Source organism: Phodopus roborovskii, unplaced genomic scaffold (assembly GCF_943737965.1).
Source record: "Phodopus roborovskii unplaced genomic scaffold, PHOROB, whole genome shotgun sequence".
NCBI classification, from domain to species: Eukaryota; Metazoa; Chordata; class Mammalia; order Rodentia; family Cricetidae; genus Phodopus; species Phodopus roborovskii.
The window spans coordinates 13255989-13832704 of NW_026126408.1; the positions used below are offsets into that span (position 1 = coordinate 13255989).

At 42.1% G+C, this 576716-nt stretch overlaps 4 protein-coding genes, 1 non-coding gene and 1 pseudogene across 5 annotated transcripts; 5 read left to right on the forward strand and 1 right to left on the reverse strand.

The window, feature by feature from the left end:
• Positions 1-8842: 8842 nt before the first annotated feature.
• Positions 8843-90929, reverse strand: Rbks (ribokinase). The gene is made up of 8 exons (XM_051181823.1): positions 90797-90929; positions 68171-68303; positions 61005-61068; positions 59814-59876; positions 54699-54863; positions 42748-42839; positions 38563-38751; positions 8843-9082 (listed from the first exon to the last, which is right to left on the reverse strand). The coding sequence occupies exons 1-8, from the start codon at positions 90886-90888 to the stop codon at positions 8909-8911; spliced, it is 972 nt and encodes a 323-aa protein (XP_051037780.1). The 5' UTR covers positions 90889-90929; the 3' UTR covers positions 8843-8908.
• Positions 46204-46631, forward strand: LOC127220104 (60S ribosomal protein L31-like). Its single transcript, XM_051181824.1, has one exon. The coding sequence runs from the start codon at positions 46227-46229 to the stop codon at positions 46596-46598; it is 372 nt and encodes a 123-aa protein (XP_051037781.1). The 5' UTR covers positions 46204-46226; the 3' UTR covers positions 46599-46631.
• A 291-nt stretch (positions 90930-91220) lies between the features above and the next one.
• On the forward strand, positions 91221-475511 carry Babam2 (BRISC and BRCA1 A complex member 2). Its single transcript, XM_051181825.1, has 12 exons — positions 91221-91365; positions 95074-95225; positions 126093-126169; positions 179708-179802; positions 220464-220658; positions 234094-234168; positions 307784-307893; positions 397682-397781; positions 400774-400844; positions 404021-404103; positions 448028-448181; positions 475227-475511. The coding sequence occupies exons 2-12, from the start codon at positions 95098-95100 to the stop codon at positions 475288-475290; spliced, it is 1152 nt and encodes a 383-aa protein (XP_051037782.1). The 5' UTR covers positions 91221-91365; positions 95074-95097; the 3' UTR covers positions 475291-475511.
• On the forward strand, positions 228477-228578 carry LOC127220178 (U6 spliceosomal RNA). The gene has a single exon (XR_007834355.1). It is a non-coding gene; the product is annotated as a U6 spliceosomal RNA (small nuclear RNA).
• Positions 475512-525537: 50026 nt separating the features above from the next.
• Positions 525538-543543, forward strand: Fosl2 (FOS like 2, AP-1 transcription factor subunit). The gene is made up of 4 exons (XM_051181826.1): positions 525538-526280; positions 536554-536805; positions 539945-540052; positions 542428-543543. The coding sequence occupies exons 1-4, from the start codon at positions 526179-526181 to the stop codon at positions 542935-542937; spliced, it is 972 nt and encodes a 323-aa protein (XP_051037783.1). The 5' UTR covers positions 525538-526178; the 3' UTR covers positions 542938-543543.
• Positions 543544-570035: 26492 nt separating this feature from the next.
• Positions 570036-571680, forward strand: LOC127220152 (partner of Y14 and mago-like; annotated as a pseudogene).
• The last annotated feature ends 5036 nt before the right edge of the window (positions 571681-576716 follow it).

Consider the following 576716-nt stretch of genomic DNA (forward strand, 5'->3'; position numbering starts at 1 on the left):
TTATTTTGTTTGTTTATTTTTCTAAGTTTTCAAACAAAGCCCGACTGAGTCGCCCAGGCTGACTGTGAACTTTGTGAACTTGGGAACTTCCTTCCCCAGGCTCCTGAATGGTTAAGGCTATTGGTTTGCACCACCAGACCTGGCATCATTGTCTTTCTTAATTTATTAACAAATACTTTTGGCTTTATTTTGTGTTTTGAGACAGGATCTCATTCTGTAATCTGTGTTGTTCTTCAACTTAACACAAATCCTCCTGTCTTAGCCTTCAGAGTGCTGGGATTATAGGAGTGAGCTACCATTTCTGGTCATAATGGCCTTAAATACTTCAGATTTGTTTGGGAACGGCACGAGAAATTCTGTCTTCTGTGGGGTGACAAAGAAAACACCCATGCACGACAGTAACAGTGCAGGTGTTCACAGGTTCAGGGAGGCAACCATAAGTTCTGTGGTTTAGATGACTTCATTTAAATGAAATATGGAGGTGTCCAGGGTTTGTAAATTATGGTGTAAAACTTCAGATCTTGTAATTTTGTCCCTTCCTGATTGTACTGCTGTCACTCATTTGGGAAGAATGGCATTCTTGAGGCAGCCATCTTCGGGTTGCCTATAGACCAGCTGGAACTACCTACTTTTGTATAATCTTCCACCTGACTTCTGCTCCTCTGGGAGTGGCATCAGAGGCTCTTGCTCTGACTTGGCTTGATCACTTCTGCTGTTTGGTGAGGTCATTACCAGGTCCCAAAGCCGCTGAAATTGCTTTACGGGAAATAAAGACTATCATAGCATGGGCCCTTCGTAGGGCTGAGTAGTAGCCATAACTACTGTGACTCCATAAAATTTGCACAGTGTGCTGTGTGTTCTTGGTGGCCTAGGGTTTCCTCAGCTCATAGCAGTGTACTTTTTGCTCTTAGAACCATTCTAGTTAGACTGGTGAGCCAAGCTGGGACAGGTTTCTCCTTCAACCACAAGAGAAGCCGACTCCGAGAGAAGCTGACTCTTCTGCATTATGATCCAATTGGTAAGATGGAGTGACGTCACAACACGGCAAAAGCTTCAGGGCCTCTGACTCTTCCCCAATGAATGTCTTTGGTGATTTGGTGGCCCCTTTCACCATGTTTCTTATGGCACTAGCTAGCTGCCATGCCAGGTTTGGGGCACCAGCACACAAGACTCAGCCTCTGCTCTTGGCATTTGCAGTTGGTTTGGGAGGGAGAGGGAAGTGTGAGGAAAGTGCTGGGACGCTGGATGTCGGGGCAGGGCTGTTGGGAGATGTACTTGACCTAGGATAGTCAGGCAGTCTCTAGGAAGGTTATTAGTTCCATAAAGGTAGGAAACCAGCCATTCAAAGAATAGAGGCAGTGGCTCTCTGTGAAGGGGAGGTGTGATCTGACAGGGGCCAATTACAAGCTTCAGATATGAACTAAAATGAGTAGCGTATGTGTTAGTACATTGGAGCAGAAAATTTGATTTTTTTATTGTGCTATCTACCAAAAATGCCATAATAAATGGTAACTTAAAATTTGTCTAAGAGACAAGTTTAGGCTGATGAGGTGGCTCAGCTGATTGAGGCCAATAGGCCTGGTGACCTGAGTTCCATCACTGTGGCCCAGAGAGTAGAAGGAGAGAATAATGAACTGCAGGTTGTTCTGTGACCTACACATACTTGCCATGGCCTACATGTCCCCCCACCCTCTAGATTGTCCACTCACAAACCCAGCCGCTGTTGGTGGAAACCCACTCTATTTCTGAAAAGATGTGCTTGCTGGCTTACACAAAATAAACTGACAAGGGTTTTCTTTTCGTGTTTTGGGCTTTCGTTTAATTTTTCTACCCTCTTTAATTGCCTTTTAATAAGATAAATGTTGTATTAGTATGAAGAGGTTAAAAGCTGTGAATGGATTTTTCTTTGGGCTGCCAGCTCACAATAACATGGAGACTTATTAATTATGGCCTTATAGATTTGTTCCTAACTAGTTCTTATAACTTAAATTAACCCATATTTTAAAATCCACATTCCATCTCATGGCTCAATGCCTCATCTCTCCATACTGCCCATCTCTTCCTCTGCACTGGCTGGCAACTCTGCCTTTCTTCTTTCAAAGATCTTTCTCTGCCCGCAGCTCCTGCCTATCTCTCCTTCCTAGCTATTGGCCATTCAGCTTTTGTTACACCAATCACAGCAATACATCTTCACAATAGTGTACAAATATCCCGCAACAAAAAACCCTCAAGCCCAATTGTCAGCTTAAAATCGCTCAAGTTCCACTTTGTAGTAGAAAGAAAATTCCCTGCTGTTTTTATTGTAGTAATGTTTCTGGCCATTTATTATTATAATAAAAAGGGAATTCTAGTGTTAGACCTGAAGAATAGAACTCTTAAGTTTCAGTAAGATCCCTTATATGGTGGAAAAATCACTGGAGTGGATTGGGGTTTTCTCCCTTCGATTTCTCTGTATTAGTGTGTATTAAAAGTGATGGTGACAGTGCCTTCCTGTTGCTGTCTCAGCTCCTTTACAGTTGACTTTTAGGAGTCCACAGAGTGTTAACATGTTTACTAAATGTGTATTGGAATTTCATCCTTGGTGTGGGGGAGGTATTGGGAGGTTAGGGTTTGCCAGGTAGCTTTGTTTATTTACCTCAGATTAAGGTCATGTGTCAGCTTCTGTCACAACTAGTTTTTCTTTTCTGTTCTTTTTGGTTTTTCAAGACAGGGTTTTCTGAGTAACAGCTCTTGCTGGCTTTGTAGATCAGGCTGGCCTTGAACTCAGAGAGATCAGCGTGTCTCTGCCTTCCCAGTGCTGGGATTAAAGATGTGCAACCACAGCTAGGTTTTCTAATAGGAAATGTTTGAACCTTGGTAGCAGAATGTCTTTTCTGGAGTAGCCGATGCCTGATGTCCTGCTGTTCTATGGATGCCCTGCAGATTTACCATGAAGATGAAGATGTTTGCCTTGGGGCCAGCCTTGCTCAGAGAATCTGGCCATTTCCATCATTTTATGGCTTGAGTAAAGTTGGTCGGAGGATAATGTTCTGTTAGACCCTTGTGAAGCAAATCAGCAATAAAACACAGGATTTTCAGTTAGTTGATCATTTCACAGACTGCTCTGAGGCAACAATCAGCTGCATCTGCCTCTTTTATATATATATATATATGTATATATATAAATATATGTATATACATATACATATATATATTTGTATATATGTACATGTATATATAAATATACACCCACACACATACATATTCATTTTATTTGAGTGTTTTGACTGAATGTATGTATGTATGCCGTGTGTGTGTGTGTGTGTGTGTGTGTGTGTGTGTGTGTGTGTGTGTGTGTGTGCTGCCCATGGAAGTCAGAAAGGGCGTCACGTTCCCTGGGACTGGAGTTCTGGATGGTTGTGGACTACCATGTGGGTGCTGGGAAGTGAACCTTGACAAGTACTCTTAATCCCTGAGCCACCCCTCTAGCCCCACCTCCGATTTTAGACTCCTTTCCTCATATAAAACTAGATGCCAAGGAGGAAGAATTAAAGGCTGAGGCATAAGAGTATTATGAGTGAAAACTTGTCAGTTTTAATTCTGTGGATCACTAAACAAGGCAATACAGACCTTAATTGGAACAGAATAGATTTAGGTTAGCTTTAAGGAAAGAACTTGACAGATTCATTCTTCTATGAATTAAACAGCAAATATTTTGACTGAAAATTACATTATGTTTAGTGTGTGGATAGCAATGTGCCATTCTCACTCAATTCACACGCGTGCACACTGTTTATCTGGCAGCAGCTCTGAGGGAACGGGGCTGTCTTTCACATGGAAGGAAACGGGGGAGAGGCTTTTGATACTTGCCTAGGTGCTCGGGGTGGGTGAATATTGCAGCCAGACTCCTCCCTTCCTCAGCTGCGTTCTCCTCCAAGACTTTGTGCACACACGCTTTAATATTTTACTACATCCCTGGTTCAGGGTTAGAACCCAGCTCTTCTGGCTGTTTCTAGTACATGGGGCCAATTTTATCTTCCTAATACTTTTTAAAAAAATACATTTTAACTGAAATGAAATTGTATCACTTCCCTTCTCCCTCTCACCCCTCTCAGCCACCTTCCGTCAAACCCCCATGTCCCCTCCAAGCTGATAGCCTCTGTTTCTTTATTACTGTTTCATGTGTATGTATGCACGAATACATGCATGTATGCGTGAATGAATTGTGTATACATGTATGAATTATGCATGTGGGTATATGTATGGATTATGTATGTGTATGATTGCATGTATGCATGCTTGAATGAATTATGTGTGGGCAGATGGATTGTGTATGGATGAATGTATGTATGTGGAGCATAATCAATAAGGAGCTCTTCCTTGGGAGATACTAATTCTCATAGCAGTCATTAGCTAGCTGTGTGCAGCTCTTTGTATAGGGGTGAGACCCCATGAACTTCCCCCTTCCTGCTAACATGTTCATTGATACTGCTTGCGTTCTACTCTTGCTTATGCAGCTGTTTCACCTCAGACTTCTTGGTGCTCTGACTCTCACAGTCTTTGTGCCTCCTCTTCCATGATGTTCCCTGAGCCAAAGATGCAGGGACTCTGATATAGATTGTGTTAGGGCTGGGCTCCTCATGATCTGTTGATATTGGTGTTGTGTCCTGTTGTGGTTTCCTGTGATGGTCTCCATTTGCTTAAGAAGCATCTTTGATGAGGGGTGGCAGCTGCATTTACCAGGAAAAGTGGCAAGAATGCCTTCCTAATACTTGCTTAAAATCAGGACCTTGCCTGGGCATGTGCATGGTCAGACAACTGCAAACCAAGCAGGTAAGAGCCCTACGTACGGCAGAAGAGTTGGGGCCTCTCCAGTTGTCAGCCTGGCGTTCAGAGCGCCACTGTCGTCCCTGCGTCTGCCTCTTAGCTATTATTATTTACTATATTTTTAGGGTTAGCACACACTGGGCGGGTGCTGTCCCGTGCTGTGGCCCGAGCCCCTGTTCCAGTCAGCCTCACTGCATCCAAGGAAGCTCTGACTTTCCCTCAAGTGTGACTTTTCCCCTCAATTTTTTTTTTTTTTTTTTTTTTTTTAATTTTGAAACAGGGTCTCATTGTGTGTCCTTGGCAGACCTGGGGTTCACAGAGATCCACCTGCCTCTGCTTCTCAAGTACTGGGATTACCTTGCCCAGCATGTTTCTGTTTTTTTGGGGCGGTGGCGTAGGGTAGAAAACATTGTGTTGCCATGTAGCCCAAGGTGCCCTCGAACTTGAAATTCTCCTGTTTTTGCCTTCTTAGTGCTGGGATTATAAACATTCACCACATTTGGTCTGATCTCTAGGTTTTAAGGGTTTTCCTGGATTTTCACGTGCTCATCATATGATACATTGGTCTATTAAGTCAGGGTCTCTATATAAACTGCAATGCTTGTCATAGTCTTTTTTTTTTTAAGATTTATTTATTGTGTTTACAATGCTCTGTTTACATGTCTGCTTCAACACCAGAAGAGGGCACCAGACCCAATTACAGATGGCTGTGAGCCACCATGTGGTTGCTGGGAATTGAACTCAGGACCTTTGGAAGAGTAACCAGTGCTCTTAACCTCTGAGCCATCTCTCCAGCCCGCTTGTCATAGTCTTAATTGAAGGGATAAATACAGAGGAAGGGTTTTTTTGTTTGTTTGTTTTTTATTTTTATTTTTATTTTGTTTTTATTTTTGAAGACAGGGTTTCTCTGTATTGCTTTGGAGGCTGCCCTGGAACTAGCTCTTGTGACCAGGCTGGCCTCAAACTCACGGAGATCTGCCTGCCTCTGCCTCCCAAGTGCTAGGACTAAAGGTGTGTGCCACCAACTCCTGGCCAGAGAAAGGAATTTTAATGTATAAAGCCTGTTATATTTGTTGCTGTTTTTTGAGACAGGGTCTCTGTGTATCATTGGCTGGCTTGGAATTTGGTCTGTAGACTAGTCTGGCCTCAAACCCACAGAGATCCGTTTGCCTCTGCCTCCCGAGTTCTGGGATTAGAGGTTCATGCATCATGACCACCTTAGAGCTTTGTTCTAATAATCAGTGGTTTCTGGATTTAGCGTAAAGATATTTTCTCACGTTTTAAATGATCAAAAATAAGTGAACAATGGCCCTTATATAACAATGCCCCTAGTTTGTTTAGTGCTACATTTTCAGCTGGTTAATTGTTCTTAAATTCAGCTGCCTAGAGAACTTTAAAACATAGTTGAATTCCTGCTACTAAACTGGAGTTAAGATAGATATGAGAAATGTAATTTTTTTCATCTGTAAGGGTGATGTGGCTGCTTGTATGTCTGTGGAACACAAGTGTACCTAGTGCTTGCAGCTAGAAGAGGATGTCAGATTCCCTGGGACCGGAGTTCTGGAAAATTGTGGGTGCTGGAAATCGAACCTGGGTCCTTTGGAAAGGTGGTGTTCATAACCACTGAGCCTCTCCAGCCTACAGCATTATATTTTAAATAAACTCTCTTGCTAATTTTTAATCATGGTTTGGAAATTTAATAAGGAATGTATCCATTTTTATTGTAGAAGAAGAGAACAAAGTTTAAATGTTTGTGTGGTCAGGGACAGAGGAATTGTAAGGTCGCACAGTCCTTTGGCCTTCTAGGTTTCCTTTGGGTGTCTAGTTTTAATGGCAGAGAAGAATCAGGTCACGTAATTAGGCACATGTGAGTGTGTACATGCGCAATATGGTGGGGTTGGCTGGAGCCTGAGTGGGTTATAGGACACAGGCTCTATGAAAGCCTCCTTTCCCAGCATCTAGCTCCAGTCTCTCACTAAGGCAGGTGCCATTATTTTTGGAACTGTACTCAGTAACTTTGTAGTATTGGGGTTTTGCTAGCATTGACCATCTGAACCATCCCTATTTGGGTGTGAAGCCTTCTCTAGATTGGCTGCCGGTCCTTTGTGGACTGCTTAGCTCTCAGTGGTATTCTGGAGCCCTGTGCCCAGTTGGTTCTTGTTTACCCTCTATGAGAGTGGGGCCAGTCAGGGTTGGTCATGTTTTGCCCCAGGATCTCACGTTGATTGAGATAATGACTTTGTAGTCTGTCGAGGACAGTGCTGATTGGCCGGGAACCCTCCCTTGGCTTACTGATTTCTCTCCGTCTTCTCTGGCTTGAGATTGAGAAGCTGGGTTTTCATATCAGCTCATCCTCATGTCAGAGGAATAGTAACACAAGGGGAAAGGAGCCCTCGTAGCACAAAGTGTGTGTTGGTACAATGATGACGCTTCTAGCTTTCTGCTACAACCCCTTTCTCTTGCCACACAGTGAACAAGAAAGTTCTCTTCGTGGAACAGAAAAAAATACGCTCCCTGTAAGCAGTGGATTGAAAATGAATGTGTGAATGAGAGGATGCAGTGTGAGGCACTGGCTCAGAAAACTGCAGCGTGTCCTGAGGAAGAGGAAGTGCACAGCATGGCCACGCGTGAGGGGAAGGAAGTGCCATGAAAGAAAGTTCTTCATAGAGACCAGATAGTCACCCGTCTGGATTTCTTCTTAATAGGCATTAATAAAAAAATGTCAAAATATCCTGTGCTCTTGTCTCTTAATGCTATTTTCCCCTATTATTTAAAACTTAAAGATCAACTACCTTATCAAGAAATCTCACATGATAGAAGCCATTTTCCATAGTGAGACTTGAGCAGGGGTTCCTAGGCGGCTCCTTGTCCCTCCAGGTAGTGCTGGAGCAATTACCCTGTGACCACAGCAAGCAGCTAGGAGTAAGAAAGGAACAAAACTTCTGTTTTGGTTTGTGCTTGGGTCATTAGAAACAGTATCATTGTCCACATTCTCTCACAGATAGTTGAGGCTGGCCTGGAACCTGCTGTGCAGTCCAGAAGGGCCACAGGCTCTTAGGACAGCATTGAACCCGGTTGTACCTTTCTTTTACAAGAAGCTATATCCATATGGCTGCTTTGGGGTCATGGTGATATCGCATAGCCAATTCCGATAGACCTTGTGTTCATATATGACTGCTGCCTTGCTCATCATCCCCTTTCTCACTCAGGCTGTTTCCCACCATGTCCATTTTTTTTTTTTTTTTTTTCTTTGATCTCTGGCTTGAAGTGAGAGATGAGCTTTGTAAAGAATTGTGAGTCCATATCCTACTACATTGAAAATATCTGAGGAATGTAGTATCTCCTTGGCCACAAGCATTGGGAACCAGTGCTGTCCCAGAACAGCACGTATGTGCATATGTGTCCCAAGACCCAAGCAACTCTTGCAAAATATAAACGGGACAACTTGCTGTGAATCGGCTCCCTACTACTGTATGGATCCCAAGAATCAAACTCAGGTCATCAGGCCAGGTGGCAAGCACCTCTACCTCTGAGCCCCCCTCCCTGTTCTCCCTGTCTTCTCCCCACTCTCCTCTCAAATTTGCTGTGTAGCTGAGGATATCTTGAACTACTTACCCTCCTGTCTCCACCTCCTAGGTGCTGAGATTACAGGCACGTGCCACCACATCCAGTGTAGGCAGTGATGAAGCCCAGGGTGTCATGCATACTGGGCAAGCACTCTACCCATTGAGCCACATCCCCAGCCCCCAAAGCAAGTTTGACAACATAGGCTAAAGGTATTAGTTATCTCTCCAGAAGGTGGTTGGGAGAGCCCACTGCGTCCCCTTTGTCTTTGGAACATTCTTTGCTCAATCTCTAAACACTCCTGTCCAGTGTTCATTCAAGCTAGAATTTGCTGGTACTGTTTGTACCGATTCTGATGGTGGAATCAAATTCTAGTTGATGTGATTGTGAGAAAGCAAAGCATTACTGAGTCGAAGGCTTGATGACTAAATAAGTGAACATAATTACAAAGAAAGGGCATTTTTCTAGTAACTGAGCTGAGCAGCCACACCCACATGCATTTTATTTGCAGCTTATATTTATTTGGGGTTGGCAGCAGTCAGAATAGAGCAAGAGGAAGGTCTTTTCTGTATGGATAGGAGGCCTGTGTTCCTGGAGCCTGGACGCTGACTGAAGCGATGAAATTTGATCTCTTTAGCATTTCTTCCAAGGACAAATTTGGGTAGTAAGCCAGGTAGAAGGCCAGAGCACCCACGAAACTGTCACCAGCACCCTGCAATGAAAGAAAACAGTGAGGAAGACAAATGTGCCGTCAAGCTGTGGCTCGGTGGTAGAGTACCTTTCTGGTGTGTGGGAGGCCCTGGGCTCAAGAGCTCAAGCCTCGGTACCCAAACCAAACCAACACTTTTAATTTTAGAATTTCAGAGTTCCAGAGAAGGAGCAAAGACATTCCAGCCCCAGCTCTGTTAACATCCAGATGCTGCAATGTTTACCATAACTGATGAGATAATGGTACATTAGTAACTGAATTTCATACTTTATTTGGATGTTATTAGATTCTGCCGTGTCCTTTCTTCCCCAGCATCCCAGGCAGGATGTCATTTTACAGTTAGTTGTCATGCTTCCTTCTATGTCTGTGGACTATGACAGTATCCTAAGTGTTTTTGATGACAGTTAAGAGGTCAGCTACTTTGTGGAATGTGCCTCAGTTGGGGTAGATAGGATGTTACTGTGTAACTCAGGCTACCTTTAGCTTCTCCAATGTGGGAGACTGCCTGGCTGTGGGATTTGCCCCTAAATTGTCACATCAAAGCAAGGATGTGTGTTGTGATAGTCTCCCTGACCATGTGGCTTCTGCCAGGTATCTGTAACATCATTTCCCTCTTTTTATATTATATTCTGCTAGATGGTCACTAAAGATCCAATCCTCCACCCCTCACCCTGAAAGTCTCTTTAAGTAGCCAAGAATGACCTTGAACTCCTGATCCTCCAGCTTCACCTCCTATGTGCTGGGATTGCAGGTTCATGTGGCACAAGGGACTGAACCTATGGCTTCCACCAACTGAGCTGCAGCCGTAGCCAGACACTCTTGTTCTTAAGTGGGTAGAGTTCCATTCTCAACTTACACTTTAGATCCCTGAGCATATACTATTGACATAAATTGAGTTCTGCATTTAAGACTTGCCCCTCTCCCCATTTATTTAATCATTGTATCAGTGTGAACTCACTCTTTGGGTTATTACCTAATAGTATTTATTCTGTTGTCCACTCTTCCCAGCACTGGGTTCTTTGCAGCTGCCTCCTGTGTCTCTTAAAACTATCTCCACTTTTTGTTTTTGCTTGCTTGCCTTCTGGGACAAGATGCCCCAGGCTTGTTTTGTGTATCTCCCCTCTAACCCTAAAATAAGCCATTAAAAATGCATGCAACATGCTGAGAGCCAAATACAAGGAGAAGCACCTTTCTTTGCATTTTCCAGGGTCTGTGTTGGAGAAGGTCACAGAGGAACCAAATAAATACCCTAACAAAGTCTGTCACCAGTGCCTCTATGGTGATATCTAGTTATGTATTCGTGTAATTAATATGTTTAAAACCCTTTTTAAGTGTATGCCGGAATCTCACTTTGGAAATTCTAGTACCAACCGTTTCCAGGGGCATTTTCCAGTGCCCCCCATGTTGCCCCCTCCCCTCACACCCCATTACTGATTCCTTAGACCTAGTTTTCACAATTCTTATATTTTTGGTTGTGAGTCTACCCTTTAATGGCTGAGCCATCCCCCCATCCCTAGTTTTCACAATTCTTTTTTTTAATTTAAATTTGAAACAAGCTTGTTTTACATGTCAATCCCAGTTCCCTCTCTCTCCACTGTCCCCCCCTCCCCCATCACATCCCCTTTCTGCTTCCTAGAGAGAGTGAGGCCTTCCATGGGGAGTCCTCAATGTCTGCCATATCATTTGGAGCAGGGCCTAGGCCCTCCCTCATGTGTCTAGGCTGAGAGAGTATCCCTGTATGATGAATGGGCTCCCAAAGTCCATTTGTATGTTTTCACAATTCTTGTTAGGTATTGTGGTGGCTATTATAACCACTGCACGGAGAGCCCTGATGTGTACTGTTTCTGTTGCAACTGAAACATCCATTGAGCCATGTGTCCAGCACAGTAATGGACAATAAGAAAAGACATGGTGGTGAAGGACTTTAACCTCAGGACTTAATCAGTAGGCAGAGGCAGCAACTACAGTCTTGAGGCCAGCCTGGTCTACATGACTTCAAGGCTAGCCAGGACTACATAGTAAGACCTGTCTAAAAGGGGGTGTGTATAGAACCCATGTGGCAGCTTATGAATGGCTTGGGGTGTGCTCTTTATGAGTAAGAGTCTCACTCTGCACCCCGCCGCTGGTCTGGACTCTTGCTAGGTAGCCCAGGCTGGCCTGGACTTGTGGCCCTCCTGTCTTGGCCTCTTGAGTCTTCGCTGGGTTTACTGGCTTGTATAACACCATGCCAAGCTTAATAGTGTGGATTTTAAGAAAGTGTCTGATAAACCTCCTGGGCTTTTTCTAGAATAAGCCAGATTTCTAGGGAGAAGTCAGTCCTCACAGAACAAGACATGGAGGGCCCAGTGTGTATGCGCGCACTGCGTGCTCAGGAGTAAGCAGTCAGTCATTTCACTTTGTCTACACAGCCTACATGGACAACATGAAACTTGCCAAGGAGCCACACTAATGTGAATGTGGATGTGAATTCCTTCTCCTCTCCCCTCCCCTCTCTCCTTACTTCCTATCTCCCCTCCCTCTCGCCCCCATTGTTTTGCTAAATTCATTTTTTTCCCCCAAAGGATGCAATGGAGGCAAAGACATTGCTCTCAGGCATCTTTTGGCTCCCAGCACAACCCATGGCACGAGAGGGCTGAGACCAGAGGAACAGTGAGCTGAAGACTATATTGTGAAAACATGAAAAGCTGGGCATACTGGCTCATACCTGTAATCCTAGCACTCCAGAGGCTGAGGCAGGATGATCACTGCAAATTCCAGGCCAGCCTGGTCTACAAAGACAGTTCTCTTCTAGCTAGGCCCACCCAATGAGATTTCATCTCAAAACCAAAACAACAAACAACAACAAAAGGGAAACCCTCCCCTTAGAATCTGCTATATTAAAAATGACTAGAAAACATGAAAATTCCAATATGCCACAATTAATGATTGAAGAGATGAAAATGTTTACTATCTCACCTTGATTATTACATTCTATGCATGTATTGAATAATATACTTTATAAAGATGTACAAATACACCTCAAAAAAAGGGGGGGGGAATAGAAAGAATGGAGCTGGGGAGATGGCCCAGTGGTTAAGAGCACTGGTTGATCTTCCAGAGGACCCAGGTTCAATTCCCAGCACCCACACAGCAGCTCACAACTGTTTGTAACTCCAGTTCCAGGGGATTAGACACCCTCACACATAAAAGAAAAATAGAAAGAAATATTGTCCCGGTTGCTACAAATATTCTATTGACACCACCTGCACTGTTTTCTTCATCATCACCAAAGCTGAAGAAACACCAGTAAAGTTGTGCGCTGGAAACATTCCTTAATTCCTTCCCCATGTCACACCCCGTGCCAACAGACTGCAAAGGCACACTACATTCTTCCTAGAGTTAAAATTGTGTTTTTCTACCAAAAACACCAGCTATCCCTCACTGCAGAATTCTTCCAAAATTTAAATAAGAAATAAAGCTTGTGACACAAGGGCACAAGAAAAGCCAAGGGGACTGACTCTGTTGCTTTACAAGGTCAGAATTACCATGATTCCAAAAACAGACTGTGACATCTCAAGAAAAACAAAAATCAAACAGCAATAGGCATATGGATTTGGGTATAAAAGTAGTAATTTTTAAGCAACTAGAATATAAATATATAAACATGCACCCTGATCAAGTAGAAATTGTCCAAGGAATGAATGCAAGACTAGCCCAACACTTACTTTTAAAATTGATATATATTTTCTTTTAAACTTTCAGGAACACAGTAGAACAGGCAGAGCAACACTTGCCCCCCATTCTGAGACCTGGCCTGGGTGGTATGTCGACATTTTCATTAGCATTGTTCTGGGTTGCATAAACAGTGTGGAAAGGTCATAAACAAAAAACAGGTATACAGATTGGAAAGAAGGAAAATTCTGTGAGGATGGCTTAATGATTTAAGTAGATAGTCTTAAGAAAAAAAATTCCTACAAGAAATAGGTTCAATAAGATTATTGGATGATAGCTTGTCAATAAAAATGAATGTATTTGTATATAATAACAATGAACAATGGGAAATCAAAATTATTAGGCTAGGAATATCTTCAGCTGGTCCATGAAACCCTGGGATTGATCCCTTGCACTGTCTAAACTGGATGTGGTGGCACATGCCTGTGATCCCAGCACCAAGGAGTGAGGGCAGGAGGGCCAGAAGTTCAAGGTCACCCCAAACTATGCAGTAAGTATGTGTCAGTAACTTATTTCTCAAATTGTTCATCTAGAAACAAACATATTTGGGCTAGAAAGGTAACAGCTAAGAGCATTTATTGTGAATACATGAAGATCCAAGTTCACGTTTCTTGAACATAGTTAAAGGGGTTACTGGACAGACTCAGGAGGACCACTGTGGCTTGCTGGCTCTGGTTTAGTAAGACACTGTCTCCAGATGGAGAGTGAGAACAAAACATTTATTATGTCCTTTTTGGCCTCTGCTCCCACATATGCACTGCAACATGTATGCAGGGTGCACGCGCCCACGAAAGAGCAACGAGACAAATGTGACAGCATGTATGACAGGTGAAATGAACAGGGTGGCAGACCTGCAATTCCCATGTTTTCCTTATGAAATAAAAATTAAAGACTAGAGAATTTTAAAAGTCAGCAGCTGGAGAGATGGTTCAGTGATTAAGAGCACTAGTTCCTCTTCAGAGGTTCTGAGTTCAAGTGTCAGCGCCCATGTGGTGGCTCACAACCATCTATAGTGGGACCTGATGCCCTCTTCTGGGATAAGGTTGTACATGCAGATACAGCACTTATATAGATACAATAAATAAATCTTTAAAACAAAAGTCAAATCAGTCACCTTTTGTGAATTTGCAGTTGTGACAATTTTTGCCTCTGACTCCTCTCTTTGTAAAACATTTATGGATAGTCACTATGAGTTGGTGTGAAATGAATCCAGAGAAACTCCCGCTTGCATGTATGGATACTCAAGTTCACTGTGGCAACCGGGCCAGGAACTTGAAAGTTGAGGGGACTGGGAGGAACACTTAGTGGCTGTGACAGTGACTGCAGCAAAGCTGATTGTCAAGATGTTAGCAAGCAGAGCTATCGGGACCATGGTAGGATGCCACCCCCACCTGGCTAAACAGTTTGGAGAGGTCAGAAATCATCTCCACTTTTCCCTAATGGGAAAGGTTGTCAAATACCATAAAAGAAGTACACATTTGGGCTGGGGACATGGCTGTTGGCAAACTGCTTGCCTTGGACCTATTGATTCCAAAGCTCACATGGAAGTTGAGCATGGCAGTAGACATTTGTGATTCTAGTTCTAGAGACATTGAGACAGGCAGACCCTGGACTTGCTGCCAGCCTGCCTAACCTTGGTGAGCATCAGGCTGAGAACAAAGCCTATCTCAGTAATCAAAGTGGGGCTATGGCAGTAACTTGGTAAGACAGATTGCTGTAGAAGCCCAAGGACTTGGGTTGAAATCCCACGAAACATGTAAAGTTGAACATGGGTGCATATGTTGGGGCACAGACAGGCAGATCCTGGAAGCTTGCTGGCTAGCCATGCTGTCTGGCTCAAACAGCAAGCTTCCAGTTGAGCGAGAGGTCCTGTTTAGAAAAAAAAAAAAAAAAAAAAAAAAAAAAAAAAAAAGATTGGGACAGTAGAGGGCATACTGTTCTCTTCTGGTCTCTGCATGTGCATGCATGAGAATATGTTCTTTTACACACATGTGTACATATGCCACACATACATATCCTCCACAGAAACACAGTCCCCAAGGATTGACCTCTTGCCTCTACATGCATGTACACACACACACACACACACACACACACACACACACACACACACACTCCTTCACCAATGAACCAACTTCCAGTTGCTCTGGCTTTGGCTTCAGAGAAGTGAGATGCAGGGATATTCCAAAGTGGGTACAGTTGGGCCACAGTGCCCCAACCCTTGAAAGCCATAAAGGGTAGAGAATGATTCACATGGAGTAGAAGGGCAGGGATGTCTGGGTGTGAACTGCTCTGGTTTACTCTGTGGCAGAAGGCTGAAAAGCTGGATTCTTATCATACAATACACACTCCCAACTTTATTCACCTTTACATTGACATTCCCCAATGAAAGAAAACAGACAAAGAAGGAACAGAATCTCAGAGACATTTGAGAGTCCCAGTAACCCTTCAGATCGGCTCACTAAATCCCAGGTAAAGTCTGGGCAGGAAGGAAGGACAGAAGGAAGGACATCAGAGTTGAAACAAATCTCTCTTTTCTTTAGTATCTGGGGAATTCTATCCTTCCCATAGGACCCCGAATACACTCACCATGCTGTGCATTTTATGCAGAGGCCTACAGTCCGGACAACTTGTAGACTCTGGGTGGGGTCCACATCTTTGCCCTGTGTGTCTTCCCCTGTCCTGCCCAGCACTTGTGTTGACCTGACATAATGATACTAGGTCCATCATGTTCTCTCCTTAAGATCTGGTCTGAGGTGGCTGGCTGTCCTGGGTGAACCCCATGTGACTTTCCTTTTTGTTAGTGAGGTCAGGTTGCCATGGCTCTGAGTTACTTGATAGTTCCATTGTTGAGTATATTTATAACACAAGGCTTTCAAGTGCCAATAAATTACTTGGCTGTTGATTCACATCTTTAGTCTAACTATTTTTATACATTGTAGGATTTTTTAAAAATGGAAAGGGTTTTAAAAGTGGAAACTGTAGTCTTTCACCATGGTTTTCCTGTAAGTACTTTCCAATCAATCATTCTTGGTATAATGGAGATCTCATTGATAGAACCTGATGATTTTAACATTCTGTTGAAAATTATTTTTATGTCAAAAGGGGTGATGGCATAATTCACCTTCCTTCCGACAGTTACCCATGTGGCTAGTACTGGTTGTCTTCCCTCCTGAGGACTGGGTGTTCACCTAGAGTGCATTCTGAAATTCCTGCTTTTCCAAGGGCCATCATGTCCCTATGGTTTAAGACATTCTGCTCCATAGTATACACGAAGACAGCTCATGTGCCAGGGTGTGACAGAGAGTGAAAATGTCCAGTAATACATACTGAGGCTTCTAGAGATGTGCTGTTTGGCTTCTGTCAAGTGGACAAGCTAGAGTCATCTGGGAAGAGGGAGTCTCAGTTGAGGAACTGCCTCTATTAGACTGCCCTGTGCACAAGTCTATGGGGGGAGTTTTTCGATTAATGATTGAAGTGGGAAGCTTGAGCCCATTGTGGGCGGTGTCACCCAAGGCAGGTGGTCCTGAGGTGTTTATGAATGCAGGTTGAGCAAGCTATGGAAAGAGCCGGTAAGCAGCATCCTCCATGGCTCCTGCTTCAGTTCCTGCCTCTCGGTCCCTGCTTTGCACTCCTGTCCAGACTTCCCTCACTGATGGGCTGTGACCTGTAAGCCAAATAAAACCTTTCCTCCCTATGTTACTTTTGGTCATGTGGTTATCAGAGTAGCACACTAGGCCAAGTGTTGTGGTGGAGATGGAGTTTGACCCCTGGTGACGTAGGGAGGACACTGGTACAGCCGTTCAGATGACCTCCAGGGCAGGACCTGAGGGCAGGGGATTTTTAAGGACTGTGCCAAGCTGGGTTGTGGGGAGGCCTCTACTGCCAGGTGCGAGACAGTGTTGCTAAGTGGAGGCTGGTCTCTCATTTCCCTCCTTCCTTTCAGATCATCTTGATCTCTGGCCAAAGCCCCACTTCCCATCCCCCACCCCCACGGGCTACACCTTTAATCCCAGTACTTAGGAGTCAGCAGGCAGGCAGATCTCTGTGAGTTCAAAGCAAACCTGGTCTATGACTATGGTTCTGTGCCTTCACTCAGCTGACCCAGTTCATAGCCAGTCTCTTAGGGCTGTCTGGTGAGAGAGGAAGCTGGGAAGTAAATGGAAGAACATCACCTAGCATAGCATCCTCACGTGTTGACCCATGTGTCTCCAATGTGTGTCTGCAGTTGCTGCTTTTTTTAAATTAAGTTCTGCTCTGTCGGGTTCTTTTCTGGTCCTGTTGGGTGTTATTGCTTGGATTGTTCACAAGGACCCCATGGAGGAAGGCACAGTTCAAACTGTGGTGTATGTTGTGCAACTTGCATTGCATCTGAGTGCCTGTAGAAAGGGCTGAGTCACACCAAGCTGTGGGCTCATGCTGGGAGGCATTTTCTGATTTTCCCAGTGCCTTGCAGGGCAGCAGCAATGCTGTCAGGTCCTCAGGTTAAAGCTGAGGAAACAGATTCTCCTTGGTTTAAGGTGTGTCTACAGCTTGCCAATATTAAAAGGAAAGACAGTGTACACAGTCAAGGTTTGCAGCAAGGTTGAGTGTGTGGGACTCCAGCGACACAGCATGTTGTACAGGGCTGTCCTGCGAGCCAGACTGCCGCCTCTGAGGCCTCAGCTGTGCTAGTTTGTAAATGACCACTTGCTGGCTTTTGACTTTCTTCTGAGGAGGGGTAGGACCACTCACTGAGATCCACCTGCCTCTGCCTCCTGAGTGCTGGTTAAGGCGTGGGCCACCACACCTGGCTCTCACCTGTGTATCTTTAGCTGCATCTCAACCACTTGCATGCAATTTTGTCCTGTCAGCGTTGCAGTTTGCAGTTGAGGCCTTAGGGGGAGGGGTAGACATTGTTTGGTCTCCTCTAGGGAAGGGCTTTAGCAACCAAGCAGGTGGAGAGGCTTTCCTGGGGAGACTGGCTGTGGGAAGGGCTCATGTTTTCTGTAGTGAAGTATTAAGGACAAGAGAGTGAAGCTGGAGAATGTTCAGCGATGTTCTGTGTGGGGTACTGTCTTGGCTACCTTTCCATGGCTGTCACCAACACTTGCCAGAAACGACTCAAGGCAAGAGAGGTCCTTTGTGATTCTGGAGGGGTGTGGAGCCCATCAAGGCAGGGAAGGCAAGGTGCAGTTCATGCCGGTAGCTTGTGGCAGATATCCCTCACATCATAATGGACCACGAAGCATAGAGCTGGCTTAGCAGTCTTCACAGGCCTGTGTCTAGTACCTCACTTCTGCCAGCCTGGCTCTGAGTCCTAAAATAGTGCCACCAGCTGGGGGACAAGCACTCAAGACATGAGTGTGTGGGGACATCAGATTCAAGTCATAACAGGTGGCACTTCTATGTGCTTTGGGTAAGAGCCGAGAGTCTGAACTAGAGGTGTCTCAGACAGGTGTGGGGAGGGAATGCAGGGAACAGAGTTGACAAGGGCAATCAGAGACTCTTATCAGTAAACAAACAAAGCTGGGCAGTAGTGGCACACACCTTTAATCCCAGCATTCGGGAGGCAGTGGCAGGTGGAGCTCTAAGAGTTGAGGGCCAGTCTGGTCTATAGATTGAGTGCCAGGAGAGGCTCCATAGCTACAGAGAGAAACCCTGTCCTGAAAAACCAAAACAAACAAACAAACAAACAAAACCCCAAACAACAACAAGAACAAGAGAGACTCATACCTGTTGAGGAAGGAGGAGCAGTCAGGAGGGGTTCAAAGGGATAGTAGAAAATGCAAGGAAGTTAGCGAATAAGAAAACATAGAGGAATCGAGAAAACTGAGTAACCCTGAAGGGTTCAAGCAGCTTTAACAAGATCCTACAAGTCGTCATGGGAGAGGGAGGCTGGAACAGAGACCATCACAAGAGCTGAGGGCACCTAGGAGCTGTGGGACTTGGAAATGGCTCATCCTCATGGTCCGGAAGTCACCACAGATGACAGATGCCCCAGGATGGAGGGGAAATGTTGACATAGATGTTGAAGTCTGAGAGGCCCAGAGACAGGGAGGGCAGGTTGAGGTGCCATCTTGGAATCACATGAGCCCCAGTGATGCAGGAAGCTGTACCAGAAGGAAGAGGAAGGACGGCTGGAAGCTGCAGCTTTCAGTTGCAGGGGTCGAAGGGGAGTTGGGAATGGGAAAGGGCCCAGGAGAAAGCTTCTGCAGAAGGCTTGGGAGAGGGTAAACACTGTGAAGCTGAGCAGGAAAGTGTCACTGAGAAGGAAGAGCCTGGGCCCTTTGTAAGTCTTAAGACCCCTATGCTGCCCTCATTACCCCTTCCTCCTCTCCCATCATCGATACAGGCTTCCTCTGGGTCCAAATTGCCTGGGCTCACTGCCTTTCTCATTCCCATTTCCTGGGTGTTTCAGCTGCTAATACAGTTTCAGCTGCTCTGAATATTTAAGCCCTGAAGCCTGAACCCAGAGCTCTAATTCCTCTGGATGTGAAACCGCATGGCCAGGCTCATGTCTCCTGCAGACAACCTGAGCTCACTACGGTCAAACTGACTGTCTAGCTACCTGAACATTGGCCTCCTGCCACTTTACACCTTCACACTGAAAACTGGTGGTCTTCTGGACCCTTCTACTGTAAATTTAACAGCTGTGACCTGCCCTCTTGTCTCTCTCCACCCCACTTCCCACTCATGTCTCCACCTCTCCGGAGACCCATGGAGGCTTCCTAACTGGTCTCCCTGCTTCCGGGCCTGACCCTGCCAGTCTACCCTCCATATGCTTGCAAATCTATGCCTAAATATTCTATATGCTTCTTGTCTTTCTGAAGATAACATGTTAGCTGCTTAAACAGCATCGCACATAAACTACCTTCCTTCCTCCCTCCTGTCTGTCCACCCATCCTTTCCTTTCCTTTCCTTTTTTTTTTTTTTTTTTAAATTTGAGACAGAGTTTCATTGGAACTCACTTTGTAGACCAGCCTGGCCTTGAACTCACAGAGATCTGCCTGCCTCTGACTCCTAAGTACTGGGATTAAAGGTGTAGCTACCACACCTGGCATAAAGGTCTAGTTTTACGTCTTACTGCTTCCTCTTTACCATTTGCATCTTTGTTCCTGGAGATACTATAGTTCAGAACCTTGCAGAGACTAACTTCTACCTTTTTGTCTAAGACTCAGCACAGACATCAGTGTAGCCTAGCTGCCTAGCACCAAGTTTAATGTGTTTTCCGACCCCACGTCCTGTATGCTTCCTTTCTGAGGTCATGAAGACAGTTTTGTCACCTTCTATCCTGAGGCCTAGTGCTGTGCCCGCTCTGCTCAAATGCACTTTCAGGAAACCGGGGTTGAGTGGTCAGACGAGAGCGGACACATCTGTTCCAAGAAGGCTCCATCTTGGGGGAGTGGGGTAGCAGCAATGAAACAGGCTTATAAAAGACGTAGTTTGTCCAGTTCCAGATGACAGAAAAATGGTGAGTTGGAAGGAATGATAGGTATTAAATGTGGTTGGGGGGGGGCACCCAAAACTCAAAAACCAAACCAAGTGCTGAAGGTAAAACTTGCTGGGCAGCACAACAGAGCCCAGATGATCTTGCAAGAGTGATGTCAGTCCTGAGGGTTCATCTATTAGGAATCTGGACCCACACAGCATGATTCAGAGGTCAAACTGCTGAGCCACCCGAACAGAGCCCCTGCGTTCCTCCTTGATGTCTTCACACATTCCATCTGACAAGAGGACACCACTTCCTTTTCTTTTCTCAATCTCTCCCTCCATAGAACCATTCAGAGCTCACAATGCAGGCTGGATCCTTCTGTCTGCTTGTGGTTTTAGAGGCTAGAGAGGAGCAAATGGCTGAAACACAATGATATGCCATTTCTTTTTCAAGGATCTGGCCAGGGGCTCAGGAGAGGGTCCCTACTACCCACATGGTGCTGGGGCTCAGCTGGGTCAGCCCTGCTGTCTACACTAGGTTTGGGATATAACTCTTTCCCAGGGATCATTTTGGCGGGCTGCCCCTATAAGGATTATGCTGGCCTGCCTGCCACCTGGCAGAATGCACTCAGGCAGTACCCTGGTCAACCCAGGGTTTCATGGTTGCATAGTCTGCATGAAGGTGCAAAGGACCCTTTAAAAGACAGATCCCCACCCACGTATGCTCTTTTCCTCTCTTTCTCTGTTCTCCTGGGGCAGACAGGATTTTTACATCTCCCTCTTCTCGTCTGTTCTCTCTCTGTCTCTGTGTGTCTACCTCTTTCCCCCTTTTTTCCTCTCCTCCCTTCCCTTTCTAATAAAATTTCTCACTAAGCTCTGTCTGTCCCTCTGTCTGTCTGACATGTCTGTCCCTCCACCTCGGTCACCCTCGCTTGCCATGGAATCCTCCAAGGTTCCCCTCAAGCTTTATCTTAACAGCCCCAATGGCTGAATGACTGCCCTTAGTCTAGACTGGCAGCCAGGCCTGCCCTGCCTGGCATCGATGTCTAAGCATGGACTTCTGCCTCCCCCATATCCAGTACCTGAGGCTTGAGTAGATGATTGGGCCTAGGAGTCCCAAACCTCAGGACACCATACAGAACTACATTTTAATCTTGCTTCAACCCCTTTTTATTAGCTCAGTCATCTTTTAGAAATGGTAAACAGATTGCCTTCTTGTTTGTATTGAAGACGCTCTGTCATTTGAATTAAAACTCACACAGCTGGGGCATTGCTTTCTCAAGTGGAAGTATGTGCAAATACATGGGGCCAGGCAGACCTGCAACCCAGGTTCACTAATGTACTAGTTGTGTGATCTCTGGCAGGTTGTTCAGCTTGTCTGTATCTATTTACCTGTACGATGGGACTATTGCGGATACTAATTCAGACAATAAGCTGGCATCCCAGAGCCCTGGGCTGTGCAGGCCAGGACTGAAAGAGCTCCAGCAGTGTCATCAGTGTCTCCTGAGGTCTTTCAACTTCCAGGTGAGGTACTTGATGAACCCTTCAGTGAGTGGATGAGATTAAAGTGATGGAGAGTGAAAAGCAGAAAGTCACTGTAGTTTGGGTGGAGTTGGGGGAGCCAGGCTGGTTTCAGGCTTCCAAGTAGGGACAAAGAGAAGGCTGAACAATACAATGAGAGTTCTGCTCTAGGAAGAGTCAAAGGTAGGAGCGGTGGGGCCGGAGGTCACCCTGGACCTCCACTGCACTGAAGCTGGGTAGATGCTACCACATCCAGGGAGAGGCGGTAGCAGAGCCCAAAAGGCAGCAGGTGGCTGTACAAGCTTGGAATGAGATTCCTCTAACAGTGCTGGAAACTCAGGTCAGGGCTCACCCTGGTGAGCAGATACCATTGGGCTGCTGGGTCTGCTTCTCTATGTGACCAACCTCACCATTCACTGGGATGGTGCACGAAAGCTTGGCTAAGGCTTTTCTTTCATACAGGGCATGTGTTTCCAGATGGGGCTGGAACTCAAGAAAGTGTGTAAATCATAGCTATTGCAATGGTTGGTGTCTCTCTAAAGAGCTACAGTATATACTGTACACATGAGTATATTTATGATTTTAACATTTCATGGGGAAAAAAGGGAGGACGAATAGAGAAAGTTTTCACAAGGTTCTTTGGGGCAGGGTGATAATGAAAATAAGCCTGAGAAATGCTACAGTAAGGCCTCTTGTCCTGACAGGCAAGTGGTCCAGTCAGGGTCTTTGGTATGTGAGTAAGAGGCAAATATTCCATGCAAGGCATGGGGACAACCACGTTCCTTCCATTGAGCCAGAAGTTCTGACATGGTTACCAGTGAACATTGCCAAGTCTCAAAGCCAGGGTAAGGAATTTGGGAAGCTGATGGGGACCAGGATGGCTGGTGATATTTCCCAGGCAGCACAGTGCAAAGGTTGCCGCCTGTGCAGATGTGACAGAGAGAGCTGTGTGGTGGACTGACCCTGAGATAGGCTGTTTACGCAAGAGCTCAGTGCATGGCTGCCATTGGAATCTGTCCCTTTCCTCTTATCGGCTCATGTTTACCTTAGGAGGATGAGATCACATCCTTCCCCAACCTTAGCCTTCCCGCCTTCCCAAACCACTTCAGTTTACGAGAGCATCATGACAGCTAGCCAGAATCCAGATTTCATCTCTCTGGGTAAATGTAGCTGATCTCCATTCTAAATAATCTGTAGGAAACATGACAAATGTCCATGTCTTTGCCACTTTAAGACAAGTGTTCATGATTAGGCTGAGATAGCCCACTTAAAAATACTCTATGATGAAAAGATTAAACTATAGTCCAGGTGGGGATGGGGCACACCTTTAATTCTAACACTTGGAAGGCAGAGGCAATTGGACTGCCTGATCTACAGAGCAAGTTCCAGGACAGGCTCCAAAGCTACAGAAAAACCCTGTCTTGAAAAACAAACAAACAAAAAAATTAAAAAAAAAGATTAAACTATTTCATGATCTAATGTAGTCCAAATGATGAGTACTTCAAATTAATCAAGCACTTGTTCCTTGGTTTATATAGTCTGCTAGTCATTCTCTCTCTCTCTCTCTCTCTCTCTCTCTCTCTCTCTCTCTCTCTCTCTCTGTGTGTGTGTGGTGGGGATTGAACCCAGGGCCTCCATCACTGAGCTACAACAGACTCCCACAGAAAAACAAACACAACAAATAAATAAACGGCCTCTCCCCAAATACCGCTCTGGGATCTAATTCATACACCTCTAGTTCACCTGTTCACAGAGTACATCTCACTGTTCTTGAGTAGTCATGGGGTTGAGCAGCCATCATTGCTAAGTTTAGAAGTTCTCATCCCCCTAAAAGAAGCCGAATCGTTTACTCTCCTTGGGCCTCTCTAGTTTGTATCTCTACAGACTTGCTAAGTATATATACATTTTTAGTAGAATAATTTCATATTTTAATTCTATAGTTAGCTGATAATTTGTTATTTCATAGCGAGACAAACTTTAGCCATATTCCTTTTGCTACACTGCAGATAAAAGTGAGTGTGCTCTTGGTCCAGTGGGAACTAGGAATGAAAACTAGTGCAGAAAAGGTTTGTTTCCTTCTTCCTCAGATTTTCACCAAAAGTCTGTGAGGTTTTCATATTAAGGTAGCAATGCACCAAGAGTTTGCTGTTTGAGAATTTCTGTGGTGAAACTGTCTGTGACCGCTAATCTGGGAAGTGAAAACCCACCTGCACTTTTCAACATTAACTGGCCTGGTTTGTCAGTCTTGGTTTCTGTAGATTTGGCTGGCTTGAGGGATTGTCTCTCTGACTTTTTTTGTGCTACTTAAGGGGTGTTGTCAAGGTAGATGTTAGCCTTCATTCTTAAAGGTCTGAAATGGTGGTTTCTGGTGTGGCACACACTGGCCTGAGCGCTATGGTATTCACACACTGCCCACCCTCACAAACTAGCACAAAGCGTCCCAGGGAAGCCATTGGATAGCATGTCTGAGCATGGGTATATAGTCCCTTAGGTTTGGGTGAACCACTAATCAGGAAATGGTTTTCCTTAACAACAGATCAACTTGGTGAGGCTAAAATGGCAGAACCTGAGACACATCCAACAGGTCGCTAGCTGGTCAGGAAAATGGTAAACACAGGCCCTTCTGCTCCTGTCAGACAATGCTTACAACCCTAGAATACTGCCTGAAAAGTGACAATACTTTCACTTTCTTACCTGTTTACAGTCTGTGTTTACAGAGGCAATTCTCTCATTACAATCCTATTAGGCAGCCAGGCTTTAATTTTCTTTCTTTCTAATTTATTTTTATTTGCATTGGTATTTTTCAGGCATGTATATCTGTGTGAGGGTATCAGAGTTGTAGTTACAGACAGTAGTTAGCTGCCATGTGGGTGCTGGGAATTGAACCCTGGTCCTATGGAAGAGCAGTCAATGCTCTTAACCACTGAGCCATCTCTCCAGCCTCAGGCTTTAATTTTCCAGACAGAAAAGAAACAAAGAGCTCAAGGCCACTGGCTGGTGACAGGATGTCTTTGGTTGGAGCTCAGCACCGGGAAAGTGGAAGAAATGTACATCTTCTAACCTAGGGGTTTTCAATCTTGGCCTCAGAATAGCCTGGAGGGCTTGTTAAAATGGGGTTGGCTGTGCTCCACCCTCAAACTTTCTGATCCATTAAACCTAAGGTGGGGCTTGGGGTGTGCATTTCTAATGAGTTCCCAGGTGATACTGATGCTGTGGGCTGAGAAACACTCCACCTAAGGAATTTACTTCTGGAAAGAGTGAATCATTTAAAAAACCAAGGCTAGTCATTTAGATCTGGGATCAAACTATGGAACTCCACTATTTGGTCAAAACAATGGGAGGAAATGGAGTAAAGGGCCCCAGACAGGTCTCCTTTTGTTTGTTTTGATTCTTTTGGGACAGTCTCCACATGTACCCTGGAACACAATACCTAGACCAGGCTGGCCTTGAATTTGCTGTGAACCTCTTGCCTTTACTTCCTGAATGCTGGGTGTGCTGCTGCACCTGGCTGGCTTGAGGAAAATCATTTCCCCACCGGGCACTGAAGAGTTGGGAGCTTCACACTGTGAGACATTCATTATTGTTCATTATTAGTTTTTTTCCCAGCTAGGGTGGTGACACATCGGATGGGTGTCAGGGAAGAGTTAAGAGCTGAGTGACACTGAGCAGGCAGGGGTCCTTTCTGTGCTGCTATCTGAAGGCTGCAGATTGGAAGTTGGAGGGAAAGTCTGACTTTTCTCTCCTTGGGTTTTGCTATTGTGATCAGAATGGAGCAGGTGAAAAGGTCAAATTTTAGATGCCAGAGAGAAAAGTGTAACATTTGCCCCAGAGAAGAAGCAGGGGGAAAATATCCCAGTAGGAGAAAACCACCAAACAACGTATGACATTGGTACTGAGAGAGTCACCCTTTGTGTCACAGCAGGGGGAAGGAGGCGGAGGAATGCCTAAATATTGGCTCTATTTTAATTTCAATTCTAGATTACATTAAACTCTCCTTGTACTCCTCTTTATTTTACAGCGAATGCTGACACAAATTGGCATGCCTCCTCTTTGACATCCGTATTCCTCGTGAATTATGTATTTTTATCTGGAATGAGGTTTATGGGGCGAAAGCTTTCTTTCATTTAGATGGATGAGAACAGGGAAGGATCAATGAGAGGCCAAGTGTAAAATCAGAGTGAGGTGAGGCTGAGGTGTGCTCAGGCCAGCACTTTATTGCCCAAAAAGGCTGTGGGTGACATTAAAGATACTCTGTCTCCCTATTTTCACCACATCGATTAAACTTCAACTAACATAAAGCAAAAGGCTTCCGTCTTCATGCCTGAACCTCTGGATTCTTCACTTGTTGGTACTCTGTCTTTATTTATAAGAGAACAGGTGATCATAACAATGGTCTCACTGGGGTTTTGTTTAAAGTTGAGTCATAGCCCAAAGAAGTCCCTGCTGGATACAGTGTGCTTGGGGTTGGGGGTTGGGGTCTCAGGTTTCCCTCATGTGCAGGGCTGTGGTGCCAGGCTGGTGACAAATGGCTTCTCATTTGCTGGCTCCATCTGGGCCTGTCTGTGGATCAGGGTTCTCTCTCTCCTCATCAGTCAGTGGTGGCCTCCTCATGATCAGTCACACCAGTTCTGAGGTGGACAGTTTTGATGGGGTACTCTGAAGCAACACTTGTATCCAAAGGATCACATACAGAATGCAGACATGCCGACTGTGCAAACAGACAGCCTTGACTGTACCCTTTTTGTGTACTCTATTCTACCTGCAGTCCAAGCTTACGCCCCATCCTTCAAGCCATGCTCAGCCATCCCTGAAAGTCCTTTCTATATTCTCAATCTCTACTCGATGCTGAGAGTGGAATAAGGGAAGGCTGTCTTGTTTGTTGCTTGATAATAAAATAGGAGCATTTCATGTTTTAGCTACAGTTGAGTATGTTATGAAAGCTGTCATGAATGTTAAGGCCTCAGTAAGTAGTTCTGTCACATTTACTGAAATTGGCTGGGCCCAGAGGGCATGTCTAGGTGTCACTCACCAGTACACTTTTCATTTGTCCAGGGCTGGCCAGATTGCAGAGACCGTGAGGTCCACTGTCAGCGTTGAGGTGGTTGGGCCATGGATTGGTGTAGCTCCCCAGGTTCTGGGGTGGAGCCAGCTTGGACTGAAAACTGGCCAACACCCCTATTTGCCCAAATTGTCTGTGGTAGATTAACTCATTCTATAATTAATAAAGGAGAAAAGGAATCTGCAAACTAAAAGTGGAATGAGAAAGGTCTTATTCTTCTGGCACTATTAATGAAGGCTTTGTGTATAAATAACTTTCCATATCTGCGAATAAATGGCACTTAAAACCAAGTGTCTGTTGGTGACTCATTGGGTTCTAAAGACTGGCCTTGCCTTTTGTGGTCAGCAATCTTTCTTCCTTGCAACTCCACCATTCTAGACAGAAAACAGTTAATCCAGTATGCTTGGGATCCTACCCAAGATTTACTCAAACATTCTTTGCCAAGTGCTCATCTCCACCAGCTGCTTTCCTCTCCTGGTGAGCGGTGCCTGAAGTAAGGTCATTGTTCTCTGGGAACTGCTAAATGGCTCAGAGCCTGCTGATTATCACACAGCAAAGGCATCTGATCGCATGAACCCCAACCATAGGTTGCACCTCTGCCACACACAGAACTCTGAGCAATTAGTCATTGCACAACGCTGCATCCATGCCTTTCTGTGCTTGAGCTGTTAGGCCACAAAATCAGCAGGCAGTTGCTGTTAGGAGAGAGTTTCTGAGTTATTTATGATGCCCCCCACTTCCTCACAGGGCCTGCCTCACTCCTGGCTCTTGAGCCAGGCCTACACTGTGAGGAAGAAGAGAAAACTGAGCAAAACTGTTTGGAGACTCACTGAGCTGAAAGCTGGTTGGGGTGGTTCACTGCGAAGTGCTTGGCCCTTGGCTGGAATACATGCTTCTGTCTACACACCCCAATCCCATCTCCCATCATGCACTGCCTGTGAGGTCCCTGGCAGGAAGGAGGAGGCTGTTTCAGTCAGGAGGAAGCTGAGTGGCAGGCAAACGGTGTGAACTAGCATTGTGCTTGTGTGTGAGGTGCTTATGTGGAGGCTATTCATTACTTACCATTTATATTATTTGTTATTGTACTTATTATTAAATGATGCTGTTATTTAAATGAAGGGTAGGTTTCTGCTCTCAGTACTTGTCTGCTGGACAGATCAATCACCAGAAAACAGGTGTGCATGTCTCTGAAGGACACAGAAGCCACTTGAGATCTAGATTTTTTTTGTATGTTACACTTCTCCTACTATTATCACTGATGGTTACTCTCTGTGGAAACCAGCTTCAGCCCTAGTGAACCAGGAGCCAAAAACATTTTGAAAACCACTAGGACAAATTGAATGATGTTTGTTTTTTCCACAAAGTGACCATCCTGCTGTCCTCTGCCATGTAACAGGTAGTCCCATGAGCCCTAAGGATTTGCCTCTTCTTGCCTTACTTGTACTAGGATTGCAAATGCATACTTGGCTTTTAAAACATGGGTTGGGGGATCATTTTATAAACTGAGAGATCCCCTTAGCTCCTGTTGTTTGATTTCTAAATGACAGCCATTCTGATGGGGTCTGATGGGATTTTGATACAGGTTGTCTTTTCTGGGTGGGGAGGGGCAAAATTTTATATAGCTCAGGCTGGCCTTGAACTCCTAATCAATCCTCTTGCTTCTGCCTCCCAAATGCTAGCATCACAGGTCTAGGACACCATCCTTAAGTATGTAGTTTTGATTAGCATTTCCCTGATTGACCTTAGTATTATTGGGGCCTTCAGGTTTAATGGTCTTGTTTGGATAGAGGTGGGTTTCAGGCAAAGTGGGGTGTTGAATCTAAGACTCCTTCAGGAAAGGACCAGGGAAAATTAGTCACACTTTTAGAGAATAGCAAGAAATCCTGTCTCCACTGAGACTTTGGAACCTGGATCCTGTCCTTTGTTCCATTTGGACTTTGACATTTACATTATCTGTGTGGTTCAAAACTTTGCAAGCAAGAGAATCAGTACTCAGCTAGGGACAGACCTGGGGTGACCAGTAGAGTTAAGAGGGAGAGGGTGGTGGGTGGGGAGGAGTTTGGGTGCAAATGATATAAGTATAGTACTCACAAAATTCTCAAATACTAAAATAAAAATCTCTTCAAAGCTAAAATAGCAAAATGTTTAATATTAATAAGGGTACATTGTATGGATAATTTTATTTTATTTATTTATTTTGAAGTGTCTCTCTACATAGTCTTAGCTGTCCTGGAATTTTCTATGTAGAACAGGCAGGACTTGAATTCACAGGTGCCTGCCTGCCTCTGCCTTTTAGGTGCTGGCATTAAAGGTGTGTGCTACCATGGTCGGCCTATACTATTTATTTTTAAATATCTTTTGGTGTTACTGAAGTTATTTCCTAACTTTAGGAAGGAGAAAGGGGAAGACATGCTAAAGTGGGAAATACATGTATTTGGTGCACATTATAGTCAGAACTGATTTAAATGATTAGATGCTAAAGTTAAAGAGCTGACTACATAGAAGAAAAGGAGGTTTCTATCAGAAACAGGACAGTCATGGGAGAGTCACCTAGCCTACAGAACTGAGAGTCTTTGCCCAACTGTGGTTTGTTTTGTCTGACATAAAAGATAGAAACTTTAAGGTTTTAGTTTAATGCACATAACTCTACTTTCTAAGGATCTTTTCTGTCCTTAAACTTGAGTGCTTTTCCTTAGTGGGTTAGCGTATACCAAACAAATTTAATATTCTTTTAAAAAAAGCTTCGAGGTCTGGTGGCATATGCCTTTAATCCCTGCACTTGGGAGGCAGAGGCAGGGGGATCTCTGAGAGTTCAAGGCCAGCCTGGTCTACAGAAGTGAGTTCCAGGATGGCCAGGGATACTCAGAGAAACCTGTCTTGAAGAACAACAATAACAACAAAACAACAACAAAAACCCCAAAAAAGGGTTTTGCTGTGTTGTTATTTTGGTGTTATGACCGATCCCAAGGTCTCATACTTGCTATTCTCTATCACTGGGCCAAGAGTCCCTCTCTTACATTTCTGAAGGAACAGCAGTAGGAAAAGGAAATGAAAGACAAGCTGTGAAGGATTACTTCCTCTTCTGGACATGGCGCACATGCCTGTGATCTAAGTACTTGAGAAGCCAATGCAGGAGGATTGCAAGTTTGAGGCCAGCCTGGATTACATAGGAAATCCTGCCATACAACAAACAAACAAACAAACAAACAAACAAACAAAAAAGTCTAGTGGTGTAACACTTTTAATCCCAGTCCTTGGTAGGAAGAGTCAGGCAGCTACCTGTGAATTTGAAGCCAGCCTGGTCTATATAGTAAGATCTAGGACAGTCAGAGCTCCATAGTGAGACCCTGTCTCAAAAAATCCAAACCAAACCAAAAAACCAAAACCAAAAATAATCATTCCCAAACCCAAATAAAAAGTGAAAAAAAAAAAAAAACTGGGTGTGTGTGATAGCATGTGACTATAATCCCATAATCCCAGTAACTCAGGTGATGATTAAGGTAGGTAGGACAATCTTGAGTACTACTGTAGTATACACACACACACACACACACACACACACACACTCACACACACACACACACACACACCCACACACACAGAGTCTTTCCCTCATACCATTAGCAGTATATTTACACAGAATACAACCTATAGTGTGCACTCATGTTTTTCTACAAAGAGCAGGCAGATGTCCACATCTGTGAGCCATACACCTGCCTTTTGATTCCCTTGCTTGCCTCTATCAGTAGCAGTAGCCAATGAAGATGGTGGCATAGCACGGCTTCAGCTTTTTGGGCTCTGTAGTTTGATACCAGTTTTTAAAAAAATCTCTTCATACTTTCAATCAGAAACCTCTCCACTCTGTGTGAGGCACTTAGAAGACCCGCAGCCAGGTCCTGGCCAGTCTGCCCCAGAATGTCAGTACAGTTGCTAAGGAAAAGAAGCCAGGATAGACCACAGGCTCACTGCCTTCTTTATACCGATGGCCAGGCTCCTGATGCGTGGAGATATCCACAAGTAGACCTGAAGAGTAGGGTGCTAGGAGGAAAAGATGCTAATCATAAATGGTTATGATCAATCTACCTCTGCCATCCCACCCTGCTGGTGGAATGAGCTCTTTCATAGGCCCACAGGACACTCCCAACCTAGGTTTAGACATTTCTCTCTGGACTCTTGCTGTGATTGAGGTGACTGCTCCTCCATCCCACACTGGTCTTCTCCACGGCCACACTTTTAGTCGTGGGCCATCTGTGAGAGAGAACTGGTTCTAGACCCCCTCCAGGAGCTGAGAGTTGGGGCACGGGCACCTGTATGTGTGAACAGTTTTGCTGTGGAGCAGTGCATCAGGAGCATGGAAAAAATAGCCTCACACTTGGCCCTGGTTCAGTTCTTCAACATGAAGATGACATTTCTGGTAAGCAATTACAATTAGATTTTTAGAGCCCTGGGTTTTCAACTGATCTCATGCAGGATTAAGAAAGATAATTTCAAATATTGAATTCCGCCTGGTTAGCTAATAAATGAGGTGATCTGCTGATGAGAAAATGATGTTGTACAGCTAATACAGCCCTTCAGGGCGTGACAGATGTCTTGTGTCCTGTCTGTCAGTTGCCTTAGCAATTACCCTGTCCTTTGTCCTTTCCTCATGACCAGTGAACCCCTTTTTGTTTTTTGGTCTTTTCTGTCAGCCTCTGTCAGCAGAGTTTTCAGAGTGTTTTATAAATGTCATTCTTAAGGCAAGGAGGAATATTTGAAAAACAAAAATTAGATTTACTTGTGTGTATTAATGTTTTGCCTGTGTGTGTGCCTGTCTGCCTGCATTCATGTGTATGTGTGTGCATGCATGTGTGTACATCACATGTGTGTATGTGTGTACCACATGTGTGTATGTGGTGCCCATGGAGGTCAGAAGGTGTTGAATCCTCTGGAACTGGAGCTACAGTCAGTTCTGAATTACCAGGAGGGTACTGGGAATCCAATCGAGGTCCTCTGGAAGAGGAGCCAGTGCTCTGAGTACTGAGCTATTTCTCTAACTCCAATGAGGGCTATTTTAAAGATTTAATTTAATTACATGTATGAAGTGTGTGTGTATGTAAACATGGTGTGTGTGTGCATGCAGAGGCCAGAGGAAGGTGTCCTATCCCTTGGGGATAAAGTTTCAGGTTGTGAGCCACCATATGTGAGGTGCCTTTCACTTTTTAGTTATGATCTTTGTTAAATGAGGACATTTAAAAAGGGGACACTGGGAAATTATTTCATTTTTCAAATAATTTATAAGGAGCACTGTACTTCTGATTTCACCTTTCTCTAGATATTTTCAATGTAGAATGTGAGGGATGAGATGAAGCCTGGAGAATAGTCCCAGAGACATCTGAGTGGAGCGACTCTTGTACTCCAGCCAGTTTCTCTCCAGAAGGAACTAGAACTCTGGGTGTTTCTGAAGGGCTGCTGTTATACACTGAGTTTGGGACTCTTCACAAAGGAACTCTGAGCTGGGTTCTGAGTGTGGGGAGTTTGCTAGGCAAGTCAGTAGGGGTGGTGAACTCACCTGAGCTACAAAGATAGTTGGGAAATGTTAGAAAGAGTTCAGGCTCCTACCACAGAAGTTTAATGAAAAGAAAACTTGATTATAATCCATAAGAGAACACATGTCACCTCCAGGAATGGGCACTTAGGGACAAGAATGAATGGGTGTAAATCCTGCCAGAGCCATTATTATTGGGAATGGCTCAATCCTACCACACCACTTCCCACACAGTCCAGGCCTTGCTGGTAGAGGAAGCAGCTATGTTAAAATGGTGGTGGTGCCTGGGTTCTGTATACCAGTGTGCAAATCAAGCTCCTGGTATTTGCTGTCTATAAACCCCCAAATGGCACAAGTAGCCAGACAGGCACAGAGGGATGTACCAGTGAGTTGTTTCTTTGCGGGCGCTCACATGAGCCAGGCGGTATTCAGGGTTTTCAGTGGGTCATTCCCCTCCATTGAGGATGCAGTGTAAGTACAAGAAAGCAAGTCTTTTCAAGATCTGGCAACTTCTCCAGATCTAGAGACAAGGGGGTGATTATAGAAGTCTGTATCATGACAAGAGACAATGGTGTCAGTGCTAGAATGTCAAGTCACAGAGGGGTGGACAGTCACCCACATCAAAAGGCGGAGGAGGAGTGAGACGATACATAAGTTATTTGCTCGGAACAGTCTAGCTAGCTAATGGCTAAAGCAGGATTAAAACTGAGCCATCATCTGCCCCAAGCCACTGGACTGGTAATAGCTTATATGCAACCTTCACTTTTTACTGAAAACGTGACTGGGCTCATCCTGCTGGTTTGCTGCTCATCATTTTTTCCTTGGGGGACATCTGACTTTTCTTTTTTCTTTTTGAAGTTATTTTAGGTCACTTTTGGGCATATTCACTTGCTTCCTTGTATTAGTCTGCCACGGGTGCCAAAACAAACTACAGATTAAACAACTATTTTCTCATAGTTCTCAATGCTGGGGGTCTGAGATGAAGGTGTCACCAAGATGGCATTTCGCTTGCCTGGCAGGTGGCTACTATCTTGCTGGTGCTCATGGGGCTCTTTCTTTGTGTGCATGCTGAGTGAGCTCTTCCATGGCATTGCTTCTTAGGACATTTAGTGAGGCCTGTGACCTCACTTAACCTACATTGCCTCCAACTTGGCTCTGTCTCCAAATATAACTACACTGGAGCCCAGGCTTCAAAGTGTGGACTTGTGGGGACACGACTAAGTCCTCATCACGGTGTCACATGTTTTTCCCCTCCCAAGAGTCTCATAGACCTGCCTGTTCTGGAACTTGCTATGTAGACTAGGCTGGACTCAAACTCATAGCAATCCTCCTGCCTCTGCCTCCCAAGTGGGGGATTAAAGGCATGCACTAGCATGCCTTGCTTTGGAAGCATTTTAAATGGGAGGGACATGGCTGGTGAAGCACCAGGATTGAAGGCACATTCTATCATGCTTAGCCTTTTATGGGGTACTTGGCTTCCAAACTCTAGTGCTTATGCATGGAGTTTGTACAACAAACAGCACTTTACTGACAAAAACATTGCCATAGCCTTGCCTGGTCTCCTTTACAAGTCTTCCTGGTTATACAGTTACCAAATCTAAGACCCATAACAAAAGCAAGGTAGGCTGACTCAGTGCCCCAGCATGAGGAAGAAGGCCCAACAGCTAAACTGGTAGTAGCAGATTCATCCAGAAGGGAACTTGAACATGAGCAGTTTCTTTGAAGATGTGTAATACATTTTAACTATAGAAACTATAGAAAATAACATTTTTGAAGAAAAGTACTCCAAAAAGATTAAGAAAAAAATCCTGTCAAAGTGTGCACAGAAATATCTAGACTGGACCCTAGAGGGGTCCAAGTAAGAAGGCACTACTGTTCTCCTGTGGTAAAAAGCGTCCTTCCAGGGGGTAGCTCTGTCTGGTTACATGAAGACTTAGAGTGCATGAGAGGTTGGTTGTGAAACCAAGACCAAACTGGTCATCAAGGGCTCCTCTGTGATGACCATACCCAGAATTCTTGGACCAATGATGGGACCTACCTTGTTTTCTAGATGTCTGGCTCACACAGCTCTTAGCTAAGCCCCAAAGAAATATTTATTTCAAATAATAAAGTGATACCCTAAACATGCAGGTTTATGGACACAAGCTCAAATAATTCAGAAGGATATAAAGGAGAAAATGGAAACAATCACACCAATCCTTTCCCTTCCTGAGTAGTGATCAGAACATCCTGGCGAGTCATAAAATCTATATTTACCTACCTAGAGCTGCAGTTACTTTCCAATAACCAGCATGACGTAGTTATTGCATAACCTCCTCAATTTTGGGTTAAGAAAAATTGAAGTAAATATACTTGCATAAGTATCTGTATGTGATCATACCTGTGGCATAGACTCCTGGAAGGGGATTTGCTAGGTATGAGAGAAAGTGTATTTTAATTGGTATTCTCAGGTCACCCTCTGAAAACACTGTAAGAATGTATGTTCCCATTAGAAGTATATGGTATGACAGAATGTGGTTTTGAGCTCCTGGAGTATGGACATTATTATCTACCTTTATTATTTTTTTGTTTTGTTTTGTTTTTTGAGACAAGAGTTCTCTGTGTAAGAGCCCTAACTGGAACTCGCTCTGTGGACCAGGCTGGCCTCCAACGCACAGAGATCAGCCTGCTTCTGCTTCCCAAGTGCTGGGATTAAAGGCATGTGCTACCACCACCTGGCTCTACCTTTAATTTTTGCCAACCTCACGGGCAGTAGTTCTCCCTGCTGTTTAATGGGCATATTTCTGGCATCCTGTGAGGGTGAGCAGTGTGGTTTCTGTGTTGTTCTGTAGCTCTTCTTTTGAGCCCTGCCTATTTACATTACTCTGGAGAGATATTTTATGTTGGGGAGCTGCAGAAGAGTCTGCACCAGGGACAGAATCACAAGCTGCAGCCTTTCCTCCTCCTACCCAGTTAGTTCCCGCCCCATGCCCCGCCCATGCCCCACCCCATCCCTATCCCACATTACTTATGTGTTCCCCTCATAAGCAGAGGAACTGAATGAACACCTAGCAGGATACAGGAGCTGCTGAAGGCACTGGACCCAGGGCCTCACCCATGCTGTGCAAATCTCTCAGCTGAGCTACATCCTAGCCGGGCATGGTCCTGCGACTTACAATGGTATCCACAGAGTAAGACTCCCAAGGTCAAAATCTGAAGGAAACAAAATCTCTTCTTGGATTCAAAAGTCAAAAACCACTGCTGACACAGAGTTTAGTAAGTCTTAATTATTCTGTAGTCACCTCAGTATCCAGTATCCTATAGTTCTTTCCCCACAGTATCTTATTCTCCCAGCTCTTACATGTTCAGCAGTGAAGGACACACATTCTGTTCTGTTTCTGGATAGAGATCTACAAAGACTTCGCAGAAATCCCACACATACAATGGCAGTGCATGCCTACTGGAAAGCATAAAGAGGGAGGATGGAGTGTGCACTTCCGGGGAAACACAGGCCACTGTCAGAGACAATTTCAGCAGTGGCCACGTGACAATCAGAGTCGTCAGACTTCCCAGTGGACTGCCATATGGCTAGGAGCAAGGAGTGCTGCCCAGCACCTGGACTGTGAGACACCTCTTACTGTGACCGACACTCACTGGTTCTAATGACATTTGGCCCTAGCTCTTGGACGTTGCACTGCTGTAGTGATGTGGCAGGAAGGGGAACAAGGTGTAGGGGCAGGATAGGAGAGTTACTGAGACGGGAGTAATGACCCTCCAGATGCTGGGTTTCCGACGGCACTGTCGGTCCTACAGTACTTAAGTGGTGGGTTAATGGGAACCTATCCTTGGGAACAACCTGGATAGTGGAAGCCAGATCCCAGGATGGGAGAATACACTCCAAAGAAGCCACCTGTAGGTATCTAGCATGTGACAGCAATCACACCCTACTATAGTGTTCCCCTGGTAACTTGCACTGAAACAATCTGTACTTCCTCCTGGGGCAATCTCTATAGCAAATTCTTATGGCCTGTCATCAGGGGATGTCCAAGCAGGTAATGTGACAGGAGCGTTATCAGCAATTCTCAGTCCTGCCAGACGAAGACAGGACAGACAGAAGAAACTGCAGTGATGAGTAGGGAAGATGCATCCTCTTTACCCTTGGTTTTTGTTTATTTTGACTTAGTTATCTATCCTAATTTATGGTGTATGATGTAAAGCTCTTGATTCTGGAGGACACAGATTTAGCCTAAGTCCTGCATTCTTGAAATGACAATGTTAAGGGCAAATTCTAGGGCTGAAGCATTTACACAAAGGAAGGCAATCAGCACATAAGGATCCCCTAGGGCTTACAGGGCCAAATAATAATATTGCATTTCATCATGCTAGCATGATTACCCTTAAGTATTGCTGTGTGTGTGAATGTGTGTGTGTGTGTGTGTCACAGAATGCACTTCCAATGACTCCTGAATAGAACACACATGAACACCATCACTCTGAGGCTGAGATGCAGAAACGGGAAAAAAGACATATCTGTCATGTCTTCCAAACTGGACAGAGGACATCTGCAGCTACTGCCACCCTCTCATGCCAGCACAATGGGAAAAACAGATGTAAAAATAGAAATGGTATATTCAACGACTAACAGAGGCAAAACTTAATATAGCAGCATGCAGCAGCGCTGACGTAGATGCTCTCAAGTGGACAGTGTGCCAGCCCATACCCACTTTCCTGCATCTGTGTCATGCTAATGTCTGTGAGTGGGGAAGGGGACAAGCGAGAACCCTGTGAGCTAACAGCAGCCAGTGGTGTTCTGCAAAAGGAAGCAAAGGGGTTGTTGGCTCAGGGGAAAATCTCACCCCAGGAATCCGTCACCCCACAGGGGACTTATTTCATCTTAAACAGGCTGAACGGCTGTGTGTGGTTCAGGCAAGATATTGGTGTCTGGGATTAAAAGCGTGTGCTAAAACTGCCTGGCTAGCTCTTCTGAATTCTAACACTAAACAATCTTTATTTCCCTACTTAGGTAATCATGAACTGTTTTCCCAACTTGTCACTTTCTCATTTCACATGGTAGTTATGATTTGTCTATATTATGCACTTTCCTGAACACAGCACCTTCCTGCAAAAGCACCTGTGTGGGGAACATTTACTAGAAGGTAAATGAGAATGACAACACTCTGCTTCACGTAATCTTTGCAAAGATTAAATGAGCTGTATGTAGGAGACACTGAAGCCTGCAATGATGTTAGCTGTTATTGTCTGTTGGCTAGAAGGATGCTCTCTGTACTTGCACACCATTGTTTATTGCTGCAGTGTTCATGATAGCCAGGAAACAGAACAGACAAATAGGCGAGGAAAATGCGAGGCATACACAATGGAGCATTACACAGCCACAAAGCAGGACGAAGCCATGGCAACTGCAGGAAAATGGGTAGAATTGGAGATCAGGACGTTGAGCAAAATAAACCAGACTCAAGACAAGAGCCATGTTTTTTCTTATATGCAGAACCTAGTTTTAAATTGTGTGTGTGTGAGTGTGTGTGTGTGTGTGTGTAACTAGAAAGAGGATAATGACAAGGAAGGAGGAAGAGATGTTCAAGGAGGTGGGAAGGAGACTCATAGAACACGTGCAATAAGAAAGCAACTGGGGGGAGAACTGAGTGAAGGAAGAGTCCAGCAGAAGGGCAGAGTGTGTGTGGAAGGAGAGTTCACAAGCAAAAGTACAGTGCGACCACACAACACATGTGTGAGATGCTGTAATGAACCCTATTTGTGCAGTAACCCAAAGGTTAAACAAAAGGAAACAAAGAATGTCCAAGTTAGCTTTGTTAACCAGTTCACCTTGTGAACCAGTGAGCCTTGTTCCTGCCACCAAGGGGCCCGAAAGACATGGCCGCGTTCACTGCTGCAGTTTTAGCTCCAGCCTTCTATAAGCTCCTAGCATCCATAAAATATTGCTGTATTTCCTGTTTGAATTCATTCAGCAATATATTCAAATTGAATGAATGTATATAGAACATACAGCAATACAGTCTGAATATATTGCTGAATGAATTCATACAGGAAACTGAGGCTTAGAGAGTGTTGGTGACATAAGGTATCCCAGCGACTTAGAGGGGACAAAGAGATAGTCCTCCTGCCTGGCTGTCTTCTGTCACACCACTCCTGGGTCATACTTCATCATTTCAATCTTCAGACAGGGCATCTTTGTTATTAGGTGATCTTCAAGTGCTAAAAATACTTTAGAGTAAAAAGGATTCTTTGTTTGAAGCCTACCGTGGTATCCACAGCCTTGACTGCTTCTGTGGGGATGTGCTTTGGGACAGGCTCCGTCTGTGACAGTGTTACACATCCTGAAGCCCCTAAGGTGATGACCACGGCCTGGCAGCCCCGTTCCAGGAGAACCAATGCAGCCTTCCCAGCCTCGGTCGGGTTATTCACTGTGAGGCCCGTTAAAATCTCAGTCTGTAATACACAAGAAAAAACCGTGGTGAGGGTAAAGCAATTGAATCTGCTGCAGATTCATCCCTTTAGAAAATGTGTCCCCTGTTTTTCCACAATGGTCAAAGCAACAGGAACCTTGGAGGACACTGGCGCCGAAACATAAATAAAAGAAACTAAAGTAAACCAGTCGGAAGTGGTGTGCACCTTTTATCCCAGGGTGTAGAGGCAGGCGAATCTCTGTGATTTTGAGAGCAGCCTGGCTTACAGAGTAGGTTCCAGGACAGTCAGAGCTACACAGTGAGATCCTGTCTCCCCGCCCAGCAAAAAGGAACAAAAATAATGACAACAAAAATTCTTGGAATAGCATGGTGTGGTTTCAGGCTTACTATCTCAGTATTTAGGAGGCAAAAATGTGAGGAGAAGGAGGCATAACGAGTTCAAGCCAGCCTGCATTACAAAGTAACAAATGACAACAAACAATATCCACACAAAAACAAAACCCCACACAAAACAAAGCATTCTTGGTTAGAGAGGTAGCTCAGGGGATAAGAGCATTTGCTGAGCTGGCAGAGGACTGAGGTTTATTTCCCAGTCCCCTCAAGGAGGCTTGCAATCACCTGTAACTGCAGTTCCAGAGGATCCAACCCCATCATCTGCCCTCCACAGCAGGTAGAATGCTCAAATGCATAAAATAAGTCTAAAAATATTTTTTAAATTCTTGGGACAACTGGGGAAAGCAGACACATTTTGTATATTAGATGACAATACAGAATGATCTTCCATGTGACGAAAGCATTAGGGCCCTCAGGAAATGCACACAGATATTCAGGGGGGTGTGTGGTGCATTACTTAACCTTACTTTTAACAAAACAAAAATACTTGTGTTTTTACTTTTGCTTTACACACTGGGGGTGGGAGAGTCCATATAGCAGTGGACAGCTCACAAGATGAGGGGAGACTCTGGATACAGGACTGGGAAGAACAAATGCATCTTTGAAAGAAAGCAGGGAATGTGGGGGAGTGGGGAGTGGTCGCTGCTGGCCACTCCATGGATGCTGCGCCTGTAACATGGGCACCTACATGACCTTCCTTAAATCAGTAAATGCAATAATACAAAAAATACAATAATTAAATACAATACAATAAATGAGGACAATCAGTATTTCTCCTGGAATAGAAAACATCTTGGGATGAAATAGGGTGCCCCTCTGGCATCTCTGGGGTGCTTCTCTGCTTGTGACACAGGTAGTTAAAAAACCACTGAGGAATTATGTGGTGCTTTCTAACTCAATGTATATAACTAAATTCTCTTTTCCATATTACAGCTTAACCACACACTAGATAAGAGTGCATATGCCCTGCTTGTAGTTTCTGTGAATATGCTCAAATTAAACCCATCTGTTATATGAAAAGGCAAAGTATGCAACTAGGCTGCTGAGACAGTTCAGTGGGAAAAGGCACTTACCATTAAGCCAAAGGACCCGAGTTCAAGTCCCATACACATGTCATGGCATATGAACATGTATGCTCATGCACAATCCAATGTATAAAACCTTTTAAAGGATATAACCAGATTATGTCTTTTCTGTGTTACAGTTTAATCAGATGTTATATCTTCCTAAGAACAGGATTACATCCTACTTTTATTGCTCTGAGCATGCCTAAATGAATCCTGTTGTTGTATAAAAACCATTCCTCAAGTGTCTGCTTATTCTGAGCATCTGTGATCCCAGTAGCAAAGGTTTCTTGAACTTGGCCATGCAACTTCTCTTCCTGTCTTCTGTGGTCTCTTTCAGTTTGGATTGGTTGTACTCTGAGACTGTCTTCAAATTTTAAGTGTTTTCTTAATTTTTATGTGTATGTGTCTGAGTGTGTATGTGCAGGAGCTTGAGGAGGCCAGATCACTGAATCTTGAGTTACAGATAGTTGTAAGCTAACATGTGGGTGCTAGGAGCAGAACCTGAGACCATTATCTTTTTTTTTTTAAATGACTTATTTTTATTTTATGTGCATTGGTGTTCTGCATCCATGTGTGTCTGTGTGAGGGTGTTGGATCTCCTGGAGACTGAGTTATAGGCAGTTGTGAGATGTCATGTGGGTGCTGGGAATTGAACCCAGATCCTCTGGAAGAACAGCTAGTGCTCTTAACCATTAGGCCATCTCTCCAGCCCCGAGGCCATTATCTTAAAGAATAAGTTTTGTGTTAATCTGTTTTCCTGGGAAATAGTACTGTCTGCTAATTTCACTGATCTATTTTCAGAGATACTCACTGATATCTTTTAAAAATCTTAGAAATCATTGCTGGAGAGATTGCTCAGTGGTTAAGAGCACTGGCTGCTTCCAGAGGTCATGAGTTCAATTCCCAACAACCACATGGTGGCTCACAGCCATCTACAGTGGGATCTGATCCCCTCTTCTGACATAAAGTACATCAGAACACTCATATACATAAAAGAAATACATAAATCTTTAAAAAATGTGTTTTAAAAAAAACTTTGAAATCTCTGTTAACAACCCCTCCTCACGTGTATGTGCATGTGTTCATGTGTGTATGTATGAAGAAGTCCAGGCTACAAAGGCAAGACATGTATAAGTTCTGACCAACAGTCCCATTATGTTTCAGGAAACACTAGTACCAACTCTTACACATATGAATGAAGAATCCCTCAGCCATTGAAAATTTCAACTCTTGCCACAGGCACAAAGCAAGTATAAGCCATGCTATGCCCTATCTGAATTCCCCACCCATGGAAACTGGGAATGACAATAATTACTATTGTTTTGGAGAATTTATTATATATCAATAAGTAAGTATGAAGACAGGGACAGGATACAATAAAACAGATGATGTGTCTTAATGGACTTTGTAATTTGATGGAGAAGATATATCAGCTGAATAAACAATTTGAACTGTGAAAATAGTCTGAAGAATAAATAGTGTTTATTCAGTGTCTACCTAGGGAATCTAAGCCAGTTTGGTGGTTTAGAGCAATGTAACCTCTTATTGTGAAATGCTCACTATCTCCCACAATTCCCTTTTCCTAGCCCAATGCCTAGCCATGCTGGTTGCTCAAAAATGTTGCACAACCTACTGTGGTTTGTTAGAATTAGTTTCCATGTAGCAGCCTTTCTTGTCCTATGAGCCCTGATAGATGGCATTTTCAAGAGAACAGGTTAAGAAAGCCTAGACCGTCATTTAGCCTCAGAACCAAGGGAAAGGTAACCACTATCATCAATCCCTTCCTCCCTGTGTGTGTTGCACTGCCAAAATGCATAAGAGTTTCTGCAACTCAATGATAAGAGAGTTCTAGTCTAAGGCTGTCTTTCCATAAAGATGGTGATTGATTGAGATCTCGTTCCTAGCGGTTTTTATAAAAGAGTAGATTACATCACTGCACTGACAGGTATGTTGTGCAGGTGTGTACATTCTGACCCTTCGATAAGACACTGCTTCCTTAGACAGCAGCCTCCACGGGAACCCGTGTCTCTCCACCGTGCTGTAGCATGGTCTGTGCACTATAAGGCAGCAGCCACTCCAGGAGTTATGTGTTAATTACAGTTGTCCGGTAAAACACAAACTCAGAGAAATTTGACTTTCAGAAAAACAACAAATAGTTTTGTATGTTTGTTCACCAATTATTTGAGATCTAAATGTAACTGGGCATCTTGTATTTTTGTTTGTTCAGCTTGGCAACTTTAGAATTAATGAGTACAGGAAAATGTGAAATAATTAAAATGAAGACAATCAATCAATAGTGCTGGACGAGCAGATTAAGGGCTATGGCTCAGAATTCTTTCCAGCCACTTGGGGCTTGGTTATTTCCTGACCTCCACACCCCAAAAACTGAAAAAAAAAAAAAAACCAAACCAAAACAAAACAAACAAACAAACAAAAAAAAAACCACCCTCTTTTTACTAAATTCGCATGTGCTCAAATTGATGCAGTTAGTGCTGCCTCTTTGTTTTGGTCAATTGCCTGAAAGTTCTCTATAGAAGAACCAAACTGATTATCTTTACCTCACTTTCATTGCAACAGAACACATTGGAGAGGGTATAGAACCGGGGGTCCAGGTCAGCAGTGGCAGGAGCTGGATTGAACAATGTTTTCACTGCAAAGGAACGGGAAAGGGAGCCAATAGTTATCACTTAAACATATAAATTTAATCTTTTTACACATCTTTAAGGTTAGATGTAAAGTAATGGGTTTTAATATAGCGTTTTCATGCCATTTACATACAGACATTAAGTGAGAGAAATCTGCCATCATTTTGCACTCACCATATTAAGCATCTATTAAACCACAGATGTAGAAAGGGTGGATCTCAGACTCTATGACAGCCTAGCATCGGTTCTTCTATTTCCTAGCTCCCCTGGTTTTCACTTTACCATTTCAGCTTCAGGGCAAGCATCATATTTACAACTAACATGATTGTATAGTTCAAGAGAGGACAACAAGAGCACCAAAGTAAAAGTCTGCCATGAAAGGACATGCATGAATGCACATAGAAGGTGGCCATTTCTGTAGGTTAATCTAAGTGCTTATCTGTGGGGCTGGTCCATAAATTCACTTTTTTTTTAAGGGAAGAAAAAAGTGATGATAGGAAAGGAACAGCAAAGAATTTGAAAGAATTTGTAATTTTCCCAGTACTGCATCATGTAGAAAACTGAGGTATATGTATGTATCCATGCATGCCTCCACAATATATTAAAATCACTCATGTCAACACACACGTGTGCATGCATGCCCGTGCATGAACACACGCACGCGCACGCACACACACACACACACACACACACACACACTTTCCATTCTTGGCTTCCAGGAGCTATCTGGGAACACAAGAAGATTGAGAAAGGGGGGAAATTTCATTCACTGACTGCTAGCTCAGACAAGACAACTGCAAGAGAAGGATGGATGGGGATAGCAGAGCAGGGGAAGGCAGGATGTCACAGCCATTATTCTCATGACAGAAGTGCTTTTCAGAAGAGAAAAGTGAAGCTTAGAGAGGAGGCCACATGCTGCATGTCCCATACACCCTCTTGGACATGGTTAGGCTTTTGGTTTTAGGGTTTGGTTCTCTTTAAAACAGCAACATATCTAGATCACAGCTCTATCCATCACAACACATTCCTCCAATGCATAGTATCTTACAACAGTTTTTGGTGTGGAATTCTGCAAATTCTCTTAAAGGCTTATTTTCTATTTGCTTAAATTCTATTTGCAAAAGCTCCCACTTTGTGACAGAGAAAGTAGATTGGCTGTTCTTCTTTTATCAAACCGGATCCATCAATTCATGTGATAAATAATGCCACCTGTCTAGTCCTCAGTAAAACCCTTTAGCCGCAGTTCCTAGAGAGACTGTTATGAATTTGTTCACACAACAGCAGAGCCTGCTCAGATGCAGGGTTTCTAGGCTTCACTTCCAGTCAACTGAATCAGAATCTCTGAGGGCATGATCAGGGAATCCACACATTCACAAGATCTCTAGGTGACTCCATATAGCTAGCTTGGGAGTGACACATTCCACTTTCCTGGGGAGATGCTAATCAGCTCATGGCTGGTGGAGATGGTCCACTGTTGCAACCTTGTAAGAGTGTCCAGTCTGCTTCTGTATTTCCTGTGTCTTATTTAACAGTTGGGTCCATCAGTGGTCTTGGCCAGCATAGGGTAACAGTATCGCCACATTGTTGATATTTTAGACTTTACAATGTCCTCCCACATAAATTCTGCCCCCCCTTTTTTTCCTGCTCAGATTTTTGTACAAGGCAATTAATTGTGTGGCTTAAATTAGAAAAATGCATGTAAAAGCCCCATGTAAACTATAAAGTGTTGTCCAAGTTTAAAGGATTATTATTGTTATTATACTGTCCTTTGCATACTGTGGACACCCCCGCCTGTCCACCCCTCTTCCTTCTGCTCAAGAGTGGAGCCCGCCACCACCCTCCCAGTGGTTTCTTATGTCTTTTAGGATTTAGAAATGCCCATCATACAAGAAGATCATCTATGCCCAGCATTCAAATATATTCAGGTTTTAGGTTTCCAAAAAACATTGGGGTAGTTTGAATAAGAATGGCCCCCATAGGTTATTATGTTTGAATATTTGCCCCCATTGATGGGACTATTTGGGAAGGATTAGGAGGTGTGTCACTGTTGGAGGAGGTGTGTCACTGAGGGTGAGCATTGATGTTTCAAAGCATTGCCATTCCCAGTTAACTCTCTCTGCCTAGTGCCTGTGTCTAAGATGTGAGCTCTGAGCTATTGCTTCAGAACCATGCCGGCCTGTCTGCTGCTATGCTTTCTGCCATGATGGCAACAGACTAACACCCTGAAACTGTAAGCCCCAAATAAACTTTCTTTTATAAATTGCTGTCTATTGTTGTGAAGAGACACCTGACCATGGCAGTTCTTATAAAGTAAAGCCTTTAATTGGGGTTTCTTACTCTTTCAGAGGGTTAGTCCATTGTTATCATGGTGGTGAGTATGGTACCATGCAGGCAGACATGGTGCTGGAGAAGTAGTTCTTCATCCAGATCTACAGACAACAGGAAGAGAGAGTCACTGGTCCTGGCTTGGGCTTTAGAAACCTCAAAGCCCTCCCTCAGTGATATACTCCAACAAGGCCGTGTCTCCTAATCCTTTCAAATAGCATCACTTCCTGATAACTAAGTCTTAAAATCTATGAATATATGGGGCCATTCTATTTTAAACCATCATAGTTGCTTCAGTCATGGTATCTTATCACAGCAATAGAAAAGCAATTAATACAAGAATTTTGTTCTCGATTTTCCTCAAGCATTAAATTGAATGCCATTGCTCAGCTCTGGTGATCCCCAAGTCTGCATCTCTAAGCATTTGAGCACAGGTGCTGCATCAAGCCACTAGTGACAAAGATGCAGAATGAAGCCTCCAAAGATCCAGGACCTAGCAATGCCTTGTGCATGCTCCTCTCACAGAAGGCGATGGGCACATGTGAAGTATGCTGATGCTCACGCTTATGGGAGAAAAACAAAGGGAATTCTACATATCTATCTGAGGAGTTGGCTTTAAAAAACTGGACTGGCTGGTCTAAGTAGATTCACTGGTCCTCTTTTTCCTTGGCCTACCTGACAAATACTCTAAAGCTGCTCAAATGAATTAAGTCATCTGCGCTTTGTCAGAGGAATATTTCTATACTTTATAACCAAAACGAAGGCAGTCTTGTGTCATTTCTTCCTTCTAAAATAAAGCAAAGCATAACTATATGTGTGTATGTTTGTACAGAAGAGAAAAGGTCTGAGCAGTTATTCACTAAACTCATAAATGAATAGTTGTAAATACCTGTGGGAATAAGTCTGGCTGTAGATTCAGTGTTGTACTTTAAGGAAAGACCTCATTCTTTGAACATGGATCATATCTTTCAATGAAGAAATGACTTTTGTTTTTGTAGTGAGGGACAGTGGAAAATAAGTTGGCATACAAATGATATGCCATGCTTTCCAGTTTGGGCCCCGGCAGGATGGCTCCCGCGAAGAAGGGTGGCGAGAAGAAGGGCTGTTCTGCCATCGTGGTGGTGACCCGGGAGTACACCATCAACATCCACAAGCGCATCCATGGCATGGGCTTCAAGAAGCGTGCTCCTCGGGCACTCAAAGAAATCCAGAAATTTGCCATGAAGGAGGTAGGGACCCCAGACATTTGTATTGATACCAGGCTCAATAAAGCCGTCTGGGCCAAAGGAATAAGGAATGTTCTGTACCGTATCCGTGTACGTTTGTCCAGAAAACGTAACAAGGATGAGGACTCCCCAAACAAGCTGTATACATTGCTAACCTACGTGCCTGTTACCACATTCAAAAATCTACAGACTGTCAACGTGGATGAGAACTAACCTGCTGAATGTCAAATAAAGTTGGAGAGCTGACTGCACTCAGGGTTTGGTTTCCCTTTTTGTCTGCCCCACTCACTCACTGGTGGAGGTGTTTGATACTGTTTATGATAGGACGTAAGTAAGGGTTATTGTTGGGAGTTGTTTAAGAACCGCTGCTGATTTCTGTGCTGCCCTGGCTGTCCAGGAACTCCCAGATCCATGCACCTTTACCTCCCAAGGGTGGGAATTAAAGGCATGCACTGAAAAAAACAAACAAACAAACAAACAAAAAAAAAACCCAAAACCAAAACCAAAACAAAACAAAAAAACAAAAAAACAAATGATATGCCATCAACAAGGTCTCAACAATCATAGAAGCTAAAAGATGGCATAATGTGGGTTTACCAAGCTATTCTCTGTCTTACTGTATTTGAAATTTTCTACAAGGAGAACAAATGTTGAAGAAAATTATATTGTATTTTAAGCATCAATGGCTGGAATGAGGAGCTCTATAAATTAATTACCATGAATATAGCATAAAATCAAGCAAATCTTATTTGCCTGTATTTCCCTAGGGGACAGAATTCTTTCCAACTGTCACAGATTATGTAAGCGCGGTTTCTGATGTGTGGTTTGAGTACCTAAGCTTAGGGTAGAAGTGAAAATGCTACAAGGGAATCACTCTTGGCTTCTTCTTCTATAAATAAACAGAAACCCTGAACTAGGATGAAGAAGCATGAGAAAATAGTAGACACAGGTAGTTAAAGAGAGGCACAAATTTGTAACACCCAAGATGGAAAAGATGATATCATCCTGGGACCAGGCAAAACCATACAACAACATGGAGCTGCAGAGAGAGTGACAGACAGAACGGTAATTGTCACTCATTACAGAGGGAGATACAGTGAAGTCCTGGTTATCTGAACCACACAGCAACGGCTGATACAGCAATGTTGGCGAGGAGGTAGTGGATCCCAGGATGCAGCTTGTAGCCTGGGAAATGGGGCAGAAGGTCTTAATGCTGCCGTGGAAGACAGAAGGGCCAGCTAAGAATGCCCTGTGAACTAGCTCAGAGGAGCAAGGGACTAAAGTCACCCCTAGGCAAAGGAAGTGTGAGAAGAATGGGATACCCCAACACTGGCTTTGCTGTCTCTACACTGGAGGCTCTTTTGTGGGGGGGACTTTTTGGCCCACATGTGGGGCAATGTTATTGCAAAAGCCTCCACATTCAGCCAAGAGGTTCAGTTTGCCAAATGGAAAAGGGCTAAAGTGGCATTAAAAGACACTTTGTATCATACCTAGGACTTCATCTTGGCGATCTTACAATTTCAATTATCTATAATTGTCCTTGTAATGTTCCATTTGCTTTGAAATGGATATAAAGACCAGACTTAACACGAACAGTTTCATCATGGGCAGGTCCAGCACCAGCTCTCCCCGCAGGCCTACCTAACTGCACTGTGACCCAGTGGGAACTGGTTTTGTTGTTTCTTTGTTTTGATATTGTTATTTCCTCTGCATTTAACAACTGTAGATCATCTGGTTATATAGTGTGTAGAATTCAAATTTGCTACTTGTTAGGGGGTGAAAAAGAGGTGTAATAATGTAGTCAGAAGACAAAGAAACACAACATTCCCTCATGGGCAGCAGCAGGTCAATAGTGCCTGCGGGGCTCTGTGATCAGTCCATGGTGCCATCAGTGATTGTGAGACTTCTCAGCCCATTTCTGCTCTTGAACAGCAGAGACATGGCGGAGCTGAAGGAAGAAGTTGGCTTCTTTTTTTCACTGATGTTCCCTATTTGCTAAGTGATTCATTCGGAAGTCAATACCATTCTTCACGATCCCTAAGCTAATGCCCTCTTTTCATTCTTACATTCTTGTCTCTCTGGGACTGAAGATGCACTAAATACACATACACACTCTATCACACACATACTCTCTCATCCACCCCACCCCCATCTCACAGTGCAGAATCTAAGCTGCATCTGGCTGGCACCTACCAAATAAGGCCAGCTGACTGGTCCAGAGAAAGCTGCCTGCCTGAAGGGGTTCTAGGCAGAGGTGAGTGGGTGTACATCCTTGTTGTAGCACATGCCTTTAATCCCAGCACTCGGGAGACAGAGGCAAGCAGATCTCTGTGATTTGCAAAGTAAACCTGGTATGCAGAGTGAATTCCAGGACAGATAAGAGTTACAAGGAGAAACCCTGTCTCAAAAAATAGAAAAGAAACAGAATAATAAAAAAGCCACAGATGGAGAGAATCTGGATACTGTGTGGTATTATATTGTCTTTGTATTGTTTGACTGCTGAGGAAACAACAATTGTTGAAGGAAATGTTGCTGGATTAATTAAATTTATATATTTTAAAAATGTTTTGACTCAAAAATTTAAGTTCAAGGACAAGTTACTGGGGAAAAAGATTTTTATTTTTGTTTCCACAGAAAATAAAAAGCTGTGATTCCTTCCAGACTAATGTGGTTTGATCAAGCCAGGCCTCCTGAAACAGAGTCGCTGGTGATCCAACATTCAAAACAGCTTGGACAAAGCAGCCTTGCAGACTACAACCAGGATTTCTGCGTCTTCTTAGGATTCCCCCATGACAGCACCCTTTACCAGCAGGAAGTAGTTTGGAAAGAACGACGCCCAAATTCCCAAATATTGTTTATAAATGTTTGTTTTCATTTAAATGGACTTGGTTATAAATGGTTAATGATCACAACCAATATCCTTTTAAAGGTAAAAAGGGAATTATGGTATAGATATGAATACTTTGTTTTGGAATGGATTTTCATTTATTGATACAAATTTAAGGTCAATTTTGTGATGTGTATATTCTCCTTTTGTTTAGGTATTGTGTTTATATAGCTCATTTAGAAATGTAATGTATAATGTAGTACAGATAATAGATAATTATCTATGATAGTCAAAGTTTAGAGTTAAGTTAGTTAGGTTTTTCAAGATACACAGAGATGTATTTGAGATAGATAAGCATTCTTCAAACCTTTCAAAGACCTATAGAATATGGCATTTAAAATGGTTTAGGGTTTTCGTGACAGTGAGACATAATTGCTCTTGGCAATACCACCTGCACCAGAAAGGAAGATGGACATTGAAGAAACTCGTTATGGAGTTTGCTTCCAATATGGCAAGACTAGCCATTTGGACAAGATACTGCTCTTGTCTGGACTGTTTGACTTTATGCTGTATAAACTGGACATGCAGGGCCCACAGAAAAGTGACTGCTGATTCAAGATGGACATTGCTACAGAGTTCCTGCTTCTTGGAAGAGTCTGCCAGACAGTCTGCAGGACACAGAGGAAAGTGACTGACAAACTGCCAACACAAGAAGACAGTTTAAAGTTTCCTGCTTTGCTGAAGAATCTGCCAGACACACTATGGCCTATGGGCTGCAGATGGAAGATTACAAAAGAACTTCGGGTGACCAGGCAGTGAGTTGTCTCTGTCATTTCTAGAGTTTATATACTATCCTTCTGTGGTCTTTGAAGGAGTTGGAGACAGATAGTTATGGTTATAGTTTTCCTTAGGATTAAAGATAAGTTACATTAGGACTTTAGACTCACAGAGATAGAATAGATGATGGAATATTTTCTTAAATTTTGATAAATGTTAATGGACTAAATAATGTTAACTGTGATTCTTATTTGATAACTGTTATGTGATATAGTCTTCTATGTTAAAGTTAAAACCCTTCTTTTTATTTAGACAGAAAACAGGAGATGATGGGAGAGGTCATTCTGTATGTGTTTTTCATACTGGTTAATGAATAAAGCACTGTTGGCCAATAGGAAAGGAATATAGGAGACAAGGAGGAAATAGGAAGTAGGAAGGAGGAGCCAAGATGGAGAGTCGGGAGAAAGCAGTATGCCAGCCGGCTCCCCGGTAAGAGAAATGCATAGATCAGCAGAAATGGGTTAATAATTAAGACAGAGCTAGCCGATAAGCAACTAGTACCTGGCCAACAGAATTATATCTAATAGAGTCTCTGTGTGTTAATTGGGGCTGGTGGCGGGATAAGACCAGGCCGCGGGCAGAAAAACCGTACTCCTTACACATCCTCACTGCTAAAATGCTTTAGAGTGCCTTTGCTTCTTGAGCAACAAAATCACTGAGTCTACATTCTGGATACTGTTACAATGTGTGGACTGTACTGTTCTGCTTTCTCAAGAGCTGAGATCCTCAACATCAGGACCATGTAGCAGTTTCTAAAGTGAGGTCTAGGGACAGCAACTCTTTATTGTGGAGCCTGAAATCTTGTTGTCTATTCTCATTAGAAGTGGGAGGTTGATTGGGCTATGTATTTAGCTCCCCTGAGTCTCAATCTGAGAGAACTATGTAGCTGAAGATAATGTTGAACTTTTGATCCTCCTGCCTCAGTTTCCCATGCATGCACTACCATGCCCTGCTTGTAGAGTTTCCTGGGATCAACTGTATTGAAAAGAACTTTGTGAATTATAAGTTGTAAACTATACATAAGCACAAAGTATTAGTACATCTAGTCTTATTAAGGAGTAGCTGCCTTTATCTTGGTTTGGCTCTCCACAGATTCAGTTATCCATGATCCATGTCAATGAGTCAAAAAATATTAAATGGGAAAATCTCAGACATTGCAGTTTCTCAGTTATAGATTTCACACCATTCCAAGCCATGTAGTCAAATCTCAGGCCAAGCTGATCCATCCCTCTGGGATGCCAATCATCCCATTGTTAGCCACATAGTCGGACTGTTCAGGTATAGAGGTGCTTGTGTTCAAGGAACCCTTTTTATTAACAGTAGTTCCAAAGCACAAGAGTCATGAGCTGAAATTCAAGTTTGTCAATATAGAGCCACACAGTGCTTTCTTGTGATAAAGTCCAAGTTCTTGACTAATGAGGCAGGAAAAATGTATGCAGAGGTTGCTAAGATCTTTGTGAAGAACAAATATACCCAAAAACTGGGAGGAAGGAAGATAAAGTAGTACAAGTTTTACATTGTACCATACTATGTGATGAGGGTGCAGTAAGATGCAAAAGGCATTAAAGTAGGTCAATGCTGTGGCAGGCATCCACCAGGCATTCTGGAATAATCTTCAGATTAGATGGGACTACCATGTAGGAAAGATCATGCAGAATTAATGTTCAGGCACACTGGACCATTGTAAAAATAGGAAGTAGAAAACTAAGCATGGTGATGAACCCTTGTAACCCTGCAATTGGAAGACAGAGGCAGGAAGATCAGAAATTCAAGGCTAACACAAGACCCTGTTTCAAAACAAAACATACAAACAAAAAGTTAAAGTAAGCTAGGTGGCTAGTTGCTTACCACCATCCACCCTCTTCTTGATGCCACAGGACCCTCAGCTTCTGAAAGGGAAGAGCTGAGTGGGAGGGGGCAGAGGAAACATTTCTGGCCCCCATCCAAATGACAGCCTGAGGTCAGGCAGCCTTTCCCTGTGGAAGGTTAGGGTCTCACCTGTGATGGCTGTACCTTCCTGTCCTCCACATGCTGGGCAGACAGCAGGGAACTAGAGGAGGCCATAGGAAACAGTGGTCTCTGAGAAGCAAGGATAGTAAGAAAGAGAACTAAGGTGAGAATTCACAGTTCAAAGACAGGAGGGCAGAGAGGCACATAGTATTCGCTTTACCTGCTTAGAATGAGCAGAAGGCATGGAACAGGTTTTGTTTTGTTTTGTTTTTGTTTTTGAGATGGGGTTTCATGTTAACCCAAGCTGGTCCTGAACTTGCTACACAGTTGAAGATGATTTGAACTTTAAAAAATATTTTCAAAAATCACATTTATTTATTTATTGTGTGCACGCATTGCACATGCATGCATTCCTACAACAGAGCAGACATGGGGGGTCAGAGGACAGCTGCCAGATATATATAGTTCTTTGCTTCTACTGTGTGGGTCCTGGAGATGGAACTCAGGCTTGGCCTAAGTGAGCCATCTCACCGACCTGCCTTGGAACTTCTGATCCTCCTGCCGCCAACCCCCAAGTTCTGGGTGACAGGTGTGCACTACCATACTCTTCATGTAGCACTGGGAGCCAGCTTAGATTTGTGCATGCTAGGAAGCACTCCACCAACTTGGCCACCTCCAGCTCCAGACACTGCTGGCCACAAGCATTGCACTCATCTGTGACACTCTGAGAAAATGGAACCAAATGAATTTTGGCTTTGAATTCTTTCCGACAGCTTTGAGTCCATTAAAAATACAGTAAATGTCAGTGAGAAGTTGCCACAGCATATTGTTTTGCCAAGAGAAAAATTTGTTAAATCAGTATAAACACTGTAAAATTCCCCACAAAATCATTTCACAGATTTAGTTTCCTCTAAGGAAGAAACTAGATTTATTTATTTATTGTGGGGGAGGGGTGTGTATGTATGCCATGGTACCCTGGTGGAGGTCAGATGACAGCTTGAAGGAGTTGGCTTTTCCTTCCATCATGTAGTTCCTGGGTATCAATCTCATGTTGCTAGGCTTATCAGCAAGTGTCTATACCCATTAAGTCATCTTGCCAGTCCATAGTGACTTATTTTCCACTTATTGTCATATAGAGCATGAAATGCTTTAGGAAAAAAATCATGTACGTAAGGCATACACACACACACACACACACACACACACACACACACACAGAGAGAGAGAGAGAGAGAGAGAGAGAGAGAGAGAGAGAGAGAGAGAGAGAGAGAGAGATGCACCATACACATATACTCTCTTCCCTATGGCCAAGTCACCCTGAAGGGACCTGATATCATCTGTAAATACTATACTATGGTTTTCATCTTCTTTATTTCACATCTTGCTGGGACGTTTTTATTAGGGAAAGTCATTGTAGCTCTCTATTTTATTCTTACTATAAATCACATAACTACTGCCACAGTATCAAACAGAGGCCAATATCGTAACAGCGGCTACTTTTTGTGTTGAGTAAATGGTGATACATCAAGGTATTATTCTATTCATTTTGAGACAGGGTCTGGCTCAGGCTGGCTTTCAACTCCCCATGTAGCCCAGGCTGACCTCAAGCACATGGTCTTCCTGCCCCTACCTCTTTAGTGCTGGGTTCTAGGTGTGCATCACTACAGTAAACTATTCCAATTCTAATGTAGAAAAAAAAAACTGGATAGGGAGAAGAAAATTGGGACTTATAAGCATGACACCATGGCATCATATCTTACTTCATTCTATTCATAGACCAAGTGTAGAGGATGCATTTCTATCTGTATTTTACAGACAGGTTCAGAAAAATTAGATAATTTTGCTAAGACCTCAAACCCAACAAGGGGTAGAAATGGGGTGCATTCTCTCCTAGGCAATGGAGGGAAACAAGAAACAAATCACCTGGATTAAAAAGATGTGCTCAGGCATCATTTATTGGGGGGTCAAGAGCAGAGGAAGAGAGAAACTCAGGCTTGCTAACCTCCAAGGTGGGCCTCATCATACAGCACTGACTAATTGGGTTCATTTGGACATTTTCAAAGTTGAAGTAGATCAAAAGAGCCAGGTAATAGACAACATAGCACCTCTTACATACAAATAATCTCTTGTATATTGAAAAGATGATAGAAATTTAGAAAAAGGAGAAATAATAAATCTTTATTTTTGTGTGTTTGTTTTGTTGAGTTGGGGGTCTCACTATGTAGCCCTGACTGTCCTGGAACTTTCTCTGTTGACCAGGCTGGCCTCAAACTCACAGAGATCTGCCTGCCTCTGCCTGACACCACTGCCTGGCTAAGAATGAATCTTTGAGTCCTATCCTGGAGATGAGCATCAGAATGCACTGGGCAGTGACAGGGGATCACTGGCAGTGGGAGACATCTTTTCACCTTGGCTGTTACCATGCTGCAATCTTCAGGCACTCCAGGTGCTCCTCGGGTCGTTTCTGCTAACCAGACTCCAGATTTTATATTCAGGGACATCGGATATGCTACTCATGTTGTTTTTACTCTATTTGTGAGTTTTTCTAACATTATCAAGAACTACAAGCCGGTGAATCTCACAGATGGAGGAATGAATATTTTACTACAAAGTAATGCTTTACTCAACTTGAAAGGTTAACTTTAATTAAGACAGTGATAAAAGCTCTTACAGAAGGAGTGACAAATCTGCAAAATTACCTCCATTGCTGTGGGCCATTGTCAGAGCTTCCAGAGAAGTTGCTGGGCTGATTTCGAGTTGGCAGATCATCACTTTGGCACTGCTAATGACACTGGCTGCCTTCTTCAAGTCTTCAGTACTCAAAAGCAGATTTGCTCCAGCCACTATGACGATGATATTCTGGCCTATAAAGAAATTCTACATATTTGTACCAAACCAGGCCAAACCAAGCCAAGCCAACTCAAGCAGAGATATGCCGCACCTTACAGCAGTCTTCTGAAAGCATTATACAGAATGTGTTAGAAGAATTAGTCTTAACATTTCCAGGACATTTGGGTTTAGCTATTGTGTTACAAATTTATTTTTTGGCAATATTTCCATGAGATTCATAATATTCTGATTATTTTTCTTTTTAAAGGAGATAGGATCTTGCTATGTTTTCCAGGCTGGCCTTGAGCATCTAGGCTCAAGAGCTCCTCCTGTCTCACCTTCCCCAGCACATGGGACTATGGGCACATACTACCATACCTGACTTACTATGAGAACTCAATTATTTTACATGTATTTATTTTGTGAGTGTGTGTGCATGTGTGTGGGTGTATACCATGGGCATGTGTGTGAATGCATGTATACCATGAGTATGCACATGCAGGTCATAGGATTCAGTTCTTTCTCCTACCACATGGGTTTCAGGAACGGAAATCATGTCTCCAGAGGTCTGCCTGCTGAGCTCTCTCTTCAGCCTGAAGCTTATTTTCCTTACTAATATTTTTATATACAAAGAATAATAGTTGAGAAATGACACACACCTATGTTTACAATTTCTTTTATGTGAAATGACTAATACATGCATATTGTAAAGATTGTGGATTCTATATGAGGATACTATATAGATGACTATAGGTAGGAATAACCCTGTGAATACTCAAAACAAATGCTCTATTGTATATAAGCAGTTCATGTATGTGCCATGTTCTTCCAAAAAATGACCCTGTTATTTTAGACACATTTTTTATATTTATAAAGACAGAAAATGTGAGATATGTAATCTCTACCTTTATTTGGCCTGTACTATACAGGCTTTGATATATTCTCAGCACCTGAAATCACTCTCTATAAGCACCCTTATAAGCACCCACACGGGAGGGGTGGTGATGTTCCTTATCTGCAGCTAAATGGTGTGTGTGTGTGTATGTGTGTGTGCATGTGCGTGCATGCATGAGTGTGCATATGTGTACATGAGTGTGAATAAGTATGTAAGTATGTACCCACACAGGAGGGGTGGTGATGCTCCTTATCTGCAGCTAAATGGTGTGTGTGTGTATGTGTGTGTGTGTGTGTGCATGCTTGTGCATATGTGTACATGAGTGTGAATGAGTATGTACCCATACAGGAGGGGGTGGTGATGCTCCATATCTACAGCTAACTGGTGTGTGTGTGTGTATGCGTGAGTGTGCATATGTGTACATGAGTGTGCATGAGTATGTGAGGAGGACAGAGGAAAACACAGATGTTGTTCTTCACTAGTAATATTTTAAAAACAATATTTTCTTTTGAGACAGAATCTTTCACTGGCCTGGAGTTTGTCAAGTAGTCTAAGGCAGTGAGCCAGTAAGCCCCGGGGATCTTCCTGTTTCTGCTACCTCAGGGTTGGGATTGCAAGTGTGTGCTCTCATGCCCAACTATTTTTTTTTTTTATTCTTTTTCTTCTTCAATATGGGTTCTGGTAGTTGAACTTAGGTCTCCCAAAGTACTGTGGTGATTGAACTATCTCTTGCATCTGGAAAGAGGTGTGGGATCCAGCATTGGAGTCACAATAGTACATGTGGCTTTGACACTTGAAATATTGCTAGTCTGAATTGAGATACACTTTGAGTAGAAAGTATACAGTGGTTTCAAATTTAGTGCAAAGAACAAGAAGTAACACATCTCACTATTTTAAATGTATGTTTATTTATTTATTTATTTATTTATTTGTGTGTGTGTTGGGGGTATGTGTGTGCTATAGCACATATGTGGGAGGTGCCTTTCTCCTTCTACCATGTGGGTCTAGGGAACCAATTCACATTGGCAGGCTTGGCAGCAGCCATCTCTCCAGCCCCACTAATTTTTTAAAAAACACACTAAAAAGTTTTAATTTGAAAATAAATTAAACCACATGTTGGAATGATAACATTTTGGACAAATTTGGTCAACATATACATTGTTTAAATTAAATTTACCTGTTTCCCTTTTTCTTTTAAAAACATGATTCCCAGACAATTTAAAAACTGCTGTGGCTTGCCCTTTATTTCCACTGGACAGCACAGCTTTAAAGGAATGGGTTGTAGCAGGCACTTTTTAGTGCTGCAGGCTGCTCGTGCAGATCTTGTATAGACATGACCTAAAATTACCTCTCCGCACAGAACAAATCCTAGCCTATCGTCTTACCACATGTGTGTTTGTTGGCTATGAGGAAAACTTAATAAAGTGGGGATGCTTCTGCACAAACTCAACCTCAGTCCTGGAAAAATGCAACAAGCCTAGTTGCTGAAAGAGTGCATCTCTCCTTGCTTTCCCAGCGATGACCTCATTCTCTCTGCTGGAGTCAACTGTAGCATAACGTAATACGCATTTCTAGACGGGCTTTCGAGGCTGAACGACAGGTCCAAGAACAATACTGTCCACAGACAAAGACACGTGGCTAGTTCAATTATACCTTAAATTTAACTTGCCAAAATAACACTCATCACTTTGTCTGCCACTCTTTCTCCTTAATTTAAAGAGGCTGATTATTCCCTTTCTCTTTATTTATTATTATTTGTAGACAGTCTCACTCTGTAGCTTAGGCTGGCCTTGAGCTCCTTGTTAGCCTCCTGTGTGAGCTTCTGAGTGCTGGGATAACACTGTGTTGCTATGTCCTGCACAGTCTATATCCTAGGATATTACCTTACTATAAACAGGCTTACCATTATAGGCATTATTATATAATGTTAAATTTTGCATTGAAAATGAAGACTTTGGTTCACAGGAAAGGAGGAAAAACTAAAGTCATTCCTAGAACACAACATGAGGTTTAAGATCAGAAATAACTGGCTTTTGACAAACCATTACTGACAACGTAGCTTACTGTGATAAATGCCCTTTCTATGGTCAGAATGAAAAAGTGCACTGTAAGGGGCTAGAGATGAGGCTCCAGTTGGTTGAGTGCTAGCTTAGTGTTTGGTCCTTAGCACTGCATGAACTGGGCATGGATGAACTGGGCGTGGTGGAACATGCTTGTGATCACAGAAACTGAAAGATGTAGGCAAGAGGATCAGAAGTTCAAGGCCATCCTGAAACTCATGACACCTAGTCTCAAAGCAAACAAACAAAAACCAATCAACCAAACAAACCCCCAAAGAAACAAACTGCCTGAAATTCCAGCTCTCAGAAGGCTGGACAGGATGTTACTGAGTTTAAAGCTAGCCTAGGCTACAAATAACTCCTCTTGCAAAAGCATATATGTAGTCAATATATTAAGTGGAAAATTATTAAGTAATATATGGAAATACTGAAGGAACAGTTCCTAAAAGGAAAAACAACATGTTTCAAATTGCATGCTTTTTTGGGGTAGCATGATAAAATTTCATGCCATCTGATTCTGTCTCATTTGGGATGTTGGTCATCTCTTTGTCCAAGATATCATGTAGACACTGCCTGTGTATTTACTACCTACCAGGAAGTCACTTAAATAGCTATCTTGATGATCTGATGGACTGTTTAGATACCGTAGTTTTTGTGTTCATTGTAATCTCTACACAGTAGCCTAATGCCACAGCAGAATGCCGTCATTTACCTCACTCGATCTCATGTGGGTGCCATGTTATCTCACATCATCATAAGAAAGCTAAGTGCACTACAATACGATCTTTTGAGATAGATTACATTGATACAACATTTATTATACTATAATGTTACAAATATTCTACTTTATTATTACTATTGTAAATCTCTTAAGTCTGTAATTTATAAATTAAACTTTATCATAGGGATATACATACAAGAATAAAAAGACATATAGAGAGATAAGGACTACTGGCAGTCTTAAAATATATTTATCTATGGCAGTAGTTCTCAAACTGTGGATCATAACCCCTTTGGATTTCATATTAGATATTTATATTATAATTAATAATAGTAGCAAAATTAGTTATGAAGTAGCAATAAAATAATTTTATGGTGGGGGTCACCACAAAATTGCAGCATTAGGAAGGTCGAGAACCACTGCTCTATGGATAAGAAAGAACCACTGCATGAATCAAAAACCTTGTAACAGACCCCAACACAGCCCACAATGCACTAGGTTCTATCCTACACACCCCGGAGCTGCCTAGTCTTTCCAAATATCAACCTTAATTTAAAATAAAAACTTGATGCAGATATTTTTATACTTATGACAGTTGGTAGATTATGAAATCTCAACTTTAAAGTCATTACTATTTTTTTTGTTTGTTTTTGTTTATTCGAGACTGGGTCTCACGCTCTGGCTGTCTTGGAACTCTCTATGTAGACCAGGCTGGGTACAAACTCACAGAGATCTGCCATCACGTCCAGCTATAGTTACTGTTCTTAAAGATAAATGTTTTAACTATGGTAAAGCCGTATGGTAGAATTGTGTATGCTGACTTTTGAGGTTTGATTGCTGCTTAAAGAGCAGACAAAATTGAGTACAATGATAAGTTAGAAGTAATTACTTGCTGCCATTTGCTCAACAAATAATCTATATATATGATTCATCAATCTTTGTTTTACACCCATTTACATTTATTTACTTAGTGGAAATGACAGGTAAGTACTTGACTGTTTTGAGACACACACATATCTGTTCTGAGCTCCTGAGGAGGATAAAGGGAACATGACAGGATATATATCATATGTGGAGGCATCTTCATATATGTTTCACATACATCAGATGGGGTCTTCTTCAAATGATCAAGTTGGGGAATAAAACTTAAGGGAGTGTTTTTATTTGGATTGGAAAAGCCGCTCCTCAGGTCGTGGAGCAGTGGGTGTGATGTGAGGACTGAAGGACTAGGGTGCAATTGTTGCTTCCAATCTAGTTCTGGGACAAGCTGTCTGTTCCAGGCAGTGACACTCGCATGTGAAGCACATACCTTCATCATTGACAATTATAGAAGCAGCTCCTGTTGCAGCATCTCTAGTTTGATATGTAAATTCTACAAGAAAACGAAAATTACAATCACATAATGCAGGCTGGCATGGATAATTTATTTGAGCAATTTCAATGTGACACTAATTCTTGGAAACACTTTTTAACCTTTAACCATCTGGAATGAGTTAAAAAATAAGTAATTAGTGCTAATTTATACCCATCACCTATACAATGAGGAAACCCAGCATCTTTACAGTTAGTGGATCTTTTGCATTAGCAATGACCCATCACACTACCCACACTTACTACTCCTTAAAATTATTCACAGTTGTATACATATGCATTTTTTTAGAACAACATATTCCTTTTCTTCACTGTAAAAAAACATGACAGACTCGAGATAAAAAAACAAAAGGTTAAACATCTAAAATGAACTTCTTTGATTTTCTTTATTTTCATAAGTTTTGTATTTCATCATGAACTGTGGTCTGGCATAGAAATAAATGCTCACCAGGCAGTCAGTCTCTGGTGGCAGCAGAGAGCCCTGAATTGGGGGCAGAGGACCTGTAGTCTAGTCCTGGCCATAGCCCCGATTATCTGGGTACTCTTGGAAAAACCCTAGAGCTTTCCTCCCTGGTCTTTCTTTTTCTTCTGTGGTTTTGTTTCAGCTTGTCAGCCCTGTGATGGCCTTCAACTGTATTATTCAATGACTTCTCTTTAAACATCCATTATGAATAAAGCACCTGTTTTTTTCCTTGTTATTTGCCTTATGACAATTGGATGAAGATCTGTAATCTCTTGGGCTTTCATTCCTGTCTGGAGGAAAGTGTCCCATAAATCTTTTCTGGCCACCAGGGCAGGACCTAATCATCATATTTGGCTTTCAGTTCTCCCCATAACAAGATTACAGAAGAAAGTTATACATAATATGCCAGGTATGGTGGTGGCACATGTCTGTGGTCTTTGTACTCAGGAGGCTGAGGCAGGAGGATTGCCTTGATATGAGGCCAGTTTAGGCTACATAGTGAATACCAGGTGAGCCAAGGTTATATACCAAGACCCTTTCTCAAAACAGTTAAATCAAACGAAAATAAAGTAAAATTCCTAAAGAAAGCTATAAACACTGGACTGGAGAGATGACTCAGCAGTTAAGAAACTTATAAACATTAATTTTAAAAAAATGAAAATTTACCTGTAGAAATATGGTTTTGTTTTAAGTTTTCTATGTAATCATTGCCAAAAGAATCTTTGCCAACCTGTACAGAAGAAATGATGAAGATTAGATCCTTTACATTTAGTAAAATGTTACAATGTAGATTTTAGAATATTTAGCATTTTAAAAGGGCATATCTGCATGGCACTTCATAAGCACCAAGTAATTAGCCTTAATGTAAGATACTAGATTTGATTTAAGCCCAAAGGATGTTCTGTTCTGTAACCTGTTTTACTTACATTTCACTCAGTGCATGAAACATGTATGTCTGTGTACCACCTGTGTGCCTGTTGCCCAAGGGGACCAGAAGAAGGCTGCAGATCTCTTGGGACAGGAGTTAGAAATGGTTGTCAGCTTCCCTGTTGGTGTTGGGAATTGAACTTGGGTTCCCTGAGAGAGTAGCCAGTGCTCTTACTCCTGGGCAGCTCGCTGGCCCAGTAATCAGTTTATTGAAGACAAATCAGCTCAAGAGTTGCATACATGGCACAGGTAATGCTATGCTTTGTTGTTGCTGTTTGGTTTTTTTGAGACAGGATTTCCTGGAGTTTTGGAGCCTGTCCTGGAATTTGCTCTGTAGATCAGCCTGGCTTCAAACTCACAAAGATCACTATTTCACAAAGTTCCGCCTGCCTCTGCCTCCCAAATGCTGAAATCAAAGGCGTGTGCCACAACTGCCCAGCTTGTTTTTTGAAATCTGTCTTTTATAATTCTTCACCTTCAAACCCTGTATGCATTCATCATTCATTTATATTTCTGGACTTTCTTTTTACAAAGGTGGATGGGAAAAGCCCACAGGGCCTCATCTTACACAAAAAACTATAGGCAACTAGGGAGAATGGGAGAAGCAGTCTTTCCCAGGGATGGTCAGCTCTGAAAACATACAAGAAACAGTATACAAATTAAGCAGACTGTATTTATGAATTTATATACACACATATACATGTATGTAACAACAATGAAAAAAGGTCACGAATTTCAGAGAGCAAGGCAGATTATGGGAAGGTTTAGAAGGAGGAAAGGCAATATAAGTATATTATAATATCAACAAATTAAAGAAATAGTTAAAATAAGCTTGAGATCTGCACACGACAGAGCATGCTGAGACCTCAGCAGGTGGAAGCAGGAGGAAGGACAAATTCAAGGACTTCCTGGGTTACCTACCAAGACCTACTTATCTTCCCTCCCTCCAGGGTTACAGAAGCAAACACTTCCTAATCCTGTTTCTTTGTTTCTGGCTCAAACCGAAGTTATTAGAAATTGCTAAGAAGTCACAGTAGACCCTTAGAAAGGGGTTTTGTTTGTCTCCTGCAACTGGGGGCTAAACGAACAAATGTACCCTGAAAATCACAGTGAATAATGCAATGGGCTCCTCACAAAGGAATCAGTTGATGGACCTAATAAAGACTATTACAAAAGAATATTGGGAGGCTTCTGTTTTCCACTCACACTTTGGCCATCAAATTGACAAGAAAAATTTAAATGTAAGCATCTTGGCCAGGAGGCAAATGGTGCATATGGGAGTCAGAGAACTTGGAGTCTTATTTCAGTGCTGCCATTATCAAGCTAATTAAAATTCTTTGCATTTTGCCTCAAATTGTTCCATCTGAGCCAGGCTGGAGGGGGGAACTGGTGTGAGTTCTCTGGTAGGCAGCAAACCAATGGTTCTCAATGTTGGCTGCACATTAACACACCCCAAAGAATGTTAAACATCCTGATGGTCTGGTCATACTCCTAGTTAAACCACCCTCTGCAGGTGGGGCTGCACCAGGAGGTGACTACAGGGTGTGGTCCAAGTGGAAGACCACTGGATTACAGGGCTGGGAGGGTACTTAGAGCCCCGTGTGTGCCAAAGAGATGGAAATGAGTGCTGAAGAAACGGTACAGTCCCGGGCTTGCTCTGTAGGCAGATTAGTGGAGATGGGGCAGCATGGCCTGCAGAATGTGTGTAGGTAACCAGGCTGGACAGTACAGCAGCAGGGATTTCTCTGGCTTGTGTTTGCTGAACCTTCTCAGTTTGTCACCCTTGGTTTTTCGTTTTTTTTTCTTTTTGTTTGTTTTTGTTTCTATTTTTCTAAAACTCATATTTGATCACAATAATTAGGTTTTATTTTATTTTTGGAGTTGTGATTGGGACCTTGTCACTGAATGCATTAGAACACAATGCACGTGCAATATGCTCATGTTTATTTCCGTGCCTTCACTTCTGAGAACTTAGGAGTCCATTCTTCTCTCCTCCACCTACTCAAACTGTACCTGTTTTTCAAGCACCAACTTACGTCTACCTTCCTTCTTTTGGCTCTCATTAATCCTCTCATTTCCAGAACTCCTACACAGCATTCCTGATCACTGCCATAATTCAATGCCATCTTACACAGTTTGCCACTCCATATTTGTCCATTGGGGCTCCCTAAAATTTGGAGATGCTAGCTTAACATATATTGGTCCTTTCCAAGGCCCTGAACGTGGCAGGGGTCTCATTAGTAATGCATCATCTCTGTTACTCTATAGTTCATTTTCTTGTACCTATCTTATTTATGAAGGGATGTGACCACTAGCACAGGAGTTTTCTGTTGTGGCTGTAGACAAGGCTTTGCAGGTCTCTTGTCTTGAAGGCACTCTTCTTGCAACTTCACATAATTTGAGGCGGTGTATCTGCAGCCTGTTGCAGATGAAAGCAGGCAGTCAAGGGCAGCTTTGACAAAGATTTAAGTCACAGGACCCAATAATCTTGCATAGAAAGGATCTTCTGGTTATGAAGGTGTTCTTGTACACTGCTGTTCAAACTCTTTTACATGGAGCCCCCCAATTACTGTTTATAACAATGTATAAAATACAAAAACTATGCACCAAAAGCAAAAAAAGGTATCATAAGATACACAGCTTCATTTATTACTGCTGTTAAATCCAGGTGCTGTAAAAATCTAGCATCAAGTTGTTATAAATCATTCTGTTTACTTCTGGTTTCTATACTGTCTAGACCAAGGACAAGTTGAGCATAGCACTGGCCTGAGGACAGGCTTTTGGGTTGCACTGTCCTAACCTACTATGCCCTTTGTCACTGCACTTCCTGTCTGGTCTTTCTGAAGGGAACCAGGTGCTCCCTGTGTTAGAAATGAGACAGTTTTACCTTTGTAGGAAGCAAAACCGTACAATTTCTTCAGCTCACCCTAGTGTGCTGGTTCCTGGGTTGGCCACTGGAGTCCGTATCTGCTTGTGGTTTCTTTACATCTGCACAGAAAGCAGCTCGGGCTCACACTGGGCCCCTGTACCATGAGTTTTTTTTTTTTTTTAAAAACATGGTTCTTGTCAGTGTTTGATGTTTTTTCTTTGTGGGTGTTTGTGTGTGTGAGGGTATACACATGTATGCGTGTTTGCACGTGTGTGTGTGTGTGTGTGTGTGTGTGTGTGTGCGTGCATGTGAAGGCCAGAGGTCAACTTCAGGTCATCCCTTTGGAACACTATCGATGTTGTTTGAGGCAGTGTCTCTTAATGGCCTGGAACTTTGCAATTTAGCTAGGCTAGCTGGCTAGTGAGCCCCTTGGCTCCTGCTGTCTTGGCCTTGGCCTCTCTAGTGCTGGGATGTACATCAGAATGCCTGTTGTTTTGTTTGTTTGTTTGTTTTGTTTTTCCTTGTTTTTAATAAACACAGGTTCTATGTATTGAGATGATCCCATGTCTGTCACACTGCACCATGTCTCAGTACTGCACAGGGTGTCCATATGCGGCTAGGGCAGCTTCACACTTGTACTGGTCCTTCTGCCTTAGCTTCCAGAGTGCTGGGATTGCAGGCATTCCACAGTGTTTGAAGCTTAGAAACAACTTCTTCCCCTTAACCATTTGGCTTCAATGGACTAGAAGTGGAGGAAATATTTACACAAATCAGGCAAAGTCTATGAGAGAGCTCCCGGCAGGCTCTTTGCCTTGGGATGAAGACTTTCATTTTCAAATTCACCATCTCCAGTTATCGCTGGACTCTTGCCTCAATACATGACTCAGCTGAACACCAAATACACGACTCTTTAGTGCTCAGAGACCTCACTATGTGATTGTTACTGTATGAATATGGATGTAACTCTTGCTTAGTGTTTTTGTCACAATTATCTTAACACATAATTCTCCTTCCTGGTCTTTCCTGTGCCACCAGTCTTTGAAGCACAGCCTAACATCTAGTGTGTTGTAACACAGTAGTACCTAAGTTAATGTCGCCTAGAGAACGACAGGGGTTTCTCTATCAGTTTTTCTTTTGTTCCATCTGTTCATTTTTGTCCTGGTTAATGTAATGATTTGGGTTTTGATTTGGAATTTGTCATCTTTAAAAAACTTCTATAAACAAGTGTGCTAATTTGCCTAACAAACATATACTGCCAGTTGTGTGTGCTACTGCACACCTGTAACCCCAGCCTTAGAGAGGGAAGGTAGGAATAGTTGTGGGATTTCTATACTATAGAGCAAGTTCAAGGCCAGCGTAGGCATAAAAAACCCTGTCTCACACAACCAAAAAGAAAACAACAACAACAACAATAACAACACAATACTGCACAGAGGAAAACTATAATGATAATGGATAACTTTCACTATAAAAGTATTAATCCCAGCACTTGGGAGGCATAGACTGGTAAATCTCTATGAGTTCAAGGCCAGCCTGGTCTACATAGTGAGTTCCAGGACAGTCAGGGCTACACAGAGAAATCCTGTCTTGAACCCTCCCCCCCCCCCAAAAAAAAAAAAGAATTCTAAGAGGCACACACCTATAATGCCAGCAGTCAGGAGACTGAGGCAGGATGGTTAGGGTTTGGAGGCTAATATGGGCTACAAAGAGAAACTCTTTATTAATCAATTAATGAAAAAGGTTTCATCCTAGGGCTGAAGTTCAGTTAGCATTTTTAAGACTATTCCTTCCTCAACACCAAAAAATAAAAAAATAAAATTAAGTAAGTAAATAAATAAAACAAGACTAAATACCATGCAGCTTTCTTAATAGAAGTATTTAAATAAATTCCCACCTCAGTGTCCCAAGGCACAAAACTAAAATTACCCTGGTGGGATTTGCTTGACACTGGTTTTCTTGTGTTCCACTGTGTACATGCCTAGACTAAATTATGTGGAGCAAACATGGGTTGACTAAAAGAGCATGGAAGATGTGCTCCGGTGTTGGCAGGAGCCACTGCACACAGACCAGAGTGAACCAGACAGCCCCTCTGCTTCAGCTGCCCTCCCACCTGGAGCACAGCTCCCTGCCTGCCCCTCTCACCTCTCCTCACATGCTGTCACAGTTCACTGCTCATGTTTAGTTCAACAACTCCAATATTTCTAATTTGTTTTTCTAGCTTTGCCTCAAATCCCGCAGACCTAAAATAAAACCAATCTCAAAATCCTAGCGTAGGATGAGATTCCAGGGCACATGGGATCTTGCCTTTCATGATAACACCAATAGTTTACACAAAGCTTCCAAGAGGGGAGGTGCTCTGTGTCTCTTACACTCCCAGGCCCAGGGAAACCCCTTGTCCCAGGACAGCCGCTTTGGATGCCTAGTTTCCCATATTAATTCTGTGTTCAACTTTTTCCAGCCAGGAAATCACAGGTTCTTCCCAGTTCCCAAGTCTCCCTTTGTGAGCATCACTGGGTCATTACCTACATCTCATCTAATCAAGGATGGCATAAGTCAGGTGTCAAGATTTTTGGGGGGAGGGGTCAGGCCTCTCTTGCGTGCCAGTATTTCTGTAATATAATTAGTTCTTGATTACCTGAATTGCTGTTTTATATCTCCAATCTTAACAACAGAAGGGTTCCTATTTGGAACTTTGTATTTCCTATGATGTTTCTGACCAAATAGCCACGAGAATGATATGTTGGTCATAAATCAGAAATCAAGCTACAGTCCATTAGAAGATGAAGGGATAATTGCCTAGCTTACACATCACTCAAAGGCTCCCATGGAGAGGAGAGCGCAATGTATAAGTGGAAATGACATTTCTGCAGACAGTTTTGTAAGATCAAGAGACAGCTTTTCTCAGGGTTTTGTGCTTTTCTTATTATCTGCTGTGCGCACTTAAACCCAACTTTCCCTGTCCTTAAACTCACATAATTTCAATTTCTTATAATAGCAATGTTACCACCTTCAATGACACAAAATATATAAAATTTGAAACTTCTGACAGCCAAATACAAGAATTTCCAAATTATTTCAACAGGATTACTGAATGTTACATAACCTTTCTTTATATCACTGAAAACAGGAAGTATGCCAAGGTATTTGTTATGTGTGGTCATTAAACCTACATCCCATCACATCATCCCACCCCCGTCTCGATATGGCAGTAGGAGATGGCTTAGTGATTAGTGGCTATGCTTCTAAGATCTGTGCTACTGCAGTGATGCTTGCTCGAAACAGAAAGGACTGTTTCTACAGGTGGACTGGGCATGCTCTGGTCATAAGCTCAGTGTATTCAGGGACTGCAGCATCATGTCATTTGAGCTGCTTCCCAGAGGATTCATCCAAACAAACTTTCAAAAGAATTAAAAATGGGCACTCAAACAAGTACATGTGTATGCAAGCATGGGCACAGGCTATTCTGAAATAGTCAGGGAGTGGAAGCAGTCCAGGCGTCTCACTGTACTCAGTGATGGAATGTGATACAATGGGTACCATTTGGCCATTATACAGGATGTAATGCTGACATTCTAGGAAATGGAGAAACCTCAAAAATAATGGAGGAAGCCAGAAGTAAAAGTCATATTATACAGTTCATATATGTAAAGTATTCAGAATAGATAGGTTCATAGAGACAGAATGTAGATTATAGAGGTCCCAGGGTTCCAGGTGGAGGAGGAAATGGGAAGAAATTGCTAGGACAAGAGATTTTCTTTTGGAATGATCATGTCCTGTAATAGGCTAGAGGTGGTAGTTGCAAAACATTGCAGCTTACTAAGTATTACTGAACTTAATATTTCTTTAGACAGGGCCTTACTGTGTAGCTCAGGCTGGCCCTGAACTTACAATTACTCTTCTGCTTCATGAGTGGCTGGTATCACAGGCCTGCACCACTTTTCCCAGTGAAGTGTTCATTATATAATGGTAAAGGATGAAGTTAACAATGAGCTTGAACCAGCCCCCACTTGGCCCCTCCCCTATGTTTCATACTTACCTTGCACACTATGGATGCCTTCGCTCCAAGCCGAGCAGCTTGAACACACTGGTTGGCACCTTTTCCTCCAAAGCCAATGAAAAACTTATGTCCGTGGATGGTTTCTCCAGTTTTTGGCAAGCGAGAAGTAAGACTATTATAATTTAAAGAGAAGAAAACAAAGCATGTTAGTAACTGCAATCAGCGTAGAGGCCTTAGAGCCCTGAAAAGGTGATCCACGGGTTCTGATGACTCTTAGGGAGGTTGAGTTGCCAGGAAGATGGCCTTTCCTTTCGGTTTGCATCACAACAGACAGAGCCTATCTCTTCCAGAGAATTCCTCTCTTCTATCCATAGCCAAATGACAGCTGGTGTCTGACTGCATTAGGATTATTCACGAGATAGTCCCCTGGCTCACACCACACCAGAGCTTTATTCCCAGTGGGGCTCAGCAGGCAGGGTGAAAGTAATGTGTATGGGCTTCTCTGGCTCTTTCAGCAGAAGGTATACCATGATTCTAGTCAAGTATAGGACCTAAGCAGGAGAGGGAAGCAGTAATTTCCTATATTAAAACAATCCTACTTGTTTACTTGAGGGTGGGATGAGAGAAGACTTTGATTCTCCAACCTCTGTACCATGTCATTTCATGTACTATGTCAAAAAGAGCACATACTTAAAACAATGGGGCCAGAAGTGCTAAGTTTAGGCTTTAACTTTTATTATGGAACATATCAATGATATAAGAGTAGACCTCCCTTACCCTATTCACTCATCACTCAGAATCAATTATTATCAACTCTTAGATGATCTTGCTCATGTTTCCACTGACATCTTAAGAAGCTAAACATAATCTTCACCATAATCCATAAGCAAGCATGGTCTTCACCATGAATAAGAAGCTAAACATAATCCTCCTCATAATGGTATGACCAATGGTGACAGTATTATCTGAGGCAAAAATTACATGACATCTGTTCCAGGTCAATATTTTCATGACTTTAAAGACAAGATTTGAGGACACAGCACTTCTGAAGGATGGAAAGAAATGACTGACTTCCAAATGGTAGGAGTTCCAAACAGGGACAAGCGAAATGAGACCTTGTTGCTTGGCCAAAAGGGGTCAAGGATGGCAGATGGGACCAAAGAAATGAGTTAACTTTATATAGGGAAGAAAAGTCGAGTAAACTCAATGGAAAATCAGCTGAGAATCTAGGCTGTTTTAGGTGATTATAGGTTTATGATATACCTGAAATATTTACCATATTATATTAGAATAAATAGAGTGACACAACAATGCCAATTCCTCCAGGCCACTAACAGCCTGTTTACAGTGGGATAACATGAATTAATGCCAAAATGCACAATTGTTTCAGTAAAGACCAAGATCAACCCGTGAGCCTCTTGATGTGCTTCTAAAACCATCAATAAATCAGTCGAGACTATTCCATTCCCCAGCACTGAACTGTCAAATATGGTTGAGATTCAAGAGACTCACCAATAATTTGAAAACATCCCACTCCTCCTCTTTTCAATGCTATTTTTATCTCGGATTCTACATACATTTATAGCACTGATGGAAAAAAATACATCTAAAAGGTTCACTTCTGAAAAAGGTACTCAATCAAGAGAAAAATGGTTTTAATGTAATGTTATTATCCTGTCATTTAATTTAACGATGACAGTGATGATGAGATTTTGATTTGCATCAGAAATCTTAAACATTTTAGGGTGCTGTTATGAGCGGCAGCGGTGAGTAATTCATGTGACGGAGTAATGATGTGAATTCTTGGCTTATTGACTCGGCCACAAGCACCTCTCGTAAAACCTTAAAAAGAAGAATATCTAACATGGCTAAAATAGGTCTAATGACTTCATTAGCAAGACTACAGCTTGGAGAAACTTAAGATTTCTATTCTAGTTATACTTAGATCTGGGTCATGGGTCACCGCTTTGACTCAAGTGTCTCTTTTACTCTCAGCTGTGGGAAATAATGAGATCTCTACTGCTAGGTTATTATGGGATGTTTATGTACAGAGGGGAGAGGGATGAGCCATGGCAGCAGCATGTATGTGCATGTATGTGGGAGCAGATGGTTAGTCATTTCTTTAAAAGATTAAGTTTTAATTTCCATATGCACCAATGTTTTGCCTGTATATGTCTGTGTACCCTGTACATGCAGTGCCTGTGGAGGCCGGAAGAGACATCAGATCTCCAGGGACTGGAGTTTCAAACAATTGTGTGCTGTCATGTGGGTGCTGGGAATTGAACCCTGGTCCTCTGGAAGAACAACCAGTGCTCTTAACCACAGAAACATCTCTCTAGCCTCCTTAGAGTCATTTCTCATATCAACACAAGGTGTAGATATTAGCATGTGTGGAATTAATTCACCAATCATTGAAACTTCATGTCTTTGGCATTTTCTTGTTTTCTTTGTTTTCCATCTTCCCTATGCCCTTAGCACTTTCTTTCTCCAGTTGTTAACGGTCCCTGTGTGGGGACAGAGTACAGGTCTGCTGTGTTCTTCACTGCACCCAAAGTGGCTGCCATTTAACAGAAGGGTAAGAGGTACTCACTTTGTCTCTTGTCTATGTCTCCTCTGTGCTGCATCCACTTTGCTTCTGAATTGGGGATGGAAATGGAAACTGGCGGCCATGGTTATACAACTGCCTAACAACAATCCCATGTGCTACCTTTTCTTGCCTACTATACTCCAAACTTTAGCAGGATTCTTTTCTTTCTTTTTCCCTACTCATCCCTCCTCCTCTTTAAGACAGTCTCACTTAGCCCAGGCTAGCTTTGAACTCATGCTGTGGCTGAGGCTGGCCTTGAACTCCTGGGCTTCCTGCCTCTATCTCCCAAGTGATAGTTACAGGTATATGCCTCCATGCCTCACTTAGGACCAGTCTTCCTTCCTCCTTCCCTTCCTTCCCCCTCCCTTCCTTTTATCTTACTTTTTAAAAAGATTTATTTTCACTTTTAAGTTTTATATATATTTGTAGGCTAATGCCCTCAAAGGCCAGAAGAGGCTATCAGATCCCCCAGAGCTGGAGTTACAGGTAGTTGAGAGCTGCCAGATTGAGTGTCAGGACAACCTCTGGCCTTCTGAAAGGGTAGCAAGTTTTCTCAGCCTCAGGCCATCTCTTCAGCCTCCACAATTCCTCTTTAAGCATGAATTTTAACTATAGAACACATAATTGCTTATTCATTCATGCACCAATTAAGTAAGCACCGATTTAGTGATTCTTGATGTACGGCAGTATCATTTTGCTGACAAGGGGATAAAGTCAAGCCTGATACAAGTGGTAGACAAGTGACATATTACGGATCAATAACCCTATGATCTGACAGAGCTTGGTGGGAGAGCACTTCCTTAGTATGTGTGAAGCCCTGGGTTCAATACCTAGAGCCTAAAAAACACTCACCATGCCTTTTAAAGACAAAAAGAATACTGCTTTCTCTTCAGACTGTATAAGACTTTCGCCTTTTAAAGAGAAAAAGATGTGTGCAGGTGTGCACTGCTAAAGACAAGTATGCATTCTGGGAAATGAATAGTTGTGTTGTTTGTCAAATATCAGCGTACACTAACCGAGATGGCTGTGTCATTAGATGATGGAGCATAGTATAAGACTACTATCACACACATGGTCCATGGTTGACAGCAACAGCTTCATGCACTATGTGACTGTCTAGACTGCATAGGAGAGAGCAAGACAATGACTTTGTAACAGGCACCCACAGAGAAGGGTGGGGAGCAAAAATTCTATGTTCCGCTTGTTTCTGGTTTCAGTACAGAGTTGAGTCCAAGGCCTCACATATGCTAGGCAAGTGTTCTTCAAGATTCATACTCAGTCCGAGGACATTATATACTCCAGGTAGCCCTTGAGTTTTCCTGCTTTCGCTGCTCAAGTAGCTGTGGGTATAGGCCTGTCCGTCGTGTTTTATGCTAGTACTTATGTACCTCAGTATTTCTGTATCATGGTGTACCACTTGTCACTACTTCAGATTCATTTGTCTTTTTTGGCTTATTTCCTTTTTTTTTTTTTTTTTTTTAATTCTTTTTTTTTTTTTTTTTTTTTTTATATTTATTTTTTTTTTTTTTTTTTTTTTGAGACAGAGTTTCTTTGTGTAGCTTTGGAGCCTGTCCTGAAACTTGCTCTGTAGACCAGGCTAACCTCAAACTCACAGAGATCTACTTGCCTCTGCCTCCAGAGTTTTGTGACTAAAGGCCTGCACCACCGCCTTATTTCCTAGCTTCCTAGTCTTTGTGGGTAGCAACTGGCTTCTTGTAGATACAGACAAATGGCACCTTGCAGGGGTCAGTTCTCTCTTTGCAGTATGTGGGTCCTGAGGATTGAATTCAGGGAGTCAGGGTTAGCACCTTTCCCAATGAGTTATCTCATACCCACCATTATCTTTGGGCTCTTCCTTCCCTGCTTTGATTCTCGTACCCCTGCCCTTGGTTTCTCTGTTGAGGGGGACCCTGCATGTATCCAGGCAGGGAAGCAAACTACAAAGGAGTGACAATTAAAACATGGTTCAGACTGACTTGGGGAGTCTGATGCCAAGCGGTTCATTGCCAGCATATTCATAGCACACGGTGGGTGAGGTCTGTGTCTATAGCACCTGGTGGGTGAGGTCTGTGTCTATAGCACACGGTGGGTGAGGCCTGCTCCCACAGATTGCAAAAAGGTCACCAGGTTGTCAACAATATGCCTTCTGGGACAGGAAACATAATTAATTCTTCCTATGAGGATATGTCCCTGTGTGATTAACACTCCTGGTTCCCTAGTGTTCTGTGGGTACAAGGACTTTTGTGCTCACCTTCCCCCTCCCCTATCATATTGCTGAATAGAGTATGTGTTGTTTTTGAGACAGGGTTACTCTGTGTAGCCCTGGCTGTCCTGGAACTCACTCTGTAGACTAGGTTGGCCTCGAACTCACAGAGATCCACCTGCCTCTGCTGCCCAGGTGCTGGAATTAAAGGGGTGTGCCACCACTGCCTGGCTGAGTGTGTTCTTAAACCTTTGTCTTGTTCTCTACTCCTATTTAATCCAGGATGAGATAGTTTACTGTGTAAAGAGAAAAGAGGAGAAACTTCAACATTTGTTACAAACGGAAGTATTCACGAACTATAAATCCTACTTTACTCTGAATTAGGCTTCCTAACTTTACCCTTCATTCATTCATCAGGAAGTTATGCTCAGATTTAAAATAGTATCTGTACAGTGTCCCTGGACACAGGATGTCTCCGGTGACTTTTCTTGTGATAAAAACAGCTGCTAGAAGTAACTTAGGGGTGATGGGAAGGGGCAGTCCACTATGGGAGGGGAGATTTGGTTGGCAGGACCAGGAAGCAGGGGAAAGGGGAACTGCAGCACACATAGCTGGCTTCTCCTTTTCTCTCTTTAGTCAGTTTAGGACTCCAGTCCATGGGATGGTGCAGCCTATATTCAGGGCGGGTCTACTTTCTTCAGTTAGTTAACCCTCCCTGGAGACACCCTCCAGAGGTGCACTAAACAAATGCCCTAGGGGTTTCTTAACAGAGTCAAGTTGATAATGGAGATAACTGCCTTAGAAGCATTATATGGCTCCCCTTAATCCCAACACAGGGTTTAGCAAAATGCCAAGGACAGACAAATTACAATGCTGGGAGTGGGGGAGAGGAGAGTAGGGGTGGGGTGGGGGGAGAGAAGACCAAGAGAAAGAGAAACAAGGTTGCTATCTTTTGAAAGTTAAAATACTAGAAACTTTAGATTGAAAGAGAAAACCCAACAGACAAAACCACGCATAAGACATATTTAAACTGAAGACAAATCCATAGCTTGCAAAATAATGCAGTTTTGAACTGGACAGAAAGAAACACACACGCACGCACGCACGCACGCACGCACGCAGGCACAGCCCTGCAGTGGTCCCTGCTAGAGAAGCCGCCTGGTTAGAGTATGGTGTTTGAGCAGGAGGCCTGACCCACTTACTCATTTCATTATCTTGACAGCTCTCCCCTCTTTGAACCAGCTTCTTCCCTTGCAAAACAGTTTAATAATACTTGTCAACTCCTGAAATGCCAGGGTTTTGTGCTCAGAGTGAATTCACTGACAGGTGTTACCAGAACAACTTATCAATTGCTTTGAACTTCTTGACAATGAGGTGGCTGTTTCAGGTTCTCAAGAGATTGCTTCAACCACAGGAAGGGTTGACCTGGTGATGGGGAGATGACAAGTCTTCCAACCAAGGAAGTCACAGTAATACCTGCTTTGGCAAAAATCAAGAAACACATTGCCTTTTGGCTTTTGCATTGACCCTTCCTTCTGGTTACAAGCTTTTAGCATATAATAAGGTTCTACGATAAAGAGACTGCATATTAGTTAATATCTAATTAAAATTCATACTAATTATTCCTACTGCCTGTATTTTTCAACCATTTCTGTTCTCCTCAGCATTTGTGTATGTCACATTTAAAAGGTTAAGTGTAATTTCAAAATCAAGTTGTCACTTGCAAAAACATGCTTGAACTTAGAGGGCATTATGTTAAGTGAAATAAGCCAGGAACAGAGTGATAAATACCACATGATCTCATTTATTTGTGGAACCTAAAAAAGTTGAACTCATAGGAGTAGAAAGGAAGTTACCAGAGGCCAGAGGGGGTGAGGCAGGAGAGGGAGCTTATTACAAAGCCACAAACTGGATAGGAATAACTGCCAGTATTCCATACATAATCTGGCAATGACAGTTGAAAAGTGATAAATCATATACTCTAAAATAGATGTTGAATGTTTTGCATCATAAAACAATAAATGTTTGAGATAACAGATATACTAATACCCCGATAACTACAAAATGAACACATATTGAAATATTACACTTTAATGCATAAATAGGTATGTTTGTGAATGATTTGACAATCAAATTAATAAAACGTATTTCTATCTTTGTAAAAATATCTCATCTACTAATTAAAATTGCATTCTACCAGGCATGGTGGCACACGACTTTAATCTCAACACTCAGAAGGCAGAGGCAGATCTCTGTGAGTTTGAGGCCAGCATGGTCTACATAGTGAGTTCCAGGACAGCCAGGGCTACACAGAGACATGTTCTTTTACCGCCACCTCCCAAAAATCACCAAAAGTGCATTCTTTCTAATCTAAACTTTAAGACATATATATGATTATTAAAGAAATAAAATATCAATTATGCTTTAAGTGGCTGACTGCTTTTGACAAGGATCTGTCTAACCCTTGTCTTTTCCAAACCAAGTTGTCATTTTGTCTTAAGATGTAGGTAGCTACCCTCATGTTCAGTAGACAGACTCCAGGCAGAGGGGGTTAGCCTTTTAGTGTCATGTTTTTATCTCAATTTATTTATTAGGTTATATGTGAAAAAGCTAGGTGCAGGAAGACAATAAAGATGATGTCTTAATTTGAAGTTTTAATTGCTGTGAAGAGACACTGACTCCGGTGACTCTTACCAAGAACATATTTAACTGCGGGAGCTCAGGGACATTTCAGAGGTTCAGTCCAAGACAGGGAGCATGGCAGTGCGCCAGCAGACATAGTGCTAGGGCTGAGAGTGCTGCCTCCTGCAGGGACAGGGTGTCAACTGACAGTTACAGGGGGGAAGACTGAGCGAAGGAGACCTCAAACCCCATCTCCATAGTGATGCACTTGGGCCCTCAAACGGAGTGGCACTATTAGGAAGCATGTCCAATAAGGCACACCTCTTAATAGTGACATGTCCTTTGGGGGCCGTTTTCTTTCAAACTAGCAAGTCGAGTACAGGTATGACAGTATTCTCCCAGGTTACCCCTTGACAAACCTTATTTCTTTCACAAAATCTCTGGTCACATGTTAACCCCTCATGTTACTTTACAATTGAATGGGCATGGTGGCACATTCACAAAATCTCTGATGACATTATCTCCTGTTGTCCAATTATAATTTAATTACGTATTATTCATCCTGCCAAGAAACACTAAATTTCTGGATCAGATGTCTTTTTTACATTTTTCTTTTTATGTTTTGTAGCCTTGGTTGACCAGGAACTTACAATATAGATTAAGGTGGTCTTGAACTTGCAGCAATCCTCCTGCCTCTGTTTCCTGACTGCTGGTTGGGATTACAGATGCATGCCACGATGATAGGCTTAGAGACATTTGGACATGGTAGCCCTCCCTTACTCATGGGGAATAATTTTTAATTATGTATATGTGTGTGTGGCTACATGAGTGCCAGTGCCCCACAGAGGCCAGAGAATTTTGGATTGCCCTAGAGCTAAGAGTTACAGGATATCATGAGTTACCTACAGTGGGTGCTGGGCACAAAACACAGGTCATCTGTAAGGGCAACATTTTCTCTTAACCACTGAGCCATCTTCAGAATTAAGTCCTAACACAGTCCTGCCCTACTGGATGTATGCAACCATGAATAATACCAGGTCCAACATATACATACTATGCTTTTCCTATAAGGGTTACTTATAGTAACATTTGACTTATAAATTAGGCACAATAAAAGCGTAACAATTAATGCTGAAATAGAATAATCACAACAAAATTTTGCAGTTAAAACTGCCATTACCACATTTTTTTTTGCATTTTGGTGCATAAAAGTTAGCTGAACACAAGCACTTTTATGCAGTGATAGTTTGTTAAATAAGAATGATACTAAATGATTAGCAGCCTAGTAATGTATATATATAAGGAATGATTCACACACACACACACACACACACACACACACACACACACACACACGAATAATTTCTTTGGTGTGTTATACAAATCTTCACCATGTACCTCAAGGTTTGACTTCTAACTTATTGTGTGGCTTAGATTGGCTTAGAACTTGTGACCTTCCCACCTTTATTTACTGAGTTTTGGGCTTTTGCTATATGCTACCATATCTGGCCTCTGATTCTTAAATATAAAAAATATAGAAGTCTATGTCAATAGTTAGTTTTTCAAGCACTTAAATATTTCATTTCATGTGGCAGCAAGATGGCTCAGTGGGTAAGAACACTCGATCTGCAAGCATGAAGGCCTGGATTTGAATACTCTGTACATAAGCGAAAAAATCAGTTTGCCTGTGCCTATGACCCTAGCATTGGGGTGTGGGGGCAGACAGGCAGATTCTGAGAGCTCGCTGGCCAGCCAGCCTTGCTGAAAAGGTGAACTTTCTGTTCAGTGAATGAGCCAGTCTCAAGGTAATACAATGGAAAGCAGCAGAGGAAGACATCTCATCTGGCTTCTTAATGCCCACACCCAGCTCATAGACCTGAACACACCTGTGCACCATACTTCCCCCATTCCCATACCCCAAGTTTCATTTCATTGTCTTTTACCTGGCATTGTTTCTGATAGGAATTTGGAACTAAGCGTTTGCTCCTTTATATGTAAGAGTTTCTGTTTGAAATGGGTTTGCACTGAATTTCATTAAATGTACTTTGATACTATTTCTCTTGTTTAGAGTTTTTCTTTCAATAAAAAATATCTTTGGTTTATAAATTTTGGGAAACAGCTATTATTTCTTCAAATATTTTGTGCATCCCTCTCTTTTTTCTTTTAGACTGTATTCACATTTATTTTAGAATGTCTCAGGTTCATACTTTCCTTTGAATTCTTGAGCATTCTGTGACTTTTAATGTCTGGGTTGATTTCAATATTCCTATCATTGTCTTTTGACTCCCCCCTTTGCTTCTCCTGGTTATGTATCACATTTATCTGAGCCTTCAAAAGTCTCATGATTTTGGATTAGATGCTGAGTTTTGCAGGCATGACATCTGACCTTGTTTTGCAGTTAAGTAAACTGGATTAGCATGATCCTTCAGGGGTTGCTGTCGGGATCTGTTAGCATGGGTTTAAAGCTGTCTTTATTGGAGGGTGGATTCCCCTTTAACTAGGTTGTTGAACAGTGCTTCTGGTTGGACAGAGCTCAACCATCACCCACTCCTGTATGACTCCAGTTATATAGGATTACTTTGTAGCTATCCAGGAGCTGCTGTCTTTGTGGAGTTTCTCTCTATGGACGTCCATTTAACATTTCCAGTAGAGTCTCCTTCCGTTCCTACAAATTCTAACTTCCTTTGTCGCCCCGAGCTATGAACTGTGTTTTCTTACCTCACTGATATTATTATAATATGTATTCCTTGAGTTTTCTCTCTATGCTGGGGTCAGGAACATGCTCCCAGGACTAACTGTGTTTGTTTCCTTCTTCTATGTTTTCATTATCTGAGGAAGTTGTTTTCTACTTACTGATGTTGAGAGGATAAGTTTGGTGGTAGTTATTACAAAAGGGTAAGGAGCATGTGGGGGTGAATAGAGAAAGCTGAGACGACAGATGCTCTGTATGTTCCCAGCAATGTAATGGCGTGAAGGCAGGGGGAAGGTCTGTAGTGCAGAAATCCAAGGAGAAAAGCAAACCAGTTATGAAAATTTCAAGATGGAACAGTAGTTATGAGATGGGGCCCTTTAATCTCAGTTTAGAAGCAGTGATTAGCCAGGCAGTGGTGATTCATGCCTTTAATCCCAGCACTCGGGAGGCAGAAGTAGGAGGATCTTCATGAGTTCAAGGCTAGCCTGGTCTACAGGGTGAGTTCCAGAATAGTGGAGACAAGGACATACTGATTTTACTTTTCCAAGGTGGTATGATTTGAATATATAGTGTGCTGGGAGAGGCATATAGCTAAAAATATTAACATATCTAAATATAAAGATACTCCCCAGTATCAACATTTTTGCATCACACACACACACACACACACACACACACACACACACACACACACACACACACACAGAGTGTGTACTATCTCCCTCAACCAATTAATTTCACCCAAGAACAGTTCTGGAGAAATAATAGAATCTTCAATATGAAGGTAGGGAATGAATGAATTTTGTAACTCGAGGCTGTAAGAGGAAGAGAACATAGGAGATAAATGTGCATTTGAAAGTAAGGATCCAACAACTCTAAATGGCAGGTTTCTATGAAGACCCTACACAGTAACAAGCTAGGATGCAGAGAAAACAGAAAAGAAATTGGGAAGGACAAGTGTAGGGCCCTGCATGGACCCCTGAGGCACCTTGAGCTAGCCTGAAGCTGTTGGCCAGAACTCTTTGCCCCAAGTCTTTTGTTGGTACTCTTCCCGTGACACACACCTCGTGACACACACCTCATGACAACACACCTTGTGATACACACCCCGTGACAACCATACCTCGTGACAACACAGGGAGGAGCTAAGTCTAAAAATTCCTGTAATTTTCCACTGTGCTATAAGTCGGTATTTAAGCCCGTTCTTGCCCCTCAATAAATGGCATTTGGCATTTTTGGCATTCCAACATTGCCATTGAACGAATGACCCGCTGTCTTGTCTTCATTTCAATCTCTAGGCCTTTGCCCAATTCATAAAAGAGATGGTAGTGTGGGCACTACAGACAAGTAATTCACAAAAAGCAAAATTAATCATGTTACTTTTAAATTCACAGAAGACAATAAAAGTGTGTATATATATATATATATAAAACAATCTGCATATTGCTTATATAACCATAAATTTATATAACCATAAAAAATCATGACACTTCTGGGTATATCCTCAAAGGATCAAGTTAGCTTAACCATAGAGATATCTGAATATACAAGCTTACAGCTGTGCTATTTACAATTGCTAAGTGATGGTGTCAGTCTGGGTAGCTGTCAATGGAAGAATGGGGAAATATAATGTGGTGTATGTGTACAATGAAGTTTTGCTCAACCCCAAGGAATGAAATGATGCCACTTTCAGGAAAACAAATGGGGCTGGAAATTGTCATGCTGAGTGAATAAGCCAAACTCTCAAAGACAAGTATCCTTTGTTTTCTTTCATAAATAGAATTGGGGTGCGGGACATGAAGGTAAGGGGCAGGCTCCTATGGGTGTAGATGGAGACAAAGCAAGGGAAGACAAGAATAGGTAAGTGATTGGGTAAATATAATCAAAGCATAGTATATGCCTGTATGGAAAGGTCATAATTAAACCTAGCAATGTATACAATTAACAGACACTAAAACATAATAAAAAAGGCAGTGACAGATAACTACAAAACCAATGTTTTATTTTCTATTTGGCCAATTAATTATTGTAAAATTTTAAATTCCAAAGTGACTTCTGTCACTATATTATAATTATCTGGGCTACATCTTCCTGCCATCTGCTGGTGTAGTTTAAAGCAATAAAAATGGATTTTAATTTCATCCTTAACAAAATATAATTAGAAGGATAAATCATGAGGGGAAAAATCATGTATTTTAGAATTAATCATTAAATTTTCATTTATCTACTATTTCTGGTTTTGGGTGATCATGCTTCTCATTATAAGTAATCAACAACTTATTATATTTGAAGTTAACAATATATTTGTAAGCAGATTGGGTAGACATTATAAATAATCAAGAATGGATTATATTTAAAATTAACATTACATATGTATTAGGTAGATTGGATAGGCGTTATCATCACCTCTGTTTTGGGGAGAAAATTAATAACTCAGAAAAGTACTTGTCATATGGGGTTGAACTAAATTTAACTCGGGTCTTCCAGTGCTAATGCTACAGTATTTATGCTGTTGTGCTCTGATAGCATTTAAGATCATTACAGTGGACACGCAGAATACAGACAAATGTTTAAGTAGCAATTACAATTAAAGTCTATTCCATCTAGCCACTCCTTTGCCTTTATACATTCATGTCCCAGAGGCAGCCTCCACTCCAGCCTTACAACAGTGCTTATGATTCCTAGAGTTTCATTTGTATATTAAATATTTTTACACAGTGGATTGCCTAGGCCTGGAAGTTCATTACCTAGCTTCCTTCCTTAGGTAAGTCATTCACATCCTTCAGTGTGGCCTCCCCCAGGCCTTCCAATGCAACAAGTCCAGGTGGGTTAGGTACCTTGCCTCTGATCTCTTGTCATCTATGAATTTTCTTTCATGTCATAGGCTATTCTCACTCACTCCTGTATCACTACCAGCTAAGACTGTACACACTGCCTCAAAAAACTTGAAGTAATAACTAGTGTCAGATAATATTTCTTAAATGTCTATCATATAAATACTGTACCAAATACTTTTTATTTATAAATTCAAATAGTCATTACAAAAATGCCATGAAAAATTGTTTTTGTCTCCTTTCACATTAAGGAGAATTAGAATCATAAACATCAAAAAAACATACCCATGTTTGCTTAAAATATGGTAAAAGTAGGATTTACTCACTTATTTAATATTCTTTGAGACAGGGTGTCATGCAGTCTAGGTAGGCTTCACACTCCCTATGTAGCCAAGGGTGACCATCCATTCCCAATTCTTCTGCCACTACCTCCTAAGTGCTGGGGTAACAGCATGTGCCTCCATGCACACTGTTTGTATAAAATATAGTCTATTAGCAGGGATCATTTAAATACATGGGAAATATGAACACAGTCAGCTTAAGCTTAATATTCTGTGATATTCTACAAAAGAATGACTTAGTTGTGCCATATAACCTTAATAAAGTTGACAAATGGCATTCTGCATAGTTTATGTAAAAATGTTTGAGATGAATCTGACATTAAATATTTAATGTAAGTGGGTTAGGTACCTTGCCTTTGTTTAATGTTTCTACAGAGCAGTTTGTGTAAAAATGTCCAAAATTAATGAATGCACCTCATAACTTGATGTGAACTGATTATATTTGCTAGTACAAAGAGAAAAATCATTGTTATTAAAAAATTCACAAAAGACTATACTCTGGGTATGTGCTGTTTATGGAACATATTTAATGCTTGAGGGTTAGAAAATATATACCAGGCAAATATCTCTGGAGAGCTTTGTTAACATCAGCCAAACAAGAAAGAAAATAGCAGAAAAAGAGAAGGTGGCAATTCTAGATTGAATATTATAATAAAACAGCATCAAACATATATTATAAAACAAAAATAAACATAGCCATAGTTAGAAAGACAAATCCATCATATATAATATATAAAATAGTTTTAACATAATTATTTTCTAATTTTTATTAATTAATCAATTAATTCATTTTTTTCCTAGGCTCATCTGTTTCCCCTCCCTCCTTCTCTCCCCGTTCCCCCGCCCCCCGCCATAAATTTTAAGTATATAAAGCACTAGGCACATGAAGTCAGCTTGGGCTGGTGAACTTGTATAAAACACTACAGCTTCATACCTTTCAAGTAAGAGTAAGTGAGAAGGGATCCCATTTCTTTATGAATTACCCAGTTTTAGGTATTCTATTATAGTATCACAAAATTAGTGAAGATGGGATGTGCAAACTTGTATTCCTTTACTCGGCCCATGTTCACCAAGTAGCTATCCTGAGCAAGTGGTGTGCCCTCAGAACAAACAGCATTCTTCTTTTATTATCCCTATTTTTGATAATATATACTGTCCATTTTATTTTGGCTTTAACATAAAACAAAAAGAAAAACTTACATTTGAAGATAGCAAAATGAACTTTATTTTTATTATTCACTTTTGAGACAGGGTCTTACTATGTAACTCTGGCTTGTTTGGAACTCACAGAGACTTTTCTGCCTCTGCTTCCCAAGTGCTAGGATTAAAGGCATGTGGCACCCTGACTAAATTTTATTTTTTCTTGTTTTTGAGATAGCATTTCTTGCAGCCTCGCTTATCCTCAAACTTGCAATAAACCTGAAACTGACCTTGAACTCCTGTCTCCACCTCTCATGTGTTGAAATTACCACCACTTAAAGGTATGTACAACCAAAGATGGCCCTAATAGACTTGAAAACTGAGATTCTATAAAAATCTTTGGTTGAAAATGCAGACAACTGAAAACCATACCTTTATTTCTCACTTAAAAATGAAGACTCTTAATCAGAATCCCTCCTCTAAATATTATGGTTCTGACCAATGGTAAAATCCACTATAAAATATATGTCCATATGTAAAAATATATACAAAATATAATTTGTCGCTGGGTATAGCAGCATAGTCCTAAGTAGCTGGAAGGCTGAAGAAAGGGGATCACTTGAACCCCTAAGTCTGAGGCCAGCCAGGGCAACATAGTAAGACCTTATCTCAAATAACACACACACACACACACACACACACACACACACACACACACACACACACACACGTAATTTATAGAGGGCACTTAAGAAACAACTGCCCAATTTACTTTGTGCAATATTATAGCATTGTATTTCAAGATTTTTTTTTCCAACCACAAAAGGAAAAAGCCAATACCTAACATGTGATGTATTTGGGAAACAAACCAAACTAAAACAAAATATCCCAAACAAAAAACTCCAGATCTAAAACAAAAGCAAACAAACCCATCAAGTTTTATTTAGACAACAAGCCAACCATATACAAAGGTAATTTGTAGTTGACTTTGTAGCAGAAGACATGCTTCAAGTCAAGTGAGCCACAGAATAACTGTGAAATAAGGAACAACCTTGAAAAGATTCAATGTTCATGTGAATATTTAAGATCTCAAAGATGTTCTTCAAATATGTCATGGACTCTTATATAATACAAAGAAAGTTTGTCCTCCAAGGCCACAAAAATGGGGATTAAAATTATATTCAAACTAGGCAGTGGTGGTGTACACCTTTAATCCCAACACTCAGGAGGCAGAGGCAGGTGGATCTCTGTGAATTTGAGGCCAGCCTGGTCTACAGAGTGAGTTCCAGGACAGCCAGTGCTACTCAGAGAAACCCTGTCTTGAAAAAACAAATTAAAAAACCCCCCAAAACAACAAATAAACACATGTGCATGCGTGCGCGCGCACGCGCACACACACACACACTCACTCATTCACTCATGATTATATTCAAGGAGGTAACTTTGATAAAGTTGTGATTAAGCATGGAAGAAATGACCGGAATCATCTCAGATTATTTTGGGATACTCCACCTTCAGCATGTATCTCCTTTGGTAAGCTTTATGCTTCTAGAGAACTTATAGGTACTTGTTCCAGAGCATGGACCATGCTTTACTAACTGGAATATTCCCAGTGTCTAGCATGTTTTCACTGTCTTAATATTACATATAAATCATCAAAATATTGGAGCAAAATTCATTGGCGTTCACCTTTGTCTTCCCCAGAACACAGAAGAGCTGGCAGGGGATGATGGATGGGTACCTTAGTAACAGCAATCCCTCCCTCCCTTTCTCCTCCTCTCTCTCCTTTTTAAGATAGGGTCTCATTTAGCCCTAGCAGGTCTTGAACTGATGCTCCTGCTTCAACTCTCCTGCTGGGTTTGCAGGTGTGTGCTGTCACGCTCAGCTTCTTGTCATTTGGAATTTACTTTTTAAAGCATCTCTTTTTACTGGAGGAATCAAAATTTGCAAATTTCCCATAGATGATTTCTCTTGGCATTACAGAATACAAGTGACAGAAACACATTTAAAATACTGATTTTAAAATATGATTGATAACTTGAAAGCAAACTTTTAAAACGAAAAGAGAAGAATGGGATTATATTCCTCAAATATAGGGGACAGTCAGATAATCTTGGACTAATGTTTCTTTGCTTTTTACTGAGAATGTGGCTTAAAAATTTTTTCCTGATCTAAATATGTTTTAGTCCAACCCAGGCTACAAAGCTGGCATCCAAAGGGAATTTCTGTTAGCTTCCCCTCACTTTCCTGGAAGCATTTTATTAGGCTTGATGTTATAGCACCAGGAAGGCAGGATGGGAGTAATGCTTTGTAGGTTTGCCTGCATAAATGTTTGTGCACCTAGTGTATGCCTGGTGCCTGTGGAGGTCAGAAGAGGGTGTTGGACCCCCTGGAGCTGGAATTACAGGTAGTTGTGAGCCACCCAGTGCGGGCACTGGGAACCAAACCTGGGTCCTCTGCAAGAACAAATGCTCTTATTGCTGAGCTATCTCTTTAGCCCATTTTTAAGTATTTTTTCTTTATTATTTTTATAGCAATTGAGGTTTACTGATCATTTATTCCAGTACCTACTTAAAATCTTTTGAGAATTCAGCAATCATTTTCTGACTTGCTAAAGTTATATGTTTGAGTGAACTTGAGCCTTTCCCTGAAGCCACCCCTTCCCATTAGCAGCATGAAAAAAGATAACACAGGCAGTAGCTGACATCATAGTCAACTGCTTTGGAACCATGTATTCAATTGGTCTCAGGGCAAAGTTTAGGGCTGCAGAGAGACTGAAAGGGAGGCAGTAAATGAAACATGTCCTTGAAATATTGAGGTGCTTCTGGAGTTCAGAGCTCAGGGACCTCATCATACCTCACAGCTTTAAATATTATTCATGCACAAAGACACATTTATAGATTTGTACCTCCAGGCTGGACTCTTCTGAACACCACACTCCTTTCTGATCTGCCCCTTTGACCCCTTCAATCTAATAGGTCAGATGTCACACATCAACCCTGAGCCTGATACAGTCTTCCACATCTCTCGGCAAAAGTCAATTTCTCCCTTGCAGCTGCAGAGCCACACTTTGTCCTGATACCCTCAGCAAGTCCTTTTAGTTGCATTCCCTTCCAAATAACCTTGAGGTTATTGAGAGCCACTCTGAATTGGTCTGTTTCTTAACTTGGCCTTGACTCTGTCCTTAGTCTGTAGTGACCCTATAACAATCATGTCAGGCTATGCCACTCTTCTGAAATCCAATGCTTTTTGTCCATCCAGAGTATGTTCTTTAGTGACCCTCCCCCCCCAACCCCCAATCTTTTCTCCTTCAGAAATACTGGACTCCTTGTTAACCATTCAGGGCCTTTGCATATGCCATTCCCTTTGCTTGGAGTGTTCTTATGTCAGTTAATTTATTCTTGCTTCTTTCCTACTTTAGGTAGTGATGCAAAACCACACTTTTCAGTGAGGCTTTCCTTGGCTAAGGATCTAAATTTAGTATTCCGTTCGCCCCTTAGTGATTTTCTTTGGAAGCACTTAACCTAGCACACTGTGTGATTTGCCCATTTTACTGACACTGTCTCTCTGTGGGCACTTTTGTGTGTGTATCTTTTCTATGTAGGGGAGAAATTGGTATGTTGTGTAAATGCAATAAAAATGAGAATGACTGAAAAAAATGGGTGATACATAAAAAAATAGGGACTTAAAGTACAATTAAAGAAGGTCTGTAAACTGAACATACAAAAAATTGCCATGTATTTTCATGGAACTTTGTCTTTATCTCTCCTAAGAACAGGCATGACTTCTCTTTTCTTTGTAACACAAAACCCTTTTTAAAGACAGGGTTTCACATAGCTCAGTTGGCCTTAAACTCTATGTGTAGCCAAAGATGACCTTGAACTTGTGAGTCTTTGCTCCCACTTCCCAAGGGCTGGATTACAGGCACGTGCCATCACGCTTGACACAACATGAGATCTTAGACATGAGTGTTCAAGAAGAAAGGATGATGATAAATACAGATGGTTATTAAACAATGTCAGTTGGATGAGCTAATGAGTTTTAAAAATTATTAATACATAGTTTACTACACATAGAGAACTAAAATTGAAAATGAAAAAATGCTCATTGATTGAATTAGCAGTGTCTGGCACACAGTAATATATAAAGTAAGTTGTACTTGGATGCCTTCCAAAGAGGCTTGGTTAGGGAAGCAGTTTTATTTCTAAAGTGATTCTATAGTACAGGCATGATGTCTAGGCTGAGCATGGCTAAATGCAGGAATGAAAGGAGAGTAATGAAGATACTATTTTTAGTTCTGAAGATCTTTAGTTGTTATTCCTTATCCATGTCCAAGATAGACAGTGAATACAGAGACTATAAATTTCCATACAGACTATACAAAAAGGCATAATGATAGGAGGAAAGATAACTCTGGGAGACCTGGGCTCTAGCCTTCATTATGCCTCTAACTGGTTGTGTGGTCAGGGGTGAGCTATTTAAGCTCTTGGTCACCACATCTGTAGATGTGAAGATGGACTGAAAAGACCCAAAGGTTCCCTAAGTGATAGTGTATGGTTATTTGAGGTCCATATTGCTGTGTGGGTAAAATGTTCTCAAAAGATAATCAAATTCTAATCTCTACAACTTACAAATACATTGTATACCAACAAGGGAGTGTTAAGGTAGTAAATAAGATAATAAGAAGCTATAAAGGAAGGAGATTATCTGGCTGGGGTCAATGTAATCACAAGAATTTTTTTAAGTTAGTAATTTATTTTATTTATTTATCACTATTTTTATGTGCATTAGTGTTTGACATATATGTTTGTGTGAGGTAGTCAGATCCACTGGAACTTGTGATACAGTCATGAGCTGCCATGTTGGTGCTGGGAACTGAACCCTTTAGAAGAGCAGCCAATGCTCTTAACAGCTGAGCCATCTCACCAGTCCCTCCTCAAGGGTTCTTACAGTGCACACAGATCAAGAGTCAGATTGACGTCATCTTTAGCTATGAAGATGAAGGGGCCCTGACCACACCAGTATAGAGAAGCTACAAAAGTGAAGAAACCAAATCATTCCTTATATCCCTCAGAAAGGAGGCCCATCCTACTGGTACCTTGAATTTAGTTCAGTGAGTGCTAAGCCTGGCTTATATCTCCAGAGCTGCAATAATTTGAAGTCAAGTAAATCAGTGGCAGATTGTTTAAATAGCAATAGGAAAGTGATACATCCAACAGAGCCAGACCCAATTTTATAGGGTTATGAACACAAATCTGGGATTTTGTAGGAATAAAAATAAATAAATAAATAAATAAATAAATAAATAAATAAATGGTGTTGGTGGCACATGCCTTTAATCCCAGCATTCAGGAGGCAGAGGCCGGCAGAGCTCTGTGAGTTCAAAGCAAATCTGGTCTACAGAGCTAGTTCCAGGACAGGTCCAAAGAAATACAGAGAAACCCTGTCTGGAAAAACAAACAAAAAAAGCCAGGCCATGAAAACTTTTTTTTTTTTTTTTACAATAATTTGTGGAAATTAGTAGTCTATGGAATAGTTTTATTAGTTATTTTAGTTATTCACATGAAAAATAGAAACTCATATCTTATAAAGAAAGTGGCAAGGAAAATTAGAGGCATTTTAAGTTTCCAGGCCCTGCCTTACTTACCTAAAACTGAGGGTCTAGGACCAATGGTCCTAAACTTTCTCTGTCTTAGAAACAGGATTTGGAAATCCTGACATCATAAGCTTAGCCTGTCACTGCCTATCCCTCATACCCTGGTCTGATTAGTAATCACCATAGAAGGTAGTAAGGTGTCTGTATTTGCTGGTCAAGCTACACACGAGGTGCAGGGCTGAGCACAGGACTTCACACATGTACACCTAAGTAGCAACCCCTTGACTTGCTATGCTTTTGATGTAACTATTTCTAAAGTTAAACATACTTTCTATTTTTATATAAAATCTTGAAGAACCATCCCTAGGATTATCAGTTATGATGGGCTCCAAGAGGATGACGCTCTACACACAGGGGTCTATAGAAGAGGTCTGTCTGCAGGTTTTGTGTATGACTTGGGAGATAGGAATGATTTTCACATTTCTAAAACATTGCTTAAAACATATGACCTACACCATGTAGGACTTACCAAACAAACATTTACTAACTGGTACTTTATAGGAATGTATGCCGACTTCTCCACAAAGATGCATAAGCTTCCTGACTAAGTATCTCAAACCACAACTATATTGTCTGTCACTAAAAAAGAAAAAAAAAAATCATGTCTATCTTGGCATAACTTATGACAAGGTAGGAGCTCAAATACTTCTGAAACAGCAACATTTAAAGTTTAGAGACAGACTTGGTGGTGTATGCCTCTAATCCCAGATACAGCTGGGTAGCAAGGTTAAGGCTTGCCGGAGTTAAGCAGTACAAGTCCATAGGAACTTAGTCTGTCTCAAAATAATAAAAGGTTAGGAGTGTGGTTCAGTGGTAAAGTGCTTTGCTGGGCATGCAAAGGACCTGGGTTCAATTCCATCATAACACATACAAAGGCATGTAAAATTTAACTATTTGAAGTTCTCTTTCTGTTGCTACACTTTTAAAAAAATGATTTTATTTTTAATACTGTGTGTATGTGTGGGTTTGGGCAGAGGAATGCAGTACCCTTAGAGGCTAGGCAGTGTGGGATCACTTATAGTTCAATGCTCCTAACTGTTGAGCCATCTTTCTAGTCTCTGCAACATACTGACTGGGGTTTCTGTCAATCACACTTGCCTCTACCAGTCTCCCTTTTTTGTCCCACTTTTTATGCTGAGTTTGATAATTTGGTAATACATATTCATCTATCCTGTCTATTGTGTGTATGTGTGCATCATACATGAGGAAGTCAGTCAGTTTTTGTCCTTACACCAAGTGGGCTCCAGAGACTGAACGCAGGTCATCAGACTTAGGACAAGTACCTTTCCCCCCAAAGCCAGTGGTTCTTAATCTTCCTAATGCTATGGCTCTTTAATACAGTCCTCATGTTATGGTGACCCCCCCGCCATAAAATTATTTTTGTTGGCTGGGCAGTGATGGAGCATGCCTTTAATCCCAACATTTGGGAGGCAAAGTAAGTTCCAGAACAGCCAGGACTACACAGAGAAACTCTGTCTTGAAAAATAAAATTATTCATAACTGTAATTTTGCTGCTGTCATGAATCGTAATGTAAATACTTGATGCGCAGATCCTCCAAAGGGTCAAAACCTATGGGTTGAGAACCACTCCTAAGCCATCTTGATGACCCTAATGACAATTTGTAAATGTTTTTTTTTTTTTTTTTTTTTTTTTGGCAAGATTAAGTTGGATAGATGAAAATCATGGAGCTATTTTTAAAGTAGATATAGGTAGTTGGGTGCAAGGATTTGGTTACTTTGATTACAGAAAGGCCTTATTTCAAGGTTCTCTGTTATCATTTGGAAATAAATTTAGGGTCAGATGAGGTCTTAATCGTAGTAGACTTAATCATTTAAACATGATATTAAATTGCACTGTATTAGAAATGTGGTTATTAACATAAACAGAACTGGAGTGGTATGGATCTTCTTGGAATATTTGAATTATTTTTCTGCAACACGTATACTTTTATGCATAAAAACCGTTTTTATAAAAACAAAGATGACACAAACCAGAAAGACCTCTCTTACAATCTAACTCAACTATTTTCAGTTAGCATATTTTTTTAGTAGTTACAATTGTCATGTCTTTTTTCTTTTGTTTTGTTTTTGAGTCACACTTGAGTTTACCACAAGGTTGACCCATGGCTCATTTCTACATAAAAGTAAACTGTAAATATGAAACACTGCAGGAATGCCAACAATCGACAGAGTGGAAAGGTGTGTGTCTTTTTGCTTCGACGCCTTATTTCACACGTGTTCAAGTCAAGTAATACCCCATTGGGGCTGGTTGACAACACTCTTCTTGGCCTTACAGCCCTGTAGGGTAGGTACATTCTCTGAGGTTAAAATGCCATTGGGCAGCCTGGCCAACAACCAGGTGCAGGTGTCTGGGGAGGGGTTGCGGGTGTCTTTCAGCATCAGAGCATGCATTCAGCGGCGCCCAGCCTTTTCCCTTGTCACTGACTTCCACAGACTTGACTTCTGCCTTTTCCACGTCACCAGTGGCGCTGTGGACCTGAAGCTCACAGCAAAGCTCCACGGTGGGTGCCCACAGATCCGAGGCCCGGGCTCTCCCTCCCGAGACCCTGCGCTGCGACCCCGCACTAACCTGACCAGGTCGGTCATGCAGGAACCCACCACTACCACCGCTGCCTCCACCTCCTCCTGCCAGGGCCTCCCGGGCTCCCCAGATGCCGCCATTACTACCTTGCTCGACCCGGACGTTGCCCTTTGCCCTTTGCCTGACCCCGTAACCAGAGACGCCGCTCCTTCTTCCCTAACGACGCGGCCGTCCCCCACGCCTGTTTGGGTCGCCCACCCGAATGCCCGTGAGATCTCCCCGGCCCCCGGCTTCTCCCCGTTCGTCTAGGACCCTGTGCCCGCCCCGCCGCACGGCACAGGGCTCAGCCACCACGGCGAGAGTCGGCGTCGCTCGCCCGACTCGAGGCGGGAGCCGCGGGGAAGCTTCAGGCACTACCCGGCCGCCTTCCTTAGCTTCCGGCTGGGCTCGGCGCGGGCACGCGCACGCCTGCCCGGCTCCGGAGGGGGCGGGACGTCCGGGGGAGCGCGCACGCATCCGGCCCGCGGTTCGCGCGCAGGTCGGTGCGTCGGTCGGGGGCGCGCTCGGGTAACCTGTACCCTGTCCAGTCGCCGGTTACTGATCGGACTAAGTTCCAGGTACCTGGACCCGGGCTGGTGCGGGGAGGTTGGATCTCAGTCGCACAGGTGGCACAGAGAGCCATGTTTGAGGATGGCCAGAGAGATAGCCTGTTCCTCAAGAGAAGGCCCGCGTTCCAAAGATGCCCTGCTCGCCCCCAGCACGCGGATCCCCTCAAGAACGAGCCTCCAAGACCTGAGGCTTCTCTCTCTCTCTGTCCCTCCCTTCCTCCCTCCTTCCCACCTTCTCCTCTCCTTCCCTTCCCCTCCCCCCTCTCCACGTATCTTGCTCACTCCTGGTCCCTGATGAAATCTGCTTCTTTTGCGCTTCATGGGGGGAATCATACAATTTGGGGGAAAGGGTTGGATCCCTTTAGGTTTTCCTCAGAGTGGGTGGCCATTCTTCGGATCTGAACACGCTCTTCCCATCCCTCCCCGCTGTTGCCCAGTGGAGAAATCGCACCCCCACAGTAACTTCCCTCGTGCGCCATATGACGTGAACGTGATGCAGCAAGAGGCCACCCTTTCCGTTCCATGACGTCAACGGGGCACATGTTTCCGTGTTTGTCATCCTCCTAATTGCAAGAGCCTGATCGGTGCTTTATACGTCTTTGTATTCCCCAGATAGCCAACCCACCAAAAGACCTTATGTGACCTTACCTTGCGGCAGCAGATTTCTATAAAAGTATATATTTGCATTTTCCTCCTGCAATACGTCAAAATCAGGAAATACAAATTGTAAAATAAGCATTCATGAAAGTCTGGCTACCAAAAATTCCTGCCTCTCAGGGATCCGTTATAAGGGTGCCATGTGCAAAAGAGGGTGTGTGTGTGTGTGTGTGTGTGTGTGTGTGGTGTTTCCAACCCATATCCCTGCATATCGTACCAAAGGACCATCAGCTTTTGTTTATTCACAACTGAAACATCTTTAAGCTACACCAAACCTTGCACTGTCAAAAAGCTGTATTATGACCGCTCTAGAAACAAAGACAGAAATCCATTCCCTCAGGTGTGATCCTAAAGTCTGGACACTTGCTGAAGTGGAATAGGTTGTCCTAATCACTATTGTGGTTTGGCATCTGGAGTAGGTTTGTTTCTTTTGGCATTTTTTAACTAGTGAATCATTCAGGCTAGCTAGCATCAACACTGGGTAGCCTAGCTAGTTTCTAGTGTGCAAATTTATGACCATGTCTTCATATTTAACAAGTGTATGCTTTAAAAAGTCCACTTTGATGCTTTCTTTAGTGGCCAAGGAAGTTAAAGCTTGAGAGGAAAATAGGAAGAGTGGACTTTGAGAGAGGTCTGGACTTGAATTCAAATCCGTCTGTTTGCTCTGTGTGTGACATTAAGTAACTTTGTATTTATAAAATGGAAACAATAGTAAGAAACTACTGTGGGGGGGGGAGTGGTTAGCTGTACAGAAAGGTGAGTAACAGAGAGCTCATGTGTGATGTTTAGAATGTGCTAGTTTTATTTTTCTTTCTTAGAGGAATTTGAGGTAAAATAGTAGGTACTGGGAGGAAAAAATCATGACAAAAATCAGTTATAGTCATGAGCGATTTTTCTGTTTGCTTCTACCAGATGACCGCGTCTGTGTCTTGCGTGTGATGTAAGTAAGCATCTCCTTCAGGAACTGTGACATTGGGGGTTAGAAATCAGGTGGAAGTACTGCAGAATTTAGAAAGAAAAGTCTTCAAGGTGATAGTGTGAGTAGTATATTATTAAAAAAGCAGTTACCCCTGTCATGTGGAAAATGGGAATTGGAAGCCTGCCTTATAAAGGTGGTAAATGGCAATACTGCATAGAGAAGTGCTTTATGAATGATGCAGTGCCATAAAATGTTTATTTTTATGATAGACAGTACAACAGAGGAAATGTTTACTCTTGCCTTGTGATGGATGGTGTATTAGAATGGTACAGGAAAGTCACCTACCAAGGAGTTAGAAAAGACTCATTTGGATACTAAAGTATATGGTATAAAGCTTAACCACTTCAGAAATATTTCTGGGTGGCATCATGGTTTTTTTTTTTTTTTTTGGAAATATCTCTATAGTCATTCCTTTGTAACTATCTAAAATGATAAAACAAGTGTTCAATTTAGTAGAGCTTGTAAGTCCTTATGTGCCATAGTGTATAGACACTAGAACCAGAGCAGCAGGTACTCATGATTGTGACTGAGTGGAAATTAATTAGTTTTCAATGTGGAACTAACCTTTGAGATTGAGAAAGACAATGATCATTTGAATTGACTTATTCACTTCTAAAATAGCAGCTTTCATTTAGAAGTCTATTAGGAATCCATGCACCCTCTCCTCCAGCTCTATGAGTATCCAAGTAGTGTTGATGTGATTTATTGCTTTATATCATTAATGGTAGAGATTCATAGTGACTGAAAAATCAAAGACCAAAAAGACCAATTAGTTTTTGTTGCTAATATCTGGACAGGTCTGTGTTTTTTATAATTTAAGTGTTAAGTACTTTTTTCTTTTCTTTTTTTTTTTTGCTTCTTTTATTCCTCAGGTTCTGCTGTATCTATTCCCTTGTTATTTGTGTGTTTGTGCATGGTATGTATGTGTGTGTATAGTATGCATATCCATTTGCCTTGGTGTGTGCATGTGGTGGATGGAGGTCAGTGTCAATTATCTTCTTCTGTCATTCTCTATCTTAGGGTTGAAACTCTCTGACTGACCTTGGAGTCCACCATTTTGGCTAGCCTGGCTGGTCAGTGAGCCCTGGTGGTCTACCGTGCTGTAACTCCCAGTGCTGGTGTTACAAGTGTGTATCTCTGGGCCTGACTTTCTATGTGGTTGCTGGAGGTTTGAACTCTTGCATCTCCAAGCATGCTCAGCAAACACCTTGTTTATTGAACGCTTTCCTCAGGTGCCTCCCACCCTATCAGGTTTTGAGGGAATATTATATTCTCTGTATCCCTAAGTAATTTTCAGCCTTGCTCCCCTTATTTATTTAAAATAATTTTTAAAATTTATTTTTATAAATCTATTATTTGATGCCATATTTTGAGCATGAGTCTTAGGTATGGACCTAGCCAGTAGTATCCTTGGTCCTGGCCAGTAGTTAACAAAGCTTGCTTCAAATTTGGCTAAAAAAAAAAAATCTAATATTTGAACTTACCATTTAATTTATTTATTATTAAAATGTTCCTGAATAATAAATGTATGTTAAATGCATTTGTTATGTGTAAGAATTTCAGGTTGTAGTCTTTGTTGGGGAGAGTTCATGTAAACAGGTAGTCCTAATCCACCATGGAAGGACTTATTAAGAAAGGGATGACAGCTGTAAATGCTCTAGCAAGTAACAGTTGGTTGTGTTTGCTTTAGAATTTTGTATGTTGTCACCATTCAGGCTCTTTGTCCTCATGGGGACACAGGTGCAGGGATACCTAACTCTGTGATGTGTGTTTTGTGAGTTCTGGGGACAGGACTGTTAGGGAAGGCTTCTCTCTGTCAACACATGAAGCTGTGCAGCTTAAGGGGACTGAGCTAGTGAAGGGTCATCTTTGGAAAGGAGGAGGGTTTCTTTCATTCCTAAAAAGCGTGGAACAGCCCAGCCCATGCTTTGAATATCTGAGCAGCAGGGATCTGATTTCTTCCGGAAGACTAATGGTGGAGCAAGTTCTGAGCACTGTGCTAGCTTCCAGCAAGCTTGTTACAGCTTTATCTCTATGTTGCACCTGGTAAACTGATCACCTTTCTTTCTTTCTACTTCCAGTGGTGACTTATAAATCAAGTTACAATGTCTCCAGAAATTGCCTTGAACCGCATTTCTCCAATGCTGTCCCCATTCATATCTAGTGTGGTCCGAAATGGAAAGGTGGGGCTGGATGCTACAAACTGTTTGAGAATAACGGACTTGAAGTCTGGGTATGTACCAGAACTAACACAACTTTTTCTTTACAATAAACCTTTCTTCCTGGATTTGTGAAAATTGATCATCACAGGTAGCTTTCAAGTCATGATCTCATTACCGGCTGATCCAGTTGAGTTAGAAAAAAATGTTTAAGTGTGTGTGTGTGTGTGTGTGTGTGTGTGTGTGTGTGTGTGCGCACGCGTGGGCTGATGGTTGAACTCATTATCTCACACATGCTAGAGAAGAACTTGACCACAGCATTACATGCTGCCCCCAGTTCATTTGGTTTTGTACAGTTTCTGACATTTTATGCTTCTTGTGTTGTAAGTGTATGTGTGTGTGTCCACATGTGGGCATTATGTGCCATTTATTTCTATGGGAATGCTCCTGTATTTTTTTCTGGCTTATCTCTTTGGGTGTTAGCACATGTGTTTCTCCTTCATTGGCTTGCTTTTGTGTTTACTGCAATCTGACATACACTGTTGGGTTTAGAGATGCTGTGTCTGACATCATTTGATAATCTCCTTTAATATAAAAATGAGAATAGCTAGCAAGAATGAGTCATTCTTCACTATGGGTTTGAAATGTCCACTGTAATACCTGGATATGTTGTATTAAAAAATACAAAACTCCAAACAAAACAAAATTAAAAAAAAAAATAAAGAAAAAAGTAAGTGTAAAGACCTGCCACATTTCATTTGGAAATCAAATTAGATCTGCAGAAAAGATGGAAAATACTCTAAGAAATTTCACTAGTAATCTTGGTTGTCAACTTGACAGACCTAGGAAGAGGGACCCTCAGTTGAGGAATTGCCTCCATAGGATTGAGCCTGTGGGCATGTCTGTAGGGCATTTACATGACTGTTAAATGATGGAGGAAGAAGGCTCAGTTTGTTGTGGGCAGTGCCATCTTTGGGCATGTCAGCCTGGGCTATTTAAGAAGTGTAGCTGAGCAGTCTCCTGGGGAAGCACGCCAGTAGTCAACATTCCTCCAAGGTGTGTGTCTCAGGTCTTATCTCCAGTCCCTGTCTGAGGTCCCCCTGTCTCAGATCCTGCCCTAGCTTCTCTCAGTGATGGACTAGGGTCTGTAAGGTGCAACAAACCCTTCCCTTAACTTGTTTTTGGTCAGTATTTTATCAGGGCATTACAGAAGCAAAGTAGGACAGAAATTCTCATTTTTTTTTTTTTTTTTTTTTTAACATTCTCGGTCATTTTATAGTTCTTATTTGAGTTTGGCTGTTTTCCCCTTTCATGGCATATAAATTGTATTTAATTGTTAAGTGTCCTCAGTTTCCCTAACCTATCTTTAGTCTTTCTTTGCCATGAATTACCTTGGCAATCTTAAAGAATATTGGTTACATACTTTGTGATATGTCCCTCTGTATGATGCTTTCTTGCATTTAAATCAGAACTTTATCCCCTTCCCCAAGAGCACTAGAGCAGTCCACCTCAGTGCTTGTCAATGTGATGCTCTTGTCTTTTTATGTGATCCTCCTGCCTTAGCTTCCTGAGTAGCTGGGATAACAGACACCACACCATTCAGCCATGCAGCCAGGAGGTGACACCACAACACAGCAGTGCTGCTAACCTGTGCTTGACACTTTAGGCATATTCTATGCATTTTCAATATACAATCGTCCCAATTTCTGATGCGTTTGATAGGTTATTTCCTCTTTGTAAGCCAGAGAGTAAATATCTGTTGTCATTTGTTCCCATCTTTTGTGTTTGGGAGGTTTGTCAAGTGGCTCTGTGATATTTTAACCTATCCCAATTATTATTTTTTCTCACTAGAAATGTCACCCCCCCCATGGAAGAGCAAGTAAACAAAGTTTTATTGAGAAGTACAGTAAGCATTAGAGAGTGGTCCAGGAGATGGGTGGTCTAAGATGTTGCATGCTTGGTTCTCTCTTAGTTATCCTTGTTAGGCTCTTTTACCTTCACATTTTTTTTTTACATTGTATCTATTTATATATCTACTTATATTTCATCTGTCTATCTATGTGAACATGCATGTACAATGCATGTGTGGAAGTCAGAGGACAACCCAAATCCTGAGGATTGATCTCAGGTCATCAGGCTTGGATGACAAGTGCTATTTAACCAACTGAACCATTTCATTGAGTAGCATTTCTGTTTTCTTTTAGCCCCACAGTGCTTAGGGTGTGAGTTGTAATTGGGATACATATTTCTGATTTCTGTTTATTCCTCCTTGTAAGGCATAGTACACAGAAAGTATGTCCGAGGAGATGTTTTGGAGGTTATTGTTAGGTCTTGTTAGGAATTGTATTAGCTACTTTTGAAAAGATGCTATTGAAGTACCCATTTCCCACATTTGACCGATAGGCTAAATAGATAGGCAAGGATCAAATCAAAGCAAGATATTCTCTGTCTCTTTCTGTCTCTCTATCTCTCTCTCTCTGGCAATTCATCCTTACTTCCCTTATGGACCCTGGGTTTTTCCTGTATCTTTTAGGACTATGTGCTCTTCTAAGCTTCATCACTAGGCCATCAGTCTCTTAAGGCCAGAGATCTTACTGAACTTACTTGTGTGCTTCTGTGAGCTTCCTGTGGTGCCTCCCACACATAGTATGGTGAATAGGGGCTGAATGAGTGGGTGGATGGGGTAGGTGTCTCACGGGTTACTTAGTTTGGGAGTCACAGTATCTTTGTTCTGGTTACACATAATTCTAAAAATTGACATTCCCTGACAAACAACCTGACACTTTTGAAGTTATAGCAAAAATATATTACAGCATTAGATTTATTTCTTGAAAAAATTTACATCTATTTATGTTTTTTAGGTTTATTTATTTATTTATTTCATTTTATGTGTATGAGCATTTTGCCTGAATGTATGTATATGAGCACATGTGCTTGTCTGGTGCCTGCAGAGGTTGGAAGAGGGTATTGGATCCATGGGAGTGGAACCGTGATATGGTGCTGGGAACCAATGCTGGGTTCTCTGCAAGAGCAACAAACATTCTTAACCACTGAGCCATCTCACTAGCTCCAGATTTATTCTTTTAGGTAGAATATATACGGAGATCTAAAGGGGCCACTGTTGATTACAGGGACTCGCCCCGTGAGCGTTCTAAAGGGTTATTAATTCTCTACTGTGTGGTAACTTGTTCACAGGCTTGTGCTATTTGCAGGATGCTATACTTTGTCATTTTCAGTGAGTTTTGTAATCTTGGAGATGTCTAAGTGTCTGCTCAGCACTCTGTAATGATGGCTGGCAAGTGTAACGGGAAGGCAGAGCAGCTCGCTACAACCTGTGACAGCTGAGCCTTAATATCCCTTTTTGGCATATTGCAGTGACTCAACCTCATTGGCACATGACTGTGTTTGGGGCATCTGCTGTGACATCCCATCCACCCACAACTACCTGTTGAGTTTTTTGGTGCATGTTCTGAATTTTGTTACTTAGTTAAAAATAGATATCCTCAGTGTAAGTACTTGATTACTAAAGAGGGTAATTTTAAAAGATGAGTGGTGTGCATTCTTATGATTGAGCTCAGTTGGGCTGTGTCTGTCTCTAGCTTTCTTTCTTTGTCTGTCTGGAGGGAAGCTGCTACTCTGGAAGGCAACACACTAAAGATGGCAGTTTTAATACTTTAATATGTAGATGCTCACTTGGCTTATATTGCTTTTTTTTTTTATTGATGTCATTCTTTCTCCCTGAGCATGTCTCCATTATCTATCTATCTATCTGTCTATCTACTTACCTACCTATCTATCTCATGTAATATCTATTATCTATATGATACTATATATATATGTGTGTGTGTATATATATATTTTTGACATAGGCTCTCTACATAGCCCATTTTGGAACTTACTATGGCCTTAAAATCACAGAGCTCTGTCTGCCTCTGCCTCTCTAGGGCTCTAAACAGTATCTTTTTTGCATGTGTAAAAAGTGTTTACAAGCGATATACGCTATATATCCATGTGAAATTTGCTTGTTTTGCTATTTTCATTAATTTTTTTGTGAGACATGGTCTCACTATATTTTCTATGCTGGCCTTGAACTCACAATTCTGTTCAGCTAGGTTTATAGTCAGTGTACTACCACACCTGGTTTTTCTAGTTTTAAGCTGGTAATATTTGTGTTTATATCCATAGTTCTTTCATTTGAACTTGTGTATCATAGTCCATTGTGTGAATATGTCCCCCATTTAAAATTAGTAACTTTTGTTTATTCTTTGACAATTTCTATATGTATATAACAAATCTTTATCATGCATACCCATAATACCCCTATCCTATTCCTCCTCAAACACTCCTCAGCATGTCTCTTCCACTTTAAAATGTCTTCAGGTTTTAATTCATTATTAAATTTTTATGTCAAAGAGTACCACAGTAAACATTCTGTTGTGTCCATGCAAGAAGATGCATATGAGAACCTTGTCTCAGGTAGTTTCTCAACCTGGGTATGTTGATCTATTAGTGTTGTAAAATCAAGAGAGTGAGTCATAGCAACATTCAAGAAGGGAAAAAGAACAGAATGGAAAACTCTAATAAGTCATGTATAGTAAGGAGAAAGTATTATGTAAAATAAGTCTAAGTGTACTGGGTGGGTCATAATGAAAAGTAAGTGCAATGATGCAAACAGTCTGCTAGCTGCACCTTGATGGTCTATTCCTAGGAATACAATTACTCACTCAGACTGTTTGCAGCTTATTTTGTATTTGGCTGTAGACACATAGTATCTGTTTCTTTTTACCAGAAAGGTAGGAGAGTCACGGTGGTCTCACTATTACCTGCTGTGCTTGTTTTTTTTTTCTTTTTTCTTTTTCTGTTTCTGTGATCAGATACCTTGACAGAATCAGCTAAGCAAGGAAGGATTTATTTTGGTTTACTGTTCCAGAAGGATGGAGTAGTCATGGTGGGAAGATGTGGCCACAGACTGGGAAGGTATGGGAGTAGGAGAAGGAGAAGCTGGCTGGTCACATTTTATCAGCTCTCAAGAAATGGAGAACAACAGGTAGGAGCAGGCTATAAAATGTCAGGCTGCGTTCAGCAACATACTTTGTTCAGCATGGGTTCAGCACCTAAAAGTGCCATGTCTTTCCAAATAGTGCTATCAGCAGGGAGAAAGCTTCCAACACATGAGCCTAAAGGGAACATTTCCCAGTCAAACCATGGCAGCAATGTCAAACCTAGGTAGTCAAGCCAATCAGTGTGAAATGGCATTTTATTTAGCTTATATCTCTGATCAGTAATTTGTGGTCTGGCATAGAAGTCTAAATTACAAGTGATTTTCCTTTTGAATTTTGGAGGCTTTTCTCTAATTTTGGAGATACCCAAATACACATATTGTCATAATGTCATGCAGGCAGTGTTCTGTCTTATTTCTGTAAGGTTATTAATTTTGGTGAAACTCTTCCGTACTATGCTTATTGTTCACTCTCTTTCATGTGAATGAAAGTTGTTGGCTATTGTGTTGACTGTTGGGAGTCCCTATTTATTAAAGAATATGACTCTAAAATGCATGTTTGAGGCAGCTCTTGAGCATGGACACGTTTACTATTGAGTTTCACTGTAGGGTTACCAGGCAGCAGTTGGGTCTTTGTATGGGGTGATTACTAGATTAATTATTTGAAGGTCTTTCTCTAGGCTATAAAATAAACCCATGTGGATGCATGTTGTATTTATCATCAAAATTCCAATTTGTAGATCAAGCAATCTCCACACTTTAGGGCTTTTGATAGCCTTCATCCAGTAGTATATTATATGCACTAACACTCACATACACACTCCAGAAAGTGCATTTGAAGTTGCTTTTTGTTTTCACTGTGAGACCCTGGCTGTCCTGGAACTTATTCTGTAGACCAGGCTGGCCTTGAACTCACAGAGATCTGCCTTGCCTCTGAGTGTTGGGATTAAAGGCCTGCACTACCAATGCCCAGCTAAAGCTGTTGGTCTAATAACAGTATATAAAATTGCCAATTCCTCTGCATTCCTAATTTTGATATTCATAAAGTTTTAAAGATTACTTGTTAATTTAATAGACATGGTACTTAGTCATTTGCTTTGTCTTAATTGTTTATGTGTATGTGAGAGAGGAGTGAGCAAGTGGGGTATTTGTCTTTTTATTAGTAATTTATAAGACCCTTTGTGTGTTACCAAATGTAACATTCTACATGTTATGCCTATGTTCTTACCAACTTTTCAGTGTCTTTCAGTTAAGTCTTGGTTTATGTAATATGGAGAAGCTGTTCGTTTTATCCCGTTTTTGAAGCCTTGATAAATGTATCTTCTATTGGAGGATAGTAGGCAGTGCATAGCTTCCTCCTTCCTGTTTTGTCTTCAGAGGCCACTGCTCTTGTGGCTCTCTTTTATTCCTTCTAAGGACATTCTTTGTGTCTCTAAATCTTGTTTGTTCTTTCTCTGTAAAGCACTGGCCATGTTGGATTGCTCTAACGGCCTTGGAAAATCATGCCTTCCTTTATCTGTTGTCCTTTGAATGTAGCCTGGCCTTGTCTGTGGTCAAGACGCTGTTTCCTTATTTTTTTTTTTTTAAAATATTTTTAAGAAAAATCTTTATGTGTTTGTGTGTGGGTCTGAGTGAGTGTTTGTATGTGTGTCATGTGTGTGCAGGCAGAGGCTAGAAGAGGGTGTCAGCTGGCCTAGAACTGGGTGGTTGTGAGCAATCTGGTGTGTTAGAAACAAACACTAGGTTTTGTGCAAGAGCAGCGTGCATTCTTTACTGCTGAGCCACCTCTCCAGCCCATTTCTTTACTCTTTTAGTGTGGGGTTCTTTGTGACATGGATTTTACTAATAGAATATGAGAAAGTGATGCCTAACCTCTGAGTCTTGGCCTTAAGAGCTTGGCAGTTCTGTTTCTATCCTCTTGGGATACCATGATTGACATGTTCATGGATCTCCTTGAGAGAGAATGGCACATTAATTCCAGCTGCACTTAGCCCTATAGCTAACATCCTAGGCCTGTTTAGACAGCACGCAGACCAGAGGAGGGGGTTTTATCCAGGAATGGTAGGTATGAGTGGTGTTGAGCTCTGCTAATGTGGGCATGGGGGGTGGTAGAAGTTCACCTAAACTTGGTGCTTAGCTATGTTCTACAAACAGCTGGACACTCAAGTGTGGTGCTGATGTTTTGTTGATTTTACCAAGTGCTCTTTAGGAAGATGATCTCGAGATATTTCTAGCTAGAAGAAACATAGGCTCTATACTTCTCATGCTCTTTGCCCCCCCCCCCCCGATCTTTATCCCAGTAACTGTCTATCTAGCTGTACTCTGATTATACAAGTAATTTTAATTAGGCCATTTATGGAGCTTTTAATACTTAAAGGTGCTGCCATAGCTAGGAATGATGTACTTTAGTAATCCCAGCTCTAAGAGAGGCAGGAAGATCTCAAGTTCAAGGCCCAGCTAGGCTACAGAGCTAGGCATGTGCTGCTCAGTAGGATCACATCTCAGAGTTGGAAGTAAGAAGAGCCTTTGAGACAGCTCAGTGGTCAGACAGAGTTGAAACAAAAATCCAAACAAAACAAGTGCCTTTCTGACCACAGGTGGTTTTGTAATTTATATTTTGTAGTTAGGATTTTAAGTGGTAGTATTGGCCTTGATCCAGTAGACCCTGATATCACTCACTTGGGAACTTTTGGGACCAGAATCTGGAGTGGTCAAACTTTGATAAATGTGGGTTGGATTTTATGTAATGTGAAACTCCGGCTTTTCATGTTCTGCAATGACTTCATTTCAGGGTGACTTAAAATATTTTGTATGGAGGTTGGGGTGGAGAAAGGGTGATGGGAATTAATGAGTTTAATGTGGAAAGAAATAGTGCAGAAGATTCTAGTTAAGGTCTGACTCAACTAACTTCAAATTGTTCAAGGGAACAATGACAAAACGTCCCACTGTTGCTTTCATACTTTTTATTCTGTAAAATTTAAAAACTGTTTATTTTTATTTTATGTACTTGGCTGCATGCATGTAAAGTGCACCATGGTGCCCATGGAGCTCAAAAGGTGTCATTTCCCCTGGAACTGGAGTTAATGGATCTATGTCAGCCCCAGTGTGGGAGTTGGGAACCAAATGTGGGTCCTCTGAAAACAGAACAAATGCTCTTAATCACTGGGCCATTTCTCTGGCCCTTTATTCTGCACAAAAAAGAAAAAAAATTTAGTTATGTGTTGGCCTTGTGTCTGTGTGGAGTTATTGACACATGAGTGCAATTGTCCTTTCTTTGTCTTAGTGAGGGTTTCTATTGCTGTGAAGAGATACTATGACTATAGCAACTCTTATAAAGGGAAACATTTATTTGTGGTGGTTTGCTTACAGTTGAGAGGTTTAGTCTAGTATTGTCACGGCAGGAAGCAGGGCAGCATGCAAGCAGACTTAGTGCTACAGAAGGAGCTGAGAGTTCTTACTCCTTGACTCACAGGCAACAGGAAGTGTTCTGAGACATTGGGTGGAGACACCGGGTGTGGCTTGAGCATATATGGGACCTTAAAGCCTGCCTCCACAGTGACACACTTCCTCCAACAAGGCCACACTCACTTCAGCAAAACCACACATCCTAATAGTGCACCACTTTATGAGCTTATAGGGGCCAATTACATTCAAGCTACTACACCCTTAGAGGCCTGAAGAGGGCGTTGGATCCCCTGGAGCTGGAGTAACAGTGGTTGAGTGATGGGAACCATACTATAAGAGCTATATGTGCTATTAACCACTGAACCTTTTCTTTAACCCCCATTCTCTACAATTTTAAAATAGTATTTTGTGAGTAGTTTTTATTTTGCTTGACTCTGCATTTAGAAGATAAGTGACAGCCTTTTGGTTGGTTTATGTTAATAAGGGTATAACTGTGTTTTAAGGTTCCAAATTAGTTATTCTATGCTATCACTTTACATGCTAACAGGGACCATATACTTGTGTAGAAAGGTGAAATGCCACCCCATTTACATTTATTTATTTTGTGTGTATAAGTATGACAGCCAAAGAATAACTTGTAGCATCCTCCATCAACCATGTGGATGGTGGGTTGTCAGGCTGGTGGCACGTGTTTTTACACACTGACCCATCTTGCTGGCCCTAGATTAGCTCCCTGTTTTAGCTTCCATGTTGCTCAATAGTCTTGATTTTTGTGCCATGTTGCTTAAGAAATGATTTTATAACCTTCCTTTACAGTGCCCCATTTCCTGAGTAATTTGGTTATCTTTCTCATGGCACGCCATGAAAGTCAAGTTTATCCCACTGACCTTGCTGCTCTTGACTTTTTATCTTCTCAGAAGGTTTTTTTTTTTTTTTTTTAATCTCAACTTTTGCTTTTGCCAATTTCTGGACAGCAAGTCTTGAATCAAGTTGATGTTTTGGAGGACATTTTCATCTTTTAAATCCTCAATGATTTTTTTTTCCATCTGTGGACTTTTAGATATTTTTTATTTAAAATATTATTTTTGGTAGTTGATTAAATAATTGATGTACAGGTACAGATTTTATTTTTGCACATACTTTTTTAATGTGATAAAGTATATTTATCACTTTATAATGTGTAGTTCTTACCATTAAGTACACCCAAATGTGTGGCATATGGAGAGGTTGTATATGTGACCAATCCTTTTTGTGCAAACTCAGCCATTCCAGTGAAACAGTAACTTGCTAGTCTTTCCTTCACCCAACCACTGGCAACTGCCATTTTGCTTTGTCTCTATGAGTTCAACTATTTTAGATAGTAAGTGGCTAACTTTTTCACTTTGTATAGTCAAGATTAATCCATATTGTAGCATGTATCAGAATTTTCTTTCCTTTTAATGCTGAGTAATATTCCATTGTATATTGTGTCTGTGTATGTTTGTGCATGCACACATATGTATATCACATTGTGTACCTCTTTCAATGATGTCTGTTGCATGTGTTGTTTGGCTGTTGTGAATAATGTTGCTTTTGGTGAAGTGTCCAACTATCAGAGCTTGTTTTCTAGGACTTGCTTGATGGTATGTCAATTCATCATATAATTTCCTACAATATGGACTGTAGAAAGGTAACATGTAGCACTCTTTTACAGTATTGATAATGACATTTGATGCACAAAATTTTTACCTTGTTGAAATTCAAGGTGTTTAATATACATTCTTTATTAAATTAACCTTTGAAAGGTTGAAATCACTTCTTTAGCCTCCTTCACATTTAGTACTGTCTTTCTATTTTTTTTTTTTCCTTTAAAGGCTAGAAAAGGGGCTAGGGAAATGGCTCACTTGGTAACATGCTTGCCACACAAGCATGAGAATGTGAGTATAGATTCCTTAGCACCCATATCAAAACCAGGCATGGGAGCACACATCTATAACCCCAGAGCTAGCAGGGAGGTGTTGGGGGGGGGGTGGAAAGAGGCAAATATTGGAGCTTACTGGTGAGTCAGTCTAACCAAATTGATGAGCCTCAGGTTCTGCAAGAGACCTGTCTCCAAAACCAAGGTGGAGAGCCATGGAGGAAGACACAAGGCATTGACTTCTGGCTTTCATGTGTGCACATGTGCACATAAACCTGCACATGTACAGCCACTCATGCACAAATGTGAATTCTCTCTCTCTCTCTCTCTCTCTCTCTCTCTCTCTCTGTCTTTCTCTCTCTCTCTCACACACACCTACTTGAATTCATACACCCCCACACATGACCAAAAAAATGTTATGTTGAAATTGAGCCAGATTTTCATGTTACTGGCATCCCCTTCCAAGAGAGATTAAAACATTCACTGATGCACCTGCTTCCTCCAGAGTAGAAGCCTTTTAATCTAGAGTTAGTGATAAGATTGTTATGATTAGGGAGGTAGGGTGTAGATCATGCCAAGTCATTGGTTAACTCAAGCAACACCAGGTAAGGACAATAATGTAGTAGCTGCTGTGAATAATGCTGTCTTTGTAATATAAGTGCTTTGATGACTGTATTGTATTCTTTACATAGTCTTTCCTTATCTACAGTTTCACTTTCTGTAGTTTCAGTTATTTACAGCCACCCACAATTAAAAAACACTAGTATTTCTTGGGACTCTAAAGAGAAAAAGCAGCCATGTTCACATGGCTTTTATGATTGTACATAGTTAACAGTTATTCCATCTCATTCTTGTTCATGGTTAATCTCTTAAAATATCTACTTTGCAAGCTGAACTTTTTTATAGGTACATAGTTGTAGGATACAAGCCCATAAAATCCATAGGATTTAGTAGTGTTGGGTTATTGCTGAAGATCCCACACACTTCAGGTACAGGATTTATGGAATCAAGCTGGCAGTGATTAGGAAGCTTCCCCTACTGGCTTATCTCTTTAGGATAGAAGGTGCTATGTAGGTTCCTTTGGAGAAAGTCATCAGAAGTCATACTCTGCCTTGAACCTGTGAGGTACAGTAATGACTGGAGTGACAAGAAAAGCCTGTGGGTACAATAATGGCATGGACATTATGGGACTATGCTTTCAGTTTGGGTTTAAGGCCCTCTCCACACAAGGAATGCATGCCTGAAACTGTACATTTTACCATATGGCCAGGGAGCTCACCTTGCCCAAGGATGAACCTATTTTATTCTTCTAAATGAGCATGGTATTTAACGGCCCTTTTGCTGAATATATAGATCAGCACAGCTCTCAGTGTCAGAGAAGTTTCTTTTCAGTGGATATTGGCTAATGCAGAAACTCAGAACTGGTCAGTGTTAGTGGAGGACTCAGCCACAAATGGAGTGCCTGTTTCCTCCCCCTGAAAAGCCTGGGGACCACAGAAGAGGGGGCAGAAAGGTTATTAGAGCCAAAAGTCAGGGAGGACCAGAGCAAACAATGTTTTCTGGACATGGGGACCTCTGTACTCGGGAATTCATAGCAGCTGTGTTTGCTTGTACAAGACCAGCAAGATAACAAGCCAGCAAACTTCTATCATGGAGGGGGGGGGTGTTCCTGAGCCTCCCTCCCCTAATTGAGGAGCTGTTGACAATTGATGGCTTCTGGTGGTGATACAGGTTTTGTTAAGCTGTGTCCATTGTTAGGCAAACCCTGCTTCAGTGGATGGCCCCACACCTATGAGTGTATGGGCAGCACAAATGGACTTGGTGGGTTTAAAAAAGATGACAGGAAGCTGGGAATGGGGTCAAGAGAGTAGATCTGGGAAGAGTTAGGGAGTGAAAATAGTTAAAAACATTGTATGAAATTCTCAAAGTATTAATAAAAATACTACATTAAAGATCCAAGTAATAATAATAATAAAAAATCATGGCCAGGGTTTCACCAGGGTGTGTATGTCTTGGAATGTATACTCAGGATGAGCTATAGTTACTTAATTTTCTTCATGTTTTCATCTATCTGCCTGCCTGTCTTCTTGTGGGGATGTTGAGAGAATTTCACTGTGTAGCCCAGGTTGGCTCCAGACTCACACAAATTGTCTTGTTTTGGTCTCACTGTTAGTATTGTTTTTTTATCCAAGAGTTTTAGATCCTTGAGGACAATGCCTGTTTTGTTCCACGCTCTATACCCTATTCCTGGCACCAAGTAGTTAATAATTGTTGATGCTATAGGGAAAAACTGTGTTCTGATTGGGAAGAATTCAGGCCTACCACTTGAATGCACTCTCTACATTTCCAAAGGGTCAAGATAAAGTTATGTTGATTGTGATCAAATAACAAGAGGGCATAGCCGGTCTATAGAATAATAGACATAGAATCATTGTAGCTTTGTAGAAAAGTCCTCTTATGTATATGTGTATGGGTGCATATATGTGTACATATGAATGTTTGAGTGCACGGAGAAAGGTTTGGAAAGATACTTAGCAAAGTCAGGTTAACTCAGGAGAGTGAGAATCCATGAACACTGAGGGGTTGACTGGGAGTTTCATCTCTGTAACTTTTTTTTTAACAGCAAAAACATTTTACTTGTACAGTTTGTAGAAAAAAAGTGGATATGCTTATACAAGTTTCTGTTGCAGGACTCCAAAGACAGCAGAAGAGGGAATGTGTGTTGGTATCAGGGAGGTAGACAGATTTTTGGATAGAAGAAACACACTTGGGGAGGACTGGGGCTCAAAGGAAAGCATCTTTGGCATTGGGCACTGGGAACCTGTGTAGGAGCACACAACTTATGTTAAAGAAATGATGAAACTTGAGGAACATCCTTGGCAGGAATGTTGAGTTTACTGTGAGTTGGCAGTGGACACTGACCAGGGCTGCCAGTGGATTTAGAGCGCTAAGTTGACTTAATGTATATTGCTTGTGTGTGTGCATGTTTCCATAAAGATAATTTAGTGCTAGATGTAATGTAAATCTCTTTTCCTTAGGCTGATTTCTTTGCTCCCAGTATATCTGTGTTTACTCTTAAATCCCCCACTTTAAAACATCTAAACACTTGAGGTCATAAGTCTTTGAGAGGTTATGAAACTCTTTGAAGGTTACTTAGCTGATAAGAGGTGGAGGCCTGGACTAGAGCCCAGGTCTTCTCTACCAAATGCTGTGTCCTTTTTTTTTTTTTTTTTTCCCAAGAAAAGATTGGCCAGGAAACCACTTACTGTGATACCCTGTCCAATGGGTTCTAGCCATTGCCATTTATGAAGAAATTTTGGTATGGACACTTAAAGAAAACCTAGTAACTGTTAAAATTCAAATAGAAATTTGTTAGAGGATCAAGATTAGCTCAGTATTAGAAACAACTTCAGAACGGGTTGGGGAGATGGTTCAGTGGGTTAGGGTTCTGGTCACCAAGCCTGAGGACCTGAGTTTGATTCCCAGGACCCACTTGATGGAAGGAGAGAACAGACCCCTTCAAGTTGTCCTCTGACCTCTACACATGGTTTGTGGTGTGTGTGCCCCCTAAAATAAAATAAATGTAAGAAAGAAATGCCTCAGAAAAAGTGACTGGCTAAAACTTTCTTTTTAGACAATAATTTATTGTAATTTGGGCTAAATCTCAGTGATAGGTAATTTGACAAGAATTTGTAGATGTCTAAAAGTTAAGCAGCATGGGGGAAGGAATTTAATTTTATTGTTGAAACTAAGGCAGAAATAAAATACATTTAGTTATTTTATGTATGCTATTGTTTTACTTTTTGACCACAATTATCATTTTTTCATACACAAGTTATTAAATAGTTGAAATCATGGAAGATATTGAAAGTCTTAACTAAAAGTATGATGTAGTTACTAGCATCGTAGAATTATTTTTTACAACATATCATTGTGTGGGTTTATTTTATGGCAATGGGTGATGAGTTCTGTGATGCCAGAACACAGCATGCATATTTTATTTTTCCTTAGTATTCGTTATATATTTTTTTAATCTTTTTTTAAATTTAATTTATTATTTTACATGTTGATCCCAGTTGCCTTTTCCTCCCTCCCTCTTACCCTCTCTGCCCTCTCACATGCACCCTAACCACCCTCCCCTCCCATCCCCCCACCCCAATTCCATATGTAGGGGAATGCCATCCAGTTGGGGTCATGTAGATATGACAGGTCATGTGAAGTAGGGACTAGGGCTTCTCTCCTGTCTCTAAGTTAAGGCAGTTATCCCTCCATGGGGGATGTGTTCTCAAGGTCTTTTTGTGCATCAGGGATACATCCTGGTTCCACTGTCTTAGGTCCCTTAGACTGCTCAGTCCTTCTGGCTGAGACCCATATTCGGGGGGCCTGAGTCAGTCCCATGCTTGATTCCCAGCTATCAGTTTGGGGGCCTGTTAGCTCCTTCTTGTTCAGGTAAGCTGTCTCTATGTGTTTCTGCTGCATGGTCTTGTCCTCTCCATCTGCATCTGGTTCTAGTTTGACTCAGTGTTTATGTATGGGTGTTTGCTCCTGTTTCCAACAGGTATTAGATGAGGGCTCCATGGATAAGTTAGTTGTTGGTCTCACTATCCGGGAAGGGCATTTATGGTAGCCTTTCCACGGAAGCTCAAATTGTTAGTTGGCGGCAGTCTTGTAGTTCTCTAGACCTTTCTTTGGGTTCAATTTTCTCTTCAAACCAATATTGGCTCTGTCTTTTATGTTCTCTCTCTCTCTTCTCTCTCTCTGTCTGTCTCTGTCTCTCTCTCTCTTCTGTCTTCTATTCCTACCCGGACTCAATCTTCCTAGTCACATGTGTTTTCCTCTCCTCCCCTTCGCTTTCTCCTACTTCTCTCTCCATTCACTGCCCCCCCTACTTCCCCTGTTCTCTGGGGGACTTGTCCCTTCCCCCTTCTGTGAGGGACTTTATATGAATCTCTTAGAATACACCTTATATCCTAGTTCCTCTGGTGGTGGTAATTATAGGCTGGTGATCCTGTGTTCTAGGTCTAAAATCCATATATATGAGTAAGTACATACTATGTTCCTCTTTTTGTGACAGGGTTACCTCATTCAGGATGGTTTCTTCAAGTGCCATCCACTTGCCTGTGAATTTCAAGATGCCATTAATTTTTTCTTCAGAGTAGTATTCCATTGTGCCACATCTTCATTATCCATTCTTCAATTGAGGGGCATCTAGGTTGCTTCTAGGTTCTTGCTATTACAAATAGTGCTGCTATGAACATAGTTGAACAAATGTCTTTGTTGCATGGATGTGGATCATTTGGGTATATGCCTAAGAGGGGGATTGCTGGGTCCTGTGGTAAACTAATTCCCATTTTCCCGAGGAACCACCCTACTGATCTCCAAAATGGCTGTATGAGTTTGCACTCTCACCAGCAGTGGAGGAGTGTTCCCCTTTCTCCACATCCTCTCCAGCATAAGTTGTCATTGGTGTTTCTAATTTTAGCCATTCTGGCAGGAGTAAGATGGTATCTCAAAGTTGTTTTGATTTGCATTTCCCTGGTAGCTAAGGATGTTGAGCACTTTCTTAAGTGTTTTTCTGCCTTTTTGATTTCCTTTATTGAGAATTCTTTCTTCAGTTCTGTACCCCATTTTTAAATAGGGTTATTTGGTGTTTTGTTGACTAGTTTCTTGAGTTCTTTGTATATTTTGGAGATCAGCCCTTTGTCGGATATAGGATTGGTGAAAATCTTTTCCCAGTCTGTGGGTTGCTGTTTGGTCTTGTCCACTGTGTCCTTTGTCTTACAGAAGCTTCTAAGTTTGAAGAGGTCCCATTTATTAATTGTTGCTCTCAGTGTTTGTGCCCCTGGAGTTATGTTCAGGAAGCGGTCTCCTATACCAGTTTGTTCAAGAGTACCTCCTACTTTCTTTTCTAAGAGGTTCAATGTGGCTGGATTGATGTTGAAGTCTTTGATCCATTTGGACTTGAGTTTTGTGCATGGTGACAGACATAGGTCTATCTGCAGTCTTATACACACCCTCATCCAATTGTGCCAGCACCATTTGTTGAAGATGCTGTCCTTGCCCCATTGTATAATTTTAGCTGTTTTGTCAAAAATCAGGTGTTCATAGGTGTGTGGGTTAATATCAGGATTTTCAATTAGATTCCATTGGTCTACCTGTGTATTTTTGTGCCAATACCAGACTGTTTTCAGAACTATAGCTCTGTAGTAGAGCTTAAAGTCAGGAATGGTGATGCATCCTGAAGTTCTTTATTGTATTGTTTTGGCTATCCTGGGTCTTTTGTTTTTCCATATAAAGTTGATTATTATCCTTTCAAGGTCAGTGAAGAATTGTGGTGGGATTTTAATGGGGATTGCATTGAATCTGTACATTGCTTTTGGCAAGATTGCCATTTTTACTGTATTTATCCTACGTATTCAAGAGCAAGGGAGATCTTTCCATTTTCTGGTATCTTCTTTAATTTCTTTCTTTAGAGCCACAAAGTTCTTATTATATAGGTTTTTTTACTTGTTTGGTAAGCGTTACATCAAGATACTTTATGTTGCTTGTGGCTGTTGTAAAGGGTGATGTTTCTCTGATTTCTTTCTCTGTCTCTTTGTCATCTGAAAAAAGTAGGGCTACTGATATTTTTGAGTTTATCTTGTATCCTGCTAGATTGCTGTAGGAGTTCCCTGGTAGAGTTTATTGGGTCGCTTATGTAAACTATCAAATTATCTGCAAATAGAGACAGTTTGACTTCTTCCTTTCCAATTTGGATCCCCTTGATCTCCTTTTGTTGTCTTATAGCTTTAGCTAGAAATTCAAGTACGATATTGAAGAGATATGGAGAGAGAGGGCAGCCTTGTCTTGTTCCTGATTTTAGAGGAATTGGCTTAAGTTTCTCTCCATTCAGTTTGATGTTGGCAGTTGGTTTGCTGTATATTGCTCTTATTATGTTTAGGTATGTTCCTGTTATCCCTGACCTCTCCAAGTCCTTTATCATGAAAGGGTGTTGAATTTTGTCGAAGGCTTTTTCAGCATCTAGGGAGATAATCATATGGTTTTTCTTTTTCAGTTGGTTTATATAGTGGATCACGTTGATAAATTTTTGTATGTTAAACCATCCCTGCAATCCAGGGATGAAGCCTACTTGGTCATGGTGGATGATTTCTCTGATGTATTCTTGAATTCAGTTTGCCAGTATTTCATTGAGTGTTTTTTCACCGATGTTCATCAGGGATATTGGTCTGTAGTTTTCTTTCTTAGCTGTGTCTTTGTGAGGCTTGGGTACCAAGGTTATTGTGGACTCATAAAAAGAGTTTGGCAATGAACCTTCTGTTTCTATTTTGTGGAACAGTTTGAGGAGTATTGGTATTAGGTCTTCCTTGAGTGTCTGGTAGAATTCTGCACTGAATCCATCTGGCCCTGGACTTTTTTTCGTTGGAAGGCTTTTGATGACTGCTTCTATTTCATTGCAGGTTATAGGTCTATTTAAGTTGTTTGTCTGTTCTTGATTTAATTTTGGTAAGTGATAGCTATCCAGAAATTTGTTCATTTCCTTTGAATTTTCAATTTTTGTGGAATACAGATTTTTAAAGTATGACCTGAAAATTATCTGGATTTCCTCTGTGTCTGTTGTTATGTTCCCCTTTTCATTTCTGATTTTGTTAATTTGCATGTTCTCTCTCTGCTTTTTCGTTAATTTGGATAAAGATTTGTCTATCTTGTTGATTTTCTCAAAAAACCCAACTCTTCATTGCATTGATATTTTTGTATTGTTTTCCTGGTTTCTATTTTGTTGATTTTAGCCCTCAAGTTGATTATTTCCTGGGGTCTACTCCTACGGGGTGAGTTCACTTCTCTCTGTTCTAAGGTTTTCAGTTGCACTGTTAATTCTCTTATGTGATTATCCTCTATTTTCTTCATATGGGCACTTAGTGCAATGAACTTCCCTTGTAGCACTGATTTGAAGAAGTCCCATAAGTTCGGGTATGTGGTGTCCTCATCCTCGTTGAATATTAGAAAGTCCTTAATTTCTTTATTTCTTCTTTGACCCAGGTGTGGTTCAATTGCACATTGTTCAGTTTCCATGAGTTTGCAGGTTTTCTGCTATTTGTGTTGTTGTTGAATTCCAACTTTAAAGCATGGTGGTCTGATAAGATACAGGGGACTATTCCTATTCTCTTGTATCTGTTGAGGTTTGTTATGTCACCTAGTATGTGGTCGATTTTAGAGAAGGTCCCATGTGGAGCAGAGAAGAAGGTATATTCTTTTGCCTTTGGATGGAATGTTCTATAGATGTCTAACCCCAGTTGAGACATAACTTCTGTTCTTTTGTTTCTTTGTTGAGTTTCTGATTTGTGGTCCTGTCTAGTGTTGAGAGTGGTATATTGAAGTCTCCCACTATAAGTGTGTGAGGTTTTATATGAGGTTTGAGTTTTAGTAGTGTTTCTTTTACGAATGTGGGTGACTTTGTATTAGGGGCATAGATGTTCAGAACTGAGACTTTGTGTTGATGGATTTCTCCTGCGATGAATACAAAATGACTGTCTTCATCTCTTTTGATTAATTTTGGTTTGAAGTCTAACTTGTTAGATATTAGGATAGCCACACCTGCTTGCTTCTTGGTTCCATTTGATTGGAAAATCTTTTCCCAACCCTTTAACCTGAGGTAATGTCTATCTTTGAAGGTTAGATGTGTTTCTTGTATGCAGCAGAAGGATGGATTCTGTCTTTGTATCCATTCTGTTAGCCTGTGTCTTTTTATAGGTGAGTTAAGACCATTAATGTTGAGGGTGAGTAAGGACCATTGATTTTTGAAGATTTGTTGTTGGCAGTGGTATTGTGAATATATTTGTTCTGCTTTACCCTTTGTTTCTGGTGTATTTGAATTATCTGCTGCCTACATTTTTGTGGGCGTGGTTACCTTCCTTGGGTTGGAGTTTTCCTTCCAATACTTTCTGTAGGGCTGGATTTGTAGATACGTATTGGGAAAATCTGGTTTTGTCATTAAATATGTTGTTCTCTCCATCTATAGTGAGTGAGAGTTTTGCTGGGTATAGTAGCCTGGGCTGGCATCCGTGGTCTCTTAATACTTGTAGAACATCTATCCAGGACCTTCTGGCTTTGAGGGTTTCCATGGAGAAGTCAGGTGTAATTTTGATAGGTCTGCCTTTATATGTTACCTGTCCTTTTTCCTTCGCTGCTCTTAATATTCTTTCTTTATTCTGTATGCTAGGTGTTTTGATTATTATATGTCGAGGGGTCTTTTTTCTTTGGTCCAGCCTATTTGGGGTTCGGTATGCTTCTTGTACTTTCATGGGCATGTCCTTCTTCAGATTGGGGAAGTTTTCCTCAATGATTTTGTTGAATATGTTTTCGGCACCTTTGAGCTGGGCTTCCTCACCTTCCTCTATGCTTATTATTCTTAGGTTTGGCCTTTTCACCGTGTCCCACATTTCCTGGATGTTTTGTATTAAGGATTTGTTGGGTTTATGATTTTCTTTGGTCGATGAATCTATTTCTTCTAGTTTGTCTTATGCCCCTGAGATTCTCTCTTCCATCTCTTGAATTCTGTTGGTTATGCTTGCGTCTGTAGTTCCCGATTTTTTGCCCAGTTTTTCTATTTCCAGCATTCCTTCAGTTTGAGTTGCCTTTATTTTCTCTATTTCAGTTTTCAAGTCTTGAACTGTTTCCTTCACCTGCTTAATTTGTTTTTTTTTTTTTTTGGCTTTCTGTACTTTCTTTACTTTCCTTAAGGGATTTGTTCATTTTTTTTTTTTTTTTTATTTTTTCGTCCATTTCTTTAAGTGATTTTCTCACATCTTCTTTGAGGGCCTCTATCATTTTTATGATGGTAATTTTTAAGTCATTTCCTTCTGCTTCCTCTGCTTTGTTGTTGTGTTCCATTCTAGTTGGGGTAGATTCTCTAGATTCTGGCGGTGTCATGCTTGTCTTTCTGTTGTTAGGTGTTATCTTGTCTTGCTGTCTTTCCATAGCTTCTTCCAGTAGGTGTTGGTGGGGTCTCTCCCTCTCTCTATGGTACTTCCCCAGTGAGCTTATGTGGGTCAGAGGTTCAATATCTGTAGCTCTGGTGGTCCAAGCTCTCTACGAGGTCTCTCCACAGACAGGGGCCCGGGGATGGGGTTAGGGATGAGGATCCAGTAGAAGATGCCAGCAGGAACTCAGAGTGGTCCCGCGTGGATAGGCAGGTCTCCTGTGTTCAGATTCGCTCCGAGAAGTCCCCCGAAGTAGTGTGGACTGTTGGCTCCACCCTCTGTTCCAGTGCTCAACCAGAATGGTGGGACAGTGGGCAGGGTAGGGCACAGAGTGTGTGTGGGGATGCATAAAAATATATCAGAGCTCCAAGGGTGCTCTCTACTGGGACAGGACACAGGAGCAGGGGTGTTCGGGGCCAACCCAGGGAGTTCAGTATTCGTTATATTTTTGTTAAATAAAAAGACCTTTAGGAATTGCCATTGGCGATTTTTCCCCCTGATTTATTTATTCTCATTGTATATATAGTGTTCTGTCTGCACTCCAGAAGAGGGCAGCAGATCTCATTACAGATGGTTGTGAACCACAATGTGGTTGCTGGGAATTTAATTTAGGTCCTCTGGAAGAGCAGCCAGTGCTTTTAACCTCTGAACCACCTCTCCAGTCTCCCATTGGCAAGTTTTTAATGAATATATTAATTATGTGTATCTTTGTATATATTTACATAAGAAACTGAAGGGATTTGTAAATCATGAACATTGTATAGCTAGATTATCATAATTGAAGGGATAATAGGTTTTTGAGCATGAATTCAGGATGTCATAGGCCAATGCTTTATTATTATTGTTATTTTTTATTTTGGAACTGTTCTCAAGCCATACCAAATCCTAGCTAGCATGGAGAGGGGAGGTAGGCTGGAAGTCCCACCCATGGCTGAGGAGCTATTGTCAGCTGAGAGAGGGAGAGTCAGTTCTCTTGAAGAGTATAGGCCCTGGTAAGTTGACCACACTTCAATGAGAGCTCACACATTCAAGAATATATGGGCAGCCCAAACTTGACTTGATGGGTGTAAAAACAACATAAAAAAAGGACACCAAGTTGTGTGGGTAGGGAAGGGCAGGTGGATCTGGGGACATTTAGGAGGATGAGGTGAATATGATCCAAATACTTTGTACAAAATTCTCAAAGAACTAATGAAAATTAAAAAAAAAAAGATATAAAAGCATGGAATTTAAGCTAAGCTGTGCTAGCTTTAGAATTTTTAATGACTTATAGTTCCGTGAATGATGCCAGCATTCATACTGTAAAGTTGAGTGGCTGAGTCCTCAATTAGGTCACCAATCTTCTCACTAGGGACAGAGGTGTTGCATGTGGCGAAAAGGAAGTTGTGTTCGTGCTCTGAGTCATGAGAGTCTCTGGGGATGTGTTTTAGGCAGTGGGCTGTATAGATATTGCTGCCAGCTTAGTAGAGCTAAAAGAGCACTGGGAAATAAATGAATAGTGTTTGTGACTCTTGTGAACAAGCCAGATGAATAGAGAGATTGGGGGGCATCAAAGAAAAACAGTTTATCTTAATATCCTGCAGCCTTCAGCATTTAAAGAATCATCAGTGAATTGTTTCTGAGGGGGTCTTTGATGCAAGAGCAGAGTTGAAAAATTATCTAGTTTCGTACTGATAATGTTGTAATATATCATAAAGACGAATTATTAGAAAAATGAAGTGAAAAAAATGAACCACCAGGCTTGCCTTTATTTATTTATTTATTTCTTATTGGCTCCATCAGACTTAACATTGTTTTTACACATTGCCTTGGAGTTTTAACATTCTTACATGAGTTTCTGTGGATTAGTAACATTTTATATACTAGAGCAGCTCTGTGGATTCCAATTTGAATAGTCCTTTGTTAGAAAGATTTTGCCATTCTGACAGTCCAGAAGTTGTCCTTTATAGAATTTTGTCTTATAATAGAGACAGAACTAGATAAAGCAGTTATTAGAATAGAGACAATACTGGGTAATGTAGTTAGTTTTAAGCAAATATGGTAGCTGATTATAAGTATGAAGACTTCTCATAATTTTAGTAGTTGGCTAAATGAAAACACAGGAGAGCATCATTCTTTGTGCATTTGGATTATGCTAAAGGATTTTGTTTGTATAGAGATAGTGTCTTACTGCAGCCCAGCTTGGCCTCAAACTTGCTATATGAATAGACATGACCTTTGAGTGCTTTAAAAAATGCATTTATTTTATTTTATATGTCTGGGTGTTTTGCCTGCATGATTGTCTGTGCACTGTATGTGTGCCTGGTTCCTGAGGAGGCCAGAAGAGGGCATTAGATCCCTTGGAACTGGGGTTACAGACAATTGTGAGCCACCATGTGAATGCTTGGAATCAATGCCCAGTCCTCTGCAAAAGCAGCCAGTGCTCTTCCCCACTGAGCTGTCTCTCCAGCACTTCAGCTCCTGACCTTGTTTTCAGTTCAGTCTTTCATAAACACTGTATTGAATTGTCTGTATCCATTCAGATTTCCTTTTTTGTAAGAATATCGTAAAGATAGATGGCACACTTAGGTGACTAAGGAAGGAGAATCCCAGGTTTGGACCATCCTGGACTACCAAATAAGATCTTGTCTCAATAAGCCAAAAACCAATAAATAAATAAGATAGATAGACAGATAGATAGATGATAGGTAGATAGATGATCGATAGATAATAGATAGATGATAGGTAGATAGATAGCATATATTGAACTGGTAAGTGTGAGGCACTGTGGAAGTAATCAGCATAAATAAAGCATATGGCTTGAAAATTAATAAGGGAAACAGATCAAAGCTTTGCTAGTTTAGTTACTTCAAAGATGAGTTCCCAGAGCATAGGTAAATACTTGCCCATAAAGACAGAAATTCAAAGAATGTTTATTTTATGAAAGAAAAAGCTCCAGAATTTAAAGTTAGGATGGGTATCCACTTAGGACCTGTTTTGGGTAAAGGGATGAAAATGATCTAAAATGGCTGCAAGAATATTTTTGTTGAAAAATGGCTATTATAAATTTTTTTCTAGTTTTTTAAAAATAATTTTTATTTAAATTAGAAACAATCCCATTTTACATATCAATCTCAGTTCCCTCTCCCTCCCATCTTCCCATGCCCCCCCCCCCCGATCTTCCCATCCTATCCTCCATTCACTCCCCAGGGAAGGTGAGGCCTTCCATGAGGGATCATCAAAATCTGTCAAGTCATTTGGGGTAAGGCCTAGGCCCTCCCCTATGTATCTAGGCTAAGAGAGTATCACTTCATGGGGAATGGGCTCCTGAAGTCTGTTTGTGCACTAGGGATACATCCAGGTTCCACTGCCAGAGGCCCCCTAGACTGCCCAGTCCTCCTGGCTGACACCTATGTGCAGGGGTCCTGGTTTGGTCCTATGTTGGTTCCCCAGCTGTCAGACTGAGGTCCATGAGTTCCCACATGTTCAGGCCAGCTGTTTCTGTGGGTTTTGACCCTTTTGTTCATCACTCCTCCTTCTCTACAGTTGGATTCCAGGAGTTGGGCTCAGTGTTTAGCTGTGGGTGTCTGCTTCTGCTTCTGTCAGCTACTAGATGAAGGCTCTAGAATGGCATATAAGGTAGTCATCAGTCTCATTATAGGGGAAAGGCATTTAAGGTAGCCTCTCCGCTATTGCTTAGATTCCTAGTTGGGGTCATCCTTGTGGATCTCTTTTACACTATTGTGCAGTAGATGTAGGCAAATCACATGTGAGCCGACCTTGGCCTTTATAGCATTTATATGTGTGAGAGTTACCAGCAGTTGCTCTGTGACATTTGTGTGGTTTAAGGTGTTCTGTGGTTTAAGAGTGTGCTGTCCACCCCAGCTTGTTCCAGGAAAGCAGTTCCACAGTCCTTGTTAGCTGTGTGCCAGGATCGCTGCTGGTCAGAACTTCCATGCAATGAACTCGGTCACCTGTTTTGTTTTCGCTTCAGGACAGTCACAGGGAAGTGTTCTACATCCCCTTCTTGACCAGATTCAACTCATTCTGAGAGGCCATTTTCTCAGAGAGACATTGTTGATTACTTGGCTGAAAACAGTGTCTCTGCTCTCTTAAATCTAATTGTGCTTATATTCTTTAACCACTAATTTGGCAATTAATCATGTTAATTGCTTTGTGCCTTGCATCTATTGTTGTCTTGACTTGTTATTTAAATTGTCTTGACTTTATTGTTGTGATGCTTGTGTTCTGATTATAGAACAAGATTCTTGAAAAGAGACGCCTCTCTGTAACTCTCAGAACAGTAATCTCTGAACTTTGCCAATTACCCACCCTGTCTTTGTTTGTTTCAATGGCTATGGCACAGATTTTACACTGGATAATTTGTTAACAGCACAAGTTTGTTTCTTAGAATTCTGGAGGCTGGGGAGTCTAAAGACATAATGCCAGCAGATTGAGTAGCTCTTGAAGGGCCATCTGCATGGATCTCCTCTGTGTATCCTCTCATGGTACAGGACAAAGTGACAAACAGACTTCACAGGCCTCTTTCACAAAGGCACTAGTCCCATTCATAGTGACCTATTTAGCTTCTGCCTCTGAATGTCAATACATTGGGGATTAAATTTTGTCATATGAATTTTGGAGGCATATAATCCTTCAGACTACAGCATAGTCCAAATAATTTGGCTATGGATCTGAATACATGCATTTTATTTAATTATAACATATCTCACATACAAATATATATTTATATATAAAGTAAATCAAATGAAATCTGAATTAAAATGACATAACATGAAATAATCAATACTTATAATTTATATTATTTATAATATGGCATTTTTTGCCAGTCATATTTTGAAAGACAGCTGAAAAATACTAATGGAAGACATGCCAAATTGGCAACATGTGTTGTACTATAGGGCTAGTATCCAGTTATTCAGTAGTTATATGAAAGATTTGGTTGACAGCTACCTGTGTTTATGTTATTAGCATTACATCCATTATAATGGAAAGTGCCAGCATAAAGCATTTGACATTGTGTGAAGCTCATCCTTCCCCCTGGACTCTTGAAGAATTGGGTGGGAAAAAGTTGTGAACATCAGTGTCAGCTTTATTTCATTTAGTGAGGATGAATTTATTCCATATACTTTCTCTCCCCATGATTTTCTTTCTGTGGGTTGCCTGACATGCTCACTTGAACAAAGACTGCTTATCTCTAGCAACTTCTGTACCTGCCACAGAATGGTCAACAAATATTTGTGAATTTTATTTGGAAAAAATAAATGTGTGTCTCTGATCACAAATTTCCAGAAAACTTTCTAGTTCCATAAGTTAAAAATTCTAATACAGAAGAACGAAACATACAAGAGCAGGTTGTTTAAAAAATGATTTACTATTATTGAATAAGGAAATGTGGGCTTGTACGTGTATGGTTGCTGTGCTAATCTAATGACCAGAGCGGACAATATGCAAATATTATCTTCAGATAACAAAGTTTTATTTTTCCTTTCCAGCTTTTGGGCTCTCTTTCTGCCTTGTTTCTCTGTCTTGCCTAGGATACCTTGTACCCTGGAGAACACAGTGGTGTGAGCAGACATCTTCATCTCCTTGCCTCAGAGGGGAGAATATTTTGTTATTAAATTTGATGTTGGTGTAGATTTGTTTTTTTTTTTGTAGGGGCCTCTTTATGAAATTAAAGTTACTCCTTTTTATTCTCAGTTTACAGAGATTTTGAAAATCGTAATTGTTTGATTTTATCAGTTACTCTGTACTTATTGAGATTATTTACTTTTTCTTTATTGTGTTAATGGAGGGAATCACCTATGCTTATTAGAAAGGGATTAGCAGTCAGTGAGTTTAGCATCTGTCCCAAGAAATTAAAGGGCTTCCTTGTTACTTTTTTTTTTTCTTTTTTGAGGCCAGGTCTTCATGTAGTCATGGCTGTCCTGGAACTTGATGTGTATATCAGGCTGCCCTTGAACTTACTGAGAGACAGAGATCCACTTGCCTCTGCCTCCGAGTGCTGGGATTAAAGGCACCATGCACTTCCTTGTTATAAATTAAAAGGAATATTTGAGCCTATCCTTCTTACTAGAATCACATTGCAATTTAAATTTGACTTTTGTCAGAGGAATAACAACCAACATTTTATATTCCATTTTCTAAGGTAGAGTTGAAATTTATCATTTACAAATGGAGATATTACATAAAAGCTGGGGATATTAGTTGATGCCACACAAATTGGCAAACACATTTTCTTGAGTATTTCAATTTTGTGATGTTTAAAAAACCTTTTGGGATGAGTCACTTATTTTGGTAATGGTTATTTGATATTCTATTATAGGAATTAAATGCATAATTTTCTAGTGGGTTCTAGAAATACCTTTTAGATTTTAGTGATACAGAGATGTACATGTGGTGTGTCAGGAAAATCATGTTATTAAGTGGGTAGTACCATTTCCCTGGAGAACAGTGTAAGAGATTTACTGTAGTATAATGTTGCTACTTTCTTCTTACCAGTTTTAATTCCTGGGTTTCCTTTGAGGAGGAGTGTACGACTTTACCTTGTGGGGTTTGATTTAGTTGGCTGTATGTGCAGTAATTGTATTAAGGACTGAGTCCTAGAATTTGATTTGAATGCCTTTGCATTTTGTAGATTATTTAGGTAGATGTTAAGATGTGAGCCAGTCTGGGTACCATGATCATTTTGAAACTAATTTAGTCTGAGTAAAAGTATTGATGTTTGACTTAATTCTGAAAAGAACAAAAACACTCCATTCTGTGAAATGAAAAATGGGATGAGTATCAGCTAACAGTTACTCACTGCAGCATGTGGCTCGAGTTGTTTACACGGCAATTATTGGTCTTGGAGACTATTTCATTTCACTGTCACCTGTTCTTTAAGGTTGCCAAAGCTGAAGGCTTCTGTCTCAGCGGATGTTAAGTGTTGTTGGTGAAGCACAAACGTCATTATCACGAAAACAGGAAGCTATGTAGGAGAACATGCCAAATGGTGAATTAATAGTCAGGGTAAAGGAAACTGACGCACTTTCAGGGAAGGAACCCTAAATTCATCTATTTTCTCCTGCTTAGGTGGCTTAACAAACAGAAAAGGCCAAACTCACTGCTTCTTTTCAGACAGTATTGAATTAAGTAGGGCTAGCCTTAAGCCAGCATGTTTTCTTGTATTTTGCATTGTCTTAGAAATGTTGATGTTCTAAAGATTGTGAGATGCCTACATGGAACTTGATTAACCTGTATTAGTGTTTGGCCAACTAAAATCCTGTGAAGTACAATAAAATCGACCATTTTCTCATTTTGTACCTTAATAATTTGGATAATTTCTCAATAAATAGGAATAGATATTTTAAAGAGGAATCAAATAAAAATTACTTTCCATCATTTTTTGGCTTTTCATGAATAATCTGCTAAATAAATCAAGAGTATCAGCATTGTAGATCTCAAGAATCTACAATGAACTTTATTCTCTTTTATGTTTGGTTGATGTGTGCACAGACAGTTCTTATGCATATTTATAAGTGATTTTCATTAATGCACATTGTAGAACTTTTGTTATTATTTAGTTAACATACAAAGTAATGTTTTTTTTGTACTTTTGTCATATATTTTTTAACTGAAAAATTATGTGTGTGTATATACATGTGCATATGTGTGGGTGCGAGTATGCCACAGGGCATGTGGGAGTCACAGGACAACCTTGAAGAGATGGTATCTATTATGTGCAGTAGGCTGGCAGGCTTTGTGACAAGATAGCCTGAGCTATTGTGGCAGTCCTTATACACATACATTATTATACTTGGTTCTCATCTCCTTTTCCCCTCTCTCCATTTGCTGATCAAAACATCAGCATTTGGTTTGCTTTGCTGGTATTTTGTTAGTAAAATATCACTTTTTAAAACTGTGGACTTTATCTTTTCATTAATTCTAGCGGTCACTACTTTAATTGAGAGATGGTTTAGTGCAGTAATTTGTAAAGTGGGCTCTGTGGTCAGACATCTTGGGGTCTGGATTGTAACTGTCACTTCCTAGCAACTTATTTACATATCACTCAGGGGGTCCACTCACTTCTTTTGTAAATGGGAATGGTAATTGTGGCCAAATTAGAAGGTTGCCACCAAATGGAGCTAGTTTAATTCCAGGATGTAGAATAATAGTTGACACTTAACGCATGCCCAATGAATGCCAGAAAATATTAAGCAATGATTTAAAGTTTAAATTCTGGGCTTAGTGTTTGACCCTTCTAAGGGAGGATCTTCCACAATAATCCCACAATGCTCTTCTCAAGATGGGATGAGAGCATCTCCTGGTGCCAGCAAGTCAACAGTTTTTTTTTTTTTTTTTTTAAATCAGGGAATAATCACAAGGCTTATTCCTTCCTTTTTTTTTTTTTTTTTTAAAAGACAGAGTCTCTCAATGTAGCTTGGGCATCCTGTCTATGTCAATCACTCAGGCTTCAAACTCACAGGAATCTGCCTTTCTCTGCCTCCCAAATACTCAGATTAAAGGCATACATCACCATGCCTGACTCATTCAGCAAATCCTTATCTTTATGCATGCTGGTTGGAATGCCCACCTAATGCACACAGTGTCCTCCCTGGACACGATTTCTAACCCCAGTGCCCTCTCTTGAGCTTCAGTGACAATTTTTGAATTGTGATTATTGGTACACATGAAGAGTTTGTCTTTGTTGGGTGCCTAGCACTGTATTGACACCAGAGTCCTCCAATTGTATTGAGAAAACAAGGCATGGCTAAACAGATAAGAACAATTCTAGGAGTCATGTCGATTAGATGGGACTGTAAAAGTGAGGGTATGAGAAGCTTATGCTGAACATTCTCTTGTGTAAATTGTTAACGGCAAAAGTTTCTGAAATAAAGTAATAGAAAAAGTAGTAGAAAAAAACTACCTCTTTTGATGTTACCAAGAATTCTCACTTGAGAGCTGTCGAGGTAGCTCAGTGGTAAAGGTATTTGCTGTGAAACTTGACAGGAGTCCAATCCCTGGGGCTTACAGCAAGAAGGAGAGAATCAACTCCTACAAGTTGTTCTCTGACCTCTACATGTGTGCCATGGCAAACCTGAGTGCATGTGCATACACACACAATAAAAACATAATTTTAGGGAAAAAATGGATTTCCAGTTGTAATTCCTACTTTCAGATTTGTAGAATTGATCTCTCTATTCTGGTTTTTCATATGTTAAATTTTAACACATTTCCGGTTTTTGGAGATGAGGTGCAATGTGTAAAAGATACATTTCACAGCAAGGGTCTTTATCAAAAACTGCCTTTTCTTTTGTCATAGCTGTATTTAGTTCAGTGCTCAGTTTATTTAAGTGAGAGTTACTGAGCATTGATTACTCCACGCATTAGGAACACCAAGCAGATAGACAGTCAAAGTCTACAATCTGTTGGTATTTCAGTTCCGGTGATGATGAAACAGTAATAAATAAGACAGAGACATGAAGAAAACAAAAATAACAGGGTGCTGTGATAAAGCAGCTGCTGCTTCTCACTGGTAAATCAAGGAGACCTCTGGAGGAGATGAAATCAAAGCCTCAGTAGCATGGAGGGTCAAGCAAAGTCCTGAGACACACAGTCCAGGCAGGGGACAGCACATGCAAAGGCACAAAAGCAATAGGCTGATACATCCAAGGAGGATGTCTGGCCTGTGCAGATGGGTCAAAGTGAACAAGGACAAGGAGAGTAAAAGATGATGACAATCATCTGCAAGTGGCGGCATTCGAGTTGGTTTTTCCATTAGGCCCAAAGGATGATTTTAACCAGAAGAGTCTTCTTTATCGAACCAGTTCCATGTTTTTAAAAGACTGCTGCTTCTATAGGGTAGAACAAATAATGTGGGGAATAAACTGAGATAGTTGGGCATGGTTGTACCGAGCTGGAATCCACCTGGAGTTCCTCCATCGACTTCCTATGTGTATTTTACTCAGTTGGATCTGGGCTATGTTCATGCAGTTGAAGCTCTGACTTGTAAGGTCCTGAGACACCTTACAAAATAAGCACATAAGAAAAGCAGAGGCTATTGTCAAACCTTGTAAAGTCATAGATTTCTAAAACTCCCAAATGCTGAGACCTGGCTGACTGACTCATCCCCATATTTTGCATTTGCATTTTATCTGAAATCAAGTACCATGCGTCGTGCTTTCCTGCAGATGAATGGTTCAGTGTGCCAGATCTAGAGAAAGCATCGTACCTTTGAAGGAAGAAAGAAAACCATCTGCCACTAGAAAAAGGCCAAAAGTGGGCTCTTTTTTTGTAAGAACAAAGTGAAAGCTAAGAATCTATGTTTAAAATATGACTATAAAATTTCTCTGCATTTCCAGTTCTTGGCTCCAAGGACTAGAGACCTGTTTTGGATGATATACGTGGTTTTAAAAGTCAAGATAGACTTGAAGTACTTGAAGCACTTCATGTTTGTTGTTAGAAAGCATACAGGTTTTATTGTGAGATACATAATTTGTCTCAGATCAAGCCTTGTTCATTTATTGTCTTAGACTTCATGACCAGTAAAAGCCTCCATTTTCTTCTTTAAGCTTTTTGCATATAAGAAGTAGTTTTTATTTGCTTTATTAAGTGTCATAAATATGTGGGCTTTTCAGTTTTGTTCTTACAAATCTTTTTCCCTCCCCCTGGATTTCTTAAGCTGTACATCATTGACTCCTGGGCCCAACTGTGACCGCTTCAAACTGCACATACCGTATGCTGGAGAGACATTAAAATGTGAGTAAATGATGATTATTGTACTCAAAATATAGAACCAGTGCTAATGAAGTTGTGGTTCAGTTTTTATTTCCAGATGTTCAGAGTGTTCAGAGCGATTTCTGATAATGCCCTCTAGTAGTTTGTTATCTGCCATCCTGTCCTGGTTGTGTTTAAAGTGAGGCAGCCAGCAGGGATTCCATTGCAGTGGAATAGGCCTGCCTGCATAGAAACTTTAATTTTGAAGCAGGCAAGCATAACAGTGCTTCTTTTTTTTTGGGGGGGGGGAGTCCTAAGATAATACCTCAGTAAAGGGGCTCATTGCTTTGTGCCTGCAAAGTGGTTCAGTGGGTACAGGTGCCTGGCATCAATCCAGACCACCCGTGTTTGGTCCTGGCTCCATATGGCAGGAGAGAAGTAACCCTGCAGGCCATTCTCTTATTTTCACATGTGTGCTGTGGTTCCCCCTGTCCCTAAAGTAAATAACAGTGTAAAAAAAGGAAAAGATGCACCCTTAAAAATACCTATTTAGTAATAGTTTTTTTTTTAGGTAAGAATGGCTGATGGCCCCACTCCTGTCAAAATCCATTGTCATAATTCTGTCTCTAAGACTCTGTGCATGGACTATGTGTTGTCAACATGCTATAACCTTTATAGTGAGAGTCTGAAATGCAAATAGCCTGCAAGGGCCAAACTGATACAGGAAAGCAGACTAAGTGTGGCAGCTTGGGATGCCCTGTCTCTGAGGATACTGCTTCTATTGCCTCAGAAGGTGGAGGTCAGAAATTTTACATGATTTTTTTTTTTCCTTAAAATTGGTTTTAGATGTTGGCTACTTTTCAAAAATTAAGGAGATACATTGTTCAGGTTAAATTGAGTATGTGTGAAGAGTGGCCTGAGTTTCTGTACTCTATGCTTCCAACATTGCCTGGATGATGCACAAGGTACATCCCAGGGATTCAGGCCAGCATCTGCAGCATCTGTCTGTGCTGTATTAGCCCATCTCTGTCATCAGCACAGTACTGAAGCTCTCGTCTACTGTGAATGTGATAATAGCTCTGCTTTGTTAGTGTCAGTAATTGCACCCAGTGTTTTCTCTCTCAGACCTATTCTTGAGAACAGGGCATTCAAATCTATCTGTTCTTAAAAAAGGAGGAATAAAAGATCTTAGAGACCAGATGGATAGGTGAATGAGATGGCACAGGCCATAAAGTGCTTTGAAGGTAAAAGGACCTGAGCTTGATCCCCAGAACCCAGGCTGAGAAAAGCTGTGAAGGGAGGGACACATGCTTATAATCCCAGTGTTGGAGAGTGAGACAAATACATCTCTGGGGCTTATGGTCAGTCAGCTTAGCTTACTTGGTAAGTACCAGACCAATGAGGGACCTAGTCCCAGAATACAAAGTGGATGGTGTCTGAGGAGTGAAAGTTGTCCTCTGGCCTCCACAAGCACTTGTGTGTTTGCTCTTGTACTTGCACGTATGTGTGCACCTACACACACACACACACACACACACACACACACACACACACACAGACAGATGGGATGGGTGGATAAACTGTATATTTTGGACTATTCACTGCATTCTAATTTACTAAATGCAGCATTAAATGAGACATTTAGGACAAAGTGACCTCTTTTTTTTCCCCCCAAGACAGCATTTCTCTCTGTAACAGCCCTAGCTGGCCTGGAGCTTGCTCTGTAGACCAGGCTGGCCTTGAACTCACAGAGATCTGCCTGTCTCTGCCTCCCGAGTGGTGGGACTAAAGATGTGCGCCACCACCACCTAGCTACAAGGTGACCTGTTAACTTTGCATTATTAGACCATTCTCAGGAAACTACAAATGCACAAAAAAAAAAAAAAAAAAATTTGCCTGTGTGAAGATTGCTACTTTTCCCCCCCCAAAGGAATTGTTAACTAAATTTAAAAGAAATGATGAAATTAAGTCACTCATGTGAATGAAATAGAGAAAGTACTGAAATTACAAATATCAGGAAGCCTTGGTCCACTGTCCCACATTCCCCTCCCACTCCCGTTTTCTGAGGAAGCCATCATTTTAAGAAGTGGTTTCAGTTTAGTCCTTCTGAGGATTTCCATTTTCTCTCAGTAATATGCTTTTGCCTGCTTCCTGACTGGCCAGCTTTAGATGTTATCTTTTGACTTCCGGCCCTGATACAGAAGCATTAGCCTATTTTCACCATCCCCTTATCTTCCTCTCCCTCTTTAATGTAAGTATATCACCATTATTGGTTCCTCTGCCATTTACCTTGTAGCTTTAAAACTTTGTACTTTTTTCTCATTCTAGGGATCAAATTCAGGGCCTTACAAAGGCTAGAGAAAAGCTTTTCCACGGATCAACATCCGTAGCATCCCCCCTTTTTCTCACCCCCCCCAGGGTCACTTTAAATGCTGCATCATACAATTAAATGAAGAGTCCTAAAAATTCTTGGTAAGTGCGTGACTCAGCCTTTTTATCAGCTAGGATGATCTCTCTGCAGTAATGATGAATGCTTCGGTTATCTGGATTCCCATGAACCACAGATAATGTCTTTTGGCTTCACACTTCACAGGATAAGAACATTAGTCCCTGCTTCTTTCTTTTTTCCTGCACTGCTTTCATTTATCTTCTGTTTTCTTCCTTTGCATTTTCATGATTAACAATTTGTTGTCTATAAGATCTCCAGGGCATTGTTCATAAATTGCACAATGGCTCTGTGGGCCTGCTCCTGCATTTATTATCCTTAGATTTTACCTTGTTTTGTAGGTTTGTATATTAAAGATTCCATATGTTCTGGAAGATTTCTTAGGAAACAGGTCACTTGCTTAGGTTACTGGAACCTAGGTTCAAATAACCTGCGACAGAGTTTGTTCTTCCCTGTTCTGCTTATACCTTTCCTACATCTCTGCCCAACATTTTTTATTACCTCCATTACAATTAGGTTTCTTGCTTAAGAGCTCTTCTCTGTTTCTCTTTCAGGTGTCTTGTTCTTATGTTATGAGTGCAGTATCTGATATGGTCTTTCAAAGAACAAAAATTAGTGATCTAAGAAATGCTTTTGGGACCAGTGAGATGGGGCAACAGGTAAAGGTGCTTGCTGACAAGGCTGATGACCTGAGTTCAGTTCCTGGGACCTGCTTGGTGAAGTCCAGAACTCTTCTAATTTCTTTCTGTGCTGTGATCAAACACTCCGATCAAAGGCCCTCCTGGATCAGTTAATAGTCAAGACAGTACCATGCCAGTAGGTCAGTCTGTTCTAGGCAATTCCTCAATCAAGGCTTTCCTCTTGGATGACTTTAGGCTGCAATTAAAACTAACAAGGGGGATGAAGAGATGGCTCAGCAGTTAATAACACAAACTGTTCTTGTAGATGATCTCAGTTTAGTCCCTAGAACCAATGTTAGGTAGCTCACAACTGTAAGTCCAGCTCCATGAGATCTGATTCTTCTGGGCTGAGAAGGCACCTGCACTTACATGTACATATACTTACATTGTATAGTTGCAATTGAAAATGAAATAAATCTTTAGAACAAGATGAAACCAAAAAACCAGCTTAACCAGTTCAAGAACTGACTCCCACAAGTGCTTCTCTGAACTCCAAATGCATGCTGCATGTACATACAATCACACACAGAGAAAAATAAATGTAACAAAAGAAAAAAAACTTTTTTTCTTCCTTTTCTTTTTTTCTTTTCTCTCTCTCTCTCTCTTGTTTTTTTTTTTTTTATTATTTTGAGACAGGGTTTCTCTGTGTTGCTGTTGTGGCTGTCCTGGGACTCATTTATAGACCAGGCTGGCCTTGAACTAATAGAAATCCACCTTCCTCTGCGTCCTGTGTGCTGGGATTAAAGGTGTGTGCCTCCACTGCCCAACAAGTAAAATATGTTTTTTAAATGTTTTCTTTTTACCATCATTATTTTAATATCCACGTGGAGCATATTTTATATCTTCATTTCTCTTTCTGTTATTATAGAGCAGTGATTCTCAACCTTCCTAATGCTATGACCCTTTAATACAGTTCCTTATGTTGTGGTGACCCCCAACCATAAAATTATTTTTTTTTTTTTTTTGCTACTTTGGAACTGTAACTTTGCTACTGTTATGAGTTGTAATGTAAATATCTGTGTTTCCAATAGTCTTGGGTGACTCCTGTGAAAGAGTCATTTGTTCCCTAAAGGGATCATGATCCACAGGTTGAGAATCACTATTCTATGGGCTTTCCTCAAATAAAAATCATCATGTATATTTAAGATAGTAGAAAAATCTTGTGTAGGGCTTCTAGATAGTTGAACAGAACCCATAAAGTGTATAAGTGCATGGTGGGACAGCTCTTAGTGTGTGTGGAGAGTACCCTGAATGTCCTATTTCGAAGTCTAGCTATCATCAAAATAGTTTTTATTCTTTTTCAAAAGTGAACTTCCTGTATTTTTTCTCTTTCCTGGAGTACACACTTGACCATCGTTAGGCAGGAAGATGTATGGACTGTTCCCTGAGGAGCTTTTAGTTCATCTCCCTGTTCATAGTCCTGTGTCTCATTCTTTCGTCTCCTCACACTGGATATCTGGAAGGACGATGGCTTCTTTCCCATCAGTCATGTCCTCAGATTACTGTGTGAGACAACCAGAACTTGTTAATAAGCACCAGTTTCTGGCTGCATTCTGTCTTCCAGAAATTTGTTGAGATTTCCCATCTACTAATTGCTATTTTCTTCTCTTCATTGTCTCCTTCCTTGAGTTTTGTATTTTTATCTATTTTTTTACTTTGATTAATGGGAGGAGGGGTTAGAAGGAAGAATAAATATATAGTCAGTCTTTTTTAGTGTGTGAATTTGTTATACTATGATATATTTGCTGATGCCATGCATTTGCTCACAATGTAAGATTTTCACATGAAACCTGACATTCGTCATATATTAGGTGTATTCTATCAAACTGTTGTTTGATGTCATTATACACTAAAGACTTATTTAGCCTATTGTATGTTCTATAATAAATGAATAGGTGACATTTAGATAAATCTTTTTTTCTTTCAAATTTCTTATTTTATATACCAATCACAGTTTCCCCTCCCTCTTCTCCTCTCATTCCCCCTTTCTATCTGCACCACCATCAACAGATCCTGGCATCTCAAGTTGAGGCAGGACCAACCCCCCCCCCCCAACAAGGCTGAGCAAGGCATCCCGTCATAGGGAATGGGTTCTAAAGAGCCAGCTCATGAGCTAGGGACAGATCCTAGTCCCACTGCTAGGGGCCCTACAAATAAGACCACACTACACCCTTATGAAGAGGCCTAGGTCACCCTTATGAAGAGGCCTAGGTCACCCTTATGAAGAGGCCTAGGTCACCCTTATGAAGAGGCCTAGGTCACCCTTATGAAGAGGCCTAGGTCAGTTCCACACAGGTTCCCTAGCTGTTGGTCTAGAGTCTATTAGCTTCCATGATTTCAGGTCAGTGGGTCTCCCCATCATGCTCTTGATCCCAACTTGCTCATATAATCCCTCCCCATCTCTTTGAGCTTGGCCCAGGCGTGGCTGTGGACCTCTGCATCTGCTTTTATCAGTTACTGGATATAGTTTCTATGATGATGGCTAGGGTAGTCACTGAACTGATTATAGGAGAAGGTGAGTTCAAACACCTGCTCTACTATTGATAGGAGTCTTAGCTGGGGTCATCCTTGTGGATTCCTGGGAGTTTCTCTAGCACTAGGTTTCTGACTAACCCCATAATAGTCCCCTCTATCAGGATATCTCTTTCATTGCTCTCCTTCTCCATCCCTTTCCCAACTCTACAATCCTGATTCCTCTTGTTCTCATTCTCCATCCCCTCCTTTCTGTAATCCCACCCACCCATAGTTTACTATTGGATAAATTGTAATACTAAGACCCTAGACTTTAGCAGCCCATAGCCAAATAAATGGGAAGAAATTATCAGCGTGAAAACTGACCTAAGCCCTCTTCATGAGGGTGACAGACAGTTGAGTAGATTGGTCTTATTTGTGGGGCCCCTAGCAATGGGACTAGGATCTGTCCCTAGCTCAGCTCCAGGTGCTTGTGAGCTGCCTGACATGGAAGCTGGGAACCGAACTTGGATCCTCTGCAAAAGCAGTATGTATTCTTTACCACTTACCATCTCTCTAGTCCTGGGAATTTGTTTTTGTAAGATCTGTTGAAAATGCAGTAGACTTATCAAAAAAATCAATGTACCCTTAAAGCATGTCGCCAAGGAGAGAGAATGGTTTGAGCTATCATTACTGGTCAGTATTGAGTGTTGAATGCATGAGCAGATACATGAATTCATGAATCATAGCTCTCAGATATGTATTGGTCACAGTGTTAGAGAGAATATGGTATTTTGTTCCTTGTGCCTGCCTTGGTCTTTACAGGTTATTTATTATACAAGGAGTTGTTTATTGGAACATTGCTATTTTTCCCACTTGCAAACATAAATTTGTTTCTGTCAATGCTTCCAAGAACAAGGTTATTTTGTTTTGTATGATATTTAAGCCATGGTCATTAAGCTTCCTTTCTTTGTACCTTTACTGAAAACTATTTCCAAATGAATTCTGTTTATAATATTGAAAAAATTAAAATCACCCCTTTGTGTGTGTGCATTTGTGCATGCGTGTGTGTCCATAACCTTTCATTTGCTATGGTGTGCGTGTGGAGACCAGAGTCCAGACTGCCCTTGGGAGTTCTTTCTTCCATCATGTTGGCCTGAGGATTGAACTTGGATCGTCAGACTCTGTGGCTGTCACCACTGTGACCTATCTTGCCAGCCCATCTGCTATAAGCTCTTGTAAACCCTTCCAGGAGGTGGTGGGCGGATAGTGGTAGTAATGTGGGGCAATTAGATCTTCCATTAACATCAATAATTATAGAAGTTCCACTATGTGCATAACTTGAAAGTCATGGGGTGGGTTTCCTGGGTTCATTTGTTATAAAGAACGAGCCATTTGTGGTAGCCATACATTTTTAAAGAACCAGTTTTTCCCTCTTAGAGAGACTTAGCATTTGTTCCTACTTGAGCAAATTTTGTAACTTTATGTTTATTATAACAAGAGATATATTGTCATAGTAGTTAATTATTACAAGATTTGTCATTAAATTCAACTTTTTATAGCCTATGTAATATTTATCTTTAAATGAACATAAGTGTAATTTGCTCAAATAAATATATTTATATTTGTGAGTTTCTATAGTTTCACAGTCTTTGGAAAGCAACTATGATAGTAAACATAAAAGCTCTTTGCTTTTTAAAAGATTATTTTGTGTATGAGTGTTTTGTATGCATGTATGTCTATGCACCATATGCATGTCTGGTACCTACAGAGGCTGGAAGTGGGCATTGGATCCCATGGCGCTGGAGACAGTTGTGAGCTCCTATGTGGGTGCTGGGAATTAAACCTGAGTCCTATGGAAGAGGAGCCAGTCTCTTAACCATGAGCATCTTCCCAGCCCAAAGCTCTTTGCTTTTAAAGAAATAAACCTAAAATGAATCTTAAGTTTATGCTAAGAGAAAGTGAGTAAGAACAGAATTAGATTACATCATATGATAAATAGTAGCTAAATCTTTACTTTCTCATTTTTTACCTCCCCTGGGCAAAGGGTAATAACAAACTCAGTGCTTTTTCAGACTTAAAACTTCTGTATAGCTGAGCAGTGGTTGTGCATATTTTTAATCCCAGCACTCTGGAGGCAGAGGCAGGTGGATCTCAGTGAGTTTGATGCCAGTCTGGTCTACAAAGTGAGTTTCAGGACAGGGCCAGGGCTGTTACACAGAGAAACCTTGTCTCAAAAAAACAAAAACAAACAACCAACCCTTCCCAAAACCTTTTGTATAAATAACCTCTTTATGTAAAGTTTTTACATTAAATTTTATCGAAAACTTGTATACACTTTAAAATATAATTTTAGCCAAGGCTAAATCAAATTATTTGGGATTTATAGTAACTTATAAGTTTAAACTCAGTGAACTGAGCCTGCTTTGTTTACTAAATTGTACCTTTAGCTCCTTGCACAGCAGATATTCAATTAAGTACTGTGAAAGGAGTGGGTAGAATGCATACATGAACATAGGAGTTGTGAATCATAGTGCTTAGATATGTGTTGGTCACAGTGTTACAGAGAATATGGCATTCTGTTTCCTGTGTTTGCCTTGTACCAGCAGACATGCAGTCTTTACAGGTTATTTATTATACAAGTAATTGTTAATTGGAGCACTGCCCCTAACAATTCAGAAAATAGGAAGGCATGCACAGTACTTTGTAGATTGGGAGTTTGGACCCATTTCATATTTGTATATTTCACTCTGCCTCTTGAAATCAGATTAATGAAAATAGGATGTAACTAAAATTTGTGTTTCAGAATATATTCTACGTTTTAGAAAAGAGTACTTACAGAAGTCTGTTTCATCCATGAACAAAGAGACTTTGTGCAGTTGGTGATAGGGATAATGAAAGGGAAAGGAGAGGGCACATCTCAGTGGATTAATGAATTGATTCCTAAAGAATTCCTCACATTCAAAATTAAATGGTTGAAATAAAAGGATGACAGAAGGTTACAGTACGTTAAGAATGATGTTATTGTTTCCGCAGTTCTTTTAATGTGAAGAAACAACTGTTGGCTAATGAAAATGTTGCCAATTTGTGTAAGAAATTATTGAAAGTTGTCCAAGGACAGAGATATTAATTAAAGAGAAGCCCTTGAATTTGACATTTGTAGATGACACAAGTCATACTTGCACAGGGGTAGAAATGAGTTTCTTCAGTGGCCAATATGACTTGAGGGAAGTCTGTGTGGAAGTCTGAAGACCCTACTGAAGCGGTTCAAGTTTCTCAGCTACAGTACAATTCATAGATGGGCTAGGAATTTGTTATGAACACAGGTTTATAAATAGAGACATCACAATCATTCTGCATGGGATTTAGTTCTAGAAGTAATAATTGGATTATTTGAGGAAGCGAGGAAGGGAGAGACAGAAAAGGAGATAGAATGAGGGAATGTGTGTGTATACCCACACTATTTTATAGGAGTATGTTTTTGCTCATGTATTATTTCCAGTCTCTGGCATTTAGAGAAGCTTAATAAGTGTTTGTGAGATGAACCAATTATATTCTTTTTCTGGACCTAGCAATGGTGAAGCTTGATGAGCAAGTGACAGACCTTAATTCTGCAAGCTCTTTGAGTCATATTGTTTATGCCACTATGAAGAGAAGTTATTGAAATATTGTAAGTTATATTGAACAAGTCTGTGGCTAGTGGATTAGTTTGTTAATGTGGATTTCAAATTTGAAATTATGTTTTGTTTGAAATTTTTGTATGTCATACCAACAATTTATGTTAATCAGGGACTGTTTGGTTGTAAGAAATCCATTGGAACCAAAATAATTGAAAGGATTTGTTTATTTGCCTTTATAAGGAATCAAGTGAATTTTAATGGTGCTCAAGGGCAGGAAGGATAGGAAGGCCTTACTGGGACTGGGAAAAGGGACTGAAATGCTGGTAAACACCATACCAGACACTTGTCATCTGTTTTTTTGTATTTAAGGTGTTCTCTTGGTACTTTATTAAGTTGTTCTTTTCCTCCGATGTTTCTAAACATTGGGTAGAAATGACTTTCTGAGCATCTTATAGGTGACTTGATCCCAGCCATTAGAGAGGAAGTCATTGCATCTATAGTCTTGGGAAAGTAGGTCTGATTGACAGCTTTGGCTAAGTGTTTGAATGTCCACTTTTGATAAACATGGCCAGAAGGCTCCAGGTTATGTATTCTCAGTTTGGTTACTAGAGGCTAGGTTCTGTTTTTTTCTTTTTTTCTTTTTTTCCTGGTGTGTGTGTGTGTGTGTGTGTGTGTGTGTGTTGCATGCCCATGAGTGTGTAGGGGTGCAGGTACCTATGTGTGTAGCCAGAGGAGGACTTCTGGAATCTTTCTGTTTCACTCTCTGCTTTATTTTGTTGAGATAAGATCTCTCACTGAACCAGAAACTCACTATTTTTCTCCTATTCTAGGCATGCTTAGCCATACTAGGCCTTTTACATAGGGGCTGGGGGTTTGAACTCATGCATTTATGCTTTCAGAGCAAATACTTTCGCCCAGGAGCTATCTCCCTGTCCTCTAGGAGACAATGTAAGCACAGGTGAGCATGGTTTGGATTAGGTACCCAGAGAGGTTCATCACTCTAGACATGTTCACTTTGTGTTTAACAATGGAGCAATACTGTTGTTTATCATTTGAGAGGAATGATGAATATTTATTAAAGCCTTTGCAACACAGTAGAGAAGTTGTGCCAAAAAATTATCTCCAAAGGGTTTGAAGTTGAAATACTTTCCTTTCAGAGGAAAAAGTCTGGAAGAAAACATGGATTATGATTTGGATAATACATTCTCCCCCATGTGCTCAGAAGTGCAGTGTAAAATTCACTGTTCATTTCTAAGGATTCAGTATTACATTACTAAATTTAAATATATAAGTTTTGGAAAATTATCCCAACCAACTGAAACAAGCTTCGGAACTGTTATTTAAATTGAATGCACTATTCAATTAAACAGCGGCCAGATATAATGATATTTTTATAGAGAAGTTACAAATACTGTTCCAGAAATTCTGCTTTATTGAATCTTCTCAAGATATAGCTTCAGTTTTTGATCCATACTTTCTTGATATTTGGCTGCCCACTCTCTCACTCTCCCTCCCTCTCTCTCTCCTGCCCCCCAGTGCTGTATGTGCAAGCATGCATGTTTACACTCACATGCTAGTATGCATTTAAGCCTGCTTTAGCACCTCAGATCTATTACATGTTCATCATTTTAGCCAATCAGTGTAGTAAGATCAGAGTGCTTATCTTCTTCTGTTACTGCTCTCTAAAATCTTGCTCAGACGGCACAGTGTAGTAGCACTGAGCATCTTGGCTCTGATGGATGTTACATAGAAACTGGCCACCAAGCTATTGATACCTGAAGGAGTCAGTTATCAGTGTTTTAAGGGAATTTATATGTCAGCTCAAAAAGATGTTGATGCCATTGATTTAATACCGTCTATAAGAATTTTGTTTGCTTTGTTCTTTAAAACATTGTGTTCTTTTTGCATATCTATGTATAATGATGTTTGTATGGAAGCATTGACATGCCACGTTGCATGGGAGGAGACCAGAGAACAACTCTGGAGTGGATTCTCTCTTCACTTGTATGTGTGTTCCAGGGGTTGATTCAGGTCACCAGGTTTTTGTGACAAGTGCTTTTACCACTGAGCCATTTTGCCAGCCACATACCTCTGAACTCTGTCCAAGTAATTCCAAAAGCTGGCTGCTGTGGCTATAGCTGTTGGCATTTATTTTTTAATTAAAAAAAATTGAGTCAGGGTCTCTCTAAATAGTTCAGGTTAGCTTTAAACTACCTCTGTAGCCTGGACAGACCCTAAACTTGCTACTCTACCTCTGAAACCTAGTAGCTAGCACCACAGGCCTGTGCTGCTTTGTCCAGCTGCTGCTGTTGGTGTTTTTGTTGGGATGACAGTGTTATTTTATGAAAAATTTCTTATACTGCTTAAAATACAACCTGTTTAGAAAATGTTAACTGAACAATCTTTGTTTTTTATCTCTTGCCCATCTCCTCTTTAGTATTTAGTGGACCTTCAAGGCCAGCCATAGACTGACATTCTAATTTTCCATTCTTTTCCAGTTGGAGCTCAGCTAAGGAAAGGCAAGAATGATGTGTCCGTTTGTGGTTCTCAGAATTCTTGTGGTTCCTGCTTGTACTGTTGTTCTCTTGGGTTTGGCTTTTGTGGAGCAAACCATGCAAGTAGTAAACAGCCCATTGTGTGACATTTATGTCGATTTTTCATTTGCACTCACAAATTGCCATTGCAGTGGACATTAGGTTCCTTGGTTCCCAGGGTCCCTTGTGAGTTTAATAGAACTTAATTGTTCTTACTATGACTTACTTGAGCTAAGTAAGAAGTTGGACACTATATCTTGGGACGTAGTATTCTGTAGCATGCTGAGGGGCACTGTAGTTTTCCATGGTGGCATGGTCCATTTTACTTTTATTTTTATCTTTAAAAAAGATTCATTGACTTAAAGATTATTATTATCCTGCACTCAAGGTATTTTTAGAGGCTAATTACGGAGGCAGGCCACCTTTGATTTAATGAATGGTCTAAAGAATGCTCACTGAAAAGCAAGGAAGAAGTGCTAATTTTGGGGATTAGACATTCTTGCTCCCTTAGATTTTCAGGATTCTTTGTCTTGGTGTTTCAGAGTATTTTATTTCTTGGGCTTTATGAACTATTAGAGCGATCCTAAGAATAGCAGCGAATATTATCAAGTTTGTAAAATTGCTTTAGTTATAACTAATAGTACATATATGCAATCTGACTTTGATGCTGATCATAATTTAATAAAAAATATAATTTCTAAACTATAAAATAATTTCATTTATACAAAGCAAGCTTACTATACAGAATTTCACTTACCAACACAATTCTGATGTAGGAATTTATGTACCATATTTTAAGTCAACTTTATTGTGTTATAGTTTACATTAATAAAATGTATACATTTTAAGGGTAATATGACACGTAAGTTTGGGATTTCTAGCTATCTGTAAAGAGTACCTCAGCCCATATGTAGAGCATTCCATTCCTCAAAGGCCAGTCTGTTCCCCTCTCACCCACTTAGTACTAAACCTCCCTTCTCTGAAAGTGTGAAACTGTTTTGTTCACTTCAGCATTTCACAGAAATGAATTATGTGCTGTGTGTTCCCTGATGGCTAAGTGGATAGCTTCCTTCTCTGAACACAATGTTTTGGAATTCATCCCTGTCATTGTGAGTTTGGTGCTGCTCTTGTTTGTGCTGTGGCTGTGATGATGCTGGACTCCTTGCTCAGTCGCCTGGTGATGGGATTGCAGGCCTGCACCAGCAAACCTAGCCACTTCATTTCTTTTATTTCTCAATAGTGCAACATTGTGTCAGTAGAATCTCATTGAAAAAATCATTTGCTGAAGAACACTTGTGCTACTTCCAGATTTTTGGCTGATATGAATTACATTTTGAGTTGTTACATTTTTGTAGAAACCTTTTGTGGAAATAAAGTTTTGCTTTTCTTGTGTGAATCCTGTGGATTAAACTTGCTGAGTATGTGGTAAGCTGCTCTCCAAAGTAGGTGTGCCATTTTACAGCTCAGAGAATGATTATGAGTACTCTCGTCATTCCATGTTCTGGTGTTGTTGATCCATTTTCAGCTAATTTTGGTCATATATTTACAGTTTGACCATTTAAGTAGTTTCTACTTATGGATTTTTTATTGTGTGATCTCTTGAGCGAGCACAACATTCTCTTAATTTCTGTAGCCTTATTGGAAGTCTTTAAATGTGAGCATGTGTGTCCACAGTATCTTTTCCACAGTTGTTTGGGATTTTCTAGGTTATTTGTATTTTAGGATCAGCTTTTCATGTTCCCAAAGTCTTTTTGGGATCTCATTGAACCCAGAGGCTAATATGTAGAGAAGTAAAATGTCTTAATAGCATCAGATCTCCTCGCTGACCCTAAGCCTGAAACATTTTAGTATCCTGTTGACACTGATGTTAGGGGTGTTCCACCAGTAAAATCTATGCAGATATTCCCATGAATAAAAACCATTTTTGTCTCACATATTTTGCATAAGGGATGCTCAGTCTGTATGTATATATACATTTCCCTGGCTGGCCCTCCTCATCTTTGTCCTTCCTGTTCATGCTCTCTGTCTTTGGCTATAGTAATGGCTTTAGTAAAGTGTTCAGATCTTTTCCTCATTTTTAAAAAAAGCCTTTCTTCTGATTTTATTTTGAGAATTCATTTGCTTTAGACATAAGCTCCTTATAAGATGTATATTTTTCTCCTTCACTATCCTTTATCATCTTTACAAATCTTTGTCAAACCCAGTGTCACAAAGATTCTTGTACTATGCTTTAGTCTTATTTTTATTGATTTCCATGTTTTTAATGTACTTTTCCTGTTTTACATGTGTGTGAATACATGTATTCATGAATACATGAATGTGGGTACCTGGGGTTGATGCCAGGAGCCACCCCTCTACTTTACTCATTGAGACAAGAGTCTTAGTCAAACCCAGATCTCACCAATGTGGCTGGGCTTACTAGGTCTGGGCATCCCATCTCCACTTTCTGTGGCAGGAATTACAAGTAGGCCCTGGGCCACCACACTGCTTGGCATATACACAGGTTCTAGGGATCTTGAGGATCTTACTCCAGTTCCCATGCTTGTGCAGCGAGCACTTTAATCACAGAGCCACCTTCCCAGCCCTGTGCTTTTTAACAAAAATGTTTATCACTTTAGGTTTTGTACTTATGTCTGCCACTCATTCTGAGTCAATATTTGTTTAGTGTATTGCTTTTAGAAAACCCATTGGTCACCGGCTGAACTGGTACCCTTTCTCTTCTACAATGCCCTGTACCTTTGTCAAAAAGCCATTGTCCATATATTGATAATGCTCTTTCTGGATTTCTTAGGCTGTTCTGTCCTGTACATAGCTTACTTTATTCTGATGCATGTTAGTGTAGAAAGTAAATCTCCAGGGGAGGTGGCTCAGTGAGTAAAAACATGCTGTACTTGTGGGACCAGATTCCCACAACTGTCTTAGAGACAGACACAGTAGCTCCTGTAGTCAGTGTGCCCCTAATGGAGGATGGGAGGTGGGGACAGGAGGGTCTGCAGAAGCTCAGGCATCAGGTAGCCCCTGCTTAACAGCTTCCAGGAGACACCATCTCAAAGACAGTGATAAGGTAATGACCCATACCTGAAGCCTGTCCTCCACATGCCCTTGAAGTAGCATGCCACACTGCCACATGAACAAGTGTGTATACACAGAAATCAGGTAGTATGAATATTCCAGTTTGTCATTTTTTAAAAGTGCTTAGAAAACCAAGTTCTTTCTATTTCCGTAAATCTTGGAAGCCAGCATGCCAAATTTTAAACGTTTCATGTTTTATTCCCTTTTTAGCATTTAATATATAGGTTTTAGACCTTTTTAAAAAATATCATTCACTCAGTGATAATAATTTTGATTATATTTTAGTGTCTGATTATTTATTGCCAGAATATAAGTGGATTTTTGTCTGTTTCTGAAACCACTGCAAGCTCATCTGTGAGTTATAATTGTTTATAGTTTCATAGAATTTTCTATGTAGAAAATTATGTACTCAGAATGACAGTTTCGGTTCTTTCTAGCCAATCTGAATCTTATTTCTTTTTATTGTCATAGTACATTAACTAGAATCTTGAATCTTGAAGGGTGTTGTGAGTAGACATTCTTGATTCAGTTTTAAAAGAAATTAACATATTCACAGTTAAGTACAGTGTTAGCTGTATTTTCGGAATTCCCCTCTATTCCTAGTTAGTGGAGAATTGTTTTGTCTTATTTACTTTTTTTTATTTATTTTTTAAATCAGAGTAAGTGTTAGATTAGGTCAAATACTTTTCTTCATCAGCTATAATATTTCTTCTTTAACTGTTTAATGCAACTTACTAGTGAGACCATCTTGGGTCTGGAATTTTCTTTGTAGGAAGGTTTTAAATTAAAATGTCCTTAGTAGGCATAGTGATGTTGAGCTTATCCACTCCATTTTGTATGACTGTTGTTAGTTTGAGTAGCCATTTTAAGTTCAGTATTTATTGGCATAAAAATGTTTATACTATCCCCCCTAGTTTTGAAATAGCTACAAAATTTGTAGTAATAATGTCACTCCTGTATTTCTTTGTTGAGTAACATCTCCTCCCTGCCCTTCCCCCTAGTCTGGTTAGTGGTTTATCTGTGTGTTAATGTTCTCAAAGAGATCATCCATCTTCTTTGTAGTAATTGTTAACTGTTTGACTGCTTTTCCATCTGATCTTCACTCTTCCTTCTTTACATTGGAATCTGTTTTCTTTTCTTTTTTCCCTAGCCTATTGAAATGGGAAATGGCATCCCTGATTTGGTGGCTTCACGTTGTTCTGATTTTAGCATTGAGTGCTATTGATTTTCTCCATAAGTATTTTCAGTGCATTCTGTGTCTTTTGTTGTTTTGCACACAGTTTTTCCTGATGTTTTCAAATTTTCTTTTAGATTTCCTTTTCAATTGTAGGTTATTTAAAAATACCTCATTCAATTTACAGAATTCTGTGGACTTTTGAATTTAATTTTATTGTGGTTAGAGAATATTCTTCAGATGACTTAAGTGACTTATTAACTTACTGAAACTTTTTTGAAGGCCCAGGTTATGAATGATCTTAGCAGGTGTTCTGTGTGCACTGGAAAAGTGTGTTCTGTTGTTATTTGGTGGCATGCTCTGTAAATAACAGCTCAATCAAATAGGTTGGTAGGCTGTTCAGATGTAACATGCTGCTTTGTATTTCTGTCTACTTGTTACTGTGGGCATTTAGAAGGGGTTACTAAGTTCTTTGAGTGTGATTATGAGCTTGTGTTAAGGGTATACTGTATTTTTATTTATTATGTTGTTCTGTCAATTGTTGAGGGGCTGTGGAAACTGCAATAGAACTACCTGGTTTTCTGCTCTGTTAGCCTTTGCTTTATGTATATTGAAGCTCTGTTACTAGATAAAAAGGTATAAGATTATGATATCTATACACCTTGTTCGTGGGTATTGTTTGTTCCAAAATCTACTTTAATTGATGTTAGTACATCATAGTACATTTTTTCTTATTCTTTTATTTTTAACCTGTTTGGATTTTTACGTTTAGGATGAATTTTATATCGCAACATATAACTGGATCTTGCTTTTAATTCCAATAATCTTTGCTTCTGAATTGAGATTTTTTTTATCATTTACATTTAATATGATTATTGATATAATTGACTGATCAGTGCATAAGTATACCTAGCATCTTGTGATGGTACATAATTCATATTAATGAATAATGTGTAATAACATATTATTAACTTTGGATTTCAGGCCTATTTTCCTTTTTGCAAGATTATGATACTAGGAAAAGTGACCTTGTGTCTGAGAGGAAGGGACTTTACAAATATACCTTTTCAGAAATGTAAAGAAGATATTTTAACATTCCAGTTGTATCTCTGAATTCAGAGTGTTCAGAAAAATAGGTCCTTACTGGAAGTGTTCTCAGGACCTGAATATAGTTTTATATAGTTTTTTCCTTTATTACTCTGGCCCTTAAAGACAGAATGACCTTATATGTAGGATATTACAATAGAGGTTGGTATAAGACCTTCTGGATCATTTTATGGCCACTCTGGATGACCCAGTTACTCTAGATCAGGTCAGGTTTCACCGCAGCCTTACATGGCATGGTGTAATCTCCTTGGACACTGGATCATTGGTTTGCCTTGGGGCAATGTAACTGAGACGACATATTTCGTCCTCCTGAGAATTATATCCCACTTCTTAGTTTCTAGCATTTGACATTTGTATTAACTTGTGTACACTGATAATTACTGTCTCTATTCCTATCTGTATGTAGATATTTATTTCTGTGTCATTCATGACTCTTCTATATCTTAAAATTATAAAGTTTTTTGTGTGATATTAACAGCCTAATCTTTCATAGTAGAGTTTTAAAAATACTATTCCCAGACTGCTGTCAAACCTCCAACTTATAGAAATCCTTTTTCACATTCCATATTTAAGCAAGATAATCTTCTTTGGATTCTTTAGCCAGTTCTATGTCAAGAAAAAAAAATCAGTGGCTTTATCCTTGATATGTAATTGTTGTCACCATATCATTAGGAACACACCTTCCTTACCAAAATTCCTCTTCTTCTGTCTTTGGCTGTATGCTGTCTTGTAGAAGGAAGGGAACAAAATATCTTGGTAGGTCTGTGTCTTTAGTGATGGATAATTGCATCCATTAAAAAAAAAAAAAAAGAAATCAAAAAACAAAAAACTTAGCCAAAGTGGCAAAATCAGAAAATTGGTGCAAATTTGTGAAGTTCCAGAGAATTATAAAGATGTGGGGTTTCAGATGAAGATCAAGGTCATCAATTTGTGAGGGGAATAAAGAGGCAGAGGAGAGAGAGGTATGGGTAGATAGACCTCATTTAGGGAAAAAGAAAATGATTGAAAGTTTTAAAATATATTCTGAATAAAGACTGTACTCTCCCCCTTCCTTGGGCCTTAGAAATGGGTGCCCTTCCTTATTGCTTTTCTCCATGGTAAGCCCCTGTTTGATAATGGTTGTATTCACTACATAGAGAAGTTGCAAACCATTTCTCATTAGTTCTTCCTTTGTACTTATGCCTAACCCTCTCCATCTGGAGAAATGCCAGTTTGCTACTAAATAAGAACATGTCTCATCAATAGGGGTGGCAAATTTAGCCCCTCTTTAGAGCACTGAGCAATTTATGACCATATGTTAAATACCATAAAACAGCTTTAAAGATTTGGTCCCTGGCCATTGCCAGATTGCACCGTAGGAGTACAGCAGCGCTGAGAGGGACTGGGAATGTTTCCTCCGGCCCTTGGAGGCCTCAGCAACTCACTGATGTCACAGCCAAAGGAGCCTGTTTTCAAACATTCCTGTTAGAAAGGTGAGATCCCACAAGATCCCACTTGGCATTTGGATGCAGAGAAAGCAAGACTTCTTTTTGATTCTTAAGGGTCAAAATGGAAGTGTTGTGAGGGAGATTGAGCAACTTGGCAGCAGCGAGTGTGGAAGGCAAGGCTAGGAATAGGTAATAGATGCCCTACACATTCTTTTTCTTGGAGTATGAACTGGCCCTTTATATGGTACCAGTCAACCAAATATCACATTTCTTACTCATTTTCTTCTTGCCAACTTTCATGGAATTAATATTAATGTTAAAACAATTTAAAAATTTCATACCAAAGAGCTGCCAGCTGTAAGGATCCCTTTTCTTCCAGGAGTGTGACTCATTATTTGGTGAACTCCAAATATTAGTTTTTCTTTTGACTGTCATCATTGCCTGTGACTCACACATGGCATATAGTGAGCTCACAGCTGAGAGCATGAAGGTGTGGGCCAGCGAATATGCGTTCTGGTTGGGTGGCTCTGTGTGATCTCAGATGGATTTAACAGGTGAGGAGAACAGGAGCAGCAGGGGCAGGACTGCTGAGTACAGATGGGCGTGGCAAAGCTTTGCGTGGCATTTTCCCGACACATCTCAGAAAGCTAACTCTTCTTCCAGAGAAAGATGATGAAATTTGGTTGTCAAAGGTCCAAGGTTTCCAGCCTTCTTGACTGTGTATGTGCCAGCACTAGGGCTGAGTTCCTGTCAGTTCCTGTGTGGTTTATGCTATATCCTCTCTGCAAAGATCATTGCTTTTGGTCATCCTTCATAACTGCTGTTGTGTACATTTTTGGTAATTTGAGGCAGTTGGCATACTTCTCTAGGAAGTGCAGTTGGGAAGCTCCTGTTGTATTCTTCCTAAGGCCAGGAAACACACTATTGTTTCTTGTTGTTGCTTTCTTCCTTTGAAAGGCCAAATTACTTCAATCTTTGGCAAATTGTAAAGGCTCTGGGTAGCACTTTGAAAGAACTCTGTCCATATTGTTGGTCTAGGGCAAAGATGCAAGTGATCTTTCACATCACCTGTAGATCTTGTCCTGCTTTCCCATGACATAGCCCTGTGTAGTACTGCAGCTGTGGAAGATTAGGACACTCCCCTCCCCTGCTCCATGCATATGATGTCTTTAGAGACAACAGAATTTTTTTGTTTTGTTTGAGCCTTTCATTTTAAACTTTACTCTAAGTAATTAGGCCATATTGTTGCCTACTTAATTCTTTGCTTCTCTTAATACTAGGATCTTTGTGTTCCTATTATCAACATCTGTTAAGTCATTTCACCTGAGTGAATAACTTGAGTGTTTGCATTGCATTTTCAAACTATATGGAACACTAAAGTAATTAAAATGCCGTCTTCACTCTTTACTATATAGAAAAGCATCTCTTTAGTAATTTCTAGGTATCATTAGAAAAGGGAGCCTTCATGTTCCTGTGCTTTGGAAGCTGTATTTTGGCAATTTGATTTCTTTCTGTAGAATACGAATTATTAGTATGTTTTAGCCCAGTTCACTAAAGAGAAGAACCTGTTTAATAAAGAGAGTACTAGCTCAGGAGTGAGTTACTTTAGAGTATTTAACACGGCAGCCTTGGTAATCTGTCATGGCACAGACCCTTCATACTTCAGACCCTTCTCTCCATTTCTGTGAGAAGCCTGTCTTCAGTAGCGGTAAGTACATCTGAAGTGGGGCTCATGTCTTATATCATGGCTCCCAACACAAATGTAGGGAAAGGAAGGGTAAGCTGTGCTCCTCCACAGGAGGGAAGAACCCCACAAAAATCTTGCTGAAGGCAGATTTTATGTCCAATTTATGGACATCAGGCAACTTTGTAGAAACAGCCCAAATCCAGATAGTGCTCTTGTAATGGCATGTAGAGAACAAGTTTATATTCAAGTTTTGGAGGGATTTGATGCATGAATTACTTCTAATAAGCCAATTCTATAGTCACAGAAGTAATTTATTGCTAAACTTCGACACGAGAAGCACGATTGCTTAGGTCAGTTGCAGTGTGTGGCATATATGGTAGACAATCGGATACTTTTGTTCAGTGAATGAAACAAGGGCACCAAACAACATGTTTTATGTGGAGGAAAGTCTTAATTAGAAGGGCACTCATTTTGAGACCTTGAATCATGACAGGGAAGTATCTATGGCTTTGAAAGGGGACAGTCTAGTCTCTCTATTGAAAAAGAGAGCAATGAAGGTTATATAATGAACAAATTTATGAGGTTGACATGCTTCATAGTCAGAAAACTTGGAAAAAGATCACTTCAACTAGAATATTATAGGACCAATGGTTAATCTTTTTATAAAAAGATTAATATAGTGTACCGGGAAGAGAATGACAAATTGGATTATTTTGAGTGTAGCAGAGTTTTGACTGTCCTTAGGATCTGATGTGCAACTCATGAATGATTCGTTAAGCATAAAATATATTGTTGCTTACAGTATGCCTAATGTCTGTCATGGTTAAGGAATGAATGCTCCTTAATGTTGAAAGCAGTTTGGCCTTAATGTAGAGCATATTGAAGCTTTTATTTCATCAGCTAATTAAAAAAAATCCTTATTCCCTTGTTTCTTTTTTATTTTTTCTGTTTTTGTAAGTATAGTCTCACTGACTGTGTTGTTTTGGGGAGGATTATAGAAGGGGTTTGGAGTTCTGGTCTTGCGTATGTGTGCATGTGTGCATGTGTGCATACGTGTATGTGTTGTACATGGTAGAGACAGAGAACTGGAGTTGCCCAAGTCATTGGAAGCCAGAAGATCATGAGTGCATTCTAGAAACCAGACCTTGAGCTACAGGATTGGATTTCTGTTGCCGGATGTTGGGTTTTGGGTTGATCTGATTGTAATTGTTCTTCCCCTTTGCAATAAGAATGTATGTACCTTATTTGGGGTTTTATAGGTGCCTGCAGTTCAGAGTTTAGCTGGAGGAAATGAGTTGCTGGAGGATGAGTCTTGAGGGTTTATAGGCTGGGTTGGTTTCACCCAAGCTCTCTGCTTGCTGTTATGTACCATGTAAGAACCCTGTGCCCCAAGCTCCTTCAGCCATGTACTTACATGTCTCCATTGCTATGTATTTCCTACTTTTAATGGACTACATCTTTAAACCATGACCCTGCCCAAGTTGTTCCTTCCTTGAGTTGCTTCCGTCAGGTAGTCTGTCACAGTGATGAGAAAAGTAATCTAGCCGACAAACTATCCAGGCTATAGAACTGCCTATTGTAGGCTACTCTAACAGGCGCCATTTTAAAACAGGACAAGAAGTCATCAGTGAAACTGTAGGTGGCTATTTTGTCCAGGGATGGCTATAGTATTTCCTCTCCCATGCCTTCTCTACCATGTCTTGTGACTTTTCTTTCAAGGGTTTTAGTTTTAGTTCCCTTCTCTTGAATCATGGCTCCTGACTCTCAGCCAATCTAGTATATTGCAGAAGGTGCTGGATGGCTTGATCATATAAAGTGATGCAGCTTTCATCTCACTTACACTTGAAGCACTTCACCACAATGTAAGAAATTTGACTACCTTAAGGGAGCTGGGCTGACTGGTAGCCAAACCACATGAAGAGGCATTGCAGTTGGCAGCTATCTGGACGTCATCCCAGCCTGAGCACCAGATATGTGAGTGAAATCATACCAGACCCTTCAAAGTAGCTTAATTCTACTAGCCAAGCATCATCGGGTGATTTCAGTACTGCAAGGAGCAGATTCCTCCTGATTGACTGTGTACATGTTTCTAACCCTGAGAACTTTTGAGCATGAGATAAAACCATGGGTTATTTTTTATTTTACTTTATTATCATCATCATTATTATTAGCTTTGAGGTTTTGCTGGACAGAGAAGGATCTTACCTTTATAGTAAGAATGATTGTAAGCAGTAGCCTTCAGCAAGGAGGGAAACCAGATCTATCATTTTAGTTATGACACTTCAGAGGGCTTTAATCCACATAGAAGACACAGCAAGATTTTTAAGTGGCAGAGTTACTTACGTAAAACTAGAACGGTCCTGAAGTATCTGGCATTCTGGTCACTTGCTACATGCAAGACATATATCCATGTCTAAATGCAGTCCTGGGAAATCACCAAGTCTTAGACAGTTCTCCTTTTAGAGAAATGAGATATTTGCTTCACTGTTGAAGACTTTTAATTTACATTTCATGGAGATAGATGTTAATAGTGCCTCACTAAATACTGCTACTAGAGGAAAGAAGGACACTTTCATTATAGGAGAACTAGGATATACCAAGTCCTTCCTGTATCTATTGTAGTCAGAAGATAGTCTCTGTTCCTGTGTTAGAAGAGGATGCTGCCATCTTCCAATTTTGAAGTGTATCAAATACTTCTATGTCACCATTTCTCTTTATTGTCACTTTTTTCCTTTTTTTATTTTTATTTTACATCTCGATCCCAGTTCCCCTCCCTCCCTCCCTCCTTACCTCCCTCCCTTCCTCTTTCCCTCTCTATCGTCTCATGCCCCCCAACCCTCCCCTCCCATCCTGCCACCCTCTCCTCCCATCTCCCCCCCCCCCCCACTCCATATGTAGGGTGATGCTCTCCATGAGGGATCATCAAAATCTGTTAAGTCATTTGGAGTGGGGACTAGGCTCTCCCTCCTGTCTCTAGGTTAAGGGAGCATCCCTCCATGGGGCATGTGCTCCCAAAGTTCTTTTGTGCACCAGGGATACATCCTGGTTTTACTGTCTGAGGTCCCTTAGACTGCTTAGGCCTTCTAACTGAGACCCATGTCCAGGGGGCCTGAGTCAGTTCAATGCTGGATTCCCAGCTATCAGTCTGGGGGTCCATTAGCTCCCCATTGTTCAGGTCAGCTGTCTCTGTGGGTTTCTATAGCCTGGTCTTGTCCTTCCTCTCTGTATCTGGATTCCTGGTCGGCTCAGTGTTTAGTCACTTTTTTATTATTTTAAAAATCTTAGAGTTTCTTTCTGCCTACATCCTTACCAGCATTTGTGTTGTTTAAGGTTTATTAATTACTTTATTTATTTTCATGTGGAGGAGTGTTTTGCCTGCATGTATGTGTATATGTGCATGTCTGGTATGCATAGAACTCAATGAGGGCATTGATCTGCTGAAGCTACAGCAACAGCTGACTGTGAGCTGCCATGTGGTGCTGGGAACTGAACCCATGTCCTCTGCAAGGACAGTAAGTGGTCTTCACCAGTGAGCCATGGCTCTAGGCCCTGTTGTTGTCTTAACGGTTGCTTCTTTCTCTGGGTTAAGATGAAATTTCAATGTTGTTTTAATTTCCATTTCTCTAGTGACCAGTAAGGGAACTTTCCCATTTCATAGATCTTATTTATTTCTCTATTGCGTTGGAGTATCCTTGGAGACACGCATTTCACTCTGTTCTCCACTCCTTCCCTTAATTTTGCAACACGTGTGCATAGCTTTCTCTTACAGACCCTTCTTGATTTGTTTATTTTTGGCTTCCTTAATTTTCCTGGCTGAAACACAGTTGTTTGTTCTTTGTTCTTTGTTGTCATCAACCTAATTTTGAATTTTCAGAAAAACTGCCATGAAAATGCTGTTGTTTTGACAAATTGATTATTTTCTTTTGCCTTCCACCCCATACTTTGTGTAAATGTTGGTTAGAGCTTGTGCACTTTTAACTTTTTACTGGAGTAGTAGATTTTATATTTTTGCATTTAGTGTTTATCAAAAGCCTTTTCTGATATCTATTTTTGAAGGATTTTAAATTTTCATTGCTGTTTTTGAGCACCCAAGCTTTTCATACATTTCAGTTAATTTTTTCCCATGTCATCCTCTGTGTTTCTGAACTTGCTTTTGTTTATTGTTAGGCTCATTGTTTAAGGTCTGTCATGTGTTGATGGAAAGGATCCTTCATACCATTAAAAGACACATCTTTCTTGTGTTAATTGGGCATTTCAGAGTTGTTTGACAGTATACAGTATTATTCAGTTTTTTTTTTTCATAAGATCCACAGGCAAGTGCCTGGTTTTCACCAAGTTTATGGAAGTGCACAGACTCTTGCATGCTCTTTCCGGTGTTGTTTTGTGGAAGTTAAGCACAAGGCCAGTCCAGGGTTATCCTCTGTGTGCAAGTTTGACTCTGCTGTGGGAGCTCTGGCTTATGCCTATGTGTGGAGTCAGCAAGAGACTCACTGTGAAACAATGAGCTCAGAATTGAAAAAAGATGGGTGTGGTTTCCCCTCCCAGTTAGCATTCTGTGATTATTTCTTCTGATCTTTTTTGGCAAGTGTTGTTTGTGTGTGTCAAACTGTGCCACATCAGCCTGAAGTTTCTGCTTTGTATAATCCAGCTAGGAATTAGGAAAGAAGTATTTATAATCACATTGCATTCTCTATTTTCCAAAGTAGATTTACTTGTGTGATCTCATTTTAATATCCATCAACTTTGAAAGGGCTAGCTCTCTTATTTGTATATGAGAAAGATCCTAGAGCCTAGTGGCTAGGCTGAGGTCATATAACTACTGGGCAGTCAGGGATCCAACACTCAAATTTACAACTTCTGCATGTAGTACTTTTGGCATTGTAGCATGCCCAGAGGTAAGTTCTGTCATTATTACTACACACTGACAGTCTGTTCCTCTGTAGAAGCAAGAAAGAACAAACCACCCCAGAGTCGGCTGCTCATGGGGAAGCTGTGGAGGGCTGAGAGCCAGCAATGGCATGGGTGAGTAGGAGGTAAACTCAGCATTGACTGCTGATGTTTTCTACTGTACAACAGCTGGCAGAGGTGGTCACCTAGCTGACAGCTGATCAGGGAAGTGTTTTCACTTTGGCAAATGCCAGAGGAAATTAGCTAATAAAGAGAAATGGTTTATTTCGGCTTATAGTTTTGGATGTTCTGATCTGTCACCCTTGTTTGGTTGGCCTCTGGTGAAAGCATGTATCAGAGCAAAAGCACTCACCTCAGACAGAAGGCGAAGGAAAAGGAAGGAGCTGGTGGCTGTTCCCTGAAATAGCATGCCCCCAGTAGCCTGAAGACCTCCCACTAGGCCGCCTTTGAACATTTCTCCATCTCTAAATAGTGCCAAACCATAGCCAGAAGTGAACTGAAAAACTTCCTTTGATGTGTAGATATCTCTTAGATATGAGGAACATCTTGTGGTTGGTTGTTTTGTTTATGGGATGGCATCCCAAGCAGAAGATGGTGAAAACAGGTTCATGAGTTAGTTAGTTGCATAGAGATGAAGGCTGTTTTTTTAAGATGTGGAGAATAGTCTTTGTTGTTGGGAGCAGGGTGTTGGCAGTGGGGTGGTAGGAACTGTGCATGTTAGGCAAATGCTCTTGAGGACTCATTCTTTTCCTCCCCCTTTTCTTTCCCTCTCTCTTTAAGTGTGTGTGTGTGTGTGTGTGTGTGTGTGTGTGTGTGTGTGTGTGTGTACACATACATACATACATATGGTCAGTTTGTAATGTCTATCATTAACTAATTGCAGGAAGTACTAAGAAGTTACTTACAGAATGCACTGTGGGAAAAAAACTGAGGGTTCAATGCAACAACAAGAATGAAGATTGCATTTTAGAATTTATTTCACTCTTGTTGCTTTTACTCTGATATTGAGGTTTAAGTAACTGATCTTATCTTATGCTTGTCTCACTAGCTCTTATAACTTAACCTGTTTCTCTTCTTCTATGTTTTGCCTCAGCACTTTTTACCTTTATTTCATTCTGTATGTCCTACTTCTCTGGTTCCTCTGTGTCTGTCTGCCTGGCCCCAGTGTCTCCCTCTCTTTCTCCAGAGCCTAGATTCCACTTATTCTCTCTGTCCAACAGCACCGCCTATCCCTCCTCTGCCTAGCTATTAGCCGTTCAGCTTTTTATTAGACCAATCAGGTGCTGTAGCCAAGCATCTTTCCATCTTTTAGCAAATGCAGCACAAACCAATGTAACACATCTTTCCACAGTTAAACAAATGGGGCATAAACAAATGTAATACATCTTTACATAGTTAAACAAATGCAGCATAAACAAATGTAACACATCTTTACATAGTTAAAGTAATATTCCTCAGCACTGTAGCTTTCTTGAATTTTTTAGTGAAGTCTGTATCCTTTCTGGCTTCATTTTTTTCTCATGCTTCACCATACTGTCTACCTGCAACTCATGCTTTAGAAACACAGGACAGATAATGATCAGCAGAGCACCTCAACTGGGTTAGAAGAGCTCAGGGCCATACACCACAAGAAGCCTCTCCCTTGAATATATAGCAGAGGAACTGACAGGAAGATACAAGAGAAGAGCTTGTCAATGCTGAATATATCACACACTACTCAGTAAATCATTGTGTTAGTTAGGGTTTCTGTTGCTGTGATAAAACACCATGGGGAGGAAAACATTTATTTCTATCTCTCTCTCTCTCATATTCATATATATATATCTCCTTATTTTACATATTGATCCCAGTTCTCTCTCCCTTCTTCCTTCCCATGCTCCCCCCGACTTCCCCCCATCCCATTACCCCTTCCCCCCCACTCCACAGGGAGGGTGATGCCTTCCAGAAGGGATCATCAAAATCTGTCAAGTCATTTGGAGTAGGGGCTAGGCCCTCCCTCCTGCCTCTCCCCTAAAGGAGTATCGCTCCATGGGGAATGTGCTCCCAAAGTCCTTTTGTGCACCAGGGATACATCCTGGTTCCACTGTCAGAGGTCTCTTAGACTGCCCAGGCCTTCTAACTGAGACTCACTTTTAGGGGGTCTGAGTCAGTCCAATGCTGGTTTCCCAGCTATCAGTCTGGGGGTCCATGAGCTCCCCCTTGTTCAGGTCAGCTGTCTCTGTGGGTTTCTGTAGCCTGGTCTTGACCCCTTTGCTCATCACCCCTTCCTCTCTGCAATTGGATTCCAGGAGTTCGGCACATTGTTTAGCTGTGGGTGTTTGCTTCTGTTTCCATCAGCTACTAGCTCTATGATGGCATATAAGTTAGTTATCAATCTTATTATCAGGGAAGGACATTTAAGGTAGCCTTTCCACTGATGTCAGATTGTTAGTTGGGGTCATCCTTGTAGGTCTCTGTACATTTCTCTAGAGTCAGTTTTTCTTCAAAACTATAATGGCTCCTTCTGTTATGGTATCTCTTTTTTTGCTCTGGTCTATTTGTCCCCCAACTCAATCTTCCTGGTCCCACATGTTTTCCTCTCCTCACCTTCTCTTTCTCCTACTCCCTCTCCACTCACTGGCCCCCTCTCCAAATATGCTCAGGAGATCTTGTTTCTTTCCCTTTCTGTGAGGGACTTTGTATGAATCTCTTAGGTTCCTCCTTGTATCCTAGTTTCTCTGGTGGTGTAAATTATAGGCTGGTGATCCTTTGCTCTATGTCTAAAATCCATATATGAGTGAGTACATATCTGTAGTGAGATATAAATATCGCACTACACATATCATGTTCCTCTTTTTGTGACTGGGTTACCTCATTCAGGATGGTTTCTTCAAGTTTCATCCATTTGCCTGTGAATTTCAAGATTCCATTGTTTTTATTTTTCCCCACTGAGTAGTATTTCATTGTAGAAATGTACCACATCTTTATCCATTCTTCAGTTGAGGGGCATCTAGGTTGCTTCCAGGTTCTGGCTATTACAAATAATGCTGCTATGAGCATAGTTGAACAGAGTCTTTGTTGCATGGATGTCGATCATTTGGGTATATGCCTAAGAGGGGGATTGCTGGGTCCTGTGGTAAACTAATTCCCATTTTCCTGAGGAACCGCCATACTGATCTCCAAAATGGCTGTACGAGTTTGCACTCCCACCAACAGTGGAGGAGTGTTCCCTTTCTCCTCATCCTCTCTAGCATAAGCTGTCATTGGTGTTTCTAATTTTAGCCATTCTGACAGGAGTAAGATGGTATCTCAGAGTTGTTTTGATTTGCATTTCCCTGATGGCTAAGGATGTTAAACACTTTCTTAAGTGTCTTTCAGCCATTTTGGATTCCTCTATTGAGAATTCTCTGTTCAGTTATGTACCCCACTTTTTAATAGGGTTATTTGGTGTTTTGGTTACTAGTTTCTTGAGTTCTTTGTATATTTTGGAGATCAGCCCTTTGCCAGATGTAGGATTGGTGAAAATCTTTTCCCAGTCTGTGGGCTGCCGTTTGGTCTTGTCCACTGTGTCCTTTGCCTTACAGAAGCTTCTAAGTTTGAAGAGGTCCCATTTATTAATTGTTGATCTGAGTGTCTGTGCTCCTGGAGTTATGTTCAGGAAGTGGTCTCTTATACCAATTTGTTCAAGGGTACCTCCTACTTTCTCTTCTAAGAGGTTCAGTGTAGCTAGATTTATGTTGAGGTCTTTGATCCATTTGGACTTGAGTTTTGTGAGTGGTGACAGACATGGGTCTACCTGCAGTCTTCTACACACCATCATCCAATTGTGCCAGCACCATTTGTTGAAGATGCTTTCCTCGCCCCATTGTATTCTTTTAGCTATTTTCTCAAAAATCAGGTGTTCATAGGTGTGTGAGTTTATATCAAGATTTTCAATTCGATTCCATTGGTCTACCTGTCTATTTTTGTGCCAATATCAGGCTATTTTCAGAACTATAGCTCTGTAGTAGAGCTTAAAGTCAGGAATGGTGATGTATCCTGAAGTTCTTTTATTGTATAGGGTTGTTTTGGCTATCCTGGGTCTTTTGTTTTTTCCATATAAAGTTGATTATTATCCTTTCAAGGTCAGTGAAGAATTGTGCTGGGATTTTGATGGGGATTGCATTGAATCTGTAGATTGCTTTTGGCAAGATTGCCATTTTTACTATGTTTATCCTACCTATCCAAGAGCATGGGGGAATCTTTCCATTTTCTGGTATTTTCTTTAATTTTATTCTTTAATGACACAAAGTTCTTGCTATATAGGTCTTTCACTTGTTTGGTAAATATTATCCCAGGGTGCTTTATGTTGTTTGTGGCTATTATAAAGGGTGATGTTTCTCTGATTTCTTTGCCAGCCCCTTTGTTGTCTGTATATAGTAGGGCTACTGATTTTTTTTTTTTTTTGAGTTAATCTTGTATCCTGCTAACTTGCTGAATGTGTTTATCAGCTGTAGGAGTTCCCTGTTAGAGTTTTTTTGGGTCATTTACATAAGCTATTATATCATCTGCAAATAGAGACAGTTTGACTTCTTCCTTTCCAGTTTGTATCCCCTTGATCTCCTTTTGTTGTCTTATTGCTTTAGCTAGAACTTCAAGTACAATATTGAAAATACACGGAGAGAGTGGCAGCCTTGTCTAGTTCCTGGTTTTAGAGGAATCACCTTAAGCTATATTGCTTTTATTATGTTTAGGTATGTTTCTGTTGGATTTTTTCAAAGGCTTTTTCAGCATCTAGTGAGATGAACATGTGGTTTTTCTTCTTCAGTTTGTGTATATGGTTAATCACATTGATAGATTTTTGTATGTTGAACCATCCCTGCATTCCTGGGATGAAGCCTATTTGGTCATGGTAGATGATTTCTCTGATGTGTTCTTGGATTCAATTTGCCAGTATTTTATTGAGTATTTTTGCATCAATGTTCATGAGGGATATTGGTCTGTAGTTCTCTTTCTTAGTTGTGTATTTGTGTGGCTTGGGTGACAAGGTAATTGTAGCCTCATAAAAAGAGTTTGGTAATGGACCTTCTGCTTCTATTGTGTGGAACAATTTGAGGAGTATTGGTATTAGCTCTTCTTTGAATTTCTGGTAGAATTCTGCACTGAAGCCATCTGACCCTGGGCTTTTTTTGGTTTTTTGATGCCTGTCTATTACATTAGGGGTTTTTAGGTCTATTTAAGTTGCTTATCTGTTCATGATTGAATTTTTGTAAGTGATAGCTATCCAGAAATTTGTCCATTTCCTTTGAATTTTTGAATTTTGTGGAGTATAGGTTTTCAAAGTATGACCTGAAAATTGTCTGGATTTCCTCAGTGTCCGTTGTTATGCCCACCTTTTCAGTTTTGATTTTGTTGGTTAGCATGTTCTCTCTCTGCTTTTCGGTTAGTTTGGATAAAGGTTTGTCTATATTGTTGATTTTATAGAAAAACCAACTCTGTTACATTGATTCTTTGTATTGTTTTCCAAGTTTCTACTTTATTGGTTTCAGCCCTCAAATTGATGATTTACTGGCATTTACTCCTCTGGGTTGAGTTTGCTTCTTTTTGTTCTACGGCTTTCAATTGTGCCTGTTAATTCTCTAATGTGACTATTCTCTGTTTTCTTCATATGGGCATTAAGTGCCCATATGTGCAATGAACTTTCCTCGAAGTATTGCTTTCAAAGTGTCCCATAAGTTCGGGTATATTGTGTCTTTATTCTCTTTGAATTCTAGGAAATCTTTAATTTCTTTATTCAGTTTCCATGAATTTGTAGGGTTTCTGCAATTTGTGTTGTTGTTGAATTCCAAGTTTAAAGCATGGTGGTCTGATAAGATACAGGGGACTATTCCTTTTTTTGGGGGGTATCTGTTGAAATTTGTTATGTCGCCTAGTATGTGGTCGATTTTAGAGAAGGTTCCATGTGGAGCAGTGAAGAAGGTATATTATTTTGTGTTTGGATGGAATGTTGTATAGATGTCTGTTAAACCCAATTGGGGCATAACTTATGTTCATTCTTTTGTTTTGTTGTTAAGTTTCTGACTGATGGTCCTGCCTAGTGGTGAGAGTGGGGTGTTGAAGTCTTCCACTATGAGTATGTGAAGTTTTATGTGAGCTTTGAGTTTTAGAAGTGTTTCTTTTACGAATGTGGGTGCCTTTGTATTTGGGGCATAGATGTTCAGAACTGAGACTTTGTGCTGATGGATTTCTCCTGTGATGAATATGAAATGAGTTTCTTCATCTCTTGATTGATTTTGGTTTGAAGTCTAAGTTGTTAGATATTAGGATAGCTACACCTGCTTGCTTCTTGTGTTCATTTGATTGGAAGATCTTTTCCAAACTCTTTACTCTGAGGTAATGTCTGTCTTTGAAGCTTAGGTATGTTTCTTGTGTGCAGCAGAAGGATGGGTTCTGTCTTCGTATCCATTCTGTTAGCCTGTGTCTTTTTATAGGTCAGTTAAGACCATTAATTTTGAGGGAAAGTAAGGACCATTGGTTGTTAATTCTTGTTTGTTTTAGATTTGTTGTTGTCGGTGGTATTGTGAGTATATTTGCCCTGCTTTTTCTTTTGGGTTCTGGAAAAGTGGGATTATCTATTGCCTATTTATTTGTGAGAGTAGTTAACTTCCTTGGGTTGTCGTTTTCCCACGAATTTGTTGATGTGTATTGTGAAAATATGGCTTTGTCATTAAATATCTTGTTTTCTTCATCTGTAGTGATTGAGAGTTTTACTGGGTATAGTAGCCTGGGCTGGCATCTGTGGGTATTTGTAGAACATCTTTCCAGGACCTTCTGTCCTTGAGAGTTTCCATGGAGAAGTCAGGTGTAATTTTGATAGGTCTGCCATCTGCCTTTATATGTTACCTGGCCTTTTTCCTTCGTTGCCCTTGATATTCTTATATTCTTTCTTTATTCTGTATGTTAGGTGTTTTGATTATTATGTGTTGAGGGGTCTTTTTTTTTTTTTGGGTCTAGTCTATTTGGTTATTTGCTTCAGATTGGGAAAGTTTTCTTCAATGATTGTTTTGAGTATGTTTTCTGCACCTTTGAGCTGGCTTCTTCGCCTTCTTCCATCTTCCATGCCTATTATTCTTAGGCTTGGCCTTTTCACAATGTCCCCCCATTTCCTGGATGTTTTGTGCTAAAGATTTGTTGGATTTAAGATTTTCTTTGGTTGATGAATCTTTTTCCTCTAGTTTATCTTCAACCCCTGAGATTCTCTCTTCGATCTCTTATATTCTGTTGGTCATGCTTATATCTATGGTTCCTGATTGTTTACCCAGGTTTTCTATTTCCAACATTCCCTCAGTTTGTGTTTTCTTTGTTGTCTCTATTTCAATTTTCAGGTTTTGAAGTGTTTGAATTGTTTCCTTCAGCTGTTTGATTGTTTTTTTCTTGGCTTTCCTTATTTTCTTTAAGAGATTTGTTCATTTTTTGCTTGGTCTTTTCCTCTATTTCTTCCAATTGTTTGGTTATTTTTTTTCTTCCATTTTTTTTAGGGATTTTCTCATATCATCTTTGAGGGCCTCTATCATTTTTATGAAGTTATTTTTTAAGTTGTCCTCTTCTGCTTTATCTGCATTGGTGTGTTCAGGTCTAGTTGGTCTAGAGTCCCTAGATTCTTTCTATTGTTGGGTGTCTTCTTGTATTGCTCTCTTCCCATCACTTCTTCCAGTGGGTACAGTTGGAATCTCTATGTCTACCCTGCTCTCAGTGGGTGTAGGTGGGTCAGTAGTTCGATGTCTATAACTCTGGATGATCCAAGCTCTTTTGGAGGTCTCTCCTCCGGCAGAAGGCAGGCTATGGGGTCCAAAGATCCGGTGAGTGAGGCCTGAAGGTGGTCCTGCGTGGATAGGCGGGTCCAGTGTGCTCAGAGAAGACCCAGGAAATTCCATGGAGGTGGAGGGGTTGTTGGACCCGCACTCTGGCCCAGTGCCCTCCTGGTGCAGCGTGCCAAGCAGGACAAAGCATTTATTTCTTCTTACGATTCTCAGGTCATATTCCATCACAGAGGGAAAACAGAGCAGGAACTCAAAGATGGCAGGAACCTGGAGGGACCCTGCTTACTGGCTCACTCAGTTTTCTTTCTTATACAGTTGGGAAACACCTCCTCAGAATAGCCACGGTAGACTGGGCCCCCACACATCAATCATTAATCAAGAAAATGCCCTACAAATTGCTTAGTGAGCTGATGGAGGCATTTTCTCAGTTGAGGAGTCTCTTCCCAGATAACTCTAGCTTATGTCAAATAGATAAAAAGCTAACCAGGTCATTCAGCCACTTGTTTCAATCATCTTTGTTGGGACTTTCATTGAAATATAGGTTATGCTTCCCAAACCTATAGGGTTGCAGAAAAGAGAGGCTCCATCGTTAGACACTACAATGCAGTTCACCAGCCCAGTGACATGTAGCATGACAAAGCTCTTGTTTACTCTGGCCTTGACCTAGAATTTGGCAAGGAGTCAGTCATCAGTGTTTTTATATAGGAACCAGTCAAACCTCTCCCTCAGATGTGTTTTCTTTTGGGAGACATGCATGTGAAGTCCAGAGTTCATTTTCAGGTGCCCTCTTTAGTTACTGTCTCTCCCATATTGCATTATATTTATTTTGTATATGTGTGTGTGGGTGTATGGAGGTCACAGGACAGCCTGTAGGAGTCAGCTCTGTTTCTATTACATAGGTATTAGGCTTGGTCACAGATTCCTTTACCAGCTGATCTCAATAGTTCTCCACCTTAATTTTTGAGACAGATTCTCTCAATAGCTCTTGTGGCTCACTGATTTGGCTAGTCTGTTTGGTAGCAGACACCAAGAATCTACCTGTTTTCATCTGCCTTCCAAGTGCTCGGATTACAGATGGATTTTGAACTCAGGTCTCAGGCTTGCATGGCAAGCACTTTGCCAACTGAGCAATGACCCTAGTCCACTGCACGCATTTATTTATTTGTTTAAATTGTTGACACAGGGTTTCTCTTTTTAGTCACAGCTGTTCTGGAACTTACTAAGTATATCAGGCTGGCCTTGCCTTATAGAGATATACCTGCCTCTGCCTCCCAAGTGCTGGGATTAAAGGTGAGAGCCATCATCACCCAGCCACTGACTAGCACGTGACCAACTTTCTACCTTCTGACTCTACTGCGTGGGTCAGGTATATGATTCTGGTATTATTACCTGACCTCAAAGATCTTTTTTAAATTATATTTTTTATTTGTAAATTAGAAAACAATTTTGAAACACTTTCTAAAATAATTTTGTTAGTTTCTTATAATTTGGGAAAGAAGAAAGGAGAAAACTTAAAGATCAAGATAAATTACAACCCAAGATGGTAAAGTAGATGAGATCCATCTAACTAAACTCTGACCATTCTTGAAAAAATAAATTCACTTTTCACTTAAAAATGCACTTAAAGCCAGACATGGTGGTCCACTCCTGAAATTCTTGGGAGGTGGGAGCAGGAGGATTGCAAAATTTGTGGAAAGATCCGGTTATATAGCAAGTTTTATACCAGCTTGTGATAGACAACAAAAGACTCTGTCTCAAAGATCAGAACTAAAAGTGACAGCAAAAAATGACTTATAGTTTTGATGGAGATGAAGTTATCAAAGATTTTAACTTTAAGGTGTTCTTTAAAAAGACATACAGTTTTATGTTAAGAAACTGGTAACACCATAAACATATTAAAATTGAATATTTTCTTTTCGACTTACTAATCTTTAACATTTCTTGAGAGAATTGGATTTGTTAGAACTTACATGATCCTAATAATTAACTCAGTGAAAGGATTTTAGTTTTTAGAACTAAGAACCTTTTGACATCATCTAATTTACTGCACACGATAGCAGTTTCTTAATGTTATTCCTGCTAAGTGAATAGAAGGCTACTGTCACTAACAGGAACCTTTCTCTCCATGATCCAACATTGCAGTTCTCATTCATACTATATATATTCATTCCTGGGGACAGAAGAATTGACTTTCCTCATCCATGTGACAATTTTATATGCTGAAAGGAAGATTCCCTAGAATGCTTGTCTAAATTTGTTACCTGTACCACAATTCCTTTGATAGTAGCAGTTTGTTTAACAAGTGAGATTTCTGGAATTACTACAGTAATTGTCTGCATTAAGGAAGTGTGCATAATGGCAGCAAATCTTCCATGAAAGAAACCACAATTGCATATCTTAAGGAACATGGAAGAGTAACATATTCTCAAGATTACTACTATTATTATATGGATACCATGTAAGACTCAAGTTGATGATAGCAACATATCAAGTAGATTTGTAGTAAATCAAACCATCATGGGAAGTCTCTCATGGTTTTCATTGTTTGCTTAACACCTTTCTGAATGATTTGGATGTACTTGATCCAATATGGAAACTTAACCTTAGAGACGCAGTTGCAATGATGCATTTCAAATTGTCCTAGTAGTTTAGTATGTCCGATTCAAAACAATGCATGTAATAAATGTGAAGTCTTTCATTTACTCTTTATATATAGTTCTTTGATTAAGAAAAACAGTAAAATGATTAAAAAGATCAAGGAGAGGTGTAATGGATCAGTAGTGAGATGACTACTAGAGACCCAGTCTGTAGTGGATTAATGGGAACATTGGGTCCCTGGTGCTACACAACCAAAACAGGACTTCAGGATCACAATGTAAAAATTAACAAGCACTCTTCTTCTTCTTTTTTTTTTTTTTTTTTTTTTTTAATTTTTTTTTGATTCAGGTTTTCTCTGTGTAATAGTCATAGCTGTTCTGGAACTTGCTTTGTAGATCAGGCTGGCCTGGAACTCACAGATCTGCCTGCCTCTGCCTCCCAAGTGCTGGGGATTAAAGGCGTGTACCAGCATTCTTAAATCTGTAATTAGTAGTGTTAAAAATGTTCTGGTTGGTGTATGTATTCACACATATACACAAATATGTGCATGTGTGTGTGTGTGTGTGTGTGTGTAGTAAGTTGTGTGTGTGCTTTATAGCTTTTGTATACTGGCAATTTGTGCATTGTAATATTGATGGCCTTTAGGGCTCATATTTACAGTCATTTTATCCACTCTTTTATTCTGTCTTCCTTTTCCCTTCCTTGTCCTTTTATTCTTCCTCCTGACTTCATTTCTCCCTCTTGTCCCCACTCTTTGTTCTTTGCCATTGTTTTTCAGTTTATTTATAAAGAACCTGGATCATTTGTCAGATAGTTTCCTGTAGGTTGAATGTGGATTGCTTCATTCTGTGTGTCATTTAAATACCTCTTTGGTTTTGCATAATCTGTATGGGTTAGTAATTTTCTCTAGAAGCTTGTTAAGTTCAAGTTTGTTCTTCTGGCAAGAATATTTTTTAAGGTAGTGTATCTTAATGTTATGAACACTATAATGTCTAGTTGTCTCTGTTTATTGGTGCTGAGGATTAAATTGAGGCTTTTTGTATACTAAACACATACTCTACCACTCTTCAAGCCCATCTGTTATATACAGCCTTTAATGGTTTTTGTTTAGATCGCTAATTTGTTAAAAATTACAAAATGAAGTGTATGGCATGACCTGTTATTCCCACACTTGGGATGCTGAGGCAGGAGAATTATGAATTTGAGGCTAGTCTATGCTACATAGTAAGTCTCCAGTCTCAAAAAAGAAGAGAGATGAGAAATTGTGACATGCTACCACTACCTCTTGGTAACTTACTGGTTGAACTATTTCTCTGAATATAAGGGTTTCCTAAACAAGTGGTTGGTAATTGTAGGTTTAAGCACTTTAGAAAGAACAGGAATATGGATGAAAGTTCTTGTCTTGCCTGGTCCTGCAGTTGTTTTCTCCCACATAAACACACAGAAGCTTATATTAATTATAAACTGTTTGGCCCATAGCTCAGACTTCTTTTTGGCTAGCTCTCTCTTAATTATTAACCCATTTATATTAATCTGTGTATCTCCACATGGTCTTGGTTTATTGGTGATGCCCGAGCCTCTTGCTTTCTTGGCAGCTGCAAGGCCCCCCTCTGGTGACTCACTCTCTGAATTCCTCTTCCAAGCTTTCTCCTATTCTGATAGCCCTGCCTATACTTCCTGCCTGCCTGGCTACATCCTGCCTGTCCATTGGCCAAAACAGCTCATCAACCAATAAGAGAAACATATATTCATAGCATACAGAAGGACCTCCCCCATCACAGGAAAAATGCTTGATATTTCTCTTACTGATTTTGCTCTCTAGTCCTCTAGGCCTAGAATGGCTGAGCAGCTCCTGGGTGAATTCTTCCCACCCCAGATCTTTAGACTGTGTTTGTTGAGAGCTGTGTTTGTCCTCAGCAGTCTGCCAGGCCTAGAATGGCTGAGGCACTAACTGATTTTCAAAGTGAATTTTCTAAAACTAAATAAGGATTTTTAAAAGTGTTATTAACTCATGGTTTTTGAAGTTCTTTGCTTTGTTTTTGTCTAACACATTCATGATTGTTAATGATGCTTATATTGACCCAACTTGTTGAGGTGACTCCCAAAGCCTTTGATGGTCTCTGTCTTTCTGTTCTGGCATGAGTAGGTGTCTCAGGCTCATCTTGTCCTTTTTAGTCTGGGCCTCAGCCTAGCCTTTCTCCCATTCCTCACAAGTTCAAACTCTTACAGGAGAATTATTGCCCTTTGCAAAAATGTCTGGCTGTCTTAATGAGTTGCTGTGCCAGGCTCTCCCAGGGCTCAGGCTATGCGTTTGGTGTGATTAAGTTGGTGTGCCAGGCAAGTTTAGTAGGATAAGCTCTTTTTTGTCTTACATTTCTGTTTGGTCAGTTTTTGGTCCGTCCCTTCACTTGCCTCTGGCCAAGGCCCGCTGCCTTCTTTGGTAGTTGTGGCATAGAAATGGAAGCATCAAGTCCTTTATACTGTGTGCTGCTTCCTGTGGGGAGCCTGAGTGAGCAAGACCAGTAGAGAGGTGATTGTGCAAACTCACAGGGTGCTGTGGTGAGATATTAAACCTTCCATTTTTCTAAGAGGAACAGATATTTCTTTATCAAGCAGCCAGATGTCCTGTCTTAGATTGGATTCTAGTAACAGAAGACCCTGAACAAGGATTTGGGTATATATAATTTGTTTGGGAGGCAATTTCTGGAAGCATAGAGAAGTATTGGTGCTCAAGTTGCTTCCTCCCTGTGATAAACACCATGAGCAAAAGCATTTCAGGGGAGGAAAGGAATTTTACTTGGTTTACAGTCATCACAAGGGAAATCATGACAGGAATTGTAGGTGAGGCTGAGGAAGAGGCCCTGAAGGAGCACTGCTGACCAGCTCACCCTTGCAGGCCAGGAGCATCTGCCTAGGGGATGGCGCTGGGACAGTGGGGCCTGGATCTTCTAAACCAATCCTCAATCAAGACAATCTTAAAGACATAGTCATATGCCAATCTGACTGGGTAATTCTTCAATTGAGGTTCCCCTTCCCCAAGTTGCTTCAAGTTGACAGTAGAAACTACCAGCACATTGTTAGGAAGAGAGAAAGGGGAGTGGAGGCTCTGCCATAGGATGCTTTAATGAGTGGCTTGTTGCTATGGGTAAGTGAGGTTAGATCCCATTGGTCACCCTGTGGCTATGTATGGCTTCCTGCAAAGAAGTTGTTCATGTCTGCTCTTAGGACCTTCACTGTCAGACATCCCAGTCTTTGTCTTTTCTTGTACTAGCTAGTGTTCCAAGCCAGAGAATGCCCTTTTTCAGGCTTGAGCTGACTGACAGCTAGCTCATAACAGCTGCTCTTTCTTAAATGGAAAGTAGAGTTCAGGGACAGAAGGACGTGCTTTTGCTCCCAAGGGACCATTTTGCAATGTCAGCTTTGGTTATTACAAGTGAGGGATGAAAAGAGTTCCTGGTCAGCACATGGTGGATGGAGCCAGGGATGCTGCTAAATGTATCACAACATATAGAACAACTTTTGCAGCAAAGGAGTATCTGCCCCCAAATGTCAATAGTGATGTGACTGAGAAGCAATTGTGATAGATCCAGAGAGCCCGTGAGTGTCAGATAACACTGGGGTGAAGTACTTTCACCCTACCCTCACACATATATACGTACAGACATACACACATAAACACACTTTTATATTTATAGATTTAAATCTGGACTCTACATGTAAGAGGGAGTGTGCAATAATTTATTTGTGAATCTGTCTTATTTCACTTAACGGAATGGCCTATAATTCCATTTAATTTCCTGAAACTGTTGTAATTTCATCTTTCTTTACAACCTAATAAAGTTCCATTGTGCATGTGTACCACGTTTTCCCTATGCATTCACCTGTTCCTGGACATTTACATTGGATCCTTTTCTTGGATATTGTCAGTAGTAGAGGAGAAACATGGATGTGCAGGTACCTTGTGGTGTGTTGACAGGTCTACCCAGGTGTCTACAACTGTGTAGTACAGTTGTATGGTATGGCTATTCTAAGTTTAGTTTTTTTGAGGGCTGTTCTACACTGGTTTTCAGAGTGATGGCTCCTTGTGAAGTTCCTACTAGTAGTGTCTAAGTATTCATCTTCCCTACATTTTCAACAATACTTCTTGCCATTTGTTTCCTTGATGATATTCATTCTGACTGGTGCAAGACAGAATCTTACTATGAATTTGCATTTCTCTGTTTTTAAAAAATGAAATCTACCTATAAAAAACCTGGGACAATTATACAATGAATATCTTTTAAGTCTTTTATGTAATTTATTGGTTGTTAACATTTTTCCATTAAAAATCTCTCTGTTTACAGATACGTATTTATATACAGATATGAATATACAGTTATATATATATATATATTTTTTTTTACAGAACTCTTTTAAAGTAATTGAAAAATATGTTTATATTTCACCCCTAAATCTCCCAAAGAAAGAACAGATTTTGTCCTGAAAAATCTCAGTACCAGTGCTATCAAAAAGACATTTCAAATGGTTATAGTGGTCTTTCTTCTTCTCTTTTATTTTTTATTTTATTATTTTATTGAAATGGGGGTCTCACCATACATTCTAGACTGGTGTCAAACCTGGAAATTCCTGCCCTAGCTTCTAGTGTGTTGGGAATCACATCTGACCCAATAGTCTTACATATGGTCCACATTCATACTTCCTCAGTGTTCCCCAGCATCTTGCTAGTTCTCCTGTATGAGATCTAGTTAAAGATCAAACAGTACCTACTGGCTATATCTCATGAATATTCTTTAATATAGGGATGTTCTTATATCTTAAATCTATGTTTTGTTCCTTACAGCGTGAGCAGGTTTAGAGAGTCTTGACTTTCAATTTGATCTGGGGGCTTTTCTCTGCAGGCTTTCCTAGGTTATACATTTGGTCACACTTTGGTAGCAGCTGGTGGTTCATCCTTCTCAGTGCAGTCATCATGAGGCCATGAGTGCCCTTGCCCACCTTCAGTGCTGGTGCTGGACCTTGTGCTTCCATTTAGGTGGTTTCTTCCAAAGGTTTCCAATACAGAGAGACTTTCCCCTGACTTTAAGACTATATAGAATTCCCCAGTGACATTTTGTTGCGTGGTTTCTGTATGCATTGATGATCCCATCCTGAATTATGTATTTCTGCCTGTTTATAGTTGTTTCTTAAAAATATTTCATCTTGAGATCAAAACTCCTAGATTGCAAGGTTTATTGGAATTGTTGTGGTATGGGTATGAAGTGTTCCCTAAAAGTTCCCAACTAGTGGTGCCATTGAGAAGTGCCTAGTTCATCAATGGGTTACTGTGTTGATGAGTTAATAGCTGAAAGGCCTATCAGGAGACAGGGCCTACCTGGAGGCAGTGGGTCTCTGGGAGGAATGATTCTGAAGGACATATCTTGTCCTTAGACATTTTCTCTGTCTCTCTATGTTTCCTGGGTGTCACAGGTGAGTGGCTTTCTTGTTCCGTACCATCCCCCTGCGTCTCTGTCTTGCTCTAGCCCAAAGCAGTGGATCCCACTGACCATGGACTGAAGCCATTGAAAGCATGATCTAGCATGATCTATCCTTCCACATGTTGGGTTTCCCAGATACTTTTGTTACAGGAAAAGAAGGCTCACCAATACAAGGATAGACTTTCTTAACTCTTTTTGTATCATTTACACTACCTATCATATTATAAATGCTTCATATTTTTGAGTGATTGAGTATACTGATAAACAAAGAATGTCTTTAAGAGATGAGCAAAAGCCCTGTATCTTGTTAGTTTAACCTAGATCTTTCAGTTTACTTGTTCATTTCCTCCAGCTTCCTCAGGCATAGAGGACTTGACTATCATTTGTCTTCCCATTGCTTCTCATTTCAAGACTGTTTTCAGAGAGTGTACCAGATGACCAGGTCTCTTTTTCATCCTTGTAAACACAAAGCTGCTTAGTATGATTTTGTCTTTCCCTGCATGTGACCCATAATAGATTATTGGCCAAGCATGGTTCCAGTATTCATGAAGCTGAGCTGGGAAGGTCTGGACATTGATGCCATTCTGAATTACACAGTGAGAGCCTGCCTGAATAAAAGAACAAACATAATAAAATCAAGCCAATCTTTTAATCTCTTGCACAATGATGTTTACCTTATAGAAAGTGAAATATAAGTGTGAAGTAGTCTAATTTACACTGAGGTCAAGAGTCTGTGAGAGTGTGTATAAAAATCAAATTCATCTTGCACACACAAGGCTCTAACTCTAATCCTCAGCACTGAATAAAGGTGACAACAGCAGCATCACATCTGCTACAGTTTCCTTTAGCTTTGTTTCCCTGGATTCTTATTCTTTCCTGACAGTGGTCATTACTGATTTGTTTTTTTATATATATTTGTTATTTTTTCTTATTTTACATATTGATCCTCGTTCCCTCTCCCTCCCTCCCATACTCCTTGACCCACCCCTACCCCATTCCCTACCCACTCCACAGGGAGGGTGATGCCTTCCAGGAGGGATCATCAAAATCTGTGTTTAGAAAATAATATTTAATTCCTAACTACTTGTTAGAACTACAGCAATCATTGAAGATTGAGACAGTTTCTTTTCTTTCTTTCTTTTTTTTTTTTAAATGAGGTCAGTTGCATCAAAGTCATTAAAGAAGAATTGGTAATAAATTGCACTAATGAAACAGCTTGTGAATATGCATTAGGAGATTACGAAGACTAAAGCTTTCTGTAGTAGAATATTCATTGCTTAATAAAGTAATGCAAATTTATAGCAGTTGGCTTAAAATATTGTTATTTTATGCCTTGAAAGAAGTATACAAAAATATGGGTTAAAAGTTCACTTACAACTTTAAAAGTTTAATATCTTGAGACAGGTCCTTAGACTCCATTCCTAATTAGGCTGAGTGAGTTAGAATCAGTGACATAGTAAAAGCTGTCAGATATGCCTAAGGATCTTGTAGCTTAGTTCTCTGCAAGCTGTCCTTTTTTTCTCTTCTTGTACTGGGCCTGGAACTTGGTCCTGATACACATTAGATGTGTACTTTGCCACTGAGCAGCATCCTTAGTCCTGTTTTTATTTTGAGACAGCATCTTGCTCAGTTATCAGGCTGGTCTTGACCTTCTCCTGCCTCTGCCTCCTAGCTGTTTGGGATTGCAGGCCTGTACCACAAACCTGGGCTCTGTAAACTTTTTTACTGTAAACTACTGAAGGATCTGTTTTTGTTTTTTGTTTTCCAAATGGAGATGTGGTAGACATTGCCATATGATTTAGGGACAATCATGTAGACTGTTGCTAGCAGTGTATTTAGCATCAGTGTAGAAAGTTAAGGAGAAAAATGATTTGTAGGTATGTTCTCTTTCCCCTCATCTCTCCATGGTCTTACTCTAACCCAGACTGGCCTAAGTTTCACCATTCTCATGCCTCTGCCTCCCCAGGGCTAGTGTTACAGGCAAGCAGTATCATACCGTTTCTTTTTCCATTCAAGAAAGAACCTTCCCTAGCCACTAATAACTGCCCAAGGACAGAACGTGCTGCCTGATGGAGTGAGCACATTCTCCCTGCAATTGGTCATGGAGACCTGGGCAGCTTTTTTGTCTTACTTTCTTTCATCCCCTTTATGCCCTTCCTCCCTGGTCAGTGTTTGCTTGGTAACATCCGTCCAGATAATCACTACTAGCCACACGTGGCAGTAGATCTGACATATGACTAATCTCAATTGAAATGTAATGTGTGAATGCATAAAGTGCTACTATTAAAAAGAATGTCATGTATCTCACAACTTTTATATTGATTACCAGTTGAAATAGTTTCATTTTGTATGTTGACTAAGAAATGTTAGTTTACTTTATTTATAAATTTAACCACTGGGATTAATTATGTGTTCAAGATAAGGAAGAGTAAACACCTTCCACCTCGTCTTTCTCTCTATTTGCAACAAAGCCCCCAGAATACAGCCAATTGGCCGAGCAGTCTGAAGATGTAAAAACTATTGACACATGCAACAATGTAGCTCAACTTTTGAATGTTTTAAAGCTGATTGAAAGAAACCCAGCTATAAGGCTTCATGTAACTCTATATGATTGATGTTCTAGAAAAGCAGTGTAGCTAGGACAAAGAGGAGAGCAGAGGCTGTTGTGGATGTGGGGAAGTCCAGCTACACAGGGCTAGAGAAAGGCTATTTTGAAGGATAGCAGAATTATAGTATCATGGTGGTGATACTATACCCAGGCTATGTGTGATATGTGTACTATTAGGAAAGCAAAATTTTACTACATATAAAATAAAAAAAAAAGCAGTTAAAATTCAATTTCACTTGTTTCCATTTTACTCTTTGGCAGGATTGCTAATGAGTCTAAAACTGGTGGCTTACATTATTATTTGTGCCATGCAGTGCTTCAGATAGTGGAAACTCCAAGTCTTGAGAGAAGGATTTGCTGGGAAGAGGTCATATAAGGAAGCAAGAACATAGAGATTGTCTAAGGCTAGCTTGTCCCTACTTTTATTAATTTTTTCTACGAACATTTTGAGAGACTAATACATGAAGATTATACACTTCTCAGATGAAATCCTGTATAGTCTGCTTTCCTTCATAATATAAAAGAAACTCCTTCTTTCAGGAGAAACCATGCCCTATGCAATAAAGTCATTAGCTCATTGATCATTTCTCATCAATGATACCTTTCAATTAGTAGGCATGGTGGTACTTGAAAGTTGTTTAAAAAACTTTTGATGATAGCCTTGGGATCTTTAGTCACACTAACAGTTATTCAGTAGGTATTATTGTTTGAATGAGCCCACCCCCTCCCAAGAGGCACTGATTAATTCATCTACAGATGACATGAAAGTAATGTCCTGGTTGGTTTTCTTTTTGTCAGATTATACAGCTAGAATTATCTGGGAAGAGGAACCTCAACTGAGAAACATTGTCTACAGACAAGTGTGTGGGATAGGTTTTTGATTGCCAATTGGTAGAGGAAGGCCTAGCCTTCTGGGAGTGGTAGCACCCTTGAGAGATGGCTCTGGGTTGTACGAAAAAAAACAAGCTGAGCAAACTTTAAGGAACAAGCCAGTAAGCAGCATGCTTCTCTGACTTCTGCTTCAGCTCCTGCCTCCAGGTTCCTGCCTTATTGTATGACTGTAACCCATAAACTGAATGAAACTTTTTCTTCATGTTGCTTTGGTCATGGTGTTTTCCACAGCAGTAGAAACCTAAGTTTGATAGACAGTTTCCAGGAGTATACCTGGCCAATCTGTTGCTGATTGAATTAGGACTGCTAACCCCAAATGGTGGTTGAATCTAGGGATATTATGATAGGCCATCTATTGGTAGGTCTAAAGAAACTGAAATGAATTAAGGATCAATTTAAAACTCTGGAATAGATTCAGAAATTTTGCTGTCCCAATTAAGAGAGGGATATATAGGTTAGCAATAGTATGTAAGGAAAAGTCCCAGGTTTTAGTTGGTAGGAAGCCTAATACTGCCAAAAACTTATTTCAGTTTGCTGTGGTGTTTAGCTCTACAAGGACTGTTTAGTTCTAGATATTATCCTCGAAGAGGGCGATGGGCACATGCAGAGACAGGGAGCGGTACATGATAAAGGAACCATGATTGAACTAGCTGAGGAGTAGTACAAGCTTGGCCAAGAGGCGACTCATGGCAAGGTAGAGAGAGAAGTCACAAGAACTGCCTTCAAATAATGTAAAGGTCATGATAGTAAAGAGGAATTGGTTTTGTGAACTCCAAAGAACAAGTGCATAGGTTTATTTTGGGGGGGGGTAATTTAAGCATGAGGAAACATCTTATGGTTGGAGCTAATTCTTAGAAGTGAGCCACCTCTCTCGTCTTCTGTAAAACCCCGCCGCTTAAGCCTTCCTGTTTGAGAGTCTCCTTCACCCTGGTGCTTTCTGGCCTGATGTTCCTCCTCATACTTGGCATTATAGTAATTAAGCATTTAATACAGCAGGTTATAGGAATACTTTGAATTGTTTATTTGAAGCTGTGCTTGCTTACAGTCATTCCTACTGGGGTAGGTAGACAGAGGGGCCACATTTCACTGGGCTAGAAGGAGCCTGTGGATGGGCTGTGTCTTCTGTTTGGAGTGGGGTTAGAATATAGGGTTTGCTTGGCAGCTCTGGTGAGGGCCCCCTAATGTGGAAAACTGCCTTGGGCCTGGATTTCTGTGCATTTCCAGAGGTGTTCCATTGGGAAACAGTTTTGATGTGCATCCAGGAAGAAACTTTTGTAGTGTTGGTCCTACTATGATAGTCCATCAAGTTTTAGAGGATAATGTCAATCAAGACTTGAAACTGCTTTTGTTGTTAGGTGGCTATAATGCTTTTAAATTCTAGATGTTTCATTGCTTTTTCTTGTTTCACCTCACCTCATATCACCTTAGATCCTGTTTTTATTTCTGTTCTCCTGCCTACTTGTCCTTTTTATGACAGGTTGAAGTAAGCAGTACCCAAGTCACCTGTGCTCAGTGCTCACATCCTCTTCTCCAGGGTGAAATAAAGGAAACACAGTGTTATTGCCTTTCCCTATGATTTGTGTTTGGCTTTATGTCCCCACCATGTCTGCCTCGGGGTCAGGTGCTGTGCTTCTTACTTCCTGTATAACTCCCCAGGTGTCCAGCGAGTGCATCTGTGCAGAGTGCGTTTTTAATAAACACTCTTGACTGATTTACTGACTGTTCTCCATAGTGAGAAAACAATGCCACACACTCCTTCAAGGAGCCTACTGAGCTTTGAGGCAAATGTTTCAGAAGTTCTTGGAGGCTGGAAGTACAACTCTGAGAAATTGGGAATGGCGTGAGATCTCAAAAAAGCACACAAATGGCCTTATTTGTCTTAAAAATAGTCATACAATATTTTTTTTGCTGTATCTAATAAAGCAAACACCACTTCTCTACTACATCTGCCACTTATAAGTAGAGAAACATCTCATAAAAGTCTTTCCCCATTTAAAATTTGGACTGCCTTTTTATTCCTGAGTTGTTAGTTTTCTTTATAGAGTCTGCATATTTTTATATGCCTCTGTATATATTCTGTGTATTTCTTATCAGATACGTTGTTTGCCAAATTTTCTTCCATTTTATGGGCTTTTATTTCCTGGGTAATGTTCTCAGAAGGACAATAGCTTTTAGTTTTGATGAAGTCTGATTTATCTTTTGTTGGTGGTGTTGCTTGATTTGCTTTTGAGTGGAAGAAATTCTTAGGGTTTCAAGAGAGTCAGAATCAAGAGAATGTACAGATTCATAGAGGGAATTTATTAGAACTGCCCCATGTAAGCATGAAAGTTGGCAAGGTGTAGGACAAATTGTCTATACACTGTAGCTGCAGGATGCTGGCCTGTAGCCTGGCTCAGGCATACTTAAGAAAGCCCTTACAACTGGAGATGCCAATGTTGCAATTCTCAGGGTGAGGCCAAAGGCCAGAGACCCCAAGGATGCTGGTGTAAGCCCTGCTAGGTCCTCCCCACTTAGTCACTCAGATCAATATGTCAGTCTCCTGTGGACAAATACTTGGAGAAACACCCACAATTCATCCTTTAACAGTTTTCCAGCTGTTTGTTCAGTCAAGCCTAAAATTAACCACTATAGAAACAACTAACTGATTCAGTGCTTTGAGGATTCATTCTTAAGCTTCAGAAAGTAATTTTTTCATTTTTGTTATTTTAGGACTTTCATCCATATTATGTTAGTTTTTCTATATTGTATAAAATAGGGACCTCTGTCATACATTGGCTGTTTATTTGTCTTAACAAATTGGTTGAAAAGATACTTAAAAATGATATTATTTGTGTTGTTACTTATACGTGTATGTGTGAATCTGCAGGAGTATAAGCCACTTGTGTGTGAGTTCTGGCCGAGGCCAGAGGATGTTTATGATCCCCTGAAGCTGGAGTTACAGGTGGCTCTGAATGACCCAGTGTGGATACTGGTACTGAACTTGTCCTTCTGGAAGATCAGTACATGCTTGTCCATCTTAAACAAGTTTCTTTTTAGTGCTTGAGATAAAAATCAGAGCTTCCTACATTAGGCAATTGGCCAGTACGCTACTACTGAACACCCCTAACTCCTCAATAAATTCTTTTCTTTGGGGGTGGGGGTAGTATTTTATTTTGGTGCTTGGGCTAGCTATGAGGCTTAGTGTGGTGGTTTGAAAGAAAATGGCCCCCAAAAGGAGTGACACTATTAAGAGGTGTGGCCTTGTTGGAAGAAGTGTGTCACTGTGGAGGTGGGCTTTGAGGTCTCCTATATGCTCAAGCTGTGTCCTGTGAGACAATCTGCTTCTTGTTGCCTTTGGATCAAGATATAGAATTCTCCAGCACCATGTCTGCCTGCACGCCACTATACTCCCAGCCACCATGTTCCCCACCGTGATGATAATGGGCTGAACCTCTGAAACTGTAAGCCATCTCCTTTTTACAGTTACTGTGGTCATTTGTCTCTTCACAGCGATAGAACCCTAACTACAACACCTAGGCAGACCCGATTCACAATCCTCCTGCTTCAGACTCCCAAGTCCAGTTATTGCTATGTTCTATACCCACTTAAAATTTTTTTTTCTTTTTAAAATTCTGACTTTTGAGACAAGGTCATACTATGTAGCCCAAGTTGGCCTCAAAATTCATGTTAGCTTATGCTGGCCCCCAGCCCAGGATCCTCCTGCCTGAGCTTTCAGTGTGCTGGGATTACAGGTGTGTGTCACAATACCCAGCTTCTGGATTTAAGGTTTTAGTGTCTGTTTTAGTATTGTTAGGTACAGCCACAGAACTAGTTCACTGTGTGAAACAGACTTGATGCCACTAAACAGAAAATCCTACTGTCTTCTCTCCTCAGCTACTGGCAGCCACCACTCTGCTTCCTATGAGGCATAATAGTATTTGTCTTTTAATTTGCTTAACTTGCCATATGTCTTTAAGGTTCATTAATGGCATAGTATATGTCAGAATTTACTTTCTTTTAAGACCAAATCATAGCCATTGTATGACATATTTTTATTCATTCATCTGTTGATAGTCACTTGGGTTGTTTCCATTCTGTCTGTTGTGAATCATGCTGCCACTAACAAATAAATCTTTGAGCCCTGATTTTTAATTTAGAGGGTGTTATATGCCTAGAAATGATACATGGTAATCTATTTTTAATTTTTTAAAGGGCCACCATTCTGTTTCCTATAGCAGTAACATCATTTTATACTCCTACCAACACTACATAAGGGTTTGGGTTTCTCTGCACCTTCCTGTAATTTGTTAATTGTGTGTGTGTGTGTTTGTGTGTGTGTGTGCGTGTACGTGTTTTTTGATAGTTGCTATCCTAATGGATGGAATAAAGTAAAATTACTTTTTGGGGGGGTAGGAGGGATTGAGTTGCTTTGCAGCTCAGTGGAGAATCAACTGGCCTTAAGAGTGAATTCATTCATTCATTCATTCATTCATTCATTCATTCATTCATTCATTCAAGATACAGTGTCATGTAGCCAAAACTAGCTTAGAACTTGCTATATAGCTGAGATTGCCTTGAACTCCCAATCTTCCTGCCTCTGTTTCTCAAGTGCTGGTATATTAATGTGCTACCATGCCAGCAGAACACTGAATTACAGTCTGAATTCTATTGGTTGATGTCTGTTGATGCCCATTATTACAGTCCCTAGTTGCTTAACTTTGTAATAGCCTTTGAAATCTTACATTTTTTTTCTCTATCTCTTCCTTGCTTTCAAGATTATTTTTGGCTATCTGGAAGTCTTGCATTTCTAGATGACTTTTAGAATGGGCCTTTCAATGTGCAGAGAATCTGTTGGGGATTGTGTGTGAGATTTTTAGATCGGCATTCATTGTATTGCCCCTTAGCAACATTAAGTATTCTGATATGTGAAGACATTTTTCCATTTACTTAGACCTTTTGTAATTTTCTTTAGTGTTTTATGGATTCCAGTGACTAAAGTTATTCCTTAAATTTATTCCTAAGCAGATTTTGTTTTTTTGATGCTACTGTAAATTGAATTGTTTCCTTAAGTTAGTTTTTGGGTTGTTCCTTGCTAGTATACAGAAATGGAGTTGTTTTGTTCCTATTTATCTTGTGTCTGGAAACCTCTCTGAAACTTCTCATTAATTAGTTCATATAATATTTTCATGGATTTACTAAGATTTACCATGTGCTGGACTAGGCCTTTTGGCTCCTTTTTTTTTTTTCCCTTCCAGTGTAGATGCGTTCTCTCTCTCTTTATTTCTCTGGCCAGAGTCTCCAGTACAATACTGAAATCGAATCAACAATTCCTGGCAAGTGGTTTTTCACTGAGCCCTGCTGCTCCAAGCCTTTTTGTTGGAATTTAGCATGTTAGTTTCTGAACATCAATTCCCAATACATTCTAGCTTGGCTTTCCCCAAAACACCTGATGCCTGTGCTCTGTTACCTTAATGAAAACCATTCTAAAAGTGATTAAGTCAGCAACATGAAAGACACATTTCTAATGAATTGTGTGCTTAAGGAGCCGTGCTTGCTGGTGTATGTGGGTAGAATGAGTAATGAGGACATTCATGCTGCCTCTTGTAGAGGTTCTTGTCCATGTTTTGGACTTAGCACTTTTGAAGTTTGTGATTCATAGGGTGCAGTTGGCAGTTGGAATAATGATGTGCAGGCTTGTAGAGGTGGTGGTGGTGGTGTTAGTTGTAATGGTTTGATTCTGCACCCATATCCTGTAGGTTCATTTTCTTGCTTAAGCTTAGTCCCCCCTGGTAGCTCTGGTTGTAACTGCTGTGTTTTCTTATTTACTGTAGATTTCTCTGCACTTAGATATTCATTCAGAGAAGAGAGGTCCCCTTTCATATTCTGAGCATTTCTCAAAAAGGTGCTCTGCGAGCTGCACTTTGCTTTGTACGAGACATGAAGTAAGCATAAGAACACATGCATTCTCTGGATGCTTGCAATATATATAGGAAGATCAAGTATATGTATTTGCCAATACAGTTTATAGGCTATTCTTTGCCTCCCTCCCTCCCTCTCTTCCTTCTTCTCCCCCCCCCTCTTTCTTGGTTATCTTTTTAAAAATTGAAAGTAGTTTTTTCCATATAATATATTGTTTAAGTTTCCCCTCTCCCAGTTCCTCCCAGATCCTTCCTACCTCCACACTCACCCAAATCCATACCTTTCTTGCTCTCTCTCGTTAGAAAACAAATGGGCACCTAAAAGGGGGGGGGATAAAGAAAAATAAAAAGCCTAGACAAATCAATGTGACAAAATTACCGTTGAGTTTGTCTTATGTTGGTCATCTACTGCTAGGCATGAGGTCTGCCCTTAAGTGTGGTTTGTATCCTCAGTGAAACTTCATTGGAGGAAACTTTTTTTTTTTTTTTTTTCCTGTGAGTGGCTGTCAGTTGGAGATAGAGGTTTTAGGCTAGGGGTGAGGTCTGTGTCCACTTTCTCTCTCAGCACCAAGACTCCATCTGGCTTAGGCACATACTGGCCCTGTGTATGCTGCCACAGTCTGTGTTCACATGGATGTCAGCCTTGTTTTGTCTAGATGTCTCTGTGCTGTTCTTATCTCCATCACTAAATGTGAGCCCCTTTAGGATGAATATTTGAGTGAACAGAGTGGCGCCTCATATGTAGTTCATCCTTATTATAATTTTTAGAATAATAGAGCCACGAAACAGTGTAAGACTATAATCAATTACTCAAGTGGGGTAGCCAAGCAGTATTGATGAATTTCAGGAGTAGCAGTGATCAATGTTTTGTAGATTTATGAGGGGAGGCACTCTGCAGGAGAAGGTAATTGGAGTGGGTTCATGAACAGTGTAAGCTAAGCAAGAGCAGAGCCATTTGACCTGGGTGCCACAGTATTTGGAAGGCATTGAATTGATCATAATGGCCAGATCTCATGGTTTGCATTGGCTTGTAGACTGACAGAAGGGTGGATAAATTGAGAGGAACATCATATTTTGGAGGCTTTAAGTATCAGTTGGTAAGGTTTGCCTTTACTATATTGAACATGAGAGAATTATTGAAATTGTCTGAGTTGCAAGTTTTCAGACAATAGAGTACTTCAATAAGATTTACTTGTGGATTAGTGCATGCTGTGGACTGGAGGACAGCTGGTACTAGGATACTATAGAAGAGGGCATGCTTGAGTTATTTTAGTGTTTCAGTTTTTATTAACAGAATTCTTTGGTTTTAGTGCCTAGTGTAGTCCCCAGAACAAAGTTCAGTTTGGTATTTAGTGAAAGTATGAATGTGTACAGGCTGAGCTGGGCTTGCATAGAGCTGGGAACAGCAGGGCAGTCTATGATAGGGTCATTTGGAAGAACTGTTGAGACAGCTTGTGTTTTAGAGTATGAGAGCATGGGCCGTCACAATCATATCTTTATGCTTGCTGAGCCTGACATGAAATGACTGGTGCATACAGATGTAAGGGCTCAATTTAGAACTGAAGCTGGAAGGTTTCTTTTTGGGTACCAGTATGTAAATCTCATCCTTTGAACAGTAGAAGTGAGGGGAATGAAAACGGTGTTGTGTATGTGTATAGAAATATACATACCATGAGATACAGCTCAATGTGTATTATATTGCCTACTAACTAATCTACTGATTAGTATTAACAGAAAGATGAGGACCAAAGTTTTGGGTAAATAGAGAGAACATGGGAACTGAATAAGGAGACAGAAAGAAACAAACATGGAGACCTTACAACAGTAGTGTGCCCCTGAATTCTGAATTCTTTTTACGTTTAAGAACATTACCACTATCAACATGACACTTCTTTATGGCTTGTTGAGAGCTTACTGAATGCTAGACATGGTGCTAAGCACACTGCCTCCTTTGCTTCACAAAGTGGGTCTGTTATGTCTGCACCACTGCACCACTGCATCACTGTGCCACTGTGCTACTGTACCACTGCACCACTGTGCCACTGTGTCACTGCACCACTGCACCACTGCATCACTGTGCCACTGTGCTACTGTACCACTGCACCACTGTGCCACTGTCACTGCACCACTGCACCACTGCATCACTGTGCCACTGTGCTACTGTACCACTGCACCACTGTGCCACTGTGTCACTGCACCACTGCACCACTGCATCACTGTGCCACTGTGCCACTGCGCCACTGTGCCACGGTATCACTGGACCACTGCACCACTGTACCACTGTGCCACTGTACTACTGCACCACTGCACTACTGTATTACTGCACCTCTGTACCACTGCACCTCTGTACCACTGCACCACTGTACCACTGTGCCATGGTATCACCATGCCACTGTATCACTGTACCACTGCACCACTGTGCCACTACACTACTGAGCCACTGTCCCACTATGCCGCTGTGTCACTATATCACTTACCACCATACCACTGCCCTACTGTGCCACTGAACTCCTTACTACTGTGCCACTGTGTCACTGTGTCACTGTACCACTGTACCACTGTGCCACCACACTACTGAGCCACTGTTCCCCTGCACGACTGTGCCATTGTGTCACTGTAGCACTGTACCACTGTGCCACTGCACCACTGTGACACTGTACCAATGATTTACTGATAAAGAAACAGAAGGGTAAGTGGCCAAAATCTTTTGAAGGTCTCTAAGTTAATAGTGATTAGGGAACCCTGGAAATATAACTGAGCCTATTTGACTTCAAGCCAGATACCCTTTCCATTATCTCAAAGGTATGTGTGTGTTTAATTTCTACAAGGCAAGTACTGTGTTTATACAGAATCAGTTTTCAGTAAAGGCTTCTTAATTAGCAGGCAGTGATTGGGCAGTTGTGTTTCCTGTAAAAAAAAAAAAAAAAAAAATCAGCATGTGCATTGCATGGGGCTGCTTCTACTTTCTTACTAGGGTATTTATATTCATAGTGTATCACACTTTTTTGATTGCTCATTGTGGATGGTAATTTAAAAGAGGATATCAGTTCTTTTATCTTAAGAATTAATCATTCAGAAAGTACTTTTCAAATTGTTTCTTAACCTAAATATACGTTTCTTCAAGTTTCTTTTTTCTTTCTTTTCTTTTTTTTTTTTTTTCTGATGCATTCTTCGGAATGTTTGTCCATTTGCAAGGGAATAAGAGCCTGTCATTTTTCTACATTTCAGGGGACATTATTTTCAATGCTCAATATCCAGAGCTGCCCCCTGATTTCATCTTTGGAGAGGATGCTGAGTTCCTGCCAGACCCCTCTGCTCTACATGTGAGTACTGTAGCCCCACCCTCATGGTCTTGGTTGAAAAGAAAACAAGATTGGCATTGGATAATTGCTTAGTCAATTGTGGTTTTTCCTTTCCCTGAAATAAATGCAACTCTTCATGTGCCAAAATAGTTACAGAAGAGAAGTTTTTCATCAGAGTTTTACTTTGGAGCCACTTCAAATTAACTCTACAGTATTGGTTGAAATAATTTTTCTTCAATTTGAAGACATTTTCTTTGTTTCAACATGATAGTTCATGCCTGCAGTCAGTTTCCCAGTTACTAACACGTCAACAAAGTACTGGTTGGAAGAGTGTTTCTTGATTTTATTTTCAGACCTTTCTTTCTTTGTTTCTTCCTTCCTTCTTTCCTTCCTTTCCCTCCCTTCCTCCCTCCCTCCCTCCCTCCCTCCCTCCCTCCCTCCCTCCCTCCCTCCCTCCCTTCCTTTTTGTAGAAGTAAAAGTGGCAAATTTGAACATGCCCATTTCTTAGTTTCATCCCAAGGGAAAGACTAGATTGTGTGTTTTATATTAAGCCATTCTCAAACCTTGTAATTGAAATACAGCATTTCTGGAGTTAAAGCAAGAAAACTTACCATTAGGGGAAGGGACCATGGTAACTGTCAGAGCATATACAACTTATTTAGCATTGGGTTTTCTGCACGACGATGAAGAACAGGCACCATTTTGTTTAAATGTTTCTTTTATTTTCCAGATTGAAATCTGCTGTAATAGCTATACTCTTCAAAGAGGTTTAATTGTTGATTAAACCTATTTTCTTGGTTTGTTTTCTGGATTTTATTTTTTGGCTCATTCAAAGTGTATATTTGATAGTTTAATGACTTATTTTGGAAGTCCCTTATTCCTCCATTTCCCATTTCAAGGGGAGTGTTGTGGTTTGAAAGAAAATGGCCATCAAAAGGAGTGACACTATGAGGAGGTGTAACCTTGTTGTAGTAGGTGCAGCCTTATTGGAGGAAGTATGCACTGTAGAGGTGGGCTTTGAGGTCTCCTATATGCTCAAGTCATGTCCAGTAAGATAGTCTACTTCCTGTTGCCTGCATATCAACATGTAGCAGCTACCTTTCCAGTACCATGTCTGCCTGCATGCCCTGCCATGATGATAATGGACTGAACCTCTGAACTGTAAACCAGCCACTACAATTAAATGTTTCATTTATAAGAGTTGCTGTGGTCATGGTGTCTCTTCACAGCAATAGAAACTCTAAGACAGCAAAGTACTAGCTGAAGCCTAAATAATTACATTAAATTTCACACAGCTATGAGAATACAGTTGGCAAGAGTGGGATGAGTTTGTTGAAAGGTTTTTAATGATTGTACATGAACCTTTGTTTGATTAAAAAGTTTCTAGTTAAATGCTGCCTCCTTAGAAGCCATGGGTTGGTATTTACCCCATATTACAGTTGAGAGGCAGTAGATGTGACCTAAGCATTACTGTATAGTCCCTTCCTGTCTTAACTGCCCAGTGGAGGGAGGCATACACCAGATGCCAAAGAAACATTAGACTTGAATTGTCCCTGAAGCTTACAATAGGTGATCAGAGGAAACTGTGTAGCAGAGGTGATGTTTGTCGTCATCCTTCAAAAATGAAGGAGAAGTGGGAAGTCTGAGAGAATTCAAGTAGTTACACAACTGAATCATATTTGAAGCTATGGTTCATATGATGTGTTGTAGAAAAGAGTACCGATAGATTTACTGAGGTGTGTGTTCACACCAAAGAGGGCTACAGAGTTTAGGTGCATTTGGTGATGTCATAGGATTTCTATTGCTGTGATAAAAAAGCATGACTAAAAGCAACTTGGGGAGGAAAGGGTTTATCTTCTAAGCTCATAACTGTCATCTAGGGAACTTGGGGGTGAGAACTCAAGGCAGGAACTAATGTAGAGGCCATGGAAGAGTGCTGCTCATTGGACTTGCTCAGTCTGCTCTTTAACACACCCCAGGCTACTTACCCAGGGATGGCACCACCCACAATAGTACAGGCCCTCCCACATCAGTTGTTAATCAAGAAAATGCTTCACAGGCTTGTCTACAGGCAGTCTTCTGGAGACATTCTGTCAGTTGAGAGTCCTTCCACCCAGATGATTCTAGCTTGTGTTCAGTTGACACAAAAGTCACCAGCACAGGGACATTGGTGGAGTGTATGAAATGCTGGCCAAGAGCCACTGAAAGAACAGAATGAGAACTTCCTAATGGGAATGTGTTTTGTGTGATTAATGAGGGAGACATCTATGACCAGACTGAGCATTGTTGAAATAAAATCTACGACAGAGAGGAAGCATTAGACAATCCAAGATATTGCTGGGATGGAAAGGATAAGAAAGGGTGTTCCAACCTGTTTTTGGAATTGACTACAGTTTGCAGTGTATGTCTTCACTATTGGCAAGCATGGTGGATGGAGAATTTAAAGCTAGAAAAGGTCCTAAGTTTCATCGTCTTCCACTCTTCTATTTTAGTGCTGAAGGAACTCTAGTGGATATGGTAATTGCACTCTTCTAGTGATGTTTCATCCTAGAGTGACGTTCTCATATATGCTTTTGAGAAATAAGCTAAAAAAGAGCAGCATGTGTATGGGGAGGTAGGGACAAATACCAGTGTACTGGATCCAAGAGGACGATTGCAAGTTCAGGGGTGTACCTTCTCCATGGTGATTTTTGCTTGAGAGCCTCAGGAAGAATTGCTTCATAGACCAGTGGGTCAGATATGTTCAGTGAGGCAATCAGAACACTCTTGTAAATGTGCACAGTTGATACCTGTCTTGTTGGAATGCTAGTACAGGATAAACTGTAACCCTGATCCCCAGCAGCCATTTCTCTACACAACCTTCCACTAGGGACTTGTCCCTCAGTGTTAATAGTTTTTTTTTTTTTTTGCTTGTTTTTAATTACTTTATTTTAGAAAAACAAAGGCTTGCAATTGATGCCATAAGGCAGAGTATCACAATTCAACAAGTTAGAGGTAATAGAGACTTTCAAAAATCTTTATAGCTAATTCCAAACTAGAAAATTATTATTATTACTTTGCTTATTCTTGGGCCTTAGAAACATTCAGAAAAAATATAAATTTGTCAAAATAAGATGGCAAACCCAGTCCCTCTACTTGAATATTACATCTCACACTATTTTAACAAATTTTTCATAAGAATAGCTGAGTCATTTTTCCCTTGTCCATTTCATCAGGAAATACTGGTGAAAATATTTTAAAATCAAGAGCTTCCAACTCAAAATATTAGAAGCGTCATGGTCAATAAAACTGACTAAACAAAACAATAGATACAATTGCTCTAGCTCTTTAAGAGTTGTTTTCTATCACCTTTCTTATTTGGCATTTCTAAACCAGGTTTGAGAAGTCCTTTAAAGTGAGGAAGAAAATAAATCTCAAACAAGTTTCAAACAATAGATGGTACAAAAGTATTGATGTACAAAATAAAGAAGGAATTCAGACAGAGATGCTAAGGATGCTGGACTAAGTATGAGTGTTTTGTAGAACACTCTTAAAATGTTGTTTGAGCACCAAAGAGCTATATTTTTGAATTTCAGAATTCAGAACTTTACACAACAAAGAAAAGGTGGAATTTCAATTTCCTGAAAGGATTCTATTGTGGGTATTTAACTATGGGACTTACCATTGAATTAGAGGATCAATCTTTTCCTAGATTATGAAGAGAGCTGCCTTGACTCTAATGTTCTCCCAATAAGCAAACAGTATTTATAATGGTAACACATTTAAAAGCATATGAGTAAACAAACTTTAAATTTTGTTATGTGAGCAACCTGACAATGCAGATAAAATATCCTCAATAATAAGCAAAAAGTAGACATTTAATGCAAATAATAATAATAATAATAATAATAATAAAACAACCCAGACTCCCCTCCTCTTCTCTTGAAGAGTATTAGCCATGCTGACTTATGTATATGTTGAATGAAAGGTCATTTCAGCTTATTACCTGTGGGGTGGGAAACAGAACCAATGTTCTGACTTCTCAAGATTTTCTATATGAAGTACCAAGTATAGAAGGGGAGTTTGGACCCTTACAATCTGGACCATAGCTCAGAATATGTCCTTTGGCAAGTATGAAATTTGCTTTAAGTTATTGGACTTCAACATTAAAGTCCATGAAAAAAGTTGCATCTGATTCTGTGATATCTGTGTTTTTAATGTAAAAATATATTAAATTACGATGGTTAAGAAAAAATGAACTTTCCAATGTGGTCCAGCTTGAGGAGCATAGTTTTGGAGAAGTTTGTTCTATTTGTTTAAACTGGCTCTTCCTCAGAAATTAGGTGGCTTAAATAAGGGACATGGTTGCAGGAAAGACATACATGCGGGCTTTAAACATCAGCTGAAGCCTTCACTTCCTAAGCTCAGACTCTTCATTGAAGGAGGTGAACTCTGTGAAGGAATCAGTGTATGTAAAATTCTAGGAGCTACATAAGGGCCAGAAACATCTCAGATGCCATAGAATCATGAAGACACCCAACAAAGATCTTAGTGGCCCCATGGCTCCCAAATCTGGATACATGTTAGACTGAACTGGAAACATGTTACCACTCTAGCTTTCCCATTAGACCCAGAATTAGATACATATATTAGACTAACTAGAAACATGTTACAAGTCTGGATACATATTAGCCTAACCTGGAAACGTTACCATTCTAGCTTCCCCATTAGACTCAGAATTAGGTACTCTAGAGAACCCAAGAACTGCTAGTCTTCAGGGCTATGTATATGTAGCAGTCTGAACTGTGCTGGGAACCATTGACTGATTCATTTAGTAACATCTCTAACACAGCATCCTTTGCCTTTGCTCAACTTTGCTCTACTGAGGTACTGTTTTCTATTTAGGGGATAGCATATGTACATACATATGTATATAATTTTTTTTAAAAACAACTTTATGACACATAATTTGTATGCCACATGATTCACCTATTTAAAGTACTAATTTGGTGGTTTTTAGTATATTTGTTGAGTTGTGCAACTGTCACCACAAATTAAGGCATCTTGTCATCATACTGAAAAGAAATGCCAAACCTATCACTAGTTACTTGCCTATTCTTCCCACCCCAGGCAAACACTAATTTGTATTTCATGTTTATGGATTTGCTTATTTTAAACATTTCATGTAAATAAAAATAATTTTTGTCAGGTGGTTTGGTGCACGCCTTTAGTCCCAGCACTCGGGAGGCAGAGGTAGTTGGATCTCTGAGTTCAAGGCCAGCCTGGTCTACAGAATGAGTTCTAGGACAGCCCTGGTTGTCTTAGAACCCTGTCTCAAGAAAGAAAGTAAAGAAATAATTTCATAGGTGTGTGTGTGTGTGTGTGTGTGTGTGTGTATTCCTTTTGATTATTTTCACTTGGCACACGTAGTTTTTTTTATTGTCAAATAATATTCCATTATATGTATATACCATATTTTATTTACCAATTTGTCAGCTGATGGCCATTAGTGTTGTTTCTGTGTTTTTGTTATTGGAAGTACTGATATTGTATGGGCATCCTTTTGTTTTTCTTAATGCTATCCTTAGGAGTAGAATTATAGCACCAAATGGTAACTTGGTATTTAACTTTTTGAATGTATGCACTGTCTTCAAAATGGGTTGTACTATTTTGTGTTCCTAGCTAGAGTAGTATGTAAGTGTTTTGGTTTCCCTGGATCCTCACTAATACTTGTTTTTGTGTGTCTTTTGAATTAGTCACCACTGTTAGTATTGAGTAAATAGTATTGCCTTGTAGTTTAGGTCTGTGCTGCTTTGATGAGGAATGATTTGAGCATCCTTTCATGTTTTTCTTGGAATGTCTGCTTTGGAAATTGTTAAGATTCTTTGTCTATTTTTACATTGATTGTTTTTCTTCTTTCCTCAATATATTTTTGGTACAAGTTCTTCATCTTGTGTATGATCGGCCAGACTCCCACCCCCCATTCTGTGGATTGTCTTTTTGCTTCCTAGATCTGCATGTGTATGTGTGGGTTTGTCCCTGTTGTGTACATTTGTAGAGGCCAGCTGTCAGCTTAGGCATCTTGTGTCTCTCCCAGAGCTCATTCTGCTGGATCCACTGACTCCATCCTGCTTTTGCTGGGGCAACAGGTGCATGTGGCAGGGCCTGGCTTTTGCACAGGTGCTAGGGACCCGAGCTCAGATCCTCCTGTATCTGAGTTCATGCACATTTACCTCATGACCCATCTCAATAGGTAGTGTCTTTTAAAGAGAAGTTTTAAATTTTGATGAATTTAAATTGATCTTTCTCTTGTTGCTTATGCTTTTGATTTTATATTCAAGAAACCATTACCTAATCCAAGATTATAAATATTTAATCTATTATTTTCCTTGAAGAATTTTATTATTCTTGCCGCCATACTGAGGTATTTGATCCATTTGGGGTTCAATTTTTATATATGGTGTGAGGTTGATGCCCAGCTTTATTCTGTAAGTGGATATTTAGATGTGCTGGCATTGTTTATTAGAAAGGACATGTTTCGCTCATTGAATTTTGTTGGCATTTTATTATCCCTAAGTTGATAATAAATGTGAGGGAGTATTTTGGGTTCTTAATTATATTTTTTTGGTCAGTATGTATATGTTTACTGATTCTGTAACCAGTCTGGAAACTGGGGAATGGGACTTCTACATCACTGTTCTTTGCAGGATGGCCTTGACTGTTGTGGGTCCCTTGCATTGCCATATACATTTTAGGTCAGCTTGTGAATGTCTGAACAGAATCCAGCTGGGATTTTGATAGAGGTTATACTGAATCTCAGGTTAGTATGGACATTATCACCATCTTAGTGGTTTCAAGTCTTTGTAATTAGGTACAATGTGAAATGTCTTTTCATTTAATTACACTTTCTTTACCAACAGTGGTTTTTGTTTTTGTTTTTTTTTTTTTTTTTTTTTTTTTCATTTGGGGAGTATGAGTTTTACATGTGTGCTCTAGTTACACAATTAATTTTTTAATATTGGTTATATATTGTGACACCTTACAGTGTAAGAGTTCTTTTCTACTAAGCATTTTTTTTTTTTCACATGTTTTAAAAACCTTTTTCTGCCTTTTTGAGGCAGACTAATACGTTAGGGAAGCTGTCTTGCCGCATATTTTGAGACCTTGAGATGTGATTGTAAAATGGTAACACTGCTTTTCCTTTCATCTCAAAATTAAGTGTAAAACATTTCCTAAGACAAAAATGGAAACAGCACTGTAATAGATTCAAGACTATATTAGAAGTTGAATTTAAAGTTAACACTCATAAATTCTAGTAGAATTACCTCGTGCTTTTAATTGTATAAGGTAATAATTCATTCATCTAACCATTTAATTAGTATTAATTAAAAATTATGATACAGAGCTCCAGATGGTTGACCCGAGACCTGGACTCAGGGTGCGTTCCCTGGGTAGTGGGGTGGATAGACCCCAAACTTTATTTGATTTCATAGGAAAATTATAAAAATAAAACAAACAGTAAGTTGTAGAGCGAAGAGTTCAGATGGTTTGGGGAGTTGGTCATGAAAACTTTTTCATGCCATGAGAATTATTCAGATAAGTTTAGAGATGTCTTTTTAGTGATTAGGGAGGTTCTTATTGTAGAGCCTTTTCTGATTTGCTTCTGTGCTTTGCACTCTATGCCAGAGTGTTTGCTGATACAGAGATAGTTCTGCACTGCAGGCTGATTTGCCAGTGGTCATTTTCTTCTCATTGTCCTTTCTGCTTGTACTGGCCGTATATCATATTATGTGCAAGGCATGGCTCTTAGGTGGCTGCATTTTACTAAAAAATACATATAAATTAACAAAAGGCAAATCAATGAAAATCCTACCTACCGGTAGTTATTGATTTTGAACATGTTCAGTGCTATATAATATGGAATTGAACTCAAAGAGGCTGAATTTTAGTGAGGTGAGATACAGATACAGGAAAACAGTACAATGAAGTATTATATGAAGGCTGGAGTAATTGTTACAAAGGAAGTCTATGGGAGAGTTAGAGGCTTTATACCCGCAAATAATATACATGTATATATTACATGAGAAGAAAAGATGTTCCATTATGTCGAGAGGCTCCATTATAATGAGAAGGTAATTTCCATAGGTTGGAATTTGTGTGCTGAGACTAAGGATGGCAGCTATGTGTGGCTGTCACCAGTAGCTTCCCTTATCTCACCTTCCTCACTGTCTTTGCTGCTGCTGACTCTCCAGCTCTAGGAGCCTCTTAACATTCTGAACGCACTACACCTTAGGGCCTTTTCATTCGCCACATGCTATTTCCTTTCATTTCTGCCTAATCTCTTCTCCCAGTTACCGGACTAGCCTGCTCCTCTTCTTTCAAGTACCATATCAAAAATGTCTTCTCTGATTTCCCTACACAAAGCTGTCACACTTTTCATACTCCATGACCTTTACCACTCTCTTCATTTTACTTACTCCCATATAGTAATTTTTAGTTGCTTATTTGTTGTCTGACTTTCCTTGGTTGACCAACTTCCCCAATCTGCCTGATACTAGTAATTGTGAGATGCAGGACATTTATTGTTAAAATAGCACAATCCTTAGACAGATGGGATAGAGGGTTGCCCTTGTCCTTTCTCAGCTTGGGAGAGAGAATATACTGGTCTTGTTTGGCTAGAGTTGTCTTTGAGCTTATGTGGTCATAGCCTTGTTGATTTCTAAAACTAGGATGTAGACGACTTTTGATATAATTCTAAAATATTAGGAAAAAGTTTTAATGTTAGAAAAATGAGGAGGGTGGAAATCAGTTACAGAACTCCTAAAGCAATGCTTTGCAGCCCAGTCTTGCAACACTCTGTGGTATGCTTAGCTGCCTCCAAGGCTGTTTTGAAATCCTTTTCCCCAAAGTAATAATAATTCAAAGTAAGGTTGCATAAAGGCGGAAAGTCAGATCATAAAATCTGAATGTGCAGATCATGTGGCAGGTCTAGTGGGTGAGAAAGCAGCAGTGTGACTTCCTGGAGTGGAGGTGGGCTTGACTTAGTGCTGGGGACAAGCTTTTCAGGGTAGAGATGTTAATGCCACTGTAGGAAGAGCCCACTGACTGAACCTCCATCAATTGTTCTGCTTGCATGGAATATGAGTGTGCTCAATCATCTTGCTTTTTCTCCTTTGCTCCTCACAGTGTTGCCTATAGAATGACACCATTTGAACAGGTCCCTTTAAGTAGTCACCTGCCCCTGTGTACTTGAAACATATCCCAAATGTACTGAGCTGGAATGGACTACATGATACACTACTGAAAAATGCCAATCAGATGCATAGAAAACCCAGATACCTCCCAGTACCTAGATTTCTAATGTGTTTAGCATGGAAGTCTCTTATTTTTCACATCTTTATTTCCTAGTGTTTCATGTATCATTTGAGACTTGTAAAAGATTCATCTTCAGCACTCAAGCTAGACATGTGTTTAAGACAGATAAGTAGGATATTTGCATGGTGGGGTGGTGAGTGTAGGGATGGAAGCGTAAGTACAGCTACCGTGGGAACAAAGACAAGGGCCTTTTACATATCTGTCATGCATGGTAAGCCTTAGGGCCTTAGAAACACATCAGTTGAGTGTTTATTTGTACTGTTTTCAGTGCTAAGGAACTGAACCCGGGGCTGTGTGCTGACAAAGCTAGCATTGGACTCCTGAGCTAAATCCCTAACCCCTCATCTGAGGATTCCTAAGACTACTTTAATGTAACCATTAGTGATGAATAACACACAGGAAATACAAGTCCAAAGTATGTAGCATGGTGAGTTTCCAGAAACTGAACTAGGATCCAGATGAAGAAGTAGAACATTCCCAACATCTGGAAGCTCTGTTCACACTCCCTCCCATCTCTTAGGCCCACCCACCTAAGAGAGCAAACACTATACTGACTTACAGCATTTTATTTAATTTTGCCTATGCTGTTTTTTTTTTTGTTTGTTTTGTTTTTGTTTTTAAACCTCCACTGTAGCTGTCGTGCTCATTGGTGGTAGTGTCCCCTTGATTAGCATAGCACAGTTCTTCATCTATTCTGTTGATGGCATTTGGGCCAGTGTTACCTCTCATCTACTGCTGTTGTGAACAGCACTGTTGTGGATGTTCTGCCTTGCTCAGGAACAGCCATGTGCACTGCTTAGGGTTCATATCAAAGGCTGGACTTGCTTGGGCATATGTAGGGGATATATTTGTCAGTTATTTATCAGCTTTCCTGGTTTATCAGGCAGGGTCTAGTCAGGTGATAGAAATTGCACTATTAATTAAATAGGGAATATTTAATATATATAATTGCTAATTATTGAAAAAAAAACCCAAGAGAATGCTAAAGAATGTAAGACTAATAGTGTAGAAAACAATTATTTGAGGCTAAAGCAGAGTGGCCCCAAAGGAACAAACTTAGAAAACCCTTTTTCCATTCCCTATTGTGGCCTAGGTCTCCATGATTTCCATTCATTTGTTGGAAGATGTAGCTGCAGCTCTCTGGACGATAGCAACCTTCATTACAGGTGTTGTAAGCCAAAGCTGATATTGGTGGCCTACTGGATCCTTTAGGAACTGATAGTAGAAACAAGGTGGATGCAGTGCAGTGAAACAGCCTGGCGCTGCAAGGTGACGTAACTACCATTGGAGCAAGACAGAAGTACATTAGATCTCTCTCCAGGATGTGAAGCTCCCTCTCTACTGTGCTTAAACTCTTCCATGTCACTGTGTAGATAGGCTGGCCATTGCATGAGCTAGCAAAGGAAAGCTGCCTTGCTGTGCAGAAGAGAGAAAAATGAATGAGCACAGTTAGATAAGCACAGTTAGATAATGTCCTATTTAGCTCCCAGTTTAGTAGTTTGTTTTCTTAAACTTGGGTAATGACTTCTTAATTTTGAGAACAACAGTCTTTAGTCTTCAATTCCTTTTGATACTTTTCCTCTTTAAAGATGGGGAAATAAGTCATTTTTGTTGTAACAAAAAGCATACATAAACAGAACCTGGTGAGCAAACCCTCATCTTGGACCCTCCTCCAGGCTGGAAGCCAGGGAGGCCAGGGTACTCAGAGGCTCTGCTGAGATGCTTCCGCCAGCCCTCAGTGTTCCTGAACACTCCTGAGTGAGTCACAGCTGGATTTCGTTTCTCCCATTTGCTCCTTCTCTACAGCTTGTAGTTCTCTGGTGAGTTTATCATTGTTCCATGCCTACAGAGTCTTCATTTTCTCACTCATGTTTGTTTTCAAGTCCTTGTGAGCTACTTCTAATATCTGGAATATTCCAGAGAGTGTTTTTGCTTCCTTTTTCACTTTTTTCTCTTATCGGCACATAGTTCTGTGTTTGGTAGCTCTTGTAGTTGATGTAAACACCAGATATTCCAGTTAAAAAATGGCAGCAGCTCTATGGGATGCCATTTCTTGGGGGGGGGGTGGAGGAAGAATGGGAGAGGGAGAGATAGTCTGAGAGACAGAGACACACAGAGAGACGGTGAGACAGACAGACAAAGATAGACAGAGACAGAATTGCCTTCATTGATAAGCAGCTAAGCTGATCACTGCAATCCAGAGACTGCTTAGTGAGGGTGATTTATGGTTTGGTAGGGTCACTTCTGTTTGTGAGCAGCCTGGTCAGGACATTCCTGGACATTTTGATTCAATTGTACTGCCTTGCTCTCTGTTTTTTTTTTTTTTTTTTTTTAAGGAAATTAAAAAAAATTTTTTTTCTTATTTTAAATGTTGATTCCAGTTCCTTCTCCCTTCCATTTTCCCAGGTCCCCCTCTCCCCCGACTCCTCTTCCATCCCATTCCCCATCCACTCCCCAGGGATGGTGAGGCCTTCTGGGTGGGATTACCAAAATCTGTCAATTCATTTGGAGTAGGGTCTACCGCCCTCCTGCCTCTAGGCTAAAGGAGTATCCCTCCATGGGGAATGTGCTCCCAAAGTCCTTTCCTGCACCAGGGATGCATCCTGGTTCCACTGTCAGAGTCCCTTAGACTGCCCAGGCCTTCTCAGTGAGACCCACATTCATGGGGTCTGGGTTGGTCCAATGCTGGTTTCCCAGCTATCGGTCTGGGGTCCATGAGCTCTCACTTGTTCAGGCCAGCTGTCTCTGTGAGTTTCTGCAGCCTGGTCTTGACCCCTTTGCTCATCACTTCTCTCTCTCTCTCTGCAATTGGATTCCAGAAGTTTGGCTAATGGTTTAGCTGTGCTTCTGCTTCCATCAGCTACTAGCTCTAGGATGGCATATAAGGTAGTCATCAATCTCATTATCAGGGAAGGGCATTTAAGGTAGCCTCTCCACTATTGCTCAGATTGTTAGTTGGGGTCATCCTTGTGGGTCTCTGGAAATTTCCCTGGTGCCAGATTTCTCTTCAAGCCTATACTGGCTCCCTCTGTTATGGTGTCTCTTTTCTTGCTCTCTGTTCCTCCTCCAACTCAATCTTCCTGCTCCCTCATGTTCTCCTCTCCCCTGCTCTTCTTCCCTTCTCTTTCTCGTAATTCCCTCTCCACTCATGTCTGCCCCTCCCCACCCTGCTCCCAATATGCTCAGGAGATCTTGTCCCTTTCCCCTTCTCAGGGGGACCATGTATGTCTGTCTCTCTTAGGGTCCTCCTTGTTTCCTAGCTCCTTGGGTGTTGTGAATTGTAGGCTCATGATCCTTTGCTCTATGTCTAAAATCCATATATGAGTGAGTACACACCATGTTTGTCTTTTTTGTGACTGGGTTACCTCACTCAGGATGTTTTTTCCAAGTTCCATCCATTTGCCTGCAAATTTCAAGATTCCAACCCCCCCCCCCGCTGAGTAATATTCCATTGTGTAAATGTTCCACATTTTCTGTATCCACTCTTCAGCTGAGGGGTATCTAGGTTGTTTCAGTTTCTGGCTATTACAAATAATGCTGCTATGAACATAGTTGAACACAAGTCTTTGTTGTATGGATATGCATCTTTTAGGTATATGCCTAAGAGTGGAATTGCTGGATCCTGTGGTAGACTGATTCCCATTTTCCTGAGGAACTGCCATACTGATCTCCAAAATGGCTGTACAAGTTTGCACTCCCACAAGCAGTGGAAGAGTGTTCCCCTTTCTCCACATCCTCTCCTGCATAAACTGTCATTGCTATTTCTGATTTTAGCCATTCTGACAGGAGTAAGATGGTATCTCAAAGTTGCCTTGATTTGCATTTCCCTGATGGCTAAAGATGTTGAGTACTTTCTTAAGTGTTTTTCAGCCATTTTGGATTCCTCTGTTCAGAATTTTTTATTCAGTTCTGTACCCCACTTTTTAATTGGATTATTTGGTGTTTTAGTGACTAGCTTCTTGAGTTCTTTCTATATTTTAGAGATCAGCCCTCTGTTCGATGTAGGGTTGGTGAAGATGTTTTCCCAGTCTGTGGGCTGTCGTTTTGTCTTGTTGACTGTTTCCTTTCCAGAGAACTCCTACAGCTGATAAACACCTTCAGCAAAGTGTCAGGATACAAGATTAACTCAAAAAAAAAAAAAAAAAAAAATCAGTAGTCCTACTATAGTATATACAGATGTTAAAGGGGCTGAGAAAGAAATCAGAGAAACATCACCCTTTACAATAGCCACAAACAACATAAAATATCTTGGGGAAATGCTAACCAAACAAGAGAATGACCTATATAGTAAGAACTTTGTGTTTTTAAAGAAAGAAATTAAAGAAGATACCAGAAAATGGGAAGATCTTCCATGGTCTTGGATAGGTAGGATCAACATGGTAAAAATGGTATTCTTGCCAAAAGCAATCTACAGATTCAGTGCAATCCCCATCAAAATCCCAGCACAATTCTTCACAGACCTAGAAAAGACAATACTCAACTTTATTTGGAAAAACAAAAGACCAGGATAGCCAAAACAACCCTGTATAATAAAGAAACTTCAGGAGGCATCACCATCCCTGACTTCAAGCTCTGTTATAGAGCTATAGTCCTGAAACAGCTTGGTACTGGCACAAAAATAGACAGGTAGACCAATGGAATTGAATCGAAAATCTTGATATTAACCCACATACCTATGAATTCCTGATTTTTGACAAAACATCTAAAATTATACAATGGGAGGAGGAAAGCATCTTCAACAAATGGTGCTGGCATAACTGGATGCTGGTGTGCAGAAGACTGCAGATATATCCATGTCTATCACCATGCACAAAACTCAAGTCCAAATGGATCAAAGACCTCAAAATAAATTCAGCTACACTGAACCTCTTAGAAGAGAAAGTGGGAGGTACCCTTGAACGAATTGGTACAAAAGACTGCTTCCTGAACATAACACCAGTAACACAGACACTGAGATGGACAATTAATAAATGTGACCTCCTCAAACTGAGAAGCTGTCTATGTATTTTTACATCAGTTTTTATCAAATATTTAAACACAAGTGCCATGGATCTTTACAACAAGGTAGCCACATTTTATGTTTTGTCTTGCATAACTGCAGAAGCTCTGCTTTACAGAAGACTTTCTTACTTTTTAAATGTGTTGAGCTTCACCACTAGTCATCAAAGCCTTGAGGGGAACTCCATGCCTATTTAAGGTCTTTTAATTCCACCAGCTGCAGCAGCAGCTCTTGTCTGGTCAGTGCCTGGATCCCAGTCTACCTGAGGGCTGATTTACATGTGTCCCTGGGTGAGGTGGCTACAGTTGTCAGCTCTTCTCTGAGGTTCTCTGTCTTCCCAGCTGTTGCTTCTGCAGAGAGCCAATGGCTTCAGAGAAATACCTGTGTTGTATCTAAGCTTCAGGTTGTCCTTGTTCAGAGTGCTGGTTTGTGCAAAGCCACCACAGCCCACAAGTAAGCATATCAGCTTTATTTTAGACCATGTCATTTTACTTTAAAAATGTCATTTTTATCCTTTACATTTGTAGCAAATGTATAAATATATAAAAACTTTAGTCAGCCATGAATGCCATACACCCTGTTGGTAAGTCACAGAATTAGAGCTGAGGCAACGGCTCAGTCTGAAAAAGTGTGTGCCTTCAAAGCACAGGGGCTGAGTGCAGGTTCCAGAGCCCAAGTAAAAAGCAGGATGAAGTTGGATGCATTTCCTACCCACTCCATGAACATACGCAAACATCCACCCAGAGAAAAAAAGAATACAGAGTTAACCAACATGAAGTATTGGTAAGATGCTAATAATGTTGGGCAAAATTTGGTACAATATTAAAAGTTGTATTACAGTGTATGTTCTTGCTTTTTTTTTTTTTTTTTTGGTTTTGTTTTTTTTTTTTTTTTTTTTGTTTTGAGACAGGGTTTCTCTCTGTAGTCTTGGCTGTCCTGGAACTCACTCTGTAGACCAGCTGGTCTTGAACTTGGAAATCCACCAGATTCTGCCTCCCTGAGTGGTGGGACTGAAAGCATGCACTACTACCACCACCAGTGTACTTCTTTTATTATAGAAATCTTGATACTTACGTTCCAAAAGATTTTCCTGGTGTCAAGTAAGGATGTTATTTAGAGTGGTTCTTCTGAGTTGAATGTAGCTTATAGTAATGAATCCATCAGTAAATGACTGATGTGTGAGAAAATGACTAGACATTTTGATGGCAAATTGGTTTATGTGCTGGTCAGACAGAAGGTCTGTGAATCCTTCTGTCTGTGAAAGTCTGTGAGTCCTGCTCTCCATGAAGGTCTGTGAGTTCTGTGTCTGTGAAGGTCTGTGAGTTCTGTCTTTGAAGGTCTGTGAGTACTGCTGTCTGTCTGTTTTAACTCATTAGCTATAGATATACTTTATGAGGTGTGAAAAAAGTTGGTGCCTGTTTTTCTCCTTTTTAAAATGTCCTCCCTAAGAAAGACAGTGAAGGGCTCTTGGTTTAAAAACTATGATTTATGATTTTATCTGTTTTTCCAAAATTGTTGCTATCACAGCCAATTGTGGATTAGGGACTGTTAATATGCATACACACATAATTTTGAAAACATGTGTTGTAAACAAGACTTTTAAACATAGTTGTAGAGAAACAGAGCATCTTGGAAGTATAAACAAGGTACCTTAAAAAATGCTGCTTCCCATAAGACAAATGGAAAAAAGGAAAACTAACTTATTTTTTGAAATCCAATGGCATATAAAACATTTAGCAGATGTTGTCAGTTTTGATTTACTTGACTGAATTTATAAAAATGTTTTTGGGAAAAAGAGTTAATGAGTTGGAGATAAATCATTGCAGTTCATGAGTATTCTTTCCAGACGAGGCTCGGTGAACATTTCTGAAGTGTGGCCACATCCTTCTTGGTTGTGTCTCTTTTGTGTCCTCTATCACCTCCTGTCCCCTCTTCAACTCCTCTCAAGAGTTTGAAGTTTATAGTATGATGATGCATTATTATTATTATTATTGCTATGTGTTTGTTTTGAGGTAGGATCTCACTATGTAGCTGTGGCTCTTCTTAAACTTCCTCTTAGACCAGGCTGGCTTCTAACTTACAGAGATCCTCCTGTCTCTACCTTCCAAGTGCTAGGATTAGAGTGTGATAGTTGAATTTAGACTGATATGATTCTCAAGCGAGGTGGGACTTAGAAGATTGAGGGGGGGGGTGATAGCACTGTGGGCAGAGGGACAAAAATTCAGAGAAACATCACATTGCAAGAGTAACATTAGAAGCATCCATCAAACCAGCTTGCTCTAAATACAGTTTGCACAGACAGATAGTTACAAACCTAGGTTGTGTCAAAAACCCTAAGTTATTTAGAGCACAGTTTCTTAAACTGTGAGTTAAACTCATCATTCATCAAACATGTAATGAATCTGAACTGTCTCCCTGCATTGCATGACTTCACTGCAGACTTGGTTCTGACTATGCTTGAGTATGCCAGCACCCCATGCAGTGTCAAATACTGCTTGAAACCTCTTGTTGCAGACTGGGGACTATTAGATGGTATGGATTACATCTGGTGTCTTTATAATACTTGAATTATAGAAAATAGGACTTGTGTTTTCCTAATGTCATTTCTCATCATGCAAGTCTCAAATTAGAGTATCTTTATATTGTGTTAGAATGTTTATGGGGCACAAAACAAAAACAAGCCACCTTTTGAGTTGATTTGAGTTCCACCAGAAATCACCAAATGCTTTTCGATGAAAAATTAGGACAGATTTCCCAACAATTTCTGAAATGGCTGTAGACATACTTCTGTCATTTTTGTGCTATATAATTATATGAAGCGGCCTTCTTAGCTTTGACAATTAAAAATTGCCAAAGTATTGATCAACTCTGAAGAACATTAGTTTCTCACCCTGTGACATCAAACATTCAGCCAAGATTTGATTCTTTATGTAAAAATAAACAAGTGCACTCATCTCATTAGTGTCAAATTTGCTTTCATCTTAAATGCTAAAATTCATTTTATAAATTTTTATAAGTATGTACACCAAAGGTTTGTTTAAATGATTTTCTTTACAAGTTATTATCACTAATAATAATAACAGCTGGAGAAATAGTTCAGCCATTAAAAGCTATGCTCACAGATTTGGAATTTGTCACCTTCCCTCCAGTGTGGTTTACCTACATATTGAAGCGTTTGTGAGATGTTCATAATCGGAGAATTTTACTTTTTCTAAGATACAGCATTGAAGATTCCAGAACTTTTTTTGATGAGTTTACTTTTTAGCCACTTGTTACATATAATTGTAGTAGTTATGAACTTCATGTGAACACACGAGTTTTTTTCAGAGGAATCAAATTCCTATGTAATTGTAAAGACAGATGTGCCAGTAACCACTAGTTCTATTACTTCGGCACTTCTGAATTAATTATACTTCAGGTTGTGAGGTTGGTCCTATGCTTTTATTTTTTTTTATTTATTTTTTTTAAAAAATAAGCATTTGGTTTTAGATGGACACAATTACACAAAGATACTAGGTAGAGCTCCTGTGTCTTAGAATGCTATGGTACATTTGTGACAGTGAATCAATATTGATACATTGTTATTAACTGGAGCCTGGACAGGGATTTTTTTAGCCACTTCCTAATGTTCATTTTTGATTGTGGAATCCATATAAGCCATCACATTCTATTTAGTCCTCACTTTTGTTTAGACTCCTCCTGGTCCTGACAGTGTTTTGTACTTTTCCTTGTTTTTGTTGGCTTTGGTTGCTGTCCTTCAGTTGGGATTTATCTGGTGTTTTCTTGAGGTTATTGTCATGGGCTTTTGGCTAGAAGACCTCAAAGATACAGTGTGTTAGTTATTCTTCTCCTGCTGTGAAAAACAATACCATGACCAAAAGCCAATTGAAGAGTAAAGTGTTTATTGGCCTATGTATCCAGAATCACAGTCCCTTTAGGGAAGTCAAGGCAGGAACTCATACAGGACAGGAACCTGAATCCAGGAACATCAGCAGGAACTGATGAAGATGCCATGGAGGATGCTGCTTAGTGCCTGCCTTGCTCCTCATGGTTTGCTCTGGCTGTTTTCTTTCTTCAAGTTTTTTTTTTTTTAAATCTTTTATTGATTTTTTTTTTTTTTGTGCATTTCAAATGATGTGTTTCAATCCCACTTATCTCTTCATCCCCTAGTATTCCTCCTCTGCCCTTGTAACCTGCCCTTGCAAAAAAAAAAAAAAAAAAAAAAAAAAAAAACAAATTTAAAAGAAAAACTACAACCAGACAAAACAAAGAAACAAAATGGAAACAAAACACAAATGACAGAGACAAAGAGAGAGAAGCTGTATCTTGTCATAGAAGCTGCAGTGTGGCTTGTTTATAGTCTGGTCTTGAGGAGATATATTTTCAATTGAAGTTCCATTCTCTCAGATGACTCTAGCTCAGGTCAAGTTGACACAAAACTAGCCAGCATATTCAGTGACACTTTTGTCATATGATATCAAGAGTATATACACTTTTGATATGATTTTTTGTTGTTGATATTAACTTTGGGCACTTGATTCAAGATACTTCTAGATTTCATACTTGCAAAGTTACATTGCTGCAGTGTTTGTAAGAGTCTCAGTGTGTACAACTCACACTGAAGTAGAGAGTAAGGTGCAGTATTGTCCAGGGTGGGCCACATATGTAGATTATTTAGCATTCACCTGTGTGGGATATTTGTCTATTCTCCCAGTTGTTTATTCAAATTTTTTATTGTTATGTATATCATTTAGTGTTTGTTAACTTGATACAGGGTAGAGTCACCTAGAAAGAGGAAACCTCAGTTGAGGAATTGCTTTCATTAGATTGGCCTGTAGATCTCTCTCTCTCTCTCTCTCTCTCTCTCTCTCTCTCTCTCTCTCTCTCTCTCTCTCTCCTTTCATGTGTTATATCCTGTCTGCAGTTTTCCCTCCCTCTACTCCTAGTCCTCTCACCCACTTCCACTCCTCCTGTTTCCTTTCAGAAAAGAGCATGTCTCCTAGGGACATCAACTGAACATGGCACAAGATACAGTAAGACAAGGCACAGACCGTCATATGAGGGCTGGGCAAGGCGACCCAGTAGGAGAAAAAGGGTCCCTAAAGTAGGCAAAAAAGTCAGAGCCAACCCTCACTCCCACTATTAGGAGTCCTACAAGAACACGAAATTACTCAACCATAACATATATTCAGAGGAGCTAGCTCAGACCCATGCAGGCTTCCTGATTATCATTTCAGTCTTTGTGAGCCCCTATGAACCCTGCTTGATTGATTCTGTGGGCTGTGTTCTTGTGGTGTCCGCAACCCCTCTGGCTCTTACAATCCTTTCTCCCCCTCTTCTGTGAGGTTCCCTGAGCTCTGTGCCTAATATTGGTCGTGTTGAGTTCTATCCTAGGTCTCTAAGTTGTCTAACCTCTGTGCCATCCAGTCATTGTCAGGCATAGGATCCCTCAGTGGTGTGGGTCTCAAATTGGAGCAGTCATTGGTTGGCCACTCCCATGAGTTCTGTGTCACCTTTACCCCAGTACTGCCTCACCCACAGGACAGATTGTATGTTGAAGGTTTTGTGGCTGGATTGATGTCCCAGTCCTACCACTGGAAGTCTTGCCTAGTTACAGAAGATGGTCACTTGAGGCTCTAGCAGTCTTCACTAGGGTCCTCATGAATTCCATGGAGTTTCCATTGTACTATGTTTGCACATTGCTCCTAAAATGCACCCCAAATCCAGTTGTCTTTCCCAGGATTCTTTCCTTCCAACCTTCAACCCTGCTGGATCCCTCTGTTCCCATTCTCACCTGTTCCTAGTCCACCTTTTATCGTAACAGATAAAATCCATTTGGAAGTGGGTAATTCTGGATTTGGTTACTTTACTCAGGATGATCCATTTGCCTGCAAATTTCAAGATGTTATTTTTTAAAAAACAGATGAATAATGCTCCATTGTATTAATGCGCCACCTTTTCTTTATCCATTCTTTGGTTGAGACACATCAAGGTTGTTCCCAGTTCATAGCTGTTATGAACCCTTTACTCTGAGATAATATCTGTCTTTGATATTGAGGTGTGTTTCTTGTATGTAGCAGGAGGATGGATTCTGTCTTCATATTCATTCTGTTATTCTGTGTCTTCTTATTGGGGAATTAAGTCCATTGACATTGAGGTATACTAATGACCAATGTCTGTTAGTTCCTATTATTTTCTTATTGGTGTTGATGTGTGTGTGTTTGTTTGTGTGTGTGTGTGTGTGTGTGTGTGTGTGTGTGCTTTCCTTCTTTTGGTTTTTCTGGTGTGAGATTATTTATTTCCTGTGTTTTCATGGGTAAGTTACACATCCTTGGGTTGGAGTTTTCTTTCTAGTATCTTCTGTAGGACTGGATTTGTAGATAGATATTGTTTAAATTTGACTTTATTGTGGACTATCTTGTTTTCTCCAACTATGGCAATTAAAGGTTTTGCTGAGTATAGTAGTTTAGGCTGGCTTCTGTGATCTCTTAGGATTACCAAGGATGATTGATTTGGGTGGGCCCAACCTACTGTGGTTGGTACCACTCCAGTGCAGGTGTGGCAGCTAGAGACCTTTAGGTTCTCTGGAGCTTTGCTGGTATTGAGTACACATTGAAGAAGCAAAGAACCCGATGGCAGTGACAGGCATACTTAGAAGACGTGAGGCAGACACATTTTCTTGCTGGTTTTCCCTCAGATCTCTTTATTCTGGACACACAAAGAGGTGTGACTCTTAGAGCATTCTAAGTCCAGTCAAATTGACAGTCAACACTGGCAGTAGCCACACTTGGGCCTCAGTGGTTTCAGAGTGTCAGTTCTAATGATGACTAGAGTTGAGAACTGCACGTAGTAAAGGTGAACACTGGGTGACACAGCCTAGCTGCCATTCTCACTCTGCTGCACCAGGTAGGGTATGCTGGCTATGATACTTAGTTGTTATGCTTTTTCAATTGATGAACCAAATAGTATTAGTATCTGCCCCACAAGGCTATTGTGAGGAATGGATAAAACATCACTTTCACTGTAAAAACAGAAACAAAATGGGGCATGAGGACAAAAATGATCGAGGGCAGCATGGAACTATGTTTTCAGAAAAGCCCTATGTTCTTTATAATTGATGTAGCTTATTGTGAGTTTTGTTCTTATATTTAAACTATTGAGAGAAGTGAGCTTTTGGACTTACTAAGTCTTTATGTTTGTGGATTAGCCTGCTGTACTTGGGTTAGCTTCAGGGAGAACACATGAAAAAGGAAAAAAAAAGTATTATGAAAATTGAACCTGGATATAATATATGCTTTCTCTAACATTTTTCAAAGCACAAACCTTAGCTATTATAAAAACATTTTTTTCAGAGGAATTATCTGCATCCGGCTGAGAATTTTATGCCAAATTGCAGCCCCCACACAAGCTTTGGAAAGCCAAGATATTTAACCCTGCGAAGTGAAGCGCCAGCTCACCCTTGCACAGGGCTGATGCACTCCTTTAACTGCAGAGTGCTCTGTAGCCTAGCACTGGCAGTGACCCAGTGAACCTTGTGTGTGTTTCTAAAAAACTGTTGTTAAGTTGTTACAGTTACAAAAATTCCAAAGACTTATAATATTATTATAAGCAAAACATTTAACACATTTAATACATATTCTTGAATGTGTTTCAAGAACATTTATGAAGAAGCCAGATTGAAAAGTAGAAGTCTGGATTATTGTAGGACTTTTCAAAGAGGGGCACCTAATTACTTAGTCTCTAAAATGGAAATCTAGGCCTAGCGTTGGCCTATAATTTCAGCTATTTAAGAGACTGAGGTTGGAGGCTTTATAGTTCATGGACTGTTAGGGCTACAGAGTGAGTCCAAGGCAAACTGGAGTGATTTAATAAGAGCCTATCTCTTGTGTCAAAAAATAACGCCTCTTAGATACCTTTAATCAGTTTCTAAAAACAAAGGAGTCCTGTACAAGATTAAAAATTTTTTTTGCTCAGTCATATATAGAGCATCTTTATTACACCCCTCCTATCAAGGCTCCAAACAATTGCAGAAGAGGAGGCAGAAAGAGTGTTAAGAGTCAGAGGTCAGAGGTCAGGGAGTACAGCAGTGTCCCATGGCCAAGAGAGGAACTGGGGCACTCACATACTCACAGCCTCTCCTATCATCCACACAGGATCAAGCCAGTTAGCATTTCAGTGTGGAGCATAGCCGGGGGCAGTTGTCGCTTCTGAGAAGAGCACTTTAAGGATATAGCCCCTGGTAGGTCACCTGTGCACCAGTAGATATCCCATCACCGTAAGTATAAGGGCAACACAAACAAACAAAATACAAAATCCCCCAAAAGGACAGGAAGTTTGAAGAGAGTGGAGTTAGGAGTTAAGGGGTGTCAGTTTGATCAAAATACATCGTATGAATGTATGAGAGTCTTAAAGAATTAATACAAACATTGCATTGAAATGAAAATAATTGGTAAGAGTAGTGATTGTTCTAACATAATTTGCATTTGTAAAGGCATGGGTTTTTTTTTTTTTTTTGTTTTCTGTTTTTTTTTTGTTTTTTTGAAACAGGATTTGGTTTCTCTGTATAGTTCTGGCTGTCCCGGAGCTAGCTCTGTAGACCAGCTCCTGGCCTCTAACTCAGAAATATGCCTGCTTCTTTCTCCTGAGTGCTGAGATTAAAGGTGTGGAGCATCACTGTCTGGCTATATGCATGTTTTAAAAGCACATTTAATTTTATTAATTTAAAGTGCTGTCAAGCTGACGTGACAGCAATTTTGGCAATTTTGTTTTCAAAAAGTAAAATTTATTTCAGTGAGTTTAATTATTATTTAAACCTAATTTATTATTAAGACTTGAATAAGAATAATTGAAATAATTGAAAGTTAACCATTTATTTTGTCTTCTATCTCATTGCCATTCCTCTAAACTCATTAAAAATCTGCTCAGATTAAATTAAAAGTGTTTTATTATAACAAAAAGATAAATGGCTATTATAGACATTGACTTTGTGTGCTTGGATTGCTGGAGGAGCAAGAGTTTAAAAACATGAGTTACTTGAGGACTTCTCTCAAAAAACAGAATGAATGTGCAAAACAAGCAAGCAAACAAACAAACAAGCAAAGCCTTTGTGTATAAAAACAGAGAAACTCTCCCCACTTGAGATATTAGCCATTAACCTAATGCCTGATTTCGTAAAGCAAGTCTAGAGAACACCTTCCTCTCTTTCCTTCCATGCCCTTCCCTCATTTTTCATTGGAAATTTTTAGGCCTTTTGTTTATAGCAGTTAAAACAAAAATCTAAACTTTTGTGCAATTTGTAGCATGCTTTATGAAAGTTTGGGTTTTCTAAGAAAATAATGCCCTATGAGATGTTCATGAAGGGACTCTAGCCAACCTGTGCATGGCAAACATAGCTCTGGTGCAAATAAATGTTCTTTGTGCTGCAAACTTGGCCTTACGGTGCTTTTTGCTGAATACATGTCTCTTTGTTTATAACATTTAAAATTAAGGATTAATAGCAGTGCTTCTTAACCATTTGGCTTCCCATTGTGTTTGTAGATGTTCAGTTGGGCATGTCTAGAAATCAGAGTGTAGTGTTTAGAAATAAAAACTAGTTTTAGCCATCAAGTTTCTTCTTATGGGGAGTCTTTGTCTTTTGGGGACTTTAGCATGTATATAAGTAGAAAGCATGGCCATGAAACTCCGTGGCCCTGTAATCCGGCTTCCGTCGTCACCAAGGCTTTTTCTCTATCCTCCTATCCTTATTGCCTGGCAGATTACTTTGAATCAAATCTCAAACATGCCATTTCATCTATAGATATTTTATTGTGGTGCTTAAAAGTATCCTTTTAAAATCATAACCAAAAATACTACTTTCATATCTTAAATACACTAACAGTGGTTCTATTGTCTCTTCAAATAACCTGCTATTGCTCATATATCTCTGAGCAATATCTCTGATATCTCTGATATTGTTTGAACCAAGATCTATACAGCGTGATTATTTTCTTTCCTAGTATCTTTTAACTTAGATGTTTTCTCCATTTTTTTCTCTTTTCAATTCATATTTAAGAAACAAGATAATTCACCCTATAAAATTACAACAGAGAGGATTTTTGCTATGTCCTGGATTGTATAATTTATCAATTTATTCCTTTCTTTGAATGTTATATAAGCTGTTTGGTGTATATATATCTTAATTTTCTATCTTCTGGTTCAAAAACACAAACAAAAAATAACCTTCCTCCCCTTACTAGAGATTTTAGTTAAGTAAAATGGCCATTGTAAGAGATTATGTGACATGGATGTATCTTAGTCTTTATTTAGAAATTGTGTATAATATATGACAGAGATTAGAATTTGCAATAATACTTATAGCAAAGTGAGAGGGGTGTGTGTGTACATGTGTGTGTGTGTGAGAGTGTGTGTGTGTGGTGTGTGTGTGTATGTGTGTCTGTGTGTGTGTGCTGTGTGTTGGTAGAAGAAAAGAATTACCAGAAGCAGCAGAAGGATTATTAAAGTCCATGCCATTTATTGTAACAGTTCTATTTACTTAGCCCCCGTGACCTCACTATTTTAAAAATGTATCTGTATCACATGGTCTTCTAATAAATTACTTTAGTCCATCAAGAAACATGGATTATATGAAGTATAGTTTACGTTAAACAACAACTAGATAATCAACAGGCTAGCCATTGAAGGACTGAAGGATTAGATACAATGATGAACAATGTGTGTTATGCTTAATCTGCGGTCCTTGTTAATTATGTGTATGATGTATTCATATTATAAATGAGAGACATAAAATTACAAGTTTCATTTTATTAAGAGTAAATAGGAGGAAATAAGGTTAGTTCAATTAATGAAATATTTAAATTCATAAAAATTTATGATATAAGTTATATATGCATCACCATGTTTTAAAACCTAATTTAATTTTGATAAATACCCTATACCTTAAAATAGAACCTAATTTTATCTTTCTTTGATGATTCAGAAGCACTTAAGGGACTATACAAAGCATTAGAATTATTTTTAACCAGTCTTCTCGTTATGCTGCAGCTACCTAGAAAAGTTGGTTGATGCTGAGTTACAGAGTAATGTGAAGTCTCAGAGAATTTTGTCCCAATTAAGAAATGGTAGTCACAGAGAATCACACCAGTAGATTCTAGGAACCTTCACAGAACTGTACATTTGTGTGTGACTGCATAGATGGATGTATATTTACCTGGGTGCATTGCTATATCTACAACCATGAAATAAATAATGTATATTGTTAAACACATGTACATATATATTGACTTGTGACATGTGCAGCCATTACCACTAAGTAAGGAAGCTGCAAATGGAAGGAATTTCATCAAAATTTACCAAGAGGAAATTGGCTCCAAGACTTAATGATTTTGGCTGGAGAAGATACTGGTCCTGGCACAGTGTACTCTCTATTTCCTTGTGAGAGCTCCAAGATAAAGAATAAGCTACATAGAGGCAGATGCTTGGTAGTTTTCTGGAAGCACAATTATAAGGTTTATGAAAAACAGGAAGACCAACATCTCATGCAGTTTTTTTGAACTGGAAAATGATTTAATGTGCTGTTTTGTACCCTCCAGGTCTCATCTATTAAGCCATGATATTTCATTTTGTTTTGATAATTTTTTTTGCATTCTTATTTCATGTGCTAGCCTTGAAAAAGAAATCCTATCTCCAAATGCTTGAAAGATACTGTTTTTTAATATGGCCTAAATTTTTAATGACTGATGTCTATAATTAGTCATATTGCAATATTGTATTTTCAGAGTTACTGTCCAATATTCTTTTGTTAACTTCTGCTCATAGCCATCAGATAGACTTGGCTGAAATGATTCATTATCTTTATTGACCCTTGACAATTCTTGGATCCTTTAATGTATCTTGTTTAGCTTGTAATAAATTATAGTGATCATTCCTTGAAAATAGTCAAATGTGTAAGTTGTAAAACTCAGGCTATTTAACACAGTCTTTGTACAGAGATGAGTAAGATATGATCTCTGTTCTCAGATGCTTTTTAAAGTAGTCTCATTGAAGGAAAGTGGTAGTTGATAACTGTTACCCAGACAGTCACTCATGGTGAATATTACTGGGTTCATTGAACAGAAAGCTTTCTGTGTTACTGTTAATCACAAAGGAAGTCTACCTACTCTTTCTGTTGTATTTTGCAAACATAAAACTAACAATCACCTACTGGCTGTAACATAAATAAAGGAACCATGGAAAGAACTAAGTCAAATCTTTAGGAAATGTCCTAAAATCATAACCACAGGGCTTGTAAACTGGGACATCAGGAGGGGCCAGTCAAGTCATACAGATGAAGGAAGAAGGTGATACAGCAGCTGTGAGAATTAGCAGGACTGTGACCTGCTGAAGTGTGTCTGCCTTGTCTAAAGATCTTCAAATCAAAATTTTGTGTGGGTCAGAGAAAGCATGGCTGCAGGCTCCAGCTGCCAATTTATAAGTGCTTTGTGATTCTGTCATATTATTTGAGCCATTACAAAAATATTTGGTATAAAGATGATTTAAAATTAAATGCAAATAAATTTAAGAATGATCACACAATAGTTGGTGCTTACTTCCCTTGGGGCAAAATTGTTGTCAAACCCAGAATGCTGGGGTTCCAGGAGAGGCCTGGAAGGCACTCCATGTCCAGGCAGAAGAGGGGAAGAGGTGCGAAATTTAGCAAAATAAAGGGCTGTGGGAGCAACAGAAACCAGCAAGGGTAGGATTGGCTTTCCCTTTCCCAAAATAGGCTCTCATGTAGATGATGCTGGCCTTGAACTTGCTATATAGGTGAAGCTGATATTCAGCTGACTTCTGCCTCTCCATTGTTGAAATACATCATGCCTACTCCCTTCCTTTCCCCCAGATTTAGGTAGTCCTGGATTCCAGGAGTTTTTCTTTTTAGAAAACTTTGGTTGTGAGAGACATTTTTTTATAGACAAATTCTCTTACTTCCTGAGAAACTTGTGGGACAAGTAGCAGAAAAGTCTAGAAGGGAGAGTCGAACCATCGTACAACAATGGAGTTTATACGAGGGTCTAAGGAATTCTTTGTAAAACAGTCGAGCCTTTAATGACAATTTCTTACCTCTAAAGAGGATTAAATTTTCTACTTTGCTATTAAATGCCAGACTACGGCTCAGAAACACAGAATAGATTCTCTACACCCAAAATATAGGTGTCATTCTGGGCTCATTAAATCCATGTCTCAATGGTGGGGCCTGTGAGCATACCTTTTAAAGATTCTTCCACATTGTTCTGTTGGTTAGTGAAGACTGAGGTGATACCTTGACTGCTGAATTCTGCTTCTGCTTTACTTGTGATCACTAGCATATAGTATGACCACTATACTTGGCAGAGATTTCTTTTTTAAAAAGAGAAATAATTGAGAAAAGGAGCCCCTTCTACTTGATTGGTGGTGGGCTGATGGCAGTAGACATTGGCAGCTTGGAATGCGAAAGCCTGGCTAAGATTTTAGAAGCACTTAATTGGACTGGGTAAATGTGTAATTATTCATGACAATATTGGACACACCACAGTTTGGAAAGAACTGGTAAGGTATGGGTTTAGGATGACTAGTTTGAAGAAGTGACAGTTCATTAAACTGTGTTCACTATGCATTGCCAAGTTGATATATGGTTTGAGTGCAATAACCGTGGCTGCTTTGTGTGGCCCATTTGAAGTCTATGGAGAGAGATTGTTTGCAGAAGATAGGAAGTTTTTCTGCTCCAAGGCACACATTCCTAGCTTGGCATGTAGCCAGCATTCATGTGATACTACAAGACAGCTTGTACGTGCTGAATGTGTTCTAGTCAACTAGAGCAAAGGTAAAAATATCTCCTGGGTAAAGGACCATGAAGTCAGTGAAGACCTCTCCAAGCTTTGTGCTCAGTAAGGGCTAGGTGCAGATTATTATATACGGCCCCAAGTTACATGTCAGTAATCAAAGTATCCTTATCGGGTCTTGACCAGTTCATTCTTTACATCCTTTAGTGGGTCTGTTGGCCCCTTTGAAAGTCTTGCTTTGTTGCCTACTGAAATAAATACCTTTTTGATGTTTGAAGAACTCTAGGGTGGGGAGCATCTTAGATATATTTTACTAAATGAGTCATATTTTATAAGCATATAGCCTTCTGTTTTCCCTCTTTCATTTTTGTTTATTTTTCCCATAACAGAAATGATTATAATCTTCAGAGGGTTAGTGAAAATACCTTCATCCTTTTTGCAGATTTTCTGACTCAAGAATGGAAGGAGATCCTCAAGTTTTAATCTCTGGTGGAAAACATGAGTACCTAAAGTGACTCTATACTTTAAGGTTAAAGGTTTCTCAATAACGACGTGGCTTGGTAAGAGTTTCTATACCTTTCCCTTTGTTCCTAGAGAAGGCAAAATACTAGCATCAGTTTTGGTGTATCTGGTCTTCCCCCTCCTGTTCTTCCTCTTCCTCCTTTTATTTTGGTCCTCTTCTTTTAAAGTAATAGAAACCTGATTCAAATGATCTGAAAAAAGTAAAGGGAGTTCACTGGCTCATAGGATTCTAAAAGACCACAGGTGGACTTAAAATAAGATTGGTCTTGTAGCTGAAGTAGTATCACCAATGAACCTAGTTTTCCTTTTATTTTTTTTTTAATGTTAGTATTATTTATTTATTTTACATGTCGATCCCAGTTCCCTCTCCCTCCCTCCCTCTTACCCTCTCTGCCCCCTCACATGCACCCTGACCACCCTCTCCTCCCATCCCTCCACCCCAATTCCACATGTAGGGCAATGCCATCCACGTGGGGTCATGTAGATCTGTCAAGTCATTTTAAGTAGGGCCTAGGACTTCTCTCCTGTCTCAAGGTTAAGGGAGTATCCCTCCATGGGGGAGGTGTCCGCAAGGTCCTTTTGTGCACCAGGAATACATCCTGGTTCCACTGTCTGAGGTTCCTTAGACTGCTCAGGCCTTCTAGCTGAGACCCATATTCAGGGGGTCTGAGTCAGTCCCATGCTGGATTCCCAGCTATCAGTCTGGGGGCCCGTTAGCTCCTCCTTGTTCAGGTCAGCTGTCTCTATGTGTTTCTGCAAACTGGTCTTGTCCTCTCCATCTGCATCTGGATTCTAGTTCGACTCAGTGTTTAGGTATGGATTTTTGCTTCTGTTTCCAACAGGTACTAGATGAGGGCTCCATGATGGTGGATAAGTTAGTTGTTGATCTCACTATCCGGGAAGGGCATTTATGGTAGCCTTTGCATGGATGCTCAAATTGTTAGTTGGCAGCAGTCTTGTAGGTCACTAGAACTTTCTTTAGGTTCAGTTTTCTCTTCAAATCAATAATGGCTCCCTCTTTTATGTTCTCTCTCTCCCTCTCTCTCTTTTATTCCTCTCCTGACTCAATCTTCCTAGTCACATGTGCTTTCCTCTCCTCCCCCTCTCTTTCTCCTACTTCTGTCTCCACTCACTGCCCCCCCCACTTCCCATGTGCTCTGGGGGACTTGTCCTTTCCCCCTTCTGTGAGGGACTTTATATGAATCTCTTAGAATACACCTTGCATCCTAGTTCCTCTGGCAGTGTGAATTATAGGCTGGTGATCCTTTGCTCTAGGTCTAAAAATCCATATATGAGTGAGTACATACCATGTTCCTCTTTTTGTGACTGGATTACCTCACTCAGGATGGTTTCTTCAAGTTCCATCCACTTGCCCCCGAATTTCAAGATTCCATTTTTTTTTTTCTGCAGAGTAGTATTCCATTGTGTAGATGTGCCATGTCTTCTTTATCCATTCTTCAGTTGAGGGGCATCTAGGTTACTTCCAGGTTCTTGCTATTACAAATAATGCTATGAACATAGTTGAGCACATGTCTTTGTTGCATGGATGTGGATCATTTGCGTATATGCCTAAGAGAGGGATTGCTATTTTCCCATTTTCCTGAGGAACCATCATACTGATCTCCAAAATGGCTGTACGAGTTTGCACTCCCACCAGCAGTGGAGGAGTGTTCCCATTTCTCCACATCCTCTCCAGCATGAGTTGTCATTGGTGTTTCTAATTTTAGCCATTCTGACAGGAGTAAGATGGTATCTCAGAGTTGTTTTGATTTGCATTTCCCTGATAGCTAAGGATGGTGAGCACTTTCTTAAGTGGCTTTCAGCTTTTTTGATTTCCTTTATTGAGAATTCTTTCTTCAGTTCTGTACCCCATTTTTAAATAGGGTTATTTGGTGTTTTGTTGACTAGTTTCTTGAGTTCTTTGTATATTTTGGAGATCAGCCCTTTGCCAGATGTAGGATTGGTGAAAATCTTTTCCCAGTCTGTGGGCTACCATTTGGTCTTGTCCACTGTGTCCTTTGTCTTACAGAAGCTTCTAAGTTTGAAGAGGTCCCATTTATTAATTGTTGATCTGAGTGTCTGTGCTCCTGGAGTTATGTTCAGGAAGTGGTCTCCTATACCAATTTGTTCAAGGGTACCTCCTACTTTCTCTTCTAAGAGGTTCAGTGTAGCTAGATTTATGTTGAGGTCTTTGATCCATTTGGACTTGAGTTTTGTGAGTGGCGGCAGACATGGGTCTACCTGCAGTCTTCTACACACCGTCATCCAATTGTGCCAGCACCATTTGTTGAAGATGCTTTCCTCACCCCATTGTATTCTTTTAGCTATTTTCTCAAAAATCAGGTGTTCATAGGTGTGTGAGTTTATATCAGAATTTTCAATTCGATTCCATTGGTCTACCTGTCTATTTTTTGTGCCAATATCAGGCTATTTTCAGAGCTATAGCTCTGTAGTAGAGCTTAAAGTCAGGAATGGTGATGCCTCCTGAAGTTCTTTTATTGTATAGGGTTGTTTTGGCCATCCTGGGTCTTTTGTTTTTCCATATAAAGTTGATTATTATCCTTTCAAGGTCAGTGAAGAATTGTGCTGGGATTTTAATGGGGATTGCATTGAATCTGCATCCCATTTTTTCTTTGCTTCGCATTGTGTTGACTCTTATTCCCCATAACCACATAATTGGTCAGTTGCCCTGCTGCTGTGAATATAATACAATTACTTCAGTTCACATGGTATTCTCCCACCTTGGGAAGAAGGCAAGCCTTCATTTCTCAGTTAGTCTAGCTCATATTGCTATTATCTTACTGAGTTTGACTGAGGCTGAGTTAGTCTTTGAGGTTGGGTGCATAGGAAATATTTGGGTTTGGGAGGCAGCAGTTTTATCTGATAGTTCTTATTCTAGACCGGTGGATGATAATGAGGAGGGGTACCTTCTTAAGGAAATTTGAGTGGGTGTTAGCAGAAGGAGGTAGAATCGATGTTGAACATCAAACAATGGGTTGAAACTTACTGTATGCTTGTGTCATAGTCATTATATGGACCAAATTCTAAGGGTTAGAGTTTTTCTATTTAATTAATTTTATGTGTATGTGTATGCTTGAGCGTGTATATGTACATCATATACATCATATACATGTATGAACAAGGGCTAGAGTTTTAAAGAAAAAAGCTAAAGACAATGAAAGCTCTTACAACGTGAACAGTATTTGTGTCTTCTTTACTTAATTACCTGCTTTGTATTGCTTTCTCTTTCTGGCTCTTGTAGATACGTGCTCCTGTTATAACAAAAACAGATGAAATCACTTCCTTTTAGGTAGTTTTCCCTGTTCATATACACACAAATTGTGTGACCAGGTCACTTCTTGGCTAGGAAAGTCTGTACATGGGGTTTGGATTAAGAGAAATGTCTGACACATGCTTTATTCAGGTCTAGACTGAAGTCCAAGGGGCTCAGCTATGGTGAGAACAACCTAGCACAGGGGACTGGTCTAACTAGGAAAGTCAGTTAGGACAGAGGACAGAAGGCAGGTGTCAGCCTGCAGATGTTTCCCTGGTTATAAATAACAATCTGGTTGAAGCTGTTGCTTTCTGTCTTCTATGGGAGATGCATTGTTGCAAAGTGTCCGTGAACGAGAAAGACATACTCTATCATGACACTCTTGCCATGAGATAATGGTTAGGAACCTTCTCACTTATAAAACACTCATTGCCCCACAGGTCACTAAGCTTGAAAGGTCTTTCATTGTGATTTAAATTGCTCCACGTTGGAAAGTGGCAATTAAAATTAGAAATTTTTAGCTTCCTCAGTTTGAGAGGATCCTGAAGATGTTTCATAATGGAAAGTGAAACACAAAGTGTTTGCTTTAACTGAATGGTTGCAGTTAATTTCTTGTAAAGAAACACAGACGCACACATTAATTTAAAATAAGCTCACACTGTTGTTTCTTGCAGTACAGCCAGGAAAAGCAGTAACAAGCTGTCTCCTTCAGAATCACATCCCTGGATGATATTCAAGCAACCTGGAAGATTCAATACGTCCCTAGGAAAAACATTTGGAGTCATGCTGGAGTCACATTTCGAGTTCTCGTTCTGCCCTTGCATGCTTGCTACCAGGTCCGAGCAGCATGGATGGGGCAGTGTGTGACATCAGCAGCCAGGTTAACAGCAATGGCATTTGTCAGAGCCTCAGCCAGTCTGTGCTGGAAAATTAAAGCTGTTTTATGTTGATGATTTGTTAATCAAATTTTATACTGGTGTTTTGTTTCACATTAATCTTAGCACCGATATTACTTCATATTTTCTCTGAGAAACAGGTGTAAAATGAGCATTTTGGTCTTGACCAGATCTCATATTTAAAAGCTAGCACCTTAAAATTATGTGGGAAAAGGTGACCACCTGTAGAAGAAATGGGTTTAATTGGTATTCAATCTGGTACTATAAGGTGCTTATGTCATATTCAGGAACACTGGTGTATTAGTATTCTTTCACATATAGGAAGAATGGTTGCACTCTCTCAGTGGTTAGTGTACATAGAAGAATGCTCATAGGCCTTTTCCTTGGAGGGCATTCTTGCTTTTCTCTTCATTCCTGTGCCATTTGAGAGTGCTTCTGCGAGAGAAGAAAGAAATACAACCTCGAAGTGAGCTGTGTGATCCTAGAGACACAGTTGAGCTGGAGATTCATTGTGGGGTGGGGCTGTGTGCTTGTCCCTTCTTTTAAGAGCAACTAAAAAGTGGTCTGTCAGCACCTTCTGATGGGCAAGGACTGATAACATAGGCTTTGAATTTTCTAAATGGAGCCACAACTACAATTTTGGTGTACTTTCTCATATGTTAGAATTAAAGCTTGCTTGCTTATAGAAGAAATTAAGCCAGTGTTCCAGCACTAATGGTTCTGGTATCCTAGACCAAAATTGAGGTGAAAGAAACTCTGGAGTGCCACACCACTTCATCATCTTGTGGTAGATATTTGAAGGTACTCTAGAGTCCTGGTACTTGGATATTTCAAGTAGCTGCGTAAACTTGTTAGGAGACTGCATTTCAAGTTCAGAATTACATTTTGTTTTTGTGTTCTCTCTTTTTATGAGATTTGTTAGTACTATCACAAAATTACATGAAAAAGTTACTTTTCATTATTAAGATATTTGTATATTTTCCCCATTACATTGTCCTTTGGCTGCATGTCAGTAGGAAATTAGAGTCAGGGTCATGTTACACTAGGAGCCAGGAGACTTTGCTGGCTACTGTTTTACTTTAAGGCCAGGGAATGGATTGATGGGTATCATGTTGCAAGTCATTTAACAAAAATCCTTTTTCTGTGGGTTTCCCCATCATGGTCTTGACTCCTTTGTTCATATTATCTCTCCTCCCTCACTTCGATTATAGTTCAGGAGCTTGGCCCATTGGTTAGTTGTGGATTTCTGCATCTGCTTCCATCTGTTTCTGGAAGACAGTTCTAGCTTCTCTGGGTTTGTGGATTGAAGGCTGGATATCTTTTGCTTTATGTCTGGTATCCACTTATAAGTGAGTACATACTGTATATGTCTTTCTGGTTTTAGGTTACCTCACTCAGGATGGTTTTTCTAGCTCTGTCCATTTGCCTGCGAATTTTAGGATGTCATTGTTTCTTACTGCTGAGTAGTACTCCATTGTGTAAATGTACCACATTTTCTTTTTCCATTCTTCAGTTGAGGGACATCTAGGTTGGGAGGTGCAGGGGAGCAGGGGGTATCGGGAGGAGAGGAGGGAGGGTGAATTGGGGTTGGAATGTAAAAAAATAAATTAATAAAAAAAAAGAAAAAGGAAGAAGAAATTGTTCTTCAATTAAAAAAAAAATCCTTCTAGGATCTGGGAAGTTAGGTCATTGGTTAAGAGCACTTGTTGCTCTTGCATAGAACTCAAGTTCTGTTCCTAGAAACCCAACATGGTGGCTCACAACTGGCTATAATTCTAGTCCCAGGAGACCCATGCTTGAAGAGTTAATTTATTTAATCTTAAGTAATAAAAGCCTGGAGACAGATATTAGGGTAGAAGCTGAAAGATCAGAGAAGCAGAGCAGCAGCCACCAGAGACGTCTTACCTCTTAGAATTCTCCAACCAAAAGAGCTAAGAACCTGTCTCCACCTCACCTTATCACTTCCTCTCTGTGCCCAGTCTTCATACTTTCTGTTTCCTGTCTGTGCAGACTTCCAGAACTCTGTGGTTAACTAGTGGCTAGTTCTACCTTCTGATTGCGAGGCAAACTTTGTCAGAACACAAACAAAATATCACACAACACATGCTCTTTTCTGACCTCCAAAGGGATCAGGCACCCCCATGAAGCAAAAAGGAAGAAAAAATACATGCAAACAAATCACCAAATCACTTATATACAGAAGATAATAAAATGAATAAATCCCCTTTAGAAGGAGCTTCAGGCCCACTCTAGGGGGGGGTTGGTTTTCTGTTGAGAAGCACATCAGAACCGTGGAGAGCTCTGGATGGTTTAGATGGTTGGGGTGCTTCCTTCTCACACTGGTCATGGCTGGGCGGTGGCCATTGAACATAGGTCATGAGCCTCCCCCTTTTCCCAGTACACATTCCATTTTCCTGCAGCCATTCTTCTTGAGTATTCGAGCCTAACATCCCTATAATCTTTTTTTTTAATTTAATTTTTTTATTTTACATATTGATCCCAGTTCCCTCTCCCTCCCTCTTTCCCTCTCTCTCCCCCTCATATGCACCCTGACCACCCTCCCCTCCCCCACTCCACATGTCAGGTCAAATCATTTGTAGTAGAAACTAGGACTTCTCTCCTGTCTCTAGGTTAAGGCAGTTATCCCTCCATGGGGGATGTGCCTGCAAGGTCCTTTTGTGCACCAGGGTTACATCCTGGTTCCACTGTCTGAGGTCCCTTAGACTGCTCAGGCCTTCTAGCTGAGACTCATGTTCAGAAGGTTTGAGTCAGTTCCATGTTGGATTCCCAGCTATCAGTCTGGGGGCCCGTTAGCTCCTCCTTGTTCAGGCCAGCTGTCTCTATGTGTTTCTGCAGCGTGATCTTGTCCTTCCTCTCTGCATCTGGATTCTAGTTCTGCTCAGTGTTTAGTTATGGGTGTTTGCTTCTGTTTCCAATAGGTACTAAAGACTATAATTAGCAACTTCAAACATCACAACAAAAGTCTTGAATCTCCAATGCAATAAGCCCTGCCTACAAGAGACTTATTAGAATATTTGAAAATAAAACCACTAGGTGCATGGAACTACTGCCCTATGTAATTTCTTGCCTTGCCAATATTTGTCGCTGTGAGTGTGCTACAAGAATACACAGTGCTCCCTTCCCTTCTAAGTTCTTCATTTTGTTCTTAGTGCTTGAATCTTCTCAAGAATAAAGACCCCAAATAGCTACTGTCAGCTAACACCGTCTCCAACCTGGGATGTGATCACAGTGTTGTGATCTGTGTTTGTTTTTTTCTGGCTGCAGGAGTACATCACTATTTAGAGAGTTGTTATATGAACAGGGAGTAGGCATGCTGTGTGTAGACTTGAATATTCTTCCTCAGTGTTCCTCTTCATCATTCTTTCCATGTTCATGTCGCATTAGCTTAAGAAAGTAGGAAATTGATGTATTTGAAGGAATTATGAAAATATGTCTAAGATAATTTCATCTCTTTATGTTGAATAATTATTTGTATGGTAAGGTATAATAGAGATTTTCATTGCTGATGTGTGACATGGTCCTGTTAATAATAAGCCAATAGCAGATTTATTTTTGTTGTAGTCATTTGTATCTTGCTCCAAGCTGACATTGAAGCAGTTCCTGCTTATTCAGCTACTGTTTGTTAGGAAAATGTCATCAGTTATTTCTAAAGACCACTGAGGCCACTACATGTCACTATATTATATGGCATTAACATTCCCAAAGTGTCCTGTGAGCCTTGGAATTGAAGCAATAAATTCAATGTTAGTGGTAAATGAACATATTCAGGGTTAAATGATACTATTTTTTTCTTCAAACCCCACAAAGAAATAACTACAAGTGGCAAACAGAATGGGCTCCACAAGGTTGAGATTAAAAGTAGTTTGGTACGTTGCATGCTCAAGTCCTGGGTTCAGTCCCCAGTACTGTACACAGGTAAAATTTGAAATGAAATATCCTGTCCTGTTTTTTAAAAAATATTTTCCCATTATGACATATATTAAATGCATTCATACATAAGCATATTCATACATTTATACATGGAAATTTTGGAGAATATGGAAATCAGAAAATAAAAACTGTGAAATGGCTTTCAATTATAGAAATCAGTTGATAACTTTTTTCTGTGCATATATGATTTTTATGTGGAATATTTATACTCCCAAGTGTTAAAGTACCCATTAAGTGATACCTTCACTATTATTGACTAATTTAAAATATAAAAATTATTTCTCATAATTTTGGCCCAACTCTCTTGTGTGGGATGCTATATGAGGAGCATGACAAATCAGAGTGTCGCATGGGAATAAGAAACTACTGTGGATCTTTACCTGTGTCCTTAAGTAAATGCCATACCACTGAGTAAATGCCTGGTCTGGGGCTAGGTGGGCTGTGAGAACAGGAAGCTCAGAATGGGCAAAGCCATGGGATCTGCAAGGGACCCAAGGAGGCTCAGACTCTGATCAACAGGAGTCCCTGTATGGGTAAGGGTGCTTTCTTTGGAGAGAACATGTGATCATTAATGTTGGGAAGGAGACTTGTTGTCTTTCTGTATGACATCATGCCATGTTTTAAAGGCACACTTCTTTGATTCCTAACAAGGTTGCATATTTTTCATATTTGTTCCTTGGTTTTGATCTCCCTTTATGCTAGAATGTTAGGCAGGATTCCATAATAAGTTTTAGGTTTCCTTATTTATTTCTAATCCATTCTACACTACACATCATTCTTTTAGTGACAAATTTTATCACAAAATTCCTTTTGTAAAGAGAAATCTCTGAGATATCATTCCTCCCTATTATTAGACAGTGGTGATTTCAAGGCTCATGTGTTAATTTATTTCCCTTTTTAATTCCTCAAAGGCATGGAAATGTTTCCCAACCTTTCCCTGTTTTCTCCTGTCTGAATTTGCTTTGATGAGATCTAAGTACCATCACATAGCTGTGAGTGAGCCCTATGAAACTGAGTAGCTTGTGACACTGCTGTGACTCACTACTTGCTCAGGGCAGGCAGCACAGACACAGAGCTGAGGATTGACTGGCCGTCTGTGGAACTGCTGATTTTAGGGGAGTGGGTTTATAAGAAAAGGAACACGGGAAGGCTGGGGGTCATTTAAGCTGGAGTATCCCTCATAGCTGGCAGCTGGACAGGGTAGCCAGAGCAGGAATGGGGAGTCACCATTCCTGTGGAGTGGGCCGTGACTCTGCTTCACTGATATTTTAGTGATCTAAACTGGGGTCAAGGGGGCAACTTTACGTCTCATACAGTCTCAGTTGCTCTCTGCACGTGGATATTAGCAGTTCCCCAACCCCACCAGTTAATCAGTCTCTGAAAAGAACTAACCCCCACTCACCACACCCCACCATAGTTCCAACTGTTTCACAGGTATTAGTGAGGACAAGTTCTTCGTCCAAACTGTTAGTTGTTGTCTTTGATTAGAGATGATCATTTTCTTCAATTGTATTTTATTTTTCATTTTAGGATCTACCGTAATGTTCTTTTTTGTTAGCATATATGTACCCATGCCTCCAGTTTGTGGCCATCTTCCTTAAAGATATCTTCTTGGTTCATTAACAAAAATAAAGTAGAGCAGAACTTTGTGAATTGAGACATAGCTATTTTTTTTGCTTTTTTTTTTTTTTTTTTTTTTTTTAATAGAGTCCTGGAAATGTATACCACTGCCTCCTCCCCTGACCAAAAGTTGGGCATGCTGCTGTATTTACTACTTAAGAGAACTACAAAGCTCAGCATCCTATATTTTAGACATGGTTTTTAAAATATGTCTTGGCCTTCAGGAGACTAAAACCTTTTATATTTTCTATGTTCTCCCTCTCTAGTTAAAATGATTTCCACATGGCTTACTTAATAAAATCGGTTATGTAGCCATAGGGGACAAGTCCATATCTAGTTTAGTATGTTCAAACCTGTACTGCTGGGTGTGGTTTCCAGCAAAGTGTGTTTGAATGGTCAAGGTCAGAGGCATTTCCAGGTATTGGGAGGCCGTCTTTTAACAGGAAGGAGGTGTTGGTTGGCATGTCTACACTGTGAATTTGACAATTAGGTTGAATGACTTGAAATAAATTCAAATTACTCAGAGATGTTTGCCAGATAATATGTTTTTATAATTTGGGTTATTGTGTGGATATGGGCTTGAAGCTTTCTAAACACTGAAGAAGAATGGTAAGGTTTAAAAAAATAGAAACTGAGGTGACTAAAGTCTTTTCTTTTTGCCTGAGAAGGCATACATGACTAAGAGTAGAACGTCATTATCTTTCCTATTTATAAGTATTGAATGATCTCTGAAGGAAACACATAGCAAGCTATGTAATGGTCCATTTTCAGTTCTGGTCTGTGTTCGTACATCCTGTCAATATTTTGAATAAGGTTTTGACTAGCTCAAAGGAATCTCGGGCTGTCAAGGTCATGAGCTTTGCCATGCAAGATTCTGTGTTCTTCTGACCAGATCACTTTTATATCACCGTGCTTACTTCCTTGTGCGATGCTGAAGCATTTTCTCTTTCTCTTTTTGTGAGTGCTTAGCCCTATACTTCCTGTCAATGAAAGAATGCCTCGTTCCTTCCTCACTGCCATAAAGTTCCTGTAAATCATTCTACTTAATAGAGCAAAGTACCATTGTCCTTACTGGGCTATATGTGGGAAATCAGTTCCAAGAGATGCCATGGATCCCAAACTTGCAGCTGCTTAATTCTTTGTAGTAATCTATGCACATCATCTATGGCTTTCTTAGGATGCTTGCAATATAAATACTGTGTAAATAAATTTACACAGTATTTTAGAGATACTAAATAAATTTACACAGTGTTTAGAGAATAATGGACAAGGAAAAATATCTGTTCAGTATAAATGGTTTGTTTTCTAAGTGATTTTAATCTGCAGTTGGCTGAATCTATGAATGTTGAAACCATGGATATCGAGGGCATTGGTGAATGCATTCCTTGACATTTGTTTGTTCATTTTCTTTAGGTAGGGGCTATGCGTTGGTTATCTTTAAAGGAATATAGTACAGTGTGATGATTCTACAGTGGGTCTGCAGATCCCTGGGGACCCTTCAGAAATCTGTGGCATTAGACTATGTTCAGGACCATTTGAAGATGCTATTGTACCTCCTTTTATTGTGCAGGTGTTTGCATTTACTCTGCAGAAGCATTGGCGAGCACCATTGATGCTTTAGTATTAGTCAAGGAAGGCTATGGCTTCAGCTATATAGGTGATCAGGTCGTTACCATAGTCCTCACTGCTACAAGATCTCAAGATCTCAGTTTGACAAAGGACTTGGCTTGCTTTCTTCCCTGTCTAGACTAGTGGCTGATACATAATAGGAGGCGAGACATTCCCCCACATACTATGGAGAGAATGAATGATTTTACTAGCTCTAACTCTTCTCCCTTCTTTTTCCCTTGTACCTTCTCCATTCCTATCCTTTTCCTAATTGCTCCGTACTATTATGTTTATATTTCTATGAAATGCTGTTGTTTGAAGAACATTTATTTACATCTGGTGTTACAGATGCAGATGGTCTGTGGATGTAGAATTAAATTCTTTTGTATAGAGTGTTGAATTTAGGTACTGCTTGTTAAAAACAGAAATTATAAAAGAATAAGAGCCAAATACAGATTTTTTTTTTCCTTCGGCTGATTTCGGTCGCTTACTTTGGCACTACCTGTTCTATTCTTCACTAGCCGCCCTGGCTGAGCGCACTGCCCATCAGAAATAGTCTCACTCGTGGCCTTTTATTGTTCCCTTCCTCTGCTTTGATGTGCAGTTGTGACAGGGATTTGTATGAGATTATTCTCACTTGTCTGTGTCTTTGACTCTGCAGAACCTTGCCTCCTGGAACCCTTCAAACCCTGAGTGCCTCCTGCTTGTGGTGAGGGAGCTTGTGCAGCAGTACCACCAGTTTCAGTGCAGCCGCCTCCGCGAGAGCTCACGCCTCATGTTCGAGTACCAGACGCTCCTGGAAGAGCCTCAGTATGGAGAGAATATGGAAATTTATGCTGGGAAGAAAAACAACTGGGTGAGTGCGGAGAGAGAGAGGACAGTTACTTAGTGATGAAATTAGAGACAAGAACCTGTCCCTGTAGAGTGAGCTCTAGTCGTTTCCTACAGATTGCTTAGGTCACGTGCGTACTTTCTCATAATGAGACTTAGTGGTTATCAGGTTTATTATTTGTAAAGACTATCAGGGGAGAAGTACGCACAATTTGATTTCACCCCACTCTCCTATGTTCAGAAGGCAGGGAGAGCCTGAGGACTGCCTGTGCTCTATTCCTCCATGTAAGTCCTAATGTGGGTGGCTGGCTGCCAGGCCACAGTTTAAGACACTGACAGATTCTACCTTCTACTGAAGGAGTGACTTCAGTGCCCCAACCAGTTAAGAAGGGTCAGCGACTCTGGATGCAGAAGGTTATATGGAGCCTTGTGTGTCCCACCCCCACCCCTTTTCTTAAAAGACAAGGCCTCATTGTATAGCTCAGAGTGGCCTCTAACTTGCTACAGCCCAGGTCAGCTTTAGAGTCAGAGTCTTTCATCTCTCCTTTCTGAGTGATGGGATCACAGGAGTGGCCACCATGTCCACGCTAGCTGCTGCTTAGAATTTCTTTGCATTGTGTGTTCATTTTGAGATGCAAAGCAGATGATAACCCTCCTTTGCCCAGGAACTTCATATAACTTCCCCTTCACTCCCACCCTCCACCAAGGTAAACGCTGCAGTCAATCTCCCCAGTAGTAACATGAACTCTAGATGCTGTAATTCCTCCCTCCCTCCCTCCTTCCCTCCCTCCCTCCCTTTTGCATCCTCTCACTTCGTCTTCTTGTCACTTCTACTCTTGTCACACTGGACTCTAGCCATGCTACACCTCTGCACCTTGCAAGCACCCTAAGCAAGCTCCTGCCCTAGGCACTTTGCATGAGTTTCTGCATCTGTTTTTTTTTTTTTTTTCCTCCTGGGAATGGTGAGCACCCTTCCTGCTTTAAATTTCTACTAATGCATTTCAACAATGTCCTGCCCCATTTTTTTAAAATTCATTTTTTGAGATATGTTTTATAAAGTTTATCTATTTTAATTGTATAATTCTATGATTATCAGTCATTTGGCTGATTTCCACAACCACCATCAGGATCTAGAATGGCTCTGACACCCTCCAGTAAGGTCCTTCGTATTCAAATGCCATTAGTCTTTTCCCTACTGTAGCCTAGGGGATCTCTAAATTTCTTTCTGTTGCTATAGATTTTATTTCTGAACATTTGAGATGACCACAACACATCCCTAATGTTCTGTGACTAGGTGCTTTCACTTAGCTGAATGTCTTTCAGATCTGTCTATGTTATACATGTTTCGGTACTTCGTTCTCTTTTATGGCTGGTTAATATTCCATTGGACAGATACACTATGCCTTGTCCTTCTAGTCACTGATGACATTTCAGTGTTTCGTTTGTTTTTTTTTATCTTTTCACATGTAGGAACTATCCTGTTGCAATCATTCATATGTAAGCCTTTATTATCCTTGTTCTTAAAGTTCAGTTCTGTTTCTCTTCCCCAATATTATTCTGCTCTTTTTAAAAGGTATCTTTTTAGTAGATCATTTATATGTTAGTGTGTAAGATATCCACTCCAGCATGCAGTATCTGAACATAATAATGTTTACTGTCATAGTTTTTGTTTGTTAGGCATCTGGATAGAGCACCTTCTAGACTGCATTGAAGTGTTGGCCAGTGCTTTAGTCTCCTCAGCAGTCCACTGGAAAGAGTTTTAGTGTATGTCCATTTGTATGGCTGATGGGAAGGAAGGTGCTGTTCTCTGTGGGCTACTGATCCCAGGGCCTCAGTTGGTACTAGCTGGTGGCTGGAAGCTGCCTCCCATTCTCTGCCTCTTCCCCTATAGAGCCTCTACACAGTGGGCCTTCTAAGCTGGCAGGGGCCTAGCTACAGCAAACAAGCAGTAGAGATGGAGAGAATGTGTGAGCAGAAACTTGTCTTTTACAACCCAGTCTCTCAGGTGATGCCCATCACTTTTATTGTCTGTTAGATACAGCCCCCATCCAGGGAGGAACTAATACCTGTAAGTGTGAACACCAGGATGGTTGTGTACCACCTTAGGAAGCCTGCCATGCTTAATTAACACTTGCTTGTCTTTTCCTATTGGAATGTCAAGTTTCAGGGCACGGCTTCACATACCCCACACTGGGAACAGTGGCATCTGCATCATTGGTGTTCTGCGAGTGTTTGTTCTAGTGACACATAGAACAAGGTTAGGTATTCTTCTCTTGCTGATTTTATGAGATTTCATCAAGCCCTTCTTTTCTTAAATTCAATATGATCTCCCTTGGGGTTTTTAACTTTTTACTAAGGGATGTGATTTCCAAAGTCATACAAATGAGCAATATGTTTAAAAAAATTTCTAACAAGTCTTCCTGTTTGAACAGTTCAAAGTTTTTCCTTTTACTTTTTTCATTTTCATATATATGTATATGTATATATACACATGTACATATATATGCGCATGTGTATGTATGTATGTATTGTGTGTGTGTGTGTGTGTGTGTATACACACCATGATATTCATGTGGTGGCCAGAGGACAGCTAGTGGGAGTTGATTCTTTCCTATCAGATGGGATTTGAAGATTGAACTCAGGTTTTGAGGCTTGGCAGAAAGGGCCTTTATCCACTAATGATCCTTAATTATCTTGCCAGTCCTACAAGAAAATTTAAAAAGAAACCTCCTAATATTTATTAATTGCTATGTATGTATGTACATGTCTTTGGGGCTGTCTGTGCCATGGACTGTGTGTGCAAGGTAGACAACAACCTGCAGGAGTTGGCTCTCTCCTTTCAGCATGTGGGTTCCTGGGTTTGAACTCAGGTCCTCACTTTAGCTACTGAGCCATCCTACCAGCCTTGGTTTTTATTTTGGAGTCATTATATTGCAGTATATAAGACATATGATGCTGAATTTACCACCTCCATCTTAGGTATATAGTTTAATCAAGTACAATGGCATTGTTGGGCAGCATATATGTAGAACTTTTTCATCTTGCAAAATCCAAACTGGGTCTGTATTAGTGACCACTTCATCTTTCTCCTAGCCTGTCTACTTTCTGTTTCAATGGCTTTACTTCACTTAGCTGCTTCATATAATGTAATTGTACAGCCTGTGTCCTAGTGTGGCTATCTTATTTCATTTAGATATATTGTTTTACAAGTTCATCATGACCGGATGGTGGTGGTGCACACCTTTAGTCCCAGTACTCGGGAGGCAAAGGCAGATTTTGTGAGTTTGAGTCCAGCTTGGTCTACAAAGCAAATTCCTGGACAGCCTTGCTATATAGGAAAACACTGTCTCAAAAAAAAAAAAAAAAAAAAGAAAAAAGAAAGTTCATCCATGTTGTACATAGCATGTGATGGTTTCCTTTTTTATTAAGGCTGCATACTATTCCATGTGCACAGCACATTTTGTTTAATTCCTTAGTGAAGCTCGCCTTGCTCTACTTTTTAGCTAATGCTATAGTGAACGTCTCAGCACCATTAAGATCCTGCTGTGGATTCGTTAGTGTGTATGTAAAGTTGGGAATTCTATTTTCATTTGTTTATGGATATAAACAAATTTATATCCATTTTTGGATATAATAACAATATTCTGTTTCACACCTCTATCAGCAATGCATTGTAGTTCAAGTTTTAAACCATTGACTATTGACTCATATGGCTACTAAGATGAATTTAGTTCACCTTTTGTCTTTAGAGGACTTAATTGTCCTCTCAGAAAAAGATGTTAGATTTAATCTGTCTGGCCTTCTTGTTGAGTTTTTGTTATGCTCAATGTTGGAAGGCTAATTTTAAAATGGGAATTACTGTTCAGTTATAGTTTTATGGTTTTGTTTCTCACATCCTTTTGTGTGTGTTTGTGCTCATGTGTCTGTGTGTATATTCATGCATGTGGGAATCTATATTTGTGTGTATGTGCGTGCGTGCAGTTGTATGTGTTTCACTGTGTGTGTGCATGTGGAGGCCAGAGGCATGTTGTTTTTAGATGTTATCCACTTTTTTGTTTGAGACAGAGTCTCTTACTGATCTGGAAGTCACTAAATAGGCTAGACCAGCTGCCTAATGAGCTCCTGGGATTTGCTTGTCTCTGCTTCCCAGCAGTGGGATTACAAACACACACACACACACACACACACACACACACACACACACACACACACACACACGCTGGTTTTTATTGTTTTGTTTTTGTTTTTTTAACCTTGGTTCTGAGGATTGAGTTCATATCCTTACATATCCTTATACTTGCAAGGCAAGCACTTTGTCACTGAGCTATCTCCCTTAGCCGTCTTCCTTTTAATATATAGTCTGAATTGAAATATGATCCAGTTTTATGGCACCTTTTACAGTTTCAGGATCTTTACCTTTTCTTGAGTTGTTCTTCACCTGGAAGTGTAAAAAGCAGATGTTGCTGATGATTTTTTCAGAATATCCCTGCCTGATGTCACTGACTTATGGATGATATGTGCTATTGCTGTGGTCAACCCCTGTACTCTAGTTGGAGTGGCTCTGATTCTTTGATACTCTGTCACTTGTAGTATTAAGGTGAGCAAAGCATCTGGGACTCCTAACAGGTAGAAGTAGTTATATGTAAGCTACAGTAGATAAGGCCGAGGGACTCAGAGGAGGGAGACTATAGAAAGAAACATATATGGACAGGAGTTAGCATCCAAACAAGCAATACATAGGTGAGCCTTGAGGGATGGGCAAGTCAGAACTCAGCACAGGGGCTCAGGGATGTACTGAAGGACAGCATGCTCATACAACCACTGCTAGCCCAGGGAGCTAGAAGATTAACAAGGTCTCTGTAAGGTACAAAGGAGTTTGATTCTGAATCAAAATGTTTCAAGTCAAGAACTATATTAACTTGTTATTGTTGCTTTGAACTCACTGTGATCTTGGGAACTTAAGCAACCTAGGCATGCTCTCCTACAGTCCCAGGGTTCTGCAGTGAGAATGGTCTGTCTGCTCTAAGATCAAGGAATGAACAACAGTATGCCTGGAGGAGGCTCACAGGGAAGAGCTGGCAAGGCTCCACTCAGACATGGTCTTTGAGAAGTCATAGGATTTCTCATGTCAAATCATGGGATGTCACGAATGAATTGGACTCCTCTTCCTTACTTTTTTTTTGTATATGTGTATGTGTGTGTGGTATGTATGTAGAAATGCACATGCATACGTGTACATATGCATAAGGACAAAGATTGATTGATGTGGGGTGTCTTCACCTTGTTTATCAAGGCAGGGTATCTTGCTAAACTCCAGATTTTCCATGTCAGCTGGTCTGAGGAGTTTGCTCTGGGGATTCCCTGAGCATGCCCTCCAGCATCTTGAGGGATATCATGAGGCTTTTCCTTCAAACCTGTGTCACACAGGCACATGTTTCTGTTTTCCTGAGAACATGGAGCTTGATCTGTGCTGTCTTGAGATTGAGTTTCCACTATTCTTTACATCCCAGGAAGCTGCTCTACACTTAGCTTCTGTTTCGCCCTTGCTTTAAAATAGATATGAATGAATTATGACTATTGAACACAACTTAATACATCTTAAGAATACCTTTTAGAGTATGAAAATCTAATAAGACTAACCTTGGCTGTCTTTTTCACATGTGCTGTCTGTTTGTATTGTTGCCAAAGAACAGTGTCCACAACCTCCAGACTAGATGATTGTCAGTCTTAAGAATCACTCCTACCACATTGTCATAGATGAGGTTAGAGTCACCTTTTGCAGTTCCTAGCCTTTATCTTCTCTGAGTGGCACTAGTCAGTCTCAGATGAAAGCTTATTTGTGGACAAGGAAACATTCCCTAAGACAGGAAGGAGGATTCCCCGACACAGAACGACCCAATTGGAATCTGTTCAGCACAAGATGTCCACCCGTCACTTCTGCTGTGAAGCCTAGGCCCAGGAAATTGCCCAACTCCAGTCTTGTCAGCTGGAGCCACTGCCAACATCCTCTCACTTAAAAAGTGGGGGCCACATATTCATGGCTGATGCTGGGGACAGTGCCATTTGAGGCAGTTGGCAGGAAGGCTAATATTTTCACAGTCATAGATCAGATAGTTTTCTGTGTCTGTCCAAGAGGAGGTCTGACCAGGGACTGATGAAAAAAATTCACTTGGCAGCAACTAAATGTCTCATTCACAGCTTATAAGAAGGAGTGCTGTAGAAGTTATTTCTGATAACACAACAGTGATCGAAAATCAAATATAAAGACAGTTATTGAGTATGGTTGAGCAGTGATTTTGTGTGTGTGTGTGTGTGTGCATGCGTGAATTTTCATCTTCATAGGGTGTCTTTAACTCTAGTTACACAAAGACATGTTTTAGATTGCTGTTTGCTCAGTTTCATGAAGGAAGAGTGGTTTATAGGAGACTCAGTATCAGCTAACAGCAGGATTCTTTTTTTTTATTTATTTTATATAACCAAGTCCATTTAAATGAAAACAAACATTTATAGACAATATTTGGAAATTTGGGCGTTGTTCTTTCCAAACTACTTCCTGCTGGTAAGGGGCGCTGTCAGGGGGGATTCGAAGAAGATTCAGAAATCCTGGCTATAGTCTGCTTTGTCCAGCTGTTTTGAATGTAGGATCATCTGGTACTCTGTTTCAGGGGGTCTGGCTTGATCAAACCACATTAGTCTGGAAGGAATCCACATCTTTTCATTTTCTGTGGAAACAAAAATAGAAATCCTTTTCCTCAGTGACTTGTCCTTGAACTTAAATTTTGGAGTCAAAGCATTTTTTTTTTTAAATTTAATTTATTATTTTACATGTCCCTCTCCCTCCCTCCCTCCCAACCTCCCTTACTCCCTTCCTCCCTCCCTCTTTCCCTCCCTTTTACCCTCTCTGCCCTCTCACATGCACTCTAAACACCCTCCCATCCCCCCACCCCAATTCCATATGTAGGGGAATGCCATCCAGTAGGGGTCATGTAGGTCTGACAGTTCATGTGAAGTAGGGACTAGGGCTTCTCTCCTGTCTCTAGATTAAGGCAGTTATCCCTCCATGGGGGAATGTGTTCACAAAGTCCTTTTGTGCTCCAGGAATACATCCTGGCTCCACTGTCTGAGGTCCCTTAGATTGCTCAGTCCTTCTGGCTGAGACCCATATTCAGGGGGGCCTGAATCAGTCCCATGCTGGCTTCCCAGTTATCAGTCTGGTGGCCCTTAGCTCCTCCTTGTTCAGGTAAGCTGTCTCTATGTGTTTCTGCCGCCTGGTCTTGTCCTATCCTTCTGCTTCTGAGTTCTACTTCGACTCAGTGTTTATGTATGGGTGTTTGCTCCTGTTTCCAACAGGCATTAGTTGAGGGCTCCATGGAGAAGTTAGTTGTTGCTCTCACTCTCCGGGAAGGGCATTTATGGTAGCCTTTCCACGGAAGCTCAAATTGTTATTTGGCAGCAGTCTTGTAGTTCTCTAGACCTTTCTTTTTGTTCAATTTTATTTTCAAACCAATATTGGCTCCCTCTTTTATGTTCTCTCTCTCTCTCTCTCTGCCTCTCTCTCTCTCTCTCTGCCCCCCCCCCTCCTGTCTTCTATTCCTAACCAGGCTCAATCTTCCTGGTCCCACATGTTTTCCTTAACAGCAGGATTCTTTAGCCTTAATTCACATAATTCCCAGTGCTTTAGAGGTATGTGCGGAGCTTCCTGTGCTCTTGCTTACTGTTTCTGTGGTTCTGGGGGTGAATATGGGGCCTGTACTTCACATTCTAAACCATCCTTTTGCTGCAGTGCTGCATCTCCAGCCTCAGTTCTCTTTATTCCCTCCGGGCCTAAGAAGTGTGCAGTGTGTGCTGGACCCAGCAGCACACTACTAAAGATGGAACTGAGAGAAGATGAGCATGGCTCCTGTGCAGCGATGGCGTGTGAATTTATAAAGCATTCCATATCTGTAAATGTCACAGTGAATCCATTAGTTTGTATAATTAATATGTGCGATAAAAGGTCTTTTTAGAAAGAAGGTATGGAGTCCTAGTCTCTACTCCAAATGACTTGACAGATTTAGATGACCCCTCTTGGAGGGCATCACCTTACATGTGGAGTGTGGGGGGGAGGTAGTTGTGGGGACATGAGAGGGTGAGAGAGAGAAAAAAAAGAAAGGAAGAAAGAAGGTATGGTAGGCTTGGAAGTTGAAGATCATAAATAACTTCCTCTTTCCCAGCAGAGCAAATTTCCTTTCTATCACAAGTCTATTTCATGATGACTTTAGTTTTGTTCCTTAGCCCATTGCAGATAAACTCAAATTCATATTGGTCTTTATCTGTGACTTTAGTATGTCAGTCAGCCCCTTGACAACCAGCACACATGTATGTCAATTCTAGGAACACCATTTTTGAGAAAGGATAAAGTATTGGAGAAGTTTTTTTTTTGGGGGGGGTCTAAAATAGTTGGTGGAATAAAAATAATTGTATAAACTAAGAGGGCAAAAAGCTAAAATGTAGAATGTGGACTAAAATAGCTTGTAGTTCACTTGAGTCCAAGTGCTAAATATGTAATTATTTTTTGTTACCTTATATGGACAAGAGTTCTTATAATTTTTAAAATCCCACATTTTATTTTTTCTGTTTGTTTTTAAAATGCACCTGTATGTATATACAGATACATTCGTACACACAAGCCATCAGATCTAACAAGTTAAATACTTTGAAATTACCATTTAAACTAGAGACTAGCATTTTGCACTAGCTGATAGGTCTTTGTCTATTGCTAGGTAGTTTGCCTTTATAAATTGGAAATGAAGAATATAGAGGTCAAATTTTCTTGGAATCCCATGACACATTTTAAAGTTCTGTCACCAAATGATATAAGAAGTATTATTCCTCAGCTGGGCATTAGTGGCTTATGCCTTTAATCCCAGCACTTGGGGGGCAGAGACTCTGTGAGTTTGAAGCCTGTCTGGTCTGCAGAGTCAGTTCCAGGACATGCTCCAAAACAATACAGAGAAACCCTGTCTCGAAAAACAAACAAACAAAAAAGTATTATTCCTCATGCTTGCAGTGGTCGCTTTTGTATCCATGGTTTCCATGAGTATTATATATCCACCAGAGGTTAGAAATTGCTCACACTATGCAGAGCGTTTTTGTGTACAGGTCAGTCTCCTGCATATTTGCCCGTGCAGTCCTGAACATTTTGCTCTTCCCTGTTTTAGGTACCCACCATTGCTTTTCTGGGTACTTTGCCCTCTTGTTCAGTTGTTCCTTTGTCAACTCACTCTGTTAAGGGTTTGAGGATTTTAAACACGATGCATCATGATCTATCTACAGTGTGTTTGGAAGAAAATGCCCTGCAGCTGAAAAGATATGAAACAGTCAGAGGCAATGGCAGTGTCTAGCCTAGAGGTCATGTAGCTCCCTCCGGGTGGTAGCAGGTGCCAGAGGATGTGAGAAGTGACTGTGTTCTTTATGTGTTTCCACTCTGACTGAGAAGTAAGAGGGAAAGCTAGACATCGGGGTGATTGTGGATTTGTTGTTGTTCTGAAAGGATAGTAAAATGTCTGTCTTTTGAAATGGGTAATAAATATCAAGGAAAACACACAAAAGTAGTGCATTTTCATAGTGTTGGAGAAATAAATTTAAATTAGGAAAATGTCTGGAGTGGAGCTAGGGCACTTGAGAGCCATTGGTGTATAAATATTATTTAAGGTCGTGAGCTTCTATGAGGTCTGCTGTGGAGTGTAGCCAAGCCAAGAGTTCTTGGAATTAAGCCCAGGCATATTCCACTGTTTTGAGGTTGAGGAGATTAGACATGAGGCCAAGTAGAGTAGCAAAGACCCTGGAAGCTAAGTGAATTATGTTCTAAGAAACAAGTGATTGGCCCTGCCAGAGTACTGCTGATAAGACACCAAGATGAAGACAGAAGTGACCATGGGGTTTGGCAATGGTGACCTTGCAAGAGCTGTTTTGGTGGAGTGATGGGGGAAGAAAGGTTGATGAGAGAGAAAAACAAAAGAGGAAATAGACTCCTTCCTGGGGAGGATGATTTTATAACATAGAACAAAGAATAAGATGGGAGCTTAACAAGGAAGTGAGACAAAAGAAGGCTTCCTTTAAGGTGATGCTTGAATACAGATGGGAGCGAGCAGAGAGGGAACCAGCTTTATAGGAGAAAGAGGACAGTGTCAATTGGGAGCGTGGGTTCTTGGCTGAGCACCGTCTACAGTACCAGGGGACCTACTGTTTTTTTTTTTCCCTCACTCTCAGTATCCAACAGGCTAGTAGCTTTCTTATAAAACCCCACTTAACACTGTAGACTTAGATGGGGCACTAGCCTTACTTCTTCCAAAGTATGATTCCCCTCCCTGACAGTTCCAGTATGCCTTGACCCAAAGAGCCACTGTTAAATAGGACATTAGCTTTAGAGTCTTCTAGGAGCTAAACACCAGAAGTCTTGGGCTGCAATAGAAGGGAAAGCTGCTCTAGGATCTCACCACCCTTCCTTCAGCAATCACCTTGAGGTGTTAGCAGTTCATTGTGTGGCCCTTAGGTATGTGCCCATATTGGGCTGTGAGTAGCTACCCACTTAACTTTTGAGAATCAGGCTTGTGCCTCACCTTTGGCATTCCTGGTGTGCAGGGTCTCTGTCTCTCTTGCTTACCTCATCTTTGCCATGGGACACTCCTCATTTCTCCCCTTTCTGTTACAAGGTTGGGCTTTCAAAGGTGGAGAAATGCTCCATCGTTAGCCATAGATGGATGCAAGGTACATGTTATAAGTGGTATGGAGAGCTCTTAGCTGGGCAGAGGGCTGTTAGCACCGTTAACTTCTGAGCTAAGGTTTGTCTTTCTGTCTCCATTTCTAAAGTTTCAAGTCAGAGTTTTATGAGGGGAGAAGCCTGAGGCCAGTTGTTAGTATGTTTGCAGAAGGGAGTGGTGACATCTGTGGAACCATCTGTAAAAGGTGTGCTTGGCTTGTGTGTGGCTCATCCATTCATCCCTAAAAATTACTTGTAGGTGTTTTCTGTGCCTACAGCTATGATTTATGATTTGGAATTTATGTGGTTGAATTTTTGAAGTGTTGAAAGGCAGAAAAGATACTAGGAGCCTTGACGTAATCACAATATGAAAAAATAGAGAGATACTTTTTTTTTTTTTAAATGTTTGCTGTTTGAGAACTTGGTATAATGTGTTTAGATCATATTCACCTCTCCTCCAACTCCTCTCAGATTCATCCCTCTTCCATATCTACCCAGCTTTGTGGTTCTTCTTTTGTCCCTCCTACAAATTAAGTCTGAATTATGCTACCTTTGTGTTCTTGGGTATGTAGCCTTCTACTGGAGGGTGGTAGACTTACCAGGAGAAAGAAAAGTAAAGAAAACTGGCTCTAGGGAAATGTTTAGAGATCTACAAGGATGACTCCAACTAACAATCTAAGCAATAGTGGAGAGGCTGCCTAAATTATGGGCTTCCCCCATAATGAGATTGATGCCTACCTTATATGCCTTCCTAGAGCTTTCATCCGGTAGCTGATGGAAGCAGAAGCAGACATCCACAGCTAAACACTGAGCTGAACTCTTGGAAGCCAGTTGCAGAGGGAGGAGTGATGAGCAAAGGGGTCAAGACCAGGCTGGAGAAACCCACAGAATCAGCTGATCTGAACAAGGGGGAGTTTCTCAGTCTGATAGCTGAGAAACCAGCATAGGACTGACCCAGATTCCCTGAATGTGGATGTTAGTCGGAAGGACTGGGCAGTCTATGAGGCCTGTGGTAGTGGATCAGTATTTATCCCTAGTATACGAATGGACTTTGGTAGCCCATTCCACATTGAGGATACTCCCTCAGCCTGGGCCCTGCTCTAAATGATATGACAGACTTTGAAGACTCCCCAGGGGAGGGCAGGAGGGTGTGGGAACTGGAATTGATATGTAAAACAAGCTTATTTCTAATTTAAATAAAAATTATATAAAAAATAAAAATCAATCTTTAAAAAATGATCATCTTTCATTTAAAAAGGAATAAAAATCTGTTACTCGTTACTAAAAAACACACACACACACACAGAGAGATAGAGATAGAGAGAGAGAGAGAGAGAGAGAGAGAGAGAGAGAGAGAGAGAGACTGAAACTTAGTCCCATTAGCTCTTTCAGTAGCTTTCATTGCCAATAGCTGCTTGACTAAAGGTTGGACTTCATCCCCACCTCCTCTCTCCGTATCGGACTTGGTTTGGCTTTAGCTTGCCATAACCACTGTAAATTCATGTGTAGCTGTCATATTGTATCCAGAAGACACTGTTTCCTTGTGGTCATCCATCACCTCAGGTTCTTACATGAATTCTACCTCCTTTTCTGCAATGATCCATGATCCCCAGGAGGAGGGGATAATGGTATAGATGTCTTGTTTAGGGCTGGTCATTCTAACATCTTTTACATCTTTTAGATTTTAGATCTTTGGACCTGGACCAGGTGTGGGTCTCTTTGTTACTTACACAAGCTTCTCTGATGAAAGATGCATTAATTGCATTAATCTGTGTTCCTAAGCCAAGTGGGTAGGCTAGAGTAAGAACCATTTTTTAAAGTAGTTTTTAGATCATATGTGCTTTTTGTTGTTCATTTTGTAAAGCATGTTGTGTTGGAATTTCTTGTGTTCGAATCCCCCACACTGTATGCTTGCAGTGAGAGAGGGTGGAAGACTTAGGGCCCCATTCGCTCAACCAGTAGCTTTGCTGCCTTTTCATGGGCTCCTTGGAACCCCTAGGTCACTGAACAGTCTGCTTAGAAAAAGGGCTTGCCTAGCATACGTGAAGCTCTGGGTTTGTTCACTGGCAAAACGCAGGTGCATACACAGCAAGTTAATTAATTAATTAGTTATTATTTATAGTTTAAGTGTTTTGAATTTCTAATTCTATGGATCTTTCTTACATAGATTGTAGAGGAAATTACTGAAAACATTAGTTGATAATAATATTACAGAACTTTCAAGAGATTAGAAATTTACCTGTGTTTACATTGTTGTATCGTTTTACACAAGTGGGTTTGATCTTTGTGTGGACTTCCACACTACTACAGTGGGTGTCAACATACAAGATGGTAAGTCCTAGAGTCAGTGAGGTGGTATGAGTGCTTAGTAAAGAACATGACTCTAAGGAATAAGTTGGTCTCTTTCTGTGTCAGTGAAAAATAATATTCATGTATTCTTTTCACAGTTGAAAAAAATTCAGTACTACTTTAAAATTTTGCATTAAGATGCAGAATTTTGATGTTAAAGCTGTGCTGTTTTAATAGTTTAAGAATTCTTTGTAACCCTCTCCTACTTTTCTGACCTTTTTTTCTGCCCTATGTTAGGAAATTTTTGTTGTTTGCTATTGAAATAGTTGAGTGCCCCTTCCGCCCCCATTGTAGATGTTACTTCTCAACATCTTCTTCTCATGAGATGTTACTTCTCAACTGTTTTATATTTAATTTTTTTTCCTTACAGACTGGTGAATTTTCAGCTCGTTTCCTATTGAAGTTACCAGTAGATTTCAGCAACATTCCCACATACCTTCTCAAGGTAAAAACATACAATTATCAGTATAACTGGTTTGTTCACATTTTGTTATGATGATGAGTTCTAATAAGTCACTTACTGCAGATTGGAATTCTGTTTCCATTGCTAATGTAGTAGTTGATTATACATTAGTAATATAAGTAGATTACACTCAGGAAAATCATTTTTATTTAATACTCTTACTGGGATAAAAGACTCAGAGAACTTGTCCAAGGTATGTGCATATTAAACATGCTCACCAAGGGGGTTTCATCTTCTTTATGTCAGCAGCTTAACTCAGGTACCTTCAAAGTTGGGGCTTTCCCAGAGACTTATAATCTAGCTAGACCAGTATACATGTCGTTCTCCATTGTGGGACAGAGGCCTCGGGAGCAACTGTTTGGGAAGAAGTACATGCTTTGTAGACAAAGGGTAGGCTCCAGAAGACTAGTTTGTAGTAGTGAAAGAAACCAGATAGATAAAAGAGCAAGGTCAGAGAAGGAAAGGCCAAGGTTTGTCTCAGATAAGGATTTGAGTTGTAATTTAAGATTTGGCTGGCTTCCCTCAGCTCTTGTTTCAAACTATGCTTATTTAATTTCAGTCTAATCTTAGAAAATTTTTGTCTTCTTAATTTGAAAGCTAATGGTATTTGTCTTCTTAATCAGAGAGCTAATGGTATTTGTAACTGTTGAGCGAAGAGACAGGAACCAAGCACAACTCTCCCAACATTATAGAAATCCATCATATCAGCCAGAACTCTTGAGCATGGTAGGGAGTTTGCTTTGGGAGAATATAAACTAGAGCAATAGAAGAGACTGGGGAGGCTGGGTGGTGCTGACACACGACTTAAATCCTAGCACATAGGAGGTAGAGGCAGGTAGATTTCTGTGAGTACATTGTCAGCCTAGTCTATAGTGAGTTCCAGGACAGCCAAAGGCTGTATAATGAGATTTTCTCATAAACAAACACCTAGGAAACTTTTTGTTATTATTTCCTTTTTCTTTATATCATTTTATTTCCTTTCCTCTTTTCTTTTTGTGATTATAATATGATTACAATATTTCTCTTTCCCATTTCTTCCTCCAAACCCTCTCATATACCCTCCCCCATTCTCCTTCAAATTTATTGTCCTTTTTAAAATAATTGTTATTGTATGCACACACACACACTCTCTCTCTCCTAAATATTACATGTGTAATCCATATAATGCTCCTTGTATGTATGTTTTCATTGCTGTTTGGCACCAGACAGTCAACTGATATCCTCTTCTCTGGAGAATGTCACCTTTCTTGTTCCCAACTTTCCTCAGTTTCCTACAGTTGTTTGAGTAGTGTTAAGGCCTCATGAGATTTTTGTCTTCTAGTAGTATCAGAAGCTACACCCCAATGTTCTTTTCTGATTTTTTGAGACAGGATCTCCTTGCATAACACTGGCTGACCTAGAACTCAATATGTATAGATCAGTGTGGCTTTGAACTCAGAAAGATCTGCCTGCCTCTGCCTTCTGAGTGCTAAGATTAAATGTGTGTGTTACCATACTTAGTGCTCATTCCCTCTGAGAGGGAAAATCATTTTCCTTTAAATCAATATGGGACTTTTCTTTGGCTCATCAATTTTTTAGTTCCCAGTGGACTAGTTTTCCCTCCATATCTAGTTGTGAAGTTCAAATGAGACTGGAGGTCAGTGGTTTGTCAGTTTCTCTAGAACCTTTGGTGGGAACTGGACCTATTTACCATGTGTAATTAATTTGTTTCCAGCCATCATTGTGCTCTCTTATTACAGCAGGAATTCTCCTTAGGAACCTGTGAAGTGTATACTGTAGTATCCTCCCTCATTTATTCCAGTTAATACTCTCCATCAGCTCATTTAAAACCAAATCCAACAGTATGTATGAGTCTGTTATTCCTGGAATCAAACTTATCCACATTTTGTTACTGTGTATGTGCTCTGATTTTCTGGGCTTTGTCGTTTTCCTCCAGGAAGAGTCTTCCTGATTGACATCCAGGTTGTCTGTGCTTGTGCCCTCCCAGGTGCAGCTCATAGCCAGTGTTTTCTTCTTTAGCAGTACGTGCCCACATTTCTATGTTTTCTATTTTGACAATCTCACTTAGGGCTTTCCTCCAGTTTCCCTGCCAGCCAGATAAGATAAAGTGGAACATATTAGCCAAAATGGTGAAGTGTTTCTTGTCTTTTCTTCTCAAATTACTCAGGAGTAATTTGTGTGCTATAGATAAAATGCCTACATGTCCACACTAATGTCCTTTTGGATCTTTAGCTAATGCAAAAAAAGTAAACACCAAGAACAGAACAGGAAAAACTTGTGCAACCCCAAACCACAGCAAAACAATGAAATGAAAGCACATGTACAGCAAACAAGGACTGTCCCAGAAGTAGTACAGAGTGCATGTTGGGAGTTTGAGATCTGTTGTAAACAACCATGGGACATTTGCCTATGCTTTTTAAAAAAGATTTATTTATTTTACTTTTTGTGTAAAAATATGTCTGCATACCACATGTGTGCCAATTGCCCAGAGACATCAGAAGAGGGCATTGGATCCCCTGGAACTGGAGTTATGGATGGGTGTGAACCACCATGTGAATGCTAGTAATCAAATCCAGGTCTTCTTCAAGAGCATTGCCCTAAACATTTGAGTCATCTCTACAGCCTCTTGCTGTACTCTTTGGAGAATATTTGCATTAGGAGCTCCTTGACATGCTTATTGTATTTGGATGTTCTCCACTGTCTTTGTCAGGATTTATATTGCTGTGAAGAGACACCATATCCACAGCAGCTCTCACAAAGGAAAACATTTAATTGGGCCTGAGTTAGCAGGTTCAGAGGTATAGTCCATTATCATTATGGTGACAAGCATGGTAGCATACAGGCAGGCATCGTAATGGAGAAGGTGTTGAGAGTTCTACATTTTGATTCATAGGCAACAGGAAGTGAATTATGTTCCATACTAGGAATATCTTGAGCATAGAAAACCTCTAAGACTGACTCCACAGTGACACACTTCTTCCAACAAGGTCACACCTACTCCAACAGAGCCACACCTCCTAATTATACCACTCACTATAGGCCAAGCATTCAAGCACATGGGCCTATGGGGCCCATTCCTTTTAATTGTTTATGTCAGTATAAAAATAAAGTTAACTCCTTCAACTCTTAAGGTTAAGGTATGTTTTATCCTTATCAGAGCAGTTCACCTCATTTTGCCTAACAGTTGAACTTGTAAATAGTGAGATTACATGTCATTTGCCGTAACACCCTGCTGATTTGTTTGTTGAAACAAGGTTCATTTTTATGGCAACTCACTTAAGTTCTTGTTACAAATTTTGCCAAGTGTACCTACTAATGGATTTTTTTGTGTTAGGACGAGCAACTTAATAAATATCCCTTGATATGATTTTACTTTATAAGTGTTCTTATAAGTTTACTTTATACGGTTCTTAAAAGAAAGCCTAACTTCAGACCCCAAATTTTACTTTTGGTTGAGGTAAGTCAAACTCTTAGATAGACAAATTACGTATCTTACAACTCAGTCAGTAGAAAAATAATTTTCCAATAATTTTCTTTATTATCAGGTGACAGAAATTCAGCACAAACTCATGTAGACTAAATGGAAAAAGTAAAATTATTCTGATTCCGTACTACATTATACAACAGCATATTAACCTTCTGTTCCATAAGCTTCAGGTCCTTTTGGGCTCAGTTCCATACCACACCTAATGTATTTGTAGGGAGAAATTGTGCTTCATAGAACAGCTGGGAGGGTCAGAGTGTTATTGTTCATTACAACTTAACTAGAAAAAGAGTATTTTGTAATTATATGAGTTGACCATGCAGAGCCACAGGTTCTGTGTATGAATCCATGAATTTAGCCAAGCAAAGATGGAATATTTGGGGAAAAAAATGTACCTTTACTGAATGTATATAGGTGGCTGTTTGGTTTTTTTCTTTTTCTTTTTGCGGGGGTTGTAATTATTTCATAATATGATATAGCAGTTATTTGCAAAACATTTACATGGTACTAGGTACTTGAAGTCTGTGGAGGATACACATAGATTGTATGCAAGTACTGTCATTTTCTGCCAAGAAGTGCCAGGCACAGTTTGGCATCCATAGGAGAGAGCTCACTATTACAAGACGCTGCTCTTAATATTGTTAGCGTGAAAACTGACTTCTACATTACCATCTTTATTCTTTGTTCTGTAAAATACTAAACCCACCAATATAATACTAAGAACATATTGTCTTTTTTTCTTTTGTTTTCCTATAAAAACATACTCTGTGATGAGAGAAAAAGAAAAGATTCTAATTTTCTAATTTTTTTCATTTGAATAAGAAATACTCAAAAACTACAAATATAATAATTTGGAGAGAGGGAAGAAGTTTGTTGACATGATATGTATGGATATTTGAATTGGTTTCTTAAATTAATGAGCAACTATACTAAACTATACTAAAGTTAAAGTCCTATTATGGGATCTCTTTAGTAATATTATATAGGAATACATAGGAAACTGTCAAATGTCACTGGACTTCAGGGTTAAATAGCAATTATTTCCTGATGGTAGTGTGTCTTACTCATCTACTGCTGTGATAAAACACCACCATCAAAACAACTTGGAGGGGAAAGGGTTTGTTTGACTTACATGTCCTGAATTATAGTATGTTGAGAGAAGCCAAGGTCAGAATCAAGCAGGGTAGGATCCTGGAAGCTGGAGCTGATGCAGAGGCCATGGAGGGTGCTGCTTACTGGTTTGCTCAGCCTGCTTTCTTATAGAACTCAGGACCACCAGCCCATGGGTAGCCCTGCCAACAATGGGCTTGTCCCTCCACCATCAATCACTAATTAAGAAAATGCCCTACAAGCTTGTCTGCTTACAGACCAGTTTTCTAGAATCATTTTCTCAATTGAGACTCCCTCCTCCCTGATAGCTCTAGCTTGTGTCAAGTTGACATAAAACTAGCAAGCTCATAATGCTAAACATAACCTTGTTTAAAAAAAAAAAAAGAAAGAAAGAAAACCATCAGCAGCAACTTTTCCTCGAATAAGAAAATGCCATGTGGTTTATTCAGTCTACGTAGTTCTTGAGTTTCCCTCCACAGGGTATGGCCAGGCTATAACCCAGACCAGGCCAGAAACAAGAGCCCAAATCAGGTTACTGGAGCTGAAGTACATGGACTTCTGGTTCTGCAGTAATCTTACTGGCTTCATTTTCTGTGACACAGTGAAACTATTCATTCTAGTGGAATGCTTGATACAATTTTGTTCCCCAATGGAATCTGAATGCTGACACTGTGAAAATGAATTGAGGGAGAAAAATCCAAATCATTCATCTGTCAGGAGATGAGGTGGTCATTTTTATTCTGCAGCCACCTACTGTGGCCCTCTGATCAGTCAGGGTGCACAGTGAAAAGCCAGTTCACTCTGCCAAGTAGAGATAGAAAGCAGGAACGAAGGTGAGCCTATCAAGATATGTGTAGGAGCCCTAGCAGGCAGAGAGTTCCTGGGAATACCCAGATTGTTAACATACTGTGGCTCAAGCGGCTGGCTAATAGGGAAGGCAGCACTGCACAGTCCCTGTTGCTGTGATCGCCTGGGTGATACAGGAGCAGCTTCCTCAGCCTGACCATGGTTAGCAGCTTAAGCACTTGCCACCAGCCTACTTTCAGTGAAACCTGGCTCAGCAGATGCTTGCAGGGCCAGGAAGGTACTGAGCAAAATGGCTCTGGCTTGAGGTCATGTAGTCTACTACATTGTGAGAAGGGTAATGAGCCTGCAAGCCTGCGCTTCATCTAGCTTAGCAGCTGCTCTTCAGATAGAGTTATTTTCCCTGTGACAGCAGGGACTGGTGTGCCAGATATGCAGATGTTTGTAGAAGGAGCCCAGAAGCTCAGGGATTTAATTTTTTGAAAATGAAAAATGCCTGCCTTTTAAGTGATGGCAAAGATAAGTGTTTTTACTCTTATTTATATATTTAGTGTGTGTGAGTGTATGCGTGCACATGCATGTTTTTGTATTTATGTCAAGGCATATGTATGGAGATCAGAGGACAACTTATAGAAGTCATTTCTGTCCTTCTAAAATGTAGGTTCCAGGGGTTGAACTCAGGTCATCAGGCTTGTTGGCAAGCACCTTCAACCACTGTGCCATTTCACTAGTCTGATCAATATTTTTTAAAAAAAAACCATGGATAGGGCAAAATAAGAGTATCTCTTCATTTTGACCATGACCTGTGTATGGATTGTGATAACCTATGGGCAAAGGGAAAGCTGTTTTTCCCTTTCCATGACTTATATGTCCAGCTTGTTCTTAAGGGTTACCTTACTGTGATGCAGTGGCCCAAAGATGAGGGGCTTTGAACTAGGATTTTGGTCAGTGTTCGAGCCCCACAGTGTCCCTTGCTGCCCTAACCACCGCAGTGGAACCTTCCAAGTGTGATGTGCATTCTGTGACTCCGACTCAGACTGGCACTAGGATTAGACCCCACCACACACTAAATATTCAAGTGTGAATCATTGTCCTTACATATTTCATGATGTAGTTGATCATACACTTAACAAACAGGAATTGGGAATAATCAAATACTGACCGGGAACCTACATATATAGTTGATTTTTAAAAAATGCAACAGTGGTAATGGAAACATCACAGAGAAAGCCCATTAATCTGTAAGTTAATGTTGGTTGACAATTATAATAAGTATAGGAAGAAGGTAGGGGTTGATATGCATAGGAATGTTAAGAAAACCAGGGGCTTAAGAAGAGGCAAGGGACACCTCAGTGCAGGAAAGTTTATCCAGATGATGCATGACTGTGGGGACACACTTAATTTGGGGAGTAGGTAATAATCTAGGCCATAAGAGAAATTTCACAAAAGAGACTAGTGAGGGATAATACCAGGAAGATGAGTTACGAATACCCTGATGTTAGGAGATTGCTTCAGACCTCGTTAAAAAGGTGGTCTTTATTCCTTATACTGGGCTAGCATGGAACAGCTTCTGGTTTATCTTTGGCCCGGTTCCCTCCCGTGTCTGCTCCCTCTTCAGTGTTCTCCCTGGCACCACCTATTTAAGCTCCTCTGAAAACAGAGGCAGTCTCCTGTTGAATGTGCTTTCTGCCCTTGCGGTGCTGTTTTCATGGCTCCTTCACTTGAGTTCGAAATCTGAAACCGGCAGCTTTCCTCATCCTCCTCCAGGGCTGTGTGCGTAGTGGTACCACCTTGTTTATGTCCTTTTCCCTGGCCGGGAGAATTTGCTTAACTAATGTAAGAATAATGAGAAGCTCAGAGTGATTCAAGTTGGCAACAAGAGGAAAGGCCCTAAAATAGTGGTTCTCACCCTTCCTAATACTGCAGCCCTTTAATATAGTTCCTCACGTTGTGATGACCCCCAACCATAAAATTATATTTGTTGCGACTTCATAACTGTAATTTTGCTACTGTTATGAATTGTAATATAAATATTTAATATGCAGTATATCGGATATCTGACTCCCGTGGAAGGGTCGAGACCCACAGGTTGTTCAGTGTGGAGAAGAGCAAGTATGTTGAAGGAGGAAATTCAGCCTGAAAAGTAAGCAAATAAAGGTGTGAGCTTGGAAAGTCCAACAAAAAAAAAAAAAAAACCAAAACAAAACAAAGCAAAAAACTGTGTATAGGTCGAAAGACAAAGACACCCAGAACTGAGGTGAAGTTTTAAAACTGTGATGAATGGAAGGGCCAGAAGCTGTTGAATGAACAATGGTGACTGGAAAGAAAAGACACACCTAACTTAGCCAGGAGCCCAAGGATGGAGAGAGCACAGTGGTCAGAGTAGAGACTTGGTGTTAATGATCATGTGACTGCTTATGAAATACACACAGTGAGCATTTCAACAAAGCCAGTGTGGAAATGAGATGGAAGCTAGAGCCGAAGAGCCCAAGTGAAGTGATTGGGTTTCCCTGAAGCTATAGCCTTATGCAGAATAATCAGGGAGAAGACTTTTATTTGGAGACCTAGCTAGACACAGCTTATTTGTCTTTGGAATCCTTGATTGAGAGAGACTTTAGGAACAACACATTGTTTCTATTGGCAGTTTTGCTTTATCTGTTGTGTTGAAGTTTTGTGACAGCAGCAGAGACATACTATTCCATGGTGAAGGCTTTGTTCCCTTTTCATGTCCCTTGAAGTCTTCTCGTGTTTCTAAGGTTTCCAGTGTCTCAGTTCTTTGACCCCTTAATAGTGAAGCTTGATGAAGGCTGGAGATTTACATCCTATAGACTCCATAGCTTCTGTACAGAGAGATCTAAAGGGGAGGCTTTTCTCTAAAGGAAGTGTTTAAATTCATTATATTTGTGCATATGGTGATCTTACTGATAGCTTGCCTTTGAAAAGTTTACAGATATGTTAGTGGAAAACATCTATTTCTTTCATATAATAGGTGATGGCATGTTTGAAAGTGTATTTGTGACAGTCAGATGTTGTGCCTTGCTGTCAAGAATTAGATTTTAATAAATTGGTAGAGCTTTGAAACTCCTCGTTTCCTTAGGATTGGTGGAGGGGTTTGCATAATGACCCTGGGATTTGGGAGGAGGGACATGAATACTTACATTGTCCTTTACAGTTGCTTCAAAGTCCATTTAACTTTATCAGATATCTAGGAAGGAAGTGGGTGATTTCTCCCAAATAGTCCCTTTATTTAAATCCCAGAAGTTTCTTGGGGTGATGCTATTGAGTATCAAATTGCAAACCCCCAAAACCATCTCATCCTCCTTAGTGTCTGTAAAGTCAAAGGCAGACCTCACAGTTTTTCTTGTGTTATCATACAGTTAAATGATGCCTCCAAATCTGAGACCTTTTACTAAAGTCACATGTAATATGTAGCCTTTGGAAAGAAAGACTGCTTTAACTTATTCTTGTGCAATCTGGTCTTAAAGGAAAGCGGTTTTCTGGTTCTTGAAAGGGAATGATGAATTCCCAGGGAGCCCTCGTCTTCTTATCTCAGGGGGGATAGTTTCTGTCTAATCAAATAGGAGGGTGCATACTTTTCTAAAAGCAGGAATGTGTACCCAGAAGAAAGCGCCACGAGAAAAGCATGCTATGTATTCCAGTAACAAGCCTGATTTATCCTTGCTAACTTTGAGCCAAAATTTGCATTTGGGACTCAATCATGCAGGAACAGTGAGATGGGCTGAACATTTACTCTGCTGGGAAATGTCAGCTGTTTTTTCATTAAGTATGAGAGTTGTGACTTTTAGTTCACTGTCCTTGTCACACCTCTCTTCTCTAGAGAGAGAAGTGAGGCTTGGAGAACAATTCTAACTGAGGGCCAGCCATCTCTAAAGGGCACGATAGTGAAATTTTAGGAAAAACTAAGGCTGATGTGCCATATGGTTTCTGTCACAACTACTCTGCTGTCATGCTATGAAAGCAGTTACATGCAATATGTAAATGAGTGAGTATGGCAGGAGTCCAATAAAACTTTATTTTCAAAAGCAGGGCTTGGGTTGGATTTTGCCTATGGGCAGTAGATCCCTCATCCTCTAGATTATGGAAGGGGTATTTGTTTACAAAGGTATGTGGTACACCATGAATAGATAAATAAATGGATCTGACTTGACAATTGTGAGTAGTTGAGGCACTAGTCTATCTAAAAAAGACCCCTGAGAGTTATCATGACCCATCTATGCTTGAACCAGATCTGCTGTGGCTTTGATTTTAGATTACTAGCCTCTGGGACCATAAGGAGTAACCTGCTTGGTGGTTTCTTTTCCTTTTCTTTTCTTTTCTTTTCTTTTCTTTTCTTTTCTTTTCTTTTCTTTTCTTTTCTTTTCTTTTTTCTTTTCTTTTCTTTTCTTTTCTTTTTCCTTTCCTTTCTTTTCCTTTTCTTTTCAGGACAGTTTCTCTGTATAGCTCTGGCTATCTTGGAACTTGCTCTGTAGATCAGGCTGGCCTTGAACTCATAGAGATCCTCCTGCCTCCCAAATGCTGTGATTAAGGACTTGTCTTCCACTGCCCATCATCCTGCATGTTTTTAAGCTATGTAGTTCTATAGTATTTTGTTACAGCAATAAAAACTGAATAAGATACTAGGCATACTACACAGGATTATTGAGAATGTCAAGGAAGTAAAACAAGGCAGCATTTGGCTACTTTTCTGTGATAAATTGGAATTTGAATATCTTTGAAAGGCCCACATATTAAATGTTTGCGGTCTAGGTTCCCAAAGGTGGCTCTAGCAGGAGCTCGGAGCCATAGGTCATTGGAAGCACATCCTGGGAGGGGACCGTAGAGCCTCCTCTCTCTCTCATTTTCTCTATTTTGCTTCTTTGTGAGGTGAGTGGCTTCATTCTACAGTGTGCTCTCAGTGTTCTATTGTCTTATTATAGTCCAAAATCGGTGAGAGAATTGATTATGGATTGAAATCTCCAAAATCATAAACCCAGGTTAATATTTTCTCTTTAAGTTGCCCTAGTATATTAGCTGCCTTTCTCACAGTTGTGACAAAAATTCCTGGCAAAAGCAACCTGAGGAAGCAAGGGATTGCCTTGTCTCAGCATCTGAAATCCACCATGGCAGGGAGTGCGGCAGCGGGAGCATGAGGTGCTGGCCACATTGCATCTACAGTCAGGAAGCAGAGGGCAATGGCTGCTGCTGCTGAGCTCGTTTTCTCCGTTTTATTCAGTTCTGGAATCTGGTCCACGGAATAGAGTGGCCCACAGACATTTTGAGTGGGTATTGCCACCTTAGTTAATATTGTAGATGGAGTTTCTTTTTGCCTGTTTCTTCAACCCCAAACAAATACACTGATGCTTATATTAATTATAAACTGTTTGGCTAATGGTTCTGGCTTCTTACTGGCTAGCTTTCTCTTAATTATTAACCCATTTCTACCAATATAAGTATTTCCACGTGGTCTTATTTTACTGAAGAATGTCCAGACTGGTTACTCTTTTCCTGCCTACATGTTATCTCCCTGGCAGCTTCTCTCTGCCTTCCTCTTCCCAGAATTCTTCTGGTCTGGTAGCCCTGTCTACATTTCCTACCTGGCTACTGGCCAATCAGTGTTTTATTCACCAACCAATAAGAGAAACATACATACAGAAGAACATCCCCCATCATATATATTCCAGAAAATCCATCATAGATGTTCCCAGAAGTTTCTTTCCTAAATGCCTCTAGTTCCCATCAAATGGGCAACCATTAATAACTACCTGTCTTAGGGTTTCTACTGCCTTGATAAAACACCATTACCAAAAGCAATGTGAGGAGGAAAGGGCTTATTTCGTTTTACAATTGTATTAAAGTCAGGGGAGGAACTCAAGGAAGGAGCAGATGCAGAAGCCATGGGGGAACACTGCTTACTGACTTGCTTTTCATGGCTTATTCAGCTTGCTTCCTTATAGTACCCAGGACCGGCAGACTGGGGATGGCACTGCCCATACTGAGTTATTCCCTTTCACATCAATCATCAACCAAGAAAATTCCCCCATAAGGCTTGCACACAGGTGAGTCTAGTGAGGGCATTTTCTCAGTTGATGGTCTCTCTTCCCAAATGATTCTAGCTTGTGCCAAGTTGACATAAAACAAGACAGGTGTTTTGTTATAGTGACAGGAAGTTAACTAATGCGATTTTTGGGCTTGGAGGAAGTACAGAGTAGATAGAAATGGTTTAGATATTATTTAGTTACCTAATAAGTGTTTAAGTGTGTTAAATTTATTACTTATTCAAAGTATCATTCTGAAAAAATTAAGATTAAATTATGTTACTTCATTTTTCCCTCTTAATTTTCTTCTACCCAGGGTGCAGAACTTAGTAATTCACTCCAAGTATCTAGATGTGACTCTAATTCTGACAACAGTGCATTTTTGTATGAAAACTGAAGAACAGTCACAAACTGTGAATTTTCTCATTTTTGTTTTGCTTTTTAATTTTGTGTTTTGTTTTTAAAATTACAATCATAGGATGAACCATATCTTAAATGATTATTGATTAAGCTGCCTTCAATCCTGTCTCATAAAGAACACTAATCCTGCAAGTATGCTTTGCTCTATTACAGAGCATGTTTTAGTAACACAAATTAGTCCATACATAATTGGTAAACAGTGGAAGCATGCTAGCATAATGCAAACATTGCTATGGTTTGTAGATGATTTTTTTGGTACATTAGTATTTTGACCACTATTAGCAACTGAATATGGAGTGTCCCAATGTGAATGCCATGTGAGCAATAATATATGAAAGCATTGTACTTTGCACAGTGTCCCTTCAAGTCCATATTCTTCTGCTTGGCACATCCTCTCTATTTAAATGCTTATTGTTTGCTTTTTTCCCCATCTCTGTGGAAATGGAACAACCATATGACAATGAGCAGGAGCTTTTCTTTAGGGCATCTTTGTGTTTTATCTAAATCTGTTTCTCCACATGATTCCTGATGACCATTTTCTTCTACTTTCCCCTAGAACTCTATAATTTCAGTTTTCCTTCATAGTCTAGCAGTTACCTTTAGACTGAAATGTATACCATTGCGGAGAGAAACCAAGAAGGGCTAAATAGCTGTCTATAGGTCAGAGGAAGACTTGATGTTGTAAGATATCGAGTCTCCCTAAGTTGTTATATAGATCTAACACAATTCTAGCAAAGTCAGAATTTTAGCAGGCATTTTTTGTAGAAATTGACAACCAGATACTAAAGTTTGTTTCGAGATACCAAATGACCCAGAATAGCTTACACAACTCTGAGAAAGAAAAGCAACATTGGAAGACTCACACCCTGACTTAAGCTTTGTTATGGTACATGTGAAGTGAAAGTGGAAGGGAAGTCTATTTAGGGGAAAGGCAAGCAGCAAAGGGTAGGCAAGAGCACTGAGGAAAGACATAGGGATAGATAAGAACAGAGCATAATGACTGCATGAAAATGCTGCAACGAACCCTGTTACTGCTGTGCTAACTTTAAAATCAAGAGAGGGACTTTGGTCAGAATCTTGCCACTGTTAGATGGAGCCATGCTGCACATCCCTGTGGCACAGTGGATGTTTGTATCAATCTGCCTTGCATCTCTCTTTTCTTCCTCTTGTGATGGTGTTTCATAGGTAGGGTTGGAGACTGTAGATCATTAGAAGAGACTCGCCTCACATGTGTGAGGCCCTGGGATGAGCTCATCCCTGGAAAACAGACAGATAGGCAGGCAGGCAGGCAGACAGACAGACATTGCTGCTGGTATTTTATGTCCATGTATTCTCCCCCTCCCATTCCTACAGTTCTAGTAGGACTGATAAGTCCAGTTGCCTTAACACCTAGCAGAGGTTAAGTGACCTCAGTGTGGCCAGTCAAAGGTTAGGTGACTTCAGCGTGCCCAGTCAGAAGTCCTCCTAGTACATTTAGAAACTAAAAGTAGGAAGGGAAAAATGTTTTTCTTCACTAAGATGTTTTTTATGCTAGATAAATTTGATCTAGGACTGTACACAGTTATGTTCCTCATATAGGAACATATAGTAGAATAAAATAACAAGCCAATTGGTGGCCACATTAAAAAAAGTTGCAAGGAAACAACTGAACTAGTTTTACTGCTTTATTTAATGTATTATATACTTTCAAAACATTAAAGTTTATACTAACAGTAAAAATAATGTGCATATATAGTTTTTTGTAGTCAGTTTTTGAATTTTTTTTTTTTTTTTTGCTATCACACTGTTTGGAATGATCACATTGCCAGTGCTCAGTAAACACACTGGCTTAGTGGCTTGTCTATGGGACAGCATAGTGCTCTGAGTGGGAATGAAGGTAGTGTTCATGGATGAGAAGTGAAGGAGGGAGATTGATATCGAGGGGAAAGCAGTTCTATCAGTGGTGAGGCTTTAGACTTTAGTATGTAGAGTTTGAGGAACCAAGCTTCATTTTGTAGACTTTGAGGTCATTTCATAGTTCTCTATTAAGTGACCATTTTCTTTTATGTGAGGGTGATTTGGGTTTCTGTCCATTTTAATCAGGAAAATCTTAGCTCATTCATTAAGCACTGTCGGTGTCATATGTTTTAGGGTTAGTAAGCTCAGAGATTGTGTTAACCAGGATGGTTATTCAAGAGTATCCTGTCTGTATGCTGTAAGCATGATTGGGCATGGATTTCAATCCAGAGTTGGTCTTATTCAGTTCATGCTCTCTCTACCACAGGTGTTTGCCTTGGAAGCTCCTTGTAGAACAGGGGTGGTTTCTTGGCATGAAGGAATGGAAATTAGTTCCTAGCATTGTTACATATTCATTGCCTAACAGTTCTTTCAGCTTCAGATACAATGGAATGACGAAAACACTTAGTGCAGGACAGGAATTTTGTGGTCAGGATCCAATAGTAATGTCATAAGCATATTTCACCTCCTGCTCATTCTAAGTGACTTCAGTAAGTCACTTGACAGTGAGCGGAACCCAGACCAATGCTCCCTATCTGTGGTTTTATGCATCTTCTGTCTTGCAGACAAGGTAGAATAGCTCAGAGTTGTTGTACTTGATGTGTATTATAGCCTGCCCAAGAAACTTTGCTAGCAGCTCTTAACAATTTTATCATGAAAGAGCAAGACTCACAAGCCTCATTAAGGCTGCACAAGATCTGCTTTTCAAGCTGAATGGCATTAGGCAAGGACTTAAAATAATTTTAGAATGACTCAGTCTTTTTGTTACCAGACCTGATGTTGCAAACAGGGATATCAACACGAGGTTACTGTTTACTATCCTTTTGAGTAACTCCAGGGCTTGAATGTTGATTTGAAAATTGATCCATAGAACAAGCCATATGCCTGTAAGTTATCACACATGAGGCTGACATTTTATGTTAGGGCACTCAGGCAATCTATAATTGCAGTTAAATGGTATTTGATGACACAGAGTTAAAAGTTCAACTTAATTTATTTACTTCATTAGCACACTAGGAAAACTTTCATTATTAGACAATAACATAGCACATTAAGGCAGTTTAATTTCACTATGTAGTGTGACATAAAGCCATGGAAAATGAAACCTACAAAGCATAAATGTGGCCTTGTTTGTAAGTATTCCTGCCACAGTCACACTTTCACTTAGAAATTATGTCCTGGGTTTTAATTCATTTTTAAACAAGATACTAGATTTACACTGATGGTCATGATGGTCCCATTGTTCTGACTTTCTCCCACGGGTGTAGTAGCTGGCAGCCATAGCAACCCTACTCCCAAAATTTTGGTCATCGGAGCTCTTTCCATTGCTCCTTCAGCCCGATTCCCCCTTAATTTTCTTACATCTAACTAGTCTGGTTCTTTCCTTTCTTAGATAAGTGGAGGGAAAGTACCATGGCTGTGGTAGCTAAACAAAGTCCTTGACTTGGGTGGATCTTTCCAAGGCCTTTGTCTTTTACTAATTGGCTAGGCTGTTTTAAAATAGTTTTTCTATATTTGTGTTTTATTTTGCAACAAAACAATAAGATATCTGTAACCCTGACTGACCTAGAAGCCACTATGTAGCCTGGATTGGCCTTGAACTTACAGATCCAACTGTGCCTCTGCCTCCTGAGTGCTGACAAAGGTGTGTGCTACCATACCTAGCTGTAAAATATTTCTGTTTTCTTTTTTAATGCAATATTGAATGCATGGGTTTTAATGAATGTGTGTGTGTGTGTGTGTGTGTGTGTGTTTATTCTCTCCATTTATCCTGCTTTATTTTGCCTAAGAAGCCTAGTGCCATTGTGTCTGTATTATTGCAAGAAGATATGCTTCAAAGGCATTCTTGGAAAGGAATCCACCTGTCTATTTAATAATGAAACTGAGATGTCATCTGGGGATTCACTTCACACACACACACACACACACACACACACACACACACACACACACACAGTTAAATGCAGTGAATGAGGTCTGGATTTTCACATCTCATCAATAATAACAATTCAATGAATTAAAAATCTGTATATTTTTTAGTATATGCTTAGGAATGTTATTGCAAAGGCATGTATCTGAAGTTTTTAATACTCTTCTTTGTAAACATTTATCTATAAGTAGTATATTAGTTATTTCTTGTTACACTTTGCTTAATTCATTGTTTCCTGGCTTAAAACATAATCATTCATCACAATCCAGTTGTTCTGGGGTTAGCTGCCACATGGTGGTTCTGTCACATGGTTGCAGTCAGTTGTAGTGACCAGCGCTTTAGTCATGTGAAAGTTTTTAGGTTGAGAGGACTTATTTTCAGGATGGCTTATGTCAGGAAGTCTTATGGTTGTTGACAGGAAGCCCAGCCATATGGACTTCTCCATCAGCTGCTTGATTGTTTTTAAAAACATGGCACCTGATTTTCTCCAGAGCAGTCATGGAGAGGAGAGTGGGGAAGGAGAAAGGAGGGGTTAGGGAGGGGACAGTAGAAGAGAGGAAGCCACAACACACCTTTGTCTGAAATCATATGCTGTTGCTTCCTTCTATTCTCTTCATAGAAAGTTCAGTCCAGCCCACACTTAAGAGGAATGGGAATAGTCCCCATATTATTCAGGTCAAAGTGTCAAAGATCCATGCATACATAGGTATGAAGTAGTGAGTGAGTAATAGACACTGTGATCTAGAAGTTCAAGAGCCATAAAGAAACAAGATCTCCGAGAGTCCAAGTGTCTGTGTAAAATAGAGTATCAGTTTCATGTAACTTAAGCCCATTTTCTCTTGATGAATCATCTCTTAATTATTTCAAATTTCTATTGCTATATAAATATATAAATGTGTCACATTTCTTAAGGAATCATTAGGTCATCAGATTCAGAGCCCTTAGAAGCAGGGGGTTGACTGAATATATTCAGAAAACCTTTCATTTAAAAAGGTAAATGTATACCTGCATCCATCTATCTGTCTGTCTGTCTGTCTGTCGGTCTGTCTGTCTGTCTATCTATCTATCTATCTATCTATCTATCTATCTATCTAACATAATGAAAAATAGATGAGTTCTTCTATTGTTTGAGTGGACCCTTTTTTCTACAGTTTCTGGTTTTTTTTAAAGAAAAATTATGATCCACAATTATAGTAATTAAAATCTTATATGTAAGAGAAACAAAAAATATTCTAGAACTCATTTTATTTTTACCCAGTACATATATTTTGTTTAGTGGGATGAAACTAGTCTAATAAAGACTAGGAACAGACTCCTGATTATGTAATACCCTGCAATTATTTTTATGACTATTGCATTCCAATCTTCTTATGTAATATTTACAATGTGCATGTGTAACAAGGGCACAGAATACAAGTTCTAACAATCTCAGCCATAAATCAGAACCAAGTCACGCAATGTAACACTTGTGAACCACTTTGACTGACGCAAACAACCTTTTTTAAGAATACATAAAAGTCTGAGTTCACAACAGTGGGGTAGATATTAGGTTTTAAATTCTAAAAGCTAATTACTTCCACCCAATAATTAAAGATTCTGCTAAGACGGGTTGGTATTGGTCTAGTTGTGAGTATTGTGAGAAACTTTGAGATTTTGAAAAAAGGTTTTCAGTATCGTACAAGTGTGATGGGAATCTCAACAGATTATAGCTACAAAAGATATGTGATTCAGCCTGAAAACATAACCTATGGAAAATCATCAACTCTGCAGAATGAGCTCTGCCAGATGACAGATCTAAGGAAAACCTGCCAGTGAAAGAGAGAATGCTAGAAGGAAGAGAGTCCCGTTGACTTGCAACATATGGCCCCCACACTGACGTAGCTTATAGTTTTTAGTGAACAGCAACTCAAAATAGCTAGGTTGATAAAAATCTAAAAAAAAAAAAAAAAAAAAAATGAGCCAATGAATTTAAGATATTCTACTCTAATTATTTCACTTTTAGCTGAGAAGATGCCCTAATGGAGACTAAATGTCTATGTGTCTGCTTTCTGACAATCTCCACTCCTCATTGTTGGGGTGTTCTTGAACCTAAGGTCTTTTTTTATGCTTGACACAAACTCTACCACTGAGCCACATCTCCAGCCTGGAAAGGTACATCTTTATTACATTTTCACTTTCAGAATAACAAAGGTGCCTTACAAACTGAAGATAATGACAACAATCCATGTAAATTTGTGAACTTCTGATATGTTTCTAGGTGACTTTGGAATGCCATAGGTCAAAAATTTATAGAAGTTAAGCATAGAGGTCCTGGCAGAAAAGGAATGGATTCATATAGGCTCTCTAGAGAGCTCGGAATTCTATTAAGATTGTTTAGCCACCATGAGAATCATGGTGATTTCATGCAAGGTTGGTCAGCAAGGAGACCAACTACTTGGTAATTGCAAACAGTGGATAACGATGTCACTCAGTGAGTCACCATTCCAGCTAAGCTGTGCCTGCATGTGTGTCTTAGTTCCCTCAGCTGAAACAAACAAAAACAAAACAGAAACTACAGGCTCTAGCCTTGTGGTGGTGGTGCACACCTTTAACACCAGCACTCAGGAGGCAGAGGCAGGAGGATCTCTGTGAGTTCAAGGCCAGCCTGGTCTACAGAGTGAGCTCCAGGACAGCCAGGGCTACACAGAAAAGTCCTGTCTCAAAACAACAAAAATCAAACAAAGAACTGAGGCTCTAACTACCAATTTTTTTTTAAAGTTATCTCAGAATATGAGCTGACTTAGGCCATGGAAGTAGTTAACTCAGTGACATTCATAGGAACCCTTCATAGGAATTTTCCTGTTACTATAATTACAATAAAATTAATTAAGATAAGATAAAATTTACTAATTACACTGATAAATTACTGTTAGTTACATAGCCAATCCAAGCCTAGTTGTTACAGGAACTAAACTTGGGCTACTCTTCCACACAGCACCAAATAGTTTCAATAATTAAATATACCCATTATTTTTTTTCCACTCTAGTTTTCCTTGTTTACTATCAGAGCAAAAACATTGTTTCATAGGCAAAGCTTACTGACTTCATTTTCAAGTTACACATAAGAGTTATGGTCTATCACTTTTTGTAAGCTATCTTTAAAAAAAAAAGTTTGCAGCCACAATTCCTTGTGTGAAAGGGCAGGCTTATAGTCAGGACAGCTGTGTTTCAACTGCATCTCTACCAATTACTGTGTAATTTTAGCAAGGTACTTCAACCCTGTAAGCCTGAAATTCTTAATTATAAATTGAACAATAATATTTTCCCTATATGTTCCCTTACTAGAGGGTTCTCTTGCTGACTTCATACACCCATTTAAATCACTACCATCTTCATTGTCCTTCTCCAGAAAGTAAATCATCCTGTTAGGAGGAAAATTGGAATATTTTCATCACCCCAGAGTGTATCCTCACCTATGTTGAAGCCTTTACATACTGTTTTATATTGATAAATGCTTGATTCTTTTGTTTACTCTGTTTTTTCATGATCATGATTGAGCTATTATGCTTCAGAGGTGATTAACTTTTTATATATTTAAATTTAATTTGTATTTATGTCTTTAAACATACTTTGTGAATTTCTAGTTATTATAGTCTAATCTTATTGAAATTCATATTGTTTTGTATTTAGCCAACTCAGGCCTCCTGAAGTTGGCTCTTAAGTCAGTCAATTGGTCAGTTGGTCCTCCATCCCTTCCTCTTTTCCTCCCTCCCTCCCTCCGTCCCTCAATTCCTTCTTTTTTTGAATGTGTGTGTTCCTATGTGTGTGGGCACATGTGTTTATGGGTATACTTCACATGTGCTTAAATAATTATGGGATTTTAAAAATACATACAAAGAGAAGAAAGACAATTGTATCATTTTGTAATCCATTAACCTAGTTCAAGTAATTATCTATTTTACCTCTACCTCTCCCCCTCCTTACCCTACAAATTGGATTAATTTGAATCAAACCCCATGAATTATATAACTTCACCTGTAAATACTCTAGGTAGTATTCAGGTTTTCTTTCCTTTTACCTCTGAGGTTGAGTCTGTGATGATGGACCTGCTCTGCCACTAAGCCTGTGGGACATAAGCTCTTGGGCTTTTATTTTCATCCCTTGAGTAAGGGGCTGGTCCAAAAACTCCTCAAAATCTTCTATATTGTTACCCGTTTTAAATTCTTTAGAAACTAAAATAATTAATCATCTTATTTTGTATATATATGGTCATTATAAAGTGAAAAGCCCTTAATATAAATGTATGTAAAATAAAAAGTAGAAAAGCAATGCAATTCCACCTCCTTAGGTGACCATTACTAATTACATGGTATCTGTCAATTCAGACTATCTTGGTAATTTTCTAGTATTTTGAGTTAAACCTATATTTTGGACACACTTCATTCTTTAACAAAGAAAAGAAGCAATAAAATTTTGTAGAGGATCTTGGGTTCTATTCAATAAATTGCCATAATTTAACTAATAAATCACTAAGGTTGATCCCTTTTTGTGGATTTCTCCAGTGTCTTTTCTTCTCCCCTGATCTTTGTACTTATTATTAGGGGCAAAGGAGGGTGAAGCAGTCACTTAAGCACAGAAGGATCGTTGGTGGGTTCACTACGCAGACTCTCCATTGATTGAATAAACTTAGGTTGAGACGTTTAAACGTTATTTTATTTCTAGTGTCCATTTAACTTAGCATTCCAAACTTCTGCCAACATTTTTGGTCGGGAGGAATGGAGGGTTTGTGAAAAAGAGGTAAATTTTAGAAGAGTTTCCCTGAGTTATGTCTGTTGCAGTCACCGATCTTTTCAGCACAAGGAGTCTTGGGAATTCATTACATTGAACTGTGAAGATTTCACAGGTTGCCAATCTTAAGCCAGTGTTTCCTTACAAGCACGCATGCATACATACACGTATTTATAGACACAAATAATAGACTCACATACTGTGCTTATGTGTTACTGGGCTCAAGTCTTTGCCTTTATTCAAAAAAAGCAAGCCTTCTATCACTAAACTATACCCCTAGCCTCACACCTCAACTTTTTTCAAAGAAAGTATAAAAATATGTACAAGTATAATCAATATAAGTAATAATAAGCAAGCCCTTATCCTTGGTCCCAACTAAAGCCAGGTCTAGTACAGTTGTCTGGATGGGACTGCAGCTCTGTTTAAAAGCTTAGAGACAGCTATTTTCTTTTGTTTTGTTTTAAAATGTAGATTAACTAGGCCTTTGGGCTTGTAACAAGGCCATAATAGAGCTGCACAGCTTTGGGCCCCACTCCTATGGCATTCCCTTCTAGGCAAGGAAAATTTCAAATTCTAAAAACAAAGCCCCTCCCTCCCTCGCGTGAGTGTGTGCGTGCATGTGTATGTGTGTTCAAGGACACCATTGTGTCTTTTTAAGTGGGTATGATCTTTTTTTTGTACAATTTGTGTACTTTGCAATAGATATGGAAAACCTTCTTAACTAATCATCTAAATGTAATATGCAATATTTTCTTTGTATATTTTAGAAAACAGTATAAGTAAACAGGTAGTTTAAATTGAGTGCTTGTAAGAATTCATGATGTTTGAAATGATTACAGTTATTTTCATATTATTTGAATAAGATATAAACTTATATATTTCCTTATATATTTTTCCTTCCATTAGATACTTTTCTTTATATTGCCTACATCATATTCTGTGGATGATTAGGCACGGTTTCTGAAGTAAAAAAAAAAAAAACAAACAAACAAAACCTTACCCCTGTTTTTGTCAGCAATCATTTGTTTCAGTATTTTAACATGCAATTTGACTGTGACCATTCACAACACAGGTGCTTACAATATGACATTTTTAGTGTTTTTTTAAAGTTTTATTTATTATTTATTCACTTATTTGAGAAGAATGAATACAAATTAAGGAAAAGCGAGAAAGAACTCTTGAGAATGAGGGGTTTCTAGAAAGAAATACTAATTTTAACAGAAACCTCTTTTCTTCTCTTTCTTTTTCCCTTTTTCTTTATGCTGTTTGCTTTATATGAATGTATGTCTGTCCTATGCACTCGTCAGGGGCAGACTCCAGGCTGTATATATTCATGCATCGTCAAAACCTAATTTGGGTGATCAACAAGCTTTTACCAGCTTGACATATTCTTTCATTAATTGGAAATTGGCAGTAGAAGTAAGTGTCTTATGAATATCTTCCCTGATGGTATTTTCATCCATTGTAAGAGACTAAGTAGGTATTTCAGCCTTTAGATCTTGGAGACAAACACCAAAACATGCAGAGCTTTGCTTACTTATTTACAATGGGATGAAATATAATTATTAATTAATAGGGAAGGGGAGACTAATTCTGAAATTGCATGGATGATTGTTAGTGTAGAGTATAAGCTGCTGTGTTTGATGTCACCTTCCAGAATATTTAAGTTAATCTTTTTCTCTTTAAGGACTAAAGTCTTAAGAGGAATGTATATCTTTGTTTCTATATGTTTTATGAATTCAAAATATTTTTTATAGAGCATGTAAGATGCTATTAAAATTGTACTACCTTTGGTTTTTTTTATTCTCTAGCATAATTACCCTTGATTACATACTTCAGAGAGGCAGTATAGAAGGAGCTGTTTATTTTACACAAAAATCCATGTGACATTTGAGAATTTATATTCTAAAAATAAAGTCTCTGTGTCTGTCTATGTTTTTTTTTTTTTTTTTGCATCTTTTCTGTGTCTATTTGTCTCTGTCTCTCTCTGTCTTTCTCTGTCTGTCTGGTGTGTGTGTGTGTGTGTGTGTGTGTGTGTGTGTGTGTGTGTGTGTGAATGCCTGCCTGTGGAGGCCAGAAAAAAGGTGTTGGGTCCCTTGAGAAGGAGTTACAGGTGATAGCGAGCCCTTCCCAACAAGAGTCCTGAATTCAGAGCTTTCGTTCTCTGGAAGTGTAGCAAGTGCTTTTAGCTGGGGAACCATTTCTCCAGCCCAAGGGTATCTTTTTTAGACAGTTTAAACTTAAATAAATGTAATTTAAGAGAAAGAATGAACTTTGGGGGGAGGGTAGATCAATTTGGTTTAAAAGCATAAATCTTTCATATGGATTTTTTGAGCACCCAAAACTATCTAGCATTAATATATTAGTAGATCATTCCTCTTGCATTTATTTGCTAAACTCTCTCAACCCCACCCCAAAGACTATACCCAATTGATAAATTAAAAATACCATATGCCATGTCATTACTTTTCCTTAATTTTCTGGTGTGCCACTGTCTTGGGAACAACACAGGCCAATATTCAATGTAGTTTTCAAGAAATCTGTTGCACACCAAGAGAAAGAAATGTTCTTGGAGAAGAATCAAGAGTGGTTATTAGGTTCCTAATTTGAGTGACCACGTAGATGGTGGTGCCTTTTGCCATGACATGAGATTAAAAAAATTGGTTTAGGTACAAGTTTGGGGTGAGGTGAGCAGGTTCAAGGTTTGACCAAAAGTGATGGTTTATCTGTATTCATTTGGAATGGGTTTTTTACACATATACATGGGAAGGTCTAGTAAATGGGATTTGTTACGTATGGAGTTCAAGAGAAAGACAGTGGTGGAACTATAAATTAGAAGCATTAGAATGAAAAAATTGCTTATAGAAATGCCCAATATCACTATGGGGGGATGTATGTAAAGAAGAACCCCAAATTCTGAGGATTATTTAGCAGTCACATATAAGAGAAGCAGTAAAAACTGGAGACTTTTAAGATTGCTTGTTAGAAAACACAAGTGTCAGTAGCATCATCCATCCTTCCATCCATCCATCCATCCATCCATCCATCCATCCATCCATCCATCCATCCATCCATCCAAGAAAAGAGGTGTTCTAGGAGACATGCTCAATTATACTTAATGCTGCTGAGCACTGACAGGGAGGAAGGCAAAACATTAAAAATATGGTGACTAGTTCATTCATTCATTCATTCATTCATTCATTCATTCATTCGATAGTCATTTAGGAAATCATTACTAGTTAAAGTTAGCTTCTTTTCATGTCAATTAAACAGAAATGTATTTTTAAAATAAGTTGTAGAATATTGATCTCATTTCCTTTAGCAACTTATGTTCTATATTTAATATGATGAAATTTGCAGAGGAAAAAGATGTCAACAAGAATAATTTATTAAAAAAACATAAAATGTGCCAGTTTCTTTCAAATAGAAATTTCAGGGTGATGGATACTTGGATGGGATGGCAGCAAAGGGCCCCATCTTGCTTGTTTAGTTTTGCATGCTAGGTAGGTTGGTATCCATGGCAGGGCCTTGACCTGGGGCAGGGATCAAAAACAAACTCTGGCAAATATTTCTAGATAAAATTTTTGAAATTTGATGATTCCAATGATGATTTTATTAATTTTGTTTTTTTTTTTCAATATGAATGAGCAAGAGTTACAGAGGTAAAATTAAAGTTCTTCCTTCATTAGGAAATATAACTTACTATAGAGAAATTTTTTGCTCAAAGAATTTCATTTCTTATTGATTGAAATCTTATTAATAAACATTGCATTATTAAATATTACAAGATTGATGAAGTATTACCCTCAAATAGTTTTCAAATAAACTTTGAGCTTGAAGCTCTTCCCTGTTTCCTCTTTTATATGTGCACGCATTCCTGTGTGGGTGTGCAAAATGAGTGTGTGAGCATGCATGTGGAGGCTTCATCAGCTCTTCACCTCCTTTTTCAGATAGGGACTCTCATTCAACCTAGGGTCTGCCAACTCAGCCAGCCTGGCTAGGCAGCATGCCCGGGAATACTCCTGTCTCTGCCTCCCCAGTTCTGGTATTGTAGTCAATCACTGTTCCATCCCACATGGCTTGTTTTCTCTGGGTGCTGGGCAACTGAACTCAGGCCCTGCTGTGTACACATCAAGCACTTTACCAACGGAGACATCTCCCCAGCCCCTTCATAATGCTTTTCACGGGAGATTCCGAGTCTAATTACACTGTTGGGAGCTAGAGGGCTTATTAAGGAATATAATTCTCTGTAAGTGCAAGCACTACCTTTAATTTGAAGTAAGTGTGGGTTGATTCCATTTTATTGATTGAAAACATGTTGAGGCCATTAGAAGGTGAAGTGTTTGTATTTTCACATGGACCTCTTTTGAAGAAGGCAGACTTATGTTACTTTTATTGCTAGTATTAGTAATTAAAGTTATTTTATATGACTCATGTTATCTAGAAATCAGCTATGAACCTTCGCTTATAGTTCACTATCAAATATATTTCTATATATTTGATATTCATTATTTCATATAGTGATTCTTAAGCCATGTGAGTCATTATTTAAGAAACCTTTTGGCTCCAAATCCTCTCAGATTAGAGAAAATAGGAAAATTCCTTATTTAAAATTCATAATTGTTTATACATGAAGATTTGGGAATTAGATTTTTCTATGTAGTTAAATTGGGTGTCCTTTAGCACACTTGGCATAACATAGGGAAGTTAAGAAACATCAGAGCTCCAGCCTGTAATTCCAGAAATGAGCAGTCATAATCTCTAAATGTTCTGCCTTAAAATTTTATGGTACTTGCTTTAAAAATCATGGCATTGGAGGAGACGGCTCAGTGGTGAAGAACACTCACTGCTCTTCCAGAGTTTGACTGACTCGGCATTCATTTACACAGAGCCTCAAAACTGTCTGTAACTCCATTTCCAGGGGACATATATGCTGCCAAAGCACATAAGCAAAAATAATGGCATCTCCTAACAGTTGAGGAAAAGTATTAAAGACCTATGTATCATTAACACTGGTTACACTCTGTGTGAAAAGGAAGACTCTGTAGATCATATGCCTTAGTGAGGAAAAGGTCTCAGATATAATGAGGCAGGAAAAGTTCTACCTTAGATGAAGTACCAGTCAGATGATGGCTTTTTTTTTTTTAATAATGGTTATTGAACAGCATGCAAATTCATTAAATTATCATGTAAGAAACCAATTTGTGCCCTAGGTTGTAAGTGTTCTGTGGACCATACTGTTAAAGGTGTGGTTCAGATATTTGAAAGAGAAAAAAAATTGTTTTCTTTTTAAAGCTGTTAAAATTACTTTCTCATTCTCATTTTAGGCCGCCATCTGCAAGTATATTAATTTTATTATTTCCATGAACTCCCTGCCTGATTATTCAGTGACCTGATTCAGTAAACATTTGTCAGGCTCTGTCTTCCCTGGAGAGCATAGAAAGCATTTTCCCTCTTTAAACAGTGTTCAGTTAGGAAAGTGTTGTGTTAATATTGTGAGCACAATTGTCTGAGAACACGAAGAACCTTCATCTGGATCTTTTATAACCATAAAAGGCAATGTGTCATGCTTTCCTGTTTTGCATGGATGAGAAGGGAGTAAAAAACACCAAAAGAATTTTTATTGCATAGAAATATTTCCTTCCTTGCAGTTGGTGAAGCAATAATGAGCCTTCGAAGAGGCCTTCCTATAGCAGGGGACAGGAGGCAGGGGAATGTAGTTGGAAGTCTCTCAGACTCACACAGACTGCTCAGAGAGCTCCTGCTTCTGTGGGGTCTCGCTTGCATGTGTGCATCACTCAGGGCAGAGTACTTCATGGCACTTCTCCTTACAGCCTCCGAGACAGGCAGGGCAAATGAGCTGCTTCTCTTGTACAGGAGGAGTGTCTCCAGGTCTGTGGTCCAGAGACTGGTGCCAAGGCTGGAGTCACCTCTTCTGATGCCATATCCCTCCCTGGTGGAGACCAGACATGTGTCTTCCATATGGAGAAGATACTTTTGGAGAGGAAAATTACTCACTACCACAGATTGGCATAGTGTATCAAGAGTTCTTAATGCTGGAGCCCATTACCATGATAGAAGATTAGTGTAGCCCAACTATCAATCGAGGAAGACTTATCACATTCCAGCAGGTCATAGGCGCCTGCCTTCTCACTGGTGTAATTTGTACTGGGCCCCTCTCACAGTTCTTAATGAGCCTGCCATTCTTCTTTGACTGCTTCTCTGTTTTTTCAACCCTAAAAGAATTTAGAATGATTTTGGTATGGTGGTATACCCTGTAATCCTAGCACTTGGGGGATGGAGGCAGGAGGATCTGGAATTGAAATCCAGTCTGGGATACAAAGCATACTCAGACTCTCTCCTTGTGTCTTTGTGTGTGTGTGTGTGTGTGTGTGTGTGTGTGTGTGTGTGTGTGTGTGTGTGTGTGTGTCTGTCTGTCTGTCTATCTATCTATCTATCTATCTATCTATCTATCTATCTATCTATCTATATGTTAAACAGAACCCTTTTCATCCAAACTGGGAGATATCCATGATTTTCTTTCTTTTTATGTTTCAGACCAATTATCTCCCAGAATACCAAACCCAAATTCATTGTCTGAATAAGGAAATGGCTTAGCAATGTAAGAAGCATAGGGATGTTTTATCAAATGCTTTAAAGATGTTTTTATTTGTAATAATCAGCAGTAACAAAACTGATCCTATTTGAAGTTGTATGCATTCTTTGGAGGTGAGGAAACATTGAGACAAAATAACAGATGCCCAAGAGTTTATGATGTGATTTTTCATGTTGCTGTGGAGCAAAACAAAACAGGCCATTTACCAAGTTGTCAGTAACTTGAAAGTCAAATCTAATTGTGTTTTTAGCATGTTGTATTTTTCACCTTGAACTTACAAGCGTGGCATTTCCAGGAAGACAAAATTGCATTCTTATCATGCTACAAGTAAATGTGGGGTGGTTGTTTTCTGATGTGGTTAAAAATTGACATCACATAGCTTTAAAAGAAATGATTTATGATTTAAAAATAAAATCAGACATAATAGTAGAAGGAATACTTGATGTCATCTGAATTCTGTTAGTGTTTGAGAACAGGAAAGCTATCAGGGTTCCTTGTAATTCCAGTCTCAGCTTTGTCACTGACCCAGACCTGGGGCAAGTTGCTTACTCCTGTCCTTATATCTCATTTGAAATGAATGTAATACCTAGGTTATAGTGAACCTGTGAGGATGAGTGATGATACATCTCCAGATGATAATAGTTAATCCATATGGTTTGGGGTTTTTTTGTTTGTTTGTTTTTCATTTTAAATAAAGGCTTTTAGGGTATTTTATTGGTTAATCCTGTTCTTGAGTAATCCAGGCAACACAACAGTAGTTAGAAATAGAGTGCATCTTCTCCATTTGGAGGCATATTCTCTAACTCTCTCCTTGATTCTCCCTGTTCCTTCTGTGGATCAGTACTATTGTCCTAGGTGGAAATTGGCCTCACCTTCTTTCACTTTTTCTGACTCACTGGGAAGAGATGAAGATATATTCATGTGTCTGTATCACTCTTTTCTAGTAATCATTGCTAGTTATGTTAACCCAGGACTTGTTTTCATTTTGTGTGTGACCTCAGTAACTGGGTTCTACTTTCTTCCGGTCCTCTCCCATCCTCTTCACTAGTTTTTGGCACATATAATTATGGCTTATCCTTGTTCTAGACTCCTGGTTTGTCTTCACTGCTGTCTCTGCCCTCTTCTCTCCCATCTCCGCTGTACCTTGTACTTCACCCCTCTTCTGTCTGAAGTCCCAGCCCTCTCCTTTCTGAGCCTGAAGCCTCTGTGTCTTCCACACTTCCACATTTAGATCTTTTCTGGGCCTTTAGCCTATCACACTGATGGTCTACTCAGTCTTGTCACAAAGATCTACCACCCCAGCCCCACCTCCTTTCCTCTCCTAACTGTACACTTTGTCCACTGTGATTGTCACTACATGCTTTGCTACATGTGTAGTCTGATGGTAGAACATGAGAAGAAAACCCCAGAGCTGTAATAATTTGGTCCCCTAAAATCTGTAGTTCTGATTTCATTTGGGACCCTTATTATGGCTGGACTTAAAAAAAATTGATTCTTTAGCACATTTTCTTCAGTTACTATTAGATCTTTTCCATTCTCCTTGTATTTCCAGTTCTAACTGGAACTCACTGTCCCTTCACTTTCTCTGCAATGACATGATGGATGGATGCTCTTTGTGCTGTGTGTGCTCATTGTTCCTGTGATGTTGATGAGCAGAATATTGCACAGTTGCATTGTGTCCATGAGGTCTTGTTTAACTTTAAAGTAACAAAACTTATTCCTGTCTTTGTCCCAGCTTTAGAAGGTAGTCATCTTTGAAACCATTGAATTCTTTTTCTTTTCATGCCTGCATTTGATCATTTAGTGATCTGCATTTATTGAGTATGGTGTATTAGGAAAGTAGTAAAGAAAACTAAGAAAAGAACAGCAAATCCATTCCTATAGTCCATGCCATGAAAAGATAAAGAAAGCAACAAACAGTACTTGAGTAAAACTTCCATGTTTATGTTCATTTGCTTTTGAAACAAGGCCTTCCTATATAGTTCAGGCTGTCCTGGAACTTACTTTGTTGACCCAACTGGTGGTCTCAAACTTGTGACAATCTTCTTGCCTCTTAATGTGTCATCATGCCTGTCATAAACCCTTATTCTTATGTACTTGTTTATAACTATGAATTTTATTCCATTAATGGTACCTTGCCCTTTCTTACAATATAAGATATGGCATATGGATAACTTGATTTTGCTTTCAGGCTGTTGTCACTATATGTGCACATGGGTATTAGACATACAACAGCAACTCTGCAGAACTTTTGTACTTTTGTAAAGGGTATGTAAAGGCAGAAAAGTATTGGGGCAGTGATTTCAGAGGACTGTCAGGACCAGCCTTGGGAGGAGGAAGATGCTGTTTTGGTGAGTTAGAGAGCAAAAGACATGTCAGAGATGTGAGTAGCAATTTCTGCTAGAACAACTGGTGAGAGGACCTTGACTGATCTGCAGTGAGGACAGATAGGGTATTTCTCTAAGGGAGAATGTCATAGCAAACTATTCTTAATGATAGAATTTGCTTGTCGTGTGTGTATGTGTTGAATTGTATTTTTTTTTTTTTTTTGTTTTTTTTTTTTTTTTTTTTTTTTTTTTTGAGCTATGGTCTCATTATGTAGCCCAAGATTTCTTGAATGATATTTTTTAAAACCATTTTTCTTATTTTTTCATATGAATTCCAGTCCCCCCCCCATCCTTCTACACCTTCCAGTAGTCCACTCCCCAGGGAAGGTGAGGCCTTCCATGAGGGATCATCAAAATCTGTCATTTGGGGTAGGGCCTAGGCTCTCCCCTGTGTCTGTAGGATAAGGGAGTATCCCTCCATGGGAAATGGGCTCTTGCAGTCTGTTTGTGCACTAGTGATACATCCATTTGAAAAAGTTTGTCATGCATTTCTTTTGTTCATTCTAGAGTTATGGAACTGAGTAAGACAATGTGGAAGGCAATGTTTCTCACCCAAGTGTGTCTGGGTTTCTTAATTTGGGGTGGTTTCCTGCAGAGGAAGTGCTGGTGCCTTATAAGTGGGTGTTCACATTGATACCTTTTGTTAGGAAAAGTAATCCTAGAGGTTTGATCCACTGATGGGACTGGAGGAGTCATGCAGATCTGAGAGAGTAGTTTAAAGGCCATAATTGAGGAACATTTGGCCAGGGGACTCTTCCTCCTTCCTGTGGTCTCTTAGGAAACCATAGAAAAAGATGAAATTAAGCTAACACTAAGTGTCTGCATTTTTGACACTTCCCAGTCCTGTCTTAATAATTTATCTTAAAGACAGCGTGTGTATTCAGGCACTCCCAGTTTCTTTTTATATAGCATACTATTAGCAGCAAATGAAACCAATTTCTTCTTTATTGGGGCTTTAAAAACGCAGACAGAAAATAGTCTCTGTAGAATGAAAGTTGAAGCACAGAAATGATATCAGGAAAAGTGCTAGCAGTGTAATTTAGACAACTTCAGATTTTTCTGTTTTGCACTTTTCCTAATTTGAATACTCTCTAAAGTGCCATTTTTTGGTGTCAAATATGACATAGGTGATGTCATAAACAACAAATTTCAGTTTGAAATGACAGTATATTACTTGTGTTTTGCTAGCAAATACATGGATATAAATTGTTTTAAGGCACATATTAAGTTTTATTGGGCAAAGAGATAAATATTTTGCCCCTGTTAATGTTTAACTCCAGTAACAGTAAATCTTTTAAGTCCACAGAAACATGAAGTCATTGCACAACGAGCAGTACATTATAAATGTATTCTCCAGAAGTGATTTATGCATCTGACTTTTATGACACACTGAATTTCAAAACCTCATAAAAAGTCACTTTAGAGAAATGTCACGCTGACCTGTGTACGAGAGGTAAAATCTGTCTATGTGATCACTCCCATTCCAACTCAGGTTTTTGTTACAGATATATTTGAATATTTGCGCATTGCAGCTAGCAGGCACTTGTTAACTCAGTGAATATGGAACACACATGTGACTTGTGTATTAATGACCTTTCTGATATTTGAGATTTTTTTTTTTTTTTTTTTTTTTTTTGCCCCACATGACATAGTTTCTTTCTTCTGTGTCATTGGTCCTTCTTATGGTGCAATTACAAAAACTTTAGTGTGTCTAGGCCATTGTCTCATAAGAGTTGCAAATTCACTGTATTTTAAAAACTCATAGCAAAGTGTCTTTAATATATGGCTGTTTTAATATTTTGGCATCTCCTACACATTGACTTGTCACAGAAGAATTTGTCTTTATTTTACTTTAAATGAAGTACTGTTTTCAGAGATGATTTCCTTAAATCCATCTGCACTGAAAGAATGTAATTAATCTGACATTTTGTAAAGGTTTCATTGAATTATATTCTTGTCTTATGCTGTACAGGGGTAAGTACTTGTAAGTGTTTAGCTAAGATTAGCTTTAGGATGTGTTAAGGAAAAAGATAACAGTACATATTTTATGATCAATATATTTTAATTAGTCAATTTTCAGATGAACTTGTCCATCTGTAACTTATAGTCAGGATATGCCCAAGTATAAAAAATGTAATTCAGATGAATAGAAGAAAGAATTTTGAATATATCTGTGAGAAGCTCATAGCCAAGAACATGTTGGTGTGTGTGACCTAGTGTGTCAACACATTCCACAGTCCTCAGGGCTAAGGGAAGTTTGCCTCGGACTTTACAAAAACAAATAATTCCTCTTTTAAGCTTTTTCTTTCTGACTAATGTAATTTTGTTATCATTTGTTTGTTAGCCACAATGAGTTAATTTAGACTGCAAAGTAAACATGTCTTATTCTCAGGGGAATTTACAGTTTTTACTTTACAGATGGCCAAGTTCATGTGTAAATACTTGTTTAGGGCATGCAGACACCTGTATCAAGGCTTAAAAACTTTATTAGGTCTACTGTGGCAGATAGTTACTCTGTGGGCTGATTGAAGTGTGCCTTTGCCCAAAGGAAAGGGGTGTGTTGCAATTAGGTTTCAAGGGCTTTATCACCCTTCCTTTTCCAGCCTCATGATTGTGTTATTTACCTGCTATAAAACTTCACTTAGAAACAACAATAGAGGAGCTTGTTTAAGATGCATTTCCCCTCCCTTCAACTTAATCATTTCAGAAGTTCTTCAGGCCAGCCTGAGATGTCCCATAAATCTCCAGTGCCCCTTCTCAACTTCAGTGTTGTTTTTGACTTGCTTCTCACAGTGTCCTTTGTCCTCCAACACTGTGGCATCTACTCATTTGCTTTCTAACAGTGGGGGGGTGGGTGTTTGCCTTTGTTTAGTTTTTCTCCATTTGCCTCCATTCATTAGCTTCTTCCTGATCTCTCTTTGTGCCAAGAATATAAAAGTAATTTTAAACTTTTAAAAAATGCCTGTTTATGATATATGTGTGAGAGTATCCCATTGTAGAAGTCAAAGGGCAACCTCAGGTGTGAGTCCTCACCTTCTGCCTTGTTTGAGAAGTAGTCCATCTTTGTCTTCATCTCTGCATATACTAGGCTAGTGCCCCATGGGTATTCTCCTGGTTCTACCTCCCTTCTTGATGTAGGAATGCTGGGATTACAGCATGGTTTACCATGCACTGCTTCACATGGGTTTTGGGGATTTGAACTCAGGTCTTCATACTTTTGTAAGAAACATTTTACCCACTAAGTAAATTTCTCCAGCCCACAAAATAATTCTAATGTCAATTTAAATAAACTTATTAATAAAGAAATATCTTGATAATGGAGACTTAAACTATGGAAAGACCAGGCAAGGAGCTGCCTTGTTTATTAAGAAATTCTCAAATGTTAGTGAGTGAGTCTTTTCTGGTGAAGTTTCAGTAAGTATCTGGTGTCCTGCATGGCGTTGGAATTAAGTTCAGTCCTTAAAACACACACACACACACACACACACACACACACACACACACACACACACACACACACACACACACCAGATAAGGGTTAGGGGCAAAAGAGAGGGAGGGAGGAAGGCAGGGAGGGCAAGCAAGTTTTTTTATGAACTCACCTCAGGACCAATGTTACAGAACAAATGGCCATCCCCAAATCTGGACAGGGAGAGACTCGAAACAAGCATTTGTTCACCCCAGGCAGAAGTTTCTGGATTGCCCCCCCCCCCCACGCCTTTCAAGACAGGGTTTCTCTGTGTAGCCCTACCTGTCCTGGAACTTGAGATCTGTAGACCAGGCTGGCCTTGAACTCACAGAGATTCACCTCTCTCTGTCTCCCAAGTGCTGGAACTAAAGGCCTGTGCCACCATGCCTGACATCTGGATACTTTTAGGAAGACCAAGCTAGAGATTTTAGTTAATTGCTAGAAGTGGGGGGCGAGAAGAATGAAGTTTCTAGACCAACAGACTTAGAAGCAACGTTTTACCCATTTTCAAGCTCATAAAAGAACAAATCATGACCCCTCTGCTCAGCACTGCCTATGATGTCACCTTCCATAGGACCCAATGTCCCTGTTCTTGCCATTAGAGACATTCTCAGGATGAGCTTTTGTCTCTCATCAATATTCTTTCTGAAGTTAATCTGTTATCCTAACCAGAGGATTCCATCACAACATACTGTTAACTGATAATAACCTCTGACCAGAAAGAACATGCAGTAGGAATCTGGGCATTTTATGTCTGCATACAAAAAGTAGAAGAAAGTATGACTCATATTTAAGCCATAGATTGTGGGTAATGTTTTCTATTTGTATTTTCTACATTGCTGAGAAAAAAAAAAGTAAGAGAATTCTCAGAAAACAGAACTGTATGCTTGTAATTAATCATCAGGAAGTAAAAAGTTCCATTCTTTTCGGCAGCTCCTTCTCATGTAGATTGGAGTCCTAAATCCTGTACTGCACTTGGTACAGCTCTTCACAGCAACACCCTGCTGATGCCTGTAGACTCCCTATGCACGTGCCCTGCTAAGCCCAGGGCTCGGTGTGGACCCCTTGGTGGCTTCGGGTGTGGTTATGGTAGCCCTTGGGATTTTGTTCTGTTCTGTTCTCCCAGGCTAGAAGGCTTTTGTGGGACAAGGTGGGAGTTTATTCCCAGGAAATTCTAAGGTACCCTCAGTAGGCGGTACTCAATTCTGAGGAACTTGAAAAACTCCACTGTGTTGCTTTACCCAGACCAATTAAATTCTAGTCTCTGGGGATAGGCCCCCAACAACTATAGTCCTGAAAGCTCTCTAGAAATGTCAGTACATTATTGAGGGTGCAAGACCTTATATTTTCATACCTAAGGAACCCTTTGGAGCATCTGGGCCAACCTGGAAGAGTAGTATTTGTACCTACTGTTTTTCAGTACATGTCTTGTGGGGATCGGTAGTAAATAAAGGCCATGTTTGTGTTATGTGCATGTGTACGTGTGTGGGCATGCACACATGTGTACACACCCGCCTGCCTTGTTGTGACAATTCTGACTGCTCAGAGGAAAGCCATTCTCTCTTGTTTTGGATGGCATTCTAATGCCTGGAATAGGGCCTGTCCCAGGAACTTCTCAAAAAATAATGTTACTGCGTTCATGTTCTTTCCCCTATTTTATTGAAAATGGACACTGACTGTTAAGTGATTGTGTCATTATTTCACATTTCTTGAGTTTTGAAAAAAAATCTTTTTTTTGTTTTGTTTTTTTGTTTTGTTTTTTAAACAGGGTTTCTCTGTGTAGCTTTGTAGACCAGGCTGGCCTTGAACTCATAGAAATCCACCCATCTCTGCCTCCCAAGTGCTGGGATTTAAAGGCATGTACCACCACTACCCGGGGAACAAAAATTTTATGTATTATTGAGGTACCCTTTGAAGTATTATTTGTATCAGAGTAAACATATGTAACTCCTTAAACACTTATAATTTCTTTATGGTGAATATATTAACAGTTCTCTCTTGCAGCTTTTTGAAATGTGAAGTTAGTTATTGCTGTCTATGATCAGTCCCTTATGCAATAACAGCCCACCAGAACTTCTTCACCTATCAAATACTATTTCAGAATCTGTTAGTGGTCCCTTTTCTTGATTTTTCCACACTCTACCAGCTCTGGATGGCTCTGATTCTGTGAAGGAAGGCAGCCTTTTGTGGCTAGAACACATTGCTTGCACAGGATTAGGGTGGTTGTGATGAGACCAATACCCCCAGCTATTGTATCTAGAAATATCAAATATTCTCAGCTAAAGGGCACTTTACTCTGGACAAGATTAATTCTTCCTTTGAATGAGTATGACTTGGCTGCCTTTTATATGCAGGATATAATTCTAGATGCTGGAGGTCCCCCTGGAGGACCTCTAATATTGCCAAGCACTTTTAAAATTGAACTTTAGGTCCCAGTTTTCATTCTTTTCTTGATCATATTTTGATCTGGAGTTCAAACGATGGCTTCCTAGGTATTACAATAGACAATGAAAGCTGTAATTATCTTTGAAGTTCTGATAAACAACCTGATGATGAAAAATAGTTATTTTTATTATCCTCAATTTGTAGCTGAGGGAGCACTTTTAATACACATTTAATAACTTGCTCAGCCTCATAAAGTAGGGCCAACCCAGCTGGGATTCAGTTAAGGTCCTCTGACTTCAAATCCTATGAGCAAGAAAGCTTAGTACTCCTAATGGCAGAGTGAGTCCTACATTAGTTTAAGGCAGTAAAGGTAAATGCTGTTAAAAATGTGGTCTCAATAAATTGCTTTCAGTGATGCTAATGTACATTTTGAAATTACCTAGCAGTTACAAAGGTCAAACTCTAGTGTTTACCTCTAAGGGAGGGAGAAGAGGGGGGGGCGGGGAGTAGAGATTAAGCTGTTTGTGTGTTTGGCTTGGTTTTGTTTTAGGGTTTTTGTTTTTGTTGTTGTTGTTGTTAACATTATTTTCAGGAAGATTTTGGGATTTGGATTCTGACAGTGTATTAGTGTCCTCAGATGAGTAGGTAGGACCATTGTTGAAGTACATTGGTTTGGGATTTCAGTCTCTGGGGTTCAGATCATCTCTGAATAATTTTTACTTCTTCTAACAGGAGTCACAATTCCTTAAGTTGTTAATACATAGGTAAAAGGCAGTAATCATGAGATGGCCAAATGGTAGTGTGCTGATATCTGGTCAGTGACATTGGGTCTTTGAGAAGAGTAAATGAGCTTTTGTGGTTTCTGTTCTAGCTGCTGTCTTTATGTGCTGCCATCCTTTTTGTTTTGAGTCTTTCCTTTTAGCCTGGGAATTGGTGGTGTGCTGTAGCTCAGGTCGTTCCACATGAGCTGTAGTTCTGTAAGATTTCTGTTCTTTAAGCCAATGTAACATCTGGACAATCTTGTGTGTATATTGTATGTATGGCTGACAACAAATGACCCATACCTAGGTAGAAGTGTTTCACCTGGGTTAGAGGACAACGGTCCACTCCCAAACCTGCCATCTGCTGTTAGTGTGAACTTGAACAAGTTATGTAACTTTTAATCTGTTTTCTTACCAAGAAAATAATGGCCATATTATTTTCTTTCTATTTTCCTGAGTTGTGAAAGAATTATATGTGATATTTAAAATCATTCTCTTAATTGCCAAGTAACATATCAATACTGAGAATCATTGTTTTTCTGTTTACCATTATGGTAATGTCATTTCCTGATTCCTGAACTTCGATAATGAATTTTTCTCCTTGTTTTACTACCCTTACAAGTTACATTTTAAATTTCAGATATAAAATAAAGATAGAAGAATGTTTTTCCCCCACATCAGCTTTAATACTCACTAGATTCTCTTGTTTTCATGTCCTAAAACAGTTACAATGGGGCCTTATCCCAGTTGAAACCCTGCTTTGATTTAAAATATTAAAAACAATATTGGATACTTTAATATCCTTAACTAAATAACAGGTGATATCTAGATATTTCTGACTCAGGTTTCAAAGTGTTTTCTGTTGCACATGTATAAGAAATAATAGGAAAAGTTTGGGATTGATGAAAATAGACTAGGATAGAAGAATAAATAAAAACTGTTTTATTTTAATAGAATATTAGCCTTAAAGTGAATACTATATTTAAAACAGAATACCACATCATCCTCAAGTGAACTTTCCTCCAGTAATATAATTTGTTTAACACTGAAAAATCAGTATACTTAATTGGTCACATTAGTGAATTAAAGGAAAAAACAAGATAATCTCAATAGGAACCAGAAACACATTAGCTAAAGTTCAATACTCCTTTATAATTAAAAACATCTAGCAAATGATGAGTAGAAGGGAACATCTCCATTGTGGTTAAGGATATCATGTTTAATTAAGAGTTGTCAACATGTTCTCACTGAGGTCTGAGAAAGATAAGAATGTCTCCTTTCTAGTCCTTACCATATTATATGTTACTTCACTCATTGCCAGAGTTGATTCCAAGAATGTGGTTGGCTAGGGCTTTGTTCCTTCTTTTCTCACTGTTCCCTGTGTGTTCACCCCACAGCTGCATGATCAATGAGGATGACCTTCCCTGATATAGGAGGTCTGTTCTTGGGTCAAGGGTGTTCTGCTAAAACCTCCCCAAAGCTCTCAAGGTCTGCAGTTTTGCATCGGGTGTGCTAACCAGTGCAACAAGGCAAGGAAAATAAATTTGAAAAAGCCATATGCTTGGAAAGAAATGAAACTGGATTTGGTTCTAAAGACTATAATTATATATGTTGAGACTTCTAATTAATTTACAAAAGGATATTGAACAAAATGTTAATGTCAAAGTAATTTATTATATTTCATTGTATTAACAAAAAAGTCAGAAAACATCCTATGCACTAACAGAAAAGCAATACAATTTTAAATAGCATAAATATATAAACTACTTGGGAATAAATTTAATTACATGTTTAGAGAATCTTTACATTGAAATCTATAAAATGACCTTTAAGAAATATATGGGAGTCATTTTAATAGTCTATACTTATTTCCATTACATAGTTGGTGACTCTGCACCTCCAAATCCATTTTGATCTTTCAGATTCCTACCACAATGGCCCACTAAGCTTTGCTTACAACATTCTAGAGCCTTCCAAATTTCAAACATATTCCTTCCCCAAAACCAGTTCCAATGGTCTGTCAGATTTATCACAGGAATGACTCACTCCTTGGTATCTGCATTTCTCATCACTGTTAGCAAAACCCAATTGACATGCCTTTGGAGAAAACTGATCTTCTCTTTCCATCAGGTAACAGCTGCAAATAGTTTCCTGGTTAAGGGTGAGACTTTGTTTATACTGCTGTTTCTCAGAGCTGGGGTTTTGTCCTCTTTGAACCTCTCTGGGTCTTGTGTATACTTTTCTGTTATATCTGGAAGATGCAGTTTTCTTGGAGCCACCTATCACCTCTGGCTCTCACAATCTTGCTGTCTCCTATTCTGCATATATCTCTGAGCCTTGAGGGGAGGGGTTTTATGGAAAGGGGGAAAACACCAAACAAACAAACAAACAAAAAACCCCACTCTATTCAGGCCTGAGTGCTCAAAGTCTCTCATTCTCTGTATGTTGTCCAGTTGTGGCTCTATGCCAATGATGCTTACTCTCTATAACCTAACAGTAAGGTTGTACTGGTGAAGACACAGCTTCCTTATGTCATCAAGCATGGAGAAATTGAGCTACTGCCAACTCCTGACTAGCATTGATGGTGCTGAAGGTACTTTGCGTACCACGAGAGGAGAAACTAATCACCAGTATCTCTCAACTACAATCCCTGTGCCCTATAGCAAAGACCTGTCTGCAAGATGTACTGGCGCAGTAACGGCACAAATGGTATGTGAGTAACTAATCCAATTTTGGTTGGATTGAAGGTTCACTTCATGAGATAGAAGGAATACCTGGTTGTTCTAAAGTAGCCAAGAATCTGAAACTAGATAGACCACGGGCCTAGAGGAAAGACTGGTACTATTATTTTGCTAAAGGTATATAAAAATAAAATGACTCTCATTTTATATTGCTCTACCCATCAATCAGAACTTTGCTCATCCCTCATCCAAGAAGTTAGTGCTTATAGCACATGTTAATTAATTAACAAAGGGACCCACAATTGTGTGTGAGTGTCCCCCCCCCCCCGTATATCTGTGTATCCTGTGTGTGCCTGGCATCCATGAACATCAGCAAGGACATCTGATTTCCTATAATTTGAGTTACAGACAGTTGTGACCTGCCATGTGGATGCTGATTCAGAAACAGCTAAATGCTGGACATATTGAGGAATCTACAAGTCCTTGGAATTCTCCTGTATTTGTTATTAAAAATAAATCTGGGAAATTGAGAATGCTTACAGATCTGAGAACTATTAATTCAGCCAATGGGCTTTCTACAAGCTGAAATGCCCTTGTCCTCTTTATTACCTAAATAATGGCCCATTATAGTTATTGACTTAAAAAACTTGTTTTTTTTTCACTATACCTTTTCAAGAAAAGATAGGAAAAATTTGCCTTCATTGTGCCTACTTACAACAATTCTCAACCTGCTAAGTGATATCAATGGAAGGTTCTCCAACAGGGAATATTAAATAGTCCCACCTTGTGCCAATATTGTACAGCAGCCATTGGAAATAATACATAAGCAATTTCCTCAATCTATAATTTACCTTTTCATGGTTGACATTTTATTATCTGAATCAAATGCAGATAATTTAGAAAGAATGTTTGAAGAAGTAAAGAAAATTTTGCCTTGTTGAGTATTACAAATTGCTCCTGAAAAAAATTCAAAGAGGAGATTCTATTAATTATTTAGACTGTAAAATAGGTTTAAAAAAATTAGACCCCAGAAGGTACAAATTAGGAGAAATAAATTGCAGACTTTTAATGACTTCCAGAGATTGCTAGGAGACATTTCTCATCTCTGCCACATTATTGGGATAAAACATGATCAACTGATTAATTTAAACAAAAGTGTAGATGTGACAAGGACTTAAATAATCCTAGGGAATTAACAGCTGAAGCTGGGAAAGAACTGTCATTGGTGAAAGAGGAATTGCAGATTGTACATGTGGATCATGTGGCTGTCATTGGTGAAAGAGGAATTGCAGATTGTACATGTGGATCATGTGGATCATGTGAATCTAAGGCTTAACTGTGCTCTAGTCATATCACCCTCTGAATATTCCCCCTACTGGAATTTTAATGCAGAGGGAAGATATTATCTTAGAATGGGTCTTCTTACTGCATAAACCAACTAAAAAATGAAAAACATATGTGGAAAGATCTCTGAGTTGATTCTAAAAGGAACATTAAGACTCTCAGGGTCCTGGGTTTGTGCCCCATGTTGGGTGCCAAAATATATAATGGAGTTCTTAATTGGCCTAAATAGTATAAACCTGGAGTCAGATATAGCGGCAAATGCTATGAGATCAGAGAGAAGGAGCAAGACAAAGTCACCTTTACCTCCTTAGCTTCTCAGTGGACAAGAGAGTGAATTCCTGTTTCTTTCTACATATTTCCTGTCTCTGCCCAGCCATCTCACTTCCTGTCTGTCTGTACATACCTCCAGACTCTGTGGTTAGCTAGTAGCAAGCTCCATTCTCTGATCTTCAGACAGGCTTTATTTATACAAGCAAGATATCACCAAAGGGATCCACAATTGTGTATGAGTGTTTCCACTCCCTGTAAAGCTGTGATGCCTGGCATCAATGAAATTCATAGAGGACATCAGATTGCCTGTAATTTTATTTAGAGTCAGTTGTGAGCTGCCATGTGGGTGCTGGGAATTGAACACATGTCCTATAGAACACAGGTCCTATAGAAGAGCAGCCAGTCTCTCAACTACTGAGCCAGTTCTCTGTGCTCATAATATGTCATCTTTGTCAGCATTCTCATAACATTTATTATTTAACAAACATTCCTCCCTTCTTCCCTTTCTCGTTCTAGTGCTGATTGTGATGCTTTGAATATCTTGTAAATGTTTTTAATTATGTCTTTGGAGGATATACATGTTTGTGTGTGTGGTTCCAGATGGCATCCATGAAAGATTAGCCTAACTTCCAAACAATATGAAAATGTATTTCTGTGTTTAATCAGTACCCTTGTTTTTTGTGGGCTTGTCCGGAGAAAAGCCCTGCCTTGGAAAATAAGCAGATGATGAGTGGGATGGCCAATCCAGGAAGGTCGTAGTACCAGAGAGAGCCTGGTTACTGTAAGTGGCTAAGAACATGGTAAGAGCCAGGTGGGGCTGTAATTGTGGGGTAACTGTGATCCTGGCAGCAGACAACAGGGACAGGAAAATAAAACCCAGATTCATTTACTGGAATATGTAGCGAGTACATTTTTGACCAGAAATAACCAGGCAAGACCCAGAAAACAACCATTTTCAAAATCTTGTACTGGATGGGAGGTGCCCCATTGTGTGGGACCATGAAGCAAACCTGTAACCTAGGTCTGGTTGGCTTTTTGTCATGTTTGTATCACTTTTCTAAGTTAATAACTCTTGCCTTGTCAGGATGCATATTTTTTCCAGATCCATCTCTTAGTATATCTGGTATTTAATTCTTTTCAGTTACATACCATGAGTAGTAACTTTATATCATTTAACATTCATCACCCCTGTGTCCTGCATTCTTTGTCTATTTTGGTGATTAATATTATATTTGATCTGTTTGAGGGTACATAAATTTTATTTAGAGTGGCATTTGAAAATATGTATGATACATTTTTCTTTGTGTGGCTTATAGATTTACTTCTCTAACAACTGGATATAGTGTATTAGTCCCTTTCTTCTACATATATTCCCACTCTTTTTAACTTGCACATGTGGCATGAGCTGAAGAGGTAACTTATCTCTATCCCCCCTACATTTGCTCCCTCATTCTGTCTTCATTTCTAATGAAGCTCTGGTTTGTTATATCCCACTTGTCTTATTTATTTCTGAATTCTGTTTTTTTTTTCTATTTTATCTAATACCATATCTTTTCATAGTAACAATTTTTTTTCCTATAAACATTTTAAAACATGATAGTTTGAAAACACTATTATAACTTCAGTGTTTTTCCTTTGGGAATCTTGCCTCTTTTTCCAACATGTGTTTTATTTAATACCAATATCAACTTCTGTAAAAATCAGTATTTTATTAAATCTACATAATGATTTAGGGAATGTTGTCATTTTTACTATATTTAGCTTCCCCAGCATGGAACAAATTATATTTCTCCATTTATCCATCTTTCTTTAATTCTGCTGTCAGACTTTATGTCATCTTTGAGTAAGCTTCTAATTTTCTGATTTAAATTAATACCCACTTAGTGAATTTTTGTCAGGATTATAAATGGTCTCATCTACTACATGTTCTAGTTGTAGCCCATAGTATGCAGGCTTATAATGGTTCCAAATAGGCTTTTATCCTGCAATTTGATGAAATACTTTGCTATCACTAGTTATGTTGATTTTATTGACTTTTGCAATCATATGACTTTGACTTCCTGATGTAGAACTACTCCATATAAAGCGTGCTTTTTCTTTTCTTCCTGCTTAATCAGCTCTTGGCCTTTGGCTAAGATTGAGTGTTGTATCTTTTTAAGTTTATAATTATTAACTCTTTCTCCTTTTTAATGATTAATTGCCCATTCAACTATGTAACTACTTTTGCTTTCCAAAGAACCAAGAAATGAAGGAGTCAGTTTACCCTGTGGAAGGTGCAGACAGAACCTATGTGGATTAAGGTATAAACACATGATACTCTCTTTGGGAGATAAAATGGATCCCAGGTGAACCATGTCATTCCTGTTTGAATGTGTCCATGTATCTGAGGAAGTAGTTTATATACTCTAAGCTGGGGAGAGGTTGGAGGATGAATGCAATGGAGTAAAAATTGGAATAGTAAGTAGTTTAATGTTATCCAAATGAACAATGGCTTTGAATATTCTGTAGTGGAAGCCAGTGGAGGAGGACTCAGTGACAGACTTAACATATTCTCCCTACTCCCATTTCCCCACTGATTGTGATATTCCTAGGTTATGGCATCTGTTAAAATGTAAGCTATTGTCTCCTCTTGTTCTGACCTCCGGCTCCATCAGGACCCACATACCACATAAGTGGGTTTCTCTACTTTATAAAAAGGCAATACATTGATATTAAGGGCTCAGAGTATTCCTTTCCTGGATTGCACTTTACCATACAAAATAATGGACTGAGTTATTGTGGTAGAAAATTCATATTCCATGTGAATGTTGACTAATTTAGTGCTCAGTTAATTTTTTAGAATAAGTTAATGAGTTAGCATTCTAGTTATACAATGTCACCCACCCATGAACCATGGGTTCATGTTATGTCACCCCAGTGCCTCTTGGAGAGACCCTTATGGGCATCCTCAGGGGACCAAATGATGCTTTAGTTTTCTGTGCACATTCATTGAAATCAAGACATGATTTCTAAGCTTTTTTCTTATGTGATTAATTACCTTGTTTTCTTGTGTATATTCATGCAGTCCAAGAATAAACTTTATTTGTTCATAGTGGAAAGTTATTTTAGCATAGTTTTTCATTGTACTTATTGAAGATTTTGTTATTAGTCATAGAAGTTGGGCATATCTTATCTATTTCTGGAAAATAAAAACTATATTTGCCTGATGAAGTAGATTGAAAAACAGAACATTCTTACCTATTTTTGGAAAGCTTGAAGACATACATTCTTTTACAAACTCATTGCCTACTGATAGCCTTTTTTAAAAAGGTTAGTTGTTAATACTTGTATTGTTATGTCATTCACTTAAGTTTGTAATGTCCTAATACCTTTTATATTTTTAATCTCATTTCCATTTATTACTAAACTTACTGGCACATAACTAGATTTATTAGCACCTAATTATTTTAAAATCCTATTTTCTAACTTACAGTATTAATTCATGGTGTTTTTACTAGTGCATGCACTTTGCTTGTCTGCGCTTAATTACTTACTTTGCCTTTTAAAATTTTTATGTTTTTAAAGATTTATTTTTACTTTATGTGTAGGACTGTTTTGCATACATATATTAATTCACACCATAGGTATGCCTAGTGTCCTCAGAGTCCAAAAAAGATTATATCATGGAACTGGAGTTATATCCCAATGTGAGCCACCATGTGGGTGCTGAAAATTGAACTCACGTCCTCTGGAAACTTAGCAGTTGCTTTTAACTGAGCCCTCTCTCCATCTCCTGCCTTTTCTAACTTTAATTCGGTGTTGATTCATGGCTCTGGCCCATGAGGAATGATGTGAAACTCAGTCCAGGGAAACATGTACAGACCTGGCCAGGAGAGTGTAGGTTCCTGAAGGCATTGAATGAGCTGCTCCCTACTCGTCCTGGGTAGGAAAGACCAGAGCAGGAACAGGTTCTGTGCAGACAGTCCAGGTTTTTGCAACAGAGCTCCCATACAGTTGATAACAGCCAGCATAATTTTTTAGTGTCCACATCAGGAAACAGGTGAGTCAGATAGTCTAGCAGGAGCTTGGGTAAGATTGACAGTGTTGGTAGCCGTAGAAGGGTACCAGGTTTAAATAACTAGCCAGCAAGGCTGACAGAGCAGGGAAGCAGTAGAGCCATGATTCTCCCTAGTCTGACCCCAAAGTCTGAGATCTTTCAACTTTAGCACGTTGCCTAGCATCTAACATGCATGGACACATTCACACACCAGTCAAGCAAATGATACGGTGGGGTTATAACCTCTGGACCTATGACAGGGGTCATCTGTTTTTCAGGCCAGGTTTACCATACTTCATGTTGACAAAGACTGGCAGATATATGTTGGCAGATAGAGTAAAGCCTTTTTTGTTTTTTGTCACCAAGACAATTATAATTCCAATGCATTTTGTATATTCTCTACACTTGTGATAGATGTAATTATGATACAGAGTAATGCTGATAGAGAACCAACATTTCTTTCCAGTTTCTGTCTGATTGCCTGGGTTGACTGTGGAACCTGCAGATCTCCAGGCATGGCCCAGATACTAAGACACAGCCTATACAGGCAAGATACACAATTTTATTTGTATTCTATTGTTACCTTCATAGAAGTTCTATTATTGGTGCACATATTATACTGTTTATAATGTATTAGTAGAGCGATTCATGGATATAAATTAAATATATAGAAACACTGATATAAAACTCAATAATTCTTACTGATGGCTAAGGTTTTAAATGCTCAACCATAAATGTTCTAAGGCAGTAGACCCCAAACCTGTCTGAGCAGTTCATCATCCAGATTTCCTTACCCCCAGAAGAAGGATTCATGGATACCCTCCCTCCCTCTCTCTCCCTCCTTTTCTCTTCTGCCCCTTTTGTTGTTGTTGTCGTCATCTTCTTCTCCTTCTCCTTCTCCTCCTCCTCTTCTTCTGGTTTTGAAAATCCTCCAGAATCTCGTTACTTTGCAATTGCTGGCGGAACATGTCAGTGACTCCTGTAATATTCTGAAGATTCTTCATGAAGTGGCTTACTTGCTTGTGGTTGTAATTCTTGGTAGAAAGGCAAGCTCTCAGAGGCAGACCCTTGTTTTCTGCTTAACTTTAGATCAGTTCCTGATCCATGGCAGCACCCAGTAAGCAATTGTTGGGAGATTGGCTGAATTGTAGTCTTCCCAGCTGTGGTGACACCATACCAAAGAAAGAACTTAAGAAAGTGCTCAACATCCTTAGTCATCAAGGAAATGCAAATCAGAACAACTCTGAGATACCATCTTACTTCTATTATAATGGCTAAAATCAAAAACACCAAAGACAATTTGTGCTGGAAAGGATGTGGAGAAAGGGGAACACTCTTCCACTGTTGGTGGGAGTACAAACTTGTATAGCCATTTTGGAAAATCAATATGGTGGTTCCTCAGGAAAATGGGAATTGGTCTACCTCAAGATCCAGCAATTCCACTCTTAGGCATATACCCAAAAGATGCACATTCATACATCACGGACATCCGTTAAACTATGTTCATAGCGGCATTATTTGTAATAGCCAGAACCTGGAAGCAACCTAAATGCCCCTCAACTGAAGAATGGGTGGAGAAAATGGGGTACATTTACACAATGAAATACTACTCAGCAGAAAAACACAATTGAATCTTGAAATTCGCAGGCAAATGGATGGAACTAGAAGAAGCCATCCTGAGTGAGGTAACCCAGTCACAAAAAGAGGAACATGGTATGTACTCACTCATATATGGATTTTAGACGTGGAGCAAAGGATCACCAGCCTACAATCCACACTTCCAGAAAAGCTAGGAAACAAGGAGGACCCTAAGAGAGACATACATGGTCCCCTGGATAAGAGGAATGGGACAAGAGCTCCCAAGAAAATTGAGAGCATGGGGAGAAGGTGTTAGGGGGAAGAGGAGGTGGGCATGATGGAGCAGGAAGATTGAGTCAGGAAAAGAGTACAGGAGAGCAAGAAAAAGATAAAACATAACAGAGGGAGCCATTATAGGTTTGAAAAGAAATCTGGCACTAGGGAAAGAGCTCTACAAGGATGACTCCATCTAACAATCTAAGCAGTAGTGGAGGGGCTACCTTAAATGTCCTTTCCTGATAATGACATTGATGGCTATCTTATGTGCCATCCTACTGCCTTCATCTAGTAGCTGATAGGAGCAGAAACTCACAGCTAAACACTGAACCAAACTCTTGGAATCCAGTAGCAGACAGGAAGGAGTGATGAGCAAAGGGGTCAAGACCAGGCTGGAGAAACCCATAGAAACTGTTGACCTGAACAAGGGGGAGATCATGAACTCCAGTCTGATAGCTGGGAAACCAGTATAGGACCTACCCAGATTCCCTGAATGTGGTATTAGTTGGGAGGACTGGGCAGTCTATGGGTCCTCTGGTAGTGGATCAGTATTTATCCCTAGTATAGGAATGGACTTTGGGAGCCCATTCCACATAGAGGGATATTCTCTCAGCCTAGACACATGGGGGGCAGGGAGGGCCTGGGCCCTGCTCCAAATGATATGGTATACGTTGAAGACTCCCTATGGAAGGCCATCCTCTCCGAGGAGCAGAAAGTGGATAGGATAGGGATTGGTGGGGGGAATAGGGAAGGATGGGAGGGTATGGGAACTGGGATCGATATCTAAAACAAGCTTGTTTCAAATTTAAATGAAAAACATTATACATACATACATATCACACTTCTGCTGTCCTAGTGCAAATGTGTAGGATCTGACAAACTATTGAGTACTCCATTGAGCTGGCTTGCTTTGTCATATGTCCATTCATTCTCTTATTTTCTTAGATTTTGAATAGCATTTCAGAAAGTAATAGAAGCTGGAAGGTTATGTCAAGATCCCCTTTATCTCATTTCTCATTCTAAGGTCCTGTGTCTTTAAGAAAAGGGCTAAGTAACTTGGTCACTCTCCAGGCCCAAGAGGAAATGGACTGTAGCAGTTGTGCCTTTGTGTAGCAGATGTTTTGGTTGGAAAGGCTATCAACTGTCTGACTCATAATAAATCCTCAATTCCAGTAAATTCCCAGTTTTCAGTTACAGTAGGTAGGATGCAGGAAAACAGTGTCTTCCACTCCGGGATCTTTGAACTTGTTTCACATATTACCACTGTTCCCAGTGCATTACACTGTGTAAGAGGATGGAACATGAGGGAGGTCAGAGCAGTTCCAGGAATAGACACAGTCAGTTGGTGTTTTTGTGAGAGACCATTGGAGGTAAACCAAAGCCACTGGCCTCCCTGACCTAGCACTAACAGCAAAAAGCATACCCTGCTGGTTTTCCTATGACTTCCTGCATTAATACTGCTCCTCATTTTGGTTAATTTGAATTGCCAATATTAATTTGAATAATCAAGTTGTCCTTATTTCCATATACTGTATACATTCTGCAGGTTTTTGATTTGTTTTGAGGATGTCCTTTCCCCCATAGAAAGTAATTATAAAGTGCTTATGTCATGTCTTTCATTTTAGACTATCATTTTTTGGGAAAGTTTACTCAGTATATGTGTATACATCTCAAAATCCCAGGAAGATTTTTATAGCCAGTGTTTCTGATGGATAAATCAGATTTATAGAGGAATGCTGGATGTGCCCTATTTCATACCATGAGCATGATTGAGTGTGGTACTGATTCAGTGACATGGTATCTTATTCTTCTCCCTCTGCTATTGCCCAGCATCTGGGTTTTCACATCATCACTTAGACGGGAAGAAATCAGAATTGTCAAATATATACAAATGCAAAGCTCATTGCTTCTTCAGTCCTATTTATTCTCTGCCAGAACCTGGCTGTGATTTCTGAGAGATTTAGGAGATCTATTTCCAAGGGAAACATAAGAGTCAGAAGGTCACCATTTTGGAGCTCCTAATATTTCCCAGTGTGATCGTTGGCCTTTCTTATCTAACATCAAATTATTTTTAAGTAGTTATAGTTAGCACTATTCTCCTCCTATATAATTTTGTTCTTTCCATTTTTATGATCAGCTGGATTATGGTCATAGACTCCACAAAGTCATTGAGCACTCACTAGACATTAAGAAATTATTTTTACGTTTGCATTATAAGATACATCAGCATTCAGGGAACTTTCTCTAGTGAGAGACTAGAAGAAAAACTGGCCCTGGGTTTACCCAGTGTTGACAAAGTCATGATAAGAGGGAAGGCTACAACATTAGGAAGAAAAGACAGAAACAGTTGATTCTCTGAGATCTCGTTTCACTTGTATTCCTCTCTGCCACAGTGAGCAGCATGATGTCTTGTACCCAGTGGGGTCCTGGATTGTGGTGAGAAAAGCATAGGCTATGGTCTAGACAATGAAATGTCTCTCAAGATGCCCTGTTGATACTAGCTGAAGACTCTGGGCATTTTGTGTGGTAGTTTCCCAGTGCCAGTATAATAGTACCTACCTATCTTATTGAATTGTTGGTGATTGTGTCAAGTCATGATATGCAGCACCTAGATAGAAATGAGCCTTAAACCTGCTTTAAATTGTTGGCGATTATGCCAAGTCATGACACATAGCACCCAGGTAGAAATGAACCTTATGAGGCATCACCCATCTGAGGCATTGCTAATAGACTTGACTGTTCTGGATATGAAATCTGGACTCCATGATCAGAGAGACGCCATCTACCCTAGTAGGTTGCTATGATAAAACTTGGAAAGATTCCCAATTGGAGGAAGACCACATTATTGGGGAGAATTATTACTAAGCCTATATCATGGTCTGATAGTTGTACAAGTTTTATTATGTAATTGAATATAAATGTTCTGTACATTTGTAAAGCATGTGAATGTTTTTCTGTGTTTTTGTTTGCTTGTTTTATTGTTTCTTTTTATAAGACAGGGTCTTGTTATATGTCACAAGTTGGTCTAGTCACCATCTTCCTGCCTCAGCCTTCCAAGTGCTGGAAGATCAGGCTACAACACCTGTCTTTGAGTTTCTGTTTTAAATATTTGTGATCTTCTCTGTTCTCCCAGTGCATTCATATTTTTTACTTATAATTTTTTAAGTTAGGGCTATAACAAATTTACAACAAAATATAGACAGTATAAGCATATCTATCCTTTAGTTGTTTTAAAATTAGGGTTGCCGTGATGGACACAAGCTCTATGTGCTTCTATATGTACTCTTATAAGTGAAGATCTCTCCCAGTAATTATATATGCAGTTTAGGAAGTTAACATTGATATTATTTATCCAGTTCTAAGATCCATTCAAATTTCACCAAGTCGCCCTGCGAGTTCTTGGTAGCAGAATAATTCACTGTGAAATTGTGTATTATCTTATCTGTATGTCTTTTCAGCTTGTAATTGAACTTCAGTTTTTCTTTGGCATTCACAGCATTTAAAAAAATACAGGTCATTTATTTGGTAAACTGTCTCCTACTTTGGGTTTGTCTGATGTTTTATTTTAACTGGATTTCATTTATGCATCAATGGCAGGATAGCACAGAAATTAGCTGCATTTTCTTTTGTTTCCTCTCAAATGCCTCAAACCCTTTCTGTTTGCCTCGACTTATGGTATGCCCATCACTTGTTGAGGGGGGCTATCTACCATAATTTGGATCTCAAGTGTCCCTCAGAGGCCGACAGTACTCTCAGAAGGTGTGGAGCCTTTCAGAGGGAGGGTTATCTTGACCCCAGTTCCTCTTCCTCTTCTTCTCTCTGTTTTCCTCACTGCTCTCCTCTCCTCCTGCTCCTCCTCAGCCATCATGAGATATACAGGTCTTTTACACCACGTGCTCCTGACAAAGCTGTAGTATGTTACCTTTGCTCAAGAGATGCCAGTCTGAAAATTGTGATACCATGATTAGTTAGTCTTAAGCTTCTCCCTTGTGCACTATTTCAGGTTGTTTTCTCATAGCCATAGGAAGCTGACTAATGTGGTATCTATTGTCCTTTTTACTATAAAGTCACTCTACCTACTTTTTATTTGTATATATTTGTTCTAAGGTCTTTTGTATTTCTTCTTTATCCATCTATATTGATAACCATATACATACTGATGCTTCTAATTCCAGTTCAGCACAGGGACGTGGGACACATTCTGTCTTTTCTTCTGAAAGTGTTAAAATATGATTCTCGTGATCTCAGTGTGTTATTATATAAAATGTGTGGACTTACTTATTTTAATTGTACATCCCTTGGTGTTGAGCCACTCTTCCATTATCGTTTCTTCTGCGCCCCCCCCACCCCCCAGATGGGCATGCCCCTCATTTTGCTTGAACTTTGACTTGCTGTACCAGGTTACCTTTATTCAAATTTTCCTTCTGTTGTTCTTGGAATGGAAAGAGTTTATTTCATCTTAAACTTTACTGATTATCATCGAGGAAATACAAAGCAGAAACTTAAGGCAGGAACCTGAAAATGAGACCTGAAACAGACTGTGGAGGAGTGCTGCTTATTGGCTTGCCCTCCATGCTTGTTCAGCTTGCTTTATTTAATCCAGGACCACCTGCCCATGGTATAGGAATAACTACCTTGGACTGTATCTTTCTACACCAATCGTATATCAAGAAAATGCCCCACAGATACTCCCACAGGCCAGTCTGATCTAGGCAATTGCTCATGTGAAGTTCCCCCTTCCTAGGTGACTCTAATTTACATTAAGTTGGCAAAAACTGACCAGCATTCCTTTCTGTGTAGACTTCCTTGTCATTGCTCTGGACCACTGTGGAGCTTCCTCTTCCACTCCAGGCTCAATCATGCCCCCTTCACTCCAGCCTTCTGAAGCTCTTTGGATACAGTGGGTAATCTACTCTTATCACCATATAATTTGTCATTCCTTTCACATCATCTTAAGAAAGAAAGAAAGAAAGAAAGAAAGAAAGAAAGAAGAAAGGAAAAATCTCTGTGACTAAAGTGCATCAAGGTTATTTATAGTCAGGTTCATACATTTGCTTAGCTTCATCTTTATCAGTTCTCCTCAGTATCCAGTCCTTTAGCCTTCCCAAATAGTATCATGTCTGTGCCTTTACCCTCAGCATCCTTCTTTCTCCTGCCCTACCCTTTTTATTCCTTAGAACACTGCATCACCTCCTCCTTGGAAACCTCCTGGAACACCCAGCTGTGCCATCTTTTTAGCATCCCTGCTTAGCCCTTCCATCAGGGTGTACCTCTCTTAGAGCATACATTTATTATATCAGACTTTACCTAGCCTTTATTTACTTATTTGCTTCACTGCCTCTGAAAAGTATGTCTAGCCACAGGGAAAGCCCAGAATGTTTTGTTGAGATCTGGGGATGTTCCCTTTGTCCTCATTTGTTGCTGTTATCATTTTAACAAGTTTTGTTTCTTAACGTAGTTTTTGAAAGCTGTTCTGGATTGCTATGCATGTTTTCTTGTATCCTTACACAAATGTGATTAAGAAACCCAACTTAAGGTCTTACCCTCATCTGCTGTCTTAATTGCATTCTTTGATATTATTTAGTAGAAATCTGTTTTTGCAGCAACTTGAACCCACACTCTGGACTTGAGTTAGAAGTGTTCAGCTGTTAATGGCTTCCCTGGAGAGCTACGATGTGAAAGGATGCTTTGCTACTTTCATCATCAATTATGCATAGTGAAATGTCACAATTCCTCTTCAGAATTTCCTTATAAGCACAAAGCTGCAAATGTCCATCGATTGTTCTGTCTCAATAATCCAGGCCAATGAGAATGCCAAACTCAATTTATACTTCTAAATCTGGCACCAGCACTTCTATAATTAGTAAAGTTTTAGCAAATCCACCTACTCAAGATCTATGCTAAGTCCAACATTTATAGTGGTTCATTTATGGAGCTATTTATATCATGTCTTTCCTCTTAGGAATATTTCTACTCCTTATAATTCACTGCAGAAACGCTTTTATTCTATTCTTCCTCTTTTGCATCATGAATTTCCTTTTTGATTCACAGACCTCAGCACGTGGCAAAAGAGTTTTCAAAGCAAATTTGGATCTAGAAGAATCATAGAAAGGAATTGCAGCAGGAGTCAGCAGCCTGAATTTGGGTTTCTGCCCCGTGACTCACTAGATCTGTGCATAGCATAAATTACTTTTCTTACCTCAGTGTCTCTGGGAATCAGTGGAGGTTGTAATCGATGCTCAGGTTTTCCTTTTTTAATATAAAACAGATAGAATAATAATAGCTGCAAGTGACGGAAGGGCCAGGGCCAGGCTGCCTGTCCATTTGGCTACCCTGGCTGCTCTGATTAACTTGTAAGATGTCCAGACTCTAGTTCTCCTTGGGAAAAGGGTGCAGACCTCTAAGACTGTTTTGCCTTTAATATTTTCTGGGTTTGTTTTTAATGCACTTCCATCAACAGTAAGGTTTTCATTTTTCTTCACATTCTTACCAATATTTGCTGTTTTGGGGCCCTCCATTTTAAACATAGTAGTTATACTCATGATTAGATGGCACCTCACTGTACTTTGGGTTAGTAACAGCAACTTTTTGTTTGTTTACTTCTCATTTGTATGTCTTGTTTGGAGAAATGCCTCCTCAGATTCTCTGCACATTCAAAAATGAGATTGTTTATTTTCTTGTTGAGTTTCAGGAGTTCCCTGTATTCTGGATATTCATTTATTATAAAATATGACTTGTAGACTTGGTGTGGTGGTACATGACTTTCCTAGCACTTAGAAATTGGAAGCAAGCAGATTTCTGAGTTCAAGGCCAGTCTGGTCTACCTAGTGAAATATTTTCTTTCATCTGATAGTTTGCCTTTCTATTCTGTTAACACTGGATTTTGAGGTATAAAATTTATTCATAAAGTCTGATTTGTCAGTTTTTTCTTTAATTGTCTATGTCTTATTCATAAACCTAAACTTCACATAAGTCTTAATGTTATGTAGTCTCCTAGTGCAGTGAGATATCATTCCTACTTTTTTCTCTGAAGTCAAAGGGTGACAGCTTACCCTGTTATTTTTAAATTCTCTGTTTATGGTCACCTTTGTGTTATTTTCTTTAGTTTGCCAGACCACTACGCCAGTGCATCTGAGATTTTAATGTGCATACAAATGCCCTAGCGGTATTTAGTCTTGGTAGCAAGGCTCTGAACTTCTGTATCCCAGCCATGATATAGACTTCACTACATACTCTGTTCACGAAAGTCACACTTCAACCCCATTTCCAGATGTCTCCCTGTTTCTCTGTCTCTAGTATTTTGAATTCAAGAGCCTAAAATATGAAAGAGTAGAATGATCTTCACTGGAAAACAGTCCATGCTCATAACTTTCCTCAGGCTAGAAAGGAGAGCTTTGCTTGCCTTTTACCTCTTCTGAAAGTTTTTGTCTTGGCATACATGTTATCCTTCTACTTGCTGTATCTGTCTCTCTTTAAAAAAAAAAAAAGAAAGAAAGAAAGAAAGAAAAGAAAAAAGCCAGGCATTGATGGCACATGCCTTTAATCCTAGCACTAGGGAGGCAGAGGCAGGAGGATCTCTATGAGTTCAAGATCAGCCTGGTCTACAAAGTGAGTTCCAGAACAGGCTCCAAAGCAATACAGAGAAACCCTGTCTTGAAAAACAAAACAAAACAAACAAACAAATAAATAAACAAAAAATAGAGCTTAATAAGAGTGGGGGCTGGACAGGAAAAGAGCCCAAGGAGTTGATTGCAAAACCACTGAAACTAAATGAGTTCTTCAGCCTCTTTTCTTAGGGTTTTTGACGCTTATCATGTTGTCCTGTCTTTGTAAGAATTCTTGCCAAAAGAGAACTGCTTTTTTCATTTTCATGTGTTTTATTTATTTATTGAGAGAAAATTGGTTTTTGCCATTTTTTGTCTTTATTATGTTTATTACATGGTTGGTAACTCATAAATGAGCAAAGCTGTGGAGACTCCACATAGTGTGTTGTTGAGAAGCGTGTTAATTTTAGGAAGCTAGATTATGATTAGAAATGGCAGAAAAGGGGGGAGCTGGAGAAATGGTTCAGCAGTTAAGAGCACTGGCTACTCTTCTAGAGGTTCTTAGTTCAATTCCAAGCATCCACATGGCAGCTCACAGGTGTCTGTAACTCTAAGATTTGACACTGTTACACAGACATACACACAGCCAAAATACCAATACACATAAAATAAAAATTAAAATTAAATAAAGAAATGGCAAAAAAAGATTGCCCTTGCGTTTATATGCTATAAGGTTTGCTCATTCAGTTAGTTGTATAACCACCCATTTTTCCTTATTCCTAGGGATAATCGAAACCGAGCACAAAGTTATCCCAACTGAGTTATGGTGGAAGGCCAACTCAATAATTACTGCTGATTTCAGTAGAGATGTCTGCTTGTGAAGTTCATTTTTTGTTTAGGTGTTTGTGAGCAAGTATATGTAGTCATTCAGACATTTGCCATCAAATACTGGCTGTCTATTTTTGTGGAGCACACCATACTAGGCAATGGGAGTACAAAACTGAATGAAACATGATTGCTGTTTTTGAAGAATCCAGTCAGAGAAATGGCAGGAGCACATATATAAAAACCCTTCCAGGAAAAACCTTTATTGTGTGAAGAGTGCAGACAAATAGCTGGCCTAGTGCAGAGGAAAGCCATCAGGTGACAGTGCTGAAAATTGCAAGATGAAACAGACCTCAAAGGCTATACACAGCTGAAAACTCAGGCTACGGGGAGGAGGAAGGCTATCAGGATTGAGTAGCCGAGTAGAGAGGTAATAGAGTGTCAGTGTGGGATGCATGGCCTGCCACCGTTAGGGGCAGTGAAGAATTACATTAGAAAGGCAGCACAGTGGAACTTGAATGCAAGGCCAGTGTAGACAAGGAAGAGCTTCTTAGGCTAGAGCAATGGTATCAGTCTTCCTAACACTTTAATATAGTTCCTCATATGGTGGTGACCACCAACCATAAAATTATTTTTGTTGCCGTTTCATAACTCTAATTTTGCTGCTGTTAAGAATCATAATGTAAATATTTTTGGAGATAGAAGTTTGCCAAAGGGGTCACAACCCACAGGTTGAGAACCACTGGTTTAGAAATAGGCACAGTACTATCTGCTTCTCAGAACCATTTCTGCTCAGGACCTTTTCCTTTAGAGAGTTCTAGAGAGATGTAGCTTAAGCCTTTTATTCTCTTTCTCCCCTTTCCCTGCAGAGCTACAGGATACCCTTTATGCTTTATAAATAATATCAATATAAAAATCAAGAAATGAGTGGTCACTATAAGGGGAGAGTTTCTAACAGGCTCCATTCTGTCTTTTAACATCTGTGGCTTGTGTTGGTCTGCATTTAATAAAGGTGTAGTGCTAGGTAGGTGAAATAACTTGGAAATAAGTATTGCCTAGTTGCTGTGGACAGTGGGCAGTCCAAGCCAACAGAGCTGCTGGGTGGATTTGAGTAGTTTTCACTTTTGAGGTCTTTCCCTTTTTGTCTTCATGCCCAGAATTGCCTACAAACAATCTATAAACCCCAGAACTAGACAACATGGAGAGGAGAGAATGTAGTTTTAATACCAGGAAGAGTGGTCTGATAGAGGAAGTGATAGCAGACCAACTCTTGAAAGAGTAAGAGAAGTGAAACTCCCATTTGTTGAATGTGTGCTTTCTGACGGGTTCTGTACTTGGCACTTTCATATTCATTTGCAAAAGCTGTGCAACAGGCTTCTGTTGCTTCCCGTAATACCCACATTTGGCATGTCATATGGGAAAAAAAAAAAAACCAAAAACATGTAATCTCTTTGCAATTTTTTTTTCTATAGCTAAAAGTTCACCATATTTGGGCAGTTTTCAAGTTGCAGGACAGACTTGTAAAAATTTTCATGTATTCAAAAAAACATACTGCTTTGAACATTCCACTTTTAGCATAGATATTTCATACTATTACTTTATTTGCTTGTTTGCTTGTTTGTTTTTTTTGTGAGGAGAAGCACAAAGCACAAAGGTGTCTGGGACCTAGAATGGTTTGGGGAGCTGTTTCAAGTGTATCAAGATGGGAGGCAGCAAATCTAGAGACAGCCTAGTTTCAGCCAAAGCCAGCCCTGCTGCAGGAGACAATCTAAAAGGCTTCCTCCTGGTGTGTGTGTGTAGCATGTATCACATCTTTACCTAAGAACCTCTGAGATTCTGATTAAGGGCTCAGATTACATAGCATGTAATAAATATTCCAGCTACACAGAGATAAGCACTCTCTAGCACTTCTGTAAATCTGCCATGGAATCATCTATATCAGTCGGTTCAATAATTTTTAAAAAATGTGGATTATAAGCAAAGAAAACCACTTCAAACCAACTTAGGCATCTAGGGAAATTTATTAGCTTTCTAAAGCCAGGAGTAGACTGAATAGCCGAACCACAGAAATTAAAGGGACACAGCTGGATGGACCCAAGGGAATAAAGGATCAAATGTTTATCAACACTGGCCTCTCACTTTTCCATTTCTCTGAGTGAGTTGTTGTCATTTTCCTCCATTGCAGCCTGGCCTTGTTCATGTGTGGAAAACATGGTTGCTGCTGATTCCTTCTACTTCTCTGGAGTGGCTGGCTTACACTTAGTTAGAAATCTTGAAGAAAGGGCCAGTCTTACCTTAGACATACCAGATGTTCCCAAGGTGTAAGAAGATAGTATGCTGTGTGGTGGTCTCCATCAGTACTGCTGTAAGGACTGGGCTTGGGAGTGGCATGCTAAGAGTGATGTCTCTCAAGAGAAGAGAAGTAAGGCAGGATCATCATAGTAACTACCATATCAACTGACCCTTAAGTCTGTCACTTACAGAGCACTGCATAAAGAATTTAAATTTAAAAAAAACCCTGCCTTTCTTTAAGTTATAGCGGCATGGTAATTAGTGTTCACATATGTTCTGTATAGGCCCAAATAAAGTTTTACTGTTGCATTCATTTGTTTTATTTGGTTCTTAAATAAAAGTCAGGTTCAAGGTTTGTATGGATATACCTACATAAAACCATACTCCAGAGGTCTCCAAACTGCAAATCAATATAACTTGTTATACAGTTGCAGGAATTGATGCCTTAGACAAACCCAGAGGTCTTGTCAGATTCATGAAGAGTAGAATTATTGGAGAATAGGGGAAAGCCTGAAGTTTACAGAATCAAGAAACACCTTTTGCTACTAGCAAGAGCCCAGCTGTGGCAAAGGCTACCCTCACCCAGCCTCTTCTAGCCTCCTGAGAGAAGGGTGCACTGCACAGGTGTTGAGTAGATCTTTGGGACTGCCCAAAGAAGAGTGGGTCTGTGTAATTACTGATGGGACAGTAATTGACCTGGAAAATCTTTATCACTGTTATTTTAAAAGATCCACCCCCTCCCATTTATTTGAACAACATGTGTTTGGGTTTAGTTTTCTAAACAGCAGCTATACCCAACATGTTAAGGGAGAACACAACTTCACAAGCAGATTTCTGCATAAATGAAAGCTGTGCAGGGGCCTTTGTCAAGAGAAGAGGCAAGAAACACTTTTGGTAAAGCCTAAACCCATTCTGGATTTTGACTCCTAGAGTCATGAACTCAGTGTGTCACATTTGGAAGGCACAGGCAGGTGGCAACAGGTCTTGAAGAGTTGGCTATTTCAGGAACATTGGTTATCACTCTCTGACCTGACAGCACTTTGTATTTTCACTGAGCAGCAGACGCCCAACCAAGGCTGGCGTTATGGTGCCCTTGGAGAAGCACTCTTTCCTTGAGTCTGTGTAATGGTCAAATGAATGTATTTTATTTGACAGTGTGGCTTCTGTAGCCTTTATTATTTATATTATCATGACTTAATTTCTTTCTCTCTAGTTTCCAAAAATAAACAGTAAATACACAATGCTTGCATATTTCTGTCTACTTTGAATACCCACAAAATGCTTGTTTCAGGCAGGGTTGCCTGCTCTGGGTAATAAGGAAATAAAAATGGGTGCTCAGGGTCCTTTGGAGCATACAGTGTTTAGACACTAAATAACCATTGCTGCCTTTCCTTCACATGGATGTCCAGAGTTTTAATTCCCTTCCCTGACACTGATACTGCATCTTCTTTGTGCCTGATAGTTGGGCGGGGGGTTATGACATCATCTCTCAGTCTAGGTTCTAAGCCAACAAATAAGATCAAAATTCCTGTGCACCATTTAATCTCTTTGAGCCTCAGTTTCATCTCCAACCTACCTTATAAGATTGTTAAAGAACTAAGGACATGACGGTTGACTATTGACACTGAATAAATTATTATTAGACATGACAAAGTGGAAGGAATGTCTTGTTACACTTTGATATGAAGTACTCCCAAAGGACTCATATATTGGGTGCTTCCTTGCCTGCTTACTTTGGTAGCTTAGGGAGTGAAAGTGGCAGGGGAAAGTAGATGACTGGGAGTGTGTCTCTGAAGGCTATACTTGGTCCTTGTGCCCGTCTCTGTCTCTCCCTCCCTCCTGCTCCCCCACCATGAGCAGCCTCCCATCATGAAGACCACTTCATTCCAGGCTCAGAAACACAGAGCCATACGACCGTAGCCTGAAATCACTGAACCAAGTAAGTCTTTCACCTCCTGAGTTGTTTCTGTCAGGTGTTCTGTTTAGTGATAAACGATCACTAGCACAGATTTCTACTCAGTCAGGGAGTTCATGAAGCAACATGGTGCAAGGGACCTAGGGAGGCCAGGGGTCAGAATACAGTCGGAATCAGTATTAATAGAACAGGCAAACCCACAGCTCGCTTGAACTAAAGATATTAAACACATAGCAGCTAAGAGAAGAAAATGTTCTGGGGAGATAGATTAGCAGGTAAACATGCTTACTGAGCAAGGCAAAAGACCTGGGTTCAAATGGCCATTACCCCTTTATATCAGGGTGTGGCTGTGTCTGAGTATATATAGCACCAGCATGGGCTAGGGGTGGGGGTCAGGGAAGAGAGGAGGGTCCCTAAGTCTTTCTGGTTACCAGCTGAGCTCCAGTTCAGCAAAAGACCCTGTCTCGCAGTAGTAAGGTGGAGGGTGATAGAAAGTACACCTGATGTCCTTCTCAAAGCTCCATGTACACTCAGGAATACATATGTGCATATCAGAGAGGGGGGAATGATGTATAGAGGTATTAGTTAAAATCTAGAAAAATAAATGGAGAATGATCCAATTTATCTGGATTAGGCAGGATAGTATATCCATTTTCACTTGACAAAACTAATCAGAAGTGACTGTGGTAAATACTCCCACCTATATAAGATATCTCTGCCTCTCTCTGCTCCTCTCTCCCTACTCCTCTCATTTTGAAAAAGAAATCAGCTCATGGTGGAGATGAGTTGTAACTGAGTCTTCAGAATTTGTAGCCCAGTGAGTGCTTCAGCCCTCTGATGTGTGGAAAGGATCTCAGGATGGGGAGCTGCCAGCAGCAGGGGCAAGGCACAGGGAGACCCAGCTATGTCTCTTTCACCCAGCTTTCTGATCTTCATTTTGGATCTGTTTGCATTCTGACTATGCAGCTTTCTCTGGCACTTGCATATTTCCTGGCATTTGAATGAAGAGAAAGGGACCTAAATTCAGAAATACCTAATGCATCATGGAACAGAGTAACCAAAGCCTTATGCACATCATTTTCCTTTTCTTACATGTTCTTTCTGCTTATATTTAATCATATTCATACCATATACAGTTTTGTGTCTTAATGCCAATAGACTTCAAAGTCAGACCTTGCTCAGAATTCCTTATGTTGATATGCAGCGCTGTGAGTCAGGAGGACCTTGTATTCTAAATCACTGTCTTAAGTAACAAAGGGCCACCCCCAATCCTCTGTTAGATTCTCTTTGAGCACCATTATTAAACTTTCATTTTCTCCTCATCCCTTTACTCTGATTTAACTTTACTCTCTAACATCTGTGACATTCTATGAATTTCATTTATTTATTTATTTATTTATTTATTTATTTATTTATTTATCTATCAATCAATCTTTCCCTCTCATAATCAAAACAAACAAAATTGATTTGAAAGAAATCTTAAATTTTGTACACTGAGAGTGCTGAATCTACATTAGGTACCAGAAGATCTGGCTACAAACTTCTCAGGATGTCTCTGAATAAGATTTTGTTTTAGAAATGTTTAATTTGTTAGTAGCTTCTCAAAACCCTTACAGCTTTCATATAAACAATATTTAGCCTTCATTTTATGGTCACCCTAGGAATCCTGGTTTAGTACCACTTCACATGGTGCAAACCAGATTTCTGACATACTATATAATAGCTTTCTTATATTCTCTTATGCCCACAGGCTGGTTTTGCTAGTAACACTTATAGATTGGTTGTAAGTGGTTCTCAATTGAGAATACGGTGGCTTTTTTATTTTTTCAATCCTTTCATGTGACCCATAGTTAATAACATTTTTGGTTCAGCTAATGTCTGTCAGCCATTAGTTAATTGGTAGTTTGTACCCATATTGACATTAATGTTTTTTAACATATAGGGACTTGTTTAATGGCTTCTGTCTTTAAAAAATTAGCATATCAAAGAAGTACCACATAATGATAAATTATACTTGTATTTACTTTCATTTCCAGAGTTAATTATTATTTTTTCTATAGTCTTTTGATATTTGCGAAGAGCCTCAATTGAGAATAATCATGCAAGTGAATCATGACCTAAAACGAAATATTTTCTCAATATAGTCGATGCAGCCTTGACTGGTACCAGTTTTTAAAATCAAGTTTTCTTTAATAAATATAAATGATTATAGTTTAGAAACACTGAAGATCTTCCTAGTTGAAGGGACTTCCTCTTTAGTTTTATACAATGCGCCTGAAACTCAAGAGTTTTCAGACTAGAAAAGCAAACACTGTGGTTAATTTCATTCATTTGCTTGTTCTGTTATCTCTGCATTAATTGGTTCTGTTTTTCAGTATGTGGTATGTTCCATAACTGGGATGCAAAAGCTTTTTTTTTTTTTTAAGACTCCCAAGAACTGGCTTATTATAAATATTCATCATAAATATCAGGTACCCCTTTCTGTTACAATCAAAGGCTGAGTCAAAGGCACTTTGGGGGCTCAGCAGAACATCACAGCTATTATTGATTTGCCATGTACATGTGAGTGCCTGACACACTTTTGTGGAGGAAGAAGGCAACATTCTGAAGTTTTAGCAGATTTGGCGTCTTTCCCTCCCATTTTAGCCTGTGGCAGTTTCAAATGGCGCAGACAGAAGCCCTGAAAATGTATAGTTGTACATTTTAAAGTGTCCCTTACTATGTTTTAATCATCCCCTGTTGTCCAAATGCTGCCATTAGTGGTTGCAATAATCATCTGTAATGCTAGCTTCTGAGAACCATGGTACAAGAGCCTCTTTTCTAATTTCCCAGATGGGAGGGAACACATGTACAAGCCTGTTAGAATTGGAGAGACTGGAAACAGCACTGTGTAGATTTGTATTTTTGGAACTTTTTGGGCTTATTTAAGCACCCCGAAAGCAAACCTAGTTATCTATTAGGAGTCAAATGCCAGTTCAAGGAAAATCTGAGTGTCTTACCAAGAAGAGAAAAACATTGCAGTAGTTCAGAAGATAAATTAGAAACAACTGGATCAGTGTCTCTGGCACTTTTACTCCAGGCTGTCAGATTCAAGGGTTGACCATGTAATCTAGAGTTATGCTTTTGAAGGATTTTCTTCAAGCATTTGTATTATTTATTTGAATGATAATGAAAAAGAAAATTGCTTTGGTATTAGATATTCTCTAAGGATTAGAGTTATATAATTAGGTTGTTTCTATTTGTTGAGTACCCTAAGTATTTTTTTCTAAGTTTCATCCCTTATTTTATACAAAAGAGTATTCCATGTTGAATATTTTACTTTCTTTAAAAGAACAAGGAGACTTAAGAAAGTTTAGACTTCCAACCTGGGCTCTGCTGTTAAAACCATCAATCAGTACCCATAGAACTTTGTTGTAAGGGGTGGGGCATGGGTCAGCACTTGGTCTCCAGATTTCACTGCTAATAGCAACTGCCGAAAAGTAGGTTCCAAAAGTTATCAACAGATGTCGAGAACAAAAGGTAGGAATTCGAATTTGTTAGTCTTCAGCTTGCATGGTCAGCAAACATGGGGTTTGTACTGCACTTTGCGACCACCTTCCTCTCACCACTTCCTGTCCCTCCTGCCTTCTCCCTAAGTTTGAGTAAAGCAGGCAAGCAAACAAGCAGCAAGTCATGTTTCCTCATGCCATGATGCCTAAAATATATTCTAGAGGAATTACAATCCTACCTGAAAGAAATAAAGCATTAAATGAAAAACTACAGCTACAGTGATATGTTATTGACTAGACTTAATTTCATTTGTATAAATATCTAAAATTTTCTGTGATGGTAGAAGAGCCTCAAAATAAATGCCCAAAGCTAGAATGAGATAAAATATTTATAACACATGTTATGGGAGAGGGTTAATAAAATTAGCAAACAAAAAAGATCTGAGTGCCTTAAAGACGTACCCACAGTGGACTTACATTATACAGAAGAAATATGAATGCCCAAGAAACAAGTGGAAAGTTGCTTCAGCATGACACTGATTCTAAATTGGGATACTGTCTTCAGCTATCAAAGTGCCAATACTAATTTAAAAGGAATGAGAGAGTGATGGTAATGTTACCAAGTTACTGTGAAGGAAACAGGCTCTCTCACACCATTGCGGATATGTGTTGGCCCAAATATGTGTTTCTAAATATTATTGAGTTAAAAAAAAATCCATTAAATTCTACTGAAATATAAGGTATTCAATGGCCTTTAAACTTAGTGTTAGTTATCTATTACAAAATAGACATCTCACTACTAAAGACTATATACACATATCTAAGATATATCAAAGCATTTTAAATGGCTAAGAACTGTAAGGAATGGTTAAATAAGAGATATATGCATGCTGGCAAATAGTATGTGGCTATTTGAAAAGCAATTAGTAGAGTGATATGTGTAATAGGATCCCACAAGGGAAAACAAAACAGAAGGTTAAAGAGGTGTGTGTGTGTGTGTGTGTGTTTAAGAGTGCTGGAAAGCTAAGTCAACACTGTTAATACTGATTACTTTGAAAAATAAATGGTAGGGTAGGAACAGAAGAACTAATTTTAAAATAAATTTCTATATGGGCTTGTTTAAAAAAAATAAAAAAAGCCTAATTTTTTTTAAGTATAAAACCAAACAAAAAAAATTAAGAACTTAAAAAGAAAAAGATGAAAATGGAAGGGCCAAAAGCCCGAGGCAGAAGTTCAGAACCATTATAAAGGAAGAACATGAGAGGACAGACAGCCTTTGGAGGTAGTGGCCATCCCTGTGAAGAGGTATGAGAAAGCAGACGAGCTGAAGCTCACTGTGTTAAGGGTCCTGCGAAGGCCATGTACTGAACCACCACATCCTAGGTTATATTAGTGGTGAGTGCAGGGCTTTTTAAACTCTTTCCACTCATGGGGCCTATTTACCTGATAACTTTTTATACAACCCTGTTATAAAGCTATAAAAAAATATGTACATGCATCAAACTTGATGTCTCAAGGAAATGTGTTTCAAAGAAAGTTTTGATAGACATGTAATTTTACCACGTTCTTAAATCAAAAGCAAATTTGCATACTGGTGACTTGATGCACTTGCTTATTTTTACATAAAGAAATAAATAATGGGCAGTAATGGTGCACACCTTTAGTCCCAGCACTGGAGAAGCAGAGGCAGGCAGATTATTTGTGAGGTCAAGGCCAACCTGGTCTACAGAGTGAGTTCCAGGCCAGCTAAGTCTACACAGAGAAACCCTGTCTCAAAAACCAAAAACCCAAACAAACAAACAAACAAACAAAAAAGAACTAAGTCTTGGGTGAATATTTGAGTTGATGGTCATTTTATTTTGATTCTATCACTTTCCATGTTGAGACTGTGTCTTTGTTTACATAATACAAGGCAAAAAAATGACAGGAATGTGTTTAGGGCCAATTTAGAATTGTTGAAAATTCTCTTAACCCCAAACCAAATTAATTGAGGCTTTTTTTTTTTTTTTAATGAAACTCAAGTCAGCAATTCAAACAACAGTTCTTTTTTTTTTTTTACTTTTTTTTATTTAATTTTATATAACAAAGTCCAATGAAATGAAAACAAACATTTATACACAATATTTGGGAATTTGGGCGTCGTTCTTTCCAAACTACTTCCTGCTGGCAAGGGGCGCTGTCTTGGGGGATTCGAAGAAGATTCAGATATCCTGGCTGTAGTCTGTAGGGCTGTTTTGTCCAGCTGTTTTGAATGTAGGATCACCTTGTACTCTGTTTCAGGCGGTCTGGTGTGATCAAACCACATTAGTCTGGAAGGAATCCACATCTTTTCATTTTCTGTGGAAACAAAAATAGAAATCCTTTTCCCCAGTGACTTGTTCTTCAAGTTAAATTTTGGAGTCAAAGCATTTTTTTTTTTTTAAATAATATTTTACATGTCGATCCCAGTTCCCTCTCCCTCCCTCCCCCCCAGCCCTCCCTTCCTCCTTACCTTCCTTTTACCTTCTCTGCCCTCTCACATGCACTCTAAACACCCTCCCCTCCCATCCCCCCACCACAAATCCATATGTAGGGGAATGCCATCCAGTTGGGGTCATGTAGATCTGACAGGTCCTGTGAAGTAGGGACTAGGGCTTCTCTCCTGTCTCTAGATTAAGGCAGTTATCCCTCCATGGGGGATGTGTTTGCAAAGTCCTTTTGTGCACCAGGGATACATCCTGGCTCCACTGTCTGAGGTCTCTTAGACTGCTCAGACCTTCTGGCTGAGACCCATATTCAGGAGGGCCTGAGTCAGTCCCATGCTGGCTTCCCAGCTATCAGTCTAGTGGCCCTTAACTCCTCCTTGTTCAGGTAAGCTGTCTCTATGTGCTTCTACTGCATGGTCTTGTCCTCTCCATTTGCTTCTGGGTTCTAGTTCGACTCAGTGTTTATGTATGGGTGTTTGCTCCTATTTTCAACAGGCATTAGTTGAGGGCTCCATGGAGAAGTTAGTTGTTGATCTCACTCTCCGGGAAGGGCATTTATGATAGCCTTTCCACGGAAGCTGAGATTATTAGTTGGGAGCAGTCTTGTAGTTCTCTCGACCTTTCTTTGTGTTCTCTCTCTTTGTCTCTGTCTCTCTCTCTTTCCTATTTTCCATTCCTAACCAGGCTCAATCCTCCTGGTCCCACATGCCTTCCTCTCCTCCCCCTCATTTTCTCTTACTTCTCTCTCCATTCGCTGTCCTCCCCCACTTCACCTGAGCTCTGGGGGACTTGTCCCTTCCCAGTTCTGTGAGGGACTTTATATGAATCTCTTAGAATACACCTTGTATCCTAGTTCCTCTGGTGGTGTGATTTATAGGCTGGTGATCATTTGATCTAGTTCTAAAATCCATATATGAGTGAATACATACTGTGTTCCTCTTTTTGTGACTGGGTTACCTCATTCAGGATGGTTTCTTCAAGTGCCATCCACTTGCCTGCGAATTTCAAGATACCATTATTTTTTTCTGCAGAGTAGTATTCCATTGTGTAGATGTGCCACATCTTCATTAACCATTCTTCAATTGAGGGGCATCTAGGTTGCTTCCAGGTTCTTGCTATTACAAATAGTGCTGCTATGAACATAGTTGAACAGATGTCTTTGTTGCATGGATGTGAATCCTTTGGGTATATGCCTAAGAGGGGGGATTGCTGGGTCCTGTGGTAAACTAATTCCCATTTTCCTGAGTAACCGCCATACTGATCTCCAAAATGGCTGTATGAGTTTGCACTCCCACCAGCAGTGGAGGAGTGTTCCCCTTTCTCCACATCCTCTCCAACATGAGTCATCATTGATGTTTCTAATTTTAGCCATTCTGGCAGGGGTAAGATGGTATCTCAGAGTTGTTTGGATTTGCATTTCCTTGATAGCTAAGGATGTGGAGCATTTTCTTAAGTGTCTTTCAGCCTTTTTGATTTCCTCCATTGAGAATTCTTTCTTCAGTTCTGTACCCCATTTTTTAATAGGGTTATTTGGTGTTTTGTTGACTAGTTTCCCGAGTTCTTTGTGTATTTTGGAGATCAGCCCTTTGTCGAATATAGGATTAGTGAAAATCTTTTCCCAGTCTGTGGGCTGCCATTTGGTCTTGTCCACTGTGTCCTTTGCCTTACAGAAGCTTCTAAGTTTGAAGAGGTCCCATTTATTAATTGTTTCTTTCAGTGTCTGTGCCCCTGGAGTTATGTTCAAGAAGCGGTCTCCTATACCAATTAGTTCAAGGGTACCTCCTACTTTCTCTTCTAAGAGGTTCAATGTGGCTGGATTGATGTTGAGGTCTTTGATCCATTTGGACTTGAGTTTTGTGCATGGCGACAAACATGGGTCTATCTGCAGTCTTCTACACACCCTCATCCAATTGTGCCAGCACCATTTGTTGAAGATGCTGTCCTTGCCCCATTGTATAATTTTAGTTGTTTTGTCAAAAATCAGGTGTTCATAGGTGCGTGGATTAATATCAGGATTTTCAATTCGATTCCATTGTTCTACCTGTCTATTTTTATGCCAATGCCAGGCTGTTTTCAGAACTATAGCTCTGTAGTAGAGCTTAAAGTCAGGAATGGTGATGCCTCCTGACGTTCTTTTATTGTATAGGGTTGTTTTGGCTATCCTGGGTCTTTTATTTTTCCATATAAAGTTGATTATTATCCTTTCAAGGTCGGTGAAGAATTGTGGTGGGATTTTAGTGGGGATTGCATTGAATCTGTAGATTGCTTTTGGTAAGATTGCCATTTTTACTATGTTTATCCTACCTAACCAAGGGCATGGGAGATCTTTCCATTTTCTGGTATCTTCTTTAATTTCTTTCTTTAGCGTCACAAAGTTCTTATTATATAGGTCTTTTACTTGTTTGGTAAGCGTTACACCAAGATGCTTTATGTTGCTTGTGGCTATTGTAAAGGGTGATGTTTCTCTGATTTCTTTCTCTGCCTCTTTGTCGTCTGAAAAAAAAATAGGGCTACTGATTTTTTTGAGTTTATCTTGTATCCTGCTAGTTTGCTGAAGGTGTTTATCAGCTGTAGGAGTTCCCTGGTGGAGTTTATTGGGTCGCTTATGTAAACTATCATATCATCTGCAAATGGAGGCAGTTTGACTTCTTCCTTTCCAATTTGGATGCCTTTGATCTCCTTTTGTTGTCTTATAGCATTAGCTAGAACTTCTATTACGATATTGAAGAGATATGGAGAAAGAGGGCAGCCTTGTCTTGTTCCTGATTTTAGAGGAATTGGCTTAAGTTTCTCTCCTTTCAGTTTGATGTTGGCAGTTGGTTTGCTGTATATTGCTCTTATTATGTTTAGGTATGTTCCTGTTATCCCTGACCTCTCCAATACCTTTATCATGAAAGGATGTTTATCATGAATTTTGTCGAAGGCTTTTTCCGCATCTAGGGAGATAATCATATGGTTTTTCTTTTTCAGTTTGTTTATATGGTGGATCACATTGATAGATTTTTGTATGTTAAACCATCCCTGCATTCCAGGGATGAAGCCTACTTGATCATGGTGGAGGATTTCTCTGATGTATTCTTGAATTCGGTTTGCCAGTATTTTATTGAGTAGTTTTGCATCGATGTTCATCAGGGATATTGGTCTGTAGTTTTCTTTCTTAGTTGTGTCTTTGTGAGGTTTGGGTACCAAAGTTATTGTGGCCTCATAAAAAGAGTTTGGCAATGAACCTTCTGTTTCTATCTTGTGGAACAGTTTGAGGAGTAGTGGTATTAGTTCTTCCTTGAATGTCTGGTAGAATTCTGCACTGAATCCATCTGGCCCTGGACTTTTTTTCATTGGAAGGCTTTTGATGACTGCTTCTATTTCATTGCGGGTTATAGGTCTATTTAAGTTGTTTGTCTGTTCTTGATTTAATTTTGGTAAGTGATAGTTATCCAGAAACTTGTCCATTTCCTTTGAATTTTCAATTTTTGTGGAATACAGATTTTCAAAGTATGACCTGAAAATTGTCTGGATTTCCTCTGTGTCTGTTGTTATGTTCCCCATTTCGTTTCTGATTTTGTTAATTTGTATGTTCTGTCTCTGCTTTTTGTTAATTTGGATAAAGGTTTGTCTATCTTGTTGATTTTCTCAAAAAACCAACTCTGTTGCACTGATTTTTTTTGTATTGTTTTCCTGGTTTCTATTTTGTTGATTTCAGCCCTCAAGTTGATTATTTCCTGGCGTCTACTCCTGCGGGGTGAATTCGCTTCTCTCTGTTCTAAGGTTTTAAGTTGGGCTGTTAATTCTCTTATGTGACTATCCTCTGTTTTCTTCATATGGGCACTTAGTGCAATGAACTTCCCTCGTCGCATTGCTTTCAAGGTGTCCCATAAGTTCAGGTATGTTGTATCCTCATTCTCGTTGAATATTAGAAAGTCTTTAATTTCTTTCTTTATTTCTTCTTTGACCCAGGAGTGGTGTAATTGCACATTATTCAGTTTCCATGAGTTTGCAGGTTTTCTGTTATTTGTGTTGTTGTTGAATTCCAATTTTAAAGCATGGTGGTCCGATAAGATACAGGGGACTATTCCTATTCTCTTGTATCTGATGAGGTTTGTTATGTCACCTAGTATGTGGTCGATTTTAGAGAAGGTTCCATGTGGAGCAGAGAAGAAGGTATATTCTTTTGTCTTTGGATGGAATGTTCTATAGATGTCTGTTAACCCCAGTTGAGACATAACTTCTGTTAATTCTTTTGTTTCTTTGTTGAGTTTCTGATTTGTGGTCCTGTCTAGTGTTGAGAGTGGTGTATTGAAGTCTCCCACTATAAGTGTGTGAGGTTTTATATGAGGTTTGAGTTTTAGTAGTGTTTCTTTTACGAATGTGGGTGACTTTATATTAGGGGCATAGATGTTCAGAATTGAGACTTTGTGTTGATGGATTTCTCCTGAGATGAATATGAAATGACCGTCTTCATCTCTTTTGATTAATTTTGGTTTGAAGTCTAACTTGTTAGATATTAGGATAGCTACGCCTGCTTGCTTCTTATTTCCATTTGATTGGAAAATCCTTTCCCAACCCTTTACCCTGAGGTAATGTCTATCTTTGGAGCTAAGATGTGTTTCTTGTATGCAGCAGAAGGATGGATTCTGTCTTCGTATCCATTCTGTTAGCCTGTGTCTTTTTATAGGTGAGTTAAGACCATTAATGTTGAGGGTGAGTAAGGTCCATTGATTGTTGATGCTTGTTTGATTTAGGTTTGTTGTTGGCAGTGGTATTGTGAATATATTTGTTCTGCTTCACCCTAGGTTTCTGGTGTAGTTGGATTATCTGTTGCCTACATTTTTTGTGGGCGTAGTTACCTTCCTTGGGTTGGAGTTTTCCTTCCAATACTTTCTGTAGGGCTGGATTTGTAGATATGTATTGGGAAAATCTGGTTTTGTCATTAAATATCTTGTTTTCTCCATCTATATTGATTGAGAGTTTTGCTGGGTATAGTAGCCTAGGCTGGCATCCGTGTTCTCTTAATACTTTTAGAACATCTATCCAGGACCTTCTGGCCTTGAGGGTTTCCATGGAGAAGTCAGGTGTAATTTTGATAGGTCTGCCTTTATATGTTACCTGTCCTTTTTCCTTCGCTGCTCTTAATATTCTTTCTTTATTCTTTGTTATATTAATATTCTTGTTAATATGCTAGGTGTTTTGATTATTATATGTTTTCTTTGGTCCAGTCTATTTGGGGTTTGGTATGCTTCTTGTACTTTCATGGGCATGTCCTTCTTCAGATTTGGAAAGTTTTCCTCAATGATTTTGTTGAATATGTTTTCAGCACCTTTGAGCTGGGCTTCCTCACCTTCGTCTATGCCTATTATTCTTAGGTTTGGCCTTTTCATGGTGTCCCACATTTCCTGGATGTTTTGTGTTAAGGATTTGTTGGATTTATGATTTTCTTTGGTCGATGAATCTATTTCTTCTAGTTTATCTTCTGCGCCTGAGATTCTCTCTTCCATCTCTTGAATTCTATTGGTTATGCTTGTGTCCGTAGTTGCCGATTTTTTGCCCAGCTTTTCAATTTCCAGCCTTCCTTCCGTTTGTGTTGCCTTTATTTTCTCAATTTCAGTTTTCAAGTCTTGAACCATTTCCTTCACCTGGTTAATTGTTTTTTCTTGGCTTTCTGTACTTTCCTTAAGGAATTTGTTCATTTCTTCCACTTTTTTGTTTGTTTTTCCCTCCATTTCTTTAAGGGATTTTCTCACATCTTCTTTGAGGGCCTCTATCATTTTTATGATGGTGATTTTTAAGTCGTACCCTTCTGCTTCCTCTGCTTTGTTGTTGTGTTCCATTCTAGTTGGTGTAGATTCCCTAGATTCTGGTGGTGTCATGTTTGTCTTTCTGTTGTTAGGTGTTCTCTTGTATTGCTTTCTTCCCATAGTTTCTTCCAGTAGGTGTTGGTGGGGTCTCTCCCTCTCTCTATGGTACTTCCCCGATGGGCTTATGTGGATCTGAGATTCAATATCTGTAGCTCTGTGTCAGTCCAAGCTCTCTAGGAGGTTTCTCCGCAGACAGGGATCCAGGGATGGGGTCAAGGATGAGGATCCAGAAGAAGATGCCAGCAGGTACTCACAGTGGTCCACTGGCCAATAGCTCTGGCCAATAGCTGGCAGAAGAGGACGAGGAGTGAGCTTGAACTTGAGAAGGTTTTGCAGGGTAGTGGGATCTCACTGGAAACTGGCGCTCTCCCGCTGAGAACTCGTTCTTTGGCAGGGGCCTGGATTTGGGGGTCAAGGATCTTGCTCACAGGAACTCCGAGTGGACCTGCAGAGATAGGCGGCCAAACAACAGTTCTTAAAATCAAACATTATAACTCAGTAGAATCCCAAAATACTTGCTGAGGAATGTTGTAGAAAAAGTCATTGTTTTTGTAATTAAATCTTGTGTTTGTTTAAAAACACTATAGTTCATAGCATATAGTGTCTCAAGTTCTGAGCCTAGGCATTTCAGGACACATTTCTTGGTATGTATGGTGTGATGGCATATATAGTACAAGGTATGCAAGTTGTATGTTAGGACCAAGACATCGTGAGCTCGTACATGCCCTGTGGACAAGCTCTGCTTGAAATACCTTGGATGAACTTTGCATTTGACTTTGAATTAAACTTTGGTTATTGCCTGTTTAGAACCCTTTTCCTTTTTGTCAAAATTTTTGTATCTCCCTCTCTTAGTTGCACTGAGCTAACATAGAGTCCAACATGATCATCCCCCACCTTCTACTGTTATCTGTATTTTATCTGGAGCAGGCCATGCGGCTCAGCAGAAAACTCTGCTCCCATGAAGACCATACATTTTACAGTTCTTCTCATTTTCCCACACTACAAGTGCCCCAGAGGCCTTTGATCACAGACACTGAGAGCTGTGTGCTCTCCAGTCCCAGTCTCTGGTGTTTCCTAGTTATGGTGGAGTCCCTGGTATAGCTGGTATAGGACAGTAAGGTTGCAGCCTCTGTGAGGCAGAGGCAGGGGAGGGAGGGAGGGGCGCCCTTTAAATCACACCACTGCCGTCTTGACTGGGTCTTGTTCACCCTGGTTTGGAATTTGCAGCATTCTTTTATAGACCCCATTCTGACCTTGGAAGCAAAGGACTGGTCCTTGGAACAGCCTTGAGACTAAGTCCTTGTTGATGTGCTTCTCCATGTAGCTCCTCCTCTCATGCATGCAGCCAGGGCACTTAGGTGTGTGCACTGTGTGCCAGGCCAGCGAGCAATTCTGTAACAGTAGATGTAGGACATGGGGGCCAAAACCCAGGCAGTGGAAAGCCTCGCCATGGAGATGGCTGCAGCAAGTGACAACTCCATGTTCCTACCTAATCCTTGCTTCTTATTTCTCTTAATTTTTATTTGTAAAATAAGGGAGAGGCTCAATGCTCCTTGTCCCCATGTATACATGTCACACATATGTATCTTACTGGCACAGTAAGAAACTAGGCAAGGATGCTGAAGATATCCAAGCTGAGCAGTATGTGTGTTGACTAGCTTCCCAAGATTCAGGGAGTGGGTTTGGACAGATGGAGGCCCCTGCCTGAGGCTCTCAATGCTCACACACAGTTCAAGCCTAAGCTGGGACTCCTTCCTTGTTTGTTTGAGTCCCCTGCACCCAGGACCTGTGAACTGATTGAGAATTACAGATCACTTTTTACCATTTCCAACATGAGAACAATATTCACTTCTAGTGTTTCAGGTTCTGTTCTTGACTTGGAGACACTGGCAGGTTACTAGGGGTTATGGAAATGATGTGTATCAGATTATGCTTTAGACATACTTTGATTCAGCATTTTATTCAGAACTCTGGCAGACAACTTGGTACTTGGCAATAATCATAAAGCACATACATGTAGTTAAAAGTTCCCAATTTTGATTAAGTACACTTCATCCATGTATCATTAACACTTCATTGAATTTAGTTCTGACATTTAGTTGTGAGTCTGGTATTTAATTCTTATTGATTCAGTTTACTATTAACCTCAAGGTGTCCTCTGATAGGTTGATTGATCAGTAGTTATAATTCTTAGATTAATGGGAAATTTGCTTCAAACATTGTCATAACTGGACATATGTGATGAGTATGTGTAGCAGTTTCCAAATAAATCATCACTTGGTTAACATAGATATGCACTGACCCCTCCACCCAGCCTTTTGTTTATATAGTAGCTGGCATACTTTATGCTTCATGGGAATGTATTTCCTCTGGATTTTTTTCTATTTAAATAACTTATACTATAAAGGTAGGTATAATGAGGTTATTGAACCATATTTTAACATTTTGCTGGTACTTTAGGATATAAATTATGTTTTTAGCAATATGATTACTTAATGTGTTAACTATGCTTTTGCCTAATTTGTTACCATCACATTCATTTCCTTGTTTCACTGGGGATATGGGAACAAGCTAAATTTTTGAGGGCTGTGTGCCTTATTGTGGTAGGCTTCAGTCAAGAAGTTTAACTCCCCTGAGGAGTGAGGAAGGGTATGCTGGGCCATTTGGTTGAATGAAGACAACTCACAACCATGGTTTCATGCCAGTAGTTGTGAGCTCATCACTGATAAGATTCTAGAGTAAGCTGGGCATGATGATATAGGCTGTGACCCTGGCTTTTGGGAGGCAGGAAGGCCAGCCTGAGCCTGTCTCAAAAAACCAAGTGTTCAGAGAACAGGTGCTCATTTTGTTTTTCACTTCCTTTCTAAGGATGTAAACGAAGACCCCGGAGAAGATGTGGCCCTCCTTTCTGTCAGTTTTGAGGATACTGAAGCTACCCAAGTGTACCCCAAGTTGTACTTGTCACCCCGAATTGAGCAGTAAGTGTCACTGTCATTGAGCTAGATGCTTCTACTTAGTAAGCTGTGTGTCTCACTCTTCCTTTTATGAAATGTGAACTCTTAAATTTTTTTAGTTTTCTTTTCTCAGAGATTTGTTTATTGAGAAATTTCTTTTCAAAGGTTTTTTTTTTTTTTTTTTGGTGTGGTCAGAGTCCTGAGTATAAGTGCACTACTTGGATGGATAGATCAACGGAGGCCAGAAGAGAGAGTATCAGGTCCTTTAGAACTCGAGTTACAGGTAGTTGTGAGCTGCACCATGTGGGTACTGGGATCTGAACCAGGTCATCTGCAAGAGTAGCCAATACTCTTAACTGCTAAGCTGTTTCTGCAGCTCTGGATTGAAAGTTTTGGTGGCAAAGTACATGAAGATAGTGTTTACAAGTGTAATTAATCTTCTAGTGAATCTTTTTCATGCACTTTATGGTCTCTGTATTGTGCCTATGAATCTTTGAGACAACTATAGGTATAGCAAGTCTAAATTGTCACTCACTCAGGGTGTCCCCCAGGGTTTGCAAGTCATAGTTGTTTGTAGTCTGCTGAATAATATCTGACTTAACTTGTATATTTGAAACTGTCAGACTTATCTGTGAAAGTATAACCAGTTTCTTTAAGACATTAAGCAAAAAGTTAATCAGAAGCTGATGAAGGGAATAATAAAAGTAGATGGTTTTAAATGATGATGTTTGAGTTTGTTCTTTGTTTAAATAGCTCTGTGTGGTTTTATACAATGTCCGGTCACATAGTAAAAACAGTTTGCTATCATACTTGTGTCTAACCAAGTATCTTTTCTCATTAGTAGTGAGTTTTATAAAGGCTTACTTTACAATGAGCTTATTGTTGCTTAATGCTTTAGCAGTTTATTACACTTCAAAGGATGCCGAGGTCCATTGAAAATGGATCATAAACAGATTTGGTTGGGATCTTCTGAAGAGACACATTTTTTCATCAACAGAGAAATTCTTACAGGTTCTGACTGAAATACATTATTAAAGTTCTCTGTAGGTCATTTAGTCAGGGTTGGCAGATTTCTGTCTGAGAGTAGATGTGGTTGTTGTCTGACATTAATATACTGAGCCGTTTTCATGTTCTCTGACCTCAGTTGCTCTAAGTTATGAGTCATGGACACCCCATCTTAACAAATTGATATGATACAGCTGCTTATACCCGAATGTGAGAGATTGTGAAAATCAGTAATGTACAGACATTCTCTCGTTTATTTATGTATCTCTAATAACAGCTAGAGTGGGGTTTTATAGTAGTAAGACTGTATTTTGTTCTGCCCAATGCATGAATTTAAACTTAAAATACTGACCTGTGTGAATAAAAGGTCGTAAGCTGGAGGCAACAACACAGTATAAAAGAGAGAAGTTCCAGGGTCAAACAGAGATGCATACACCCAAATTCTGGTGTTAGCAAATAGTGAAGTCTGAACACCTTGGATCTTATTTCTTCATAAGATACAAATATTAGTACCTATTTAGTAATGTTATTTTTAGAATTATAGTAACTACTGTTCATAGGGCATTAGGTTTAGAGCCTAGCACTGGAGCAACCCCTACCAAATAGTAGCTATTCATGCTGTTATTTTCGATGAGGGTTCATGGCAAATGATTGAGTGGGTAGGTGACAGGAAAGAGTCAGAGGAGAAGTGGAAAGAATAGTATGGAGTGAGCATGCACTGGTTATAGACCATCAGCATGAACTAAATTCAGTTGTTTTGATGAGAAAGTTAGAGAAAATCATCCCAAGATGTCTGAGAGATGAGCATGTTAGTTACCCATAGGCAGATAATTGCCCTCTTAGAAGAATGTTGATGGTGGAATGTAGGGTCTCACATAAGTTATGCCAATGTTCTGCTGTTGAATTGTATCTCCAGTCCAGTGTTTACTGTTTAGTTAGCAATCTTTTCTCACTAAATTCCCCAGGCTGGTCTTAATGAAGCTTAAGCTGGCCTTGAACTTGGAAATCCTCCTATTTCAGCTCCTGAATTGCTGAGATTGCCGGCCTGTGCCACTGAGCCTAACTAGAAAGACTTGTTCTTCTGAACTGAAGCCAGGATATTTCTTTGTCTGTGTTTACTTTGCAAGGAAGCTTGCTAATAAAATATCCTTATTCTAAAGACCCGAGATGTGGTTGAACAATTGAATAAGGAAAGGCAATTTGAAGTCACTTTCCCTATTTCTAAAACCCAGCTTTAGGCCGGGCCTAAAGGATTATGCCTTTAATCCAAGAACTGTGGAGGCAGAGGCAGGCAGATTTCTGTGAGTTTGTGGTCAGCCCAGTCTACAGAATGAGTTCCAGACTAGCCAGAGCTACACAGAGAGGCCCATCTCAAAGCCAAACAAATAAACAGAAGTCCAGCTTTCAGTGTGCCTCTCCCTATGTGGAGGGCTAGCTGTAGCATGTCTTTCCCATCGCTGTCCTGTTGTTCCCCCGCTTAGTGTGTCTTCTCAGCTGAAGGGTTCTCAGCTTCTCACTCCTGCTACCATGCCTTTGGTGTCTAAAGCTGTTCCTTTTGGACACAGTGTAGTAGTCTTCCCATGCTGGGAAGATACAAGTGTTCTATGGCTTTGTTCAAATGCCCCAACACTGCCTCTGAATGGTATACCCTCCCCATCACACTTTGTCTTCATCTTACCATCTACTTCCACATGATGTGCATTTCTTTAATCCTTTGCTGAGCTGCATGCTCCTCAGATTGCTGGATAAGTGTACCATCCCATAGTGCCTTGAACAATGATGGCTTAATTTTTGAGTCTTATAAGTTAGTATGTAATTCTCACCCCCAAATTGGAATAGCTATTCTGAAAACTTTAACATTTTTCCTGGTTAATACAAATTGACCTAATGCAACTACAGTTCTAACACTAAAGCAAACAGTCAAACATAACTACATCTTCAAGTAGAAGTTTTCAACACGAATTTTAGAGAAGGGTTAAAATGAAAGATGGTGAACTTTAGGTATATCTCTGTGAGGGTTTACACATTTGTTAAACTGATTTCAGTAGTTCCCTGAATCATTATTTATAGTTGCATATAGTTGCACAATCCACTGAAAATATTAATAAGAAAAGTTTAGAAATAAACAATTCATAAGTTTTAATTTGTGCACCATCTTGAGAAGCCTTAAGTCTTATGTGGTCCTGCTCCATCTTGCTGGGGATAGGAGTTGCCTGTTTGTCCAGTTTTTCTATGCTGTAAATGCTCCCTACCTATTAGTCATTAGTAGATATCTTATCAGATTGGCTGTCATGGTTTCACATTAGCTGTGTTCAGGAAACCCTTTTTTTTTACTTAATAATAGCGCAAAGTGTAAGAATAATGGTGCTGGTAATTCAGACATGCAAACGAGAAGCCCTGGCTAGCGTAAAGTGATTTCACTTAAAGTGGAGAGGTGAATGTTTTCAATTTGCGGGCTGGGCACAGTGGCTGAGCATTGTAACACATATGTTGAAATCCCAGAACTTGGGAGGCAGAGGCAGGAGGAGGATGTTTGTAAGTTTGAGGCCATTCAGTTCACTCAGTTCTACAGTAAGCAGATCTTGTTGTTCCATGAAATTGTGAAGGACGAGAAACCTGTGATAGTTTTCTCTTGTACATAAGACTGTAAAAGTTGCTATTGTTCTGTTCTGTTTCATTGTGGTTATTGTTAATGTTACACTCTATTTTTATAAATTAAACTTTGTCATAACTAAGTACATATATAGCAAAACCCAGGGTGTTTATGATTCAGTACTCTCTGTGGTTTGAGGCATCTGCTGAGCATCCTAGAGCATATCCCTCATGGATAAAGGGGACTGTTTTATCCAGCTAATTCTTGCAGAGTTTCGAATATAAAAGAGGAATGATGGCATTTCAGGAAGGCGATAGCCATAGGATAAGTTTTCAGAACTGTGTGAAGGGGATTAGTATTATCTTGGACATTGGGTTCAGCTTTCATTTGCTACCTATATTTTGTGTTACCCAGCCAACTCTCAGCTGGCTGTTGTCTAGCTGAGGGTCTATTCCTTTCGGTTTCTGCTGTGGTGCTTTCTGAGACATTTCAAGCCACATGCAGGGTATCTCATAGACACGAGCTCCAGGAGACCAAGAGCCCATTATACATTATTTAAAAATGGGCAAAAGAAGTCTAGCTTCTCCACCTCCCAGTGCATAGGCAAAGGGAAATTCCAGACCTGTCTGGCTATTATCACTCTGTCCCAGCTTGTCTATGCAGTAGACAAGGATATTAACTAGTCCCAGAAATAGAGAAAAATACTAGTTAGGGTGTTGTCATCACGTAAAGGAAAAGGGATCAATTTGTTATACTCTAAAGATTTTAACAATATGAGTACCAAATGTCCCCAAATTAGACAATCCTCACAAAAAGGAACATCTGTCAGATACATCGGTCAAAAACTCCCAAGTGCATTATGGTTTTATGATGCTGAAATCTGTGTTTTTCCAGGACCCAGGAGTAGTTGCCTGGTGCCTTTGTCAGCCCATCACACATGGTTTGCATACCCTCATGGTGTGGAGATGCCTATTGTTTTCAAGCCTCCCACTGTGCATGCATATAGCTTGAAGAATAAACACTTCTGAGAAGAACTTTGTGTTCTTCATGCATGAGGGACATTTATGAAATAAACATATTGCATGTACTATATACATTTGTTTTCCAAGGAATCAAAACCAATCCTTTGATTTAGACTCTGCTCATTGAAAAAATGGAGCCAGTGTGAATTGTGCAAAAAGAAGGATGAGGGCGAGGATGACGTGGAGGATTGGCCAGTGGTCAGAAATGCAAAATATTAGATTTTGGTTGCATATTAGAGAAGGGAAAAAATAGTTTCTAAACCAGTTGCCTTGCTTTTTCCTGGCAGAGAAGCTGTGGATGTTAAGGGTTACATCATCAGAGCTGGCATTAAATGTGCTGTGCCTTCCCCTCGGTCCCAGACTCTTGGCAGTTCCCGCAGTGAAATGAAAGGGGAAATGGGCACCTGAGACAACATAGTGCTCATCTCGGAAAGGTGTGTGCCCTTGTCTTGTCTCCAGCCAGTACATGGGAGTGGTTTGAAGAAAACCAGCTTCGTCACTCCCCGTGTTGTTCCCACTCAGTGCATAAAAAAGAGGACTTAAGCCCCTGAGGCAAACCAGGTGGCATCTTTCACAAGTACAGAATTTGTTTTTACAACTTATTTTATTGTTAAGTTACAGTCTGCCTTGGAAAGAAGTATGCAGAACTTACCAGCTCATAAATGTCCACCCATAGTGAGGCCTGTGTGCCTGTACACATGCATGTGGTCATTCTTCAGCAGGGGCAACCCTGCAAGAACTGAGCAAGTGCAAGGCCCTTTGCCTGTGTGCCTGAGACTGTCAAGACAAATGTGGTGTGGCCCTGTGCCCTCGTTTGCTTAGAGTACAGTAAGAGGCATAAAAACAAGCACAAGTTGCTACTTGTGGTTAGTGAAGAAGACACAGTGAAACTTGGCGTTAGAAGCCCTCTGTTCCTCCACTTATTGGGTAGCATGCATGGCTCAAGTGGCTGAGCTCCATTTCTTCTGAAAAGGGGCACACCTGACTTCTAATTGCACCTACTCCAGTGAGACCACAGGAAAGGGCCTTTAGTAGTGTCAGCCCGTGGTCATTGATTGGCAAATGCTTTTCTGATTGTAGAAATAACTTGGAAAACTTACCAGCGCTATAATTGCTCAGAGGATGTTGCATTTCCATCCAGCTCCATGAAGGGAACACTGGAAGGCTTTTGAAGGCCCAGCTTTTCTAATGTCACATGACTTTTCTAGAAATTAAGTAAGTAACAAGTGACAATATATGTGCTTAGTCTTTTCAGATGTTCAGGTTGCTGTTCGTTTTACTCTACCATATGACACTCATAATGGTGTTCCTGGCACGAGTTCTCTATAGAGCTTTCTCTCCCCCTGTAACCTGGTGTTCTTAGATCTTTCCTGGTCTCTTTCACTGACAGATTCCTTTATCAACTCCTTAAATTGTACTGAGTTGCATTTCCATGCTTCTATTGCTTGATCATTCTTTATTTTTATTTTTAGTATGTTTATGTGTGTGGTAATGCAAGTGTGTGCATGCCACAACATACACATGGAAGTTAGAGGACAAGCCTAGGGAGCAAGTTGTTTCCTGCCACCATACAGGGTCTGAGGTTCAAACTCAGGTTATCAGGCCTATGCTCAATGCCTCTGCTGGCTAAGCTGTCTTGCCAGCCTCTTACATCATTTTCTTCCTTCTTAAATATTTTTCTTTGAGATTTTTATTTGTTTTATGTGTATGGGTGCTTTTGTCTGAATGTATATCTGTACACTATATGTGTGCAGTGTCAGAAGAGGAGGCCAGATCTTCTGGAATTGGAGTTACAGGTAGTTGTCAGTTACCACAAGGATGCTGGGAAGCAAACCTCTGGAATAGCAACCAGTGCTCTTAACACTGGAGCTATCTTCCCAGTCTCCCCCGAGCCCCCAGATCATTTTTATGGCCTTCTTTGTGGATGGCTCCCTGTCTTCAGTTCTGACATTTTTCCTAGCTTAACAAACTGCTTTTCTAGCCATTTGATGGACATTTGTGTTCATATTCCATTGTCACCTCAAATTCAAATGTCTAAGCATAAGGTCAGAAACCAAGCTTATCATCTTGAGCAGGCAGTGATTCTTCCTTACTGCCCCTCTTCCTCAGCCTCTGGTTCTCATGGGTGCTCAGGCGCACATCTCACAGGCATCTACCACTCTTCCTCCCTTCAGGAACCAGCCAGTGGTCTAATGCTGGAGTCCACCCACTACAGCGCCTCTCATTCATTGTCATTCCTACCTTGATCTGGTCCTGACCTTCTGTTGCCATGCCCCTTGATGGACTCTTGACTCCTGCCCACTTCCTGCAGTTAACTCCCTATTTTAACTTTCCATTTATTTCTATTTGGCACAGAGCTGTCACTGAAGCTCTGCTTGCATGTGTCCTTGCTCAAACATTCAGCTAGCTGTCTGGCGTTCAAGCAATCCTGTGTGGCTGTTCCACTCACCTTTCCACCCCATCTGGGCAGTTCACATAGCCTGCCATTCAGCCAAGTGTTTTGTCAATTTTTTCAAAAGGATTTGCGTTTTTTTCACATCTGTACTTTTGCTCAGCCTAGTCTTTGTTCCAGAGCATTACATTTGCCCCCCACCCACCCCCTTACAGGGTCTACAAATAGTCGTCGGCCCATCATTTCAGGTCTTCTTGGTGGTCATCTCTTCCATGGAACTTTCTTTACCACCCACTGCATGCCTTCTAGTAAGACTACACTTTTCCCTCCTGTGTTCCTGACTCTTTGGGCATATTGTTTTATTAAACTATAAACGTGCTTTCATTTGAGGGCTGGGGAAGACACAGCCCGTTTCTTGCCAAGCTGTCTCTACCCTAACCCTGCTACCTACTAATGTAACTTTCCAGAAGGGCAGGAATTGATTATCTCTGTGCCTAGCAAGGCAAATGATCTCCGTAATTGTTTTTCATTCTTTTTCCTATACCATGTAGCCAACAGCTAGCTTCCTTGGTGGTTGCGGGGCCATGCTTCTGTGAGATTGTACTTTACTTTGTAGGAGTGCTGTCTCAACTAAACTCTGCAGGTTAACGTGGTTTGGGTCTTAGGATCTTTGAAATTACAGTTCCTTATGTCCTCCAACGGTGGCCTCTCTGGCCTCCTTTTCCCTACTGTTCCTGGCAACAGACATGGTCTTTTAGGACATATAGATGGGTTATAACCCAGAGGCTAGGGTACACTGAAATTTGACTCAGGGACTGATGAAAAGAGTATAGGGACCCAAAAATTAAAATAATGCTATTTGAAATTAATAGGTAAGAAAACTACATTCAGATAACTTAGATAAAATAATTTAAAATTTTTAATTTTTAAAAATAATTTAAAATTTTAATTCAATAAGAAAATTCACTATATTGTGATTATACTCAAATGTCCCACTGAATTTAATACCTGGCATGGTAGAACATACCATTTTAGATGTTCTAGAAATTTTTTTGAGAAATGACCTTGTGTATCCCAGGTAGCCTTGAACTCACTATATAGTCAAGGATGACCTTGACCCTTGATCCTCTACTTCCTCCACCTCCCAACTGTTGGGATCCTAGGTGTGACCTCCTTGAGTGCATTCTTAAATGTGTTACTTTGAAAAATGTGTGACTAAGCAGATTGATTGGCAAAAATATATGTAATTCTTGTCTTTGAAAAAACAATCTTTTGCCAGAAGTTTGAAAAAAAAAAAAACCAGTATCACTAGAGGTAATTTTGGGTTGGGATTGAAGCAATAGCACAGCATAGTAAACATGACTTAATTTAGATGTACTCATGTTTACATGAGTCACTCAAATAATCCTATAATAAATATTGTGCTTCTGGAGAGTTCTTTTTTCCCCTTTGATAAATATACCATCCAGTGTATGCTAAGACTACCAGCTGTCAGGGGGGATGTGTATTTGCTTTTGGTAGAAAGAGCTGTCTTTAGCCTCCAGGGACTTAAGATGTTCCTTTTACTGGTCTGGGAGCAGGGCCAGATGGGTTCTTCGTGACTTAGAATGGAATTCTGAAAAGTTCAGCTAGTTTTCATTAGTGAGTTTGGCCCTTTGTCTAGCCTGTGCCTCAAGAGCTCGGCCTTTGCTATGAAACTTTGCAAGCAGACTTCATGAGGAGAAGATCAATCAGCCCCTAAATGTCATATGTTTGGCAACTTTCTGGTATGCAGCTTCCACCTCTCCAGCCTTGGAAATCAGTGCTAGCTCAGTGGTTTTGCATAGGCTTCTTTTAGGCAGAAAACATGACTTTACAAGTAAGATGTGCACAAATCTGTGATAACTCAGATGTCCTCCATACATTCAGCCCTGGGTTAATTTTCTGCCCTCAGTCACTTTGGTACCTTATTTTTCTGTTGTGTAAGGACTATCCTGCACTGGAAGATGCACCACGTCCTTATTCAAAAGACTAAGCTTCTCATCTTCTGCCCAGCATTTCAAGGATTTAGATCAGTGTTTTTTTTTTTTTTTTCCCCTTGCAGGCAAGATGAGAAATTTGTGATTTTCAATTTACCACTATTTTTCACTAGCAAAGCTGTGAGCATTGATTATTTCTGTTTGATGTGTTGCTGTTCATTTATATTCACACGTAGGAAATTACTTCTCAACAGAAAGTTGTCAACAGAAATTTCTGTCCCGCCCAGTCCCTCAGTAGTTTAGTCCCAATTAAACACACAGAGACTTATATTAATTATAAACTGTTTGGCTGATGACTCAGGCTTCTTATTGGTTAGCTCTCTCTTAATTATTAACTGATTCTCTTTATATTTCCATGTGGTCTTGGCTTACTGGAGGATGCCTGGACAGTCTACCTTCCTGGTAGTTACATGGTGTCTCCCTCACAATTTGCTCTCTGTGCTCCTCTTCCCAGAATTCTCCTAGTCTGATAGCCCCGCCTATACTTCCTATGTGGCCACTGGCCAATCAGCATTTATTTATCAACCAATAGAGAAGCATACATTCACAGCATACAGAAGGACATGGCCTATCAGAGAGTCTGCAAAATATAGTGATAGTTAACAAAGCCCCTGGGCAGTTTTATAGGTAGAAACAGAGAAGTTAGAACGTAGAAGGGGAAATGTCCCAAGATGTTCCTGAACTTCCAGCCCTTAGTTAGAAGGAGTAGGAAGTCCACATTCTGACTGCAAAGCACTGAGGACTCAATGCTCACAAGGTTGACCTTGGTGCAAGAACAGTTTGCTGAAGACTGCTTTGAAGATCTGATGAGAGTCCAGGGAATGTATGGAAACACAAGGTTTAAATATAGTTTTGAGAGTAACAGACTCTCTGTAGCCAATTAATGTAACTCGTTAGCATGCAAATTATGGGGAGGTGAATATGATCAAAGTATATTATGTATGTGTATGGAAATGTCACAACAAAACCCAACAGAATGCACATTTAATATATGCCAATAAAATAGAAAACGTTGTAAGAATAAAAACTGAACAAGTTAGATTGTTTTAAGTGAAAATTATCATCTAACACATCTACCCCCCTACTTTCCTCTAGCCCTGCTCAATGTTAGCTTTTATGAGTGGCCTACTACTCTTCTAGTGACGCCAACCATTTACCTTCCTCTTGCCATTGTTTCCAAACTAAACAACTGCTGGTTGATTTTGTTTCCTTGCCATCTCCTCAAGGCCTTCTCACTCTGTCTCCAGCCCCAGCCCCAGCCTCAGCCCCACCTGGCCTCCTTTTTGCGACATTAAGTTCCCTAAAGCAGAACTCCATTTCTGTCACTTTCTCTCTGGCATCCTTTGTGCATCTTTGCTAAACACATCTGTCTAGGACATTGCTATATCATCATGTCTGAGAAGTCTCAGTGTCCATCCTACATGTAGCCTTCTGAGAACCTGAACCAAAGATGGTCAGACCAGGGGTGGGGACTCTTAAAGACTTCCCTTAACTTTAGGGGAGTAAGACTGTTGCTTTAATAGATTTTCCCAGCAAGGTCAGGTGTTTGTTTTGTTTTTATCGGAAGGGCTCTCGGTTCCCTAGTTGTCGTCTCACTAGAAATGTGTCTGCATGGTTTCCTTTTCAGTGTTCCCCACAGATTGGCTGGCTGGCCTTCTGGATGTGCTGAATGACATTCAAGTGCTATCCTAGTCATACAGCTATTCAGACTTTTCTGTCCTTCATTTCTTGTGCCTTTGCATTAAACTATCCTTGGAGAGCACTGTGCTCCCCTTAGACTGGTTAACTGGTTTCCTAGCATTTTCAGGCTAGTTGCTATTCTAGACAGAGAGGCCCTTTAAAAACAAACCTGATTTCATCATTCTCTCAGGTCAAAACAGAGATCATTATTTTTCCTCATACATAATCACTCAATAGCCACATCTAGCCCAAGGCTTTTGGCTGCATCTCTCTGATATTTTCCCCTCTTTCCATCCAGTCCATCACTCTATGTGAGCATGCATCTCTCTGGTATCTCCTCCAGCCCTGCTCCCATCTAGTTCATCAGTCAGTGTGAACATGCAGTCTTTGTCTGGACTCCACTAAGCCTTTAGTTGCATCTGTCTTGTTGTTTCAATTATTCATTCCCTTTTAACTTTTTTGTTAAATACATGCTAAGAGTAGAAAGCAAAGTTTAAAACGGGTGACTTAAGACTATGAAGCAGGTGGCCATCAGTTCTGTGAGCAGGGTATTTCAGCCCTTTCTAAGTGTGAGGATGACAGGAGAGCTTGACAACAAAGAGGTGGAACATTTTGGGGTGATAGAGTTGTTCTGTCACAGTTGTGATAGATATATAATTCTCTGTCAAAACCCAGAGAATTATGCACTACGAAGAGTACATTGTACTGTAGGTAATATATAATTTCTAAAATGTCTCACAGACTCCTATAAATGAGAAAAATATTTTAGTATTTCATATTAATAAGTTATTAATTCATAATGTTTTTTTTTTTTTTTTGAGTTAGGGTCTCACCATGTAGCTTGGACTGAACTTGATCTCTCAATCCTCCTGTTTGGATTGGGTTTTTTTGTTTTTGTTTTGTTTTGTTTTTACTTCTAAATTTTGTTTTTCGGGGGAGGTTGCAAGGGCAGAGGGCAGAAGTGAGGGACTGGGAGATGAGTGGGATTGGGATGCATGATGTGAGATCCACAAGAATCAATAAAAAGTTAAAGAAGAATGAATGAACAATTTGGTATCTGGTTATGGCCCCTCTTCCCATCTGGCAAAAGACCACCTACTGGCTGGCTATGTCCTCACATGGCAGACAGAGGTGCTAGCATGGCTTCATTTTCGTGTAAGGACACTCATCTCATCACAATGACTATAGACTTATGACCCCACCTAAACTGTTTACCCAGGCTCCTAAAACTGTCACACTGCACTAAGGGCTTCACCATATAATTTTAGGTGACAAAAGGTGGGGGAGATGGCTCCACAGTTAAGAATACTTTTTATTTTTGCAGAAGACCCAGGTTTGGTTCCCAGCATCTACTACAGCCACTAATCTTTGTGTGTGTCACATTTATTCAGTCTACACACAGCATTTGTTCAGTCCTTACATGATAATTAATGTGTTGCACAGTGGTACACCTCTTCTGTAATTCTTTAGCCCCACAGTGTTAAGAAATAAACAGATTTGGAATGCTTGTTGTAAAGGATACATAATGTACAATCATTTCCCCAAGAACCCTGTTTTCAAAGGTATTAATATTTACTTAAGTAAAAGAACATTTTAACTCCCTTCGAAATAGCTCACGTAATTACTATGTTAGGGAGTTCTTTTGTCTATTGTTTTGTCTCGTAGTGGGATGACAGATTCATACAGAGGTCTGTCACTCTTTTTCACCTTCCCACTCAACATAAACACCTAATATAGTTCATACCATACATGGAAAGAAGCGCCTAAGGGGAGCAATGCCCTGGCACTGGGGAGTGCTTGGTTTGAGAGGCATCATTATTTCTCTTACCAGTGGGTTCCGTGTACACAGTAATGAGGAAACTGTCATCTGTTAGAGTAGAATGTGGCTATAGACATAGAAATATATCTCAGGCAGGTTTTTAAGTTGTTCATTTCCTCCCTAAAAAGTGCATTGACTATATATAATCCTCAGCATGCTTTGAAAGGGTAATTATTTTGTGCCTAAGTAATGCCCTGGTCCCTGATTACAACTGTTTGGTCTAAGTGCATAATGACTAAGGCTCCCACTATGTAAAATTTGTGTATGAAGTAGAGTTCCTTGTACTGTTGTTGGAGGAGGAGAGGTCAAACATAGTGTTGTCAGCTTTTACTGTGTGTGTTTTATTAGAGAGCATGTAATTTGACCCTGGTATGTCTGATTTTGATTCCCATAATAAAGGGCTAATGATTATATTGGAGTTTTCTACACTTATTAAAATTCAGACACACTGTCTTTTACCAGCAGCACTAATGACTTAGTGAATGGAAGGCCTTTGATTTTAAACAAAACAAACGATGAGCCAACATGTAGTGAACAGGGCCATAAGAGGGAGTGAATGATTCCATCTGTGAGCATTATCTTTTATAGACATTTCAGCAAAATAGAGCGCATCCTTGGAAAAGCCTAAGATCTGTTTTGCCCAATTGAAGCTGGTCTGCACGGCTAACTTGGAGATAGATATATCAGTGGAAACATTATTTCACCATTATTTCTCTCTCTCTTTCTCTCTCTCTCTCTCTCTCTCTCTCTCTCTCTCTCTCTCTCTCTCTCTCTCTCTCTCTCTTCTCCTGTATGCAAAGAATTTTTCCCTCCCACCTTTTAATACCTCCCCTCCTTACTTCACCCCAATCTCCTGAAAGTATGATGTAAGGCCAAGTTTTCTTCCTGAGCAGATTTTAAAGCCATATTTCTTTGAGGAAAGGAGTTGTGAACACACGCCGATAGAACTTACATGTTCTGATTCCTTCTGCTGACCCAGTGCCTTCTCCTAACTTTAATCTTGTCAGCGTTTAGCATGACCCATTTAATATGTTTATAACTAAGGAAAGATGCTTTGAAAGCTTTAGTACTTACATCATATAATATTTCATCTCAAAGCCAAATCCATTTAAAGTTTTAGATTTTTCTGTTCGTAGACTTAAAGCCTCTCAGAATATTCCTATGTAGATATTAGATATTCTGGTGACCACCCTTCATCATTGCCATTCTGTTAGGGCTATTTACCAGAAACTATTCACTTAATTTTTGCCAACTCTTTAAAATTTTACTTGTGTGTGTGCATGCATATATATGTATGCACATATATATGTGCCACAGCGCAGGTCAGAATCAGAGGATAGACTCAGTTCTCTCCTTCCCCCATGTAGATGTTGGGGATCAAACCCAGATGTAGTTGTTAGGCTTGGCAGAAAGCGTCGTTAGCCACTGGACTATCTCACTGCCCTCCAACTTATTTTGTAAAAGAAAAAATAAACTTGTAAGAGAACATAGATGCTCAAAACAACCAAACTGGTTGGGATTTTTTCAGTATGTGAATAACAAGGTGTCTTTCAGCAGATTAACAGATGAAGACATTGTGATATATCTCTCTCCCCTTCCTGTCTCTGTCTCTGTCTCTGTCTCTCTCTCTCTCTCTCTCACACACACACACACACATACACACACACAGAGAGAGAATTATTCAGCCTTAAAAACATAGACCATTTTGCACCAGCTTAGACAGACTTAGAGGGTATTATGCTAAGCCACATAAGACAAACATAAGAAGAAAAATACTGCATTATCTCACTTACATGTGAGATCTTTTTTAAAGGTTTAGCATATAGAAGTAGAGAGCTGGTGAGAGTGGAATGGTGACTACCAGGGTCAATGAAGACACAGAAATGGGGAGGAGTAAATTAGAGGATATGAACTTGAGTTGTGTAAAATAAATACATTTAAAGACCAAATATATGCACGAGGTTTCAGTCAGCATTACACAGTGCACTTAAAATTTACTAAGGCATATGGTAATAAAACTACTAAATATGAAAACTTCGTTATATTTGAGCAGAGAAATAGGTATGCATATGTGTGTGTGCCTTTGTTTCATGCTTTAAGTGCCCTTTTGGTGAGTTTGAAGATTTTACTTGGAGGTTAGAAGGTACAGAAGTGCTGCTTCTTAAAGCAAGTTCTTCAGCTTCAGTTGTTGGTCTAGATGTTGTGAAGCTTGGCAAATAATTCATTCAGTCCTAACAGCAACCATGAGCTGCACCTGGCAAGTGGTAGGCAGCACTATATGTCTGGGCAGTTTGACTCTGCAGTGTTGACAGTAGGAACTAAAGGGATCTCCTTGGCCTTAGTGGTAATGGTTGAGTGTTTTCCAAGGTGAACTGGGCTGTTAAAATGTGAAATTATAAGGAATGTGTTGGGAACAAACAAGAAGCACCTGCCAGCCTTGACAGTCAACAACATCTATATTATTCCCTTTGCATAAAGACGGTGGAAAAGGGGCATGGGACAGTGGCAGGAACATCTTTTACCAGCATCAGTCTTTAGGGTACTCTCAGGGCCTATTTTTATCTGTACTTAGTTTCATAAACCCTTCACTCCTGCTTTGAACTCTTTTCATCTAATTAAAGATGGTCAAGCCTTGCACCCATAGTACTCCCCAGTTTTCCTGTTTCCAGCTCCCCCTAGATCCAGCACCCAGTACTCACACATGCCTCTGTCTGTTTACCTACTTCCCTCTGTCCCTTAGTCTTAGGAGGGAGGGCCACAGCTCACTAGGCACTGTCCTTTGGAAATGTGATTCTTGATTTTAGTTATTATTTTTTTTTTTTTACTTTTCATTACTGCTTTCTATTCACAAGTCAGTTCTGTGCATGTTTATTTTGCATGTTTATGACATATATATATATATATACACACATATATATATGTATATATGTACATATATGTGTGTGTATACACACACATATATACATATAATTTTTTTCTTATTTTACATATCGATCCCAGTTCCCTCTCTCTGCCTTCCTCCCTCCCTCCCTCTCATGCCCCCCCCCAGTCTTCCCTCCCATCCCACCCCACTCCACAGGGAGGGTGATGCCTTCCTTCCAGGAGGGATTATCAAAATCTGTCAAGTCATTTGGAGTAGGGTCTAGGCCCTCCCCCCTGTCTCTAGGCTAAGGGAGTGTCCCTCCATGGGTAATGTGCTGGCATGTTTCTGTTTTAAAGCTTCTTTTGATGGTTTTATTAGAACAGTTCTCCAGCAAGTTATTTTGAAAGATTTTTGTCTTGAAGATCAACAGGAAACTAATTCTAATTGACCTTTTTCCCAAATTCTCAGTCTTCAGGAAATAAATGTAGAGCCTTTACTTACTGCACATTTGGAACTTCATTCTGTCTTAGAGGGTTGTTGGTGCCAGAAGTATAGCTCAATGCTGAGAGTGCCCACCTAGCATACAAGGAGTAAAAGTTTTTTTTTTTTTTTTTTTTTTTCATTTTGGCAAGTCATTTTTAACTTTCTTTTTGTTATTTACTTATTTAAGTTTACATCTTTGTGACAAAATATTCTCATTAAAGTGATTAAAAACAACATTTAGGGTTTGTTTGTTTGCTTGCTTGCTTTTTCTGTGTTTCTGTGTTTCTCTGTGTGACTGCCTTAGCTGTCCTGGAACTCACTCTGTAAACCAGGATGGCTTTGAACTTACAGAGATCTGCCTCCTGAGCCTCTGCCTCCTGAGTGCTGGGATTAAAGGTGGGTACCAACACCACCCAGCCATTTAGGTTTTTTTTCTTGTCCCTCTGAATAATTTTTTTTTAAAGAAATACAAGTAGAAAGAAGCATGTTAATTTTTTTTAATTTGGTCCCATTGGAAACTTTTCTTAGCAGTATGTTGCGTTTCTCAACATGGATGCTGTACTCATTTTAGTTTGTACTTCTGTGTTGTATAGTGTAGGATATTTCACACCATTCTGTATTGTATAGTGCAGGACATTTCACATCTTTTTTTTTTAATTTTGAGGGGTTTTTATTGATTTATTTTTAATTATGTGAGTCTGTGAGGGTATGCACACTTGAATACAGATACACTTGTGGATGCAAAAGGCTTTGGAACCTCCTAAAACCAGAGTTCCAAGCAGCTGAGTCACCCAGCGTAGGTGTTGGGAATCAAACATGGGCCCTCTGCAAGAGCAATGTGTGCTCCCAACCACTGAGCCATTTGGAACCCCAGGATACAAGACTTTGGGTAAGGGGCTAGGGAGATGGTTCAGGGGTTAAGAATACATACCACTCCTGCAGAGGATCCAGGTTCAATTCCCAGCATTCACATTGTGGCCCACAACCATATGTAACTCCAGTTCCAAGGATCTGACACCCTCCTCAGACCTCCACAGGCAAACGGGCATGCACATGGTACATACATACATGCAAGCAAAATACTCATGCCCATAAAATCTTGAAAAAAATAATTCTGAATAAGAAAAAAGGAAAACAGTGATATAATTTAATATTCTAAAATTGTTGTTGACATTTCACACCATTCTGTGTTGTATAGTGCAGGACAATTCACACCATTGGCCCTTGTCTGCTCAATGTGTCTCAGTATATGTTTAGATGCCCCATAAAGAGCTCTTATCATCTCACTTGAGAAAAAAGGTAATGTCTTTTCCTTTGGGCTCCAGGTGGTTAAATGGTTATGTTGTTAAGTTGTCAGAGAAGCTTCTTTCTCTTCATAGAAGAGGTTTCTAGGGGGCCACAGAAAGTCTAATCTTCCTCTGGTTGACTGACCATTTACTCTCAGAGTGAGCTTTCACCTTGGAGGGTTGTGTGTGAAGAATCATGAGCTCTCTCTGGCATACTCTAGACTTGACTTTCCCATTTCCAGACTCTATCTGTTTACCAAGATGTGGTTTTAAGTTTACTAGTTTTCTTAAGTGTAAAAAGCCCCTGTGCTAATAAGATACAGTCCAAATTGTATATGTAGGTTGCTTATTTGGACTCTGGAACATGTTTTGCCATGGAAACATTTAGTACATTGTTAGGTTACCAAGGAAACTGGATGTACTGAAGGAGTCCATCAAGCTATAGTGCCTACTTAATTACCTTTTGAGAGACAGAATCCAGCCCTTTATCTTTCTCCTTGGTGGCTACTAGCTAGACAGCTCATCTTGTTAGGGAATGAGCCAGCCATGAACCAGCTATAGCAGAATAGATCCACTCAGTTCACTTGGTGTAAGCCTATATGACAGGAGCCCTCCAAAGAAGAGTCAAATCTCCCTTGTATAAAATAGAAATGTAGGACAGTCAATAGTCAAGCTGTCACTCACTGCTGAATTATTACCAAAGCGCAGAGCCACTTCCCTTTGGATTTTTGGTTCTTGCTCACCTCTCAAAGCCAGGAAAACTGGTGCTGGGGTATGCATAGGGCAGATGAAGTAGTCTCCTTTTATGTTTTTTTCCCTCAAGTTTCTTTGCGATAAGTGATTGTCTCTCTATAGTCTGTGTGAACCTCATGTCACCCAGGAGCTAATAGCAAAGCATTTCCCTGGTGCTAAATTTGTCACTTTCATAAGGAAGAATAGGAGGAAACCACGTCCACTGAATAGTTGTAAAGGCAAGGAATAGAATGGCTACACCACAGTTGTGGTGGTTCTAGTGAATTTTGTTTTGAAATGAAATGGAAGAGTTCTTGAATGTTTGCTGTGCATGTTTATTTCCGGAGCCTGCCTGTTCCTGTGGCATGCTGGGATGTAGTGATAGGCTGAGCACCAGCTCTGCCTGGTTTTTAGCTCTTGTGTTTATCCTTGGATCAGTCACTTAATGTCTTCATTAAGAGTCATGATTTCCCTCCTCCTGGGACTTCCTTATTTCAGCCTGCTATTTCCTCTTTGTGTGTGGTTTAGTAGCAATAATTTCACTTTACCTTTGTGTAGTGCTTGGTATTTTATTTATAAAATGCACGCTCAGTGATTATCTTTGCAAGCTGGGCAATGTAGGCTTTGACATCCCTGTCTCCCAGGGTGAAAATTAATACACAGGTACTGTAAAAGACTTGCTTACTCTTGTGGCTAGCCCTGAAGACCTGGAGTGAGAGCATGGGGGCTTCTAGAACACACTTCCCATGTTTCCATGCCCCATGCCGCTTTGTCTTTTCTTTAGCTTCCTTATTTCTTTGTGGGTGGTGTTGGTTCTCTTTATATTCGAAACTTAGTCATAAACTCATCTTGGAGAGACCTAGCCTATCTTCTCTGGCTGTTTCTGTCAGTGTTCTGGGCACTTTGGCCATAGCACATTTCTCTCCTCAGCAAATGGGCACCTCACAACAAGCCCCTGCTATAGCCCATTTATTAGTGAATTGGTACCTTCACATATTTTATAAAGTGAATGAATGCCTTCTGGTATTCATCTTGATGGTTAATAATCATATTTTGTTTTATATAGTATCTTTTCATCCAAAGCATCTATTATCTGCCATTATATAGGGAGGCTGGTTGCTTGTCTAACACATTAACAGCAGAAGAGGGACAAAGGGAACAGATTTCTTTGAGGCGCTCATGTAATCCAGACACTGTCCTAGATGCTTTGCATGTGTGAGCTCATTTCATCCTTGTGAAGAGCCACCTGAAGTAGGTGCCATTCTGTATTTTACAAGTGAAGAGGCTGTGGTTCAGACAGGCCACATAAATTACAGTGCACATGGAGAATGGGGGGGGGGGATCTTGGACTCTATTCTGCCCTGAGTGTAAGGCTCACATTCTATGAACTCTGGGTTTTGTTTTTGTTTTTTCAGGGCTCACAATAACAAAGAGAAGGACTGGCCTTGCACAGGGTGATGGAGGGGAGACTCTGTCATTTCTTTTTCCTGGTGACATCTAGGAATGAGCCCACTCCTTTTTTTTTTTTTTCCTTCTCAAGATGGTGTTATGATTAATAGAGCTTGTGTACGTGTTTTTTTAAAGTGAGCTATAGCTAATTACTAATACTGAGAATGAACATGAGAACAAGTATCATTTAGAACAAGATAATTTCAAACAGGATTTGGTCCCTTTCTTGACAGACTAAAATTTGTTTGCATTAGTTGCCTAATCGGAGTCTGGATTTTTTTCTTAAAAAGAAAGTTGAGTTCAAACTCTTTCTTGAAAAGGGGAGTTGCTAGGCTCTTCTTGAGATACCAGACCTTCCCTATTTAAGTCCTTTCCATGGGGATTTTTTTTAAACCAGTTTTTGTTGTGAACAAGCCCTGAGCCCTCCCTAGAGAATGGAGAGGTTTGCATGGTTTAGTGACCAGGCTGTACAACATACAAGTGAGTCACCCAGGGTGGTACATTTTCACAAGACACAGATGCTGTAGCAGTATGCATATAGCAACCTTCCCATGGTCAGAAGACCAGCCTGAGACTTAGTAACCACCTACTTAAACAATTTAGGGTGAAGAGTCCTGTGTCCCTAAGGGCTTTGATCACAGACCTGGAGGCCCTGGGACTGGCAAACTGTAGGGCTGTGGACCACTTTTTCCACATTCAAGCACTTTCTGGGGTGGGGCTACTCATTTCTGTTCACGGACCTCAGCACTAGCTTTGATCTATCTCTCAGTAACTCCCCCTAACCTGCTACCCTTACCCCTGTAGGAGGGAAAGAGATCTCTCAAGTGCAAGGACTTCTTCTCCTTCCCTGGGTTCTCCGCTTTCTTTGGTTTGGGCATGTGGAGGGAGATTACCGGAGGTGCCATGGTGAGGGACTGAAGTCATGGGAAAGAATGGGCATGTTCCAAGAACCAGAGTGAGCCAAGGATGACTGGAGCTGCTCCCCAACTCTGAACTCAGGCTGTTCCATCAACAGCAGTTTTGGTATTGGAGTCTGTATATAATGGTGTGAGATCAGAATACCCAAACCACTGTTGTCATCACTAGCAGATTTCCCTTGCCAAGCCAAGAAAAGGGAGGCTTCCTGCAGAGGTGTGATCTGAGCAGTCTTGAAGGATGGTCACCAGCTACCAGGCAGGCATGGAGTCAATGACAGATTCCCTTCTTTTGGCTGCTTTCTACCCCAGGCTTTGGCATCAAGTTTTACAGTAACTTTTATGTGTTAGTCCTTGCCAGGAGCTCTGTCTTTAGTGTAGTTGGGGGCTAGGGGTGGGTGGATAGTCAAGTTCTGCACAGCCATCCTTTTTTCATTCAGCTAGTCTCTCCTGTCCCGGTTTGTCTTCACAACACAACCTTTCAGCAATCACTTGAGCAGTTTTGTATGTTATTCTTAGTGGGTAACACTTTGATACATTAACACCTGGCAGCATTTCACTTGAAGTTGTGGAGGTTTTTTACTGTGACTCTAGCATTTAAGAATGCAAAAACTTGTTCAGATTTTGGATCCTGTTTCTTGGATGTGCCTCTTCACAGAGGCCTATTCACAAAAACGCTCCCCCACATGCATATGTTTTTTATTGAGAATTCTATTGGTTCATTGTTTATCACGCCTGTTTTCCGAGATGCTGGTTGGTGTATTTGAAAATACAGTGAGGAATATGGAGTAGCCACCTGTGCTGGCTAAAAGACTTCTGCTCGATTCTGTCCACATACATTTGGACTTCTCACAGTATTTCTGAAACAGCTTCTTCGAGTCAACTTGGTTTGGTCAAGACTTTGGAATTGGTATTCCAAACTATAACCTCTCAAGTTGCTATTTAATCGAGTCTATGGTTAAAGCTAATTAATATATCCGAGCTGGTGTGCCTGTCTTTGAGACCTCTTCAGGACGTTGAACATGTTGAATCAAGAGCCCTTGGAACTCCTTAATAATGCAGTCTCTTTGAGGCCATCTCAGACTTACCAAGTTAGAGTGGGGATGCGGAAACTCAGAAACTGACATTTTCACAGACTTCACCCAGAGTTGAATGTTCCCTAAACATTGAGAACTCTTGGCTTCAGGTCTGCTCATTACTCATCTGTTTTGGAATTATTACCTCATTTTCTCTAGGACACAGAAGATGGAGACTTTGTGCAGCTCTGCCCTTGGTTTGAATCAAGGGGATTATTCTCGTTGGAAGGAGTTGGTCCACACTTTGCCTGGGGTTCAGCAGTCCCAGAGAAAGCCAGACTCTACCAACATCACCAGAGTCCAAGTTCCTGGCTCCCTATAGGACTTTTGGGTGTGTCTCTTCACAGATATGCTAGGGCAGTGGACCTACACGTGACACTTGGAAATCACCTTCCTAGGTCATAGATGACTACTTAGTACATTAGACACCAGAATATAACTAGTCTAAGCTCTGGAGCCTTATAATAATAGTAATTAAGATAATGATACTTTGTACTTCTCAAGTGTCTTTAAACTGAGGGTCTAAAGTACCATATTAAACAAAGTATGCAACACTTTGGCAAGAGAGGTCAACACTAAGTTCCTCACTCTTCAAGATTTAAAGCTAAAGAAAACCATGAAAGCTTAGCTTAGATGCTTCTTTTGGATACTGACACAGTTAACCTGGAAAAGGGAAATCTTGTGATTTAGGTCAGGGGAACAGTGGTGATACGGTGGCAGTTCTCTTGTTGTTGCAGAATCCATCTTGATTGAAAACAGCCATATTTTACTGTTCTAATTAATGCTTTTAATAACAAGAGATGTTTGGCTGGAAAACACCATATTTTTTCTTGTTAACATTTCTTTGTTTTAAACCTTATATTCCCTCTGGCTCCTTCATTTACTTTCCTTCTTTTAGCCTCCTTTACCCATTTGTAAATTATTTTAGATGAGTGGTTCTCAACCTGTGGGTTGTGACCCCTTGGGGGGGGTCAAAGGACCCTTTCACAGGGGTCACCTAAGACCATCAGAAAGCACAGATATTACATTACAGTTCATAACAGTAGCAAAATTATAGTTGTGAAGTGGCGATGAAAATAATTTTTTATGGTTGGGGTTCAGCACAACACGAGGAGCTGTATTAAAGGGTGCAGCACTAGAAAGGGTGAGGGCTTCCCCTCTACATTCAGAGACTGTTCAAAACAGTAACTGCAGCCTCCCGGGTTATTTCACAGGTAAAAACTGGAGAGTATTAAATGTTTAGATAAACAGATTCCTTTAAGTACAGATGGCCCAGGAAGTATGAGTGTGTGTGAATGCCCAAAGTAGGACTTTTAACTGAGCTCTTCTCTGTGTCCTGTCTGAGCAGACATGAAGTTGAGACTCCCTAGGGCCCTTTACAAGCCCTTTAGTTATCACCATTCTTTTCTTCCTGTTTTCTGTTATATTCCTTTTTGAGGTCTTGACTTTGGAGCCTCTGATGGGTCTGTTAATCCTATTAGATATTCTGCCATTGCCATGTCTGTAGTCTTCTTACCACCACCTCTTTCTGTGTCTCTCTTTCTCTCTCTCTCAAGCTAATTACTTAGTTGAGAAAGACAGAAAAATACAATTGAGTACATTAAAAATAATCTTCAAGTGCCAAAAAAAGGAGCAAAACCAAAACCCACCTAAATTACCTAAATTGTAATATTTTAAAAAAGGAGCCAGTGAGATGGCTCAGTGAGTACAATGAGTCACAGACCTGATGTCCTGAGTTTGGTGTCTGGAAACTGCGAAGGTGGAAGGAGAGTGCCTGCTCTACCAAGCTGTCCTCTGATACCCACACATTCTCTGCGGCATACATGTGTGCCACCCTCCCCCCGACACAAAAAGTAAATAAAACAAAGTTTTTGAAAAAGAAAGAAGAAGTACTTGGATACTTCTGGAGAATATGACTTGTCATTTGTGTCCCAGCCACTTCATCGTCTGTGTAAGTGGATTGTCCTGCATGGTCTCATTTACCAGTGTAAGTGAAAGTAGCATAGCTCTTGAGTGTAACTTAGAGGATCCTTTGCTTCCAGATAAAAATGAAGACGGCAGGTTAAGAATTTCAGGAGAAGTAGACATGGTGGCCCATATAAGCTCAGTACTTGGGAAGTGGAGACAGGAGGATTACAATGTCAAGCTCATTCTCTGCAGCATAGCCAGTTTGAGACCAACAGGGCTACTGAAGACCCAGTCTCAGTAACAGTCATCTGTTTCAGAGACAAGAACAGTATATCTGTCTGTCCATCTATATGAAGAGTTGATGGAGCAGCTGTCTCCTTATGGAGCACACGTACTTTAGTTTAAAAGGATAAGCATGGCACATGTGCCTTTTTCTCTTCCACCTCATAGTAAGATGACTGAGCTAAAGGTACTGAGACAATAAACAGAAACATGCTCAGTGGTAAAGGGAACAAGCCATACAAAAGCCTATGTTAACAATTCTTGTTCAGAACAACTTTATCCCATGAATCTTCTTTGGGAAAATGTAAGCAAATATTTGTGTATGAAGGGACAGGTACTGGCCTGGAGAAGGTTGGCGGCTCCAGGGAGGGCACATTTCATCCTTCCCAACTCCATAGAAAATGGGTACAGGGACAGGAAGTTTCCCACACGAACCACCAGGTGGGGCTGTCAGCCACAGGCAGCTCAGTTGCTGTTTCACAGAGCTTCCTGTTCCAACATAGGCCAGCATAGGTTGCGGAGGAAATAGGATGAATAGTTTTATGTGTTGGCTATTCGTGGCATGAAGTACTTGTATTTTAGGCAAAATATCTCTGTCATAGTATATGCTAGACAATTCTTCTGAGAAGAAAATAATAATGATTTGATTATTTGCTAATAAAGCAATGTTTCTTATTAATAACACTTTGTGTTCCTCCTCCAATACTCTAACAAGCATCACCTCCTCTACAAAGCAGTTCTTGTATATTTCTTGTCTACTAGGTGAAGATAGAAATGCCTTCTTCTGTGCTCCTAGGTGGGTATAACGGTAGATATCCTATTTGAGTTAAAATTATTTTTCTGTGTATGTATCCCTGCCATTGATTGGGAGGTTCTCAAGACCACATATTATTTTCGTGTCTCTACCAACTGCTAATAGCAAAGCCTGGTGGGTGTTAATCACAAGTTGTAAGTATTTGTGCATTGTAGTTTTTCATAGAGTATTTAAAGAATATTATTCATAGTTCCTGTGCAGTCTTCCCCTAGACTATAAATAGCAATTTTCCAATAAAATTATTAATTTTAGAAGCCTTTTAAAACAGGGTATTTGCCTTAAGAGGAAAGGGCTGTGGTGTTAATTGCAAGGACTGTACGAGACTTCTGTTATGATCCATTCCTATTGCAGTAGATGTATGGGATTTTGTATGTGAATTTTTAATTTTGGAATTTATTTGAAATACAATTTTATTGTCTGAGTTGAAAAAATTAGACTTTTTATCTTCAATGACATATTTGCATACTGGGTGAAATTTCCCCTCTATATTATACTATTTTAATTGAGACTTTATGGGAAAATATGGTTCATTCAATTCCACTGATAGGACTCTTTCTTAGGCAACTTTATTTGAATTAAATTTTTTTCTCTCTCTGTCTCTCTCCCTCTCCCCCTCTCCCCCTCTCCCTCTCTCTCCCTCTTTCCCTCTGTACCTCTCCTCCTCTCTTCCTCCCTCCGTCTGGGTTTTTTGAGACAGGGTTTCTCTGTGTAGCCCTGGCTGTCCTGGAACTCACTCTGTAGACCAGACTGACCTGGAACTCACTGAGATTCACCTTCCTCTGCTTCCCAAGTGCTGGGATTAAAGACATTCACCACCACTGCCCGACTTTTAAATTGGTTCTCAATAGAAACAAGTGTATTGCTCTACAATTTTTAGACTTGTGTGAAAATGAAAATAGCAGTTACTTGAAGAAAATGTAACTCTTTTTTCCTTATAAAACAATATCCTAGTTATTTCCCTATGTGTGGAAATTTTTAGTCTTCCTAATCTTGACTGGAAAAGTTTCTTCTCAGCAACTTAGAAAACTATTTCATCATCTTCAGCAAACATTTATCAGCTGCCTCCTATGGGAAGGTCATATTACCAGTCCAATGGAAAAACCCCATGTATCCAAAGGTGAGACTTCTGCCTCAGCCTGGAAAAGAGCCTTGATCTCTAGGCTCAAGAAGAGGGGAAGTCTGAGTTTTTAGAGACCCTATTTTTAAAATGCAGCCATCCATTTTGTTTTATGCTGCCTGGAAAATGTGGTTTATTTTTAGCCCATTGCATATGAGCCTGTAGATGCAAGGCAGACTGCTTTGGATAGATTTACTTTGATAGTAATAAAAACAGCTGAGATTTCCCATCATGTCCCCTTATCATGAATGCACCCAAATTGAAATTCATTCTTTCTCTTCAACAAACTCTTTAGGTTTGAACTGTGGAGTCAGAAAGGCCTGGGTTCTAATCTCAGATATGAGACAGTCATGAATAGTGTGTTCAGCCATTTAAGCTGTGTTTCTTCTTCTGTTAGAAATACTCTGAGAATGATTTGAAAACAAACCAGAAAGATAATTGTCACGACTAGAGCAACAAGTTAGCACCCTGTCACATCAGTGACCAGAGGATCAGTTGAAATCCCAGTAGGTAAAGAACAAACAATAAGATCTTTTTATCTGAAACAGGAAATAAAATGATGGACAGACCTAGAATGATGTCCACCCTTGCCTAAGGATCAAAATATGAAATAAAAACAGCAAAGTAGCTCCATCAGGATTAAATCATAACGGTAGTGAAACTACAGAAATAAGTGCCAAATGAAGGGATTCACCCAGGGAAAGAGAACGGAAACCAAAACAATAGGAAATGTAAGTGTTTGAGTTCATACTGCTCTTATCGACATGGCTGGTAGCCTGTGTCTCATGCTGGCTCTAACAGATAGTTCTGGTTCTGGATCTCTATTCTTTTGTCAGTGTTGCTAGGAGTGTTCCTCTAGGTGGACTAACCATGTTGTACACTTATGTGTGTGTTCTCCATTTCTTGGAACATTCTGTTGCTCTCTGTCTCAGTTATTTAGAAGTCATAATTTGTTTGTTTGTTTTGTGAGATTGGGTCTCATTGGCGTGGCGTCACTATCATCTTCCTACCTCAACCTCCTGAGTTCTGGGATTACAGGAATACAATATTCTACCCAACTCAGAAGTCACATTCTTACTCTTGGGATATTATAAAATATAATGTAATATGGCTTGAGACTCCTGCTGCACTCATGAATTCTCCTTGCCAAATGCAGCCTTTGCCTACATTATTGATATTTTAATTGCATAATTTACATTTCATATTTTTACATAGGGTTTTAGAAGAATTTTTAAATTAAAAAACAATTTATAGTTGGCAGAGTTGTAAATTTTTGCTCATTCTCATTATGAGTTTTGCCCTTTCTCTGTTTGAGGTTATCACTGGCGTTTACATTGTCTGGCAGCCTCAGTCCTGCTTTGGTTTATGCTGTACAGTTTTATTGGTATAGAAAGTATTCTTGTGGTTCTTAAAACAACAGCAGGATTCTCTTTTCACTGAAATGACCTGGAAGAAAACATTGCAGCTGAAATTCCTACATTCTGAGGGAATTCCTTTAGGTCAAGGCCTTCAGGAGTTTGTTTTTTAAAGAAAAATCTATAATCCATTGAATAGCTTTATTAATTGTCTTCCTCATGCCAGATACTCTGCTGACACTGTTCAGAGATTAGGGTAGGATTTAGAGAATAAACCAGAGATGTCTGAGCTCAAGAAGACAGTCTCCTGGGAGAGATAAGTAAACTCCATGAGCCCTGTCCTGGAGGTGTGACTCCAAGCATAGGAGCTGAGCACAGAGAGCTAGGAGCTCCATCTGCCAGAGGTTCCAAGAAAGACATCTGCATAGAACTTGAAGGACAAGTAATCTTTTTCCCAAGAGGTGAATGAGAGCATGGGCCCGCTAGACAGAAGGGTTATCATATGGATTGGCTATTGCAGCAGGGGTGTTCTGAACATATTCAAGATTCTCTGAGTAGAACATTATGGGTATTTAATTATGAATAGTCTTAGGTACAGTTTAAACACTGGGACTTAGAGAGGTTAAAGGTCATTATTTGGAAGAGCTTCACATCCCCAGAGAAGTGCATAAAATGGCTGCATGTTGGAATGCCCTTTTCTGGCTAGCCCTATGCACAGAGGTTAGCCAGTATTTGTTCCATTTAGCCAGTAGCTGACGTCACTCTGGACCTCTCGGTCACTCATCCCACTGTTTCAGGGTCTTCACCACACTGCGGAGAACATTTCCCAGTGCACTCAGCCATGTGTGTTGGGCTGCAGAGGCTTCCCTCCATGGAAGCTGCTGGCGGGCAGCTCTGTCCAGACACCACACATCCTCATAATGTGCAGTGCAAAGCAACATTGATGTGCTATCCTAAATACTCCTTCATCTTTCCTAATCAAAGTTAGGCCTGTAAGAGGTACTTTCCAAGTGTTTGATGGCTCTTTAGAGGGCACATGAACTGGCATATGACACGTGTGAGACACACACACACACACACACACTTATTAAGTGGAAATGGGAAGAAGTGCATATTGTTTCATTTTTCTCTGTTTTATTTTTTAGGCATGGGTAGGTGGCATGCAGTAATGAATCAGTGAGTGTGGGCAAATGAGCAAAGGGTGGGATGCTTTGATGGGTGGTTATGTAAAGTACAAAGAGATGGTGGTGAATGGGAGGGAGAGTTGGGAATGTAGAGACACTTGTGGCCTGTGAATTCACACCATACAGTATGAGGATCTATTTTCACATAAAAAGGATTTAACATCATTTAGTCAGGTTTCTACAGGAGACTGCAAAGTTAAACTGTGATGCTTTCTGTGGGCTTATTATTGCTCAGTGATGATGACCCCGGGTTTTTAGCTGTGCACAGCCAGCTTTCCAGCAGATTCCTTCTAGAGGGAGGGCACATAACTGAGAAATTGTTTAACCCAGCCAGACATCTTCAGGGAATTACGGGAGGCAGTGTTCTTTTTAAGTGGCTTATACGGCATGTGAAGAATGCCGTTATAGAGCAGAGAGCACATGCCCAACCGTTTACCCTTTGAAGGGAGGGAACACTGGTTGGCGCATTCTTATTTTGAGCTGCTGGGATGTCAGGACTACTCTGTGGACCCTAGGGTTCCTTGGGCATCTAGGAGTCTAGGTGCTGGAGACCCAGTGTTCCGTTCAGAGCTAAGCCACTTTTCAGTACAAAAGACTCTGGAGCTTGGAATTGGAAACAGAGGCAAAAAAGCTGGCTCGGGTCGAAATTAGTTGCAGGCCTCAAAGCAATTCCACTTTTATTTTCCCCATTACCAGCGTCTTTGGTTTGGCCCAACCTACCCAATTGTCACAAAAATTCTTTCTCATTTTTTCCTCTGGAGTGGGCAGAACTTAGACTTTCACCTTTCAAGCAAGGGTTAGTCAGAGCTCTGGGAGAACTGTGTATGACCTTGCCCTGAAACTCCTGAGCAGTGCCAAGTCTGGGGCACCCCAGAACAACATAACACAGGTAGTAGGTTTGTCCTCCCTGGCGATTGTCCACTCCGGTGTGCAAGTGCCTTGCATAGTGGTTACTTATTGCCAAGTGGGCACAGCTGCAGCTCACTTAACCATGTGTTTATCAGATGAAGTTCTAGTTGCATTTTGTAATTGGAGTAAACTGAGGGATGAGATCTTTATTTGATTTGGAGCCAGAGATGGATCTGTTAAGTTTGGGACTAAGAATATGGACATCAATTATACAGTTTCAGTTTCTTTGTGTGTGTGTGTGTGTGTGTGTATGTGTGTGTGTATGTGTGTTTATGCGTGTGTGTCTAGGTATGTGCATGTGAGTGCAGATGCCTATGAAGGCCACAGGGCATTCGACCCCCTGGAGCTGGAGTTACAGGCAATTGTGCACTGCCTGATGTGGGAGCTGAGAACCAAACACAGAACCTCTGAAAGAGCAGTTTACACTCTTACTGAGCCATCGTGCTTTCAGTTTCAAATGTAATGTACTAGTTTAGATTGTTGCTTACACCTCACTTAATATAAATTTAAATATTATTTACTGCAATCATTTCTTTAGCCAATTCTAAAATAAAGACCAATGACTTCCAATAAAGCCTTTCAATTTTTGTGGCAAGGCAGGTAAGAGTTGTATTTATTGACAGGGAAATTCTTTAGAAACTTGTAATGTACTTTGACCTTTGTGGTGTTCCCTGAGAAGGTGGTTCGGTCTTGGCCAAGAGAATATTGTGTTTGGTCTCTGCACCTTGTGTTTCATACCCGGCTAGTACAGATAATTAAAGGACACATGTGATAAACTTAATTTCTGCAGATGGACACCTGGAAGAAACTAGATCTTTTGTGAATGACTGAAGCCCAGACTCCGTGGGCACACAGATGTGAGTTTGGATGCTCCATCTAGTAAGAAGCACAGTGATCCTGGGCAGGTTCCTTATCTCGATCAATTTCAGCATCACCATCTCCAAAGTGCTTGTGAAATTAGAATTAGACAGCACCCAGGGAATGGTAGCTCTTGCTAGCTTGGGCAACTGTACCAGGTGCCTTGCATACATGCTGTTAATGTGGACGGCCTCATTTTAGTTTCCCCATCAGTAGCTAGGTAGCTCCCTTCCTTGCATAGCTATCACAGTGTAGATTGAACATTTGATTTTTTTATAAAGCATTTCCACTGAATATGACACTGCATTGGTGACATTTTGATAGCTGTCATTGCATGGTTTCGTTCCAGCATCTTTCAGCACATTCAGAAGCATCAACCTTTCCATGTTGGGGCTTCTCCAGCAGCAATTATAGCCGCAAGTGAAGAAAAGCTATGCATGTTCCCCTAAAATATCATCAAGATTTGTGTCATAGGCCTCTGGTGACAAAGACTTATTTAACTGCTAGATGTCAGCTCCCCACACTCCTTTCAGATAAAATTAAACCGTGGAGTAACCATTCAATCTGTAAGTTTAAAAAAACAAAATGGCTTTCAATAATATTTCTGTAGAAAACTCAAACAGGTAGCTAATCTCTTTGCTTCTAACATGGTATTGTGGGTGTGCAGTCTGGGAGAATGGGGTAGACAAGCATGGAGCCAGCCTTTTTGGCTAGCCTGGCAGATCTTTGCTCTCTCCCAACACTTCTTCAGCCTACTACTCCTGTGGCTTCCCCATGACCTTCCTCTGAGTGTGAACTTCTGTGAGCCAGTGTGCCCTCCATCCAACTTAGCAGGTAAGCCAAGATAAGTTTATAATTAGCTCTCTTAACAGCCCCAACTGGCTGCTCTTAAAATAATTTGGATACGCATGTCCTCTTGTGTTATAGGGGATATGCCACTTGCCAGCTATCCCAGGAGGCGCTGGAGATCCTGGGAGATACATGCCTGTGAAGGGGAAAAACTTACATCTTCCTGAGCTTGGGACATGTCATAGAAAATGTGTATCAGAAACACATCACATTTGACATAGATGGCCATGATTCCCCCAGTTCCAGGACATCAAGACTTTGTATTAAACACTTAGGACTGGAAACAAAGTTCTGGAAGAGAAATATAAGGCAGTCATCTCAGCCTGATGTTTACCAAATGCCAAGGTCAGACGTTAATGCCACATGAATAATGAAAAATTATGTGCATTGAACCTTGGGAAAGGCAGGCTAATCAGAATGTAGAGCAAAGGAAGCTCTGAGCCAGTCAGAAGAAGGATCAAGGGGAGACAGAGAGTCTCTCTCAGCACATGCGCCCTGAAGGCTGAAGCTGGCACTCAATGAACTGGGCTGGAGAAGCTGCGCCAGAGGTCTTAGAAGTAGTCCTCTGTGGCCAAGGCTCCAGGGTGATGTGAACTACTATTATGGGGCTAAGAATCTAGGCTGTCTACCCCTTAGAACGTCACTGCCCATTGGAAATGGCCGGATTTTTTCTGCCAAGTTTCACACTGGGTCACAACCATGCACCTCTTCTCCACTGGGGAATAGGAGTAACAGATGGTACCCCAAATCAGAGGGTTTTCCCAGAGAGTTTTTTCTTACCACAAATGCCAGGAACACCTGGCTCAAGAAATTCCTTCCATTTGTTATACTTAGTCTCTTAGTCTCAAGGGTCACAGGACACATAGTAACTTCTGTGCAAGCAGTCAGATATAGTAATGGTAGAAATGTACACGAACAAAGCCAGGCAGTTCCACACATACATATATTTGCTATTTGTTTTTCTGTGTGGTTTCTGTTATGTCAAATTCAAGGCAGAGAAAGTTGCCCCCACGCCCATGCAGGAGTGAGCACGTGTGCCCTGACTTGCTGCAGGCCACTTTCTGAGCTGTCTGGGTCATGGAAGTGCAAATAGAAACCTCGGGCACCTAAGGACATGCTCAGGCCGCAGAGCCTATGAAGGACTCTGTCGAGTTCCAATGAACAGATGTTTATCCCACAAGGTTTTTCCTCTTCTTGGGGTTTGTCCAGTGCATTAAAGGAAAAAAAGAAAGAAAGAAAAAGAAACCTTAAACTGTTTACACTAATTATCCCCTTTTGCTGCCTTTGCTTGTTTTGTTTTGCTCTTTCCCTTTCCCCATACATTAAGAACTCTTTGCGTGAGGAAATTCTGCCCAGCTGCTCTCTGGAACAGACTCTTCCATAGCTTAAACTGGGAACCCTTTGTTCTTGGATCTGAGTGAAGCTCGGCCTGCTTTGTCACGTGTGTGTTGGCGCGTCTTCCCAGAAGTTTACAGGCTTTTTCAACCCATTTCCTTCTTACCCAGAGATAATCTGCTTCCATGACTTTTCTTCAAGTAAATAACTCCAGATTCCTTCATTGTTTCGGTTCTGCCTGCGGCTCAGTTGGTATTTTATGTAGCAATCAGCCACGAAGTGTGTGGTTAAGTTTGGTGAGTTCCATGCCACTATCCTAGCTTTTAAACCATAAGTCAAACCCTTTCTTCTTTCACTGTTTCGGTCAGGTTTTCACTTAGTTTTTCATTTCCTTTGTTCAAGAAGTATACATATACATGTAGCCCCTGCTGTGTACCAGGTACTGCATTGGGTACAATGAGTAAGTAAAACCAGACGACATCTTGGCCTTCAAGGAATTCCCATTGTATGAGGGAGAAAGGCATATAAAGAATTAATTACAATTCCAGGTGATACATGCTATAATAGTAGGGTGTTCAAAGTGCTTTGAGGAATGGCAAGGGTGTAATTGTCTCTGCCTCAGGCATCAAAAATGACTTCCCAGAGTACTTGACCTGTGTGTATTCTAGCCATAGAACAGCATATGTAGGAGACCTTGTTTGCAAAATGGTAAATAGGTCGGAGGGGCCAGTGGTTAGTGTAGCAGAAATGAAGGAGATAAAGCTAGAAGTGCACGGTGGGCAGCAGCCCAAAGGCTGTGTCTTACAGAAAAGAGAAGATAAAAGCGATGACAACTTTTAAATAGAAAAATCACACACTCATTGTTATGGGCTTAGTTGTGTTTGCTAAAGTCCATATGCTGTGGTCCCAGCCCCAGGACCTCAGAAAGTATTGGAGATGGGTGCTTTCACTGATTGTTAAGCTAGAATGAAGTTGTTAAGGTATGCTTTAATAGGTAGGACTATGGTCCTTGCCAGAAGAGGAAGTTGGGAGGCAGAGGGAGAAGACTTTGAAAGCATGCTACAAAGACATTTATCAGCCAGTCTTGGATTGCTGAAACTGTAGAAAACACACTCTGTTGTTTTGGCAGTACAGTTTGTGTGTACTTAGTTATAGGAGCTCTGAAAAGTGGATACACTCAGTTTGTGATTTATAAAGGTGAGGGGTTGTGTGGCAGATGCTGGCTTAGGATGGACAGTAATGAGGTAGAGGAAGCAGCAACAGGGGCTTATGGCAAAGGTCTAGGTTGTTGAGGAGCTATATTAGTGAGTTACCCTAGAGGGGACATCTTTGGGGAAGTGGAGAGGAGTAGAACCCCAAATAGTACATTTAGATTTAGAATTGCCTCCTTTTGTTTGTACCTTGGGTGGCCAAGCTATTTGAAAGGTATTATGTCAAAGTAAATTTCTTGCCTGCTGACCCTTGCTTGAGTTCTATAGCAGGGGTGATGTTTTCCCATTGGCTCTGTTCCTGTTTCAAACTAGCAGGCGTGGCTGTAACTGCCTCCTTCCCACTTTGGCCTCAGTTCCACTGGGAGTCATCTCCTGCAGCTGTAGTTCTCTCTAGTTCACGTCCTAGGCTAAATAATGCCAGGGTGGGGTGTTTCTCTGCTTCTTGTTTCTTTAACCCTATCTACAGCTTCAGGAAAAGTTCTTAAAGTAGATTCTGTTCAGTCTAGCCTTTGGATGCACCATCTCTTTCTTTCCATGACTTTAAAGTGTCTCCTTCTAGGTGGAGGCCTGGGAAACAGGTGAAGATTTATGATGACACTTGGGAAGAGTCTGAGTCTGGATATAGATTTAGTATTCTGTAGGTTAAGTTTGAATCCATAGTTGTCAATGGTATAGCATGAAAAAGGAAAAGGGTCATGGGTTGAATGCTGGGGGAAAAAAAATAAACTTTTCAAGAATTGGGGGATTTTGTAGCAGACTTGAATTTCACTTGTGTAATCCTCAGTCTGGTTATATGAATAAATGCAAATGAATAATTCAGACTGAATATTCCTACTAGTTACATAGAAACCGAAGTTTGCACAAATGGTGGTGTATACCAGTAATTTCAAACTCAGGAGGCTGAGGCAGGAGGATCATGACTTCTAGCTTCCAGCCCAGCTTGAGAGGGGGGGGAGGGAGGGAGAGAGAGAGAGAGAGAAAGAGAGAGAAAGAGAGAGAGAGAGAGAGAGAGACTTTTTGACTTTGGTTTTGTCATGAAAAGAGGACTTGGCTAGTGAACAGTGGATTAGTTTATAGCAATTAGGTAGCATAATGAAAGATAACATTTTAAAATATTCTTAAGAACCTCAGAAGTCTAATTATTAAAAACCCTGTATGTTTAATTACAAATTACTTAAAAATATACTTCTTAATGGAAATTACTAAGTTCTTTTGGATGGCACTCCTTAGTGGCCAAGGCTAACTTGCTCTATAGATTCCAAAACAATAAAGCCTATGCTATCTATTAAATTGAGACAGGTGTAATGGTTACATGATCATTTTTCCTTTGGCATCATTAATCTGTTTTCTGTATCACAGGTGCCATTATCTTCCTTATTCTCAATGATTGGACTGGCACTTAGAGAAGTCTGTCATTTTCTCCAGACTGACCATACAACTGGTGAATGCCGGAGAAGGTTCTTGTCTCTGAACAAGTGAGGGTTCACTAATTCTTAAACTTTCTGAGACCCCATACAAAGGCTTTTTGTTCCAGAACTCAAGGAGGCCAGCATAAAGCACTTCCCCTGAGAAGGGGTTACTGTGGGCAAGGCTTAGACAGATATCTTTACCGAAGGTCTTGGTAAGCCAGAATTGGCTGTGTGGGGCATATCACAGGTATCTTGGCAAGCCAGAATTGGCTGTGTGGGGCATATCACAGGTATCCTTTCTATTCTTTAGCTAGTAGAAAATATGTAATGTGCTAAATATTTTAGCCAGAAACTAATTTTCTTAGGTGACCATCCTTTTTGGTCAACATCACAAAATTAGAGTACATTTGGTGTTTTATTCTTTTTGCCAAGTAGTAGCCTGATGCTTCAGGAATTTTGCATGTGGCTTGTTGTGATGTCATGGAAGGTCATATGGTCTGTCTTATTTTACCAGCATCACTCCTGGTCACTATACATTTTCCTCCTTCTCATTTAGTTTCAATTCTGCCTCCTTTTGGGGTTCAGAAGGCTAAGGAACATTGGAAAAGGAAATGTATGTGACCGAAGTAGATCCTCATTACCCTTTCATCCAGTGCATTATCCCAGAAAACAAAAAGTTGACTCAGTTCTAAACATGTTTCCGATCTCTGGGAAACACCATTCTAAACGCTTCCCAGTTCCCAGTTAAACCTTCAGAAGTCAGGGTGGGAGTAGTATCTTCAATGATTTCCCCTCACATTCCATCTTGGGGGGACCTTTCTGAAGGTTCCCAGATCAGCCAACCCAGCCAGACTTTCTGTCTGAGCTGCAGGGGGTCAGCCTTACTCCTCAGCCTTCTATGGCTGCATCCCAGCAGGTCTTTTGTGTCTGTGTTGGAGCTCTGAGCCAGCCCAGGCTTTGTCTTCTGATCTCACTGCCCACTGAAGGCAGGCTTATTCACACTACCTTTCTTTCACATTTCCCTTCTGTGCTTTCCTTTAAACCATGAGAATTTATTTCAAGCTGTGCTAACAAAGGGAGCCTGCCACTGGTTCTCTAATTACTATTGTAGGTGTCTTTGATTAAGAGGGGGGATGTAGCTTTCTCTTTAAAAACATTTTAGTTTTAGTCTAAGTATAGCGAATGTTGATGACATTGTTTCTTGTTCAACTATTCTGGATAAGTTGACAGAGTCTGTTACAGACTTTCTAGAGATGCATCCTTCCTTTTCCCACCAGGTTGATAGACTTCTAACCTGGGCAGGTGATTTTAGCTGACAACAGTGTATTCTTCCCTTTGTGTTCTTTCTGCAAAGATCCAATGGTGAGAAGGTAGAGGAGCATGACCTGGCAGTACAGCAGGATCATTCAGCCCTACAATTAGAAACCATGACCTAGGAAGGCCTCCCAAAACTCTCAGTGTAACTTTCAGACTTAATAACTTCAGAAGTATAAACACTTCAGAGTTTCAAAAACATAGTAAACATTTAATTATTTAATTTTTATTGATGTTTAATAGAATCAGGAGAAACAAATAGGCCAAATAGATGTTTATTCAGGGAGAAATAACTCACAACATAGACAGGTGAACACCAGCAGGTTCCTGGTCCTAAGGATGCCTCCTGATGTGCTCCTGTCCCCGTGTTGCAAGCAAGAGAGAGCTCTCCAAGCCCCCTCCTCAGCCTTAGTTCCCCCAGGTCATGTCCTGCCCTGTCTGCACCCCCCAATGGGCGTGGTCTATGCCACAGGTGAATATCTCACTACAAACTTTCTTTTGCAATTAGTATTTTCATTAGCAAATTTTGGTTAAATTTTAATTTTTTTCTGCTCTAGTGGACAAGTGTCAGAAACTGAAATGAAAATTACAGCTAAAAATCCAACTAACTGGGATTTTTGTAAGTGGTATTTTATAATTTTAAGCACGAAAGTTACAAAACAAAGGAGAATTGTGGCATAGCCCACAAGTGCTTGCTTGCCTCATACCTATAAGGCCATGAGTTAAATCCCCAGCTCTAAAAGGAGGGAAGAAAATGTTTAAGTGATCTGGCTCAGTTAAGTGCCTACTGCATAAGGATGTGAATTCAGGTTCTCAGAAGCCAGTCGTGTTGATACATGCTTGAAACCTTGGTGTTGGTGTTGGGGGCCAGGACCCTGAAGTTCATTGGCCAGCCATTATAGCTGATTTTGAGTTTCATGTGTTGTGGGAGATCCTGACTCAAAAATGAAAGGTGGAGGACAGTGAAGGAAGACAGCCAACACTGACCCCTGATCTACACACACACACACACACACACACACACACACAGGCAAAGGTGATGATCTGTAAGGGAAATTTTTAAAACAGCATGTACTGAGTATACATATCTACATTGGAAGTGAAAAGGAAAGACTGAATATCAAAATTAATAGTGCTTTTCTAGGGGGTGCTGGGATTATGAACCATTTAAATTTCTCTCTTTGCTTTTCTCCACTTGCATTTTATGCAGTGAACATATATTATCTTCATAAAAAGCATTTAGTACTTTGAGGCATAAAGTCAATATTTTGACTTACTCCGATGCCCCGGTATCACAATTACTGTGCATAATAAGCTAGAATTATTAACTTCCAACCACCAGTTGCCATTAAAGTAATGAATTTAGCTACTCATGCAGAAAACCAAGGACAATTATGATATAAGAAACATTACTTCCTAAAATTGCTAAAGGCTATGCTCCATATCTTTTAGTTTGATTGATGATATCACATTTTAAGGTTATTTTTAGGTGTTTACAAACTAGAATAGGATCAAATGACATATGGAAGGATTTTTAATTATTATTTTGTGTCTTATCCTGAAATAGTAAGCGAAGATTTATGGGTAGAAGCTAAAGAGGAAAAGGTTTTAACTTTGCAAAATATGCATTTCTTTCTCATGCTTTTAAATTTTTTTATTATTTAATATTTTTCTTATTTTACATGTCAATCCCAGTTCCCTCTCCCTCCCATCCTCCCATGCCCCTCACTGACCCCTTCATCCCATCCCCTGTCCACTTCCCAAGGAGGGTGAGGCCTTCCATGAGCGATCATCAAAATCTATCAAGTCTTTTGGGGTAGGGCCTGGGTCCTTACCCATGTCTCTAGGCTAAGGGAATATCCTTCCATGGGGAATGGGCTCCTGAAGTCTGTTTGTGCACTAGGGATACATCCAGGTTCCACTGCCAGAGGTCCTATAGACTGCCCAGTCCTCCTGGCTGTGACATCTATGTACATGGGTCCTGGTTTGGTCCTATGTTGGTTCCCCAGCTGTCAGACTAGGGTCCATGAGTTCCCATTTGCTCAGGTCAGCTGTTTCTGTGTTTTCTTCCCATCCTGGTCTTGACCCCTTTGTTCATCACTCTTCCCTCTCTGAAGCTGGATTCCAGGAGTTCAGCTTAGTGTTTAGCTGTGGATCTGTGCTTCAGCTTCCATCAGCTACTGGATGAAGGCTCTAGGGTGGCATTTAATCATTATAGGGGAAGGGTATTTAAGATAGCCTCTCCAGTATTGCTTAGATTCCTAGTTGGGGTCATCTTTGAGACAGGGTCTGGAGGAGCACAGGCTGGCCTTAAATTCCTCATTATCCAGCCTCTGCCTCCCAAATACAGCAATTACAGACTCTTGCTAACATACCCAACTTAAACATTTTTTTAAGTAAAGAATACCAAACAGATTAATATATACACATTAAAAATATTTTTAGAGTAAGAAACAGGACATAAAAGGATATACACTGTAAAGTATATTTCCTCTAGTTACCCCCACAAAGGCAAACTTCTAATAGTGTGCATACAACTGTGAGCTTACTACCCCATCCCTTGTATGGTAGTGTGCGGTGAGTACAAACACCCTGATGAGACTGCCCATCTCCCCAGTATGGCTCAGAGAGTGTTCCATTTTAATCCTCAGAGCTCCTGTGGATGTGAACTTAAGTGCATCTGTTTCATCATGTCCTTACTGGTGCCTACAGGTTTTCTTTCAGTCATGCCAAGGTAACAATGATTTTTTTGTATTTGTGTGAAGACCACGAGTATTAAGAGTCACACCTGTGAGCCAATGAGGAGTGATGATGGGATTCTCGCGTTCTAGCAGTGTTCAGAGCACTTTCTATGTATCACTTACTCTCTAGAAAAATCTACCTTCTTCTGAAATGGTTATTTCTTTATTGCTGGAGTTGGACAACTCTTTTGTGCCTTTATAAAGTTGTCATTGGTGATTGTAGTCTGGCTTGCTTAGGTGTGGTCAACAAGTGAGACATTTAGTGTTATGTCAACAAAGTTGTAGATTGGATATTACTGCCTTCAGATTTTAAAATGAATTTTTCTCTTCTGCTATCCTACAAACAGCACCCAATTTGTTTGTGTAACTTTAGAACAAAGATGTTTTAAATTTTTTATTTTATTTTATATGTAGATGTTTTGAGTGCATGTATGTCTGGGTACTATATGAGTGCCTGGTACCCATGGAGACCAGAAGAGGGTGTTAGATCCCCTGAAAGTGGAATTCAGCCTGGTTGTGAACCACCATATGAGTGCTGGGAATAAAACCTGGTCCCCTGGAAGAGCACCTAGTGCTCTTAAACCTGAACCATCTCTCCAGCCCCAACAAGACCTTTCTTGATGCGTTATATGCTACTCATTTTTTAGTTCGGAGTGTCATTAAAGGAGAATAGAAGAAAGGAACTTAGGAAATTTAACCCAGCTAAGCTTTACCTACCTCTTCTGTGTTGTGTTTGGTAGTGGAGGATGTATGTATATGATCCAGTCTACACATCTTAATAGGTTGAGAATCCCTTTTTGTTTGATCTCATAGCACAGTCACATTAGTGCACTTTCTCACAGCTTTGAAGACCAGCATGTGCAATAATATATGTAGTTTGCCCTCTCTTTTTAATTCTTTCTCATCAAAAAGCCAAGAACAAGTTCTTATAAGAGTGTGAGCATTCTGAGCAGCTACGGAGTAGGGAAGGTGCTCCCCTCTGCTGCTTTCTCTCCTCCAAATGTATGGAGAGTGCTGTATGAACACAGGGCCAGAAGTCCAAAGTGTGGAACTCTGCCCAGGCATGTCCGCTTTCCCCAAGTTATCCTGAAGCTGCCTTTTCTCCTGGCTTATACTGCCCTATAAGGAAAACCTTGTCTCCCTGTAGTATGTATGAGTTAGCCTTGTGGAGATTGCTCTGGTACAACTTTCCATTCACTTTTGATAAGAGCTTAATTGACCAGAAATGGACAACTGCTCTATAAATAAATTACCCTGTTTACCTTTTCTGCCTTTGGTGCTTAAATTTCACTGTGTAGCTCCAGCCCATAGGCTTTGCAAAACTCTGGCTTAGGAACAGGTAGGCTTCCAGATCCTCCTGACCCAGATATCCTTGGGGAGAGGGGGAGGAGATCTTTTTAAGTCTGGTATTTAGGATGCCTTGGGGTTTAGAGCACTAAAAGTGTGTTTGTAGTCATTAAAAGAAGCTGTGGCGACACAGTACCATTGCAGTGATCTGACTTCGAGGTCATTGAGTACAGCAGGGAGTGAGACTTCTGGGTCATAGAGTGTAACTCCAGTGTGCACAGGCTGGCCTCATGCTGGCACTGTGACATCCTTGACTTTCCTCCCCGTCCTGTTTTTAGACTTGTACTTTGGGTGGGGCATGGATGTTGGGGTGATGTGATACTGCCCTCTCTGATTTGTCAGTGCATCATTTGACAAGGCACTGCTAAGAAGCCAGTGACAGTTCTGTACTGGCAATGAACATCTTTGGCAGTCTTCTGCACTCTGTAGTACAGGCTGGTACATGACCTTTGGGTTTGAAAGCCTTGGAGACAATCCAGAAGTTTAAAAAGAAGACAAGATTGAGAAATGGGATTCATAAAAGTTAAGAGAATTAAGAGGATGAAGAGAAAGATTAACCATAAATTCCCTGCTCTTATACAGGTATTCGAATGAAGAAAAAAAGTTGAGGCATGTGATCCCCTGCTTTAGACTAGAGTGGTAACTTTCATGCACTTCATCTATGAAGTATGTTTCTCCAAGGGATTTTAATTTTCCTGGTAGTCTTCATAATAAAGGCAGAAATGTGGTTTTGCAGGAGTGAATTCTAAGCCTCTGTGAGGACTACTTGTCTGTCATCCATTAAACAGAGGCGGGTGCAGCACTGAAGAGATCAAAGCCCTCATGGAGATTACAGTCTAGCTTATAGAAGCAGGCAAGAAAACAAACGAACACTATGGAGGGAAATGAACGAAGGAAGAGGTGAGGGTAGGGGGGGAAGGGTACAGACTGTGGAAAATGTCATGACATCTGAGCAGAAGGAAGGTGTCTCAGTCAACATGGAGGTGAGGAGTGGATGGATACTACTGAGAACCTCCGAGGACACCTAAGGGTGTGTACTGAGAGACACACCCACCTGCACCTGTGGCGTGGTCACAGGTGTGTAGGTGAGTGTGTGGTATTTGGTCTGGGGTCCTGGACAAGCTTGCCCTCTTGGTTCTGGTCAGGTCACAGAGAGCAGCCTGGGTGTGGATCCTTGGATAGGGAACTTGCGGGTCATTGGTTTCCGGTGTAAGTGACTTCTCCCAGAATAAAATATATAACCCATATTTTATCCTCATTCATGTATGGTAATCTATAAACCATTAAGGGTCCCAGCATGACTGTCATGGCAGAGAGGTAGATGAGGGAACAGTACCGCCGATCCTATCAAGTCTGTGGCAGCCTAAGGACACTGGCTTTTACTCTGGGGGCTCTGAGATGAGTATCTTCAGAATGTTTTGAAAGAGAATTGTGTGATCTGTCATTTACAAGACCTTTCTGACCACTATTGTGAGAATAGAATCCTAGAGACCAACTAGTGGGCTGGTACAAAAATGCCAGTATATAGTGATGGGAGCTTTGAATGGATAGTAGAACTAGGGGGGGTAAATGTTAGCAAGTTTCTAGGCGTACTAAAGCTTTTGAGGATTTGCCAATAGTCTGGACAAATGGAAGAATTAAAGTCATAACAAGGTTATGTTTGTTTGGTTTTCTTCAACTAAAGAATGAATTCACTGAAATAAAAAAAGATAGTAGGTGTCTTAGGGTTACTATTGCCGTGATCAAACTCATGACCAAAGCAACTTGGGGAGGAAAGGGTTTATTCAGTATATACTGAGACAGGAACTCAAACAGTACAGGAACCTGGAGGCAGGAGCTGATGCAGAGGCCATGGAGGGGTGCTGCTTACTGGCTTGCTTCTCATGGCTTGCTCAACCTGCTTTGTCATAGAACCCAGGACCACCAGCCCAGGGATGGCCCCACCCACAATGGGCTGGATTCTCTCTCATCAATTACTAATTAAGAAAATGCCTTCCAGGTTTGCTTACAGCCCAATCTTATGGAGGCATTGTCTCAATTGAAGCTCCCTCCTCTCTGATAACTCTAGTTTATGTCAAGTTGACATAAAACTAGCCTGTGCAGTGGGGAAAGTATGTTTGGAGGTGTAGGAATGGGAGTTGGGTCTTGAATGCATTGATATGTCAATTAGACATGCAAGTGAGTGTGTACTGAAGGCAATTGGATATGTGGATTCATGCTCAGGGCAGAGGGCTGCCTGGCAATGCACAGCTGGAAGTAGTTGGTAGCTGGGCCATTTAATGATTGAGAACCCAATAGATATACAAGACAGAACCTGTATCCTAGAGATCTAATTTTAATCAACCCTGTGCAAAGGTCAATGCCTAACTCAAGGACAGCAACATTTCTGTGATGAACTGTCATAGGCATTCTGTACTTCAAAGGCTAGCTTTTCCATCCTGCCAGTGCAGTGCAAAACACATAATTCATAAGCTAATGATATGACTGTGCCCAGCCAAAAACCATTCAGCCACTTGGATATTACACATAGAAAACAGTTTGTCAGCCTTTGGTACATCCTAGGGTGTGTGTGTGTGTGTGTGTGTGTGTGTGTGTGTGTGTGTGTGTGTGTGTGATTTGTTTGTTTTTCTGCAGCACTGGGGAGTAAACCTAGGGCTGCTCCCAAGCTAAAGTAAACACACTACCAATGAACTATATCTCCACTCCATTTTGAGTTATCCAGGATAGAACTCAGTAACCCAGGCTGGCTTTGGATTGGGGATTACAGGCCTCCACCCTCAGCTCCACATCCAGCACCTGTCTTTGTGCCAGTGTTTCCTCTCCTAGGTTTCTTCTTAGACCCTGTTTCATGCTTGGAGGTGCTTTTGTTTAAATGGTCATAGCATACACTCTTGTCAGGCTATAATGTTACACTTTCCTATCAGTTGTTCTTCCTGGTTCTGAAGAAAAGAAAAACCAGAATTTGAATATTTTAAGTTCTGTATGGTTTTTAAAGATTCATTTTATCACTTTTAAATTATATGTATATGTGTGTGGGGGGGGGGTGTGCATGAGAGTACAGGTGCCCATGAAGTTCATGGGAGGGCACTGGATCCCTTAGAGTTGGGTCATAGCAGAAGGGTATGAGCTGCCTGGTACAGGAGCTGGGAACTGAACTAAAGAGTCCTCCACAAGAGCAATAATCATTCATAACCACGGAGCAATCTTTAACCCCTGGCTTTTATTTTATAATTAACTTGGATAAGATATTTGAAAAAAAATTAAAAAAATACATGATAAGAAACTACAGAAAAACAACCTTGAGTGAACATGAAGAGAGATTTTAGTTTGCTCATAACTAATAATTTTCTGATGGTAAAGACTATTAAGCGACTTACACAGGATAACTATTTTAATTTGGGCTTTGATTGTAAAGATTACTTATACATTTGGGGGTAATTTCTGTGCATTTCCAATTGTGAAAACAGATAAAAGAGTGGTACTGAGTTCTTTTTGACTGTTGAATGTTATCTATGGATAGGTCTTTTCCTGTTGCTTGATATAGGAGGTGAGAGTAATGATATCCTTCCAAAGGCCTGCTGGTGCCAAAAGAACTTTAGTAGCAGTGGATTTGTGGACAGAGTCATCTCTGCAGCGTGTCTTGTGTCCATCTTGAGAGACTGTTGCTAGAAGGGAATTCAAATTATCTTCATAAACTAGTTCTTCAAGATCCATGGCCATTGCTGAGTTTATCACTCTGTACTGTTTATTCAGCTAGAATCTGCCCATCAACTCTTGGCCAGAGTTGCTCTGGATGAAATGATGCCAGTCTCAATGACTTCAAAGACTATCTATGTTGATTTGCTTGTCTGCTTGTGCTCCCACCCTAAAGGATTCAATGCCATTAGGAACTTGTAACCCTGTAAACCTGCTTTGTTTTGCACAATGAACACCCTACTCAGTTCACCCAAATGATGTATGCACACATGCCTGTATATGTGTGCACATGTCTGTGCACACTCCCTCCCCCCAACAGTTACAGGCTTTCTAGAGAAGCAAACATGGGTTATTTGGGGTCCAATAAGCATGTTACCTAGGAAACGTTCCCTCCCTCCTTTCAGACTGTGTAGGCATGTGTCATAGTTGATGTACTCCTGCTAGGGCTCATGCAGTCTCCTTCTATGAGAGGATATTGTAGACTCTCTGTGGAAAAGTTGGGTGGTCCTGTTCCATAGAGTGGGGCTGTTCTCTAGGGACTCTCAGCATCTCAGCCTCATAGCACTGCTGTGCTGAAATGTCACTAGGATGTCCCTGCGGAGGGGGCTATAGAACAGAAGTTCCCCTGTTTCCAGAGCTGGTTCACCAGGCAAATGGTAGTGGTGGGGTCAGCAGCAGAGGATTTGGAGTTTGTCCTTGCAGTACTGGTTTCCAGGCTTTGTACAAAGGTCCAGAAATCTGCTATAGAGTTATTGCAAAGACTTTGAAAAGTCATATGTATACCAACTGTTGTTTGTAGACTAAATAATGTCTAACATCTGTGTACCATTGCTTTAAAATGAATGTTGACTCTGCTGTGATTAATACATTGGAATTATATTTTCAACTATCACTGCATCCACATTTCTTTTTGTCGTCATATTTTTCTGGCAGCACAGATTCTTCATGTATCACTGCTGTTGTTTGATTGGTTTCACAGAGGTTTCAATGTGCTAAAGTTGCTAATGCTCAAAAAGGCTGGGATGCATTTATCTAGTCCAGTCCTTTCCCATGCTGTGTATGCTAGGACACTAAAATCTGGACCAGTTATTCTTCTGTTATAGAATTATAAAGGCTTCCAGAAACAAGTAGGAGATATCTCCTGGTTCTTTTGGCTACAAAAGGAGAATGTTTCTCCCTCCCTCCCTCTGTCCTTCTCTCCCTTCCTTTTCTTAGTCTTTTAATGTCAGATACCTAGTAAACTCACTCCATATAGATGAGAAAAATTTACAAAACAGGTTTTTCCCATCACATAATAGAGACATGAAGTAAGGAAGTCATATCTGTACAACCTGGCCAGTGATTCTGTCCCTGTTGCTTTATGGAAGCTTGAACATTTGTCCAGTCCAGCATCCATGTTATGGAGCCAAGCCACCAGTTCAGCAGACAGCAGCCAAACAGGCTTGACAGGTGTTTGTTCCGTTATAACTCCTACCATGGAGCTCCTTGCACGCGCATGCACGGTCAGAGCAGCCAAGCAGCATCTCGTGTTACTTTGGGGTAGAAGCTGCTGTACAAAAATGAAGAACATTGGCTCGTCTGTGGGAGCCAAGGGCAAACACCAACATCTGTTGACCAAATGGTGGCAGTGCACAAATGCTTCCCCTATTTATATCTGTGTGCATGCTTCTCCTTTCCATGGGCTTTTGGCTTTGTATTATTTTGTTTTAAGAAAGGATTTGTTTCTCTTAGATGGTTTCACATTAGAGAACCACAGAGTAGTTATTTGCTCACAGCTACATTCATGACACTTTCCTTTTTGCTTACATTCACTCCAGACTCACTCCTCATCTGTTGAGCAAGTAAAGTTTGCATTTGGGCATAGGTGATAAGCATATACTTCAAGCTATCAAAACTGGTGATCCTTTGCTCTATGTCTAAAATAGATATATGAGTGAGTACATACCATGTTTGTCTTTTCGTGACTGGGTTAACTCACTCAGGATGGTTTCTTGTAGTTCTATGCATTTGCCTGCAAATTTCAAGATTCTTTTGTGGTTTCCCCACCACCACTGAGTAGTACTCCATTGTGTAAATGTACCACATTTTCTCCATCCATTCTTCAGTTGAGGTGCATTTAGGCTGCTTCCAGGTTCTGGCTATTACAAATAATGCTGCTATGAACATAGTTGAACAGATGTCTTTATTGTATGAATGTGGATCTTTTGAGTATATGCCTAAGAGTGGGATTGCTGGATCTTGTGGTAGACTGATTCCCATTTTCCAAAGTAGCTGGACAAGTTTACACTCCCATCAGCAGTGGAGGAGTGTTCTCCTTTCTCCACATCCCCTCCAGCATACACTGTCTTTGATTTTAGCCATTCTGACAGGAGTAAAATGGCATCCCAGAGTTGTTTTGATTTTCAAGCTCTCAAAACTGAACCAGAATGGTGGTCATGTGGCCTCAGAAACCAGGATTCCCTTCTCTTGTTTGGTTTTGTTAATGTGAAACGATGTATAATGTTGTACATACAGGATCATTAAATATAGTGCACATAACTACTTAATGAGATGATTCTAGTTAAGTCCCTTGTCTTCACAGAGCTTTCTCTCAACAAGTGTCTATCTTGGTTCACAATGAAATAGAACAGATTTGCACCTCCACTGCCCTTAGAATTGTAGGCTACTCTACTACGTTTATTGGGGCAAAAAACAAAAACAAAAACAATCAAGGGCTTTTAAGTTAGGAACAGCCATAATGTTATTGAAGGGGTTAAAAATAATTTAAAGTGAAGTGTACACATTGCTTGTCAACTAAAAAGATATACCCCGTTCAGAGAAATGTAAGTTTATTAAAACCCTGTGCCTTATTGGAACATATTTCTATCATATATTTATCCAGAGATAAATTCATCTGTCTGCAGACAGAGCTATACACCTGAACCCCAGGTGGGTGTTTGTGTTTGGGTCTGTTTCTAGGTGGAATGAGCTCCTGTTCTCCACTGCCACAGGATTGTGCAATGCTCATGCACACCTGTGTTTTGATCTTTGAAATCTGTCGTGGTAACATATCAAGCAACTTTAAATAGCTTCGTGGATGATCCAGATTGCATGTCTGCCAGAAACATCATCGGGCTTGGTTTTGGAGCTGGCTTGGGTTCCTGATACTAAACTTCGTCATTTTGAAAATATTAGTTCTCAGATTTCAGTCTTCCTCTGATTCTTTGGTCTGCATTATTATCAGTGTGTGAGCAATCTTCTGGCAGAGCTTAAGTACAATGTCTCCCCAGTTACTCCTGAAGGAGAGTCAGGCAAGCTACCTGGAAAGTAAAGCCAGTACCTTAATTACCATCTTTCTTTCATTTGTCAATTTGAAGCATTTCTGTGTTACTTTTAAGCATGGATTTTTAAAGTACCTAACTAGAAAGGCTAGTCTTAAGAGAAATATCAGTAATTTTATCATTTAGAACCCTTTGAAAGTCCAACTTATAAAATATCAAGGTAAGACCTAGTGAGGATGAGGATAAAGAAGAATGAAAGACTTGAACACATGGCTCCTGAGAGTTACTCATGCATGCAAATTCATGTATTTTCATCATGTGTTACCTTAGCATCCCTCCATGTTTTCTGGGTAGAGTGTTGATGTTGTAAGTTTTTCCAAACATAGGGATTTTTGCTTAACTTTTTAATAAACATGTTCAAAAACTCCCAAGGTAGGGCAGTAAACGAATCTTAGGTGCTCATTGCAGTGTTTTCTTTGTTCTGTGGTCATTTTCTGTTGTGGTGTTGGGAAACGAACATGGGGAACTTCAGTGTACTAGGCCAACAAGTTCTGTGCCACAGAGCTCTACACCTACCCCCTGTGGTTAGTGTTATACTCACTTATTTCCTATACCCAGGCTCTTCCACTGCATTATTGTGAGGCAAGCATATAAATAGTAAAAAAAAAAAAAAAAATTATCCTTATGGGGATGTTTTAGAGTCTATAGCTATCACATACATGGGGTACAAAGGGAAGATGAGAAGTACATTCTAAAGAAGAAACAAGGAAGAAAAGAAGCAAACAGACACAGGACTGGAAAAGGGTGACAGCTTGTCACACATACTCAAGTGTTTGATGCCACATGACTCACAAAGAACTCAACATTAATAATGAGAGAATAGGTTTTTTGGCATCACTGGTAGCTTTCTCTTTGAGCCTTGCTTATTGGTGTTTTATGTCATGTGGACTTCCCATTCTCTTATCTGTGTCACTCAGGCACAGATAAGGGCAGGAGGGAAAGGGACTTCCCTTTGGAGAATAGTTGCTAGGCAGAGCATCTTGAAGGCAAGAACCATGTCTTGCACAGTTTCTGGCCAGTGTGAACAATGAGTGAACCCTTCTATCTGTAAAGCTCTTCAGCAAGTGGATTGCCCAGTTTAGACCTGAAATGTCTCCCAGAGTCCATGTTATTAAATGACTGGTCTCCAGCTTCCATTATTGGTGGTTGCACAACTTTTAAGACTTGACATCTAGTAGGAGGAATTTGGGTCTTTGGGAACACATCCTTAAAGGGCCCCAGATCCTTCATCCCTCTTTTTCAGCCCTAGTCAGGATGTGGGATCTTCCTCCACTTCACACTCCCTTCATGCTGTACTGTCTCACCTTTGGCCCCTAGCAGGAGTAGAGAAGCTTGTAGGGCCCTTCTCATGCCCCGTTCCCAACCACAGTGTTGTGAAAATAGTGTTCACAGTAACCATCCATCTGATCCTTTGTACTGTAATCATTTCATATAAAATTTGCCTACTCACATTTTCTATCTGTCTGAACTCTCAGAAAATACCTTGACAATGTTCTATGGCTTTTGCCCATAGCATTGAAGCACTCATATTCACGGAGTAGTCTTTACTATTCTTCTGTTACAGAATCTTTGGAATTATTTGTAAATAGACCAGTAACCTTTTGTAATGTAAAGATATATACTATTTTCTTTCTAACTTGGACAGTATGTTTGAATTCTTTGGGTTTGAGCATTGGAGTTCTTTGAAACTAGAAATAAAACACAAGCCCATCCCAAGTCTATTTTTCATGTTGTTGAAGCTATAAAATCATCAAGCTTGATAATGCAATGTTGCCAATTTTAAACTACTTTTTTAACTGCCCTACAATGGCAGTTGTGTATTTTCACTTTTTTCCTTTTCAAGAGAATACTAGACCCACTATTCCTAGCATTTCTTATATTGATTTTGTGTTAGGCAGTTGTCCTTCAATGCTAGTATCCTTCAATGCCTTGACTGTCAGTTGTTAGCTTACCCAATCTCTTGTGTCTATGGCTTGTAATGTAGCCTAAAATTATTCTCTCATGGAGAAAGTGAGGAAAAGTTGAGGCTGGAGTAATAATAATAAAGAAATTAAAAACAGACTAGATCCTAAATAACTTACATTTGAGTTGGGCATTTTAATATCTGAACTATGTAGACTGAAATACATGATACTGGATGACCCACACTGAAGTCCCTGCCTTGCATTTTATTCCTGATATTTCTTTTTTATCTTTTTGATAATATTTTTATTTAAATTTGAAAAAAGCTTTTTCCCTGATAACTCCTTATAGTATGGCACAGGAAACTATACTGCAAGGTCTTATAAGCATATTAACTATATGCTAAAATTATACCAAAATGTGAATAGGGCCAGAATTCAACAATGGACCTAAAATTCATTGGAAATAATTCTTGGATACCCAAGGGTGGAATTTGGCCTGCGTCTTGTAAACAGCTGCCTGTATCTTGTAAACAGATTCAATCAGATGCTAACAGATATTTGTTAGAGTTACACTTGCCAGAAACTGAAATGGAAAGTGGACACAAGCCATCCTAGAACATCTCCAACCACAGACTCTGGGGCCCTTTGTGTTCTTTCATGTAGATACCCAGGGGGATTGTCTCTTCAGTGATTTCATCCATGGAAGTGCCCTGAGACAAGAAAGCAGTTATACACATGGTTCTTTGAAACCCTTTAGTCCATGCTGCAATTGAACACAATAAATTTGGTTTTTCTTCATTTGCTTAATTATTAGTTAGTGTTAAACATAGAATAGATTTTTGAACACAGTTTGGTTGGCTTAACTTTAGGAGTAACTTACTTTAAACTATCTGTTTCTCAATACCCTGAGCACCATGGATTGACAAGCATGTCTAAACTGCAGTTTTTGCTGTCATGGGGATCCCACCTGAGTTGGCCAGGTAAGACATAAACAAGAGGAAAGAGCACAGCAACACATGCTCGAAGGAGGTGAGTTGTACGGTGTAGTTCAAGCAAGCAATACTAAGTGTCACAGTCAGTGAGAACACAAGGAAAGCCATTAGCCTGCGCTAATGGTCATGAGATGCTTATTAAACACAAAAGTGGAAGATTGTAGATAGATCTGAAGGCAAGTTTGCACCCTTTCTGTGGGGAAAGTGGGATTGTTATTAACTATAACTTAAGTAACATAAAAATGTAGTGACTTAACGGGGGCGGGGAGAATTTGCAAGATACACAAAACCCATATCCAAGGAATTGTAAAGGAGAAATAGGAAACTTAGAAGAAAGGATGGATGGAACAATGTGTCACTTGTGTGCCAGAAACCTCAATATTTCAGGACATCATCTCTTCTTAAATTAATCCTTCATCTAACAACTCAAGTAGCCAGGGGTCTCAGCAGACTGGGGGCCTTGACATTGGTTGTATGCAAATGCTGAGGTCCAAATACTTGAAACAGTTTTAAAAGAAGAGCATGGCTGAAATTAAAAAAAAAAAAAAAAAAAAAAAAAAAAACTTGCACTACCTGATATCAGGACTTTTAGAAAGTTTACAGTAACCACAGCAGTGTAAAAATTGGCAAAAAGACAGAAAATACTTAAATAAAACTGATTAATGATTCCAGAAGTACACAGACTATTCAACAGAGAGAAAAGAACCATTTCCACAAGTGATGCTGGAACAACTAGGTAGTCACAACCAAAAAGTTAAGCCTCATCCCTTTATCTCTACCATTTACAACTCAAGTTCAAAATGGATTATAGCACTAAACATAAGAGCTAAAATTCAAGAACATTGTCTATTCAGCCTGTTATAACAAACTGCTCTAGACTGTGTAGCTTATAAACAACAGGAATTTGTTTTCATATCTCTAGAAGGAAGGAAAGCCCATGATTAAAGACTCCGGCAGATTGGGTATCTGGCAAGGACCTATTTCCTCTGCAGATGAACATCTTTGCAGTGTGATCTCACATGACAGAGGGAACCAGCTAGTTCTTAGTGGCCCCAGTCCCATGAGAACAGAGTCCTCCTAATGGTTACACTTTAGAATATCATCACTGTAGAGATTAGGATCTCAGAGTAAGTATTTGGGGAGGTGCAAACACTTTGGCCATAACGAATGTCTAGGGAAAATAGGCAGGAAAATAATCTTCATGAATTTAGTAAAGACTTATGAAACATGATATACAAAAGAATGTGAAATATGAAAGATCAGCAAGTTGTCTTACCAAAATAAAGATATTTGTCATTTAAATTCACTGTTAGGAAAACAAAACAGTTAGCAAAGAGACTGGGGAGAAGAAAGTTATAAAGAACATAAACTGTCTGGCTCTGTCTGTCTATCTATCTACCTACCCAAAAAGAACTTTTGTCTAGGAAATATAAAGAAACTTTATAGCATATTAATTAGATGACAAATATTTTAATAAAATCAAGGCATAAGATTTTATGGATATTGTGATCACCTGGGAAATGCAAACTAAAACCACAAAGAAATAACACTGTGTATCCACTAGAATTTCTAAAATTACAAAGACTGACCAAAACAAGTATTGGCAAGGATATAGAACTTGAACTCTCACTTAGAATTGTTCCCATGTTTGGAGGACAAGGATAGGTAGGTAGGTAGGTAGGTAGGTAGGTAGGTAGGTAGACAGACAGACAGACAGACTCGTGTATGCCTGCTTAACTTAGTCAAGAGAAATGGTAGCATATGTCCTCATAAAGGTAGACTGTAGATGAGTGCTCATCACAGACTTTGTTATAATAGCTACAAGTTAAAAATCACCCAAGTAACCATAAACAGGTAAGGGCTAAACCCATTCTAGAATAGCCAAACAATAGACTATGCCATTCTGTAAAAACAAAAGTATTATTGATACATACAACCCAGTGGGGGAATCTTAAAATAATTATGCTAACTGAAAGAAACTATACAAAAAAGAAAAAAAAATGTTGCATGATTCTATTTGTATAAAATTCTAGAGAATGCAAACCAAGCCATGCTGACAGAAAGCAGACCCATGGTTGCCTGGGGATGGGAGGAGTGTAGTTGTGCGAGGGGCGGATGACAAAGAGCAAGGGGAAAATTCGGGGGATGCTGAATATGTTCATTATCCTGATTGTGGTTTCCTGGATATAAACACATGTCAAATGTCATTAAAATTATGTATTTTGAAAATGTACAGTTTACTTTACATCAGTTGTTCCTCAGTGCTGTACAAAAAAGGGAAAATGTGATTGTCTAAATGATCATTCCATTTGCATAATGACAAAATTCAAAGACATATTTTCAGTGAGGCCAGTGTACTGTGGCAGGAGATCACGCATTATAGCAGGTAGAGAAGCCAATGTAGCCATACCTTGTGGTTCTTTGTTAATGGGACTCAGGGTTTAGCTCTTGTTTTCACTTGTTTGAAGAAATTTGCTATATATGCTCTATATGGAGAGTGAATCGGGTACTTTATAAGATTACATTTTGATTAGATTTTCATTTGCTTGAGATAGAGCCTAGTACTTCTGCTCTCTTGAGCCCCAGCTCCCCTGGTGGTGGACAAAGTGATGAGTTTTTATGCCTTGCTATGGGAGTCCAAGGTCAGCCCTCACAGGCTGGTGGCCTCTAACTGACTCAGCCACTTAGAGTAAACATGTAACCTTGGCAGGCTGCGAGTCACTGAGCCTCAGTTTTCTCATGTATAAATGAGAATAGTAGCCAGATGTGGTGGTGCACACCTTTAATCCCAGCGCTCGGAAGGCATGGACAGGTAGTTCTCTGTGAGTTCAAGACCAGCCTGGTCACATAGCAGAGTTCCAGGCCAGCCAGGGCTGCATAGTGAGGCTGGTGGTGGGGAGGGGTTGTGGGGAATGTATGAATTACTTGTTCTGTCTTCCAGAATTGACACAAGAGTAACTTGGCTTCTCCATAAAAGCTGTAGAATGGCCTGCAGACACAAGGCATCAGTCACTTCTCTCTTCATCCCTCTCAGAAGCTTATAGTGCTCCTCCATTGCTCAAGGAAAGCCAAAGATGTGTAATCTCTGTAGTTTACAAGAAGGAAAATAAGGCTGTCTTGTGATGTAACTTTTTTGTAGAAACAGATGATGTCACCAAAACCTATGACTCTGTCCCGAACACTCCGCCCTACTCTTTGGAAGCAGTTTCCTCTTCCTGCCTCTTTTCTTCTCTCCTTTGCTTCCTCATTTTGCTTCATTCATTTCATCAACAGATACTGTTAAGCACCTGCCAGGTGTTAGGGCCCTTAAGGCAAGAGAAATAAAAGGAGGAAGGCAGATGAGTCACTACCACCTAAGGCTGACATTCCTGTGGGGGAGGGGTGCTGTGTCACAGGTGCCCCAAGAGGATCATGCAAAGGGGTACTGGAGCACCTGTGAGGACCTGTGACACAGATTTGAGGAGTCAGAGAGTGAGGGCCTGAGGAGGAGTGAGGATGAACATCAGTGAGCATTTGCATGAGGGAGTCGCTAGGGGCGGGGATGCTACTGGAACCCTGTGAGCTTAGGCGATTGCATCTCCAGCCAGGTGCGCTTAAGCAGAAGTCCATACCATTCACCTGCCAAGTCCTGATCTGCATCTCGCAGCTCTTGGTGTCCCTCCACATTACGATGACTGTTGACCTCTCTCTAGGCAAAACATTCTTGGATAGAACTTGGTTTATGGTGACCCAATTGACTTTGTTTGTGTTGTTTTCTGCCGAGAACACTGAAGCCTTTCCAAACAGACAGGGTTGTTACTATCCTGGCCAGTGAAACCATTATTCCCAGTGTCTGCCTCACAATTTGTTGTTTTAAAGGGGATCCCTCCATGTGAGAGATACCAAATGATAACAAAGACCAGCACAATTCAAATGCAGAGGAATTCAAAGGCTGTGGTGCTGGTTCTTTCTGTTGTTGTTTTGTTTTTTTAGACAGTGTCTCATCATGCTGCCCAAACTGGGCCTTAGTATGGGCTCAAGCAAATTCTGTACCACTGAGCTATATACCTCAACCTCTTGATTTCATTTCAACAGTAGGATAACCCATTTCTGTTTTCCTTTTCGCAATTGCTATGTTGACATTAAAAGTAAATAAATAAAAACTTTGGAAAGAGCATGTTAACTTTTCTAGGCCACAGGAATACTGTTAAGAATCTGCTATGGTTTCTGCTTGTGTTGGCCTTTCCATTGTCTATCTGCTCTAAAGCTTTCTCCTCCATCCCTACATACACTTTGGAGATTCCAAGGTCTCATATAAATACTAATAACAGAAAATCTTTACAGAATTTCCCTAGTAGGATAGCGTGTTTCTTGTTTCTCCATCACATTACAGTTAAAAATAAAGTGTCATAACTTGAGAATTCTAAGAAATCAAGGGTGTGGCCATCTGAAACAAACTCATACATAGCAGCTAGGAGTATTTCCCATCCTTGGGGATTGGGGAGGGCAATGGGTGTTGTCCATTGGGAAAGGCAGGCTCATTGAATGCATCAGAGTTGGTGTTGAACAAAATGTCAGTGATCTAATCTGATATGCTATATATGTATGCACATATATACTGTGTGTAAATTACATTACAATTCAGGTATAGGCAGCCTAGCTCTGTCACTGTATGTAGCCTCAATCTATATGATACAAATCATCAAACAACTCCCCCCACCTCCCAAAAAATTGGCACATTTAAAAAGAAAATAATGAAAACTCAAGTCTGTCTGATAACCAAAGTGGCCTTGGGCAAGTTGAACATACTCGTAAGATATTAGTGCAAAGAAGCAGAAAGAAGTGTCCCATGCAGTATCGCAAAGACATTTGATCCTGTTGTTAGTTTCTAGTAGGCTGGATGCTATTATGCCTTGAGCTGCCCCATTTCACCAGACACCACTTCCTACCATGTAAATAATTTTAGCTTCTCACAGTAATATATAATAAATCCAACATTTGCACATCTACACAAAAAATCATTTAATGTGTTTCTTGTTTATGTGGAACAAGAGGCTCTGGTTACGGTACCCACTTTACCATTAACATAACCTATCAGTGAAGTTATCATTGGCTTGTTTGTAGTCTTGGATTTTCAAACTCTGAATCAACATACCAGGTACTATGGAAATCAGTGCTGGGAGGACAGGAGACTGCACTTTGTACTTCTGAGAAACAGCATTCTATATAAAGAGAAGACATTGCTGGAGTCACATTGGCACTAGGTTCAAACACAGTTTGAGTGTTTACTGATGTAGATCCTTGACCCACACAATTTATGGTATGTAATACACTAAGACTGCAGGAGAACTAAAGGGCAGTGTGTGTGAACAGAGGGACTTGGTGCTTTGCAAGTGCTCTTGAAACACTAGTTGTAAGGAGTATGGTTTTTCCGCCCGCGGCCTGGTCTTGTCCTGCCACCACGCCGCCAGCCCCAAATAATGCACAGAGACTCTGTATTTGATATTATACTGTTGGCCAGTTACTACTTTCTTATCGGCTAGCTCTGTCTTAAGTATTAACCCATTTGTGTTAATCTATGTATTTCCATGTGGTCTTCTTACCCGGAGCCAGCTGCTGCGTACTGCTCTCTCCAGACTCTCCATCCTGGCTCCTCCTTACTACTTCCTCTTTCCTCCTTGTCTCCTAGTCCCTCCTATCTTCCTTTCCTATTGGCCAACAGTGCTTTATTTATTAACCAGTATGAGAAACATATACAGAATGACATCTCCCATCATCTCCTTTTTTCTGTCTAAATAAAAAGAAGGGTTTTAACCTTAACATGCAAAATATATTACACAACAGTTATCAAGTAAGAATCACAGTTAACAATATTTAGTTTATTAACATTTACAAGATTAAAAGAAACTATTCTATCATCTATCTTATATTTGTGTGTCTAAAGTCTAAGTAACTTATCTTTAATACTAAGGAAAACTGTAACCATAACTATCTGTCTTCAACTCCTTCAAAGACCACAGAAGGATAGTATATAAACTCTAGAAATGACGGAGACATCTTGCCTTTTCAGTCACCTGAAGTTCTTCTATAATCTTTCATCTTTAGCCCATAGGCCATAGTGTGTCTGGTAGACTCTTTAGCAAAGCAGGAAACTTTAAACTGTCTTCTTGTATTGGCAGTTTGTCAGTCACTTTTCTCTGTGTCCTGCATACTGTCCCGCAGACTCTTCCATGAAGCAGGAACTCTGTAGCAATGTCCATCTTGAATCAGCAGTCACTTTTCTGTGGGTCCTGCATGTCCAGTTTATATAGCATAAAGTCAAACAGTTCAGACAAGAGTAGTATCTTGTCCAAATGGCTAGTCTTGCCATATTGGAAGTAAACTCCATAACGAGTTTCTTCAATGTTCATCTTTATCTTTCTTTCTGACTTAGGTGGTGTTGCCAGGAGCATTTATGTCTCATTGTCGAGAAAAACCCTAAACCATTTTAAATGTCATATTCTGTAGGTCTTTGAAAGGTTTGAAGAATGTCTATCTATCTCAAATACATCTCTGCATATCTAGAAAACCTAACTCACCTAGCTATAAGTTTTTACTATTATAGGTAACTCTCTAAAATCTGTACTACATTATACATTATATTTCTAAATGAGTTATATAAACACAATACCTAAACAAGAGGAGACATATACTTAATTACAAAATTGACCTTAAATTTATATCAATAAATGAAAATCCATTCCAAATAAAGTATTTATAGCTATACCATAATTCCCTTTTTACCTTTAAAAAGAGATTGGTTGTAGTCATTAACCATTTATAACTAACCCCATTTAAATGAAAACAAACATTTATAAATATTTGGGAATTTGGGCGTCGATCTTTCCAAACTACTTCCTGCTGACAGGGGATGCTGTCATTGGGGATCCTAAGAAGATGTAGAAATCCTGGCTGTAGTCTGCAAGGCTGCCTTGTTCTAGTTGTTTTGAATGTTGGATCACCAGGAACGTTGTTTCAGGGGGTCTGGCTTGCTCAAACCACATTAGTCTGAAAGGAATCCACAGCTTTTTATTTTCTGTGGAAACAAAAATAGAAATCCTTTTCCCCAGTAACTTGTCCTTGAACTTAAATTTTGGAGTCAAAGCATGTTTAAAATATATAAATTGAATTAATTTAGCAGCATTTGTTTTAACAGTTGTTTCCTCAGCAGTCAAACAAGGAGTTAGTCTAGAGCAGTGATTCTCAGCCTTCCTAATGCTGTGACCCTCTAATACAGATCCTCATGTCCTGGTGACCCCCAACCATAAAATTACTTTCATTGCTACTTTATAACAGTAATTTTGCTACTGTTATGAATCATAATTATCTTAGTTAGGTTTTCTATTGCTGCGATGAAACACCATGACCAAAAATCAAATTGGTGAGGAAAGGGTTTATTTGACTTACATTTCCATATTGCTGTTCATCACTAAAGAAAGTCAAGACAGGAACTCAAACAGGACAGGAGCTGATGCAGAGGCCATGGAGGAGTGCCGCTTACTGGCTTGCTCATCGTGGTTTGCTCAGCCTGCTTTCTTATAGAGCCCAGGTCCATCAGTCCAGGATGGCAGCACCCACAATGGGCTGGGTCCTCCCCCATCAATCACCAATTAAGAAAGTGCCTTACAGCTGGATCTTATAGAGGCATTTCGTCAGCTGAGGTTCCCTCCTTTCAGATAACTCTAGTTTGTGTGTCAAGTTGACGGGTAAGACTAGCCAGCACAGTAATGTAAATATCTGATATGCAGCCCCTATGAAAGGTTCAGTCAACTTGGAAAATGGGCACAACCCACAGGTTGAGAACCACAAGTTGATGTTAGGAATTATGGGGTGTTAGGACTCAGCCAGCTCTGATCAGGCTCTGCCCTTATGTCAGTCCTAGGCAAGGGACATTGCACAGGTCTTATGGACTAGAAAGAAGAGTGGAGTTAACAGTATGGTGATTTGGGCAGCAAGACAGATGGACAGTAGCATTTCTACCAAAACAGCATAGCCACCAGAGCAACCAGAAGAAGAGACAGATAGTTGTCTTCAGGGTCCTCACAGGGTCCCTCTCCCATCTCTGCCATACTTACATGCAGTTATTAAAATTGAAGACTTAGGCTTGTTAACATGCATTCATGTTCCCATCAGCATGGTTCTGTCCCAGCATCCCTTTAAGTGTTTCGTTTATGCATGCCTTGGGTCCAGTGTAATAATGCAGTGCTAATCCCATTGCTGGGTCAACAGTAAGGGCAAACAATTGACTTTAGAAGCACTGTGCCAGCTAGTGTAATCCCAGAAGCAAGGTGGCATGTATTGCATTGCATGAGTTGACTTCTTGGCTGCTGCATCCTTCTCTCTTCATTATGTGCTTGGAGCGAGTTGCATGTTTTATGTTCATGTTCTTGGATAGGCTGGCACAGGTAAATGCCACCCAGCTCTTCCTGTTCTCAGCCTATATTTGCTGTTCAGGCAGCTGTGGGTTTTTCTGGCAGATGATAGTCCTTGTTTCTAAACTTTAAAAATGTGCAAGTGAAGTTGTTCATGACTACACATGCAGCCCATAGAACCATGCTTGGTTGAATAATAAGTCCTTCATCAGTGTTTTGTGCATGAGTGTTTTGTGTAGAGCAGCAGTTCTCAACCTGTGGGTCACAACCTCTGTTGGGGGTGGCTGTCAAATGACCCTTTCACGGGGGTCACCTAAAACCATCAGAAAACACAGATGCTTACCTTATAATTCATAACAATTAAAATTACAGTTATGAAATAGCAACAAAATCATCTTTATAGCTGGGGATCACCACAACATGAGGAACTGTATCGAAGGGTCATAGCTTTAGAAAGATTGAGAACCACTGGGGTAATGAAACAAGAGCTTAGAACATAGTCTGAATCTTAGACTGGGACCATAAGGTTCATCTGGTGTTAGTGTCTTGGGCTGAGGTTGAAGATACCTTCAGGTGTTGTGTTGGCCTACTCATTGTCAAGAAAGAAGGTAAGGAATTCAAAACAGGCCCATTAGCTGGGCCAAGGGCCACAGGGTAGATTCTGGGAAGTCAGTGAACAACTACTAGAAGGTTGAAGAGCCTGTAGACCACTTTGTTTCCAGCCATAATTTGGAATTATTTGCAGGTATGCAAATACCCTGAACTATAAGACCTGTGCAGTATTCTTATCTCGGATTAACACAAAGGCAGAGCCTAGACCAAGCTGGCCAATTCCCAACATCCTATAATTTTGTAAAATAAATATAAGGAGACCCTGTGTGTGCATCTTCTTAATCAGATGTGTGAAGTGTGCCTTTTAGGAAAATGGAATTCATACTTTCATTCTTGTTTTCCTTAACATTGACTTTCTAGAATGGCCTTTCCTATTTCGTGATCTCCAACATCTAGGTTTATCTAGTACATATAATAATAATATTAATAATAATAACAATAATAATATATTTTAAAGGCTAATTGTTAGACAAGTGGGAAAAATATAATATCATCTGTCAATGCCAGCCCTTTCCTGCACCCCTGTTAATAAAGTAGTCAATCATTTCAGAGGGGAGGCAAGACCAGGAGCTGTCTAATGTACCCACCCCATGAAAGTCAATTAAGCAGACGGATAAAGTCTGTGTTAAGAGGCAGCCTGGGAGTTGGCTGGAACAATTAATCAGCCCCATCATCTATAAATAATAGTTTAAATAATTTCCTCCTCTTGCTCACTTGACTAAAACAACCAATCAGATGCAAACAATAGATAGTCTTTCCAAAAATAGACTTGCTTCAATGTTTGTCTTTTGTTATCTAGAACTCTAGGCTGTTTATAAGATTACTGGAGTTTTGTAGGGGGTTTGTTTTATTTTTTTACTAATAGCAGAGAAAGAGATAGGAATAGATTTCAATACTAACCAAGTAACTGTGTCCTTTGTTCCATTAAAAAGGGAGTATAATATTATTTCATTTTGTATTGAAATGCCTTTTTTAAGAAACTGATTTACTAATAAAGGAAATATAATATACAGCTTGCTAGCAGAAATAACTTGTGACATTTGGAATATTAATTTCATACTCTTTGGTTCTAATAATGATGGTGTTTATGCAAGAATGACTATGTCCTCATTTGTCTGCAGCCTTGTACACGTTTTCGTGTATATTTCTTTTCCTATGTATGAAGTACCCAGTGACATGACAAACTGGATGCTATTTGGGAGAAGCCAGTGAGTGTCCTCTTGGTGCAGGAAGCCCTTTGTATGTGGGTTTAGTTACTAAAGAAAATCACTGACTTTTGTCTAACAGCTCTTCTGTTTTGTTTGGGCAGTAGTGGGGGATTCATATAAAGAGAAGAAAAACAAAAAGAAGTTTGGCCAGACTTGTAATATTTGATTCAATTGGGAATTTCATCTCTATTTTGTAAACTCAACTAAGCCAACACAGCTTCTCTCTAGAGATTTAAGTCTTGAGTGAGATTCGCAGTGGCAAAGCAACAAACTACAGTGTACCAGCTGAGACAGGTTGCAAAATTAAGATGAAGCTCCTGGTGAGACAAGGGAAGATTCAGAGAGACCAGGAGATGCAACCTGGATGGGGAAAGACCAGTGTGGTCCTGGTGGTAGGCATGGCCTCCTTCATTTGGAGAGTCAGGTGTGGTGAGCTGATGACCTGGCGTGGGATATCCTTTGCTTTTAGAGCAGATGTTATTTGGTGTTCTTTGGAGAACTATGGCTGATGTACTTCACACCTCCTCTTTACTAGGCTGGGGAAGCTCTACTGACTGAGAGTCAGTCCTGGAGAAGATGGGGCGGCTCACTACTTTTCTCAGGAATAAGTCTGTGATCAGGGATGCCTGCCTCTGCCAGGATCTCAGCTTCCACACATGTTCTGTCCCTTCTTGCATCCCCTTTTCTTGTTCCCTCTCCCCCACCTATCCCATCCTTTCTCCAAATTTCATAGTAACTTTCTCTCAGTGGCCTCCATCAAAGACTACTTACATTCTTAAAAATGTTGAGTAAGAAGTTTCCATAAAAAACAAAATGTACTTTACTTCCAGCATCCAGTAGCTTCAAAAAACACTGGGTAAATTCTATTTTCCATGAATGTTGCTTTTAGTTTATATGACTTAACTGAAGTTTTTGTTAATACAGTATATGCAGCTAGGGGAGCAAATGAAATTATTTAACTTGTCAGTAATGTATTTTTAATTAATAAACCTATGAATATAGAAAATCAGAATTCTCATCGCCCCCACCCCCACCCTGGAACTTAGCCCATGTACCTATCCCAGCTCACCCCAAGAAAAAGAAAAAGAAAAGAGCAAGAAAAACAAAGATCACCAGTGCCACACCTTAACTACATGCCCTGTGTACTTCAGTCCCCCAAAAGACAAAGCATCAGTATGAAATCTTGTCCCTGAACAGCACCTGCATCCTTAAACACCCCAACAGAAAGAATAGTCTCCATTGATGAATCACGTGGGAGTCATCTTGTGTGTTAAAGTAGTCATGTGCTAGAACAATGTTCTATGACTCAAGTTGATGGGATGTTCTCTGACTGACCGTCTTTGTGAATATGACTTTAATGTGACTTTATTTACATCTCCACAGGTCTGTTCTTCCAGGACTGCCTTGTCTTTTAGGATCTGTGTTTTGAATTTCAAAACATGTGCCATGTTGGATGTGGTGGTACACACTCATAATGTGAGCCAACACTCAGGAGGTGGAGGTGAAAATACTATGACTTTAAGACCAGCCTAGGCTGTTTAGCAAGTTCAAGACCAGACTAGAGTGTATTGTGAGACCTGACTTGGGGTTGCATAGAAGGAACCTGCTAAATTTCTCCTTTCATTCCCATGGTACTATGTAGCCAAGTGTCTCAGCTTGTATGGTGAACATACTTTAGCACTGTCCTTCCAGAAAGGCTATGCCAGTTTAGAAGCTCCCCAGCCATACTTGAAGATGCTCATCTCCCCACATCTTTGTCTGCACTCTATATGACTACAGTTTATAAGTTTTCCCCATCTTTATGAATTTACACTGATTTCTATTTCTCTGGTTATTGGCAGATTGTCAGTTATTTGGTTTTACTTGCTTAAGACTCTCTTTTTGAAGCTGTCTAGCCATATCTTCTACTCATTTTTACATTGTCTCTTATGTTTACTGAAGCATCTTATATGTCTTATATATGCTATAACTCCTATTTAAATCTTTGCTGTTGTTGTTCCCTGTAAATTCTCTATCTTTTCCTTATGTTTGTCCTATACATCTGTAAGCAGAAGTCATTAGTATTTTCCCTAAATCTTTTTTGCTTTCTGGGGAAAAGAAATACACTTTTGGATTTGCCTTGAGCTAGGAGTTGACAGTAGAAGATACAAAAATAGAATCCTTGGACCAAGACCATGGAGATTTCTGGCCTGCTCTCTGCAACAGAAAGAGGGCAGAATGCATTCCTTAAGAACTTTTAGGGGAGGCCTCGTGATGGGGCTCAGCAGCCAGTATCATCAGATCCTCATCATTCGTGGACACAGTGCTCACTCTTCAGAATACCTTTTAAAGAAATCATCCTTGAAACAGGATCATTTCAAATGTTCTAATGAATGCAGATCAATCAGTAACTGAATCTTGATTCATTGATAACTCTTTTGTGTGTGTGAGGGGGGTTAGCAAAACTTGGGATTGAAGACTATGTCTTCGTCATTGCAGCAGACCTTTACTGAGCTCTTGCTGTGTTACTCTAAGAGCTGTACATCCACTGTCTTATTCAGTTTGTGTTCAACTTGATGAAGCAAGCTTGACAGAGTTATGCTTTGAGGTTACCAAACCCTGTTTCCATATCCCTCACCCTGAGAATACAGAGCATTGACCTGTCAGCCCCCTGGAATTGCCTGGGTCATATATGTAGCTGGTTAATCAATGATACAAGAATAGAGTCAACTGGTACTTTCAGGTTGGGTTGGTACTGGATCTTCCCATTACTGACACTGGCTCAGTTGCTGCATTAATGAAGGCAGAACCAGGCAGTCATTTTTGTATCTGGCTTTGCATGAGCTTCTGTTGTACTGGGAAACCTGTATGAGGAGGTGGAATGATCCATCATTAGCATCACCTAACCTAACCTAAAGAGGTCTTATTATAACCTCTGATTTACAAAGAAAGCACAGAGATTAATTGCTGAGCTTCGCCCAGTGAAAGCACACCATTTTAGATTCATTCTGACTCTTTTGTGGGGTGGGGGAGTATATTCTTAAATTTTTATTGAGCTAGGTCTCATGCCCTTTACAAACTATGGATTGAAGTTAAGTAACATGGCAGTGAGCATGTCTGCATGTCTCATGCTCTCTACAGTAACCATTCTTGTGTGGTGTCCATATGTGAATCATACAAACATCTCAGTCCAGTTATTGACGAAGTTGCCAGTTGTAACCAAGGAGGCACATCATACCCGCAGGAAGTTGGGGCACCAGCCAATGGGATTCAGCAGGAAGTAAAAAGCCAGGAGACTCTGCCAGCATGTGGTAATGGGGGTATCCATATCTTTTCTAAGCCTTAAGTCTTCAGAGTTCTTAGAATTGATGATGACAGTGAGTATGACCCTGATTGATATGGTGAGTGCCTTGAACCCCACCAGTGTTCTACCTGCTCAGCTGTGCTTGTTGCCTAGCCATGTGCCCTTTGGCATATTTTTCAATCCTGATGAAGGGGCATCTTTTGGTCATCTAGCTTTCAGAGGTGTCATCACACACACACACACACACACACACACACACACACACACACACACAGTGGCAATGCTAGTTTTTTGTTTTTCTTCCACTGTTACCCAACTGCAAACCCTGTGTAACTCTACCATTGTTCTTTATTCTTACATTGCCATTCAACTCCACTCTTGCAACACTCCCCGACACTATTTACAACTGTTACCACAACCACCCCCACTGTTACTACTACTGCTACCACTAGGAAGGAGAGAGAAGAATAGCAGCTGAGTGCCTGGAGTGCTTGCATGTGCCAAGCCCTGGGTTCAGTGATTTACATGCATGATTGTATTTCACATTGTTCCTGGGAAGTGGATGCTGTGACTCTTCACTGAATGACAGACCAGAGATTGAAGCATCTTTCAGACACTAGATCTGAGCATTTAACACTATACCTGTATCTTCCCCGAACACTTAAGGATGACATGGCTCTGAAAAATAAAACTGTTTCACTATTAACAGGTCCAATAAAACATGAACAACAAAAATGCTTAAAACAGTATAACTGAACAGTGACTCCCATTAGTGTCACACCTGTCATGATAGCTACCCAGAAAGTTTTGTGCATGAAGATTGTTGAAAAGAAAAGCAAAGTTAACTATAAAGATATGTGTAAAAGATGGAGATTTTTGTGAAATTTCTATTTCTTTAACACAGATAAATTTTTGTCTACTGTTAACTACTGTTACATGTCTCTGCTTTGGGACACTGGTTTCTGCTCCATTTGTTTTATTTCTTCACAATTGGAACTACGAGAGGGAATGTATGTCTATCATCATTCCATGAAGTGAGGAGGGGGAGTATGCTAAAGGCCCGATGTGTGTGCATGTACACATGGGATTTGACAAACTTTCCCAAATGGACAGGGCCCCCAAGGCTGACCACTGAAGGCCGGAATCTAGTAGCAACTTGTAACCCAGCACACACATCCACTACCTAATGATTTGATCACAGTCTACACAGTTCTTTCTCCTAAAGAACCCTTGGCACCTTTCTTCTGGGAAACTGGCTCTTGCTCTGCCTGCCTTCACAGGCTCTTGTTCATCTTGGCTCTTGTTGCCCAGATTGTACAATATCACCAAATAGGTCCAGGGGGCCTTAAAAAAATAATTCACAGTAGTGATATACTTGGCCAACCTAGTTGCCCACAGTTGCTGTCACTGTCTATAACTGCAGTTCAGAGATCCATTAGTGGCTGGTCTGGTAAGGTGGGTGTTTGTTTCCATAGCAGGAAGTCAACAGTCAGTGTCACTCCCAGTGTCCTCATCTTTCCTTCCAGTTGGGGTGGAGCTGGGCGCTGATTGCCATGTTTATCTTTGAGGTTGTTGTTTTCTGGAGTCTCAATGTTGGGTGGAGAAGAGTCTGATTACCACTAGCAATCTGCGAGGGTTGCCGACCTACGAACTGGAGGTGGGGACTCTGCCAATACCAGAGACTTTGGACTTCAGCCTGGTCTTTAGATTCTCTCCAGAACATATGCCCTAGGGACAAGGAGTTACCTTGAAAGGGGATAGTAATGATTTTTAAGTTCTTGGTTGTTTGTTTGTTTGTTTTATTTTGTTTTACTTGTTTTTGAGAGGGTTTTTCTGTGCAGCCTTTGCTGTCCTGGAACTCAGTGTGTAGACCAGGCTGGCCTTGAACTCAGACATCTGCTTGTCTCTGCCTCCTGAGTAGTGGGATTAAAAGCCTGCACCACCACCACCTGGTGTTGTGTTTTGAGAGAGAAGGCTGGACAGGTGAGCAGACAATGAGGCAAACACTGAGAGCATGCATGCTGTTATCATGTGACTTGTTTATTTGTCCCCTATCTTCACTGAATAGCTTGCCAGACACTTGATCAGCTACTCAGTTTTCTTAATTCCCCAGGCTCTCTTGAAGACTCTTCTTCTTAGACATTTAGCCAGCTGTTAGGTTTTCTTGATACCTGGAGGCAGTGATTTTATAATCCGGGTATGCAATCCAACCTCAGGGGCTGAAATCATTTTATCTGCAATGGAGATTACAGTGTGTGTTTCCCTATTATTTTTGAAATAAAATTACTTAGTAAAATAAGAGTATGTATGCGCACGTGTGCATGTATATATCTGTATGTACACTGCGCTTAGATATGGAGAGATGTCTTAAAGCAAAGGTAGCAGACTCCTATGAATAGACTCTCACTGTAGTATCTAAAAGAGGAATTCCATACTTTCCTCACATTTCCTTCTTTAAATGTGGTGACCTCTGGGCTCCCGGGCACTATGGCTTTTCAAAAGTTCTTCCAGCTCTTCAGTATTTAACTTGTTAAACAAGAACAGTATGCAAGGGCTTCCCAGGTAGGAGTGACCTCCCTAGATCTTCTCTTCCCATCTTTTATTAATTAGATGTAAAATATGTATTATGTGTCAAATTAAATTAGAGCTCAGTCCTGTAGCTAACTGCAAAGATATAAAAAAAAAAAATTTTTTTTTTTTTTGGTCCTTGAGCTGTTCATAGTCTGCGGAGGGAGAATAATATAGTATTATAAATGCCAGCACTTGAAAGTGCTGTGTTTCTCTTAGGAAACCAGCATACTTAAAGAATAGAAAAAGATGCTGGAAACTTGCTGGTATGCTGGGGTTGGGGGTTTCTCACCAAGGTATGATTATAGTTGAGCTGGGTAGTAAAAAAAGACCTTAGAAATTGCCTTTCTAATACTATGTTTACAAAAATATTCATTGTTAAACTTCATTTTCTCTAGTGATATCCTTTACTTTGGCTTTTTAAAAACTTTTATTCGTTCTTTGAGAGTTTTGTATGTTTTATTATATTCTCTCCACCTCTTTCCCAAGTCTTTGCAACTCCACACCTTTCCCTATGTACCCAACTTTATGTCCTTTTTCTTATTTTCCTTTTTAAACTCTTCAAGACCAATTTATGCTGGCAAAATATTCTTGTGTTAGTGGTCTTCCACTGGAGTGATTTACTGAAACAACAACATACATTAAGCATTGAAACCAAGGGTCTGGGAGGATGGTTCCATGGACAAGCATGAGGACCTAAGTTTGGATTCCTAAAGCCATTTCAAAAGATGAGGGCAGCGGGTAGCACACGGCTGCAGTTCCAGCACTAGGGAAGCAGAGACAGGCAGTTGGCTAAAACTTGCTGGCTAACAGCTGGTCTGGCCAAAACAGTGAGCTCCAGCTACAGAGACAGACAGTCTCAAAATATAAGGTGGGGAGCAACTAAGGAAGACACCTCATGTCAACCTCTGACCTCCACTTACACACACAAATGCATGTGCACCCACACACATGTTCACTCACCCACACAAACATGTGCAACACCTACATACAAAAAAGAAAATATAAGGGGCTGGAGAGATGGCTTGGCATTTAAGAACACTTGCTGTTCTTCAGGAAGACACTTGTTTGGTTCCCAGCAAGTCCAACTCTAGGGTATCTGATGCCTCCTTATAGCCTGGGAGACCATCTGCACACACATGGCACAAGTACACACACACACACACACACACACACACACACACATACACACACACACACACACACAAATAAAAACAAGACTAAATCTTTTTTTTAAATTGGTACTGGGTTGTGTAGTTAGTTAACTCTCTGTTGCTTAGGCAAATGGCAGTGGTAAAGACAATTCAAGTGTTTTAAGTATGATTGCATAATGCAGCCTATTATCATTTGTTCCTCCAGTTCTTCCATAAACTACTTCTGGATCTATATTAAGAGTAGTCTCTGAACAAATCATAGCCAAAATCTTTCTAGAGAATATACAAAATTCCATCCTGATTTCCTGTTGATCACCAGAAAATATACTTGTTAAGTAGTTTTTTGAAAATCCAGGAACTCATCTGTGTTTACATTCAGTTGAGACTTTAAAATAATTTTTCACGTAAGGAAATTTTCAGGTATATAGAAAACACAGTAAAAGTGATCCCAGAATCTTCTCTGTTTAGCCAGATTTGGCCATAATCACCCATTCAGCTTTTCTTCCTTCTCCCCTTTATTCTCCTTTCCTTTGGAAGAGGGCTTATAGCATATTAAAACCAACCACAAGCATTGCTTTTCACTTTAAATATTTTCATATATATCTTTAAAAAGTAAAGAGGTGTGTGTGTGTGTGTGTGTGTGTGTGTGTGTGTGCGTGCTTATTTTATTTTATTTTTTTATTTTATTTAATTTTATATAACAAAGTCCAATTAAATGAAAACAAACATACACAATATTTGGGAATTTGGGCGTCGTTCTTTCCGAACTACTTCCTGCTGGTAAGGGGCACTGTCTTGGGGGCTTCAAAGAAGATTCAGATATCCTGGCTGTAGTCTGTAGGGCTGTTTTATCCAGCTGTTTTGAATGTAGGATTAGCTTGTACTCTGTTTCAGGCAGTCTGGCGTGATCAAACCATATTAGTCTGGAAGGAATGTGTGTGCTTATTTTAATGAAGAATCATCTTATTTTTTTTTCCTATAAAATTGACCTGATGAAGAAACCAGGCCAGTGTTCTTGTAGACTGTCCCTTGTCCCGGAGATATCTATGTAGTATTGAACTTATTTATGCCACTGCCTTCTTGAATTTCTTTCAAAGCTTGAGGGTTTTTAAAGCTTTTTATTAACATATAACTGAACATAATAACAGGTTTCATTGTGCCATTTTCATATGTATTTGTGATGCTTTTACCCGTCCCATTGTCCTTTCTTCTTCCTGCTCCTGCAAATTCCCTTGCTCTTCCCAACTGTCTTCTTTCTGCTCTACTGTTGTGGTGTGTCTGTATGTGTGTGTGTGTGTGTTCATGGGTACATGAGTTTGCATATATGTGCATGCACACTTGTGTGTGCCTATGTGTGTGAATGTGTGTCCCAGTGTGCATGATGTCCCAGTGTGTGCATGTGTGTGTCCCAGTGAGGTTCATTAGGGTAGCTTATATGAGCATGGGATAGGACTTATTCACAAGAGTGTGGATACTTTACCAGAGACTACACCACTGAAGATGTTTCTCTCTCCCTCATCATCAAGCCTATATAAATACCCATGGGGGTGGTGAACAAACACCTACACCCCCCCCACCCCATCCCCTGCAGTGTTGACTGGCCCAGTCTTGTAATCACAGCTCCTGTGAGTTTGAAAATGTAATGTAGCCTGAGGTCTTTATAAATCACTTAGCTCTGTCTTTCAAAAACATCAAGATCTATACCATTTCAGTCATGTGATTTCTTTTATCTATTTCTTCAGCACACATTTGCATGCCTCCTCTGTTCAGGCACTGTTCTATATTAGTTATAACTATAAAGCTATATTAGTTATGTTTTCAGAGACTCTCAGCTGTGTTTTCCACTTATTCTATAAAAGTGACTGTTTTCTTTTTTTAATATAAACCTTTTAATGCATTCTCATAGTCCACACTAAAAATTTCCATCTTTAAAAAAATGCCAGAATGGAGTCTTCTAGTTTATTTTATTTTAATTAATTAATTAGTTTTTATTATTGTTGTGAGTGCCTGCACACATGGCATGTTTGTATGGTATGTGGTGTGGGGAGTCAGAAGACAACTTTATGAAATTGGTTTTTTACTTTTGCACAGGTTCCAGGGATTGAATTTAGCTATCAGGCTTGTATGGCAAAATTTTACCCACCAAGGAACCTTTCTAGGCCCAATTAATTAATTGCATTTTTAATTTCATATGTCCTTTGGAGCTGCCTGTCTGCATTTACGTGATCACATGCATCAGTTCTAAAAGTACAAGTATTTGCAGCATCATTTCTCTTCCTTGCTGCTTTTTGTTTGTTTTGCTTTGTTCTGTAATGATCAAAGCTGGCCTTCTCTCACAGGCATTTCCTCTTTCCTTTCTCTCCCATTTTCCTTTTTCAACTTTGTAGTGTTTTTGGTTCCCCTAATTGTATTTTAGACTGACTTCTCTTTCATTTGTTTTATTCCTGTTTCACTTAAGAGTTTCTGGTGCTGTGAGAAAACAATCTGAGAAAAAGTAACTTGAGGAGGAAAAGGTTTCCATCAGCTCACACTTCCACAGCTCAGCTCATCACTGAGGGTAACTCCAGGTAGGGAGATAGAGGCAGGAGCTGATGCAGAGGTTATGGAGGGGTGCTGCTTACTGCCTTGCTCCTCATGGCTTGCTTGGCCTGTGCTTTCTTATAGAACCCAGGCTCTACCCACAATGGACTGGGCCCTCCCACATATATCACTTAGCAAGAAAATACCCTGCAGGCTTGCCCATAGCCAATCTTAAGCCTTCTCAGATTGCCCTGTTTTGTGTCAAGTTGACATAAAACCAGCTAAAACCAGTACCTCGGGAGAGTGTTTTATTCTTCTACTCTAGGCCAAAAATGTCCACAATCCTGATTAAGTTGAGAAATACCTGAACCAAAAGTAATCATAGAGCATTAGCAGTAGTAGACAGTGGTGACATGAATCACATGAAGCGTGGATGGTGCCGGAGTTTCTTAAAAGATTCTATAAACTTCCTAGTCCTCTTCTAGCTTTCTTCTAATTAAAATTAATTTTTATTTAATTGCTCTTTGAAACGACTTTTTTTCTATCACTTCCTTAATGAAAATGTTTAACATTTCTACCACTGTATGGGTTTTCCAAATGTTTTTCTTGGTTAGCCCCAGAATCTAACCTCGCTTACAACATTATTCCTAAGAGCAAGTGCTTTTCCCGAAGTCCTCCCAAGCAGGCTTTCTTGAGGGCCCAGCCTGTGTTAAGTGCCCCAGCCTTGGAGAGCTGCAATCCTTGCAGGGGTGCCAGAGAGCCAAATCAGCCTGCAAGTACATCACTGGATTGTCTCCTTGGAAAGGAGGCATCTAATTGGAGTTGCCATGGCAACTTTGTCTTCCTACAGTATTACAGACATTGAACTGAAGTTCAGCTTAATGAAACATGCACGCACTAGTGACAGAGACCATCATCCAATAGTGTAGAGTCTGTACCCCGCTTCCTCACAGCACCTTTACTAACTTGTATACCTCAAGATTTATTAAGCACTTGCTCTATGGAGAGCTTAGATAAGCCCATGAATGGCCAGAGTAAGAAACACTAAACTCTCTGATAAATGGAATAAAATCCAAATTTCCTACCTTCGTCTTTCTAACCTGGATTCTGCCTGTGTGTTTCACCCTTCCTCCTCCCCACCATTTGGGCCTCTGACACTCTGTTGCTACCTCAGGACATTTCCTGTTCCTTCATTTCCTGTTCCCTTTGCCAGAAATCCTTTATCCTGTTATTTATGTAGTACATGCCACTTTATCAATGGGTGTCAACTTAAGACACTTCCTCAGAGATACTTGTCTTGATTGTCTTAAGGGTAGCTTCTACCATCTTGTGCATGCATAAGCCATACATTTTGACACTGTGGTAATTAGTTTCATAATTTTATTACTGTATATCTTGTATTAGAATATAAATTCTATGAGAATAAAAACCTGACTTGTTCACTATCAGATCTGTTAACATTTGTTGGCTAAATGAATGAATGAGTAGAGTGATTGCATTTTATGGTAATCAAGAAAGGCTTCATGGATAGGCCTTTTGAAATAGGCCTGACTGAGATCTTAGCTACTCAGGAGGTTGGAGTAGGAGAATTTCAATTTCAGAGTCTGCCTGTACTACAGAATGAGTTCAAGGCCAGCTTCAACATCTTAGTAAGACCCTGTCTCAAAATAAAAAGTAAATAGGGCTGGAGATACAGCCTAGTGGTCATGTGTCTCTAATGTGCACACAGCCCTAGATTTACAGATCCCCAGTGCTGCAAAGAAGAAAGGAAGGAGGGGAGAAAGAGGAAGACTTCATGACTTAGAACCTGTTTAAGTATTTTTGGTTAAGATATAATTTGTGTGTGTGTGTGTATATTTTTCTATATAGGTAAAATATATAAATATATATTATACTGGCCACAAGCATTTTACATGTGAAGAAAAACTGATGTTAATAGGTAATAGTGGTCAATATCTTTAGTTGAGCAAGGACATTTTTGAGGATCCACCTGAGCTGTAGGGTTGGTACCAGTTGGAAAGTGAGCATGAAGGGGGCTGAAGAGGTGGATTAAGAATGGAAAGGAAGCAGCTTATGTTTTTATGAGGTGTTGATTTTTTGAGACAGGGTCTTGTGTAGCTCAAGCTGACCTTGAATCTATGATCCTCCTGCCTCAGCCTTCTGAGTACTACTATTAAGCCCCATCATATCTGGCTACCTGGAAGCTGTCTAATTAAAGAAAATAAAGAGTAGGCCTAAAGTTTCTGTTTTAAAGGCAAAACCAAAAAGTCTTAACTTGTTGAAACAATTCACTGTTTGGATGAACATACCTAGTATCTGAAGTCATGGTTTCAGGCAGAGCAAGGATGGAGAGTAAGGCAGTGGGGAGGGTGAGGCTGATCAGCCAGAAAGGTTTTTTAAAGCTAATTAGACATGTAATTTTTAAGTATTTGGCAGTACTTATTTTAAAATTTTTTGTTAGTTTTTCTCTTTTATAAAGGAATCAGAAAACCACAGAAGTATTAAAACTTTGTGCTAATAATAGTAACTGTAAATCTGGTGTGAGGAACTTGCTAAACACCTTATCTGAGTGCCTTTTTTCACAGTAGCACTGGGAGGTATATTGTTGTTATTCCCAATTTACAAATGAGCAAGATGAGGCTCTTAAAACTACTTGATCCAAGCACAGTATAGTAAATGAGGAAACCTAGATTTTAAATGCAAGCAGACAGTTCAACTCTAAAGCAAGGGCTGTTTGATGCCTCGTTCTTCTGGCTCAGTTACACTTAAGTTTTTGAGAAATATTCTTTTTCATATCATGTCAACCATTCTTTAATTTAGGATGTTGGCTTTCTTACTAAGTCAGTTACTTGCTGTTCAATCTTTAGGTATTTATTGCTTGCCTATCATGTAGGAAGTCTTATGACATTAATCAAAAAGGCACATCTATGATGTTGCATTGAGAGAAGATTCAGCTCAGTGAATTCATGTCTTATTTGCTTGGAATTCTCTATGTGACATATAATATTGCATGCACTATAAGCCTAAGGATTAGAAGGATAATTTACAGAACTTTCGTATTGATATTCAAAGTTAAAAGACTAGATAGAATGTACCTACAAACTTCAGTTGTTTATATTCTGCTGTGTTTGCCTTATTTCCTTTGTGTATTTATGTTAGCATACTATACTAGTATTTTTCTGAGTAATCTGAGAGTAATTTGAAGACATACATGGTCATGTCCCCCATAGAATGCTTCAGACTATACTTCTAAGGATGTGAACATTCTCATACATGTTGTGGTATAGTTATCAACAGGAAGTGAGTCAGCGATACAGGGCCATTATCTAATCCAAAATCCTTATTCTAATTTTGTCAGTTAACCCCATAACATCTCTTTAACTATTTCTGCCCCTGATTCAGGATCCAGTCCAATGTCATAGCTTGCCATCATTGTCACATCTCTGTATATCTTTTCACTGTCTAGAACAGTTACTAAGTCTTTATGTTTTCAAAGAACACAGGCCAGTTGTTTTGTTCTTCATTAGACTTCATTTGATAATTCCTTATGATTAGATATGTATTAGAAATCTTTGGCCATGATGCCTACCAATACAACATTGTATTCTGAATGTGTTCTTATCAAAGGCACGTTATGCCTTCTGCCACTGTCCATAAGGTGTCCTCGCTCTGATGATAGCAATTAGAAATTTGTGCAAAAATATATTGACACTATCAATATCCTTACAACACTTTCATCCACTAGTTTTAACATACATTAATAAGTTTCTAATGTTGTCTTTTAATTCTCATTTATTAACTGTCTTTTCTGCTCCAAAGAACTTTTATTTATTTATTTATGGGCATAAACACTAATTATTTTTTTTCCAGTGGGACATAAGCTATTTCTATCTATCATTATTTGTTTTGTTAGCTAAAGACAGATTACCTCAGTTTATCATGCTTTCTTCCAAAAATTGAGTTTGGAGTGCTGCATTAAATTTTTATGGCTGCTACTTGGGTAGTGGTGGCACATGCCTTTAATCCCAGAACTCAGGAGGCAGAGGCAAGAGGATCTCCATGAATTAAAGCCAGTCTGGTGTATAGAGTGAATCCCAGGACAACAAAACCAAAAAAAAAAAAGTATTGCTGCCCTAACAAGTTATGGAACATTTATCAGCTGAAAATTGCCCAGATTTATTGTCTTAGAGTCCTAAAATTCAAGGCCTAGCTGAGTCTTTAGGAGCTAATCACAGGGTGTTCAGGGGCTGTATGACTTCCTGGAGACTGAGGTAGAAAATCTTTCTCCCAGCTCATTCTGACTGCTAAGAGAATTTAGACTGTCTCTGTTAGATGACATGTATCAACAGCCTAAACTAGAAGTCAGTTGGGTTTCTAGAGCTTTCCACCTTCCCTAGCACATAGCTCTCTTCCTTCTTGGTACAGTTTCACACATGTGTCAGATCTTTTGTAACTCCTCCTCACACCTTCCACACTCTTCTGTTTTCCCTTTTCCTTTTAAAGATTCCCATGGTTAAATTGTGCCAACCACATACTCCAGGGCAATAGCTTATGTCAAGGGCTTTACCTTTTTTCAGTTTAACTTTTGAGGCTAGGTCTCACTGTGTGGCCCTAGATGACCTGGAATTTATTAGACTAGGCTGGCCTCTACCTCACAGAGCACTGCCTGCCTCTGCCTCTTGAGTGCTGGGATTAAAGTCATGTGCCCACCTTGCCAGGCTGAGGTCTTTACCTTGTATCATATCTCACCAGAATCCATTTTGTGGGATTTGTCCTAGGTATTTCTGTTACTGTGAGAAAACACCATGACCAAAAACACCTTGGGGAGGAAAGGGTGTGCATCAGCTTACACTTCTACAACACAGTCCATCATTGAGGAAAGTCAAAGCAGGAACCTGGAGGCAGGAGCTGATGCAGAGGTCATGGAGGAATGCCGCTTACTGGCTTGTTCCTCATTGCTTGCTCAGCCTGCTTTCTTACCACACTCAGGACCATCAGCCCAGAGATAGCACACCCATAGTGAGTGAAGCCCTTCCCCATCAATCATTAAATAAGAAAATGCCATACAGATTTGCCTACATCCCTGACTTATGGAGACATTTTCTCAGCTGAGGCTCCCTCCTCTCCGATGACTCTAGTTTTATGTCAATTTGATATGGGCATAAACACTAATTATTTTTTTTCCAGTGGGACATAAGCTATTTCTATCTATCATTATTTGTTTTGTTAGCTAAAGACAGATTACCTCAGTTTATCATGCTTTCTTCCAAAAATTGAGTTTGGATAGTGCAGTGATATTAGGACAGGGACATCTTTGGGGAAGCTTCCTACCTACCACAAATGACTACCCTCTTCAAAGCTTGTGCCAGACATTTACTTTCAAGTTCTTCAAAGAAAACATCAGTCAGAAAGATGGTTCAATAGAGCACTTGCCTCTCAGGATTGAAGACCTGAGAATTTGGATCCCAGAACTCAAGTAAGTCCCAGGTAGGCATATGCGCCAGGATGTGATTACCACACTCTGAAGGCAGAGATGGGGGGATCCCAGAGCATGCTGGCTAGCTAAACTCATCATATCTGCAAGCTTGGGTTAAACTGAGAGACCCTGCCTCAATGAATAAGGGGGGGGGTGATAAAGGAAGATTCCTCGGGCATATATACATACATGTGCACCCACATACATGCAAACACACAGACATAAATATTAAAAAATTACAAAGAGGCTTCATTGAAGGACTTTTCAGTTCAGTTGAAAGGAAGAGACTTGTAGAGAAGGGACTCAAAAGAATCTAGAGGGGTAATAGCTTCAGTTACAGTGCTTGAAGGGTTGAGAAAACTTGAGATGATACACAGACATCTGGATTCTGCTCCTGAAGGGTCTCTTAAGGACACTGGTGCCGCGGTCTCTGCAGGACTTGAGGGAGAGTTAGTTACACTGGATGGAGTGGTCCTGTCATGAGGTTGCCCTCAGCCTTCCCCAGTACCTGTGCTTGCTTTTACGATGTGCTTACATGACCAGCAAGTCCCTTTCTCCATCCTTTGCCGGGAACATTTGTCCACTAAGATTATTCCTTTCTGTTGTTAGAGAGTTTCTTTTTAGTCTTTCTTCAGTAAGGGTCAGTCTTGCTCTCTGAATTCAGGTGTTAACATGGCCTTGCCAGTCTGTCCATCCCTGTTTGAGGAAGAGCTGAGTGATTCTTAATGAGGCTGTTCTGTGGGAGCTGGGGCTGAGATGTACATTCAGGAATCAGATTCAGTTACTGGAGTCCATTTGAGTCACTAACTTAATCTGCCCTACTGCTGCCAACCTCACAAGTCTCAGTCCAATGCCTGGCTCATGATAGTGTTCACAGGTGGCAGCTATTGCTGCTGTTCTTCTAAATGGTAGATTTCAGAGCAATAGTTTACCAGTCCACAGTCCTTGTATATAAAATTGGCTCTCAACTCCAGAACAACCGCCACCCTCCACACAAAAGGTCACATATACCAATAGCAACTTCCAGTGCCACCAGTGAACAAGAGTGAGATAAAATGTCATCCTTGGCTCCCACAGTTCCCTTCCTGTGGAGGTCACTCTGCAAGATGAATCCCTGGATGACTAAGCAAGAATTAAAGTAAAAATTGTCCTCCATCTAGAGTTCCTCTCTTAATACAAAGCTCCTGTCCCCATTATCACTGTGCAAACAGACAGGCCCTACCTGCCCTTGGAATGTCTCCACTTTGCACCATGGTTTCTTTCCAGTCATGCTTGGGGTTCATGCCCATCTACCACTGTAACCTGTTCCTGCTTTTCTGGCTCGGGTGATACTTCTTCCTCTTCCTCGAGACAACAAAGCCTCTCAAATCTTAGCCCCAAGGGAAAGTCAGGGGGGAAGCATAATTTATTGAGTAAGGGAAAATAAATACACTTAATATTTTTACACTATTCTGTTAAGAGAAAGCCTTAGTTAGAGAATGGATTCTGGTAAATGTAGGCATGGAGGAAGGGATAGCATCTTCTTCCAAGTGGCAGGTCCCCAAACCCTAGGCAGTAGATTCCCCTACAGTATGTCCTTCTGGCCTTGCCTGGGAATGATTTGGCCATCATTACTGTCATGACTGTTAAATGTGTATTTCAGAGAATTGAATAATGCTTAGAATGATGGTTTTTAAATTAAAGATAATAAATAAATCCTACTTTTTAAAATCATCCTCCCCAGTTTTGCACGTATGGCTGTTAACAGAACTGAACCCCCACTATTCTATTAGTAAGTGAACTATCTAGTGAGCTAAAACGCCAAGTGCCAGGAACCCATGAAAGGCATCTTTTGGGATTGAAATACTGACTACATTTAGCATCCTTGGACCATCACTGCTCTAGATTCCTACCTGTCCCCTTTCACCATCTTTTCTCCTCAACTTCCTCTCTGTAGCCTGCTCCCAAAATGTCTCGTGCTGCTTGCCATTGGCTTTGGGAAGGTGATTTTCAATGGAGGGGTGGAGAAGAGAGTGTGCTGCCATCCAGTATGTGTGTCCTGCTAGGGCAGTGTGACAGCATCCTATACTCACCTTTCGGGCATTTGATGGTCCCTAGCTCCCACCAGGTCTTGGCACCTCAGTGGCAAATGTAGGAAAGGTTATCTAAGCAAGCACCTAGCGCTCCTCTGTCCCCTTCCCGTCATCATTCAGCTCTTTGACATGGTCATGGTCTGTCTACTGGGCAGCTACCAGGACTTGTGGGGAAAGAGAGGAAGGGGCTTGAAACAGGGGCAGGAAGCTCAATGGGCAAATAGAATTACATGGGTCATTGGCTCTGGACAGGCTGAACATCCTCAAATTGGAAGAACATCAGTTGCATGTTAGCTGAGAAGGCTAGATAGGTGTCTTTTCCTTCTGTGTGCTTGACAGTGTCCCTCGTGCTTGGGCAGCCCATTGTACATTTGGTCCTATGGGTCTATAGCCGAACCAGCTACAGGATTTTATTACTTTCAAAAGACACGCATTTTCTCCAGCTCCAAGAAAGTCTCTAAAAGGCATTCATGTTGCCTGTTTGTGCTATGCAGGAACAGAAGAAAGGAGAGATTCACTGCCTAGTACTGCAGACAGCTTATACATTCCTTAGATGATGTTCAAGAACAGGCTAATTCCAACATTAGCCAAATGGCATGTAAGCCAAACCAAAACAACGGCAAAAATACTGACATTCATTTTATGAACCGCTTAATTGCCCATGTTAGTCACAAAGATAAAATCACTACAAGTGCTCTGTCTCTAAGTGCTGTTTTCCATGGTGATGAGCACGGGCCAGATGTCATTAAACATCAGCCATTGCACCATATCCTAAAGACATTAAGTGTGACTTCTAAACATTCTGGTTGAGATTGTGGCATCTTATTTTAGTCCCTGAATGGTCCACTTGTTGGACATGTTTTTAATTAAATAGTAAACAGTCAGTTGATACAGGCCTATTTGTGATAACTACAGATGTTGTAAGGGTCATGCAGCCAGACCTTCCTGCACTGCTGCTAGCAATACAAATGTAGCTGGTTTGGTTTAGTTTGGCTTCCTTACAGAGAGAACCTAGGATGGAGCCTGGGGTCTTGTTCATGCTAGCTAAGTAAGTGGCCTCCTGTCTCCAACAGTGCCTAAAATATTTGCAAGCAAATTTCTTGAGTACTCCTCTTTGATTTATTGGATTTAGGACATCCACTTCTAGTGTACAGTGTCCCTCTAGGGAAGGATTGGAAGAAGGTGGGAGTCTAGTTCAGTTGTAGACTACCTGCTCAGGACAAGCGATAGTTAATCAAAAACATGAACCAATCAGTTCAGTACCTAGCATCAATACATAAAGAAATAAATAAGAAACATCCTGAAGGATGGTCAGGATACTGCTCTAGGCCTCTGTGGATAGCCCAGGGCTCACACAAAATTTGAAAGTTTGGCCAGAATGCTATAAGGAAACAAATACTCCCATATTAAGTTCAAGCCCAGCCTCAAGTTAACAGTGAGACCAACATTTTGTTGCTTCATTTTCCTATTAAGTTCTGGGTTGCTGATTGAAGCAGAATTCCAGTGTTTTGACACACCACCACATTGTTAACATGATAGGGTGGATTTGATTATGGGAGAACAAGCCCCCAAAATGGTCATTACACACACACACACACACACACACACACACACACACACACACACACACACACTGAGGCCTCCCTTGCTCCTCAAGGCAGTGTGTGGTTGCATTTTTCCATTTGATGTGGTTTTTTCTTCAGTGCCAAACCAGGCAATGTGGGAAAATGATGATACTGCAGAAAAAGAGGGTGGCAGTGACCTGCTTGGTAACAGGAGAAATAAAGCAGATCTCAGGAATCGAAGCCAAAAATACCTGCTTCTCTGTGCAGGAAGGTAAAAGAAACATATAGTTCTTTCTGTGATGGGGAAATTCAAGGCTCTGCCAGCAAGCAGCTGGTGCCTTGTAGAGCAGGCAGGGAAAAGCCAGGAGAGCCAGGAAAGCTGGTATAGGTGAGAAGGCAGCTGCTTGAGAAAGGGCGTAGTTCCTCAGCTGGAGGGGGTGGGAGCTAAGGCTGCCTTCCAGCCTAGCCATGGAACACACTTTCAACATTTTGTCATTTCAACACTGTGCAGTGTTGGGGGCAAGGCCTAAAGAAGCATCACAGTTTAAAAGAAGCAAAATATGTCCACGCAGGAGCAGGTTCTCTTTATTTACAACTTTAAGGCTGGGCGACTTTTATATTGTGTGGTTTGTAACTACCCAAAGTGACATTTTCTGAGTTTTAAAATTATCTCTTTTTTTGCACTGTGAAAAGAGCATATATGATTCATCTTAATATTTCTGAGGATCAGTCACCAGCTAACAGCTAGTATTTTGGGTGGGAGGCAGGCTTTTGTAGGCAGCTTTTTCACCTAACATAGAAGTAAAAAACACCAGAATATGCCTGAAGCTTCGTTCATAATCATATAAATAGCTCTCTCTTGCACAGTTGCAATCTAGTGCCATCGTAGGAACTCCCACTGTTCATGAACTCCCTCTGTGTACCTCACCCCTTCCTAAAGAAGCTCACACTGCACTGACACTAGCTAAGCCTGGGGAGTTCCAAGGAGGCTGACAGATGGGCCTGGGTTTTGTTTCTACGAATATCCCCATTGTGGGCCTTTGGTCTGTGTATCTTCTAGGATGTTCCCATTTTTCAGCCTCTGTAGAACCATCAACTCATCCTAAATCAAGTCAACAAGCTGTGGCCCACTGGGCAAATCCAGCCAGCAGCTGGTTGTGTGTGGCCCACCAGCTAAGAGTGATTGTTACATTTTTTCCATGGTTAGAAAAACAGTTAAAGAATGATGTTTTGTAACTTGTAAAAACTGTATGGAATTCAAGTTTCTGTAGCCATAAATAAAATTGTATTGGAGCACAGCCATGAATATTCATTTATATGTCATCCAAAGGAACAAAACAATATTTATTAACTGACTCTTGACAAAAAATGTTTACTGACCCCAACACCCTTAAAATCTTCCTTCCCATAATAACCATTTCAGAAGAAGAATACAGATGTTTGTTAACTTTGAATGTTCATTTGGGAAATTCAACATTAGCTTTCACTCAGTCATTCGACTTTCATACAGGTTGAGTATCCCTTATCTGAAATGCTTGGGACCAGAATTTTTTAGAATATTTCCATATGCAAAAAGATCTATCTTCAAAATGGGACTCAAGTCTAACAGGAAATTTATTCATGTTGTCATAAGTACCTTAAAAACATAGTCTGAAATTAATCTCATATAATAGTTTTGGCATACCTGTGGGTTTGTGTGTATGTGATATGTATGTGTGGGGGGTGTGTGGGGGGAGGTGCTTACATGTATGTATAATCTATGCTTAATAGGAGGCCAGAAGAGACTGTTTTCCTTAGTCTGTTGAACAGGGACTCTCACACAGCATGGGTCTAGACTGGTGGCTAACGAGTCCCAGTGATCCTCCTGTCTCTGACCCCCACAGCACTTGGATTACACAGGCATGTCAACTATACCTAGTCATTATGTCCAAGCAAGGGATTTGAACTGGGGTTTTCAGTGTGTTCAGCAAAGCAAAGCACTCTTAACCCGCTGAGCTAGCTCCTCACTCCTATGCCTGTGTTTCAACTGTAACCTGTTTAGTAAGATTGGGTAGGACATCCCACTGTGATGTCAGTTGGCACCTACAAAGTTTCCAGTTTTGCATCATTTGGGATTTCAGTTTTTCAGATTAAGAGCCTTCAATTTATACTACAAATATTTATTAGAAGCCCAATACAGTTTGTCATTATTCTTGTTTCTCGAATTATAAGCAAAATCAGTAAAGTCCCCCATTCTGAAAGAGTTTACATTCTAATAAATTATGGTCAAGAAAGTCAGTGACAAATTAGTATAGCAAACAGGGTGTCTTTGTGGAGCTCAGGCCTTAGGAAGAAGCACAACAGAAGACAACTGGAGGTAGTAGAGGCTCTGTTGGGAAAGGTTCAGTGAGAAGGCGGCATTGGGTTAAGACCTGAAGCAGATGAGGAAGAAAACCTCAGAGGTGGCTGGGAAGAGAATGCTGGGAACAGTCCTAGATGGACAGTGAGTCAGGTGCGCAGTGGTGGAAAGTATTTTGTCCCAGCTTAAATGTGGCCTGTGAGAGAAGAGGCAAGGGCACCGGTGAGGGTGGGAGCTGACGCTTTTCACTGACGAACTAAAAAGCAAGAGTTGTCATGACTGAAATGGGATGCATGCAGGAACAGTTGATTGGTTGTTTGAAGTGAATTATCTAGATCCTGATTATAGTACCAGTATGATCTGAAGCTATAGATTTGGAAATTGTCAGGATAAAAACAAAGTTAAGTAATAAGGTTGCCTGTGATTCATTCTAGAAGCCCTTGGTTCTTTATCTCCAGGATCTCACTCACTTTGCAACTAAACATAGCTTTTCTAAACCTCATTTTGTTTCTAATTTATCATATGTAGGCATTTGGATCTGACATCATCCTTCTTGCTCCTTCTCTAGTCACAATCCTCTAGTTAGTAAATGGTCTGGCCAGTCTAGGGGTTATGCCTCTCTCGTGGGTCAGAAAGCTATTACATATGGCCCAAGACACATGCTCTGCCATCTACAATGAGTTCCTTGCTTTTGATCCCCAATTCTACCTTGTTGGTTGGATTTTTTGCTTGTTTTGTTTTTTTGTTGTTTTTGTGTTTTGTTTTATTTTGGTTTGTTTTTGTTTTTGGTAGATGTGTGTGGTACTTAGGAGTAAGTGTATGTAACCATGTGCATTCAGATGCCCATAGGGCTAGAAGAGATCTTCAGAGCTCCTAGAACTGGAGTTACAGTGGTTGTGAGCTATGCAGTGTTGGTTCTGGAAACCAAACCTGGGTCCTCTGCAAGAACAGCCAGTGTTCTTAACTGCCAAGACATCTCTGTGCCCTACTCTGTCTTGGTTTTTGGTGGTGGTGGTATTTGTTTTGCTTTGGCTTTGGTTCAGGTTTGAGGAGCAGAATCTCAGTATGGGATTTGGACAGGCCTGAGACTTACTGTGTAATCCAGTCTGACCTGGCAGATGCTTTCAGATGCTCCTGATGCTTCTGGGTTGAGAGGCAGATTTGCCCTCCTTTCCTCTGCCTGTGTCCAGTGTGTGAACTGAAGAATGCCAGCTGCTGGAGGTGTGTACTGCATCGCCTGAGTAGGCTGCTGAAGTGCCAATGCTCAGACCCCATCTCAAATCTGCCACACCCAATACATTCATTGTCTTCTCAAGGGTGGGGCTGGCTCCCCAGATTATTCTTAAACAAACAAGGAAACTACTAGTGCAGAGAAACTTCGCAAACCCAGTTTCATTTCCAGTTTGGGTAGGTTCTGTCCACTCTTAACCACCGTTTTCTCTTCTCCAGTGCTGTTTGAGTACTCACCTGCTTTGTAAGGTTGATGTAAAAATCAAGCAAGGATCACCATGGAAACAAGTTGTAAAGTGAAGAGTGCCAGTTCCTGGGCTAATCTCATTTTCTGGTGTCTTTTCATTTGTGTGTTTGAGTCAGGCTCCAGCTACCTCTACACTAGTCCTTTGAGCACAGGGATGGGTCATGTGTGTGCATGCTGTTCCTGTGTAGCAGCCTTTCACAAACACCACTAAACAGAAGCAGGTGGATACCTTCTCCTCTGGGGAGAAATGTTTGCCTCTTGTTCTCTACATCTGCCTTTGGATGCCCTTAAAACCTATGTTTTTGTGAGGCAAGGAGTTGTTGGGAAAAGATAAATTAGGTTTGAGTAACTATTGAACACATCCAATAAAAATGTTTCAAAGGTAACTCAGGAAAAGTAACCTGGCTCCACACAGTACAAGAGCATTAAGCCATTCTGGTGCAATGCAGATTTGTAAATGTATACCAAGTTGAAGGTAAATTCACTCATATCTGACCAGTAGTATTTGAAAGTAGTTTTACTTTCAAAGATTGTGATGAAATTAACTACAGTTCATAGGCCAAGGATAGGGATGCAGTATGAGGGAAGAACTCTTCCCAGCCTTCCCCTGTTGTGCTTCTAGTGGCGACGAATCTTCTATAGCAGTTCCCTCTAAGTCTTACTAGGGCAACATCTCGCAAGCCTGTTGTTTAGTGACTTCCTTTAGATGCTTTTCCATGTGCTAACAGAACCCTGATGTGGACATCTGCTAAGATCACTGCTCCTCAAAGGCTTCTGTGAGACGTTTAACAAACTTAGAGCACATTACTGAACAAAGGCTTGGTTAGAGTGCATGTTGTTAGACAAATTCTGTTTGCAATTAAAATATTCCCATCTTCTGTCTCCTTTAAATGTAAATTTTTCTTGCATGCATTCCACTGGAAAGGGTCAGGGCCTCTGATCTGCACAGTTTTCTCAGGTTCCCAAGAGTTTTTTTTTTTTTTTTTTTTTTTTTTTTTTTTTTTTTTTTTAAATGAGAAAGGCTCTCTTTTTTGCTTTGAATCTGGTTAAGTTTCCTGGAAAAGGCCTTGAGGGCTTTGCCATCACCTGACACACTCAAGCCACATGTAGAAGCAGAGATTGGGTTGTGTGTTGGGGGATTTTGAAGTGCCAAACGTGGTAACAGAAAACCTGGGAGTGGAGCATTTTTCCATCAGGGACCTGGAGTTAGATGTGTCTGCCATCACTACCTTGTGCGCCTTAGCTTATACACGTTCCAGCTTTCTCGTGTGTATGATGGTAACCCTTCTTGTATTAGTTACTTTTCTGGTCCCTGGATCAAAAACAATTTAAGGAAGGAAGGGTTTGCTTTGACTTACAGTTTGGAGGCATACAGTCCATGTGGCAAGGAGGGTAAGTAGGAGTGGTAGGTGCTGGTTACATTGTGTCCACACTCAGGAACCAGAGCATGAATGCCTTAGATCTCTTTCCTTTCTGGAATGCTACTGCCCACATTAGAATGGGTCCTCCCACCTCAATTATTCCAGATAAGCCCTCAGAGATATACCCAGAGATTTGTTTCCATAGTGATTCTAAAGCCTATCAGATTAACAATCAAGATTAGCCATTGCCCCATTCCTGATGCAGAGCATGGTGCATACATAGTCAGTGGAGTTTGCCTGCCTTCTGTCCCATGTGGAATTAATTTGCAGACTAAATCCCTTTTATTGCCACTGGAGTTCTTTTCATGCATACTTTCCCTAAGCAAAGAACAGCCGATTGAAAGTATGTCTTCTTTTTTAATTGTCTTTTTAATAATTTCATAAACATCTGAGAAATCGAACTCAACAGTTTCATCTTCTTTAGACTTTGCTTAACAGAGGAAAATTTTCTGGGTGCCCAATCATCATTGTCATTATCTCAGAGCACTTCCATTTTTATCTGCTTCTCTAAAATTGAGGAACAAGAAATAGAATACAATATTCCAAGCAGGCAATGGAGTGTTTAGTTTTACTACAAGTATGTGTAGACTGCCCTGCCCCAATCCGATGCCTCTGGGAGCCTCCTACCCCAGTGTGGCTCCCCAGAGTTCTCCCACTTGTGATTTTGAGTACTCATTCTGATATATCTTTTATTTTCTTCATCTCTCATGCACAATGTGATCTTTCCATATTGTATTATACCCTGATTTTGCTTGATTGATGTTCAAGAAACTCTTAATATGGCTCAAAGATAAACCATAAAGTGAGGTCTAACAACAGGTCTAGAAAATGTTCATATGTGTATGTGAAATGTGTATGTGTGTATTATATATGTAGATTTTTAAATCCCACTAGGTCAACTGTGACACATGTATCTTAAACTAAGAAGTAGTAAGATGATGAGGTGATAAATTTGATGGATAGAACCATTACAGACAGCTTTGGTTATGTAGTATATAGGTAAGGAACAGACTTTTTTGGGTGGGGGGGGTGTGTTTGAGACCAAGCCCTGCACTGTAGCCGGGTTTGCCTAGAATTCACTACATAACCTTGGCTAAACTCAAATTCATACCGATCCTCCCACCTCTTTTCTCCTCCTCCTCCTCCTCTTTGTCCTTCTCCTTCTTCCTCCTCCTCCTCCTCATCTTCTTTTTCCCTGAAACAGGATTTCTCTTTGTAGCTCTGGCTGTCCTGAAACTCTGTAGACCAGGCTGGCCTCAAACTCACAAAGATCCACCTGTCTCTGCCTCTTTAATGCTGGGATTAAACAAGGAGTAATCATTAAAGCATTCAGTATTGGGACCAGAGAGATGTCTCAGCACATGGCAGCTCACAACCATCTGTGACTCAACTTCCAGGGAATCCTAAGCCTTCTTCAGACACCAGTCAAGCACTTGGTACACAGACAAAAGACCCATAGAAAGACAGACAAGTCTTTCTATGAAAGACTTCCTAATGAAACAGGACATGGGCTTTGGAACCAGATAGATGGGCTCAAGCACTGTAGTTGTATGATGTAGTTGTTCTTCTTGGGTAAGATACTGAAACATTGAACCTCACTTTTCTCACCTGTGAATGGATCTAGGCAAATCTGGTTGGCAGTGTTGTTATGGAGTTTAGATATTATGGAATACCTGGTTGAAGTAGGTACTCATTAAACATCAGTGACTTATAACGATTATCCTGGCAGGCCTCCAGGAAATACATTGGATACCATGGAGCACTCTTGCATTCCTCTGCCTCACGAGGCCTTGCTGTGATGTCCTGGTCATACATTTATTTGGGAAAATGATGCCTTTAAACTGTTAAGCAGACTGTTGATATTTGTTGGCAGTACCCATTTGTCATTCCTTTTAGCTTGGAGCTAGAGGCAGCCTGTCTCCTGGTTATGGTCCTGAAAATTCCCATTTCCATGCATTAATCTCCCACACTCTTACAACTGTACTGTGGAGGAGGCATCCACAGCACCTTGTCCCTCAGACCAGAGTCCAGAGGATTATCAGAGCATAGGAACTGTCCCAGGTGGCCCTGAATGTTTCTTGTCCTTACTCCTGGACATGGGGTACTCAGTTCAGAGCCATTCTCGTATTTTCTTTTGGAGTGCCTGGTGCTGTTTGAATATTAGTATAGCCCCTGTTATGAATTAACCCTGAGATTATATATAATTATATATAATGCCTGAGATTATCCATTTAAGAGCAGTGTTATCTTGGTCATATTGATGAAATACTTGAGAGAACTCTATAAGGACAAGAACGATGATTGTGCATCCCTCGCCATTCTGGTTGCCTCCCATCTAAATGATGTTTTCTTCACTTTACTTGGGAGTTGCTGTTTCATCAGGGGTCAGTGTCAGACCCCATTGTCCTCACTCAGGCTTTCAGACAGGCTGGCTCCCTGCATTTTGTCATGTCAAAATAATTCCCTTATGTTGTCACACTGCAGCCAAGTCAAGACTTGAATAGTAGAGACATTCTGACTAAGGTTCACAAAAGACTATCAGTTTCATTTGCATGGAAAGGAATATCAGAAACAGTTGCTGTGATTATCTTTCAGAGCCAAGAGATGGCTAGAATTGCCTTTTAGATTACCTTTTGTTCTATTCCACTAACTGTTGGATGAAAAGATTTTCAAACTCTGACTTTCAAATTTATACATACAAATTTAGTTTCATCTCTAAGAATTAGCACCTAACTTCAAGGTTCATTTTAATCCATGAAAAATGACTCACAAGTTGCTTCTTCATCAAAACATCCCTTTCACCCCTCTCCTAGATTCAGCCCAAGGCCCCACCACACCCACAGCACTCCCTCACCTTCTAACGCATCTCTGTGCTCCACTGCAGAACGCAGAAGCAGCAACTCGCCCTGCTCAGCCCCACAGTAGCCACTGCAAGGCTAATGCTGCCTCTTTCCTCCTGCCCCATGTCCCTGGCAGTATCTGAGCAAGCCCTGGAATCTCTCTTGCACAGGACGAGTTTTCCATATATCAGCTCATTGTTGTTAGTGTTCATATCAAATAATTGGAGCTCACGAGCTATTACTTCTACCTTCCACCCTTGAAAATATGATAGTGTTTTTATTTCAGTCTTTGTTTATTCTCATGATCAGGACAGACGGCATTCAAGCTCAAACCAGCATGTTAAATATTTACCCATGAGGTGGGTACTGCCATATGAATCAACAGTACTTATCCAGTATGTAACACTGGATCTTAAGTTATGTTTACTAACACAATAAGAGACTCCTGAGTTAAACTAGTGGTGAAGCTAGCATCTTTGTTGTTGTTTTATTTTTTGAGACAGGGTTTCTCTATGTAACAGCCCTGGCTATCTTAGAGCTCATTCTGTAGACCAAGCTGTCCTTAAACACACAGAGATCACTGTCTCTGCTTCCTGAGTCCTTGGATTAAAGGCATGAGCTGCCTGTCACAAGCATCCTTTTAAAATGAGCCCAGTTAAAGTTTCATACCATCTGACAAACTTCAGGTAGTTATGTGGTTCAAAGGTAGACAGATACCAAGAGTGGTCAGTTAGTCACATCCAAAATCAGACAAATCTGGTTGTTGAGATGTGGTGAGAGCTGAGGTGTGAACATGGAGACGAATACTGGCTCACCTGCTCTACAGATGAGTGTAAGGGAGATGACCGTGCATCTCAGAATCTGCTTCAGTGATCGCTGGAGTGTCTCAGGAACTTCCCCTCATCAACTTCCTGACCTGAGGACTTTAGGCAGCTACATAGCTGTTCTTCCCAACCCTGCAGCCTTTCATGATTAAATTCATCCTCCTCTCAGGAAGCAAAGCTTGTCAGCCAAAAATGTCAGGGGCGCTAGTGACAGACAGATAGACCTGCCTTCTAAGCTTGACTCAACCACTGACTAGTTGTGCAAACCACAGGTAATTGCCTGTGCAGCGCCCCTCGCCCCAAGCCTTGCTTTCTTCACCTATAAAGTTACAGTAATTCTCTCTTCACTGAGTTGTAGGGAAGGCTAAATTAGACACTGTGATGGAATGGCAACAAGCATTGGCTCTTGATAATCAGACAAATAGGCCTGGCATCAAGACTCTAGATTTCTTCATACCTCTTTCTTTTCACCACAAGCAGTTTTTGTTTATGGCTGTTTTTCAGAATGACAATTCAAACAGGAAGAGAGAAAACAAGAATATGAGAGAGAGAGAGAGAGATAATTGGAGGGAGGGGAGAAAGATTGAGAGAATTACCTCCACACTGTTTTTCTTTCAATTTAACAAATGGTTAAAGATCTATCCTATAATGTTTTATACAAACCAAAAGGCCACTGCAGTCAGTCAATTCCAGAGAAATGTCCAAAGTAGTTTACTTAGTTTGGAGGTTTTGTAATACCAATGATTATTTCTCTGAGTAGCCTGCATCTTGGTATTTACTTTAATTTTCTACATTATATGTATATTTAACCAGTAACCACAAGGCATAAATATTGAACCCTTGTTTTTTTTTTTTTTTTTTTTTTTTTTGTTTGTTTTGTTTTGTTTTTTGGTTTTTTTGTTTGTTTGGTTGGTTTGGGTTGGGGTTTTTTTATTTTATTTTTTGTCCTGTAGAACTCTCTTCTTGACTGATTTTCTAACCTAATGGAGTCATGAGAACCTAGAACCTGATGGACAATGTGCCTTGTAGGTTAGAAGCAAGGACAGGAATCTGGCCCCCAGTTCACAGGGTGTTGCAGGGCTTTTCCTGACCATCTTTGGAGTTTCTGTTAAACCTAACCTAGTATCCATGCTAACAGAAGCAAGAGAAGGCCTGGTCCTCCCTGTTCTTGGCAGTTGCAAAGCATAGTTGATGTCAGTGGCATATCAGGGCATAGGCTGCTATGCTTGCTGTCAGTTCTCATCTAGTCAACAAAGTGAAGAGTATTTCCACTCCATCTCCACCCTCCTTCTTCCATCTTCATCCCCAAAAACAAACATAAAACTCATCTTTACCAGGAAAATTAATTTCAGAAATCTGCAGGCAGTAGAGTAGGGGTTTGGTGTTCAATGTGTTCCCTGTGTCACAGCCCTAGACTGAGTCAACCTGCCCTATACTCTAGAAAGGAGCTTACAGGTAGTTACTGTGACATTACTCACAACATCAGAGCTGGGACTCCTCTAATAAATAGTCACAGCATTAAGGGCCTAGGGTATTTTATTTTACTTCCCAGAATATTATGGGGTGGGGGAGGGGGGCAAAAGGAAAGGTTAAGGGTGATGAATGAAATCCATGCTGTAAGTTTCTGAACTGTTTCTTTTTATCATAGTTATTTATCTAGTAACTGTTTCAAAATCAAGGTTGACAATCAATGATTGGATCAGTGATTATTGATTATAGCATTCCCATCTCTTCCTCTTGTTTGCCCTTCAGAATACACAGATCAAAGCTGTGAGTTCCAGAAGTAGCTCTTCAGTTTCCTGTAGCTCAGGCCAAGTTTTGGTGAACAACTTATCTTTGTCCAGCACTAAAATGACACAACCACAACGAGGAGTATGAAAGTATATTTGAATGATGTTTATCTATCACTGTTGAGACATCTGCCTGAGCCAGTTAGAAGTGGCAGATATATACTGCTGTGAGATATTATCTTAGAAGTGACAGATATATACTGCTGTGTGATATTATCTTCAGTTCTTAACGAAGTGTAACCTGTTAGTAAAACAAAGTGAATTAAAATACAGACATTAACCTCATTAACCCAAGTCGGCTGGCAGCTAGGCCATGATGCAATCCCGGTCTGCTTGGGTACCGTGCCCTGCATTGTGTCGGCTCTAAGACAAGTCCCTTGTGCTCTTGTCCTTTCAGTGCCCTCGGAGGCTCCTCAGCTCTTCATATCCCTGCTTTTCCAGGAGGAGGCTGTCTCATTGATTATGTGCCTCAAGTTTGCCATCTGCTCACCAACAAGGTAAAAGCCTGACCCCGTGTCTTGTGAGAGTCCCCTTCTTCACAGTTCATGCACCTCGGATACCTCTGTGCCCTCAGCCTCTGCCTGGCCGACACTGAAGGACACTTCATCTGTTCCTCCTACCCTTCCTTTCCCTTTTCTGAGGGCCCAGCTCCCACTGCTTGTCTTATCTTCATCCCTTCCCTTCACTGTGGTGATTTTTGACAACTCTTAAAATTACTGTACCCGCCCTACATTTTTGGTGCATCTTATGCCTTCTTATGGTTTTACATTTGAGAACTGCCTTCTCCCCAATCATCTTATGTACACGCATGTCTACAGCAAGCCAGTGTCAGGATAATTCTTTAAAACGGCCTTCATTTCTTTCTGCTTTCTTACCTCACCCATTAATTGTCTGTCCTCCATTCTTGTCATGCCTGGGAGCAGTTGACCAGAGTTTTTGCTCCTCTAGGGGCAAGAATTCCAAGTCAGCTGGTCTTCTCCCCACCAGATGGAATTATCTGAAGTTTTCCCTTAGCTGTATTCAAGAGCACATAGCTGAGTTTACTGTAATGGAGGTAGTCAACTATTTCCCCAAAGAGTAGACATATACTTGTTAATGTCTAGCCAATATATTTAGCTGCAAACTAGAGATGTTAACGCACTAGTAACCCTGGCTCTTTCCCATCCCACATGGACTATGACTCAGTTGGCTTAATTGCCAAAGTGCTATTTTCTTTGCTCCTGTTGACTCGTTCATATTGGCTGGGAAAATAGATCTTTTGTTTATCTCTCTCATTCAGAAGATAGTTCATCTCTCTATAGTACATATTTGTAAAGAACAATGATATTTCAGAGGCTTCAGTATTAATTTTTAAATGTCAGAGAAACTGAAATCTGGCAAGACTATAGCATGTGGGACTGGCCCAGATTCCAAGGCACTTAGCTTCATGGAGTGGTGGCTTCTGCTGAAACAACCCCTCCCCCTTTCATGTCCCCCTCCACACCAGAGGGGAAGACAGGATTCTTGTTTACATACTGGGGCTTTGTGCTGCCTTCAAATCTGTATTTCAGAATGCTAGAGAAAAATGTAAAGTGTATCTTCCAGAACTGAGAAGCAAAGCCTTTGTAAAGCTCCCCAATTGAGATTAATTTCTAGTCATATATTTTCTTCAAAAAAAAAAAAAATTAGACTATCGCTTTCTCAGAAATATAAGAATCAGTGTTTTTCTTATCTGGTTCCTTTTCATTAATTTTACTTGTTTTTAAAATTGGTATTCTTCTGTTTGTTCTAAATGAGGACAGCATGGGCTGCTTTTAGGAGCAGTCTCTTCAAATGAGTTTCCATAATTACATCGGAATCTATCTTTATAGCCAGTTTTGTTGTGGGTTTCTGTTAAAATGCTTTTCTGTTTTTAAAATCAAGTACACAGAACTGTTTTCATCCTTTTTTAAACAAAGCCACTTAAGCAAACTTATCATCTGTTTTTCTTTTCTGAAAATAACATCTGATCTTGCATTAAAGCCTGCAAAGTAAGCACTGTTTTTGTAAATTGACATAAACCACTACTATATAAATAGAATTGTTTTACTTTTCGAAGGTAGAGCCTGGCTATCAGGACCACTTGTGTCAAGGTTATACCAGGTACTTTATCTTGAACTCTCCTTAGCCATGGGAACGCAGTGTGGCTACAGCCAATATAAACAGTTTTGGGGGTCTCTCATTATTTCTTTCAGTCACAGTAAGACCATTAGAGAGAGTGCTGAGGTGACAGGCAGCCACCACACTTGGTTCCGGTGAGACCATTAGAAAGAATGTGTTTCATGGTAGTAGCTATTGTATAAATAACTGACTTTAAGCTACCTAGCATAATGATTTCATTTTTTTGTTGAAATTGTCATTTTTGTGCTAACAAGGATATACAAAAATGCAAATAAAATCACCCATTGTAATACTTCTCATTCTGAATATTAAGATTTTTGAAAGAATTAGGTATTATTTTACCTTTTTAATTTTATCTTACCCTTTTAATGGGAGTTCAAGATAACTAAAAAGCCCCACTTGATGAAATATCTTTAGAGAATGTCTGCTGATAAATACAAAAGGGATAATAGAACTTTTTTACATTACCATTTTCCAACCCCAAATTTAATAATTCAAAGAAGAATCTCCCAATTGATACTGAAGCCATTAAGTGAATGATTAATGGGAACCAAATCTTCCCGTGCTTTGGGAGATACACTGACAGATCGCTTGCCCTGAGAAGTGGGTTGTGTGTTTACTAAGACATGTACGCACTACAGCAAGGGAGAGCATCCTGCTACAATGGAGTGATTTACCCAAATGATGAAGCCCAGTATTACCTAGGAAGATTTCTTGCCAAAATTTTTAACCCAATCTAATCATACCTTTAACTCTAGATTCTGATATATAGAAAAATACAGTCAATAAAGGAGACAGAAAACTGAGACAGTCTATAAGACAATTATGCATGCTTGTGTGGACACACACACACACACACACACACATACACACTCAACATATATGCTGTTATTATGTGATTAAAAGATTTTAAAAATAAAAACAAATAACATATCCAATCCTGAATTATACACTGTTTTGGGCACCATGAAGAAAAACGGAACATGGACAGGGTAACAGGTGGCAATCTCATTAAACCTGTTGGGTGTGACAACTGTATGTTTGGATTCCTAAAGAGAATGTCTAATTCTTTTGGAGTTGCATACTAAATGAAGTATTTGGGGTGAACCGCCAGGATGTCTCTCATTTCCTTTGAAATGTTTCAGCAAGACTGATTGATAGCTTGATAGGTAGGTAGATAGACAGCTAGGTGAAGCAGCTAGGCAAAATACTCAGAGTTGTTGAATATAGGGTGGGAATATGGGTGTTCATTTCCCTGTTCCACCTGCTTCTCTGAATCTTCCCAGTTTTACATAATAGAACATTTTAAATCTTTCTGTACTAATTCTCTGCTTTGGGTTTCCATTCCAGGTACAGTATGTGATTCAGGGATATCACAAAAGAAGGGAGTATATCGCGGCTTTTCTCAGTCACTTTGGCACGTAAGTTCTGTCTTGTTTACATCATATACCAACAGGTTCTCATGTGTGATGTCTTCTCTGTGACATTCTGGCTTTGGTGCTTACCCTAGAACTGCCAGGATGACTTAGCTTTTAGCATCCTTTAGCAAATCATAGAACCAAGTATGTTCTATGAACATCAGTATGCCTCTCCCAAACATGGCCATCATAGTAGTATTCTCTGCAGCCAGTGGGGTATAAAAGCCTGTTTCCTGTGGACCTTTGGGTAGCTTGTACTGTGCTTTCATTTCCATTGTCTTCTAGTTGTCTAGAGGTAACCAACAGGGATTTTTTTTTTCCTATGCTTTTTTAAAATTCATTTTTAAGTTAGTCTATAAGTAGTGGGTTTCATTATGGCATTTTCCATACACACATCATTCTACTTTGTTCTCATTCCTCCTCTAAGTGCCCTGCTCATACCCCCATCTCTCTTGCCTTCCTTTTTGCTTTCTTGTCCTTCCTCATACTCTGCTCCCTACTTGTGCTGTGCTTTCTACTCTGATGACCTACACACGCATATTTGAAAGTAGATTCCATGTATGTGAGAAAATGTGTGGTATTTGTCTTTTCAGAATCTGTTTTATTTCGCTTAACATAATGATTTCCAGTTCTCTCTGTTTTCCTACAGGCACCGGAATTCCACTTTCTTTTATGATAAATGAAATCCCATTGTCTGTGTGTACCACATTTTGGTTGTCCACTCAACTGATAATGGACATCATGAATGGTTCAGTCAGGCACTTTATAAGCACTTTTATTGCAGATTACAGGTAGCCCTAAGACTTGGAAGTTTAGTGAGTCTCACATCTAAAGGGACCAGCAAGGCAGGAATCTGATTACCCCAGGATCCAGGTCTCCTGACAGGAGTAGTGCCTCACAGGTTTGGGAAGGAAACCTAACATTACATCTGCAAGTGATGAGTTATACTGCAGAGAAGAAGTGAAAAGATGGCACAGAGGCGGGCGGGAAGCATATGACTACAGGGACAGCATGGAGTGGCTCTTCCTACCTATGCCCTGTGCATTTGCCCTCCCCTCCACCCACTCACCCCAACTCCCCAGATGCCAGAAGCCATGCTGATGAAGCCATTTCTTCTGAATGCTGTCAGGGGCACCAGTGTATTTTCTTCATAGCCTTTAAAGATGGAGCAGTCTGCCCGGGGTTTGGAAAATAATAGAACTGCATAAAGAGAAACACAAAAAAAAATCTCAATTTCAAATAAGTACATGATGAAACCAAGTAAGCAAGTGAGAGCAGACGAAACCAAGAGTAAAGCTTTCACACCATAGCACAGGTATAAGCAAAACTCTGACTCCTGGAAAACTGCCAAATAATTCTTTCATTAACCATTATGGCGTTTTTCATTTTCCTAAATAGAAATGTCAGTATCGAGCAACATGGCTATCTTTTACCTAAGTCTCCCATGGCTAAAATTATTTTTAGCTTTATTGATGAACATTTTGAGAGAGCGATTTTTATACAACAGTGGTAATAAACATTACTGGCCTAAATTTTGAGTAGATTATCTTTAGCATATGTGATTGAAAACAGACACTAGCTCAGTGATCTTCAGAATGGGAAGTACACAGCCCAAGGGTCACACACATCCATTGGGGCATAAAAAAAATATGAAAAAGAATTTATGTTTTTTTCAATATCATTCTCTTTTAATAAACACTCTGCATTTTATTCTGCAGATAGAATAATAATATAATACTTTTATGTAGTTACTAAATTATAAATGATTACCACTGTATTACCATATTACATACTTAGGCATAAAAGGCATTAAAGTTTGGTTTTGCCTCTGAGATATGGGGACTAAAGAATTCAGACCCCATGGTTACAATATTGGGTTATTTATCCATTTATAATGTAGTATTGTTGGCTTAAGTCAGCTCTGAACCTTGAACCCCATCCTTGAGCAGGTCACTTGGTCCTTGGGATCTTAGCTCCTGTATGTTTCCTGGAATGTCCCTGTAGTAAACTGGGAATTGTCAATAGCATTGCTCAGTTGGAGAGAGAGATCTCTTCAGAGACTTTAGAGACTCCCTTGTGTGAATGAGTATTTTCCTGTCCCCAGTACATGGTTAGTATTGTCACACTTTGGTGACAACATTATTTACCACTCCATTCTTGTAGGAAATTGGTGAGGTGAACTTACCAGGTTCTGCCAGTCCCCTCAGCAAGCCAGGAGCTGCTGTCCCATTGACCACTGATGTTGCTGCTTTGTTGGGAAGACCAGGGTACCAATGCAAGAATTCTGGTACACTCCCCAATTATATTGTCAGTGTCACCTCTGTTTAGTCCCTGGGTCAAGTGAGACTTAAGCTCACTGTCCAGGTAGTCAGGTGACATTTAGTGTAGTAATGTCATCTATGACCTGATTTTATTTTTAATTTTGTTTCATTTTGAAACAGGGTCTTACTTTGTAGCTATTTTGTAGCCCAGCCTGGAACTAGGGATACAGACAGGCTAGGTTCATACTCAAAGAGATTCAAATGTCCATCTGCCCCTACCTCTCAAGTGCTGGGATAAAAGGCAAATGACATCATGCCCAGTGCCCAGCTGACTGGTTTCTTCTTCTTCTTTTCCTTCTCCTCCTCCTTCTTCTTCTTTTTCCTTTTTTTAGTTACTTTCTGTCATCACTGCTGATTTAGAACTTTTTTTTTTATTATTTTACATATCTATCCCAGTTTCCTCTCCCTTCCATCCTCCCAAGTTCCCCCCAACCCCCTCCCATCCCATTCCCCATCCACTCCCCAGGGAGGGTGAGGCCTTCCAGGAGGGATCATCAAAATCTGTCAAGTCATTTGGGGTAGGGTCTAGGCCCTCCCTCTGACTGGTTTCTTAGATTGCCCCTTTATTCAGTACTGATAACTGATGTTTCCATTTGTGGTTTATCTTATTTTTTTCTTTGTAATCATGTTAAAAGGTTTATTCCTGCTGGTTAAGTCACCACAGGTTAAGAGATTTGAGTGAGATGAGATATAGCAAATGGCAATGTTGTGACATGAACCTCAGTACTCTCATTCCAAACCATAGACCCTTCTTGATGCACACATGTCTTAAGTCTATCTGCTGTTCAGTGGACTTTAGATAGAGTCTTAACTTACTTGAACCTTATTCTTATGAGGGTTTGTGTGTTTTCTTCTTAGAGGTGTTGTGGAATATGATGCAGAAGGCTTCACAAAACTTACTCTGCTGCTCATGTGGAAGGATTTTTGTTTTCTTGTACACAGTGAGTATACTCTTACTATGCACATACACTTAGGAATGTTCTCCTATAATAATCAAGGTGAGAGCCTCCAGCCTTCCGACATGGCCCTTTTTATTTTAGCATGTGTATATTTATATTGAGGCTCTAACATGAAACTTTCTCTAAGAAGCCATTGTTTCTCAACCACTAGGGCGATGATTCCCCACAGAAGACATCTGATAATGTCTGGAAACAGTTCTCACTGTCACAAGTGAATGAAAGGTTCAGTGATCAACTAATCCTCTAACTTCTATCTGTTCCAGGACAGCCCCTCCCAACAGAAAATGACTGAGTACAAAATGTCACTGTTGTCAGGATATAGTGACCCTACTCAAGACAGATTTCTGTATCCAGTGTCAGGTCTCCCCACTTCTAGGATCCCTGAGAGCAGGCTTGCTTTGATCTTCTAGTTATTAGTGAGTGAAAGTCTTTGACTCTGACTAATAAAAAATGACACAGAACATAAAGGAGTTGGCCTTCTGTACATCCCTAACAGCCCTTCTTGGTGGTTTTCCACATTGAAGTCATATATAAATGGTTGTTGCATAATCAATCAGTAGTAGGTCAATGACCACTTGTCCAGCTTTCTATTGTGGGTGGTTTACAGGCTGCAAGTCAACTCAGTCCTCCATTCCTAGGCAATTTGTTGTATAATATTTCTGCTTAAGTCAATGACCAAGGTGTTCTAGATTTTCCAGCTTAAGGTAGGACAAAAGCAAAGGGATTGAGCTGTCTTCACTCAGAGGCAGAACTTCCCTATGTCTCATTAGACCCATTAGAAAGGGATACTTTGGCCCTGTATAGCCATGGTGTCAGACAATGTACAGATACTGACTTTGGGGTTTTTTTTTAAGATCCTAAATGTCCATGAGATGGAACGACAACCTCCCTGTGGAACATGATGCTGACACACCTCACAGAGTCTGTGGAGAGCTGGCTGTGCTTATGAGATAGGTCTTCTTCCTTGCCAGCGTTAACTAGCCATCCCTAGCATGGATGATGCTCCACATTGTGCTCCTGCTTGGTAGCTCATTCTACATTAGGGCAATTTTTTTCAAGTATTAAATCTGGAAAAGGCATTTTATATTAATTATGTGTGCAGATAAACAGAATTGGAAAGAGAGCGCTCCAGCTTGGGAGCACTTCCAACTACACCTTGTTCAAATCACTAGGTCAAGCTTCCTTCTGCTTTAGTTTTTTTTTTTTTTTTGAATGTGTGTGGTGGATGGGAATTATCACCAGATGGAATTTAGCCCACAGTAGAAAGTACACTAGGAAATGACGCCTCAAAATTGCTACTTTTCTTACCTGATACTCAGATCCCAGTTGCTGCTTCCATTGACTTGGAAGCATTGCCTGATATGCTCACCCTGGCCTAACTCATATACAGGTGGTGGTGGTAGTCAGATGCCACCAGAGTAGCTGAGGACAGTTTCAGTGGTAGATTGGATGAATGCCTCAGTAGCTCCTTCATCTTGAAGTGTCCTAACACTGCAAACCTTTTTCCTGAAACTTACCTCTGTTTCTTAGTCATGGTTTTTTCAATTGGTGTTAAACCATATCAGACATAAAGGAAAAAGATTGCATTCTTAACATTCTATAGTCCTAATCTTTTTCTCAGAGTGCAACTCAAAAATGGCATGTATTAGTCCACTTTCTGTTGCTAGAACAATGTGCCCAAGGCTAGATGTTTTATGAAGAAGAGTAGTTTGTATAACTCATGGTTTTGCAAGTCCAGAGTCTTAATTTATCCCAGGCCCCCTTGGCTGGGTCACAATATGACAGTGAAATAGGAGAGGAGCCTGCTGCATTCAGAAGGTTCGATGTAGTATGTGACTTAGCTTCATAATGGCTCATTCCCATGAGAATGGCACTTAATCCCTCCCAACATGGAACCTACTGCTCTGACCACTTTTCTGTGGGCCTCACCTCAGAGATTCCACACACTGGGGACTGAACATCCAGCACAAGAATCCTAGAGGGACAAACCATATCAAGCCCTACTAGTTGCTGGGAGGAAATCATCGCTTGCAGTGAGGTTCCATCTAAAAAAAAAAATACTTGCGTTGTGGTTCCTGCCAACTCTTTGTCAGTACCTTCAGCATTCAGAATAATCACTACTGCTTTTGAATTTCCTGCAGAATATCGTCTCCCTGACATTGTCTATCCAGTATTTCTTATGACTCCTCCTCCACCCACCTTAGCTTTTCTGAATTGTATATTCAAAATTGTGTCCCCGGCATATTTTCACTTAGTTGTGAACTGCCCTCTTCAGAGACAGACTCCTCAGTCACTCCTTGGGATGGCTGCCTTAGAACCTGAGGTTTCATTGGCTTTTTTCCAAAGTGTTTCCCTAAACTGTCATTCCTTTCCTCCCCAGGCTGTTCCTTGTCCCTTAGTGTCACTGTTGGCTCTTCTGGCAGATAAGGACAGTCTGAAAATGAAGGGCCTTTGATACTGTCTCCTGCTCCCTCCCTAACTCACAGCCTGCTTTGAAACACATCATTGCATCCTTTTGCCTCTTTCTTATCTAAGACTAGGGCCTGCTGAAACACAGTGGAGCCTAGTTAGATAATGTGTTTTCCTCAGTCATATGGTTGCACATCTGACACTTACCTTCCTTTGGAAGCATCCGCTTGCTTGGTTACAACGCCCAGGGGACCATTTGTTCCTCTTTTTTCTCCTATAAAGATGGTGGGGGGGTGGATATGGGGTGGCAGGGACTTGACAAAGAACACTGCAGTGAATTATTCTGGGATCTCAACATGTGAAAGAGAAGGAAGGCAGTACCTCCAGACAGAACCTCACTGAGGTTGGAGACCTAGCAGGACATGAACTAGCACCCCTGTTCCACTCTATGCTCGCCCTCCCCAGCCCAGCAAGCCAGTGTCAGTGGGGCAGCTGCTGGTGCTCACTCGGGGAAGCCGGAGGAAAGGCACCTCTCTCTGTGCCAGATGGTGCTGGCCTCAGACTGTTGCAAGAATGCCTTCAAAGTAGAGGCTCTCCACATCCCCAGCTCCCCAGGCAATGCTGCAGCACCCTGGTATTCTCGTACATCTGACTATGGCTATGCAGTATACCAGCCGCTCACTCCTTCCTCCCTTCATCCCTGATCAGTATCAAAAGAAACTGCTTCCTCCTTCCAGAAATTGTTAGATTTCCTGGACACTATTTGGGAAGTTCTTTGAGTGGTTGGGCAAGATTCATCTGTCTGTTAGCTTGTTCTTATTCTGGAGGTAGATGGTACCCACAAGCCAGCAGTTTGTCAGAATGTTAAGGGTGAAAGAGCCAGATAGCAAGGTATGAAATGACACAGAGTACTGGCAGCCCTGAAGAAGCAGCTTCCCCTCTTTATGGGTCCCAGGCAGCAGCAAGCAGCAGCATGTGGCCCATGGTGGCAGAGTTGAGATCCAGGACCTGAAGGTAGAAGAGGGTGGAAACCATGACTGTGACAAGCTGTCTTACCCTGGTATCTGTAAACCCCTGTTGATCTGGCCTGGACAGTATGCTATATCTCCCTAGGAAATGCCTGTCAGCCCCAATCTGTCCATTTTTCTCTTCTCTTTCTCCATTGTTCTTAGTGTTAGCTGTGCTTGCATTTCTCTCTGTGTTCAGTACTATGGTAGGTAGTCTTGGGATAGAAGTAAATAACTTGGGCTTGATCTTAGGGTGCACATAGCAGAGGAATTAGAAAACTATGGCCTACAGGCACAGCCTGTTCCTATGTAGTGTGCAAACCAAGAAGAATAATCATGTTCTTACAAGCTTGCTAGGAAGAAGAAAAAGGAAGAATGTGCAAGGGAAATTCTGCATGGGCCACAAAGCCTAAAATCTTTACCATTTGACCCTTTTTAGAGAAAGTGTGCCAGCACCAGCCTAGTTGATAAAATCAGGTAAAGATGAAATACAATGGTGTTTTATGACTCACCTGTTGTATGTCAATAATGTAGAAAATAAAGTAATGCTTGCAAAGCTCATGTGTGCATGCATTTCAAATGGGCATCAGTACCATAAAGTGATGCTTACAAGGCTCATATGAGTGCATGTGTTTTGAATGGGCATAAGAACCATAATGGCACAGAGCTGAATCCTTGGAAGCTGTCTTCAGTGTGGTTAGAATGATCTCTTCTGGAGGTGACATTTCACCCAAGACGTTAGAGGGCAGGCTATTTAAAGGCCAAGGAAGAAGCCTGCTGAGCAAGGAGATTCTGTGCAGAAGCTCCCAGAAAGCCAAGAACTTGAACCTCTAGGCTGGGCACAATGGGGGATGTGTTTGGGGTTTCTTTCATAGTTGCTGTTTCTTAGATAATTTCTTAGTTGTTTGTTGTCAAGGTTTTCTGTGCATCTTTGGCTTGACATAGTCGAGCTCAGATTAATAATGACTTAATGCTAGTAGGATGTAGCAGCTTTGCTTCCCCAGCTTTGTGCTAGCAATTGCTCCATGTACTGTATGAGTGTATGTTCACTGTAAGCACATTATAGATGTCTGTGGTTGCTGTAACAGTCTCCTTTGTGAAAGCAAAGAGCCAGTGTCCTCTTTGGACATAGATGTGTCTTCTCATGGGATTTGGGCTGCTCTGACTCCACTGCAAAGCTATCATGGGGGATGCAGGTAGGTAGTGGGTACATTAGGTCTAAAGGATGATGACTTTTCTTGTTCTGATTTCTTCCTTCCTCTCTCCCTTCCACCCTCCCTCTCTCCCTTCCATCCTCCCTTCTTCACTCCCTTCTTTACTTCCTCCCTCCTTCACTCCCTCCCTCCCTCCCTCCTTCCCTTCCTTCTTAGTGATATGTCTTCTCTTTGTCTGTCTTTCCCATTTTTATGTTAATTCTTCTTTCTTCCATGGCTCCAAAGCTTCTATTAAGAACAGAAGTCAGAGCTGGGTGTTGGTGGTGCACACCTTTAATCCCAGCATTTGGGAGGCAGATTTAGGCACATCTCTGTAAGTTCAAGACCAGCCTGGTCTACAAGAGCTAGTTCTAGGACAGGCTCCAAAGCCACACAGAGAAACCCTCTCTTGAAAAACCAAAATAATAATAATAATAATAAATGAAAATGAACAGAAGTCAGTCATACGGTTTTCCAAATGGTCCATTCTCCAGCAGTACTTAATATTTATGAAGCTAGAGAAAATTGACGCTAATTCTTCTAGTCCTTGAAACAATTCGCTCCTTAACTGAAGCCAACAACTTAGAAATGAAGAGAGCTTTTGAGGGTTGTTAGGAAAAGCCAGAGGCTTGTCGTTGCTGTAGGTGCCCTTCCAAGCTTGGCTTTGTCAAGCTCATGATTCCTGGTATAACCCAGGAAATTGCTTGTATGAGGTCACACTGTCACCTACCACTAAGAGTAAAGCCATCCTCTCTGTGGCCGCTTTGCCCTGAGCATGGTGCTGTCTGCCTTGTTTAGAAGCAGTGTGCCCTGTGGCACAATCTAGGAGTCACCAAAAAAGTTGGCTACCAGATAATTTAATAAACCCCAAACTTCGATGTTTCTCAAAGGTGGTTACTTTTTTTGATCCAAATGACACTTTTATATTTGATAATGAATGTAAACACAAAATAGAATTGGTAAAATGACTGAAGCTAGGAGCCACAATGGTGTATATTAGAAATTGCTTTAAACCAAAACTATAAAACCACAGTGTTATTGTAGGATTGGAATGATTACCTCTTCTCTGAGAGATTCTTAGTTTAATATAATCATTTTTAATATTAATAACTATCAAAGCAACAGAAACTAGTTCATTATTAGCAAGAAATAAAGCTGTCTGTTCATTCTATTGTTCAAAACGATAATGTAGAAAAACAAAAGAAATCTCTCTAACATCTCCTTGCTTTAGTCATGAGAACTCCAGGGTCCTGTCAGTACTTCAGACATTCTGATTCATTTTTACCCAGGACATCTCTGAAGCTGATGGCGGGGCCAGGCCATTTTCATCTTTGGATTACACACGCTCCATGCCATCCTCACCAGGTTCTCAGCTCTGGCCCTTCAGCAACAACTGCCATCATTACATTGACTCAAACTGAAACTTCTGTCTTCTCTCAGTTCACTTTCACAAAGTGTATTTACAACTTCTGAGAGCAGGTTGAAAACACCATCCGTGAATCTTCCTTGAGCATACTCTCTTTGTTATGAGTCTTCAGACTTGCCTGATACCTTTGCAGATCTGAAGGCTGTCTGGTGAGGAGGTCACTATGGACCAACCCACAGTCAGTGCGGTGACCCTTTTCTCTTTGCCCTCTTGTGCCCATGGCACAGTTCTCCTCCATGGTAATTGTTGGAATAAAGTAATTTCAAAATGAGGTTTTTTATCAAAGTTCCTGAAAAGTCTCCATGATTTTTGACTTCAGAGTGTACTCAGCTGCTCTCTAATTAACAAATTGTACCCAGCGGAGGCCTCCTACTCAGTGAAAGAAGGAGGGCCACTTATGGGGCGACATACAGTATTGATCCAGTTGAGTGAAACGGTTTTGTATAGTTAACATTAAGAACTACCTACGTCGGTGACTCATAGGCATTCTTTGGTGCAAAGCTGCAGCTGTTGACAGTAACAGTCATCACTGATTAGACTTCAGGTACATTGTGCCCCAGATACTCTGACCAGTACTTTGCATATCTTATGAGACACAAGCCTCCCTGCATCCTTCTGTGGCTAAGTACTACCTTATGTGGCAAAAGACTTAAACTGTGGCAGAACAAGAGGCAGTGACAGCTAGGATTTAAATCTCGGAAGTGATCCATGACTGCACTGTGACACTGCTCCAGATAACCCATTGACAGTGTCCCCGTGTATGTGTGACAACTTTCAAACTCCTTCAGAATGTCATGGCAAACCTGGAAGCCCCAGCAGTGGGAACAGGGTATCACTGTCAAGCCCCACAAGTGGCCATTTCCTCTCATCTCTGGAGAATTTGAGTGGATCTCTGCAGAGATGACATTCCTAGTTGAGGGTATCAAAGCATGAAGCCAGAGTTGTTTTTTAATGGTGTCAGGTTGTCCAGCTATAATCTCTCACATGGGGACATAAATATGCAAGCTTGAGATAAAAGTCTACTCTGACCACTGAAAGAACAAACTGCATGGTTTAATGCAAGAATTAACAAGCAACAGAGTCAGAAACTTGGCTTAGACGGTGACTGTGGCTAATACTGGTTGCCATAAAGAGTCCGAAGGGGATGCAAGATTCAGTGCCTGTCCATACCCAGAGGTGATGTCGATGTTGGAGTTGCCCTGGCCCCAGACAAGAGGAAGAGTTAAATCATGGCAAAGTGCATGACCCTTTACACACTCACCATTGGTTTATTGACTGAGTATAATGCAAACAGTTCTGTGCGCTGGATCTACCATGAGTGCCCCTGACTCTTTACAAACAAGAACATTGGGCCAGCAAGATGGCTCAGCATATAAAAAGGTCCTTTGCCACCAAGCCTGACCACCTGAATTTGATCTCTACGTGGTGAAAGGAAAGAACTAATTCTTAATGAGTGTCTCTAACCCTGCACATGTGCATCCCCCATATACGTTTAATCACAAACCAAAATTAAAAAACAAAACCCTGCCAGGCCTAGTGCTACCAGCTTATATAGTCCAACTACTTCAAGAATGTGAAGCAGGAAAGAGCCCACAGTACATCCCAAGGATCTAGGACAGAGTACATTCAAGGCCAACCTGGCCAGTGACCTAGTGAGGCCCCTTCTCAAAAAGTAAGAAGTGGACTGTCTATGTGTCTCTTGGTAGAACACTTGCCAAGGACATGCAATAACCTGAGATCAGTTCCCAGTAAAACACACACACACACACACACACACACACACACACAAATAATTACAGAAAGTAAACACATTTAAGAACAGGGGAAATAGTGTTAGGACCCTCTCATGTATACAACACCTGTACTGTTTCTTTACCCCAACCTCCTTTTCATTTGCTCTTAGAATTTTCTGGACTATTCTGAAGCAAGTGTAAGACACATCTCTCATTTCATCTAGACATATTTCCATATGTATCTGTGCGTATCTCTAACAGTATTTTTTTTTTTTTTTTTTTTTTTGTGGTGGTGGTGGTGGTTTGGTTTGGTTTGGTTTGGTTTGGTTTCTCAAGACAGGGTTTCTCTGTGTAGCTTTGGAGCCTGCCTTAGCACTCACTCTGTAGACCAGGCTGGCCTTGAACTCACATAGCTCTGCCTGCCTCTGTAGTAATGATTTTTAAAGACATGGTGTATACACCACACACTCTTATATCTAATTCTTTAATGTCAAAACATTTCCAGTCTGCCTCTGAGCTTCCCTGTATATCTTAAACATATTTTTTTAAAAGGGTGTGTGTGTGTGTGTGTGTGTGTGTGTGTGTGTGTGTGTGTGTGTGTATGTTGGATCTCCTGGAACTTGAGTTAGTGAAGTTTTAAGCTGCCTCATGTAAGTGCTGAGAATTGAATTCAGGTCCTCTGGAATGATCTTGACCACTGAGCCACCTCTCCAGCCCCTCAAGCGTATTGCCATTATAGTTAGCTTGTTCAGATCAGGATCCAAAACAGTTAGTGACCCTGAATCTCAGAAGCATCACTGAAGAAGACCTGTGCTCCCAAGCAATGGGCATCGCTATCCATTTTCCTTTCCAAAGTGTGGTTAAGAAATTAAGCTTAAGTAAGAAACTGTCAAGAATATTACCTTACCCATAAAAGAGGCAAGACCTTACATGATATAGCACCTGGCCATTCCAGAGAGTTTCTGATTACCTCATTTAGAGTATGAGCCATTCAATCTTCATGCCAGTTTTCAATAGAATTTGTAGCAGTTAGAGAGTATTAGGTTAGGGGTTCTGTCACTATGGATTTTATAATATTTGCTTTATAATGGAACCATGCAGGATATCATGTTTTATTGGTTTTCTGTTAGGTATTGTGTTTTTGGGGTCTGTACTTGTGTATTGATGTTTCGTTCTTGTTTGTTACTGAGTAGTATTCCACCCCAGATAATCAATCTTGTTCTTTGCATATCTGTTGGTTAAGAATAGTGCTCCTTGGATACAATTCAAGGGAACGTTTTTGTTTTGACATATGTTTTTAGTTCTGTTTGGTTAACTCTGGGGGTGGGGATGTGAGTCATCCAGTAAGTGTATGTTTAATTCAGTAATACACCACCATACTGTTTTAAAGGAGTGTGACACTACCATCTTCCTAACAGTGTGTGAGTATTTGAGTTCCTCCATATCCCTTCCAGCTTTTCTACTATCAGTCTTTAATTGTAGCCACACTAGGGCATATGACTGTCATTTTTAGTTTATGTTCCCTGTGTTAGTGTTGTTGCTCTTTGTGTGTCAACTGCCCAAGTAAGCTTATTCATTAAATGGGATGTATCTGTTGAAATCTTTCTTCAGTTTTTAATTGGCATGATAATATCTTATTTTTCAGTTTTTTTGAGCCACCCCACTGTGCTAGAGATCAAACACAAGGCCTCAAGCATATTGGGCAAATGCTACACCATGGAAGCATATTGGGTAGATGCTATACCATGGTGCCTCACCCCTAACCCTGGCTTACGAATTCTTTATAAACTTGGGTAGAATCCACTTGTCAGTAATGTGTTCTATAAACTTTTAACAGAGCTTTTTTGTTTAACTGCATCTTTCCAAAAACTAAGTTTGCAATTTTTATGAGGTCTCTTTTTATCATGTCTCAATTTTATAGAGCATATTTTTTGTAGTATGCTTAAGAACATCTTGCCTAATCTAATTCAAAACTGTCTAAATTTAATTAATTAATTTTCTTTTTTTAGACAGAATCTCACCATGAGATTCAGACTTCTCATGTTTTGGCTTTGAGTAGCAGGATGGTAGGTAGGGACCCCTACCCCAATTAACTTATTTTAATTCATAAGTATAGATCTACATTTTGCTTCAATTTTACATATGGTGTGAGGTGAGGGATATAGTTGTATTTTTTCATATTTAATATCACTATTCCAGAAACATCTTTTAAAAAGACCAAATTTCTCCCACTGAATTGCTTTAGCATCTTTGTAAAAACATCACTGGGCCATACGTGATGGTTGACTTCTGATTCTCAACCTGAATAGATTAAGAACTGTCTAGGACACCAGTGAGCCACATCTTTGTGTGTACCTGTGGAGACAATTCAAGAGACAAGTATCTGCGGGAGGAAGGTTCCCCTCAGACTGTAGACACTACATCCCATTGTGCCTGGTCTTGTGCTGACTGAATAAGAATCAAGGAGAAAGCCAGCCAATCAGCAGCACTGCCCTGTCTGCTCTGGTCTGCACAGATGTAAACAAGAAATCTCATGGTCCAGCCACCATTCCTTCCCTGGCATGACAGACTCAGACATCACCCAGAATCCATCCTTCTTCCCTAAGCTGCTTCTTGTCCCGTATTTGGTCACATGAGCAACTGTAAATATAGATCTGGTCTATCCCAGTGGTCTGTGCCCATGTCCTAACTTGACAGTAAGTCTTGAGGACAAGTAATGCAATTCATTAATTTATTTGGATTTATTTTGTTTTAATTATGTGCATGAATGTGTGTCTGTGTGTTGGTATGTACACATGAGTGCAGGTGCCCACAGAAGCAAGAAGAGGGTTTCAAATTTTCTAGAGCTGAAGATACAGGTAGTGTTGAGCCGCCACCCCGGATGCTGGCAATCCCACTGGGGTCCTCTGCCAGAGCAGTACACATTCTTAACCACTGAGTCATCTCTCCAGCCCCTATTTGTTTTGAAGACAGATCTCCCTCCCTGTGTAGTGCAGGTTTACAGCTCTCGGGTCTCAGCCTTCAAAGTCCTGGGATTCTTACAAATGTGTTCCACCATCCCTGGCACCTTTATACTTCTGTCTTCAGAATTATTTAGACTATGTACACCCTTTGCCTTTCCATTCATGTTCATCTTAGAATAAGTGTGTCAGTTTCTGCACAACAAACATGATTGGAATGCTGTTGAATCCATTCATCTCTGGAAGAAAATCACTATCTTAAAAATACTGTCTTATTGTTCATGAATGTGGTTTACATTTCTATTTATTTTAGTCATTTTAAATTTCCTATTACAGTGTTTTATAATTTTCAATATTCAGGGCTTGTACAATTTTCTGTTACACTCATTCCTAAGTTTTAAAATTTTCATTTTCTAATTGTTCATTGTTAATGTATAGAAATACAAAGCAAGGCATGGTGGTGCACACCATTAATCCAAGCACTAGGGAGACTGAAGCAGGAGGATTAGGAGAGCTAGGGATATCAGTCAAAGTGCTTGCTTGCCATGTAAGAGGGCCTGAGTTCAGCTCCACCACCAAGATAGACTGAGAGACACAGTCTCACTTCTTCCTGTGTGCCTACTCTCCTTCCATGCCTTCTCCCAGTCCCCTCCCTTTCTTCCTTCTGCCCCATGGCCCGAGAGACTGACCCTTACAGGGGTCTGCACCTTCTTCCCCGTGGCCCAGGACCTGACCCTAACAGGGGTCTGCACCTTCTTCCCCATGGCCCGAGAGACTGACCCTTACAGGGGTCTGCACCTTCTTCCCCGTGGCCCAGGACCTGACCCTTACAGAGGTCTGCACCTTCTTCCCCGTGGCCCGAGAGACTGACCCTTACAGGGGTCTGCACCTTCTTCCCCGTGGCCCGAGAGACTGACCCTTACAGGGGTCTGCACCTTCTTCCCCGTGGCCCGAGAGACTGACCCTTACAGGGGTCTGCTCACTGCACATTCATTGTCCTGCTTGTAGTTCAGGCACTGTCACTACACAGGCTGCCAGGATGTGTGGTGTCTTCTCTGAAATGGCTTGCATTCCTGGAGCAAATGAACATAAAAGTCACACAGACATGGTAGTTCAGTACCCGTGTAATGCCTATGCTTTGGAGGCCCAGGAGCAAGAATCACAAGTGTACACTGAGACTCAGTCTCAAAAGCCAAACAAGCATGATGTAATAATGAGACAGTCTTTAAAGTGCAGTGTGAGGTATACAGCAGGCATATGGGAACACAGGGTGGGGACACCCAACTTAGGAGAGCAAGAAAGTAGAAAGACCACTTCTGGCTGAAGGATAAGCATAGACAGAGATGCTGAGAGAAGAAATGGCCAAGTGTTTGTGAAAAACTGTGAGTGACTCCAATTTCTCAAGCATCTGCTGGATCCCAGGGAGTGGTGAGAAATCCTGCTACAAAGGTCATCAGAGGCCAGAACACAGACAGTGCTGCATACCAGTCTGACATTTGACTTTATCCCAAGAGGAGAATGAAAGAGGGCTCAGTAGAAAAGTGGAATGTGTTTGCTTTTAACAATTAGATTAGTCTGGTTTTGTAGATGGTGGTGTGGAATGGAAAGCAACAGGCCCGGGAAGGTAGTCCAGCAGATGATGATTGGATTGAACCAGAGCAGTCTTTACCAAGGGTGGAAGGGGAAAGATTGAGAGAAATTTCCTACGAGTAAATCTTGGTGGTTGACTCCATGTAGAAGATGTGCATACAGACATAACAATGTTTCTAGACTGGGTACATGACTCAGCTGGTAAAGTGCGGGTTGTGCAAACATGAAAACCTGAGTTTGGATCCCTAGCACTTACACAAAAAGCTAGGTTATGTTCAAATATGTCAGGATCCTAGTGAGGACCCTGAAGCTCAGGGGCCAACCCATTTAGCCAGTTGATGAGCTCTAGATTCAGCAAGAGATTGTGTCTCAAAAGATAAGATGGGGAATGATTGAGGGAGACACTTAATGATGTTGCTATCTGGTTTCCTCACACTTGCATATCTCAACACACACAAAGAACGAAGGTATTTCCAGGCTTCTTTAGACATCTAGGCAGCGGATGCCATCCGTTATAGCAAGATTTTGTTCAGAGGAGTAGACTGGAGATGATAAGGCCAGACTGAAAGAAAATGTACTTAAGAGCCTGTGAGCATCCAGATGAAGAAAGGATGGGCCAGCATACCCATGAAACAGTGTCCATTCCCCTGGGATAGAATCCCTGGCCTATCCCATTCCAGATTGTTCTGCACTGTGAGTTCCATCATCTCTCCAGCTGGAACTCACAAAACAGTGTTACATGCCTTTCCTCTTGAAGTGATCTGAATTCTTGAGATGCTCTAACTTAGGAGGGACTAGAAGAGCTTTAGAAACGATTTCTGGACTGAGAATGACCTGTGGTTAAATATAAGCCTTTGCCCTCCCATGGGAGGGGCGTGAGGGGATGTCAAAACATGATTCATCTCACACAGGACAAGTGATTCCACCTCAATGAGTTGTCAAATTCATAGGGACAGGAAGTCAACCAGAGGCTGCCAGGATCTGGGCCATCGGGAAGCTGTATTTCTACTATGGATGAAAATCATCCTGGAGATGGATAGTGATCATGAATGGTTATGCAGCAATGTAAACATACTTCAGGCCTCTGGCTGAAAAGCTGAATTTTATTACACTTTGCCATAACTTTAAAAAATTAAAACCCACAACCTGAAAATTAAGCTGCATTTCTTCAGTACTAGCCAGTGTTTTTATCACCCACTACATCCCATTCAGAGGTCACTGGAATAATAAAACGTGACCTCCTGTATAGGTGGTAATAGTGCTACAACACTAATAGTACCATCTGTTGACTGCCCGCTTTATACCAAGCACTGCGCCTAGTGTTTTACACCCAGAATTCAGTATCATTTTCTTTACAGCCTGTGAGGTTAGGTTACTTTCCCCACTTTATAGGAAGAGGAAACTGAAGCACCTGCTAGTCCTTGGACCTGCAGTTGGAGGAGATAGCATGTGCACCAAGACCTACTTGCAGATCCCCTGTGCCCACTCTTCACCAAGGTTTTCTTTCTTGGAAGTCACTGGAATAGCTTGAGCACAGTCGGTGGCCTCACTGGCCTCACCCATTTTTCCCAATATGCCATGAGATAGTACCATTTCTTGGGTAGGTGCCATGATTTCAGAGAGGTTGTGAGCACAATATACCACTGCCTGTTCTGCAGCAGTCAGAGGGCCCCTGCTTAGGTGTATGATCATGAGAATCTCAACCTTGGTCTATGTGGTGGACAGGGGTCCTAATACCTTGTGTCTTCCTGAAAATGGAGTGTTTTGGGATTCTCCAGCTGTGAGAATGTCCCTTTGTACTATGGGTCTTTGAACTCTCCTAATGTTGAAAAGGCAGGTTAAGGCTTTCTGATCTCTAGGGAAACCATAGTACCTGCCCTTGATCAGCAAACTTTGCATAAAGGTGAGCCTAGGAAAGATAATTACTAAAGGACTTCATCAAGTGGTTGGGACCAGGGAAACCAATAGTTGCCTTCTCAATATACAACACTCACACCACCACACACACACACACACACACACACACACACACACACACACACACACACACAGCTGTCTCTCATAGACATCTTCTCAGCTGTTTCTTAAGAAAGCTCCAAGTATTGTTAGAGCTGGTCTTTGAAATGTGATGTGGAGGCTGATGTGCCTCTCTCATGTACCACAATAAGGCGAGGAATTTGACTCCGTGGACATTTAGACATTAAGTGGCCTTACTGAACACTAAAGAACTAGGGTGGATGATGACAACCCTCTCCTAGAAGTACTCATAATTAGGGTCCATGCTCAGATTCCCTGTGGCCTTCTCCATGAATGTTGTCCTTTTAATCTCTGGCTATGATAATGTACTTTATTTTTATAAACTGTGTCCTGTGGCTGACATTAAAAGAATTTGTAGAATATATCCTTAAATTCATGTTTGATGGAGAGCTCAGAGTTTTGCTCTCAACAAATTGCCTCTCCGAATTACAAAGGCTTTGTTTTGTTTGAAGAACAGAGGAATCCCAAACCAGGCATTTTGTGCTCTGCCACAGCTGCCAATGAGACGGTGGGCTTTTCAGTGGGACTGTACTTAACACTGTGTCTACCAGATGGAAACACGTTCACTTGGGCTCTAATGAAAGGGATAGAGTACTTCAAAAAGCTCCTTCTGGGAGGTGATCAGCCCAAGACTGCAGACTCAGTAGACTCCGTGGAGAATAAACAGAAGGAGACCATCATTCCAATGTTCAAAGACAGTTCCTCTAATACCATTCATTGTAGCCATTGTTCAGAGGGACTATTGAAAATTAGCTCATTGGAAAGAATTACTTCTTGATTTCAGCTTTTCAAGTTTGATTTGGGGCGGAGGTCCTTCTGGGTAATGGAGGAAGGATGCAAAGTAAATGTGAGACCAGCTGAGAAGCTCAACCAATATCCTCAGTAGATTCAGTTCACCTATTTTTGAGACAAGGTTTCTCTTTGATCTGGAGCTCACCCATAAGGCTAGAGTAGCTGGCCAGCACCCTCAGGGATCCATCTTCATTTATTACAAATGTATACCATGCCCATCTTCCTTGTGTGGGTACTAGGGTTTGAACTCAGGTCCTCCAGCTTGCACGCCAAGCCCTGCAGACTGAGCTATCTTACCAGTCCCTCAAGTTTGATGTCTTTAACAACTACAGATTTAACTTCCATATTTGAGAAACACCAATGTTGTTTTAAAGCCACAAATGACCTAAGGATGCACTGACTGGTGGCTGAAGTGGTTTTGTTGTTATTTCTCTGTATTTACCATAAAATTATTCATAGTTTCTAAACCTTTTTGAGATCACTGCCTTCTTTGCCTATTTCTCCCAATAGGAGCATCCTTTTTTTTTTTTTTTAAGATTTATTTTTATTTAGGACATCAGGTCCCTTGGAGATTTGGTTACAGGCTGTTGTGAACCGGCTGGTGTGGGTACACAGGTCCTCTGTCAGAGCTGTACATGAATTTAAGCACTGAACCATCTCTCTAATTCCTGGGATTATAATTTAATGAAGAAGAAGAAAGAAGTATGTTCATGATAAGTACAATGATTAGAAAATAAAATCAAAGCTTAGGAACACAAACAAAAATATTTAAAACCAAGCACAAAGAAAAGATATGAATGGTTAAAAAAGAAACAACTTGAAATGGCCAGTGAGCTGGCTGAGTGGGTAAAGGCACTTGCCATCAAGCCTGATGACCTGAGTTTGACCCCAGAATCCACATGGTGGAAGGAGAGAGCCAACTTCTGAGCATTGCACTATGACCACATATGCGCACACAAAAGAATTAATAATGTAAGAAGTGTAAAAACCTCTAAAATGATCAATGTCAAAACACTTAAAGGAACAGAGTGTGAAAACAATCCACATTCCTCTAAATTTAAACAAAAAGTAAAAAAATAAAATAAATAAAGTTTAAATTAGTAAGTAATAATTTTAGACAAAATTAAAAGTAAGTAATAAACACTTAAAAATTATGGAAACTAAGAAAAATAAACTATGAAAATAGTTGGCAAATGAAGTTATGTTGAATGGTAGAGAACACAAAGGAGGCTGTCTGGCTGTAGTGTGGTCTGTTAACCTGTGTGCAACTCCCACAGGTGTGCCCTTTTTACTTTTGTTGTGTTCTTGATATTTCATTTTTATTTAACAGGTATTTGGTTAGTTTGCAATTTAAGAAAACAGGTGTTTGGATTTTTTCATTGATATTACCAGTTATTCTCTCCCATTCAATAGGAATAACTGTGGGACAATATCAAAAGTGGGATGTCATGGAGACACAGTCAAGAGTCAGAACTCCACTATTCCCTACCCCATGCCATTTTATCCTCACAACTTCCTCCCCGCAAATGCATGAGGCAGAGCCTTCCCCGAGTTTCCTGTCCGGTGGATCCTCCATTCCCTCCAGCCTCCTACACCCCCAACTTGATCCCTTGCTTCAGACGGGATACAGAGCATGAGAGGAACCTGGTCAAGAAGTACCCTCTTCCCTTCCCCACAGTTCCCCAGACACAGTTCAAGAACATAGTTCCATCCCACTGCAAGGAGGCTGAGCAAGCTGTGCACAGCAGAGCAAGCTCATGACCCAGCACTTAGGAGGTTGAGGCAGGAAGATCAAGAGCTCAAGACCTGCCTGGTCTGTTTGAGTTCCTAACTCATAAAACAAAAACGAAGCTGAGAAGTGTGCCTGGCTATGCTCAGGAAACCAAGGAAAGGTGCTGGTGAGTACATAGTCAGGAAGAATTGTGAGAAACCCAGTGTTTGATGCAGGGAATGCATAGAGATATAGAGCTGATGTGATAGTGAAAGTGGCAATTTATATACCATAATGATGAAATCTTAGAATCCTAGTGTGAAAATGCAAGTTACAAGAGACATGCAGTATAATGGAATTTTCATATAAAAAAATAAAAAACAGTCAAACTCATATTTTTTGTGCATTCCTGTTTGTTAACATTTTGCCGCTAATTCTGTAGCCATAGTACTTCTGTCAGTCATGTTGATCATCCACTTCCCGAACATAGAACCCCAACCAAACAGATCATATTTCAGATGGCATCAAAGCTCCCCCAAATGCAAACTCATATTTTTAATATGTTTTTTTAATGAGAAGCGTGGCTACAGGCATTTTAGGATAGAGTATGTGTGGGAGGAGCAAGGAAGCAAAGGGAGCAAGTAGGCCAAATGAGTCCTTGTTCCCAAAGAGAGCCATTTCAGACAGATGGGGGTGGGGAGGGTAATTGTTGATATTTTGTTGTTGTTGTTGTTTGTTTTGTGAGGCAGAGTCTTACTGTGTAGCCCTAGCTAGCCTAGAACTCACTAAGAAAAGCCTGGCTGGCTTCAAACTCACAGAGTTTCTGCTGCCTCTGCCTTATGCATGCTAGGATTAATGGTGTTTACCACCATGTACTTTTGAAAAGATTTATTTATCTATATGTGTATGAGTGGTTTGTGTGTATATGCATCATATATATGCCTGCTGCATGAGAAAGCCAGAAAAGGGAGTTGTATCCCCTGGAACTGGGTTTGTGGATGCTTGTTAACTATATAGAGTCTAGGACCCAGATCCAGAAGGCCTTCTGCAAGAGTACCAAGTGTTCTGAAACACTGGAGCAACTCTCTAGCCCCAGATTCCATGTTTAGCATGTTTTAGAATTTAATATATGTTACAAACATTCCTTGCTACATTGCAAATTTAATTTTTGTGTACCTGTCCTTGTGTGTGTATATGTGATTGTATGTGAGCATATGCATGTGTACACATTCGTGTGGAAGCCAAAGATAATAGTGGATGCCTTACACATTTGCTGTCCACCTTGGGTTGTTTGTGTGTGTGTGTGTGTGTGTGTGTGTGTGTGAGACAGTCTCTCACCAAACCTGAAGCTCACACTCCAGAGTTCCTCCTGTCTCTGTCTCCCCAGGGCTGGGGTTACAGGCACAGCTCACCACCCCCAGCTTTTTAAATAGGATTTGAACTCATATTCTCATGCTTGCATGGCTTACATGCTGATAGCTCAGTAATTTACTATCTGAGCCATCTTCCCAGAGCCTGCATAGTAATTTTTAATAGTAAAGTGTAATGCCATAATTAGTTATGATAAAAATATATAGTATTAGCTGTAAGAATGTAGGAAGGGGTTGATTCATCATTTGAAAGGTAATTCTTAGTCATTGGTTTTCCTATTGCTTATTTGTTTGGTTCTCTCTCTCTTTCTCTTTCTCTCTCTCTCTGTGTGGGGGGGGGAGTACACACTTGCATATACAAGCATGCACATGAACATAGATATATGTTTAGGGCACTCATGGAGGCCACAAAAAGGTAGAACTCTGATCCTCCCACTTGCCTTGTAGCCAAGGTTGACTTGAACTCCTGACCCTCCTGCCTCAGCCTCTCAAATGCTGGGGTTACAGTCATGCACTGCCACGCAAGGCTTCATAATGCTTTTGAAGTGACTCCCTTTGGGGCTCAGTCTACCAAATATCACAAATGTTGATCCCTATTTTTTATCAGCCCCAGTGCCTAGACTGTAATCTTACCTGGCTTGGTAGTTGTCTTGCAGTTCACATAAACCAGATTTATCTGTTGACTCAATTGTCATTGAGAGCTATTGTGCAGATTATTTCCTTGCAGAGAAATTCTGCAAAAAAAAAAAAAAAATGTATCACAGTTCCTTCTGGCTTATGGCAGACTTTACATATCTAAGATTAGTAAATATCATTTATTTAAAAGTATGTCGGTCAGGCACTTGGGAGTCTGAGCAGAGGAACCTTAAGTTCAAGGCCATCTTGGGCGACATACGATATTGTGATCCTGACTGCAGATAGTAAAGTCTTGTATCTACAGAGATGCAAACCAGAGCAGACCAAAGCCAACCCTAATAACAAACAGAAGTCATTGCTAGAGAGCTGTCCCTAGAGGTTGCATGCCCAGCTTCCAGGGGTCCAAACTGCTTCATAAACATATCAGATCTCTTTTATCTTCAAATGAAAGGCCTAAAGGACCCATCACTGTACAAGCTGCCAGCCTAGCCCTTTGGTTCTCTGGCTGCTGGCAGACTACCTGTAAATAATCTATCCAGAACAGCTCTGTTTGCCTTCCTCCACTCCTACCTTCCCTTGTCTTCAGAGTCTTCAAGTCTCCACCCTCTGAAGGGGATTCTGTGCTCTCTGTACCCATTAATGAGTCAGCACATGGATGCATACCCACATTTCCAGGGAAATGGACCGAGGTTATCAGAAAGCCCAATCTGTCCAACCAGAGATAAAAATCGAGGGATTTTTATGGCAACCCAGAGAGTCAGCTCAGCAAGTTTGCTCTGGAACATACAGTACCAGTCCTTTGGGAAATACCTAGCTAAGGAGTGACTTTTGGTCTCCTGGGTATAATGCTGGCTGCTGTGCAGACAGCAGACCCTTTGTAAAAGGAAAACAGGCCCGGTCATAGCTGGGTGGTGACGAGATAAAGGCAGGCCACTCCTGTTTGAATGTTTGCCATTTTGGTGGGGATTTTGTTTAACAAGTTCCTACCTTATCTGTCCCCTTTCAGATTTATAGCTCCAGAGCCCATAAAAGAGAGGCCACAAATATGAATATGAGCTGTGGAAAGAGTGAAAAGAAGCCCAGGCTTTTCAATAAAATGATTCCCAGATATTTAGGATTCTGCTTTGCTTTTCTAGCAAAGACCAGTTTCGGAGACTCCAAGTAGTATTTGACTAATGATAATAATAATGCCGGCTAACTTCATATGTTATAAATACTATACACTATATACTATAAATACTAGGAATGTCTTGGCATTTCTAATAGCATGTTTGTTATTTTCTATTAGAAATTATTTTATTAAATACTTGGACCAGATAGTTTAGTAGGTACATAAATAAAAAATGATCCCCACCTCAGAAAATCATATGTCGTAGTTTCTAAAAATCATGGCATATTCAGGGCAGGGGTTTTGTTGTGGCATGCATGAGCACTCTCTGATCTTTATGCCCTGGAGAGAGTTCACTGCTGCGGCTGTGCTTTCCTGCACAGGACCTTAGTCTGAACCAAGAGCTGCCCTGCTGTTCACCTGCATGTCTGTTGACATTGTCTTCTGCTCCTGTGGAAAAGAATGAGTCTTCACTTCATCCTAAATCACACTAATAGCTGTCACTTATGAAACACTGAAAGATAAAAATCATAATTGCTATTTTACAACTCAAAAGGTAGAAAGTGGAGTTTAGTGGCATGTCTAAGATCCCACAGGTGATAAGTGCAGAACTGGGTTTAAATGGAGTGCTGGGTATCCGAACTCAAACCCAGCTGCTTCTGTTCTGCATCCTTTTGTCTGACGCACACAGTGATGCAACACCAGCACTCTTCCTTGAGATATGGTCTTGTGCTGCTTCCCTGAGATCTGCATCAAAACTGCTAGGGATGCGGGTGCATGCTAGCACATGCCGGTTGTGTGCCAGAGCCTCTGGGACAAGACAGAATCAATATGGAGTGTCTTGGTATTCCTTTAACACAGCTATGTCTTGGTAAAATGTTTGTTGTGTTTGTACTTGAAGACCAAAGGAGGCGGTGGCTGCATACACAGGGACATCTTCAGCAGGGAAGTTCTGAGGACTCGTTCCCAACATCCCCTGAGGACATTTTGGTAACTGTAAGGTGGTTTAATGTGCTTGATTTGGTTGAACCTGGAGCTGGACCAGAGCCAACACCTGCCTACCAGCAGGGCAACTTCCTGCTGCATTCGGGAAACTATTCCTTCAAAGTCTCCACCCAAGTATTGAACCAATATGACCTCTTCTCATGGCACAGCCCTCTGAGGGATGAGGACTGCACTTCCAACTGCAGGAACATGACTTGATCATAGTCAACAAATACTATTTGCTTTGTTTGTTTTATGGCTTGTTTCGTTTTGTTTTTAATTTTGGAAAGATCTGTTTATTAACCCATTGCAAAAGATACAAGCCCACATGCCCTTTATTATGAGTGCTCCTTCGAATGGCAAGCCAGAGACAATCCCCTGGTTTTATAGAGGATTTTAGATAAAAAGCAGAGGCAACTGTCACATCTGTCACCAGCACACTCCTGTGGAGCCATCAGATGACAGGGGAAGCCAAACTGGTTAGCTACGGGAGCCAACACTGAGCAGCTTTGCATATGGAGTTAAAATAAGAGGCTATACATGGGATCTGGACTTTCACTGGTGGATGTACTGATGCTGAAGCCCATAAGTTCCCTTAGCTTGTAACACTTAGGCTAATCAGTAACAGCTAACTGTCTTGTTCCAGCCTTCTTTCCAGGACATGAACTTTCTGTTGATGCAGAGAGAAAGACAATACACATATGATAGATGCAACAACATCTGCAGAGAGAAGAAAAGGGAATTTTAGTTTGGCTGATAAAGAATTCAGAAAATTCTTTTGGGGAAGTATCTTAGGGGCATGGTTTTAAAATTCCAGTTGGATAGGCTACATAGTAGGAACCTGTCTCAAAACATACAAAGATCCCCACTTTGAGAGTGGCTGCTTCATGACCTGATGGACAAGAGACAATGGATACTTCACAACATTTAGACCAGTTTACTTCCAGAAACAGCTGTTGAGGTCTGTGCCCAAAATTAACTCAAAAGTCTATGAATAATCAAACATTTATCCACGATAAAGTTATAAAAGCCAAATGTAACAGTACACTTTTTCTTAGAGGTTTAGCCATGTGACTTAGTGACTTGAATATCTCATGAGAAAGTAGTCATGAAGGCAGGAAGGACCCTTGTAGCTTGGAGAAGAAAAGTAGAGTGGAGGATTGAACGTTAAGTAATAAAAGGGCAACTTATCATTTAGATGAAGGCTCTTAAATAAGAGGAAGGCACTTGGCTCCGGTCAAGGATTGAAGCCTCGTCTTAAGTCAGAACAAAGAAGGTGTGGCTGGGTACAAGTGTGCCTTTGTTCCAAAGGGCAGTGCTATAGATAGAAAGCTAAGGGGTGTGCTTGTGTATATGTGTGAGTGTGTGTGTGTGTGTGTGCATGTGTGTGCAAGTATGAGTGTTAGTCTGTGAGTATGCGTGTATGCCCAAATGAGTGAGTGTGCATGCGTGCGTGTGTGTGTGTGTGTGTGTGTGTGTGTGTGTGTGTGTGTGTGTGTGTGTGTGTGTAGAGGGCGCTTCAGATTCCCCTGGAGCTAGAGTTGTAGGCAGTTGTAAATCACCTGATCACCAGATGCAGGTGCTGGGAACTGAGCTTGATCCTCTGAGATTAAACGTTCTTAAACCATTGGTCATCTCTTCAGCACCAAAACAGATCTTCTTTATAGACTACTGAAGTAAACAAATAGTTAAGGGCGACTCTCTCTCTTGTGAAAAGTGCAAGATGATCCAAGGTGGTGCTTTCTGTGTAGCATGGATGTCTGTGAAGCCAGCAGTCATGTGGGGATCAGGGAGGTCCTCTCCCTTCCACCTGAGGAGGCAGAGAAGCCATGAGAGAGGAGAGGTGAGGGATAAGAGGCAAAAGGCAGGCTCGACAGCCTCCAGCTTCACGTAGACCAAGGAAAGAAAGTACAATGCCCTTATCACAGGAAGTGCCTTTGCAGGAAGCCATCCTCACAGCCATAGTGCTCTTAGCCAGTCTTCTAGAAAGCCACAGAATGGCTTAGCTCTGGCTGCTGAGAAAAGATAGGGGCTGGCAGAGGCCCACAGAGCTGTGAAGGAGCTGTTCTTACCCAATTCCCTTAACTGAGCATCTGCTCTGGTCAGTTTTAGCAGCTCCAGTGCTTGTATGAGTGCAGCACAGTGTAATGCTTCCTTCCCTAGCTATAAAAAAGAACCTCTGCGACTTAAAATTCTGACCCTCCCACCACACACCACCCTGTATCTTGCCTTTCTCCAAATGTCCGGGGAGGATAGGTTGGCACATTTGTGTGTTTCCAAACCAGCTTCCAACGTGAGTTAGTAGCACAGCTAGTTTGAAAGCTGTACAGGTGGTAGAAAAAGCATTCATCCCACCATCTGAAAACTAGGTAAGGTTCTCACCCTCACCACAGTGTCCTCAAAACTCGGTATCTTCATCTGTGAAATGGAACTGCTCCTTTTCCTGCCTGCCTTCCAGGGCCTCTATGAGGATTAAGTCACATGAATGCAAAATGGATTCTGTTCTGCAGCAATGCAAGGCATTAGTTACTTCTGTGTCTGCCACAGCCACTCCCTTGCCTCCCTCCCTAGTTATACCAGGTCAAGTCAGGTCACCTCGCTTCTGGATTATTTCACTTGCCAGTTCCTGTGCCCAGATACCATATCTAACCAATGGAGACATGGCTTTTATCTCATGGCCTCTCAGGGACAGTCTTCCTTGGCCAGCAGGCCTTCTCTCCCACTCACAAGAATCTGTTTGCTGACCCTCCCTTCTATCATTCCTTGGCCTCATCTTTCTGAAAACCTGGCTGCTGTTTTGCTATCTGATATGAACATCTTTCCACCTGCTTTGAAGAAGACGAGGTGAAATTTTAACATGTTATTTTCCTGTATACTTGCCTCATTAGTTCAGTTACTTTGCTCCCTGAGCCTATCTATGCCTGAGTCACAATCTAACACATTGCTAGGTACTGAGCCTCCCACAGTGGCAGGCCCTAAGCAGAAATGCAGCAGCCACTGGATAGTGGGAGCCCCTGGTACATGGACAGTCCTCATCACAGCTTGAGAGGTAGATAGTACTCCCATTTTGCAGTGAGAAAGGAGATCCTTGCGGGGGCTACATGTCATCTAACTTGTGGGATTGAAAGGGTAACTAGGGTGTCTGTGTCCCAGAAGGGATCTGGAGTGTCTCGGAGCCCAAGGGGAGGCATGATCATGAAGTGGCCCCTGGAACATAGTGCACAGGCCCACCTGGGACTTGAGGCTAAGGCTGATTAGTGGAGACCTCACAGGAAACACTAGACTCAACAGGAAGCTGTAGGTGCGGTGGCAGGGGCAGCTCCTGTTGGGGATGAGGAGCAGAGTCCAGGTGATCCACCTGACCTACTTAGTACAAATCAAGGGGAGAGGAGTCAGAAGTACTGGATGACTCAGCCTCTGCCTGCCTGGAGCCATCAGTGGGTTTTGTAGCCTATTTCCTGGGGAAATTTTCAGATAAATCAATGATTTCATCGTTCTATCCTTAAGCACTCTGAACAACTAGGAGAGACAGTTCACATGACCGTCTGGATGAGGGGAATAGGGCTGGCATCTGACAGAAGCTGGGGTAGTGGTGGCATAGTAGAAGTGGGAGTTGAGTTCCTTTCTGCTCCCCCTCAGCAAAACCAGAGTGTAGGTGAATGGTGCTCTGATATGAGGGTATCATTGCCTCATTTGTGAAGACAGAAGCTCCCTGGAGGTAGCCAGCTCCTATTCCTGGTTAAATTCGTTGTACTTTTTGTCTCACCGGGACAGGCCTGGGGAAGGGCTGATAAAGAGTTGGCAATGACAGTCTCACCAGACAAGCTGGAGGCCAGTGCTCAGGCCTGAGGGTTGGAAAGTAGCAAGGTGAATGGGTAGGGTGCCAAAACTTAGTTATTTGTCTCTAGAATTCAGGGTGTGGCATAGGATTGGCTCCTGAGAAATCAAAGGTAAACATTTAATACATACAAATTTATTGACATGGCTACATCTTTTGTCAAAAAAGTCATAAATTTGCAGTTCAGGATTTTTAAGAAAATAGAATTATTGAAAGATAATTTGTCTTTTCATAGTCAATATGTTCTCCTTACTAAAAGAGATCTTTGATTAATCTTTAACCTAAAATACTAAAATTTCAGCGCTTATATGCTGTTAGGAATAACATTTCTTACTCGTTTACTTACTTGGTTACTTTATTTGTTTATTCATTCATTCATTCATTCATTCAATGACAGGATCTCTAGCCTATGCTAGTCTCAAACTCACTATGTAGCCTAGGATGAGTTGAACTACCACACCCAAGTTTATGCAGTGCTGAGCATGGAACCCAGGGTCTTGTAAATGCCAGGCAAGTCCTCCACCACCTGAGCTACATCCCAATCCAGGGATAGCTTTCAATGAATTCCTTCCCCCAAGCCCAATCCACCACCCTGAAACTGAGGAGTACATCATATTTTCTTTAATACATACCCTGAAATCTTCCTCCTTCTTCCTTCCCCCTAGTTTACTAAATTCTTACCAGGAGCTTGGGGCAAAAGAAGAAAAGAAAGATGGGGGCTAATATGACAACAAGATTTGTACCTTCACAAGTAAATATTACATTTAGCTGGCTAACTACTTGTGGAAGCTTGTTAGGTCAAAGTGACTCACTTGCGTAGATGAGGCTATTTTTAGAGCTGTAATTTGTACTGTTTAGAAAAGAATAAAGATGGTAAAAGGCTAGATAGCTCATTATAGTTTACAGAGCTCATGAACCCAGCATCCATGTGAAAGATGACTAAGCAAGGGGTCGGTTGGTACTTTCTCTCAGAATTTTACAGACATGAGTCATCCACTTCAGTCTGCAGACACAGCATCAAGGTACCCATGACTCAGCTCCCATTTAGGCAGAGCACTAGAATTCAATTCTGATACACTTTTGTAGTTAAGTAGTGAGGAAATTACATAGCAAAGCAAAATAGGCCTTTGTACCATGTAGCCATCCAGTGTGTTAAGCGAGGACTGATTGATCTCCATCTCTGGCCTTTCAAAGAAACTATTTATGATCCATGCTGGGTAATGTCTTTTCATTCTGCTATAGCACACTGCAATGCCACCTCCTCACACTGGCTCCTGTGACCCAAGTATTCAATCAACCTCAGTAGGAACTGAGTCTCATCCTTTCTCTATTCATGTGTCCAGCACGAAGGCCCACTTCCCTTAACAACCAGTGTGTGTGTGTGTGTGTGTGTGTGTGTGTGTGTGTGTGTGTGAGAGAGAGAGAGAGAGAGAGAGAGAGAGAGAGAGAGAGAGAGGAGAGCCCTCAGCCTACAATACTAAATTATTGATTCTCAAGCTGAAAGACAAAGCTTCCAGAGGCTTCTCCATTCCACATTTTACCTATTGTCGAAGGTTACAAGAAATAAAATAACACTTAACAGAGTCTTATGTGTCCCAGGATGGCTTTGCATTTGCCGTATAGCCCAACTTGAAGTCCTGATTCTTTTGCCTTTACCCCCTAAGTCAGGTATGACCAGCACATGCCACCGCACCTGCCTTTGCACATAAGATTTCTCTTTATAGATAAGCAGACTTGTCAAGACAAGTGCACATTTGTATAACAGGGTTTCCACTCTGTTCTATGGTTGACACTGAGATTTGCTGGCCCAGTGGTCCTCAAGGTATAGCCTCACACATTGAGCTAGCTCCCTGTTGTCATTGCATATAAATTACATGGTTTATTTGGAGTTAAGAATGTAACCTGTCTGTTCATGTATACAGAAGGTGATCCTTTTTCAGTTTGAAGACATCATTTGATTGTATATAGCCAACAGTGAATTTTACTGTGTTTATCAAAGAAACATCAACATAAGAGCAAAAGCAAGTACTTTAGAAAGACATAAATGAAAAACACTGGTATCTTCCCCTCTGCCTGCCCATCCCCAGCCACCTTCAGCCATTTCTGACACTTGGCAATTGCCTCATTAACCATCTGTCTGCTTTGCTCCAAACTTACTGTTTCAGTAGTGCTATTAGCAGGAACCGTAGAGCATGTAGAGGCTAAAGTCCTATTGTCAAGAGAAGCCCTATGAACATTTAAGTCAACTCAGCAAATATTGAAACATGTATATGAACCCAGCCCTGGACTAGATCCAGAGCTACAGAAGTGACTAGGTGCACAGCATTTGTTCCTGGGTGAGAGAGCCAGACATGCAAGTATGCAGATGCATTTGTGGACTGCTATAACACAGACATGCCAAACCTCTTCAGAAAGCCTTAGAGAAGGCCCCGATCTTGCATTTCATGTGTAGATTAAAGTAGATGGGGGAAGGGCAAGGGTGCCCCAAAGAGAAGAGCACAGCATGCTCAGCACTGGTGTAGTATATTCTGATGGTGGAAATAATTCATAAAATGGAATTTTCAGGATATATGAGTGAAGAGAGACATGGGCAAAAGAAAGAGAAAACAAATTTGCCTGATTAGGAAGAACCATGTGCATCAGTTGTTCAAAAAAGGTCGCCTTACTGATGGAAAAGCCTGGAGGGCTGTTAAACATGGATGTGGCATTATCTCAGACTCCCAGATATGATTGCAGAGGGGAGGAGAATGCAAGTGGGAAGAGAAACCCTGGGGGTAGAAAAACGACTTTGGTAACTAGTTCAGGTAAGAGAATGTGAGGCACTAAAACTGTGGGAGTAGGAAGAGAAAAGGATGGACTCTAGAAATACATCAGAAGAGAGTCAGAACTTGGTGAGCACTCAGATTTTGAAGGTAGATGAGAGGGAGGACTTGCAGATGGCTGTGTAATTCTGGCTAGGTATGGACCAGAAGTCAGAAGAATGTGAATGAGTTTGCATGCATGCAGTCTGGGGTGTCTGTGTGAGAAGTGCAGATGTTCAGTAAGTAGCAGAAAACAGATGGAACCCACATAGTGATGGTGGTTGGAGCCTTGGGAGTATTGGTATGGCTGGCAGTGATGAAGGGCAAGAGAAGGTTACTGCTGGAAAATACCAAGCAGCAGAGGGGTAAGGTGAACCAGGAGAGGGGCACCCAGAAAGGAGGAGACAGGATTGGGAAGGACAAGGAAAAGCATCACTATGGTGATGGTAATAGGGGCTTGTGGATAGAGTAAAGACCACCAATGCATGTGGATAGACAGAAGTCAAGTGTGAGCAGGTTCTAGGATTTGTTGTAAGTCATCTTTTATGAGTGTAGGGAATTGAAGGAAGAGAGAATAGGTGGTAGCTGGTAGAGGTGATGACCAAGGAGGCAAGTTTGGAGAAAGAAATTGTTTCAGTTCAACGAGGAAGAACCAGTGAGGTAGCAGTTGATTTTTCTCAGCATAGAGTGTAGCCTCTTCTGAGAAGGGTATGGAGGAGTGAAGCATGGCTAGCACCCCCACAGCCCTGCCCTCAGCTACCCCTGAATCACTAAGCCATGTGGTTTTCCCTCTCTGTCACTACCCATGTAGAAGGCCACTTAAGAGACATGAGTTAGAGTTGTTCTTGGACCTGAGACTTGGTCAGACCAGGCCATGAGTCCCTTCAAATGCATCTTATCTTCTAAGGAAAAGAAGCACATTGGAAGACAGAGAAGGTCTAGCTAATCCCTCTCTCTGCCTCATTACCCCAGGGACATTTAGTGTTCTCGCCTCTCTTAGCAGTCCTCACACCACACTGTGGTTGTTTGTACCTGACTCCTCAACGGCCAGCCTGAGTAATTCACTTTTTGCTTTCCCTTGAGTTCCCCGCCCATAGTCCAGAATAGACAGACAGGCAATTTGGACTTTTTAAATAAACCACAAACTCACCTTTTCATATCTAAATATGCTTATAATGACATATCAGGTCCCATTCTCATACAAGCCACAACTTGGTTTTTTGTTTGTTGCATGGTTTTTTGTTTTATATTCTTGGTTGGTTGCTTGCTTGCTTGCTTGCTTTTTGAGACAGAGTCTCAGGTGGCATAGGCTTGCCCAGAACTGACTGTGTAGCCCAGGCTGACCTTAAATTCCTGGTCCTTTAGCCTACATCTCCCAAGTGCTGAAATTGCAAGCCTGCACCGCCATACTTGGCTAAAACTGAGTTTTAAATAGTTGAAATCCCAAAGGTCATTTTCTGCTAGCTGAAAAGCCTTGGTCACATTCTTCTAGCTTCAGTCCAACAGCTCTTTAGTTTGTTCAAGTCTTAAACTATACACAGATATTTAGATACTGGGGGTGGGATGTTCTTTTACTGACCTGTGATTTGTGACCACTTTTGGTTGAACAACCTTTTCAAAGGGGTTACCTAAGACCATCAGAAACACAGAATTGCATTATGATTCATAACAGTAGCAACAAAAATAATTTTATGGTTGGGGGTCAGCACATCATGAGGAACTGTTCTAAAGGGTCATGGCAATTGGGAAGGTTGAGAGCCACCAGGCTACAGACACCCCTCCTCCTGACTCATGCCAGCAACTGCCCCTGCCCCTGCCCCTGCCCCTGCCCCTGCCCCTGCCCCTGCCCCTGCCCCTGCCCCTGCCCCTGCCCCTGCCCCTGCCCCTGCCCCTGCACTACTTTGCAGATCTGATTTTTCTGTGAACTAAGCTTGAGGGATGACTTAACAAGCCGAACAAAGAACCAAACCTGTTTTCCCATGAGCCAATTAATAATAAATCTAAAATGAGACTTCTGGCCTCTGGCAGCAGAGATCTCCATCACCGTGTTTGTTGGTGAGGGGTGGAGGCAAAGCAGGGCAGGAGCACCATGCTGCTTACAGCAGCAGCAAGCGCACTAAGGAGGGCTTAGCTGTTGAGTCTGCCATGGAGGTTTACCTTAAAGTCCTTTGAAACTTGAGTTTCTTTTCTGTTTTTAATCTGATTCTTTTCACTAATCCCTAAATACTCTGTATACATGAACTTCAATTTCTGAATTCAGACCTCTTTGGTCTTCCAAGCAAAAGGTTAGCCATGCTTTATGGGTTATAGGATAGCAGGAGCCTCACCAGGCCTCACACAGCTGCCCTTCGCAGCATACAAGAATTGTTTTCATCACAGATCCTGTGGGCTAGAACAAGGGGTAGGGCAGTCGTTAAGTTGACATAGGTCTGATAAAATGCCAGCTCTCAGGAGCAGAAGTAGCTTATTGATGTATTCTATATGAACATTGATATTTGGAGCTGACTTGAATGGTAGGTGTGGGAGGCCTTGCCAGTTGCTCTGGCAAAAACCTACAAGTATGCTCAAAAGTATATCCAGCTGTCTAATGTAGGCCAATACTGGTTTTGGAATGTACATTCTCCCTTCTCTTGATCCAGGGCAGAAGTTGATGTGAAGGACGGGGCCCTTGCTGACAGTCCTCAATAGGATGGCAGCCTCACCAGGGCAGAAAGGACAGAATGAAGGCAGTCATTCTGCTGTGCTTGGCTGATTCTTAGACTGAGTCTGATGTCTAGTGAAGTTAGAACAGGCAAGAAGAACTCTTTCCCCCATGGATGCCAGAAAGTGCTGGTGGCCTTAGAACCCTTAGACTTTACATCTAAGTGCTTGAATCCAAGGTAGCTCTGCCTAACCGAGTTAGTGTTTTGTGAGCGGGGTTGTGTGCCAGGCTGGAAGGCTCTATTTAAGCATACAGCCTGTGCTATGACATTCTCCAGGCCTCTGGAATTAGCAAGCTGGAGCTTAGCTGAGAAGGTGGGAAGGAGGCCGATGTTGTGAAGTTATCATTGATGGATGGACTTCCTGGAAGAGGAGTTATTGATCTCCACAGAGTTAACAAGTCCCTGGACAAGCTTGGAGATTGAGACCAGTGAGTAGGTGGAGGGATGAAGGAGGGCAGTTAAGATGTAGAAAGGAAGAGAGGTAGCAGATGGATGGTATGATGGAAGAAGAGACGTGAACAGCAGTGTCAAATGCCACTAAAGCTGCACAGAAAGGGACATCAAGTGTCTTCCCAATCAAAAGGAGAAAACAAGGAAATTGAAACATCAAAAATAAATTTCAAGCCTAAGATCACTGTACCCTTGAGCTTAACTTGCCTGAAAAACAAGCACATCATCTCCCTCTTGCCTGTCTGTTCTGACTCTTAGCTTTCTCCATGTAGGGCCAGCAAATGCTTGCCTGTAGCTGCACCTGACTGAGACTGGTAATCCAATCAAAAGTGCCCAGGTACCATCAGAAGTGAACAGCAAGTCAGATGTGGAGAGCCTGTGGTGGAAAGCATGGAGGCTGCAGACCCAGGAAACTAATGTCTGCTGTCTGTATTGTCTTCACTCTCTCGGCCTATTCTCTGGCTTGCCCCAGAGGCAGGCTGACTCTTGAATACAAAGAAAGAGACAGAGAATCCCAGGACAGGAAACATGCAATACACTACAGGCATTCACTCCGTGTTGGTGTCCTGCATTTGTCTTAGTGCTTTAAAAAGTATTTATCAGAATGAACAAAACAAAAGCCACACCTGACTGAGGTCTGTTCTAGTCATGCTGTGAAAGCAGCCATTGTTCTGTGGCTACTTCATTTCTGCAGGAAAGTATATGTGGTCAGTGGCCTGCTACAGTGCATCTTGGATAATGACTCTGGCATCTTCTCTGTGGCTGCTCAAGCAGTTGAGGCAGGCCACCCTCTACAGCACAAACTTCTCACATGTCAATTGGGTGGTAACTGCCTAGCTCTTGCTGACCTGCCATTGAGTATTTCCTCTGATATGACAGGACATAGAAACGGCTGAGGAAAATGGGGCCCTGTCAGCACACCTGTCAAAAGACAGCCAAGAGGGAGAATTAAAGAGCCCCCCCCCCATGTCTGTGATTTACTGGAATGGCCCCAGGCTGACTCATACTTTTAATCAGCCTGGTGGGGTACTTCCCAAGCCCTTAGCAGTCCAACCACTCCACAGCTGAGCTCCAGGACAGTAACATAGTACTTCACAGCCAGGAGCTAGGGGTTGAGAACCAAAACAGCACTCTTTGGCACTAGGTTAGAGGCTAATATACTTTACTGGCCATGCCATGGCTATATGACCTACTATCAGAATTTAGTTTATAATTCTGAATTTGAATCATCTAGGGTTAAGAGAGAAGTAAATGTGAATTATATTTAGATTTTTGTCAAGGACAACACATACACACACACACACACACACACAGAGAGAGGGGGGGGAGGGAAGGAGGGGGGAAGGAAGAGAGAGTTGTAGGGCTTGTAAAAGCAAACCTTCAGTTACCAGGATGGTTTGTTAAAGGCAAATGTGCCTTTCTGGGGTGGGGGGTGATACTTGCTGAGGGGAAATGTGCCTTTCTGGAGGATGACACTGAGCCAAGGCCCCTGATGGAGAGGACCTTATTCCTTCAGATCTGACATGCAGGTCTTGTAGAAGACCAGAGCTGGTCTCAATAGGGTCGCCTTATGTTGACATAGTTTATTCTCATTCATTAAAGATAGGTATGAGAGTAATGAGACAGCTCAAAAGACTCATTTTAAACAGCGACCATTTGTTATCTCAAGTGAAAGTCTAATTAGAGTTTCTATCAGAGAATAGCAGTTATTCATTTCCATTCTCCCACTACATCCTACCCAGTTATAAAGAAAAAATAATCCCAAAGGAGCTAGCCAAAATACGTAAGTACCATTAAGACAAACACCAGCCCTGAATAATTCACAAACCAAATAGGTAACCCTTAGATGTACAAACATTGCTTATAATCCTTCGGGCTCTGTGTTTTCCCGAAGATGACAACTACCCACTCACAAAGGGAACACTTTTCCTCACAGGCAACACCTCTGAGAACTGAGAGAATGTTGCACTCTGAGAGACTGGCTGAATTCTCCTCAGTTTCTGCCTGTCCGGCTGGCTTCTGGTTTGGGAAGCTTTTCCTGCATGACCTCATTTGGCCTGAGATTATCTGGACCTATACACTTTTTATTTGGATAGAGAAAATTATAGAATTTTTTTAAATGAAGATTTCTGAAAGCTACTGAATTATCAAATAAATATGGGCATAAACTGAGTTGAAAGCTTAATTGGAAAAAATAATAAAGGTTACTTTTGATATGTGGGCTATGCTTTCTGTCAAGTTAGAAAAAATACCTATTTCAGATTTACTTTTTTAATTATTTCTAGAGAAAAGTGAATAATAATAGGGATAACTTATAAATGGTTGCTGTGTGCCAAGTATTCTACATATATACTCATTAGACCCTGTAAATCATTCAGAGTCTTGCAAGGTAGATATTTTCCCATTTTAAAGATGAGGAAATTCACACTCAGAGAATTTGGTAAATTGCCTGAGGTCACCCTGGTTGTAATTGGTGGAGCAGGGATCAAGCCCAGATCTGTCACATTCCAAAGACAGTATTCTTTCCAGTATACCGTTCTGTTCTCACATTCCTGAACCTTCCATCCTTTTTCATCCAGTGCTTGCTATGTGCCAGGAAAGGCAGTAAAGGTATGCATAGCTTTATTTTCACCCCTCAGGCTAGAGTTTTTCCAGATTTATGGTGTGGGAAAAGAGGCTCTGAGAAAGCAGTTAATATGCTGGTACTGCTTACCTGCTATGGGAACTCAGGTCACCCTCCCAGAACACATTCCTTCACTGGAGCACTCCCCTCCTTTCAGAAAAGCCCCTCCAGTCAAGACTCAGGACTGAACTACCTGATTTGTTAGTTTTTCTCTCCGAAGTGTTCTCCACCCTGAAGGGTTCATACTGAGCTGGCTACTGTCTCACTTACTGTAATAAGTGGCATGGGAGACTTTCTCTGCATAGGAAAATGTCCACAGTCCTGTGTTCTATGTTCAAAGCACTCCATGTTTTGTCAGCGCCTCTCTACCCAGTGTTCCAACCCACCACACACACCTATAACACATCTGCCATGGTACCTTGGTACTCTCATCCTCCACTCTGACCTTTCTAGGCACTTCTCTCTGCCTGGCCTTCTTGCTCTCCCTCTAACATCCTACTAGAAGCCTGTCTTCCAACCCCCCACCTCTGCCTCCTAGCAGCCCTTGGGCAGTGCGCCTTTCTACCTGTGACACTGGTAGGACCACTTCTGCGGTCTCCACCACTCCTCTCAGCCTCAGGTGGTGGAAGTCACACATGAGCTGGTACAGTGAGAGGGAAGGCCCATCTTAATCAGCATGGCTTCCCTCGAGCTGCCTCATGGGATGCTTGGGAAATGGTTCTTACACTGGCGATGAGTTGCCTTCTATATTCTATAAGGTTATAACTACAATTTTAAAACTAGCTGGTCAGTGATGGTGCACACCTTTAATCCCAGCACTTGGGAGACAGAGGCAGTCGGATCTCTGAATTCAAGGTCAGCCTGGTCTACAGAGTGAGCTCCAGGATACCCAGGGCTATCCAGAGATACCCTGTCTAGAAAAACAAAACAAAACAAAAGACCATTTTAGCTTGAAGAATTTTATTTTCATCATAAATCCTCATTAGTCATCCTTCAAATTAGAGCCATCGCGATGTTTGTAAGTTTATATGTAGCTAGTTCAAGTTTTTAAGCCTGTAATATAAGCTGACCAATGTCAGTCCCTCTTTTTTTAACCAGAAACACTGCTTTGGTCCTTTTCCTTCTAATCATCTACATTTAGTACCTTGTTCATGAATTCTTTTAAATTAAAAGCTTATGATGTTTTAGAGACTTTGCCGAGCTTTTAAATGCCAGGGATTTTGCATTTGAATATATTTTAATTTATTTAAGGATTTGTTTAATCAAATGCTTCCCTAATTTAGCCAGCTTTCTTTTTTAATACTCCCAAGCCAGGAATTTGTTTATTGTGACTAAATTCTCTTTTAAATAGAACTTAAAACAGTACTAAATGCTATTTACAGCACTCTCCCTTGCTAAACTTCTTTGTGCATCTCAGAAGCGTATGCTTCCTTCTTCGATGTCTAGTTAACCCTTCCTTACTGTAGTGTTCTGTGCCAGCCAGTCTCTAAGTGTACCCTGACCTCCCCTGCATGGCCATGTGGGGTGAGTACCATAGTCAACACTCAAGCAGCTCAGCTGAGGAATGAGGTATCTGGACCCCAAACGGTGAAGACAGTCGGACTTGAGCTGTGTCTCAGGGTGAAGCAGGAGAGATGGTGGAAGTAGGGGTGTCAGAATATCAGAGAGGCCAAGGTCCCAGTGGATGTGGCTCCCATGTGTCACTGCCAGCAGGAGAGGCAGACTTCAGCACACAGCCAGCCTCTGCAAGTGTGGACCCGCAGTCCTAGCACAGTGTCTGGGCAAGGAAATATTGCCGAGGGAGTAATACTTGAAAGAAGACAGGAGAGGAATCAGTACCAAGAAGGGTTCCCAGCTCGGGACCCCTTCGTCCCAGCTTCAGCTGCTGGTGTTCTGAGAGTCTGAGTGAGGGAGCCCTGCATGGGAGCACAGGTTAGAAGCATGCTGTGTTCTAGAACTGAGAACTTCTTGATACCCTGAGCCTGGATGAGAGGGAAACTAGATAGATCAGAAGAGCAAGAAAGCCTTGGAGGGAAGAGCTGCTTGGCCTGTGAGTTTCCCAGGGTCAGCATTTGCTTCTCTTAGCTTTGCATCATCCCATCCATTTGTGTGCATGAAGGGCAGGAATGTAGTAAATAGAAGGAAGACTAATGAAATCAAACAAGTTAGGGCTTCTCTGGCAAAGGTTAGAAACCTGTTCTACCTCTGCAGCTGTCTGTGGGTGTGATTGACTTCTCTTTCTATAGAATATCCCCAGACTCGAATTCTGATTCATCTTTTAACCTTCTCCAATCAGCTCAAAGTCCATCTCCTCTGCAGAACTCTAACCTCAGGCGGAGTTTCCCTCTCCCCCTCTGGGTGTCTCATGTGAATTCAGGGTTCCTTCCCTTCCTGGGATCTTTGCAGACAAACCCTGAGCATGTGCGTGGACATTCTCATCCTTCCCTGTAGTTAACCAGCTTTGGGTTTGTATTATTTCCTGAAAACTGTTGAGCTTTCCTAACCTTTGGCTTTATAAAAGCCTACTTGCACACTTTAAAGAGTAGTAAAAACTGGCAGGAACCATGCCAGCATCTTTGAAGCCCCGTGTTGCCTCTGCCGGCAACAGCTGCTAACCTGAACTTTGTGTCAACTGTTCCTGTAGTTACCATATCAACTTTGTATCCACAAACACTGTAATACTCATATAAACACAGTATGCAGTATATCATGTTTTACAGATTTTGAACTTAATATAAATGGAATTATACTGATTGTTTTCTGCCTCTGTGAATGCTGATGTCCCAGCCCTTAGAGCAAATCAGTGGCAGAGTACATGCTTATCATAAGTAAGGCCCTGGGCTCAATCCCCAGTACTTTACTCCTTAAAGCTTTTAAAAATTATTATATAAAGCTTGTACAAGTATATTATAGGATGAATATAGAAACATATACCCATGTACCATCTGAGTTAAATATTTATCTATTGCTGTAATTGCTTCTGAATGTTTAAAAGAAATAGCACAGTGATTGTCCCTCGTCATCCCACATCTCTTAGTCTCCTTAGCACTGCCCTTAACCTAGTGCCAGGCTGTTTTGTGCATATTTGTATGCTTTACTACATAGACACTCATGAGTAGTATGTAATCATGTGTGAATGTTTTGAATTTCATGTTTGTATTAACATATACATTTTTAGCTTGCTTTGTTCATTGAATATTGTCTTTGAACTTTATGCATGCTTGCATATGAAGCCCTAGTTCATTTACCCTTTTTAAACTGCTGTCCAGTACCCTATGCAAAGATCACACCACTATTTATCCAGTCTCCTGCTGACCTACATTTAAGATGGTATCATCATCATCAATAATGCTATAACAAGCAGACACCTATCAGGTTCTAAAGCTTGTGTGACAGTTTCTTGAGTGGAATTGTCAAGTTGTGGAGTATGTACATCTTCTCTTCATTGTATCAAAGACTTTATATTCCATCATTCATGAGTGGAATCTTGATGTTCCATACCTTGGACAACCCCTGGGTATTGTCTGCATTTTTTGTAAATACAGTAGTTCCTTTCATTCAGTAAGCAAATATTGAGTATCTCTCATCTGTCACACACCTGTGCAAAGGCTAAGAACATAAAATAATCAATCCTCAGCCCTGTCCTAAAGGTTCCTCCAGATATCTGTAGTGATTTCTGCCTGAGGGGGCATAAAAATGTCTGGGGTGTCTACACTGTCAAGTTCCATAGTGGTGTCATTGCTGACTTGCAATTGGAAACGTCTGTTTTCGTGGGAAGAAAAGTTCAGTATTAATAGATCTACTCTAAGTTTACTTAAATGGGCAGGTGAGAAGACCTCAGCTCCTCATAGTTAGGTACTTGGGTAGACAGCAATAGAGCCCCTGTTTCCTCCATCTCTGCCCAGTGATGGATGGGTATTAGTCCCACCTAACTCTTTGAAAATAAACATATTTACAGAATGAAAGAATTGATCCTGTGACTGAGTTGGCCTTAGAAAAGGGTTGTCTAGAAAATGGAACCATAAATAAAGGAGGGAGTCTGTAGTAGTGGGCGATATTGGGCCACACCCAATCACCCTGGACACCTCAGTGTTCCACATTGCTCTTTACAGCAGTTTGGGGAGCAGGAGCCTTTAGGTAGCAGACACTTGTGAAATAGCAAGCAAAGTCTTTCTTTATGCTTGAGACATCTTGTATAATGTTTTTTTTTTAAAGAGTGTTCCATGATAGCAAGACTAAATTCATTTCAGTGTATTTATTGAGATGTGAAAATGTTGAGAAATATTTCCATCAAGATAATTAAAATGTGAGCATCTGAAGCCTTACACTATAATCATGAGAAATTCCAATAGTGTGGACCACCATAAATCTAGATTTTAAAAACAGCAGGAGAAATGGAATAGGGGAGGAATTTATCATTTATTTTATACGTGCCTGGCTTTTGTTTAAATCTTTCAACAATCAGGATGAGGTAATAATTATTACTCTTTTTTTTTGCAAGTGAGAAGTGAAGTATTTTGCCTGTGACATCACTAATAAATTGTGTGCCATTTTTATCTGTCTCCTTTCAAAATGGGATATGCAGCAAATTTCAGCAAACTTTGTGCTTCAATTTAGTAATATTCAAACCACAAAAGTAACCTGTTTATACCACCAGATTCTCTCTCTCTCTCTCTCTCTCTCTCTCTCTCTCTCTCTCTCTCTCTCTCTCTCACACACACACACACACACACACACACACACACACACAGTGAACATTTAAAGTCAGTAAAAAGTGCAATTGGTTTAACAAACTCTAGCTAATAACTTTACCTTGTCACTTAAAGGCAATGGTAACCAGGGGAGACACCTTAAAGAGGGCTACCTGTGAATTAGAAAACAGTGTGGTTAGATCATGTTTAGCTTTCCAGTGTTTGGAGTCCATGTATCTCAAAGGTTTTGTATTTGTTAATAAGATGGAGGTGGACGGAACTACATGGCAGTCTTTCCACACTGGCTGGGGAGCCTGAGAAAGAGATGTGCACACAAATCAACTCCAAACCGGGTGCGATGGAAACTCTGGTATTCCTAGCACTTGGGATGTAGAAGCAAGAGAACTGCTGCAAGGTCAAGGTCAGCCTGGGCTGCATGGCCAGTTCTAGGCCAGCTGGAACTATACAGTGCAACTGTCATCCCAAGAAGGCTAACACAGGGTTAAAACTATCTCATGAAGCCACTTCAAGGAACTGAGAGCCTGGCATCGGGAACCTAACCCTAACCACCAGTAACTGGGGCTATGAGGGTCTTCCCTGTGAATCCAAGAACATGGGGGCAAGCAGAGGAATATATAGCTTGTAAGGCCTGAAGAAATGACATAATGGCTTATGAATAATGGTGAAAATATTTGATGATGTGACTCCCAGAGAAGTAATTATGGTTAACCCCTCATTTGTTTGGCATTTTCAAGGATTGAACTGTCCCACAAAACCAAATTTTCCAGACAGCTAAAACTTTCCTATTTATGTCTCTTGAATATTTTTGAACCATGCTTGATGGAGATGTTTCTGAAGTAGATTACTCCATTCTCCTTCTTGAGCAGAGAAGCTGTAAGAAATGTTTCCTTGGATAGCTTTGGCTCTAAGTATGAGAAAACCTGATCAAGTGAGGTTAAGACAGAAAAGACTTGTAATCACCTCAGAAAACAAAAAACCCCAAAGATGATGGTGTCAGTTAGCATGGTCTCAGTGACACCACCTCAGAGACACTGGGATCGGGGAGGAGGGGGAGGAACAGCTCCAAGTCTCAGGACTTCACATGGCAGGATAAAGGCTAGAGTGAACTGGAGGCCTCTCCTCCACATGTCTCTAATCAGAAAGGAAAATATTTCTCAGAAAAGCCCTTGCCAACTTCCCGTCAGATCCCACTGGCAATAGTGAGTCAATTTCCCATGCTTTGGGGGAATATAGTTAGCTCACTGGTAGAGTGCTTGTCTAATTTGTTTGAGGCCCAGTTTCTATCCCCAGCACCAAAAACAATCACATCTTGGCTTCTAGAAGTCTAAGAGAATCAAGCACTTGCAAACTGGGTTAGAGAGGAGAGCTCAGTTCACGGGAGAAGAAAAGATAGAGAAAGGCTATGAGGTAGGCAACCAAGGGTTACATCGTTATCAAGATTCAGGGTGAGGGTGTTGCTGGCTTTAATAGTCTGAGGGATGACTTGGTTGCAATAACATTCTTTGCTCCTACACTAAGTGGCCTCAGACTAGGATTTTCCCCTTTTAATTGCTTTTATTTGTTATTTATTATAATGTCCTTTTCCCCAAGCCAGACTGCTAATCATCAATATCTGCTGCCAAAGCACTTTGTCATTATCTTGCTGTGATTATGACATTGTGTTTTATTTCTGAGGATGAAAAAAAATCTTATAGCCAAAATTGTTAGAAGTATAGCTTAAGCATTGAGAGTCAATCAGGCTGCCCTACCTGTGTATCCGGTATATGGGGTAGTTTCTTTTGACTGTCCTAGGGCCATTTTTCCATGGTTGGTATATTTGAAGAAAATAAAGCTTCCTATAGAGCTTTGTGTCTGAGAGTCCCCTTCCTGGAGTCTTCTTATGGCTAAATGGTGAGCATTTAGGGACAGATAAGCCAGGCTCCTGAGGGTGTCGAGCCAGCTTGGCCACCTTACAGAGAGAAGCAACATAAGCATTCAGATTCCTTTTGTGCTGCCAGCTGGTTGTTTCCTGGTGACTACATTAACTCCATGGCCTTGACCACTAGGACCTCTCAAGTAGCAACTGTCCAGAATGTGGCTTCATCGTTCCTGTCTTCTCTTGGGAGGCCAAAGCCCTGTGGACTAGGCCCTCTTGAGAATGGCCCAGTTTGTACAGAATAGAAGTGTTTTCTGTGGCTTGTTTGAACAAGTTCTCAAAGAAAAAAACCTTAAAAGCTGTTCAAATCTACTGAGCCAGTGAAGGCCACCCCTTCTATTCACAGAATGCTGATGAAAGCTCACAGGACAAGGAAACTAGGGAGAGTTGTCAAAATCATACTGATAGTAAGTAGTGAATGGTGTTGCTCTGGGCTCAGGCATGTGCCAATCACTTCCAGGAAAGCAAATGGGTAAAGTGTTCTATGTGCTACAGCTCAAAGATGATACAAGATTGCTTAAGTCTATGACATTCCTTTAGAACAAGTTGGCTGATTGAAGGCCTAGAGTAATTGTTTTATCAGTCAACCTTTAAGTACAAGTGAAGTGACAGAAACATTTGGAGATAAGGAAAACAAGTTTTTGTTTTTGCTAACTTCTGACTGATTTGTACCATTTAGATCTTATAAGAAAAATGCAAAGTGTTTCTGAAATATTTTAGTTATTATATCATTTTATGCATAAAGTAGCTTTTAAAGCAGCCACCCTTTTAACTACTTGACTTTTTAAAATTGGACATAACTTAGTCGAGTGAGGTATCTATAGCTTTAAATGTTTATGTTCTCATATATGAGTTACCTTATAGACTATTTTCTCTCTGAAATCCTTTGACAATTCCTGTTCATCTAGTAATCCAGTTGCTTATGTACAAAGGAAGTTTTCAGATTTGAACATTTACTACAACGACACACTATTAGACAAATATCCATAGAGAAAGAATCATGTAATAAATGCTGGGGGTGGGGGTTATGGTGTACATCAACATGTAGCTTGCTGGTATTTAAATAAAAACAAAATCAGGTTATCTTCCTTGCATAAGTGAGTACACATTTATGGTTTTATTGTTTCTGCTGCTAATAGGCTTCTGAGTTAAAGAAGATAGTTTGAAACTAGGTAGAAAATGTTTCCCAACATACCAAAATACTAATAATAGAAGGCATCCCAGTCAGATGCAATGATGCATGCCAGATACTACGGAGTCTGGGTCAAAGGATGATATAAGCCCGGGAGTTTGGCATAAGCCAAAGCACTATATCTAGTCCAGGAATAGTTTCTCTTTAGGGGGAACAAGGAGAATGGCTGCGTCTGTAAAGTACTTGCAAGAAGACTAAGTTTGAACCATATACAAAGTTGAGCATGGTGGCATGTGCTTAAAATTCCAGCACTGGGGAAGCAGAGATATGAGGATCCTCGACCCACTGGCCAGCTAGTCCAATCTAATTGTTGAGACACCTTTCTCAAAACAGATAAAAGTTGTTCCTAAGGATGACACCTGAAGTTGTCCTTTAACCTCCACAAGCATGGACGGACACACACACACACACACACACACACACACACACACACACACACACAGAGAGAGAGAGAGAGAGAGAGAGAGAGGGAGGGAGGGAGAGAGAGAGAGAGAGAGAGAGAGAGAGAGAGAGAAACTTACACATGCATGTGCCCACTAAAAATGACTTTGTTTTTAGAAAAGTGTATTAAAAATTAAGTAGCTTCAAAGTCACCTAGCCTGTAGTAATGTCTACACTGCTGTTGAAACTGAGTGGTGGCTGTTTTTAAATGGTTGCAATGAATTCTGTTACTTGAAATTATTCTTTTTGTAGGCAAGCTAGCATATTAAATATTTTCCTATTGTTAATGGTTGCTTTGGAGGTTAGTCTGAATTTTTTTTTTTTCTATTTGAAGACTCGAATGTAATACAGCAATTGCTATTGAAATCAAAGGAAAGTATACATGAACAGGCATTTGTTTCTTAAAAAATTAATCAGAGGAAATTAAGTAAGTATCAGAAAGGATATAAAAAGGTTAGAAAGCAGTATTTGTTTAAAGTAACTGAAGATGTTACAGACCAAGCTTTGTAATACAAAAGAACCCAAAGTGCTTTTCTGAATTGAGTTATGTGTCACTCGGGTTTGTCTTTTCATATTTTCATTGTTGAATGTGTTATAAAATCTCTGCTTTGGCAAAAATAGACATGTATGGAGATTGTCTCATTGTGACACAGAGAAATGTGACTAAAAAGTGGACATTCTCAATCTTGCCCCCTTTCTTTGGTTGTGACATGAGTCACCAGTAGAAACTCCCTGTGCCTCTGAGTCAGGGCGCCATCAGAGTCTAGTGCACCCACAAGTCTGAGAGGCTCTACCAATGGCAAGGCTTTTGTTTGGGGGTTTTTGTTGCTGCTGCTGGGTTTCTGGGTTCGGAGTTTTGGATTTTTGTTTGTTTGTTTGTTTGTTTGTTTTAGTTTTACCATGAACCTAATTTTCCTTTGAGAAGTCACATATAGGGAAAGGACTCATCCAGGTTCAGTATTACCCACCCCAAGGGAGTGATCAATTCCACACCATTCCAGTACATGTTTCTTTAATATATAAATATTTCATATAGCTAAAATTTTCGTCCTTGTCCATTCTTTACAGTGGAGGCTTGGGCTTACTAAACTGTAATTGCAACACAGTTTAAGCAGCTTATGTGAGTGTTCTTCAGTGCAGGACGGGAGAGGTGAGATGGGAGGGAGCAGTGTTATATAGTAGAAGCCGAAGATTTGCCTTCTGCCGCTGCCTGTCAATGAGAAGGTTGATAAACTCTATGTACTTCCTAATCACTCACTTGTTGAGTTCACGTTTTAAAAACAATGTTGCCTTCATGGAGTTGTAAATAACAAAGTATATAAAACTTACTTGGCCAAGCTAGAAAATTCTATACATGCTGTGATCACATATGTGAATGTGCCTCTTCTGGGTAAACCTTGTCTACCTCAAAGAACGTTCAAACAGTCTGTTTCTGGGCATGGCTTGCCCCCACTAAAACTAATAAGTGATTTTACTTTTAAAACCTTACTTACTGTCTAAATGAAATGGTAAAACACATACTATACATTAGCAGGGAGATTTGCCAGCAGCCATAGTCTATGTTCACATGTGTCCCTATTATGGATCATTAAGGAGCTCCCTTTGATTTAGGAGATATAAATATATGTGGTAACATGTGGGGAAAATGGAAAGTGCTGAGTTTGGCGATTCGCTGCTTGATTGGAAGCAGAATGATAATTTTATTTTTCTGGTAGTCTAGTTGGCGCATCCTATAAAGTAGATTACTGAAGACCCTCTTTGTCCTTTTTCCAAGTTTTCTCTTAAAAACCACCTTCCTTCCTGCCCTCCCCCCATCAAAGTACAGATGAGGAAGGCCCTGTCCCATCCTTGAAGAGCTTATGGCATAATCAAAATTTAACAGTTATGCAGCTGGCTCTGCATAAGCTGATGGGCAAGGCCAGGGCCCAGGGCGTCAGACAATGTGGGCTGCTACCCTGGTTATGATTCTCACGTGTGTCCTTTGGTGGCCTTTCAGCACTTTCACAGCATGCTTCAGGGTGATGACACTGGACTTCATGTGCGATCTGCTTCTAACTAGATTTTGCACTCCTGCAGACAGGGATGAGACCCTAGGTCCCTTGGCCCCTCACCCTCACTCCACAGCTTTGATCTGAACCTCAAGCGGTGTTTTTGTTTCCAGCCTTCATGTACCCAACATTCTGATTGAACCAAAGAATTATCTTAACTTTTAACTATTTGACTTAACTTCTTGAATATTTAGCCCTAACTTTCTTTTCCTTTTTCTCCATTTCCAGTTGACCTGCCCCTGTTTTTTCCTCGAGATCAGCCGACTCTCACCTTTCAGTCCGTCTATCATTTTACCAACAGTGGACAACTTTACTCCCAAGCACAAAAAAACTACCCATACAGCCCCAGATGGGATGGAAATGAAATGGCCAAGAGAGCGAAGTAAGTGGATCCACTGTTACTTCTTCAGAGAAGATCAGTATGTGTGCAGTTCAAGGGTCAACTAGCCACTGCTCACTAGGCTAAATTCTGCCCTGGGCTTGTTTTTTACAGTGTCATTAAAATGCAGAAACCCACTTCTTCACTTATCCATGGCACCTTCATGCCACAATGGCAGTTAGTAGTAACTGCAGAGAATATTGGAAGTCAGAATTATCTCCAGTGTAGACGTAAGTCACCTCATCACAGGGACATTGGCCTGGGTCTGATGCCCCCTTGTTCTGTTTCTGTTGATCTCTAAGACTGGCCACGAGTGGCTCTTTTTTTTTTGGTAAATGTATTGTGGGATATATAAGAACTTCACCTTTCTATTTGAATTAGAAAATTTGAATTAGAAAAATACTAAATAGCAAGTTGAGTTGTAGATAAGTAAGGTCAATAATAAAAATGCAGCTCCTTGTGTTTATTTAAAATGGTAGATTTCAAATGTTGGTAAACAGAGTTCCTATTGAGTAGTCTGTATATGGATTCAGTAGCTACTTTTTCATGGGGGGGGCTGTATCTTTTGAATTATGTTATGTTTCTTCTGTATGTTGGGTGTGTCTTGGTTATTCAGATACACAGACCCCTTAGATCTGTCTGCTACACTGCTGTGGAAGTAGTGGCTTGATTGAGGTGCTATGAAAGGTGTGCCTCAATGCAGGTTGAGGTCAGCTGACCTTCACAGTTGAGTGTGAACATCTGTCACTTCAGTCATAAGGATCAGGTTGATACAGAAGCATGCTGATTGCTTTTGGTCAATAAGACTTCATTGTCTAGAACAGCAATCTGTAGACTCTTGCCTCCTAGCTTGGAGGAGCCATGGATTGAAATGGTAGTTTTCCAAAAGTAAATCACAGTGTGACATGTGGTTACTGCTTTACCACTCTGAGCAGCCATGTGCACACACCTATAATCCAAACTGAAGGATGTGCAGAGCCAAAGAACCATAGAAATGAAAAGCTGCCTCATAAGCGTCTTCATTTACTCATCCAGTATTAAGCATCTACCATGATCCAGGCACTGTGTGCCATGCTGAGGGTGGCATGATAAACCAACAGGAAACTATTCATGGCCTCCTGTAGCCCAGCAAGATGAATCATACAAAATTTCTGACAGTTTTAAAGATGGCCTTCCAGGCCTAGAAACTTGTTGATTATTAAGATTCCTTCTTGCCTCCCATTTCCTGATACATTCCTTCCCAAGGGGAACCTCCTATCATCTCTCACTGTCTCTGTAGTACAAAACCTTCACGTACAGTAGGTAGGCTCGTATTCAGCAATGGAGTGCCCTTCTCCAGCACTCCAACCACCCAAAATTCCTATGTGCAACCCAGAGTTGTATTCTGAAACGTGTGTGCCTTTCTCCCTATATTTTCCCTTTATATACAGTATACTGAAGTCTAAAGTTCTATTTAAGGAATAAACAAACATATGTAAATGTAACTAGTAACAACTATTAAGACATATGTTGAAATGGCATGGAACAAAGCAAATATAAAGCAAGGTTTCTGTTTGAAGTCTTGCAGTTGTTTAGTTGTCTGATCTTTCCCTGTGTATACATAGGCTCTGCCCTTAGAAAATGGGCCATTATTTGTGGTATGAGCTGCAGAGTCTGAACCAGACATGTCTTTGTGGTTTCCATGGCAAAGCTGTCTTGGTGTGCGTGTGTGTACTTCTTAAGCAGGCATTTTAGCATGTATGAACTGAGTCTTTACAGAGCTGTAGACCATGAGCCTGTGATTTCAGTGTAGGAATAGTGTAAGTGAAGCCTACTTGTCTTCACAGATTGGTTCAGACTTTCAAGACACATTTGCTTTATGTTAACACCAGTCTAAAGAAAACATCTGAAGTCGTGTTAAAGAAATCTGCCTTCTACTTCAGTGAAGATGAATCCATTTTAGATGTAGTAAGAGAGACAGCCAGCAGCTCTTGCTAACTAGAAGAAATTGTTTAAAGGCCCTGTTCTTAACTGAACTGAGTAATTGCACAGGGCTATGTCAAAGGCCAGGTAATGGGTAGACATAAGCAAGAATTGTCCTGTGGTGCTGTCTGAAAACTGGTGGGAAGGCATGGAGGAAAATGTCAAACAAAGAGAAAGGTCGTCTGGAGCATTCCTTGCATGCCCCGTTTCTGTAGCCTGTGAAGATACTGTACACAGTTAGTAAAAGGCTATAATTCACTTGGGGAGCTCTGCCCATGACATAAACACTCTCAGGGTTTAGAACAGTCCCAGAGCCCTTTGAGTGAAATCAGCTGTTTATACTGCTGTTAGGAGCAGGGTTCTAACTATGTGCACTAAGAAAGGATGGATACTTCTGGCCCTGAAAAGCCAGGGCTTTTCCTACCACAGCACTTCTTGCTGATGTCAATGCAGCCAGATCTGCCCTTAACAAGTACAATAGCCCAGAGTGAGCAGGCACGGGCTCTGGGGTTAATCATGCCCCAGTTCGGACCACAGAGTTTAATCCTATAAGTTCTGTAGCCTTGGGCAGACTGCATAATCTCTCTGAACTTCATCTTCTAAGACAGGGTTGTACTCCCTGCTGCTAAATGGACTTGCCAGGAAGGGGCAGCCAGTGAGGTGACATATTGAACATGGGAAGTTTCCCTTCTGCTCCATCCCTCAGTGCCTTGTGCTCACAGCTCTGATCTCCTCATCCTCCAGCCGCCTTCCATATGGGTTTCTCTAAACTCCCAGGGAGCCCTCCGCCATCTTTTCCCAGTCCTGTACTCTGATCACATGCTTCTCTAGAATCTCTTTTGTGCTGTTTTTAGTTTTCACATCTTTATATATGTCTGTTTCCTTAACCAAATGGTCAGATCTTTAAAAGCAAAAGCTTGCTGTAATTATCTTTTTATTGTAGTATAATTTACAATGCTATGGACAGATTTTTCGGTAAAGACTGTCTCCATCTTACAATGGCTCAGTTTATAATTCTTGAGCTGTGTAATGGTCTGAAAGCAACATGCATTCAATAGAATCCATATTTGATTTTGAAATTGTGCTATTTTTGTGGGCTACTGTTATTTAGTACAATGCTCTCTGCTGTTCCAGAAAGCAGTGGCAAATCACAGCTGGTAGGAAAGGAAAATAGTAGTCTATGGTGGGCTGTTTCACTTATGTCTTGTTAATATTGGTCCTTCTGCCATTATGGAATGTCTACATCCGGTAAGGTTTTTTTGACCACAAGTCTTCTTCGAAGTTAAGATAGTAGTAACAGATTTTTTTCTACATGTTTTTGTGTGCTGTCTTTCTTCATCCCCTTTTTGTTTTACTTCATTTCTATCTAAAATCTCCATACATTTAGGTTTTCTTTAATCTATCCTGATGGTCTGTGTCCTCTAATAGAGTTATTTGATTTGTTTATACTTAATATAACAAATTAACTCAATAAGTTTAAGTCCTACATCTTGCTATTTGTTTTAATTTTTTTATTTCCTCTGTTCTCAGTTCCTTTGTTTTTCTCTTCTTGTGTTCTTTTGGTATATTGAAGTTTTTTTCTTTTCTCTTTCTCTCCCTTCTACCTTCTATTGACTTCTTAACTCTGTCTTTTAATGTATTTTGGTTAAATGTGCAGTAAATATAACCTTTACCTTGCTTTGACACATGAATTAATATTAATAATACAATAATATAATATAATAATACAATGTTTCATTCCTAATGTAAAAGCCTAAATCTAAAACAAGGCAAGTCTCTTTATGCCCTCAGTTAGCCTGTGTGCTATGATATTGATATGTTTTGGTTTTGCATGTGGATTCCACAATAGACTTTTAACAGTCAACTAGCTTTAAAATTTTCCTCTAACCAAAGGAAAACTACAATCCACTTCCTTCTGGAATTTGTAGATAAAGGTGATAGGGAATCATTCCCTTGACAAAGGGGGGAAATTTTTTTAATAGGATCTCAGCTAAGCTAAGCCTGTGTATACCAGGCTGGCCTCAAACTCAGAGATCCGCCTGCCTCTACCCCCCTATTGCTGAGATTAAAGGGGTGAGTCTCCACACCCAGCAGAAACTTTTTTTTTTTTTTTCAGAAAAAACCATCAGAGAGATCATAGCCAATGTATAGGCTAAGAATGTTGGGACTTACAGTCATTAACAAAAGAAAAATCCCTCCTGCATGACACTCAGGTGCCTCTGATTTCCCTGTAGACTTAACTGGTAACAGTATGTCCTTTCTCTTAGAGGATCACCACTGCAGCAACCCTGCAGAAATTCTTCTGTCCCTTTGTGTAGATAAAGAACTCCTCAGGGTACATAACTAGCTTCTTACTCAGCAAAGATTCAGCTCCTTGAGCTCAGCCTCACTGTATATTCCCAGACAGTTGGACAGACACAGTCCCTGCTCTCCACCATTAGCCTAAGTCCCCTTCCATGGGGAGCTGGCATCTCAGCAGCATGCTGCAGACAGGAAGTGTGTGTGGCAGTTTAAGGACTCTGACCCTGAAGTCCTAGCAGCTGGTTTAAACCTGTCTCTGCCATTCGTGTTGGCTGTGCAACTTTGGGGATATGCATAATTCTCCTAGTCTTTGTCTCCTTGTCTATAAACTGGTAAAGACTTGCTTAGAGGGTCACTGCATATCGCATAGGGTTTATGGTCCTCTGTTGCTGTCTAATGGAATACCACAAACTTCCCATTATAAAGCACTATAGGTTTCTACTCTGCAATTTTGGTGGGCTAGGAGGTCCACATACTATGTATGGGTCTAGACAGCTGCAATTAAGATTTAGGGTAAGACTTTTTTAAGTTGATTTAGGATGTTGGCAGAGTTCTGTTCCCTTGGGTAGTTGGACTCAGGTGCCTATGTCCTTATTAGATGTCATCTGGAGATCACTCTCAGTAGCTAGAAGCTGACTTCATTCCCTGTCTTATAACCCCTCCATTTTTAAGCCTGCCATGGTATATCAAATCTCCAGGTATTTCCAGTTTCTAACTTGTGTCCCCGACCTCCATAGCCAGATTTAAAGAGTCTATTCCACTGAATCAGTTAATCTCCCTTTCAAAAAGTCATCTGTACTGTATAAGAAAACCTAATTGCTGGAATGGAACCCATTGTTTTAAATGTCTCAGATGTTACAGGGAGCATAGAATCGTAGAATTCTACCTACTGTTTAAGGTAATGTATTGGATGTCTGACAGGGCCAGGCATGTGGCAAGCATGCAATGGATATTAACTGTCAGTGTGCTAAAGAGCAAAGGAGATTTTCAAATAAAAGGTAATGTCATCAACATGAAAGCGCACTACAGTAAAAAGCTCCAAACCCCTGTGGCCTGATAGGAGACTCTAAAACCTTAGGCTCTGGGCTCCTAAGGATTTACATCTCATCCTTCAATTGCTTAATCTGTATAAAAATAACCATTTTAAAGGACAAAAACAAAAAGCAAAATAAGATACTTAGTTTCATGTAGGTAATTTATATCTGTCTAGAAGATTGGAATGGGCAACCATTTTTATAGTACTGTTTGGTCAATGAGGTCTACATATAGATGGCATGATTGTTCATGAATCCCATTGTGTACAGCATCAGGTTGGTCCTAGCAGAAACCCAAGTGATCTTAGACTAGAACTTAACACCAAAAGCACATACTTCAATGGTTTGTCCCACATAAAATAAATAACAAGAGAAATTACTAAAGATAGTTCAAAAATGTTCCTTAGACAACACACAGTAGTAATTCATCATGTGCTTCCCAGACCATTTTCTATATCCCCTCTTGCCTCAAGGTCAGAAAAATATATGTTTTTTTTTTTTACCATCTTAAAGCAGTCCATGGCTTCCCATATTGCCTTTTCACTGTACACTCTTATCATTTGTCTGTGCAGAATAATTTATCTCTAACAAGCCGCTTTTTAATTGTATATTATAGATTATTTCAATGACTTTTCATTGTCACTACGTTAATATTCTCAAATATAATATGGGTTGTTTGATTTTTTTTTCTTTAAAGTTCTTATTAGCAAATGTCCTAATCCAGTCTCATGAACATTAGTCCTTTAAATAAAATGTCTAAATATAGATCGCCTCCTCTTGATTCAAGAGATGGAGATAGATGTAGCATCAGAATTTGCAGCCCCATCTCCAGCCCTCTCCATGGCCCCTGTAGTTCTGGAGCCCCTGGGACTCTGAACTAGGATGTGAAAGTAGTCATTGCAATTGCCTAAGACTCCTTGGAGAACAGGGCATGACATCCAAGCAGTCCCAGTGTGAGCTCCTTTGTGTGTTCATCTCCCCAGGAGTGGACCACTCCTCTGGGTTCTCTGTTGTTACCTTCTGAGCCACCTACTGCTTCAAGTGAGCTTGACCTGTAGTCCACCCTGTTCCCACCAGTCCCCATGCCTATTGAGCTGGCAGCTTGGGGATCTACTAGCTCTGTGGTTCTCATCCTCTTCATCCACACTTGGCTCTGTTCTAGGGAAACCCTGGTGAGGATCAGATAACTGTCTCCAGACCCATGACTTACTTCATCCTATCCCTTCCCTTCATGTGTGTGTTTCTAGAACTCCCACCTGACATCTAAGGATGCAGCGTTAATCAGGGAGGTAAGAGATATGACAGGCTTTGCTCAGTCACATCCCAAGTGTGGACATATGGGACAAAGGGCAAAGAAGGGTAAGAGGAATCATTCATTGGCTGAAGACAGAACAGTCCAGGGTAGACGCCAAGAAAGCTCTATCCCAGGGGCCCATGGGGGCCAGACCTTGGAACAAACATGCAACTCAACCACTGCCGTGGTTCATGGACTTTTTTCTTCGTCTCTTGCTTTGCCCTGTTTCCTAGGACTAGTTCCCTTTAAAAACTCCCAACCCTATTTCAACTTAACTTCCCTTGAGAAAGCAAAGGGAATTTTCCAAGCTTTGGGCTATCTAAGCACCCTGAGAGGACAGTTCAGGACCCAGGACTAGTGAACTGACCTGCCTGCCGAAGGCTCACTATCCCTGCCTGCCTGGGTTTCTCTGTGACTAAGTTCCTGTGTCCCTCCGAGCTTTCCCTCACAGGGCTTAGAAATGTAGAAGCTACAGAGAGAGAAGTGAAGTAAACAATATGGGATGGCTGACTCTCACAGAGCCAGCTTGAAGAGTATCTTCAAGGGACATAGTTTTTCCTCACAGAAGAGGGAGCAACAGGGATGGGAGGGGCCCAGCTCTGCCTGACAACAGGCATCCTCTCCACATTGCGTAGGTCAGCGAGAGCGTGTTATTTATTAGAGCCTGACATCTGTTGCTGTGATATGATAAGCTCCATTAAAAAGCCTGGCCATCAGTTACTGCTTATACAGCTTCATCCCAGAAGGAGCCTCTCAGCATTCTGAGAGCCTGCACAGCCCTGACTGTACCGGGCACCAGCATTTGCTGCCCTGCCCTGCCTCCTCTCTCCATGGGAACACCAAGCAGAGCAAACCCCCTCAGCAGGACCCCTTGGCCCATCTTTTCTTGGTCCTTCTTTCTGCCCCACAGAGGGCTGGTTTTGAGCTCTCTATCCACTCTTTCTCAGTGGAAAACAGGGTTTGGGCTTACGTTTTGACCTCAATTGCACAGGCAAAAGAAACTAGCCTAAGCTGGGCTTATCAGGGCAAAGCTGGAGGATGGAGGGTCTAAGAGATTGCCACATCTTTGCCAGAGACAGGCATATGTTACTCCATTGTGAGGACTATTGAGTGCTCAGGCATGAGTTCTAATCATACCGCCCCTGCCCTGAGGAAAGTGTTTCCTATTACTAGGCAAGGCTGCCTGATTATTTGTGAGTTATAGTCAAATATTTTCTTACTTGGAAAAAATGTACAGAAAGGAAAAGGTTGAGAGGTTCTGGTTTGAGGCTTTTAATAACACGCTGAAGAGGAATGTACATTTATTAAGAACATCAGAGTTCTCTTTGAACCACTGGAAGAAGACATACATAGGAAAACAAAGAAAATTCAAAGAATAATGGCTGTAAGCTAGGAGACCTGGCTGTCATCCAGGCTCCATTCTTAATTTCCTGTGTGATCTTGGGAAGGGCGTGTCACTTTTTTCTGGGCCTTGGTACCCTCTTCTGAAAGCACAGGTAGGCGAGTACCTACCTGTTACCACTGAACTCTGATAGATTGGTGGGAATTTGAAGTGAAAAGTATCTTTAAGATAGCTTGTCATAGTTTTTTTTTTTTTTTTTTTTTTTTTTTTTTTTTTTTTTGTCTGTGGTTTTTTTTTTATCCATATTGAAAAACATCCATCCCTGTTACCAGAGGTCAGACACAAATTGAAATCTCACTAAACAGAATTAAGGACACTGTGTACGTGACGCCGTTTGTACAGCCTGCATCTGATATTTATAGAACACTTCAGCTGTGGAATGTGCACACATATGCCCTGAACACACGCCCTGTAAAATAATTCTAGATGCAGTACATTTTCAGATGTCAAGTTAAAACAGCTTCCTGGGAAATAGGCTTGACTGTTCAGATGTGCGCCTTGGTTTCTGACAGCTGCCACCAGGGCTGCTCCAGGCTGCCGTGTGTGATCAGGAGTCCAGCCGAGGCAAGAAAGCCAAGGCTCTTGTTTCTATCGCTTCTCATTAGAGCAGGGATTCTAGAAATTAAAAAAAGGGGGGGGGGAGGGAGGAGAAGAAGGAAGCATGAAAGGATGATCACAGAATAATTAGGACCATTCCTACTGTGCAGATCATGGTGACAAGCAGAGGCCTTACTTCTGTGGGAACAAGAATCCCTCTTGTCTGTCATCCCATCATTCAGCACAAGGACCATGTTGAAAATGAACTAGATTCATGCCTGCTGAAGTCAAACTGGTGACAAGTAGGTAGGTCTCTAGTCTTTCCTCCGTATCCCACAAAAATCCATAGCCAACATCAGGGCAAGGCTGGGTGACCATGTGAGGAAGTAAACTTGACAGTGAGGCCAGGTTCAGAGAAGGGAAACAGGGAAAAAAAAAATTAAAAGCCAGCTAGCACAGCCAACTAGAAATATGTAAAACTTTAGCATCAATTTCAGTTCTTGGAAGAATTTGGTTAAGATGCAGAGTACAAAGGTTAGAATCCTGTGTCCTCAAAGACTGGTCCAAGATGATGCCTAAGCTGTGTGACCTCCTGCCTTTTCCCTCCTAATGCAGGTCCCCTCCCTGAGGGAAAAACATATTGGAATCAGGGTCTGGAGTGGGACAGTTTGCATATGTGTTCCCACCTGCTCAGCTGTGGAGTGGCTGCATAGTCCTCGGCTGCACAGCTCACATAGGAGGCCGGAGGCCTTTATGTATGTTCACAGGGTGAGCCCAGGATATTCTTGAGCAGAAATAACTTTCTGAGAATCTAAAGGACTTTTAAGAAAAGGTAAAATATCTGATGTAGAGCTAAACTTTTTATTGATGTTTATAAATGAGAGAAAAGAGTAAGGGACACTACAACGGAATAGGCCAAAAAGCAACGTGACCCTTCACAGTGACCTCCAAAAGAGCAGCGGGTTGGTACACAGTGAGAAGTGGACCCGAAATTCCAGTGACTCCTATCTTCCAGGCAGACACTTACTCATGCCCAGTGGAAAATGGAAGGCAGGAAAGCAGAAGTCAGGTCAAGAGGTGCATAGGTCACCTAGGTCCAAAGTTACTTCTATGGGGGGAAGAAAGGTAATTCATTGCTTTGTGTCCCATGGAAGGTCAGTGTTAGGATGCCCAACAGGGAGAAACAGGGCATAGCAGTTAAGGGTTGCCAAATCAATTCAGCAAATATATAGGAAGTCACTACATACAGAACACATGCAGAGCCCTGGGGACTCCAGCACACACACACACACACACACACACACACACACACACACACACACACACAACATCACATGCAGTGTTACTGCTCTATGGGTACAACTCAGTGCCCATATACCCATATTTCAAAGAACCCCAGCTATTATAGCCAGTCACTAATGGAGATTCCTCTCCTACACTAAGGCCTTCCAGGGAATTACCTGCTCAGTATTCAACATATGAGTTGGAAGTACATGTTGATGGGGAAGTGATTTTAGTGCCTGGAGTAGTGTTAGCTAATGGTAGCTGCTGTTATCAACTGCCACACTGAGGCATTTGATCCTTTTTTCTGTTTGCAATAAGATTTACTGGTCCATAGGCCTACCTAAATGTAGATAAGTAAATATTACAAATCCTTCATAGCCTTGGGAATAGTGATAAAGGTAGTCCAAGCATCATGTCTCATGTCAAGCTCTAGCTCAAGAACCTGATAAAGGAACCCTTGTCTTGGACCCTTTGTCCCTTTTGTTGCCAGCCTAGAGCTTTCCAAACCTACTCTGGTTCTCTAGTGTTAAAAATGCCAGGCAGAGAACTGGGGAGATGACCAGTTGGCAAAGTGCCAGCTTGGCAAGTTGCTTGAGTTTGATCCCCAGAACCTGAAAAGCCAGGTACAGTGCACATGTGTGTACTGATGGAGAAGCTGAGGCAGGTAGATCCTGAGACTTGCTGGCTGGTCAGCCTTGCCTCCTTTGTAAGTTCCAGGCCAGTGAGAGACCCAGTCTCCAAAAAAAAAAAAAAAAAAAAAAAAAAGTGGACAACATCTGAGGAATAACACCCAAGGTTGTCCTCTAGTTTCCACATGCTCGTGTGCGCACGCGCGCGCACACACACACACACACACACACATACACATGCACGAATTCACATATAGCCATTCCCACAGAAACAAACTTATCATGAAGTACCTCCCTTGCAGAACATAACTACACTAGAGGGACAAACATTTTTTTTTTTTTTAAGTTTGAATGTCCTGGAGCTCCCTGTGGGGGTGCACAGTCCTGGCAGTATGAGCAAGCCAGAGCAATCTGCATCTAAATGCAGGATTGTCTCTCAGGTAATAAAAGCTCCACCCAGAGGACCATGACAGGTACAGGCAGTGCTGATGGCCCCACTGTGTGTGAGTAAGGATGGGTGTGAGATAGGAGGAGTGTCGTGTGCTGGCCTCTGTGGACCTAAACACACACTTCAGACCTTCATGCCTCTAGTGGGAAAGTCTGGTGAAGGATTTTTCTCTTCAGAACATTCTGCGGACCGTTGGTAGAATGCACAGCCTCTGTGGTCTAGTAACATCTCACAGAATAAGAGGCAGCCTCAACATGGAATTAGCACCCTCTTCCTGGACTCGAGACAGGCCCCACCCCCAAAGCGTGATGCTAATGGACTTACTGAGACCTGCCCTAGGACTCTGAGACAACTGAGGATGATTTAGAAGGAAGGTGCTCTGCCCCTTCTGTCCTCTGTTTGAGGCTTTCAGTGATTATTCAGGGGAGCAGAGAATTCCCAGCACCCTTGTTTCTGAGTAGTTTCTGTGGATTTTGTGATAAGCTGTCCCCAGGCTGTGTCTGGTGCTCAAGCACAGTCCTTTGAGACACCAGTCAGCTGTATGTGAGTTCTTAAGCCCTGACAGACCACACTGGTGGGAACTGGTGGCATTTCCTAAGACCACAGCTGATCCTAGCCTGCCCTGTTCATGCTTCCTTGCTGCATCCTCTGCCCCACCGTGACCAAGTGTTCTGTGGTTGGGGTGGAAAACTCCACCGTAGAGAAGACAGTGTTTAACTTCAGTTTCAGGGAAGACCGTCCATGTAACATGAGGTGAGAGTTAAAACAAAGCAGGGCGTGTGTTTGAGCAGAGTCGTACCCTTGGGTTTAAGAGTGACTTTGACCTCTTATTCCTCCCAGACTAGAGTGATTATCCAGCTGCCAGAGAGTTCTTGGAGGAATCGCTCCATTAAATGGTGTCACTGGCAAGGTGGTATTAACCCTAAGACCAGTTTTATCTGAATGTTGTGAAAGCAAACTTGACCGTGCAGGCAGAGCCAGCCCACGTAGAAGCCCAGAGCATGATCATGGGATCTTCCACTCTTTTCATTTTCTGGTTCTTGCCTCAGCCTGTCATGAGACCAAGAAAACTTGTTTTGAAAATGCTTGACAGCCAAAACAACCTGTTCTCAGCCTGGACAAGAGGGCTTGTCCTCTCTGACCGTTTCTGAGCTGTTGGATACTGGACTAACTGCTGACTGGAAAAAATGAATTTGCTGCTTTCTTCTCATATTGTTCACAGACAGGTGCCAGTGGCTTCCCAGTTCCTTTTGGCCTCTTTTCATAGCCCTACCCCTGTGACACTTTAAGACTGTGTCTGAGTCTCACCGAGAAACAACCACGAGCAGCGTACACTAGGAAAGCCATAGCCCCTGCTCTCATCAGTGCAAGCCAAGCTGCTATCCCAGCTCAGACAGACTATAGCCACACAGAGATGTCTAACCTGTGATTTTCCACTCTGTGCTTGGTCCCTTCTGCTAGGGTGAAAGTCTCACTTAAAATCTCCAGTTTTCCAAGTGGCCATTTTCCTTTCAACTTGGGCAGCTCGTGGGCCTGCTCTGTTCCCCACACAAAGCCTTGCAAATTCAGTCTTGGACAGCCACATAATTCCCTGAAAGTGTTGCTTCACCTGTCTTCCTCTACACAGAGAAGGTACAGACTAGAGAAAGGCTTGGTGGGCAGTCTGAAAGTCTACACTCCCAGCACCCGTGCTTAGGAATAAAATGTTCATTGGAACAAGCTACCCCCATCCATTTACGGCCATGATCAGTATGGAGCAGATTTGAATTGTGACAGAGAATATGACCTACAAGCTGAAAATATTTATCTGGCTTTTTGCAGAATATGTGCTGCCCTTTAAACTGGAGAAGGTCTGAATTCTAACAAGGACTGTGGCCCTCAAAGTGACCAATAAAGAGCTGACTAGGAAAGGGTCTCTTTCCTATGCCCATAGTTGGCAAATGCAGGATATACTCTGGCATTGTGGAACTGCACAGAGGCTGGGGAGCTTATTGTGCTGTGTTTTTACAGAGTCTGTTTTGCTGTGTGTCTGTATTTATTTGTTCATTGGTCTGCTGGCTGTGACACCCATGGTGTCTACTAATTTTAGGTGGGGTAGGGGGTAGGGGGCCTTCCTTGGCCACGTGGGACTGACTGTATTCGGTGGCTTGGTTCAAGGTGGAACACCCATTTGTACCCACATGGAAGGGAATGCTGATTTGAATAGTGACTCATCCACTTGGTAAACATGGTGGGTTAGAGAACCGCATGCTGTCTTTAGGAACCCAGATGCCTGCCCAACCCTCTCCCACCCCTACTCTGTCTGGATTTGCCTTGTCTCCCGGTCTGAGCAGTGGGGTGGGGAAGATGGCCAAAGGTGGACAGGTGATTGGTGAGCTCTGGTAAGAAAGCCAGAAATTGTGTCAAAGGGGGCCTCTAAAATGTGACCTAGGAAGCACTTAATCTGTCACCTTTTCCCACTCAAAGCCATTGTAAACAAGATTGATATTTATAGATTTAGTTTTTGGTAATTTACTTCTCATGCCTCTGTTCTCTACCAACTTTGTAGTGACCAAAACTCAAAATGGTCCTCTCAGGACCACTTTGGTCTACAAGGAAGCTTTGTGAAGACTAGGAAGGGGCATCTCTGCCCCCTTTGGGTTGGTGCAATTTCACTGATAACTTGGAATAAAGCTGTCCCATCTCTCTGATCCTGCAGCTCAGGATGCACACACAGCTTAGCCAGCTGAGCCCAGGTTTTGCATTGGTCCCCTCATGCTGCTACTACAGCAAAACTTGCTGTACCCCAAATGCATCAGCAGCTCCTGACACCCACCTAGTTTGTCTAGAGTCCTATAGCGTGGTCCTAGCCCACTCGCTAGTACATGCCCTTGCCTTTGAGATCCCAGCAAACATGGATGGTCACTGTTAACACCCTGACATTGCTCCCCCCCCACCCTCACCCCAAAGCAAGGCTGCAATAGGACATGGCTCCCAGATATAGGATTGAATTGGGTGCTCTATGCCTGGGAACAGATATGTGGTCATCCCATTCAGGCCTTGTTAGGGCAGTGCCTCATGTTGGTCCTACCTTGCCAACTTCTGACCTAAAACTAGCCCAGTTTTGAGGAATGCTGCCTCAAAGGCAGCACACAAACAGCACCAAGACATGTGCTCAGAGGTCCAGGGTAGATGGGCTCCTCATGGGGGACTGACCTCATTCCTGAGGCATTGGGTTACATGCTGCCCAGTGGGTATAGTGATGGATGGCATTCCACTGGGACAGCAGCCACCCCACACAGCATGCTCTCAGAACTATTTGCAGAATGCTGTTATGAGCTCCCTATGGATCCTGCATTGTGGTCAGATCTTATTCCACTCCTCAGTTCATGCTGGGAATTATCATTGAACTAGGCATGTGAATGGATTTTTGAAAGATTTCCATCTTCCACTTCTCAGCCTGCATCTGACATGGGTTCCCAGAGGCTAGAGGAAGATGAAGAAAGAGAGGCTGGGTGCCTGCAGTAGCTGAATCCTTCTATTTATTTCCTGGCCTTGTTCTCAGTTTGAAAAGACTGGGAAGACAGGGAATGTCATTCATCACTGTCTTGAGCCTCTAACATATAAAGTACAGTAAGTTCCCTACTAAGAAACAACCATGTCCTATGGATGCAGTATTTCCTTTTTGTTGGCCTCAGAAGATGGAGTTGTGAGGATGAAGGGCAGTTGTGCACATCAGTACCACCTACCACATGGGGAGATAGCAAGGTGGGCAAATGGGTCAGTATGGGACTGGCCACGTCTGGTAGCATATGACCTGTGACTGTACCCAGGGCCTAAGATTGTAAGTGCATTGCTTCTAGCCAACAGGCTCCTGATGTTGTCCAAGCAGACCATGATGGCTGTACACAGACAGGGTTGAGGCAGCACTCCAAGGGTCCTATCACGTAGAACACGGTACACCTCAGACCATGTTCCTTCTGTCCTATGTCTGAGCTTCATTAGCCATAGAAGGCACCAAAGATCCTCCCAAAGCTAGTAGTGTGCTGTTGGCAACATACTTGACATTGGGATGCTCCAGCCTCACTGCATGTCTGTTTGTGGTTATTGTAAAGTAGAATATAACAGGATCTACTTATTATGGAGTAGAGTAGCAGAATCTATCCTTTACATTCTGTTATTTGGATTACAATGAAGTTATTTTTAAGAGCACATTATAAATTGCAAAATACCAAGTGCCAAGTTAGTTCATTCACTTAACCAGCAAACACTGGAAACTTACATGGTGCCAGGCACTAGTTAGACAATGGGTCCAGGTCTCTCTGGAAGCCTTCCAAGGAGGGAGGTGACTCAGTCGGTGAAGTGCTTGCTATACAAGCATAAAGATCTGAGTTCAAGGCTTAGCACCCATGCATGTAAAAAGCTAAGCACAATGCTTCACACTCAAAATCCTATGACTGAAGAGGCAGAGTCAGGGGATCCCTGGGTCTTACAGGGCCTAATATCAGTCCTCAGGCACTAGTGAGAGACCCTGTCTCAAGAGACAAGTGGACAACTCCTGAGGAACACCACTTGAAGTTGACCGCTAGCCCTTCAGATACATGCATACATACATGTGAATGAACACACACACAAAGAGGGAGAGAGAGAGAGAGAGAGAGAGAGAGAGAGAGAGAGAGAGAGAGAGAGAGAGAGATTCAGATAACAGTGAGAGTAGAAAGAAAACTAAGTGGGCTAGAGTTCTCCCAGTGTCTGGCAGTGTGCTTTTATTACCCAAAGCAAAGAAACCCAAGGACATCCCCAAACACAGAGCAGGCAATGGGTGTGTATCTGGATTTAGTTCTAACACAGTTGCAGGGTGTTTTCCTGGCCTATGAATAACCAGGAAGTGCTGTCTGCAGTCCCTTTGTCCTTTCCCAGTCTTCTCCCAAGGAATGGCCCAGGCCAAGCCAAGACCAGAATTGATCCTCCAGTTCTAGACCAGGCTCTAGGAAATCAAGTAAAGTCAAAACAGGAGGTGGCTGTGTCCCCACAAGCAATTTTTAGGAAAACAGCATTGAAGGCATGCTCAAATTCCTTCTGTGGTAAGCTGCTGTGAGAAAAAGCTCACTCAAACAAGGGGCTCTTGGGAGGGAAGGGTGGGTGTCCTCTCAGGCAGTAAACAGAGCAGCAAGGATCCTGAAATCACTTGAGAGAGGAGGTATCATCTCCAGGAGAGCTGGCTTCTTGAAAATCAACTTCACAAATGATTCCATGTGCTGCCTCTCTGCCTCTCACTCAAGTCCAGAGCCCCCTGGCCTCTGATTCCCAGGGCAAGAAGGTGTTGGACTCTCTTGTCTGTCGGTTCCCAGCTCACCATGATACATCCTTTTCTTAAGTTTAATACCAAGCATGTATTCAATGACATATTCAATGAGCAGAAGGACAAAATGAGAGGGGGGGCAGAACAACAACAACAATAACTTAGAGATTATTATTTGTCAGGATCTTCTACAGAAACTAGCCATAGAAATTGAAAATGATTGTTCTGGCATGGAGTTAAGAACAGAACCGACGCAGGGTGTAGTGGCATACATCTTTAATCCCAGCACTGTGCAGCAGAGGCAGGTGGATCTCTGTGAGTTCAAGGGCCAGTGTAGTTTAAATAGTGAATTCGCTGTATAATGAGACCTCAAACATTGTGGGTAAAGCAAGAAAGATGGCTCAGCAGTTAAGAGTACTGGCGACTCTTCCTGAAGACCCAGGTTGGATTCCCAGAACCCACAACCATCTATAACTGCAGCTCCAGGGAATCCAGTGCCTTCTTTTGTACATATTCTGTATGCTACCAGTCATGCATGTAGTTCACAGACAAATGCAAGCAAAATACCCATATACATAAAATAATGAAATAAAATTTGAAACCTGAAGAAGAATAGCCCTGTAAGTGGACAAGAGATATAACTCAGTGGTAGAGCTCTTGCTTAGTATGTTGGGTCAGTCTCCAGCACTAAAGTAGAATAAGAAGAAAGAACATCCATTCTGTCAGTAGTCAATTGGGACATTTCAGTGTCACTGAGGTGTTGCTTCCACTTGCCCCAAGATAAGCCCAGAAAGCACTAGAGTCAGCATCCCAGAGCTGGAGCAAAGTAGTCCCAAGAGATGCATCTATAGCTTGGCAGACCAAAGCCATAAACACTCAGGAGCCTCCCTGTAACACTCACGGAGGTGGGACCCAGCTCAGCTGGCACAGCCCTGGCCACCCAACCACTGTGTGCATGACCTGCAAAGCTCGGGCCAGGCTTACCACAGAAATGGACTTCTATGCAAGTATTGTGTTCCCTGTCCCAAAAGGCACCCAAGTGTGTCACCCCTCACAAGTGCCATCAGGGCAAGCCCTTCCTCAAACAGCCTGCTCAGATCTCTCCCAATGCTGTGCTTCTCCAGTACCAAATTGGTGTCCAGCAGTTAGCCAAGACAGGATAGCTGGGACATGGTTGGCATAGGAAACTCCACTGCAGAGCCAGATGTTAACCCAGCCCTCAAGAGAGAAGGGGTTGGATTTCCAAGAGGCAAAAGGGCCACCCAGCATGCTTCAGAGTACAGGAAAGTATCCTGGACCTGTGAAGTAAAGGGGCTTCTACCTAGCTGGCTCCCAGACTTGTGAATGAAAATTAATTATTGTTTGTGATATACTTTAAGATCCCCGATGAAAGGCCTTGTATAAATGCAAATTATTATTATTATTGTTATTAAAGATGCTAGACGTCTGGCCTGCTACATAATGTCCTGACGTAGATCTGAGCAAAAAAGATAGTTTTCTCACTCACAGTAAATGAGTGAGCCAAGGAGGACTTAGCCCATGATGAAAAGCAAAGCACCAAGCTCCTTATAGGACTAGCATAAAGCTGTCTGACCAGGGAGTCAAATGTCCATGTGCTCCCTGAGGGCCAGGGCCCTGCTCACATGCATTGCTTTACCCCTGCAGGGCCCAGCTAGCAGTGGGCCATGCACTCTCTGAGTGTGTGTATATCCAGTTGTCTGTTCACTTGAAGAATGGAAGGAAGATGGCCCGGATGGATATTGCCCATCATTCTGAGGATCCTGGGTCAGATCTGTAGATACAGAGGGGCTGTGTAGATGCCTCAGACATAGGCAGTGTCTGGTAATGCTTATTAAGACTTGGAGGGAACCCCTCTAGCAAAGCACAGGGAGAAGTCACTTATTAAATTACTGCTTCCCACCTGAGAAACTACCTATGACTAACGTGGGTGGGTTGACACTAAAGCAATACTAATAACAAACAGTGACAGATAATAATATACTTGACCTAGCAGTTGTCTTAGAAACCATCCCTTCATTTTACACATGAGGCTTCTAGGGCCCAGAGAGGTAAGGTGGCTTATCCAAGGTCCCATTTTACAGCACTGGGCAACAACTCTAGAGAGTTTGAAGCTTACGGATGACATTTGTGGTAAAGAAAGCTTCTGGGTACCCCTTGTTGTTCTGGGACTCATTATTTAGGGAACGTTTGTGGTGCCTCCAGTGTCACCTGTGTGGACTATACATATCTTTCCATGAGTCCCTTTTCTTCCTTCCAAATAAGCCTCAGGGTTCACTAAGGTGAACTAAACTCCAAGGAACCCAATGGGCACACAAGGTCGGGTTTATCTCTTTTGTGTCTTGTTATCACAGTCATAATTCTACTGAGAGATTACCTAGGGCAGGGGTACCAGTTGTACCTATAGACACACTGCAAGATGGAGGGCCATTTGAGCATCTACAGAACAAATGCAGGGGTGGTGACACTTGTCCATGAGTAGCTTGAAACTCATTACTGGGTAGTTGGCTATTCTAACAAAAGTTTTACTGGATAAGAAGAACATTCAGTTAAAATGATATGGCGAAGGGGCAAATCAAGCTATGTTACCTCTTACTCCCCTGTAGATAAGGAAGTGAAGAATACCTACCTTGAAGAACAACAACTCAGAGCACTGGGTGACCAAAAGCTATGTCCAAAATCCAACAGGTGTTTCCCCAGGCAGCTGGGGAAGTCATGAGCTGCAGCCCATAGACACTGAGGTGTAGCATTCACCCCCAAAGACCATATTTACTACTTGGTAAACAATACATCATAGCCCCACTCCCAAGAAGTTTCTCCTTACAGGGAGATGATTATTTTAATCCTCCAAAAATTTGATGTCCTAAGGATGATCTTGGTCCTTTCCCTGAGTCTAGGCTAATGCCCAGTGATGCTGAATGGAAACTCTGAGGCACCTCCTCCCTGTGTTGAGACCCCACATCCCCTGCGGTCAGCCCTGCTGGTGGCCTGAGCACTTCCTCTTTGGGGGGGGGGATCATCCTTTGGTTTTTCCCCTTTTGCTTACTAACTAATGGAAGGCCATCTGTAACCATGAAGGTGACTCACCACCTAGCAAGTGAGCCAGTGAGTACCCCTCCTTGTAGCCAGGGCTATGGTCAGATGCCTGCATCCTCCATGAGCCTTCATATTGCCATGACATCCTGGCCTCTGCTAGGTTCCTGCTTGCCCTGGGCAGAGTAACCAGTGTGAGCATAATAGGCAGAATGAGACCAGGTGAACACAGGGCTGGGCTCTGCTTGGCCTCCCAAGCTCCCAGCAGCACACCATTTCTCAGTTCCCAACACCCACTACTGCTGCAACACAGCCAGACCATCCCAGTCCTTCTCAGTAGCTACGTGAGCACACTGCCCTCCCAGCCTTCCAACAATTGGTTATGATAGATAAAACACCGACTAGAGCGGAAACGTGAGATGACTTGCTCTTCAGCCCCTGCACCGCCAGGCACCCTCAGAGCAGACTCCATTCGTCCATGCACCAGCTTGGAATTCACCTGTAATGGGTCTGAGGAAGCCAGGCACCAGACACTAAGGATGGGCCATCCTAATTTCAACCTTCGAGGGGCTTACAGAAAAAGCCTGTGGACATACCATGATGCTACAGCACAGTAGGGGGCCATTGCCCAATCTTTCCTCTGTTGACTCTTTCCTGTGACAATTGTGGGCCCTTCTGTTATAGGATTATATTGTTCTAAATCACCCCCCCCAATCTGAGGAGTCCATGTAGGGCTGCTGTGTGCAGAATACTCGGTGTGAAACTGAAGGTGCAAAGATGGATGAATATGAGCAGGGATCTGCCCTCCACAGGGGGTGGGAAACTGGCTGCCATTTGACAGAGGGATTCAGTCTGAGATGAAAGCCCAGCAGAGCAAGCCAGGCCTGTGGCTCAGGAGGTTTGAGGCTTTTGGACATCCTCTCTTCCCTCTCCTTTGGCCAGCTAACCCTGTGGTCTCTTCCTCTACCTTCTCATGCACTGCACTGGGACATGGGGAGAGCCAGGGATACTTGCATCCTGGGGAGTCAATACTGGCTCCAACAATTGCAGCAAGTGGCTACAAGCTGCCCTGACTCCAAAGGGACTGGCCAGGTTGTAGGCAGAAGTTTCTGTAGGACATCTCCCATCACCAGGTTCTGGAAGACCCTCTTGGAGTGCTTCAGAAGGGCAAAGAACCACTAGGTAACCCCTGACCACTTTAGGTTTTTAAATACCGTATGATTTGGCAGGAACCAGATTCCATCCCAATACTTTGATGTGTAGAAGCGGTCTCTGAAGTCCTTCTCCAACAGCTGTTGATTGAGTTTAGCAATGCCAAGACCACAACCTCAGCCTTCTCATAGGTGAGGAGGTGAGCTGCCTAACACACAGTCTAGACACAAGTCTAAACATCCCCAACCAAGACAGGCCATGCAGGCCTGACATTGGTGCACAGAGCATCATGGAATTCAGTCTAAGGAAGACTGGGGCCCGGCCTGTGCCTGAAGCCATCAGCATGTGACATTGTGTTCTCAGCTTGACATCAAGACATTGTATCTACGGTGTGCCAATTCCTCTTTTTTATAACCTTAGACACCCCCACCTCAAACTCCACTCTGGAAACAAACCAGAGGTGCTCAAGGACTGGCATGTATAGCAAGACTGTCCATGAACCATTTACAAGCACATGTATGTTCCTAAACCCCATACCAGAGAGCCAGACCACCATGGCCCAGGGTACAACATCCAGACTCCGACTGGCAATCACTGATACACTGTGGTACCCAGAATTAGATGGACAGTTGTTACCTGGGCTTTGGAAGGTTGGGGATGAAGGACATCAAAATGGAACCATGTCTCTTTGTAGAGATCTATTATAAGCCTGGCCTTTTGACATGAAGCAAGAACCCAGAGTGAGTCAGTATTTACAGTGGCGGTCCAGGACAATGAGGACAAGGCAAGACCAAAGACCACGAGGCATGATTAGCGGAACTTGCCTTACACTATTTACAGGACTGCTTTGATTTTCATACCACAATCGGTTTTCATGTGACTGATGAAAAACATGTGCCAGTTGAAGTCACAGCTGCAGACTTCAAAACTGGAAAAGGCCGTGATAACTGTTAGGTGTTTAGAACTTGCCTCTGTTTTCAGAAATGACCTATAGCTTTATTTATATGTTCTGGACTTGCTGGCAGCAAAGGTCATGTCTCTGAACCACTTCTCCCAGCCCACCCTACCCCAACCCACCACCACACTGGCCTGGCTCAAACAAAACATCACGGGTCTCATCTTACAGTTGACCAAGGAAAAGCATTTTTTAATCCAAGTCCTGTTTTGGAAGAAGGCAAATGTTTAGGCTTTTGCAAAATAAAAAGATCTGTCTGAGGATCAGCCCAAATTACTATGCCCTTGTCTTGAGCAGCTAGTCATATGACTCTTAAACCCCTCCCATGTCAACAGCTACACCCTCCTTCATGACCAAAACACACACACACACACACACACACACACACACACACACACACACACACACACACACACACAGTAACAAACCCAGCAGGTTTAGGAGAAGATGAGTGAGGATGAGTGAGGATCTAGGGGTACCTTTGGCTGTAGAGCTCACCCTCAGATGCCACCAAACACGTGAGGACTGAGTTTCAAAAGATGTTGTATGTCCTGATGACCATAGCTGCAGGTCCAGTGTAAGAACAGCCATCTCTCTGTCCTGGCTGCCAGCTCTGTGTGATATATGAGAAAGGAGAGGGCTCGGTCAAGAAGCCAGGGAAGAGGATGAAGAACTGAGGACAGGGGCTCTCAGACCTCTGTCCCTCTCCACATAGAAGGCACCCTTCTTTCACAGTCCCACACAGTGCTTAGGGCTGTTTCTGGAAACTGTGAACCTCTCCCTTCTGCTTAGACCCAGCTTGGTCCCCATAGTAACAGTTGGCATCATTGATCATCTGTTAGGTCACTTACTATGTTCAGTGCTTATTTGAACCATCTCATTTAAGAACCTTTTAAGGTAGCCACCTAATCATTCCATATTGTAGATGAAGAAACAAAAGCTAATGTCATTTGCCCAAGGGATCCAGCTAGAAAGGCACATGAACAGGCCTGAAGCTGAGGTCTGGCCGGCTTCAGAACCTACTCTGCCTGACCTGTCATCCACAGCCTGCAGCCACATGCTTCAGTCAGTTGGCTGTGTGGAGGAGAGAGCTGCATCCAGAGAGAAGTGTATCAGCCCTGGGTCCAAGGCCAAGAGAAGGAGGGCTGCTAAGTGCTTCATCTCCTGGCTCCTTGCCCTGTTCCACGCAGAACTGACCCAGTCACAGCCTGGGATCCCTTCCCTCTGCATGCTGTTTTCTGGGATTCTCGGGTTTTCTGAAACCCTGAACAAATGAGGCTTCAATCAGACAAGAGTCTCAGAACCTTATTTTACCCTAAAACATAATGGACTCTCAATTGGTCTGAAACGAAGACTTCTAGCGTGAGTACGGTGAGGAACTTGGCTGATGCCAGATGCCAGACATCTGTCTCCTGCCCCCACTCCCGCCCCTGAGCAGCTAATGCTGAGGCAAGGAACCTTTCCCACCACATCACACACTTGGGAAGCTTCCTGGACACTTTGCCTTTGGTAACAGATGCAGATACCTAGTGCCATTAGCATGCTGTGCCCTGGCAGCTCTTCGTTTTCTCTGATAAAAAGTGAAATAATTGAAAACAGTGATCTAGAAACATCTATAGATGGGTGGGCACCAGGTGTCATTTTCCCCTTCCTGCACCCGCTTCCCCTCCCTTAACTGACTTAATGAGGATCCAAGCTGAGAAGTGATCCCTACAAACAGCTGGTAGCATCATGCCTTTAAATAGCCCTCGCCACACTTCCCCCTTAGAGGCACAGTTTGCCCTGGCAGGGAAAGCCCGGGACACACAGGAAACTTGAGAATTTTCTGCAAAGGAAAGAGCTTGCCTGTCAGTCATGCTCCCTGCTGTAAGGACATTCCATCCCCTTCCCCAAGAGTGTTCCCAGGAAATACTGAACTGGGCAGCTGAGTAGCTCTAGAACCTGTGAGACTCTGGTCCTGGGAGCGATGGCCAGGGACCTTGGAACTCTGGCTGCCAGGCTCATGCCACTGCCTGGAGCAGCCTGCACCACTCACTCACTAGCCGTGTTAGTGCCCTAAGGGAACCTAACTACAGCCACTTCCCTATCGTGTGGCCGGAGTGACCCTGTCCACAGTGACCTTGAAGCAAGGGCTGCAGAGACTAGTGGTAGCCGTCCACTCTGGCCCTCAGACTAAGGGAGTCAGCTGTCCCCAGCTACACATCTAGATAGTTGGGAAAATAGAAACCACTAGAACATGTAAGGAATGAACACCCATCGTGTCTGGCTGATGGCCAAGGTTGCCACACTGTCCTTTGTGAGCCTCGTGTCAGGGCTTCTTTTGATCCATGCAGCTTTGTTCGAGATCAGAGACCCCTCCTGCCACATCACAGTCCTTCCTTATGCATTATGAATGTTTGGTCTGGGGCGGCAGAGATGGCTCAGTGGTTAAGAGCACTGATTGCTCTCCCAGAGGACCCAGGTTCAATTCCTAGCACCTACATGGCAATTCACAACTGTCTATAATTCCACTTCCAGGGAACCCCAGCACATAAAATATAAACAAACAAATAATTTTTAAGAGGATGGTTGATCTGGTGCAGCTGTGCTCAGTGTTTTAAAATCAAGTATCTGAGAATGGCATTGATTTAGCCACAGTGGTGCTTTATCTGTCTTCCTGTTGTTGTTGGTGGTACAGGTGGAATTTTAATGGACCAGTTTTCTCTGTCTACATTTAGTGAAGTATTGTTCTCTCACCCACCTTTAACAGTTAGTAACAATGTGTTTAAACCAGTCCTTGCCTACCAGTGGCTGTCATGAGCTATATTCACTAAAGCCACCATGGACAACATGCTGGACCAGATCTAAGCCAGTAAGCCCCTTTCTCAGGGGAGAACAATGTGACCTGCCAGGGAGGATGTGTGAATCTGGGGGCCAGTGCCCCGCAAATGTCAGAGATGGCTATGTGCAGAAGAGTCACCTGGTGACCAAGAGACTTGGAAAGCAAGAACATCTAACTAAATGGGAGTCAGGGTGGAGAATGGCATGTGTAAGCAAGTGGAAATCATCAAGTGCAGAAGACAGGGGCAGACACATAGATCTGGGGCTCGTGTACTCAACTATGGGTGGCTCGGGGTGTCTGTGCCATCCCTTAGTTGCATAATATCCATGTGATAGGAATGGAAGTGTGCCTGCACTTTTTCTTGAAGAGAGGGTCCTTTGTTTTCCTTACTTCTCAAAGGAATACCTACCTCAAAAGATTGAAGAATGCATTTGTTAAAAACAAAACAAGTAGAAGCCAGATAGTGAGAAGCACTGGGAGACAGGGCAAGAGTTGTCTTGGTCAGGCATCATCTCTGCAGCAGAAAAGCAAGGCTGGCCTGAGTCCTAAGGGAAGTGGGCTTCTGCAGCAATATTGTTGAGAGGTAGCAAGATTGAAACAGGAGTATCACCAAAAACAAAGAAAAGAGTCAAGGGTGGATTCCCTGCAAGGATTTAGGGAGCCATGGAAACTAAAGGCTGTTACAGAAGTGCAAATTGGCCAGAGCCAGAGCGTCTTCTAGGTCAGAATGTCCTGCGGGTGGTTGGGACTGTGAGACTGGAAATTTGGGAGGAGAGAAAGGGCGGGGACCAGGCTAGAGCTACTGCCAGTGATGCAAACCTCCAAACGACCATGAACTTGCTCTACATGAGGGGAGTAGAGAGCAGGGGAAGACGAGCTCCAAGACAAATTGTTCTGGGGGAGAGAGGCAGGAGATCTAAGAGGCCTAAAGTCACAGAATTACAGGGAGAGAGAGAGAGAGAGAGAGAGAGAGAGAGAGAGAGAGAGAGAACACTTCCAGAGAGGACAGTAGCTTCTAATGCTGCAGAGATGCTGTGTATGTGAGTACTGAAAGGGACAGCCAGTACAGGACACACCAAGACCAAGGTCTCAGTGCAGAGTAGATTTATGTGCCCCAGAGTGACTGCCTCTGGATAGAAAGGAGAGGGACGTGACCCATAGGCAAATGGCAGTTTATAAAGGGGAGAGGGGGAAACCCTGTGTTAGGATGAGGTGTTTAATTTTGATTGCTGGACTAGCTGGAGCTTGGTAGCCCGGCTCACGAGGAGGAAGTAGCCAAATAAGGGAATAGACCTTGGCTTGCTTTAGGAATATAATCTAATGGTTTTTTAACAAGATGGGGAAGGGTAAAAGGCAAAATCTTTGGGTGCCATGTTTGCCATGCTCGGGCCTGCTAGAGCCCTTCTGAGAGCCCCCACATTCTAACCTAATTAGAAGGGGTTCAGTGGAGTTGGTGGAGGAGGAGGGCAGTGTATCATCAGAAACTGCATTTACCCTGGTCTAGAAATGACCTCCCCAGGGCCTGTGGGGTTGAGGGACACGCTATGCTGTGCCCCAGGGTCTGTGCTGGCGCTGACCCTGCTCTCTCAGGTGGGTTCTTTTGCCCTACCCTCAGTACTCAGGCAGGTGCTCAGTCACTCCTCCACACCTAACTTGGCTCTCCTCGCCTCCTAAGAGCTGGAGCCTGGAAGCCAGGCTTATTAGAATCAGATCTTTAATAAGATGGGTTATGTGGATAGTGGCAGCTCTTAAGGGTGCCTTCTTGTTGCTCTTCTGGGAAAGCAGCATTATTGGGTGAGCTACCTCTGGATGCCTAAGGGTGACAGAGATTACAAGGGACTGGGTCAAGGACAAGGAGGCAAGCCTGGGAAATGAAAGGTCTCTATCTCTGTATCTCTCTGTCTCTGTCTCCCCCTCCCAGTTCCCACTTTCCAACAGGCTTCTGCCTCTGCTGTGTCCTCTGCCGGTAACAACCACCTCAGCCTTTCAATAACTACCTGGTAGGGTCCACAGTGCCACCCGAGATGTACCTAGTACCCACCTCAGTATTGGTTCTGTGATTCCTCCTCTAAATGGACCTTCATGGGAGGTTCCCCATCTGGGTCATTCAGTGCCTGGCACAGAGTAGACTCAGCACATTCCGTCTCCTGATGTGGAACATGGCTTTCCCTCAGCAGAGTAGAAATCTCGGTCAACCATGGTGGCTCATATCTATAATCCCAGCCCTGAGTAAACTGAGACAGGAGGATTACTGGGAGTTAGAGGCCAGCCTGGGGGTACCTAATGAGTTCTAGGCTTGCCTCAGATATGTAGTAAGGGCTAGTTTGGCTACAGAGTAATACCTTGTCTAAATGGAAAAAAAAAAATTGGGTATCCAGAAGATATGTTCTCTCTCAGATTCTGCCTGTCTTTAGAAGACACCTGTGTTTTGGAAGTAAATACAAACTGTAACTCATTTAGGAATCCTTATTAGACACAAAGTCTAATAAGTCACAAATCCAACTTAGGAGAATATGACCCTGTTGGTATCTTCAGTCATGGAAATGACTGGGTGTCAAAATGGTGGCTCTCTATCCTACATACAGCTTGGCTCAAATCCTGTCTTTCTCCTAGGAAAGGGCAGTAGATTCTCAGGATGTCTAATAGACCCAGCAGGCGGGAAAGTCAACGTACAGGCTTGTTAAATAGCCTGAGAGGTAGCACAGGAGTGAGCTGCATGTACCACCCTTGGAACAATCCAGAAGGTTTTGCCTTGGAGAGAAGGAGAGTCCATGAACAGTAACAACTGTTCTGAGTTAGGTCAAAAGCTCTTAGTCATTTTTTTTTTTTTTTTTTTGTTCAAGCTGTTTATGCTAATCACGATTTTGTTTTGTTTTTTCTCTCCTCTTTCCCACCAGGGCTTATTTCAAAACCTTTGTCCCTCAGTTCCAGGAGGCTGCATTTGCCAATGGAAAGCTCTAGGAAACACCAGTGTTGAGAGGCAGCCAACCAGACTGCTCAGTCCACATGCGTGTCAGCGCACAGGCTACTTCCTGGAAGCCACTTGGAATGTCTTCATGGCGGCCTTTTGCTCACACAGCAGCTCTGCCTGCCCCACACAGCCCTGTCCTCCTGGAGCCCAAACTTGAGCTGGCTGGTAGAACCCTGACCCCAGCCACCCATCACTGCTGCTTGCTCCCTCTATCTTCTTTATATTTCTTGGTTGGAAGAAATAAACTCCTTTACCATTTCCAGGGAAAATAAAATGTCATGAATACACACACCCTTCTTTCAAGTCTTTGTCCTAAAGAGCTTTTAAAGTTTAAAATTCAGTTTAATACACTTGGCTTCTCCCTACCCACTGAAACTAGCATCAAGTTTGTGTGTGTGATTTATACCCCAATATTTACATTTCCAGGTGGAGTAGTCTTCTACTGGAGAAGCAACCAAAAGATTCTTAATCTATGGGGTTCAGTTGCTCACTCCACAGGCCCAGAGCCAGCTCTCAGTAACTCCTGGATCCCAGCATTAGACCAGCCACCAGCTCCCGTGTAGGTTCTAGCCTTCCCTGTCTCTCTGGGATCATGGGAGCCCCTTGGGCTGTTGTGGGAATCCATGTATTATTCATGGTAGACAAAGGCTAAGTAAGGGACAAGGGCTGTCACTAGTGTGTGTCTGACATCTCCCCTCAGTCTGGGCAGCTCTGCAGCCAAGCAGAAACATAGTAGGGGAAGCCAGGTAGATGATGCAGGCTTGTCACCCCAGCACTCAGGAGAATGGAGCCAGAAGACCACAAGTTTGAGGCTAGTCTGAGTTACCTAGCAAGACCGGTTCAGAAGCCATTGTGTCTCTCCCGCACCCCATCCTTTACCACTCCCATCAGTGTACAGAGGGAAGAATGGTGGCCAGGAGGTTCTGGGAACCCCAAGCAAAGCAGCAGTCATGTGAGAAGGAGCAGCTGGGCTGCACGTAGCTTCCCAGCCCTCACTTGCGGGCTGCAATCAGCTGAACCACTTGACAAGGCGACAAGACCTGCGCACACAGTTCTGTGTAGCATGCTTCTACCCTGAAGGCAACTTCCAGTGCACAGAAGGGCCCTGGGCAAGAGAACTAAGAGCTAAGTGCTGACCTGGCCCCTCCTGCTTTGTGAAGCTGAGCTCCTTCTGCTACGGTGGCTCTTAGAGCCAGGTTTTACCACGTAATCCCAGAAAGGAAGGAACTCTGAGCCCGTTCTTCCCTGTATCCCCAGCACCAGGAATGTTCTCAGGAGGCTAGAGAGGAGCTGGGATAGATGTGGGTGCTAGGCGGTCAACTGGGGAGCAGCCCATCTTCACACGGGGAGCTTTGCTCACTGCCCTTGGGAATTCCCAGGACAGAGTAATCCTGTGTCCACATCTCCTTCTGCCATTAACTGGTTGTATGACTCAAGTCCATCCCTCCATGTCTGTAATACTAGGAGTGGGGCTCAACCAGATGGTGGCCTCAGCTCAGCAGAATCTCCCAGGGAGCTTTTCAGGGACTCCTATGCTTGTCCCCACTATAGGGCTGTGAGCAGACTCATATGACCAAGAGCGCTAGTGTAAGTCCTGGGCAGTCTGTTGGGTGGCTCACAGATATGTGCTGAGCTCCAAGACCTCCCCTAAGGCAGCAGTTCTCAACCTTCCCAACACTTCAACCCTCTAATACAGCTCCTCATGGGGCTGACCCCAACCATAGCACTAGTTTCATTGCTACTTCATAAGAATAATTTCGCTGCTACTATGAATATATCTGTGTTTTTCCATGGTCTTCAGTGACCCCTGTGAAAGGGTCATTTGACCCCAAGGGGTCACTTAGGACTATTCTAGCTACCCTATAACCAAGGAGGGCATGCATCAGGCATTGAGTCAAGAGCTGAAGGAAGCAGGGTTCCTTGGGACCTGGCAGCCACCGCCAGCTCTGGGATGGGTTGTGTATGCAGAGACTGGGCCTCTGCCCTTCATATAGCTCCCAGCCTGAGCAGCAGTACAGTCTGCAACTGTCCCCATCTTGCCCTTGTCAATCTCTAGGGTTGACATGCCCAGGCTAGCCAGAAGATTAATGACATCCTCACATCTGAGTGAGGCAGACAAAGTCTGTCTAGGAAGCACTGTCACAGAGATCTCAGAGTAGCTTCACAGTAGACCTATGATGTAATTGAGTAGCTGGGGTTGTCGTGATGAGGAAACAGTGTCAGAGAGCTTGAATGAATTGCCCATCAATACCAGCCTGGCAAGACTGAGCCCAGATCAGAACTCTCTCACAGGTAAGGGATTACCTTACAGCCACTCTGGAAGATCTGCAGCACCTAGCATGTACAATGACTCCTCCATGGCTGTGTAGACTAGACAGAGCCCCTCCCCTAATCCTTCCCTCCCTAAACTCTCTAGCCCATTGGGTCTCAACTTTCCTAATGCTGTGACCCTTCGATACAGTTCCTCATGTAGTGCCGACTCCAACCATAAAATTAGTTCATTGTTACTTCATAACTGTAATTTTGCTACTGTTACGATTGTGATATAAACCTCTGTGTTTTCCAATGGTCTTAGGTGACCCCCATAGGGGTCATGACCTACATATTGAGAACCACTACTCTATCCCTTCTCAGAGCCTCTGGGTAGGGCAGAATTACAAGCAACCAATTTGGGGGAGTGGCCTTTGGATTCTAGGTGAGGATCCCATGGCCCTCCCAGCTCCCTCCTTCCAAGAGGAAGTAGGCATCATCAACACAAGCCCACCTGTGATGATCTTCCTGAGCAGGTCCAACAAAGATGGCGGCAGTTTGGCTTGCCTTAAATTACAAGGGCCAAGTAAGCTGGAGGTGGGATTTACAAGGTAGTAATAATGCTCTCTCCTCTATGGCACTTGGCTTCTTGAAAGCATTTTATAGCCGTTTACTAATTAGTCCTCAGCTGCACTCTGAGCAGGTACAATGAATGCTTCCTGATGGGCAGACACAGCCACAGACAAATCGTAAAAATATGCAAGGACCCTCACACAACTTGGATTAAAAAATCGCACAGCCTGGTGTTTGAATCCATGTGAAGCAGAGATGGTCAATTTCTGGTGTCCCCCCCCCAATATTTTTGAGAGAGACAGAGAGAGAGAGACTTACCAAAGAGCATGTGTGGAGGTCAGAGGACAACTTCCTAGGGCCTGGTTTTCCTCCCCATCTTGTTCTCCCACCCCCTCCCATTTTGAGGCAAGGTTTTTCTTGCTTTCTGACCCATTCTGTTTCTGTCTCCCACCCCACCATAGGAGTGTTGTGATTACAGATGCAAACCATGACATTCAGCTTTTTATATGGATCCTGAGAGCTGAACCTTGGCCATCAAGCTTGTGTGGCAAGTGCTCTACCTGCCGAGCCATCTCTCTGGTCCCATTTTCTGTTTTTCACTTCCCCTTAAGGAGATCAGTCCAAACTCCTCCTGGAATAAGAGAGCTGAACATCTTTGTGAACACAGTCTTCATCCCTACAAACCTACACATAATATATCACCCTTTAATGGGAAAGGTAAAAGGAGCCTCAGTGCATTCCCTAGACCCATGGATGTCCACCAATCTTCACAGGTGGGCTTGTTGTCTGCTAATGCTCCCCCCTGGCCACACCTCCAAACCAGTTGTATGCAGTTATTGCACTTTAGGGAGGGACGGATTAGGGGAGAGGGCTTTCCACATAGCCATGAAGGAGTCATCGTGCATGCTGGGTGCAGACCTTCCATTGTGGCTGCTTTAAGGTCAGGAATCTCCTTCAACCATTGCTCTAGGTAAGCAAGCCTGATAAACCCATTGGTCCCCTGGAGTGAACTTTGGTGGCTCACACCCTGGATTGACTTTAGGAGAAGGGAGTAGACAGTAGACATTCACATCTCCCCAAGCAAAAAAGGTGTGTTTACTAATACTTGAGTTTGCTAATACCATCCCAAAAGAAGGGACAATAGACCATAGTTAGCCAGGGTTCCACAGACATCCATCAATGTGGCTTCCAAGACCCCACTGCCTACAGCCTGATGAAGCAGATTTCCAGAGACATAAACTGCAAACAGTGTGAACTTCTGGATGAAAGAGACTTACATTCAAATCCTAGGTCTGCCCACTTAGCAGCTGATAAATATCTAACAAGCAACTTTACTTGTGATTTAAAGAAGAGAAACAAAAACACAGGGACCCTGAGTAGTATGGACTATTTGCCAATTCGAAAGTGTAATAACCCCACCAGAATGAGTTTCAAGCCACCCACCTGAAGTCACCTTACAGAATCAGGAGGCCCCTTGGATGGGGGCTCAGCTGGGAAAGCCAGCTCCAGGGGTGCAGCTGCGGACCCTGGGCTTTCTTACCCTTGCCTTTTAAAGTGGGAATAGACACCAAGTGCCACACACACACACACACACACACACACACACACACACACACACACGGCACACAGCAGCTTTTATTCCTACAGACCAGAGAAAGGTTTTTCTGGTGTTGATGTTGGCCTTTTTCTAGAAAGTCAGAATATCCCTGTTAAAAAGTTCTGCCTATGAACATGGCCTTTAGAAGGGTGACCCCATCTGGATTATCAGGAAGACAAAATGATGAGTCATCCTGTGGCTTAAAGAATGAGAATCCTTTGGGGGAGCCCCCCACAATATAGATTCTCTCTTTCCCTCCCTCTCTCTTCTCTCTCTCTCTCTCCTCTCTTTCTCAATCTCTCATTCTCTCTCTTTCTCTCCCTCCCTCTCTCATCTCCTCTCTCCCTTCCTCTCTCTCCCTCTCTCCTCTCTCTTTCTCCTCTTTCCCTCCTTCCCTCCCTCATCCCTCTCTCCCTCTTCCTCCCCCTCTCTCCTCTCTTTCTCTCTCTCAGGCACACAGGGACACAGGTCTTACTTTAACTAGGCTGGACTCCTGGGCTGCCCTGGGGAAACACAACCCAGTGACCCACTTGTTCCCTGGCCCCTGCTTTCCCACAGCCAAGCAATCAGAGCAACACAGTTCACTCCCCCTCTGACTCAGTTTCAGTTCCTGCTGGCTACAGACTCAAGCGTCTCAACTTTGCCAGCTCAGGGACAGCACTGGGTTTGCTTTTTTCATGGGATTAGAAATAGAAGGGGCCTGGGAACCTGCTCCAGTCCTGAGGACAGGCTCATCCCGCTGCTTGACACAGGAAAATTAGCAACAGTGTCTAGTAGTGAGATACCATGTTGCTATTAATAGCGTCTTAATTGATTCATTGTAACTTTTACAAATGAAAACAAGAATTAGCACCTTCCGTTTACCTATCTACAGCACTTGGGTAGATGCCAAGAGAGTAAGAGTTAGGTGCCAACTAGAGATGGGGAGGGGAGCCCACAGACACGTACACAGTTTAACTTCTCAGAACAACTGAATACTGTAGATGTGATCCTAGCCTCTTTTTTTTTTTTTTTTTTAATAAAACTAAGGATGGGGATTTAGCTCAGTGATAAAGCGCTTACCTAGCCTAGCAAGGATCTGTGTCCCATCCCCACTGCTGTAAGAATCAGATCAAATGCGTAACTCAGCAAAGACATGAAGCCACACACTCAGCTTTCTCTCCTCCTCCTGCCTCTCCTTTTTGCCCTTTCTTCTTTCCCCTTTCCTTATAGCACAAGGAATTGATACAGCTCCATTTCTTTGAACTTGCACAGTCCAAAGAGACTCTTTGATCAAAGTATGTTACAACAGGCCTGGCATGTAACATTCATACACAGTAACTAGAGGCTTTAGGCAATGACCAAACAGTGCTTCTATGGGATTATATCACCAGAGATGATGTAGCCATCTTAGTTTTCATAATCCTCTGTTGTGATGCCCACTCAGCCACAAAATCACCCAACATCACATTTCTCTGAGCATGTCAACACCATTAAGTGACTCGTTGCTCCAATTGTTTTGACATTTCTCCCATGAGAGTGGCTTGTTATGATGGGTCCTGGGCTAAAACCACAATAAGCTGCAGTAAGGCCCTGGCTCTGAGGTCAGGCTGACCATAGTGGATTCTACAGGAAAGGACTGTGAAGCTGTCTGTGGTAACACTTGTTTGTAATTCTTGTACTTAGGAGGTAGAGGCAGGAGGATTAGAAGTTCAAGGCCATCTTCAGCTACATACTGAGTTTGACAGCTTGGACTACATGGTTCTGTCTCCAAGAACCAAAACAAACCAAAAAGTACTTGAGGGCAATCTTTGAATATGTGGCTAGGATGTCTGTGTGGCGACATAAATGTACATCATACCAGTTTATTTTCAGATTGTTAAGCTATAACAGCCTGGGAATGAAACAAACTATAACTTCAAAGTTAATGCCATATTTTCAGGTTGAAAGTCCAAACGCTTTACTGTCTGGAAATTTTTTTTAAAAACTGAAAATTGTTAGCAACGTTACAACTGCTAAGGAAATTTACCCAGAAATTACCAAAGACATCCAGGTCTGTAGAATGGTTCCAGGCTAAATGTGAAGTAATACCAATAGTTTTAATGAATACTTTTCCTTCTCTAGAGTTCTGGACTTTACTCTTACAATATTCTCTCAGCCCCTTAGAAGAAGCCTACTTTACAAGTGTGGGAAGTCATGCTTGGGATCATGACAAACCATGTTAAACATGGCAGTAAAAGTAGCCCCAGAAACAACTAGGGTTCATCCAGTGTGACCCCTCTGCTCTGGGCAACTGCCTTTGCAGGGCCTTGGCATGCGGAGGGTGACATTGGAGGCCCTACAGATGCCCCTGTCCCTTCACTAGCACACCCCTCTTTCCTTGGCATCTCCATGACATAGGCCTGCCGTAGAAGCCTCTCCATTCAAAGGACTCTCTGGAACATGTCTTTTGAGTCACTTTAGCAATTACCTGGAGAAATGAGTCCCTTTCTATTCTGGGATCTCACTTCCATCCCCACATGGAACTATCCTGAGTGACCTTTGGCAAACAGAACAGAGGAAGGGTACTGCCTAGAAACGCGGAGGTCGGGTGCTTGGGTGTTGGTGGTGACCTTTGCCCTCTCCCCTCTCAAGCACAATGCATCATATTCCAGGACATGTTCCACATAGTTCATATCTGCCACCTTCTTGGTCTTTTGACTTTCTGAGACCCTTGGTAGGACAGTTCTGCAGACAGCCAAAGGAAGGCATTGGAGAAATGCCTGGGAAAGCCATAGTTACCCAGGCTCAGCTTGGGAGGGGACAATGAGAGGACATAAGTTCAAACACACTTGTGGAAAGATTTGACTGGGATTTGATACCATGTTTGGTATCTGAGCCAGGATTTGGTGAACTCTGTCCCCCTCGTGCCGCCTCAATGCCCCTTCCGAGCCTGAAGTATATTTCAGATGGCAGGACATCTCATCTTGCCCCAATGCTCTCGTGGCATGGGCTGTGAATTACACAACCCACATGGCTGCCTGCCTGTCTCCACCCCCAGCCTCCCAGACCCAGCAGTCCCCCAGTCTCACCCACTACCACAGCCATGTACGAAACTCACTCTAGACTGGAGCCCAGCACAGCCGTATTAATGTTCCGGGCTAATTAGCTTGTCAGAGTTGAGGCCTGTGGACTCTGGAGCCAGCCAGCCTGAGTCAAATGCTGGCTCCACCACTTACTAAGTGCATGAACTTGAGCAAGCCACTTGACCTCTGTTTCCTCCTCTGAAGAATGGGACTCCACAATCTGATGGGGTCAGCAGAAGAGCTCAATGAGTCGGGACATGTCTAGTGCCCACAGTACACCTATCTGTTCCTGGTATCCATGGAGACTAATTCCACTTGCCCCACCACAAATCTACAGGTGCTTAAATCCCTTATAGAAAATACAACAATATTTACATACTGTGCATGAATATCCTATCATATACTCTAAACCCCTGAATTATTTGTGATACCCAATATAGTATAAATACAATATAAATAGTTGTTACACTGAATTGTGTGGGGAACAACGACGAGAAAGAAGTCTATGCATACTTAGTATAGTTACAAAGTCTTTCTGAATATTCTCAGCCTACGGCTGAATCTGGGAACATAGAACCTCAGCCACACAGTGCAAACAGTACTCAAAAAGCCTGTCTTCATTGTGATCTCCATGCAGAAACTGCCCCAGGTACTCCTTGTCCTTTCCATTCCTTTCTCTCTCATCTCAACGCTGTAGCATCAGCTAGCCCATCTCACCAAACACCACCTCCTCTACCTAACTGTTGTCTACCTGCAGGACACCTGAGGCATCTCCAGTGCCCTTCCCTGCCAGCTGTTCAGAGAGTTCAGGAGCTTGACCTGGGACCCTTGCTAGCACAGGTTTGTTTTTAAAGGCCACACTTACTGAGTAGTCAGTCCCCACACAAACCTATTAAGTAATAGCTTTCATACTAGCCAATTAAGATTTCCACTGCACACTGGGCATACCTTTAACCCTAGCACTCGGGAAACAGAGGTAGGTGGATCTCTGAGTTCAAGGCCAGCCTGGTCTACAGAGTGAGTTCCAGGGCAGCCAGGGCTACACAGAGAAACCTGTCTCAAAAAACAAAACAAAGATTCCACTACACCCTGGTGATCCCCATGGCCTCCCAAAGCTGGCATGTTTCCAATCCAACTGTGAGCTTGCTGAAAGAAAGAGCCCCTTCTCTCTGGACGATACAGTGAATGTGACCCTTCAGAGGTAAGGACCTCACTGCCTCTCACTCTGCTACTGTCCCTAGAGCTGTGTGTTCATGGCTGAAACTGGGTTTGACTTATTGGAGAGGTTGAGTGAACACACGGAGGGCCACCATCTGTGGGAGGTCCCCTGGGAGGAGTATCTACTCTTTCTTTCAAATCAGCTACCCAATGCGGGAGCCCCAGGGTCAGATGCCCAGCATGAGGAGCCCCAGGGTCAGGAGCCCAGCATGGGGAGCCCCAAGATCGGGAGTAGGTTTCCAAGACTGGTCCAGGTATGGCTGCTGCCTAGAGTCCTTCTTTGATGATGGTGGCCAGACTTGGAGATGCCATAGGAAAAGGAACATCAGGACTTCCTGAAGCTGAAATAACTTGGCAGAGATGGGCCTGTATAAACAGCAGGGGAGCTCATAGGTTTGGGCCCTAGATGAGCAAAATCTCACCAACCCAGGCACCAATTCCTGCATCCAGGTGGGCTCATTTGGCACTTTCATCTGGAGATGGGAGCTGCTTTGGGGCAGAAGCAAAATTCGAAATCAGGGTGAGCATTAGACAAACTCGTGCTGAGCACCCACTCTGGGCTGACACTGGATTATATGAATGGTAAAACCATCCTTGTCACCAGAGGGCCAGGCAGGTAAGGTAAGGACATACCTTTGCCACCTAGGACCATGGCCTAGGATGCAGGATCATCACCTCTTGAGAGAATAGAAGATTGTCACTGTTTATAGTTGTGGCCAGTGGTTGGGGAGGGGGAGACTTCCTGAAGGAGGGGGCAGTTGGACAATTCAATTCCAAGTCCCTTGGCTTCAAAGATACTTTGTCCTTTTGTTCCATTGGAGTATAGGACATGTTCCCATACGTTTGATTATTGCATTCCCACAAGGTACCGGCTACTGTTCTAGACCCTGGAGACGTAGTTTCTCCTCTTCTCCAAAACTGCCCCATTCTCAGGGCCTGTGTGAGCCTGCCAACAGCCTTCCCATGCAGAGGAAGTGTGTCCTCTTGGTGGAGTTTGTTCCTGCCTCCAGGAGTGGCAGGCAAGGGGCAGGGTGATGGGAAGAGATGGTCCCAGCTGGCTGGCTGCTCTCTGGGCTGGGGTGGGAATCCCCCACCTATAAGCACAGCCTGCTGCACAGGGTGGCAATGAGGATGAGCAGACAGTCTGGGAACTGCTGCTGGCTGTCGCTGCTGTGTGAAAATGCAAGCAGTGTGCTCTGGTTCCTGCCCAGTGCCGACTCCTTACTGCTGCCAGACCAGAGCCCAGGCCTGATGGCTGTGCCCGAAGGAGATGGTAAAAATACCACAAAGTGCAAAGGAAACGGGGGTCACACCCATCCTGCCGCTCTCCCCAGGCTCAACTTGTCCTGCCCAACCCTAGGTTGTAGCACAGAGAACAACAGGTCAGCAGAGGCATGCTTCCTCCACTTCTACTCAGTCCTGGAGGGCATGTGCCCCTAAAGGGCCCACCGAGTCCACCTGGAAGCTCTGCCACCAGGTCCTAGAAAGGGGCACCTGGACAGGTGTCACGCCAGGAACATGCTTCCCATGCCACACCCATCAAAACAGCATTGGGGGCTTTTCTTCCTTATAAAAGGAGTAGAACACAGAAATCACCCATAACCCCACCCTCCTAACATGCCATGTTTACTGTGCAGCTGTGCAGAAGTGTTCAGCAGATACTTTGTATTTCTTCTGTAATGGACTTAACATCCCAACAGAGACCAGAGGAAGGAAGGGGCTTCCTCCCAGTCATTTTTAATGTTTATTTTGAAACAACACAAACCAATTTTTGACCCTGTTTTATCATTTAATGTTACTGAATACATTTTGACCATCTTGCTAACACACACACACACACACACACACACACACACACACCTACATACCTTTGGAGTATCTACCTAAGAGTTTACATTCTGTTTCCCTTCTTTTAGGACATTTGAATTATTTCTTGAATTCCATATTAGAAATACATTCCATTAGAATGACTTCTAATTTGCTGTAGGGAGGTTCTTGGGCCAGCCTGAAATTCAGCAATTATGTGACAAATCACAGGAATCCATGAGTAGAATGGCAGTGCCGAACCAGGCCTCAGAGACTTGGGGACAGGGGAACATAGAAGATTGCACTAGAATATTCTGGTAGAGTCAGGGTAGGAACTCTGAGTGTGTACCTTTAGTGAGACAAAGAGGCGGGTCCTGTGGGAGCATGGGTAGTTGTGTGATGAGCAAAGGAGGCCAGGACAGTGACATTAAGGAAGGGGGCCAGTGTGATGGTAGAGGGTAGACAACAAGGGGTAGAGGCTGGTAGCAAATGAAATTATCACCCTTCAGGAGTCAGAGGGTGGGCCTTGGAGCAGAAGCAGTAAACAGGAAGAGATGGAAATGAGAACCTTCTAGAAATCCTTTGAGCACTGAGAGTGGTGGGCACCATGCACAGTAGGGAAATCAAGGGGCTCATGGCCAGACAGCACTCTTAGAGGACACAGCAAGGTGAAGGGAAAGGAAGTAGGGGCTGGATTTCACTGCCTGCTTTCACAGCCCTGGGGCTGGGGTAGCCTGGAGACTTGGCATGGGCCACCAGGCTGGGGCCCCCAGAAGAATCTAGAAACCTGAATCAGCACAGGTGTGTGAGATGGGAAGAACAGAATTGCCGCCTCCATCTCAGAGGCTCAGGGAAAGGGGGAATGCCCTCCCCTGCCAGGCAGGGAGACCTGAGGCCTGGCCTGAGCAAAATTCAGCCTCACTGTCTAGACAGAGGCCATGAACTGTCAGGGACACAGGAGAGAGAGTACCCACACCTGCCCAGCAAACCCACGTGCTGGCAGGGGATACGGCCCCACCAAGCCTGGCATCTAATGGTCACCCAGAGAGCTAGAGCAACTGTTATACTCCTTGATGTTACAGAAAAAGCCCCAACTCTTGCCCAGCCACACCAGAGGTATGTGGGGAAGCCTCATGGTCTCAATGGCTGGACTGACTCCTCAGCACCTCCATCTAATGGACCAGTACACCACTGAGGTCACCTTGTGCATTCTGGGAAGACCCCAGCCACCAACCTCAGTGAACTTTCATGTTGTATGGGACCAAGGGGATGGGGTCTTCCGCGCTCCCCTCTGGAATACTTGCTGAGCATTGAGGAAACCCTCTAAGAGGCCTCAGACCTGGTCTACCATACAGAAAAGCAGCTGTGTTCCATGAGAGTTATGGAAGAAGACCATATGAGCAGAGGCAGAAGGAGCTGTTGAGAAAAAAGCCCAACCAAAACTCCATTGAGGCAGCCCTTGACACCAGAAGGTGCCAGACCTATCCAGCCACTATAGCCCAAGGCCCTCAGCTTGCAGCATGATAAACCTCCTGGCATGTTATGTGTACATTCCATGACAAGGCCCAGAGCCCCGAGAGGCCTCTCATACATTGCTAAGGGCCAGAGGGTTGACCTTGCTCTATCTGGTGGGCTGCACAGACCAGGGTAAGCCCCCTCTGCTGGTGTCCAGCCCTTCTTCACTGGGACCACAACCTGTGGCCATGGCAGAGGTGAGATAGTCCACCCTTGTCAAGGGCTGACAAAGGAAAGGCCGTGGCGTGGAATTACCCACTCCAGCTTGTGCCTACCACCTGCACCCTCTTGGCCAGCCCAGAAAGCCCACAGAGAGGAATATTGCTAGGAGTGATTTGGCTGGCACAGGTATCTCTGCTAGCTTCCTATGGCTGGACTTCATTCAAGGTTGATCCCAGCACTCCTTCTGGGACCACCCCCTCCTCTGCCATAGACTCAGAGCCTCTCTGGCTGCCCTACAGGCCAACCAGCTGCTCAAAGCACTTTTATAAGCATCCATAGCCTTTATCCACCCCAGCTGTTGTCTTGTTTGCTCTTTATATTCTATTATTAGCTGAGGTGTTTAACCCTCAGGCACCCAGCAAGGGGGAATTCCCCCACAGGAGACATGGAGGGGGCAAGGACACAACCCCCCCTGCTGGGACTCCAGGCAGGGCAAAGTCCCACACCACCAACGCACTCAGCCCCGCTTTTCCCACAGCTGCCTTCTGCAACCGGAGAGTGTTCCTGAGATGCTGCCCCGGTGGGGGTGAAGTAGGGAAAGAAAGGTAAGGAGGCAGAAGCCTGGACAAGTCCCTTTACTTCCAAGTGTGAGTGAAACACATGACCAAGTAGTGAGCTGCCAAGAGCTAGCAGGAGCGCTCTGTTTATCGTCTGTAGCATCGTGGGGTGGGCGAGCTGCCCCGTGAGATGTCCAGCCCAGGCTTCTGATGCTACGATGAAGAAAACTGGTTTCTACTTCTCACTCTGCCCAAAAGAGCAGAGTAGAGAGTGGGAGAGGGAAATGGGTCACAAAACTTGACTCAGGGTCTCAGAGTGGCCTAAGTAGAAAGAGGTCTTTGGGAACCCCACCTAGGAAGCCTGGGTTACCTTAGCCCCTTCACTTCCAGAGTGCTCACACTGAAAAGGCCAGCTCAAGGTCCAACAGTGTCCACCAGCCTGCAGGGCCACACTGCAGGGCTGTCTCCTTCACCAACACAGTGCCAGTTGCCCTGAGAAGGGGTCCTTTGCCAGCACCCAAAGTTGCCACCTCCTTGCTCTGCCTGTGGGAAGACCATCCCTCCCCACTGGGCTAAGCCTGCCCTGCTAGCAGAAAACCACCTTACTCCTAAACCTGTCATGTTAATGGCAGCACACTTTCCCCCAGTCCCTCTTCTATAATTCCAAACACCTCCAGGCCATGAAAAGGCTTCCCCATAACTTGTTTAGCAAAAGTCTGGCCTAAGCCGACATGAGACTGCCTGCAGACCTTTTCGCCCCTCTTTGGGTGAATATTCCATGCTTTCAGAGGGAGGTATTCCTGTGTTTGATCATGTCATTGTCCCAACCTTGCTGAATTATATGTGACATTAGAATATGTATAGTATTGTTTTTCTAAAAGTCCAGAAACAGGGCTTCTGTGACACACGGTCACGTTTCTGTTGGGAACTGACAAACCTACCTTCCCCAGCCCTGAACGTTGGGCTCGCCATATACCAGAGACTATGCTGACCGCTCAGCAGGCCTTGGTTCCCTTGACCCCAGCAGCTCCGTTTATTTCCAAATTATAAATGAAAAACCTGAGGAAGCTTACTGGAGTCACATTAGTTAACGAAGAGATATTGCCGAATTTAAATCCAGGGAGCTGGGGACTTCTGGAGCCAGTTATACATGCTCCTGCCTACTGGGGGCAATTGGAGACCCCTCAAAGCAGCCCAGAGTGCCAACCTGCTCAGGTTGAGCTTGTCCAGCCCACCCTGGAGGAGCTTAGCACAAAAGTTCCCATGGAAAGTTTGAGATTTCATGGGATTGAAACCAGATAAGTCCTCATAAACAACACAACCCACCATAAACAGCAGCTCTGGGGCTGGGTGTGTCTACACTATCCCTCCTGTCCCCAGCCTGTTCCAAGGGGGGAGGAATGCCACAGGCTGCAGACAACCCAGTGGGACAGGAGCTGATGATTCTTGGACACCAGACAGGCAGGGCTGTGTGGTGGAAAGGAACAAGAGACAATTCTGTGCTGGGAGAGGAATGTCCCCAACACTCCCCTTAGTGTCATCTGTTTTTGAGTTTCTGAATGAGCAGAGAACTTGGAGAGAATGTTCTAATGCCACATTTTCCAGTTATTTCTCTGTTCTTTCATTTACTTGTTCCCTCCACAATTCACCACAGTCATGCAGCAAACGTATAGTACAGCATGAGTGGAACTGACCTAAAAACCAAGTCTACTGCTTTCCTAGAAGGAAGAGACCATCAGGGAAGCCTGAGCCTGGACTGATCTCTGCATGATATTGAGAAGCTAGGAGCTGGGGAAGTGGCTCAGGCATCAAGTGCTTGCTGTGTAAGCATGAGGACCTAGGCTCTGATTCCCAGCATGCATGGAAAGGCACACACCTGTAACCCCAGTGCTGGGACATGGGACCAGCAGATCCTAGGGACTCATTGACTAGTCAGTCTAGCCAAAATGACATTCTTCAGGTTCTGTGAGAGACCCCACCTCCCAAAGTAATACAGAGAGCTATTGCTTCATCTGTTGAAGATAGTTAAAGTCAGCCTCCAGCCTCCATGTGTGCATGCGAAGGTGAGCACACCTGCATATACACATCACACACATGCACATACACATCACACGCATGCGCATGCACATCACACACATGCACGTACAAAAGAACTAAGACCTAACGTTGTAGTTATGTGGGTTTTTCTTTTTTTTTTTTATCATCTGGTTAGAGATAAAGACAAAGGTAATTGTGCATAAAATAATACTGTCTGGGCTGGTTTAAAATACCAGGACACTGAAATGGAATAGAGAAGAGTGAAGATGTTCTGATGAAATTTTAAGGTGATTGGTGGGCCCACGGGAGCCCTGGCACTGCCTTTTCCTCCTTGTATATTTGAACCTTTCACAGTATCAGATGCAAGGTAGCATGTAGCATGAGTTTCTCAAGTCACTCACTCCTTAGAAGTCCCTTGGATATGGAGATGAATGTGTCGGTACAGAGGCCTCAGGCTACAATGGCACCCCACACCGTCTTATCCCAATATCCACCCACCCACCCACCCACCCATCCACCCATCCATCTACTCACCGTTATCGTTTCTTCCTCCAAAATATCTCTCAGATTCATCTACCTTAACCTCATCTTCTCTCATCAGCGTTTGTCTAAGCTGCCATCCTCTCCTCCCAGGTGGCCATCTCACACTGCCTTTTCTTCTCAAGTCCATACCAGATCCTCAGTCAGAAGCTGAGAATATCAAATGGATGCTTAGTGCTCAGAGCTGGTGAGCTAAACACACTGTGTTCTTGACCTTGGCTTTCCAGGCAGGGACACGGAAGCCAAATTCAGGCATGGCCCCACTGGACATTGTGCTTATGGACAATACAGGAATGTGCTGTCTGGGTGTTGGTGACCGGCCCTAACCATCCTGGTGATCTAGAAAGGTCACCATGGCTGTAGATGCGACTTTAAACAAGGATGTGCCAGTGCTTGTGAAAGCCATGTCTCTATCACCAAACCCAGTCCTTTGGAGAGATGACAGTAGTGGCATGGGGTGGAGGGAGCTTGGTTCCTCTCAAGTTCCACAGCTAAGGGCTGCAGCTGGATGCCTGGGCAGCTAGACAGCAAAAAGAATGTCATCCTTCCAGAGAAACTCCCCAAATGATCAGTTACCCTGGCAGGGAGCAGGGCAGAAGTAGACAGGGCCCAAGTGGCAAGCCTGTTTCTCCTGAGCCCCTAGTCCCGGCCCACACCTAGGTAAGTAGAAAAGCATTCCTGTTTTTAATACTTCAGTCTCCACCCACTGCTTAAAGGAGAAAAAGGCTTTTCCAGGCCCCTCCCCTGCTCCTTAGAGCCACACACACAGCTTGAGCAGGCCCCACAGGGCCTTGAAAACCTAGCAATTTGATTTTCCCAGGCCCCTCCTACCCCAAGCAGGGCCCAGAAGGCAGCTCCTCAGTCACGAATCAGCCTGTGCGGCCAGCTCCAAGCCTGGGCCTCCTGCCAGGGGTGTTAGAAGGAAAAGCTGGGTTTCTATGCTGTCCTCTGTGCCTCTGGCTCAGGCCCCACTGCCCTTACCAATGTGTCTTCCTCACCTCCAAGTCACCCCTGGGTCTCATGGTTCTGCTCAGGGCCTGCCTGCCTTCACTGAGAGGGCTCAGAGAGATGACTAGATGAACCCTAACTTCTGCTGATGGGGGTACAGAAGACTGGCTGACGAGAGTTCAGCTTAGCCAGAGACAGGGTGGAGAGCTGTTGGGGATGTATGTAGGCAGCAGGGGCCACTTCTGAATGGCTCCTGATATCCAGCAACGACTTGGGACAGCACCCTGGGAGTCTGGCCTGACAGCCAGTCAGCTATATGGACATGCCTGCTCCCTCCAGCTGAGGCTGAGAATCCTCGCCAAGGACGGAACCGCCCTGCTTGGTTTCCTCCCAAGCTGTCCTGGAGACCACACAAGTGGACTCTATCTGCTTGGGTTAAGCTAAACTCACTGTCTCCAAGCTGTGCAGGTCTTCCTCTCTGAACTATTAAGCCCCAACAGCTGGCTGTGGCACACACCAGGGCCACAAGGCTTGGGGTGTGAGAATGGAGCAGAAGGTACTGAAGGGGCTCCCACCTAGACTGGCTCCTGAGAACACCGGCCTTGCCTGAACCAAAAGCAAGAGGACTGTTGCCTAGCGCTGCTCTGGCCTGCTCTGACCTTGGTGGCTCTTCTTTCCATTGCTACCATGTCTCTCTCGTTAGTACCAAGAATTTCACTGAAGCTGGCCCTGGGCCTTCCCCTCTTCCTGCTTCCCAGACTGCATCCCACCTACCATTCTACCTAGGTCCTAGTCAGATCCCTAGCTCTCTTACTCTCCATCCTTTGCACATGTGCACATCTTTCCGGAATATGCATCCTTTTGCCCCAGGTCTTAGTTTCTGGTACATTGTGGACAGGACCATGGGACCAGATTCCAAGGCTATTAAAGAGGAATTATTAAAGAGGAATAATAAAGACCAATTAATGGCTGTTTTGGTAAGGGTTTGATGAGATGTGAGTGACTGTCACATTGGGATATTCGGTGAGCATAGGGATCACGCAATGATGTAACCAGGGCAGTGGCCACTGCCCTGTCATTATCTCCGGAATGGTGCCGCTCTTTAAGGACTATCTGTCTTCTATCCAGCCCTGCACTCCTCTAGTGCCCCATGTGAACTGCCCAGGAAGAGGGCCAGTGAGAATCTGGTTCATGTGGAAGGAGGTGAGTCCCAGTGGGAGGACCCAAGAGCTGTCTCTTACCCAGCTCTGGACAGATCAGACTTGAGGTTAGTTTGTATTCACAGACAGGAGCTGCCTCTGTCCCTGCACCTCTGCCCCATCCCCTAACCAGGCCCTGCCCATGACCACACCCTGCCCCTGTCCCCACCTGCTATAGGACCCACCCCTTATCTGCTTGGTGGGAAAGGAGAGGTAGAAACGGAAGGCTGAGGGGGCATGGTCTTCAGACTTAGATCGGCTTCCTGTCTTCTTTCTGTGGAAGGTGAGCCAAGGTTCAGAAACCTGCCTCCAGAACCCTGAGGTGGTCAACGGTAGCACTTGGGGACTTCAGGTCAGGATTCTGGGTGCTGAGACTCCCAGATTTCATCATGGCTATCAGGAACCCCCATGCTTAGAGAATCATATCGCTAACTTCTATAGAGCAGGTGACCTTCCCTTCAGGCATCCCAGGCCACCTGCATCTTGGCCGATGGTGAGGATCCTCTCACAGCCCCAGATGCCCTCTCTGAACCTTCCACCCTGAGTCAGAGAAGACATTATTTCCCCAAGGCCAGATGAAAATTTGAGTTCTTGGCCTTTTCTGGTTTATCTAGAGGAAGGGAAATGACGTTGTGAGGTAAACCACAAGGCTGGTGCCCCATGAGCTTTGCTTTCCAGCAAAAGTCACTTGTGCATGCAGGAGCGACAGGGAGTCTGGGCTGTTCTCATTAGAGATGGGCGGGGGTGGCAGCAGGATTTGTAAAATGGAACTCCTAGAAGGAAGGGGTTCCCAAAGATGTTGGATATAGAGCCAGGCAGAGTAAACAAATGGGTGATGTAGAAATCTTGACTTTTCTATGTGGCAGTCCGACTGCTAAGCAGGGCAGTCTAATGGCTGACTGCTCACAAGGTCCCAAGTTGACCTGTGTAGGATTCAAGATCATATTTACCACGGCATGAGAAGAGGAACAAGAATAAGAAGCTGGGTAACTCATGTTGTTCATGTCTGTCACCTCTTTTCCATGACCTCCTGAGATGGAACCCCTGTGCACAAGTAAGCAGCAGGGAGCTGATGACTCCCTAGACAGGCCTTCCAACTCAATACACAAAGCTTATTTGACAGCAGGCTGGCGGTATCTGCTTGAGTCCTGTGTGACTGGCTCCCTCTTTGAGCCCTAGCTCCCATCTACCACTGGTCCTCTAGAGAACTCTGTTACCCTTGGCAAGTCTGGGCTTTTTCATCCTTCACTCTGCCTAATGGGTGAGTTATTTCCTCTTTTTAATTCTTCCCCTTTATAAGACAAATAGCCCATGGGAAAGGGAGCTCCAAACCCTTTGGTATTAGAACATAGACTGTATAGACCACAGAGCCCAAGCCCTGCCCTTTACTGACAATTGGAGCCACAGAAGAACAAGGATGCAGCTAGGACCACATAGTTAGCAAGGGAGTGAGCAGTCAGGGGTCTGCCCTTGCTGTGGGTTTTCCCATCACTGCTGCTGCTTCTTAGTCCATCATTCTAATGGCATGATAGCACAGATTGAGTGCTTGCAGCTCATGCTCTGGTCTAAGATAAAGCGCCACATCTGAAGATGGCTCTTTTGCTGGAATAACCTTGAGGTGACACAGGACATCATGGGGTAACAGACCTAGTCAAGGTGGCTGATATAAGCAGATTCAAGCCCAGTGGTTCTCAACCTATGGGTCAAGACACCTTTTGGCTATTTCACAGGGGTTGCCTAAAACCACTAGAAACATAGATATTTGCATTATGATTCATAACAGTAGCAAAATTACAGTTATAAAGTAGCAACAACATTAATTTTATGGTTGGGGGATCACCACAACATAAGGAAATGTATTGAAGGGCTGCAGCTTTAGAAAGGTTAAGAACCAATGGTCTTGAGATAATCCATTGATCACATAGATGGTTCATGAGGATAGAGCCCTAGTTACCCCTTAGAGGTCCCATCCTTTAGTGTCTTCTAATGCCATTTAAATATCAATATGAGTTTGAGACAAACAAACCACATTTAAACAACACAAATCTACTATGAAGTCTCCATCAATCATTTCTAAGATACAACCAACTCTGAGCAGAGGCAAGCCTGGAGCTTCAGGAAGCTCTTCAGAGCTAGAGGCTATAGCATGCAGTCAGAAAAACACGTACTTTGTCACTTCCCCAAGGCCAGCTCAATACCTTGGACATAAGAATTAGTCATAAGCAACTGCCTGACCCCAAACCCATGGTTCACTGGGTTGATGTCCCAATGATGGTTTACTGACTTGTGGCCCAGGATGACACAGAGTCCTGAGGGAGAAGCTAGAGAGTCTCCTGGGCCAGCTTGATGGTCCACAGTTTCTCTATGACTTAGAATTGTGACCTCTTGTCTGGCTGCTGGGACTTCAGGGCAAGGGTAGTGGGAAGGGCTGACAGAGAGGCAGAGTTGTTATGGTTATGGGCCTGGGATTCTCTCTGTTCCCTAGTTTCTGCATCCTTGACTGCAAAATGGGAAGTCAGCTAGTTTCTGGCAGGTTCCCAGCCCCAAGAACCAGGCTCTGCCCCAGCTCTTCTTGGGAAGGTTGGGATGGTATAGGGTATAGGTTGAGGCCTATATCCACTCCTTACTCCAAGATCTTCTAGACTAAGCTTGGAGCCTGTTCACCCTGACTTCCCATCCTTCCAGGCCCCCCTGAGACCACACAGCCAGAACCTCAGAGCTCAGCCGCTTGTTTTTTGCTTCATCTGAAAAGAGAGGCATAAGGTGTCGAAGCTGAAGCCTCCCAAGTCTGACTTCACTAGCCATTCTTTATATGCAATGAGTAAGGCCAAGAGAGGACAAAGGGTTTATCCAAGGCCACAAGGCAAGCCAGAGTCTGAGACACCCCCCTCCCCACACCTGCTTCATGTTTGTGCCTGAACAAAACACTCCCTTGGGAGAGCTGGAAGCAGCGGGTCCTTACCATCCCCATCAAAGTGGACACCATCATCACAATGTCCGCCCAACCCTTCAGCACCGGTACAGTACCATGGATGCTTCCTTGCTTCCCCATTTGTTCATTCATTCACTGATTTGTTCTCAGAGGCTGCCGGTGAGAAGCAAGCTGCCTAGCTCTCTTGCTAGCCAGTTGTGTGACCTTGAGTGAGCTCCTCTCCGTCTGTTTCTGCTCCTAGGTTGTGAAAAGTATACCAAGGTGTTCCTTGTGGTGCTGTTAGAAAGCTTAAATCCAGCCACTCCTGCGAAATGCTGGGAACAGGGCCTCCCACCTACTCTGTACCTAGGCAATACTGTCATCCATTCACTTACTCTCTCCACCTGTTTTCCAAGAGATTTGAGACATTTCATATTGGGAACCCATGAAATAGTATGTGGGCCAGGACTGAGGGGGGAAGTGTTGGGCTGCGCACACTGCCACATGTTAGCCCTGAAGGTGAAGGCTGTTGGTGGCAAGTAACCCTATTCTCATCAAAAGAGGTTCACTAGGTCCTTAGAAGAGAAGATTTGTTCCTGGTTCAAACTTTACAAACGGTCTTAGTACAATGGCAGGACCTCCTGTTTACATCATCACCACACCCTTTTCCATTGGTCTCTAAAAAGGCCAAGGTCTCCTTTCTGACTCCAGACCTCAAGTCTGGGGACCCCAATCATCACTGGTCACCAAGCCATACCTTCTACTGTCCGGGAGGGTGTTTGGAGAAGGCAGAATTGCCAGGGGTTTGGCTACCAGGGAAATAAAGTCAAGTGACTAGAGAATACAGGGCCTTCCCTCTGATGCAGAGGGAACCCCTTCTTCTAGCAACTTACCATCAACTAGTGAGCAGCCAGGAGCAGGGATGGGGTGGGCTAGAGTAGACACTGAGAACTCTCAAAGCTGCTGACCTTCTTCTCATGGTGGCTTCCCCTTCTCTCAAGCACCACAAAAGCGGAGAGGGGAGGGGAGTGGGGTCTTCCAGATTGGGTCACTTGGAAGGTGAGGGGACCAAGTATGGAGGGTCTCATTCCATCTCCTCCAGGGTCCCTGAGGAGTGGCACACCTCTGAATATGGTCTGAAACCATCCTGTAGATAGGTACCACCTGAGAAATGAGCTCTGATGGGATTTACCGTCCCTCTCCACAACTTTCTTCCCAGACCCTGGTCATTATTCTGGGATGTCTTCCCCAGCAGCCTAGAGCTTTCTGTCATTAGTCTTCAAGTGCTGGGAAGTATTTTTCTGCTTGCATTCATCAGTGTGGACAGTAGTGAGAGGCATCTGAGGTCGCCTCCCATTGGGTCTCCAAGCATAGCTATGCATCTGCACTCTGTCTTCCTTATTCCCTGAGTATGCCAATTGGTAGGAGGGGGAAATGGGACCAAGTAGGATGTGATCACTTGCCATACTAATGCTGGTACATACATGAGTCATGAGAACAGTTTGCCAAAAGGTATTTTTGAGGGACAATGTGAGACAGTGGTTCTCAACCTTCTAATGCCACTACCCTCTAATACAGTTCCTCATGGTGAACCCCCACCATAAAATTACTTTACTGCTCTTCGTAACTGTAATTTTGCTACTGTTATAAATCTTAATATAAATGTTTGATCTGTGATACCCAAAGGGGTCACAGCCCACAGGTTGAGAACTGCTGGTGTAAGACATGAGTGTGAGGGAAATACCAGATATTCCTTGGACAGGTCCTGGAAAGCCAACATCCCTAGGGTGGGCACTAACTAGGGCAAGACCGTTTCATTTGGTTTGAGGCTTGGTCTTGACTGCTGGGTGGAGCGTGTTCAGTCCCCTCCAGTCTGTCTGTCCCTGTCTCCTCCCAGCTGATTGAGGTAACCTTCTCCGCTCTAGTGACCCTGCATACCTATTCTTCAGCTGTTTCCCATAGGACACATTGACAATGCTTTCTAGGCAGATAAGCAGTGATGTCTCCCCCTGGGTCAGAGAGTTAGTGACTCTCAATGGCAATGGGAAACAGAAGAGGCTTGGGCCTTTCAGGGCCCCACTTCCAGGACTTGTCCTCCTTCTCCTAACCTGGAGACACAGCCCAACACCTCCATCAGCCCCGCGCCTCCATCAGGATTGCAGTGGGGGTGTTCTCAGAATGCTTTGCTTTCTCGTGCTAGGAAAACAGCTTTGGGAACCAAATGAGTAAGTTGCATGAAGATAAAATGGAGCAGGTTCTGAGTGACTGCCTAAAGTCTGTAAAAGAGAATTTTAGACACAAGAACAAGGGACATGGCCCTAAGACAGCAGAGCAGAGGCTGGGTTGATGTGTGTGCCAGTCAGTTTCTTGCAAAGTGCTGACTTCAGCCAGAAGCTAGGAGAGAACAGGGTGTGGTCTTTCCTCAGAGCCTCCAGAAGGAGGCCCATGGGAGACCCCGGTTCCTGATGCTGTAACTTTGGATTCCCTGGCAGCTCTACTAGTGTTGTTACTTACCTAAACCAACCAAGTCTCTACTTTTCCTTAGGCTGTTTCTATCAGGGCCCTTCTCATTCAACTGGGAGAGCACTCAGCTGGGAGAGGCCATCATGATAACAGATGTAAAGTGTACTGCTTAGTACATGGCTGGTGAGGAGCCAACTCTAAATGACAGTTATCATTGCTTTATTCCCACTCCAGAGCAAGGGCCCTGTCACAGGTTGGGTTCCTCAGGGATGGGGGGTAGACTTTCAGAGGGAGAGGCTTAGGTTAACCTCTATGGACAGGGGCAAAGATACAGCATGGGACAAAGGGATGCTGATCTGGGATTGGGCCCATTGGGAATTCTGCAGCTAGAATTGCTCCGTACAGTCTTTGCATGCTAGGTCAAGATTGCTGGGCCTTTCTGTGATCGCAGCCTTCAGCCCTTGAACCTGCACTGCCTGAAAAGAGGTAAGGCCCTAGGAAAGGCTCCTCCCTACAGCTAAGGCCATTCCTGAAGTAACAGGCAGATGATTAGACACACTTCCAGCCACTGTGGCAACATGTCCTTCACCAAGGATGACCCAGGAGAAGCATGGTAGTGGCTGTCATACCTATATATTCAACATGTAGTGTGAAAACATCCATCATTCATTCAAAACCTAGAGTTGATGGTGGCAAAGTCCAGTGACCCAGGTGATGTGAGTTAAGGAAGTCTTTCAGACATAATGTCCTAGTGGTGGATGGAGATGGAGTCAGAGCAGAAGGACACACCTCTGCAGGGCTGAACAAGAGGTAGTCATGTGAGATGTGACCAAGTGTGTGGCTTGGCCTTGCCCCAAGAGTTGCACGGAGGATGCTCCTCAGTAGCTGAGTGAGCTAGTATGAAGCAGGGCACTGTCTGTGGCTATTTCCTTTGCTTCTCCTCTCCATAAAGGCAAACTCCTGGAGCTCCACCATTTGTCTTTCTCTGTTAAGTAGCTCTGTATACATAGGATAGAGTCTTCCAATTGGATAACCCTTCAGAGCCTCCCTTTTTTAAAATGCCGTTTCCCAGGCTTTTTCTTCCTCTAGCCCTGGTACCCCACATCCCAGGCCCAAATAAAAGCCTCCTTACACACTGCACATAGTTAGGACTTACTTGTGTGCTTCACTAACCCTAGCCAGGACAGCCGCTGACCAGGCCATATCTCAAAGCCAGGCCTGCCTGCCTTATCAGGTGGGAGCCAGGGCTTAGAGAGCGGAAGTTGGTTGTTCAAACAACAGTAGGTGGTTGATACAGGAAGTGGGACCTACTGCCCCCACCCACTTGGCCTTCCCTGGGCACAATACAAACCCCCAGCGAAGCCAGGTTCATTTCTCTAAGGAACATCTGTGTTCACACATAGGGTTTTCCCCAACACAGAGATGGAGAGACAGACATGGGGACAAGGCATGAATGAAGTAGTCTGTCTCTGAGGCCACTTGGTCCCACTTGTGCTCCTTCTCCAATTACAGGTGATGAAAAGATGGAATCCCCAAGGTGCATCAGTAATTTTTCCATGGGGGTCAAGCCCAGGTTGGCTGCCCTATCTTTTTATCAATTGTTTTCCCTAAAATTGCTTTATTTCCTGAGTTTATGTGGATCCCCTCAAGAGCTATCTTATTGTGTCTTGTTTCTAAATGGTCTCCCAGCCCTGGCTTCCTTACCTCAAGTAGACCTTGAGCAACCTACGGGCAGGTTGCTAGGAGAGGTGCTGTGAGGAGCAGGACAGTAACTTTACTTGTGCCCTTTTGTTTCCTGTAGCCAGTCTGCTGGTGAAGCAGGTGGCTTCCGTGGAGGCCATTCCACTTTGAAAGTTCTGGAAGGGATGGGTGTGTAGAGAATGGCTGAAAAGAGGCAGCAGGAGGAACTGTGTGTGAGCCAGATGCCTGCCTGATGAACAGGGAAAGCTGGGAAGAAGGCTTAAGGGGGAAGCTAGGTGAGGCTGGGGTTCTCGTGCTGTGAGGAGGGGAAAGCATGTGGAAATTCCCCTGGCAGTGCCATGTGCTCTGTGCCATGTCATCCTTTCCATCGATGCTGCAGTGAGGACCTCCACCCAGTTCTCCCTCTAGGAAGGGGACAGAGAAGAGACAGATGCCATGCCTAGGTTATGAGCTAGCCCAGAAGGGGAAAGGGAAATGTAACACTGGAAGTAGAAAGAGGCTTAGAACTTAAACCCTGCAGCTCCAGGAAATGGGGAGGGAAATCCTGCACGCTTCTACTCCTGGTGTTCCAAGCTGGATGTGCCTTGATCTTGGGAGAGCTAGGCAGCACTTGGTCATACCTCATACCTCCATTTTCTGATTGACTCCTTTTCTTGCCATTGTCCCTATTTTCTATCAGGGACTCGGAGTCCCATAAAGGGTAATGCGTGAGGCCCCCAATAACTTAATGTTCAAGTGTTCCAGAGTCCAAACTGTGCCTCCCAAATACAAGCTCTTCTTATGTTATATTACATTCTGACTGCCCAGCCTCACCCCAACATCTAGGAGTGCTGGGTTCACCCAACACTCTTTGTGAATTATATGGGAGGAGTGTTAAGCAAAATCTCTGAGCTCCAGAGACCTGGAATCACCCCTTCCCTTATATTAGAAAAGCTAAAGACTTGAACTTCCACTCCCTTGCCTGTAAAGTGGGTATTGAACTAGACAGACACTGAGAGAATGGCAATATCATTGTCAGTGTTGTATGTCCTCCAGAGTCCTAGAGTGGAGGCCTCAGCCTGGCTGCTGTGGGCAGCCCCACCCTTCCTGCTCTCCTTTCTGTCCCTCCCCAGTTCAGTGATAGGCTACTTTTAGGACAAGCATCCAAATTCAGCCTGGCTTGTTCCCACAAGCACTATCCCTTGAGCAGTGATAGCCCTACCCCAAAGTGGGGGAGCCCCTGCAAAGACCCTGGAAAAGGCCAGTGACCAGGGGGCCCTTTGGGACTAGGACCATGGCCGGAAATGGGTTGGATGGTGGCCTGTGGCAGTGGCTGGCCGGGTTGCTTAGTTCCCAGTTTAAATGAGGAACTGCCGAGACTACCCACTTAACCACAAACAAGGGCCCCAGCCTTTCCTCATGCCTTTGCCTCTGAACTCCAGTATCTGCTCTGTGTTCCTGGACCTGCTGGTATGGGTGGGAAACCCTTCTCTCAGATCCTCTCCTGCCTGTTCCTCTGTCTGAGCCATGAAGATCCAGTTCTGAGCTGGTGTCAGCTCTCTGCCCCTTTCTGCCCCTTGGATCTGTTCAACCTCTGAGAAGTTACCAACCCTGTGGCACTCAGTGTTCCTAGACACCAGGCACTGGTGAGGGTTCCCATGATCATATAATTACTGTTCCATTTCATAGATGAGGCCCAGGTTTGCCCAAGGCCAGGCAGCTGATTGGTGAGCCGCTGAGATTTCAGCAGGATCCAGCTGCCATCAAAGGCTGTTCAAAGGACTTGGAAAGGGGAAAAGGAGAGGGAAGAAAGGAGAAAATATAATGGGTTTTGCTCATGCACAGAATGCAGCAACTGCTGCCTAGAGCTGCCTTTTAGCTCTGTTGGGGGAACATTTAATTGCTTCCTACAAATAATAGCAAAACACTGTACAGTGCTAGGCTTGTTCTATGCCAGGGACTAAGTACTTCTTTGAGCTGGTCACAGGGTGGGAGTCAGCACTCTGTCCTCCCTCAGAAGTTCCAACCACCCTGAGCACTGGTCCCCATCATCCTATACTGACCTGCAAACATGGCACCCTCTTGCCTTGGCGTTGACACAGACATCTTCTCTGCCTCTAGCAATGGAGACCTTTGACCCCAGTAGGCTACTCATCTAGCATCCTGATCTCCAGTTTTGTGACCTCTGTAATCTCAATTGAAATCACCTCTCTTTCAGCAAGTTGCATTCCAGGCAGGAACCTTGACCTCCCCTTGGAGAGTTCCCTTCTTAAAATCCCCTTGGACTACAGCTTGCTTCTATCCACCTAGCCCCAATTCCCCATAGGAAATCCTTCCTAGCTTTTTTGTTTTTTTTTTTTTTTTAATAAAGTACAAACTGGGTATGGCAACTCACACCTGTAATTCTAGCACTTGGAGGCTGAGGCAGGGGGATTACTGTGAACTCTAGGCAAGCCTGGGCTAAGTTAAGACCCTGAATCGAAATGATAAAATTATTACCTCCAAAAGTCCAATGTATTTACCCACATTTCTTACTTAAACATGCGTGCACACATACACGTGTGCCTGGGGAGATGGCCGGTGAGTAAGAGTGCTTGCTGCGCAGGCACAAGGACCTGAGTTCCAACCCTGACACTCAGGTAAAAAGCTGGGCGTAGTCACATGCCCACACACCTGTAACCCTGGGGCTGTGGGAGCCCAGACAGGAGGATTGCTGGGACTTGCTGGCTGACAGCTGAGATCCACTTTCAATCAGAAACCCTATCCAAAGAATAAGATGGAGTTGACAGAGTAGAACACCTGATGTCCTCTGCCCTCTATGTGCAGAACACACACATACACATACCTCACCTGTCTACACACGAATGTGAGAAGATTGAAGCTGGATGCTACTCTAGCAGAATTTAAAAAATATTCATGTCAAACCATGAGATGCTGAGATACAAGGACATTGTCAGGCATAAGAAGATGCCAAGGGGGCTGGAAAGATGGCTCGGCAGGTAAGAGAACTGGCTGCTCTTCCAAAGGACCCAGGGTTCAATTCTCAGCACCAACATGACAGCTCACAGCTGTTGATAATTCCATTTCTGGGACCCAGCATCCTCACACAGCCATGCAGGCAGGCAAAACACTAATGCACATTTTTTAAAAATTAAAAGAAGATGCCAGGATCTTCTACTGTTACTTCACGTTACAGTATTCCAGAACTGTGGACTAGTGGCAGGTGACAAGAGACAACACCACCCAAAAAAACAAGCCACCAGGTGCCCAGATTACAATTTGTATGTGCTGTTCTCTGCAAAAGATACTGGGTTCCTTTGAGAAGGCAGATTCCAGGGCTAAAACCAGGGTAATCTCAGAAGGGACTGGACATTTGTCTGTGTCACATATGGCAGGTCAAGTCTACAATACCGGCACTTGGGAATCTGATGGAGGGGAATTGCCATGTGTTCAATGCTAGCTTTAACTTACATAGTGAGTTCAGGCCAGCCTTTGAGAAAGGAGGGAAGGACAGGAGGAAGGGGGAAGCCTCTTAACCTCTTTTTGTGCCAGACCATGAGGAAATACTCAAAGAATTGTCGTCAAAATGACACAAATCAGTTCGATGGCGTTCCCACTGGCTATATCTAGGACAATTTGTGTATAAGCATAAACAGTTGTGTTAACTATAACATTTTGGTTGAGATAGGAATTTGTGGCTCTGTACATTTCTTATAATAGAGTGCCAATGGATGGATGGATGGATGGATGGATGGATGGAAAGTGAATGATAGACATGGATGATCTTCACTTGCTAACTATTGTGGTGGATGATGAAGGTTGAAGTCATCAAAGGATGCTAAGGGTAGTGGGTGGAGATTGATGAGGGACAGAGTATTGGTGCTGTCTTGCAGTTTCTCCTTACCACACAGTTATCAAATTCAAAGCAAAACATGGTGAGTGTGTGATGGGGAAACCTGGCAGGCACCAGCTTGACCCAGTGGCAGGATGAGTTGCTATAGAGCGCTTCATTATGCCTGTGATGAGCAGTGTCTTTACATAGTATTCTTGCCAAGAGTGAATAGCCTGAGAGTAGCCATGCAAACACAGGTTAGAGACCATACGACAAAATAATGCCCTGCACTTTTTAACATTGTTACCAGGCATGTGACACATTCCTGTAATCCCAATACTTGCATGGCAGAGGCAAGAGGATCACCGAAAGAATGAGGTCAGTTTGGGGCAACATGGCAAGTTTTTGTCTAGTCGGGACTACACAGTAAGACCCTGACTCAGAAAGACAAAAGAATGCATGGCTGTCAGGGTGACAGTGATGGGGGACTGAAAGTCTTTGTCAGATTGAAGGGAACTAGCAAGGCATGACAACTAAATGCAACTGGCAACCCTGACGTGGATCCTGAACTAGAAAGGTGGATGGGGCATTTGCTAGGAAAGTTGAAGGCATTTGCATGCAGTCCAAGAATTGGATGACAGTGTTAAATTGATTTTGATTTCCTAATTTGGAGTGTTGAATAGAGGTAATGAGAAGAAGGTGTTTTTTGGAGGAAATAGAAACTGGATTATTTAGGGCAGTGTTTCTCAATCTGTGGGGAATTGAACAGCCTTTTCACAGGGGTCACATATCAGATATCCTGCATGGAAGATATTTATATTACAGTTCATACCAGTAGCAAAATTACAGTTATGAAGTAGTAACAAAAATAATTTTAATGGCTGGGCATGAGGAACTGTACTAAAAGGTCACAGCTTTAGGGAGGTTGAGAACCATTTAGAGGTCATGGGGTATCATGTCTACTAAGTCATTTTAAATTCCCAAATGTCTCAGAATGGAGTAAAACACTCTCTTTTACTCTCTCTGATTTTCTTCTTGTCTGTGTCTTCTACCTTTCTTTCTCTCTCACTACATAGTCTCTCCATATATTCTATACATACACACACACTCACTCACACACTCACTCACACTCACACACACTCACAAACACTCACACACTCACACACGCACATACACATACTCACACACACTCACTCACACACTCACTCACTCACACTCACACACTCACACACTCACACATACTCACACACACTCACACACACTCACTCACACACACTCACTCACACTCACACACTCACTCACTCACACTCACACACTCACACACACTCACTCACACACACTCACACACACTCACACACTCACAAACACTCACACACGCACATACACATACTCACACACACTCACACACACTCACTCACACACCTTGTATTCCTCAGTCAGGACATACTCATCTTATGCCCATTTCCTTAATAAGTTGCTTTCCTCTTCACAAAGAAACTTCCCTGGGGCTGGAGAGATGGCTCAGCAGTTAAGAGCACCAGCTGCTCTTCCAGAGAACCCAGCTTTCATTCTCAATACCCACATGGCGACTGGCAACTGTCTATAACTCCAGCTCTAGGGCATCTGACACCCTTGTTTGACCTCCAAGGGCACTAGCATACATGTACACACATACAGGCAAAATACCTACAAAATAAATGTAAAAATAAATTAAAAAGAGAAACTTCCAAGAAAAGGAAATTGCAAATCAGTAAAATACAGTAGGAGAAATACAGGCCATCTTTTCTCCATCTATATGAGGTCACTGTTGGAAATAAAGATTTCAGAGAATTTGGTGGGGGGTGCCTGAGAGAAGTCCATGCAGGGACCACTCTGGGGGGGGGGGTAAGTCACTTCAGCTAGGTTCCCTTTCTCTTTGGAGAAACGTGTCTTAGGAAGGAGATTAAAGTACTCTGGTGCTACCTTAAGACATAGTCCAGTTTCCAGCTCCTGGAATTTGATGCACCAGATGATACCATGTTGGTAGCTTGACAGCAATCATGGGAAAAGGACACTAGGTGACTATGGTGTGCATATTGCTGTTGTTATTTTGAAAGTTGGCTAAATAATCTCACTGACCATCAATGTCCCCCATTCAATGCTCTGACATCTATCTAGAGCAGAGGTTCTCATCTTCTGGGTTGCTACCCTTTTGGGGTTGCATATCAGATATTTACATTACAATTCATAACAGTAGCAAAATTACAAATATGAAGTAGCAACAAAATAACTTTATGCTTGGGGGGGGGGTCACCACAGCATGAAGAACTGTATTAAAGGGTTGCAGTATTAAGAAGGTTGAGAACCACTGATCTAAAGAGTAGGCCAAGAACGGAATGCCTGGAGTGGTCTAACAAGACAAGCCTGGTAGGAACTCATGCTCTGAGGCCAGATCTGTTCTTGAATACTCTTGTAGCTGATTACAGTAAGGCACTCAATTTACTTCATGTAGTTAGGATTATAATTCTTTATGCAAATAACTATACCCCATCTTCAAAGTCCTACCTCTGGGATGCTTTTTTTTTTTTCCAAAAAAAAAAAAATCATAGTATCCATATACCACAGCACCATGGAGCCAAGCATAGGCATCAGGAGGAGCCCTTGTGGTCTCCAAGAGCCAAGAAGCTTCTCCAGAGTGGATAGACACTCAGCCTTCAATAGAGCCAACAGCCTGGCACCCACCCCTCTTCTTGTCTGTCCTGTAATCATGGGTCTCTCCCCAGACTTGGATGCCCCTGTAGAGACTGCCTGGAAGGCTGGCCTTGGTTCGCCCAAGTTTGAATTTGATCCCATAGAAAGGTGACCTGCAGGGTTTGAGGACAGATGAAGTGGGGGAGTCTGCTCCCACCCTCCTTCCCTGTCTCCCAGTTTAGACATGGGTTACCCTGAGTTCTCTCTGCAGGAAGTTTACCAAGAAAAATAGAATCAGAGAAACAGATTAAAAAACAAACAAACAAAAAATATCTTGCTCCCAGCCCCCCCATAGCTCTGCAATCCTGGACCCTGGTGACCAGTCTACAGGAGATGGCCTAAGTGTAGCCTGGGCAGTGTGGGTGCAAGGACAAGGGCTGTAGTAAATTCCAGGAACACTGGGATGTCTCTTAACCCTTCTGCCCTCTTGTGACTTAACTTCTGTCTGTGCCTTAAGTTTCACATATGTGAAATGGAGCTGATCATCCTCAAAACACCCCTGCAAGGTACTAATTACTGTCTGTAAAAGTCTTTGAGATCCTTGGATAGAATATAACAGGACTAATAGTGGATAATAACACTCTGTCCATCCCCCAGCCCTTTCATCCACGGATCTCAAAGCCTTTTACAAACCTTAATTAATTCTCACAACACCCAAAAGCAGGAGGCTGGTGGTCATTAGTTCCATTTTACTGGTGGGGAAACTGAGGGAAGCCAGGAGGCTGGCTTGAGGCCACACAATAAGCTGGTAGCTGACAAGGGTTAGAACTCACAGCCCTCGGCCCCTGGGTAAAGGCTCAGACAATAGGACTTCCGTCCTACAAAGCAGGAACATGGAGACTGGGGGGTTGGGGGGATGCTAAGGGGAGCATGGCAGAGGCAGGCAGAACTCTGAGTTCAAGGCCAGCCTGGTCTACAGAGCAAGCTCCAGGACAGCCTGTCTTGAACCCCCACCCCACCCTCCAAAAAAAGATTCAAGGATATAGACATTGGTTCACAGACAGTTTGAGGAGGGAAGTAACATTTATAGGACACTTAGTGTGTGCTGATCTCTAAGAGCCTAAGATTTAGTCATTCATTTATTTATTTTGTTGGACATTTGATCTAAATCTCACCTGTGAAGGTAAGCATATAGTCCCATTTCACAGATGTGAAGCCTGACTCGTTGAAGATACTACCACTCAGACTCACCTGCTATGGATCAAGATGCTTGCTTCTGCCTTCATGGCCACTAGCCATCCAGGCAATGAGAGAAGGCATGATAAATCATCATTTAAAAGCTAGAGAAACTGAGGTACACAGAAGAGAACCAGTTTCCTTGATGGTGGGATTGTGGCTGAGCCACTGTCCTTCAATGATCTCTCTCTCCCTTCCCAGCCCCTGACTCTTTCCCAAACCCACATGAGGCCAAGTGAGATCATGTCAGGAAGGATTTTGAAGTGCCTAGAAGCAATGTTGCTCGCTGGTCCTCCTGGGGGAGGATGGAGAGAGGAACCTTGTCCTGGGTTCCATGTCATCATCTCACAGGGAAGTTCTCAGAATATTGGAAGCAACGGGGTCATCTAGGGACAGGTACATCATGAGCTCACCTGAAAGCTTTGGGGGCAGTTTCCTGTGTCCTGTTTGTGGGCCTGTCTAGGACAGAGGGGTGAAGGAGTGCAGTGGCCTCTTTCCCTGCTGCCTGTCTTGCTGGCTGACTACTCCTTTGTCTGGGGCCCAGCTTTCCAAGAAGTTTGATGTGGGAGACTTCTGAAGTCCCTAGGATGACCCTCAAGCCCTTAAAATAGGCCACATACTGCAGTGGGTTGTGCTAACCATGACCCACCCCTACCCTACAAGAATCTGTCAGAAAGCAAATCCATCCTGGTGGCAGCGATAAAACCTTAGGGACTGGGCGGGGTATCATTGGCCCTGACTATCTCTCTAGCAGGCTCCTTGCCTCTATTTCCCTGTTCGTAAAAACTGCTATGGGGAAACACCAGGACAGTGACTCCCATGGGGGCTTGGAATCCAAGGAAAGGAGTGCAGAGGTGGCCAGGGTGAGAGTGGCTGGGGGCCCTCTGTGGGGTGGGGATCTTTTGGAGGGAATACTTAAAGATCCATGAACAGTTTTGCTTACAGCTTGCTCAGTCTTGACCAAGATTTTAATATTTGTGTAGGTAAATTCCATTATCATCTCTGCCAAGCCCCTTCACACCTGCAAGAGAGTTGTACTCCAACTTACAGCTAAGGAAACTGAGGCTAGAAAGTAGGAATAATATGTTCAAAGGTTAACAGGCTCTAAGGGGCTAACCCAGGCTTTCAAAGCAAACATCCCCCTCAGATGTTTTCTAGAAAGTTCTGGGCTTTCTACACCCTCTTGATGGCTCATGGGAGGTGTTCAAAGTTCCTTGGGATGGGAACCTGTTCCCATAGGACTCTGGGGACAGTGAGGCCAGGGTGTGGCCAGCAGTGGGTGGGTGGTGGCTGTTGTTGGCTGGCTGGGCAGGGCAGGACAGGGCGGGACAGGGCACTGGAGAGCAGGGTGACCAGGTCATCCCGACCTAGAATAATTGAGCAGAGGCAAGCAAGGCTGGTGGAGGCAGAGGTGGGGAGGTTCCTGGGTGCTTAAGAGCCCCCAGCTAGGGAGGCCAAGGTGGCTCCCTTCACTCAGCCATGCTCAGCCACTTCCAGAAGGCAGGTCCTTTCCCTGTCCCAGCAGATCATCGCTGCAGAGCCTGCTCAGACCTGCCTTCCCCACAAAGCACGGTAGCAACTCCCTGGGGCGGAAAGTGTCTCTGCTGAGAGCAAGACAGGAGTTTAATTAAGCCCTAAACATGCACAGTTGAGCCTGAAATTAGGGTGGTGGAGGGAGGAGGAGAAGGCAGCTGAGGACAGGGGGTGGGGGTGGGGGGGCTTCAGCTCAATCCTGCCCAGCTGAACAAAACAACCCTGAAAGCCTGGTTACAAAGCATTTCTGATCTAGAAAGGGTGTGGAGGGGTGCTGGGTTGCTGGCCCCTCTCAGCCATGGGCATGGTTACCAGGGTTTAAGAGGATTTGGAGAGTGCAAAAAGGGAAACCAGAAGCCAAGAGGGGTCTCCTCTAAAATAAGCTTCCAAGGAAGCAGGGGGCTGTGATTGACACGGGGTAGCAGCAGCGGGAGCCTTCCCCACCCTGAGGGAGGGGTGGGGGATGGGGAGGATGCCCATGGCACTAGGCTCTGGATAATCCAGTCAGACTGCACACACAGGTGTGCCCAGGTTGGGACTCCTGCCCAGAGCATCCATCTTTCAGGTGGGCAAAGCTCATTCTGTGTCCCCAGGAGGAAGGGAACACAAGCCAGGCTCCTGGCTTCAGGGACAAAGTTACAAGACCTGCTTTGCCAACAGTTGCAGACATTTGGGTCATCCATAGCCTTGAGAAATCTGATGGCTTCGCGCTTCTCCATCCTGTCCTGAGGTCTCACAAGTCTCCCCAAGCTGCGGCTGAGACATTTAAACCGCAGCCTCCTCCTTTGCCTGGTAATTGATCTTCCTTTGCTCTGCAACTTGGGTTTGGTCTTAATTTGCCAGGGACTAAAGGCAAGAAAAGACGGGCAGGCGGGCATGTTATCGCTTGTCTCCAGGCAGAGAGGCCATTGTGACAGAACTCCTAGGTGCTTGAAAAGTGTATGGAGCAAAGGGGGAGAGGCTGCTTGTGAGTAAAGAAGTTATCTCTGGGCTGATTTCTGTCACTGAGGCAAAGCCCCAGGACAAATTGAAATCCCTGCCATGGTGTGAAATTTAGCAATCCTTTGGTGTCAGCTAAGCCAGAGGCTGCTGTCCTGGTCTATCTTCTTACCTAGTGCTGAAGGCCACCTGCCTGCCAGGCCACTTAGTGGAGATAGCCCAATACCCTACAGGCCCAGAAGTGGCTTGTGTGTCCTTTAAGAGACTAATTTTGAAAGCGGCCAGCTTGCTCTTCCTGTCTTGTGTCTAGCACTCATGACTTCCTCTTCCCAGGACACATAGTGGATCCTACAGCTCCTCATTACTGCATCACCAATATCTTCAAGGAGTGCTGGCAGCGTGCTGGTGTTCGAAGGACCGCAAACATCACACAGTGTAGCCTGTCTTCCGCCTATTATGTCTCCCTTCACCAGCACCCCTTGTCTAAAACCAAGAAGTGTGTTTCGTGGCTCTGGGAGCCACCTTTATCCACTGGACCTAGTTTTGACCTTTAGAATACAGAGGGTCCTTTCTTTGTTTCTTAAGCTCTTGGAGTTGTCACCAGAGCCCTTTGGCTAGTGGCTATAGCTGCCTCTTATTTTTTGCACTGCATGTGTAACTGCCCTCTGCCCTGGGTCTTATAGGGACACTAACCCTTGAATTCAGGGTCCACTCAGACAAGCACTCATTTTGAGAACCTTTATGCCATTACATCTTCAGAGACTCATTTTTCCATAAGATAGTTGCCAGTTCTGGAGATTTGACTGTGCACATATCCTTGAGGAAGACTTCTATTTGATCTGTCACAGCACCCACTGAGTCACCCATGGCTTGGAATCCTTTATGGAAGGGAAGCTCGATACTCAATCGGGTGCCTGCAACCGCATCCAAAGTGGTCTGCTGAGAGTTCTTGCTTAGAAGGAGTTGAAACGACTGTAACACAACAGGAGCCTCAGAACATGTATGTGTAAATAAATCAATTCTCAATTCCCACATTCTCTGTTCCCAATCACAATGAAAAAAATAAAATCAGGACTGGGCATTGGTGGTGCACGCCTTTAATCCCAGCACTTGGGAAGCAGAGGCAGGTGGATCTTTATGAGTTCGAGACCAGCCTGGTCTACAAGAGCAAGTTCCAGGACAGCCTCCAAAGCCACAGAGAAACCCTGTCTCAACCACCCCCCCCCCAAAAAAAGGAAGAGGATGAGGCAGCTTCGTATGTTTTCTTTTTTTTTTTTTTTTTTTTTTTTTTTTTGTCTTTCCATATAACCCACACTGGCCCCAGATTCTCAACCCTCCTTCCTTGGTCTTGTTTCTTGGGGTGCGGGGACTACAGACAAGCACTACCATTCCCAGTAGGCTTATTTTTTTTCTCACTCCTATTGGCACACCCACCCACCCACCCACCCACCCATTAGGACCAGAGTACAATATCAGGAATGGGTCTTCTTCCACCACCAAGGCTTCCACCACCGGTGGGACTCAGATTGCTCATTTTGGTGGCAGGTGCCTCTAATGTTGAGCCATTTTGCTGCACACCACCTTTGTTGATTTTCTTTTAATCAGTTTTGATGTTAAGGAAAGAATACCAACCCTGGACTCCCTGGTGTTCTGTCCCTAGAATCCCCTGACTCAGTTTCCTTTCCATAACAACAAAGGGCAGCGGAGTTGCTGCTTTGTGGGATGTTTTTTTAATCATACACCCTAGAGGTTGTCAAATCCCACTGGAATATTTAAGGTTCTGAGAGATCTTGAGTGAAGAAACTACCACACCAAATTTTCTAGACTTACTATTAAAAAAAACAAGACCAACAAAAACAGAGTTCTTTTTATGAGCCACCATCTTCCTTTAGCACCAGGCAAAGCTTCCTCAACAGGCTAAGAAATGCCAACCTCGGAGATTCCCAGGAGCCTTTTTGAGCTTTCACAGTCACATAGTATAGTCCATTTCGTTCATTTCCCTAGCACAACCACTAAGCACCCTGCTGGAGGAAAGGGGCCCCCAAGGATGAGATTCAAGAGTTAGGGGTAACAGGTTTCTTATGAAAATGTGGGTTGAGCTGCACCATCCTCGTATGGCCTCTCCAACCCCTGCCTGCTTCTGAAATCCTTCAGAGAGAAGAAAGGGGAGGAAGGAACTTTTCCTGTGGTCCCTGTCCCCAGGGATCCAGACCTCCAGCCCAAGCCAGCAACCTGCCTCCTCTCCCTCCTCAGACCACAACCTCTGGGCCCAAGCTCTCTGAAAGCTTTTAGAGGACAACACTGAAGGACCTCACCTCCTCACCTACATTCTGCGTTTCTTCCTTTCTTCCTTTCTTTCTTCTTTTTCCCCCTTTTTTTCTGTAGGAAAAAAATCTGACTAAATCTCAGAAGTTGGAGCTTGTGAAATGGGAGCAGGAAGGCTAGGAAAGATGGAGAGAGGGAGAAAAGGGCTTGTCCTGAGGGAAAGGGGAGAGGCCTGGGATGAGTCACACACACACTCACATACACACACACACTCACATACACCCAAACACACTCTCACACACTCACACACACTCTCACACACTCACACTCACACACACTCACACACACACTCACACACTCACATACACACACACATACACACACACATACACACTCTCTCTCTCACACACACAGAGAGGGGAGGGAGAGAGAGAAGGAGAGAGGGAGGTAGAGAAAGGGAGAGAGGAAGAGAGAGAGGGAGAGAGGGGAAGGGGAGGGAGGGAGAAAGAGAGAGAGGGAGAGAGGGGAGGGAGGGAGGAAGGGAAGGGGGAGGGAGGGAGGGAGAGAGAGGGAGAGAGGACTATGTGGAGACCACAGAGCTAGCTGGAGACCATAAAATGAGACCTGAGCCAGGAAAGCATTGTGACCCTAAAAGGTCAATGAATTTGTCCCCTCTGACCCCATACACACCACTATAAGTAAGGTCACATCTGGAACACCTGGGCTCTTGCCCTCTGCTCTGTTTAGCCTGAGAACAGCAATTCTGGAACACCCATGCAGTGCAACCTCTGCCAAAGCAAGGCTCAGTCTGATGAATTTATTAATGTATTCTTTATTTATGCTTTTTTTCCCAGACAGGGTTTCACTATGTAGCCCTGGCTGTCCTGGAACTCACTCTGAAGACCAGGCTGGCCTCGAGCTCACAGAGATCCGCCTGCCTCTGCCTAGGAGTGCGGGATTAAAGGTGTGCACCATCACTCCCTGGTTCACTTTGCTTTTAGACAGCTTTGGGTTTGTTTGTTGAGTGCCTGCCTGCATACCGGGCACCATGTTAGTGACCCCCACAGTTATCATTTAATTTTTATCACCTCCAACATTTTACAGAAGACAGTCAGCAGGGTATAGTGGCATAATAGTTTGCCCAAGACCCATACCATAGCTTCCATTGTTAGTTTTCACCTCTGATTCTGGTAGTATTCAGCTCTTCCTAGGCGTGACCTGAACCTTTCTTACCCTCACTTGCCCTAGAGGTGATGAAAGAGCTGTTTAAGAAGGGAGAATCTGCTCTCAGTTTGTCTGGAGAGACATCTTCTAGCCTCTGGTCCAGGTGGTAGCCTTCCAGTTCCTCGGGTGGGGAATGTTTGCTTTCTGTTAATAAAAGAAATAAATGTGATAATAAATAAATGCCCCACCCAGTGCAGTAATCGCTGTCCCTAACAATAAGGCTCTGTGTTTGCTCTCGGCTGTGTTATAGTCATTGGCTGTAGGCACTGTTCAAGGAGCCCCTTGGCACATTGACTGTGGGTGGGGTGCCAGGCACACTTAGTGGGAGGCAGTCCAGCCATTCTGTCTATGTATTTCCAGGTGTCCCAGCTACAGTCAGGGAAATGTACAAGGCCTGTGAACTTGGAAATAGTGTCCTATACTTGGTGTCAAGAAACTGGCATCAGCTGCAGCTCTGCCTCAGCCACTCTGAGTGACTAAAAGCAAGCCATTCGACACTTGTGAGAATTGAAGGCCAATACACCCCACCCCACCTCCAGTTCTCATAAATGTTCAATAGTGTGCAAGGGGGTTGCTCAAATAAGCCCTTGGGTCCCTTCCAGCTCTGACATTGCTGGACCTTATAGATGTGGCTCCTCCTGACCATGCCTGCCCTCACAGTGCCTCTGGGCAATGGAAAGCTCAATGGTTCAAGAATCCCATGTCTTTCTTAGAAGATGACTGGGTATGTCTTCCAGCCTCTTGATTCCCTCCCTGTTTTTCCACTTCCTCTAGCTGTCCTGTGTATGAAATTTCCAAGTTTGCAAGCTATTTTTAGAAATGTTATCCCATTTGAGTTCCCCACAGCTTTATGAGATAGGCAGGGGCAGAATGCAATACTGTGAGCATTACTCACATGCCAAGTCCTTCCCAGGCTGCTTTGCAACTCTCCCCCACAGCCACAGAGACCTTTGGGGGAACACATTGGAATGTAAATAATGGACAGAGAATGATAATTTCAATAAATATATGCACACATAGCCCTCATAGTGGCTCAAAGATCCTTTATTATACACTACTTATTTATTTTGGGTGTGGGTATGTTTGTGGGCATATGCTCAAATAGAGGTCAGAGGACAACCTGTGGAAGCTGGTTTTCTCCCACCCTCTTGGTAGGAATCAAAGTCAGGTTGTCAGGTTTGGTGGCTTTACTTGCTGAGCCATCTTGCCATTCTGATCTAAGATCTCGATGTTACTGTCACCATACATCACAAGGGGGGTGGAGTGAGGTGTGGAGAAGCCCAGGAACTGCCAGGCTTACTTGGCTATAGGATAGCAGATCAGGTTTCTAACCCACCACTCTTTGAGCTAATCACTAGGCTTTTCTACATCCTTAGGCAAACACAAAAACAGCACCCCTAGGGGTGCGTGCGTGCGTGTGTGTGTGTGTGTGTGTGTGTGTGTGTGTGTGTGTGTACAACAATGGAACAAGCATCAACTTATACAGCAGGCAAGTGGCGGAGAGGAAAGCACACCCCAAGATTTTGCCCACAGGCCCAAGGCTGTCTCTAAAAACATCATAGCTATGTCAGAAGCAAAGCCAGTGGAGTCCTTCCCTCCCTCCCTCTCTCCTCCCCTTCCTCCCTCTCTCCTTCCCTCCCTCTTTCCTTTCCTCCTTCCCTCCCTGCCTCTCTCCCGCCATCCTCCCCTCCTTCCTTGCCTCCCTCCCTCTCTCCTTCCCTCCTTCCCTCCTCCCCTCCCTCCCTCTCTCCTCCCCTCCCTCCCTCTCTCCCTCTCTGCCTCTCTCCCTCTCTCCCTTTTCCCTCCCTCCCTCTCTGCCTGCCTGCCTCCCTTCTTTCCTTCCTTCCTTCCTGCTTTGCTTCCTTCTTTCCAGGACATTCCCTTCCCCTCTCAAGAGCTCATGTGTCCCCAACAGGAAATCACACAATATACTATTGGAGGAGATAACACAGTCTTGGTCCCAGGCACCTGGTGTACCCCATGGGCCAGTGTGTGTGCCCGGCAAGCCACTGGTCCATACCATGGCAGGTCCATACCACGGCAGGAAGGAATGTGTTGATTCTCAGAGGGAATTATCAGGGATTCTGGCAGAACTTGGCTCCCTCCTTGGCATATATGGGCTGCCTGGCAGAGTCTAATTAAGCCTTGCACCTTGCATCTGAACCTACCTCAGACAATTGGAGGGGTTGGTGAATTTGCACTCAGAAGCCCCATTGCTTTGATCTCTGCTCTTGCCCTTCTGGTCTCTATCCTGCTCCAAGGGTGATTGGCTTGACACTAGATGCTTTAATGTGGCCCATTATGTGTCCCTTGGTCCATGAAAGATCATTCTCAAAACTGTTTAGAAAACTTAGGATTAATGTGCATTCTGATAGCACCTTCTTAACACTGGCCATGAAGGGTTCCTGATTGCTTCAGCCTCCCAACCCCATTTCTGTATGCAATGGTTGTTTTGGGGTGCACTTGCCAAAGCATAAGCTATGCATAAGGCACACAAGTCCTGTGCATAGTGACTGTTTCATAACACACCCATACACATCTTACCCAGTCAGGGAACAGGTGGACCCAAGCCAACATAGAGCCCTTAGGCTCCTCCACTTTGGCCCAACCCTGATCCCACATGGCCAACCACATTCAGAAGTCTAACATCTAGATCATAGATTCACTTTGCCTTTAGAATAGAATTTATGGAATGGAGTGATATGTAGTATATTGTGTCTGGATTCTTTTGCTCAGCATTCTATTTGTTAATTAGCTACAGATCTATGTATAGTATAAGACACATACATACAGAATATGCATGAATATAGGAATGTAGAGAAATATTTTCCTTCCTTTTTGGCTGAAATATTTTAAAGCAAACTCAAAAGCAAGGGCCAGGAATGTGGCTCAGCACTTAACATGCATAAAACTTGTTTATTCCTTAGCACAAAAAAACCCCTCAAATCTTATGCCAGTCACCCATGTTCTTTGATATGTATCTCAAAATAATACTACTTTTTTTTTATACAACCCATGCCATTATCTTACCTAACAAAACTGAGGATAATTCTGGACAGCATCTAATATCCAGTCTGTATTGACATTTTCTATACTGTATACTGACAAAGGAGATGCAAGCCTACTGTTGAAGTTCTGTTACCCTCCTTCCCACCCCCCACACCTGCTGCTCCTGCCCCTCATCCTCCCTCCCTTCCAAGTTGGGTAATTCCTGATGCATTAGCCTTGCCTTTGCTCTTCAGTCCATGAGTGAGTATCCATAGCAAACTCCCATGATGGGTGGGATGCTCATCAGTCTTTCCAGGGACAGCTGACTTAGACTCCCATTTTGTTTTTAGATGGCCTTTAGAGTCTACTATGCCACCAGTGCCTTTTCTAAACATGTGCCCCAAACTTTCCATGGCCTTCAGGCCTCTTGCTGAAGTTAAATCAACTCCTTCCAGTACCGGCACTCATTCTAGCCTAACCTTGCCCTCGAAGTCATTCCAAACAAGCTTAGCACTTCCAGAAGGAATCTGGAGACACTTCAGGATCATTCTCTCCCTTCTCCACCTACTCCAGACTATATATTTGAGACCATACTTCTGGCATCTGTCAGTCTATCAGCTCTTACCCCTAGGCCCAGGCTTCTCTGGACCTAGACCCCTCTAAATGCTGTCTATCCTATAATTTCCCCCAACCTTTACCTGTATCCTATCAGATTCCTGGAGCCAAGTTCATGGCTACACAGGCAACATGCTCCAATCTTCTCCAATAACCAGAGAACACCATGTGGTGTTATCCTACAGGCTTATTTTTAAAGCTGAAACTGTTTCTTACCCATGTGTCAAATTCTCTGAAGAGTGACACTATCTTACCTGTCTTTGTGTTTCTAGAAATGTCTGGCGAACAGTAGGTGCTCCTGGTGGGTGCTCTTTGTATGTTCACAGTGAAGCTTTCGGGCCCTTTTAGTTGTTAGTGATACACTCCCCTCAAAGTTTGAACAGAAAAGGGAGGCTTTTGTCATAGAATTTACAAGTTCAGGGAAACAGTGGCAGGTGGTGGAATGCTGTTCTGAACTCCACTCTCTACCACTCAGGTCCGCTTTGCCTCTAGTGGCCTGGCCAATGATTGCTAATTGTAAAGGGATTATAGTCAACATCTTGGCTCTGACTGTCAGATAGCAATCTTGGGAGACTCGGGTCATCCCTATAGCTATGATACAATCAGTAACTGCAGCCCGAGACGCTTTGTTAGCCAGGCCTGTATCATGTGCCCATCTGTTCTCTCTGGAGCTTAAAGGGTCAGCCATGGCTCATGAAGTGGGGTGCTGGGAATTTCCTAAAGAAAGATCAATGTAGTCATCACAGGAAGGAGAGGGATAGTGAACAAGCAAAGGAAACAGGCTCAGCACAGCAGGATTGAGCCCTGAGATCAGTTATGCAGGCTCTGGCTCCTAGCATTCCTGAGTGACTCTTGGCTTCCCATGCTGTGGCCTTGGATCTATGACTTGCTTTACCTGAACTGCAACTATACTTATTTATTTAGTACATTTGTGTGCACATGTGTGGGTGCCACAGTTCACATGTGTGGAGGCCAGAGGACAACTTGTGGAAATTGTCTTTCTCCTAGCATGTGGGTCCCTGAGATCAAACTCAGGTTGTCAGGTTTGGTGGCAAGTACCTTCACTTGCTGAGCCATCTCCATGCCCCCTAAACTTCAGTTTATTTATCTGGAAAATAGAGTGTCACCTTGGTTTTTTGTCAGGTTGACAAAAACTATAGTCACTGGGAAAAAGAAACCTCACCTGAGCAATTGCCTTTCTCAGACTGGCCTGTGGGCTTGTCTGTGTAGCATTTTCTTCACTAATGATTGATGGGGGGCTGGGGGGAGGCAGACAACTGTGAGAGGTGCTATCCCTAGGCAGCTGGGCCTGGACTATATAAGAAAAAAAAAAGCCATGGAGAGAGAGAGGCAGTTAGCAGCATTCTTCATGGTTCCCGGCCTTGGCGTCCCTCACTGATGGACTGTAACCTGTAAACCATACAAACCCTTTCTTCCCAAACTGCTTTTGGTCATGGTGTTTATTCTAGGAACAGAATAGCAAAATAGAATATGGGACCACAATGTGGGTCCCATCTACCATCTAGGCTACTGAAGGATAAAGTCCTATCCCAGTGACCAGACTGTGGGTGCAGAATGGCTCCCAGGAATGCTTTAGTGCTAAGTGCTGTTCTAAAGTAATAGTTCTTTTAAAAATACACCTTAATGTTTCTCTGAGAACTCCTTAAGGCATATTTTGACAATTATTCACCCATGCAATAGTTCTTAACCACCATCTCAGCCAAGACTCCAGAAGTTAGGGTCAGAAGTTAGGGTTGACATTCACCTTGACTGCTTTGTAGCTCTGAAAATGTGGGCAAGTTGCCCAATCCTGGTGCACTTTCCTTGTTGAATGGGCACAGTAAGTATAACTGCTGTGAATGTACTAGTGTGACCCAGCTAAGATAATAGCTGCTTCAAGTATGCCTTGTGAACGGTTTATAGATGTTCGCATTATTATTCTCTGTGGTTCCACTATGGCTGTTTTCCTATATTTTTCTCAGACTTTAAGGTGCCCGCAGTCAGGGCACATCCCAGCTCTCTGCTTCCCAAGTAAGTACTGGGCAGGTCCTGCCCACCAGGCTGACAGCCAGCTATGGGGCTCCTGAAGAGTCCTGGGCCCAAACCAATTAAGAAGTGGTTAGAACCTGCAGACAGCTGCTTGTGGGGGGAAGCTGATGTGTGTGACTAGTGAGCCTTCCCTCAGTATTCTGAATCTTTATAACAAGTGGGCTACAAGGGTAGGTTTCAAAATGGGATGCCTGGAAGGAGACTGATCCAGGAGGAGGAAACAAAGTTTCACCTCCTAAGGGGCTTCTCTGAGACAGAGAAGACAGTCCAGCCTCCCAAGGCATACGTGCACAGATGTTAAGACCCTTGGCTCAGGTCACAGTGGGGTGTGCTTGGCTATCAACTTTCTAACTCCTGCCACACTCATTATCAGCCCTCCTGGCACAGATGTGAGACTAGAAGGAGAGGCAGGGAAGTTGATCATTGCCCTCTCAGGACCTGGCAAATATCCCTACGGGGGTGGTGGTGACTTCTGTTCTGAGATTTCAGAAGGATAGTGGCCACATCCATCTTTCTATCTCTGGAACGTATCCAGCTTTCTCTCTCTCTCTCTCTCTCTCTCTCTCTCTCTCTCTCTCTCTCTCTCTCTCTCTCCAGCTTTCTCTCTCTCTCTCTCTCTCTCTCTCTCTCTCTCTCTCTCTCTCTCTCTCTCTCTCTCTCTCATTCTCTCTCTCTGCAGGGAGATTCTCCTTTTTGACTCCAGGGGAGAATTCCTATTTGGTCTCCAGGGTCTATAGCGCAGGTGAGGGTGAGCAGAGAAGGGCATTATTTATATATAATTTCTAAAATATCTTGCCCAAATTTTGATTCATAGTCATATAATACCTTACAATGGCAACACTTTCTGAGAGATGTGTCACTTTTGTCAATGGGTGAACATTATGGAATATACTGACCCAATGTCAGACAAGCATGATGTCCCTAGGCAGTTGTTGGCCAAAGCATTGTCACTTGGAATAGGACAATAACTCTGTATGTGGGTTGAGGCCATAGAGGGCTTTGTTTCTGTCTGTTTGATTTTATTTAGGGTATCACAATTCCACAGAGTGAATAAAACTCTGCAACCTTAAGGGTACAGCCCATGAATTGTGTATACACAGGCATCTCTAATGTTCACTAGATGTACATTTTATTTATCATTTTGTATGTATGAGTGTTTTTCCTATATCCATGTCTGTGTACCTTGTGTGTACAGTGCCCTGGGACACCAGAAGAGCATGTTGGCTCCTGTGGGACTGGAATTATAGTTTTGAGCTGCCCCACAGCTGGAGAGGTTGCTCAGAGGACCCAGTTTAGTATTCAGAACCCATGTGATAGACATTTCATTAAACATGACTTGTCTCCTCCACCCCTGGGTGGGGGGGACATCATGTAGCCCAGGCTGGTCTTCAACTCACTGTGTAGATAAGATGACCTTGAACTCTGGATCTCCTGCATTCACCTCCAAAGCACTGAGATTATAGGTGTGTCACCCTGCTAGTTTTTGTCTTCATAGCTTACAATTACTGTAGATCTCCAGTATATGTTGGGAGAAGTGTATATGTCCTATCTCAGAATACATATGATGCTGCAAGTGTTCTTTGAGTTCTCAAGAAGGTGGTGCATGACCACAGAAGGAAATCTGTCTTGTTCACTCAGCACCCCACTCCCACACCCTTGAAGGTCCCTTTGAAGCAATAGCAGTTCTGAGCCTTTCCTGGAATCCCATACTTGAAAAAACAAATACACCCCTTCAGGATTAGCGGCTCTGAACAGTTTAAGGTGGGCATTTCTCTCCACCCTCCTGCAATTCTACTGGTGGTCTGTTTCCAGCTATTGCCAGATACTAGATATATCAAGTTCCTTGTTTTTTCACCTACACCCCCTCATCCCCTCACCCTCACCCCTGCTCCAGGAGCTCCACACAATGACCATTCTATCTGAACCATCTAAGCTGAAATCTGCTTGCTGATGGCCCCCTGATGGATTTATGGGTAGGTCCTTAGGAAACGGATTGTCCTGGGGTTTGCTTTTTTTTTTTTTTTTTTTTGGACACAAGCTAGAGTTAAGAGTTACTTGGAAGAGGAACCTCAATTTAGATCAATTTAGAAATGTTTATTGGATTGCCTGGAGGCAAATCTGTAATGCATTCTTTAGATTAAAGACTGGTGTGGAAGGGCCCCGTATACTGGGAGCCATGCCACCCAGGACAGGTGTCCTGGACCATATAGGAAAACAGTCCAAGTAGGGAGCAAGCCACTAAGCAGCATTCTTCCTAGGCCTCTGCTTCAGTTCCTGCCTCCTGGTTCCTGCCTTGGGTTCCTGCCAGGACCTCCTATGATATGAAAGAGTAAGCAAACCAAACCCTTTCCTCTCCAAGCTGCATTTGGTTGTGGTATTTTATAGCAGCAGTAAGAACCCAGACTCAGGCTTCAAACTGAAATGCTCTCAGTGATGTTAAGACATCACCTAAATGCATTGTTTACTATAAAGTTATGATTGCAGATTCCTCCCAGCAGTGTAGGAGGGTGGGTTTCTCACCAAGGAGTAGACTCTGTTGACTGTCAAGGTTGGCAGAACACTGGGTTAAGGTCCTATGAGATAGCTTTGTGTTCAAAATCATCCACAGACTACTGAGGAGACTGCTTTGCTATTTTACTCTTTGGCTTTGCTTCGACAACCCCCACTCTGGCCAACAGTTGTCCGTGCCATCTCCTGGGGATATTGTAAGACAAGTTAAGCCATACATGAGAAAAGTCTTCACTAAGTGCTCAGTGCTCTGATGGGTGGGCCAGTGTTTGGGGGGGGGCGGGGGCAGAGGAACAACCATTCTAAGATCCAAGGCATCTGGATAGGCAAACAAGGAAACAGGTGGGTGTTGGGAGGAGGGGGTGTCCACACACCCATAGTGGCAATGAAAAATCCCCAGGGGTTATTTTTTCCCCTCACCTCCTCCCTTCCCTCACTCCATATATTTACTTAGAAGAAAAAGAATGAGCACTTTTAAGCGTCAGTTAAAGTCATAAACAAATGAAGTCCATGTGTAGAAAGCCAGAAAGATGTTCGGGTAGGAGGCAGGTAATGCTGGGGCAGAGGGACCAGGCAGAATCTGTCAAGAGTCCGGCTGCACTCCCTTGGACGAGTTATTTAGCATTACTTTCCTGAACTGACACCTGGGAATGAGAGCCGCCTCAAATGTTTGTTGTGAGGATTACAGGATACAGTATCTGTTTCCTTAAGATTGGAGACACTGGGGCTTAATCCCTGTTCTTAACATCTTTCTCCAGGCCCTTCCTAACTGCGTGCCTCCGGGGATGTCTTCCCACGTAGGCGCCGTACTGGGTTTCGATAAGGCAAAAATCAGGCATCCATTGAATTGAGGGAGTCCAATCCCGGGGCAGCACCGGGACGCAGCTCTGCCTCTGGTGCCACAAGTCTGAAAGGTGGTCTAGGCTGTGGAACGCGGGTCTACAGGCAGGCACTGGAAAACAGCACACGTTCGGGAGCAGGGCCAGTCAGGGATCAAAGCTCTTGCAGGCAGGCCGGGGCGCACCAAAGGGAGGCCGGCGACTTGCATCAGCACAGATTCCGTGATGCTCTGCAGACGTCTGGGGGCTGCTGGGCTTTACGGGAAGCCACAAGAAAGGAAAGGACCGGGGAAGCGGGTCCGGGCGGGGGCGGGCGAGGGCGCGAGGTTGCGCTGGCCCGAAGGCGCGCTCCCGGCGGCGCCTGCTGGTGGCTGGGCGCGCCTGGGACGGCGGAGGCCTTGGAGGAAGCTCCTGTTCTCCCCCCCTCCCCGACCCCGCGTTACTGGAAGGACTGTGGGGGAGAGACCCAGAAGCACACGATTGTTGAGTGCGGGCCGGGGCGGGGGGGGGGGGGAGGGCTGGACAGCCGGTCGGGCTCAAAGGAAAACCAAAAGTACGTCTATTTGTGCTACTGTGACATGCGGTTCCTTGGGGAGGCCCCTACGCACCCCTGCCGCGCCCCCAGTTGCTCACCCCCCCCCACCACCACCAAGATTTCCCTAGGGCGATCGAGGGTTTGCACAGCACAGGGCGAGGCGAGTGGGAAAGTGTCACGATTTTTTTCTGGGACCTGCCCCCGTCTCCACCCCCAGTTTTCTGGGGTTTGCTGCTGCTGCTGAGGAAGGGCTGATCCGTTTTGCGTCAAAGGACTGCATTTACTCAGTCCTGCTGAGAGAGGCGCGTAAACACCCAGGCAGGCCAGGACGCAGGGATGAAGGGGGGTGGAAGCCAGGAACCCACGGCTGATGCGTGTGTGAACGCCTGCCCCGCACCCCATTCGCGGGCCTGCAGAACTGCACTCTGCTGGGAGAGCAGCTGTAGAAATGCGAGGAGTCTGGCCACCTCAGCTCCCCACGCGCGCCAAGTCCTTGGGGATGGAGCTTGGGACAGAATGTGTTTTATAACTGTAAACAATGACCCCGAGTATTGTTTGGGATTACCGTATCTTGGGGCCCATGGGGCGGCCAGATGCCGCCAGCCGTCCCGGAAACGCCAGAGCTTTATATAGAGCCCCGGGAAAGCGTCGAGTTCCCGGTTCTTAGTTTTCTTTCCTTAGTTACGCCCCCACTTCACAGATAAGGAAACTGAGGACTGGTCCTGGGATGTGAATAGCATATGCGTGGCGTTTCAAAATCCTCAGTGAACCCCCAACAACTCATCTTCCTAGTCACTCCTCAAAAAGATCTTTAGGATACAGATGCACTGCTTAAGCACTCGGGAGATGGAGGCTTATCTAAGGCATAAACCGAGTTCGGGGACAGCCTGTGCTACCCGAGACCCTGCCTCAAAAGAAAACGTTCAATTCCTGGTACAACATTTATCAGTACACATGGTATTTTAGGATGATTGAAGGTCCGGAGCAAACAAGAGCTTTAGAAGGTCGTTCGCTCCAAACCTTTCATTATACAGAAGGAAATTGAGACTCTAGACTTGCCCAAGATCTCACAGCTCGTAAATAGCATGGCCAGGCATTCATACTCCAAGGCCTGCGCTCTTTACCCTGCGCACCACCCCCGCCCATCAAGGCGGGAAGAGCTAGGAATCCGGCCACGCGTGCCCTGAACTTTGCTCCAAAACAGCTCAAGGCAACTTGGGGCACACCTCTCGGCCCCTAGTTTGTTTGTTTGAACAGCTTGGTTTGCTTTTAAGGCTGGTTATTGCCATTAGATGCATGTGTCCTAATTGTCTAGCACAGAGGACTCCTGAGATGTCTCTCTAGCTAATTTCATCTTCAATAACTCTCCTAGCAAATTAATTGGAAGACCAAAATAAAAAAAAAAAAAACAAAACAAAAAACCAACCAAACAAACAATAAAAAAAAACCAAGCGCACACACATACAAAAGGGAAGCAGTGGGTAGCCAGGCTTCGAGGGGAAAAGGGGCAGGCCAGCCCCGCCTGGCGGCGCCTTGCCGCACCCCGCCAGGACCCGACTGACTGCAGGGCTGCGCGGGTGCCCGGTGCGTCCAGGACGCCCGCTGTACCGGGCGGCGCCGCCGAGGGTGCGGACGACTGCTCACGGCCGCGCCCTCCCCGCGAGCGGCTCTGTGCGCCAGGCTCTCGGCCTCGCGGTGGCGCCGCACTGAGCCACCCGTCTCGGCTTCAGGGCTACGATTGTTTTCTAAAACCCCGACCCTGAGCCCTTGCAGCCGCTTTTGGGGCCCCGCCCCGCGCCCCTTTCTTTTGGAGTGGGGATGGGGGGGCATGCTTGTGAGCGGGCAAGGGAATCCCTCTCCCTCCACGTCACCCGAAAGCGAGGAAACCCGCACTCGCGTCCTCTAACGCAAATGACCATCTTTGGCAACTTGCGCCAATGGAACAGACCAAGGGCGCTGCGCCCCGGGGGGGGGGTGGAGGAGATCGGCAAGAACCCAAGAGGCCTCGGCGCCCCCAAAGTGCCAGGGCCGCGCGCTCCCACCCTCACCACCGCCCGCCTTCCTAGCGCGGGGTGTGCGGCTGGCGTCAGCGCGACCGCGAGCAGGGCCGGGAAGGGAGCGCCGCTCCCGCCTCCTCCCCTCCCGCGCCTCTTCCTCCTCCTCCTGGTCCCCGGCCTCCTCCCACGCCGCCTCGAGCGCTCCTCCCAGCAAGGTGGAGTCTAGGGTTGACGTGAGTCGATCCACATGGTGCGGGGCTGGAGAATAAAGAGTGTGGAGTTGAACTCGTGCCATTGTAGTGACTCATCTCGGGCAGAGCGCTGGGGCTTGGAGCGAGACAGCGAGCGGTGCTCGGCAGGGACTGTGAGAGAGAAAGAGGGAGAGCGCGCTAGAAAGGGAGAGAGAGGGAGGGCGAAGCGAGGCAAGACGCGCGAGGCCGGCCCGTCCCGGAGCGGACGCCGGGTGCAGGTCACTGCGACGCGAAGCTACGTCCCTGTCAGCAACCGCTCAGCCTGGAACCCCACGGGTACTGCCCCGCCGGCGCGATCGGGACCGCTGGACCGGCACTCTCTGCCTTGTCCTAAGTCAAGTGTCCGAGTCGCCGGGAAACTCAGGCGGCGAGTTGGCCACAGGAAGTTTATTCTCGGGCTCCTTTTCTAAACGGAGGAAACAGAAGTTTCTCCCAACCGGCAGCTTTTCTTTTTCGCCTTTTTGGCGCCCTGTAAGATTGGGGAGGGAGTCCCCAAGAGCTGCCAAGCGACGCCCGCTGGGCTCCTAGTCTTTTTGCGTTGCCCATTTTTGATTCAGTCCTTGGGTCCCGGTGGAGCTCCGGCTGCGCGCGGGGGCGGAAGGGCGCGCGCAGGGGAGGGACCGAGGGACGCGCCGACTTTTTAGAGGGAGGGACCCGGTGGACAACCGGTTCCGCGGAGCTTGAAGAGCAGAAACGAAGTGCGGTGCGCGGCGATCGGGGGGTCACTTTCCGAGTGTCGCCGCCTCCCCGTCTGCCTCGGTTGGGGGACAGCCCCGGAGCGAAGAACCCAGCCCGCGGTGGGGCCGGTGGACCAGCGAGCGCGCAGCAGACTGCGCGACCGCGGCGAGGGCGGGGAAGAAAACCACCCTGTTTCCTCTCCGGCCCCCACCGCGGATCATGTACCAGGATTATCCCGGGAACTTTGACACCTCGTCCCGGGGCAGCAGCGGCTCTCCTGCGCACGCCGAGTCCTACTCCAGCGGTGGCGGCGGCCAGCAGGTACGTGCGGGCCCGGGTGCACCTGGCGGCACGGGCAGACTCCTGCCCTCTTCTAGATCCCACTACCTTCACCCCCAACCTCCGTCTTTACCCTTTCTTGGCTGAGCTAGAAAAATACACAGGGGCCACCGTTGTTAAGTTGTGGGTTTTTGTTCTGTTCCGCCCCACCCACCCCCACCCCACCGCTTTTTTTTTTAAACAAGCGGAGAGTGGGCTCGAAGAGCCAATAACATCCCCCACCCGCGGCTTCTCTTACTTTATTTTTCAGAAACCCTTCTGGAATGGCAGGTCCCCTCTTGGAGGCCCGTTACCTCCTTCCGAGAGCTCTCCCCTCCTTTTCCCACCTTCCCCTTTCTCGGTGGTGGATAGGCAAGGAAATCTTTGGGCCCCTAAGCTCCCTCCCAACCGTCAGACACTACAACGAAGGCCTTTTAGCCCTTTCTTCTTCTGTTTTCTTTCAGTCTTAGCTGTTTTCTGAAAAGGGTTGGGGACTCAGAAATACGGTTGGGCTCCTTCAAGTAATCCCTCAGGAGGGCTAGGGTTGCCTCTGGGAATCAGGTGCGAAGGTCAGGAAGGATGAAGCTGGCTTTGATTGGCTCTTGACACCTCTTGTGCTCACCCCCCCCTGCTTCCGGTGAGGGTTGGGCAGGAACCTGTACTGTCCTGCAGAACCTGGAGGGGCTTGGGGGTACCTGGGGCAAGGAAGCGGGGAGAACGAATTGGGAGAGCGAGGCATCACTTGGGCTCCTGAGTAGTGGTTTTAGAAGTAGAAAAACAACTTGTTTCTAAAGCAGGCAGACTGGTTTCCATTGGAGGGATTCTTTCTGCTTGTGCTCTGTCTATAGGATACCAAATGGGTACTGGTGGGGTACCTGACTTCTGTAGCAGCACACACACTGTCTCACGAGGGAACTGCATGAACTCACAAGGTTCTCTGCCACCCGAAGCCCTCTGGAGTTCCTAGCCAAGTTGGCTGAAGCGTGGGTTACTCCATAAGGCCATGGTTATGGCCTTGGCTTCCAGCAGTCAACCCGATAGGAGGTTGGGGGGTGGGGGCGCTTCCAGGAAAGATGAACTGAGCTGGGAATAAATAAATAATAAAAATATACATTTCTTTGTAATCCGAAAAAGAGGGACACCCCTCCCAAATAATGTCCCATGTCAGGTGAGAGTTCCTCTAAATGGCTTTTCTGTGTCTTCTCTCTAACTCCTCAATACCTGCTAAGCACCTACTGTAGAGAGCCTGGTCTTCACTGAGGTTGCAGTCAATGGACCCTTACTACTGAAGCGATTCCTTTTAAGGCTTATTTGAAAAGTCACTGATTATGTTTTGCATCCCAGCTCTGTGGGTGATTTGTGTTGAACCAGAACATCATTAGAGACATTTATACCTGTCCCTGGACTTTCCAGTTCAATAACCCCACCCCACATCCCTCTCCTTCCCCAGCCAACATAGGAGCTTTGCATTTCTGTTTCTTTCACTAATGAGATGGAGCAGTGACCAGAGACACAGTGCAATCCCCCTGCCTGGTGCTTGGCTCAGACTCTGGGGCCTGGATGGGAAGTCAGACCGGACATCAGTGCCCCAACTGAATAATCTGTGTCACTAATCAGTGCCCCAACTGAATAATCTGTGTCACTAGGGCTTTGAGCCCAGGATATGAGCAGAGGCAATTCCTTGTTTTGGAAGCAAATCAGACAGGAAACCAATGCTAGGACGAAGGAAGGGAGCTCCGTCCAGCAGTGTGTAATGGGGCCTCATTACCGAAGCAAAAAGCAGCTGTTGGCTAATTCCTAGCATGCTGTAACACATGAAGATTTTGCAATTAGCAACAACCAGTGCATGGGATCCTCAGGTCTGTCTGCCCATTCTGCTCAGTAGCATGAGCAAAAAGTCTCTCAACCCAGAGGTACTGGCAAGGTAGTGCCACTTTGGGCAAGTCTCACCATGGCCTCTTCACTCCTTGCTGGTGTGGTAGGTGAGATGTGGGGGAGGGGCAGGCTGTTCCCTTCCTTGCTCTAGCTTTCTCCAAAACCCAGAAAAGATTCTGTGGTTCCAATGACAGGCCTCGGCTTTTGTTCCTTTCCAAGTCTGTGCTATGACCCCACCCTGATCTGGGCTCAAGGTAACTTTATTACATACCAGATAAAGTCTGTAATCAACTATTCTCTCAATCTCCTTCACGGGGGAATTTTTCCAGCAGTTAGTGACTGGGCCTTCCTGCTTTATGGCACTACGATGGACCAATCATTGTGAGATGCCCCTGGTGTTCCCTTGAGCAAGTGGATGATTTTTTTCCTGGTCTTGTTTGTGGGATCTTGTATCCCCATAAATTTGCTGTTTAACCAGCCCCAAACTCCACCCCCCCCTCCAACACACATAAAGCCTGGTCTTAGCACTGAGCTCCACTGACTTGTGGGGTGGGAGGCATAAAGCTCTTTGTTAAAAAAAAATCTCTGCCTGTGTATATGGCAGGAACTTGAAACATGAAAAATATTTCCTGTTGCAGCTATAATCTCAATCTCAAAGGTTAATCACTAGCAATTTAATTTTCTTGGGGATAGTTGTATATACCTCCCCTCCTAGAGTTCACTTTGTTATTTTCCTTCTCCTGGCTTTCCAAGCTTAACACCTCCAGATATATGCTGTGCCTTGCTCCTTGGCTGTTACGGTTTCAGGGCGCTGAGATTACACAATCCACCCAGTTACACAAACAGAGGTCATTTCATAACTTGTTTTCATCAGCCAGACCCCCTTTAAATGAACAAAACAAAACAAGACACGGAACTTTTCCAAGGCTGCTTATCTGTTTCTAGATGACTTGTGAGAATAAGTCAAGACTATTTCCTTTTGGAATCAAGGAACATCAGACAAGCTTTTCCCCCCTTCTGCCACATTCTCTCAACAGGGGCACACACATGCACAAACACACACATTACACACACACACACACACACACACACACTCCTCACAGTGAACTTTTGCCAACTATACCAGGTTAGGACATCACACACACACACACACACACACACACACACACACACACACACACACACACACACACACACACACTTCCCCAGAGTAAACTTTTGCCAACTGTACCAGGCTGGGACATTCCTTGCATCCAACAACTTTTACCAGAAATGACTGATTTCCCAAGTCAGCCTCAACCATATCTCTCTAGTGCCCCCTACAGGACAGTTTTGGAAGCACTCTCCTGGGAATGTATTTTTCCAATCTCAGGTTGTTAAACTTGGTTAGTTTTCCAAATTCTTAGAATTTTTCTTTTTTATTTAAGGCAAATAAATGCCATATATTTAGTAACAGATAACTATAAACACCTCAAATTAAAAGTGAGTTTCTTTTTAAGAAAAAAAATATGTTGTTGTTTTAAATAAGCCTGATTCTGAATTGATTGGGAAAGGGGTGCTTTTTCTCTGTTCACAAGGGTGTCCTGATGGTGTTGTTTTCTCAACATTTGTGTGGGGACATGCTAGGAGAGTGGGAAGTGCAAATTAAGGGTCTCTCTCTGTCTCTCTCTCTCTCTCTCTCTTGTTGTTTTGCCATGACCTTACAGATGTTGTAGATTTATTCCAGAAATGTATCTGTTCCGTTGATTCTTGGTGGTGGAAGTGCACTCCATTTTTCATCACCATCAAGGTGAAATAGCAACCATGAACTGTCTGAGTGGCAGTTGAATTTTCCTTTCCAAAACCCTGAGTACATTTCCATGCCTGTCTTATTATCTATCCACAGTGAGTATAAAATTTGAGCGCCTGTGTGTGTGTGTTACTACAAACACATCAGAACCTACACACCTACATCACTCCTCGTTGTGGTCTCCTCCATCCTTGCTGCTTTTGGGAGCTATCTGCTTCCTTGAACACCAAGGCTGCTGGACACAAAGGCTTTGCAACAAATGCTCTTTTGGAATTGTTGTTATTATATTTAGAAAATTCTCCCTACTATCAAATCTTCCCTTGAAAGATGAATTTGATATTTGAAAACTACCAAGAGGTCTTTGGAGTTAAGTCTTGTATGAAATCTGAATGGACAGCCTGGGGCCCAGCACACAGTGAGACCTCAAGTCCTGTTGGTTTCATTCTTCCAAACCCCTTGCTGACACAGCATCTCTGCCATTGATGCCTCGGACATTTTTGCTTTGTTAAGCTGAAACAAAGATACTGGTTATGAGAGTGAAGGAAGCCGACTTCCTGGTTTATGTGTTGAAAGGAAAAATAATAGCTTCATTGCTGGGTGGTTATGTCTCATCTCTATGGAATAGACAGAGGCAGGCAGATCTCTGAGTTTAAGGCCAGCCTGATTCCAACCCTGGTCCTATTGATTGCAGAGGACAGAGAATCAGTGATATTAGGAAAGGGTTGCAGGGTAAATTCTCCGGTGTTCAGGAGTAGGGCTCTTACTGGAAAGAACAAAAGATCCAGGACATCTAGGGATAACTCCACAACAATCTCATCTTTTCTCTCTGCTGCTTGCTTTCCTTCACCTTGGCCATGAGAGACCACAGGCTAGATTGGTTCTCTCAAATGGACCTGGTGGAAGAGATGATGGGGTGACCTGTGATACATTTGTATAGTGTAAAAGTTTGGAAATTGTGAGTTTCCATTGTGACATAAATGGAATTTCCTCAGAAAAGAAAGGCCAGGAGTCAAGGTGATGGCCAATATTATTGCTGTATCACAGGCTTTGGAAGGTACCCTGTGTTCCAGTGAACACAACACTTGCCCGATGTTGGTGTTGGGACTCAGAAGACTGATATGGATAAGTGTGACTGGAACATTTGGCATTCCCCTTTCTCCCTCCAAAGCTAGCCTTATGGAATGCTGTTTTCCTTTTCCTATGTTGAGGATGTAGAAAAGGACAAAGGCCAGTTCAGTCCTAGATGGCATGCCTGTCTTCCTGACGGAGCAGGGTGCAGGGGTCACAGGCTCATGTCTTGCTTGATTGAGGTCCTGATAAGAATCAATCCAAGAAGGACTGGCCAGGAGGATGGTTGAAGAACACCAAGCTTGACTTCTATCTAAATACTAGCTTAGGGTTCTGGGGTGAGGGGAGCTCCATCTATGCCCAAAGGGATGATGGTGGAAGCTTTCATTACTAGTAATCACTTTTCTGAACCCAAAGTCCTGTTGTTGAGTCCCAAAAGGCATTCTCCCGGCCAGCAGGGGCTGGGCTGTGGGAGTTGGGTCTGTTGAGTTGATCGCTGAGTGACTGCACACATAATCACTGAGCACCCCATTATACCCCGAGCATTGGGGTGACATTGAAGTCCCCAGTGACTGAAGACTCACAACAAAGCTTGGGACGGTTTGAACTTTTGCTCAGGGTCTGGAGACCCAAGCAGAGGAGTGAGGTCCATTTCCTTGGCTTCCTGGCTCTGGGGGTCTCTCTCAGTCTTTGTTGTTTGTTTGTTGATTGCTTCTTTCTTCTCTTTTGTTTCCCTCCAACCTGAGCCCTGGAATGCCAGCCTGCTTATATATTCTCTGTGGCTGCTTCCCTGCCTCAGTGGTGGAGTAGAACTGTAACGCAGATGGTATGACCCCAAAAGCTCCCAAGTTGTTATTGTCTGACTCCTAGAGCAGATCTTGCCAGATTCAGCACTAGGAAGTCTATGAGGGCTGTTTGTCCTTTCATAAGCATTCACCCACAAGTTGACAGGGAGCTTCTAGAGACCCAAGAGAGACCCTGGTTACCTCCTCCCTCCATCCTATCACAGCCAGCCTATATCTGGGCACTGTCACAGCATTGCCTTGGTTCCCGAGGCTGGAAAACTGTCTTGTTTTTTTGTTTTTTTTTTTTTTTTTTGTTTTTTGTTTTTAATGTGAATGTGTTCACTGGGAACCGTGACTCCATGTCCCCTTTACAGGACATTTGGGTCATTTGTGGTCTGTTAGCATATCAGAGAATATCTGGCTGACTTCTAAGACCACAGACTTCTAGCCTCATCTCCTCTCTCTTAGCCCAGTGTCACTTTCTGAATAATATGTTTGGAGTTGAGACAAAAACATCTGCCAGACCTAATTGAAACTTTCATACATCTCTCCAAGAGGTTCCTTTGGAGACAAAAGCCTTCTTTATCGGGCCTCGGTCCCCTCTGGGGACAGGACATTGTTTTCCTTGCAGTTTGGAGCCAGCGTGTTATCCATACGGCTTTACCTCTGTCTGAAACAAGGTGTACATGCGAATCAGAGGCAGTCATTACCTCCAGCCTTGTTTTTATTGCTGCCTTGTTTTGTCTAGACCAAGCCATCACTGCAAGGCATCTGGCTGGTGTCTGCCAGGAAGGGGTGTGTGTGTGTGTGTGTGTGTGTGTGTGTGTGTGTGTGTGTGTGTGTGTGTGTGTACTAGAGGGTTGGGTGGCACCTGCCTATCCCTGAGGAATCTTAGTCTTCTAGCTGGCTTTGGGTTTTCTGCCTTCTTACCCAAGCCTAAAATGGGTATGTGGTTGTTCTTTGGACTGAGCATATTTCTTAGATAATTTCCTGAAAAGGGAATTGACATGGTTGCTTAGGCCATTGCACTGGGAACCTTGGTCTGAGGCTCTGTCTTGGGGGAGCAACATGGAATACAAATTTGGGTGCTTCCAAAAGTAGGAAGCTGGCAATTCTCCCAAGAGCTAGCCTGTACAGTGTACACAGACCTACATTATGAGGGTGACATGATGCTGATGGTGGTGGCGGTGGTGGTGATGGTGATGATTTGTAGTGCCTTCCATTTGTTTGGGGCAATGTTTTTCTGCCCTGGTTGCATATTATAATAGAATCTCTTTGGAGTTTGAAAAAGTACCTGTAATAGAACTCCACCTCTAACCAATTATTTTAGACTCTAATGATGATGCCCGACATTGGCAATCTTTACAAGTTCCTCAGAATATTCTTAACCAGGGCTGAATATGCTTCCCAGCCTGTGATTACAGTAGCTGTGGCTTTAATCCCTGTAACAATGCAGGAAGTTCAGAATCAATATTTCTCTCCTTTTTGTTTGTTTATTTGTTTTTTGAGACAGGGCTTCTTTGTGTACTTTGGAGCCTGTCCTGGAGCTGGCTTTGTAGACCAGGTTGGCCTCAAACTCACAGAGATCTACCTCTCTCTGCCTCTGCCTCCTGAATGCTGAGATTAAAGGCGTGTGCCACCACTGCATGGCTCAGTATGCTCTCTTTTGTCCCAGAATTGAGTCCTCAATGATGGGCTCAGAGCAGAGCTATTTAAGCCAGGCCTCAAACCTGGACCTCCTGACCTCCTGCCTCCCAGATGCCTCCCCCAGTAGCCAGGGAGAACATTCACTGCCTGGACCTCAGTGTTTCTGCACACACTTAGCCATGTCCACTGTTCACAACAAACCTCTACCTTCTCACAGTCCAGATCCAGGTACACCCTTTCTCCACTCCAAGATATTCTAACCTGCTTCACACCACATGAATGCTTCCCCACCTCTTCCCCCTTGGGACTGAACCTGGGGCTGTGTGCACACTGGCCAAGTGTTCTAATCCTTTTTCTATTTTGAGATAGGGTCTCACTAAGTTGCCTAGGCTGGTCTTGAACTCATTTTGTAGCTCAGGCTAGCCTTGAACTTTATTTATTTTGGGAGGAAGTAGTTTTTTCAAGACAGGGTTTCTCTGTGTAGACCTAGTCATCCTGGAACTCATTCTGTAGACCAGGCTGGTCTCGAACTCAGAGATCGCCTGCCTTTGTCTTTTGAATGCTGGAATTACAGGTATGTACCACTGCCTGGCTGGTCTTGGATTTTTTTTGAGGGGGGCTTTTTGAGACAGGGTTTCTCTGTATTGCTTTGGAGCCTGTCCTGGAACTCACTCTGTAGACCAGGTTCACCTTGAACCCACAGAGATCCACCTGCCTCTGCCTCCTGAGTGCTGGGTTTAAAGGCCTGCACTACCAACAGCCAGCCTGCTTTAGCCTTCTTAAATAGCTGGGATTTATAATCTTGAACCACCAAGCGCAACATACCTGTTTCTCTTCAGTCAACTTTTGGTTCAAAACCAAAACCAACCCTACTTACCTTCAGTGGTCTAATTCTGAAACTGACTAGACTGACCAGAAACCACTGTCCTGAGCAACCTCCCTGATAAAACCCTAGAATGCATTGCATTGGGCAGCTTTCATGCACTGGGGCAATCTGGGGAGTGAGACAGTCACATTCTGTCACAGGGACTGGAGTCAAGTGGGTGACAGGATGGCAAGTGAGGAAGGGTCTGTCAGCTTGGCCAGGTATAGTGGAAGGGTGTGTAGTCTTCACTTCATTTTCATGCCTGTGATGTTGTCAGCTTGGGTAACGACTGCAGAAGTAGCCACATCCAATTTTTCTAGTCTCAGTTGCTCTGACTAGACTAGTCAGGGGCTACTATAGTGCCTGGGCAAAGGACAGCAGGGTTTCCTTTTTTGGTGGAAGCAGTCTATGGGACCTCCTCGGTGTCATTGGGGATGCTGAAGCGACCCATGGCACAGGGTGAACTTCAGCACTTGGGGCTGGGTTTTGAGAAAGAAAGAATGCTAGAGAAATCTGTGTGGTGCTTGGTCTTGGTCATGCTGAGCTGGGTTTGAACTCTGACCCCACTATTTAGCAACAATATGGCCTTGAATAAGTGGCTTAGAGTCTCTCAGACTGTTTTTACCTCTGAGATGAAGATAATGTGGTACTTACCTCCAAGGGAGAATTAACCTGGTAATCTAGGCAAGACATTAACATGGTGTCGGGCATTCTGTAAGTGGTAGCTATTAATGACTGTCATCATTTTACCTATGAAGTCAGGGTACAAAGTTGTGAGATGTTCTTGTGGATACAGAACATCTGAGGATGGGGTTTCAACTGGTCCTGGATGCTGGAAATGGGAGGGGCTCCCCTTTATACCTCTCTTACTTTCTAGGAGCTGTCCTAGAGAAGCGTCAAAGCCAGCTGTAGTCATCCTGGCAGGAGGGAAGATATTCTAGACAGACACATTGGCTATCAGACCATTGAAACAATAGTCCCCCAGAAACTGGATTTGTCCCAGGGATCTCATACTGAGAGGAGGAGAGGGCTGTTGACTCCCAGGAAGGGTCTTTATGCAGTATGATAACCCATCAGAGCACCTTGCAGGACAGACTGAAGATGAGCAGGAGGAGCAGGACTACATCCTGACTCATGCCACTTAGCTATGTTCCTCTTGTTCTCTATTTAAACCTCAACCTTGGGTTCTGACTCTGAAGATAGGCTTGGAGAGTCAATGAGCCTCTGTGTCCCTTTTCTTAATATGGTCACATTGAATAAATCTCTCTTTTCTATTTTCCTCTGTTACTGTTTAATTGGCCTACTGCAGATGAGTGCAGAGCCTAGATAGTTCCAGTAACATGGTAGCTGAGGGGCCTGATCTATTGTTCTTTGATGTTTTATCTTGTTGGATTTGAAATAGACTGTCCTGCAGCTCACAGAGTTCTGCAACATGGTCCCAACATAAATTAAGAGACAAAGGGAAACATCTGAGCTGGCAGCACTGAAGATTTCCTGCAGACACATCTGTGAGCCCAGGTAGATAGAGGTGTTCAATGGCAGAGATAGACACAGTGGGTCTGCCTAAGCAAGCTGCAAGTGAAGGCAAAGGAACAGGGTCAAAGATAGTGAGAGGAGTTCTGCTGCAAAGTCTGACTCAGGGCTTCAATCCCATGCACTGACGATAGACCGATAGACTCTCTAGTAAACAGAGGTGAAGATTTAGCCTTCTCAACTTGACCTTGATCTGATAGGCATATAGGCTCATCATGAACTTCCTTGGAAAGTGACTAAAGCAGACACAATATACTTGTAGTGATCGCTCTTGATCTACTGGTGTGTAAATCTCCAAGAAATGTGTCCTGAGCCAGTACCCTGGGGAATAATTGGTAGGTGACTCAGAGGCCCCAGGAGGCCAAGGTGAACATCCTGCAGATATGTGCTCTGGAGGACTACAGGGTGAATGTGAGAGACTCAGCCTCACATGTGTCCTGGAAGTCATTTGGGATGTGGCTTCTTCCTCCCAGGGCCCCTGAGAATGAAGTATTCAGGACTCTAGGAAGGGAACAGATCTGACACATAGGCCAGGGACTGGTAAGATCAGCTTGAGTTTTGGTAATGTGGATTTGTCTAGAGAAGCCCACCTGGGACATGACCTTGGCATCAAGCTTTAACCCAGAAGTCTATAGATTTTGTCCTTGATTCTGACTCTGTTTGTCCTATTCTGCTGTTTCTTGGCTCAGTGTCATGTCTTTCTCCTTGTTTCAGAAGTTCCGGGTAGATATGCCTGGCTCAGGCAGCGCCTTCATCCCCACCATCAACGCAATCACCACCAGCCAGGACCTGCAGTGGATGGTCCAGCCCACAGTGATTACCTCCATGTCCAACCCTTATCCACGCTCACACCCCTACAGCCCCCTGCCAGGGCTGGCTTCAGTCCCTGGGCACATGGCTCTCCCCAGGCCCGGTGTGATCAAGACCATCGGTACCACTGTGGGCCGCAGGAGGAGAGATGAGCAGGTATGCCTCTCGCGAGTGGAGAAGAGCTACATTGGTAGCTGGGGGAGGGAGGGGCTCATGAACACGGATGCTAAGTTGGTGCTTGAGGGAGTTCTTGAGTTGAGGAACACCTTGTAAGTGTAAAGTATCAGTGAATGCGAACTGTCATGGCCTCCTGCAGTAGTATACTGCCTGGCCTTAGTGCGGAGCCATTGGATGAGTGCCATAGGATCAAGGCACCCATGTGACTTTGCATTCTTCCTCAGTATCTTCAGGCCTTTAGATCATAGCTGCAGCCCATTTCCGGTTCCTGGAATATGTCCCAGAAGTACAGTGACCTGGGCCCGAGGAGTCTGTTCAGCTCTGGGGACAGATCGAGGTCACACATCATGTTTTGCTTGTTCTTCCTTCTCAAGGGGCTCAGTTTTGAGAGACAACTGACTTGGAAGGAAGGACCCAGGCTTCCAAAGATCTCATCTGTCTCCCACCACAAACTCAAGGCCCAGACCCGCTTGCCTGGACTCCATGCACAGTGCCCTTCCCCCAAGGCCATGCCACTGTAAACCCAGAGAAGGAAACCCTTAGTAGTGCATTTTCCTTTTCAAATGATATGTGAATCTAGCAAAGCCTTCCTGTTAACTGGGGGAGCCTTTGCTCCAACCCCCATCTGTTTCTACTCCAAGTTCCTCAGGGTTCACCATATCCTAGTACCAGTGCCTTTAATATGACATTGTGATGGACCCAGAACCAGTAGTCCCAAGAGGGCTTAGAGTTACAAGACTCCCACTCCATGGAGCTGGAAGCTTCCTCAGGAACTGTGCTCTTCTGAAGACAAAGTCGGACCTCGTGGCAAATAGATGTTAACATTGGGACTATAGTGCAGGGCCCTTGGGGGTTACGTGTAGTAGACACTGGGGTACAGTTGCATGTGTAGGGGAAGCTACTGACCCCTCTTGGGGCTTCCCATAGTCACAGGTATTGTAGTAGTGACCACACTGTCCTTTGTGATTGTGCCTGTATCCATACTGCAAAGTTTCATAGTCATTGATAAGCGAGATTGTTCCAGGATATAAATGATGCTGGGTGGCAGCCAGACTCCTGTGGGCTGGTAGACATTGCAGCATGATGTGTCCCACAGTCTTTCTCTGCTGGGCCTACATTCAGAAGTTTACACCTAGAAGGGACTTTAGGAGGGTACCTCTGAATTTCTCCCCTAAACCTAGCTCATAGATGAGGCCTAGTAGGAAGGGCCCTGCCCAGAGTCACACCTAGTTAGTAGTAGATCCACCACTTTGACCTTCAGTTGGATGTTTTTGATGCCATACTACCTAGGTATGCTTCAAGACTAGCTGTCTGGAGACATCCTTCCTTTTGTGGTATAGAGGGAGAGAGCTCAGGGGACCACTAACCACTCACACCATCTTTGTGGCAGCCACATTCTTGACTCTTGGGTTCCTGGCTCTAGTGTTTTCTCTATGACTTCTTTCCAGCTCTCCCTCTCCACCCCAAGGCTTGTCCCAGGAGTCAGCTTGGTGTCTTGTGACCTCCTACAGAGCCTGCCCAGGAGGCTCCTCTGAGCCCAGGGTGGGGACTGAAGAGAACGGAGGAGAGGGTGTATGTGGCTTGTGGGTGGGTCCTTGGTGATGTTAACAACACTCAAGCTGTAACCACGTTGATCTCACCACCCCAGAGCATTTCCTATGTCGACAGTACCCACAGTTGCCCCACACCTCCCCAGACAGGGAGAGGCTTCTAAGAGTAGAAGTCACCAAGGTAGGGAGAAGGCTCGTTTTGAACCAAGCTTAGCTTTTTATTTCTCCCTCAGCAGTAAAGACTTCATGTGGGGGAGGAGAGGAGGGTGGTGGTGCTGGGCCTTCAGTGGAGTCCAGGGGCCTGTAAAGAAACCTCAGCCCAGGACTGCCACAAGACCTCAGACTTTCTTGGTAACTAACTTTGTAAGGCTTGGACCAACACAGCTTTGGGAGCAAGTCTTAGCTGAGTGGCCTATGAACTCCTGTGGGGCCATCTCTGTGTAGATGGAATGGACTTATTGATTTGATGCTTTTCTTGACTTCTCAGGACATCACAGCCATGGTCTGCCAGGGTGGGAGGGAGTTTCCTGGGACCCTAACCTGAGCCCAGCTAACACAAATGGCTGTTCCTTATGGTGTGGTCTCTCAGGGGCAACTTCAGCTTTTCTTCTGTGTGTCCCTTGAAAGCAGGACTCAGGGCCTATCATACTTAGCTTCTTTGAAGCCCCTAGCAAGGCATGCATCCCTGTCTGGTCGATAAACGGGAAGGTCTTCGCTTTATCCTGTGTTGTACTTTGGCCCATGGCCCTCCCCTTAGCAGTGTGTGTGAGCAGAATTGAGGTCCGAGTCCCTGACTAGTTCATCAGAAGAATCTAGTTCCTGATCTCTCTGCATGGGATTTTCCTTGAGTTCACAGCCCCAACTCCTGGAATTATGTCTCATATAGACAGTCACCATCAAATAAGTTAAAAAGCTGAACAGTGGGACTTTTATGCCTGGCTGCTTTTTTTCTTGCCCAGCCTAGCACTGTGGCAGGCTCCCAAGGAGTCCTCAGAGAGACCTCTGAGAAGCTGACTCTTGCATTGTCAGAGGAAGTTGGGAATAGAGTGGTACCCATGGCCCTCCCACTGGTGACAGTACATCAGCTCACCCCTCCCCATGAGTAGATCTCACCCATGTGGAGACTCTACATAACTAAAGATGGGTGGTGAGGCTCGTAGAGAGTGACAGGAGGGTAATTAGCTGGGCTTTGGAGGAAGCTGCTGCAGCAGGTGAGACCAGACCTGGCTTGCTGTTGGGGGACTCTTCTCTGCCTTGGGCTTTGAACCAGAGATGACAGATAAATCCTACCCTGGTGCAGGGCCACTGAGCTCCTTGCCCACTCATGTTCTGCTGTCCTCTTAAACATGCAATGTCATCTTCCAAGGCAGAACCGTCAACAAACTCCCTCCTGGCAGCCACTCTGTAGCGACCTCATGCCCTGGGACCTCTGGGCCTAGCTACACATCTTTTTCCCTCCCCCTCCCAATTCTAAAGGGCAGTTTGTAGTCCTTAATATACAGCTTTTTAAAAAATGCCATGAACCACCACACTGTTCTGATCATGACTGTTAATCGTGGCCTCTTTAGCTGTCTCCTGAAGAGGAAGAGAAGCGTCGAATCCGGAGGGAGAGGAACAAGCTGGCTGCAGCCAAGTGTCGGAACCGTCGCCGTGAGCTGACCGAGAAACTGCAGGCGGTAAGGAACTGTGTGTGGTGTGACCCTCCCACTCCTGTCCTTACAAGTGTCACACTGACGATGAGTCAGGAGAGACAGAAAATTCTTTTGAGCACACGGGTCAACATTATGCCAAATTGGAAGTGGGGAATGGGTACTTGAATGTATAAGAATCAGCCAGGTGGTGGTGGCGCATGCCTTTGATGCCGTCACTTGGGAGACAGAGGCAGGCAGATCTCTGTGAGTTTGAGGCCAGCCTGGTCTACAGAGTGAGTTCCGGGACAGGCTCCAACATACATGGTGAAACCCCGTCTTGAAAAACCAAAGCAAAAATAAATAGATAAATAAAAAGAATCAGCCATTGCCACTTGTGTGGGCCTGGAGAGGAGCAGACCACCTTTCTGGGCCAGCATGTTTTCTCACTCAGTATCTGAGTGTGCTCTGTCATCAGACCCACTGGGGCTTCTGGATGATGGTTGATAGTTCTAGGGAGCTAGGGCAGGCACAGCACTACCTGCCTCTCCATGGCTCCTTCTCAGGGGTCCAATTGTCCCCATGCCCAAGGCCAGCAAAGGTGGCCCAGCCTAGTCGAAGCATCCTGGTTTGGGTGGTATGGGTGGACAGGTCACATGTCAGTTGAGTTACATCTTCTTGGAGCTTTCGTCTATCCTTCATTGGCTGGAAGGTTCCCCACCTCTGCCTTGAGCTGAGAGCTTTGTTGTGAGTCACTCTCTCATGCTTCCTAATTGCCCAGACCTGGGGGGGGGCTAGTCCTGCCCCTCCCTCCTCTGAGCTTGACCTGACCAATGTCACGTAACTCCTTTCTGTGTCTGGCCCTAAAGGAAGGGCTGAGCATCTGGTAGAGGAGGTCCCAAGCCAATGCTGACTCCCTGGGACACAGTGCTCTCAAAGGGAGGAGAGATTGTCTGCAGTCCTTACGTGGTGACTGACAAGTAGAGAGATCTAGACTTTAGTCCTTCCAGGTACTTTATCTGCTTTCAGCTGTTTTCTTCATGGCTCAGCCCTAATTTTTAGCATACTCACTAGAATATATACTTGGTGAATCCCATGGTGTCTGTAGTCATGGCTTATGGAGATGTCAGAGTGGGGATGGGGATAGAAGTTCTTCCTTCACAGATAAAATAGACCGGGAGTGATCAGCCTACCACAGATGCTCCCTCAGTGGAGCCTTCCTGCTAACCATTCTCTCCTACTTCAAGGAGCCATGCCTTACCGTGACTCCCTGAGGACACCCCTCAGCCCGGAACAGCCACTCCTCTGAGTCCTTCCTGCTTTCCTCCCCTCTTCCCAGAAGTCTCACACCCTACTACTCCGCCTCCCCCACGTCCTGACCCAGCTACCCAGGCCCCTGAGCCACATCCTCCACAGGAAGCCTCTGACGTTCATCAGACCCTTGAGACAGATGGAAACTTTTTTTTTTCACGCCGGAATATACCGTACTGTGCTTAATGAAGCTCTTACCCGTATCTGTTCATTTGTGGATGGGAATCTGTGTTAGAGAAAAAGCGGGAAGGAGACCGGTGACGCACGCCTCTCTTCTCCCAAGCCATTCCAATGCACAGGCTGCTCTGGCTCTGTGTAAAGGAAGGGAGTGGAGGCTTCTGCTGGTGAGCTTGGCATCGTCACAGGCTCTTACAGGCTGTCAGGTGTCCCTTTATTGGACACACAGTGGAACTAAATGTGTTCCTTGGTGTCTCTGGTCTAGAGATGTGGGCTTTGGAAACTGGAATAAGAAAGGGATGATCCATCAGTGATCAGCTGAGTATTTATCACAAGCCAGGCACTGTTCGGTCCAGTGCTAAGGGTAGAGGTTTATTCATAAGAGTCTGCTCTCATGCAGCATCCAGTTTAGCATCTGTGTCCACTAGTGGACTAAAATGGTACAGTGGGGGACCCAAAGGGAGCATGGGTGTCATGAGGGTGGAATGTAGAGGCATGCAGACTCGAATCAGATGCATTGGGATTTAAGTCTGGCCTCTCTGCTAGCTCTGTAACTTTGGACAGATGAACAAACTTCTCAGAACCTTAGTTTCCTCATCTTCAAAATGGGTTGATGATAACACCTGCTTTCAGAAACTTCTGGAGGGTTGAGTGGGATAATCTGTGAAGTGTACGCTATAGTGAAGTAAGGACTCAATTACAGCAGCTCCAAGTTAATTCACCTGACCCCACGAGCCAACTTTCCTCCTTCAGGAATAAAAGGGAGGGATTGGGAGCCACCGTGTGACTCACCTGGTTCCCCGGCCAGGTGTGGGAGACACTTGTGCTAGGTCACCCGAGGACACTGTAAATCTCCCTTTCATATCTAGATTAAGACCATCCGTCAAGTCAACCTGTAGGCTTCTGTCCCTCACACCCTTCTTTCCCCCTCATAGGAGACAGAGGAGCTGGAAGAGGAGAAATCTGGTCTGCAGAAAGAGATCGCTGAGCTGCAGAAGGAGAAGGAAAAGCTGGAGTTCATGTTGGTGGCCCATGGCCCTGTGTGTAAAATCAGCCCTGAGGAGCGCCGATCGCCTCCAACCACCGGGCTGCAGCCCCTCCGTGGTACAGGCGCTGTGGTGGTGAAGCAAGAGCCTCTGGAAGAGGACAGCCCCTCTTCCTCAGTGGTAGGGATGGACAAGACCCAACGCTCTGTCATCAAACCCATCAGCATTGCTGGGGGTGGTTTCTATGGGGAAGAGCCTCTGCACACCCCCATCGTGGTGACCTCCACACCTGCCATCACTCCAGGCACTTCAAACCTTGTCTTCACCTACCCCAGTGTCCTGGAGCAGGAGTCGCCTGCGTCACCCTCGGAGTCCTGCTCCAAGGCTCATCGCAGAAGCAGTAGCAGTGGTGACCAGTCGTCAGACTCCTTGAACTCCCCCACACTGCTGGCCCTGTAACCCTGTGCAACTCTGGTCAGCTCTGGAGGAGTCATCAGCATTGTCACCCTTCCCGGGGACCAGTACCTTTAGCACTCCAGGGCCATGAGGGCAGAAGGGGGACCTTGGCTCTGGGGACCCAGTGGGACTTAGTGGTGAGGTCCTGGTTGATGTCTTGGAAGCCCCGGGAATCCCTTCCCTCATTCATCTTGCAAGCAATTCCTCTTTCTTGAGAAGCCGAGGAGAACTTGGCTTTGGTGGACCCTGACGTCTGTCCTGCTTCTGAAGCTCCTGGAGCTGGCCTGGATGGTTCCTGTCCCGTTGTTACACCGTTGTCTCTGGAGTGATGGTGTCCTCTCCTGCCCCACCACGCATGCTCAGTGCCTTTTGGGTTCCCCTCCTTCCTGCAGTCTCAGTGTCGCTCCCATGACATTTCATCTGGGTGGTCCCGGTATTAAAACGCTTTTATGTCTGGAGCTAGGGGAGCAGGTGACTCTTCCCCTGGGGTGGACATGTCCCGAAGGGGCAGTCAAAGTGCAATATTATTGAAACTTCCCTCCCACGCACCCCAGCGCTGCCATCACAGACCACCAGCCGGCTCCCTGAGTTCTGCAGGTGAGGCTGTCAACACTGGGGTACACCGAGGACCTTTCCTCCCAGCCTTGAAGATGCCCAGCTCTTCCAGGATTGGCCTGGCCAGAAGACAGGGTGTAAGTGGGACAACCAGGGCACAGGTTGGGTTTGCCAAATGCCAAACTACCAAGCCAGGATTAGTGCCAACGAAGCCACGTGACTGTCCTAGTGACCCTCCTTCACCTGATATCTTGAGCAGAGCCTCTCTTGTAATTACTGCCTCACTATTCTGCCCCTGGACCCTTCTCTCCAGACCAGGAAGGTACCCCTTCCTAGGAAACACACAGCACTCCAAAGCCCTGCTGAGTCCTGCCCTTCCCTAACTCTCAGGGTGACAGGGCCCATAGATATTCAGTGAGTGTGGGCCTGGCCCCTCCCCCATTTTGAACAAATGGTTTCTCTTCAGACCTCAGGTGGAAGGACCTGGGGACCTGCTGGGCTGTGCTAAGAATGGTTTAGGCCACAGTGTCAGCCGGGGTACCTAGTACCTAGCCTTTCCTGGCTGCTCTCCTATTAGTGAGGTGCAGGACCCCTGCCCCTCCCTGCCCTCAGTGGTCTCTGTCATTGATGAGTGGATGCCTTTCCATGGCCCACTCCGGAGTGACCTCCTGACCCAGCAGGCTATTTGGGAGTCATTGGTCTCAGCTAGTCTTGCTAGGGCTTAGGATATGTATGCTATTGCTATGGATGCTAGTACGTGTTCCTTTCCACTGCCGGATGAATGAACCATCCTTCTCACCGGCGTCCTGGTCTCCCCAAGGGCACACTCCTGCCCCCCATCCCTTTCTGCCCACTGCATGCCAGCACAAGTGTGGCAAGTGATGTCGGGTCAGAACTGTCTCTAGTGCTAGTGATCTGATTTAGTGTTTCCACTCTAAACCAAGCCCAGTGGTGAAAATATGAATTTTGAGAGGGAAGGGACAACTTCACAGTCTTGTGCCTGTCTCAGCCCAAGTCCACATGTGCTGGCCATGATTTAATCCCATGACCCACTGGCATGCATGCAGAATACACAGGATTCAGGAGCCACGTGGGAAGCCTGCAGAACTGAAAGGGACAGGGGCAGGGTTGACTAGGTAGAGAGGGAGAGGAGAGGAGAAAGGACTTTTGTTCAGAATAATTTCCATATGCTTGTTCCATAGGGCCCTGGCTCTAACTCTGCCATTCTGGCCTCCCAGAGCCCCTGGGAGGGGTGCTCCTGAGGAGACAGAGCAGGTGGCTTCCTGGCCTCAGAGTCCTAGAAACAGAAGGCAGCCAGGAGTAGCAGGAGTTAGGCAGAGCCCTGGGGTGATCTCAGTTAAGCATTTATCATCTCAAGCCAAGTGGAGCTCTTTCCCTCCTGGTACCCATGGGTGTTTCTGAAAGAAGCTGCTTTTATTCTGTTATTTCCCAAAGCCCCTTCCTGCCATACTCTCCATGGCATGGATCCCAATACAGGTCACAGGCCTGTGCCTTTAGTGCCCTAGTTGGTCACTCCTGAGACCCCCAAGTCTGGCTCTCAGTTCAGATTTCAAGCTGTGTTGGCATCAGCCTAGAAGGCACAGCCAGCTAACCTGAGCCTCAGAGGCCTCTGAGGTCATTTTCCCTTCTGAGCTGCTTACTTGGTCCTACAAGATCTCATGGCTTTTCCAAAGACAGAGGTTTCTAGGGGGGAAAGCTGAATATTCACACCCAAACTGTGGGTGTAGCCTCAGTTTGCTTCCTTTTGGCTCTCTCACCTGCATGTCACTCACACATCTGCCTGTGTCCCCAGGTCAGGTGCCTGGCTTGCTGTCCTGTCTCTAGTTCAGGGAAAAGATGCAGTGGGGGGGGCGGGGGAGGGCTGTTCTCTCTGTGTGTCCTCGGCTGGTGTGGGCTTTGGCATAGGACAGGCACTCCTTAATCAGCTAGCATGAAACACAGCCCTCATGGCCTCCCAGCCTCTGTGAGGACAATCCTCCCTCTGTCTAGCTGTTTAGGGACAGCTGTGACACAGGAAAGAGGAGAGTCCAGGTGAGGGGAGCTAATACCAAGCAGCCGGTTTCCTGGGGGAGATGTTTTTTGGAAGTCAGACTGTGGTTGTCACAGGATAGTGTACCCGTGGTGGCCAGTCATGGGAGCATTTCAAAGCTAACAGTAAGCAGAGCTTGGCACTTCCTCAGGCTTTGGGGGACAGAGCCCAGGTCTGCTTGCACTTGACTCCAGGTGTGGAAGATGGATAGGCCATGTGAAGTGTCTGGATTCATTTCTCCCCATTTCCCTGAGAGAGCAGACGTGTTCTTGCAGTATCACTGTTTATCTTTCCCAGTGACACCCTTCCCTGAGCAGATGTCCATGTGGCCACTTTAGGGAGGAATGGAATAAGCACCTACTATGTGCCAGGCACTATGAGGCACTTTAATATTTATCCTCTTTCAAGATGGAACTAAGGGATCAGCCCCTTCTGGAAGGTCCCAAGTAATTGTTAAACCCAGGCTCCTCCCCCTCGGCCTCCTCCCACCTGGCCCGTGCTCCTCCACAGGCAACCCGAGTTCTCATAGAATTTGTGGACCAATAGGATATGTAGTGTGTATGACTTTCTTTTTTAAATGTAGGTGAAGGGGTCTTGCTGCATTCTGCTTTCGTCATCTTGACACTCTTCTTCAGGCCAGCATCTCACTATTTATTGACGGGGCATGTGAGTGTATGTTGGTGTGTGTGTTCACATTCGTATCCCCATGCCCTCACGCGTGTGAGCGTGTGTGTGCTTGTATCCTCCTGCTTTTTTTTTTTTTTTTCCTTTAAAGGGAACCAATCAACCCACTGCTAAGTTGGTGTCTTCTCGCTTCTAGTGTTTTGGCCTGGCCATGCCTCACCACCAAACGTTGGTGATGACCCAGTACTAACAACGTGTTCAGGAGGAGCTGGGTCAAATTTTGACAGAGGGTATGGGAAGGGAAAGGGGAGAAGAAATTGACATTTATTTTATTATTTATTTTAAATGTTTACATCTTCTTTGTGTTGTTTCAAGCCTGAATAGGAACAGATAGCATTAAAGTACCTTCCCCCGCCCCCTCCCTTTTCTGACTTAGGATAATGATGCTCTCTTTTGTTTGTTTGTTTGTTTCTAAAGTGACTTGTGGACTTGTGCTGTATAAACTGTATTAAAAGGTTCTGTTTTTAAAGATTGATTGTCATTCCTCTGGGGACAGTGGCTGCTAAGAAATCTGCATTGTAAGAGAACACAATGAAAAGACCCTGGCCCTGTCTCTCAAAACTTAACTTTCTCTGTATGATTAAAACAAATATTCCATTTATTTTACTTTGTGGTTACTTGATTTCGAGGGGAAAATTTTCAACTTTGTATAAAGACTAGGTATCAGGGTGTCTTTTGCAGTGGGAGGTGTATATATCGTATTTTGGTATATAGTGGAAACTCAAGCTTTGTGCATCTGTATTTGGGACGTGTCAATGACGTGAAGTGAAATCTGCTATTAAGACCCTGGAGGCAAATGAGGTTTTATGGCTCTGTGGGGAATTTTAATGACCTTTCTGGACACCTTTTGTCCCCTGTTTTTAAAGTGATGGTGAAATGGCCCTATTGGAGGGTCTCTCTAGTCGAACTCTCTGTGGCAGGACCGTATGCTCAAAAATCTTTGTATAGTTTTAAAAATTGAGGAGTATCCCTGCTCAGAAGCATCTCTGGTGGTGTGTGTTGTGTTGTTCTGTGTACTGTACGTGACACAAGCCTACAGTGTTTGCACTAAGAAAAGCTTGTTGGGAGAAGCTTGCTGCTATGGAGGAAAGAACATATTAAAACTTATTTTCCCTTGGGGTTTATTTTTGTTTTATGTTTTTGTCATTGTTGTTAGCTTTCCCACTTTCCATTGAGTAGCATTTTGTAGAATAAAATGAATTAAGATTAAAGAGCCTGTCGTGGTTGCTTTTATTTTATTTTATTTTTTCCATTTTCCCCATCTGTGGTATGGATTCCCCTTTTGTTCTATTTCCCTCTGCCTTTGGCAGAGGATGAAGTTGGGGGGAAGGGGCTCACCTCAACCTCCAGTTGCAGAGAGAGTATCTCTTGCCCCTTCCCATCCTGTGTCAGGCCCCAGTTCTCAGCCAGCTGACAACTCCAGCCAACATATGATCCAGCAACAGCTCAGGATATTTTATTGGAACAGGTTCACTCTGGAAGCCCAAAATCTTCAGACTGAAGGCGGGAAGGAGCCCTGAAAAGCAAGGCATGCAAGTACATGGAGTGTGGCATCTCTAGACTTCTTTGGAAAGTCACAGGTTGTCAGGTATGGAGTGTGCAGCAGGGACAGTGCATCCCTGTTATTCTGTAGACTAGGAAACCCAAGTGACCAAGGAGCATCTTCCAATGTGTTCCCTCCCTCCTCTCCATCTCAGTGGTCCTGGAGGCAAACCTATCATTAGTTAATGCCTGAAGTGCACGACAATGGGATATTTACTATTTATTAGTAAAATAGCCCTGAAAATGATGCCACTTGCCCTAGTGGGGCTCAGGCAATCTCAGCCTCATTCTTTGGAGGACCAAGGAGATCTGGACTTGGGGTCAGAGACACCCTGAATCCTATGCTTGCCTCTAGTAACTGGTGAAGAAAGCCATGGAACCTCTCTCTGAGCCTCAGTTTCCTTCCTGTAGAGGCAGAGGGGCAATGGAAGTCAGGAAGAAATACCTACATAAGAGGGCTTAGACAAGATAACATCAGCCCCAACACTTCCTTTGCAGTGGGCCCATGGTGTAGAGAAACAAGGCTGCCTAGAAGTCTCACTATGGGGCTTCTTTGTGACCTCTTTGGCCTGGATGGTCAGGGAAACAAAATCAGACAGAGCCTGGAGTGTTTCAATGATATCTGTACTTTGTTGAGTAACTCATGATTACTTGTGTGGTTAAGTATGAAGGAAACAGCTGCCCAGGAAACACTATCCACACAGAGCCACTGCGATGATGTTTCTGAGCTTGCCTCCCCCTCATGCCTGGGTACCTCCATATAGTCTCCACCTTGCAGTAACACTTCACAATCTCCACTTTCTTACCCATATGACATCTCGAGAAGTCGATAATTGACAGGCGCTTATTAGATGGAGTCATATGTTTCTTTGTACAGCTATAAATATTTTAACATCCTGACAGGCATTAAGGCTTTTATTGGAAAAAGAAAGAGAGCAAGGAAGGAAGGAAGGAGAGAGAGAGAGAGAGAGAGAGAGAGAGAGAGAGAGAGAGAACTGGGGTGGCCCCACTGTGTTCTCAAAATTAAGAGCATCTACTAGGGGAGTTTTGGAGTCACCCTATGTAATTCTGCATTGAATTGGTCCAAAACCACTCCCACAACTTGACTCTGTTATTCTGTGTCCAACACAGACATTTAATATGAGAGGTAGACAGCATTTAGACTTACAAGGGGTTCAGCAGGAGCTAAACTCAGAAGGGATGCCTTGGTGAAGGGATCAAGCGATGATCCTTTGTGCTGGAACTAGAGTTCCACTAGTGAAGAAACTTTGTTTCTAGGCTTTCTTTGTTAAGTGGATCTCCAGTGTATAAGGTATAAAATACCATGTCCAAATTGAAGGGTGTGTTCTTCCACGAGGCTGTAGGTATTTAAAGGATGGATAGGATACTTGTCTGTGGCTAGCTCTGTCTCTGCTGCTCGTAGGGCCCCACCTAAACCCACATGGACAGTATCACTATATAAGAGAACCATGGTCCAAGTTGTGGTACTTGAATCTGCCCTTGCCATTTCAGGTAAACAAGCCTGTCCCTTCCTGGTGAGACAACAAGGGGCCATGTCACAAGGAGTGGTGAGCTGCTAATACTCACCTACTCAGCTCTCCAGAAGGGCCCTCCCTGGTGGAAGAGGCCACAGCAAAGCTTATCATAGTCTGTGAGTTCCTGTCTCTGGAAAATCTACTTATTTGAAGGGGAAATGCTTCAGGCTCTACCTCTAGAACAAGGAGACTCTGACCCAAATTAAACATCTTAAAAGTCTTTGTGGAAGCCAGAGGAGGAAACCAAGCTCTGCTGGCTAGCAGCTGTGTTCATTCTCATGAACATCTTGAGGACATGACCCTGAGCACACAAGGCTTCCATTCCCTGCACAAGAGCAGAGTCCACATCACGGTGGGAACTGTGCATTTCTGGAATAGCCCAGCCTTGTCTATTTGGAATGTGTTATTAGGCACTAAGTGCTTTTTTTTTTAAATTAAGTTTCAATCATTTAACATAAAACTACCCATTTTGAAGTGAACAGTTCCATGGCATTTGTCTTTACACTTCGGCGCAACCACTGTGCTATCTTTTCCAAAACAGTCACACCACCATGAAATAAACCTGGTTCATTAAGCAGTCACCTCCCTTCCCTTATCCCTGCCCTGCCAACTACTGCCCTGCTGTCTGTCTCTCTGGTTTATTTTTAGGTTACATTTCTGAGGAGTCCAACAATTCCATTTTCCAAACTAGGAAAAAAAAACCCAGCATGTTACAAATAAACTAAAATAACTATTGGTTTATTATTTATAGACATAGAACCCTCCTTCCTTTGGCCTCATACCTTTCCATATGCCTTCACATACACGGTCTCATTCAGCCCAGGAGACAAATGTTGCTGAATGTGTTGGAAAATACCAGCTCCGGGAGGAATTCCTTTGCCCTTACGCAGTGGCCTGCCTAACTCTCTGGCAAACACAATCACCACCTTCATTCAGTGTACAAAGCAAGCGTTCGTTTCCTAAATTAAGATGGAACAAACCCGTAACCACAGTCGTTGTTCATTGATGAGAACATATGCCTCTTCATGTAAACCTAAGAGGGCCATGCTTTAAAAATTAGCCTGTCAACAAGAGGATACACCTCTTGTTCACTTAGTTATAAGGGAGAAAAGATTCTCCCATCCACTCAAAAGTATTCTTGCACCCTTACCAGGTGCCCCCCCAAATGCCACAAAATGTACACTTTGAGACACAGCTGGATAAGACACAACCAGTACATGTTATACAAAATATCTCTCTTTTGTAGGTAACTGTTTTCACAGGAAAACTAGAAGTTGCCCTCAAGGGAGTTACAGTGGGAGAGGGAACGTGACCTGTGGCAGGTGGGGGAGAGTACAGAGAGGACCCAATGGAGAAAAGGGCTGGGGCAAAGGTAAACGGGACAATCACTGGGAGATGGAGCAGAGAGCAAGCTTGCCTCGAAGCCAGAAATGGCTGAGCAAAAGACACGGAGGAAAAAGGCCAGGGTGATGGACTATCACCAGCATTGCTGATTTAAGGGAAGATAGAAGTTTTAGCTGTGATCTTGAGGGCTTTGAATGGCAGGCGCCTGTCATGTAGCAAGTGTCTGTTTGTGTCACATAGCCTTTGCACCAAGATAGTGGAATGGATCAGGGAGTCCTCTGCCTATGCCTGCAAGGGGCAGGGGTACAAGAAATTACAAGTTCACTAAAACAGAGAAGAGGCAGAAGGAGCCATGGCTTTAGATACCCCTGGGGACTTTCCTAAATCTGGGGAAGGGGTGGGGTCACATTCCAGAACCACTGTTATTTAAACTGAAACCCCCAAATGTAAGTGGAAATTAGTTTCTAGGTATTTAGCTTTGAAGATGGCAGCTGACTAGGAGTGGGTGTGCTGGTTAGGGTTTTTGTCAATTTGACACAAACTAGAGTCACCTGGGAAGAGGGTGCCTCAACTAAAGAACTGTTCTATCAACCTGGCCTATAGGCATGCCTGTGTGGCATTTTCTTGATTACTGATGGATGGGGAGGGGGGGGCGAGCTCACCGTGGGTGGTGCCACACGTGGCCAGGTGGTCTTAGGTTCTAAAAGAAAGCAAGCTGAGAAAACCTGCTAAGATGCACTTGTGGTCTCTGCCTTGTTCCTGCCTCGTCTTTCCTCAATAGTGGGCTGTGAGATGGAAGTGTAAGACCTTCCTAAGTTGCTTTTGGTCATGGCAGTTATCATAGCAACAGGAACCAAACTAGGATAGAGGAGGAGAAATGGCTGCAGTCACACATGGGAGACTAAGGAAGGCCAAATGTAGGACAGGTGGGAAAGGAAGAGGAGGCCCTGGCAACAGCCTGGAGTTGTAGCTGTGGAGTTGGGTGGCAATGTGCTCCTGGGGAGGCTGAATCCCAGACGCCCAGTTCCAAGAAGAGAAACTTGGAGGCAATAGGATTGGAAAGAAGGCCTGGGTCCTAAGTTTGGTTTCAGACAAATTCGTTTGAGGTACTGGTGGATTTGCATAGTCCCCTAGACTACGCCAGCGCAAAGGCAGCTGGGAAGCCTAGATGAGGAACTTCCAGAGAAAAGTGTGGGACCCCACAGCTCTGTGTCACCATCAGCTTGTTTTCTTGCCACCCTGGACCTCACCATTGGTGCTTTCCTGGCCAGGTCTCTTCTGGTTCCCCAGAAGGACTACTCAATGCTGTCTCCTCCCTTCTCAAACTGGCCCCAGCCTCCTCATTTCCCACTTCACAGGAAAGCAGGGATCTCCTCAACTTCCCCTCATTGAGTTCACAAATCTATAGGCTCCTCTCCCTCTTGGTCCCTACGTCTCACTCTTTTATCAGCACTGGGACTCTCCTCTATGAGTTTTCTTTCCTTGGTACCTCTAGTTTCCAAAAGGCCCTTTCCCTCCAGTTGTAAGGAAGATCAGGTGCAACCCCATCTTTAAGATGACAACGCCTTCCCCAGCTCAGGGTTGCCACCAAGTCTTAATCTTCACTTTGATGCTCACTTCCTCACGTCCCACTCATCTCTGCCCACTCGAGCCTAACTTCCACCTCCATTGCTAGAGACACTGGACTTTCTTGTTAGGAAAGATGTGTCTGACCCTGAGCACTCTTGACCAGGTCTCAGCTTGTTGTCCCAGCTATTCCTGTGAAGGGTTCTCTCTCTGGCTTCCTTCTTCTAGCCTTGACTCCTATTACATCCTCAGTTCCGCGCCTGCTTCAAATAGAGACCGATGTCTTATCTATTGCTACCTTCCCAGCATAATCCTTGTCTTCTCTGTCTATGCAACAGCATTCTCCAGTCCCCACTGAACAGTCCAGTCCCTACTCTGAAGCCCAGTCACAAGCTGATTGTGGGGTGTATGGTCTGTTTCCTGGGCCTACAAGTTCTGGGACCTTAAATGTGAACCCCTGATGTGAAGCTTTTGCTCCTAGCCTGTTGTGGACAGACATTGCTAGGATTAGATACAATTGTGCTTGATGATTAGATACAGCAGACACTTGACCATATAAGGTTTTATTCTCTTAATAGTCTAGAGCCTTGGGTTGAAGACAGAAAGCCTTATGCTTCCTCCTTAGAAGGAACTCTGGTTCATTTTGCTGTGTCTCTAGGCTTTTTCTTCTGGGAGTGTCTTCCTGGCCCCCATCTTCCATGCCACCCCTGAGACTGGCACTGGTAAATGGCTTCCCTGGGGACATCAGGGTCTACATCTCACTGCAGGCTCTTAGCTAAGGGACTATTAAGTCAATGGCAAGTCACAGTCATTACTTTCTTAAGTTTGTTCGTTCCTTCAATGCACAGTCCTTAAAAAGGCTGTCCTAGTGAAACACTATAAAACACCATGACCATAGCAACTTGGGAGGAAAGGGTTTATTAGACTTGCACTTCCATATCACTGTTCATCATTGAAGGACATCAAGACAGGAACTCAAGCAGGGCAGGAGCTGATACAGAAGCTATGGAGGAGTGCTGCTTAGTGGCTTGTTCTGTGTGACTTGCTCAGCCTACTTTCTTATAGAACCCAGGACCATCAGCCCAGGGATGGCACCACCTGCCATGCCCTGGGCCTTCTCACACATCAATCATTAAGGAAATGCCCTACCGGCTGGCCAACAGCTCAATCTTATGGAGGCATTTTCTCCATTGAGGATCCCTCCTCCTCTCTTGACTCTAGCTTGTGTCAAGTTGACATAAAACTAGCCAGCACAAAGGCTTAGCAGCTTTTACTCTATCTGAGGTGGTCACTTTCTCTTGCAAATACCATAGCAAAAGCTCTAGTGTAGACTTTGAAATAGGTATTCCTGGACAGCTTCTCCCAGGGCTCTGGAAACACTGTCCCTCCCTCCTCTAATGAATCTTGGATGCTTGGGACTTACCTGAAAGATGATCTTCTTCTGTGATGATCTCCTCCCAGAATCCTTTGGACCAAAGGTCAGGGGTTTTCCTCCCTCTCTCTTTTAAGGAGGACTACAAATCCATGGTTTTATTGATGCAAAAACTGACAGTATGGTATACTTGTGTACATGCAGACAAAACTTTCCAAAGAAACCCAACATACATCCGAAAAGATTTTACAAGGCTGGCAAAAAGGGCTCAGTCGATAGAGGCTGGATGACCTAAGTCTGATCCCCTGATCCTACAAGTAGGTAAGAATAGACTCACTTCTGAGAGTTTTGACCTCTGACCTTCATATGCATATGTGGCATGTCAGTGCTTGTACACACACACACACACACACACACACACACACACACACACACACACGTAATATAAGCTGCTTAGTCTGTTTACTGTTTCTTTTATATATGTGATTTCTGGAGAGCACTGTTTTATTCCCCTCGACATTCCTTAGTTGCCTGTAGTTCTTTGTCCATGGATGGGCCCTATAGATTCACCCCTTCCTTGATAGGGTGTGTTGCACTTCCTCGGGCCTTTTTAGGGATCCATATTGTTGAGGTATCATAGGTGGAGCGTCTCTGTTATTTCTAGGAGACAATCCCACAGAAGATTTCCTGGTCTCCTGACTCTTCCATGATGTTTCTTGAACTTTAGATGCAAGAGTTGGGGTATAGGTGTGTCAGCTGGGGCGTGACACCTCACAATCACTTGTTCTCTGCCTTTTGACCAGTTGTCACTTTTTGTAATGGTCTCTCTCCATCTATTGCAATAAGAAGTTTCTCTGCTGAGCGGTGAGTGCTACATATATCTGTGGGTATAAGGATAAATATTTCAGATTAGTCAAATCACTTAGTAAAATGGTGAGTTCCCCTAAGACCCAGTGACCTCACTGGTCCCTGTAGCCCCTCCATCTTTTACTAAAATGTTACAGTCAAGCCTGGTTATAGTCAAGCCTGTCTCTTGTTACCTTGAGAGGGAGTTAAAGACATTCATTACACTGCTTTAAAATTGTTGTTCTTTTTAATCAAGTTAACATTACTTACTAGCGTACATATGCATGCCCACACACATGCATGCGGTATGTGTGTTGTGTGTGAGGGTATACATATTACTGTATGTATGTGGAGGTTAAAAGACACTTTCCAGATTCTTCCCTCCACCGTGGGTTTCAGGGTAAAACTGAAGCAAGCACTTTTACCCTCTGAGCCAATACCAGCCCCAGGACCAATACTTTAAAAAAAACAGGAAAAATGGTTTCTTTAGTATACTGCTACAGGGCAGTAAGTGCAGTAGCTTACGACCTTACGACTTCTCAACACTCTTCATTTTCAAAATCTCGTGTTGGATGTCACAAACTAAGTGGGGTTTTTTTGTTTGTTTGTTTGTTTTTTATCTTTCTTAGCATTTTTTCTATTTGATAATCTTCATTCTGTTCCTCAAACACAAGACTGTTTGAACTGACCGGGGGAAGGTTACATGTACTGAATCCAAAAGAGAAATGGAGTTAATCCCATTTGTCAAAACAGGATCCTGTTTACATAATGAAGGACTTCCTATTTTGCTGAGGGTAAGTCCAGAATGTGTAAGAGGGTCTGTCCATCCATCCTATTCCCCCTCCCCCACCGAGCCCTAGCCTCACACTTTTCACAATGGCCACACTGGACTTTTTCAGTTCCTTCAGCAGAGTTTTGCTTAGTACTTTCTTAAATGCTGGCGTGTGATCTGGAAACCCCTTTGCCTCTCATCATCATCATCACTATTACTGATACAGCCATGCTATGTAGCTCTGGATACCCTCAAACTTGTGATTCTCTTGAAATCCTCCTGCCTCAGTGTCCCAAGTGCTGGGATTAAAGATGTGTATACCTTTCCAGTTTTCCTTTAAAAAAATTAGTGGGTATGTGTGTACTGTGTGTATACCTTTGAGCATGTGTGTTTACATGTGCATATGGCCACTTGAAGTTGACATCAAGTGTCATTCTGAATTGCTGCTCACTTTATACACTGAGGCAGGTACTCTCACTGAGCCTAGCTAGTCTGGCTAACTAGTTTACTCCAGGGAGTGCCTGTCTCTGCCTCACACTCAGGGATTACAGGTGAGTCACCATGCATGCTTGGCTCTGGGTTCTTGGAACCCATGTAGTGTTGCTCATAATGTATATGTGTATAGGGCTGGCCACTTGGGCTTAGATAACCTATCAGGGTTATCCCTAGGGGGGAAAATTGATTCTCCCTCTCTATATACATTGATTATCTGTAACTATTCACCTGGGGGCAAGGGGCCTTATGAATTTCCCTCCACCCACATTGATGAATCTATTAGTGTTATTATTGTTTGGCAACCATAGTGATGAGATTTCATGGTGCAGCATCCCCACACCTAGGAGACACTATTTAGCAGCAGGTTCCATGGTCCTCTGGCTCTTTTCCCCTTTGCCTCTTCTCCCTCAGTGTTCCCTGAGTCTTACATGTAGGGTTTTGTTGTAGATGTACCAATTGGGGCTGAGCTTCCCCACAGTTGTGTATTCTCTTTTAATTCATCAGTTCCCCCTCATTGCCCAGATTTCACTCCTTGAGAGGACATCCTGGGCTCTGGCATCCACTGAACTGCCCTCATACTTTGTGATGATGGGCTTAATTATTCTTAGGGAGTATTAAGACCCTCCACTCCCTGTGGGAACATCAGCCACAGGATGTCAGGAACAAAGTCAGCTCCTTTGTCTTCCTGCCCTAGGAGGCCACCTTAATCTCTGACCTGGATGGGAAGATGCATTTTTACAGTGCAGATATTCTTGAAGCCATCATGAAAGGGTGTTGAATTTTGTCGAAGGCTTTTTCCGCATCTAGGGAGATAATCATATGGTTTTTCTTTTTCTGTTTGTTTATATGGTGGATCACGTTGATAGATTTTCATATGTTAAACCATCCCTGTATTCCAGGGATGAAGCCTACTTGGTCATGGTGGATGATTTCTCTGATGTATTCTTGAATTCAGTTTGTCAGTATTTTATTGAGTATTTTTGCATCGATGTTCATCAGGGATATTGGTCTGTAGTTTTCTTTCTTAGTTGTGTCTTTGTGAGGCTTGGGTAGCAAGGTTATTGTGGCCTCATAAAAAGAGTTTGGCAATGAACCTTCTGTTTCTATCTTGTGGAACAGTTTGAGGAGTAGTGGTATTAGTTCTTCCTTGAATGTCTGGTAGAATTCTGCATTGAATCCATCTGGCCCTGGACTTTTTTTTGGTTGGAAGGCTTTCGATGACTGCTTCTATTTCATTGTGGGTTATAGGTCTATTTAAGTTGTTTGTCTGTTCTTGATTTAATTTTGGTAAGTGATAGTTATCCAGAAATTTGTCCATTTCCTTTGAATTTTCAATTTTTGTGGAATACAGATTTTCAAAGTATGACCTGAAAATTGTCTGGATTTCCTCTGTGTCCTTTGTTATGTTCCCCCTTTTCATTTCTGATTTTGTTAATTTGCATGTTCTCTCTCTGCTTTTTCGTTAATTTGTTGATTTTCTCAAAAAACCAACTCTTTGTTGCATTGATTTTTTTTTTTTTTGTATTGTTTTCCTGGTTTCTATTTTGTTGATTTCAGCCCTCAAGTTGATTATTTCCTGGCGTCTACTCCAGTGGGTTTCCTTTTCTACTCCAAGGTCCTATCCAACCAAGTCCATCCTCTCCCCCAACCCCCTCCCATCTTTATCTAGGCTAAACCATCTCTCAGTCTATGAGGGGCTGAACCTTTTGCTTATAGGTCTCTAAATGCGGCATTCCCCACTCCCCAGGATAGCCTGTTCTTCAGCCTCCAGCCTTTAGCTGGAAGATGAATTGATTGAATGGCTGGCCGACCATTCGTCTTCATTCTAGGTGTCAGGAACTGTGCTGAGAGCTCAGTGCTGATGTGACAGGTAGATAAGATAGCTCTGATCTTTCCCTGACTATTTGGATCCCCAGTGAGACAGCTGGCTTCCTTCTGGGGGTGCCCTGGCTCTCACAATGCTTTAATACAGTTTTAATGGCTCCCTGGTCTGGAATATTGGATCTATAGCCTCACATCTTCTAGGCTAGTGCTTTAACACTGAGCTATGTATCTCCAACCTCTTTTTATTTTTTTTATTTTGAGACAGGGTCTCACTAAAATGCCTAGGGTGGCCTTGAACTTGATTTGTAGCCTAGGCTCCTACCTCAGCGTACAAACAACAAAAGGCTTGTGTTGCTAATCCCACCTGTCATAAACAGTTGGTTGACTGAATCTATGAAATTTTAAAGTATTGTACTAGAGATGAGAAGAAATGGGAAATCACATGGTCCAGGCCACAATGCTGTGGGTAGGAGACACAGAGGAGAGTGGACAACGGGGCAGGGAGGATTGCAAAGGTGAAGAGGTTCCAGATCTTTTTCCTTCCTCAGGAATCCAAGAAAAATACTTGGATCCAGACATAGAAGGGCACGTTTTGTAAGATTCCATTTAATCTATTACAAGAATAGGCGAGCTCAGACAGACGGGCAGTTCCCAGAGCTTGGGCAGAGGGGAGGAAAAGGACAACTGTAATGCCTGTGGGGTTTTCTTCAGGGATGATGAAACTTTGGGAACTAAACAGAGGTGACATTTTCACAACATCAGGAGTGTACCAACACTGCTGAGTTCTTCACTCAAAAGCGGCCTATCTCAATTCCACATCAGAAAGAGGGAACAGGAAGGAGGGGAAACAAACAGGGAGGAGGAAGGGATGAGAGAGGGGTGAGAAGGGAGAGCCAGAAAGGAGTTTGCTCTTCTCTTCCACAGTCCCTGACTGTGCAGTCTGGGGCTGCTCTAAGGGGGCAGAGGCTTCAGGAGGCCCCTGGATGCAGGCCAGTGTGCTTCAGGGTATGGGTCAAGAGCTTCCATAGCACACCCATGGAGGCTCAGTGGGTATTGTTTACACGGCCGGGTGGCCAGGTGGGTTTTGGATTTTGTTTGATCTGATTGTAACTGTGCTCGGGTTCTTCCCTCTATGGATAAGAAAGCATGTAACTTACTCTGGATTTTAAAGGCACCCTCAGCTAAGAAGAGACTTTGGATTTTTAAAGAGAACTTGAATTTTCCAAGGCTGTAGTCCCCCTCCCCCCAAATTGGACCACATGTTTGTGCATCAAGTTGACAACTGATAATAGTAATTACAAATCCACTGACTAGTGCTGGTTGTCAACTTGACACCTGTGAGGGGACCTCAGCTGAGGATTGCCTTCATCAACTTGGCTGTGGGTATATCTGTTTCGCATTTTCTTAATTATTGATGTAGAAGGAGCTCACTGTAGGCAGTGCTATACCTAGACAGGTGGTCCTGGGAAGTGTGAGAGAGAGCTGAGCGTGAGGCCAGAACGAGTCAGAACACAGTGTTCCTCCAAGCTCTCTGCTTCCCTCAACGATGCAATGCCACCTATAATCCAAAGGACACCCTTTCTTCCCCTGGCTTCCTTCTGGTCATGGTGTTTATTTTCTCAATGTGGACTAGAAGAGTTGGCAAGAGAGGAGGCTGGTTGAGCAGCTCCAGGACTTAACTCTCAAAGTCAGGGTAAGTGGGGATGTTCATGCGCACATGCATATGGTCAAGCAGCAGTACTTAAGTATGAAAATAGAAGTTCTACATTAGGTTCTTGCTATAGCAACTAATGGCCAGATGAGCTTCATTAAATCACGACTGTTTGCATCTGGATCCCAGCACACATAAAACTAGCACTGTGCACATCTATAACCCAGCACTGGAACGGTGGAGAAAAGGGGATTCTGGGACTCTCTTGGTAAGCCAGCCAAGCCAAATGGATAAGTTCCAGGATCAGGGAGAGACTCTGTCTTAAAGGGTAAGGTGGGAAGATACTTTGTCCCAAACTCCATACGTGTCTGTACCCTGAACACATGCATGTACCTACATGAACATGTCATTCCCTAACCCATGGTTGGCTATATATGCCTGTGGAGAAGGAAGACTAATACCAAGCAGAAGACACAGTAAAATATAGGTTTGAGGGAAAGGATGTTCATTTTTTAATCACCCATTGAATCTGGCCCTGAAGACTTTCTCAAGGAAAGTGGGTTTGGTCCATTATCATGTAACTCCAGTGTGTGGTGTCCTGTGGACAATTTCTCCACCCAAATACCAGATTCTCAACTACAGATCACATGCCTGGCACACAGATCTAATCCCAATAGCCCCTGAACACATGATGAATACCTCTGCCAGTGTTCAGCTATCTCTGATCCCCTGATCCTGGGCATTTAGGACAAGTAGGGCGGCCCAGTTGACTATCCCCCAGGCACATCTTACTGACAGGGTATCTTCTACTCTGAAGCTCCTGCTTCTGCTTGACCCACACACTCCTTCAGGGCCACAGTTACGACCATGAAGAGCTATTAACCTCCACCCCCCCCCATGGTGTCACTCTTGAAGTAAGTGTGAGCAGGTGATCAGTTGAGGGAGACCCAAAGGTAACCTTGCCAGCTGGGCCCAGCTAGAGGCCTATACAGGATTCACAAAGAACAGCCACCAGAACCTAGATAGATTTACTGGGCACCAGCATGTCACACGCAGGAACATACAGTGGTTGTCACTGACCCAGTGAGAGACAGGGAAATTCAGACAGAGACTTCGTAACTTGAAGCTGGCAAATGAGGACTTAAGCCCATTGTCCAGATCTTCATGCCACTGGAGCTCTGTCCTTTTGTCACACCTGCAGCTACACCCTCAGGGCATAACACATGAAGTTGAGAGCTGTGGATTGAAGCCCTACATCTGCTTCCTTGCATCAGGCCCTGCCCGCTCTGGCTTGTGTACTTAACCTTTGCAGGATGCTGCCAGGATGTTCTGAGCCTGATATGTGGCCAGATCCATTGGTCACCACTTGGAGATGCCTTGCCTGCCCCGGGGCACCAGGGCTGGGGTCAAGCCTGAGATCCGCCTGCCACTTGGCTCTGTAGTGAGATTGAAGTGGGAAATGGGGGCATGAGGTGCCCAGATGTATATTTGGGGTGGGTGATAGGGTATGGTGTCGCCAGCTTTAGCCCTCCTTGCTTGCTTCCTCATTCCTCCATGTATGTACTGGACAATCCAAGAGCAGCCCCTCCCTACCACCTCAGCCACATTCTTGTATATACCCTTGTATATACCTTCTTTCATCTCCACCCCCACCCAATTTCACTTACATCTAAGGAGAGATGACCTAACACCCACTGGGCACAGGGCCTGGCCATGCCTCCTAACAGGTGCATGCTGCCCTTTCTTCTGTGTTTGGCTCGCCTGGGGCCGGTACAGCCTCTCCTCCAGAGCACCCACACACAGATGAAGGACTGATGGACTACTTTTGGCCTGCTAGGGTCACTGGCATTTCTCTTCCTCTCCTTGACCTTCCTTATCTGTAGGAATTCTACAGAATTGCTACCTCCTCAAAGGCCTTTTGGGGGTTCCCTAGACAGTGAGTCCCCTGCCCAGCCACCACAGAGCTCTGCCCACACTTTTTAGGATGCCTCCTAGGGGCTTCTGGTATGGTGGGTTCTGGTTCTATCTCTAGCCTAAGAGAACCTGGAAGGAATGGATACATGCCTTCTTTTTAAACATTTAAATAAAATTTTTTAAACTTTAAAAATTAGACACTTTATAATCCATGGATGTATGCATATTGTAAAAAAAGAAACTTTAAAAAATGAATAAACACCAGGTGTGGTGGCATGCATGGCACACACCTATAATCCCAGCACTTGGGAAGTAGAGGCAGTGGGGTCAGGGGTCAAAGCCATTCTTGGCTACATAGCAAGTACAAGGCCAACCTGGAATATGTGAGACTTTGTCCCAAAGAGAAAAACTTCAAAAAAAGAACAAAAATATAAGCAATGACCCCCTCTCCCCAAAATACTAGGGTGTAATTTTGTTATTATTTTTCTTTCGGTGGGGTTTTGGGTTTGGTTTTTTGTTTTGTTCTATTTCAAGACAGGGTTTCTCTGTGTAGCCCTAGCTGTCCTAGAACTAGCTCTGTAGACTAGGCTGGCTTTGAACTCACAGAGATTCGCCTTTTAAAAAGTATTGTTAGTCACACACACACACACACACACACACACACACACACACACGTATATACCTATAACCTGCTGAGTCTAGTTGGTGTTGCTCATATGTATATGTGTCTAGGGCTGATCATTGGGGATCAGATCACCTATCAGGGAACAACTTCTTGGAGAAGAATGATTTCTGCTGTCAGCAGCCATCAACTGCCTTTAGCCCTACCCTTGTGGGAGTTACTGCATCCACGGTGGCATGTCAACTGCTGGTGTTGTTGGTTAGGTCTTGGTTAGGCCATTCTATTTTTTGAGATTTCATGGGTAGGGCACACTGTCTCACAGCAGATATTCTGGTTATCTGGTACTAACAATCATTCTATCCCCTCTTTTGAGATATCCGCTGAACCTTGGGTGTAGGAGTTATGTATGTATAAGGAAATCATACTGATTTAGGAAAGTAGGTTCTTCACCAGGCCAAAGTAGCTGGCTACGTTTATGGTACCACAAATTCCCTCCTATTGAATGGGCCTTAAATCCATTTAGACAGCTTTTGGCTAGAAGTACCATGATCACATCCTTGAGATATTTTATGGGGCTTCTCTTTGTTGTGGTTTGTAGACATTATAGCTGGGTAGGACTATTGATGGCTACTCTCCCTCAGCTGTTTACAGAGCTTGTTGGATAGCAAGAGAACTAGTCCTTAGGGAGGAAGGAAGTTTCCAGGTCAGTCCCAGTTCGAGTCCTCTGAGTCCTGTGTCCAGAGTGTGTGGCATCTTCAGCAATAGGTTCTTATCTTCAAGTTCTAGAAGAAGTTTTGGAACTACCTTCCACTCACCTAACCAAAACCTGGAGAAGAGGTTCCCCATGCCTGGCACTGGGTGTCTGTCAGTCTGTGCTTTGGGGAGGTTCATCACCGTCCCAAGTAGCATAACTTCATTCAAGCTTTACATATATGTGTGTTATACATAATTATAACATGTCATAATTATTTTCATAAACATAAAATAGTGTTTCCTTATGGCATCTTCAAACAGCTTTAGTTCTATTTATACCCCCTCCTTCCTTCCCTCCATCCTTCTCTCCTTCCCTCCCCACACACTTTCCAGTTAACTCTGCCCATTTTTTCGCCCTTCATAGCACCTATGTATTTTCTTTTTAACTTAATTTTCAGCATACAAGGATAATGGCTGCTATAATATTTCCTGTTACGATGTTTTCATGTAGACATTTACTCCACCATTGTTTCCCCTCTTTTCTCTTCTACCCCTGCGTTCTTTTCCTCCCCTCCCTCCCCTCCCTCCTTCTCCCTTCCCTGCCTTCCCTCACTCTGTGTTTTCTCTCTGCACAGATTATTTCATACGTTCGTGATATCAATCTCTATTTGTTGTCTTCTGGGCTTCCCCCCTGTAAATAATGGTGTGTGAAAACTGGGCATGATGGCACAGTACTGAGGATGCTTTGGCAGGATTGTCATGAGTTCAAGGCCAGCCTGGGATTCATAGTGAGACCCCCATCTCATAAGACAAAACAGATTATAAGAATATTTATGTACACGCATCAGCATTCTCCCAAATATGTGCCCCTTCTGTTCCTGCCAATCTGTGACTGTGTCATATCACATGGCTGAAGGAACTTGGCTGACTGGATTAAGGTTCCTGACATGGGAAGTTGTCCTAGATTATCTGGGTGACTCTGATGTCATCATAAGAGAGAAGAACCAAAGAGGGACACATTTGAATATGGCTGTTGTTGACATTAGGGGAGGAGGTCACCAGCTAAGCCTTGCAGGCTAATGACATACTGACATTATACCAGTGACTACAGAACAATACAGTTGCAGACTCAGGAGCCAGTACACTCTCAGTAATTTGTTACAGCAGCAACGGGAATCTCATACTGTGATGAGATGATGTTCTGGTTATGATAGTGATTAGTATCAATCAAATGCCACCACATGTTGGGTATTTCATAGTGAAATACTAGTCTTATAGGGCTGCTGTTATGGACTTAAGTCACAGAATTCATCTTCTCGTGGTTCTGCAGATCAGAAATCCATGGTTAGGGTGTGAGTAGGATTCTTGTACAGCTTATTTCCTTGGTTTGTAGGTAGCTGATGCTTGGCTGCCTGTTCATGGCTGTCTCATGGTCTTTTTCTGTTTGTGTGGTTCCCTAGTTCTCCTCCTCCTCTTCCCACATAAGTCAGGTTGGAATTAGGTCAGCCCAGATGGCTTCCTCTTCATTTAATGATCTTTTAAAAAGATTTTATCTCCAAACATCACTGTATCATGAGCTACTGAGGGAGGGTTAGTATCTCAGCATGTGAATTTTTTATAATTTATTTTATTTTGTGTTCATTGGTGTTTGGCCTGCATGTCTGTCTGTGTGACTGTGTGAGATGTGAGATCCTGAAACTGGAGTTACAGTCAGCTCTGAGCTGCCACATGGGTGCTGGGAATTGAACCTGGGTCCTCTGGAAGAGCAGTCTGTGCTCTTAACTACTGAGCCATCTCTCCAGCCCTGAGCATATGAATTTTAAGGAGAACACTTTTGTTTATTCTTACGGATTATATTATCCAATTGATTACAATAACTTGTTAAAGTGGAACACAGAAGAAAACCAAGTCACAAAGTTGTTAAGTTTCTTAGTAAAATTCACACTGCAGTAAGGAGCTGAGCCATGTCCAGAAATTGTATTTTCTCTTTTCTTTCTCTTTCACTTCCTGGTCTTCTTTCTTTCTCTCCTCTCCTTCCCTCCAACCCCATCTCTTTAGTACTCTATTGCTGAGGTACAGCACCAGCCCCTTTAGCCCTTTTTAAATCTTAAAAAAAAAAAAAAAGACAGGCACTTACCAATGTGACCAAACTTGCCTTGTACTTGCCTTATAAGGTAAGTCTTAAATTTGTGATCCTCCTGCCCCAGCCTCCCAGGGCTCACAGGCTTGTGCCACCAGGCCTGCCTGACCATTTTTCTGTCTGTTTTTTTTTTCAGGGTTCTGGGGGCTTAGGGGTACAGAGATACTCAATAGGTATTTATTACAGGTGGAAGGAACTGCTTCCAGGACTCTTAGAACACTGGCCAGGTTGCACCAAGCCTGGGATCTAGTCACTCACCTCCCCATGGTTGGTCATGTATGCCTGTGGAGGAGGAAAATCAGACACTAAGCAGAAAGTGAAGTGGGAACAGAGGGGTTAGGGGAAATGGGGCTCTTATTCACCATTGAGCACAGCCCTGAAGGCTTCCTCAAGGAAAATTATTTAATCCACCATCACCCGGGTAGTCCAGTGTGAGGTGTCACATGGGCAGTATTGGGATGCTACTGTCAAATTTCTCCATCCAAATATCAGATTCTGAACTCCAGTGTTGTTTTTATCTGAGTTGTTCTATTACATGAAAACTCAGGAAGCAGATATTGGGGTGAAGACCCAGTAGACCAAAGAAACAGAGGCTGACCTCCCTTTAAAAAACAAAACAAAACAAAACAAAACAAAACAAAAAAAACCCAGAGATCCAGCAAGTGTGTCTCCCTCCACAGGGACCAAGAATCTCTAAATCCCTCCCTACTCCTTCCTGTGCATCTTCTCTATCTGTTTTGCTGGGTCCTTCATACTCTCTATGGCTAATTCTTGTCAGCTAGTCACTAGCTCTACCCCCTGACCCAAGGTTAATTTTATTAACACAGTCTCACATATCCTGCAACACTCCAGGTGTTCACATGTCTCAAGAGAATGCTTCTCAACATGGGAGATCTGGCTGGGCAAGATTGCATAAGAAGGATGATCTCTCAGTGACCTGGCCAACTGAATCCTGCAGGCAGATGGCTGGCCAGCAAACTTAGCCAAGGTGCGACTAACATCTGCCCTGTCTAACAGCTCATTTTGGTCATGGTGGCAAAGGGCACAGTTACTCTCAGGACCTAGGCAGGTCTCTGGCTGGCTGGCCAATCAGTGGGTGTCCCAATTACCTGGCAGAAAGGGCAGAGAATGGTTGCCTCAGAGCACTTATCCCTCAGAGGAATCCAGCTTTAGAAATACAGTCCCATGTCAGCCCAGATTGCTTTAGGTCAGAAGTAGCACACACACACACACACACACACACACACACACACACACACACACACACACACACACACACTTATTTTATTGAGGACCTATTTTTGATTTTTGTTTTGTTTTGTTTTTGTTTTTAGACAGGGTTTCTCTGTGTATCTCTGGCTGGCCTTGAACTCACAGAGACCTGCCTGTCTCTGCCTCCCTTGTTCATCTCTATTCTTAGTCTCTTAACCAGAAGTTATCTTGCTCCAGTATAGCACCCATAGAAAGACATTAGGGGCTCAAACAGAGAAATAGTTCTCATTTCAGGCATAGGCTGTTGGTATGAAGACACATGAATACCATACATCCCATTCCTCCCACTCACCTATGCATGGCTGGATTTCCCTATAACGTTCCCAGGCACAATGTTTCGCAGTCTTTGTTTGAACTATCCCATGGATAGGTCAAAGCAGCCCAAAACATCCTCAGGCAGGTCCTGTGATTAGCAAGCTGTCCTTACACTGACCCACCTGCTTCCTGCTTGGTTCCCAGATGACTACCGGCTTTTGTGGCTTTTCAGGTATTTGAAGGCAGGTGATGGCTTTCTTCCTTAAAGGGGGTTTGTCATGAAGGAGAGAGTTGTGCTGGGTTTCTATGGATCCTCACATGGGCATGGAACAATCACAGGGCAGATTGGTAGGCCCTCCTGAGAGTAGACTTTAGACCTTTGTTAGGAGTGGGCCTTACCCCACTGTATGGAGCTCGGGGGAGTATTCCCAGGTCTCAGGTCTTGAAGAAAGGGATGCAGTGTCTGGTAGCATGTATTTATCCACCACACTTCCAGGCCTGGCTTTTTACCACATCCAGGTTGGGACTGTGTGATGGTGACTCCTCACTGTCATGTTGGATAGACTTGTCACCTAGGAGACACAGTTCTGAATGTGTCTGTGAGGGTTTCCTAGGGAGCCATAACCGAGGAATGAGGAACTGCCCTGGAAGTGTTAGTTTGCTTTCTGTTGCTGTGATAAAAAGCAGCTTGGGGAGGAGAGGGTTTAGTTTGATCTTACACTTCCGGGTAACAGTTTATCAGTGATGGAAGTCAGGGAAGGAACTTGGAGGAAGGAACTGAGGCAGAGAGTTTCTTACTGGCTTGCTCCTCCCAGCTTGCTCAGCCTGCATTATAGTTCCTCCCACCTGGGCTGGGCCTTCCCACATTAGTCAGCAATCAACGAGATACCTCATAGACAAGCTTCTACCCAATCTGATGGAGGCAATTCCTCTGTTGAGCTGCCCTCTTCCTAAGTAACTCTAGTTTGTGTCAAGTTGACAAAACTAAACAACAACAGATTCCTGAAAAGACTAAAGTGGAGAAAGCAGATGCGACGCCAGCAGTGTGACAAGCTACACTGAGCCCCAGCTGCCACGGCTAGCACCACCCTGCCTTCCCTGCTGTAGCCACAGTGGACTACCTTCAAACCTGAGCCTAAAGAAGCCCGCCCTTCCTTACATCGCCTTGTTGGGCATTTTGTTGTAGCAGCTAAGCAGCTGAAACTAGAAAAGTAACTAATACAGATCCCTAAAGCAAGTTGCTTGAACTCACCGAACTTCATTTAGCTTGTCATAAAATAAAGATATTCCTATTGTATTGTTATGATGATCAAATGATGTCATGAATGTGAAAAATACTTTGTAAACCAAAATACAAATACACTGCAAATAATTAACCAGATTGAGTGGTAAATAAAGGTGCTTATAGGAATGCCTTTATTCTGGGCCCTTCTGGGGGATGGCTGTGTGTAGCAGAGCTGTCTTTAAAGGAAGACATTGGTACCTTGTGGCTCCCAAGGACAGTCTCCCCATCCTCATGACCCATCTCCTCAAGTTCTTCATGCCATATTTCCAGGAGAGGACTCTGAGCCCAATTATCCCACCCTAGCTTTGGAGACCTAGGTGAATGGAGTCAGCCTCATGAGAGGAAGTTGTCAAGCTCAGCCCAGCACATGTACTGTCCACGGAAACATCCCTGCTGGCCAGGCCACCACTGCCCTGGGATGATGCAGCACTGGCCCTTGGAGCAGAATGTGTCTTGACAGCCACACACACACATACACACACACACACACACACACACACACACACACACACACACACACACACACACGCCTCTCTGTCCTACCCCCCTTCCAGGGCCTCCTGCTCATAACCACCACTATCATCCCCATGCTCAGCCTCTAGTTTATAATAAGTTGTCATTCCCAGTTAGAGTGGATTTTACTGAGAAGCAAGTAGGGACTGGGAGTCGGGGAACAAACCTTGTGACAATGGAGGGCTCATGAAGAAAGAGGGTCTCATTAAATGCAGTCCCCTCATGATATACAAGGCCAGGAGGGAGGTGGTCTTCCCACAGTCAGTGGTTGAGTTCAGGCTGTTGCATCTCTTGTCTAAATGAGGGCTCTTTCTGGAATTCTTTGGCTCTCTACACAGATTCCATGCCTTTTAGCTAGCCATCCATGATGGCCTTCTGAACAGTCACATGACTAAGCAGAGATGGCTGCCACGGTCACCTCCCAATGTCATGGGAGCAGGAGTCCAGGAGCCTCTACAAATAGCAGTGTGTCACTATCTGCCCAACCCCAATCCGGTTTGTCCTGAGTTAGCAGAACTGCCTGAGAGATGCACTTCCCAGGTTAGGTTGGGTTGGCACTCTGTCCTTCCTCATGCCACACAGTGCCTCAAGGATAGTAGTGCCACAAAGGAGAGGACCCTGCCCAAATGGCCTTGGGAGACAAGAGGTGTGGAGGCCCTGGAAGGGGGGTAGGACAGAGGCGCGCGCGCGTGTGTGTGTGTGTGTGTGTGTGTGTGTGTGTCTGTCTGTCTGTCAAGACACATTCTGCTCTAAGGGCCAGTCCTGCATCATCCCAGGGCAGTGGTGGCCTGGCCAGCAGAGATGTTTCTGTGGACAGTACAGGTGCTGGGCTGAGCTTGATAACTTCCTCTCTGCCTGTCCCATCCTCTTTGTTTGGACTCCCCAGCTATAAAGCAGGAACAAGTCCCATCTCTTACCTGCCCTGGGGGGACATTGAGCAGGGGTGAGATAATGTCTGCTGCTCCTCACCTTCTACCAGGGAGGCAGCTCCAGACAGTCTGTTTTTATTACTTAGAACTCAGTCCCACTCCCAATGGGATGTCTGGCCACTTGTGGCCCCCAGTGAGGCACAGGGGGCCAGAGCATCTTACAAGATCCAAAGTCCTAACTCTTGGCATCCCAGGGCCAGCTCTAGCTCTCTGGGGCCTGAGGCCCTGGGCTCTGCTTAACTACAGCGTAGTCCATTGTTTGGAGTTCAAGGGGCCGCCTTAGGCTCCTGGCATTCTGGTTCAACCAGGACCAGGGCAGCTGGGTGTGGCCATGGCCTAATGAGCTGGGTGTGCCAGAGGAGTTAAGAGCAGGGGGTGACAGCTGTGGGCAGGTCCCCACCCACGCAGGTGGGCAGGCGGCTTGCACAACAGTCACCTGTATGCTAGGAAGCCATGCGGCATTCTTGCCTCGTATTTATTTTTACAGAAACAAATGTTCAACTTTGGAGGTGGAGGCGGGGCTATTTCTAAATATATAAAAGTCATTGTGTTAGCGCTTTTGAACCTCTGAATCTATTGTGTGAGGAAAGCCGGTGCCAGTCTGTAGTTTCCACCAATTACAAAGAAGGCAGAATGTTGGAAACGCAACAGGCTTCTTACCTTCTCCCAGCCCACCCACTCACCCTTTTCTACCACTGTTAAAGCATAGAAACTTGGTCCTCCCTCCTCAGACACTCTCCACTCCTCACTCGTGGTGTGCTCCCTACCCTCTGATCCTCTTGCTGAGAAGTAGAACCATGTCCCTGCTACCTTAGATCCCTTTCCCCAGCTTATTGACAACAGGATGTGAATGTCTCTGGTGGCTTCCAAATAAAGACCAGATGAACACATGGTACCATTCATGACCCACTGAGCAGTGAGTCCTCCAGGGACCATTTCTCTATTGAGAGGGGCCAGCCTCCTCTCTGGCACCACTTCACCATGGCAGGGACAGGGCCAGGACACTTGCTGGCTTGCTGAATTGCCCACATTTGTCCCTGAAACCTGCTTTCCAGGCCATGGGGATAACGAGAATTTAGGGTAGGGAGACTGGTTTGTGGTCATTAGAGACCCATGGGAAGCCCAGGCAGAGGACAATGGTGGGGGAATGGGAAGGAAACTAGGCTTTGTGAGAGTGTAGTCTTGTCTTACTTAGGGTGACTGCTATTAAGGTCTAACAACAGACAGTTAGGATCTGGAAACATGGTTCTTCCAAGTGAGGTGGGACCCCCAAATGTAGATGGCTCCTCTAGATTTGTCCAGGATCTCCAACACTTAGGCTCAAGTGAGGGCATCCTCAACATTCCCATCTGTGAAGTGGGAACAGTAAACCTACTTCCTAGGGAACTGTGAGGACCAAATGATTCCATTCTGAGGAGAGTTTTTAGTGTGGTCCTGTCCTATGGTACATCTTAAATATTACCTCTTCTCTCACCCAGAGTGACCATTGCTGCTCAAGGTCAGGTCCTACCATTGCTTCCAAGGTATTCTTAGGCCAAAGAGGAGACAGAAGGTCTAGTCAACAGGGGATGGTAACTGTGAAGTCTAGGTGTCATGGTAGCTTACCACAGGCTGTATGTCCATCTCTTAACTGGCTGAGTTCACTATGGCCCCTGCTGCCAAGGACAATGGCCTTTTCTCCCTCCTTACTTCACCATCTATATCACTGTTCAACCTACCTGCTGGGTCAGCCCTTCTCCATCTCTTGAGTCCCTCCACCCTTACTCATTCTTGGTTCATGAGTTATCAGAGCCAGAGGGACTGTGGAAGGTCCTAGCCAAGGCTGAGGAGTCCATCATAGAGTGACCAGAGCTACACCCTCCTCAGAGTTCCTCACATCTCAATGGACAGTAGCTTAGCAGAGGCCAGGGAGCAAAGGTCATAGAGAAAAGGCCATAGAGCAGGATAGAGACAGAGTCCAGGCTAGTTGGATGAGGCCTCCCACAGCATGGCTCCAGGCCTTCTCTTGAACCTTGACCCTTCCTTCCCTTGATCCAGCTCAATAGAACATATACCTAGACACAGTGAGTAGCTCCTCCTCTTTGTGTGTTCCTCTAGGGACCCTCCTGGGCTCACACTGTCTCACAATAGTCTTCCAATCCTTACTTCTTTCTCTAGAGAACTAGCTAGGGCAGTGACTATTAAAAGTCTAAGAGGGGAGGGCAAGAAGTCAATCCCAGGGTGCAGACCTGTTGAGGGCTGCCCACTAAACTCAGTCATGGAATCTTCCAGCACCCCTGAGGCTATGAGGACAGGGATAGGAATCAGCAAACATGTTCCTTCTTTTTTACTTCACTATCAAGGCCAGAGGATGGAACCAAGATAAGGTCAAATAGGCAAGTGCATCACCTCAACACAGATCCGACGGGACCTGGCACCAAAGTGCAGGGTCAAAGGATAGGTGTCCCAGGAGGAGCTTCCAGTCTGTGAAAACAAGTATGTGAAATATTTCAAGAGTAAATCAGGGTTTCCCCAGGCCTGAGCCCTGAGGCCACCATACCTGCCACCCCATGCAGACCTGAAGGAGATGAAACAGGCCTCTCCAAGACAGCCAAAGGCAACCTAAAGCAGAGGAGGAGGCCTCGAGCAGGACTCTTGATCAGGTTTCTCTGGGTGACTCAGCCCAAACGCCTAGTGTTCTCCATGGCTTCCAGGCTGCCCTTCTAGCTGCTACCACAGAGGAAGCCAAGAAGTTCAAGAACCTAAAGAAGAAGCTGTGGCAGGTAGAGGAACTACAACAGCATGTCCAGGGCCTGGAGGACAGCTAGCCCAGCAGAGAACAGTGGAGAAGCTAGCCCAGTGCAGGGCTCTGGCAGAGGAGCCAGAGGACTTGGAACTAGGCCTGTGAAGCTTCCGGAGTAGGGGAATGGACTGCAGAACAAATCAAGGGGTACTCTGGGGGCCAGAGAGTGTGGGCCACAGCAGTTAGAAGGGACACCTCCATATATCTTACTTCCACCTCCTGGGGTCCAACTGTATCCTCCAGAGCCTGGGTTCCTCTTCTTCTTAGCATCTAATTCTGGACTTTCCCATCTCATCCCCGGTGATGGCTCTAGGTAACTCTGCTGCTACTCTGTTTGGTTGAAAAGAAAACTGGGGATGGGAGTCTGATAAGGATCTGAGGCTGAGGGTACAGGAGTACCCAAGTCTTAGAGTTTTGGTTCCTGTTTCTCAAGTGTTTATGAGTTACTTCCCTGGCCATCCTGAACCTCTCCCCCCCCCCCTTCTTCTTCTTCTTTTTTTTTTTTTAAGAAAGTGAGAATAAATTGAAGAGGGCCTACGGTATCCCTCAGTCTGACAACTGGGCAGTCTTGTGAAGAAGACAGGACTCTGTCATATCCATCTTAGCACAGATGTCCCCAGTCTGCCAATGTCATCTTGCGCCATTGTTTTATATGTCACCACTGTGACACAAAGCCAGGCCTGCTTCAGGGTGCAGTGGCATATGCTTAGGGCAGAAGGGGATTGGTTTTCAAGATTGAAAGCCAGTCCAATAACTGGGAAATTCAAGACTTACTGGTCCCTCATCCCCTCTTTCTGAATATTCCACAAAGTGAATAAGATGCTGAACACAGCAGCCAGGCGTGCAAAAGAACTGAGAGAAAGGCTCACAAGCAAATGGCCCCAAGTAGCTTCAGCTTGTGTCCTTATAGGCCAGTCCCTCCCTGAGGAGCTGTGGGGGCCCAGAGGAAGTTATAGGAGGGGCATAGTCACCCTGTTACTGTCTGAACTGTCTGGGAGAGGGGGGTGGAATAGGAGAGGTCAATTGTGGAAAAGACTCAACATGAAAACAAGAAACGAGCCTCCCTGGAACAGAACTCACAAGCAAGTAGTTCTAGAATTTGCTAAGTCTCCCTCAAAACTACATGGGAAATTATGATGCTGAATGCCAATAGTCTGAACGGGGTTGAGTGGATGCCCACTGGAGCCCATTTAATGTCAGTTTTTACCTTAGTATATTCTGGTAAAATATACCTAACCTGAAATGCCCCTCACTTACTTTATGAAATAACCTAAGTATCATATATAAAGGCTCACACCTGTCACCCAGTACTCAGAAGACAGAGAGGCAAGATAGGGTTTGAGACCTGGAATAGTAAGACCCTTTCTCAGACTAATGAAAAGTGTAAAATAAATCACATTTTGAAGCCTTGGGAATATGGCTTGTTGAGTTTGAGTGGTAGCATACTTCTTTGTGTGTGTGTGTGTGTGTATGTCTGTGTGTGTCTGTGTATGAGTGTGCATGTGTGTGTATGTATGTCTGTGTGTATATGTATGTGCATGTGTGTGTGTGCATATCTATGTGTGTCTGTGTATGTGTGTATATATATATGTGTGTGTGTATTTGTATCTGTGTGTCTGTGTATGTGTGTGTCTGTGTGTGTATGTGTGTATCTGTGTGTCTGTGTGTGTCTGTGAGTGTGTATTTGTGTGTGTGTCTGTGTATGTGTGTGTCTGTGTGTGTGTGTGTGTATCTGTGTGTCTGTGTATGTGTGTGTCTGTGTGTATTTGTGTGTGTGCCTGTGTATGTGTGTGTCTGTGTGTGTATGTATGTGTGTATCTGTGTGTCTGTGTATGTGTGTGTCTGTGAGTATTTGTGTATTTGTGTCTGTGTGTGTATGTATGTGCATGTGTGTGTGCATGTGTGTGTATGTCTGTGTGTATATGTATGTGCATGTGTGTATGTGTGTGTGTGTCTGTCTGTCTGTGTTCTGATTGTGTTACAGTGTACCTTCTTGACCATCTCTAAGAACAGAGTTCACAAGTGTTAAGCATAGTCATGCTTCCATGCCGGCAGTCTCAATTCTCTCCCATGTTGTAAAACTGGAACTCTCAAGCAACTAAACAGCCTCCCTGGCAACTCTTTGTTATCAAGGAATAGTCTATGTATTGTATCATGGGGAGAATCTCAAGAATAAAATTCAAGGAGGCTTGAAAGACACAAACCCCATGTTACCTCAACATGCAAGATAAAGCAAGCTTCCACCCCCACCAAAGTCACCTTTTCACTCTTTTGAGTTTCCAGCTCTCACCCTGAGGCAAGCAGTGTTGGATTTCTGTCGTGGTGGATTAGTCCTGCCTGCTTTAAAACTTCACATAGCAAGTTGTCTTTTGTACAGACCTCCTTCAGTTCAGCACTGAGACGTGTGTGTGTGTGTGTGTGTGTGTGTGTGTGTGTGTGTGTGTGACCTCCTTTGGCTGTTTGTTCATCTTTATTGCTGAGTAACACTCTGTCTTGTGAAGATGTGGTGTGTTTGTTGATGGGCGCCTGAGTTTTTCCTGGGTCCTTTGCTTTTATGAATAGAATTGTTATGAATCTTTTTGATACGTTTTTATGGTGAAAAAATGTTTTGATTTTTTTGGGGGGAAATACTTGGGAGTGGAATTGGTGACTCATAGTATAGGTAGATATGTAACTGTGAAAGAAACTTACCATTCCATTTATGCTCCCACCAACAATGCCTGGGTAAAAGTTGTTCCAGGTCCTCAGCTTGGGATTGCCAATCTTAAATTAGGCTTGCTAGAGAGTGTGCAATGACACTACACATTTGGTCTGCACCTTCCCGGTGAGCACAGTGATGCTGAACTATGCTCATTTTGTCCACCTGAAATTTGTAATCTCCTTTTGTGATGTGTTTGTTCAAGTCTTTGGCTCTCCTTTGTTTTATGTTTTGTTTTTTAACATTGCCTAAACTGTCTTCAAACTCACAGTCTCCCTGCTTTGCCCTCCATAATGCTGGATTGCAGGTGTGAAAGACCACACCTAGATTTCTGGCTCTCTCCTTTGTCAGCTGTCTTCCTTTGGGATTTTGAATTATTAATTTGTTGGTGTTAATATACTCTGGATATGAGAACTTTGACAGACATGAGTTTTGCGATTCCTTTTCTCAAACTGGTTTGCCTGTTTAGCCATGTCTTTTTTAGGTCTACTATATAGTTCAGACTGGCCTAGAATTCACTATGTAGCCCAGGATGGCCTCAAACTCATAACATTCCTACCACAGCCTCCCAAGTACCACTTTACCAAATTCAATAATGTTTTTTGGTTAAAAAAAGAAAAGAAAAAACTCAATTTCTTTTTACCCTAATGAAAATGTTTCTATGAAAGCCGTACCATTATTTTAAATGGGAAGTGGAAGGTACTAAGTGAAGCTTAGGTGGGAGGATTATGAATTTGAGGCCAGTCCAGACAATATAATAATGCTTGGTTCAAACAACAGGACAGAAATAAACAGAAATGTTGATAATGGCCAACTTACCAATGGGTTCTCTCTCTCTCTCTCTCTGTGTGTGTGTGTGTGTTATACACATGTGTATCATGTGTATTCATGTGTATATGAATATGTGTGTATGTATACATGTCTCTGAGTATATGAATTTGTGTGCATATGTACACATGTCTGTGTGTATATGAGTGTGTGTGTGTGTGTGTGTGTGTGTGTGTGTGTGTGTACATGCATATGCATGTGTGGTGTGGCCAGGGTTTGATACTGCATCTCCTTCTTAATCACTTTTTATATTATTCTTTGAAACAAGGTCTCTCACAGAACCTGGAGCTCATGGATTTGGCTAGACTGGGTGGCCCAGGATGTCTCCTGCCTCTCTTCTATAGCAGTAATTGCAGGTGCATGTCATCACACCTGGCTTTTTACCTGGGGATCGGACTCAGGTCCTCATTCTCGTGTAGCAACCACTTTACTGAGTCATCTCTCTGGCCTCCTCCCAACCCCAGCCTTATTCTTTTTCTCATTTGGATTCTTTGGGGCCTGTTTAAGAAACTTTTGCCTTCTGCCAGGACTGACAATAGAGGTAGGTAATCCTAGCTACTCCAGAGACTGAGGCAGGAGAATACTTGTTCAGGTCCTGTCTGAACTACAGAATCAAGGCCAGTGTAAGGAACAGTGAGATCCTGCCTCACCGTTATAAAACGACAGGAAAATGGGCTGGCTCTGGCTCTGTGTATCACATTATGTAGCATTCACCAGGTCCCTGGTCTCAGTAGTTCTTTCTGTAGACATTTAGAAGACTTAAAGCTTTAGAGTTTTGTATCAGTCTGTGTCCATCTCAAAACAATGTCTGAATATGAGGTAAGACTTTGGGATATCCAGTTGTCCTAGCAGCCTTTAATTAGAACGGACTTCCCTTTGTTCACCGAAGCATGCTGGTGCCTTGGCTGAGGGGCAGTGCTAAGCACGCCTGGGGACCCACGCTGGCCTCTATTCTGTTTCCATCATCCTCTTGTCTGTTCTTCTGCCAATAGCATATTGTCATGACCCCTATAGCTTTCCCGAAAGCCCTAAATCAGGCAGCCAGAGAACTCTCTGTGAGGCAGTGTTTTCTCCCCCCCCCCAAGTGTTTCCTTGCTCTCTTTGCCACCCAGCAGCCCTGTGCTAATTGTTCAGGGCTGATGCAAAGAAAGGCTGTCTGGTGGTCTTGGATTTGGTTTTCAGAACCTAAACTCTGTTTTCTTTTCTTTTCATTTTTTTTTTAAATTTCATATTGTTGGTGTTTTGCCTGCATGTATGTCTGAATATGTATCTGTGTGTCAGACCTCCTGGGACTGGAGTTACAAACAGTGTGAGCTGTCATGTGGGTGCTGGGAATTGAATCTGGGCCACTGAGCCATTTCAAGTTCTTAAGGCAACAAGGACACACATTGGGAAAGAACACGATAGAGAGTAGCTTTCACGCCCTCACTCAGCCAGCAGCTCTTCTGGGGTTAGAAAGAGGTCTCCTAGGCTGTGTGGAGAGAGAGGTAGTGGGGAGAATTGGAGAGCAACTGTACATGGCTCTAATGTGGTTAGAGTTCAAGAGCTGTGAGACCCAGGGAAGGCATGGAGCAGACTTCAAGCCCCCACCCACCCTGCTAGCACTGGAGCAGTA

Bases quoted from the DNA above. Each gene is read 5' to 3' on its own strand.
- LOC127220104 (XM_051181824.1), top strand. From the start codon at position 46,227: ATGGCTCCCGCGAAGAAGGGTGGCGAGAAGAAGGGCTGTTCTGCCATC.
- Rbks (XM_051181823.1), bottom strand. From the start codon at position 90,888: ATGGCGGCATCTGGGGAGCCCGGGAGGCCCTGGCAGGAGGAGGTGGAG. The intron at 68,304-90,796 runs GTTAGTGCGGGG...AAATTATAATAG, and splicing joins TGCATGACCGACCTGGTCAG to TCTTACTTCTCGCTTGCCAA. The intron at 61,069-68,170 runs GTAAGTATGAAA...TCTTCTGTACAG, and splicing joins AGGCATCCATAGTGTGCAAG to GTTGGCAAAGATTCTTTTGG.
- Babam2 (XM_051181825.1), top strand. From the start codon at position 95,098: ATGTCTCCAGAAATTGCCTTGAACCGCATTTCTCCAATGCTGTCCCCA. The intron at 220,659-234,093 runs GTGAGTGCGGAG...TTTTCCTTACAG, and splicing joins CTGGGAAGAAAAACAACTGG to ACTGGTGAATTTTCAGCTCG. The intron at 307,894-397,681 runs GTAAGTGTCACT...TTGTCCTTTCAG, and splicing joins TTGTCACCCCGAATTGAGCA to TGCCCTCGGAGGCTCCTCAG.
- Fosl2 (XM_051181826.1), top strand. From the start codon at position 526,179: ATGTACCAGGATTATCCCGGGAACTTTGACACCTCGTCCCGGGGCAGC. The intron at 526,281-536,553 runs GTACGTGCGGGC...TCCTTGTTTCAG, and splicing joins GCGGTGGCGGCGGCCAGCAG to AAGTTCCGGGTAGATATGCC. The intron at 536,806-539,944 runs GTATGCCTCTCG...TGGCCTCTTTAG, and splicing joins GCAGGAGGAGAGATGAGCAG to CTGTCTCCTGAAGAGGAAGA.